This window comes from Plasmodium berghei, assembly GCF_900002375.2.
Source record: "Plasmodium berghei ANKA genome assembly, chromosome: 13".
In the NCBI taxonomy this organism is placed as follows: Eukaryota; Apicomplexa; class Aconoidasida; order Haemosporida; family Plasmodiidae; genus Plasmodium; species Plasmodium berghei.
In genome coordinates this window covers 844,008-1,293,853 of record NC_036171.2, presented here as the reverse complement: position 1 = coordinate 1,293,853, position 449,846 = coordinate 844,008, and the positions used below count along the sequence as shown (strand labels likewise).

The 449,846-nt window shown below is 22.1% G+C and overlaps 118 protein-coding genes and 1 pseudogene across 118 annotated transcripts, besides 1 other annotated feature; 50 read left to right on the top strand and 69 right to left on the bottom strand.

Annotated features, from left to right (window-relative positions):
* Window positions 1-2,449: 2,449 nt before the first annotated feature.
* On the top strand, window positions 2,450-3,814 carry PBANKA_1331800 (derlin-1, putative; the record flags this gene model as incomplete). The annotated part of the gene is made up of 6 exons (XM_034566925.1): window positions 2,450-2,602; window positions 2,697-2,770; window positions 3,002-3,095; window positions 3,222-3,361; window positions 3,497-3,649; window positions 3,775-3,814. 6 exons carry the CDS (start codon window positions 2,450-2,452, stop codon window positions 3,812-3,814), a joined length of 654 nt encoding a protein of 217 aa, XP_034423474.1.
* Window positions 3,815-4,523: 709 nt separating this feature from the next.
* Window positions 4,524-6,749, bottom strand: PBANKA_1331700 (zinc finger protein, putative; the record flags this gene model as incomplete). Its single annotated transcript, XM_034566924.1, has 1 exon — window positions 4,524-6,749. The coding sequence occupies one exon, from the start codon at window positions 6,747-6,749 to the stop codon at window positions 4,524-4,526; it is 2,226 nt and encodes a 741-aa protein (XP_034423473.1).
* Window positions 6,750-10,572: 3,823 nt separating this feature from the next.
* PBANKA_1331600 (leucine-rich repeat protein) lies at window positions 10,573-11,604 on the bottom strand (the record flags this gene model as incomplete). The annotated part of the gene is made up of 3 exons (XM_034566923.1): window positions 10,573-10,696; window positions 10,837-11,384; window positions 11,533-11,604. 3 exons carry the CDS (start codon window positions 11,602-11,604, stop codon window positions 10,573-10,575), a joined length of 744 nt encoding a protein of 247 aa, XP_034423472.1.
* An 807-nt stretch (window positions 11,605-12,411) lies between these two features.
* On the bottom strand, window positions 12,412-13,041 carry PBANKA_1331500 (telomere length and silencing protein 1, putative; the record flags this gene model as incomplete). The annotated part of the gene is made up of 1 exon (XM_034566922.1): window positions 12,412-13,041. The coding sequence occupies one exon, from the start codon at window positions 13,039-13,041 to the stop codon at window positions 12,412-12,414; it is 630 nt and encodes a 209-aa protein (XP_034423471.1).
* A 5,035-nt stretch (window positions 13,042-18,076) lies between these two features.
* Window positions 18,077-25,948, top strand: PBANKA_1331400 (kelch domain-containing protein, putative; the record flags this gene model as incomplete). Its single annotated transcript, XM_034566921.1, has 1 exon — window positions 18,077-25,948. The coding sequence occupies one exon, from the start codon at window positions 18,077-18,079 to the stop codon at window positions 25,946-25,948; it is 7,872 nt and encodes a 2,623-aa protein (XP_034423470.1).
* A 1,533-nt stretch (window positions 25,949-27,481) lies between these two features.
* On the bottom strand, window positions 27,482-34,202 carry PBANKA_1331300 (conserved Plasmodium protein, unknown function; the record flags this gene model as incomplete). Its single annotated transcript, XM_034566920.1, has 9 exons — window positions 27,482-28,384; window positions 28,549-29,181; window positions 29,278-29,389; window positions 29,621-32,587; window positions 32,726-32,847; window positions 32,956-33,074; window positions 33,259-33,329; window positions 33,410-33,617; window positions 33,749-34,202. The coding sequence occupies 9 exons, from the start codon at window positions 34,200-34,202 to the stop codon at window positions 27,482-27,484; spliced, it is 5,589 nt and encodes a 1,862-aa protein (XP_034423469.1).
* Window positions 34,203-35,550: 1,348 nt separating this feature from the next.
* On the bottom strand, window positions 35,551-40,487 carry PBANKA_1331200 (rab GTPase activator, putative; the record flags this gene model as incomplete). The annotated part of the gene is made up of 3 exons (XM_034566919.1): window positions 35,551-39,901; window positions 40,037-40,134; window positions 40,338-40,487. The coding sequence occupies 3 exons, from the start codon at window positions 40,485-40,487 to the stop codon at window positions 35,551-35,553; spliced, it is 4,599 nt and encodes a 1,532-aa protein (XP_034423468.1).
* A 2,137-nt stretch (window positions 40,488-42,624) lies between these two features.
* Window positions 42,625-43,298, bottom strand: PBANKA_1331100 (conserved Plasmodium protein, unknown function; the record flags this gene model as incomplete). The annotated part of the gene is made up of 3 exons (XM_034566917.1): window positions 42,625-42,766; window positions 42,945-43,072; window positions 43,290-43,298. The coding sequence occupies 3 exons, from the start codon at window positions 43,296-43,298 to the stop codon at window positions 42,625-42,627; spliced, it is 279 nt and encodes a 92-aa protein (XP_034423467.1).
* A 675-nt stretch (window positions 43,299-43,973) lies between these two features.
* PBANKA_1331000 (conserved Plasmodium protein, unknown function) lies at window positions 43,974-44,518 on the bottom strand (the record flags this gene model as incomplete). The annotated part of the gene is made up of 3 exons (XM_034566916.1): window positions 43,974-44,063; window positions 44,154-44,266; window positions 44,470-44,518. 3 exons carry the CDS (start codon window positions 44,516-44,518, stop codon window positions 43,974-43,976), a joined length of 252 nt encoding a protein of 83 aa, XP_034423466.1.
* Window positions 44,519-46,099: 1,581 nt separating this feature from the next.
* On the top strand, window positions 46,100-48,631 carry PBANKA_1330900 (conserved Plasmodium protein, unknown function; the record flags this gene model as incomplete). The annotated part of the gene is made up of 2 exons (XM_034566915.1): window positions 46,100-46,889; window positions 47,175-48,631. The coding sequence occupies 2 exons, from the start codon at window positions 46,100-46,102 to the stop codon at window positions 48,629-48,631; spliced, it is 2,247 nt and encodes a 748-aa protein (XP_034423465.1).
* Window positions 48,632-49,306: 675 nt separating this feature from the next.
* On the bottom strand, window positions 49,307-50,842 carry PBANKA_1330800 (DNA/RNA-binding protein KIN17, putative; the record flags this gene model as incomplete). Its single annotated transcript, XM_034566914.1, has 3 exons — window positions 49,307-49,368; window positions 49,451-49,499; window positions 49,622-50,842. 3 exons carry the CDS (start codon window positions 50,840-50,842, stop codon window positions 49,307-49,309), a joined length of 1,332 nt encoding a protein of 443 aa, XP_034423464.1.
* Window positions 50,843-51,943: 1,101 nt separating this feature from the next.
* On the top strand, window positions 51,944-52,843 carry PBANKA_1330700 (50S ribosomal protein L22, apicoplast, putative; the record flags this gene model as incomplete). Its single annotated transcript, XM_034566913.1, has 1 exon — window positions 51,944-52,843. One exon carries the CDS (start codon window positions 51,944-51,946, stop codon window positions 52,841-52,843), a length of 900 nt encoding a protein of 299 aa, XP_034423463.1.
* Window positions 52,844-52,992: 149 nt separating this feature from the next.
* PBANKA_1330600 (1-deoxy-D-xylulose 5-phosphate reductoisomerase, putative) lies at window positions 52,993-54,480 on the bottom strand (the record flags this gene model as incomplete). Its single annotated transcript, XM_034566912.1, has 1 exon — window positions 52,993-54,480. The coding sequence occupies one exon, from the start codon at window positions 54,478-54,480 to the stop codon at window positions 52,993-52,995; it is 1,488 nt and encodes a 495-aa protein (XP_034423462.1).
* A 636-nt stretch (window positions 54,481-55,116) lies between these two features.
* On the bottom strand, window positions 55,117-56,742 carry PBANKA_1330500 (WD repeat-containing protein 79, putative; the record flags this gene model as incomplete). Its single annotated transcript, XM_034566911.1, has 1 exon — window positions 55,117-56,742. The coding sequence occupies one exon, from the start codon at window positions 56,740-56,742 to the stop codon at window positions 55,117-55,119; it is 1,626 nt and encodes a 541-aa protein (XP_034423461.1).
* Window positions 56,743-57,683: 941 nt separating this feature from the next.
* Window positions 57,684-59,084, top strand: PBANKA_1330400 (DNA-3-methyladenine glycosylase, putative; the record flags this gene model as incomplete). Its single annotated transcript, XM_034566910.1, has 1 exon — window positions 57,684-59,084. One exon carries the CDS (start codon window positions 57,684-57,686, stop codon window positions 59,082-59,084), a length of 1,401 nt encoding a protein of 466 aa, XP_034423460.1.
* A 764-nt stretch (window positions 59,085-59,848) lies between these two features.
* On the bottom strand, window positions 59,849-63,090 carry PBANKA_1330300 (conserved Plasmodium protein, unknown function; the record flags this gene model as incomplete). The annotated part of the gene is made up of 2 exons (XM_034566909.1): window positions 59,849-62,811; window positions 62,904-63,090. The coding sequence occupies 2 exons, from the start codon at window positions 63,088-63,090 to the stop codon at window positions 59,849-59,851; spliced, it is 3,150 nt and encodes a 1,049-aa protein (XP_034423459.1).
* A 1,228-nt stretch (window positions 63,091-64,318) lies between these two features.
* Window positions 64,319-66,988, bottom strand: PBANKA_1330200 (conserved Plasmodium protein, unknown function; the record flags this gene model as incomplete). The annotated part of the gene is made up of 1 exon (XM_034566908.1): window positions 64,319-66,988. The coding sequence occupies one exon, from the start codon at window positions 66,986-66,988 to the stop codon at window positions 64,319-64,321; it is 2,670 nt and encodes an 889-aa protein (XP_034423458.1).
* Window positions 66,989-67,858: 870 nt separating this feature from the next.
* Window positions 67,859-69,074, bottom strand: PBANKA_1330100 (60S ribosome subunit biogenesis protein NIP7, putative; the record flags this gene model as incomplete). The annotated part of the gene is made up of 6 exons (XM_034566906.1): window positions 67,859-67,900; window positions 68,059-68,211; window positions 68,411-68,566; window positions 68,657-68,702; window positions 68,793-68,879; window positions 69,019-69,074. The coding sequence occupies 6 exons, from the start codon at window positions 69,072-69,074 to the stop codon at window positions 67,859-67,861; spliced, it is 540 nt and encodes a 179-aa protein (XP_034423457.1).
* Window positions 69,075-70,765: 1,691 nt separating this feature from the next.
* Window positions 70,766-71,587, top strand: PBANKA_1330000 (enkurin domain-containing protein, putative; the record flags this gene model as incomplete). Its single annotated transcript, XM_034566905.1, has 1 exon — window positions 70,766-71,587. The coding sequence occupies one exon, from the start codon at window positions 70,766-70,768 to the stop codon at window positions 71,585-71,587; it is 822 nt and encodes a 273-aa protein (XP_034423456.1).
* Window positions 71,588-71,885: 298 nt separating this feature from the next.
* PBANKA_1329900 (conserved Plasmodium protein, unknown function) lies at window positions 71,886-72,963 on the bottom strand (the record flags this gene model as incomplete). The annotated part of the gene is made up of 6 exons (XM_034566904.1): window positions 71,886-71,944; window positions 72,037-72,112; window positions 72,272-72,285; window positions 72,375-72,434; window positions 72,598-72,662; window positions 72,851-72,963. The coding sequence occupies 6 exons, from the start codon at window positions 72,961-72,963 to the stop codon at window positions 71,886-71,888; spliced, it is 387 nt and encodes a 128-aa protein (XP_034423455.1).
* Window positions 72,964-79,307: 6,344 nt separating this feature from the next.
* Window positions 79,308-82,139, top strand: PBANKA_1329800 (AP2 domain transcription factor AP2-SP; the record flags this gene model as incomplete). The annotated part of the gene is made up of 1 exon (XM_034566903.1): window positions 79,308-82,139. The coding sequence occupies one exon, from the start codon at window positions 79,308-79,310 to the stop codon at window positions 82,137-82,139; it is 2,832 nt and encodes a 943-aa protein (XP_034423454.1).
* A 1,489-nt stretch (window positions 82,140-83,628) lies between these two features.
* PBANKA_1329700 (26S proteasome regulatory subunit RPN2, putative) lies at window positions 83,629-87,505 on the bottom strand (the record flags this gene model as incomplete). The annotated part of the gene is made up of 3 exons (XM_034566902.1): window positions 83,629-83,728; window positions 83,849-83,976; window positions 84,074-87,505. 3 exons carry the CDS (start codon window positions 87,503-87,505, stop codon window positions 83,629-83,631), a joined length of 3,660 nt encoding a protein of 1,219 aa, XP_034423453.1.
* A 4,681-nt stretch (window positions 87,506-92,186) lies between these two features.
* Window positions 92,187-98,534, top strand: PBANKA_1329600 (conserved Plasmodium protein, unknown function; the record flags this gene model as incomplete). The annotated part of the gene is made up of 1 exon (XM_034566901.1): window positions 92,187-98,534. The coding sequence occupies one exon, from the start codon at window positions 92,187-92,189 to the stop codon at window positions 98,532-98,534; it is 6,348 nt and encodes a 2,115-aa protein (XP_034423452.1).
* A 1,253-nt stretch (window positions 98,535-99,787) lies between these two features.
* On the bottom strand, window positions 99,788-102,533 carry PBANKA_1329500 (protein phosphatase containing kelch-like domains; the record flags this gene model as incomplete). Its single annotated transcript, XM_034566900.1, has 2 exons — window positions 99,788-99,872; window positions 99,973-102,533. The coding sequence occupies 2 exons, from the start codon at window positions 102,531-102,533 to the stop codon at window positions 99,788-99,790; spliced, it is 2,646 nt and encodes an 881-aa protein (XP_034423451.1).
* Window positions 102,534-104,551: 2,018 nt separating this feature from the next.
* On the top strand, window positions 104,552-106,855 carry PBANKA_1329400 (conserved protein, unknown function; the record flags this gene model as incomplete). Its single annotated transcript, XM_034566899.1, has 12 exons — window positions 104,552-104,661; window positions 104,780-104,843; window positions 104,954-105,035; window positions 105,273-105,328; window positions 105,408-105,493; window positions 105,591-105,653; window positions 105,761-105,780; window positions 105,868-106,010; window positions 106,147-106,333; window positions 106,477-106,528; window positions 106,661-106,672; window positions 106,792-106,855. 12 exons carry the CDS (start codon window positions 104,552-104,554, stop codon window positions 106,853-106,855), a joined length of 939 nt encoding a protein of 312 aa, XP_034423450.1.
* Window positions 106,856-107,498: 643 nt separating this feature from the next.
* On the bottom strand, window positions 107,499-108,772 carry PBANKA_1329300 (40S ribosomal protein S3, putative; the record flags this gene model as incomplete). Its single annotated transcript, XM_034566898.1, has 3 exons — window positions 107,499-108,033; window positions 108,173-108,294; window positions 108,761-108,772. The coding sequence occupies 3 exons, from the start codon at window positions 108,770-108,772 to the stop codon at window positions 107,499-107,501; spliced, it is 669 nt and encodes a 222-aa protein (XP_034423449.1).
* Window positions 108,773-109,880: 1,108 nt separating this feature from the next.
* Window positions 109,881-130,846, bottom strand: PBANKA_1329200 (dynein beta chain, putative; the record flags this gene model as incomplete). The annotated part of the gene is made up of 6 exons (XM_034566897.1): window positions 109,881-109,961; window positions 110,174-110,745; window positions 110,932-126,508; window positions 126,723-128,720; window positions 128,890-129,480; window positions 130,250-130,846. The coding sequence occupies 6 exons, from the start codon at window positions 130,844-130,846 to the stop codon at window positions 109,881-109,883; spliced, it is 19,416 nt and encodes a 6,471-aa protein (XP_034423448.1).
* A 1,779-nt stretch (window positions 130,847-132,625) lies between these two features.
* PBANKA_1329100 (plasmepsin VIII) lies at window positions 132,626-135,156 on the top strand (the record flags this gene model as incomplete). The annotated part of the gene is made up of 13 exons (XM_034566895.1): window positions 132,626-132,728; window positions 132,852-132,894; window positions 133,066-133,127; window positions 133,285-133,474; window positions 133,552-133,613; window positions 133,725-133,890; window positions 134,014-134,083; window positions 134,176-134,227; window positions 134,345-134,404; window positions 134,506-134,601; window positions 134,685-134,818; window positions 134,933-134,996; window positions 135,137-135,156. The coding sequence occupies 13 exons, from the start codon at window positions 132,626-132,628 to the stop codon at window positions 135,154-135,156; spliced, it is 1,122 nt and encodes a 373-aa protein (XP_034423447.1).
* A 384-nt stretch (window positions 135,157-135,540) lies between these two features.
* Window positions 135,541-138,161, top strand: PBANKA_1329000 (conserved Plasmodium protein, unknown function; the record flags this gene model as incomplete). The annotated part of the gene is made up of 10 exons (XM_034566894.1): window positions 135,541-136,055; window positions 136,247-136,305; window positions 136,404-136,456; window positions 136,550-136,622; window positions 136,740-136,793; window positions 136,874-136,957; window positions 137,080-137,267; window positions 137,358-137,408; window positions 137,538-137,717; window positions 137,925-138,161. 10 exons carry the CDS (start codon window positions 135,541-135,543, stop codon window positions 138,159-138,161), a joined length of 1,494 nt encoding a protein of 497 aa, XP_034423446.1.
* Window positions 138,162-138,336: 175 nt separating this feature from the next.
* PBANKA_1328900 (potassium channel K2) lies at window positions 138,337-142,743 on the bottom strand (the record flags this gene model as incomplete). The annotated part of the gene is made up of 1 exon (XM_034566893.1): window positions 138,337-142,743. The coding sequence occupies one exon, from the start codon at window positions 142,741-142,743 to the stop codon at window positions 138,337-138,339; it is 4,407 nt and encodes a 1,468-aa protein (XP_034423445.1).
* Window positions 142,744-145,921: 3,178 nt separating this feature from the next.
* PBANKA_1328800 (conserved protein, unknown function) lies at window positions 145,922-146,464 on the top strand (the record flags this gene model as incomplete). The annotated part of the gene is made up of 2 exons (XM_034566892.1): window positions 145,922-145,977; window positions 146,251-146,464. The coding sequence occupies 2 exons, from the start codon at window positions 145,922-145,924 to the stop codon at window positions 146,462-146,464; spliced, it is 270 nt and encodes an 89-aa protein (XP_034423444.1).
* A 353-nt stretch (window positions 146,465-146,817) lies between these two features.
* On the bottom strand, window positions 146,818-150,363 carry PBANKA_1328700 (ribonuclease Z, putative; the record flags this gene model as incomplete). The annotated part of the gene is made up of 6 exons (XM_034566891.1): window positions 146,818-146,973; window positions 147,273-147,331; window positions 147,425-147,499; window positions 147,732-147,867; window positions 148,015-148,264; window positions 148,451-150,363. 6 exons carry the CDS (start codon window positions 150,361-150,363, stop codon window positions 146,818-146,820), a joined length of 2,589 nt encoding a protein of 862 aa, XP_034423443.1.
* Window positions 150,364-151,335: 972 nt separating this feature from the next.
* On the top strand, window positions 151,336-152,385 carry PBANKA_1328600 (mediator of RNA polymerase II transcription subunit 4, putative; the record flags this gene model as incomplete). Its single annotated transcript, XM_034566890.1, has 1 exon — window positions 151,336-152,385. The coding sequence occupies one exon, from the start codon at window positions 151,336-151,338 to the stop codon at window positions 152,383-152,385; it is 1,050 nt and encodes a 349-aa protein (XP_034423442.1).
* Window positions 152,386-152,932: 547 nt separating this feature from the next.
* PBANKA_1328500 (conserved oligomeric Golgi complex subunit 6, putative) lies at window positions 152,933-155,377 on the bottom strand (the record flags this gene model as incomplete). Its single annotated transcript, XM_034566889.1, has 1 exon — window positions 152,933-155,377. One exon carries the CDS (start codon window positions 155,375-155,377, stop codon window positions 152,933-152,935), a length of 2,445 nt encoding a protein of 814 aa, XP_034423441.1.
* A 958-nt stretch (window positions 155,378-156,335) lies between these two features.
* On the bottom strand, window positions 156,336-157,166 carry PBANKA_1328400 (cytochrome c oxidase subunit ApiCOX25, putative; the record flags this gene model as incomplete). The annotated part of the gene is made up of 1 exon (XM_034566888.1): window positions 156,336-157,166. The coding sequence occupies one exon, from the start codon at window positions 157,164-157,166 to the stop codon at window positions 156,336-156,338; it is 831 nt and encodes a 276-aa protein (XP_034423440.1).
* A 2,919-nt stretch (window positions 157,167-160,085) lies between these two features.
* On the top strand, window positions 160,086-162,197 carry PBANKA_1328300 (ATP-dependent zinc metalloprotease FTSH, putative; the record flags this gene model as incomplete). The annotated part of the gene is made up of 1 exon (XM_034566887.1): window positions 160,086-162,197. The coding sequence occupies one exon, from the start codon at window positions 160,086-160,088 to the stop codon at window positions 162,195-162,197; it is 2,112 nt and encodes a 703-aa protein (XP_034423439.1).
* Window positions 162,198-163,131: 934 nt separating this feature from the next.
* Window positions 163,132-164,148, bottom strand: PBANKA_1328200 (conserved Plasmodium protein, unknown function; the record flags this gene model as incomplete). The annotated part of the gene is made up of 6 exons (XM_034566886.1): window positions 163,132-163,153; window positions 163,274-163,370; window positions 163,489-163,591; window positions 163,775-163,858; window positions 163,947-163,993; window positions 164,142-164,148. The coding sequence occupies 6 exons, from the start codon at window positions 164,146-164,148 to the stop codon at window positions 163,132-163,134; spliced, it is 360 nt and encodes a 119-aa protein (XP_034423438.1).
* Window positions 164,149-166,408: 2,260 nt separating this feature from the next.
* Window positions 166,409-167,557, top strand: PBANKA_1328100 (ATP synthase (C/AC39) subunit, putative; the record flags this gene model as incomplete). Its single annotated transcript, XM_034566884.1, has 1 exon — window positions 166,409-167,557. The coding sequence occupies one exon, from the start codon at window positions 166,409-166,411 to the stop codon at window positions 167,555-167,557; it is 1,149 nt and encodes a 382-aa protein (XP_034423437.1).
* Window positions 167,558-168,943: 1,386 nt separating this feature from the next.
* Window positions 168,944-172,912, bottom strand: PBANKA_1328000 (serine/threonine protein phosphatase UIS2; the record flags this gene model as incomplete). Its single annotated transcript, XM_034566883.1, has 1 exon — window positions 168,944-172,912. One exon carries the CDS (start codon window positions 172,910-172,912, stop codon window positions 168,944-168,946), a length of 3,969 nt encoding a protein of 1,322 aa, XP_034423436.1.
* Window positions 172,913-174,207: 1,295 nt separating this feature from the next.
* PBANKA_1327900 (conserved Plasmodium protein, unknown function) lies at window positions 174,208-183,606 on the bottom strand (the record flags this gene model as incomplete). Its single annotated transcript, XM_034566882.1, has 5 exons — window positions 174,208-174,357; window positions 174,505-174,579; window positions 174,679-174,786; window positions 174,906-175,001; window positions 175,207-183,606. The coding sequence occupies 5 exons, from the start codon at window positions 183,604-183,606 to the stop codon at window positions 174,208-174,210; spliced, it is 8,829 nt and encodes a 2,942-aa protein (XP_034423435.1).
* A 1,217-nt stretch (window positions 183,607-184,823) lies between these two features.
* PBANKA_1327800 (zinc finger protein, putative) lies at window positions 184,824-185,624 on the top strand (the record flags this gene model as incomplete). Its single annotated transcript, XM_034566881.1, has 5 exons — window position 184,824; window positions 184,931-185,023; window positions 185,177-185,236; window positions 185,348-185,472; window positions 185,589-185,624. Coding segments are annotated over 5 exons (315 nt in total).
* Window positions 185,625-185,661: 37 nt separating this feature from the next.
* PBANKA_1327700 (conserved Plasmodium protein, unknown function) lies at window positions 185,662-188,219 on the bottom strand (the record flags this gene model as incomplete). The annotated part of the gene is made up of 2 exons (XM_034566880.1): window positions 185,662-186,076; window positions 186,268-188,219. 2 exons carry the CDS (start codon window positions 188,217-188,219, stop codon window positions 185,662-185,664), a joined length of 2,367 nt encoding a protein of 788 aa, XP_034423433.1.
* A 1,375-nt stretch (window positions 188,220-189,594) lies between these two features.
* PBANKA_1327600 (zinc finger protein, putative) lies at window positions 189,595-190,860 on the top strand (the record flags this gene model as incomplete). The annotated part of the gene is made up of 2 exons (XM_034566879.1): window positions 189,595-189,646; window positions 189,860-190,860. 2 exons carry the CDS (start codon window positions 189,595-189,597, stop codon window positions 190,858-190,860), a joined length of 1,053 nt encoding a protein of 350 aa, XP_034423432.1.
* Window positions 190,861-191,173: 313 nt separating this feature from the next.
* On the bottom strand, window positions 191,174-193,705 carry PBANKA_1327500 (conserved Plasmodium protein, unknown function; the record flags this gene model as incomplete). Its single annotated transcript, XM_034566878.1, has 1 exon — window positions 191,174-193,705. The coding sequence occupies one exon, from the start codon at window positions 193,703-193,705 to the stop codon at window positions 191,174-191,176; it is 2,532 nt and encodes an 843-aa protein (XP_034423431.1).
* Window positions 193,706-194,568: 863 nt separating this feature from the next.
* Window positions 194,569-196,425, top strand: PBANKA_1327400 (YL1 nuclear protein, putative; the record flags this gene model as incomplete). Its single annotated transcript, XM_034566877.1, has 1 exon — window positions 194,569-196,425. One exon carries the CDS (start codon window positions 194,569-194,571, stop codon window positions 196,423-196,425), a length of 1,857 nt encoding a protein of 618 aa, XP_034423430.1.
* A 1,123-nt stretch (window positions 196,426-197,548) lies between these two features.
* Window positions 197,549-199,043, bottom strand: PBANKA_1327300 (fam-a protein; the record flags this gene model as incomplete). The annotated part of the gene is made up of 6 exons (XM_034566876.1): window positions 197,549-197,653; window positions 197,809-198,042; window positions 198,140-198,249; window positions 198,361-198,430; window positions 198,530-198,749; window positions 198,943-199,043. The coding sequence occupies 6 exons, from the start codon at window positions 199,041-199,043 to the stop codon at window positions 197,549-197,551; spliced, it is 840 nt and encodes a 279-aa protein (XP_034423429.1).
* A 2,142-nt stretch (window positions 199,044-201,185) lies between these two features.
* PBANKA_1327251 (fam-a protein) lies at window positions 201,186-202,746 on the top strand (the record flags this gene model as incomplete). The annotated part of the gene is made up of 6 exons (XM_034566875.1): window positions 201,186-201,286; window positions 201,480-201,765; window positions 201,866-201,935; window positions 202,046-202,155; window positions 202,253-202,486; window positions 202,642-202,746. 6 exons carry the CDS (start codon window positions 201,186-201,188, stop codon window positions 202,744-202,746), a joined length of 906 nt encoding a protein of 301 aa, XP_034423428.1.
* A 978-nt stretch (window positions 202,747-203,724) lies between these two features.
* PBANKA_1327200 (mitochondrial ribosomal protein S6-2 precursor, putative) lies at window positions 203,725-204,069 on the bottom strand (the record flags this gene model as incomplete). Its single annotated transcript, XM_034566873.1, has 1 exon — window positions 203,725-204,069. One exon carries the CDS (start codon window positions 204,067-204,069, stop codon window positions 203,725-203,727), a length of 345 nt encoding a protein of 114 aa, XP_034423427.1.
* A 907-nt stretch (window positions 204,070-204,976) lies between these two features.
* Window positions 204,977-209,912, bottom strand: PBANKA_1327100 (EF-hand calcium-binding domain-containing protein, putative; the record flags this gene model as incomplete). Its single annotated transcript, XM_034566872.1, has 16 exons — window positions 204,977-204,997; window positions 205,223-205,363; window positions 205,506-205,589; window positions 205,707-205,826; window positions 205,987-206,196; window positions 206,297-206,365; window positions 206,485-206,524; window positions 206,624-206,694; window positions 206,830-206,946; window positions 207,033-207,161; window positions 207,361-207,454; window positions 207,545-207,712; window positions 207,828-208,010; window positions 208,220-208,326; window positions 208,424-209,605; window positions 209,880-209,912. 16 exons carry the CDS (start codon window positions 209,910-209,912, stop codon window positions 204,977-204,979), a joined length of 2,769 nt encoding a protein of 922 aa, XP_034423426.1.
* A 2,860-nt stretch (window positions 209,913-212,772) lies between these two features.
* Window positions 212,773-213,284, bottom strand: PBANKA_1327080 (conserved Plasmodium protein, unknown function; the record flags this gene model as incomplete). Its single annotated transcript, XM_034566871.1, has 2 exons — window positions 212,773-212,898; window positions 213,189-213,284. The coding sequence occupies 2 exons, from the start codon at window positions 213,282-213,284 to the stop codon at window positions 212,773-212,775; spliced, it is 222 nt and encodes a 73-aa protein (XP_034423425.1).
* Window positions 213,285-214,169: 885 nt separating this feature from the next.
* On the top strand, window positions 214,170-215,150 carry PBANKA_1327061 (cyclin 1, putative; the record flags this gene model as incomplete). The annotated part of the gene is made up of 1 exon (XM_034566870.1): window positions 214,170-215,150. The coding sequence occupies one exon, from the start codon at window positions 214,170-214,172 to the stop codon at window positions 215,148-215,150; it is 981 nt and encodes a 326-aa protein (XP_034423424.1).
* A 519-nt stretch (window positions 215,151-215,669) lies between these two features.
* On the bottom strand, window positions 215,670-216,080 carry PBANKA_1327041 (annotated as a pseudogene).
* Window positions 215,670-216,080: a sequence feature (cyclin, fragment).
* Window positions 216,081-216,561: 481 nt separating this feature from the next.
* PBANKA_1327021 (fam-a protein) lies at window positions 216,562-218,121 on the bottom strand (the record flags this gene model as incomplete). The annotated part of the gene is made up of 6 exons (XM_034566869.1): window positions 216,562-216,666; window positions 216,822-217,055; window positions 217,153-217,262; window positions 217,373-217,442; window positions 217,542-217,827; window positions 218,021-218,121. The coding sequence occupies 6 exons, from the start codon at window positions 218,119-218,121 to the stop codon at window positions 216,562-216,564; spliced, it is 906 nt and encodes a 301-aa protein (XP_034423423.1).
* A 730-nt stretch (window positions 218,122-218,851) lies between these two features.
* PBANKA_1327000 (DNA-directed RNA polymerase III subunit RPC4, putative) lies at window positions 218,852-219,868 on the bottom strand (the record flags this gene model as incomplete). Its single annotated transcript, XM_034566868.1, has 1 exon — window positions 218,852-219,868. One exon carries the CDS (start codon window positions 219,866-219,868, stop codon window positions 218,852-218,854), a length of 1,017 nt encoding a protein of 338 aa, XP_034423422.1.
* A 1,063-nt stretch (window positions 219,869-220,931) lies between these two features.
* PBANKA_1326900 (DNA polymerase alpha subunit B, putative) lies at window positions 220,932-222,557 on the bottom strand (the record flags this gene model as incomplete). The annotated part of the gene is made up of 1 exon (XM_034566867.1): window positions 220,932-222,557. The coding sequence occupies one exon, from the start codon at window positions 222,555-222,557 to the stop codon at window positions 220,932-220,934; it is 1,626 nt and encodes a 541-aa protein (XP_034423421.1).
* A 1,431-nt stretch (window positions 222,558-223,988) lies between these two features.
* Window positions 223,989-225,467, bottom strand: PBANKA_1326800 (replication factor C subunit 3, putative; the record flags this gene model as incomplete). Its single annotated transcript, XM_034566866.1, has 2 exons — window positions 223,989-224,978; window positions 225,423-225,467. The coding sequence occupies 2 exons, from the start codon at window positions 225,465-225,467 to the stop codon at window positions 223,989-223,991; spliced, it is 1,035 nt and encodes a 344-aa protein (XP_034423420.1).
* A 2,288-nt stretch (window positions 225,468-227,755) lies between these two features.
* PBANKA_1326700 (conserved Plasmodium protein, unknown function) lies at window positions 227,756-246,167 on the top strand (the record flags this gene model as incomplete). The annotated part of the gene is made up of 12 exons (XM_034566865.1): window positions 227,756-228,040; window positions 228,138-228,223; window positions 228,346-228,472; window positions 228,575-228,639; window positions 228,779-228,838; window positions 229,094-229,177; window positions 229,271-229,368; window positions 229,508-229,604; window positions 229,731-241,055; window positions 241,224-245,475; window positions 245,585-245,974; window positions 246,090-246,167. The coding sequence occupies 12 exons, from the start codon at window positions 227,756-227,758 to the stop codon at window positions 246,165-246,167; spliced, it is 16,947 nt and encodes a 5,648-aa protein (XP_034423419.1).
* Window positions 246,168-247,228: 1,061 nt separating this feature from the next.
* PBANKA_1326600 (mediator of RNA polymerase II transcription subunit 20, putative) lies at window positions 247,229-248,179 on the top strand (the record flags this gene model as incomplete). The annotated part of the gene is made up of 1 exon (XM_034566864.1): window positions 247,229-248,179. The coding sequence occupies one exon, from the start codon at window positions 247,229-247,231 to the stop codon at window positions 248,177-248,179; it is 951 nt and encodes a 316-aa protein (XP_034423418.1).
* Window positions 248,180-249,617: 1,438 nt separating this feature from the next.
* PBANKA_1326500 (conserved Plasmodium protein, unknown function) lies at window positions 249,618-251,897 on the top strand (the record flags this gene model as incomplete). Its single annotated transcript, XM_034566862.1, has 1 exon — window positions 249,618-251,897. One exon carries the CDS (start codon window positions 249,618-249,620, stop codon window positions 251,895-251,897), a length of 2,280 nt encoding a protein of 759 aa, XP_034423417.1.
* Window positions 251,898-252,608: 711 nt separating this feature from the next.
* PBANKA_1326400 (glyceraldehyde-3-phosphate dehydrogenase) lies at window positions 252,609-253,859 on the bottom strand (the record flags this gene model as incomplete). The annotated part of the gene is made up of 2 exons (XM_034566861.1): window positions 252,609-253,538; window positions 253,776-253,859. The coding sequence occupies 2 exons, from the start codon at window positions 253,857-253,859 to the stop codon at window positions 252,609-252,611; spliced, it is 1,014 nt and encodes a 337-aa protein (XP_034423416.1).
* Window positions 253,860-257,142: 3,283 nt separating this feature from the next.
* On the top strand, window positions 257,143-258,606 carry PBANKA_1326300 (cytochrome c1 precursor, putative; the record flags this gene model as incomplete). Its single annotated transcript, XM_034566860.1, has 2 exons — window positions 257,143-257,217; window positions 257,497-258,606. The coding sequence occupies 2 exons, from the start codon at window positions 257,143-257,145 to the stop codon at window positions 258,604-258,606; spliced, it is 1,185 nt and encodes a 394-aa protein (XP_034423415.1).
* A 1,182-nt stretch (window positions 258,607-259,788) lies between these two features.
* PBANKA_1326200 (conserved Plasmodium protein, unknown function) lies at window positions 259,789-261,463 on the bottom strand (the record flags this gene model as incomplete). The annotated part of the gene is made up of 2 exons (XM_034566859.1): window positions 259,789-260,239; window positions 260,367-261,463. 2 exons carry the CDS (start codon window positions 261,461-261,463, stop codon window positions 259,789-259,791), a joined length of 1,548 nt encoding a protein of 515 aa, XP_034423414.1.
* Window positions 261,464-262,665: 1,202 nt separating this feature from the next.
* Window positions 262,666-267,809, top strand: PBANKA_1326100 (conserved Plasmodium protein, unknown function; the record flags this gene model as incomplete). Its single annotated transcript, XM_034566858.1, has 23 exons — window positions 262,666-262,672; window positions 262,791-262,909; window positions 263,068-263,200; window positions 263,304-263,442; window positions 263,541-263,619; window positions 263,716-263,889; window positions 264,001-264,053; window positions 264,235-264,293; window positions 264,428-264,637; window positions 264,752-264,862; window positions 265,032-265,135; window positions 265,434-265,649; window positions 265,744-265,814; window positions 265,934-266,004; window positions 266,116-266,216; window positions 266,314-266,390; window positions 266,481-266,559; window positions 266,680-266,865; window positions 266,972-267,029; window positions 267,144-267,253; window positions 267,418-267,471; window positions 267,584-267,674; window positions 267,781-267,809. The coding sequence occupies 23 exons, from the start codon at window positions 262,666-262,668 to the stop codon at window positions 267,807-267,809; spliced, it is 2,331 nt and encodes a 776-aa protein (XP_034423413.1).
* A 1,840-nt stretch (window positions 267,810-269,649) lies between these two features.
* Window positions 269,650-273,543, top strand: PBANKA_1326000 (GTP-binding protein, putative; the record flags this gene model as incomplete). Its single annotated transcript, XM_034566857.1, has 1 exon — window positions 269,650-273,543. The coding sequence occupies one exon, from the start codon at window positions 269,650-269,652 to the stop codon at window positions 273,541-273,543; it is 3,894 nt and encodes a 1,297-aa protein (XP_034423412.1).
* A 786-nt stretch (window positions 273,544-274,329) lies between these two features.
* PBANKA_1325900 (conserved protein, unknown function) lies at window positions 274,330-274,551 on the bottom strand (the record flags this gene model as incomplete). The annotated part of the gene is made up of 1 exon (XM_034566856.1): window positions 274,330-274,551. The coding sequence occupies one exon, from the start codon at window positions 274,549-274,551 to the stop codon at window positions 274,330-274,332; it is 222 nt and encodes a 73-aa protein (XP_034423411.1).
* A 788-nt stretch (window positions 274,552-275,339) lies between these two features.
* PBANKA_1325800 (conserved Plasmodium protein, unknown function) lies at window positions 275,340-279,062 on the top strand (the record flags this gene model as incomplete). The annotated part of the gene is made up of 1 exon (XM_034566855.1): window positions 275,340-279,062. The coding sequence occupies one exon, from the start codon at window positions 275,340-275,342 to the stop codon at window positions 279,060-279,062; it is 3,723 nt and encodes a 1,240-aa protein (XP_034423410.1).
* A 506-nt stretch (window positions 279,063-279,568) lies between these two features.
* PBANKA_1325700 (thioredoxin-like protein) lies at window positions 279,569-279,934 on the top strand (the record flags this gene model as incomplete). The annotated part of the gene is made up of 1 exon (XM_034566854.1): window positions 279,569-279,934. One exon carries the CDS (start codon window positions 279,569-279,571, stop codon window positions 279,932-279,934), a length of 366 nt encoding a protein of 121 aa, XP_034423409.1.
* A 562-nt stretch (window positions 279,935-280,496) lies between these two features.
* Window positions 280,497-283,730, bottom strand: PBANKA_1325600 (valine--tRNA ligase, putative; the record flags this gene model as incomplete). The annotated part of the gene is made up of 1 exon (XM_034566853.1): window positions 280,497-283,730. The coding sequence occupies one exon, from the start codon at window positions 283,728-283,730 to the stop codon at window positions 280,497-280,499; it is 3,234 nt and encodes a 1,077-aa protein (XP_034423408.1).
* A 931-nt stretch (window positions 283,731-284,661) lies between these two features.
* On the bottom strand, window positions 284,662-289,116 carry PBANKA_1325500 (conserved Plasmodium protein, unknown function; the record flags this gene model as incomplete). The annotated part of the gene is made up of 1 exon (XM_034566851.1): window positions 284,662-289,116. The coding sequence occupies one exon, from the start codon at window positions 289,114-289,116 to the stop codon at window positions 284,662-284,664; it is 4,455 nt and encodes a 1,484-aa protein (XP_034423407.1).
* A 1,073-nt stretch (window positions 289,117-290,189) lies between these two features.
* Window positions 290,190-291,237, top strand: PBANKA_1325400 (conserved Plasmodium protein, unknown function; the record flags this gene model as incomplete). The annotated part of the gene is made up of 4 exons (XM_034566850.1): window positions 290,190-290,312; window positions 290,523-290,630; window positions 290,845-290,875; window positions 291,095-291,237. 4 exons carry the CDS (start codon window positions 290,190-290,192, stop codon window positions 291,235-291,237), a joined length of 405 nt encoding a protein of 134 aa, XP_034423406.1.
* A 784-nt stretch (window positions 291,238-292,021) lies between these two features.
* PBANKA_1325300 (splicing factor 3B subunit 2, putative) lies at window positions 292,022-294,368 on the top strand (the record flags this gene model as incomplete). Its single annotated transcript, XM_034566849.1, has 3 exons — window positions 292,022-292,111; window positions 292,257-292,380; window positions 292,567-294,368. The coding sequence occupies 3 exons, from the start codon at window positions 292,022-292,024 to the stop codon at window positions 294,366-294,368; spliced, it is 2,016 nt and encodes a 671-aa protein (XP_034423405.1).
* Window positions 294,369-295,075: 707 nt separating this feature from the next.
* PBANKA_1325200 (meiotic nuclear division protein 1, putative) lies at window positions 295,076-296,363 on the top strand (the record flags this gene model as incomplete). Its single annotated transcript, XM_034566848.1, has 7 exons — window positions 295,076-295,214; window positions 295,296-295,365; window positions 295,463-295,516; window positions 295,614-295,698; window positions 295,850-296,001; window positions 296,151-296,237; window positions 296,336-296,363. The coding sequence occupies 7 exons, from the start codon at window positions 295,076-295,078 to the stop codon at window positions 296,361-296,363; spliced, it is 615 nt and encodes a 204-aa protein (XP_034423404.1).
* Window positions 296,364-297,270: 907 nt separating this feature from the next.
* PBANKA_1325100 (MORN repeat protein, putative) lies at window positions 297,271-298,758 on the top strand (the record flags this gene model as incomplete). The annotated part of the gene is made up of 4 exons (XM_034566847.1): window positions 297,271-297,429; window positions 297,550-298,168; window positions 298,382-298,518; window positions 298,693-298,758. The coding sequence occupies 4 exons, from the start codon at window positions 297,271-297,273 to the stop codon at window positions 298,756-298,758; spliced, it is 981 nt and encodes a 326-aa protein (XP_034423403.1).
* A 723-nt stretch (window positions 298,759-299,481) lies between these two features.
* Window positions 299,482-299,685, bottom strand: PBANKA_1325000 (40S ribosomal protein S28e, putative; the record flags this gene model as incomplete). The annotated part of the gene is made up of 1 exon (XM_034566846.1): window positions 299,482-299,685. One exon carries the CDS (start codon window positions 299,683-299,685, stop codon window positions 299,482-299,484), a length of 204 nt encoding a protein of 67 aa, XP_034423402.1.
* A 1,618-nt stretch (window positions 299,686-301,303) lies between these two features.
* On the bottom strand, window positions 301,304-301,855 carry PBANKA_1324900 (U3 small nucleolar ribonucleoprotein protein IMP3, putative; the record flags this gene model as incomplete). Its single annotated transcript, XM_034566845.1, has 1 exon — window positions 301,304-301,855. One exon carries the CDS (start codon window positions 301,853-301,855, stop codon window positions 301,304-301,306), a length of 552 nt encoding a protein of 183 aa, XP_034423401.1.
* A 1,162-nt stretch (window positions 301,856-303,017) lies between these two features.
* On the bottom strand, window positions 303,018-305,119 carry PBANKA_1324800 (conserved Plasmodium protein, unknown function; the record flags this gene model as incomplete). Its single annotated transcript, XM_034566844.1, has 3 exons — window positions 303,018-304,644; window positions 304,809-304,956; window positions 305,065-305,119. 3 exons carry the CDS (start codon window positions 305,117-305,119, stop codon window positions 303,018-303,020), a joined length of 1,830 nt encoding a protein of 609 aa, XP_034423400.1.
* Window positions 305,120-305,787: 668 nt separating this feature from the next.
* PBANKA_1324700 (conserved Plasmodium protein, unknown function) lies at window positions 305,788-307,694 on the bottom strand (the record flags this gene model as incomplete). The annotated part of the gene is made up of 5 exons (XM_034566843.1): window positions 305,788-305,866; window positions 306,186-306,252; window positions 306,389-306,435; window positions 306,545-306,630; window positions 306,807-307,694. The coding sequence occupies 5 exons, from the start codon at window positions 307,692-307,694 to the stop codon at window positions 305,788-305,790; spliced, it is 1,167 nt and encodes a 388-aa protein (XP_034423399.1).
* A 687-nt stretch (window positions 307,695-308,381) lies between these two features.
* On the bottom strand, window positions 308,382-309,766 carry PBANKA_1324600 (apicoplast ribosomal protein S10 precursor, putative; the record flags this gene model as incomplete). Its single annotated transcript, XM_034566842.1, has 5 exons — window positions 308,382-308,457; window positions 308,608-308,881; window positions 309,007-309,128; window positions 309,237-309,433; window positions 309,620-309,766. 5 exons carry the CDS (start codon window positions 309,764-309,766, stop codon window positions 308,382-308,384), a joined length of 816 nt encoding a protein of 271 aa, XP_034423398.1.
* A 754-nt stretch (window positions 309,767-310,520) lies between these two features.
* On the top strand, window positions 310,521-312,323 carry PBANKA_1324500 (snRNA-activating protein complex subunit 3, putative; the record flags this gene model as incomplete). The annotated part of the gene is made up of 1 exon (XM_034566839.1): window positions 310,521-312,323. One exon carries the CDS (start codon window positions 310,521-310,523, stop codon window positions 312,321-312,323), a length of 1,803 nt encoding a protein of 600 aa, XP_034423397.1.
* A 1,231-nt stretch (window positions 312,324-313,554) lies between these two features.
* PBANKA_1324400 (60S ribosomal protein L27, putative) lies at window positions 313,555-314,708 on the top strand (the record flags this gene model as incomplete). The annotated part of the gene is made up of 4 exons (XM_034566838.1): window positions 313,555-313,565; window positions 313,831-314,070; window positions 314,269-314,379; window positions 314,630-314,708. 4 exons carry the CDS (start codon window positions 313,555-313,557, stop codon window positions 314,706-314,708), a joined length of 441 nt encoding a protein of 146 aa, XP_034423396.1.
* Window positions 314,709-315,739: 1,031 nt separating this feature from the next.
* Window positions 315,740-316,192, bottom strand: PBANKA_1324300 (inner membrane complex sub-compartment protein 3; the record flags this gene model as incomplete). Its single annotated transcript, XM_034566837.1, has 1 exon — window positions 315,740-316,192. One exon carries the CDS (start codon window positions 316,190-316,192, stop codon window positions 315,740-315,742), a length of 453 nt encoding a protein of 150 aa, XP_034423395.1.
* Window positions 316,193-317,617: 1,425 nt separating this feature from the next.
* PBANKA_1324200 (conserved Plasmodium protein, unknown function) lies at window positions 317,618-321,550 on the bottom strand (the record flags this gene model as incomplete). The annotated part of the gene is made up of 1 exon (XM_034566836.1): window positions 317,618-321,550. The coding sequence occupies one exon, from the start codon at window positions 321,548-321,550 to the stop codon at window positions 317,618-317,620; it is 3,933 nt and encodes a 1,310-aa protein (XP_034423394.1).
* A 2,842-nt stretch (window positions 321,551-324,392) lies between these two features.
* On the bottom strand, window positions 324,393-325,988 carry PBANKA_1324100 (ubiquitin carboxyl-terminal hydrolase isozyme L3, putative; the record flags this gene model as incomplete). The annotated part of the gene is made up of 9 exons (XM_034566835.1): window positions 324,393-324,488; window positions 324,583-324,642; window positions 324,785-324,838; window positions 324,923-325,003; window positions 325,087-325,154; window positions 325,273-325,345; window positions 325,470-325,538; window positions 325,626-325,679; window positions 325,857-325,988. The coding sequence occupies 9 exons, from the start codon at window positions 325,986-325,988 to the stop codon at window positions 324,393-324,395; spliced, it is 687 nt and encodes a 228-aa protein (XP_034423393.1).
* Window positions 325,989-326,831: 843 nt separating this feature from the next.
* PBANKA_1324000 (60S ribosomal protein L29, putative) lies at window positions 326,832-327,546 on the top strand (the record flags this gene model as incomplete). Its single annotated transcript, XM_034566834.1, has 3 exons — window positions 326,832-326,867; window positions 327,169-327,234; window positions 327,439-327,546. 3 exons carry the CDS (start codon window positions 326,832-326,834, stop codon window positions 327,544-327,546), a joined length of 210 nt encoding a protein of 69 aa, XP_034423392.1.
* Window positions 327,547-328,755: 1,209 nt separating this feature from the next.
* Window positions 328,756-329,637, top strand: PBANKA_1323900 (conserved protein, unknown function; the record flags this gene model as incomplete). The annotated part of the gene is made up of 1 exon (XM_034566833.1): window positions 328,756-329,637. One exon carries the CDS (start codon window positions 328,756-328,758, stop codon window positions 329,635-329,637), a length of 882 nt encoding a protein of 293 aa, XP_034423391.1.
* A 253-nt stretch (window positions 329,638-329,890) lies between these two features.
* On the bottom strand, window positions 329,891-331,753 carry PBANKA_1323800 (kelch domain-containing protein, putative; the record flags this gene model as incomplete). Its single annotated transcript, XM_034566832.1, has 1 exon — window positions 329,891-331,753. The coding sequence occupies one exon, from the start codon at window positions 331,751-331,753 to the stop codon at window positions 329,891-329,893; it is 1,863 nt and encodes a 620-aa protein (XP_034423390.1).
* Window positions 331,754-332,840: 1,087 nt separating this feature from the next.
* On the bottom strand, window positions 332,841-333,800 carry PBANKA_1323700 (FYVE and coiled-coil domain-containing protein, putative; the record flags this gene model as incomplete). Its single annotated transcript, XM_034566831.1, has 1 exon — window positions 332,841-333,800. One exon carries the CDS (start codon window positions 333,798-333,800, stop codon window positions 332,841-332,843), a length of 960 nt encoding a protein of 319 aa, XP_034423389.1.
* Window positions 333,801-334,904: 1,104 nt separating this feature from the next.
* Window positions 334,905-335,804, bottom strand: PBANKA_1323600 (biotin--protein ligase 2; the record flags this gene model as incomplete). Its single annotated transcript, XM_034566830.1, has 1 exon — window positions 334,905-335,804. The coding sequence occupies one exon, from the start codon at window positions 335,802-335,804 to the stop codon at window positions 334,905-334,907; it is 900 nt and encodes a 299-aa protein (XP_034423388.1).
* Window positions 335,805-337,024: 1,220 nt separating this feature from the next.
* PBANKA_1323500 (rhoptry protein, putative) lies at window positions 337,025-337,606 on the top strand (the record flags this gene model as incomplete). The annotated part of the gene is made up of 1 exon (XM_034566828.1): window positions 337,025-337,606. One exon carries the CDS (start codon window positions 337,025-337,027, stop codon window positions 337,604-337,606), a length of 582 nt encoding a protein of 193 aa, XP_034423387.1.
* Window positions 337,607-338,900: 1,294 nt separating this feature from the next.
* Window positions 338,901-340,125, top strand: PBANKA_1323400 (bax inhibitor 1, putative; the record flags this gene model as incomplete). Its single annotated transcript, XM_034566827.1, has 4 exons — window positions 338,901-339,346; window positions 339,521-339,655; window positions 339,788-339,851; window positions 340,033-340,125. 4 exons carry the CDS (start codon window positions 338,901-338,903, stop codon window positions 340,123-340,125), a joined length of 738 nt encoding a protein of 245 aa, XP_034423386.1.
* An 859-nt stretch (window positions 340,126-340,984) lies between these two features.
* On the top strand, window positions 340,985-342,517 carry PBANKA_1323300 (pyridoxal 5'-phosphate synthase, putative; the record flags this gene model as incomplete). Its single annotated transcript, XM_034566826.1, has 8 exons — window positions 340,985-340,996; window positions 341,109-341,381; window positions 341,590-341,650; window positions 341,758-341,846; window positions 341,940-342,006; window positions 342,090-342,207; window positions 342,310-342,353; window positions 342,492-342,517. 8 exons carry the CDS (start codon window positions 340,985-340,987, stop codon window positions 342,515-342,517), a joined length of 690 nt encoding a protein of 229 aa, XP_034423385.1.
* A 446-nt stretch (window positions 342,518-342,963) lies between these two features.
* On the bottom strand, window positions 342,964-345,492 carry PBANKA_1323200 (conserved Plasmodium protein, unknown function; the record flags this gene model as incomplete). Its single annotated transcript, XM_034566825.1, has 1 exon — window positions 342,964-345,492. One exon carries the CDS (start codon window positions 345,490-345,492, stop codon window positions 342,964-342,966), a length of 2,529 nt encoding a protein of 842 aa, XP_034423384.1.
* A 1,737-nt stretch (window positions 345,493-347,229) lies between these two features.
* Window positions 347,230-350,100, bottom strand: PBANKA_1323100 (conserved Plasmodium protein, unknown function; the record flags this gene model as incomplete). Its single annotated transcript, XM_034566824.1, has 1 exon — window positions 347,230-350,100. The coding sequence occupies one exon, from the start codon at window positions 350,098-350,100 to the stop codon at window positions 347,230-347,232; it is 2,871 nt and encodes a 956-aa protein (XP_034423383.1).
* Window positions 350,101-351,658: 1,558 nt separating this feature from the next.
* Window positions 351,659-352,678, top strand: PBANKA_1323000 (conserved protein, unknown function; the record flags this gene model as incomplete). The annotated part of the gene is made up of 1 exon (XM_034566823.1): window positions 351,659-352,678. The coding sequence occupies one exon, from the start codon at window positions 351,659-351,661 to the stop codon at window positions 352,676-352,678; it is 1,020 nt and encodes a 339-aa protein (XP_034423382.1).
* Window positions 352,679-353,591: 913 nt separating this feature from the next.
* PBANKA_1322900 (OPA3-like protein, putative) lies at window positions 353,592-354,191 on the bottom strand (the record flags this gene model as incomplete). The annotated part of the gene is made up of 1 exon (XM_034566822.1): window positions 353,592-354,191. One exon carries the CDS (start codon window positions 354,189-354,191, stop codon window positions 353,592-353,594), a length of 600 nt encoding a protein of 199 aa, XP_034423381.1.
* A 940-nt stretch (window positions 354,192-355,131) lies between these two features.
* Window positions 355,132-357,654, bottom strand: PBANKA_1322800 (GTP-binding protein, putative; the record flags this gene model as incomplete). The annotated part of the gene is made up of 1 exon (XM_034566821.1): window positions 355,132-357,654. One exon carries the CDS (start codon window positions 357,652-357,654, stop codon window positions 355,132-355,134), a length of 2,523 nt encoding a protein of 840 aa, XP_034423380.1.
* Window positions 357,655-358,746: 1,092 nt separating this feature from the next.
* Window positions 358,747-360,783, bottom strand: PBANKA_1322700 (ATP-dependent RNA helicase DBP5, putative; the record flags this gene model as incomplete). The annotated part of the gene is made up of 1 exon (XM_034566820.1): window positions 358,747-360,783. One exon carries the CDS (start codon window positions 360,781-360,783, stop codon window positions 358,747-358,749), a length of 2,037 nt encoding a protein of 678 aa, XP_034423379.1.
* A 1,785-nt stretch (window positions 360,784-362,568) lies between these two features.
* On the bottom strand, window positions 362,569-363,576 carry PBANKA_1322600 (golgi apparatus membrane protein TVP23, putative; the record flags this gene model as incomplete). Its single annotated transcript, XM_034566819.1, has 3 exons — window positions 362,569-362,908; window positions 362,993-363,118; window positions 363,353-363,576. 3 exons carry the CDS (start codon window positions 363,574-363,576, stop codon window positions 362,569-362,571), a joined length of 690 nt encoding a protein of 229 aa, XP_034423378.1.
* Window positions 363,577-364,928: 1,352 nt separating this feature from the next.
* PBANKA_1322500 (DNA-directed RNA polymerase III subunit RPC5, putative) lies at window positions 364,929-367,148 on the top strand (the record flags this gene model as incomplete). The annotated part of the gene is made up of 1 exon (XM_034566817.1): window positions 364,929-367,148. One exon carries the CDS (start codon window positions 364,929-364,931, stop codon window positions 367,146-367,148), a length of 2,220 nt encoding a protein of 739 aa, XP_034423377.1.
* A 1,653-nt stretch (window positions 367,149-368,801) lies between these two features.
* Window positions 368,802-369,860, top strand: PBANKA_1322400 (exonuclease V, mitochondrial, putative; the record flags this gene model as incomplete). The annotated part of the gene is made up of 1 exon (XM_034566816.1): window positions 368,802-369,860. One exon carries the CDS (start codon window positions 368,802-368,804, stop codon window positions 369,858-369,860), a length of 1,059 nt encoding a protein of 352 aa, XP_034423376.1.
* A 554-nt stretch (window positions 369,861-370,414) lies between these two features.
* PBANKA_1322300 (zinc finger protein, putative) lies at window positions 370,415-374,278 on the bottom strand (the record flags this gene model as incomplete). Its single annotated transcript, XM_034566815.1, has 1 exon — window positions 370,415-374,278. One exon carries the CDS (start codon window positions 374,276-374,278, stop codon window positions 370,415-370,417), a length of 3,864 nt encoding a protein of 1,287 aa, XP_034423375.1.
* Window positions 374,279-375,337: 1,059 nt separating this feature from the next.
* Window positions 375,338-379,677, bottom strand: PBANKA_1322200 (spindle assembly abnormal protein 4, putative; the record flags this gene model as incomplete). Its single annotated transcript, XM_034566814.1, has 4 exons — window positions 375,338-375,360; window positions 375,586-375,704; window positions 375,791-375,855; window positions 376,027-379,677. The coding sequence occupies 4 exons, from the start codon at window positions 379,675-379,677 to the stop codon at window positions 375,338-375,340; spliced, it is 3,858 nt and encodes a 1,285-aa protein (XP_034423374.1).
* A 1,403-nt stretch (window positions 379,678-381,080) lies between these two features.
* On the top strand, window positions 381,081-382,031 carry PBANKA_1322100 (aminodeoxychorismate lyase, putative; the record flags this gene model as incomplete). The annotated part of the gene is made up of 1 exon (XM_034566813.1): window positions 381,081-382,031. The coding sequence occupies one exon, from the start codon at window positions 381,081-381,083 to the stop codon at window positions 382,029-382,031; it is 951 nt and encodes a 316-aa protein (XP_034423373.1).
* A 965-nt stretch (window positions 382,032-382,996) lies between these two features.
* PBANKA_1322000 (conserved Plasmodium protein, unknown function) lies at window positions 382,997-387,649 on the top strand (the record flags this gene model as incomplete). The annotated part of the gene is made up of 3 exons (XM_034566812.1): window positions 382,997-383,233; window positions 383,356-387,392; window positions 387,538-387,649. The coding sequence occupies 3 exons, from the start codon at window positions 382,997-382,999 to the stop codon at window positions 387,647-387,649; spliced, it is 4,386 nt and encodes a 1,461-aa protein (XP_034423372.1).
* Window positions 387,650-387,828: 179 nt separating this feature from the next.
* PBANKA_1321900 (conserved Plasmodium protein, unknown function) lies at window positions 387,829-388,364 on the bottom strand (the record flags this gene model as incomplete). Its single annotated transcript, XM_034566811.1, has 2 exons — window positions 387,829-387,986; window positions 388,187-388,364. The coding sequence occupies 2 exons, from the start codon at window positions 388,362-388,364 to the stop codon at window positions 387,829-387,831; spliced, it is 336 nt and encodes a 111-aa protein (XP_034423371.1).
* A 318-nt stretch (window positions 388,365-388,682) lies between these two features.
* Window positions 388,683-388,859, bottom strand: PBANKA_1321800 (protein PET117, putative; the record flags this gene model as incomplete). Its single annotated transcript, XM_034566810.1, has 1 exon — window positions 388,683-388,859. One exon carries the CDS (start codon window positions 388,857-388,859, stop codon window positions 388,683-388,685), a length of 177 nt encoding a protein of 58 aa, XP_034423370.1.
* A 1,293-nt stretch (window positions 388,860-390,152) lies between these two features.
* PBANKA_1321700 (berghepain-1) lies at window positions 390,153-391,712 on the bottom strand (the record flags this gene model as incomplete). Its single annotated transcript, XM_034566809.1, has 1 exon — window positions 390,153-391,712. The coding sequence occupies one exon, from the start codon at window positions 391,710-391,712 to the stop codon at window positions 390,153-390,155; it is 1,560 nt and encodes a 519-aa protein (XP_034423369.1).
* A 1,654-nt stretch (window positions 391,713-393,366) lies between these two features.
* PBANKA_1321600 (conserved Plasmodium protein, unknown function) lies at window positions 393,367-403,392 on the bottom strand (the record flags this gene model as incomplete). Its single annotated transcript, XM_034566808.1, has 1 exon — window positions 393,367-403,392. The coding sequence occupies one exon, from the start codon at window positions 403,390-403,392 to the stop codon at window positions 393,367-393,369; it is 10,026 nt and encodes a 3,341-aa protein (XP_034423368.1).
* A 1,940-nt stretch (window positions 403,393-405,332) lies between these two features.
* PBANKA_1321500 (conserved Plasmodium protein, unknown function) lies at window positions 405,333-406,808 on the top strand (the record flags this gene model as incomplete). The annotated part of the gene is made up of 1 exon (XM_034566806.1): window positions 405,333-406,808. One exon carries the CDS (start codon window positions 405,333-405,335, stop codon window positions 406,806-406,808), a length of 1,476 nt encoding a protein of 491 aa, XP_034423367.1.
* Window positions 406,809-407,182: 374 nt separating this feature from the next.
* Window positions 407,183-411,430, bottom strand: PBANKA_1321400 (large ribosomal subunit nuclear export factor, putative; the record flags this gene model as incomplete). Its single annotated transcript, XM_034566805.1, has 1 exon — window positions 407,183-411,430. One exon carries the CDS (start codon window positions 411,428-411,430, stop codon window positions 407,183-407,185), a length of 4,248 nt encoding a protein of 1,415 aa, XP_034423366.1.
* A 1,398-nt stretch (window positions 411,431-412,828) lies between these two features.
* Window positions 412,829-414,612, bottom strand: PBANKA_1321300 (conserved Plasmodium protein, unknown function; the record flags this gene model as incomplete). Its single annotated transcript, XM_034566804.1, has 2 exons — window positions 412,829-412,961; window positions 413,117-414,612. 2 exons carry the CDS (start codon window positions 414,610-414,612, stop codon window positions 412,829-412,831), a joined length of 1,629 nt encoding a protein of 542 aa, XP_034423365.1.
* Window positions 414,613-416,027: 1,415 nt separating this feature from the next.
* On the top strand, window positions 416,028-417,320 carry PBANKA_1321200 (vacuolar protein sorting-associated protein 4, putative; the record flags this gene model as incomplete). The annotated part of the gene is made up of 1 exon (XM_034566803.1): window positions 416,028-417,320. One exon carries the CDS (start codon window positions 416,028-416,030, stop codon window positions 417,318-417,320), a length of 1,293 nt encoding a protein of 430 aa, XP_034423364.1.
* A 637-nt stretch (window positions 417,321-417,957) lies between these two features.
* On the bottom strand, window positions 417,958-426,894 carry PBANKA_1321100 (conserved Plasmodium protein, unknown function; the record flags this gene model as incomplete). Its single annotated transcript, XM_034566802.1, has 1 exon — window positions 417,958-426,894. The coding sequence occupies one exon, from the start codon at window positions 426,892-426,894 to the stop codon at window positions 417,958-417,960; it is 8,937 nt and encodes a 2,978-aa protein (XP_034423363.1).
* Window positions 426,895-428,972: 2,078 nt separating this feature from the next.
* On the top strand, window positions 428,973-430,748 carry PBANKA_1321000 (MA3 domain-containing protein, putative; the record flags this gene model as incomplete). Its single annotated transcript, XM_034566801.1, has 1 exon — window positions 428,973-430,748. One exon carries the CDS (start codon window positions 428,973-428,975, stop codon window positions 430,746-430,748), a length of 1,776 nt encoding a protein of 591 aa, XP_034423362.1.
* A 1,582-nt stretch (window positions 430,749-432,330) lies between these two features.
* Window positions 432,331-432,851, top strand: PBANKA_1320900 (thioredoxin 1, putative; the record flags this gene model as incomplete). The annotated part of the gene is made up of 2 exons (XM_034566800.1): window positions 432,331-432,358; window positions 432,565-432,851. 2 exons carry the CDS (start codon window positions 432,331-432,333, stop codon window positions 432,849-432,851), a joined length of 315 nt encoding a protein of 104 aa, XP_034423361.1.
* A 657-nt stretch (window positions 432,852-433,508) lies between these two features.
* Window positions 433,509-435,974, bottom strand: PBANKA_1320800 (conserved Plasmodium protein, unknown function; the record flags this gene model as incomplete). The annotated part of the gene is made up of 1 exon (XM_034566799.1): window positions 433,509-435,974. The coding sequence occupies one exon, from the start codon at window positions 435,972-435,974 to the stop codon at window positions 433,509-433,511; it is 2,466 nt and encodes an 821-aa protein (XP_034423360.1).
* Window positions 435,975-437,628: 1,654 nt separating this feature from the next.
* Window positions 437,629-440,300, top strand: PBANKA_1320700 (signal peptide peptidase, putative; the record flags this gene model as incomplete). The annotated part of the gene is made up of 9 exons (XM_034566798.1): window positions 437,629-437,722; window positions 437,997-438,109; window positions 438,219-438,307; window positions 438,407-438,515; window positions 438,940-439,015; window positions 439,135-439,265; window positions 439,407-439,457; window positions 439,625-439,690; window positions 439,794-440,300. 9 exons carry the CDS (start codon window positions 437,629-437,631, stop codon window positions 440,298-440,300), a joined length of 1,236 nt encoding a protein of 411 aa, XP_034423359.1.
* A 1,029-nt stretch (window positions 440,301-441,329) lies between these two features.
* PBANKA_1320600 (conserved protein, unknown function) lies at window positions 441,330-442,384 on the bottom strand (the record flags this gene model as incomplete). The annotated part of the gene is made up of 6 exons (XM_034566797.1): window positions 441,330-441,395; window positions 441,500-441,555; window positions 441,647-441,745; window positions 441,867-441,969; window positions 442,062-442,090; window positions 442,342-442,384. 6 exons carry the CDS (start codon window positions 442,382-442,384, stop codon window positions 441,330-441,332), a joined length of 396 nt encoding a protein of 131 aa, XP_034423358.1.
* Window positions 442,385-444,418: 2,034 nt separating this feature from the next.
* PBANKA_1320500 (V-type H(+)-translocating pyrophosphatase, putative) lies at window positions 444,419-446,569 on the top strand (the record flags this gene model as incomplete). Its single annotated transcript, XM_034566795.1, has 1 exon — window positions 444,419-446,569. The coding sequence occupies one exon, from the start codon at window positions 444,419-444,421 to the stop codon at window positions 446,567-446,569; it is 2,151 nt and encodes a 716-aa protein (XP_034423357.1).
* Between the last annotated feature and the right edge of the window lie 3,277 nt (window positions 446,570-449,846).

Sequence of the window (449,846 nt, the reverse complement as noted above, 5' to 3'; positions counted from 1 at the left end):
GAATGAATTTTTCTTACATTTTCTACAATGGTTCTATTAATATTATTTTGATAACTGATGTCTAAATAATATTTATAACTCATTTTCGAAATATATATTTTTTTGTCAGCTTTTATTCGATATAAATGAATGAATTTTTTATTATTTAAGTGGCAAACTAAATCGTTTAAATCTATTATTTGTAAAGACTTTGAAGTAGATATAATACGCTTTTTTCATTCACTAAATAAAATCCCCATTTTTATATTCCTTTTTTTAAACTATGAAATCATTTTTACAAATTTCTTTTATATATTTATTTACAAATTCTCATTATATTTGTCTAAAAAAAATGCAACGATCAAATGATATATCGTCATAATTTTTTGTACTTTTTCTATTTAATGGAACTTTTGGTGGTATATTTTTTAAACACATTTTTATCGTATCCCAATGAATTGGAAGCAAACATGCCTTTTTTTTAAAATACCAATACCCCATTTAATTTTCCCATATATAGATAATTTAATATTTGAAAAATATATACTTAAATAAATATTTCCTTCATTATTATTATCACATGAGTCATAATACAAAATGATCGACCCTATATTATTTATTTATTTATTTATTTATTTATTTATTTATTTATTTTGTGTGTGTATCATTTTTTCCATGCACTATTGCATATTCCACTCTTAAGATTCTCTACAAAAGGATGTTTCATCATTTTTCTTAAATTAACATGCATATAAGCATTTCTATTTGATGTTCATTTTAATATATTTCTTCAGTATTATTAATGAAAAAAGAAAAAGAGAGAAAGATAATTTTCTCCATAACATGCATGTTAAAAATAAAACAAAAAAAATTTTACTTTTTAATTCGTAAATATTAAAAAAATTGATAAAATAAAAAGAAGAATAAAAAGGATTATTACATTTATTAAATTTTGTATACATATACCAGGAATATCAAACTTTTAATTTTAATTTGCAAAATGAAAAAAAGACAGAAAATTGGAATTTCCCTTGTGAATGTTAATAAACATATAAATAGAGGGAGAAAATTCTTATTAATATAAAGTGCCAAGTTATTATTAAAAAATAAGAATAGGGCATATTTATGCATGAGTGCTTTGTCTAGTGATATACTATTTCCTTTTGGAAAATTATAGTTAAAATAAAATTTATGGTATATTGACATAACAAAATAGAGAGCATATTACATTGAAAAGGACTTCATCTATCACTATCATATTTATTTTTACTATTATTATAATTATTTTATTTATTTTTTGGAGCATTTCAAATCAAAAAATTCATCAATCATTTATATATATATTAAATGTATACAAATAAGTATAAAGATAACCTAATTTATACCCTTTAAAAAAAATGAAATACAAAATATTTCACTCTCAACATAAAAAAAATACCACAGTATCTTTCCCCCTTGTACGCTTCTCCTATAATATATATAAATAAATACATATACTGTAAGCGTGTAATTTTAAGTACTTTGACAAAAAAAACAATGAATAAAACAACTTAATATGCAACGATAAGTGTATTATACATAAAAGGAATCATAATATATATGTTTATACTTAGGTACCATCAAAAACTTCTTATATTTTAACTATATTATCGTCATTTATTATCTTGATATTTTAAAAATTTGCACAAGCATAATATTGTAAAAATAATACTATATATACAATAATAATTGCAAATATAAGGAGCCAAATCAAACAAAAAGGATAATATAGGGAATGCAATACACACACATGTAATTAAATATAAAAGAAAATATACAGATGAAAAAAAAATAATTTAGAAAATGTAAATTTTTATTGAGTAAAAAAGGCTTGCACATTAAATTGGTATGGGAAGAAATGAAATAAATTTAATAAATAATATAATAAAAAAGTATTATGCTATACATTTATAAATAAATGCGCAAAAAGTGCCTTAATACATACATAAATAAATATTACAGAAAAATTGCCAAGATTAACAATAATATGGTAAATTTATTTAAAAAAAGAGAAATTAAAAAAAAAATTTGGAACAAATACCTCAAAGAGATAACTTATTTTATAACAATTTTTTTTTATTAACTCCTTGAATTTTATATAAAATTTATACATTTAATATATAACTATTGTTTGCTTCCTTAAAACGAACTTAAATAAGGCTAATATGTTAAAATAGTTCTATTGCTTCAAGAACATGTAACACATACATGTATATATAATGCATTATTACATTTATGTATACATTTATGATCAGACGAAATGATGTATTTTTTGAAGGAAACTTGTGAATGCTCATGTATTCATAAAGTTGAAAGAAATTAAATTTGTTCATAATAAAAATATTAAAAAGAAAAAAGAGCGAATATACAAAAATATATAAATAAAAACAAACATATAATAATAAAAAAGGGAAACAAGGAAGAAAACAAAATGGTTCAACTTGGTGAGCTATTAAGTAACATTCCGCTAATAACTCGAGTATATCTTATTCTTTCTTCAATTTTGATGGTTTTATGCTCTCTTGATATAATATCACCATTAAGTTTGTATTTGAATTGGAACTTAGTATTGAACGAACACCAGGTATTAGAATTTTACATTATATATTATTCTTTGAACTTTTTTGCTTTTTTGTTTTCATTTATTTTTATTGTCTTTTATTACACATTTTTTACAGTATTGGAGATTAATTACGTGCTTTTTGTACTTTGGGTCTTTTGGACTACATTTTTTTTGGGATATCTATGTATTGTAAGTATTAAAATGTAAATTAAATGAGGGCAAAATTCTGAATAATATATTTTCAGTGTTGTATTTGCAATTCCATGCATATATATATGTTAACCAAATACACAAACACATCTATATCATTTTGAAATTGTTTGTATATTCTACTTGTACTATGCTATAATATTGTATTACATCCCTCTTGTTTTCATATTAAAATACAATAAATAATAATTTTGGGGGGTGATTTGTCAGAATATATTATTGCAGCTCCCTTGAAGATGTGACATTTCGAAACAATTCAGCTGACTTTTTGTGGATGATAATAGTGTCATGTTTCATGCTATTGGTATGGATATATAACATGTTTATATTTCTATATTTACGATTAAGTGCGAAGTAATTCATATAGCACCTTTGCTTAATGACGATATATATATCTATATGGTTATTTATTTATTTATTTATTTTTAAGATGGTTTCATACTTATTTGGAGGAATATACTTCTATAGTAGTTGTATTATAAACGTGATCACGTATGTGTGGAGCAAGAACAATTCTTCTACAAGATTGACTATATTTTTTTTTACGATAAAAGCTTCTTATCTTCCATGGTAGCTCATTTTTTTTTTTAGGATCAATGATTTTTTCTTCTACAAGCTATGTATTTTTCATAAATCTTTATTTGCCTATTCTTTAATTTATTCATCTATATTTTATTTATTTAATTATTATTTTCCATTGCACAGGGTTCTGACAATCTTATCTCTTATCGTGGATTACAACTCAAGTGATAATTTTTTTGGGATATTAGTTGGGCACATTTATTTCTTTTTTACTAGCGTTTTTCCCCTTATGCCCATCGCAAAAAACACGCAAATTTTTAAGACTCCTTACCTTCTGTTAGTATATATAAATTAAAAAACAAAGCACAAACATTATATATTTATTTCTATATATATATATATATATATATATACCTATTTTATTAATTTTATATTCCTTTTATTTTTTTTATCCACCAAAGGAAATGGATGTTAAGACAAGAAGGAAATATGGCAGCATAGTTCTTGCTAATATTCCGTTTGACTATACCTTATTATCAGTTTTTTTTGTTTAAAAAATTAATTTAATTATCGAAGGATATATTATATAATTTTTTTCACACTTGCAACTATCTTTTTCTCGTTATCTTTCCCCCTTTTTATTTTGTTTACACGTCAAATATTAATACTTTTATGTGAAATTAAAATGTTTAGTTTTGTGTACAAAATATTTTAAAATATGCTCCGGCATTTCTATGTGTTTGTATTAAAGAGAAAAATATATCAAAGCCACATAAAAAAAGAAACGAAATTTGTTATATATTCCATCATACCTTATGATCAATTATATAATCATGTGCAGTATGCATTTTTTGCATTGCTCATCTTTTAACAAATTCTCTCAATTTTCATTCATTTTACTTTTCACCCTTTTATAATTTTTTTTTGTGTTTATGCATTTATTATATTTTTTTCAATTAACTATTTTGGTTATAAAAATAAAGACATATTAATATATATTATATTGTGAAGCCTTTCGATTTTTTGTAACATTCAAAATTTATTTATAAAAAGACAGTCTTTTAAATATTATAAAAGCATATTCATTAAAAAAAAAATCAGAAAAGAGATGTGTGCATATGATAAAAAAAAAAAATTAAATAAAAGTGTGGATAAATTTATATTTATCCTTTCCCTCTTTGCCCATTATACAACATATAACTTTAAATTATTACTCTGATAAAAATGCGAAGAAGGAAACAAGGGGTTGTTGTGAAGATATTTTTTCCGAGATATCTTTTTCATCTCCAAAATGTATACTATTTGGATTAAAATTGTAATAATCCAAAAAATGGGAATCTTTTAAAGCATTTTGATCGTTATTAAAATTATCTTTCTTTTCTTTGGAATCCTTGTATTGATGAGCAATATTGTTTTTATCATCAATTACATCGGAATTATCTACAGAAAAATTTAGCATATTCATAGTGACAGTACTTATTATCGAATCATTTGATACTACATCATTTATCTCATTTTCCATAGATACATTTTGTTCATTGTTATTAGTGTTTACAGCGTTATCGTTGATATTATTTTGTTTATTTATAATTTCGATTTCTTCTATTATTGTTTGTCCATTTATTCCTAATTTTGTATTTCGTGTTTTCTCTTTTTCATTTATTTGGATATTCTTAGCACCACCACATTGATTTTCTTCAAGTTGTTCCATTCCATCTATATTAGTATTTTTGTTGATAATAAAGTTTTGAGATGCTTCAAATATATCTGTTTTATTTATATCATTATATGTGGTTGTCTTTAAATTATTTTGTAAATTCTTAATTTTTATAGCTTTATTAAATTCTATTACACCAATTATATCATATGTTATTTGTGCAACACTACCCCATTGTTCATGTGTAAAACCAAGATTTCCCTTTGAAATTTTTTCATATAAAATTTTCAAATATTTAATAACTTCTAGTAAACTCAATTTATTATTTTCCCCACAACTATCACTATTATTATCAATACTACTCCTTTTAATAAATTCAGAAGTATTGCAATTGATATTGATATCTTTCATATCGATTCCTGAACTATTATTTCTTTCATTGTTTAATAATTTATCTATATTTTTATTTTTAAGAATGAATTCATTTAAATTGTCTTCATTCTCCAAATATTCCTCATCACCATCAATAAGTTCATTGCTTGTTCCATCGTGCTCATTAAAACATATTTCATGAGTAGTAGTACTACAGATAGAATAATTTTGTTTATCTTTTCCCATATTATAATTATTATTTATTTTATGAGCATTTTGGGGATATTTTGAAGAAATGATTCTATCATTGCTATTTAATTTTTCATGAAAATTGGCACTATTATTATGTATGTTAAAACTATCATTAACAGTCATAGGAGAATAAGAAAGATAATTTTTAGACCCATTGGTATATGAATTTTTTCCAGGAAGAAATTCGTTCAAATTATCTGAATTTACACTTGAATATTTATTATTATTTTTATACCAATGCATAATATTGTCTTTAATATTATAATTTGAAGAATTTAGATTAATTTCCGAATTACTATTTTTGCAAAAATTAGTAGGGCATGCTTCATTAGAAATTGTAGCACAATAACTGTTATTTCCATTAATAAACCCGTTTATCTTTTCAAAATTTACAACATCTTTAGAATATTTTACTAAATTGTTTTCATTTATATCTGCCATTTCTATTTTATCACAAGTATTTTTAAAAACATCATTTTTGTCAAAAATACTATCAATAGTTGAAAAGGCACTAGTTGTTTCACAATCCAATTTTTTTTGATAATATGAATCATTTGTATATCCATTTGTTCCGTTGATATTTTTACCTCGAGTATCAAAATGCGAATCAACTTTATTAGTACTATGAATATTTTTTCCATATCTGTTATTATGTACCAAATTATTATTATTTTTATTACTTATATCAATTTTATCTACAATTATTATATTTGGAATACTAGGTATATCGATACCATTTGTGAATGGTAATTTGTAAGTTCCTGGGACTCTTGTTTCAGCTAATCCATGAACGTAAGGGCAATAATAAGTGTTGCATGACCCTTTTTTATAATCTTCACATCTTTTTGTTTTATAAAATAAGGGATGATATAATATTTCTTCTGTTGAATGAGCAAAAGGGCATTCCCCTCCTCTTAAACATAAACTATTTATAGATCCATCACTTTTGGTTTCGATATTTGGGCACATAACTGTTATATAACGAATAAATGATGAATCGCTTAAGTAAAATGGGCATCTTCTATTCCAAAACTCATTATGACTATATTGGCATCTATCCAATCCAAAATTGCATCCCCCATTTAATAGTCGCTTACATTGTTTCGTTCTAAACCTACTGAGATCTTCTTCGCTTAATAAAGTAGCATATACCATTTTTGTTTTTGAATAAACTTTAAAAATTGTAAATTCAAAAAGTGCAACAATTTTTAATATATATTTTTTTACACATATAATATGTAACAAAAAGTAAAAGATAAGACAAAAAAAACAATTTTTGGCAGGAAAATTATGAATTACAGTATATTTTTTATTGATACTGGGAAAAAGGAAATTCATAAATAGGATATATAATAATATTTATGTATAGACATATGTATAACGTATCGTGAATATGGTCTTATTTTTGGTATAAAGAAAAAAATAGATAACAATATAATCACTTAGCTAAATTATACACTGATAATTTGTTTAATAAAAGAAACACAACAAATATAATAATTAAAAATATAAAAAATAAACTAAATATATAGTTAAATAAATAAATGTATATTAAAAATCTATTATGAAAATATCTATTAATATGAAAGCAAAATGAAATAAAACAGATGAAGCATGTCGATCCATACATTTATTTACACAAAAAATGGGTATACCTATGTGGTAAATATTGTTTACCTTTTTGTAACGATTTTATTGTATGAATAATTAAAGTGCAAAAGAACGAATTAAATATAAATAGAACAAACAAATTACAAAGCAAATTAAAAAACAATAAACTAAATAAGATAAAAAATTGCAGTAATGAGATAGACAAAGCAATATAATCAAATTTTTATTGTTCCTATTTTATATATACGTATTATTATTATTAAAATATTAAAGATCACATTAAAAAATAAGGAAAATGAGAAAAAAAGTCAACAAATTAAAAATTTAAAAAGACAAATCATAAATTAAAACAGAATCGTGTACAAATAATAAAACGAGAATAAAAATAAAGAATAAGACATCGAAAAAAAAATCCAAAACAACTAATTTTTATATACGTATATATGGAAACATTATTTTAAGAATATAAATAAAAACGTAGAATTCCATAAAACAATGGTGTCCATATAATCATTGTATATTGTTACAATTTTATATTCTATAAATGTGTGCATATATATAGATGCAAAATTACTTAATTTATGAAATTTAAAGAAATTAAAAAGTTATTAGTATATTCATGCAAAAAATGATAAAAGGATTATATAGCATTTTATAATATATATATGTTGTTAAACTTTTTCTAAATATAGTACTAAATGCTGAATTGCTAATAAATTAATACATTAACAAATTTTAAAAATATATTCTATTATAAATAAATTCTTGATTCTATTATACACAATTTATTTATTTAAAAAACATTTAAAATGTGACACTAACAAAACAAACCAATATATGATTTTAGTTTTCAAAAAAACATGTTAACTGCTTTTTGTTTATGTTTTTATTTATTTTATGTTCCAAAAAAAAAACATTTTTTAAATGTATGGTTACAAACGTAGATGAACAAGAATTCAATATAAAGATTAAATAAATTGAAATTTCATTTAAAAATATAAATATTTAATAAATTCATGTACTTCTAATCTTATAAAATATTTTGAATAGTTAACATATTATTGGACAAAATTTTTATAATATATATAAATGTTTATAAATATTAAACGTGTAACAGATTCTATTTAATACAATAAAAATTAAAATATATAAAAACAAATGTATAGAAACATTCTACTGCATTTCGTTATAAAAAATTTTCCAAATAATATATTAACACACTATTATCAATATATTGTATATATATAACACACAAAATGTGTGCTAAATCTAAAATTGTTAAAAAAAAAAAATTTGTATTTTTTAATTTGTCTATACAACATAAAATAATTTTTACTACAAAATATGATAAAAGTAAGAACGAATCAAAAAAAAATATATGCATTCTATTTATTTAGATGACGTTGTAAAAAAAAATGTGCATTTCATAATAAAAAAAATAAAAATAAAACAGCATCCTGCTATAGTGCATAAATGTTGTGAATGATATTTTATTATATAATATAATGAACAATATAGAAATTGTGGAAAATAAAAAAAAGACCACAATTAATAATATACACGCATAAAATTAAATAAAATAAAAATCGAATAAGTTAACTTAAAAACTAGTACTAGTGTATAATTTAGAAATAGAAAATCCGTTTACATATTTATTAATTTTTTTTTTATAATAAAAAAAATAAAGAAAAACTTTTACTCACTAAAATATGAGCATTTTCATAATATGCAAAAAAACGTACAAATTATTTATATGAATAAAGAAATTATAAAATCCTTTAAATATAAACAAAATTTATGATTAAACATGTGTATTGTTTCGTGTGTGAACAAAAGACAGATAGTAACATTTTATAAACTAACAAATAATTGCACATATATATATGTGTATAATTATGGATCACCGAATTTTTTTTATTTGAAATTATTAAAAAAATATGGCTCATTCATACTTTGCAATATTATATGTATGTAGATGATTTATTGTTGTATGCATTTATATGATATGATTTAACTTATTTTTATAAAGTTTATTATTTAATTATGGTACATTTATATGTTGCATATAGTATGGACAAGTTTCAAACGTTTTTACTGATAAGGGTGTTTTTATATATATGTGTATATAACATCAATCAAAAAGAAAAAAAATGCAATTTTGATGTGCAAAAAAACGGTATTTTATTCCTAATAGTTATTCTTCATTTTTTTATTATTTAAAAAAATAAGAAAAAATAAATATAGGTATACAATTAAAATATAATAATATTATATTGCATAATATCAAACTGTGAAATGAATAGGCGTATATTATGCATGCATATAAGAACTAACAAAATTAAGTTCATTTTTACATAAAAATATAAAATAAAAATAATATATTATTATTAAAATTTAAATTATTGTTAAAAATGTAAATCAAACATTTTTGAAAATTTCAAACATGTATGAGTTATATATTTGGATAAATTGAACACTTTAAAAAAAATATAAAACACATAAAATAAAATAATTAAATTTCACAAACCGATATTGCGGAATCTGTCTATAAATTTATTTCATATATAAAAGTATAAAATTATGTTCACTAATATTTTATTAATGCAGATTTAAAATGTTTTTTATTGAAACAATTATATAATCCATAAAAAATATTAAACCAAATTTTATTAGGCATATACATAAATTTGTTTGAATAATATCAATGTATTTTTTCATAAACACGAGAGCGTATCATTACATACGCTATTCATATATGTCTGGATATGTTTTTTAATTAATGTGAAATTAAGAACTAATGATGCATTTTTATTTCTTTGGTAATGATATTGGGAAAAATAAAAGGGAACTTTTTATTTTTAAATTCATTTAAAAATACTGTTATATAGAATATAATATATAAGTAAAACATATAGCTGTATATTTTGAAATGAAAATTTTAACAAAAATTAATAAGGAATAATACTGTTATAGCTTATTACAACAATAACAAATTTTAGACATATATATATTACAAGAAAGTAACTATATATGATATATCTTAAAAAACAGCTATTATGGAACTTTTCATATATTACGAATGGAGTTTAAGAGCACATATTTGTTTCTCATAAACACAGATTCATATATACATATATGTACAAATGTTTTTTTATATTGATGGGGGAGTTATAAAATATAAATGTAGGTTATAATATTGTTTGCTCATATTAAAAAAAATAATAAATAATTGCATTATTAGAAACCTAGAATAAGACACACTGAAAAGAGGGGAAAAGAGTTAAGCATATAAACAGTACAAAAAGAAAATTATGCATAAAAAACAGAAAATCAAAATAAATTAGATATTATGTGAACTAAACAAAATTCATTCCAAATTAAATTTATATTTGTGCATGTTAAATCCAATCTCTGATTTATTTTTCTCAATTTTTGTAATTTCTTGAAAATCCAAAGATTTAATTTGGGGCAAATAATGAATTGTGAACGACCTACAAACAATTTTATTAGGAATATAGAAACATTTACATGTGTGTAAAGGAATGTGGACATATATGTATATACGGATATACATATATAATTCGTAACAAGCATAAATGAAATATTTTTCACTCAAAGCGCAAAGTATAACCTATAAAACTTATTGTATATATTCACGAGGGGGTTGTTTTCCAAAGTTAATTTTTTTAAGTTTGGTAAGGTTTGTAATTTTTGTATTTCATTAATATTTTCAATTTTATTAGAATGGAGATATAAAATTTTAAGATTATTTAACATAAGTATATTATTATTTATTAATGCCAAATTATTAAATGAAATGTCTAATGATATAATATTCGAATAAATAATTGATAACTCTAAATTTTTTTGTTTATATATATGATTTAATAGATCATTTAAAAAGTTCAAATGTGTTAAATTATTATTATTTAAATTTAAAACTTTTGAATTATTAGAAACATTAATTTCTTTATCATCATCATATTTATAAATTATTTTGTTTAATTCAAGTAAATTTTTTTTTTTGTAAAAAATTATTTCATTTGTCCCTGCCCATATTTTTTTCGTATTTTCTAATTTTATATATTTTTCTACTTTATTATTTTCATCTTTGCTTAAGTTATCACTTAAATTTTTTTTCCTTTCTGAGATGTTCAACTCACCATTGCTTTCTTCATTCTATCCTCATAAATAAAATATTCAAAAGATGTAACATTTATATGAAACATAGGAATATACTAGTTATTACGAAATGATAAGTAGATGGAAACTAAATATGGGCTAAACAAAAATATATGTAATGGAATATCTTTTATTTTTAATTTACCAACGAGTCATTGTCTGGGGAAAATGTGCAAACACTTCCATAGTCCTTATAACTTAATTCTATTGTATTCATATGATCCATTCCTCAAAAGAATGTATATGGCCTTACAAAATCACAATAATATTTTTGTGCCTATATATGCATAAAATGCATGAATAATATATATGAAGATATATATTTTCTGCCTTGAAGGCTCACAATTTTTTTTTTTTAATTTAATTAAACATAATTCTTATAAATAAAAATAAAATTATGCATCATTCAAGTGTATATGTGCAAAAGTGTCTCTTTAAATTTTAATAAAAATTAAGCAAAAACATGGAATGGAAAAATAAAGCATGGCACATATTTTATACATAACCATTCTATAAAGAAAAATATAATCAGTATAATAAAATATAGTTGAAATAATATAATATTAAAATAATAATACATTATAATAAATAAAAACTTAATAAGTCGAAATGTTATATATATATAGATTTCTCAAAAAAAGACAAAAAAAAATTTTAAAGAAGAAAGTTAGCTTCTCTTTATGCGGCATAAAGATGAGAAAAATGTTTATAAAAAAAATAATATATGTAAATAATTGACCCTATAATTAATTTTATGCTATATATAAATACAATTTTTGTTAAATTTTAATAATTTGTCCACTGCGGAATAATTTTTTAATAATTTCAAGGGCAACATTTTTCTTTCGCAATAAGTATTGTACTAATAAAATAATTGTTCAGCTAAATAATTCTCTGATAGTTAAATGGAATAATTATCAACTTCGATAATATATAAATTGACATATATGTGATCATTGTAAAATTGAATACACAAATACATTGTATTAAAACAATAATAAAATATAATAAAATAAAGTTATGGCTACTTAGTTTTCGTGCTCATAAATTTTGCCTTTTTTAAAAGTTGCCTTTTAATTTTTTCTGTCTCTTCAATATTTTGTAATTTCATTTCCAACGGTAATGGTACCTCATTTATCCCTGTGAAACAGTTCAATCTTTCTTGTGCATTATTTGTGGATGTTTTAACTTTTAAATCATCGGGTAATTTATATAGATTTTTAATAATGTCATTATAATTTTCTTTTTTTTCTTCTTCAGATTTATCTTCATCATTTTTTTCTTTATTATCAATTTTCTCATAAAATTCTTTCATATTATTTTGTATAAAAAGTTGTATATGTGCTTCTTCTATTTCTTTTTCGGTTAAATTTTTTGTAAAATTTTTTTCTAATAATTTATCATTTCTTTCACTTTTTTCTAATTCCTTTTTTTCATTAATTAAGTTATCTGCATTTATTCCCTTTTTTTTTAATCGCATATTTTGAAATTCTTTAAGGCTTTTTGATGTCTTTAGTTTTAATAATTTATTTTCTTCGTTCCCATTTCCATCTTGATTACAATTATCTGCTTCTTTTAATGCCTCATCTTTTTCTATTGGGGTCCTTCGCTTATAGTTATTATTACTATTTTTAATCTTTCTATTTTTTATCATAATATGAAAAAAGAGATATAAAATATTTGGAAAATCAAAGGAGTTATATAATGATAGTGTCTCAACAGATGTGTTAAATAGTTTTGTTTAATTTTTGTGCAACCGTTTTATGCGTCTTTATTGATCTTTCTGGATTTGCAAAAATGAAGTTGTCATAATTTTATTGTTAACACATAGAATTAAAAATATAGGGGATATTATATTATGTTATTTAGTAGGAGCAAATTTCACCGGACAGGGATTTAAAAATATAATTATATTATTAGTATATTTATTATTCTAGGAATTATGGGCATTCAGTTTTTACATACATATATTGCGTATTTTTAAATGAATACATATATCTATGAATGTATAATTATGCAAATTGGTGTATATAATATAATGCTGCTCTAAAAAAACATATGAATGTTATTTTTTGGGGATTTTAAACAAATACACATATATAAGAATTATATATATGTATAAATCAAAGTAGTGGAATCTATTTTTTCTTTAAAACTTTTACCCCTTTGTTAAGGTTTCGTCACCTTGTAATTAATTTTTATAAACAAAAACAAACTATTGTACAAATAATTATTTGGCAAGTGAACACATTATACTTACATATGGCATGTGTTTTTTTCGACAAATATGTACAAATAATTATGATGTATACTAAAAAATATTTTTAAAATAATGCGGGAAGTTTTATTACCATTGAAAAAAATAATCTAAAATATAATGTTGCTATTTTTGAAAATGAAGAGCTACGTATTGTATAATTCTTATGGTAGTTGATTTCTTATATAATAACTTTCTTAATTGATATATATATGATTGTTCCCTACATTCCTCTAACATATATTTACGATCTGCATATGTATTATTAGCTAAGTTAGAAACCTCTATACAATTTTTTGAACAAATACAAAGGGATAAAAAAATAAAGAGATATATACTTAAATATAAACAACGCCTATGTTTTATATTGTTCAAAATGATAATTCCACTGATTTTTATGCCACAAAAAGATGGTAATTTTTAGTAGCATATTGTAGATTTTTTCTTTTTAAGGGCATACTATTGATTGATTTGAATTCGCTGTTTATTATTGTTTAAGTATATTTATATTTATTTGTAACTTGTATAATTTATTTATATTTATTATTGTATATGTTTTTATTTTATTACTCTGATATATATCTTTTAAAATTGGACATAACGTGCAAAAATATATACATATTTTTATTTTTTAAAACACCCCTTTGATCCTTATTAGCATGTAAAAATAAATCAATATATAAATGGACTTGAAGCATGGACAAAATTATAATAAATAATTTTTTTTCCAATAAAATTAAATGTCTTTGATAATTATATAAATATTTATAAAAAAATAATAAAAATATCATTTCTTAAAAAATATATATACAATAACGTTAAAAGTACTGATTATATAAATTATTTAATCACCCACTCAACGAATTACTAATGCACAAATATATGAGCATTTATTTATGAATACAAATTTATTGATATTTTTATTTGATGCATAGTATTGAGAAATGTTTTTTTATAACAAAACTGTTTAAGTAATTATTATGTGACTAACACTAAGTAGATTCAATTAAAAGCTATCCATATATCTTATATGTATTTTTTTCCCAACTACATTTTTTTTATTAATGCATTTTCAATTTTTTACTTCCCGTCTTGAATGTTTTTTTTTAAATAGCAATGTTATCACATGTTAATTGAGGATCTGTTATATATATATATATGCATGTACACATATATTTGTATGAGCATCTATATTTGGTGTCCCCTTATTACATGCTATATATCATTTATCATACACATGCATATAAGTATAATATTTTATGCCAAAAATATATATATATATATGACTAAGAATATAATAAAAAGGATAATTCATGTGAAATAGAATGTGTATTTATAATACATACATATATATATATGTGTGCCCATTTAAACGTGCCAACTAATTAAAGAAGAAAAAGGAAGCCTAATTTCAATAAACTGAAAAAAAGGATACATATGTAAAATACAATCCTTCTTCTCATTAGTACAACCCATAAATTTAAAAGTTCCAACGATTTTTTTAAATGAATTAATATAGTAATATTTTTAGTGCACATTTTATTATCATGACTTGTTTTTATTTATTTAATTTTATTAACTTTTCCAAAGTTGTTAAATGAACGTCTTACTCTTTATATTATATATTTATGTATATATATATGCATGTGACAATATGCTGATTGCCCAACCTAAGAATATCGAAATCACTTTGCTATATTTTATTAATGTACGCATGTAGTACTATATGCATATATCTAAACTAAAAAAAATATATTAAAAAAATATCCAAACCAACCTTGCCTAATAATACATTTTTTTTATTATTTAGCATATTCCCATTAAATGTTATTCGTATAACAAATAAGTACATATTATTATTATAACTAGTAGAGCAGATTATTACATTTATACTATTCGTATGCATTTATAAAAATAATTTATATTATCTGCACTTTAAATAAAAAAAAACTTAAGATTAAAATGCTATGCGGAGAAATATTTAAACGCCCTTAATATATTTTATTTTTTATTTATACATATTATATTACCAGTATTTTTTTATTATATAATTTTTTTTAAAATGTTATGTATATATTGATAAAGGAAAAGTAATAGCACATTTTAACAACTGCAGTTTTTATTCCATATATATATGCATAAAAGCAATTATAAAAATAAGTACAAATAAGAGAGCATATGAAAAAGTTATAAATATTTGGAAATAAATGAAAGAAAAAATAATTTAACACAATCAAATTTGCATACATGTCATATTAATGGTATATAAAGCATGTATTAAGTACTGGCAATGCATATATAATACATACGCTTAATATTAAAAAATATTATATAAAAGTAGAGAGATATTTTGCAAAGTATATAAATTAATTTATATATATGATACACTTTAAAACTCAAAGTTTTTTTATTAGCCTAGCGTGTTATCTTTATGGAAAACGGTATTATTATTATTACTACCTTTTTATATATTGTTATTTCAAAAATATATAATTTAAAAATAGTTCATTTTTAAGTGTTATACATTTAAATAAAATACATAAAATATACAATACATATGTTAATGAACATTTTATGGTTATATATATAAATAATTTTTTTTTTTCAATACATGTTTTTATACTATCTTTTTTATTTTTTTATCTTCTTTGATAATATTATGCAAATGCCTATGTTTACGCCGCCAAATTAAAAAAAAGGAATGCTGAACAAATAGGTCATTATATGTATATTATTATACAAGTATATTGGTACATATATAAAAAAATAAAGCAAAGTAATTGCATATATATGTACGTGTGTATTGTTATATACATATGTTTGCATATAATTATATGTGTTATATAATTTCTTACTTTTTTTCTTGCCTTATGTTTGAACAAAAAAATGCACGTTTGTTAAAGAAAATACATATACATATACAAAAGTAATTATGCTACGTATATTATATGTACAATGAAAGGCAAAAAAACATAATTATGTAAATTATTTTTTCTGTTTTTTTTATAGCTTTTCGGTTATTATTATAGTTATATATTAAAGTATATAGAAAAATTGTTTTTTAAAAAGAAATATTAAGTGACATATATATATATATATATGTGATTTAAAAGTTATGTACATATTTCACATAATATGTAAAACACCATATTTTTTTCCCATTTTTACAAATGACACTCCATTATTTGCATTTTGATTGACATATATATGAGCTTTATAATTACCATGTTATTATCCATTATACTTTTATTTTGATGGTTTCAATTTTGTTATGTTACTAAAGATTACTTTTAAATTTATATATACATGTTTTAAAAGAAATAACAATAAAAAAATAAGTAAAAGAAGAAATAAATGAATGCATAAACGTGAAGTTACAATGTATAATATGTGTATATTTCTATGCATTTATGAGTATAAATCAATACATATATTTATACCAGTGAATAAATTATGAATATTTTTTTATAGCATATGAATATATATATATATATATATATATATAATTATTTTGTAAACAATAGATACATTTTCTCGTATGCGCCTTATTGCAACATTTAAGTTTTATTTTTAATATATGTAAATGTGTGTAATTAGCCAATATAATATAAGAAAGAATTTAAGCATATAAATCCCACATGCATATAAATACATACCCGCATATTTCTAAAGTGCGAATGCTTTCATTTATTTATTTGTTTTTTGAATACTTAATTATATATTTTTGCACATATTTTGAAAAAGGTTTGTCCATAACCATTACGCATATATAATATATATTTGTGTATATGCATGCATGTGAAAATATATTTATTTAATACAAGTGCTTGCTATTTTTTTTTTTTAATATTTTTTAATAATAAAATATGTATACACATATACTAAAACCAAAGTGAATAATTTTTATTTTGCATTTTTTTCCATATTGTTAAATTTGTTTTGAACAAGATTAAGATTGCACAAATCAGTGATTAAGGAATAAAGACATCTTGGCAAAGCTTGAATATGTATATTTTTGAGTTTTTGTTTCGCCTAAATCATCGTAGCAAATGAAATACTCGCATATATATATACAAAGTTTATATGTGTATAATATATACTAAGTTTTTATATATATGTATACTCATTAATTTTTATATTTTTTTTATTTTGTCTTTTTAATACTTGACATACAGAATTACATTGCATACATATTATATGCATATGCATCCACATATATATGAAAGGGAAAATAATATAGTAATAAAAATTAGAAAGACAAATAGAAACAACAAAGGAATTAAAGGATATAACTATTTAGACTAAATCCATTTTCATATGAACAAAATAAATGGATCAAAAATTGACGAAATAAATAGTAGTCAATGAAAAAAATAAAAAATACAATTTTTTCAAAATAGTAATTAGAAAAAAAGATAAACAGAAAAATAAGATGAATAAAAATTTCAATATTTCCAATTATAATTTAGATTTAATTAAATGCTTGCAAAACGAATCTGGAATATACTTTATATTAGATCCGACAAAAGCAATACATGACAAAAAACATTCAGACGTCTATGATATATTTATCCCAGAAAATAGTGATGGAGTTACATTACATGTTCAGAAAGTAAATAATGAATATAAATGTATAGGGGTAAGTATAACCAAACGAGGAATAGATATAAATACTGGAACGAGAATATTTAATACAAAAATAGCTGATTGGTTAGAGCAGCTTTTTAATTTTAATAAAACATTAGGAAGTAATAATAATGAATCAAATAATGCAAATAGTAATAGCAATGAAAATGAAGATGGAAATAATAATACAGAAAATCGGACTAATAATTTAAACGGTAAAAATAACTGGTCTAATATGGAAAGAAACGGAGCAAACAATCATGGCTTCGGTGCAATTGTTAATAACAAAAATACCAGTATTAATGCAAATCCAATAAATAATATCGGAGCAACTAATAATAATGAGCAAGGAGATGCAATCGGTGATGATAAAGATGCAAACGGTGGTGATGGAAATGATAATCTCGAAAATTCTGATGATAATAATAATTCTATTATAAATAATGGAAACAATAATAAATATAATAATAATTATAATAATGTTAGGCATAATTTATCAAATAACCAAGCAGGTGCACCTATAGCAAATTTAATAAAAAACTCAAAAGGCGGATATGATAATTTTGAAAACAATGATAATTATAATAATGCAATTAATATGCCCAATAAAACAAAAAATAGTAAAAATGCAATAAATCAAGGAAATTGCAATTTAAATGTAAACAGTAATTTATCGGCACATATAATACCTTCGTCAAATTTATCTTCACCTCAATCGAAGAAACAAAATCAGCATACTAAACAAATCCGATTAAATCAAATGAATAATTCTCATAAATCACATTTAATGCAATATCATAATTCTAATTATGATGATAAAAATAGTAAGTTATATAACAATGTAAATTCTAGCAATACTGTAATAAATAAACACATTTCTTCTGAAAACTCTGGAGTACTTCATGCTTCTGCTTCTAATAATAATGATGCAGTTAAAGTAAATAAGATAGGATGTAATACTAGACAGAAAAATGGGCCTCATATTTTGCACAATGGTAATAATAATAGAGATGGAAATAATAATTCATACAAAGTACAGCAACAGGTATATAATGAAAATTTGGGTTATAGACCTACGTTGTTTAATTTGTTAGAAGTTTTATCAAATCATAATATTACAACACCAGATCAAAGAGTGTGTATTAGAGGAATAGTGACTGATTTCTTAAATAATGAATTGCCACATGGAAAAATATATGCATATATCGGTGCAGTAGTAGGTCATGATATATTGCATGATATAATAAAAAAATTAGAAAAAGATCCTAATCGAAATGCCGTACCAGATGCATCTGGATTAGCTAGAATCGAAGCTTCTTTTGGGTTAAGTAAATCATCTTACGATTTTATGAATCATAATTCAACTAATTCATCTATGAATAATATTCCTAATGTTTTATTTAATAACCGAAATTTAAATAGTGCACTATTGAATAATCATATATATTCAAATATATTATCAAACGTGGCAAATAATAATAATGGTAATATTGGGGATAATATGGGTCACTCTGGAATGTTAAATGCGGATACCGAAAAAATTGCGAACAATAAAACAGCTAATGATATTAATAATATGATGATGAAATATGGAGATAATGATAAATCAGGAGGTTCTTATAATAATAATATGCTAAATATAAACAAAAAAAAAGCACTTAATATGTTAAACATGCGATATATGGATAATAATAATATGACCGATATGGGAAATTTAGGAATTACCAATATGAACAACACAGATAATAGTTATATGAATCAAATGAATATTGATTTAGCTAATTTAGAAAATTTAAATAACGCTAAAAACTCTGGATTATCAGTGCATGATTATTTATATGCCTCTAAAAATTTTCACAATGGTAATCCTCTTAATAGAAATAATAATATAGGTGAAGATGAAGAAGAATTAATGAAGGTTATAAAAAAAAATATTGAAACATATAAAATGAATAATATAAAAAATATATTAATATCATCTGTTTTTGGTAGAATAAAGTGGCTAAAAATAATGAATGAATCTCCACATGCATATTTATATGGACATAGTATAGTAAAATATGGCAATAAATTATATATGTTTGGGGGTACTAATAATAAGCATAAAAAAGTACCATTTAATCATACATTAACATTTAGTCTAATTTATTATAACTATAAATTATTGCCATTGAGTGGTAATTATCCTGAAGAAAGAGATGGGCACACAACACATTTAGTTTCATTGAAATCTGGATTATCTGTATTTTTATTTGGTGGTGCTAATAATAATGTATATTATAATGATATATATATATTAGATATGGAAACACGAAAATGGTCAAAAAGAATTGTAAATGGAAAGCTACCATTGCCTAGACATCAACATTGCTCATTAGTTTATCCAGCAAAAAGTGAACATTTAAGAGGAGAAAAATTAAATTTAACTGAGGGTGTTATAGTTTATGGAGGTAAATGCTTATATAATAATAATATTGTCAATTTAAATGATATGTGGATTTTTTTATTTCAAGCAAATATGTGGATACGTATAAATTATTTAGGAGATCAAATACCTAATGGAAGATATGGAATGAATTTGATTTGGTCTGATACAAATACTTTATGCTTATTTGGAGGAGAATATTTATATTCAGACAAAAATTGTAAAACTAGAAAACTTCTTGATGATATGTGGACCTTTCGATTGAATACTCCAGTATTAATTAACAATGCCGAAGATATAGGTACAGACATAAAACATCTTCCATGTGAAAATGCAATAAATACTCAATCTGAACTTCACAAGCATCAAAAAGGAACAAAATCCGATCCTCATTTAAATAATCAAAACGGAAATAATGGAATTTCTATTCATGATAATAACAATAATAATGATAATTGTTATGGTCAAACTAATAACTTAAATGATAAAAATGGAATAAATGAAATTGACAATAAAATGGGAAACAACAATAATGAATCTCAGTTTGTAGATAATAAAGGAAGTATAGAAAATAATAATATTAATAATAATAATAATATTAATAATAATAATATTAATAATAATAATATTAATAATAATAATATTAATAATAATAATAATAATAGTAATAATAATAATAATAGTAATAATAATAATAATAGTAATAATAATAATAATAATAGTAATAATAATAATAATAGTAATAATAATAATAATAGTAATAATAATAATAATAATAGTAATAATAATAATAGTAATAATAATAATAATAATAGTAATAATAATAGTAATAATTTAATAAACAAAATAAAGATAACAGGAGAATGGAAACGAGAAATATATGAAGGAAATATAGGACCCAGATCAAACTATAGTAATATTTTCATTACTCAAAGACACCAAGATTTTAAAGGTGCAGAACCCAAAACTATTGAAAAATTAATGCTTTTATGTAGTGGAATAACTTATGATAATAAGTTAAAAATTGTTTCAAGTGATGAAATTTATGTATATTTTTTTTCACAAAAAAGATGGTATTTATTAAAAGGGAAGTTATATAATGAAGAATATATGTATAGTGCAAGACAAAGGCATGTAGGATGTTTTTTTGAATCAAAGAATGTATTAGGTCGATCAAATAGGAATCCTGTTCCATGTATATTTATACATGGTGGTTTTAAAAAAAATTCCGTATTTGGTGATGCATGGTTATTATCTTTGACTGGAGAAAATCCATTAAGATTATATGAATATGATACATGCAGAGAAAAAATATCGACAACACAAATGCCATTATATTATTTTCGAGATACCCATTCTATAAGTTTATTGTATACTTTTTGTACATTACAAAAATGGCTATTTGGCGCTTTTGCTAATTTAGTAGATAACTCAGTATATGCTATAAATCCCGCAGAAAATGTTTTTATAAAATATGAACTTACTCCTGAACATGATGGTATGGTGTCTATTCAAGATGATGGGGAAGGATTAGATTTTAATGCAATGAATCGAATATTAAGAATGTATGGAAATTATAAAAATTATGATAATAATTCATTTTATAATAATAACAATAATAATAATATAAAGAAACATTCGCTACCTAATAATGATGATTCAGATAGTTATGAAATGGATAATTATAATGAAAATGAAGAAGAACAGGAATATAATGAAGAAACTAATAATACTAATGAACTCAACAATAATGAAAATAATAATGCTGATCAAAATAACAACCAATATGTCAATAATAATACTAAAGTAGATCAAATGCAACAAAATGCAGAAAATTATATGAAATCAGAAAAAGGAGATGGTGAAAAAATTTATAATAATAATTTATCAGGATCAAATTGTGAAGGAATGATAAAAAAAGAAAATGATACACGTAATAAAAATGTTATTGTTGGAAAGAAGAAATGTACATGGAGTGACAGTTTTTATTATAAAAAAAAAAATCAACATTATTTTTATAATGATATTTCTAATAGTATATTTGATATTAAATATGGTGTAGGTTTTAAAACTGCATTTGCTAGAATTGCATCAAGTTGTGCAATAATGTCGAGAACAATTAACACAATAGGTATTGGCTTATTATCCCTCGAATTAATGAATCATTGTGATGCTAAAGAGTTGGCTACCCCCTTATGTATGTGGAAGTTACCAAATAAAGAATTAATAAATCGAAATATTGCTAATAAATCAGAACATAGACATCATCAAAAATTACTAATGTCTTATACCCCATTTAATAGTCCAAGTTTATTGGCTGAGCAAATTAATATATTAGGTACATATAGTGGCACTCGATTATTATATTGGAATTTTAGAGATGATATGGATTTTATTATTTTTAATCCAACAAATAATAATATATATCTTAGTAGCTCACCATTAAGTATCGATGAACTCAAAAATAAAAAACAAAAAAACGCGCAAGGGGAAGGATCAAATTTTAACTCCAAATACCAAGGTGTGAAAGACATCAAATTTGCTAATCGAGTAATTAAACGAAAAGGAGTTTTTGGGGATGATGAAAATTTAAAAAAACTCAAAACAGATATTGATAATCCAGATGAAGAAATCGAAAAAGATGAGGACATTGTTGCTGATGATAAAAATAATAACAAGTATAATAATATAGATGATAAATATAATAAAGATGAAGACAATATTAAAAAAGAACTTGACAATATGAGTACTTCCTCAAAAAATAATATCATTCTTGATGGTGATAATAATAATAATGACGAAAATAAAAATGTAAATTCAACACATTATAAAGAAAAACTAAAATATGAAGATCAATTAAAATATAACAATGATAATTATTTTAAAAAACGAATGAATTTATTTGAATATAATTCTCATTTAACTTCAAGTATTTCAAAAGAAAAATATAACATGAATCAAATCTTTCCATTATGGGATCATCCAAAAGATAGTATTGATTATTGTTTATCAACATATTTATATTGGCTATATTTGCGTAGAAGTACAAATATATTTTTGCAAAATACTTTATTAATACCTACATCTATGAGAAGAGAAAAAGATATGAATCCAAACAAAAATAATAATGATAATAATGGAAAAAAGAAAGGAACAAAATCAACCAAATTACGAAATAAAAAAACAACCAAACAAAATGATGTTAATAATATTCAAAATGATGAAAAAATAGCTGATATTGAAGAAAATAATGGTGAAATAGGCAACGTATCTGAAATAGTTCCAGAAAATAATAACTCTTTTGTAAAATTTGAGCAAATACAAGAAAAAAATGATGATAACAATCATAGTAATGTTCAAAATGAAGCTGATACAAATAATGAAAGAGGAGAAAATATTTCTGAACAAAATCAAAATACTGAAATAAATAATAATGGCATAAAAAATGAAAATGTTTGTACAAATAAAGTAGAGGAAGAAAAGGAAGAAAATAATAATCCTGAGGATGGAAAAGAAAACAACCATTGTGAAAATGATACAAATGGTGGGTTAACAAAATTAGAAAAACAAAAACTTGAAGAAGCACTAGAATATGGTATATCCCAGGATCTACAACCTCAAAACTCTGCAAATAAAAATGAAGCAGATGGCGAAGAGGAAGAAGAGGAGGAGGAAGAAGAGGAGGAAGAAGAGGAGGAGGAAGAAGAGGAGGAGGAAGAAGAAGAGGAAGATGAAGAAGAAACTTCGAAAAATAATGAAGATAATGGAAATATAAACGAAACAAATAATGATGTAGAAAATGAAGGAAATAATAATGTAGAAAATGAAGGAGCGAAAGTCGAGGGTGAAGTTAATGAAGTAGGTGCAGGAGTAGTAAAAACAGAAACACCAAATGAAATGGAAACTGAAAATAATGCAGATGATACTGAAAAAAATAAAAAAAGCAAAAAAGAAAATAAAAATAACGTAGGAAAAACTATTGATAATGCAAACGAAGATAGTATTGCTAATAGAAGGAAAAGAAGAAAAAAAAAAGATGGTTTATCAACTGGCACAGTAGCAAATGGTAAAAAAAATGGAGAAATCGAAAAAATGAAAAAAGAAAATTATGTTAATGTATATATGGAAAATTTTAAAATTAAAGATGAATATTATATAAATGATCCAAGTAAGTATACATTATACCATTTTTTAAGAAGAAAATTATATAAAATGGTAGAAAGCCATTATTTATTTACTCCTTCAGATCATACATATGGTTCTTTTATTATGATGGGATTTTTAAATGATAATAATAACACTAGTATAGAAGTTAATCGAGTATGTGAAACTGGTATATTATTGTATTATAAAAATAGATTAATAAAAAGATTAGATGCTCCATTTATTGATACACCATATAATTTATTTTTATCAAAATATCCTCCTAATCCTTCTTTATATGAAGGTAATTTATATAAATATGCTTTGACTGTTATTGTAAATGTTCCCAATTGGTTAAAACCCTCTGTTAGCAAACAAGAATTTGTTCATGAAAATAATCACGCATTTCTTGTTTTTAAAAAGAAGTTAGTTACATTAATAAAGCATTACTTATCTATTTGTGAAGATATTGTTAAGCTTAACAAATGGAGAGAGTCAAGAGATATGAAATTAAAAAAATATTTAGAAAAAATGCAAAACCAAAGTGTAAAAAGCCGAAATGATTCAGATTATGAAAATGATATCGATAATAATAAAAGTAAAAATTTTAACATTATATATAATAACGATGAAGAGGGAGATAATTATATGAATGATCAAAATGATGGAAATAAAAAGAAAAACGAAGAAATTAATTATTCGGGAAAAAATAAAACACCATATACAAACGATAACGAACCAATTTTACACAAAAATAAAAAAACTAAAACAAATAATAATGATGATTTAAATAAAAGAGATCACAATCCAACATCAGAAAATGAATCAGCTAATATTGATAATGAAAATAATCAAGAAAATGATGTTTTGGAAGGCGAAAAAGAACAAGAGGATGATGAATATGACGAAGCTGACCAAGAGGCTGAAGATCGTCCAAATTTTGAAGATGAAAAAGATGAACATGAAGAAAATGAAGAGGAAGCTGAAGAAGAAGATCCTGATGATGAAGAATATAATGGTGAAATGGATGATCAAAAAAATCGAAGTGTTGAACAAGAGACTGAAGAAGAAATGATAGAAGATGAAGAATATGAACCAGATGATGAATGAAAAAAAATAAAAAACAAAATGATGCAATGTTAAACAAATATAATATGTTTGTTGGAAAAAATTATATATCATAAATATTCATGTTTCTTTGTAAATTGAGACAATTAAAAATCCGAGATATTCATCCATCTTAAAAAAAAAATATGCCAATTTTGTGAGGAAATGAAAACTATTAATCATGCTATTATAAGAAAGGGAAATAGCTAACTGAGTAGCTATTTAAACAAAAATACATTTTTTCTAAATTATAAGTAACCATTTTATTTAATGCATATATTATACTCATTTTTTGTTTGTATTTAAGCTGGAAAAGGCACTATATTGATTTTCTTAGTACGAGTTTCCGAAAATAAAAAACACTAATAAATATGAAATATACAAATCTAAAAAAGTGAAAAGCGTTTAGCTGTTGAAAGAAAAACGTCCGTTTTCTTCTAGTCCACAATCTGCTTAAATTGAAGTGTTGAAAATGTTAGACTTTCGTTTTTTTATATATGTATATATTTTTACCAAGCTTATTAAATTCGTTATCCTATAAATCACATTTTTAAACAATTATCAAATACCTGTATATATGTATCCATAATGTGTATTACACACATTAATTTTCAAGGTTATCCTACTATATTCCTTTTTTGTAAGGTTTTTTTAAATTTTTTTATTTAAGTTATATATTTTTGTGTAATTTTATTTTCATTATATAAGATTGTGCATTACGTTATTTTATTCATAATTATATTCGTTAACATTGCTTTATTTTTCTATTGTTTATTATTAAAAAAAACTTAATGAACAAAAAAAAAATTAATATATTATATCAAATTTTATTATTGTTAATTTAATTGTCTTTTCATGAGGATGAAAAGAATTTTCTTATTTTTTCGAAAGGGATAAAATATTTCGAAGCCCCTTCCCCCTACCTTATTTAATTAAATACATTATCATCTATATTATTCTATGAGTAAATCATGTATAAAAATTATGAACTATATATCATAGAATAGGTATGAATAATAATGTAATTTATGGTAATATATATGCAAAAATTATCAACGTCCTGAAAATGAAAAATAAATGTTTTAAGAATAGCATATACTATTTTGATATTTTTTATATTATGTTGAAATAATATTGCCCCAACATATTTATCTATTTGTCTCTTTATACGAAAGACTTATTTTCATGTTAATTATGTATCTCCATATATTTCATAAAATATATGAATCCAATTTTTTGTTTTGTTTTATGGGTTATTATTATATGTTATAAATATATTATTAATGAATATCCATTTATAAGTATATATTTATTTGTTCAATCGATTTTTGGATTTTATAAAATGTGAATAAAAAAATAATCAAATTGAAGAATATATAAAATTACACATAATAGAAAAAGGTGTATTTTCATCAAATTTTTACAGATATATAAATCGGAAAAATATCACTTTATTGTATTTAAAAAGGTAAATAATATATAGTTGTATATGTGTCAATAATATTATTCGAAATGTCCACCCCTCTTACAGAAAACCTAAGCTTGCTCCATTTTGAGTTGCTTTAAAATTTGGATGTATTCACTAATTTTAACAAGGAGTTGTGTGTTTTTCTTTCGTAAATTATTAAGTAAAATATTTTGTTGATTAATTTCTTTATTCATGAAATTTAGTGTTCGATTACTTTGTATTTCTTTATCTTTAATTTTTTCTAATATTCCCTTTTTTTGTTTTTCTTCATATTTTTTTTCCAAATCATTAAAATCAAATGTAAGATCTTGTTTTTTTAGTTTATTTTTTAATGCTTTTTTTTTTTCATGAACTATTTTAGATAATTTATTGTTAGTATTTTCTAATTCATTGTTGCTATTTTTTAATTTTTTATATATTTGAATAAGTTTTTCTTTTTGTCTTTCAATTTTTTCCATTTTTTTCATTATACTTTTATATTGTTCAACACTTAGTATAGTACAATTACTAGCTAAATTTAATCTATATTTTTTTTTGTCATATAAATAATCAATATTTCTTAATTTTGACATCTTTAATGTAATGTAAAATTTTATATCTGCTATATTCTTTTTTTTATCATCTTCAATTATGGATATTTCGTCATTTATTGCTTCTATTTCTTTTTCCATACGTTTTTTCTTAAGTGATAATTTCCTTTGCTCATTCTTTTTATTATCTATATTTTTTATAATATTGCTAATATTATTCAATCTTTTCCTGTTCACATTTTTAATAGCATCAATTTCTTCTTTATTATATATATCCATAGTCGTATTTTCGTCATCTGTTTTATCATCCAAATTTAAGATATTATCGCATCTTAACTCTTCTTCATTCTTGTCTTTTAAATCCTTTATTAATAAATTGCATTCAGACGTTTCATTCCTCGCGAGGTTTTTTATTTTGTCCACACACATTTGCTTCTTTTTCTGAAAAATTGTATAAAAAAAATATATAAAAAAAATGCCAATTTTCGATCTTTTAAAGTCATATGTATTTTATTCTTATCAGTTAGTAACATAGCCAATTGTTCAAATACAAATATTCACATGTATGAATATCTTCTTTTAAAAGAATATAATACATATCTTACATTGTGAATCTCAAGTTCCTCCAATAATATTTTTATTTCTTGAGCGCATGCTTTATTATCACTTTCAATTTGATTTATTTGTTTACCATATATTTTTTTTTGTTTTTTTAATTTTCGTTCTTTTTTCCTTATTTCTATCAATATTCTATTTTTCTCCGTTATTGAAACAATTTTTAAAGATATGTACTTTATAAGTTTAATGGCTTGAATTTTTTTAAAGTATAAAATATTTATTTCTTTACTACATTCTTTTATTACTTTATTTATGTAATTTGTTATATCTTTCATATTATTATTATTTATATTATTACTTCCTAAAATTTTCTTGGAAATTTGGGCACTTGACGAATTTGATAGATTCCACAATACTGTTATCGAATTATCTCTTTTATTTATAGGATAAATATCTTTTACAACTTCCAAAAACATTTCCCATGATGCAATTTGGTCTAACTGTTGTTTATATTCTATGTTTTTGATGTCATTTATATTTTCGTCATGAAAAATGTTTTCACTTTTAGGACATAAATTATTGCTCTTTTCTGTATTGCATAATTTTGTTATGTTTTCCATATTAATAGTTTGTGTGCTATTTTGTAAAGATAAGATGTATTCCTTCACCTCGGATAATTTCTAAAAATAAAAAAAAATTCACACACATAATATATTGCAATATCAATCATATTGTAAATTAAGCTAGCTAGCTAAAAATCAATATATTTTTTTTACCTGTCCTATTATATTCCTCAACTCATTAAAATCTTTGTTGAATGTGTCTTTGATAAAGTTTATTTGATTTAGTAATTCTCTTTTGTCTTCTTCGTATATCTTAATTATTTCTCTACAATAAAAGATATAGAAAAGAATAAGTATGAAACTGTCTTAAAAATGATAAAAAAAAAATATTAAGTTCAACATTTGTAGTGCATGTAGAACGATGGTGTGTTAATAATTTTCTATGTGAGATATGCATACAAACACATGCGAATTTAAAGTAGTATAAACAGACGATTTTATAAGTCACTAATTAATTCGATAAAATAAAACAGTATGATTTTCTTTTGCTTAGTACGCAATGCTGTATATCCTTTGGGAATAATGACCGTTTTTTTGAAGTATGTTGTTTTCCCTTTTTTCCAAATGTGATAGTATACTTTCATACATGTTAATAATTTTTTTTTTATTGCATATATCTTCAATTTTTGCATGATTATTTATTACTTTGAGTTTCGAATTTTGATTCCTTATTTTTTTAAAATGGTCAATAGTTTGGTTTAATTCTGCTATTAAGTTTGTATGATCATTTTCCTTTTCAATGATATTTTTAATTTTTTTTCTTTTAAAAGATTTAACATTTTTATTATTCTGATTTTTTAAATACATATTTAAAGATCTAATAATTAACATGTAATTATTACTAATATCTAATGAGCACAATGTGTTTTTAGAATATTTAATTCTTAAATATTTTTTGGATAAATATTTAATTTGTTGATCATATATTTTTTGGTTATATATAAACATATTTTTAATTTTTTTAATATATTTGTTTAAATTAGCGTATATCAAATTTGCATAATCCATGTCTATAATAAATTTTTTTTTTTTAAACAATTTTTTATATGCTTTTTTCAATTTTTGAATTTTTTTGTTAATATTTTTTTTATATATTAAAGATTTTCTAATATTTTCTTCCTTTTCCTTCATTTCCTTTGTCTCTCTTAAACTATATTTAATATCTTCATCGTGTAAACAATTGTTAAGATTAAATAGAGTGTTTATACCTTTTTGGTCATAATTTAATATTAAGTCTATTCTTTTTTTCCTTTCTTCTATCTCTTCGTTATCTTTTTGATAATTATTTGTCTTTATAAAATTCCAAATATCATTAATAGTGTCGTTTTTTGTGTCTTTTTTGTTATTTTGTATTCGATTTTTTTCTAGCAAATTTTGTTCACACAAAAGTTTAAATACATAATTTATGTCATCATTTATTTGATTAAATGAAAAAGGAATTATATTATTACATTTTTTTCGACCCCCTTTTAAAAATGTGCCTATTAAATTATCATGAATTGATTCAAAAAAAAAATGGCTAATTGATTTGTGACAATTTTCTATGTCTTTTTCTTTGCTAAGAATTTGTATGAAAGCATTCAAACTTAATTTATATCTTTTTATTATGTTAAATAAATGAAAAAATGGATAACAAAAGTTCAATTGCACGAATCTGTTGCGTAGGCAAATGAATATATACTGTATCTGTGGCTTTGTATTGTTATCTTCATGTTTGCTGATAAATATATTTTTTATTTTATCATTAAATGGAAACTTAATATAATAATATGTGAAGAAATATTCAGTGGAAAAAATAAAAAGTTCATTGTTATTTGTCAGACAAAATAATAAATTATTTCTTTCGTTGATTATCATTTTATTTATACATCGTTTTATTGGGAAAACTTCTCTGCATAATTTATAAATAACTTGTGGCTTAACAATCCTAATTCGTTTTTCATCTATATCTTCATTTTTTTTTTCTATTTTCAAAAAGTATATACGATTATTTTTTATCCCCCCTATAGCGATAAACAATCCTTTGTCTTTAATTTTTTCCGCACATATAATTTTTATTTCATATTTATTTGTTTCGTTATATTTATTTTGTTTATCTTCTTCGGCATTTTCTTTTTCGTCTTTCTTAATTTTATCCTTTTGAAAATTTATTGTTAATAAATTTGGATAGAATGCTTGTCTTTTTTTCTCTATTTTATTTAAGGCTATATTATTAAATAGTATTTCAGTGTATTTTTCTAAATTTTTTTTTTTAGTCATATATTCATTATTATCTATATCATCATTGCTAATTTTTAATTCGTTTAAATTTTTTGATAAATTAATTTTTTCTTTATAAAAATTTATTTTATTATATGTATTATCACTCATATCACTTCCTGAAATTTCTATATTATATTCTTTATCATCTTCTATAACTTCATCTGGTTCTACAATACTTTTAGATTTATAATCCTTATACTTATTATCTATACTTTCGCATATGCTTTCATTTTTTATCTCTTCATTATTTTCATTTATCTTTTCATTTTTTTCTACCCTTGATTTATTTTTATTAATTTTCATTTCCTCGTTATTTACTTTCCTTGTATCATTATCCCCACCTTCATAATTATGCTTTCTGAAATTTATTTGGATTATTTCATATTGAATATCCATATAATATGATTCTGTGTAGTCATTTTTGTTAGATGCATGATTATTTAGTGGTTTTTCTGTGTTTTGTAAATTTGTGTATTTTTCCATGGCAGCTTTTTCTAAATGTCTAAGTTTAATTTTAAAGAAAAAATTTGAATCTGATAAAATATAAAAACTATTAACATGGGAAAAATAAAAACAATCTTTAAGATTCGTTTCTCTAATTTTAAAATAATATAATGGTTTATAAACCTCATCAGTTTTACACAAAAAAAAAATATATGGTTCATTTTCTGATAATATACATATATAATCACTATTTAAGCTTTTTTCTATTTTTATAATAGGATAGTTACTTATTTTTAATGAATAAATAATATCTAAATATAAATATTTCATCTTTATAATTTTGATTACACCATTATTAAAACCAATACAAAAATAAATAAAATCGTCTTTATCATTATATAAAAATTTTATACATGATATATAATTTTTGAACTTATATAAACAAAAATTTCTTTCAATATTATTTTCTTTTTTATAATTATATATTTTTCCATTATAACCAAAACTAAACATATTATTTTTAAAACAATAAATATTTTTAATTCGACTATTGTGATCATTATATAATATTCCTATATCCCCATAATTATTTTTTTCACATGTATATATACTGTTGTTTTTTTTGTCTATTATTAGATGTAGATTTCCTTGTACTATTATTTTATTAATATTTATTTTTATTTTTATTTCTTTTTCTAAAGACGCATAAAGAGTTGATAATTGAAAAACATCCTCGAGGGAAAAATGACAATTCCATCTAATAATGTGTGATATAAAAAAGTAATAAAAATATATGAAAATTATTAATTTTATAATATATTATTTTTATTTACAATCCTATTTTATAAAAAAAATAACTATAAAGCATTTAGATGGAATATAGATGCATTCTTACAGTTTAACACAATCTTCATCTTGTGTTGTTATATAATTATTATAATAATGAATATAACTAATAGTTTTTTTATTATTTTCATCAAAATTTTTTAATTTAATTTCTTTCTTAATTGATAAATTCTGAAAAATAAAAATATCATAATAAGAATCCCAATAATATGAAAATTATAAATATAGACACTCTTTTTTCAAATATTAAAAATATTTTTTAAATTATTATTTTTTAACCTGACATAAATATATAGACCCATTTGACGTTCCAATGAAAATTGTGTTTTGATAAGAACAGAAACAATTAATGATTACATTTTTGTCAATTTCTAAATGTTTCTCATTTATCTTAAGCCCTAAAAAGTAATTATAAAGTTTTTTGTTTAAACATAATATATTACATATATATATGGCTTATGCAACTATTCTTATTTATACTGTATGAAAAGAAAGTAATTTGAAATAGAAAAAATAATCAAAAATGTGCATTTAATAAAAAATAAATATACCCTTATCCATTATTCTGCTTAAAATATGTACCTGTATATGTATCCTCTAAATTCCACAAGTGTAACTTTGTCTTTTTCAATATTAGAAAAAAGTTGTTATACCTGAAAACGATATAATCACATCGTATCATATATGATATACATGTACATGTATCCACATAAAATATGGTGAAATATCTTACTGATCTATGCATGTATAATCATGATGAATAAAAATGGTAAAAATAAAATTCTTCGATATGCAGTCCAAAACCTTTAGTACATTTTTGTTTGTTATTAGAATAATATAATTTTTTTCTTTTTGTATATAAATATTTTCGTAGTAACTACAATCCATTAAAATAATTTCATCCGTTTTTGTTTGGCTTTGTAGTGAATATACTTGTATACCTGTTTTCAACCAAATAATTCGAAATGGAATATGAGATTAATGTGTGTCAATATGGTATATACATATGTGCAAAAATATAACAAAAAATAATAATACAATATGTCTATATTTTTAATATATTGATAATTACATGAATTCCAAGATCCTTCATAAAGAACCACGAAAAGAGAATCATCGAATAGTGCAGAACATGATATAATATAATCATTTTTAGTAAATATAACTTTTAATCCTTTTATTAAAGGGTTATATATACTAATAATATTTTGATTAAAAAAGACAATATTAAAATTTTTTAAAATAAATATATCAACATTTAAATTTATTCCATATATATAACTTTCACTTATAAGATTATATGATATATTTATTTCATCATTTGTATTACTGAAAATATTATTTTTATAATTTTCTGGGCATTCGTTTGTTTGATAATTATTTTTATTTTCATTTTCTATTTTAAAATCATTTAATGTAATTACATTTTGGTCACATAAATTATTATTGTCATACTTTGACAGTACATTTCTACGAAAATTACAAAATGCAGTTATTTTTTTTGTAAATAATAGGGAATCCGGCATTGTCTCTTTTTTCCTTAAACTTTTTCCAGACTTATATGTCTATTTTTTAAAATATATTTATATATGCCTATGGTATGACATATTACAATTTTATTTTTAAAAAATTATATACATAGCTACACAAATATCAGTATACTGCATTACATATATTTTTATCAATTATAGGAAAATGATGATAATGATAATAATAATGATAATAATAATAATAATGATGATAATAATAATAATGATGATAATGATAAGCCTATTTTTTTCTTTCTCTCTTTTTAATAAAAATATAAATTTATATCTTTCGAAATAGCTATATATGTGCATACACATAATATAGACTAGCATATGATCATTTTATAAAATAAACGATATATCGCTACTTTTTTTTTAAAGACAAGTATTCACATATATAAAATATAATGAAGAGTATATTTATTTTTTATAGAATTTTTTCAGCCAAGATTAAGATATTACATTAAAAAGAATTAATAAAATTGTTCATATTATTTTCGCATTTTTTTTAATCGAAAATTTGTATGTTAATATCAATCCAACAAAATTATTTACAAATTTATGTGTGTGCATATATCCACACTTATTTTAGTGACAAATTTTTACGAATATAACAATTTTGTTATGAAATGAATAAGCTAAAGGGATAAAAATGTGCATAAAAAAAGTTCTATATATTTTGTATAGTATAAAATATATATATATATATATATATATATGCATTCTTTAAAGCGAATTATTTTTAAATTTGTTTTATTTAAAAATGTGAAATAATAAAATAAGTAAAATTGGAGAGGGCATTAAAATAGTATTAAATGAACACTAAACAAAAAATGTTGTAAAAAAAGAAATATATATTTATAATTTCGTAAAAAAGTGGGTATATAAAAATAGTAAATTATATTAAACATAAAGAATAATACTAAATTAACCAAATATTATATTTTTTTTAAAGGGGGAAAAAAACGAAAAAAAAAGTAAGAAAAGGAAATAAAAAAAAAAGAAAAAAAAAACGAAAAAAGGGCATAATGACGAAATAAAAGATAATACATATGTTGAGAAGTAATAAAAAATAAGGAAAAAAAAATAACGGAAAAACATAATTAATTTTCCATAAAATCAAGTAATATGCTCCGAATTTTTTTTTTCTTATAACAATTATTAAAAATAAACGACAAATGTTTTATTAATATTTCCAGTGATAATACACAAGTTTATACTTAATTTATAAATCAAATAATTCATTTATATATTTATTATTATTATTATTGTCATTATTATCATCATCATGTGTGCATGCATATTTATACAACTGCACATATATCGGAAAAGACAACATTCAGTATCATTTTAAATTCCATATTTCTATGTCCATAATATTGAAATCATATCCATTAGATATTAACGGGGGTGAGGAAAAAGACTCGGAATAATTTGTTTTCCCAACTTTTATATCTCTATCAATAAATAAGGCAATGTCATTTCCCCCTATATATATTCCATCCCTCATAAGTATAAGGGTATTGTTTTTTCCTGACCATCTATAAAATTTAAAAGTCGAATTGAAAGTACAAAGAAAAGATGAACTTTTATCTGTTAAACTAACAAAATTATAATCTCTGTTTAATGAAAAAGGGCAATAAAATCCTATTAAATCATAATCAAATGTTTTTAAAATAAGTATCATTGGTTTTTTTTTATTTTTTTCTGTTTTATCTAATAGTTTTTGTAAATTATAACCATCCTTTTTAGAACAAAATGTCAAATATGGATCTAAAGATCGATTGTTACTTGGTATTTTTTCCCATAACTTTTCCCAATGAAATGAATTAATAATTCGAGAACTATCATTTAATCTTGGTCTATAAAAATTTTTAATTTTTACATTCATGAGATAAGGGGATGGGCATTTTGTTGAAAGTTGTAAATGATTTTCTTTAGTTTTTAATTTAAAACGATAAGCAGATTGTGTTAATTTATTAATATCTAAATATGGGTGCATACAAATATGATATAGTATATTTTCTATTTCTTCAATATTACTACATTTTAAAATATCTTCTTCTAAAAATTTTAATAAAGCTAAACAATATAAACATAACGTTTTTTGACCTTCAAATAAAAATGTTCCATATATTCTTAATACAAAATCAAAGGGTAGCATTCTTGCAAATCCATCTTGTATACATCTAGCTGTCCAAGCAGCTAAATCAAAATTTAATTTTCTTAAATAATAATAACATTTAGGTAAAAATTTGATAAAACTATTTAATACATATTTTACATATTTTACAAAATCTTTTCTTTTATATATAAAGAATGGTAACTCTTTATTTCGTATACTATCAATTCCTTTTTTTATTAAACAATGAATTATACAATATACTACCGAAGCTTTAAAATATATAAGTAATACTATACATAAGTTTGGAATAATTGGGGCAAATTCAATATCATTACCAAAATTGTTATTTATTGCCCATAATAATTTTTTTATTTCATGTTTTCCATTGTCATTTAATAATTGACTAAATTCAGTTGCATCATCTAAATTATATACATTTGGATAATCCCAATTATTATTTCCATTCTTTTCATAAAATTTATTGTATAATTCGTTTTCAAGATTTTTATCTTTGGAATTTTTATCAATACCCTCATCATTTTCATCATTACATTTTTTGCGCTGATTTTCATGATCAATTGATATGATTTCATCACAATTTTTTTTTGCATTTTTTTTCGAATTTTTTTTTCCACTTTTTTTTGACATTTTTTTTTCCCATTCATCTTTTTCTTCACTTTTTTCTTCTTTATCATCAGATGCATTATATTCATCATAGTAATTATAGGGGTCTCGGTTTTTCAAAGAATTTTCTCTTTTATTATTATCAATTCGTTTATCAAATTTTGTTACATTTTTTATTTTTTCATTTTCCTCACTCTCTGAAATGCCTTTAAAATATATTTTTTTTTTTATTTTTATTATTTTTTTTTGTGGAAATTGATCTTTATTATTTTCTTCTTCTTCTTCGCCGTCGTTTTCACTTTCTGTGCTGATACTCTCGTCTTTTTCATTTTCTTCATTTAAAGGATGGGTTTTTGGTAATTTAAAATTTTCAAAATTATTTTTGTTTATAGTATTATCTGAGTTACTATCATTATCTATTCTTGGCATTATGTCATTATTATTTTGATCCCATTCATCTTTTTCTTCTTTTTTTTTCTTCTCTTTTTTAATTTGAATACCATGATATTGTGTATCATCAGAGAAATATTCATGCATTTCAATTGGGGGTGAACTATATGAAATGTCATTTGGTTTATTGTCTTCCTTTTTATTATAAATCTTTGGATATTTATCATTTTCAAATGGATTATTTTCAGATTGTGTATTACACCTATTATCATAATATTTATCATTATCTTGTTCATGCCTACTTATAATTATATTATATTTATTTAATGTTTTATTTTCATTCGTACAATTTTGTTTAATTTCTTCTTTCCCATTTTTGTATGCATCTATATTTTGAGGTTCTATAAACAATTTGGAATTTTTATTTTTTTTCTCAGGAATTTTAGTAGGAACTAAATTTTTATCGATATCTATTTCCTCATATTGTTTAAATTCTCCAAAAAAAGAATCAGTTTTATCTATTGAATCACAATTTTTATTATTATCATTTATAGTAGAAGCAGTAATAATTGTAGTACTTTCAATTTTTGAACTTTTTTCAAATGGAATATTAACATATTGAGAAACCATACCTTCTTCATAATTTTCGAAAGTATTTTTTTTTTTATAAAACATGTACTTTAATTTACTAAAAATGGATTTTCTATTAGTAGATATTTTTTCGTTTTTATCGCCTTTTTTTAGATCACATTTTTCGCGGCTTTCTAAACTTTTACAAATATTTTCACTGTTTTTATATTCTTCATTTGAATTGAAAGCACTTAGCTCTACTATGGAGTTGCTATTAGAGTTTTTGTTTTTCCAAACATTTTTATTGTTTCTAAAATCTGAAGTAGTTGAATCATTTATATTTATGTAATCATCTTTTAATTTATCTTTCTCCGAACTCTTTCTAATATTATTAATTTTAAAAGCGTTACTTCGCTTAAAAGCTATGTTTGCATTTTTTTGTGAAGCTGTTTGCGAATTTTGTTCACTATTGCTTGGATCCTTTTCCCCTGCAAAGTATATATTAGGATGCTTTTGATGAGATATTGTTGTTGTTTTTTGGGTTAAATAATCTGTATTTAAACTTTTTTTTAATAAAGATGATATATGATCCGATAATTTTCTCTCATTTTTTTTATTATTTTGAGTTACATTAAAAGTTTTTTCTAAAAATTGTTTAGTACGATTATAACTAGAATACTTTTTTTTTCCATAAATGTTTTCTATAGATTTTTTATTTAAAAAATGTTCACTAGAAATACTAGATACTGAATAATCAGAATTATGCCTATTCATACCTTTATTTGTGTTTTTATTATTTTTAGATAAATTATTTTCATTATCTTTTTTTTTTTTCCTTTTAGTTCTTAAGTATAATTTTGCTGTGTTCATTTTTTCTGCCTGTTTTTTGCTAATTATATATTGCTCTGTCATGTAAGTTTGTATGTGTAAATATTTATTCGATTCATAATTTTCACGAGTGGAAAGTTGATATGAACTTTGGTGATGACCATGTAATTTATGTTTTGTGCAATACACACTATGAATATTATGATCACTATTATTTTGACTAATTCTAGGACTATTTGTTCTACTGTTATTACTTACTGCATCTAATTTATTACTATTTTGATCCGTTTCATTATTATGAAAAATAATAATATCATCTTTGATAAGAATATTTCTTTCTGTTTTACTACAATTTTTTAACAAATTATTTTTTTCATGCCCAATTTTTTTATCACTACTAATAGATTTATTTGATACATCTATATTGTCATTATAATCATTCTTACCCAATTCAGAAGCCATCAAATTACATATACCATTACTACATTGTCTTTGATCACGATATGATATATCATAATTACATTTTATATTGCAACATTCATACACATTTAAATTTATGTTATTAGAAATATCTTCATTATTGTTTTTATCCAACTTAAATTTAGAAAATTTATTTGATAAATTTTTTAAAATAAAATTACGTGAATATGGTAAAACTGAATCTGATGCTACTCTTAAATAATTATCAATTTTTTTATTTTTTAAAATTTTATTTTTTACATTTTCTATATATTGAAATTTTTTTTTTTTGGGCTTATTATTATTTATTCCAAAATTCGGAGTACTTAATGCTTTAGGTTCTTTCCAAAAATTATGTTCAGGCAATAAATATTTATCTTTTTTTTTTTCCATATCATTTGGATTGTTAAATAAAAGTTTTAGTATATTACTAGTCGAATCATTAATATTAAAACTATTATAATCATCATTATGATCAATTTCTAATTCTTCAATTTTAGTTTGCACACACATAATATCTTCTTGTAATCCTAATATACCTCCACAAAATGTGGGGCAATCATTTGATAAATTTGATGGTATTTTATCGCCAAATGTGTTATATATAGTTGTCTCATAAAATTGGGGAAAATTAATTACAAAATAATTAACATCATTTGAACGTATCCATATTAAATGTTTAAGAGAATCAGAAACACCTCTAAAAAAGAAAAAAAATTATCAAATATTGTCAAAATAATAATGAATATATTTTCCATACCCATGTTTTTGTTAACTATATTTTATTCGCACTACATGTTGTTATTTTTTATTTTTATATTATATATATTTATACCGTCTAAGTAAATGTTTAATTTCTTTATCCATAGATTTTGAATCCGCATTTAAGATAGTGTTTAAGGAATGGTCATTCCAATGATCATTTTCCTCTTTCTAAAAAAAAAAAAATGTGTAATTTGAATTAATTATAATATATTTAAAAATAAATATGGCTAACAAAAAGGAAAATTGAATAATACAAATGAGGCATAAAATGATTACTCTCTATATGATTGCATAATAGAAAATTAAAAAAATGACACGATTTTCGAAAAACACTTATATTTTTATGACTTTTTCATTTTTTAATTGCTTACATCAATAATCAAATTTCTCCATTTTTGATAAACTTCCAGATTAAGGTATATATTATTGTAAATATGATTTTTGTTAATTAAATGGCGATATTTGTTTTTTTGAGCCTGAAATATTTCATCTGTTTTAGTTCCCCTGTATATTTTTTTCATTTTAAGAAATATATTTCTACATTTTTTAACTCATATATGGATAATATATATATATATAATAGTAACAATAATATATAGCTAATAACTGAGAAATGTATATAGTGTTATATGTAAAAAATAAGTAAAAGGTTGGGAAAAAAAAAACAAATTTTCAAAATAATAATAAAAAAATAAATACTAATAAAAGCGTGTTTTAAAAGGTGTACTTAAAAAGTTTTTAAAAACAAAATAATGTAAATTTATGCAAATATATAATTATATCCTTTTATATATTAAAATACACATACATACACTTAAAAATTAAAAATTATATATAAATAACTATATATCAATAAGACAATGGGAAAATAAAATAAAATGCATAAAATATTTCATAATATTTGGAATAAATGCTAAAATTTATTATAAGAATGGGAATGTTTAAATTTTTAATATATACTCAAAAATATTTATAGTACAAAAGCACTGTTGAATGAATATAAAATATTTAAAGGATTTGAATGTAAATAAAATAATAAATAAAAATATGTAAATTATAAAGTATATAATATTGTAAATATGTGTGGTAAAATAAATAAATTAATTGATACAATAAATTTTAATTAAAAAAATTTTAATTAAAAAAATTTTAATTAATAGTAATACAAAGCTTTAACAATTAAAGGGTTTTCGGTTCTCTTTCCTTTTTTTATTTAATAGACATAATATTATATTTAAAATTATAGCTTTTAATACATAAAACCAAGTTTGTACTATATCATTAGGAGGAAAATAATAGTATATAAAAATTATACAAAAATTCAATTAAATATTATATAATATATATATCACACACGCTTATATATGGACTAGCGCCAAAAATAAAATTACATTTTATTGTATGGATAATACATTGTGTATATTATTCAATAATAATGTTAGGACAATTTTAATGCGTATTAAAAAATAAAATACTTTGATAATGTTAAGAAAAATATAAAATACCTTACCCTCCACAATCGTAAAATAGTACATATCACTATTAACAATCTTTATACATTAAGTTTTTTTTTTATAAATTTTTTTATACAAATATATGTTAATGCTTAACTATATATTTGTTAACTTCTCTTAATATATACCATTTATATCATATATATTAATAAGATAGATATTATTTAGTTACATGCCCTAGAATATAGTTTAAATTTATGTTTGCAACTTTTTCTTTTATTTCCGCCCATTAAAAATCGTTATTTATATGAGTAGACGAAAAAAAAACGAAAGACATTTTTTCTGTTTTATTATGGCGAAAATGTAATGTAGCTTATAATTTTTTTTTTTTCGATATTATATATATATATATATGTGTACATGTCACATATTACTAGCATTATAATTTCCTCAAAATTATATTAAATATTGGAAAAATACTGTATAATAATAAATATATGTGTGTATGTATTTGGCAAACTTGTGCTTATACGCGTGCTTAATGATTGTGTGTGCTTAAAAAATGAAAAAACAAAGTGATCAATATTTTCCCTTTTTTATTTTCACTATTTTGATGACCTACTGCGACTTACATAAAATTAAGAAAAATATACCATTGTCTATATAAAATAAGTTAATATATTTTTTTTTTCACAATTTTTTTAAATAAATTTTGTAAAAAGGGTATATAAATGACGAGAAGGATATCCTTTATAATTATAGATCCACCAAAAATTAAGTTACATTATTAAAATATACCAACTATGCATTATATTTTTATTTTTAACATCGAAATAATTCTTTAATGGAAAAAAATATATTTTTTTTATATAGTTAGCACTATAATTTTTATTTGGGTAAACATTCATATATATATTATTTATTTTATAGGTAAATAACAATTTGTTGTCCTTTTCATATTCCTCAAATTATATTAAAAAAAAAATATTTAAAATTTTTATGTATATATTCTAAAAGAAATAATATAAAAAATGTATATATAATATTTAGACCAAATTATATATTTTTAAAGTTTTTTTGTATTTTCCTTAAAGAATAGTATGCACTAAAAAAATAAGTGGTTATAATAAAATATAACATTTTTTTTATAAGAGGAAAAAAAAAATTACATTTAATGAAATTTCAAAATAATAAATGTATTCCATTAAGATGTTATTAGCTTGTAAACATTCGATTGGCACGTTTTTAATTTTTCTATAATATCTTTATCACAAAAACTTAATCGAAATGAATGTTTAAAGCATTTATATAAATTTTCTGTTTGTGCCATGCATTCCCTCGAAATTCTAAAAGAAATAATAAATATATTTAAACAAAATTTGATGCATGCCTTTATTAAACAAAGCGCCCAATCTTTCTATATTTACACATGTATATATTCAGACGGTTTATTGCACACATGCTTTTTTTATTTTATATATATATTTATATATATTTTTTTTTTTATTTCTGTCGTTTCCTTACATGCTTGTTGTAGTTCCTATGGCTTTATTCAATTGATTTGAGCAAACATCTTTGACGTTTTTATTATACTTGTTTGATTCGTAACACTTCATATAATCGTTAAAGTCATTACGAGCAGTAATTGTGTTCTAAATGAGATGAAAAAAATGAAAAATGTGTAATTATTAACATATTCAATGTTTCCAAAATGGGGTGTATATAATAGTATGACATTATTACTGATAAAAATATGCTTAAATTAATGTAACACTAATGGGAATATCATAATTTAATATGCTTAAATATAAATTTTTTACAAATTTTAATTTCTTTTTTTATCTACATTTTTTTTGTTTATATACATACCACACTCATTTTGTTTTTTTGCGTAATTTATTTATATATCCAGTATATGTAGTTATATCATAAAGTTAAAGATATTCTCAAAAAATGGAAAATATCGTTAAATTTTTCATACAAGGTATATCAATCAATTTTTTTTTTAATAAAGTTATTATAATGTAAAAAATAAGCTTTCAAAAAAAAAAAAAAAAAAAATATATATATTATTAATGAAAGGGCAAGTATATCGGGCCAATAAAAAAAATTATATTTTCGTATAATTAAGATTTTAAACAAATTGTATTGATGAAAAAAAACAGAAATAAAATGCGGAAAATAAGTTGAAATATTATATTCATGATTTTCTGTTTTTATATCCAAATTTATTTCATATTTTGTTCATTAAACACTGATTAATAAATAAGCATACAAATATATACCACATATTGTATACAAGCATTAATAATCTTATGTGTTACAGTTATATGCATAATATATATGAACATATTATGTAGCTAATGAAGTACCAGTTCTTTAGTTCAGTATTACACACATAAATTATTCGATATAATATTTTTAAGTTATATATAAAAAATAATTAATAAATGTAAAACTTAAATTTAAATTTCGTTGTTTGTAAGCATTTGAATATATATATTATATTGTGTGTAAATTAATATATACAAAAAATATATATTTTTCTTTCTCTTATATTTTCTTTCCTTTATATTCTGTCAAAAACATAAGTGTATTTTCCGTCATTTTTTTCAAACTGCTCTCTGTACATTTCTCGTAATTCTTTATAGTGAGTTATAAAAAAAAAAAATTTAAGAAAAATTATAAATAAATATATAATAATTTTATTACTATATTTTTTTATTGCATTACATTTTTAAGAGTAAGACATTGATTTGTTCCATTTTTTATAGCAGTATTATCTCCATATGGTTGTAAAGATTCATTTATACATTTGAAAAAATCATTTGCTGCCGAATCGCATCCTATATACACACATATATATATATATATATATATAATTTAAAAATGTAAAATATTTTAATATTATTATGAACAGATATACCATGTTTATATATATTATGCTTTTACGCAAAGATAGGGAAACGAATAGTTTGCTAACTGGCATAATATGCATATACATAAGAAGGTATATATGCAAATATACGAATTTTAATATATCCTTTACCGTTAATTATGGCAGGGAAATAAGGTTTCATTTTTCCATTGTCATCCATATGTTAAATTTATTTCTCTATATATTTTAAATTATTAGAAATATAAAAAATAACTGAAATAAATGTACAATATTTTTCCTTTTTTTATAAGGAAATAAAACAGGATAATCCTGTAATTGTGGTTAAACTTATATTAAAAAAAATAATAATAATAACTCTACAAACCTATTTTATCTTTATGATAAACCCATATATTTATACAAAATAAATATATGCATATATCTATATTTATTTATCTATTATTTTTTTCATAAGATTTTATTTCAAATTGTAACTTAAAATATATTTTTTTTTTTTGGTGATAAATTAAAAAAAAATGGCAGCATTACTTTTACTGAATGTAATTATCACCCATATGTATAAAAAAGTGCAATTAAAAAAAAAAATTAAGAAATAAAAAATACGAATAAATTTAACAGCAAAATAAATTATATAATAATAAGAGGAAATAATAAACAGTTGATTTTTGTCAAAAAATAAAATATCAGTAAACATATGGATATATAATATTCACTTTTGTTGTTCTATCTAGAATAAATTAATAAGAGTATATAAATTTCAGACAATATTTATGAAGTTAGCTAATATAAATCAAATGTAATATTTGATTAACTAATTAATAAATTGATATTGTTTTTATCATTATATTAATATACACACCAATCTGTATTAATCAAGTTTTAATTATTCAACATTATATGGTATAGGCTTTAATTGTTATATATAAAATATTTTCTCCAATTTTAGTTTGTATAATAAAAAAAATATATAATTTTATAGCCAAAGAAATAAATTGTTTTTTTTACTCAATTATTATTTATCCATCTAAAAGTCTACAAAAGAAGGATATAAATCTTATACCCACATGTGTATATATGTTGATAATTTTAAGAAGCAACATTTTTAATTTTTTTTGTCTCTTTTTGGCGTTGATATGTGCATTATTCTTTAAAATTAATATTTATATGTTGTTATAGTATTATCAAATTGTTCACACCTTTTTAATATTACGAATAGGAATATAATATATTACATACATTTTTAGACAATTTCATCAAAAAAATATATGCACATATTAGCTAATAGTAGTATATAACTACATAAAAAATTGTGAAAAAATGATGAAAAAAATGATGAAAAAATGATGAAAAAATGATGAAAATATTATGAAAGCTTTTGTTATCTTTTCAATAATTTTGGAAACCCTCGCCATATTGTGCAGTATATTTTATATGTGCATATATACGTTATAGAGCTAATTAAACGCGTAAGTGTATATATATACTAACATTATTTCCGGCTTATTCGCAAAAAGGAATTAATAAGGTATTGAAATATTATATTGTAGACAAAATATTTATAATTTTTCATTTTGAATCTAAATTTTTATTATAAGATTTTTAAGTATATATCCATAAAAGGAATGAATGTTAAATGCATTAAAATAAATAATATATATCAATGTTAATGGGTTAAATGGTAAAGATTTTGTTTGGTATTCAATATACTATACATATGCATGTATGTATACAAATATAAGACAAAAAATAAAAAAGTTGAAATTCGTTATATAATAAACTAATGTTAGACAATTTAGAAGATGATAAAATATGTGCAAAAAAAAAAAGAAAAAAAAAAAAAAAAAATGATAAAAAAGTTGAATCTATAGGTTATGATAGAAAAAATAATTCATCTAGTTCTACAAAAACAAAAAAACATATAAATAAAAAAATAGAACAATCGATAGTTAATAATAAGGAGGAACCAAATGTAGACAAATTAATTAAAGAAAATATAAATGAGAAAAATGAAAAATCTGATATATCAATTGATGATAAAAATTTGGGGGATAAAATAAAGAAAGAAAAAAAGAAAAAAAAAAAAAAAAAAAAAAAAAATGAACAAAGTTTACACATTTCTAATATATTATATGATGAAAAAAAAATAATCATTGACAATAATGAGACTTATAAAATACCAGTAGAAAATGCATCTATTTTCGAAAACTTTGAAAATACAAATTGTTCAGAACAACAGATGGTAGAACTCGAAAGTGCAGCAAAAACGATTATCATGGACAAAAGTGAAAAAAATAGTGAAAGCAAAAACGAAGAAGATGATTGTGCAGTAGATGAAACAGAAAAAGACGAAAGGAAAGACGAATTATCAGAAAATTTTATGGGATGTAATAAAATAGAAAAAAATAATAGCTTTGAAAAAAAAAAAATATATGAAATAATAAATAAGGAGGCTGGAAATATGGTTGAATACAATGAAAAGGAAAATTCCCAAAAAAAACTACCCAGGAACTTTTCCTTAATTAAGGAAAAAAAAAAAGAAGAAATAATTCCAACAAATATTAAATATTTAGGTATTTTTGAATTTCTCATTATTTTTATTTGTGTCAAATGTATACAATATATTAACGCAGATAAATTTGTTAGTGTGTATTTTGAAATAGGCAAATTCTGATTAATAAATAGATCATTATTTCGATAAAAAGTACAAATGTAAAGAAAATTTGAATTTATTTATCAAAAAACGAACATATTATATAATCCATTTTATTTGCTATAGTTTACTACAAATATAAGTTTTATACTGTTGTTATAATTTACTATATTTCTGATTATAATTTACTATTTACCTTGGATAGGAACTATTGAAAGCAATATATGTATTATAAATTCATTCCATGATTTATCAAGTATTTCATGTGAAGAAAAGATTCATGATAGTTGCTCGGATAGCTCATTTGTTTATCAAAACTTAAATGAAAATTTTAATCTATATATATATATAAAAGAAAATAGCAATAATTATAAACAAATATTAAAAAAGAATTTAGATATATATGAAAAGAAATATGTTGAAGAAATTATATCACTTTTAGAAAATATATTAAAATTATTAATTGAAAAAAAGACAAAGGATTCTATCTTGACTTTTCAAAAAGAACAGATTCAAGAAAGTCAAAATCAAATAATGCAAAAAAAAGAAATATATTTTAGTAATAGTTCTGAAGAAGATAATGAAGAAATTATTAAAAATTTTGAAAAATATAATTATAATTCAGTAGATGAATCGGACGAACAAAAAGATGTAATATATTCAAACAAAAATATAAATAAAAAAGTACTTCCTTCCAAAAAGGGTATATCTCTATATAGTGCATCTGATAATAATAATAATAATGTTGAAAAAATAGAGACAGATAAAAATAAATCATTATCCAAAAAAAAAAATAGAATTTATTCTAATGTTATAAAATCCGAGAATATTTCATCTAGTTTTGTTTCAAACTTAGACACAGAAAATTCAATTCGAAAAAAAGAGAAAAAGATAGATGAAGAAAATCTTTATGAATATATAAAAAAAGATACGAGCACATATAATGATACTCAAACAATAAAATTATTTAAAAATGAACAGAAATTTCAAATAAAAAATGACATTATAGATAGTGAAATAGAAGATGATAAAGATAAATTGACAAAAATATTTTCAGAAAATCAACAAATAGATAAAGAAGAAAATGAAAATTCGGAAAATATTTTTGAAACCATATTTAAATGTTATATTACAGATAATCAAATAAAAAAAAAAGGAAACAAAAAAGAAAATATTAATAACGAAAATGATAATAATTTAAGAAAAATGAATACTGAAATAAATGGAGATAAAACAAAAGGAATGATGAATCTAGAATTATTTTTAACTTTTACTAAAAATTATAAAATTATAAAAAATCTACTTACGAAAAATGAGTTGGAAAAAATATTTATAAATGAATGTAAAGGAAGTATATATATAACATCAAAACAATTTAAAAAAATTTTAATAGTATGTGGACAAATAGCTTTTACTAAACCACCACACAAAAATAATTATACTGATACTAAAAAAATATATTCTTTGTTAACATCTTGGCTTGTTAATAATTCGCCTGAACATCAAAAGCCCAAACTAATGAAATATATTCCATTAAATTCTTGCACATTTTTAAATGATAGCAATAAAAATCATACTACAAAATCGAGAGATGCAAAATATAATATTTTAAAAAGTAGTAAATCATCTATATCGTTTAAAGACAAATATAAAAAAAAGTAAATTTTTATAATGAACTTATTAAGCATCAGATTGTTTCATTTTTTCCCCCTAAATAATATTTTCTATATTAAAAAAATTATTTCAAAATGGAAACATATAAAATTTTTTTTTAGAAGTAGCTACTTATAGATCATATTACATATTTGCCATATTGCATTATCAACATGCTTTTTGTAATATTTTTAACATCATAGAAATAAATTTTTAGATTGAAATTAAATGAATTATTCCAATGTATATACATATATGTATGGCCGTGTTATAAAGGTCTCTATTTTATTTTTTTTGAAAATATGAGAACATTAATTTTTAAGTTGAAAATAAAAATCATATTTATTCGTTTCACATTTGCTATTGTTAAAATAATGGAAATAATATTACATGCACACAAGCAAGTAACAACATAGTGTAATAAATATCCCATAATTTTAATAAAACATTCAAAAAATTTGTTAGCAATTAACATATAATTAAATATATTCAACTGACAAAAAAAATAAAATAGTGTGTGTGAAATAATATATTTTAAAACGAAAAAAATAAAAAAAATGAAAACTAACAAACTACATAAAACAAAGCATTTAAAATTAAAAAAATTAGACGGGGAAAAATATATATACTATATCCCCATAATCACAAACATATATACTTGCTATAAATAATAAAATGTTGTTTTCATTTTTCCTGAAATTTACTAATGTCATCAAATATCATATGCTCCTCTGCAATTATTTCATCTATATAAAAAAAATAGCCATATGTAAACATTTATATATTGTGCATATATATAAGTTTTTTTTTTTTTTAGTAAAATTTTACCTGAGTTTTTATGCAAAACGGAAACCACAGCATAATCCTCCTCAGAAATCTTGAAAAAAAAAAAATAAAATAACAGTAATTTTTTAGCTAGCAAATAGTATTAGTTAAAAAAATAAATATTACAAATACAATAGACATAACTATGTGAACATATATGCACACAACAAATACCTTTTTTATTTTCCCCTTTAATCCCTTATAGTTTCCTTTAAGAATTAATACCATTCGTCCAATTTGTGGTATAACTGTTTGTATTTGGCTTTGATAAGCTAATGTATATTTGTTTGTGTTTTTGATTTTTATTTCACATTTATTTTTTTCAGTTGATGATATTGAAATAATAGCTCCTTTACTTTTATAGTATTTATGATTTTTATCAACTATTTTAACAATAATATTTTTAGTAATCCATATATCATAATCTTCACTATTTTTATCTTTTTTCCTTTTTTCATGATTTTCATTCATATGTTTGGTTATAGAATGTGCATGTTCTGTTTTGGAATTATTAGCATTGATATTTTTGTTTAAATTTGGAAGTAAATTTTTTAGTTTTTTTTTTTCTTCATTCTCCATAATAAGTAATTCTAATGATGACATTGGTCTTTTTTTGTTTTGTGGTTTATCTTTTGATAACGGTTCTTCCTTTTTAATGCTTTCGGCTTTTAGTTGATCATTTGTACTTTTTATTTTATTTTGTTTTAATATATCCAAAAAAATATTCGATTTTGGAACATCATTATTATGATTAATACTAGTATTTGTGCTTGTTGCTTTTACTGATGAAATAATAATTTTCTCATCATTTTTTTTTTCTATACCTGTATATTCTGATTGAATAAATTGTCCCTTTTTTTTAGCTTCGTCAATAACTTGATTAATTTTTTTTTCTTTCATTTCTTCATAAGAATATTCAATTTTTTTTTTTTTATTAAATTCTTTTTCTCTCTCAATTTTTTCCCTATCTATATATTCCAAATACCATCCTCGTTCTGTTTGTTCAATTTTGCATTTTCCAGTTTTACCTAAATATAAAACAAAATCTGTTAAGGTAACCCATACAGTTGCATTCATATGTATATGTGTCTTATCACTTATCATATTTGTATAAACAGTATTTGCTAAAATTCTTGCTCGGCAATATTTTGTTTTCATTAATCGCATAAATTCTTTTTCAAACATTGAAGAATATTCATCCATAAATTTATTTGCATCTTGACAAAAAATTTGCATTTGTCTTTGATGCGTTTCTGATAATCTATGGCATTTAAATCCATTTTCATCTCTACATTGTTTTTCACACATTTGACAATACCATTTTAATTTTTGAAGGCCTTTAGCCTTCATTTTATTAGCTAACCATTTGGGCGTTCCTGGTTCTGCACGTGGCATTTTTTTTATTAACAGTTAAGGAAAATTTTGAATATTTGTTCCATTTAATAGTTGTGTGCAAATAGCTAGCTAAATAAAAAAAATATATATCATTGTATATGGTCTCATAAAGTGCTGCTATATACAATATTTAAAAAAATATTTTTAATCAATTGTTATAATACAGTAGCGTATGCTAAGAAAGTAATGAAATATGAGTATATTTATAGTATATATTCCTTATTTCAACGGCTGTTTTAATTTTTTGGCAACATTTTATATTATAAACCTTTGTTGGATTATTATTTCGTACTCGTTGGATTCGTGAGTTTAGTTTGCTACAATTGTACAATGTTTTATTATTTATTATTTTTCTACTTTTTTCTTAGGAATTACAATTATTTTCGATTTTATGATATATTTCTTCTACTTTTTTGGGGTTATTTCTTTTCTCTTTTTTAGCATATGACCTCTCAAATTATTTGTGAGCATATGTGGCTAATTCTTCGACATATTATTTTTTTTTTCCATTCGAAAAAATTATACATTATCACAGAAACCTTTATTCATGCTTGCATATGTTATATATATAACAATTAGCAATGGCGTGCTTTTAAGAGGGGGGAACGGTCGCATACTTAGGTTAAAAGAAATATATGTATAACGAATTTATGAGAAAAAAAAATATAAAAGATAAAAAAAAAAATAGCGACCAATTAATAATAGCTATTCATAAAAAAATTAAATATATTATAATTTTTTTTTTGTATTATTTAATATAATAAAATGCGGAATTCCCACAAATGAAGATTTCTCGTATGAACCTTATACAAACTGAACAGTCATTGAAGAGTGATATATTTTTTTTTAGTGGGATATAAAAACACATTTTCCGTATTTCCTTACATTTTTGAAATATGCCATCATATATGCTTGCCTTAATTATTATTGTTTTACTTTGTTTATTATTAAAGAAACTAGCTCCTATAAATATGCACACATATGTATATAAATGTGGAGGAGTTTTGTGCATTAATGTGAAGAATCATGAGATTTAAAAAAAAAAAAAAAAACTTATTTTGTATATAATTTAAAAAAGTATAACATGGATAGCTATGAAGGATGAATAGTTTAATGACAATCGTTATAGTGGTTATTGCTCAGTTAGTTTTTAATAAGGAATTGTTAGGCTACAGTTTTATTTATAATAACAGTAGGTTTTTAAATCGTATTAAATATGGAAATAATAGAATAGAGAAAACAATATTACCATATAAAATAAGATATAAACCAATTTTAATGTTAAATAAAATATCAGAAATAGAAGAAAAAAACAAAATAAGAGATGATGTAACAAATGCTTGTAATAGTACCAATAGTAATGTCAGTGAAATTAACAATAATAATAAAGACAATGAACAAAATAATTCCAATCTTGTATATGATAATATGGATTTATTTGTTGATGATGGCCTTCAATTAAAACAATGGTATTCAGGAGATAAAATAAGAAAAAAATGGGAAGAAAAACATATAGAAAATGTTAAAAGTAATTATGAAAAAGTTTTATTAAATAATAAATATAATGAACTGTTTAATATGTATAGAAATATTAAAAAAAATAATGTAGAAAACCATAAAAAAAGAGTTAAAACAAATAGAATAAATCCAGTTATATATATTAAAAAAAGATTAGTATCCGCTACAGCTAAATATTTAAGAATGTCTTTTATTAAAACTAGAAAAATATTATGGAAAATTAGATATATGCCTATAATTAAAGCTTTTGCATTTCTTTATTATTATGGAAGTAATAAATATACAGTAAGCATATATAAATGTATCAAATCATGCCTTCATAATGCTATTTGCAAATATGGAAAAAATAATATTAAACCAGTATTTCATATTCTTCAAGCTAATATGGGAGGATATACTAAAAAAATTAACATTAGAGCAAAAGGGAAAACTGATATTATTCGAGAACCTCATACACACATTCGTGTTGTTCTGGAGGTATAAGTCCTTTATCGAAATAAAATAATAGTAACAAAAATAATTATGTTATATACCTTTGCTTTTTTTTTTTTCTTTTTTTTTTCTTTTTTTTTTCTTTCTTTTTTTTTAGTGCCCTATTTAACTTTTCCATTTCATAAAAACAATTAAAATAATTAAGAACTTATTTTCCTATTATATATATCCATGGCTTTTTGTTTGGACCAGTTGTGTATTTCCAAAATTTGCTTCATAAGATCCTCTGGTGTTTCAGAAATTTGTTGAGGATTAAATGATTCTAGAACTTGAGATATAATAGCTGGAATATCAAAATATTTAATTTTATTATTTAGAAAAAGGTTATTAGCAACCTCATTAGATGCATTAAGAACTGTTGGGAAAAAATTTGATTTTCGTCCAGCATGATAAGCCAATTTTATACATGGGAAATGCTTTAATGATGGCTTATAAAAAGTGAGAGGTGATATTTCTTCAAAATTTAAGGATTTTAAATTTGTACTTATTCTATTAGGCCATGTTAATGCATATATAATTTGTACTCTCATGTCTGGATAATACATTTGTGATATAACAGATTTATCTAAAAATTCCACGCATGAATGTATTATACATTCTTTATGTACAATTATTTCAATATCATTATAATCAATATCAAAAAGAAAATGTGCTTCAATTACTTCTAATCCTTTATTCATCATTGTTGCTGAATCTATTGATATTTTTTTTCCCATATTCCATTTTGGATGTTTTAATGCTTTTTCAGATGTTACATTTTTTAGTTCATCTATTGATAAGTTTTGAAATGGTCCACCAGATGAACATAAAAATATTTTGTTTATTTTATTTATTTTAGAATAATTTTCTTGTAAGCATTTTGATTTTAATAATATATTATTATTTAAACATTGGAATATTGCATTATGTTCAGAATCTACAGGTATTATTGTCGAATTTTTATGAACAGTTAATAATTTTTTTAAGAAAAATCCAGCTGATACAATAGATTCCTTATTTGCTAATGCAATAGTTTTATTATTTTTTATTGCATATATTGTTGAATACAAACCTTGAAATGAATCAATACCAATAACTATTTTATCTATTTCATTACTACTACATATTTGTTTCATACCTTCATTGCCAATTAATATTATTGGATTATAGTTTTTTATGTTTTCTAATAATTTTTTTAATTCTTCATATTTATTTGGATCATGTATACACACATATTTTGGTAAAAATTCTTTTGCTTGTTCATATATTCCTTCAATATTTTTATTAACATATAAAGCTTCAACATTAAATTGTTTTTCTATTTTATTACATTCTCGTATAATGCTAAGGGTGTTAGTTCCTATACTCCCTGTACTCCCAAAAATAGCAACATTTATTGGTTTTTTTTTTGTAATAATATTAGTTGGGTCATTTTCAATTCCATATTTTAGCTTCCCTTTTCTTCTACTTTTTACTCGACGCCTGTTATTATTCTTAACGATTCCTTTTATTTTCCCATTTGGATCTCTAATATAATTATAATTTATGATATACGCTTTTTTTTTATGTACACCCTTACTATTGTGTAAAAATAGGATCGATATAAAAAACAATAGGGGAAGAGTACGCAAATTAATAAGCGTTCTCATTTATTTATTTATTTATTTATTCAATTTAATAAATTCTTTGATGGATACAATTTTAGATGAATTAATTTAAAAAAAAAGAAAAAAAAAAAAATATATGGGGAGGAGAAAAAGTTGGCGTCCCAGGAAGTTGCACATGTACTAGATAAAAAAAAACAAATATATAAAAAAAAAGAAACAATAAAAAAAAACGTAACGAATAAAACAAATTAGTGAAAAATAAATCTTTCTTATTATCACAATTCCCTTTATTAATAATTTTTATATGTCATTTTTTTCCCTTTTCTGTTTTCATGTATTCTTTAATCTTTAATCGGCTCCCATGCAAAAAAAACGTGCATTATAGGCTTTGTGGCATTAAGGGTTTACCAAATATATTTCCTTTGCGAATATATTTTTATATATTTAAAAATTTGTTAAATAAAGTTAATAAAGGAAAAAAAAAATGTAGAATATATATTTTTGCTGAGCTATAGCATTATTATAGATATGCTATTTTATTCTACTACATCGTTTGTATTCCGATTTTATTTTTTTCGATTGTTTAATTTGCAAAGTTGTAAAACAGTGTGTTATAATTAGAAAAAAAAAAAAAAAAAAAAAAAAAATGGCGACAAGCCAAAAATAGCAATCGCTATACTATATGTTACACAAAAATTTACAAAAAATTGTACAAACACTATTTATGTAGTGTGATTTAGAAGGAAAATGTTGAAGTATGTCATCTTGCTCGGCTTTAAAAGAAATTTCCTCATGTATATTTGTATTGTTATATATCGGACTAGTACAAGATATGTCAATTTTTGAGTTCCAATTTTCATAAAACCGTCTTGTACCTGACCCTGTTAATATAAAGGGGTGTGTAGAATGTACATTAACTGAAACTATTGGAGAATATTTATTAATTAGCTGTTTATGTACCAATTCATTATTTTCTATGTTATAAAAATTTAAATATCCAAAAGTATCACCAGAAATAATATAATTTTTATGTACATCAAATAAATATTTCTGATTTGTTAATGCATATCTGTTAAATTTATGTACATGTTCTTTATTATTTCTTATATCGTATAAATATATATATGATCCATTTCTATTGCCACTCAAAATATTATATTCACCATACCATTTAACACATGTTATACCGTTAGAATTATATTTATTTGAAAATTTTAATATATAATCATTTTTGTGATTACAATTATCGGCATATATATATAAAATATCATTATAATCGCCAATTGCATATATAGAATTATTTCCATAACCTTCTTTTTTATAATCAATAGTTGATATTATTCCTTTTTGCCCTTTTCCTTTTCTTGTTCCTAATATTCGATTTTCATAAATTTCATTTGGCTTGTTAAGATCATATACTTTTATTGATCTATTTTTTGTTCCACATAATAACCAATTTTTTTCGGGATGAAAACAAAGAGAGTAACAATTACTCAACTCTTGAGATTCGTTAAACAATTTAAAAGATATCAAAGGCGATCCATCATATGCACTATATATTTTTACAGGAACATCTTTTGAAGTAAGTGCAAAAAAACATGTATTATTATTATTCCAATCAAAATAAGGATAAAATTTACAATCATAAATATGTCCATTAATATTCATATTTATCCAGGAACTATTTCTTCTTTCTATTTCATCATCACTCATATTCTTATATTTTTTATATAAATTTTCCAAAATGTTGTTATTATTTTTATTGCCATTCGAAAAAATATTTAACAATGTAATGTCTGTTGCATATAACTGTAATTTGTTTTTACTTGAAATTGTATAATAGCAACTTCCATCATTATTGAATTCGCATTGTTTTAAAAACTCGTTTTTTAATTTTATTTTTTTAACTTTGTTTTTTTCTACATCCTTATTATTTTCGTCACTATTAACGGATGAATTGCATATACTTTGGTTATTTTGTTTTTCCTTTTGAATATATTTATTAAATTGTATTTTTGTGGGATATTCACTGTTTGTACTAGTTTGTGTATTATCACAGGAATATGTGTTTCCATTTATATTATATGACTCCTTTTCCAATTTATCAAACTTTCTTATTCTTTCATAATTGTAATTATAAAAGTCGTTAAAAGGAATTTCTTGTACAATATAACATTTTTCATTATTAAAAAATATTTCATCATTTTTTGAAAATATATTCATATTATTAATATTAGTATTACAACCTGATTCCTCTCCACTCTTGTTCATTTTTATATCGTCTTTGTTTATGTGCCTCTCCATTTTTTATCATGTATTTATTTTTCCATTTGTAAACTAAATTAATTGCATATTTTGAATTACAACAATTGCTCTATCTACATATATATATATATTCGTTTATCTATTTATTAGTCGTTAATTATTTTTTTTTCGAGGATATCAAATTATCATAATTGGGTTGATCGTCTTTCATGTTTACGTTGATCTTATTTTTGAATAGCCAAATATATATTGTCATAAAATGTTAGAATATTTATTTGGTTAAAAGCGTAGAGTTTGAATATAGTTATGTTAAAGCGGTTTGGTTTTATATGATTGAATTGTACATATAAGTCACAGAACGTTGCATGTGATCCTATATTATTTTTTACAAATTGAGAAATAATAAAAAAATATTGTTAAATGGAACTATATAGTTATATACTTATATTTTTATGATAATGCATGGATTTTACATCCTTAAGGTTTATCGAAAAATGAAATAATTAAAAAAAACGGGAAACTATATTTTTGTTCAATCATAGCCAGATATGCATAAATACGTGCATATAAATAAATATGTATGTTTATATTATATATTTTTTTATGATTAGCTTTTTCTTTAAAAGGGAAAATTATTTTTATATGACTTGGTCATGTAAATAGCCACAAATTAAAAGAAAAATTACAATAAAAAAAAATATAAATCAAGTCAATTATTAAACAAATATGGAACAAATGTTATGATTTATTAAAAAAAAAGTTTGTCAATCCTATGACTCTTTTTTACTCTCTAAATGTGTTCTTACCCACACTAGTAAATAAACACATGCACATAAATAGGCGATCAAGATTTCCTTTTTCCAAAAAGTATGTCATAAATTATATGCCATAAGTGCTCAGTCTTTTACTATTTTGAAAAGAGGGGAATATCACAGTCATTGGCGTCTTACATGAAATAAAGATATTTCTAGAAAAAAACAATGGGAAAAAGGAAAGCCACAAAATTCCAAAGTTCTTCTTCGAATATATTACGAAGTGAAGATAATGAAGAAAAAAAAAAAAGAAATAAAAAAGAAAATGTGAATAAAAATAATGCAATAAAAATAAAGCAAGCAACAATTAGTAAAGAAAAAAAAGAGAAACAAATTGATGATACATCAAATTTATCATATGTTTATATATTATTAAAATATTTTTTTGAAAATATTAATATAGAAATTTTAAACGAACAATTTTATTTGCAAAAAAATGTATTAACAATAACTGAAATATTAATTGGGCACATTTTATGGGTATATAACCCCGATAAAAATATATTATGTGGGTCGAGAATTATCGAATTAGAATCCTACAACGGTATAAATGATAAAGCATCACATGCATATAACAATAAAAAAACAAATAGAAATATACCAATGTTTTTGAATGGTGGTATTAGTTATGTATATTTATGTTATGGTATGCATAATTGTCTAAATATTGTTACAAATATTGAAAATGTCCCAGATGCTATTTTAATAAGATCAATCGAGCCTATTTACAACATTCCGTTTTTTGCCCTTAATAAATTTCAAGATTTAAATGAAATAAATAATTTATTTTCTTCCGATAATTTTATTAATCAAAAAGGGAATAACTTAAAGAATAATCGGAAATTCAAAATCAAAGAGCTGGATAAAATGAATGTGGAAAAAAAAATTGACAAGAAAAATTGTGCTAATGAAATAATAAAAAAAAGCACATATTTAGTAATCTTACAACAATTAGAAACAATTTTTAAAAGTATAAAATATAAACAACTAGTCAAATTGGGTAGTGGCCCTGGGCGTGTAACAAAATGCTTAGGTGTTACGCGTGATGATGATAAAAAAGAATTTTATTTCGACATATGTAACGATAATAATATAAGCAATAATCAAAATAATAAAATAAATGCGAAAGAAAATAATCAAGAAAATTTGGTAAAAGCAGAGAAAGTAAATGATAGTAAAAATTGGGATATAAAAGATGACTGTTCAGGTAATTTTAGTAAAATCATAGATCCGAAATATTATTTTAGCTATAATGTTAATAATTTTTTGAATGAAAAAAAAAAAAGTCGATTTTTTATATCTATTTGCCCATCAGTTGAAGATGTTTTAAATTTTTATGAAAATTTAAACCTTGAAAAAAATAGTGACCAATATTTTATAATAGACATATATAAACAATATAAAATATATTTATTAAAATATTTTGAATATATGAAATGGAAAAAAAATCAAGATACTATTGTTCAACGGGATAAAAGAATAGGAGTTGCCTATGCTGAAGAATATGCTTTGTATGATTATCGATTTATTTTAAAAAATCATCCATCCATATCAGTTTTGCCCAAATGAACTCAATTATTAGCCAATCACATACATATATTAATTTTGTAATGAATTTTCATTTTATTAAGTCTTAGTGAAAAAAAAAAATATATATATTTTATTTTTATGTAGTGTATTATGTTATGTCTAATTCATTTCTAAGAATTTGGCATCCCTGTTTTGCAAATTCCACATTTGTACTTTACAACCTTAACTACATTTTTTTATGAATATTTATTATGTATGAAGGGTAATTAAAGTTATTGATCAAACTCTTATTTCCTTTAAACAATTTAAGTTTACTTCAATTTATATTTTTTTCTTCAAAAAATGAGGAATACAAATTAAATCATAGCATCATATACATATGTATAGTGCTGTTATGTTTAAGAAAAAGAGTTGCATTATTACTTGGTAATATATATTTTTGATTTGAAAAAAGGTTACATTATGATTTTTTTTAAATTAAAAAAATTTAGTTTTTGTATTTATAGAAATCAAAAAAAGAAAAGTAAAAAAAATTAATTAAATTTTTAAATTCAACAAAAAAAATATAAAAAAGCACATATTATGTAGCATAATTTTCGAATGCTCATTTTCAGCGTTGTATAAATATATTATGCCCTTTTCCAATGTTATAGCAAAAATAACAAAAAACCAAATAGGATATATATATGTTTCCATAACATAAGTTAAATAGTATGTGGGAAAAATTAATGAGATAGCAATCCGAAGAAATTACACACTTTCTATTAATGTATGTTATAGTATAGCTTCTTAAAACAGTTTATTTAAAAATTATCCAAGTCGATTTCTTCGTCCCATACATCATTTATTTGCGAATCATCGCCAGAAAAGCCAAGTTCTGGATCATTTTTGTTTTCTTCATTAGCATTAGGCTCCTGAGTTGCTTTTTCTTTATTTATATAAAAGTTATTTTGAGTTTTTTCTGTGTTTATTTTTTCCTCGTTTGGCATGAAGCTATCAATTTGATTTGTGTTTAATTGATCATTCTGACATGCAATAAAATTTCTTTCTTTTATATCATAACTATTGTTATTGCCAATATTTCCAAAGTTTCCAAACAACTTTTCAGTAAAAGTTGTATCGTTCGCTTTATCCTGAAAGGACTCTATTTTTTCCTTTGGTTTATTATAATTTTTTTTTCTACTAAGATCAAATAGATCTTTAATTTTATTTTCGGTATTTGTAAAAAATTGAGAAACTTGACCATCATTTGGTTTTTCATTATATTTGTTACCTTGCGTGTTCATATTTATTTTTCCCATAAAAAGGTCAATATATTTATTGTCATTTTTTTCATTTTTGCCATTATCTTCATCATTTTGGTCATCAATATTTGTGGTTCCAATGTTAGAATAAGTACTAATAACTTGCTTTTCCTCATATGAGTTTTCGTTTTGTTTGCTCCAAATTGCGTCACTCAGAAAAGGGGAGTTTTCTAATTTTTTTTCATCTGACTGTTCAGAAAAAATATGTTCATTTTTGACTAGCTCATTTTGATATTCTTCAGTTTTGTAGCTATTATCATTGATAAAATTTGGTATTTTGTTCATATTATTATATATAAAATTTTTAGAAAATCCTGTGACATCAACAGTATCATTGATATAGGAACTTATTAAATTGTCTTTTTTATTATTAACTATTTGTGTACTGTTATCATTTTTTTTTTCAGTTGAAAAGAAAAATGGATTAGTTTGTAGATTTTTTTTTAATGGATTTTCATTTATATATTTAAAAGTATTTCCCAAAAAATTAGAAGATGTTCCAATTAATTCTTTTAATTCATTTTTAAAATTATTTTCAAATGACGATAATTTTGAAATATTAACAATTATTTTAGGTGGAACAATTAAATTTTTGATTTCTTTAAGTTCATTTTCCTTTTCTAATTTATGTATATTTTCTTTCATTAAATTTATGTTATGTTCATAATTTGTTATACTTTTTTGCAAATTTTTATTTAATAATTTATATGTATTAATTTTATAATTTTTTTCATTTATTTCTAAATTTTTTTCTTTCAATATTGTTTCTAGATTATTTAATTTATTTAAAGCTTCTTCTTTCTTATTTATTTCTTTTTCTATTTTTTCTTCGAGATCAAACTTTTCTTCTAATAGTTCATTTTGGTTGTCATTATTAAAATTTTCATAATTCTTAAAGTTATTCACTGTGTTTGTTACTTCATTTTTCATATTTTCGTTATCAAGTTTAGATGATAAGTTTGGGTTTTCATGGGAATGAATATCTTCAAAATTTGATGGGCTCTCGTTTTGAGTTTTCCAAATTTGTTTATGTATTCGATCACCATCCCTCTCTTTATCAAATTCATAATTTCCCAATTTATTCTCTAAAACAGAAATTTTATGTTCATAATTTTTTATAATATTAATAAAAAATGAGCATTTCATTTTGCACATTTTTAATGCAATAGCTGAATTTTTAATTTCAGTTAAAAATGACTTTATTTTTATTTTTAGATTTTCTTTTTGATTTTTTTCAGATTCTAATTGATCCATTACATTCTTATGCTTTTCAAGAATAGTTTCTAAATAATTTTTCATTTCATAAATATCATAACTATGCTGCTCAATTTTTTTTAATTCCTCTTGTGTTGTTAATAAATTTTTTTTTAAAATTGTATTTTCTTCTTCTATTTTTAATTTATCACTTTTTAATAAATCTATTGTTTTTTCATTTTTACTATTTTCATTTAATAATAATTCTATTTGGGCGTTTTGTTTTTGGATTTTTTCAATGTTTGAAAAAGATTCATGTTCATTTATTTTCATATTATATTTTAAACTTTCTATATTTTTTTCATTTTCTTCTTTTTGCATTTTTAAATCATTTAACATTTTGTTTAGTTCATTATTCTTATTTAACAGTGATATGTTTTCGTTTCTACAATCTTTTAGTTTGTTTTCTAAAGTTTCTATACTTCTTTTTTCATTTCGAATAAAAAAATCTTGTGATTCGCTTAGTTTATTTTTATATTTTTCTACACATTTTTCCAATTGTTCTATAACACCAGTTTTATCATTTATATCATTATTTAATTTTTCTGTATATTCTTTAAATTCAATATCTTTTTTTTTCATAATATATTCCATATCATAACATTTGTTTTCCAATTTATTGCATTTATCTTCTTCATTTTTAATTTTTGTCATAAAAGATTGACATTTTATTTCACATTTCTCTAATTTATTATTTAATGTAGCCAGTTCATTTTCATAATCATTAGATTTGTTCATAAGTTCGTTATATTGTATTTTGAGTTGTTCATAATTTTTTGTATCATTTTCATTATTACTAAAACAGTTATTATCACTTTTTTGGTGAGATATATCTGTAATATTTTTAGAAAAATCTAAATTTTCTTGTTCTGTTTTAGTATTTATCGATCTAGGATTATTATCCTCATTTTTTATTTTTTTTATATTTTCTTCATTGCTCATATTTATATTTACATTTTCGTTCGAATAAATATAATTTTTTTCTGCACACAAATTTTCAGAAAAAAGTAAATGACTGTTTGTATTAACAGTACAATTTATAGGATTATCAATATTTGTATTTGATATATTTATTTCATTATTTATATTATATTCTGGATCTGTTGGTGTTTCATTTTGATATGCTTGTATTTCCAAACTTTGAATTTTCTCTTTTCCTGATTTTTCACACATTTCATCCTTTAATTCATTCCTATCAATTTGGTTATCTATAAAGCGGGATAAAAAGATGTGTCAAATATGTAAAGATGTAAATGTGTAAATGCATCTTTTATATGTAGCAACTTTTGGAAACACATACCTAAAGTAGACACTAAGGAAATGTCATTATCATTTATTTTACGAATTTCTTCGTCAATAATATTTATATCAGTTTCCCATACATTTTCTTGGTCAATATTTAACTCATATTCAGATATATTATCACACAATTTAAAATCAACACTATATATGTCGTTATTTTTTTTATTTTTTTCGATTTTATCCATAACTTTGTAAAAAAATGAAAACAAAAGTATTATATTATGTTCCTTTTTGGCTAATTAAAATTAACAAAATTATTTTCCTTTTTGCCAATTTTCATGATATACAAAATCAGGGCATTATAAAAATTTATGATCGTAAAAACATAACTTTTTTTAAACAATAAATTTTATTTTATTTAGTTTTATGATATCCATATGTGAATAGATCGACAAATATATATCCCAATATTCATATATTATTATTATATGCAATTACATAATAGTAATAATAAATTGGAAATTTTGCTTTATCAAAAGAATAATAATGTGTTAAGCATAATTAAGACCAATTAAAAAAGTAAAAAGAAAAAAAAGAAAAAAAAATGATAAACATAAAAATTACTTGAAAAAAATCAGTCAACGTAGTATCTCCAAATAAATATCGAAAGTGGAAATAAAATAAAACAATTATAATATAAAGCAATAAAAATAAACAAAAAAAAAGGGAAATAATAAAAAATAACACATTAAATGAATATTTATATGTATTAATAAAACATAACGAAAATTTTAATTAAATATATTAATAAAAATATAAAATATGAGAACTAGCAAAAATATTCACATTCTTTTATTTATCCAATCCAGTTATCCCATTTATGAATTTGTTTCCACATGTTCAATATAAAACGCTATATTTTAAAAATAATATTTTTATTCTTTCTAATTATTTTTTTTTATATTCACCTTTTTTTTCTTATTTGTCTTTTAATAAAAAAAAAATTAAATGTATACTACTATTTGAATTTCATCAAATAGCATATTGACAAAAAACTTGGCGATTATTTTGTTTGTACATTTATTTGTGTATGCATATATGTAAGCTCAGATATGTGAATAGATCGATATTCTTGTATTATTTTTATCATTAAATATGATGAAAATAAAAACATTACAGGGATATATCAATTGGGTTGAAATAGTGAATATGTTGAAAATGTTTAGTTTTAAAAAAAATAATAAATGAATAACAATTTGGTGAAACATGATCAAAAAAGCATATACAAATGAGAAATAAATACAAATATTAAGTTAAAAAAACGATTTAAATTTAAAAAGCATATTAATTAATAAAAAAATGAATTTAAAGGTGCACAAAATATATGTATAGGTGTAGAGTGTAGCTTTTGCTAAAACCGTTGTGTTTTGCTACTTTTTATTTTTATTCTATTTTTTTTCTATTTTTTTTTTATTATTTTTTTTTTATTCTTTTTTTTTTTATTCTTTTTAATTTTTTTTTTATTTTATTCTTTTTTCGATGTTTATTATTCGAGATGTTGCTATCATTTTGTCCATTGTCAGAAACACTATATGTATTACTGTTTTTGTCCATCTGGAGTGAATAATTGATTTGAAATTTTTTTATAAATTCATAATATGATGAAAAAACAATTTCTACAAAATCCATAGCCATCAATGTGTGTGGATTTGCAAAATTTACTGATAAAGTTTTATTCATATTTGTAGATGAATTATAAGAAATATTATTTGTATGTTTAAATTTGTTCATATCATGATTAATATATTTATCATTTTTACAAAAGATATCGCTAGAATTATAATTGAATATTTTATTTTTATCAATAATAATTTTTTCTCTTAAACTAAGGTTATAATTAATAATTTTATTTTCCCCAATAATATTATTTTTATTCATATATTCATTTAATTCAGTTTTATAAACAACATTTGAATCATTTAATGATATATCAAAAGCTAGTGATGATATATTAGTAAAATAAAAAGAATGAAAAGAAATATTTTGAAAAAAAACTGATAAATTTCCATCCATAATAGAAATTGTAATGCCATCCATTTCAATAATTGATTTAACTAAAGGGTATTTATCGAGAATATTTTTAATTAATTTTAAAAAACAAAAAGATATTATATAATCTGAATGCATTGAAACATTATATAACTTGTATACAATTTTAGCTAATAATATATTATTGTTCGATTTAAATGTATTATAATTTGTAGTAAAATTTTTTGTTATTAAAAGTAAATGAATACAATATAATAATTCTGATGGGAAATTGTACTTGCTTTCTTGAAATTCTATATTATTAAAATCGTCCATCAAATAGTTGTTATTATTTATATATTGATTTGACACAAAAACTGAATCTTTTAAATTATGATTACCCCCTTTATTATTGTCTAAAAAACTATTATAAATAAAATTTGTATTTTCGAAAAGATAATATGCTGAACCTACATAAAAATATGACAAATCTGAATCTAATAAATCAATAAGAGATTGAGCAATCCATGAACAATCTATGTATATATTATCATTTGTTTTGTTTAATATTTCAAGAAATATATGAATAGATGCCAACTTTAACGAATTTGAAGATACTACATTGTTTTTATTATTTGTATCCACTGCTTTTTTGTCATTTCCTATTGCCAAATATTTTATTTCCTGAAATACATCATCCATTAATAATTTATTAATATATGGAGCATAGTTTGAAATAGCATATAATACATTTTTTACAAAAGTTATAGAATATTTATTATGCTCTCTTAATACACACAAATAAACAAAAAAAAGATTTTCCAGTATTTTTTCTGTATTTTTTTCTATTATTTTTAATTCACCACATATGTTTGTTTTTGCATTTATTTCTTCATTATTATTATCTTTGTCTAAGAGTGAAATATTATTTATCATATCTTGGCTGTATAATTTCGCATTAATTTTTTTTTCTGAAATTTTAATTTTTGAAAATATTCTTAACAAGTCAGAACTAATTTTACAATTACTTTTAAACAAATTATTAACAAAATAATCTATTAAATAAACTGTAATGGATAAATTAGAATCATTATCAATTATCTCTTTAATAGTATTCAAGCATTTCATACACAGTATCTTTATATTCATTTCGGAATTATTATTTTTTTTTTTTATAATTTGACCATTTTCCTTTGATTTGTTATATTTTATATTATTATATATGTGCGAATTGGAATATATAATTAATAAATCATATAAATTTTCACTTTTTGACAAATGCAAATTAACTGTTATAATTTCACATAGTAAATTTACATAAACAATAGTATTATGTTTAATTTTGTCTTTTAATATATTGCAAAATTTTTTAAAATATTTTACTATTTTTTCTTCTATAACATTTACATTTTCTATTATTTTTGAAAAATTTTTAGATGAATTGTTTTGTTTGCCTTTGCTTAAATTATTATTATTCATATTTATAATTTTATATGATGGAGTTATGCATTTTAAAACGGTACATATAGAAATAGAAGCTACATTACTAATATCTTCAAAATATTTATATTTTGTTTTATATTCACCTTTGGAATGATCAGAATAATTATTTGAGATAGCATTTGGTGATTCATTGCTAATTATTTTTTTTTTTCGTTTTATTGCTTCTTGTAAAATATAAAAAAGTAATTCAAATTTATCTATATACATTGTTTGATCACCCATAACATTGTTACATATATCAGCAATAATATTTTTAATATCTTTATAATGATTCATTTTATTTGATATTTTAATCATTTCATCATCAATTGAATTTTTAATTATTTTTTTTTTTTTTTTATTCACATCGTATAACATGCTTTTTAATTTTTGTTCTCTTTTTTCTTCTTTTCTACTTTTTTTTTTTTGTCTTATTTTTTCTTCATTTTCATTATAATTATCATCATTTTCATCATAGACCACAATCCCATTTCCTTTTATTTTAGGTAAATTAAAAATATTTCTTCTAACATTTTTATCAAAATTATTATTAAATTTCCTAACTTCATCTTCTGATGAATTATTTTCTTCTCTCATGCATGTGTGTTTTTTTTTTTTTTTTATTTTATTCATTTTTATCTTTTATAATATTAAATTGGGGGTAGAAAAAAAAATGCATCCTTTATAAATTGTACAAGCATATATATTATACTAATTTTCCTGTTATGCCCGAATTTATATTTATTCTAATTCCTCAATTACTTTTGCACAATATATTATTTTATCTTTTCCCGTTTAAATATGTAACAATAAAAAAAAAATGAAAACTACTGCACAACTGTATAAATATTTATGCAGTTATTTGGTTTGAAAAACTGATTATTCCTTCACAGTAATATAAAAAAAAATTTACAAGAGGGGATGTAATATGTTTTTATAATTATCTTTTCACCTTGTAAAATTTGTATATTACCTTTTTATTAAGTTATTATAACATTTGTTTTTATTTAAATATTATTACTAAGTCATATTTTTTTATTTGAATATTATTACTAAGTCATATTTTTTTTTATTTGAATGTAATATATTTTAATTCCTAAATAATGTATTTTGTAAGAAATCAACCACAAAAATATCCCCAAATATATTAATATACAACGGTTTTAAGTTCGTAACAAATATAATTAAAAAGGTAGTTTAAATGATATTTCCATTTGATTTTTACAGAAATATTGCGAATAATTTTGTTTGCAAAATTGAATACATATAAAAAAAAATATAATATGCGCAATGGATGAATTTAAAAAATGACAAACAATATATATCACGAAATAAATATATAGGAATATTTTTTTATAAATAAATTTTTTCACAAAAAAAATAATAAGTAAATAAATAATAAAATTGAAAACATTTTAATAATTGGAAAATTTTATACAATTAAAAAACAATGATACATATTATGTATACAAAATAATATACTGCCAAATTATATCCTCATTTTTATAAAGCTGTTTCATTTCTTAAATATTCTCCAACATCACTCTATAAAAAAAAATTAAAGAATTTTGAAAACATGGAAAATCATATTAATATGTATATCCATATATTTACAAATAATATGGTATATCACTGCAAAAGGTCAAACGAAAAAAAAAGGATATTTTGTAATAAGCATATTTATTATATCAAACATTCATTACCTGATGAATTAACACAATATCCGTAATATTTAACAATTTTATATCTTGGGTATTTCTTATAGATATACCAAAACCTATTGGATTGTCATCCATTGACAAGACAATTACACCGTCTCCTTTCCTTATGTTGTCACTGATTTTTAATAAATGACTCTACAAAAATTAACATAAAAATAAAAATTATTAAAATGAAAAAATGTATAAACAAATGACAGCATAAAGAGTGGAAATAGTAGCAATATAAATGGTAACAATATAAATGATAACAATTTAAATTATCATAACGATGGGTATGTAAATGTCATGACTTATTTCCGTTTTCGTTTCTTTTATATGGGTTTCCTTTTCATACCTTTAAGACATTATTTCCGAATAAAAAATTTTTTTCTCCTGACTCCTTTAGCCATATTTTATGAATGCAAAACTCGTTTATCAAAGATAGGGATGTAATTTTAAGGAAAAAATTATTTGCTTTTGTAATTTTTCCAATACAAATTCCTAATGAAACCTAAAAAGTTATGAACAAAATAAATATAGCATCATAACGGGCAATTAATTTGGTTGTTTATTTTATTGTAAAAAAGGAAAAATTTCTTACTAGTGAATTTTTATTAATCGATTCTGCTTGTTTGGCTATATCCGCTCTGAAAAAGGAAATCAAATAATAAAATATATGTTCATATATATACAAGAGCAAACTTATATGTACATTCCTTTTTTATGTTTATATTTACCTAACAAAATGTACATTAAATCTATGAAGTCTCAAAACATATTCCTCATTATTGTAAGACAACATACTCAGCAAGTTATTTCCAACACTAAGAAAAAAAATAAAATATATTACAAATGTATGGAAAAAATTAATAATTTTTCATTGCGTCATTTTTTTATGACAACGGAATGAAGCAATACAAATATTGCAATTGAATTATATATATATATTTTGTTAAGTGTTACAATTTGGAAAGTTTCTTGAAAACTAGCATAGTCTCTTGATCATTCAGTGGTCTCATTTTGCGTTGTAACTTTATGTTATATATTTATATATATTATATAATTATGTTCTCTTAACTAGCCAAATATTAATAATTATTTCAAAAAAAAAAAAATAATAATAATAATAATAAAATACATTAAATTCCTTGTTAATAAAAATTATATAATTTTTATTAAATTTTACTTCATCTCTATATATTGTGATAAAAAGTGTATGCAAATATAAACTACATACGTACTTGCATTATACACCTGCATAACATATGTTTTTTAATAATATAAATATATATTTTTTTTTATTATTAATGATAAAAACATTTTTGAATATAATACCATTAATAATTTATTTTCTGAACAAGTCATATTTTTTTTTTTTTTTTATAGAGCGAAGTATACAAAATTACAGAAAAATAAAAAGGGGTATAACCCGTTATTTATATAATATATATATTTGTAGAAAATTGCTAATTTGTTTTTTGGGAAATGAACAAAATTTTATATACTTTCTTTGTGCATTTATTTTTATTTGGAGTGTCATATTATTTTCTCATTAAAGTTTCATTTTTGAAATATCAAAAAGCGATATATATATATAAAATATGATGATAAAATTGAAAACCAACTTTATGAATATTTTTTGAAATTACAATTTTGTAAAAAAGCCTATATGGCAATAAAAATGAAAATCATATATTATTATTATCCATATAATTAATTTTAGAGAGTTAATGTATATAGGTTTAAGACGTTTAATTTTTTTGAAAATTAATCACCCAGCTATAGCTCCGTATATTTATACATATATATGCTTTTAAAAGTTCATATTTTCATGGATATATTATAATAGAACGGAAATCTTATTATTATATTTACATTTTCAAAATGTCTTAATACTTAAGATTAAGAGGTATAATCTTTTGCCCAATATTTGATATAAAAAAATGCTTACTTTCTTAAAAACTTCCCTAAAATATATAGGCTAATATTAAGAATTCAAAAAAAGGAAATTGTAAATTTATGTAATACATTCATATAAGACATTTAATGAAAATATTAGAGAATTGTGTTTATATTATTTCTTAAGATTTTTCTATAAAAATATATATGCACAATGTTGGATGTATATTATTTTCTCTCTACATATTCATTTACTTTAGTATATATATCAAAAATCATTTTCACATATATGATATTTCCATATTTTTATGAACGTGCTTAAACAAAAATTAAAATAAATGTTTTATTATAAAAAAATTATAAATAATGCGAGGGGAAGTATTATATAGTTTCTAAACAATGTGCATCTTATATTTCAAACTCATAAAATTAAGGTATGCAATGTGTATAAGATTAATAATAACAATAAAAGGAAAATAATATGAAATATAATAATTGAAAATGTTATATTTTTTTAATAAGTTATACAAACCGAATTGAATATATTATAAATTCCATCATATTGTAATATCAACAATTTTACATTATAGGTCCATTTAAAAAAAAAAAAAAAAGACAAAATATAAAATATACTCGATCTATAACTATGTAAAGTAAAAAAAAAGTGGGGAAATACAATCTTATATACTATATATATAAACATATATATTCTTATTAACAGATATATATATTATAATACACAATAAATATTTAACAATTTTTAAATAAAAAATAATAAACCTTTTAGTGTGAATATAAAATATGAGAAAAAATGGAAGACTATGAGGCCATGTTTGAAAGTATAGATTTAGGAGAAGATAATGTATATAATATAATAAAAAAAAGTGATGAAATAAAAATAAAAAATATTTTATATAAATCAATACATAACCCAAATTTATTGCCAAGTTATTCTACATTTAATTTAAGAGGGAAAAGATATAATATTGCAAATGCATCAGGGGAATTAATAAAAAAAGTTGAAAAACAAAAAAAAGTAAAAGATTTACAAAATAACTATGAAAAGAAAATTTTAAAAAAAGGAGAAAAAAATACAGTTGTCGTTTCACTTAGTGAAATAAAAAAAACAAATCCATCATTATTAACTGTTAAGATAAAAAAAAAAAAATATAAAGACAAAATACCAGATATAAATGATATACCTTTAATGAATATAACTGCTGATGTAGATTATATATATGATAATGCTGTAGAAATAATTAATGCTAAACCAATTGAAAAAAAAAAAAAAGTAGGGAAAATTTTATTGGATGAAAATCCATTACATAAAGAAGACTATGGAAAAATTAGTCCATATCTTATAGAAATTAAAGAAAAATTAAAAGAAAAACAAAATTTAAAAAAACAAGATATTATTGATGAAGAAAAGATATCTATAGAATTAGAAGCAAAAAAACAAAATTTATTAATAAACCTTAAAAATAAATTTAATGAAATTAACAAAGAGTATATGAAAATATCACATGTTGTTGATGTTAATTCTGTTGTAAAATTGAAAAAAAAAGAAAATTATGAAAAACAACTAAATCAATTAGAAAAAGACATACAGAAATTAGAAAAATATGGCTGCTAAATGGATAGTATCAATTTTTTTGCCATGTTTTTATTTTTCCAAATTTATAGAATAATATAATATTTACTATTTTTCATTATATGTAATAATACATGTTTTTAACTCACTTTTTATTTTAAGTTTATAAAATAAAATTTATGTTTTATTATTTATTTTTCATAAAACAAAAAGCACAATAAATTATACTACTATATTTTATAAAAAAAAAAAAAACATATAATTAGAAAACCTATGTGTAAATAAAAAATTATAAATTTAAATTATTTTACATTTCTTTCATTTTGTTTTTTTATAAAATTTATGTTAATAATATAGGCCCATTTGCATCAAAAGATTGTTTTCCCTGAATTATTGTTCCTTCAATATATAAACATAAAAAGAGTAGTAAATATATTTTATTTCTATTTTTTTGAAGATAATAAAATATTTATAAGCACACATATATTTACCAAATTCAGTATCTTCTTCTAATAAATCATTTGTATCCTCCTTTTTTGTAGAAAATAATTCTGATTCAAATTTATTCTAATTTGTAGATAAATAGATATACATATTATGTATGTACATATTTTTATATTTTGTTTGTTGCTAATATTCCTTTATATAAGATAACTAAATTCATAATTTTTGAACAAGGATAAAAACATATCCATAATAATTATTTGTCTATTTTTTTAACTTTACCATATTATCTTCATCTATTCAAAAAAAAAAAAAAAATATATATATATTATTTTCACACTATACATTTTATAAAAAATTGAAAATTTTTTTTCAATGGCTTTACCAGGAAGTAATAATTCCTTGTAATACTTTCGAATCAAATTAGATTCCTCTTTCTGAATTTCTTAAAATTTTAAAAATAGTACAATAATATATGATCATCCTTTTCATATATATATAGAAATAACATGAGGTAAAATAAAATTATCGAAAATGGTGTATTTAGTTTTACAAAAAATTATAGACTTGTTTATATATATATATATATATATGCATTCATATTAAACCTGATGTTATAAAAAGTTTTAATTTTTCTTTTAATTTTGCTAATTCATTTGATGCAACTTTCCATCTGATAAATCATAAGAATTTATTATTTATTTCTGGCTTATATATTAGTATGTATATTTTTTTTTAATTAATATGAATAATAATTTTGTATTATATATAATTCTTTATTTTTTGTCATTATATTTTCGCTATTTAATTTGAAAATTTATATAAAGTTATATTGAAAAGAAGATATTATATATTCATAACCTTTGTGAAGGCACCATTTCATAATTTATTAAAGGAATATCATTTAATCCTTTTGAAATTATAACATTTTTAAAAATAATAAGGACAAAACAAAATATTATAATTATTTTCATTATGTGTGTATTTAATATTAATTAATGATTTAAGTATTTATTTTTTATGTTACAAAAATATTAAGCTAGTATAATGAATACAATGACAATCATAAAATAAAAAATCTACCAACAAAAAATCGAAATAAAACGAATTAAGATTATGCAACTTTATCAACAATTCACCCATATTATAAATACATGTTTATTTGTTTCTCTGTTTATAGTGTGTACATAAGTATAGACATACATATATATAAATATGTTTCTATATATTATATATACATAGGCGATGAATATATATTTCAGCCTGCTCCTATACAAGTGTGTGTATAATGATTATGTACATACACAAGGATAAGACGACAAATAAGATTTCATATTATATCGTTGAGAGAAATGAAAAATTTATACAAAAATATTTTCCATTTCTTTTAAATGATAATTATTAATGATTTAAAAATTATTTTTTCAGTTTAAAAATACAAATAAAAAGTTACTTAAATAATTTGTAGCAATATATATACCAGGGAACATATGTTTAGCTTTATTTAATATTTATATACACATATTCTTTATTCAGTGTTATGTTCTATTTTTTTACAAAATATATGAACAAGTCAGGTAAAATTGGTTTCCATATTACATTATTCGATCCAAATACTTAAACAATAATTTGATTGATTTGTTAGTATAAAGTTATTATAAGAATAAGCCAGTACATATAAACGATTTCTACTTATTTTACATGGTTAACAAATAGGAGTTCCCAAATATACAAACGCAATTAAATTTTCGCTAAAAATATTTTCAATAAACTTTAAAAAAAAATTATAATAATATAAAATAACTAAAAAAAAATATATACACATACTATATATTATGGTATAATTGATATACTCTTTTACAATTATATGGAAATAAATTTAAATTACAAAACTTTTCTGCGTTGAAACATTAGATAAAAATTAAAAAAAATTGTTTTTTTAATAGGTTTAAAAATATGTAAATGAATTTTTATTTGATTATATTTAAAAAAATAAAAACATATAAACAAAACAATATATAAATAAATATATATATTTAATATTAACTATATAGATAGATTTTTATTCTAACACTTTTAGTTTATTTTTTTTCCCAATGCAAATCATTACTATGTTGATTATATGGTTCATCAAATATTTGTGTATAACAGATTGTAAAAACCCAAGAAAAAATTAGAAATTTATTCTGGTTTACAAAAACAAGAATTTATATGAAATAATATATAAATATATAATGAAACACGCAACTGCTCTAAATTTGCAATCCTAAGTACACACAACGGGTGCCCAACACAAAATTTTTTAATTTTTTATTATTAGCCCTATGCTGTTTTTTAAACAAACTTAAAATTAAATTATTTTTGAGGGCAAAAAAAAATTAACTAAATTTATATAGTCATATTTAACACCTATAAGTTGTATATATATTTATTATTACATCTATATTAGACATTTTAGAAGATCATTTATAGTGTTAAAAGTAAAAATTAAAAAAAGTTCAAAAAGTGTATTTTTTTTTTGTTCTATAATTCAATCATTTTATAAATTGAGTAATTATTTTGTTCAATTATTTAAAATAAAATTAGTTTTATATAATATTATTTTCCCCTGTTATTTATATAGAATAATTTTTTACTTTGTATTTATTATTTTATTGTATACACATACTCCTATCTAATATATATTTCATAACACACATGTGTGTTGGTGTAAATTCACATAACTATATATTATATTGTATTTAAAGTACACAATACTATGCATTGAAAAAATATGTATAATATAATTGGTTTGTTTTATTTTCATGTAAAATATCAATTCTACAATATATTTTTTAAATATCTATACAAGCTTATTAATTAGCTCTTTGAACAAATATATTCAAGTCATTAGTAACAACAAAAAATAAATATATGCATATGTACATGCTTAATTGTCTTTCGATTTGCGTTTTAAAGTGCAATATTTTATATTTTTTAGTTTATGCTATATTTGCATCCACATTAATGAAATTAATAAATAATATGTGTATACCCCTAAATAATTGTTACACATATTTACAAAAATATTTAATTATCTTTGACATTAACACATAATTTGAATATATGTATGTAAAAATTAATTATATTTATTGTAAATTTCATGGCTTTTATTTACAACATATATACGAGAAATGCTTATAAAACCATAGCGTATATACAACTATTTTAATTATATAAATATTATATATATGCTCCTTTTATTATATACACGTATATATATATTGTAAAATATAACTTAGGCAATTAAATACATATTTATTTCTCAAAAAAAAATTTCATATAAATTATATTACATATTTTGTATTTATAGAATGCATAAGTATACTAATAATAGCATTTTTAATGAAATAAAGATAATATTTAATTTTTACTTTACAAATACATAAAAAGTTGCAAACTAAACATATAGGATATACCTTTATTTCATGTGTCAAAAATATTAATATTACTATTCTTATACAAGTAATGTTTTGTTTTATATACATATTATAATTATGTACATTTTTATTGAAGGTGTAAAATAGCAACATTATATTAACAAAAAAGTATAATTTATTGTTTTATTTTATCAAATATTATAATTATATAAGCAATATAACTTTTTATTCATATATATATATATATATATATATGTGTGCCTTTAATATAAAACTGTGCTTAATTTTTGTCATTATAAATATATGATTTGTATAAGTATATAATTTATATCTTATGTATTATTTGTTATAATAAGTTTTTTCAAATTTGATAGTAATAAATATGCATAAAATTATATTATTTATGACCATACATATTTTAATATGACTTTACACAATTTTATATGAACTGTTAATATAATATAGACTACAAATTTTATTATGATATTTTTTAATTATCACTTATGTTTGTCTATAAGTTGATTTAAACGCTAAATTTAAAGATTAACAAACTTGTGTATGTTTAAAAAAATATATTTGATATATAAAACTGCTAAGTTATGAATCTAAACATCAACTTATTTAATTTATCTGGCATATAAGTGTATAATATATGTGTATAAGATTTATATTATATGCATTATATGTGTTAAATAAGCAAAGTTTCGTATTTATAAGAAATATTTATACATATGATATTACATATGCAATAAGCTCATAAAAACATGATTTTCTTTTTTTTGTATAATATTTCTAACATATATTTATAAAAATATATGTTTTTTATTTTTTTCCCTAATATATTATATATGTTTTTATTTATGATATTATATTATATGAAAACCTGAATAGTATTTATATTAAGCAATTATATTATATTTTTATACGTAAGGCCTTGCATGCACAAAAAAAAGAAAACCATATGCATGCAACTAAGAATTATAAAAAAAAACTATATGAAGTTTCTACAAAATCCTAAAAAAGGGGCAAATATATAAAGCAGTTCATGCATATACCATATTATATATATACATAATATTTATATATTAAAAATAGGCATAAATTATTATATAATTGCTCACAAAATATTATATCTACATTTTTATAAATAATTTTAAACTTAAATATTTATTATGGAGAAAAGTAATATATAGATGCAATAATGCTCTAATAAATTTAATAAATGCATTTATAATATATTTTTTAATATATACAATTAAAAAAATATATATATTTAATAAATTATAATTATTTACATGCTCTTATTTTTTTTCATTGCATGATTAATTAATTTATGAGAACAATGTGTTTTTTATGTAACGCTTTTATGCTAAAAACACGATATTATTATTATATATATAATATATAAATGGATAGTATAATTATATCATGCATTTATGTAAAAATAGTATATGTATATATATTACTGCATTTATATATTGTATAATATATATATTATATATATGATTGCATGTATGTAATATATACTATATTATATATAATATGTATAATATGCATATATTATATTTTTTTTATATGTATATATGCATTATGCATAGTTGTATAAATACCTATAGATTATAGTTATATACATCTATGTATATTTTTTTTGTTGATTTAAAGGCATATGCATGTGTAAGTGTTGCATATGTATATATCTAACATATTTGTGTAATAATGGTATATATGAATATTGAATTGTATAAATGTTAGATTATAAAATATCTATACGATATTACATATTTGTATACACATAATACAGTATATGCATATGAAATTATTTCAAACTACTTTTTATACACAATTAAATATTCATAGTATTATGTTTTTTTTTTTTTTTATATGCACACTAATTTAGTATTTTTTTTTAATAAGATCTACACGTATACATACTAAATAATTTAAAAAATTAATGTGCACACTTTTGGAAACTTATATGTATTAATAATGTTGTGATTATATTTAATGTTTTCAATGTTTTAAATACAGAGAAATGAAGAATACTATAAACAATTATTAGGTTGATAATAAATATGTTTAGATATTTTTGTGTGTACATGTATCTATTATATAAACGCCTTCAATAGTGTAACTTTTTTTTTTTTTTAATAATCTTTAATATGTATTAATTATTTTTATTATATTAATTTCTATATATTTTTTGATGTATTTTAACTTTACTATTTTTTAAATTGTATTTTTATGTATTATAAATAAAAAAAAAATTGTTAATAAAATACATCATGGCGTATTAATTTTTTAGTTATATATTTAATTGTGATGTTACTATTTTATTAAAAAATAAAAAAGGGGGGGGAAAGGAGCTAAACAAGTAAACATATATATATATATATATATGTATCTATTGTTTTATAAGGAATGATAATTCCCTCCTTTGTTCATATAATATTATATATATTTGATTATTTATAAATCGCGTAACACATTATGTTTTATGCTTTTTGTGCACATATAAATGCATATATGTTTGTATATATACATCTATTTTTTTTTCGATATTTAGACAATATTTTTTAAAAATATCTACTTTTCAACCTTTAAAAAAAATGTCAAAGTGTTGTTTTATTCTATTTTGGTCTTAATATAAACACAAAAATATATTCTTTGTATATAAGAATATATATATATATATATATATATATATATATATATATATATATATATATGTATTGATATTATATTTACAAAAATTTATACATATATAAAATATATTTAAATGATTGTGCTATTTGTTATGCATAATAATACATATAAAAGAAATAAAGTTTATTATATGGAAAAATAATTCCAACTTTTTAATTTGATTTTACCCATATTTTATATGATCATTATATTATATATGAAAATTTTGAATTTTATTAATACTTGTGCATATTCTATATATATGTATTTTTTTTATGAGTTTTTGGTGTTATTAATCAGGGGCCAAAAAAATATTTCCTGTATATATGTTTATGCAATATATCTTATATATATTTGTAATTCTATCTTATTGGATATAATTATTTGTTAAATTTTAATATTTTTATTAAAATTTGATATCTATTTTACATCATATTTATATTTTCATAGAAATATTCTTTTTTTTTTTTTTACACTCTCCTTTTATGAAATAATTTTTATGCATATATAATTAAGTTGGAACATTGTTCATAAATACATTATTTGTTATAATTTTCCTTATTCTTTATTTTGTATGATTATTATTATTTTTTTTAATATTATATGTATATGTGTATATAATAAATACGCTTAATTTTTCATATATACACTTTTGTATAAGAAAATTATAAATATACGAATAGGTGTTTTTGAATATTATGTTCATATAAATACTTAAATTGGAAATACATGCGATTATTTTATGTATTTTTTTTTTTACTTTTTTTTTTTTTTACTTTTTTTTTTTTTTATTAAGAATATTATTCATATTAGTTAGTATTATATATCTAACCTTTTGCTTTATTTTATATATATATTTTTTTAAATACACATATAGTCATATATATATACCGATAAGAAGGCTTATATTATATATTAGTGTGTATTATATAGAATAATGCGTTTAGACATATAAAAAAAGGCATATTGTTGATATGCAGATATTTGTTTATATATGATTTGTTTTTTTCCTTGTATCATATAAAAAAGAAATATATTAACTACTTTTTTTTATTTTGAATTGTGACTTTGTAATAGTTTTACGTGTATACATTTATTATTTACTTGTTATTGTATGCTCTTCTAATATTCCAATATAAAATAATCATAACAAAGACTTATGTAATGTATATTTATTATAAAATAGCCGAACTAAGAAGAAAATAAAAAAAAAACCAATGGACAAAAATATAAGTACATTATATAATAGTAGTAATAACGGTAAACAGCTGGTTCATCAATCAAATAATATAACTTTTAATAATATTAACAATAATGCGATAAATGCCGAACTTATTAACAGTCATAATATTGAATTAAGCACCGCATCAAACGTTGCTTCAAATATTAATGATATAAATATTGAGTTGGCCAATGAAATGAGCGAATCTTCTAAAAGTCAAATAAATTATAATATTCCAAATGAAATCATGAACACTATTCCTTCTACAAATTGTGATGCCACTCGCGATTCTGTGAGCAGCATCACAAATAATCCTTTTGAAAATGTGAGAAATAGTAACGACAATGAAAATGGGGAAAATAGCGAAAATGGAGAAAATAGCGAAATGGCGACTGAGCAAAAAGAAGTAGCACCACCACCACAAGTTTTATCGATAAAAAAAAAAGTCGGGAGGCCAAAGGGTGCAACATCAGCAAATAAAATAGTAAAAAAAGAAGAAAAGGCGTCGACATCATCATCTGGATATCCCGGTGTTAGTTGGAACAAACGGATGTGTGCATGGTTGGCTTTTTTTTATGATGGCGCATCAAGAAGAAGTCGAACTTTCCATCCTAAACATTTTAATATGAATAAAGATCAAGCTCGATTAGCAGCTGTTGAATTTATGAAATCGTTAGAAAATCATGGGCGAAAAAAATCTACAAAAATTAAAGGTGGAAAAAATAAAATAAAACAAATGAATAATGACGATCACGCAAATAATATAATGCACAATGGATGCCCAAGTCTAGATCATTCAAATAATTTAATTTCTTTAAATAATAATATGCACATGATGGCAATGAATCCAGCATTTTATATGCAAAACTCAAATAGAAATTTTAATATATCCAACACAATTCATAATGATAGAAATAATTTAAACTTATATAATAATAGCCCCCATCATCATTCGTTAAATAATAATAATATGAATCATATAAATAATTTATCTAAAGTTATACGAGATAATAATGGGGTTTATTTACATAATAATCATAGTAATAATAATAATGCTAATTCAATTTATAATAACAATATGCATATGCCAAATAATCCTAACAATCCTACCAATAACCATGCATCTAACAACGATCATAACAATATAAATTATTTGAATGAATTAATTTTTCATTCAAACATTTTACAAAGTGGTGGTGGGCCATCACCTTCTCATCAAATAATGGGATCAAATGGTATTGGATTAGGAACTGATTTAAATTTTTTTGATATAAATATTAATAACGGTAATATTAATGATATTCTAAATTTAGAAGAAAATTTAGGATTACAAAATAAAGATATAGAAAGGTTGATGAATACATTATTTAGAAAGAATTATAATAATATGAATATACCAAATATGGATGATCATTTTTTTCATAGTAATAATGGTAACTCTAATAATAATATCAGTAGTAACGGAACCAATACTATAAATGATAGTAATAATAATATTTCTGTAATTAATAATAACGGTACTGGTGCATTACATGGTGTCGACCCAGCAAACGGTGCTCATAGTAATCATAGAAAACGAGGAGGAAATAATAATAGTAATGATAATAATAATAGTTGCAATAATAACAATACACTAAATTCATTAAATAGTGCATCTTCTCAAAATACACATATCTATTTATCTAATAATAATGGAGATATATATGATCCTAATAACCTTAACAATTCTAATAATGTTCATAATTTTTATGATTATAATTATGATATATATAGAGGAGAATCAGGAAATGGAAATAATAATTTATCACCTCATATAATTGAAATGATGCATAGAATGAATAATGATTTAAAAGAAGGAAATAGTTTGGATCATAATATAAATGATGAATTTAACGAGATAAATTATATTATGCATGAAAATGCTGGATGGTTAAATCAAATAAGACATAATCATAATAATATTATAAATAATAATTCCAGTGACATATGTGATCTTAATGTTTCACCAGATCATGCAAATCATAATATTAAAAACCAAATAGAATTAAATAAGAGTAAAAAAATACCAAAAGATGCTCCATTTAGATCTATATTAAATATTAGAAACCGGGCAACTGAACTAATTGACACAATAGATGATAATAATAATGCTAAAAATATTAACGATAATGAAAAACCTTCAAGATTTGGCATGAATGCCATTTCATGTAATTGCTCTCCTCATATAAAAAATCACAAAAACCATTATTGTATGTATTATAAACACAACAATTTATCTCAATACCTTAATGATAATAATACAAATTACAATTATATGAATTGGGGCCCACATAATAACAATAATAATAGTAATAATAGTAGTAATAATAATAACAACAATAATAATGTAATAAATACAATAGATAAAGGGGATGTCGAATCAACGGGCGATATTAGTAATAGTAGTGGAAGTAGAACAGGAATAGTAACTGACCCGAATAATAATAATGCATTTCGTCATAATAATAGTGGAAAACATTTATCTCAAAATTTTGATATAAATCAAAAAGAAAATATAAGATCTCAATATGATAATACTAGTAATTATTCGAATATTACAATACCAAAATATTTACATTATCAACAAATTCAACCAACTATTAATAATCATGATAATACAAGCAATAATAACAATAGTGAAATGCAACATATAATTAAGCAAAATACGAATTTTATTCCAAAAGTGTTAAATAATAACTTTAATAATAAAACAAATCAAAAAGAAAATAGAAATAATTTAATATCATCCATACCACATGGAATGAGTAATATATCTCCACAGTATTAATCCAAAAAAGTGTAATAAACATAAACATGATAGTGATAATGACAGAGTTTTGGGATAAAAATTAAATAGTGTAATTAACTTTGCATGGATAAATAATTCAAACGAAAAAAGATGAATAAAACCGCGATTAAGCAGAGCTCAAATAATAAAGGCAATATTTAAAAGTAATGTTGCGTATCATTTTTGTTTATATGTTTATTGAAAAAACACACACACATATAATGCCTAGACTTTTATTTTTTGACAAGCTATTTGCCTTAATGTATAAATATATATTACACGGTTTTCTTTTAAGGGTTATATTTAAGATTGTGTTTTTGTTAAAGAAAATGATATTTGCAAAAAAAAAAAAATTAAACCTCGTTTCAAATACAGGCATAAAAATGATTCTTAATTTGTATTACATATGTTATGATAAACACATTTAATGTCTGATTAAGATTAAAAAAAAAAAGCAAATTGGTAAAATCAAAAAAAATTTATGTTTGTATGTGCTATTATTAATTTTTTTAATTATAAAATTTTTATATTCTAATATAATGCGCGTGTGCACATATTAATTTTTTTTTATATAAAATATGTAATATATATAATATATGTATTATATTAAATCCATGTTATGATAGTATTTATAATTACGGCAATTAAAGTGTATATATTTACAGTTTTTAAAAGCAATTCAAATTTAATGTTTTTTTTTTTTTTTATTAATATAATTATTGTTTGGGTAAACATTTATTTATTACTTTTTTTTTTGCACATATATATATACGATTTAGGTGATTGTGGTATGCTTTTTGCATATACATATATTTGCGTATAATATATATAATAATTTTTTTTACTTTCATATTTTTTTGTAATTTTTATTCTTTTTAGCCTTTTAAATATTTAATTATATATATAGTTATCGTCGAAAAACTGTATTTTTCTTGTTAATTTGTTAGAAAACCATAGAAAATAATTTATAAATATAATTTAAGATACCTCTTCAAAGCCTATTTTTGAATTAATATTATATATTTGGCAATATACCATTTATTTAACTGATATGATATATACACATATAAAATAATACTGTCATAGTTTATAGCACATTTTAATTATACAATTTGTTATATGGCCATAGAATGAATCTTTTACCATTTTTTATCAAATCGCCTAATTACTATTCCAAATATTATCTTTTTCAGTAAAATATTTTACACTAGAAAAGTAAAAAAAAACAAGAAAGTGAAAGCTCGATCTCTGTTTTTTTATATATATATAGTATCGCCATATATTTACTAAGTTTTTATGTATAAATATAAAATAAGCAAAGCAGCAAAACCTCTACCATAATATATAGGAGGAAATCGCCGCTTTATTTGGCGACATAAAATGGTGCAAATAGAAATACACAAGTATATATATTTACATGTATGTATATAAATTAAAGAATCATGGAAAAAAATGGGGAAAAAATGGGAAAAAAATAATGCATGGACGATTAATTTTCATCCTTCCAAGAAAAAGGTTCAAATGGTGGAGCCTCTTTTTTGTTTCCATTTTCTAATTTAGGTTCAATGAAATCAAAGGGTTCGGATGGACTGCAAAAAAGTTTATAAAGAGTTATAGATACAAAAATGTATATATGCTAAATAGTTTTCATATTGAGCATTTCAAAACTTATATAATATCTTTTCCACTCTTTTATTTTGTTATATTACGTCGTATCTGAAAGCATGACGAATCCAAACTTTCTGGTACTAATAATTGGCTTAAATCTACTATTTGGAGAGTATTCTATATATTTTTCTTGTGTTTTTATTACTCTACATGGGTTTTTCATATCAACCTGTCAATGGGGAAATGTGAAAACACGCACATGAGTACACATGGTATGCACATAAACGATTGTACAATTATATGAATCCAAATGAAATCCCACTTACCGTGTTAATCGTGTGGGAAAGAGAAGGTGACTTTCCCTTGTCTGACTTTTTAATTCGTTGTAACTGTGAAAACTGGTTTGCATCATTTTGCTGATCATTTAAATTTTCGCCATTTGCACTCCCTTCAACACTCTCTGCATGGGAAACATGGCTTGATTGTCCAATCGTTGCAGCAGTGCTTAGGATTTCTAAATTTTTCATTGACTTTCCATCAGAAAGAACTGAGCTACTATCATCTTGTGGGTTTTTTTCTTTTGTTAATTTATTTTCATTTTTTTGTTTTTTCAATTTTAATGTTTTTCTTTTATCAGTTGTTGATAAAATAGCAGTAACAGTTTCTTTTTTTTCTTGAATTTTTTCTTTGCTTAAAAAGGAAGGATAATCAAAAGCTTGATTTTTAGTCGATAAAATAGTAAAATTTTTAGGAACCTTTAAATCTTCTGTTAATCCAATTAAACAAGTTGGTAAGAAAGTTAAACTAATCATATGAATTAATGGAAACCAATACCATAATTGACAAAATAAGCAAAAACCAACTGCTGACTGCGGCCTTATAATATTAGCTCTTCTTGTAAAAAATGTTGAAATAGCATTTCGACCAGATATATCTAATAAACCCAGGCCTACTGTAGCTCCAAATTTAGCAATAATATCTTCATGTTTATCTGATAATATTTTCATTATTTCATCTTTAAATTTTTTAAAATTTGGACTAACATGTTCATTGGATTGCTGAAAAATTAAACCTAATGATATAAAAGCACTTTGTCTAACAAAATCTGTAGTATCTGTTAAAAGTGGGATCAACATATTAACAGCTTCTTCATTAGCAGTAGATGCACATGCAATACCCAATGCCAAAGCAGCACCATATCGTACATGTGGATTATAACTTTCTACTAATAAATTTAAAAACATTGGAACTTGGGCAGGAGTGTTACATAAAACAAAACCTAATGCTATTACAGCAGCTCTTCTAACATCATCACTTACATCTGAAACTGAAAAATGTAATAATTTTTTAATAATATGTTTATTATAATTAGATAAACCACAATATGCTAGTGCAATTGTAAACATACCACCATATCTTATTATTGCATCTTTATCATTTATTAATTCTTCTATTAAATTATTTGCTTCTCTTTCTTTTTGAAACATAACAAAACCTAAACTTATACTGCATGCTCTTGTTATTTTTTCATGTTGTGTATCATGAGCATATGCTAATAATTCATCAACACATTTTTCATCGCCACTACCCAATTTTAATAATCCAATTGCATATGCAGCACTTTCACCCGATACTGCAGAATCTGAATACATAACAGATTTCAATTCATCATATACTTGTTCATCATCATTTTGTTCTAAACATACTAAACCTAAGCCTAAACAACAGCCATGTTGTAATACTTCATTATTGTTACTTGCTTTTAATTGCGACAATAAAAAATCTCTAACTTTTTTATAATTTGTATTATAAGTAGCATGTATTAAACCCAATGCATATAAAGACCCACTCTCTGAATATACATCGCTTTGTGATATATTTGCGTTTATGTTATTTGTAATCTGCCTTGATATATCATTATAAGGCAAATGAGATGATAAAACCATAAAAGATTGATTAACATGGCCTTTATATACAACACCTAATGAAGCAGTTGATGAAAATTTAGCCCAATTTACTGCTTTAGATAACCATTCAATATTTGAACGCAAAAAAACATCACAAGTCGTTCCAGCTTGCATTAAACTGTGTGCTATAACAATACCATGATGTGTTATACTGCTTCTTGAATCTATTACATTTTTATAATTATCTAATAAAATTAAATCAGCATGATTATTACGATGTAAAAATTCAATATACAAACTTGTTGTTATTTTTCCTGTTAATATAAAAATTAATTTTTTTATTTTTTCATATAAATGATGTTGTTCATTTACATAGATGAGTACGTCTTCAGGGATTTTATCTTTCTCTGTATTTTCTTTATCATTTTTATCATCGCTATTTGCAACAACAGACGTGGATCCAATTGGGTCAGTGTCATCATTTATTGTTCCAATTTGACCGTTTCCTTCTGAATTATCTTGAACATTTTGTGTATTTTTTGATTCTTGACTATCATCTTTTTTTACATCTTGATCAGATGCATGCTCACTCTTTCCACCATTATTTCCACTATTATTATTTTTTTTTGACAAATCTGTATTTAGATGTTTATAATTTTCTTCCCCATAATAATAAGACTTATTTTTAATTATAATTTCTTTTATTTCTTTTAAAATATTTTTTAAAAAATTTATATTTTCTAAATCTACCAAATCAAACGAAATTTGATATACCATTAAATGATAGTTTTCAATTAGTTTTAATAATATTTCAGCAACTGTTTTATAATCATTAATATAAAATAAACATTCACATAAATTTACATATTCGTATTTTATTTCTTCTTCATTCATTGATAGATATATTTTTACAAGTAATCTAAAAAAATCTTTACGGAATTTTTTTGTGGTATTAATGTGCCTTTCATTTAAAATAGAATGTTGTAATATTTCTAATTTATTTGGTGCATTTAATATTATATATTCAACTTTATCTAAACGCCTAGCATCAAGAGCAACTCCTAATGCTTCCTTTATACTATTATTTTTAATACATATTTCTAACATATCATCAACAAATTTTTCCATTTTTTTATTTATATCATTATTTAGATCATCTTTAAAAATATTATTTTCATTTTTTATTTTATCATTTTCATTATCTCCGATTAATATATTATTACTGTTTTTGGTGGTCGTATTGGCATTTATTCCTTTAGTATTGTAATCGTAACTTTCATATATATTTCTATTATTATTATTATTATCGTTATCAATGCTGTTATGTGTGTTTAGGTCACCTTTTCCTCGCTTATATCCAGGATCTATATTATTATAATTAGTATTTAAAGTATAAGAGTTACTAAAACTATTTTCATTATTAGAATAATTAATAGCATTATTTCGAGCATAGTTTGAATCTACACCTTCATAATTCTTTTCCCTTATTTCTACATACTTTTCAATGCATTTTGCAAGCATTGTTTCTATATATTGAGATTTTTCATTAATATTAAATAATTTGCCTGCACATAAAGCATATTTTAAAGCTTCTGGATATTTTTCTAAATGATAATAAACCTTGCTTGCAACTAAATTAGCTAGCTCTTTACCACTAAATCCATCATCCTCACATAATTCTTCGATTTTAAAAATATAATCAGCTAATTCAGGCCAATATATATCTACTACTGAATTTAATTTTTCTAATCCAAAAATTTTCAAACTAGCGTCTTCCTCATTTAACAATGCTATTACACCAGAGGCTGATGTAACAATATCATTTTCGTGAATTGTTTTTTCAACATCCATGTTGTTATTTTAACTTATTCAACTTTCTATTATCTTAGTTCTCGAAAATATGCATATACAGTGGCACATATAATATATATATTGCTATTCTTAATTTCTGCAACGATTTATATATGTGCAATATATTATATATATGTATATATGCGCATAATATATATTTTTTTAATTTATTCCTTTTAATACAAATACGATTAGATTTGTAGTTCTCGAATTAGTATACACAATTTTATACAATCGGGGTGTATACATATGCATATTTTATTATATGTATTTATACCTATTTGCAATCTCTATTCTATTTGAATATTCATTTATTATACATACATATATATATTCATAGCGTGCTTTATGATATAGTCTTTATAAAAGTATAAATCCCTTGATTACCAGTTTATATTATTTTTACTTTCTTTTTTTAGCACATAAACTTGATATGTATTAATACATTGTTTTTTTTTTTTTTTTTATAAAGAATAAAATTATATATACATTATAAATAAAACATATTAACACGGATTTTTAAAGGATTAATACAAAAATATGAAATTAATTTTATTTTTTTTCAATTATTTACATTTAATCTTTATTATTTTGTATTTATATACATGATGTTTTTCTTTTATTCTTATGTTTGGTTTGCAGAAATTAATAAATATATGTGTATTATAATGTATTTGCTTTTTTTCTCATATTAATAACAGTATAATACGCATGTTACAATTTTTACATTGTAAAATCAGTTCGTTTTTTTTTTTTTTTTTTATCGCCTTTTCATATTAACATATATTTTTTTCCTCTGTATTACCATTATGCACATAAAAAATAACAATATTATACAATATATGTACATGACAAAATATATTATAAAATATTCTTGTTGTTTTAATAATAAGCACATTAATACTACCCCTCCTCTTGATTTATTGCAAGTTTCTTAATTTAGTTTGGCTTTGCTTTATTTATTATTTTTATTTAAAAGTATAAAAAAAATCATTTTTTTTTACTGTGCTTTAACTTTACACTTATTTTTATATATTTCAGTATTATAAAATTATAGTTATAAATATATAATATTACATGTAATAAGCTATTATTCAAATTTTAATTTGGAGATTATTAAAAAGCTATACTTCAAAAGAAATAATATAATGTGTACAATATATAATCTCTCTATATATATTAATGTAAGCATATATTTATGTTTCCCATTAAAGTAAATAATATTTCATAATGCATTCTTTTCATTTATCGATGATAAAAAATATGTTTGAATAAGCATTTAATTCGAAAAATTATTATAATTAGTAGTTGTATATTTTTCTATATTATACTTTTTGGGTGTAATATTTATACAATAAAATAAATTAAAATATTTTTTTTTTAAATAAAATATTAGTACATCACACCTTATTCATATTAATCGTGTTTCAAAAAAAAAACGATAATTACATTTTTGTTCCTATAAGGTTATTAAAAGAAATGCAAATAAACACACAATTAGTGTAGTGTACATTTATATAATTAAAAGAGTGTATATAAAAGAAAACCAAAGCCAAACATGTATTTGTACTTATCATTGTTCAAAGGGATAAATTTATAATAAGTTTATTGGATGAAAATATTGAAAAGGGAAATAAAAATAAACGAACTCAAAAATAATTGGGAAAAATTATTATTTTTTTTTAACTCTTTATTTATTTCTTTCTTTACTTATTTATTCTTTTATTTTAGTTGGATATTCATGTATTTATCATAAATAAAGAGCAGGAATTAAAAATAATAAGAATTTATTAAGCCTATTAATAAACGAGACAACAATTTGTTATATATTATGATGTCTTTTATATATATAAGTAATTTCGCCCATTATATATTTTATTAATTTTAAGAAAAGTATAAGAATATTTTTGTCTTTCCAAACATAAATATAGTATTAAAAGTTTTTTTTTTTATGTAATATACTATATTGATGATATTAAATAATTCTTATAATTTTTTGTGCTAATTTTGTTTCCCCTCTTATATTTAGTTGTACATAAAATAAAAAGTACATAAATTTGGGAAGCCTATGTTTTTATTTAGGGTAAAGGATTATTATTTTATAAAATTAATAAATAAACATTACATTATAATATTTTTAATTGATTAAATAAATGAAAAAAATAAAGTTTGTATGTAACATTATTTTCTCACATATATGTAAATTATTAAGATATGGGCAATTGAGTATAATATATAAAATACTATTGTAGTTTATTTTATTTATTTTTTCAACAAATAAAAAAACATCTTTTTCATACTATAAAAATATATGGATACAATTTTTTACCAATTTTGTAGAAAAGTGTGTCAAATGTGTACACATTAATAAATAAAATATTTTTATGAAACTTTGAAAAAAATAATAATAATAAACCAGACAATTCAATAATGCATATATTAATATGCTATCATTATTTTATATATATTTATTATATTTAAATAATTTTCATTAGTTAAATAAGTAAATAATAATATATATAACAATTTAGCACTATTGAAACATTTCTTACTATCTTAAACGACATCATGCCATTTTTTGAGTACATATATATACATATACATTCATTATGTACATAGTTTTATATTTTATTTTGTAATAATTAGTGCTGTATTTAATTTACATATATATATATATATGTTTATTTATTTTTCATATAATAGCTGATTTCCCCATGTTTCCACTTTTATATATATATGAATTGTAAATATTGCCACATAATAAATATATAGGCAAATTATTATATTTATTAAAAGTATATTAATAAATATTATTAATATATCCACGGCCAAATATAAAAATATAATATAGAAATAATGTATTTCCCCCTAATGTATTACATTTACTAAATTATAATTAATCTTTTTATATTCATATACTTATATATATTTAATATGAATAAAGGGATTGTTAATATTTCAATAATATATATATTATTTTATATTTATATTTTTTATGATAAATATGTTATGTCCATATATACGTTTTAGTTAATTTCCCTTTTCCCCATTTGATCACTATATTATTTAAAAAATAAATGCATATAACACATAGACATTATTGTATATATTTAATTATTTGCAAGTATTAAGTTATTTTTTATGCATTATAATGCAAATATTAATACATACATAAATCACAGTCCTATATTAATAACAAAAATAAGTGAAAGTACAACCGAACTAGAAATATTATATATCCTTACTATGCTTATTCATTCGCTAATTCATACTTTTGCACACATTTATATTTATAATGGTTTATATTTCCATGTGTCAATATTTTTTCCATTTATATATCTGTATGTGTATTTTTTGTGTGTGAAAACATATTTGTTTGTTTTACAAGGAATATACAATTTTAATTAAATGTAGTAATGTATGAATATGTAGGATGAAGGCATATATAATTATTTATATAACTTTTTATTTGACAATATATTAATAAAAATAAAAAAGTATAAATGTAAACACTTATAATGTACATATGGTTTAATTCTCTTTTATTTTTCATTTGTATTTTTGCTTTAAAAAAAAAGCATATTTTTTTTTTACACGTGATTATTTGGAAGAAATTAAAATATGACATGGTTATTTAATTCATTCAAATGTTCACATATACTTATTTGTATGCATGTATGTATATATTCACATTGATATACTACAACATTTATAGGAATGCATATTAGACATATGATTTCATGATACATGTACATATTTATACAATAATTTATTTAAAGATATAATTTGTATTCTTCAAATAGTCTATTAATTTATTTACATTTAATAGGCTAAAATTTTGTGATAATATTTATGCTATTATCATTTATTTTACAAATTTATAACCTAAATAATTAGTAACCACCTTTAGTATAATAAGTCTATACTGATAAATGCGGATATATACATAGATGAAGAAATAAAGCATTATAATTTTTATTTTAAATAGTACAGATTTTGAATAGTTCTGTATTGTTGTTAAAAATTAAATTATTAATTTATTCCTGTACTATTTTGTTATACTTTTGAAATTTAATAAAAATACTTTTAGTATGTTATATTAGATAAACTGCAAATTAAATGAAAAAAATTACAATGATATTTTTAAAACATATTTTACATTTATTTAACTTTTCTAATTTCATTATTAGTTTTATATGTTACCTATCAAACTAATTACATGTTTTGTATTTGTATAGAACAAAATGTTATAAATATATATCCTTTTTTTTTTTATCATATATATATAAATATATGTGTATACGCTTATAACATTGTAATAACATAACCCTTATATTTTTAAATATAAAATTAGTACAAAAAATAAATATGCAGATATGTGATAGTATGTATATACAGATTCTTTTTTTATCTCGATTTTTCATATTTTTTTCACTTTTAATATAATCAGTAAAATATATATAGCAGTATATCTATTGTGCTTTTTTCCCCTTGATGCTTATTGGGGTTTGCATTTCAAAATAAAGTGAATTAGCAAAAATATTAAAAGTAGGTAGTGAGAAGACAGTAAAATATATCATAATATTAACACATAGTAGCATTAATAATTGGCATGCGCTAATAATTGAAACAAAAAGAATGCAAATATACTTTCATATATGAACTTTTTGTAAATTATATAATGACGATTGTAAATTTAAAAAGCAAGATTAATGATACAATTGAAATGTGCAAAGATAAAACACAATTAAATATTGTAGAAAATAATGTAGATAATTTTTTAAATGGCCGATTAAAAAAAAAACGAAAAGACACAAATAATAATTATTATGGAAATAATAATAAAAATAGAAAAATAGAAAACTACAAAAATACATGGGATTATAATAAAATATTAACAAATGAAAATAATTTTATAAATTTAAATAATATTTATAACATAGAATATAATTACAATGGTGATAATCAAATAACACCCCAATCTATTAATATAACTTATGATACAAATTTGAACATTTTATCAAAAAAAAATAGTAAAGATAATAATAGTGACTGTAATAATATTGAGCAAAATGGTAAGGAAGTTGATAATAATTTATATGAAACCACAAAATATTTTAGTGAAATAGCCAATAATAGTTTTGATCAAATTAATAATATTGGTAATTGTGAAAATATAAAAAATATCTATAGTGATAATGAAGTAACATATACAACACAAATCATGTTTAAACAAAATAATTCCAAGGTAGGATTTGCAAATGATATAAATATGTGTAGTAGTTATGTAAAAGAAAACAATATGACTAATTGGTATGGTATGAATAAAACTTTTTGTGAATTAGACCAGGGAAATAATAAAATTGACGAAGTAAATAATAATATAAACCCTCAATTGGTAAACAATATTAACTATACATATGAAGGAAGTGAGTATTATATAAATAGAGGTAAAAGTAAATGGGAAAAAGATTTTAATGAAATTCCCAATTTAAATAACACATTAAATAATAATAATCGAAAAGACAATGAACAAAATGAATGCGAGAAATTAAACAATTTAGTTGAATTTAAAAATTCTGAAAAATATATTGATAGCTATATATATTCCCTTTTAAAAGATTTTAAGACAACTTGTTTTTATTTTCCTTATCTTCATTATTATGATAAAAAAATATATGAAGAAAAAGAGGATAATATTTTAAAAATATGTCATCATTTTCTAGAATATTTTCGTACAAATATAAAAATAAAAAAAAAAATTAATAATTTTAAAAAAAAATTTTTATATTCTACATTAAATGAAAAAATGGAATATATTAACGATTTTCAATTTTTAAATTTATCACATATTAATAAAGATAATTTTAAGGATAAATTTCTTGAATTATTAGAAAAATATTTACAAAAAAAAAAAAAAAAAAAAGAGCAAATTTATTATAAAATTAAATCATTTCGTAAAATGGAAAAAAAAATGTTCAAACTAAAAGAAAAATGTGTAGAAAATAACTTGTTGCAATTTCCGATAATAAATTTAGATAAATCATTGTCTACCCATAATGAAAATCCAAACAAAGAACCTATAAATTTTAGTGATCGAAATTTTATCATATTATATAATAATGTACAAAAACAAAAATGTCATACATATATAAGTAATAAATTATCATCTTATTGTATATCTTACTATAAAAATATAGTAATAAATTACATTGAAGAATTAATTAAAAGTAGTTTACTTAATTTTTATCATTTATTTAATTCCAAATTGAATGAAAAAATAAATATGAAATATGATAATATGAGATACTTTGAAAAAATAATAATTAATAACCTTTCTTTTTATAAAAATAAAATCAATAAAATGCTTTATTATCTATATATCCATAATATTATAAATAAATCGTTGCAATTTATGAAACCCAAAATATTATGGAATATAAATACTAGCAATGAAGAAAATACTAATTCAGATGAAAATAATAAAATAATAAAAATCAATAAACTTGAAATGGATAAAAATAGTGTCTTTTCTTTAGAGAATAATCAAATAGAAAATAAAATTATACTTTTTTACAAATCAAAAAAAGAACAATTAGAAAAAAATATAGACATGTTTATTTCAAAATTAGCAAGACATACTCATACTGACGATCTTATTAAAAATAATGATAAACTTAATAATGAAATAAAAAAAAATAAAACTTATAAACATGATAGATTAAAATTGTCAGCAGATTTGCAAATAATTTATGATGCATATTGTAATGGAGAAAAAATAATTGTAGCTAAAAATAAAAATGCATTACTAAATAATAAAAAAAATTATAAGCATTTTAATGTTATATCAAAAGAAACAATTTTTGACTTTTATGATAGTATTCAAAAATATAACATAAATAAAGACAAATTTTATACAATAAGAATACATCCAGAAAAAACAAACAAATTAGAAAATATAAATCCAATACAAAATAATACTTTTAATATGGATAATATAAATTATTTTAATGAAAATAACATTTCAAATAATTTAGAAATCATGTCTTTTCAACCATCATATATGTGTGGAATATATAGCACATTTATTAATCCTATGAATAATAGTGGTTTTTCCAATTTAATAGATTATCCTTGTTTATTTAATCAAAGCTATGAAAATTTAGGGGTAGATTATTATGAAAGTTATAAGGATTCAAAAAACGGTTATATTAATAATAGTATTCGTGATTTTTCTCGTAATGTTGATAAAAAATATTTGAATAATATTGGCCCATGCCATTTGAATAATTCACATACAAATGAAAATTATAGCAACATATATTTTTATAATCAGAACAATTGTCTTTTGAACAATTCTGGAATAAATAGCATGTATGAAGATAACAAAATTCATAATGTATGTTTGGATAAAAATGGAAATTACACAAACTTGAAATATTTTGATGATAATTATTACAATATTCAAACTTCTTCAAATAATGGAAATAATATTTATTGTAACGGGGAATTTGGTACCGACGTTCATAATAATGGGAATAGTGGTAACCCTGATGAGCAAGTACTAGAAAATCAACAAAATGAATGCAATTATAATATAACAAATTATAATTCAATGAATAGTTTTGAAAAAAATCCTTATAATATATATAATTGTTCAAATAATACTTTTTCATTTCAAAAAAATCCAAATGAAAATAACTTAGATTGCCAAAATATTTTTGAAAATGTACCAATAAGTTCAAATTTTATAAATGATATACATTTTAAAAATAAAAATATACTAAACACAAATCAGTTTGGTATATATTCACCCTATTATACTAATAACCTAGATCACCAGTATACACTTAGCAACATAACAAATCCTTACATTTTTTCAAATTTAGATAATGCTTCGAGTGGTATAGATTACAATATTAATAGTGGCGATCATATTATTCAAAACAATGATATAGATAATTATGGAAATGAAAAAGAAAATTCTCAAACATATTTAGTGACAAATGTTATAAGTACAAAAAATGAGAGTTTACAAAATAATGTAGAAATAAATGAGGATAATAATATAAAAACCGAGGAAGAAAAATATAAATGCGGTTTTAAAAAAGAAATTTTCTTAGAGCATAATAATAAATATTACGATAAAAACGGGAATATAATCGATACAGAAAAAAAAAAAAATAATAATATTGTATATAATTATTCTGATCCTAATGGTACAAATGAAACCAGTAATTGGAATCAAACGGTAAGACAAGAACAAAATTGCAGAAAATATTTCGAAGAAAAATATGAAGAAAAATGCGAAAATAAAAATGACGAAAATAGAGCTTCCAATGAAGGGAAAACAAACCAAAAAATTGTTAATAGTAAGAATAGTGAAAATATAAATATATATAATAATTATAAATATTTTGAAAATAGTCATAATATAATAAATTCTGTAGATAAAGATTCAGGAGATAATCTCATGAGGGAATATAATAATAATAATAACAATAATAATAATATTAATAATAAAAATAATAATAATATTAATAATAAAAATAATAATAATATTAATAATAACAATAATAATAATATTAATAATAACAATAATAATAATATTAATAATAAAAATAATAATAATATTAATAATAAAAATAATAATAATATTAATAATAAAAATATATTTATATGTGACATGACTAAGGATGAAATAAAAAATTCTGAAAAAATTGATAAATATGAAGAAACAAATGATTTTAGAGGAATTAGAAAAATTGGAGACCTGGATAATAATTTTAATAATGCTCAAGAAATTCTAAATAATTCTGTTGATAAAAATAAAATTAATTTAGGCATAGTTCCTATTGAAGAAATTTTTTTTAATAATAATAATGAAAATAATATAAATATGAACAAACATATTGATAATGATCATGTTATCTTAAATACCCAATCATATAATAACAATAATAATAATAACAATAATAATAATAGTAATAATAACAACAATAATAATAATAATAACAACAATAATAACAATAATAATAATAATAACAATAATAATAATAGTAATAATAACAACAATAATAATAATAATAACAACAATAATAATAATAACAACAATAATAATAATAATAATAATAATAATAATAATAATAATAACAATAATAATAACAATAATAATAACAATAATAATAATAATAATAATAATATTTTAAATATAAATGAAAGCCCTACTCCAACTATTAGTCATATAAATGACTCTGAAGAAATTATTTTAAATAAGCCCAATAATCTTTCTATTGACAATTGCTTTTTTAATAGTACCATCCCCGATAATAGTAGATCGAATAATTATTCCCCTATTGGTGGATCAGTTTTAGATACCTTAGACAATATGAACAATGTCAAAAGTATTAGTGGAAAGACTGTTAATAGCAATAGCTATTTTGATATTTCTGGGTTTAAACTAAATGGCTATTCGGTAAGTAATTATGAAAATAAATTTATCAATAATGAATATTATCTGAACAACACAACAAATAGAGAGATAATAAGCAATGCAAAAAATAATAGTAATATTGGAAAAATTGGTAATTTTTCAAATAGCCCAAATTTAAATAAAATTAAAACTAACATAAATAGTATATTAAACATAAATATACTAAATAATCATAACATAAATAACATATCCCAGAATACAAATTACAGTCTTAATAATAATAATTTTAGTCACAATAATAATTATGATAATATAGATAATGATAATTTTAAGGGAGATATAAAAAATAATAAAATGAATTTATACTACAATAATGATAATACATATAATATGATGGATAATGGAAATATAATGAATATAAATCAAATGAGTCCTTTTTTTTGTACGAATTATGTAAATACTCAAACTGATTATAATAATAATAATGGAGTTAATACTTTTAGAGGAATTATTCCAAATAATGATACAAATGATAATCAAAATGACGAAGTAAATTATATAGAACCCAAAACTCCCAAAAAAAAAGGGAGAAAAAGTAAAAAAGAAATTAATTACAATGATAATAATGCCCTTATTTTGGATAATGGAAATAAAAATAATAATAATAATAGTAATACTATAGCTAATATAGGTAGTTCAGAAAGTTATGACGAAATTGTAAACAAATATAACACACAAATAATGAGTAAAATCATAAATAACTATCAAAATGTGAATATATACGAAAATAATAAGTTGTATGAAAATGATAATGTACCCATATATGATGGAAACCTAAATGCGAATGGGTTTGAACACCCTTGTGACACTTTTAATATGAATGAGTTTATGCATCCCTCGGTTCATAATAATGCAAATATAGACATGCAAAATATAGGAAATTTAGAAATAAAAAATAATATAAATATATATAATTACAACGAAAATAAAAAAAATAATATGGATATGCAATACGATAGCAATAATATGCAATACAATAACAATAATATGCAATATAATAACAATAATATGCAATACAATAGCAATAATGTGCTTGGTCATTTTAACTATTATAGAAATACAATTGGTACTAATATTGGCGAAATAAATAATATTGGTAATAATAACATGACGAACAATTACAATGTTTATCCAAATGAATTAATTTATACAAAAGTAGAGAATATGAATAATATAATAAATAATAACACTATTTATAATTATAATAATATTAATAATCGCGATGACCTAAATTCCACATTTGATGAAGATAAATTGTGTAAAAAAAAAGAAAAAAAAAAAAAAGAAAAAAAAAATACAAATATAAATAAATCGCAATCATGCAACTTAAGTTCATCAAAGAAAAAACGGTTTGGTCATACGGGTCCTCCAACAGCAGAAAGATTAAGTCAATTACTTTATGAAGAAAGCTTATCAGTCCCACAAATAGCTGCCCTATATGGTGTTCATAGAACTACTGTTGCAAGGTGGTGTCATAATAGAAAAATTATTCAAAAACAAACTAATTATCATGGAAAGAAAAAAATAAGCACATAATAAAATGTGTAAATCATAGTGATTAAATTATAGACGATAAATCACTATTTTTTAAGCCACCATAATTATAAATGGGGACTAGGATGATTATATATTTTTCTGGAAATTATGCACAATTTGCTATTCCAGGAATATATCTAAAATAATAGATATTCTATAATATTTTTAGTAAATTTGTATTTCTTGTTTTAGCTGTATTATTTTTATAATAATTTTTAACACAAAATATGCATAGAATGGTGTTAAAAATTTTGTGTATACTGTATAAAATTAATATATAAGGAAATAATTCAAATTAGAGAAAAAAAATTCATGAGTTTCAGAATTCAGAAATATATAAATGGATAATCATATAATTTCTTTCGATGAACTATATGGGGAGAAATATTTTAATGATATACTTATCATTTGAAATAGGGATAATAAATATTCATTATAATCAGAATATTCAAAAGCCCCCCCCCCCAAAAAAAATATTTAATATTATAAAAAGATATATTTTTAAATGTCTTTTCTAAAAAATTAATCACATATTGAGATTTGTTACTGAATATGTAAGTTAATTATTCAATTTCTCCTCAGGAATGATTTGCCTGCATAATTTGAAAAAATTGATAAACCGGCAAATTGATGAAATCGCAAAAATGATGTGCTCCTTTTTAGTTTGAAAACATATGCATATATAATTCTATACATGTATATACATATATTTATATCGAATTTTCCCTTATTTTTTATTCGCTTGTGAAATTTGTTACGTGCTATAATTCCCTTATCTAATACTTATTTTTTTTTAATTTATATTTTTTGGAAATAGTATTAATAAGATTGTTTATAAAGATAAAATAAATATATAAAAATTCAAAGTTACAAAACTTGTAGATTTACATCAAAAAAAATGTATATATAAAGCAATGTGAAATAAGAGTCGGCAATAGACCCCTTATATCACAAGTTTTTATTTCCACATGGATTTATTATATCTTTCTACATACGAATATTAATTATTATTACCAAATATGCACGTATAAAGTGTATATATATATATATATATATATATATATATAATAAGATACACTTTATGTAATAACTTCAAATACAATATAACATAACACTAAGTTTTTATTTAAAAGCAAAGGAAGAAACATTGCTTAGTATAGTTAGCCCATCTTGTTTTGTAAATTTTTTAATTAAATACACATATTAAAAGTAAATTTCCATAATATAAAGGCATAATAATAATAAAGGGAATTTTATGGAGCCCCATAATTTAATTCTCTCATTTTCGGTTGACTTCTTGGTGGGGTTGGTGGTCTCAATTCGGTCATTTTTGTGTCCCTAAAAAAAGAAAAATATGTATAAATATTAGATAAGGAATTGCTATATATATGTTTAGAAAGCAAGGATATAAAACAAACGAATGGATTATAAAACTTACCATGTACTAAAGAAACGGACTTCATCCTTAGCAGGATATATTAGCTTTGGTATTACTGTGAAATCTCTTCGAATAAATAATAATGCACCTGCATTTTTGTGAGAATTACAATAATTTGTTGCTGAAAATAAAGTTATTAGTTTTCCGCCCGCAAATCGCTCAAATCCATCCATTACACACTCATGAGCTCTTATAATTAATTGTAGATCATTATCTTCTAAAAATTTATGAACTCTATCTGGTCCATATTTTACAATATGACCAGTTCCATCAGGATCTCTTATATCATTAGGTATCGTTCCTAATACAGAATCATTATCAGTGGGATCAGACCATAAAAGATCTGTAACTTTTTGTTCATTTAAATTTTGAGGAACTTGTGAAACTATTAAAGGTCGTTTTAATTGAGAAATATCAGATATAGTATGAATAGATTTCCCTATACCTCCATGGACACATAATATTTTTTCTTCAACTAAAGCTCCGATAGGTATCCATTCAAATACCTGATTGATTTGTGCCCAACATGATGATTTATCATCAACATCTTCTTTTAACCTTCTTCTGCATTCTTCTTGAAATCCATACAAACTATTTATAGCCATGTCCTCATGATTTCCTCTAATTAGATGTATTTGCTTAGGATATTTGCATTTGAGTGCAAAAAGTAAACAAATAACTTCTAAACTATTAGAACCCCTATCAACATAATCACCTAAAAATAGATAATCATTTGAATCTATATCACCAACTGCATTTAATTTTTCCCCTAAATCTTCTTCTACAGGAGATTTATATAATTGGAATAATCTCATCAAATCATAGTATTGGCCATGTATATCACCATATATTTTTATCGGAGCTCTTAATTTTAATACCATATCTTCTTGCTTAAATATATCAATAACCATAGAACATAATATAGATACATTTGACCATGGAATAATAAAAATAGAATCTGAATTATGATTGTATTGTATTTCAAATTGAGTAATATTTGGATTTAACAAAGTTGTAATCACTTTATCATAAACTGTATTTTTAAATTCACTAATATAATTTACAGGTGTGCATAATACACCATTATTAATTTTTCTTCCTTCTTCTTCTAATTTATCAATAGAAATTTTTCGAACAAGTAATGCAAAATCACTTCCAGTTTCTTGAACGGCATGTGCATGTGCAGCTAATCTAATTGTATTCGATAGTGATTTATTCACACTATTATTATTGGATAGTCTAAATAAAGATGAACTAGGTGAATCGAGCATATTTCTGTAGTGTGAATTTTGTATATTTCCTGATGATAAATTTGAAGTTGGGCTATTTTTTTTACTATCATTCAATTGTTTCGATTTCATATATTGATTTTTTGATCCACTTTGTTGTAGCTGTTTCTGAGTAGTAATAACATCTTGCCCATTTAAATTATATGAATTTATATTTTTTACTTCTGTAATTTTATTCTTATTTGTTTCATTTAAATTTGATTTTTGTTTTAAAGATGATTGTTTTATTGGACCTTTTTTATCTGTATCTAAACCATTTAATGAATTTAAAAGACTATAACATTCTAAGCATTCTAACTCATTAGTTGGATACTGCTGTGTTTGATGACTAAACCCACCAAATGTATATATAGTATATTTGTACATCCAAGATGTATGTCTAAATTTAGAAATAGGGGGGAATGTAACCCATTCAATTGTTTCTGTATTGTAAAGAGCAGTCGATAATGGTATAGAGCAACCATTATCATTTCTACCACCTAAAACAAACAATTTAGATCCTATAAATACGCAAGTATGTTGATATCTAGCTTCTGGGGGTGACCCTTTTTTAATAGGAGCTTCAACCCAATCCCATCTACCATCTCTATGTTGTCTTAGACCCCATGTATCATTTAATGATTTATTTTCAGAATTTCGACCACCAAATATTACAATCATACCTGTAGCAGGTCCTTCTTTACACATATCAGCTGAATGATAAACTCTTGGTGAAGGTACTTTAGAATTATTTGATATTATAACTTGAATCCATTCAAAAGGTGGCATTTCTACATGCATAAACCATACATCGTTTAATGCATGTTGTCCATCATTTCCTCCAAAAACTATTAAATTAGGTTTGCTATATACCATTACATGACCATATCGTCTACCTGGGGATACCCCTTTTGTAGGAACTGTCATCCATGAATATTTCTGCTCTCTTCTCAAATCTAATATATATAAATCGTCTAATGATAATGATCCTCCGCCTGTTGCACCTCCATATATAACTAATTGTTGTTCATCTACACAAGCAGCAGCATGGGCAGCCCTAGCTGTTGGTGTGTTTTCTGTTATTAATTTTTTCCATTTATTTTGGGTTAAATCATATAAATATATATCATCTGTTATATTATATTTTCCTGCGTCACCTATTGCCCCACCAAATATTGCAACTTTATTATTACCTAAGTATGTTGCAGTATGACCAAAACGCGGAACTGGAATATCTCCCTTTTGTTTTTCTTTTCTACAAACATTCGTTTCTTTAAATGATCCATTATTCATTTGTCATAAAGCAAAAAAAAGACAAAGGAGAAATATACAATGAATAAAATTTTTAAAGTAAATGTGCAAGATATATAAATAAATATGTATATATAATTGGTTAAGGGTGGTGGGAAATGTAATATTTCAAGTTAATTACACACACTATGAAGTTATGCATATGCAAATTGCCGTAAATATTTGACAAAAACAAATAATAAACAAAAAAATAAGGAGATAAATAAAACAATATATCGTAGCTTTTATTTATATGCCTGTTGTATAATTATTTATTTATGCTTGGAAAAATGGGAGCATATATACTTATGTATGTTATATTTTATATGTTTAAATATGGTTTGTTCTGTTTTTTTTTTGTTTTTTTATCATAAATTAAAAAGCATTTTTAACAAAATTGTATAATATAAAAAAATATATATTTCGTGATATTTGCATGTTTATTATATAATATGTGTATGATATACGTAAAAAATAATGTTTTCTTTCCTTTTTAAGTAAGAAAAATATATTGGGTGTAAAACTTTATTTTCATTCCTTTTTACTTAGGATATTAAATTCAATTTTTTTAACATTTAAAGAAAAAATATGAATGAAAATAATAATTGTAAGGACGAACGAACACAGTTTTATGTGTAAATAATCCAATGCAAAGAGTTGGATTTTAAAAAATTAATGTGTGAGATCAATGCAAAAAAAAAACATAAAATAAAAATAACAGATATATTATTATGCCAAAACACAATATAAAACATGTTTTTATGTGTAATTTATATAATGCAACACTTTATGCGATTTAGTATAAATCACATATATTTATTTATATTAATAGGCATTTTAATAAACAAAAAATATTATCGAAAAAATTATTATATTCATATAACTTCCAATAGGCTTAATGTGTTTATATTGAGGGCATTTGCATATTTTACTTTTGCTTATTATGAACAAAAAAATATATAGTGGAATTCAATCAAAAAAAATATATATACCAAATTTGTATTCTTTATATGAATTTTATTATATATACTTTTTTCTTTTAGTTTTTCATTTAATTTTACATATTATAAAGAAATATTCCTCAGATATAATTATTAAAAAACAAAACACACATGTATTATATATATGTCCTATTCTTATGAAATAATCTAAAAATATTAACAAATTTATAATCATGAAAGTAAATGGAATTTTAAAACTGTTATATAGAATATAGTTTTAATATATATATGATATTCAATAAGAAAAATTTATGCATAATTTTCACCCGTGTATTTATTAAAAAAATAAAAATATTTACATATATGATGTTATGAGCATGTAACTTTATTTATTATTAATGTCTTTTAATATTGAGGGGTATTGAAATTAGCAATATCAAAATAATTTTTTATGTGGTACTTTATTGCATATTCCCATATTTAAGGATTTCAATAAAAACAAATAAATAGAAGTTTTAAAAAATATTTCATGATATATATGTAATATACACATGGATATTAATATACTATGAAACATAAACGTATTTTATTCGGTCTATTTCTTAAGGAAGAATTCCTTTTCCAATGCTTTAATTCCCCTTTTTTTCGAATATATATAGAGCTATTAATTTGTTTGAAAATACAAAATTGGGGGGTATATTATTTGTATTTAATAGTATATTAACATATAAAAACTTACTATAAAAATACAATTGTAACATTAAAAATAGTCATAGATTATATTATATTTTCTGAAACAATTTTTATAAAATATAAGAGCCATTCGTTGCCTTTTTTATTAATATAATGTGCATATTAGAATGAAAATCATGTAAATACACTTTTCTTTCATATTATATGACACATCAATTCACAAAATTTAACAATTCGAATCAAAGTGAGGAATAATAATAATGAAATGAAATAAAGATAAGCGTATAATAAAATAGCTATTAAATTCTCTTATTATTTGATATGTATATATAATATGTATACATTTAATAACTTGTTTAAATTTTGTCTTTTTTCTTTAGAACAAAAATGAAACGTGTATATTTTGTCTTGTGTGTATTATTCTCTATACTTAATATAAACCTTTCTGAAGAAAATTTACCTCATAGAGAAAATGATAGTTCTATATTTTATTATGGGTTAATAAATAACACATATATTATTTGTATTATTACAATTATCATTTTATATATTTTTGAGGCTATTTACATATAGTTATGTATTAATATGTATTTATTTATTTTTTTTTTTTTGAAGGTTCATAAATAATGAAAAATATCAACATTATCTGCCATCTAAATATAACAATATAGATTTTGATGTAAAAAAAAAATATTAAAATTTGCTTTTTTGGTGATCTACTTTATTCTAAATTTTTTATTTTAATTTATTCCATATATATATTATTATTGTGTTTTTGTATTTTTTAAGACGGATTTGATAAAACTATCATGTCATAAAGGATATATCATAGAAATCAAAAAGGCGTCTATAGTAGATTTAAATGAGGAAGGTACCTCATTTTATATACTTTATTTATATAATTTTTTACATGCCTATATATATATATGAATTTATGTATATGTCAAACTTCTCTCATTTATCGTTTCATTATTATATTTTGCTTATTAAATATTTAAAGTTAAAAAGTATTTTCAAAAAGAAAAAATCATCTGAATAATATGTGTAATTAATAATTTACTTTACAATATCTACATTTATCTCATTCTAATATAATTTATTTGTATAGAAAATAATTACACGCATATGGCAAAAGAACTATGCTTTAAAAAGGAGCAGTGTCAGGTATGCAATAAAAAGTAAATCACAATTATTCAAAGTATTTTGTGAATTTATTACAAGACGCCCATTTGTTTGTTTTAAGATTGACGTTAAAAAATTCAAAAGAAACACAAAAAATAAACAACTTGATTTCAATTCAAAACTCGCCGTAGAATACATCTGTTTGAGGTTAGGATTTTTATTATTATATAAATGACATATATCATTAACATGCATATATTTTAATAGTGAAAAGTGTGTCTTTTTTTTTCCGTTTTTTTGATAGTTCTCAAAAGAATCTTTATGATGGATCCAGTTTTCATCAAGGAGTTACCCACAAATATCTTATGTAATCTCTTTTTTTTTTTATTTTATTTTTAATAAATTTAAAAAATTTTACATTTTTCACCCGCATATTCACAAATAAATATATATTTTATAATTTTAAAAATAAAGAGTACGAGATAAATCTCTAGGTAATTTGAATTTTATAAATAAGATACATATAAATATGACAAAATAAATAATCCAGATTGTGTAAAGCAATAATTTATTTGTTATAGCATGCATTCAAAATGATAAAGATTTAAAGAAGTTTGTATCTGTATCCAAAGCTTTAGAATCATGTAGTTTATGGAATTGTAAATACGTTGTATGGAATGATGAAGAAAAAAAAGCAATTATATGCAATGACAATAGATCAGATGTAAGCATATATATATATATATATATATATATTGAAACAAAATAATACAAAAATGATATTTAATAATTTTATACTTAATATTACATCATAATTAACGAACAAAAACATAATGTGAATGCTTTATTTTTTTTATTAGAATCTAATAACAAAAAATAACGATATAACGTATATTAATCCTACTGTTTTTTATACATATGGATATACAACATTTTTGAACTACGTGGCTATATGTGATGAGGTTGTAAAAGGTATAGCATACAATCTAAGTATGGGAAAATCAGTTAATACTTGTAAAAATTTGGATTGTGATTTTTTTACAAAAAGTAATTTAAATTATAAAATAATAATAAAGATAAATTTTATGATAATAATAGAAGTAAAAATATGAGCACATAAAATAAAGATGGACAAAATTATACGTATACATATTTATAAATGATCTTTATTCTTGCAATAAATTTTATAGGTTATGCAGGATCAATAAAATCGTTAAACAATAATAAGAATGGAAAAACTTGGTACCCATAAAATTATATTTCAGCATAATTTTGATATATGCATATGTATATACATATAAGTAAAAGCCCTTGCATAAATAAGAATCAACTATGAAATTTCATGAGAAATATGATTTTTTTTGTAATTCATAGGTTTTGCAAAGGGTACATTTATAAAAGGGATTATACATTTATATAGATTCCATATATATAAGAAATACAATGATAACATTTATGCTATATGTATAAATATATTTTATATGTTTCGTTGATTTTTTTGGTAGCTTTCCAACCATTGTTCCAATGGATGGGTTTGTTACAAGTGTTAATTTAAGTAAATTTGCTTAAAAATATTATTAATTTTTTTTTATCAACATTTGTATCATCACTAGTGTATATTCCTAATAAATAAATCACTTGGATTATTTGTTTTTTAAAATTTACAAATCTACAAAAACCTTAACATAATTTCATATATATATAAAAGTATCACCTTTTTATTGCTAATACTGCATAATGGGAATACATAGCCGTATAAATTTTTTAAGCTTATAAAAAAAAAATATATATTTTAGCAGTGTTATTTATTTCTTTGATAAAATGAAACACTTAGCTCATCCCAGTAAATTAATTAATGTTTATCTTTTTCGATAAACTTTTTTATTATATTTTTTTGAAAATGATACAAATATTCATTATTATAAATATGAATATGGTAAACAAAATAATACATAAGAACTATTTATAGGCATATATACATAATTTTGTATCGAACAAAAATATAATAACATAATTTTATTATCCATTTTGTAAACTTTTATTTCAATTAAAAGTTCACATTATTTTCTTTTTTTTTTAATGGAATTAAAGATAATATTTTAACAGTTTCTATATATACTTATATATGTTTGTTTTTAATTTAAAAAAAGAAAAAAAGTGCTTATATAACTAATTTTTATATTTTTTTAATTTTGTATATGCATATAAGTTTTTATAATGCATCTACTGTATCGGTTTTAGGTTCTAAAACAGAAATATTATCAGGCAATATCGATGGTAATCCAGTTTTTGTATCAATTGCAGTTGGTAACATAATTTTAACCTTTATACCTAATACACCTTGTTTTAATTGTGCTGATCTGGTAGCAGTATTTACAAATCTTTTTGATGGTTCACCAGTAGATATTAAATATCCATCTCTAAACTTCATGCTTTTAGCTCTTTGTGCTCTTAATTTACCAGAAACAATAACTTCACATCCCTTTGCTCCTGATTCCATGATATGTCTTAAAACACCATAACATGCTCTTCTTACAGCTAAACCTTTTAGAAGTTTATATCTTAATGATTCGGCTTGTGCCATTGCGCATAATCCTCTGTTTTCTACTCTCTCTGCAAATAACTCAACACTATTTGTCAATTTATTAAAGAATCTTTTTTGAACTAATGAAGTTAATTCTCGTATTCTACGTCCCTTATCACCAAGTACTTCCCTAGTACGAGTAGCTCTAATAATAACCTCCGTTCTATAAAAAAAATGGAATATATACAAATGTATAAATTATAGGAATAGACACACAAATTTTGTTATAATCATCAAAATTATAATGCATTCGACATATGTATATCATTTGTATTTATATATTTCTGTTTTGTTGTATTTACCTTATTGGTGTAACTCTGACTTCAACACCTGAATATCCATCCTCTGCTAAAATTCGAGCTAAAAATTCATTTAGCTCAGCTTGAAAAACACCATCATTAATAAATTTTCTTTTCTTTGATATCTGTATTAAAAGAAAAAATTAAGATATATAAGTATATGCATGTATGTTAATAGTTATATATATAATATAGAACAAGAGAAATATATACGTTCTTATATTTCCAATATATACAATAGATAAAAATATATATATAATAGATAGATAGAATATTATATAATTATATATTAATAGAGGATAATTTCTACCCCCACATTATATATAACAATTTAAATAACAAATATATATTATCAAATAATATGTAAAAATAATAGGTTTCCCCCCCCATATATACATCATACATTTTCCCCTTTTTCTTATTATATATATGATAGTATTCCTAATATTATACAAGTCATATATCTTTTATATTTAACTAAGCGGGGGAACCATTTATTTTTATTTATTTTTTTTTATATGCAAAGTCCCAAAAATTACATAATATCACATTATATTATATAAATTATATGTATTTTTATTTTAAACTTACAGGAGGTGACATCTTCAGAAATTTATTTTAGCTTTAATAATTTAATAAATTATGTTATTGAAATTTATTTATATTTTTAATTTAAAATATTTTTAATATTTTCCATAAATTTTTTAAATATATTTTTTGGAGTTCTTTTAATTCGAAATATATAAAGAATTAAAAAAAAATAATTATTTCCCTTATTTTTTTATAAAAAATATATATTATTATTACATTATATATGTATATAACAATAATATGGTCATTTGCAAGAGCGAAGTGTATTTTTATAATATGAAAATAACATACCCTCAGAATTGTTTTTTTAGTGCGATTATTATAATATATTAACACGTAATGAAAAGTGACAAATTTTGTATGCATATGTTACCCTATACTAAAATTAAAAATATATTATGCTATTTTATATATTAAGGCTATTTTTCAATATATATAAATTAATATTATTAATTATAAAAAATGTTCTTAATATATATATATATATGCATTTTTTTTAAAGAACAATTATAAAAAAATATAGTAAGCTTATTCCCAAGGATCTTTTTTTTTTAAGTATATAAAAAAAATAAGAAAAAAGGGATTAAGCCTATAAGAATCCCCTTACTCACTTTAAATATCCCATATAAATTATTAACACTATATAATAAATTAAGGGGAAAAATAAAACAAGCCTTTAAATTATATAAGTTGTAAAAAAATAAAAATTTATTGTCATTCTTAGATTATTTTTGTTAACAAAAAGTATTTTTTTTTATTATAAAAGTTATATTTATTAAATTTTTAAATAAACGGTTTTTAAGTAAAAAAATTATTTTCATCATAAATAATTAAGATAAAGGGTTTATTAAATAAAATATTTTCAATTTTTTTTTGTATTCTTTTATAATACATAAATAAATAATATATATTATTACATATATTTTTTTCAATCGTCAAATTGTATAATATACTTTTTCATAAAACGATAATAATACAAAATAATAACCAAATAATAAAATAGACAATAATATGGTCATTTTTAAAGCATTCGATATATATATGCTCCATGTGTGCGTTTTTTTATATAGGCAATTTATTGGAAATGCATGGGTGGCAATTTTAATATTTTCTATAATGTTTAATGCTCATTTGTTAAAAACAATCGTACCCCCATCTTCCCCCATTCAGTTGGATGTTTTGAACCAGTTCCCAATCTAACCTATAAATTCATTAAAAAACGGTAATTTTGTTATAACTTATGCATACTATTATTATATAAATGTAATACTTATGGTCTCGCATATACAAATTTAACACAAGCATAATAATTTAATATTATTTCATCTCTCATACTTTTGTATTTCAATGCAATGAAAAAAATTGGTATTTATTACAACTATAATCTATGAACACATATTTATATAGCTATACCTTAATTAAGTAATTCTCTTTAATATTGAGTGTATTCTTTTCCTGGGATATATATAGAGGGCATTTGTATATGTTATTATCACCTTTATTATTTTTTTTTAAAATAACTTTAAGATAAACTATAGGTATAATAGAATATATATTAGTGCCGTCATTTTCTATTAATGACTGATTAATAAAGTCCCATTTTGCTCCTTGTAAAATAACTTTTTTTATATAAATTCCATCCTCAGAATTTCTAGAATTTGATTTAAATTCATCAGAGTTACTTATAGAAATAAATTCGAATGTTAGCAAATCATGATTTATTTCATTTTTTCTAGAATATTCATGTAAAATGTATTTTAAAATACTTTTAGGGTTGTAAAATCCACCAAGCCAATGTATTTGCAGGCGCCCATTAATACTCCATTCATTTAATTGCTTTATTCGTTCGTTTAAATCTTCAAAAAAATTAATGAGTTTTTTCTTTGCTATATAAAATATTTTCCAGGATTTAGGAACTAAGCCATTACTTAAGGATTTTATAATTTCATAGATTTTTTTGTTAATAATGGTTTCACCTTTTATAGCTACAATTTCGAGAAAGTGTAAATGAGTATATATATGGTGTTGGTATATAAATATGAAAATATGCACATTATGTCGTATTATTAATATTTTTATAATGAAATAATATAATGGCCCTAATTGTAACGTTTACGAAATGACTATAAAGAGTTACTATAATAGTACAATAAAATTTATTGTAGACTCACCATACTGAACCTTGTTAAGAGATTTTCGTGCCTTTTTCAAAATCATATTGTGTTTATATATTTCTTGAAGCATGAGATTCACATAAATGTACTGTTCCTGAATAGACTCCTTTTTAATTAAATTATCTACATATATTTCATGTGGCATATTATGCAATAAGGTTTTTATGAATGAATATATTTTTTTTTCATTAATACTATTTGATGCTATGTTATAAAAATTGTAATGATTATTATGAAAGGAATTAACACGAAATAATAAAGAAATTATTTCTTCAGATGCAATAGAATTATATGTAATTTCTGAATAAGGTTTTTGTCCAAAAACTTCGATACTATCATTATGAGGTATTTCTTTAAGATAGTTACTTAGAGCTTTTTCATTGTTGATATCTGAGGGTAAGTAGTAACTAGCACAACTTGAAAAAACATATTTTCCTTTAAATATATTATCATTAAAAAACTCTTGTGCGTATATATTTAAAAGCTCTTTATCAAAAGAGTCATTAATTTGCGATCCATATATAATATCACATATATAATAATGGAAATAAGGCCAATATATGTCTTTAATATTTTTATTTAAAAACATTTCCAAAATATGTTTACTTAATATAACGTCTTTATTACTAAAGAAATAATTTTCACTGTTCCATCCTAAACTATAAAATTTTTTTCTATTATTTAATATTGAATGGAACCAAAACAAACTCAACATTACTTTTTTATATTTGTTTAGTTGTATGTTCTTATATTCTTCATGAACCCATTGTTCTTTAAATAATATGGAGATGCTCTTTTTAATATTATACGGTTCATCTAAAATAACAATAATACTTTTTTGTAACAATGAATTGGGAAATTTATCGTCTGGCAAAAATGATAAAAATAAACGAAACTTATCATTTATTTTTATACTTTCATTGTTATTTTTTTTTATTAGTAAGTTTTGCATATTGTTAGAATATTCATTATCATCATCTAGTAACGGATAATAATTTTCTATATTTTCTAACTTATCACAAATGTTCTCTTCATAAATAAAATAATTTTTTTCCTGATTTTTAATTACTTCTTTATTGAGTTCTGCATTTTTTTTTATTTCGTGTCTATCAATATTTGCAGGTTCATTGCAATTGCTTTCAGCAAATTTTATACTCTCTATACCATTTGTAATTGTAGATTCATTCATTTCGCTTTTATATTCCTTCTTTTCATCATTACTATTATTATAATTAGTGTCAGCATGATCAGATGATGAAACATATTTTTCATTTATTCTAAATTGGGAATTTCCTGAACTACTTTTAGATAAAGAAGAAACAGTAATAGAGCTTTTGGTAAATATGTTGTCAATTATTTTTGATAGTTTGTGTAAATTATTTTCAGAATTAGGTAAATTTGATATAAAAAGAATGTGCCCCTTTTCCATTGCGTCTTTCAAATAATGATCTACAAAATTTATATTATGACTTGTTAATATTAAATTTTTAAGCTTTTGATTATTTTTACGGGCATAATTATATACATGTTGGAATGGATCACAATTACTTTTATGTATAATAGTTATTGGGTCAACATTTTTATAAGGTCTTAAAATATATTCAAAATTCATATGATCTACTTCCACATCATTATATGAAATATTTGAGCATACAAAATTTTCAATTGCTTTATTTAATCGATCTGGCCTTAATATTTTTATTATTATTAATTTTTGAAAAGAATTTAAATTGAATTCCCATTCATCTGGCAATACGTTATTTTCTACTTCTAAGAAATTAAACCATCGTCTCCATTCTCGAATAGATTTAATAAAAGAGTTTATAAATCCCTCAAAAATTTTCAATTTTTCAATATCTAATAAATATTTCCATTGCATTTCGCTTATCCAATCAGTTCCTGGATTTACTATTTCCAATGATTTATATTCATTCGATGAAGAAATGATTTCATTGCTATTGGTAGTGTTGTCCTGGTTATCTCGACTATTACTAGTATTGCTGAATTTTGATTTGTCAATATAATTTCTTTCTGAATACTCATTTGAATTTTTATTATTTGAGTTATATTTTGTTTTCTTAATATTTCTTTTTGTTTTGTTATTCATTGGCTCGTGATTTGGTTTAGTTTTATCAAATACCTCTGTAGTATCAGCATTATTATTGCTAATGTTTTTTTTTGTATTTGCATATAATCCCTCATTTGTTTCTGTGTCTTTATTATTACCATTTCCTTTATTCTCATATTCTTCAGAGTTTTCAAAATATAGTTCATCATTTTCACAATACTTTTCATCGTCCTCTTCCTCTTCTTCATTTTCTTCAAAATTTTCATCATCGTATCCATAATCATCATCACAAAGTTCGTCATCTTCATCTTCATAATCGTCCTCTTCATCATCATCTAAATAATTGTATGAGTCTGAAAATTTTTCTTTTTTCCCATTTTTTTCATCGTCTTTTGTAGTTTTATTTACATTTTTGTTTTCATATATATTTGTTGGTTTTCTTCGTTTCCTTTTTTCACCTTTTTCTTTTTTTTTATCATGCAAATTGCCTTTATTTTTAAAACTTATATTATATATATTTTCTTTTATCGAATTTTTATTTTCTTGGATGATGTGAATTTTTTTAAAATAATTCAGATGTTCTTTTTCAACATTAGACTTGATACCAAATATAAAAAAGTTGTAATCTTCTTGAGATATTTTATCTTCATAAATCATAATTCTAGATAATGAATAAAAAACAAAAAATAAATGATGCTTATTTGCTAATGATATTTTTGTATATTTTATAAATTCATAGAAGAAATTATTAAATAATATTTCGTGTCTTTCATTTACTGATCCAGACACAGTTTTCATATTTTTTTTTAAGTAATTAATATTATATATAAAAAAGTTAATAAAGTGATTAAGTGAAAATTGATAGCATTTATTTAAATATTTCAAATCATTTAATATAGTAAATAATATAGAAACTTTTTTTGCTAAGGGCTTAAACGTATTTTTAGTCATATTCATTCGGTTAAGCGTATCATTTATTTCTTCGAGATGCCCATTTTTTTGATCTATTTGTAATTTAGATTGTAATAAAATATTTATTAATTCATCATCTTCAGTAATTTTATTTTGGCATTTTGTTACATGCTCTAATATATTGTTTTCTAGTCTTATTATTTCTTTTTTAACATGTACTAGATGCAAAAGAGATTCTTTATTTTCATCTTCTAAATTTTTTTCATTATTCATTATAATCACATTTAGTAAAATGCTATCTATGATTTCACTATTTAAATTAAACAATATAACAGTTGTCAAACTATAAAATAGTGGATCTAATTCAAAACAATTTTTATTAGACACAAGAAACAGTTTGAAATCTTTGTGTATATTTAATCCGCTTAGAAGTTGCAATTTCATGAAATATATGTTTTCTTCATAACTTATTTTTTTATGGTTACTAGTATTGATATAACCATTATTTACATAATTTTTGTATAAATCATTTTTTTTTTTTATATATTCTTTTATAAGGACATCATTTTGAGAAATATTTTTTTCTTTAACATCGATCAAATTTTCATTATTATTTTCCCTATCCATAATAAATTTATTGTACTTTTTAATAGTTAATAATAATATGTCTTCCAACTTTTCTTTAATATTATTAATTAATAATGGAATTCCGTTGTTCATACAATATATGATTTTTAAAAATATGTCTGGAAAATTGAAATCAGAAATAATTAAAGTTTTACTATTATTATAGCTTCTACTTATCCAATCTTTTACTTGATGATGAGGGTCTATTATTAAATTAGAAATAAAATTATTATTAATAAGAATAAAATTTTCTTTCATATATACATCGTTAGATAAATAGTTAATATTAAACTCTAATGTTTGTATAGGATCTATAAAATAATCAACCAAATTAAAATTGGTATTAACATATATATGATTTTTCATTAACAAATTTACGCAAGTATCATATATTAAAAATTTACGATCTTCATAATTTAATAAACCTGTATAAACTAAAAAAAACGAAGATAATATAGATTCACCATAAACACATTTTTTTATGCGTTCATTATCTTTAACATATTTTTCCCATCGATTTTTTTCATCTGTTATATTAAGGAAAAATTTTTCAACATTTTCTATTCTTAAACATGACTCTTCATATGATTTACTAAGTTCATCATTTTTTTGCGTACTTTCATTATGCTGTTCTTGTAAAAGTAAAAGATTTTTTTCAATTTCAGCAAGTTGTTCCATTGCCAATTCTAATTCTTTTCTATTCTTACTTAATAATTCTTCCGCTAATTTTAATCTTAATCTTTTTGGAGCTACTTCTCTATAAACTTCTGCATACATTTTTAATGCATGTATCCACATGCATAACGCACCAGTAGCTGCTGACACTTTTTTAACTGCTTTGGGGGAATATATTGGATTTTTTGTAAACTTTTCAATTTTTTTTAACGTTTTATCTGATACTGAATCTTTATCAAATGATTTTAACTTATTTAAAAAATTGGCATCACCTAACTCAATTTTGGCTTGTTCCCAACTAGGATTTTTATTTAAAATTATCATAACAATAGATAAAGTTTGCATAACAACATCAGGTGGTTTTGTATATGCTTTTACTTCTGAAATACTTTTTTTGTCTAATTGTTCTAAAGATTGTGTTGCTACTTCTAACTCTGGTATAGCATTTTGTAAATCTTTCCTTGCATCTTCAGCTAATTTTTGTGTTTCAATTTCTACATTTGATATTCTAATACTATCTTCTTGTATTTTTTTTTTTTTTTCATTCGATTCCTTTTTTTTTTCTTCAATTTCCTTTAACAATTGCGCACATTCGGTTTGTTTTTTAGAAATATTTTCTTTTTGAAGACTTAACTTAATTTGCATTTCTTGAATTTCATTTTTTGCATCTGCTAGTTTCTTTAAGGCTAAATTTATTTTCTTTTCGTTATCATTTATTTCTTCAGATTTTTTTTTATATAAATACTTAAAAAATTGTAAAAAATTTAAAAAATGTTTAAAATTAATATATTTTTGAGCATTTAATTTATTTTCAACAAGTTTTGAACTCTTTATATAATTAGAATTATGTTGCCTATCATCGTCATTCTTATCGTCCATTGTTAATAAATAATCATCAGATATGTCATTCATATTTTTGCTACTTTGTGCAACTTTTGTATTTTTTTTTGAAGCAACATTGCTATTTTCTTTTGTATTTATTTGTATGCTATCATTTATTTTCATAGATTCTTTATTATCCGCTAATATAATATTTTTGGACTTAGGCATAATATTATTATCTGTTCCATGCCTTTTATCATATTCATTATATTTATTTATATTAGTTCCTCCATATTGATTTTCATTTTTATATGTATAATAGCTAGAATTCATCGAATCAATTAATTCGTTTGAAAATAAATTATCTTCATTTTGTTTCTTCTTATTTATTTCATCTTCTATGTATACAAATATTTTTTCAAAAAACTTTAATGCAGTGTTATGCAATATGGTGAAGACATCAACATTAATGTTGTTTATTTTCACCTTCTCTTGAGCTATAACATTATAGGAACAATTTTTCCAAGAAAGAAAATAATTTACAGTGGATTTCTTTAGTATAACATTGTACTCGTTAGATATTTTTCTAAAAATATTACTTTTTAATGAAGTAAATAAGACATAATGATAATTTTTTTTAATTAATTCTTGAATTATTTCACTTAATGTATCACATTTTTTTAAACTTATTTCATTTTCTAAAAATATATTTTTTAAATATGCAACCTCTTCGCTATTAAATATATTTATTAAATTTTCATTATTATATAATTCATGTAAAAATTCTAATATTTCATCATTCATGTTATCATCTAAATAATATAAAACACACCTTTTCTCATTTTTGTAGCAATTAAAAAGTGCTTCCCGAAACTTTTTTATAAAATAGTTGCATTTTAATTTTTCTATTAAAGAACTACTCTTGTTATAATTTATCGAATTTGAAATTACTTTGTTTGAATCTTCTATATCTGCATTTATTTTTATTTCAGTAGTTTTTTTCATATTCCATTCACGATTTTCACTTTGTTCCATATCATTCAAATTAATACTTGCTTTTTTTATGTTATCTTCAGTTTTTAAATTGTGTAATATTAAATTTGGGTTTTCTAAACTACGATAACATTTGTCGTTTATCTTTTCCTCCATATCGTTAAGCACGTCTGTTTCTTTTTCAATATCACCTATGGTATGCCTATATTTTGTCATGTCTATTAGATTGCTTTGTTTTGTTATATATAATTCTTCATTGATTTTTTTTGAATTATTATCAGAAGAAAGAATGGATAGAGGAGCTCTATCTATAATGTCTGTATCCACTTCCGGTGTTTTAAGTGGATTTGTGTGTTCATAGTAAAAATTTTTAATAACATGAATTTTAATTTGATATATAAAGCAAGCAATTAAAGCGCAAGTAAACTTCCCAGGACTGCTATCTCCAATCGAAATAAAATGCTCATTTTCAAACAGGAAAATCCTAGAAAAATTACAAACATTTGACATAGCTTCCTTAAATAATATAAAATTTATAGGAGTTTTTATATTATTAAAATCGTTATCATTTTTATTTACTAATATTTCAATTTCTTTGGGCATTTTATTCGATTTTTCTAGAGAAATATTCATTTCGTCATTTAAATTTGGTGTACTATAATTTGCATTATATAAGCCATTATTATATGCTTGAAAATCTATGCCAACTTTGTCTTTTGTAATATTTCCGTTTTCTACATACTCATTGGATATGTCATTAGCATCGTTTTTTATTCCACTCGTCACACCATTTTTTTCTATATCATCAGTAGTTACATAATTTTTTTCTACCGAATTGTTGAATGGCCCTTTTCTTAAATTTTTTCGCACATTACTTTCTTTAGAGGCATGTTCTTTTTGTGCATTTATCAAAGACATGTAATCTTTATCTGTCTTTTTCTTTATATTAGGGTCTGGCACAATTTCATTAAAGTTTCTAAAGTATTCTTTTTTTTTCCTCTCGTAATTACAAGTAGCAAACGTGTTATAAGAAGATATAGTGTTTTTAAAAAATTCTAGTAATAGATTTTCATTAGATATTGGTTGATAAAAAAAGTATGGGTTCTCATTTTTGGGATCATGGAAATTATAGGAACAAAAATAAAATTTTTTTTTCTTTGGAAATAGATAATTATAAGAAACATAAAATTTTTTGTGTAATATTTTTTTTAAAATATTATTAAATACTTTTCTTTCATTTTTCAATATTAATTGATCACCTAAAACACGAAAACATTCGTTAGCCCATAACCTTAGAAAACTTTCTTTTTCTTCATATATCGAAGCCTCTGATAAAAATATTCCTTTAATTATTTTAAATATTTGTTTTAAATGGAAAAAGTAATGATAGCAATTTAAATTAGGCTTGAATTTTTTTGCGCATTCAAGGAATAATCGGATTGTTGCTGTAGAAAGGGGCTCTGCTAAATTTTTTATGACTTCATGAAAATTTGCAAATTTATGTCTTAGAAAAACATGGAATGTATTTTTAATATTTCCTTCATCCATTTCATTTAAATGAACAATGTGTAATCTATTTATTAATTTTTTATTAAATGCTGAAGTGTATTTTTTATTATTTCCATATATCAAGAAGAAAAATAAATTTTCTATATTTTTCATAGTAGCATTGTCCCTATTATAATACATATTGTAGTCAATAAACTGGTTTAGAAATTCTAAAATGCTAGTATTAAGAACCGATTTAGTCTTACCACTACTATTATTACCACTTTTCGCGATACGACTAGCATCAATGTTAAAATCAAATAATAGGCTGTCATCATTATTTTTATGATCCGAATAGTTTAAAACGTTATCATCATATTTTTGTAAATTGTTTAAATCGTCTAATATAAAATATAAACACTTTTTGTTACCTATAGGTTTATAAATATTTCTGCATTTTTTTTCCACATTAATTTCAATTTTTTTTTCTAACAAATTGGAGTTATATAATTTAGAGACAAACGTGTAATAAGTTGATATGTCATCTTTAATATATGGCAATATATTATACTTCATAAAAAATGTTTTTCCGCTTAATTTATTTCCTATTAACAATATATTTTTTTTATTATACATTAAAATGTTTATGATATTCTTTTTTCTTAAAGACTCAACATTTTCTATATATATATTATCATTAAACTTTTCTTGAAAGTATTTTTGTTTATTTTTATGCATGCCATTGATTTCAGTTAAATTATCTTTCTGACTATAAAAATTTTTTAATGATGATTTTTTATAGCTTTCGATCAAGTTCCCATTATCTAAATTATAGTCATTATTATTTTTTAGTTCCATATTATCATTGTTTATATTCTCATTATGACTTATTTGGTTGTTTCCTATGTTTATATTTGGGTTTCCATAATTATTCATATTAGGATAGTTATTATTTTCATTGTTTATATTTTTATAAGACATCAAATTATCGGAGAAATTGTTATTTGAAAATGTGTTATCAGAAAAATAGGTGTTTGACAAATTTTTACTATAAGTATTAAAGACATTTGAATCCATAAAATTGTTATCAGAATAAATATTATCCTTAGAATAAGTAGAAAACATATTATAATTGTCTATGTTCATATCATTTGCATTGGGGGGCCCATTATCCGACATAAAATTAAAATTATATGTTTGATATTCATCGAGGGTATTTTTATTATTACTATCACTAAATAAGTTGTTATAATTAATTGTATATTTATTAAAATTCTTACTAAATTCTAAATTACTGCTTAATAAAAATTTATTAAAATCGGTTTCAGGGTTTAATGTCTCATTTAATTGATTTACTCCCATATATTTCATATTGCTATCATTTTTTATAAAATTATAATTATCATAAGAAAAAAAGTGTTCTTTAACATTTGGTAAAAAATTATGATTTGTTGTTATTAATTCGTCCCATAATACCCAATTGAAATTGTTTTTGCTTATTATGTAATCAAAAATTGTATGCAAATGTGGGAATGTGCTATCTATACTTTTAATTAAATGATCTAGCAATTCTTTACTTTTAGGACATAAAATATTAGAAAAAATATAAATAATTGATTGCAGAAATAATTTTTCTAGGCATAAAGATGGATTTAGGTTTCGTGGAAAATTTTTGTCATATAAATTACACAACATGTCATAAAGTTGACATACTGATATTATAATATGTGCATCACTTACATCTATAATTAATTTGTATTTATTATTTTTTTTAGCATTCATAATTTTTTTAACATATTTATTAAAAAATCCCTGAACCAAATTCTTTTCTTCTAAATTAAAAAAATTTCTTTCTAAATAACTGCTAAAAATCCACTCATAATTAAATTCTTCTGCATTCATAAATACAATTTTCGATCTACTTATAAATGATGGAGCACAATTTTTTAAATTTTCTATTTCGAAAAATATAAATGCATTGTCTGAAAATTTTATTCTATTTCCATTTATAAGTGTAAGAATTCGATGTTCATCCAGTAATGAGTGCAATGGTTCTGTTGTTAGTATATCTAGAGGTCCATCTAAAATTAGCCATTTTTCGTTAGAATTATTATTTTCAAATAATCTTTTAATTATTAATGATAAAATACCGTCTTCATATATTTCCTTTTCATTATTATAATAACCATATAATTTTTTTATATCCGTAGACATAGGATTAAAAACTGTTACATCTATATTGAAGTCATTATTTTCTGTACCCTTTTTATATGTATTTGAAATATCTACTAATGGTCCCGATGCTGTTTTACTTTGTATGCTATTTGTGACACTTAATGTGCTCAACCTTTTATTACATACAGCATTATTTGGTATTATATTTGTTGAGTTTCCTTGGTTTTTATATTTATTACAGAATAAATTATTAGGCGATAATAAATTATAGCTTTCATACCTATTTTTATTATTCGTTATTTTCGAATTTGTATCTGTATTATTCATTTGACTCATATTCATAAATTCTTCATTATTTACTATTATTTTCTTTTTATTCTTTATATTGTAGACACTATCATATGATATATTTCCTTTTGTAAACATTTTTTTATCATCATTACCATTTTCTTCAATGATACCATTTCCAACAACACCACTAGCAGATTGAACAGGGAAATTGCTATCAGGGTTGCACATATTATTATTTTTGATAAAATCACAATAATGTCGGAAAATATTTATGATACTAGTTTTTCCAGAACATGACTTCCCTACTATAATAATTCCTCTATTTGTTTTTTTAATTTTATACAATTTTAATATACTATTTATATAATAATCATTTACAGTATAACCCATATTAATCATAATATTTTCTATTATTTTAATTGAAGTTTCATTGTTATTTTTTTTTTCGTTATTTTTTTTGACCAAAGGAAAAAGATCTTTTAAAAATTTATAAAATATATTTAAGTCATCTTTTAACAATTTTGATTCATTCACTTCAACTAAAGCGTCATATATTATTTCTTCTTCGCTTTTTACATTTATATTTCTTATAAAATCATCAGATACTAAATTTAACAAATTTTTTATTTCTCTTAAATCGATTGTATATTGCTTTTGTTTAGATAAAAACTCATATAATAGACTATAACATGTGTTAATTTTCTTTGACAATTTTTTAGAATTTTTAAATCCAATAGACGCTAATGAAAATTGGCATATTAAGCAAAAATTAGGAGGTTTAAAAGAAAACTCTTGGATTACATTGTTATAATTTTCTAACGAATATATACAATCATTGGTATTTTTACATAATGTTAAATATATTGAGCAATTATTATTTATTTTAATGAATTTTCCTTCAAAGTATGCATGCTTATTCATATCAATTTTATTTTCTGTATCATAATTGTCAAAACTCCTAGCTTTGTCATTATCATTTCTTATGTTATCATGCTCATTGTATTTGTTGTTAATAATTTCACTGTCTAGAAACGTCTGTTCTTTCTTATTGTTATCGTTATATGAGCAATCCCTTTTGATATGATCAGATTCATTGATATCTACATTACTGTCTAAATTTCCATTTATTACTTTCATATGCTCATCATCTACATCATTTATTTTGTCATTAATTTTCCACTCGATTGAATTGTCCTTAATATAAGTTGGGGACTTTTTTTTCATTTCAATAGAAGTATCATTTTTTTTTCTTTTTTTTTCTTTTGATATTTCTTTGCTAGTAAATATGGAAAAGGAATTATAATTGTTATTATTGTTTTCAGAATTAGATATTTTCAATTTTGTCATGTTGTGATAAGAAGAAATATCTTCATAGTTAAAATACTCAAAATTTGTATTGACGTCACCAATATTATTTTTGCCGTCCTTATCAATTCTAAACTGTAATCTATGTAGAATATGTTTAATACTTCTAAATTGTTCGACTACTACAGCAATAACAGTTCCTTCTATTCTATTGAATTCATCAAAGCAACACCAGAACCCAGATTGTAACAAACCAGATAAAATATTCCCTATATATTTTGAAGTATTATTATTATTGCAATTAATTGATATAATGTTTGTGCCAAATATTTTTGAAAATTCTTTGATGGTTTCACTTTTTCCAACCCCGGTTTCTCCTTTTATTGCATTTACATAAAAATTGTCCAATGAAAATAAGCACGAATAAAAACATTTTTCAGTTAATGGTGTTATAACTAATCTACTACTATTCCCCTGATATTCATAAGAATATTTTCTTTTATTATTAAAATAATGCAAATATAAAGTCATTGATTTTTTTAGCATCAAATTTATGGTTTTAAGATATTTAAGTTGTTTACTATTTTTATCATCTACGTCTTCTTCTATTGTATTCATTTCTTTTCTATTACCATCATTATTGTTATCACTAATTTTTTTTTCGCTTAATGCCCTTTTATTTTTTATTAATATTTTATTTCCTTTTACTTCTGCATTTTCTGAAAAATTATCCTTTCCTTCTTCAAGATCATCTATCTTATTTTTATCAAAATAATTGTTTTTGTAATTATTTTCGCCTTCATTCGAATTGTCATCATTTTCATTTATTTCTAAATAATTAAAAATTTTTTCTATTTCTTCATTTTCATCATCTTCTAGTTTGTCTAAATCATTTTTTTTTTGTGATTCCACTTCGTTTGCTTCTTCACATTCATATACTTCTTCATATTCTTCTTCTCTTTCTGTTTCATCAATTTTTATATATTCTTTTTCTAGTATATTTATATACTGATCATTTTCCTCATTATTTTTGGGTCCTTTTTCCTTTTTTTTAATGGCGTTTACTCCTTCAGTTTGGCAATATATATTCCCTTTTTCATTTAAAATTTTACTTGAGTTTTTTCCCGTAAAATTTATCTTTTTAGCTTGACTATTATTGTTATTTCCTATTACATTTTTTTTATCTTCCTTGATATTTTTATTTGCATTGCTAATCCCCCCCTTTTTGGTAGTATCTTTCCTAGAAAAAACATCGTGCTTAGTATTTGATAATTTTTTGTTGAAAGACAAATCTTCATTTTTTTTTTTAGAAACGGGACAAACAGTAGAAGAAATAATGGGATCAGTAATTTCCTTCCTATTCATATATTTTCCATTTATTAAATCTCTATCTAATTCATTTTTAATATTATTTATTTTGGAAGTATTCTTTGTTTGACTGTCGATAAGTATATTCCCGTGTTGCTCAGACATATCGGAACGGGATAATCCTTTTTGAGAAGCCACATAGGTATTTTCTAAATCTTCGGTTAATATATACTTAATTTGGCATAGCCATAGAAAATTATCATTACACTCCATTTTGTTTTTAAATAATTTTTCTGCAACATCTTTATAATAGCTTTCCAGTATTATCAAAGCACTAATTTTAATATAATTTTTTTTATCTTTTACAGTTTTTATAAGATCTGATAAAAATGCCAATTCCTTATGATTTTCTTTTTTCATGTGATTTACAAAAATATGGGAACCCTTTTTAATTTGCATAAGCGAATATTCATAATCATTTGTAAATTTAATACACTTGCTAGCTAATACTAATTGTTGTGGATTATTTAAGATCCAATTTTTTAAATTATTTCCTCTTAATTCTGTCTGTACATTGACTAAATTAAGTTTGAGAGTTTCGTATATATTTTCTTCGAGTTTATTTAATATAACAATTGATGATTCACTGTTTAATGGCATTTTTTTCTGGAGTTTAATTTTTTCATTACATTGAGAATAAATATAAATATCATAATGGGAGTAGTAATATGTATTATTACAATTGTCTACACCGGGATTATTACTTTGATCGTGCATATAATGTGTATTATCATTTTTTATAGGTTTCTCTTTACTTATTAGTTTTTCGTTTGTACCCAAATTATGGATATTTTTATTACATTCATTAGTATTAACGATAATAAGCGGTTTAGAGCAATTTATTTGTAAATTTTTTTTTTTTTTTTCTAGGGGAACAAATTCTATAGAATAAATCGAGAAAAATAATTTTTGTATTTTTTTTTTTAATAACATTGGATCTTTATATATACCTAATATCTCTAAAATTTCTTTATTCGATAAAAAATATAACCTTGGAAATGAACTTTTTTTTCTTTCTAAATAACTTTCCAACGATTTTTCAATCAAATTTAATTGCTTATGTATTTGTAAAAGCATTTGTATATTAGCATTATTATTAATTTTATCTAAAATATAAGAATTATCAAAACTTTTAATCACTTTGACATATTTCTGATTGCATATATTATATTGTTCATATATTTTTTTTAAATATGGTTTCATTGCCCCTGAAGACGATAAAACATACTTTAAATATTCATTTTTGCTCTGTATAAAACATATTATTTCTAAATTGTCATATAAGTTTCCAAGTATCCCTTCCCATTTTTCTGTCTTTTTTAAAAAATTAATATCAAAATTATAAATTTTTATGTTATTTAATAAGAATATATCTTCGTTAATATTATTGAATATTTTATCTGTGTCTTTTATTAAAAAAGAATATTTGTAGTTACTAACACATAGTCTCATATTTTTATACTTATTTATTATTTTTTTCAAATTGTTTTCTATAAATAACTCCTTTTCTGCGTTGTTATATAATATTGTAATAAATTTTATTTCTTTGTATAATTTATGTTCAACAATATCATTTATCGTGATATTATTTAAGTTCCATTGTACATTTGTTTTTAATTCGATTTCTTTAAAGTGTCTAAATTTTATGCATTCATCAGTTAATATTTCTACAAGTATTAATGAGAATTTTAGTTTTCCTACATTATTTTTTAATTCTTTATATATTTCCCAATTGTTTCGCACTTTCATATTTATTAAAAACTGCTCAAAAATATCAACAAAATGAGTTTTTATTTGATTTAAAAATATCTTTATATTCAAATTTTTCGTATTTCGCATACTAATTTTGTTGTTTATCATGTATTCTTGTTTGTTTAAACTATTTTCATCTGCATTGTTATCAGTATTTTTATTCCCTTCTACATTTGATATACCGTTTTGGTTAGTGTTAAATTCTTCTTCATCCAATTTAGTATTCATATGTAAATTAAACATGTCTAAACTTTGATTCATTTGATTTTTTTCCTCTAAAAATGCCAATGTTTCGCTTAAATTATTATTTATATATTCTTTTATTGCGACTACCAAATTATTTAATATATCATATAAATAAAATATATTAACATTTTTAATAAAATCAAAAATTGTTCTCCAAAATTTAATCATTTCCCACATATATTTTAAATGGCATAAATCTACTTCCATATCTCGTATTTGTTCATCACAAACATCATCAATATTAAATAAAATTATTTTGTTTTTTAAACCGTCCTGAATTTTTTTAATATTTACTAGTTCTTTCTCATAAAATTTAATCATTTCTAAAGCATCATTAGGATTTTTTTGTATATTTATAGGAATTTCTTTGTAAAAAATTGTTTTTTTTTTTTGCCACAGTTTATTAAATTCGTTATACAAATTTTTAATTTCATTTTTCATCTTCTCTTTAGTGTCTAAATACATTTTTTTGCTTTCTTTAAGTAACACTTCAAATTTATTTGATAATATTGATGATATTTTTAATTTCATTATTTCATCTTCATTCAATTCCCCTTTTAACTCAGTCAATTTTAAATAATCTTCTTCAAGCTTATCTAAATCTTTTTTGTTTTGTTCATAATTGTTATTACAATATTCCAATAGATAATTATGTTCTTTAAGGGCACTTATATCTGCAGGTGCTTTTAAAAGATTTGTACTATTTTCTTTAAAGAAGCAATATAATTCTTCGAGTTTTTTTTTACATTTCGCATTGATATAGTTTAAGAACAATTCTTTATATTTTTTAAAATCGGATAACAATTCCTCCTTCAATATACTCAAGTTTATTTCAATGAACAAAATTGTTTCCTGAAAAGGATTACAAAAAGGTAAAAAATAAATAAATGACAATGATATGGAAGAAATTGGATATATAGATAGAAGAATACAATCCTTTCGTGAGGATATACATGGGGATATCATTTCACTTATTTTTTTATTTCTTAAGAACGAGAAAATCATTTAAATACGTAACGATACATAACTGTTTTCAAGCTTTAATTTTTGTATTTTTTAGGCGCACCTTATCTATATCTTGCTCGATACTTTCCTCCAAATTTTTAAATATATTTATTTGATTGTAAATGTATCTCATAGTATCTTCAGATGTGTATAAATTATGAAGTAATTCATCTTCATTCAGATTTAAAAGTTTCAAATTATAATATTTTAGCCACTTAATTTTTTCCTTTAGCTTTTCCATAAAGTTATTATATATAGTATTTATTTGGTTTAACAATTTAATACATTGATTATTGTTATCATTTTTCTTAAGTGTATTTTCTTGAGCCACATTTGCACTATCTTTATCATTAATATTGGGTGTACTGAATGCAAAGGCTAATTTTTTTTTAATTTGATTTTGTCTATTTTTGAATATAACCTTTGTAAATTTCGGAAAATTGTAGAACATATCTGAGGCTTTTTTGTATATTCCGTCAGTCAAATTTTTAGAAGGGTGATGTGAGAAATCATATATAAGTTCTTTATTTTTATTCATTTTAACATATATTTTGAATAATGGGTAATTTTCGACTGCATCGTTACTAATTTTATCATTCAATAACTTATAATAATTATAGAGAGAAACTTTAACAGATATAAAATATTTTTTCTGAAAAGTCTTTTCAACATTTACTATGTAACTTTTAAATGAATTTAGACTTTTTCCAGAATATTTTTCAATATATAAAAGCATTTCTTTTAATATTTTTATAATATTAGTATGTTTATCTCTTAGTATACTTCTAATAGTTTCTATATTAATATTTTGCTCTTCTTCAAATTCTTCAAGTGTATATGTTCTTTTCTCATCTATTGAAATAATAGAAATTTGTTCGATTTCATTTAATATTTCTTTAATTTGTTCGTCATGTTTTTTAAATGTTGCAATGACGGTTTTAATATTTATGCATTCATTAAGTAAGCTGAATAAGACATTTAGTTTTATGTTGTCTTTATTCCAGTTAAATTTAAACATAGTATTTTCAATATTATTATATATATTTTTTAAAATAAATTCAAATATTTTATATTGATCATTATTTAGCATCATGCAAATACCATTATAATTTCGAACTAATCTATTTACATATTCTTTAGATATTTTTAATCTATCTTCATGAAACGATATTTCGTTAATTACATTTGGTAAAAATATATGTTCATCTTTTATTTTAAGCCAAAAGTTGACTTCCGAAAGTACTTTTTTAATTTCTACATTATATGTGTTTTCAAGATATTTGTCTTTTATTTTTGTTAAAATCGAATTATCTAATAGTGTATTAACTAAAGAATTATTCTTTTTAGCTGAAATAGCTTTTAACTCATTTACCCACATACTATTAATTTGTTTTATATATGTATTAATCGCATTTTGAATATTCAAATATTTTTCATAAGCTATTTCTTTTTCTTTAACTATGGGCATATAATATAAGCTGGTTAACTTTTCGAAAATCTTATGTAATTTTAGACTGATATTTTTAGCAAACATAATACAAGAAGAATGATATTCATATCTGATATTGTATGAAAAATAATTAAGGGGATTGTCCAAAAAGTTATTAAAATATTTAGAATATGAATCAATATAGTTAATAAAACACCACCATATATCTATCGACTTTTTACTCATAAATGATTTGATATTTTCAGTTATAGCTAATGTATAAAATTTATCAAATAGAAAAATTGTATATTCAATGTTACTACAATTTTCAAATGATATTTTAATTAGATTTATAAAAATACTTTCTAGAACTTTTATTAACTCTTTGGTCTTTTTAAAATCATTATTCCATTCATTATGCTTAATACTTAATAATTCGTACTTTAATTTACGTATCCTAATTAGTTCATTAAAAAATGTTGATTTTATATCATCAAAACCCTTTTTAATTATATGATAATGTTCATAGCTAAATGTTTTTATATCTTCTTCTGTAATCGAAAACATAAATTGATTACATGCGTAGCATATCTCTTTTAGGTCTATGCATTTATTCTTGAATGCTATTATCTGGTTAAACAAAAATGGAAAATCGATGAAGAGAAAAAAACTCCATAAACATATTTATAACTCATATTATCAGATTTTAATGTGGTAAAAATAATCGTTGATAAATGAATTAATACATAGAAAATGTATATGCAACAAAATAAATGCAAACAAATAAAAAAACTATTACATTTGACATATTCGTAGGATGCAGGATAGAATCAAATGTCTTTCTATTTTCCGGGGAATCTCTAAAAGAAATGCTTATTAGATAATCCCAATAAGAGACAAAATTTATGCATTCGCCCAGTATTTTTGACAACTCTTTAACTTCTTTTGTATATATTTTTGATAAGTCAATATAATTTTGCAATTTTTTAATAAATTCATTTAATAAAAGTGTTATTAAATTATTTATTTTATCAGAATTTTTATAATATTTAGAATACTGAAAAATCAACTTTAATCTATTTACAACTATAGGTAAAATGCTATAAATGTTTTCTGTAGATATATTATCTTCAAAATTATTGAAAGGCTCTTTTAGCATTTTTAATGCTTTTAATTTTTCTTCTAATTCGTCACATTCATTTTTAATACTGTCTATTAATATATTATACTTTTTAACATTAGCGCAATTATTCTTTTCCAAAAAACTTAAGATGCTATTTACAATTTCAAAATTTACTTCCTCCAAAAGATCTTTTAAAATATTATGTTTTTCTTCTGCATCTGATATATATTCACACAATGTCATGTAATTTAATTCCTTGATACAAATCTGCATAATGCAAAGATAGAAATATGTGTAGGTAAAAATTTAGGTAATTTCATGGGGAATAGACAAATGAAAAGGAAAACAAATAGTGCAATGCGTATAATAAGTAAAAATATATACGGTGATGTAAATCCATTGAATATAATTTTAAAACACAAATGCATTTTACAATGATACTATAGTTTCATATGCCTATTCCTATGATTCTACTTTTACTTTTTTTAATATGGCTATGTGAGAAATTATCAAATATGCCTTATTTTATCTATTTATATATATTATAAAGTTAAATTTCCTCATTTAGCATTAAAAAGACACAAATATTGTAAAATATTATATTAAAAATCTTTAATAATATTATAAATAAAACTTTATTTTTATTCCATATTTTTCATAGTGACTACATAAAATAAGCTACGTTCATAAACTGCCATATTAGGATCAATATAAGACCTTACGAATAATGCATATAAATGTGTTTATACATATTTTTGAGTACATGTAGAAATATAATATTTATATTGCTATTTTATAATTGCATAGATTGGCCAAAAATGAATAATTATATTTAATTATGTGTTATTAACGCTGTACTATTAAATTAATGATATTTTATTATTCACTAAAAAGCAAAAAAAATGATAATATATTTTATGGTGATGCTAAAATTGTTCTTATACTTTGCATGCTATATATTTGTTTATTCAATGGAAATACAATCGATCTATACCACGTTTGCAATTATATGTTTTTTTCTTGTTAAATATTTTACATGTTTAAATAACTTTTGGATGTCATTTATCCAATGGCCCAACAACCTTTCGAATATCTGAACATAACCTTTATCAGTTCCAGAAAGTTGGATATTATTCGCTGCGATTTTGGGATAATAAATTAGTTTATTTTTGATAAATAACTGTGTTATATAAGTCATAAATTCTATAGTCGTAATATTAAAGTCATTTTGTATGATTATTGAAGATTTATTTTTCATGTCTAGAAAGGGGATAAATACTCTATCCATTAAATTTAAAATATTTTCTTTTATATTGCATTTTATTTTATTATACAAAATTACATTATCAATATTCTCATATGTTATTTTTTTAGTATTGACTTTTAGAAATATTATGTACTCATTAATCGACTCATCTATTATTTCGTTAGGTACGTCAAAAGAGAAACTTAGTTTTATTGGATCACAATCTGCTATATATATATATAATATTTTAGAGTTAGCGTTGAAAATCCAATTGTGAACTATCTTATTATAATCATCGTTCCAGATACTATTGAAACTGTATTTTGATAAACAAATTTTGTTCTCTATCCATGATCGTATAAAGTCTTCGCTAATTTCCTCGGGCATTTTGAATTTTTCTTTATATAAAAAAAATTATCACAACGAATTTATAGATCAGAATAACGATCGAGGAAAAAGCAACTAATTTTTATTTTACATGTTTTGGGTTTCCAATTTATTATCAGCTTTATTAGAGGTGTATATAATCGTACATGCGCAATAACATTGTTTTCATATATTAAGAAATATAAACATATATATTATCTAATAAAATTTACGGAACAATAAATGAATTGAAGAAAATTTTTATCGAAAGATAAAAATAGAACATAAGGTGAAATATGTAAGTGATAAAACATCTATAGTATGCGAATAGTTACTGTAAGGTCATTTAAATGAGTCAGTAAAAATATGAACGCAGGAAGACATGCATACATATATATATTGCATGAAAACATACAAGACGAAGAAAAATTTTAAATATCTAAATTAATTTTGTAAACCTTACTTGAAGAATAGATAAATGCTTATAACCTTATATAGGTAATTGTTATTATATAACTTGCATATGTAGAAGTATTAATTTTAATTAGTACTATACATATTATAATTAAAAAAACGCCCTATTATATTAACATACATATATTTTTTTCTTCTTCATCCTCGTCATTTTTTCTTTACTTTTTTTACGTATAAATAACTGAAAAAGAAATATCGAAATTTTTGTTCTTACAAAATATAAGAATTTTATATTTTATAAACTTTAAAATTTATAAAAATTGTACATAATGCATAAAAAAAAATTAGAAAATGCCAATGCGAAGGGAGAATATATTATTTTTAAAATTTAAACCATTAGACACGTTTTAAAATTTTTTTCTTAATAAAAAAAATATATATATAAAAAAATCGAAATAGGTAAATTACTATATTTCGATAAAAATTGTAATTAAAAAAAAGCCATGTAAAAAAGGAATAATGCATAAAAGTGTATGATTTAAAAAACAATTAAAATTTTCTTTATTATATTTTTTTATAAAGTTTTCACGGTTTAAATGTGCACAGAGAGGGGGGAAAATAATTAAAAATAATATTATTTTATTGAGATATAGTGTGAATTTGGAAAAGAGTTAAAAACATAATTAAAAAAAAAACTTTAATCTTTGATATATATTAAATTATAAAAACAATTCTATATATTTTGCATATTTATATACACATGGCATGCATAGAGAGATTATACCTATGATGGTATAAAATGAATTTCACTCTATAATATTATTGTTATTTATTTTTTTATTTTTTATGGGCATGTTTCTAATAAATTTAAGGTTATTAAAAATTTCATAATTGATTTATTTAGTTATTATCTATCATATGGAAAAACAATTAATTTGGTATGTCTTTTAAATCATGGTTAAACTAATTAAAAAATTATTATATATTAATATAAAAAAATTTTAATTTATTTAAAGCAAATAAAAATATATATAAAGTAAGATATGTTATTCTACTGGTTCAAATAAATTACAATTTAAGGGGAAATGTGTATATACATAAGAAATAATATATTATATCATGATAATTTTATATATCTTAAGCCGTGAATGAAAAAATAAATATTTAACACAGGAAAGGAAAACATTTTATTAGTATAAAGAATTTTGATTTATATTATTAACTAATTCTTATTATTGTGATTATATTTGCCGTAGTTTTGATATTGTGTTATCTAATGTGATTTTATTTTTAAATATTAAAATTTTTAAATAGGAAATCACATGCATGTCGACAGTTCGAAATTAATATTTACAATTATAGATTTTTTAAATAAAATTATTCAAAATGAATAAATTTTTTGTCTTTCCTTTATTGTTAATTTTAAATTCCATTGTTCTTGTAAAGTCGTTAACAGAGAATTTACGGGTATCTAGATATAGTAAACCAGGTAGATTCACCAAAAGCATATAAATATAATTTTATTTGCCTCACAAAAAAAATTAATGTATGTAATAATTTATCTTAAAAAAAATAACTATATAAATTCATTTTCAAAATTATAATAATAAAGGAGTTTCAACAATAATATTGAAAGGAGGTTACATTAATAGACAGTAAAAATACACATTATTAATTTACATATTTATATTTTTACCTTTATCCGTAATTTCACTTGTTTAATATTTAATATTATTCGAACCTGGTTTAGGAGGTTTCCATTACATTTATATACATATCATTTCTTATATTTTACAAATGGTATGATTATTTTTTGATTTTAAAAGATTTATTGGGGAAATAAGCATTGGTAATCCTCCTCAATCATTTAAGGTTTTGTTTGACACTGGTTAAAAGCACAAAAAATGAAAAATTATAAAATATATAAATAAAGAGAAAACGAAACTATTTTCATTGCGTAGTTATATATATGTATACATAATTACATGCTGATTTTATGGATTTTTACAACTATTTAAATTCTATAATATCATATAATCTTTTAGGTAGTACAAATTTATGGATTCCTTCAAAAAATTGTTATGCAAAAGCTTGTTATAATAAAAAAAAGTATGACTATAATATATCTAAAAATTATAGAATATCTTCCTCCAAAAATCCTGTGAATATTTTTTTTGGAACGGGTAAAGTTCAGATTGCGTATGCTACCGATGATATACACCTAGGAAGTATTAAGTAAATTATTTGAAATATATAAAAAGTTTAAAACAAAATAAATAAATAAATATATATATATGCATGTAAATTATTAGAGTTAGGAATCAGGAATTTGGAATAGCAAATTATATGTCCGACGACCCTTTTTCTGATATGCGTAAAAAAATAAATAAACAAAATGGAAATTGCTTTATTTGGATTTTGAAAATAGAAATATGTAGGTATAAAATATGCATTGACTTAATTTTTCTTTCTTTTTTTGTTTCAGAATTTGATGGGCTATTTGGATTAGGCATTTCAGAGGATATAAAAAGAAAAGGGCTAATATATGACAATATACCAAGGAATAGTTCTAGAAAAAATGTTTTCTCCATTTACTATCCTAAAAGCGTTGATGATAATGGGGCAATTACATTTGGTGGATATGACAAAAAGTAAGAAAAAACGGAAAGATGTTGTTCACATATATGTATGCATAAAATCGACCTTAAAAAATAAAATATATACATGGCCATAGCTTTGTATCCATATGCATATAATATTAATTATTTTCGAAGATATATTGAGCCGAATTCGAATATAGATTGGTTTGTTGTTTCGTCTAGAAAGTATTGGACCATAAAAATGGTAAGATGAAAATTACTATTATAGAAATATAATAAAAAAAGCTAAAATAAAGCACCATTATATATATTCAAAATTTAATATTGAACATATAGACAGGAATAAAAATTAATGGTTTGTTTTTGGAAGTATGTTCAGGGAATATAGGTTAATTAAAAGATAAGAAATATAAATAAATATATACATTTACGTTTTACTTACTTTTCATTTTTTTGCAATATTTATTTGATTCATTTAATTTACCCCTAATTTTACATTCATTAGAAGGATATTGTGATGCTGTAATTGATACAGGAACATCGAGTATTGCAGGACCCCAAAATGGTAGTGTCATTTATCTCATTTGTGAAATTTATAATTATGTTTATCTGTTAATAAAAAAAAAAGAGAAATTTTATATATTTTCATTTCTTTCTTTTGTTTAGACTTAATATTATTAACTAAATTATTAAATCCTGTAAAATCATGCCAAAATAAAACACTATTAAAAAACTTTTCTTTCGTTTTTTCGGATGAAAATGGTATTTATAATATACAAAAAATGCATATATTATATATATAAAATTACATTATCTATTTTTCTTCGATTTCCCATTCTTTATAGGTGTAGAGAAAGAATATGAATTAACATCAAACGATTATATTGTTAATTCGTTTAAAGTTGACCCAATTTTAAAAAACCCATGCAATTTTGCATTTATGCCAATTAATATATCATCACCTAATGGATATTTATATGTATTTATATTAGCATCTATAATATTATATTTTCACACGTATACACATATAGTACACTAATACAGATATTAATTGTGAGTATATAGGTGTGCATTTTTTTTTATATTTATACAGATTCTTGGTCAAGTATTTTTACAAAAATACTATGCAATATTTGAAAAGGACAATATGAGAATCGGTATAAGTGCACCTTAATATATGATCTAAACAAAAAAATTATATATAGCATAATATATATACTAATTTCGAATATCCATATATATACATGCACATTTTTTACGAAATCAGAAAAAAAAATGATATATATATTTTTTTTAGGCTTAGCTAAATCGATATAACATCTTTTCTCTTAAAAAATAAATAAATATATATTATATTTAAAATGTTATTTTTTTCGCATGAAATATTTTTTATATTTATTTATTCATTCTTCCCGATAACTTTATTTTGTCTATTTGTTAAAAACGATTTTTGAAGACATGCATACCACAAAGCATTTAAAATTAAAGGAATAAATTACATATTATAAAATTCGAATTAGGTATATAAATTTTACTGCTATGTTAATAAATATATTGAACTGTCGCCATATTTTATATTAATGCTATAATAAGATATGAGCTTATACTGTTGATTTTCATGGAGATACTATTTCGCATATAAATATGCGTGTTCATAAAAAATATACATATATATAAACATATATACGTATAAACATAGAAATGATCAGAAAGAGAAAGTCTAACATAGAAGAAAATGGAGATATTGAAGCGAGCATTGAAGCGGAATTAATGGAAGGAGGGATCTTGTTTGGTCAAAGGAGTTTGAGCATCAACAAGATAAATGAATCTCTTAATAAAGATATAGAAAATGACAAAAAAGAAATAAACAAAATAAAAAAAAAATTTGAAAATGGATTGAATCCGTTTTTTTCTGCTATATCATTGAATAATAATAAAAACAACAACATAATAAATAATAATGACCCTATAAATTGGGATAAATTGGAAAAATGTGAGTCTATTGAGCGTATTCATAGTCGTCGTTCAAAAAATAAAAAATGTGTACACATCTTAGGCAGTGATAAAAAAAAAGAAAAAAGACGTTCATCAATTGATGAATTACGCAATAAATATGACAAAGAAGTAAAGGATTTATTACAGAATTTTGAGTTCATGAGTTTTTCTCAATTATTTAAAAATCCCTTCGATCCAAATATGAGTAGAGATGAAAAAATGTAAAAAAGAAATTTGAAAATTTAATTGGTGCAACTATTACTTAAAATTTAATACATTATATAGTTGCATATTTATAGATATATTTTCGTGAATACTATTTAATAAAAATGTATATGGAAATTCATTTTCACATAAATCACGCTCTTATATTTGTATACAAGTGTGTATATTTGTTGTTTATTTTTTTAAGTGTTAGAATATTTTATTATTCTGGATTTACCTTTTTACCATATATAGGATGGGTTTTAGGTACGAAAGAATCTAAAAAATGCGATTCCATACATTTTTATACTTTTTATTATCCCTTTTTCATTATTTTTCAATCTCCATCATCTTACCATCTCTAGCGTCAATTTATGGGTCATTCTCCAAAGGAAAAAATAATAAAAGTATTATATCGGTAAAGCATTATCAAGCAAGTAATAGAAATGTATAATTATTTTTGCATATATATATTATTTAATCATTATTCGTTAAATTTTAATTCTTTTAGTTAAGAATTATAAGTTCCATTCAAACCGTTGTTTTGGGATTAATTATTATTATTATTATAGTCTTAATTAACAGTTAGTCTAAAAAGTAAAAAACAATTTATGTTTAATGTGCATATATATTTGTGTATGTTTCCTATATTTCTTATATACATTGGAGAAATATAAATTATATTTTTTTCTTTTTAAAAGTGAGCAACAATAATATGATGCAATGTGAACTTAACGGAATCTCATTCAAAAAAAGTACAAAAATTGAATTATGTGCAAATGTGATACATAAAAAATGTTTCATTCCAATTAATTTAAATGATTTTTATCCTTAGAACTAGTAAAAGAGGGAGGGTATAACATCGTATTTTTGGGGCCGAGAAGCACAAATGATTGGATGGAATCTAAATTGGCACAAAGTAATGTTCTCACATTTCATAATTCGTCATGCGTGCTTTTATATCATTAGTTGATAAAATGACAATTTATCTATGTATCAAATTATATATATTTCATAACTCCAACATTTTATGATATGCAGTCTCCGAGAGTTTAGGATTCAACGTCTATTCTATCAATTACCCAAATACTAAGAATAGAATAATACATGAAAAACATCAAACCTTTTTAAAAAACGCACTCGAATGTGCAAGCATAAAACACTCTTATACTATTCTTTTTTCCTTTCAATTGGAAAGTGCATTAAAATTTACAATTCCGTTCCTCGAGGTATTGTAAAAAAAAGATGTTTACATATATATCACATGATATTAATAATTTATTTTACTATATTCCCATTTTTCATTTTACTTTTGATAGACAAATGAAATCCTTGGGTTTTTCAGCTTCTGGAAAAGATATCCAAAAAATGTAAATACAAAATATATATATATAGATTGCTCACATGTGCATAGCAATATAGAAAATCATTAATATAATACCCGCCTATAATTTATAATACATGTTTTTTTCCTTTAAAATTTTATAACCTTTTTAAAGAAATCTATTATAAAAAAGGGAGGAAATGAAAACATAATTTATTTTTCCCCATTAGAACAAAGTTTATACGATATTTATACTTCATTGACATTTCGGAAATGTCAAAATGAGCAAAATGAGTATTACAACACCTTTCATATAGTACATCATAGTTTTAATAAATATAGGATCAGATGCTCGGTAAAATAAATATAATATATAAAAATGTAAACTGAATATATTAAAAAACAGACTCGATGACTATACATCGTTTATGCCCTATAATAAGAGATTTTGTAGTCATTCAATTTAAATTCTGATTTTATTTTTTTATTTCTAATAATATCTATTTGTATGCAAACAAAAATGTTTATTTTTACGTTTTTTTATTTAATATTTGAAAAACAGAACAACTTAGCTCAGGATTATAGCATAATTGCAAATAATTTTAAGTTTAGTACAATTGGAGTTGATGAAAAAGAATCAAAATATGAAGAAGAAGATTTTAAAGAGGCGGTTGATGGATTTTATCAGTATTTATTATTGATTCGAAGCATTATTTTTGAGGATGATTTAGAGCATTATAGAAATATATTATGTAAAAGTAATTTATGTGAAGAGAAAGGATCAGTGTGCATTCTTTAAAATAGGAATTAATTGGAAAAAGGGAATTATTATAGATATAATGAAAAATTTGTTCTCTTTTTTTTAAATTAATTAAGAAACAATTATAAAATGATCGTTACAAAATGCTTACATATATTCATTAATAAAAAGCAAAAAAGATCAAAAAATTCACAAATTTCACAAAAATTGTCGGCTACAAAACATAAACAATATCATCAAATCGTATTAAACAATTTTCGCAAGGTTTTGTGTAAATATAAAAGGGGACATATTTGTCTCCTTTTCTATATAAAGCTATTGCTATAATACATTTTTTTGATAAGAAAAAGAAAAGATCACGAAATGTTTTAATTTTTTTAAAAGAGAAATCAGAATATTTCCTTAATTCACACACATAAATTATGTTAATATCTTTTATTAAGCATTTCAATGTGCTATTAGACACTGGAAATTTTGTGAAACTTTTATGATGGGCCATAAAATTATACAACATTGTTTCAGAAATTATATTACTACTATAAAATTGAGTAGAGTTTATGTAAGGAAAGAAATCACTATAAGAAGATTTTTTTTCAGTCATTTTTATCATATTATTTTCTTCAAGAAAAATAATATTTGTAGGGTTAATCAATTCTGTGATTATATTATTTATAAAATAATTTTTTTTTTTTTTTTTTAGCAAGTATGTAATTTTTCGTGTTAATATTATATTATTCATGTCTATTTCATTAATTTCATTTATATCATTAACTTCTGTTGGTAAAATTAATATGTATTCTGCTTGAAGCAATCCGGCATTTAATAAGCTATAGTCATCCATAGTTTTACATTTTATAAAAGCAACATTATATATATGATGTATATTAATACTTGATATTTCACTTGTCAATATAATTATGTTATATTTGCACGTTTTATTTATCAACTTAACTAGCTGTATTATATTTGAAGCATAATTTATTAATAGTAACAATTTTTTATTTTTTGCACTATGAGCAAAATATTTTTGGCATGCATCCAAATAGGAATAGGCAACGCCATTTTTTCTCCTTTCTAAGGTATCATTAGTGTTTTGTTTATTACTTTTTGTTTTTTTTTCATTTTTTTTAAACGTGAGATTATTATTTAACTGCTTTATCTGCTCGCATTTGTTATTATTATTACTATTTTTATTACTTTTTTTTATTGAAGCAAAATTTTTAATATTATTTTTTTGAAGTACATTGTAATCATTTTCCACCAATATAGTATCATTTAGATTAACCTCAAAAGTATATTTGTCTGCTTCCATTTTAATCACACTATTCATTACATCATTGATTGAGTATACCTCATTTTGTGCATTTTCACGTATATTTGTGTTTCCATTGTTGCACCCCCCCCAATTTACGCATCCTTTGAAAAAAGCTTGATCACTATGCTCATAATTTACAGTGTAATTATCATTTGAGTTTGAATCCATATGGCTATTTTCATTAGAAAATTTAGTTAAAGACAATGTGCTTTTATCCATACCGAGTTTGGAAAAACTATTACTATTACTTCTATCACCGATACTTCTATTATTATTAATATCGTTGTTAAAATTTTCTTTATAGGACACTCTTAACATATTTTTAGTTATTCCATAATTTATTTGAGGAAAAACTCGAAAACTTTTATAGGCATTGAATAGATCATAATAATCCATCGGAATTATTTTTGAATCATGCTTACTGATTATAGACTTATTTTTCATATGTGGCATAATGGGAATATTTTTTACTAAATTAGAAGTAGGAATTTTGTTAAAATATTGTTTTGTTTTTATGATCGATTTTAAATCATATGTAACTTTATCCATTTTTGTACTGTTAATTTCAAATAACCAAAATAAACTTTTGGCCTTTGATAAATAATTTATAACTTTCTTTGAGTTTGCAAGAACTATACATTTATCATTTTCTTTCATGAAATAGTTTTTCCCTAATAAATTCAAATAGCATTTTGGTTTCCCATTTCTTTTATTTGGAATACTTATTTCATTTATATTACTATTGTTTCTGTAACTCTCATAATAATTATTCATTTTTTTTGTGTGAAATAATTCGTTGTTACAATTCTTTAATATTCCAAGATAAGGTTTTCCATTTTGGGAGCGTCGGCTCCTTAACCTATTGTTTTTATGACTTTCATTTGTACGGGCACATGTATCATTAGTGTGTTTATTACCTATATATATCCCCCCCCTGTCTTTCTTTCCCTTTTCTGGAATATTATTTTTATAAGCTACATTAATGTTATTCGTGTCAATTATATAATGATAACTTTTTATATTTTTCTCTTTATAAGATTCCTTTATACCATTATTCCATGTTGGTGTGCTTAAATTTGATTTGTTCGTAAGGTGCACATGATTGTTTAACATTTCTAACAAATTAGGGATTTCTTTTAAGTAAAATTTTTTATTGAGCTTGTTCATTTTCGAGTTATTTTTCTTACAATTTAATATAGTAATCATTTGGGTATTATCACAGTTATCTCTACTAAGTGAATGAATATACCTTTTTAGAAAGCACAAATATACAAGTTTGAATTTAAATTTTTTATGTCCCCCTATTTTTCCTGTTTTCCTAGTTCGATCACGTATTCCGTTCCCCTTAATCATACTTCTACCCACATTTTCAAAGAAAAAATTAAGCCTTTTCTTATTTGAATATACAAAATGGTTATTATTAATGTGAGAAGATTCAATTCCTATAAGTAAAATACCCAAAGATTCATATAATTTGTAAAATAATTTGTCAAAATTTAATCCAATCATATTATCATGAGCAGCAAAAGAAAATATCTTCGCTATAGATCCTTTATTAAACTCGGCTATAAAATTAAAAGAATGTAAATATTTACTATTATTAAAATAATAAGGATTTTCATTATAATTATACGCTGTAAATAAATTAGATAGAAAAGTTATAAATCCAGGACATACTAAATTTTTAACTATTAAAGAGTGTTTTAGATTAACAATAGCAAAATGCTCACACCCTATTGATTTAACTATATTAGATACACATTTATTTCGCAATTCAATAACTGCATTTTTTTTCTCTCCATGTAAAAACTTTGCTAAAATTAATAATCGTGTAAAAGATTTAGTGTCTATATTATAATGGCCATTATTAAATTTATTAGAAAATAAAAACATGTAATAAGCATTTTGCGCATTGACACTATATAATAGATTAGTGTTATGCTTTTCATTTAAATCAAAATTTTTAATGTATATTGATATACAATAGTTATCTGCTATTTTTATTTGTTCTTCATATAAATTTATAGGATATGTAGTTAGTATGTGAAATTTTAATTTATTCCCATATGCTACTGATTCAAAAAAAAAAGTATTTAATTGTTCAGGTTGAATATCGCCAATTAGTAAAATTAATTTTTGATTATTCATACTAAGTTTTCCATATGTCTCTTTTTTGCAGAAGATCGAAATAATTAAATCATTAAATTGTATTGGAACCCAAATAAATGTCCAAAATATAAAAAATATGCAAATAACCCTACTTAATTTATTAGTAGGAATGATATCCCCATAGCCAACTGTAGAAATAGATATGATTGAAAAATAGAAATAATCTAAGTAATTATTTAGAATATAATAAAGATCATGGTTATCTATATTATATGGATGAATGCCTTGTATAGTATACAGAGTTGAAGCAAAGGCATTACATAATAATAATACTCCTAGTATAATACGAATAACTTTTATTTCAGTATTTGTCAAAATATAACTTTGTTCTGTTTTTGCATAAGAAACATTGAGAAACACTTTAATAATTCTTAAAAACCCCATTAAAAAATATATATCAATCCCATTTTCTAGAACAAAAAAATGTCTTGAAAAAAAAAACGCACTTGGAGAACTAAAAAATACATCTATTAATAATTTTGATTTCATCATATGATATTTACTTTTGTTGTAACTGATTATAATCATAACTAAATCAATATATGATGATGATAAAAGGATTAGTAATATGTTATATATATATATAGGTATTTTGTTAAAAGACCATAAAATATTATATTCATCTCTTCTCCAATAATATAAGCTAATGTACCATATTATAGCATACAAGATATCTCGTGTGTTACAAAAATAGCAATTAAAATCGCTGTTATATATTTTTAGCATATATAATTTCACTATTTTGTGACCTTTTTTTAATGAATAATACATTTTTTTTAAAAAAAATTTCTTAATCAACTTCTTATATTCAAAATCATCTGATTCTATTATTGTTGTACTTATATTGTTATCTATTATTTTATTTGAATTACAATAAATATTCCCAAAGAATTTTTTATTACAGTTTTTTTTTAATATATAAATATCCATAAAATATATCCAATATATTATTATTAAGATTATTTTCAATAATATTCCTATTCCTATATATATCATCTTGTTTGTAATAATACTATGCTCATTAGGGTATGACACTATTTTTATTAAATAAAATCCATTAAACAAAGCAAGGACATATTTGAAACCAATTTTTACTAAAAAAAATATGTCATTTATAGAAAGAAATTCAGTTTTCATTTTTAATTATATCTTGTTCATTAAATTGAATTAATTATATTTATTTTGTGAAGAAAAAAGACGAAAATAAAAAATTCAAATCGATAAATATAGGTTATTTTTATGATGCTGCCTTTAATTTTAATCATCTTTTTTCTTTGTATTCAAGAGGTTCTTTTTTGATGCAGATTCACCGAGCGTGTCAAAGGTAGGTGTATCGATAAGCATAAATTTATCGTAACAGTATATGCTTGACTTGTCCAATACAATAATATTTAAGGTTACCATATATATAGTAATAATTTAGTATTGTCTTTTTTCCATACGTAAATTCTTAAGCTATAATAATAGATGATAGATCCCTTGTCAGTAACATAAAAATTGTTTGTTATGAACATTTGAACAGAAATGCGTATGTTTCTTTTTAGCTAAATACAAATTATGTTTTACATAAATTTATATTATGTATAAATCTTATAACATTTCTTTTAATATAATAAAGCTAGTATCATAAAAAAATATAAAAATTTGATTCTCTTCAAACATATTTTTAAAAGTAAATTATAGATGCAAATAAATACTATAATATGAAAATTATTTGATTATAATTAAGAAAGACAAACTTTCATTTTTTAATGTACGCCCTTATATATCATTACATCCAAGCATTGTAAATATAGTCTATATTTTTTTGCATTATGAATAATTTTTAGCCTTTAAATAAATATAGAAATGTTTAATGCAATATACATGACTATATAGGGAATGTAATTGAAGAATATCGAGAATACACATAGGAAGAAAAATTAATTTTTATTTAAAATAATTTGGGGTATTTATATTTGTCTAATGTGCAAAAATTAATACATTTTCAATATTGTATCTAAAAGCATTTTTTTTCATTTACTATAATTAGTATAAGCACTTATATTACAAATAAGTGAATTATTATTAAATATATCAATTTAATGTACTTATTTATTGGTATTGTTTTTATTACATTTTTTTTCCACCCCTTGTGTTTTCGTTTATAATATGTAATATTACTTTAATGATTTTTAATATAGCATAAGTGAATCATTTATATATATGTTTTAAACAAGTTATTTATTTTTATACGATTTTTACATTCACTATGCTTCATTTTTCTGCTTCCATATTGAAGATTTCAAAACAAAAACATTATAATATTAATGAAGCATAAGAAATATTTTATGATCTATAAATGTCCGAAATAGGCATGAAAAAATAACCTACATATGGATATATTGTGCGGAATGCTAATCAAATAATTTAAATTTTAATAAGTATTATCAAATTTTTGCAAGTTTATTAAAAATTGGTTAATATTTACATTTTAAAGAGACAAAGATGTTATCGGGTATGAACCAAACGATATATGTCTATATATTTTGTATTTAATAAATCTATTGATTCCTTTTCAAAGTTAATAAGCAACAAATATTTCAAAGGAATTGGGTTTATTTTAAAAAGTATAACCCTAATTACCAATCGCTGTTTATTGCATAAAATATATTTTGTATATACACTTTATAAAGGTGTATTTACCGACGTTTTTATTTCTTATTGTTTTTTTCTTAATGTTTATATTTTTTATTCAAAACCTTTTGGTGATTTCCTAATAATGGTTAAAGAAAAAAAATTGGGGTTTAACTTATATATAGACAAGTTTGTACATTATATTGGAATTATATATAAGCAAAAGAAAGCAAGTTAAAGCTCAAATAAGCCTTCAAAATTATGCAAACATAATGCATCTTATGTTTTGCAAAATATTTCATAATAATTTTCAAAGCATTACATAATTAGTATTGTGATGATTTTATAATTCATAGTAAATTTGTTTAAAAAAAGCAGTTTTTAATTTAACTTTGAATGAAAATAAAATGATTGTGGCCAATATATAAAAATAATATATGCATTTAATCGAATAAATTATATCGTCGTTATTGTAAAGAAAAATTGTACATTTATATAATTAATTAAAGCTTGTGTTGTTATAATTTTATGTTCCTGAGAAATTTATGTTATGTAATAAATAGTAAAGCTTTCTTAAATTTTGTAAATTTATCTTTTTAAAATAAATTATATGTATAAAGATACTTCAAAATGATAAATTTAATAGAAAAGTGATCAAAATATATTTATATATATACACATTTTGCTGTGAATTTTTTTTTAATTCTTTAAAAACATCCCCAAAAAAGGGAAAAATAAATATAATTTTATTACTTTATGGCGTGTTTTATAAAATTCATAACGCATTTATTTTTTTAAGTGCATTTTTCATTATTTATTTCAGTAAATGTTATATACATATTTAGTAAAAAAAAAATAATATATGAATTTGTATTGTATACAAAATATTTACAGAAATTTTCGTTTTTGTTTTTTTTAAATTTAATAAAATATATCGAGAAAACGAATTAATTATAAATATAAATTAAAGCATTTGTTTTTTTTTCTTCATTATTTTTTTCCATTTTATCAATATATATGTAGTCCAACATTTTTTATTATTCAAATATAAATATTATATATATAATTTTATATTATATAAAAAAATGTTATTTTAATTACAAGAATTAAGAAAATGGTGATTATTCATTAATTATTATTTTGCATTTCAGTATGGCGGGGATGTCATAAAAATCAAATTTATGGAATTACGAAGATGAATGCTTTAATAATGACATTATTTTAATACATATTTTTATGTTATGTCTTCCTTTTGTATAATATACATATAATATATTACATGTTACATTGCTATAAACATTATATAATAGCAATAAGGATTTGTTGAAATATTATTATTACGTTTATTAATTTTTTTATGAATATGAAATATTGAAAATGAGTACTTTATAAGCGAAAGTTGCCCATCATCCTTTTGTGCCCCCATTTTTCATTTTTTTTTATAATTGATAAAAAGCTGTTTAGTAGAAGTAACGAAGATACATATGCATAAGACCAAAAACAATAATAACAGCTTTAGTGGTATCATTAATATAAGAAATCAGTAATTATAACTACAGTTACTTGGGATACATAATGCTACCATTTTATGATACGCCATAACAGACATAGAGAGAGCGTTATTAGTATAGTATATTTTTTTATACATAATAGTTTTATAAAAAAATAATCCAACAGTATATATTATCAGCATATTAAGATGTACAACTTAAGCAAATTAAATTTGTTAAGGTGGAACAGTTCGTGGACATATAAGTAAATAATAATATTAATATATGATATTTATATTGATAAATATGCTTAATATTTTTTATTTTATCCACTTTAAACATAATTTATATTTTCACTTAAATTTATTGTCTATGTATAATTTCAAAATTAAGTTTGTTTTTATTATAAAATATATATATTTTCCAAGCATTTAAAAGAATTATTGTTTTTTATCTTATGTCGATAAAAAAATATATGCATGTGTATATAATGATACGATTATTATATTTTATTGTATTTAAATCGTTATTACTATAGATTAAAGAGATATCACATGTCCCCGCGATGGAATGTTAGTAAGTGGTTAGTAAAGGAGGAATATAAATCACAAAAATTTAGCAAACCTTTTTATTTAACAAAATGGGGAAATTTTAAAACATGGCAACACGAAACAATGCCTAATACTGGACCCCATACTAAATTTTGTGATATGAACATATTACATGAGAATAACATAAATTCTAAAAAGTGATTTTATAAAGCATTGTAGTTTATCTGACAAAAAACATAATAATCGTAGTAATAACAATAATAATGACAATGCTAATGAAATAAGGAAAAATAATTATTTAAATTAAGCATTTATACATAATGCATATATGTTATATAATAAGTGTATGAATCATTAAATAAAAACGAAAAAACGGAAAGAAGCACAAAGAATGTCTATATGAATTTGTTGTGATTTTGTTTGTTATTTTGAATTACAACTTATAACATAGTTTTTTTTTTTTAATTTGGGGCATTTTTTATCATTTATATTTATTATGTTTTAAAATAAATATGTGTTTTCGTCGTTTTCTTGCCCTTTGTGCGCTTTTTAAATTAAAATAATTTTTCTAATAAATTTAATAAAATATTGAAGCACGCTGGTAGATCTTTTGTTAAATTTAAAGGAATACACATATAATCGAAGCTATAAATTGTTTTATTCATAATTTCATTAATCTCGGCAGATGATGATTTATTTAGTATAGGGGCCTAAAAAAATAAATAAGTATATATATATGTTTTTATGTGTGATACTGATTTATATAATCACAATTTTAATTAAATATGATATATAGACAATAAAATGAAAAAATATTGCGTCTATGATCTTTCCAAGGTTTAGATCCATTCACAACAATGGATATGCTTATTTTGCAGTTAAAATAAAAATATTATTATCTTAATGTATTTTATAAATTAGTTATTTGCTAAGTAAATGGCATCCTCGGCATTCTAGTGTTATAAGAATTTATGTGTATATAGTTTTATATTTATTTTAAATATATTACCTTAGGATATCTTTGGCTAAAATGTGTTAATATTAAAGTTTTGCAATTAACATCTAGACCTAAACATAAAAACAAATAATTATGTATATATATTTATCATTATATAATAATTTATTCGTAAAAATATTATAATATTTCTTTCACTATTTTACTAATTTGCATAGCTTCGTGGATTGTTGAATGTTTTTTGTTAATGGCTTCGACCAATAGTTCATCATCAAATGTAGCTGAAAATATAATATATAGTAAAATAAGTGCTTTAATTTATGAATAATAATTTTTTTCAAATAAACAAATAGATCAAATTTCATCTTAAATTCCACATCACATAAGCATCCCTTTTAAAATGCATATATATATATTTATCACTATATATTATGCTTCCATTGATTTTTGCATAAATTTTCTCAATTTATATTTTCACTCCTTTTAAAGAAGCCGGTATATCATATATTTTACCTTCATGTATTAAAATGTTACAATCCTTTGCAAATTTTTTGACGTTGTCACATGGCCTTGTGTCCGCAGAATATACAATAGAACCAATGTCTTTGCCCTCAATTTTTATTCCATATGATTCCTTAATATGATTAACCTATAACGGAAATATTTTGATGAAATATAAATATATATATGTATGGCGTCTTCTTTTAATATATTTATAAAATATATAAAATAATATATAAAACGATATATATAATGATAAACATAAGTAAATATGCACACATTTATAATACTATACCTTAAAAAGATGGAGAGTTAAAAGATTATCTTCACTAATTATTTCTTTTATCTCTAAATCATTTTCATTGTAAATAATCCTCATTTCAATATCAAGAAATAACTCGTTAAATAAATTCATCCAATTCTTTAATGTTTTTGGAATTAATATCAATGGTGGATCTAAATGCGGAAATATCATTTTCCGAATGTATAAGAAATAATAAATTCCTACATGATGATCAGCATGTGCATGAGAAATGAATATCACTCTATAAAAAAATTAAAATAATTACAAAAAAATATGAAAAAGTATTATATCTAAAAATTATTGAAAAAAAAATATAATTCTCCTTCAAACGAATTAAAAAACGGGACATATTTTTATAATCACATATGATATAGCATTGCTCGTATAATATTTGAAAACTTATTATAAAATAAATGCAAAGTTATACTTTATAGATTTTATGGATTCTGTAAATTGAATCCATGATTTACTTATCCAATATAGTTGATATAAGGATCCTTCGCCAAAATCTAAAATAATGCTAAAATCTTTTTGAATATTTAAAATAATACCAGATACATTACGAAATGCTGATGGTATTGAGCATCCAGTTCCAAGAAAATAAAAAGAAGGTAACATGGTAGCATTATCATTTAGTTTTTTATTAAAATCCCAAATGGGTTTCATTAAATTATCATTTTCGTGGGTAAAGTTTGAAATTTTGGAAAAATTAAAAGTAGATGGATATAAATCAGTCAACATTTCATCTGTACAAATATTTATTTTATGAAATGGATGCAAAACAAATTTTGTTAAAGTATTATAAGACAAATAAGAAGTATATTCTCCTTTATTCTCATTGCTATTTATTACTTTTTTATTATTATTTTTATTCGTATTTTCTTCAAAGCTTGCAATTCTATTTTCATTCATAAATGAGTTGTCGGCATTTTTACATTCCTTTTCATTTTTAAAATTCACATTGAGAATATAATTGCTATCATTATTTGTGTTTTTAAATGAATTCGAAAATTTTTCATCACTATAATTATTCAGCGTCTTTGGAGATAATTCATATATGGGGTCATCTGGCTTATATTTTAAGAAAATATTTGGCATTAATTTTGAAAGAATGTTGGTTAATGATGATGAAGAAATAAAAGGGCATATTTTTAATGAACTATTAGATTGATTGCATTTAATATTTTTTATATTCTTCAATTTTAAAAAATAATCTTTGTATGCTTTGTTACTCAAAATTTTTTCATCAGACAAATGAAAAATATATTCTAAATTATTTAAATAAAAATGTTCTTTATTCTTAATTTCTCCAATTACATAATCTATATATTCAGTATCTGATAAATCAATAATTAGTGATTTTTTACCATCTATATTTTTATCACACACATCTTCAGGGTTTATTATTTTATTATTTATAGTAACAATTTTTCCAGATTTCAGCATTCCGTAATATTTCCCAGGAGGAATGTTTAATTTCTGTGCTTTTTCAACATGAAATTTACCAATAGTTTGTGGGCATTCAATTAAATAAAAAATACATTGTTTCATACTACAATTTTTCTCTATTTCTGTAGAATTCATAATATTGTTATTTGTATTGTCTATTTTATTTGAATCTCTATTTATGTCTTCTTTATATTTTTCAATTTGCCCATTCCAACTATTATCATTCACTATTTCTGTTTTACTTTCATATGTTTCTTCATGTTCAATTTCAGGTACATTCAATTTTCTTTTTTTCAAGTAATTCGAATTAGTTTCTTTGGAAATTTTTTTTTCTCCTATTTCTCCATTTTTGTTTTTATATAAATTATTCAATTCATTATCATGGGTATTACTTACTTCATTCATTTTTTTTCTTTTATCGAGAACAGTCTGTTCACTATTTTGAATTGTGTCTGTTTCGTGATTTGTGGTAATTACATTTTTTTTATTAAGTAAAATTGGGGTTATAATTACATTTCCTTTTAGAATAATTGGGAATATATTATTATCCGAAATTTCATGGATAGTTATTTTCAAATTCTTAATTTTTGCAAAAGAACTAGTAAAATTATTAATTATTCGTTCTATTGGTTTGGGGCCATAAATTGAAATAGCGTTATCCGAAATATTATCTATTGTTAAAAGTAGACCAATTAGTCCTCCGATTGTTTCAGGACTTATTTTTGTAAAACATATATTCTTTATTCTAGCTATGTGCATTTTATGTTCATTCAAAAACCTTTGATTATTTTCCCCACAATTAATGAGTGTAAACTCTCCATTTACAAATAAACGCAAACTAGACGGTATTGCCAATTTATGCCACCCTATCATTTGAATGTAGACTTCCATTTTCTCGCTTCTTTTCGATTACTTTAAATATATTAAAATAGTATTTATGAATGATATAGAAAGACATATATATATGTACTTACGTATGTTCAAATATAATGTGACCTGACTAATAGCAATAACATCTCAATATAGTTTAATACAAACAATTGTAATTCCTTAAACTATAATTTATTGCAATCATATGATTAAAAAAATATAGTATTTTTATCTGTTTACAAAAAAAATCATATAAAAAAAACAACTTTTAATGCAAAAAAATAAAATATTATGCTTTTACGTCGCTATATACATATATATATTTAAGTTCGCCAAAATAATGATATAGTTAATTGTATAAAGAAGGAAGCATAAAATATTTAAAAAATAAAAACCTAAAAATATTAATTATACTATATATATTCTCCAAAAAGTTCTACTATTCTTGGAGAATACAATAAGAAAAAACCATAATAAATTGTAAAAAAAAAATAACATAATATTTATAACATATATAAAGAAAGAAATCATAATAATACATTGAATAGCGTCGTTAAACAGATTCGGAGAAAAATTGTACATGCATATGTATAAATTTTAAAAATCTTCTATTTTAATCGTTTAAATAATTAAATTTAAAAAATACACAAAGTAAAAACCTTGCACATACATTTTTATATGACAAAATTTAAGTTTCAGATAAGAAATAATTTATTAATGTAAAAGAATTTATAAAGTAAAACAAATCACATTATATAAACAGATAAAGTGAAATTAGCTATTAATACATGTTTTCTATGATTTATATTGATATATTGTGAATTAGCAAAGCCTTCAATAATAATTATTATAAAATTATTCTTACATAAAAAAGGGGAAAAAGAAAAGCATATATGTGACTACTAATCTTTACACCAAAAATAATATCATTCAGGTAGTAACATCAGTTACAGAAATCCAAAAAAAAAATCAATGAAATAAATTAGAACATAAATGACGTATACATATAAAAATACCGAAACCCCATTTCACGAAATAGTATTAACCATAAAGGAACGAATCGAAAAACATGATATAAGTAAATGGAAATATATTGTAAAACCCGAAGATGAGCACAAGTACAATGAATATTTTGAGAATTTTCTTAAGAAAGATGAAAAGAAACTTGAAATAGGCCATACAAATATAGAAGAAGAAGACTGTAATCACGACGAAAATGAAACAAATGATAAAATACCATACCCTTATAATATAAACAATGATTTTTTTGATAATATAAATAATAGGGAAAGATTTTATTTTTTATTAAATATAAAGGATATGATGGAAACTACTTGGCTACTTGTGCAAAAAAGGCTAGAAGGTATTGATTTAGAAGAATCATCAGAATCAGTAAATGTACAAGAATTAATAAAATATTCAAAACAAATATCAGATACTACATGCGCACCACCTGAATGCAATAATATAAATGATAGCCTAATTCATCATGAATATTATCCAAATTATCATTTTTTAAATTTTGTCAATATTGAAGAAATCCACTTATCGAAATTATTTCAACTACAAAAATATAGTAAAGTATGTTTCCCTCCTATTATTACAATAAGAGAAGAAGATAATAATAACAATAGGATAATTATTGATATTACATGTTCAACACCAAATACTACAATATATTATAAAATAAATGATGATATAAAAGAGAACATATATGATACTAATAATAAACCCATCATTAATAAAAAGAAGAAAATATATATATATGCATGGTCAATAAGATCAGGGTATATGAAATCAAGAGTTTCGTGTATTTCTAAAGCATATCTAGTCGACGAACAAAATGATACCCTAGCACAAGACAGCATTGATAATGAACGATCACAATATTCTTTAGATTCTTCTAAACCTGCTAAAGCTAAGGAAGTTCCTGAAAAATCTAGTAAAACTACAAATGCATTTAAAAGCTTAGGATTTTTATTAAGAAGAAAAAAAGAAACAGCTTCAAATAATTCATCCGATGAAGAATCATCTTCAAGTTAAAATTAAACTGAATTTAAAAAAAGTAATAATTATAGTTGCTACAAAAAATGAGTAATCGGTGTGATGCTTTAATAGTTAAGTGATGTAGGCTAAAAAATGGAAAAACATAAAAAACAGAAACAGTAATACCATTTACAATAATGATAACTATTTGAATGTTCGAAAAATAATAGAATTGTGCAAGCCTTTTCGAGAATATATTCGAAAAGGAAGGCAAATAAATCATACAAAAAAAACGTATATCAATTATTACATATAAACATCACAATAAATATATAAGATAGTATAAAAAACATTTCTATGTATGAATCTGACATACAAAATCGTATTGTTTCGTCATTTACATCGTGTTTCTTCATTTTGCATTAATTTATATGTGTATAATTATCTTTACATTTGTTTTTTTTTGTGTGTTCCTAAAATTTATAAGCATTCAAAATTAATAGCATATATAGAAACATATTCTATTTATCATGCTAATTTTTTAATAATATTATTAAATTTGTTTACATATATGCTTAATTCGTATTAGGAGTATTTATCTCTTTTAATGGTCATATTTTTTTAAGAAAACTTCTTTTATTTGATTAGGTGTGTAAATTAATATACCATCATTTAAATATAGTTCATAAATATTTTCGTATTCTTTATATAGATGGCGAAATATTTCTAATTTTAGATTATCCTTGAATTCATTGGATTCGATTTGGTTTATAATATTAAAATTATTAAAGTTTTCAGAAAAAACAAATTTATAAAATTTATCTATAATGCATTTTGTTTCTTCTAAGTTGGTTGTTTTTGTCTTTTTATTAATTTTATCTATCTTTAAATAACATATTAAATTATCTTTTTCAAAATGTAATATTTTTTCTTTTTGTTCATTAATAATAATAGTTAATAAGTCACAGTATTTTGTTGACCCTTCAAATGATTTAATATTTTCTTGTATAAATATAAATATATTTATAATAAATATATGATAATCACATTCACCACTTTGGTTTTTGTATTTTAAAGAATTATTTATTAATGGATTAATGGTAATATCAAGCACATTTTGAAAATTTTGATCCTTATTATAGGTGTTAAATAATACACTGTTTTTATATATCGAGTATAGATCATTTAGAGAATTCAAAATTTTTTTTATGTAAATTCTTGAATTATCAAAATAATTGCTTTCTATTTGTTTGATATTATTTAAATAAAATGTTACAACATCTTGTTGCCATAATGCAATAAATTCATTTTCAATTTTTTTTTGGATTTTTTGAGTATAATTTAATATTTTACAATTATATTTTTCCAAACTATTTTTTTTTTCATTTAACTTATTAATTATTTCACTATTATTTTTTTTAACATATGTTGTATTACTTTCATTTTTTTCCTTCACATCTTTGGTTGTTAAATTATCATCAACTTCACTCTTTTTAATAAATGAGGAAGTTACCTCATCATTTTCTTCGTCATATTCTAAGTGATAATTATTATCCCCTTTTTCTGCAGTTTCTCTTTTATTTGTGTCACTATCATTTTCATGTTTAATGTCTTGGGGTTTTATAGTACTATTTTGATTTAACGGATCTATATAATAGTCATTTTCGTTCATACTTTTATTCATTTTATTATGATGGGATGTTTTATCAGACGGGCTATATAAATAGGAATTTCGTCTTCTTAAATTAGATGCATCCATGTGATTATTTTCATCATAATTTATATTAATATTATATTTAAATGTTTCTATGGAATATTTTGATATAAGTTTTCTAATTTCTTTGTCACCGTCATAACTATTTTGAAACTGTTTTAATTTAAAAATAAATACATCTAATATATGAAACAACTTATAATAGAATTGATAACTTTTAGGGCATATATTTATATTAGTTTCAATAAATTGTTTATATAAAACAAATAAAGTATCACTTATATTGTATAAATTGTTGTGCATATTTTCAATATGTGCGGATATATATAGAAATATGTCATTTTTATTATCAAAATTAAATAACAATAATATTCGAAAAAATATGTCTTCTAATGTTATCAGATAATATACAACTGAAACAAAATATTTAAAATTTTGTAAAGAATCATATTTTATATCTACTACTTCGTGACTCGTGCTTAGATATAACTTATCCTTGTTACTTATTAAATAGTTATATTTTTTAGTTAGTAATTTTTTTTTTAAGTGTACAAAATTGTTTAGACAAATATTAAAGTATTCTATATTTTCGGCAATAATTTTATAACATAATTTAGTTAGTGGCGAAAATTTGTCCATGTGATTTTTTATCATATTTTTTTTATTCTCATGTTCTTCATTATTAGGAAATAACAATAAATCAATAAAATTTGTATTCGTTATATAAAGTTTATTATCTTCCCTAATAACATGTAAACATATTTTTTTACACGCTTTATTTAAAATTTTATTATAATGTTTTGAATAAAATTTATCCAACTTATCAGATGAGTTTTCATTTAACAATTTTTTTATGCTTTCTTTTGTGTATTCAAATTGCTTTAAGTGTTCAAAAAATTCCATATTTAATGATATTTTTATGTCTGTTAAATTATTATAGCATAAAGGGCTTAAGCTATATTCTTCTAAAATTCTCTCACAAATTATTTCCTTTTTTTGAATATTAATTTTTTTTGCTTTTAATTTACTTATTTCATCTACAATTCCTTTAGTTATTTCACAACACTGAGAAATTATATTTTCTTTTTCCTCGTTTAATTTATTAAAATTTTCTAATTTAATTTTGACATCTTCAAACAGTGTAAATGAGTTGTCACTAATCATTTGTATCCTATCCTTGTATTCTTTGAGTTCTTTTGATTCTATGTCTATATCATTATATAACATATCATATTTATTGAAACTGCTTTTGTAGCTTTTCAAATTTTCGAACTCTTCTTTATAGGTGTCATAACTTACATTAAAATCAAGATCTTTATTTATTTTTATATTCATTTTGTAAAGGGAAAATTATTATATTGTATACTATTCATAATATATTAAATATTTATGCCATATATATATTTTGGTTCATTAAAATTGTATGAAATAAAACACACGTCTGCAGAGATGTATGCTAATATGAAAAGAAAACATTATGCAAGAATTATATACACACAAAAACTAATAATGTATGCATCGATTTTATATTCATTGCTATAAGAATATGTTACACTCTAATATAATGGATTTTGTACAGTGTTTAATATTTTCTAATTATTATTCAGTAATTGATATACGCATATACTTCTTTATCCCTATATAGTTTATTTAAGCATTATATTCGTGGGAAATGTTATACTTAAAAAATTTGAAATGCTCAAAAAAGCAAACTCTAAAAAAACCTTCTTTATGCTATAAGTTGTTAGTATAAAAATAATAATAATTTATAAAATAAATAATTGTATAATTTAACATAAAAATAAATGGATACATAAGTTTAAACAAAATTCCTCAATTCTTTTAATATAATACAATTATGTTTATAATAATTCCAAAACTTGTATTTGAGAAAAAAAATTCATAATAAAATATATACTTTATTTTGTTTAATGGCGTATATAACATAGATATAAAATATAGGTGGCTTTTAATTTATATAGTTGCGCATAATTGTTTTGTTACATATAATTTGAGATTGGCTTGTTTTAAATCTAATGAATGAATTAATTTTAATGTAATGGGATGAGAAAAAGTGTGATGGTAATATATACCTTTTTTTTAGTTTTAGCAAAAAAAAATAAATACATAAATAAATTTAAATATATTACATTTGTGTACATAAACCTACGTAAGGTTAACAATTTTATTAAATTTATTTATTCTATAATCTATTATTATATGCACACAAAAAATTATCAAAGTATTAAAAAAAAAAAGTAAAAAACAATTGTTTATTTAAAACTTTTAGTAGCTAGTGAAAGTGTGGTGGATATAATACAGTTTTAGGAACCGACAAAGGATCCCCATTATTGATAAAAAATTTATGACCTTCTTGTTTTAATTTGTCAAAGCATTCTTTTTTGCATTGAATATCTAACCATCTACACTCTTTACATCGAGTCTTTGGGTAAATAAAAAATAATTTTCCATGCCATGTAAAATCTCTTTTCCTTCCATCTAAATGCCCATATGCATATGGTTTGGGACAGGGTGGTTTCATAGTGAAATGAACTTGTGCATGGTACCATAAGTACATGCATATTACAAATAACAAGTACACATGGAATTTTAAAAATATAATTAACTTCCTTTCATATTCTGTTAGCATAACGGTTGATAACCTAGTATATGGATCTAAATCAAGAATCCATTCTTTTCTATTATTATATCTTGTAAGAAAACCAGTTATATCTAAATATCTGTAAATTTTTTGCCCAATTGTTTCGGGTGTATTTTTATCAAACAAAACTATTACATTTGGATTTTGAAGAATTGATAAATTGTTTTTTGAATAATCAGATGATATATCGTTTTTATTTATTTTGTCCTTCTGAATAGATGATGTTGAAAAATATTTTGTTAAATTTTTTTGAAATAACAAGTTATTTGTATTTATATTTGCGGAAATGAAAGTTGTTTTTTGGCAAGGGGAAGTATTCTTTAAATAGTTATCATATGTCATATACGATTTTGAAAATACTTTATTTCCACATTTTTCATGTATATCTCGAAAAATATTAGAGTTAAAATTGATTCCATTTTTTAAAGCTTTCTGTAACACATTCTCTCTTATACACGTCATTTTAATCAACTATTATTGTTATTATTTCATGACGGTATATCTTGAAATTATTTGATTGTGCTTTTAATTATGTTATTTTATTTACTATTATAACTTTATTTTACTTTTTTATAGTCCCTCTCCCTTTTGTATATTATATATGTATATATTGATTAGTTTAGGGCGTGCTTATTTTTCGGCCATCCATCTGTTTATTATAACGTTATTTTCGCCTGCACATTTGTCAATTCCAAATATAATTGATAAAGAAGTGAATATTATAAATATATATTGTTTTTTTCTTATATACAATCTTTTAGCATAAAAAATATGTATTAAAAAACATTTGTATCAATAAAATGAGCAGAGTATATATTACACACACTCATTGAGTACAGAATAAAAAATATATATAAATTTACATTTTAAACATAATAATTACAAATTTTTATAAATTCAGTGGCTATTCTGGAATTTATTCTATATATAATTTGATATATTATTTTATAAAGCAGATAGAAAATTGTACCATTATAAATATACTAAAAAAATAAAAAAAATTGTAATGAAACATTAAATGAACATGATATTTTTTACTTATAAAAGTGATTTAAGAAAAACAAATATATAAATTTATATTACTCGTAAATATTATTTTAATGTGCATATTACTATTTTGTTTTTTAGTGTATGCTATGAAAAAATAAAAATTTGATGTTTATATATATATGTATAATGTTTACATAAAAGAAATTTTAACACTTCATCATTAAAAGTGCTAATAAATAAATATATTATGTTAAATTTTTCACTTTTTTGGCATTGATTTAAAACATTTTTATTGAATGATGTATAAATTTTTTGAAAACAAAAGATGGGGCATTCGTTTTATGCTATTTTTTAATATAAAAAATAAATAGTTGAAAAATATAATATTTCACTTGTTTCATCATATTCGACCTATTTTATAAAAATATATTATTGGTGAACCATTTCGCTATAATATATTATATATTTGTAAGCATTATTTCCGTATTTTGTGAAATTATAGTATGGAAATGAAGTTATATTCTTTCATTTTTACTTTTTACTGATATTCTATTAAAATTTGATATTGATTCGAAGGCATTAATTAAAAAGGCCATATAATAAACATATATTGCATTATTTTGAATTTGCTGACAGTAAAATCATGTATAAAAAACGAAAGAAATTATGATACATATGAAATAATTGACTTTATATTTTCCCCCTTTTTTATGTGTATTAATTCTTTAGAATTTACACCTATTATATATTGTAATGTTTAAGATACGATGATTTTGTTTGTTCTATATATAGTTATAGTAAATTGTGAACACACACCTTTATATAGAATTTTCCTGATTAATATTGGAAACATGGATATGAAATAAAATTAAAAGTACAACTATAAACAATACTTTTAAATGCACAAATGAATGTGTATATTTTTTAATATATGCACGATATATTCATATTAATTTATCCTTTTATTGTTCATCTTTTGAGTTTGAAGTTGTAAATTTTTATTTATCATTTTAAATTATTAAATATATATTGGTCAAAACCATAAATTATTGCCATATATATTATTTGGTAACATGCATTATTGTATTATAATCAAGTAACAATAATTAAGGTTACTTTTGAAATTTCATATTAAAATTATTTTTAAATAAGTAATTTTGTTGAAAAGTAAAATAGTTAATACTGTACTTCATAATGAGGGAATTAGCAAAAAGCAAAGACCTTTTCTTTTCTTTGCAACTTGGTCATAATATAAGCTTAGCATTATGATAAAAAATAAAGTATTTTATTATTATTTGTAAAAATAAACTAAATTATATATTTTTTTAAATGTTGTTATAGGACAATATATATTTATACCAACTTATATGCGTATGTACTTTTATTATATACATTCTTTATAAAGTATCTGTATATACATATGTATGGATATATCCTTATATGTTATGCATAATAGGCATGAGAGCAATTATATGGTTGTTATTACTTTTATTTATTCTTTACCCTTCCCTATTAAATGATAAACATTGAAAAATAAATATAATATGTATAACGAGTCTATTCTCAAATGCATTCAATATCTTAGCAATAATAACATTTAATAATAAAATATTTTAAATTATGAGATAATAAATAAAATATAAAAGGCATAAAAATAAAACATTGTTAAGCAAAGATACTTAAACGATTTTAATGCATACATATATATTAAAGTCAATGATTCATATATATATTATAGGATATTTTTTTTAATTATTTAACATAATATATAAAATTATAGATATATATTTATTAAAATATAAAATATAGGTTATGGAACAATACAATATTACATGAATATCTACGCTCTTAATGCATATAAACAAGCACGCATTTCCACTATTATTATGTAGTTTTATATTTTTTTATGCCATTTGTTGATGTTAATTTTTATGTTTGAATGGATAATGTCAAAAAAATATATAAATTACACATTTACTTGTGAATTGTTTTTTAAGAAGGTAAATAATTGAAGAAGATATTTTTTAAAAAAACATAAAAACGAAAATGTTTGGGGTTATTGAATTATAAAAGAATAATTTATAAACAATTAATATGTACTACCAATATAGTTATTGTTATAATAAAAATATAAATAAAAAATATTTTTAAAAATATATTTATAAATGCTGTATTAAAGAAAGAAATTCAAAGCAACACTTCCAATGAAATATAATACCACATATTAAAGGGGTATAATTTTTTTTTAATAATTTTCTTATATAAATCTTATTTACTTATACATAAATCGCATTAATGTACTTATGAGTAAATCTTATTTAAAAATAATATAAGAAAAGGAAAAGGGAAGAAGACGACGATAAAATATATACATATATATAATATTAAAAAATGTTACTCCTACGTAATATTGTTGTACTAGATTTGAAAAGGAGTAATTTTCTATATATAAAAAATATCCCAGATGTAAAAAAATTATTAAATAGCAAAAGATGCTTTAGTCTACTAAATACAGAAAGGTTAGATAGACTGAAAAGAGAAATTCGCTATAAGCCTAATGATAATTTTTTAATATTACAATTTTATAAAGAAGCAAATTTACATAATCCGAATGAAGTTATAAAACATTATGAAAACAGTAGCTATATTAAAAATGAAAGCATAACAAAAGAATATATAAAAGCACTAGTTTATACTAATAAACTAAAATATACCAATCTTAATAACATAAAATATGATAGCGAACCTAATTTTTATAGAAGATCGATGGAGGATGGAAATAATAATATAAACGGGATAAACCCTGAACCCTCAAATATATATGAAACGCATAATATAAATATAGACCCTAATTATAGTAATATGTCCCGTTCAGGGCATACAAATAATTATAATGATAAAAAAAATGGTACTCATTCTGAAGTTTTTAGTTTACAAATTGACCCAAAAATACCTTTAAAGGTATCCTTAATAAATGCAAATAAAAAAGGTTTGTGGGGGATACTTAAATCGACTATTGGCTTCTTAATTTTAGTTGCAGCAGCAAGCGTATATTTAGAGGGGGTATCACAAAATGTTCAAAAGGGTATAGGTGTATCAAATAAAAAAGTAGTTCCAGTAGAGAATGTAAAGGTAACTTTAGCAGATGTAAAAGGGTGTGACGAAGTAAAACAAGAACTTCAAGAAATAATTGATTATTTAAAAAATTCAGATAAATTTACTAAAATTGGTGCAAAATTGCCCAAAGGTATATTATTATCGGGTGAACCTGGAACAGGAAAAACATTAATTGCTAGGGCTATTGCAGGAGAAGCAAATGTACCTTTTATCCAAGCATCTGGTTCAGAATTTGAAGAAATGTTTGTTGGTGTGGGTGCAAGAAGAATAAGAGAGCTTTTTCAAACCGCAAAAAAGCATGCACCTTGCATTGTTTTTATTGATGAAATAGATGCAGTTGGTTCTAAAAGAAGTAATAGAGATAATAGCGCAGTTAGAATGACACTTAATCAATTATTAGTTGAATTAGATGGCTTTGAACAAAATGAAGGAATTGTCGTAATATGTGCTACCAATTTTCCACAAAGTTTAGATAAAGCACTAGTTAGACCTGGCAGATTAGATAAAACTATTGTAGTACCATTACCTGATATCAATGGTAGATATGAAATTTTAAGAATGTATAGTAACAAAATCATCTTATCAAGAGATGTCGATTTAAATGTTTTAGCTAGAAGAACTGTTGGTATGACGGGTGCAGATTTAAAAAATATATTAAATATAGCAGCTATTAAATGCTCAGTAGAAGGGAAAAAATCAGTTGATATGAATTCTATTGAACAAGCTTTTGATAGAGTTGTTGTTGGATTACAAAGAAAATCACCATTAAGTGACGAAGAAAAAAATATAACAGCATATCATGAAGGAGGACATACATTAGTTAATTTTTACACAGAAGGCTCAGACCCTGTTCATAAAGCTACTATTATGCCAAGAGGTATGTCTTTAGGCGTTACTTGGAAAATACCAGTTACCGATAAATATAGTCAAAAAATTAAAGACATTCAAAGTGAAATTGATGTGCTAATGGGGGGTATGGTATCAGAAGAAATTATTTTTGGAAAAAATAATGTAACAACTGGGTGTTCAAGTGATTTGCAAAGAGCTACACATATTGCTCAATCACTTGTGATGAACTATGGAGTCGGTATAAACGAAGAAAATATATCTATGTTTTTACAAGATAAAAAAAATATAAGTGAAGATATGAAAATTAAAATAGATAAATCTATTCAAAGAATACTGTTAGATTCTTATAATAGAGCAAAAAAGGTTTTAAATCAACATATTGATGAATTACACAGGGTTGCTTCTGCATTAGTCGAATTCGAAACCTTAACAAATGACGAAATTAAATTGGCCATGCAAGGAAAAAATGATCAAATAAGAAAAAATAGAGAAATAAAACAAAAGGAATTTAATTTGAAGGACAGTAGAATTTCATAATATATATATTAATTCACTTATATATGGGAATACGGCAAATTTCACTCCTTTTTTTATGTCATAATTGGTATAATTGTATTAAAATCATTATTTACCATTTAAATTAATATTTTTACTTTATCCTACAATTCTTATAACCACCTAATAACATGTGCATGCGTGTGTTTTTTATTTTTTATCATTTCATTTTGTATTATATTGGTTTTGCGAAATGATAATCTTGTTATTCATACAATATATATATAGAGAAAGATATAGATAGGCCTTGCCACAAAATCTATAGCTACATATATATGTGTTTAATGATGCCATTATATTATTGATTTTATTTAATTATTTTGTTTGTTCTTTTACATTCTATTATTTATATTTTTATCTGGTAAAATTCGTTTTTTTCAGACTTTTAAATTTATCATTTATTAAATTTTATTTTTTTTTTACTATATAATTTATCTGTCTATGATATAATATATTATTATTTTTATTTACAATTTAAAAAGCATTACAATTTAACATAAAATAATTTTAATTAAAAATAATGCATATAAACACATTTGTATGGGTACAAATCATTTCTTTAGACAAAAAAATTTGTTCTCTATTAGTATTATATTTTTACTGGATGTTCATCCGACCATATAATAGCACTTTCGAAAATTGGATATTAATTGGCATCGTTTTTTTTTTCGCTTTTTTAATTATGTAAAATGTTTATTTCTGATTATATATGGGTTCCATGATTATTTGATAAAAATTGAAAACTAAAGAACTAGATGGATTGTGATGATATGGATAATTATAAACTATATTTTTTGGAGTTGTATTATTTTTTCTCATTTTTTATTTAAAATTACTAGAAATAAAGTGTTATCTTTTGGTAATTAATAATTTTTGTTTTGTATTTTCTATAAAGCTACAATTTTACATTTTTTCTCTACATATTAATAATATTTCCACTAAAACAAAAATAAAAAACTTATAAAAATATGAATACTTACAAATGGGTATGGGCATTTTAATGATATGCTATGTAGATACATAAGTTTTATATAGTCTATATCAAATTTTTATCTAACACATGAGATGTGAACATTTCGAAATCGACATTGTCTTCTATTTCTGTTTTTTCGATATGCTCTTTTTGTTTTTTGGTCAACACAAATTGACTTAAACCTTTAAATTGTTATAAAAGGAAAAGCAATAAGAAAAAGAAAAAAGGGGAGAAACTTTTGGAAACAATGATGAAAGCATATGTAAATAATAATTTTTTATAATGTAAATTTTCCCAAACCTAAAATGCATTTCTCTTTAGTCATATATTTGTTGTTTTCTACATTTAAAAAGTTGTACATTGATTTTATGTCTTCAATATCAAAAACACTTTTTACATGTTTCTATACAATTAAAGAAAAAAGTTATCGTATGCAAATGTGTGACTTTTTTTGTGTATCGATATATTCGCATAAATATAATCATATTAACACATGATATTTACACACAAAATATATTATGGATATATATATATAGTTGCTAATATGTAGTATCTTATCTCTTTTTTTTAATCATTATTGTATTACTTCCTTTTCTAATTTGCTCACTTCTTGGATTATTGCCTCTACAATATTTGGGGGTTTTTTGAAATAAATGAAGCCTAATAACCTCTTTTTTTATTAACAAAAGTTTGGCAAGTTTTAATATGTACTAAAGGAATTAATGACACCTATTTAGTTTTTTTATTTTTCTATTTACCTCAAATATTTCATTTAATTTTTTATTTTTAATATATTCTAAATCTTCTAAAAATTCGGGGATAAAATATAAACAGACATAATTTTAAACCTATTTATATACATATATATTTATGAATATACATTCTTTAACATGTTCACGTATATTAAGATAAATAACAAATCACAACTAGCCCCTTTTTTTAATTTGAGATACCATTCATGTTCTTTATTTTTAGTTTAAACAAGCCCAATATATATAATTTTATAAGACATTTATTTATTAATATATTTATATTGCCGAAGTGATTTGTATTTTTTTTTATCAATTCGTATAAATTTTTATATTATTAAAAAAACTATAAAATAGAAATAATATTAATAATATATATTTAAATGGTTTGCAAAAAATTGGAAATTCCATATATTTGTTGAAAAAAAATATTTTATTATTAAATTTGATTTGCTTTTTTGATGAAAATGCGCAATTTTTGTCTTGTACATCATGCATTTTAATACGTGCTCATTAAACATGACAGTGCTTAAAAATTATATTAAAGAGAAGTGAAAATTATAAAAATGATATTTCTAAATTAAGTAAAAAATATATATTGTCATTTTGTATACATATCATAAAATAATTTTTGGTAAAAACAATGAAACTGTTCAATGCATTTGGGATTTAAAAAAAACTCCAAAAAGGGACAAACAAATCCTAGTATATACCATATACATCTGAATCATATATGTATATTACCATTTTAAAAAAGAAATATATATAATAATGCAATAAAGCCAAAATTAGTCCCACGAAAAAATAAATAAATAAAATAAAAGAGAAAAATCAACCATTAAAAAATTATAAAATTTTAATACAAAAAATAAAATAACTTTTGTAGGATCTTATGTAAAATAAATATACTGCTTACAACAAAGCGTGTGTATATTTCTATATTATCTATATGCTAATTAATAAAACAATTTTAATCAAATATTTATCTTAGCAATTTTTAGTATGTTCCCATAAATATATATATATTTTTAAACCATTGCAATATAATTAAATATAATTTTACTAGCACCATATATCAATTACACATGATAGTAAATCAGCAATTTTAACAATTTAAAATAAGAGCATTATAATTTTCTTTAATGTGTAAAAATAAATAACCATATTAAATTTATCAGCATATTTTATACACTTTATTTGTTCGTGATTAATTAAATTTCCCAAAATATTATTTGTCATTACATCATTCAAAAGCAGATACCTTCATGCAGCTAAGGAAAATCACGTTAAAATTCAAGGTTATAAAACAAAAACTTACATATAAAATCACACGTTTCACTATATTACATGTTCCACTATTTAAATATCATAAGGGGAATGCTATTTGATAATTATACATAAAACATTACATGTATATATATATATATACTATTCATTTTTATATTTAAAATGTATGTCGTATAAAAAAGGCGGTAAAAGACTCAAGAAATATTTATAATTTTTGCTTTTCATTTAGCAAAAAATAAAAAAATAAATTTGATATCGTTAAATAAAGATAAAAATATATCAACTGTTATAACATATGTATTTATAAGGGAATATTATTTATTCTTTCAATCGTTATTGAAAATTATATAATTCAAGTTGAAATTAATAAATAATAAAAATTATATTCATTTTTTTTTTCTTTACGCGCATATTATTATACTTTCCCCCCCAAAAAAAATGATAATCGCATAATAATATTTTTTATTTATAATTTACATTTTTATGAAATATATAAAATAAATATATTTATGTAAATGTTTGAAAATAAGGTTTAAGGTTAATTAACCTATTTTTCAAAAATATATAATTAAAAGGTTTCAAATTTGATTTTCTTAAATTTTAAAAGAGGAGAAAAGGAAATCACCTTTATATATTTTTTGCACACGAATGGAAAAAAAACTTTCAAATATATAAAAAAGCTAGCATTTATATGCTTAGAGAAAATTTTTATGTTAACAAAAATTTTAATATATTTTTAAGAATTTTACTAGAAATAAATATAACATACAAATATCATATAATGCAACATTTTTGAAGGATATTTATTTTTATGTACAAAAGACTGAAAACTTATACATTCAAAATAATATTTTGTAACCCAATTTATAAAATTCAAATATATTTATAATTTAATAAAGCAAAAAAAAAAATATAAGAATATAAATATGTGCTTACGACGCCCTTGCGCTGATATATATCTACATTTGGGTATAATCTGTATGTAATATATTTACTTTGCATATAATATCATATATATATGTAACTATATTAACCTACCATATACCTTTTGAAAACACGAATTGAAACTTTGTTATATAAAAAAATTATTAAGAAAATATATATTTAGTTAAATAAGCACATACAACTATATATGCACGTTTTTTTAATTATTATATAATATTGAGTTTAAGAAGATATTAAAGATGGAACTATGTTTTTATAATTCAAAAAATGGATACTTGGAAGCTTTTTTAAGAGGGTTGCGTAGTAGTTTTTTAACCCCTGATGAATATAAGAAATTAACCGAAGTCGATACCCTTGACGATTTTAAATCGGTTTTAGAAGACACAGATTATGGATCATTTATGATGGATGAGCCTTCCCCAATTGCTGTTACAACTATAGCACAAAAATGTAAAGAAAAAATGGCACATGAGTTTAATTATATAAGAGCACAAGCTGAAGAGCCGTTAAGAACATTCCTAGATTATATTGCAAAAGAAAAAATGATAGATAATGTTATAAGTTTAATACAAGGGACATTAAATAAAAAAAACCCTGAAGAATTATTGTCACGTGTTGATCCATTGGGATATTTTCCACAAATGAAAGCTATCACTTCGATGGATGTTCAAAACTCTCATGATGACGTTTTAAAAATTTTATTGATTGAAACACCAATAGGTACCTATTTTGATAAATATATATCAGCCAATTCATCAAATGAAAAAAACAATATGTCAATAATACTTAATGATATCGATATTGAAATTTTGAGAAATACATTAAAAAAAGCATGGTTAGAAGATTTTTATGATTTTATTAAAAAATTAGGAGGTAAAACAGAAGAAGTTATGGGACATATTTTAAAAAGTGTAGCAGATTTTAGAGTGTTGTCTGTTACATTAAACACAATAAATTCGAGTTTAAGTCTTGAATTACAAAAAGATAGAAATGATATGTTTCCATGTTTTGGGTATTTATATCCTGAAGGAACAGATAAAATTAGAAAATGTTGGAATAATGAAACTGTTCAAGCCGCTTTAGAAAATTATCCTGCATATTATAACTTATATGAAGAGTGCAAGCAATTTTATATTAAAAATGATAATGTTACTGAAAATAAATTTGTTGACCATAAAATAAAATCTTTAGAAGATTTGTTGTATGTGAAACTTGTCAAATTATGTGAAACTGCTTTTGATCAACATTGTCATTTTGGAATATTTTATGCATGGGTAAAATTAAAAGAACAAGAAATTAGAAACATCATTTGGATTTCAGATATGATTTTAATGAATAGAAAAGATTGCATCGACAGCATTATTCCTATATTCGAGCCGCAAATATAGAAGTATAAAATTGATCGTGAATATATATAAGTAGTTGTAAAACTGCTAAATCCGTAAATTTAATACTCAAAAAATTATTTCTTAAAGATTTGTAAATATGAGCAAGAAAGGATACTCTATTACAGTGTATAAGTATTTGTATATATGATACATTCCTGTTTATATATGCTTATATTTACACAATATCTCATTATCTAAATTTTTGTTATAAATTTTGTTCATTAACTTTTTTCTCTCAATATTTTTAGTATTAATTTAAAGGCCATTATACGTTTGGATATTTATTATGATTGCTATAATACATAAAGATATATTATAAATATATATTTTCCTTGGAATTAATCCATTAATATTTTATCTTATTTTATATTTATTTATTTATTTTGGAGGGTGTTATATTTTCTTACGTATACTATGGATTTTTATCATATGCATGCTGCTTTATTCTATATGTATCTCAATATAACATGTATACACAAATATAAGCTGTGTATATATATTAAATATTTTTTTTTAATTTCGAATTATTTTTTTATGTTTTTGCCGTGTAATTTGTGTATATAAAATTAACTCAATAAAATTTCATAAAAAGTTATGCTTTTGCAAGCTTGTAAACTCTTAACACGTAACCATAATATATACGATGTGTTACCATGTCTATATTTTTTAAATTGGGCATATATATGACTATGTGTAAGTAAATAAATATAGTAAAATATTTATTTTGCAATTCCCTTGCAATTGGCGTATAACCACAAGTTTCTCTCATATTCTCACATATTGGTCTAAACTTAATAATCAAAGCGTGATGCTAAAATTAATATAATAAACAAGAAAGGTAAAACTTACGAGCAGTTTATGTCTAACGCTTCTTACATAAACTGCGTGCTTGCGCTCTGATTACCGAATTTATTATTTTTTTTTATATAAATTGAATTTGTTTGAATAATTTACAAAACTTTTTAATCAAAATACGTATTAAAAAAAGTTTGCAAAATGAAAAAAAATAAAATCGGATAAATATCAAATGTAAATACATTACGAATGTTCCAATAAAAAAAACGGTATAAAAAAAATTAATGAATTTACAAAAAAATATACATAAATTAATGTATCCATATAAATATGATTATTACAAATTGAATTAAAAGACATGTAAACAACATAAAGTATATAAATGAACAAATTAAAATACAAAAAAAAATGCACAATAAAATGAATCCATTTCATTGTTGACACATTAGTAAAGTGGATATATAATTAAAAAAAAAAATAATAATCAGTGTGATTATGATAATAATAACCATAATAATATAAAATGTCAAATAAAAACCAAATTAAAAATATTTGAACATAAAAAGATTTGATATATGCATATTGGGAGCCTTAAAATATAGCAATTTTATCAATGGAATTTTTCAAATCCATTATCTTATTATACAAATTATTAATATAATCGTAGAAAGCTAGTTTCGTTCCAACTTTTCCTAAATTTGATATTATTCTTTTAATGTCGGGACACAATTCTAAGGATACTTGAAAAAATGTTTTATGCTTTTCTATATAATATAAACCATATGGGTGAGCTTCTTCCTTAATAACTTCTTTTTTTGACAAAATATTTAAGGAATATTTCATTTCATCATAAGTTTTAAGAGAACTTAACATTAGTAAGGCATGTTCATTTTCAGTTAATTTTTTTTCCTTTTCTACTAATTCTTTATAATTTTTATGCACTTCATTCGGTGCATTAATAATATCATTTATGTCATCTTTATTTTCTTGATCAATAGTGTCCTCTGGTTGACTGTTTGTATTGTCATCTTCTTTTGATTCATCTGGGACTTCTGCTATTTTAATATTTTCCTCGTTTTCTTCATATTCTTTTAATTCTTCTGCACTTAGTTTTTTCTTATGAATATACATCTTTACCTTGCTTAAGTAATCTTCTAATGATACATCATTTCCAAGCTTTTCTTTCAATGCGTCTTTTTCTTCTTGTGTCATTGCATCATATTTTTCCAAAAATTCGTCTGGTTTATATCCTAATGTGTCTATCAATTCCATAATTTGTTCTACCTTCATTGTTGGATCATTTGGCTGAATACTTTCATTTTCATTTGTATTAAGGATCTCGTTTGAGTTGTGTGGAGTCTCGTTTGTTGTTTTTACTTCCATTTTTTGTACCGCTATTTTTAGCTCTTCTCCTAAAAATTTGATAAGTTTTTTATTAAAAAACGTACGATATTTATTGGCAAGGTAACACATTAATTTTAATTGATCAAATGATATATTAGAAATATGACTTGAAATCCCAAAAATTAAATTATTTAAAAACATAAGGCTTCTAAAAGCATCTTTTTCTTCTTCACTTTTTAAATTGTTCATAATTATATTAAGTTTTTTATCATTTTCTTTAAATTCTTCAATTTTATATTTAATAAAATTAGGATTTTTAGAACTAAATTCATAGATTTTATTTTCGAATTGTTTAATTTTATCATTTGTATATCCATCTAAATCATAAAATTTTCTTCTTTTATCTTTTTTATTTTTTATAACTATTTTTTGGCTGACTGGCTTTCCTGATCGCGAATTTATAAATTCAGTTACAAGCTCATCTTTGCTTAATTTGTGAGCACTAAATCCAATATCATATTTATTTGACCATTTTGAATATTTACTAATATCACAACCTTTAGGTCTTAAGGCAGAGTGTATTGTAGTCAATAAATAGCAAGTAACAGGATAAATTGATCCAACCATTTTCCCAAAATACCCTCTACCCAGTATAGTAGATTTATCAAATAATACTCTAGAAGATGAACCATTAACAAATAAATTAAGAGGCCCAAAATTTAGATATTCCATTAAATTATCATGAGCACTAAAATAGCCATCTATATTATAATAGAAAAAAAAGTTTCTTATGATATTATGAAATGAAAGCTCTTCAAATGAATAATTATCTGATCTTCTACCACTAGAAATAAATGGATGATGTCCAACCACAAAAATCCAATCACTTTCTTTAGCACTTTCTAACAAAGCTTTATTTATCCAATTAAATTGCTCACGGAAGGATCGATAATTTCTTATAATAGGAAATCCAATCATTAATGACCATGTATCAATAAAAATAAAAGATGCTTTAAATTTTTCTTGAACCCCATTTTTCTCTTTATTATTATATACAAAATCATAATTGATACGATAATAATTATTTGGGAAAAAATAACCTGGAATCCGTTTTGCATAATGTTCTTGTATTTGCTCACTAGGAAAATAAAAATAATCCTTTTCTCCAAATATCGAGAAAAATGGTATTGAATCATATGTTTCTTCTTTTTCAGTAGTTTCATTTTTATAAATATTGTAATCTTTTGTATTATCATTAATGTATTCTCTAAAACCGTTATTATTTTCAGAATTGTTGTTACCCTCATTACCGTCAGTATAATTATTGATTGGAGTAGTAGATATATCATTGTGTTGATTTTTGTCATCTGTATTTGTATTATTCATTTGCTTTTCGACTTCTTTATAAAATTCCTGTATATTATCTTTAGTAATTGAATATGAATCTGCATCATTTTTTTCTTCATCTTCATCTTGTTTTCTAAAAGTAAATAATTCCCTCATTATTTTATGCCATTCAAAATTTTTCAAATAATCCAATTCATCTACCTCGGGCACATTATCTCCTAAATTAATTACAAAATCAGCGTTATTTGATGCATGCCAATCTTTCATAGCATTAGAAGTACTTTTTAACTCATTAAAACCTATCAATTTTAACATTTGTTCTTCATCATAGCTATTTTCTTTTTTAAACCCGCGTCCAATATCTCCTAACGTCATAAAATTTATAGAATTCGAACTATATTTTTCAATTTTAAAATTAAAATCTCGATTTTGCATCCATACTGACCTTAATTTACAATAGGCACTCAAGCAAACTGGTGGAACAAACATTTCATCATCAGTTATATTATATTTTCCATATACTTTTATTTTAGATACATTTTTAGATTTTGAAACGATAGAAAGCTCATCGTTATTTCTTGGGATAAGACCAAAATATTCTTTAATTAATTTAATTTGTAAATACAATTCATCAAAAATATCATAAGAAAAAAATATACCTATAATATTTGTATATCTAATAAGGTTATCAAATGTTGTTATTTTTAATTTTTTTAAACCAGTATATAATTTTTTAACAATTTTATTCTCTTCATTTGATGTTATGGAATTAATTAAAGATATTACATTTAATGAAGCATCACTTAAAAAAAAATCATTTCTCATTTTATAGATAAATCCATGTCGTTCTTCTTTAATTTTTTTATTATTGTTTGTTTTTTTAATATATTTATTTTCGGATTTGCATACATTACTTTCGTCTGTTTTATTAGAGCTATCCGAACTTTCTTCTTTGTGCATTTTTGTTTCGCTTACATTATCATTGCCAGTTTGTTCTTTTTTAGAATTGCTCTGTTCATTTTGTTCATTTATGTTTAATTCTTTATCTTCATATTTTTCAGCACTTTTTTCATCAATGGCTGAATCACTTATTGGCTTACACACTAAATCTACATGTTCCATATTTTCAAAATCGGGAATATAATTTTGTTTATTTTGAAAAACTTTTTTTGGTAAATATGTTTTTTTTTTGTTATGAATACTGTAAAAGTTCGATCCATCGATTCTCCATTCTTTTAAAAATTTATCATATAACATATTTTTTTTATTTAAAACAGTTTCGATCCATTCATCATCGTTATTATCGCTCTTATTGTATGCATTTTTAACGTCATAAATATAATTATCTCTTTCATTTATAAATTCATTCATAAATTCATTTTCCACTGAATTCATTAGCTTGCTTCTATCTTGAAAACTATTTAATATATGACCAAATTTACTTAAATTATCCTTATAATGAGTAAACAATAAAGATAATATATCGATTAATTTTACATGAACCACTATTTCTTCTTCAGTACCATATTGGGCGCCTAAAAATACTAGTAATTCATTAAAAATGTGCGTATATATATTTTTACTCTTAAAAATGGAGAAACGCACATATTCTGCGTATTTATATTTCACTTTATCAAATTCATTGGTTCCTCTATTTTTTAAATAACTATAGTATTCATCTTCTTCATCACCTTCATCATTTTCGTCATTATCATCTTTAATATCTTCATTTTGCTCCTGCAATACTCTTTTAAATAAATCCTTTACATCATATTTTAAAATCACATTATAATTAATTAACTCATTATTTGCAGGATACTTAAATAGTACAAGGGGGATGAATATTAAAAAAAATTTCGAGATATTCATTGCCGTTCCATTTAATTAAATAATATAAAATAAAAAAGGTATATATATTTCCAGCAATGCTTTTTAATAGATTAAATATAGAAAAATATTTATATTATTTTTTACGTGCAGTAATGTAAGCTTGGCACATACATTTCCCCCTATTTTTTATTTGTAAAACTTGAAATTAAAGCACGTTCAAAATTTAAATATAAATTTATTATGTAATTTAACTAAATATTTTAAAGATACACAATCAATCTATAATTTTGTAAAGCATGTACTACATTTGAAAAAAGTATGTGAATGAATAGTTTACAATGTTGTATTAATGTAAAAAAAAATAAATGGTTAAACCTTAAAAAACATATAAATCATGTGTTTATCTCATTTGTGATAGACCATTTTTATGATGGGTTAAATTACTATATTAATATAGATGTAACTTATTTTTGGTGCATGTAGCATTTAAACCTAAAAATCAAAACACAACTTTTGAAAATTTGTTAAGGATAATATAAACATCGATATTTTTAATAGTGGTTTAAATGCAAAATCAATTACACAATAGTTTTTTTAAACATTGTAATACAATTTTTTATATGTAATAACATCATAATTAAATCGTGTTAAAAATTACATGCTTCATTGCTATGTAGCATTGATGAATTACTCATATATAAACACGCATAGTATTTGAATTAATATTTTTTTAAGAAATTTAATAAAATAGCAATAAATTATAACTCAAATATATTTGCAAAATATAACATTACGTAAATTACATTCATTTTGAAATTATAAAATTGCTTTGTCACTGTAATTTTTTACATTATTACATCTATATATTTTATATATTATTAGTAAATTATTGTAAAAGCACTTCTATAAATTCGTCACAATTTTTTAATATATGAACTTTCAAATCATTTACTTCTATTAAAGTTCATATATTAATAAAATTGGGGAAAAATATAAGTAAATGGAACAAAATGAGAACCTTCTCAGCATCTGTGTAAATATATAAATATATTTTTAGCTTTCAAAAAAATATAATAATAGTAATTTTCTTTTATTATTTTTTTAAAGGGAATTAATTTGGTTGGAAGCTTGAATAATAGCATTGTGCCTTTAATAAAAAATTTATAACAATGTTATGTAAATAAAATTTAAACAAACTGCCAAAAAAAGTAAAATGCGTATAATATATATATAGGAAAATATCGAAAAAATATAACAAATTGCGTGTAAATATTTAAAAATTAAAAAAAAATATTATTTACAAATTTTAAGAATAAAATAAATTTTTATAAAGACTATCGAGGGTTAATAGTGCTTACATTATCATGTGGTGAATGATTCAATAAATTAATGTTCCATTCATGGCTTATTATTTTTTTTGACTCCACAAATTCTTTTAAATTTTGTATAATCACATTTGCTAAGTCGTATTCATCGTAAATATCCTGCAAAAAATTGCAATTAAGCAATAAAAAAAATTTTAAATGATTATTTCTACGTTTCATATGTGAATGTATTTACATATTTATGGGTGTATATATCCATTTATTAATTAATATTTTATTATTATTTTTTAATAAAAAATAAAGTACCTTAAACTGTGATATATTTAAAGACATGTTACACCCTTTATTGATTTCTTCAATTAGCATGCAATATTCTTCATCCTACAAAAGAATAAATTAAAATTTTTATTATAGCACTATCTACATCTATATATATATAAATATGTACACACATATATAATTTTTTTTTCTATAAATTACATTTAAGGAGCAAATGGGCTTGTATAACTTCAAATTAATTTTAGCATTTCTAATGTTTTCCAATATACTATTTATGATAACCTTTTTGTAGTATCGTCTCAAGTACCCCTGAAAAATGACCAAACAAAGCATTATATAATGTATAATTGTATATATATATTTGCAAATGCTTATATCTTAAAATATTAATATTTATAGAACTGTATAAATATTACGATTATTCTTACCTTATAATACATATGCAACAATTTGAGTATAATCAAATGGTGAAATTTTATTGGAAGTAATAAAATTGAAATATAAACCAAAAGAGATATTACAACCTATTCCATAAAAAGGGAAAATGTCAAACAATGTGAAATGTGTGATATAATATAAAGTAATCAAATAAATGAATAAATAAGGGTGCCTTATTGAGCATTACAAAAACGACAATAAATATAACTGTATATGGAAACAATTTGCATAAAAGAAATATAGTTTGTATATTTTTATATATCTCTCTTTGAGTGCATTTTTTAGGCTTACCTTTGTCAAATTAAAATTTTTGTGATTGAATAAATTTAGAAATTTTTCTAAATATAGATTGAGTATCATGTGCTTGTGCATAAATATTTTTAGGTTTGTTTTGGCATTTTTATATACAGTGAGAATATTTCTTTTATCTTTGTTTTCCTCATAATACCTATTTGGTAGAAAATTACTTTTAAATTCATTTTTTTTCACATGACAATTGTCTGATGAAAACTCGCCCTCTTCTTCACTATATTCTTGATCATATTTTTGATTCATTTTAATATTTTCCTTTTTATTTTGAACAAATATTTGTGCAAAAATATTTTTTTTCATATATATGTTTTTATGTCTATTTGTATACAATGAATTGGAATTCGAAGAAAATATGTTTTTCTGATATATTATTTTGACAATGCTATTGAAATCTTTATTCTTTTTCTTATCATATTTTTTTGCTTTTAAATACATGTATTTTGATAATTTAAACAGGTTATATATATCATGAATATAAACATATAAAATTGTAAAGATTAAAAAATAGTTAATTATAAATATTAAGCCACCATAAAGAGGTCTATGCCATATACTACTTTTTTCTATTGAATTGTAATAATCTCTTTTTTTCAATAAAAATTTATTAAAATTATTTATTTTTTTCGTAAAAAATTGGTATTCTCTGTTCTTTTTCTTTATATTATTTCCCTTAATTTTGATATGCTCATTGAGGTCTTCATAATAACTAAGACTTCTATAATTATAAAAATTTTTTAAAGAATTTAAATATTCTATATTATTCTCGATAGTACTAAGGTTTAAAGCGCTAATCGTACTGCTAAGATATTTAAGTTTCCAATTTTGATAAAATAACTTATTTCTTTGTGTAAAACCTTTTAATAATTCTCTTGAACTTAAATTATTCCAATTATTATTATGTATTAATTCCAAATTTGATAAATTTCGTTTATATAATTTGTTTATGTAAATTTTTCGTTTTTCATTTCTGGTTATACTACTAAGCATTTCATAAGCTATATTAGAATTATTTAATAACTTAAATTTATTTTTTATATTTTTAAAGTAATCATCCAATGTTTGAAACTCGTTTTTTAAATCCATGCTAATTTTATTTTTAAAAATATTGTTACTATAAAGAGATTGTTCTAAAAAATTATGGAAACTCTCATGATTCTTTTGAAAAAAATATTTAAAATTTTGTGAATTTTTAAGCATCCTTTCAGATTTTTCTTTTTTTGTATTGTTTATATTTAACACATTTGCATCATAAGAATCTATTTTGTCTTTTTCATCTTTATATATATCATATGATAACATAGGTTGCTTGCTCGATAATTTTTGTTTTATTTTATCTTTTAAATAGTTGTTTTTATTTTTAAATTTTTTAAATTGCTTTTTCATATTATCAAGGAGATTATTACCTTTTTTTTTTAACAAATTCATTTTATATTCGGTATCATTTAATTTATCGTTCGCTGGGGTTTTATTTTCATCGTCACTCTTTTCCATACTTATAGATTTATAAAGCATACTATTATATTGAATGTTCTTATCATTTTTTAAAAAATTCAAATCATCACTATACTTCATTTTAATATCCTCCTTATTTACATTTTTTAAATAATTTTGCATATTGTTTATATAATCTAAATTTTTTTTATCGCCATTTTTAGAAATTGCCGCCATATCATATTCACTAAAATGTCCTTTTTCATGAATATTTTTAAGTCCGTAATTATCTTTTTGTAAGCCCTTTAAAATTTTATATGAAATATTCGCATTTATAGCATATAAATGTTTACATTTGTAACTAAAATGCGAATGGTTTCTATACCCTTTCACCTTTAAACCTAATAATTCTTTGCTATAACTTAGTGAAAGTGTATCATTTTCTACATCATCGACATTACTATTATAATTTATTGAAGATTTTTTTTTAATATAATCCACTGATTTTTTATTTTTTATTTTATTTTTACTATATTCTTTAGTTATATTATTGGCTCTATGGGTAATGCCCCTGCTCATTTTCATTGATATTTCGAAACTCTTATTTCTGGGCCCTCTACTCATTATTTTTTCTTCTAAATGCATTACTTTTTTTTCTATTGATTTTTTTTTTATATTTAATGATATACTTCGCATTTTGCTAATGGTAATATTGTGCTTATTTTTATAATCAAATTTATTTTCATCATTTCCATAAATTATCGACCTATGCATATTATTAGTAGCATTACGTAGGTGGCTATTTCGAGAATTTTTGTTATTATCAAAATGTAAATCTATGTCTAATATTCCTTCGATGTCGGTTCTATTTTGAGCTTCATATTTTTTGTTCATATAATTAGAAGTATTATTGATAAGGGTTTTCTTATCATCAGTGTTATTATTTTTTTTTGTCATCAATTTTTTATCTTCTATATTATTGCTGCAATTATTTTCTTTTTCTTTGTGCGCAACCTCTTTATAATTATTTATTTGTAAAAATTCGTTATCAGAATATAAATTGCTCGGTAAATTATCAAGACAATTGTCATTTAGAGTATTATAAGATTCTTCATCTTCAATATTTGATTGAGAATTTTTTTTTTTCCCATTTTTATAAAAACTGATATCATTGTTGAAATTATTCTTAGCAATTTTTCTGTTAATTTTATTTTTAATTATATCAAAACCACTTTTTATACCACTAATTTTTTCATTTTTTCTTTTTTGCATTTCTGATTTATAAATATTTTTTATTTTGGTAATTTTTTCTTCTTTTATATCTTTTAATTTTTCAAAAATGTTCATAATTTTATTTTTATTTTCCCTATTATCATCATTCACATTATTTACATCATTTGGATTATCATTTAATGTACCTGTAGTATCATGAAGCTTTTTTTTATCATCATGCTCATCGCCATTATCAATGTAACTATCATTGGGTAAATCATTAAGTGTACTTTCTTTTTGATTTTGAGGACTTTTTATTTTATCATTTAGTAGATCCCTGTTTTTTTCACCTTCATTATTCATTCCAGATTTATGGCTATCTTTTAAATGAGAATTTTCATGAAATACCCCATTTTTTTTTAATATTTTTGAAGAATTACCCAATATTTTTTCATAATTTATTTTCTTCTTATTATTGTCATATTTATTCAAATCAGTTATATCAGCATTGTTTCTTTGATTTATTATGCTGGCATTGTTTGTATTTTTATTGGAATCATTGTAACCGTTCTTATTATTTTTATATTGAGGATTCCTCATTTTATCATTCAAAGCATTATCAAGACTGTTATTACTTTTATCATCATAATTGTTTTTATTATAACTATTATTATTACTATATATATTTTCAGGAGATTGATGAACAACGTAGTATTTATCGTTATTATCAAATAACGTATAGATATCAGCTTGTTTGTTTTTTTCTAGATTTGGGCTGGGATTATCTATTGCGCCTATTTTGCTATCACTGGCATTTTTTTGAGAAATGTTAAGTTTTATATCTAATGAAATTTTTGTAGTTTTTGCTTCATTATTGTTGATTTCGTTGGTTTCATTTTTATTCACATTTTTTTCGTTATTTTTTTTATGTTTTCTATTTTCAGTTGATTCATTGCAGAATATTTGTTCGGTCTCACGTATTTTTTGATTACTGTTTAATGGCTCCACATTGTTCTCCAATGCTTTGACATCCTTTGCATCATTTGAGCCCTTTAATAAACTTTGATTTAAATCAATTTTAATATGTTTTTTTTGTTGTTTCCATCTTTTAAATATTCGTTTTGGTTTGAATAAGAAATTTGAAGTATAATTTTTCTCCTCAGTTTTTTTATTTGTGTTAATTTTTGCATTTTCTTCTTTAATATTAATTGAATTATTGGACTTTTCCTTTTGTTTTACCGTTTTTTTTTCTTTTTTTTTCATTTTATTTAAAAAATATACATATAAAGGAAAATCATTATTTAACCCACCGTGCACAGTAATTATCAGCAAACAATGGACATAAATGAAAATTAATACTATGTTGATATATATTATTTTGATAGTATTGTAAAAATACTTAGGAAAATATTCAACAATGTTATATAACGAATCATTAGTACTGATGTTTATATAACAGTCGAAAAATTTATCTATATTTTTTTTTTTATCTGGCACATCTTTGTTTTTTATTTTATTTTTTTGATTTATGCGCTTATCATCAAATAAGAAATTTACGTTATCTTTGTTATCATAATTATAATTGCTATGCTCATTTTTTGTATTTGTGCTATTTCTTTCGTTTCTATTTATATTATACTCATTATAACTACTTTCAAAATTACATGAAATTTCATTCGAACTAAATCTGCGATTTTTACGTTCTTTATAAGTTTGCCCAATATCATTGGTATTACTATTTTTAATATAACTTTTACAGGGTTTACAATATTGAAAACAACTTTTTTCATATACAAGAAAATTCATTGAATATTTTTCATTATTTATTTCAAAATAGAAACTATTATTTGTATCATTTTTACTCGATAATTCATGTAATGCATATTTATCATCATTTTTTTCTTTTGTATTATTTTCATTATTAGATTGATAATAATTATTTCTCATATTGTTCATAATTTTTACTTCTAAATCTGCCAGCATAACGTCATTCACATTAAATGAATTTGATGATTTTTGTAAATCGCAATTATGACTACTATCGTATGTGTCATTGTAGTTGTAATACTTTTCATCGCTGTTATAACTTCTAGCATCTTCTTTGTAGTCATCATGTTTTGAAACAAGAAAAGTATTTCTGTGTATATATGATTCCTGACCTTTAGCATTTAATGTATATGTTTCAGATATATTAGATGGAATAAAATTCCTTTGATTGTCATTGTCCCTTAAAATATTATTTTCTCTATTTTTTATATATTCATCAAATGGGCATTCTTGATGATATAATTTATCTTTAATATTATTTGAATATAAATTTTCATTTATATTATTTAAATAATTGTCTGTATGCTTATTTGATAAAATATTATTATTATATTCTCCCAAATCACAATACTCCATTAACTGGTTTTTATTATTACTAATCAGATTGTTTATTTTTCTATTTCTTAACATTTTATTGTAAAATTTTGTGTTATATTTGTTATTTGTATTCATATTAGTATTAGACCCTTTTAAGTAATTATAGTTGTTTTTTAAATAAGTCATGTCATTTGTATATTTCTCATTTTCTAAATTATTTCCACTTTTTTTCTTTGTGTTATTGATTATTTTATTTTTTTTGTCTTTTAAATATTTTCGTAAGTTGTTCAATATATTATCATTTACCTTTTCCTCCTTTTTACATTTTACATTTTCTCCCTTTTCTTTATCTATATCTTCAGATTTAACATGTTTATCTCTCGAAATGTTAACTAGCTGATTATCATTCATATGTTTGTTGCTTGAAGAATTTAATATATCATACTTTTGATTATTATTATACTGATCATTTTTTGCACACCTATCAAAAAGGAGTATAGAATGATCCCTGGATTCCTTAGCATTACCATTATTGTCTCTTCTATTAGGATGCCTTGTGTGATTCACTTCATTTGAGATACTATAATATCTCCTATCATAACTGTCTGTATTATTTTCTTTTATATCCCTCAATTCAGAATAATTAGTTATGCAATTACTATTGATGCTGTTTTTGTATTCAATATGATTACTTCCCTTGAGCAGTGTGCTAAATATTTTATGTTTGGAATTTTTATATGTTTCTTTTTTTCTAATTGTATGAGATTCTAAATACTCAATTTTGTTTGGATTATTGTATTTTTTGTTAGAATGTTTATGAAAACATTTTTTCCCAAAATATTTTCTTTTGATTATTCTATCTAGAGATATACGTTTTTTATTTATCCCATCATTATCTTCATTTGGAATAAAATAACTATTGTAATATTTACCAAAATATGTAGGAGTATATGCAAAGAAATATAGGCATTTGCATCTGTAATTTTTATAAAGATATTGAAAAAATATTGGAAATTTATTCAATATAAACATATGGACAAATGTATGCAAATGATAAAGATTTGATTTATTTGATATTTTACACAATAAATTATGAGGGAAAAATAAATATAATATAGGATATTGATATAATAGGTATCTATACATATCATAATTTTTTTCATTATTTATCGAAATTAAAAATATGATTGTTAATAATAATATGATGTGTATATAATTTTTAAAATAAGAACATAAAAATATATATATTAATGAAATAATAGAAACTGGAAAACTTTTAAATTCAAAAATATCATTTAATTTATCTAAAAATTTATTGAACCGATTTTTGATTTGCATTGTTCTTTTCACATTATTTAAAAATAAACTAATTAGTTGGTAATTATTATTTAGATTATTATTTGGCATAGACAAATTTTCATTATCCCCCAGCATGTTTGCGCTATTTTCTTGAGGTAATAAATATTCGAATCGGTTTTTACTTTTATATATAAATACATGTACATAAAAATTATCATCCGTAGAATCATATACAAATTTACTATTCTTTGGTGCATTTTTTTTTTGGTCATTTGTTAATTTTTTTACAAAGAAATAATTCTTATCAAAAATTATATTTTTTTGGTTCAATAATGAATCTTCATTTAATAATTTTGAATCAGCTTTATTATTATCTAGAGAGAATCCCAAATTGTCTGTCGTATTTGAACTTGTAGAATTGTAGAACGAACCATTATAACTATTTATATATATATTATTATTAATATTTTTTTGACAATTTCTATATGCCTCAGAACTCATATGTGAACTATATAATTCAGTATTCCTCTTTCCATTGTTTAGATATAAATCAAAATAAATGTGCTTCTCAATTTCATAACTATATAATATGAAATACCCTAAATATATATCAAGGTCGGTATAAAAATGAAACACAATTTTGTTGTGCTGATCTGAGAAAAGCGGTATAAACATGTCTTTATTGTATTCATATTTATAATAATACAAAAAATCGTTTACATCTATTATTGCGTATACATAACTATATTTTATTTTTTCTATATTCTTTATCTTTAATATGTTTATATAAATATAGTTATAGGCATTGTGCATCATTGAATTATAATACTTTTTTAAGAATTTAAAATACATTGGAGAAGAATAATACAATCCATAATTTTTTAAAAAGCCATTTTGTGTACTTTTAAAAAATAATATTTTCATATATTTTTTTATAGACCCATATATAGAAATTATTTTCATCAAATTAATAAATTCAGTAATTAAATTCAGGTTATGATTTGCTAACCGAATTTGTTCATTGTTAAAATGAAACCCATCATTTGATATTTTAGAATAATCTTTGCTTTTTCTTTTCGTGTTCTTTTTTTTTAATGAAAAAAAGTTACTATTATCTGAGGTGGAACTTATATTATCTATACATATTCTTTTTGCGTAAATAGTAAATTTATATATGTTATTTGAACTTTTATGTATATCACTAATTCTTGAATGAGATATATCATATATATCTCGATTTACAACTTTGTAAATATTATTGATATTTTGCTTAAATTTGTTTATAATTAAAAACTTTTTTTTTAACACTATTATCCTTTTTCTATAAATATGTGTTGCACTTGTCTTCTTATACATATAACAAGAAATTGTATAATCGCATTTATTTATAAGAGTATTTAAATATATATTAACTCCATTTTTTGTATCATTATGCTCACTATATTTTTTATTATTAATATTATAATATTTTGGCATCGTGTTTATATCCTCTTTGTTAGTATAATTATTTGACACTAATTCACTAGGTAAATCACAAATATCCTTATTATGCTCTTCATTCACTATCCCAGTGTTGCTTATGCCTTTATTTTTAAAATTTGATTGTTTGCCTTTACTGTTATATGATGAATAGTCGGTGTATTCCTTTTCTATGCTATGGTTTTTTTTTATTTGATTTTTATCAAATTCATTATCTGAATTGTCTAATTTCTTAAGGCTATCAGTTTTGCCTTTATTTTTAATAAAACTTGAATTTTTCTTATAAACACTATTATGTGATTCATTCCTTTTATTTTCTTCCTTGAAATTATTATTAAATTTATTCAGATAGAAATCATAAATGTTATTGTTGTATTTGTGATTATTAATTTCATTATATAAATAATATTCTGTTAAATCTGCTTTTGATTTATTATGTACAGTTTCATCTTCATCTGATGAAGAAGAATCATATATATTTTCATATTCACTACTTAAAACATGTGACCCGCTATCATTCTTTTTAATACTATAATCCCAATCAACATCACTTTCATTCCTCTTACCATCATACTTAGAATAATTCCTCATCATTTTTATTTATTAATACTGTCATTATTTGACGCTTTTGTGCATATTATATATGATCATGTGTTTTGTATTATTGTTGTGCAATAAAATATAGCTAATATTGCACTTTAGCCTTCAAAATTACTATAATAAGGATTTGTTAAGAAAATATTAGTGTGTTATTTTACCCTTTAAATTAATTCATATTAATGCTTATAATTTTTATCCAACATGTATATACGCTGTGATAAAATAATTAATATGGTTCGGATAAGTTTATGCAAATATAAGCTAAGGACGCACATATACACACTAGTTATATATATGTGCGTTCTATATTTTTTTCTCATATTCTTATTTATTACATTTTTATATAAACACCAATGGTAGTAACAAAAAAACAAATTAAACACACAATTTTGTAAACTTTTGGAATATGCTAATTAAACTCTTAAATACTTTATCCCATAATAATATTATTTTTGTTATACTAATGACTTTAAAAGAAGTTTTCTATCAATTTATTTCCAGTATATTAAAGAATATGATTACATATTTAATAGGTCTAAAACATATACAGTGTGCTAAGGTATATACACAGTATTATTATCACAGGTCTAATGTTAATATATAACGTTGTTTATAATTGATAAAAAAAATTGAAATAAAGTAAAACATATATGTAATAGTTAATTTCAAAATATACTAAAAATTGTATACAAAAAACATATATTTTATTCTTTGATAATTAAAGAATAAAAATAAATAAAATTTATCATTAGATAAATATGAATGACATGAAACTTCAAATTTTACTTATACCCTTTTTAACATTTTCATAAATGCATCACAAAAGGTAAATCATATAAAACTGCAATAAACACAAAAACAGCGGGAAAAAAATAAAAAAGAAGTAAAAAATCACAAATAATGTTTGACTTATATTTTTTAAACACAAAATATTAGCTGATCGCATACTTCAAAGGGCAATATTTAAATGTACGCCATGCATTATATGTATTTGTAATGTATATATATATATATATATAATATTTTTTTTTATTCACGTATTTTGTATAATTTTTTATACAAAAAAATATAACCGCAAAATTGAAATGCTAATTAAAAAGATATATTATAACTTTTTTATATAAATATAAAATTTACCAACTGAAAAACTATTAAATTAAAAACGATAATAATAACATAAGAATAAAAATAACGGCTGGCTTATATTAAAAAGTATATATTATAATTCACATGTATTTGTATATAATTACCATACGATAGTATTTTTTTGGATATTTATTTATTTCCATTTTTTTATTTTTTTCGACATTTTTTCTAGTGGCGTTGTCAACAAGAAAAAAAAAAAAACCTCGTAATACCATAAATAGTAAATTTTTAAAAATTCGAAAAAGGACGCGAGACTTTGACGAAGGTAATAAAAAAATTGTTGCGCATTTATCATTACGCTATGAAATTAAAACTGGAATTTCGATATTATTTTGATATATTATGCTTCTATGATGTGCATACAATAAGCCGTTATATTTATTTTGATTTCCCCTTATTTAATAAATTATATTTACAGTGTATAATGATTATCATACCAAGCCCGTTCTTCCGTATGATGTAGATAAAAAAGGATGTGGTATGCTTAACTATCCGAAATATAAGTTTACATATAACTATTAAGTATATATTATTTATGCTGTATGGTATGTATTCAAATAATATAAACTTATTAATAACATTTTTATAGGACAATTTAAATGCTATGCTTGTGACATTTACTTCATAAATGACAACGCAATGAAACAACATGAAAAAACGAAGAAGCATAAGAGACGAGTAAAACTCATAGCTAATGAAAAGCCCTATACTTATGTAAGCCTTTATATATATATTTCTCGTACATTATCACTTATTTGTTCAACATACATGCATAATATTGCAATATTTATATATTCCGGTATGTGTCTTTTCATTGTTTGATTTTTCAGAAAGATGCACTACGAGCTGCTGAAATTACTTTGTAATTTAATTACATTCATGGTATGAGGGAATGACCTTTATTCAAATATCTGTGAAGGAAATTATTTTTGTAAACTTCAAAAATAAATTCAAATAATAAGATGTTTGGTCTAATTGTAGGAAATCGATATATTCAATTTTTGAAAATTGATCATAGTGATCACTTTGTAAAGAAATGTTTTTTAAGTTAATATTTTCTTTCACCACTTTATTAATTTGCTCGATATTATTATGTTTCAATATTTTTGTTAAAAAATACTGAAACATCATTATATGCTGTTTAGTATCTTCATCATTTTCCTGTTTGTTAAATTCATTCAATTTTTTTTTTTCTTTTTTATTATTATTTAATAACATTAATTCGCATAATTCAAATAGACAAAACAAAATAGATTTATGTTTGGATAAATTTTTTCCATGCTTTTTTTCGCATTCTTCATTTTCCATTTTGGATATCCTATTTAAAAAAGAAATAAATTAAGTTAATTTAGACATATTGAAATAGTAATACTAATAATTCTATATTCACTTAACATTTAAAAATATATTATTGGGCATACAATCTCTCCTATTATAAGATTGTATGAGGTATTGTATATGTTTAGGTGGGTAAGCATGTATATTCCCACCATTTAAAAATATTTTTACCTGCAAAAACGTGATTCATATTCCATAAATATTAAATCTGTAAACGGGATATTAGGAAAGTTAGTATTTCCTTTTATATTGATAGTAGTTTTGGATTCGAACGTTTTTATATTAGATGAATAGAAGTTAATAAATCGAAAACATAATAATATATCATTAATTATACTTTCTTCTGTATTATTAAAATTAAAATCATAATCATATTTTTTTTTCATTTTGCCAATTTCTATATCAGTAACCAACAAATTAATTCCTCTTTTTTTCATTAAAAATAATAATGTATACACGTCTAATGGATGATTAAATATGTCACTTAACACGTCAATTCCATTGTCTTGTAATATTATACCATCATTATTTATGTGAAAAATAAATTTATTAGAAATTTTGCTTTGTATTTTTATAATTACAGTGTTTTGAATGTATGTAATTTCCCATTTAATATAAGGGAAGCTGCTTATAGTATTTAAGCTTACATAATAGTTACCAACTTTGTTGTTATAAATTTTTAAATATGCTTTATTATTTATTGAAACGCATTCACTTTCTATTTTAATTAAATTTATTTTATCATGGAAATTTAAGGTATCATATTCATTTTTATTATTTGTTTCGTCTTCTATACAATTATTTGCTTTTTTTTCAACGTGATCATCATCATTAATTGTGCCGTTCATATTATCAATAAAAACAATTTCATCAATCTCGTTTTTTTTATTTAAATGCAGAAACTTTTCTGGGATCAATAAATTCGCCAGTTTCACATTTTGGTTCACTTGAACATAAAAAACTTCCATATAATGATCATTATAAATATAAGAAGGTATTTCGATTTCAAATACATAAGAAAGTATATTATTCGTTTCATCTATAGGCATTAAGTTAATAGTATTAGCCTGGGGAAAATGCATATTATTTTTTTCACCAAAACAATTTTCTACCTTTTCTGTATTTTTAGTAGACGCATCCAAAGATGAGTTCAACAAAGACGATTGATTAGTAAATATATTAATTTTAAATAAATCTATAAAAATATGATTATTAATATATTCATAAGATCTATTTTTTATAAGTAAACTTACAAAATGCATGTTATATGTTTTTTTCGAAGGAATCATATATATTGTTGCAGTTTTAAATTGTATTTTATCATTTGAATTTAATATTTCAGTTATTATACTATTTTCAATAGTAAAAAAGTCGTTTTTTTTTATATTATTTTCCAATTGATTTAATAAGATATATTTTTTAAATATCATTTTATTAGTATATTTTATATATTTTTTAAAGAGATAATTTTTCAGAATAAAAAGGATTTTAAAATTTTCTAGACAATAGCTTCGTATGTTGGGACTTATTGTATAATAATCAGTAAACAGAATAAAAAAAAATAAATATGTCATTTGAAGCATTTCACAGCAATTTTGAAAACTTTCTAACTCATATTCTTTAAAAAATTCCTTAAAAAAATGGTAAATAACGTTTATAGATTTACTGTTTAGGATATTGTAAAAATACATCGATTTTATTTTGCAATTCACACCGTTATGTGTATCATTTAATTCTTTATTATGTATGTATTTAGTAAAAAAATTATCATATACGCATTTGTATATATTTATATCAATATAATAAAGCGGAACGTTTGTATTTAGAGAATAATATTTTTTAAACAATTTATTTTTTATTCCTTCTTTTGTCGTTTCGATATAAGAACCCATTTTATTTACTAATTTATCATCATATTCATCATATGTGCTTATTCTGACGTTGTCTAATAAATCGTTTTTTTTTTCAATATCTTCAACTTTAGCTTCATTTTCAATCTTAATTTTTGGTATTTTTTTTTTTTTTATTTTTTTTTTGCCCTTCTCATTTTTCTCCCCTATATTTTTTAAATTGTTCTTTTTCTTTTCATCATTAATTTGGCTGTTTTCAATCCTCTTTTTCATTTTAACTATAGATGTATTTTTATCTTTTTTGAATGGTCTTTTTTTCTATATGAACACATAATTTATATAAACCTTTATTTTTCCTCAATTTTAAGGGAAGCCATGGGAAAAATTATTATTAAAGCATGTCAAAAATACAAATAAACATTAAACTAAATTTTTTTATCGTATAAGCATAATAAATCGTAATATTTTTTGTTTTACATTAATTTTATTATATTATTTTATGCACATTTTTTTATATATTTAAGCGTTTTATGGTATATTTTGTCTAAGACAAAAAGTATAATAATACTATAAATAAAAAAATATGCAAAGAGAATTTTATAAAAAAAAACAAAAACAAAATGGAATAAAACATAGATAAATTTAAAAAACTTCTTATGCTAATATTGAATAGATAAAGTAAGGAATATGATAAAATCAAAGAATAAGATGCATTTCCTTTTTTAAATATCTATAATTTGTAGAAAGGTATAAAGACTTATTTTTTTTATCCATCAAAACGAAAATAGAAAATCCTATATAAAGCATATACCAATTTTATTTAATAGAATAACCTTGAATATATAAGAAATTGATAGTGTGAAAGGCTGAATGAAATATATATACCACATATATCCCATGGATAATAATGATGCTTAAACGTGCCATATGCACTCCCCAATACAAATAATACCTAATTAAATATATATAGTGTAGGCAAAAAAAAGAGAAAAAAACGAAAATGCGAGATATCATTTTTTGTAATATCATTTAAAGTTTTAATGGTGGTGGAAATAACTCTTTGGGAAAGTATTTAAAATAGTTAAACACAGAAGTTGCGTCAAACATTTTTTAATATTTTTTTAAAATAAATCTTGTTGAATATAACTTATTTGATTGTTATTTAGTAGGATTGTATGGGAAAAAACAAACAAAAAAAGAGAGCAAAGGTATTGAGCAGGAAAAAAATACCCAAATTATTTTGATATGATATTTCTTTGGAAATAAAGATATAAAAAATATGTATAATAAATGTATGTAATAATTTGAAATTAATTGACAAATTGTATTTTGAACGCAATCGATGAATAAAATATAAAAATATATCTTATTAAAATAACGAAAGTAAAACAGTGAAAACAAAATTTTTACAATATTATTTTTTATATAGAGAACCACTCGGATATTTATAAAGCTTATACTAAAAAATAATGAATCAATTGTTCTTTTTTAAAAATAAAAAAAAACAAGTATATAAATGTTTATTTTTAAACAATTTTTTTTAAGGAAGTGGTTTAAAAAAGATAAATAAATATTTAATTTTAATTAATTTATTTTATTATTTTGTTCTATTTTTTGTTTGTTTTTTGGGTATATAGCGATAAACAAAATGGATAAAATGAACGACGATGAGATATTGGATAAAATATCGAATATGACAAGTATGTTTAAAAAAAATAAAAAATTAATATTTATATAATTTGTTTTAAACCGTTAATCTATGTATGTTGTATATATCTTAGCATAAACGCGTGTATAAATATAATATAAAGTGGATTTTTATCACCTTATTTGCATACATATGTTTCGGTTTAAATATATCCACATACATACGTAGTTATATATATATATATATATAATGTGTATTTTTTTAGATAACTTAAGTAATGTTCCTTCATCGGCTGCAAGTAATATAAAAAAACAGAAAAAGGTAAAAAAACGAAAGACAGGGAAAAATAAGAAAAACTCCAATAAAACAAATAATCATAATGACAACAAACCTGTTATTGCGTCTTATGAAGAGCATAAAAAAAAAGATATATGCAAATTTTTTTTTAAAAAAGGGAAATGCATACATAATGAGAAGTGCAATTATTCTCATGATGTTACACCAATTTATAAAATTTCAAAATTATGTAAATTTTTAATAAAAGGGAATTGCCATAAAGATAATTGTATGTTTTCTCATGATTATAATTTTTTTTTTTGTCGTAACAATTTAATAAATAATTCATGTACAAATCCATCATGCAAGTTTAAGCATGCCAAAATCGACACATCTATAACAAATACAGACAAATATAATATTGAAGTTGATAACCTTTTGAGTAGTGATGACAAAATAAGATTTTTATACAATAATAAAAATTATTTAACTGAGTTATTAATTAACAAATATATATCTCATGATAAATTGAGAGAAGTAAATATAGAAAAAATAAATAAAAAAGATATATACCCATGGTTTATTAATGGTATCATTGATCTTATTAAAGTAGACTTTAAACATGGAAATACAAAGTATTTTTATGATTTATTAAATAATTATAAAAATAAAGAACATAATTTAAATGTATTTTTAAATGAAAATAATGCAAATGATTTAATAAATAACATGAGTGAAAATTCCGTAAGTCAAAAAGAAAACGATCACAGTGATATTAAAAAAAATAAAAATGCCAATGATGATACGAATGATGTTCATGCTGATGATAATCAAACAATGGAAAATAAAAAGGAAGAAGTGCAAAATAATGAAAAAGGTGATGAAAAAAATGAGGAAGACAATGACAATTTCAACGATGATAAATTTTATTTGAGTGAAGAAGAAGATTATACTCAATACTTAAATAAATATTTTGATATGGATAAATAAATTTAATAATGAATATTGTTTAATACATTTGATTATTCTATTGTAATTCCAATGGTCCGAAGTATATCCGTTGTTTGTAACATGGTGTTACTCAGAAATTGTATATAGACACTTGAATTATTGTATATATACACATTTAAAAATAAATATTCTTATTATTTAATTAGTATTTTAGGCTTAAAAATCAAACAAAAACAAATAAATAAAATAATAGCATCACAAAATGCCAAATAAAATGAAAATAAAAAACATGCTACCAAATTAAATTTTAAAACGAATATAGATATATGTGGGTGCGTGCATATACTTAGTTTCATATAAATTTTTTTTTTTTTTCTGTATACCTTTTTAATTTGTTTTCTCCTATAAAATTATTATACGCTAATAGTGTAAAAATTAATTTATGAAAATTAATTTTTTCAATATTTGAATTTATAAATGAAAAAACGAAAAATTTATTGAATTTGTTTATATCAAATTTGGTATAATTTTTTTTAAGTATATTTTTTAAAAAAACTAAATCATTTTGACTTTTCACATAAAAAATTTGTAATCTTAGAATTTTTTTATAAATATTACGAATTTCATCATCGTTTATGTTGTGGTCAGATGTACGTGCTTTATAATGCCCACATATTTCATTCTCATAACTATTGTTTTCATTAGTTATATACATTTTCAATTCATATATTAATGCAATTATAAGCTTGATATATGTTATTTTATCGGTTACGAGTATTTTATTTTCCGGATATATTTGTCTTTCTACATCATTTGGTATTACACAGTTGGCACTATTTTTAGGGGCGCTATTACTTTTACAATTTCCCCCTGATATGTTATGAGATATATTCATTAAGAAACAATGTTTATAACCCCCTACATTTCTATATTCAATTTTTAATAAAGTTTTTATTAATTTAATAATATTAGTTCCTTTGCACATCATAAACGTTATAAAATCAAACTCTTTAATTTTTTCATAAGTACAATAAAATATTAACTTTTCAAAATGTAACCTGGTAAAGCTATTTAAAATGTTTATCGTAGTTATGCACGAAAATCCATTACATTTTTCCTTTATAATTTTACTAAATAATAGAAACAGTTTCTTATCCTTAAAATTGTACTTTGAAAATGTATATAAAATATTTTCTATATGAGATGGGGGTATATTATATATTTTAGGGCGTTTATTATTTTTTTTGACATCACAATTGGTTCCCTTATTGCTAGAATTGCAATTATAATTTGTTACGTTGGTATTATTTAATAATATTTCATTTTGCAGATATTTTAATAAATCCACATTTTCTTCCTTTAAATAATAGTTGCACGCATTTAAAATGTAGACAAGATTTTTATTAGAAATATTGTTCATTTGTTTTATTTTGATATACATTTCTTTGTAAAATAGAAACACTTCTTTAGCATTACAATTTTTGTCAAACAAATAAATGCAATGGGTAAATAGCCTCACTAAGCAATCATCATTTAAATATTTTATTAGTTTTTTCAATGTTAAACTAAAACCTTTAACTAGAGTAATATACCAATTTAATCTATCATTTCTTATGTTATAATTTTCTTTTTCATATGTTATGTCATCGGGATGTGTACTATTACATTTCTCTTTATTGAAATAATTATGTGAGCGCTCTTTTGTTTGAATATCTAATGATGGTGTATATTTTTTTTTTTGAGGGGAAGAAAAGTAATTAACGCTTTGCTGTAATTCATCTAATTTTTTCCCAAATAAATTTAAATTATCTATAAAATTGGCATCACTTTTTAAAAAATGCTTATTTTCATCATTTTGATCAACACTCATGTATTCATAAAATAATTTATTTTCATCAACTGAATTGTATACGTCTTTTTCGATTTTTTTATACATATTAGTTTTTGTTCCATTAATTCGTGAGGTGTTTAAGCTATTTTGTAAATAATTAATATTTATATCTTTTAATTTACTAAAAAAATTAATATGGTTAAATATTTTAATTAATTGCATGATTTTAAAATGGAAGTTATCATCGTATGATTCTTTATTTTTATTAGTTTCAATTTTGTCTAAAAATTTACAATGTAAGAAAGGTTCAAACGTGGCCAAGAATATTTCATTGAACTTTTCTTCATTTTTTTGATAAAAATAATCTTTTAAAATTTTATTGAATTGAATAAATATTTTAAAAAAAGTAAAAATATTATTTTCGTTACCAATATGTGTATGCTTTATTTCATTATGTTCTACCTCTACTCTTTGATATACATCTTTCTCTTTTTTATCCCCTCTCCATCCTTTTCTTTTTAATTCTTCAAAATTGTGATTTGCATATATTAATAACGAATCTATATTAAATATAGAAATACAATCATCAAAATATTTTACACTATTTATATTAATAATTTTTCTTTGCCGATCTTGTTCTTTCTTTGTTAATGGCGCTTTTATTTTTTCAAGGTATATGTTGAATAAATTATACCTTTTCAAATTTTCTTTAAATAATTTTACTTTACTGAGTTCAGAATGGTTATTAACACTAAGCTCGTGAGTAATTCCTTTTTTTATTTGGCCACAACAATTGAAATGGTCATTATCGGTTGTACTTTTAATTTCATTCTTATATATAGCAGGTAAATTTTTTATGATATTTTCGTTTTGTTCTTTATTTTGATTATGTTTTTTGTTGCATAATAGTGAAAAGTTTCTCTTGTATTTTTTACAAATTGATGGATTGTGGGAAGAGAAACTATTCGTATTTCGATTTCCACATAAACATTTATGAAAACATTCTATTGCAATATTTTTATTTTCATTTATTTTGGTATTTAGTAATTTCATAATATATTACATTTATGAATATTGCTGCAAACACAGGTATGATTGCTAACTATTATTATTTTTTTTAAACGTATTATAAATTTAAAAATAGAGCCTCGTCTTATCTAGGAATTTTAACATGAGAAAAAAATAATAATCAACGCTAAAATAAAAACAAACAAATTAATAAAAATTTATACTTATATAATCTTAATTTGTGTATTATATTACATACTTGCCTGTTATGCTACATTTTCATCTTATTTTCCTGTGCGGATTATTTTACACTTGTTATTTAATTTATTATTTACTCGTTTTTTCTCTTTTTTTATATTTTGTTTTTAGCTATTTATTAAACGATATTTATTTTTGTAACAAAAAATTATAATTACAACAAATATTATCGAGATGAATAGAGAAACTAAAATGAAAAAAATATAAAAATCCTCCAAAAAATATATATATCTAGCTAAATGTAATATTCAGCACAAAAAGAAGCATCAAAAAAGAACAAAAATTTTAATATACATGTAAATAATATATGCATATTACGATAAATTACACAAAATAATTCTGAACGAAAATACTATAAAAATAAAGAGCTCAATTACTTAATAGTTTATAACCGAACAGATTTATACTGAAAATGAAAAAAATTGTAATTAATTATAAATTTTAAAAGAAATAATAAAAAAAAATGAAGCAAAGCCAGAGATGAGAAAATAGTATAGGAATAAACTTTATAATTAATTGGCATATTATAAATTAAAAAAATATTATTATATATACCTGCCTGTGTATTTCTATGTATATATGTATTATATATATAATTTTTTTTTTCGAAAACATATTACTATAAAAATATATAATTCGAAAATTATGAAATGTGGAAGGGTAAATTAGATGATAATATAAGAAATAACCCATATGATGAAGGGGAGCCAGATGAAAATTCTTTTGACAGACACGAAGAAGATGAGGATGACGACAAAAATGAGCTAGACGAGACGGAAGATGAAGAAGGTGAAGAAGGGGAAAAAGAAGATGATGAGGGTGAAGAGGACGAAGATGAAGATTACGAATTAAAAAATTACGGTATAGCACTTGAAATGCCGAAAAGAAAAAACAGAGGTAGAAATTTAAAGAAATTAATTGGCGAAGATTTAGAAAAAGATGAAAAATTTTGGAATGATAGTATATGGGAAGAAGAGGAAATAGATGAAGAATATGTAAATTCTGAAGGAGAAGAAGAATATGTAGATGTAACCGATTCCGATTTTGATGATGATAAAGATGATGCAGAGGGGGATGAAGAAGATGAAGAACAGAATGAAAATGAAGGTGATGATGATGATTCAAAAAGAAAAAAAAAAAAAATATATGCCTATATGGAAAATTTAAAAAAAAAAAAAATGCTAAAATATAATTTAATGAAAAAGAGGAAATACGATAATATGAAAAATAGCAAATCTATAAATGATATAAGAGATAAAACTGACGATAAAAAAAATCAAGAAAATAAAAAACGAAGAAAACGGAAAAAAACTGAACAAAATTATATAATGTTACATAGATCGACAAGGGATACTACTAGACAAAAAACTGAACAAATGGAAAAAAAATTTGAATTGAGAAGAATAAAAAAAGAAGATCGCTTTAAAAAATTTTATGAAAATAGACAAAAAAAAAAAGATATGCAAAGAGAAATGACAAGAGAAGAAAGATTAGAAGAAGCCAAAATAACTGAACAATATAATATGCAATCTTTGTTAGAATTGCAAGCATGGGAAGAAGAAAAAAAAAAATATGTGGAAAGTAAAAGAATTATATATCACAAACCAAAAAATGTTTTCATTAGCTTTTCATATTCAAAAGATAATAAATTACCATTAATCGAAAGCCTGAAATATGAAACGGATGTATCCAATCTAAATAATCATGGAAAAAATATAACAGCAGATGGCGAATTAATTGACAATACTGGATTATTAATAGCACACAGTACTAATATAATAAATAGTGAAACATATAAAAACGTTATTGAAATCGGACAAAATCCAAACGAAATTCATTGCCAAGGCCAAGAGAAGATAAACAAAAAAGAGAAAACGGAGAATGAAGAAAAAATGGGCAACAAGGAAAAGACGGAGGGAAAAAATGGCATCATTACACCTGAAAATGGAGAAAATACTATCAAAACTGATAAACCAAATAAGGGCATATTTGATGCAAATATCGAATTAAATTTAGAAAATATTGATCGTTGTGAAGATCTAAATATAGAATATTTAAATGAGAAAGATGGATTAGCATTTGATTGCCTAAATACTATAAATAACAATAATGCTAAGGGTGATAATGATAACAATAATTTAAACAAAACTAACGAACAAAAAAAGGAACAAAAACCGAGAGACATTGAAGAAAAACAATTTTATATTGTTACAGATCCTAATGAATTAAGTATGTATAGTAATTATAATAATAATAAGGAATGGTTAGAAAAATTTAAAAATAAGCGTAATATATGTTCAATTACAAATTTAGAAGGAATATATTTTGATCCATTGACAAAAAAATATTACAATAACGCCGATGCATTTAAATTGTTAAGATTTTTTTATCATAAAAATATGTACGATGATATAAATAACCAATTATCTATAATGGTTGATATATTCAAAAATAAGTTAATTGAAATAGAGGAATCCACAAAAAAACAAAATCCTGAGAATATTTAGTTGTTGCAATTTATCTACATTGTTAATATTTTTGTCAATAAAAAATCATATAAATACTTTCTCCTTATCGTATATGATGCGATCAAAAGAAGTGTCTTCTATTTATACACTTAGCAAGTTTGATACACTTTGGCATTTATCCTTGTCAATTTTATTTTGTTTTTGTAATATTACACAACAATAATTAACTTTTATAAATATCATTTTGCAATATTTAATAACTCATTAAGTAAAATAAAAAAATACATTCTGTAAATTGAAGAATAATAAAAAAGCGTGAATTTATAGGAATTATTATTATATTTTATATGTACAACTATCCAAATTCTTTATAGTTATTCATAAATCTTTATTGATTATATAAAATGATTAAAAAAAATACATATAGCAAGATTACCAACAATCCTATTTTAAAAAATATCGATGATAGCATTGATCATTATATGAACAATAATATCTCCCTTTAGACAGAATACATTCGATATTTTATACAATTACAATTATTATGTGAATATATCTGCAATATTGTAATGTAAGGATTAGGAAATTATTATAGTATAAGTATTGTTTTTTTTTGAAAGCTAGAAAGGCAAATATAAATTTAGAGATGTGTTACAAATATTCAAAGGGAATGCTTTTTATTAAATATAAAATAAGTACATATATATGTGAATTACGTTAAATTAGCATAATAATTTAGTTTTAGATTTTATTTAAATAAATATTATGCTTATAATTCGAATAAGAAATATTTTGTTATTTCATTAAGTTAGTATATATATGTTTACATTTTTTTTATTTCTCTAGAACCTATAAACTCTCTTTAAAATAATGTTTCTAAATTCACCATTTAATATTTGTCACCCATGGAGCTTATTATTTAGTTTTTCAAAGTCAGATAAATGCGCACAAACATTGCATGCTTATCATTTCCATATATATATTTATATATTTATCTTTAAAATAAAAAATATTAGCATATTATACGAAAACCAAACAATATTTAAAAATAAAATTAGTATCATGCAACAATAATTCAAAATACGGATAAACAATAAAAATAAGTTTATTTTATTAACATAATCATCATAATTTTAAAAAATGTCATTTGGAAATAAGTTTATTACTTTTTAAAAATATCCTTTAATTTTACAAGAGTTAAAATTTTTTTGACTATAATTTTTTTAATAAAACTTGCTGGTGTAAGGTAAGGAGCATTTGGATCAATCTGAGAAAAAAAACAAAAAAATAATAAATATATAAAATGCTCCATTTTCATTGTGAATTAATAGATATTTGTAAATATGCACATTTATATAGAAATTATATTTTTTTGATAATTGTGAAATAAAATTATGCTATTAAAATTTTTATATTGCTTACAGAGCTGACATAGGTAACTTTAACGCAATCGGCTTCCTTTTCAATAAAAAATGCTACTAAGTTAATATACATTTTGTATAAATCTCCATTTCTAATATCTTCTTCAGAATCTATGTCAGGCTTGAATGAGTTTGCACTTTCTACGAAAGGGTTTACATATTTTTTATTTTTTCCACCATCATGATCATTCATGTCTGATGAAACCAAGACTATTGCAGTTTTGTTTTTTGATAACTATAAATTAATAAAAAGAATATTTTCATAAATTAGGATATAATAATATGAAAAAACGTATATCTAGAAGGATGAAAAAAAATAAAAATTTCCTTACTTCAATTTTGTTGGCTAGTGCATGATAATATCTTTGCCATGATCTAATAAGACTTTTGTAACGTTGTTGTATAATTACTAAATTTTGATCGTATACTCGATAAATGGATCCTAAAATAAATTACAATTTTGTATAAATACAAATTAAAACATTATTAAATTTAAAAAAACAAGAAATGCATAATAAAGATTGATAAACACATAAATAAATTAATTACATACCTTTAATAAATTTATCATCGAAGTTCTTTGCGCCGTTGGGGTCCCATAACATGCTTACTACATCATCATACTATTAATAACAAAAAAAACATATTTATATATTAATAATTATATTTTTTTATTTTAAAATAATTTCATGAATTAAAAATTATTGCTTGTTAATTCATACACTATCGGGGTTTGGGATTGTAAGTTCAAGTTTTCCAATTTCAGTATCTTTGAATTTCTTAAAATATAAAACTACTCCATCTTGCTTAGAATATTCCTTGTAATCATTTGTATGCTCGGCATGTTTTTGCGCAAAATCCAAAGCTTCGGTCATAATATCTGATGCTTGTTTAGCTTCTTTAGGGTCGATATATAATTGTTGTATAGCTTCTTCATTTGGACTACATATAGAGAAAACAATATATTTTTAAATTTATTTGCATTTTTAATTAACAAAAATATATATTTATAAGAAGTTATTTTGATTTTCCAAGCGTTATATATATATACACTCACAAAATATATATAATATTCTTATAATAAACCATATATACATATTTATATTTGATATATATGTTGCAATTATTTTCTTACGAATTGGGGCTTGGGGTAGAATCGCTTGCAAATGCCATATTTTGCATATATCCAGCTACGCTTAAAAGCGCCAAAGCAATCTTAATATATCCTTTATTCATTTTGGGATTTGATAAATAAAATATTAAAAAATGCTAATATATTTGTTAGAATTGAAAATTAACAGTATAAAGGTATATAAATGTGTTAAATTGAAGGAAACGATTTTATAAAAAATTCTAAAACTTAATATTTATTTAAAAAATATAAATAATTTTTAAAATTTATTTCACGCATTTATCGGATTTTTAAATATTATTATATACTAATAAATATATATTAATAATTATAATTTAATAATGAGCGTTTTATTCTCTATATCATTAATTAGGTTCTGACTCCTTAAATGTTAGCTATTTAATTATGATTATTATTGAAATTTATATAATAATATTACTATTATATTTAGAATTATATATGAAAAACATAATATATTATAAATTTTAAAATTAAATAAACCGATTTTTTAAAAGAATGTATAAATTATTTTTTTTTTTATTTAAGCAGTGGCGTATAAGGGAACGGCAATTATTTAAACATTCATAAATATTAAATATCAAAAATATTATGACATCTAAAAAAATGATTTTAGTTATATATAACATTATTAATATGGTGCATATAGGTACCTAAGTTTTTTATTTTTATAGTTCGTGACTTAAAATTGGAAATTATTCAATTGGGTATTATATATGGAATTTATAAATGCATAGAAAAAACGTAATTATTTAGCGCTAACTTTGATTTACCTTATATAAGTTGATAATATAACTATAAAGATACGATAATAGCATAAAAAATATATTTTTTTTAATGGGCATTTGACCATATATGATCTAATATACGCAAATAATTATATTAATGAATAAGTAACCATGCTATAAATACAAATTTTAATAATTATTATATAAAAATAGTCATTTTGTTGCTCTTTTCCATTTGTTTTGGTATAAAGGATGCTTTCATAATTTTAAATATCAAAGGAATTTATTTTAAGATTGGTATTACATTATATTTATACGCAGCCTTTACCTACTATTACATCAATTATTCTTAATGCTTTATAGTAATAATTTGATAAAATTTATATTATGGTAAATTTCATTTTTGTGATTTGTTTTTATTACTTTTAATATAATTTTACTAATATATACTTTTAACATAGTTTCAAAGATGGGCCCAATGTATTAGCAGTACTGGTTTCAATACATTTTTTAAATTATTGGAATTATAAAACTCCTTTTTTATATAGCCAAGTAGTTAGTATATATATACGTACAAATGAAAACAAAAAAATTAAAATTAAAATGAATGAAATTTTATTTGATCAACAAATGATCACAGTGCACATTTTTACAAGAAATTATTTGCATATAAGGAAAATTTTGAATTTATTTTCCTAGCCAATTGCGAAAATAAGCTAATAGCAACTCCAAATATCGAGAAAATTATAATTAAAAAATAAAAGTAAATTTTGTGTATATAAATCCGTGATTTATTTACAATTTTGTTTGATTTTTTTATTATTTGTATTCGTAAATTCAAAATATTATATATTATAATTACATTATATACCCAATTGATAAATTCCAATTTTATTTTTAAGCTACAAATTATAAAAATAAAAAGTTCGGGTGCCCATAATGCAGCATATTAATAATATTATATATAACTAAAACTATTTTTTAGATGTCAAAATACTTTTTATATTTAATATTTATGAATGTTTAAATAATTATCATTCCCTTATGCTACAACGGTTTAAATAAAAAAAAATAATAATTTATACATTTTTTTAAAAAATCGGTTTATTTTCATTTTTATAATACATTATTTTTTACACATATAATTCTAAATATAATTGTAATATTATTATATAAATTTCAATAATATAATAATTAAATAGCTAACATTTAAAGAGTCGGAACCTAATTAATAATATAGAGAATACAAGACCGCATTAAATTCTATATTCCATATGTATTTATTAGTATATAATAATATTTAAAAATATATATATTTAAAAATCCGATAAATGCATGAAATAAATTTTAAAAATTATTTATATTTTTTCAAATAAATATTAAGTTTTAGAATTTTTTAGAAAATCGTTTGCTTTGATTTAGCATGCATATACTAGCTTTGTACTAGTTAATTTTCAATTTCTACAAAATATAATAATATTTTACTTATCAAGTTCAAAAATGAATAAAATATATATTAAGATTTCTTTGGCACTTTTAAGCGTAACTGGATATATGCAAAATATGGCATTTGCAAGCGATTCTACCCCAAGCCCCAATTCGTAAGAAAATAATTGCAACATATATATCAAATATAAATATGTATATATGGTTTATTATAAGAATATTATATATATTTTGTGAGTGTATATATATATAACGCTTGGAAAATCAAAATAACTTCTTATAAATATATATTTTTGTTAATTAAAAATGCAAATAAATTTAAAAATATATTGTTTTCTCTATATGTAGTCCAAATGAAACAAGTAAAGAAATATTAGATAACGACTCTGAAGACGATATACAACAATCATCATCCAACCCTAAAGAAGTAGAACATCTATTATATGACGACCCTGAAGAAGCTATAAAAGCAGCAGATGTTATATCCGAATCTTTAGCTCATATACATAAACAGATCGGAAATATAAATGATTACAAATTATATTCTAAGCAAGATGGAGCAATTCTATATTTTAAGAAATTCAAAGATACTGAAATTGGAAAACTTGAACTTACAATCCCAAACCCCGATAGTGTATGAATTAACAAGCAATGATTTTTATTTCATGAAATTATTTTAAAATAAAAATATTTAATTGTTAATATATAAATATGTTTTTTTTTGTTATTAATAGTATGATGATATAGTAAACATGCTATGGGATCCCAATGGCGCAAAGAACTTCGATAATTCATTCATTAAAGGTATGTAATTAATTTATTTATGTGATTATCAATCTTTATGATGTATTTCTTGTTTTGTTAAATTTAATAATGTTTTAATTTGCATGTATATACAATTACAATTTTTTTAGGAACCATTCGTCGAGTATACAATAAAAATTTACTAATTATACAACAACGTCACAAAAGTGGTATGAAAGCATGGAATGGATATTATCATGCATTAGGCGGCAAAATTGAAGTAAGGAAACTTTTATTTTTTTTCATCCTTCTAGATATACGTTTTTTCATATTATTATATCCTAATTTATGAAAATATTCTTTTTATTAATTTATAGTTATCAAAAGACAAAACTATGATAATCGTGGTTTCATCAGACATGAATGATCATGATGGTGGAAAAAATAAAAAATATGTAAACCCTTTCGTAGAAAGTGCAAACTCATTCAAGCCTGACATAGATTCTGAAGAAGATATTAGAAATGGAGATTTATACAAAATGTATATTAACTTAGTAGCATTTTTCATTAAAAAGGAAACCGATTGCGTTAAAGTTACTTATTTCATCTCTGTAAGAAACATAAAAATTTTAATAGCATACTTTTATTTCACAATTATCAAAAAAATATAATTTCTATATAAATGTGCATATTTACAAATATCTATTAATTCACAATGAAAATGGAGCATTTTATATATTTATTATTTTTTTGTTTTTTTTCTCAGATTGATCCAAATGCTCCTTTCTATGTCCCAAATTACTTTGTTAGAAAAGCTTTAGTCGTCAAAATTTTAGATATTGTCAAATTAAGGGATATTTTTAAAAAGTAATAAACTTATTTCCAAATGACATTTTTTAAAATTATGATGCTTATGTTAATAAAATAAACTTATTTTTATTGTTTATCCGTATTTTGAATTATTGTTGCATAATACTAATTTTATTTTTTAATATTGTTTGATTTGCATATAATTTGTTTTATTTTTTATTGTAAAGATAAATATATATGTATATTTGGAAACGATAAGCATGTACTGCTTCCGTGTATTTGTGTGACTATGAAAAACTAAATAATTAACTTCATGGGCACAGATTATTAAATACTGAATTTGTACATTTTATTTTAAAGAGATATTATGGGCTCTATAGAAATAAAAAAGCATGCACACATATATATGCAATCTTAATGAAATAACAAAATGTATCTCGTATGAATTATAAGCAGAATATTTATTTAAATAAAGTATAAAACAAAATGATTATGTCAATTTAACATAATTCACATATATATATGTATTTATTTTTTATTTATGAAAAATGTTATCTTTTTGGAATATCTATAAATTATATGTTCCATTTGAATATTTGTAGCGCATCTCTAAATTTATATTTGCCTTTCTAGCTTTCAAAAAAAAACAATACTTATACTATAATAATTTCCTAATCCTTACATTACTATATTGCAGATATATTCACATAATAATTGTAATTGTATAAAATATCGAATGTATTCTGTCTAAAGGGAGATATTATTGTTCATGTAATGATCAGTGCCATCATCGCTATTTTTTAAAACATTATTGCTGGTAATCTTGCTATATATCTTGTTTTTTAACAATTTTTACCATTAGTATTTGACTTAAATTTATCGCGAAATTTCCCCTTTTAATAAAAAAAATGAATATAATATTGGAGTTATAAATATATATGTATTATATATATAATAGTGCAATTCCTATTTTCTCGTATATCATAATTTTTACTACTATATGCTCGATTTTAATGCCACATTTCATGTAATTCGCGTGTTATTCAATAACGTGTGAAAAAGGTGCAACCAAAAAGTTCGATCTATATTTCATTTTGACATTTAAAAATCTTAAAATATAAGTATTACTATGAAATAGCTCATTCAAATCTTTGATACTTTTACTATTTGAATAAAAGGTAATACAATAAAATCTTCCAAAATAGAATGTCCCTACTTTTGGTTTTTTTATACAAAATGCGAACTTTCTCCACCCCAAATCATTAATGCTTATTATATTACCATTATATTTATTAGCTATAAAATGAAAGTTTTTCATTAAATTCTTAACGTCATCTTTTTTAATGTGTTTATTTAGGGCTATATAAGATTCATACAGGACCATTTTTTTTAATTACTTCATTAAAAGTTCTATAAAATTTATGATACATATGTTTATATTTTTTCTTCGAAAATTAATATGTGTAAAATATGTCCTATATATTACACTGTTTCCCCTTCAAATGATAATATGCGAACAAATGTATACATAATTTATATATCTATATTTGTTTCACATTTATTACATTTCACTATTCATTAACATATGTGTTACCATTTACTGTTTATATTCTACAATATTCCTTTTCTTTATGCATTAAGAATATAAATATACATTTGCTCACTATACTAAATACATATTATAAAATACACACCATTTTATATTTTTGTATTGGACTTTATTTAATATTAAAATTAAAAAGGTAAATAAGTGCCAGTTTCTTATATAAAATAAATTCATCCACATTAACATGAATGGAATCGAACAAAAATGCATATATAAAGAAATCATATAAAATTTTAAAAAACAGAGATTAAAAAACTATTATTTTAAAAATACTAATAAGGAAAATAAAATATTAATTACAACATAATTATAAAAATAAAAAATTAAGCCTAAAGTTTAATGAAAAAAAATATATAACGCGTATATTCAGCATACTTTCAAAAAGAAAATATAAAGAGAAGTGATAGTTAAAATAACAAAAAATTAGCACATAAAAATTACATTGTCGTAAATGTAATAATAAAATAAACGATAAAATAAAAATAATAGCAACCCCTAAAAAATAACTAAATAAATAAATAAAAACGAAAACAATAAACATAAAAAAAGAAAATTGTAAAAACAATGAGAAATTCTATCATTTTTCTTTACACTAATGTTTTCTTAAATTAATAGGAAACTCCTTTTAAAAATATATATTAAAAATCAAATATGGAATATAAGTAAATCAATTGGCATCCTATATTTATTTTGTATCTGACATGTTCTGAAAAAAAAGTATATATTCATGCATGTATTAATATAATAAAAGAAAAAGAAAGGAACTATTAGACTCATAAATATTTCTCTATATAATGCTGTATTATCTCTACAGATGTTGCTTATTTATTTTAAGAAAATACATATGTAATAGAACGTCGTGTAATACTCATATAGTGATTTATTTATAAATGCTGTTAATATAATTCACATATATTTATGCATTAATTACGTGAAAGGGCTGCAATGTGACTTCTTCGATATTTATTAACTGCTTAATAAAATATTCAGCACTGACATATGTTTTCTTTTTACTTTCACACACAAAATCTATTAAGTTTTTTATTTTCCCATGTGGCCAATGTAAATTTAGCTGAAGCGTTAAACACAAAAAATTGTATAATATTATTATATAGAAAAATATGAATAAAGCAAATAGACATTAATATTATAGGAAGTGATCCAAAGTTAAAAAATGTGAAAAATTTGAAAAAATAAATTTTTTTCCTTTTTACCTCTGATAATATTCTTTTTAAACTATTAACGTCAATTGATGACAAAGAATTCCAAGGAATTCCGTACACCTCTTCGAATAATGACTATAAAATTATAAAAAAACAATAAATAAAACGAGAAAAGTTACACTCTTATGTATCTTGACACTTTTCTTTTATTTTCATTGTCCTATGCCTTTATAAGGATATTTTTCTTTTTACTTGAACAGCGTTAATGTCCAAAAGTTCAACTAAGATTTGCTTGACTATGATTATGAGAACAAAAAATTCCTCTTGATTTAATCCATTTTTATTATTTCTATCAAAGACTTCCAAAAATTCCTAAAAATTAAAAAATAAATTTTATTATGTATAACTAATCTTCATACATTTTTATAGATATTATTCTTATTACATTTATTGTTTTTTCATATGTTAATTCTTTTAATATTATTTTAAATGCTGACTAGTTATATAATTCTATAAGTTTTTGAAGCGTTACCTTAATATCATTTTCTGAGGTTAAGTTAATTCCTTGTGATTTTAAAAATTTCAAAATTTTATCAGAATTTATAACGCCTCTATTTTCTTCATCTAATCCCACCCATATACTAAACATTTTTTCTTGTATATTTGATGGCACTGTGCTCGATTTTATTAGCAATTGCCTCCAAAACAAATCACCTCCTTCTTTCACGGCGTGTAAGGTGGACTATAAAAAAAAACCCATGTGTATACCCCATATATATTTATAGTTGTAAGGGAGAAAGTATACTCTGAAAAATATAAAGAATAATGTAATATGTGTTTACCTTTATTTTGATAGCATCAATCAATTCGGATATTCTTTTTATATTATCTGATCTTTCAAATTCCCAAACCTGAAGAGTAAAAAAGACGGATGAATAACATATCTATATATAAATACTTATGAACTATTTTTCAAATTCTTCAAATACTCTATATGCATTTTATTCACAATGCTTTCAGTGTTTCTAACCCTTTCCAGCAACTTAGTGTCAATTAGGTAACCAGTTTTACTAATCATTATATAATAATAAATTATATATTTTAATATAAAAACAAATACTAATATACATACGCATATGGACACGCTTCCATGCGCATATAATTGAAACCATGTTATATTATCTACTCTTAATAAAAATATCCAGCATGATAATATTACCAAAAAACAAAAGCATAGTGCCTAAAAATATATATATATATATGTATAAGTATACTGTTTTCTTAATTTAAGATGCGTATAGTCACACACAAAAACAAATCACTAAAAGTCAATGCACTCCTATAAGCACAAACATGTATTTATTATTTTGATTACTTGAAAAATGAAATTAATTATAGAAGGGCCATTACCCCAAAAAAAAAACAGTTGCTCATGTTTGTTGGGAAATGTTGTTTTGTAAATAAAATAATTAATTGACGAAGGATGCAATGACTGCATTAAAAAAAATAATAATAATAATATATTATAATTTAAAAATACAAACTATTATATTTAATTAGAGTTGTCAATTCATTTACCTGTTGTTTTAATAATTTATAGTAAGGAATAATTTCCTTTGTGTTTTGGTCACTAATATCAATATGATATTTATTTAGTAAGTATTTTGATATGTTTCCTGGTAGCAACTTTCTGTCTATTTTGTATAGCTGAGATAAAATTTTAAAATGCAAATATTATTTTATTATTGAAATTGATAAAATTATCATTTCATTATATAGCATATAAATAAACATATATATGATAATATTATTAATATGCTTTAATCTAGATACACATTTATGTATTGAGGTAAAAAAAATAAGGTACAACATGCATGGTAATTTTATTATTTTTCATTTTCTTTACGTAAATAAATAATAAAACGAATCCCAAAATACAAAATAGGGACAATAAATTTAAGAAAATGACTTCCTCCTTCAAACGAATGCTAAAAAATGGCCTGTAAAATAAATTAATATGAATAAATGCGAACCGAAATGGACATCCAAAATGCAACAACGTTTATTTTTATCGTATACATATATTTTACCTCAAAGAAATACATGCAAACACTAAAAATAATATAACCGCGTTTGGAATTTTTATTAATTTGACATTATATTTTAACAAGCAAGCACGCATGTATTCATAATAGTAATATCCATTTGGATCTAAGCCAGGAATACTTATGGCATCTACATTTTCAGAAAAATCATATCTATAAAAAAAAGAGATATAGAGAATAATTGAAAAATTAAAAAATAAATACGCACTCTTTTCCGCCCTAAACAAATTATATATGCTTTCCGTTTTTATTAACATGAAAATATTACCTGTGGGCTAAATATTTAGAATTTCTGGTATATTTAATAAAAGAAAAAATATTTTTGAAACATCCTTTTCTGCTGTCTTTCATGTCTTTTATTATGTTTTTAATGTCACAATTATCAGCCTCAGAAAACCATTTTAATATGCTTCTTGTTACGAAATGGACATTTAGTATAAATAACGAATAACTTCAAAAAAAAAAAATATATAGTATAATATGATAATATTAAATAAAAATGTACAAGAAGAGCAATAATGCATGTGTGTAACACAAAAATATGTAAAATTCACAAGAAGCAACGCAATTATATTGTGAGAAAAAAATCCAACTCTAACATTATAATCATGCGCATATTGTGTATGCATATTTCATATTTATTTTTAATCATATTTATACCATATTAAGAAATTCATGGAAATAAAAAGTATCTTTTCAAATATTATCTCTAAAAGGGGCTCCACATTATGAAGAACTTCATCAACATTTCTTTGTTTAGGCAATATCTAAAAAATAAAAATAAATATGAATATATGATATAAATTCAAAGCAAATGCACGGTGTATTGATTTTTTCTATATTTCTATAATTTTTTTATATTACATCATTAAAAATAATGTCATCCAATGCTTCAGCAGCTTTTGATTGCAATATTCCCCATATAGTTAAATTAATAATTGTAATTAAAGAAATTTGCCTAAATGCTGTATTTAATAAATCTTTTCTAAATTTATCTTTTGAATTTCTTACTTTTTTTTCAATATAATAAACAACATTTTGTATTAATAGTCCAAAAAATAAAGTGAATAATATGATAAATAAAAATGCAAAACTTTTTTTATTTTCATATTTCCATAATTTTTGCTTTGCTTCTTCATTAGCACTACAAAATTCTGGGCCAAATGAGTCGTAATTACAATCCCTTATTATTAAATTCTCATGTTCAAATTTTTCATGTATATTAGACTTTATACCCAATAAATTTTTTATATATTTTACTATATCATTAATACCAATTAATTCTTTTATATCACTTTTTCTTAAACTATAATTGATATTATCCATTGAGTCATTAATCATATTTTTATCTTCTTCCTCATTTTTTGGGGCTATTGTCTTATTATCATTAGACTGAAAATGATTTTTTAGCAGTTCAAATTTTTTATATATCTCGTTATTATTTGCTTTATTATTATTTTCCGTTAATGGATAATTCTCGTTTGAATTATTTTTGTGTCTATTATTTTCTGAATTTGATGAATTATTCGAAAAATCGTGGGGAGTTATTATCTTATCTGATTTTTTATTACTCAATGATTGATCGGATTGCGATTTATCTTCTTTTTCATCTCCTGAAATATTCTGATTTGTTTCTGTCAATTTTTCATCATTTATTTTGGAAATTTGATCATCATTATGGTTATCTAATTGATTATTAGCACTTACTTTTCCATCATCATTTTTTGTAATATCATTAAAGAATATTTTAGTGGTTTCATTATTAGCTGCGACATTTTCTCCATTACCAAAAAACTTAAGATTATTTTCTGATTTATCTAAATTTGCTGAATTTTCTTCTTCATTTTGTTGTTTCCTTATTTGTTTATCTAATTTAGATTGAAAATGTAGCAATTTTTTAAGGTGTTCTATATTAAACACCTCATTATTATCTTCTATTAATACACGATTATACTGTTTGTGGTTATGCGCATCTAATTCTATTAGTTTTTCATTATTCTCCAAAATATTTTCTATTAAAATTGATATAGGATATTTAAAAAAAATCTGAAAAAAGAAAAAAAAGTAGGATATGAAATATAGCATTATGCATATTTGCTATGATGATTTTCGAAGAATATCGTATACAATTGAATAAAAACACATTTGCATGTTTGTATTATTAATTTTTAATGTACAAGTATGAAAACGTTTCATTCGTTTATTATAAATATTAATTTATGGATGTGCATAAATATATATGTTTTCATTCATAAATGATAAATCCATTATATCTATATAGAAAATAATATATTTCTTTTCACTATTTTCTTTAACGAACACATAAAAAAATTAGAGGATAGAGTTTTAACATATTATAGGTCCTGCTAATAAAATGAAAAAAAAAAATGATTTTATTGTTATTTTCGATTTTTCATTTAAATAATATGGATTCGTTTTTTATATAATGTATACATGTTTTTATAATTTTAAAAATCCACTTTATTTCATTTTTCACAAAACCATAATAGTATAATTATAATCAAAATGTTATAACATATAACAAAAATAATAAATTTTATTCTAACCTTAAAAATGAGATGATTTTGTAATTTTAAAACTAGTTACCATTTATTAATATGGTTTTTTTAGAAACGTCCTAAAAATTACATGCTGTGTTGTGTATTTCTTTTTCTTTTCTACAAACTTCAAAAAAAGAAAAATAAATAAATAAATAAATAAATATAAATGAAAAAAAATATCGAGAAAAATGCATATAATAATAATAAGACAGATATATTAGTAGAAGTAAAAATGAATTGTCTTTTTAATGCGTTGTTTCAGAATTACGCTAGTGAAACAGATTGTTTATAATGCCCACTTTAAATATAACTGTTTCCTCTTTATTAATATTTATTTTAGTTAACATTTATATTTTTTTAATTTTACATTATTAAAAATTTTTTTTTATAATTATTTTTCTGATTTATCTTCAAAATTTTAATAAGTATAATAAGAACATAAAAGGTATTTAATGTCTTTACAAAATTTATATATTATGTTTCTAAAATATTTTTATGTACCATTTTTATAATTTTTTCTATTATAAAAAATAATAAATAAATAAATAATTTGCAATATTATTTGCATTACGTAATATTCGTACATATATGATTTTGGGTAGTGCAAACATGAATATGAACAAAATGTTTTATAACAGTAATAGAGTATTTATATCCAATAAAAATGTATATATATTTAATAGTAAATGCTATAGTAATAAATAAATCTTTCAATATTAAAGCAATATAAAATAAACCTTATATGTGGTTGGCCGCACACAGTAGAAGCTAAACACGGTGTAGGCAATCAGGTGCACAGGAATATGACACCAAAAAAGTGTACATAAAAGAAAACACCAATATAGGCAAACAAATGCATACAATATATATTATTTAAGATGAGTAAAAATATTGTACCATTTGTTATCGTAAGTTATGTATCTTTTTTATTAAAATAATATAATAAAATTAACGGTTAAAGAACAATATCATAGAAAGAAGCAAACAATGGTAATAAAATAACGTGGTGAAATACAATATGGAAAACTAATACACTTTATTTATATAAATCATATATATTTTATATGTCGTTTTATCACATATAAATACAAAATATTAAATAAGTTCATTTATATTTCCATGTATTGGGAATCATACATTCGTATTCTATTATTTTTGTATACTATTCCCATAATAATGGTGCAACTATTTTATTAATTTTTTAATCATTTCTTTTACATTTTTACTGCTATAGAAATAAGTTTGAATACAAAAGAATAGATAAAGTTATAATAATAAATTATAAAAAATATAAATCAAAAAATGAGATGAATGAATTAGAACAAAAGAAAGGAATAAATAAAAAAGACACTTGATTATATAACTTAAAAGATTTCCAATTTGTGAAAATAATTTATTATACATATTTATGAGATAATTGTAAATATTTAAAACGTTTGATTTCTTTATATGCTATATTAAATATGTAATTATAACCGGCTTGAAGTATATTCTTTTTGAAACCCTTAAAAGATGCCATATTTTCATATAGTCTAAAAATAATTTTTTCATTTTATTTTATCCCCAAAGCAATTAATAAATGATATAATGCAACTTAATTGTGCATGTTTCCATACTAGCAACATTAATACATTAATGGGAAGATTGGAAAATTAATTATATATAAAAACAAAAAAATTAAAATGAAAATTAATGGAATTTTATTTGATATCAACGAAGGATCACAGTGTACATGTTCACAAGAAATAGGTTGCTATATAAAGGAAAATTCTGAATTTATGTTCCTAGGCAATTGCGAAAATAAGCTAATAGCAACTCCAAATATCGATAAAATTATAATTAAAAAATAAAGGAGCATTTTATATATTTATTATTTTTTTGTTTTTTTTCTCAGATTGATCCAAATGCTCCTTACCTTACACCAGCAAGTTTTATTAAAAAAATTATAGTCAAAAAAATTTTAACTCTTGTAAAATTAAAGGATATTTTTAAAAAGTAATAAACTTATTTCCAAATGACATTTTTTAAAATTATGATGCTTATGTTAATAAAATAAACTTATTTTTATTGTTTATCCGTATTTTGAATTATTGTTGCATAATACTAATTTTATTTTTTAATATTGTTTGATTTGCATATAATTTGTTTTATTTTTTATTGTAAAGATAAATATATATGTATATTTGGAAACGATAAGCATGTACTGCTTCCGTGTATTTGTGTGACTATGAAAAACTAAATAATTAACTTCATGGGCACATGGTATTAAATAATGAATTTATAAATTTTATTTTAAAGAAAATTTATTGGTTCTAGAGAAATAAAAAATTATATGCACATATATGTACAAACTTAAAGAAAGAGAAAAATATTTCTTATATGAATTACATGCATAGCTTTTATTTAAATAAAATCTAAAACTAAATTATTATGCTAATTTAACGTAATTCACATATATATGTACTTATTTTTTATTTAATAAAAAACATTCCCTTTGAATATTTGTAACACTCTCTAAATTTATCTTTGCCTTTCTAGCTTTCAAAAAAAAACAATATTTATACTATAATAATTTCCTAATTTTGACATTACTATATTGCAGATATATTCACATAATAATTGTAATTGTATAAAATATCGAATGTATTCTGTCTAAAGGGAGATATTATTGTTCATATAATGATCAGTGTCATCATCGCTATTTTTTAAAACATGATTGCTGGTAATCTTGTTATATATTTTTTTTTTTAATTTATCAAAGCTTAAACTTATAACATTCTGCAATGAAAAAATTATAAAATAAAAAGTGTAATCATTGTAAATCAACAAACGAGTTATATAAGACATATATACAACTTTCGAGTTTATATATTTAGTGAAATAAAAATATCATATAACAAAAGTGGGATAAACCATATATTTATTCAAAATTTCATTTTTGCGCACACAAAACATATATATATATATATAGTGATTGAGATATAAAGTCTAATGCTTCTTATCCACAATTTCATTTAATTTCATATATACATTTATGTAGTATAATTATTTCATTATTCTATTATTACATCAAAAGATAAATTCTTGATAAAAAAGTTTGGTAACACTAATAATGCAATGCATGCTAAATGTGTTAGGCTTTTGTTATTTTTTTTTTTAATCATTTTTATATGAGTTATAAAGATTTATGAATAATTATAAACTATTTGGATAGGTGTGCATATATAATATAATAATATTCCCTATAAATTCACGCTTTTTTATTATTCTTCAATTTGCAGGATAAATTTTTATATTTTACTTAATGAGTTCTTAAATGTTGCAAAGCGATATTTATAAAAGTTAATTATTATTGTGTAGTATTACAAAAAAAAGAGAAAACATGTTAGGTTGCTGTTTACAAAACAATAATCCTAAAAATTATATTAATAAAATAAATACAATGTGTCATGCTCAAAATTTGTGTGTTTAAAGCTTACATTTTATGCAAAATAATAAAACAAAAAAAGTATTTTTTTTATTATAATTTTTATAATTAAATGCAAGTAGTAACGAAAAATATACGCTCATAAATTATAATATTATTATGCATTAATAAGTTATTATTTATTTATCATTCTCATTGAAAATGCGGTGTATGAAATCTGAACCATTAATGAAAAATAAAAAATAATAATATATATACCCTTGTAAAATTATGATAAAAATGAAAAGGTAAAAAATATATATAAATTATTAAAAGTATTTAATTTAAAATTTAAGAACGAAAAAAAATTTAACTATCGCCTGTATCTTTTCCCTTTTTGTGAATTTATATATATAACCGCAACTTTATGATACACAATAAATACTGCAGAATTGCATACATTGTGATTCCTATTTTTAAATGTTAAATCGTTAATTTTATTCTTGAGTATTTTTGTGTTTATATATTATATATATATTTTTTTTTGGGGTGGAAGGGATCCTTTGCAATATACACACATATATAAGTATACATGTACATATTATATATGCATTATTATATAAAGGGGAATGATAATTAAGATATGAATTACCCAGAAAATACATCACATATTAAAAAATGGTTTTTCAAAAGCAGACAAGAAGTAGATGATATTTGTTTAAAAAAATATAATGATTTCAAAGAAAAATTTAAAACATACAATGTGAGTATACCTAAATACGCTGATATAGAAAAAACAAAGTTATATTTTTGCTATCAACTAACACATTTTTGTGATATAAAAAGACTACAACCTCAAATAGTGGAATGCGCTATTGTATTGTATAATAGATTTTATTTGAAAGAAATAATTTTAGAATATGACCCTCGCATCTTAATATTTACTTGCATTATATTAGCAATAAAATTAGAAGGATATGGCAGGCTGTATAAAATCAATGAATTTTTTAGCGATATAGATATTAACTTAGATAAAGTTTTAGAACATGAAAATGTTGTTTGTTCATCATTAGATTTTGAATTGAATTTTTTATATACTAAAGAATGTATTTTATATTTAAAAAACCAATTTTTAAATTATATAAATAAATATATAAATAAAGACAACGAAGTAAAAAACTCCTTTGAAAATATCTGTGATAAAATATATGTTAATACTTCATTGGAATGTTTAAAACTTCTAGAAAACTTTTTTATAACATTCACTTATACACCTGCTCAAATAGCATTATACTGTTTTATAAATAATATTAAAATCAATTTTAATATTGTAAATGCTGATAAATTTATTTTGGAATTTATTACAAAAAATAATCAAATTCTTTTTCAAAAGTTGAAAAATAAAATAGATGAGCTTCACATTAAATATAAAGAGCATTTTGATTTGAGAAATACATTTGATGACGAAAATACTACGAAGCAGATAGGAGAAACTTTAGATATGTGTATTGATATTTACGATATTTTAAAAAAAAAAAAAAGTCATAAAAAGTCTAAGAAAAATAAATTAAGCAATCAAAATAATGAACAAAATGAATCTAAAAAAATGGCAAGCATAAAATAAGAATTAAAAAATATATAAGATAAAAAAACAGCTAAAGTCATTTCTTTTGTTATATAGGCAAGAGTTATTTTGACTATTATGTTTTTTGAATTCCTCAAATTGCGGGGTACGTTATTTTTATTTGCATATTATGAGCTCCATACAGACATGATATGTATAATAATGGATTAATAAGAATTTATTAATATGTAGAAATTTTATAAATGTGTATATACTTTTTTCTTTAAATTAAAATATAAAGCCCATATTTTCATTTTGTCTAAGCCCTAATATACAAAATTTATATAATGTTTTGTTGAAAACATTTTTTTCATTTTAATTATATTTTTTTAATTATGTTTATTAAATTTATTTTGATTTTTTTAACAACTTTTACCATTAGCATTTGACTTAAATATATCGCAAAATTTTCCTATTTTAACAAAAAAAAAAGGAGTAAAATATTGGAGCTATAAATATATATGTATTACATATATAATAGTGTAGTTCCTATTTTCTTGTATATCATAATTTTTACTACTATATGCTCGATTTGAATGCACACATTTTATCTAAAGTTTCTCCTATCTGCTTCGTAGTATTTTCGTCATCAAATGTATTTCTCAAATCAAAATGCTCTTTATATTTAATGTGAAGCTCATCTATTTTATTTTTCAACTTTTGAAAAAGAATTTGATTATTTTTTGTAATAAATTCCAAAATAAATTTATCAGCATTTACAATATTAAAATTGATTTTAATATTATTTATAAAACAGTATAATGCTATTTGAGCAGGTGTATAAGTGAATGTTATAAAAAAGTTTTCTAGAAGTTTTAAACATTCCAATGAAGTATTAACATATATTTTATCACAGATATTTTCAAAGGAGTTTTTTACTTCGTTGTCTTTATTTATATATTTATTTATATAATTTAAAAATTGGTTTTTTAAATATAAAATAAGTACATATATATGTGAATTACGTTAAATTAGCATAATAATTTAGTTTTAGATTTTATTTAAATAAATATTATGCTTATAATTCGAATAAGAAATATTTTGTTATTTCATTAAGTTAGTATATATATGTTTACATTTTTTTTATTTCTCTAGAACCTATAAACTCTCTTTAAAATAATGTTTCTAAATTCACCATTTAATATTTGTCACCCATGGAGCTTATTATTTAGTTTTTCAAAGTCAGATAAATGCGCACAAACATTGCATGCTTATCATTTCCATATATATATTTATATATTTATCTTTAAAATAAAAAATATTAGCATATTATACGAAAACCAAACAATATTTAAAAATAAAATTAGTATCATGCAACAATAATTCAAAATACGGATAAACAATAAAAATAAGTTTATTTTATTAACATAATCATCATAATTTTAAAAAATGTCATTTGGAAATAAGTTTATTACTTTTTAAAAATATCCTTTAATTTTACAAGAGTTAAAATTTTTTTGACTATAATTTTTTTAATAAAACTTGCTGGTGTAAGGTAAGGAGCATTTGGATCAATCTGAGAAAAAAAACAAAAAAATAATAAATATATAAAATGCTCCATTTTCATTGTGAATTAATAGATATTTGTAAATATGCACATTTATATAGAAATTATATTTTTTTGATAATTGTGAAATAAAATTATGCTATTAAAATTTTTATATTGCTTACAGAGCTGACATAGGTAACTTTAACGCAATCGGCTTCCTTTTCAATAAAAAATGCTACTAAGTTAATATACATTTTGTATAAATCTCCATTTCTAATATCTTCTTCAGAATCTATGTCAGGCTTGAATGAGTTTGCACTTTCTACGAAAGGGTTTACATATTTTTTATTTTTTCCACCATCATGATCATTCATGTCTGATGAAACCAAGACTATTGCAGTTTTGTTTTTTGATAACTATAAATTAATAAAAAGAATATTTTCTTAAATTAGGATATAATAATATGAAAAAACGTATATCTAGAAGGATGAAAAAAAATAAAAATTTCCTTACTTCAATTTTGTTGGCTAGTGCATGATAATATCTTTGCCATGATCTAATAAGACTTTTGTAGAGTTGTTGTATAATTACTAAATTTTTATTGTATACTCGACGAATGGTTCCTAAAAAAATTGTAATTGTATATACATGCAAATTAAAACATTATTAAATTTAAAAAAACAAGAAATGCATAATAAAGATTGATAAACACATAAATAAATTAATTATATACCTTTAATAAATTTATCATCGAAGTTCTTTGCGCCATTGGGGTCCCATAATATGTTTACTACATCATCATACTATTAATAACAAAAAAAACATATTTATATATTAATAATTATATTTTTTTATTTTAAAATAATTTCATGAATTAAAAATTATTGCTTGTTAATTCATACACTATCGGGGTTTGGGATTGTAAGTTCAAGTTTTCCAATTTCAGTATCTTTGAATTTCTTAAAATATAAAACTACTCCATCTTGCTTAGAATATTCCTTGTAATCATTTGTATGCTCGGCATGTTTTTGCGCAAAATCTAAAGCTTCAGTCATAATATCTGCTGCTTTTATAGCTTCTTCAGGGTCGTCATATAATAGATGTTCTACTTCTTTAGGGTTGGATGATGATTGTTGTATATCGTCTTCAGAGTCGTTATCTAATATTTCTTTACTTGTTTCATTTGGACTACATATAGAGAAAACAATATATTTTTAAATTTATTTGCATTTTTAATTAACAAAAATATATATTTATAAGAAGTTATTTTGATTTTCCAAGCGTTATATATATATACACTCACAAAATATATATAATATTCTTATAATAAACCATATATACATATTTATATTTGATATATATGTTGCAATTATTTTCTTACGAATTGGGGCTTGGGGTAGAATCGCTTGCAAATGCCATATTTTGCATATATCCAGCTACGCTTAAAAGCGCCAAAGCAATCTTAATATATCCTTTATTCATTTTGGGATTTGATAAATAAAATATTAAAAAATGCTAATATATTTGTTAGAATTGAAAATTAACAGTATAAAGGTATATAAATGTGTTAAATTGAAGGAAACGATTTTCTAAAAAATTCTAAAACTTAATATTTATTTAAAAAATATAAATAATTTTTAAAATTTATTTCACGCATTTATCGGATTTTTAAATATTATTATATACTAATAAATATATATTAATAATTATAATTTAATAATGAGCGTTTTATTCTCTATATCATTAATTAGGTTCTGACTCCTTAAATGTTAGCTATTTAATTATGATTATTATTGAAATTTATATAATAATATTACTATTATATTTAGAATTATATGTGTAAAACATAATGTGTTATAAAAATGTAAGTAAACCGATTTTTTAAAAGAATGTATAAATTATTTTTTTTTATTTAAGCAGTGGCGTATAAGGGAACGACAATTATTTAAACATTCATAAATATTAAATATAAAAAGTATTTTGGCATCTAAAAAAATAGTTTTAGTTATATATAATATTATTAATATGCTGCATTATGGACATCCGAACTTTTTATTTTTATAATTTGGAGCTTAAAAATAAAATTGGAATTTATCAATTGGGTATATAGTGTAATTATAATATATAATATTTTGAATTTACGAATACAAATAATAAAAAAATCAAACAAAATTGTAAAATAAATCACGGATCATATACACAAAATTCTCCTTTATTTTTTAATTATAATTTTCTCGATATTTGGAGTTGCTATTAACTTATTTTCGCAATTGCCTAGGAAAATAAATTCAGAATTTTCCTTTATATAGCAACCTATTTCTTGCGAAAATGTGCACTGTGATCCTTCGTTGATATCAAATAAGATTCCATTAATTTTCATTTTAATTTTTTTGTTTTTATATATAATTAATTTTCCAAATTTCCCATTAGGTAACGTATTAATGTTGCTAAGTTCATAATTCTTTTTATTTTGATTCTCAACGATGTTTTCTTCGTTTTTTATTTCATTGATATATTTTTTTTTTTCAATATCATTATATGTTTTGCCTTTTATTCTATTATAATTGGGTATGCTACTATTACTGCGTCTTTTATCTTTAATAACTTCTGGTAGCATATTTGGTAGCTGAATAGAAAAAAAAAATCTTTCATTGGTCATAATTTTTTTAGAAAATTTTTGGTGTTTTTCGTTGTTATTAAAAAATGGCAAAGTTAATGGTAAAAAGTGAACATCAGAAGGTGAGCATTTTTTATTATAAAAAATATTTTTACTTGTATTATTTAAATCATATATATCGATAGAGGTTTTTTTCTTTCCATCTTTTTCTATAGATAATTCGTTATTATTTCCTTTATAATGTTCTAAATTTAATGGGTTTATTTTATTATTTAATGCTTGTTGAATATTTTGAGTTGAAAAGTTACTTTTATTTTTATTATTTTTAAAATTATTATTATTATTCCTCTGTTCTTTTTCTAAATCGATGTTTATTGTTTTTTTTATTAACTCTTGAATACTGTTGTTATTTATAGTTTCTTCCAATTTAACTATATCCTCATTGGGGTTGTTATTATTTACACTTTTTAAATTATCTATATTTGGTACAAACTTTTTTAAATTGCTATTTTTATTATTATTAGGTCCATTTTTTAGGAAACTGGATTTATTACGCAGCGTATTGCTGATGCTTCTCCTCAAGCTATATTCATCATGATGCCTATTATTCATAATTTTCTATTGTAATTTTTTATTAACTTATATATTTTTCTGGTTTTTATTTCGATTGTCTTTTAAATACATTTACAAATGTTTTTTGTACCCAAAAATCGTTATATAACAAACAGCGTGATATATAATATATTATTATATGGATAATGCATATATATACGTGTTTATACGTGCTTGTTCACGTTTTCCCTTATTAATTTATTTGAATAATACTAAATCCACCTTTTTAGCAATAACAATTCCATTTTATCTTCATAAATATATATATTTAGCATACCTTATTGAAAAAAAACAAAATGATAATAATTTCAGGTACAATATGTTCCTTCCCCTTTGGGTACTTCACAATTATAAAAAAAAACAAATATTTACTTGAAACAAATTAATATTTTGTACAATTTTTATTTTTTCGAGTATAAAGAGCTATATGCAATATCCATCATGTTTTAAAATAAAAAAAAGTGTGCCGTTGGATAAAGTATAGATATAGGACGATTATATTATTATTATTATATATATTTTTGTGATAATTTTTATTTTATTATAATTTTGAAGCCACTTAGTTTTTATTTAAATATTAAAAATATATAATCGGATTATATTTTCAATGAAAATTTTGTAAGTTTAAATTATCGAGAAAAAAGCAAAAAATAAGGAAACAAAATTTAATGAATAAAAAGTATGATGAAAAAAAAATTCAATTAACAAAGTTGCAATTAATTGATAACATAAAAAATACTATTAAAATATTTAGGGCAATGCATTTACTACAAATATGTTCCTTGTATATGATGAAAAAATGGCATAAATTATTTAATTTTATCCAGTATTAAAAAAATAATATTTTAAAGAGTTATCAACATTTTCGAAGCTTACATATGTATATATAAAAATATATTGCATCATTAGGTAGTTTTTCTTTGCTTTAAACGTAGTAATAGTTATGCATATATGATGCTCATTTTTTATTTTTTTTTTCAAAATGTCCTTATTTTTAATATTTTTATCTGGATTTTTGCATCACTGTTTCATATGAATTATATTCCTGTTATTTATATATTTTTCAAGAGTTTGCCTTATTACGAACAAAGACATTTTCAAGAATTACTCTTTTTGACAATTCTTGGGTTTCAGTTGGTGGAAGAATATAAATATTTGAAAAAAAATTTGATGGCTCGGCTTTATTTAAATCCAAGGAATATGGGCATATAAATAATCTTTTATGTACATCCTTAACATAGGATTTTTCATTAGTAAATGATGGAAACAAAAATATATCGGGTAATCTATTCGGTTGAAATAGAAGGTTTTTAAATTTTGTAATTTCGATGTTATATTCAGATGGATAAGAGGGGAAAAACGAAAGCTGTCTTAAAATTTGTTCAAATAAATAAAATGTTTTCATTTCGCTCGGTCTACATAGTAAGTTTTTATTTAAGTTATATATGATGTCGCATGATGTTAAAGCTATTTTTAATTCATTTATATATATATAAGATGGGTTTGATAAAAAATGGACATTATTAGATGCGTTCACATAATTTTCATTAAAAAATGGCGGTTGAGGTAGTGGGTATATATTAATAGAATCATAAATGGATGGAATGATATAAAAATGTGTTTTTTCTAACGCCTCATTTTTTGCTAATTTGGTAATTTTTTTGAAAATGTTATCATATATAACATTAATGTCTCCAATTTTTTGAATAGCTTCATTAAAATTACGAATGTATAAAAAAGGGCCAAAAATTAAAACGACATGAGGTAATTTTTCATTTACAATTTTTAAAAAAATATCAAAATAGTCACTATAATCATTATCTTTATATACATATCCATTGCATACCATAATATGTATATTATCATTGTTATACATTTGTAATATTTTATCATTATCTAATTCTTCAGATTTAATATCGTTCTCTATTTCTTGGCAATTAAAATGTTTTAATAAAATGTCATTGTCAATTTTTACTTTTAAATGAGTTGGTAAACCAGCATATATACTACTAACATAATATTTTATACTATATTGATTTATTTCTTTTTTCCCTTTTATAGCTAAAATTTGTCCTAAAAAAAAACATAAGTTTTTCATACTACTTAAGTTTAATAATTGGGCTTTATCTCCATTATTATAATTTATATTTCCCTCTAAAATTATATTTGATTCACTTATATTTATTTCATTGTCTGTATATATTCGACCAAAAATATGTGATTCATCCTCATTCATATTTAATATAGGACTGATTTCAATATTTAAATTTAATTTCTCAGAATATTTAATAAATAATTCTAAAAATAATGATATTTTATTGCTGATATTCTCAGAAATAATGTTTGTATCTAATCCTAGAAATTGATAATTTTCATCTATTGAATTGATCGATTTTACACACCACTGATATTTATTATCACAAGTTAACCCTGCCTTTTCGACTAGCCCAGCATTATATTGTTTCACATATTCATAATCATATATAATATTGTCTTTTAACAAATTTCCATTTTTTATTAATTTTTTATTATACTCGCTTAAATAATCTTCAAATAATTTAAGAAAGTTATTCTTATGCTTATTTAGTTCGATATAATCAAAAATTTCCTTTAGCTCATCGCTTATACTGTTATCTGCATAATACGTTTCGAGAAAAGGCTTTACATCTATTTGTTTTATTTCTTTCATCGTTTTCCCAAGTTAAATGTGTAATTTTCACTCAATTTTATGTGACACAATATATATGTCAATCTTTTATAGTTGTATGTATATATATTATTTATTATTTACATGTGTGCGCAAATTTTTGAATCAATTTAGAACTATTTATAAAGTGATGCTTATAATCAAAATGGAGATATAAGCAATTTACCAAAAACATAAAGCAAAAGAAAGGAAAATAAAAAAATATATTAATTTTAAAAAGGTATCACAGAATAAATAGCAAATTAAAAATATATATATATATATATATATATATATATATAAATAAAATAAATCAGCTTTCAGTTTTAATTTCTTATATTTTTTTTTTCTCTATATACGATTAATTTAGCAGTAAATCCTTTACTTATTATCGCATACCTCTTTAAAATTTATTACACATATTTATTTTACAAAAGTAGCTTTTTATATTTATTTTATTAATTAATCATGCTTTTCCCATTAATTTTATCCCATTATTATATATATTGCATTTTTTCTTCTTAAGTTTACAAAGATTTGAGGCATCATATATTTTTTAATTGATCAAATTATTATTTTTTTTTTTCAAAATTATGTAAAGTAATTAATTTAAAATAATTTTTTAAATAAACATATTTGAATTACCGATTTTTTCTTTACTATGATTTTTTAGAAATTTATGAAATGTGTAAATATACACATTTGAGTTTACGTTGATATTAGCTTATAAATGATAAGCCAATATTTATTAATAAGGCATCACAACAATACCTTGCACAAATTCATAATATTATCCCTATACAAAATACACATATAATGACTTATTTATAATTAATTTTTTAGACACTGAAAAAAAAGCGAACACAAAAAAACATTTAAACAAATTTATTTTTAATAAAAGAATAATAGCGATAAGCCTTAATGGGGAAAAGACATAACATGATCAATTTCCCATTACACAAAAAAATTGTGAAATTGTTTTATATATATAAAGTCTTATGATATATTAGAAGTTTCAATGAAGTTAATCACAGTTTTCTGTATGCAATACTTAAATAAAAAATTAATATATTTATAATAAAAGAAAAGTGAAATAAATATTAAAATAAAATTGTCATTATAAAAGCCAATAGAAAATATGTCAATTTTTTGTAATTTATTATAAAGGAATAGGTGTTCTTCATGAATAGTAATTTTGTATATACAGAAATTTGGCTTTAAAAAAAAGTAAAGAAATATATAAGTTTAATCAAAGTTTACTATATCGATTTAAGACATGTATATATGTGTCTGCACATTTTTATAAATAAAATTATTAAAACATAAAATGAATGAAAAATGAAATTTGAATATAACAAATTAATTGAATAAATAAATAAATGAGGGTATACAAACGTATGGAGTTATATATATTTTTTTATTATTTTACACCATTTATGCTTTGTTTGGTTCATATTTCAATTTAAATAATTCATTTCGAAATTCAATAAATGCGCTAATTAGAGAAGATAAGGTTATTTGCTCAGTAGTACCAGAAGCGCATCTTTCTTCTATTTCTCCAAAATTTTTAAGAAGAAGGCAAATGGCCGAATCAGGATAATCATAAGTTAAAACAGTTTCATATAAACATATCATAATATCTTTTATTGAATATCCTTTATCTTCTTGCAATTTTGTGATAATTTCATATGATTCTTTTATAGTACTTTTTGTAAGATGCTCTAATATGAATTTTATTTCAGTAGGTAATGGAATATCTAACGTAGATAATATTACATTTTCATCAATAACCATATTTTTATGACTTAGTGATACTACTTGTAAACAATTTAAAATTCTTCTCATATCCCCACGCCCAACACGTATAAGACTCTCTACACCATTTTTTGTAAGATTTACATTTTCTGATTTTGCTATATCTAAAGCTTTATTTAGCATATATTCTTCTTTTAATGGAGAAAATCGAAATGATGTGCATCTTGATTGTATAGCTGGTGTAATCTTATTAACATAATTACATATTAAGCAAAAACGGACATTTTTAGCATAATTTTCCATAATTCTTCTCATAGCATTTTGCGCAGGAAAGGTCATATGATCAGCTTCATCTAATATAATCAGTTTTAAAGAGGTCCTTTCACAAATATTATAATGATTTTTTGATTCAGCAAATGTTTTTATTTGCTCTCGAACCACAGTTATACCTCTGTCATCTGATGCATTTAATTCTAATACAAAAGAGCTTCTCGATTCTCCATATAGTTCTTTACATACTGCTAAAATGGTAGATGTTTTTCCTGTACCGGGTGGACCATGTAAAAGCAAATGTGGCAGTTCACCTTTCTCAACAAACTTCCGTATAGTTGATATAACTTGCTCATGTGATATTATATCATTTAACACACTAGGCCTATATTTTTCCACCTAACACAAATGAATACGAAATAAAATAAAAATAATTATATTTAAATTTCATTCTAAATCTATATAACAATTATTAAAATACTATACACAATATGTTGTAAAATAAAAAATTAAATATTTCCCCTATAAATATAAAGCATTTTCTACATTTTCTTATACAATATTTTCTCATATTTTATGGTGTAAATATGACTATGCATCTTTTCGCTTTCCATTAAGTTATTATTTTTTCGTAGTTGCACATCGTATATTAAAAAATTAAGTTAGCTAAAGAAATATACATCACATTACTACCACATACATTTATATAAAATGTATATATGTATAACACGATTATTTTTATGTAATTGTACATAATATTTTACAATAAGACCAATATGGATATATAAAATCATATAATACTAGTTTTTCAAGAATGTATTTATCATTTTTTTTATTTCATACCCATGGAATTTGCTCATCAATTTTGGGAGGGTTGGCATCAATCATTTTAATATATTACTCGATTTTATAAATGTATATCAATTCAAATATGTTTTATTTATATAATAGCACTTAAGAGTATTATGTATAAATAGCCATATGAAATGTTATATATATGTTTTAATGGATATCTTGATAAATAAAATCGAAAAATATTCTAGAAAACATATAATATTATAAATATTTTATTTTTTAGAGCGCTCTTTGTCTTTTGAAGGTACTCCAAAAAATAGATATTATATTTTACACATCTGGCTTTTTTTTACTTAATTTAAAAATTTCTTCTTTTTTTGTCGATGCCTTTGCTTTAAAATATATTATAGCATGTGTAAATTTTATTTTTGCTTTTTGCACTTTGTATTAAAATTGCTATACATAAAACATATTTACATTTTTTAAGAAACCTTAAGGATTGCATGTATAAATATTTTATTAGGTAATTTTTTAAAGAAGGCTTAAATAATGATAAAATAAAGAGCCTCGTGTGAAATAAAACACATTTTTTGAATCTCACTATTATTTTTGTTATTTTCTTATAAAGCTAGAATGTTCTTTATTTTTCTTTTAAAATATATCAATGCAAAATTATATATATTTTTTAACAACACTTAAAAAAATTATACATAAATAATATATTTTTTCATTTCTCCTATGAATGTTAAAATCGATATTATTTTTTTATCATTTACAAGGTTATCATTTCTTTTTATGTAAGTAACACTTATTCGTTATATATATGGCTATGAAAATGCATATAAATATATTTATATGTAGCATCTAAAATTTGCACTTTACGAGAAATATAGTAAGATCTATAAATCGCTATTAAAAATTTTTTATTGTTCCCTATCAAATGGAAAATATGTATATTAATTGTATCACTTGTCAATTCTTAATGTACCATTGTAATATTTTTTGTTTTGTGTATGGAAAAGTTTTATTTTTATTTTGTGCTCTTTCTTATATTTACACAATAGACATTTCTCTCATTCTCTTTTTTAATTATGATCTTTATATTTTTGTCGCAAAGGGAATATCATATATTAGTTGCGTGTTACAATTTTTCCTTTTATTTTAATCTTATTTTTAAGTTCGTATTAAATTTTAATAATATGTAGAAAAAATCGAATAATAATAAAATACCAATATTAATAACAATAATAATGAGTATACTGTGTGTTTCAAAAATTAGTGGAAAAGGAATGATACTGGGAGAAATAATTAAAAAATATATACTAGAATATGTTTTATTTTTTAATTTTAACCTTTTAAAAAGAAATATAAAAATATAGCAACTTTAATTTTATACAATTTTTTGTTTTTTTTTATATAATGTTATGTTTCCGAAAATAAAAGAAATGTGTTTAAATATCATAGTTTCAATACACTAATAAATGTTTCATCATAAATATAAAGATTTTATATACTTTGTATAGTTTAGTTAAATCTTGGGTTATAGAAATAATCATAATTTTAAAATATATTTTTTGCCATACGAATAAATACACATTCATACATATATTCCTATACCAATCTTATTGTAACTATATATTTATTTATAGAAAAAAAAAATAATGAACAAAAAATTAAATATAATTAAATATAACGAAATGATAATCAAAATAATTAAAAAAGAAAATTAACATAAATATATATAAAATTAATAGAAAGGGATTATCCCACAAAAATTAATTATGAATTGTTACTATTTTTGTTTGTGTAATAAGTTTTAAAATATGAAACATTTGTAGTTATGAGAAAAAAACTAATAAACTAAAATAATCCTATTTATATTTTTAAAAAATGTTATTTGGACATATACACATATGTGCTTACATACATACTTAAGGTACATATATAATATATAAGTTCTTTAAATGCTTGCAAAAAATAATAAAATAATAATAAATAGTCATTTTATATATTTTTAGGAACCTTCCGAAATTGAAAGCGTATATATATATATTCCAAAGAAAGCTTCATTAAAGAAACAAATTGCTTATGTTTATCCAAGAAGGCGTAAACACATGAATATATACATACTTGAATTGTTCAATCTGAGGAGCATTCATATAAATGTAGCATTGTGTATGCTTGCTTTGATATTGTATAGTAAAATGATGAATTGATATAGACCATAACATAAGATTTGAAATTACAAATGTAAAAAAATAAAAGCGAAAAAAGGAAAAAACAACATAAAATAACAAAAGAAAGCACAGTTGGGGGTAGCTCAGTGAAAGATATAGAATTCGTTATGATTTCTTTATTACATACAATGAAGGATTGCAAAAATGAACGATTTAGTATGCTTAAAGTTATTAAAAACTAAAAAAGGAAATAACCGGAATAAGATATATACAATTTTACCAAATGATAGCAATAACATAATAGCTTTATTATATATAAAAAATGGAAAAAATATAAAGGAAGAAAATTTTAAATTATATTTCAATGTTTTGAATAGTTATAGTGATGATATTTTACTTAATAATAATACAATAAATGCTTTTTGGATTTACTGCAATAAGGATATTTTTACAAAAAATAAAGTTGTGAAACCTCAAATTCCAATTCTGGTTAAACTAAGAGAATAGCTATTATATATCCACTTAATTTTATCCTTATTATTATCATAACAATAAATTATTTCTTATACACATTTCACATTTATAGGTTTCACAGCAACATGATCATTTGAATTTTTACTTTTTTACCAATGTTCATAAAATAAACTCGCATTTGGAAAGCCGTGGAATAGTGTACTATACAGAAAAAACACATGCAAGCACATACACATATATGCATATATATGGAGTAATATTCTTTCGCCCAGTCAATGTATTTTGTATTTATGTATATTACCATTCTTTATCATTTTTAGAATTAAAGACGAACGATTATATTTCGATATTTATAATAAGACTGATGGAAAAACATATGAACATAACACATTGTACAATTTTTATATTACCTATGATAAATTGTTTCAATTTATGGAGTCATTTAATGTAAGAACAAGAACGAGATAATTAAGAAGGGACCAAATGAAAAAAAAACAAAAAATTATATTGTTATTTTTAATATAATTATTGTCTTTTTTTAACATTTAGAAAAATTTGTCTATATTGGAATCATTCTCTAAAAAGTTTATAAAAATAATATTGAAGGATGAAAAGTAAGGGGAATTTTAAAAAGAATAATGCATATATATAAATAACAATGCGCTGTGTAATTATATTAAAGAAATATATACATCTTTTTTTTTAAATAGATATATGTAAATCATCCCTTCATTATATCTTTATTTTTTGTAGCTCTTTTTTTATTATACTAAATGACATAATATGTGCAGAATTTGTTTCAAATGGACTATGGTGAGATTTAAAGACAAAAATGCCTAACAGCACAATATAAAAAAAAAAATATATTTACACATATTCTAATGATGATAAGAATTTTTAATTCTACATTATTTTAATTTTAAAAGAATTAATTTAAACCTATCCATACATATGCCTATATTTTTATAAGCACATTTAGTTGTTCTTTTATGCTATGGGCTATATTCATTTTCACCAAAGTACAGTTTCAATTATTTACTTAATATTTTATAACTATACATATTTCAGTTTACAAGCAAAAAAAATATTTGCCCTTCAAAACATATTGATGGATGTAGATAATTATATTTATTTCAGTAAATGTATTTCAAGGTAATGATAAAATAATGCTGATAATAATATAAGATAATAATAAATGATTTCATTATATAAGCTTATTTCTTTAATTTTTTTTGTTTTATATAGGAATGATTTCTTATTTCTTTTGACTTTGACACCACAACAATTTCTGATTATTTTCAAGGAAGAAGTGCCATATTTGGCAATAAATATAAACAAGCACGGTAATTATATATCTGCATTTTTTTATTACCATAAATTATTAAGCATTAAATGTGAATTGCACAGAAAATTATCCCCGATTTAAAAATAAATATATGAATTTTTAAATATTTTCTTAACGTATTCTCCTTTTTTTTATAGTATTAACATTTTTTAAGGATTTCGAGGTGAATTATGATGTATCCACTGTTCTTTTGATAGATTTATACAACCATGTGTGGTCCTTTGATATTCGAGCGTAAGTTGATAAGACATAAAATATATTATTAAGTATAAAGCTTAATATAGACTAGCATTACTAAAAATTAATTTATCATTTTTAGAAAGAAATAAATATGTAATTTTGTTCGTATTGGTATTTCAGATTTTCTGATTTATATTTATTTGAAGAAAAAGATAAAACAAGCTTAAAGAGAAATATAAAAATAAAAAGTGTAAAAATTCATCCACTGTATTTAAAAGGAGATCCTGAAAAAAATATAAAAGTAAATGATATTAAAAATGTATATAAAGAAATATATTGTAAAAATAATTACATCAATGAATGTAATTCTGATAATCATACGAAGATAAATTTTAAATCTTATTTCCCTGACTATTTTAAATTCACACAAAAAAAAATTTACGTAAATAAAAATTATAATAACAATGATGATTGTAGCATTAGCTTAAAAAGTTACAAATATTTAGAATATTCAAAATATTCATATATAATTTGTAAATTAAAAAAAATATATTTATTGAATAGTGAAAAATTATACCAAACTATTAAATCTGTTGAGATAGAGAATGAAGAGAAAACCATTAGGGGAAATTTTGATATTTTATATTTTTATGTTCAAAATGAAAATTATAATTATAGTTTGAACAAAATTAGCTTTTCTAACTATGAAAATAGTATACAAATTTTTAATAACAATTATGAAGGTAATATAGAATGCATGACATCTCAATTAAATAATATACAAATTGATTACTACATTGAAGAAAAGTATAATATTTTACAAAATGAAGAAATTTACAATAGTGTTGTTGACCAAAAAAATAGAATTAATCATAGTATGGATCATACTAATATTTTATATGATAACAATAACAATGAGATAGAAAATTATTCTTATGATATAAACACAGTCAAAGATAATTATGAAAATATAAATGTACATAAATTAAAAAATATAGAAAGCATGGTAAACAGTCTTAATAGTATGCTACCCAAGTATATTCAACTTATTAATATGTATCCCATTTATTGTGATATTAAAAAATTATTTTTAATTAGTAGGTTTAAATGGGATTATAATAAGAACTATTATGAATATAAAAAAAATATTAATAATAATTTGATATACAATAAAAGCATCTATAAAAACAGAAAGCTTCTCTATAGAAAAAAATTGAACTTGGTGAAAATTAACTCATGTAAAGAATATTATTTTATTGAAATATTTTTTTTTAAGAAAAATGATAATATAAATAAAAGGCATGTAATAGTATTAAGAAAGACAAAGGTAAACAGAAACGTTGAATTTCTACTTGTTCTTAAAAATTACAATTATTTTTATGTAAATGAGAAAAAAAAACACTATCTTTTTAATGTTGATAACACATTATGCAAATTAATATTTAAAAATAATATTAATACATTGATTAGTATATGTGCATATAATATACGAGAAAAGGCAGAAAGTATTATAAAGGTAAATAATTTAAAAAGACAATACTATTACTTCATAATGCTATATAACGGTTTTTTAAATAAAAATATATTTTTAATAAAAAAAAGTTTAAATATTCATAAGTTTAAAGAAATGCTATTATTTTGTAGAATATTATTTCATTATATTTGGAATAATTTTAATATGGATATTATTTATTTTTATTTTATTGATTATTTTTCGTTTATAAATCATATATGGAAGAAAAAGTATAAAAACAAATTTAAATATATTAAGAAACAAATAAAAGAAAAAAAAGAATTTATACAAATTTACTTTTCTTTGAACTTAAAAAAGATATTTGACATAGTAGACATTGTTGGAAAAAAATATCTCTGTTTTCAAAATAACAAAGAACTTAAAAATTCATTAATGAAAGACATTTTCGATGCTAATCATAAGATGTCACAGAAAAAAATAAATCTGGATAACAACAAGTACAAAATGAAAAATAAAAACATGGTGCAGAAAAATGAAAATAAGAAAAGCCAAGCGAAAAGTCAACAAGTGCAAAAAATGCAAATGCCTAATAGCTCTAATAATGAAAACTATAGCCTCAGAAACAGTAAAACCAAAACAAAATCACACTTCATTAAACCAGATAAATGTACCTCGAATGATAAAAATTTTAATAATTTTGAGCAAATCTATAATAACATAATAAATGTAGAAAAAATAAAAGGAAATGTAAATTCAAATAGTATAAACAAAATAAACAATAGTAATAAAATAATTGCAATGGATCATAATCAAACGAATAATTTAAATAACTATAAAGAAAGCGTTCGAAACTCATCATATGGTGGTATGAAGAAAATGAATAAAAAGAAAAAAAAAAATGAAGAAAAGAAGGTAAGCATATTTTCAAAAGATCAAACAACTGATATTGACACCGAACAAATTCGACAAAATAATAATTACAATAATTTAAATAATAAATACTTACAAATACTTGAATTTTATTATTTTGAAAAAATGTGTTATAACGAACATTATAATATATTTGTTAATAAAAAATATAGTATGGAGATATGCACAATCACATTGCATTTTATTATATCATTTATTGATCGCTTTGGGGAAAAAATAAATAATAAAAAGATACTAGGGAAAAATAAAATGAAAAAAATATTTTTAGAAATGAATAAATATATATATATGGTTAAAATGATTATGAGCATAATAGAAAGAAATTATTACGCAAATATAGAGAAAAAGACAAAAAGGAATGTAAGCAAAATAAATGTTTGGAGAGACGATAATTTTTTTTATAAATATAATGGAAATAATTGTGAACAAAATTTTATAAATCATGCATATATAAATGTATATAATATGTATGATACTATTTCAGAAATGTTATATGTCGAAAAGTTACATTCTGACAAAATAAGTAAATTAATTCATAATCACTATTATGATTTTAATACGTCTAATATTAATAACCAAGTAGACAAATTTAAATATAAAAATGATGAAGACAAAAGTAATCATGATTTGCCACTTCAAGCTGTTAATAAAAATGCTGAAAACGAACAAATCAACCTTAAGGATAAAGTTCATAATATAAATCGTTTATTAAATTTGCATCGAAATGAAAAATTGATGATGTACAACAATACTAAGGATACAATTACCAACTGTACATATGATAGAAAAATTTACAGCACATACAAACTAGAAAGCATAATGAATAATGAATATAGAGATATGCTGAATGAAAATGATTATAAAAAGTTATTTTTTTGTTTATGTTACTGTTATACAATAATAACAAAAATGAAGAAAATTCCTTATCTTAATATGAAGAATATATTATATAAAGAAGTAATTAATTCAAATAAATTAATTAATAAAAACATTACATTTGATTATGTTATATATGGCATTCTTAATAATAACAACCTTAGTGCAACCATTTATTATATTTATTCAAAAAAATACGAATTTCTTTTTAATTTTATCGTATTATATTTCAATTATTATATTTTGCACAACTTTTTTCTGAATACACGCAATGTATTTATTAAAAAATTTTATGGTTTTTTTACCCGAGTAATCGAAAATTATAATACTGGTATAAAGAATGATGATGTTGATAAAAACTGTGAGAATAATAAATTAAATAGAAAGGGAGAAAAAGACAAAACAAAGAAAGAAAAGAAGAAGACATCAGAGTATTACTCATTTTTTAACAATTTTTTAAATGCAATCATAAATGATTTTGACAACATAATTAATAAAAAGGAAGGATCTACGTATAATCGATTTATTTATGATTTGTTTGAAATCATTCAAAATTATGAACTCCATAGAAGAAATGCATATAAAAAAATGATAAATAGTAAAGATGCCGTTGATCCAATCATTAGCCATAAAATGGATTATAATAATAATACACATAAAACAGACATTGTACCAAGGGAAGGAAATTGCAATTATATAGAGATGGATAAATTTAATTCCATTAATAAAACTGATCAAAATCTAAATAATTCTAAAAGATATTGGAATAATTCATATTTTGGAAAAAATTGTATAATAGATGCCATTTATGAAATATATAATATGTATTATAATATAAAAGACAATTTTATAAAACTGGAAAATGAGATTAATGAAAAAAACATGGATAGTGTTTTTAATTTTCATTATAATTTAAAAAATTCTATTAAGTGTAATTTGCAAAATATAATTCTATTAATTTATAAATTAATCATAAAGGACAAAAAAATAAATAAAACAAATAATTGCATTAAAGATCAAATAATGAAACAATTAATAAGGAATTCCAAAATACCATTTGCTTTTATGCATTTGAATCCACACGAAATTATAATAAATTATTATGGAAAAGTTATATACAGATTATTATGCAATAATATAGATAATTATCTAGATGTATGCATATATATATTGAAAATATTATGCGTTGATGTTTTAAAGTTTTTTAAAGCTATAGCTTTTTATACAGTAAAAAAATATATTAGAAATAAACTGGTACTTTTTTTGACCAAAAATAAATGCTCATTTAATCTAGTTGATAAAAAAGCTATAAAATTTATTTCAATTTTAGAAATATTTTATAAAAATAGTTCATACACTACTGAGCATAATAATGAATATACTAGATATATATTGAACAATAATATTTTTAGACTATATGAAAATATGACATTTTTTAAGGCTTTCAAAAAGAATATACTTCAAGCTGGTTATAATTACATATTTAATATAACATATAAAGAAAAAAACGTTTTAAATATTTTTAATTATCTCATAAATGTCTATAATAAATTATTTTCACAAAATACAAGTTTTTTAAGTTATTTTAATCAGATGTCTTTCTTATTTATTCCTTTCATTATACAGAATTTTTATTGTACTTATGACATTAGCATTTTAGATGTTGGTCAAAAGCATATAGACAAGGAAAGACGAAAAAAAAATCAATCAAAATTAAAGGACACGCATTTATTTTTACGAAATGTAAAAATTAATTACAAAAAAAAAAAGAAGAAAACAAGAGGAATCATAATGACAGCTGATAATTATTGGCACCATAAGCGAAATATGCACGCCTACACAAAAAATAAAAGTATCATCCGTTACTCTAAGATTCTTCATAAAATTCGTAATGAACGATGGATGCGTCATTTCAAATTAAATAAAATTTCTCATAAAACAAATAAATGGATTAAAATTTCTACGTACAAAATATCCGATTTTTATAGAAACAGTTTTATAAATAATAATAAACGCATATCAAATATAGAAGGCACTAAAAATTTTAATAAAAAACATGCTTTATCAAAAACGGATTTAAAAAATGAATTAAATTATGATGAATCTATAAAAAGTTTGGAAAATAAATATGATAAAAATAAATATCATATACCAAATAATGTAGAGGCAATTAAAGAACTTATGAACACAGAAAAATACATGAATCATGATAATAAAAATACTAGTCTAAATTTTTCTAATAAATCTGTTTATTGCTATTATGCAAATAAAAAAGGAAATGAAAATATCATCACTTATAATATGGGAAAAAATTGGATGAAGCTAAAAGGGAAAGAAATAGATGATCTAATATATATTTGTCACAAAAATTTAGATAAAAATATTATTAAAGAAAACAATATAAAAAGCATAAATAAATATATACACGATTTTAATGCAAATAAGAACCCGTGGCATTGTGATTATAATTATGATAATGAATGTTATTGTTATTTATGCTTTACAAATAAAAATGAATATCAAGAAAAACATTTAAAAAAAAAAAAAAAAAAAGTTGAATGTAAAAATGAAGAAGAATTTATGAGTATGCCTATTGATTATAATTATTGCAACGTTGATGCAATAGACATATTTGTTCTTCATAATAATCATATTATTGAAAAAGTTTCAGAAATCGATTATAAAGATAAAGTTATTACTAATGATAAAAACAATGAATACTCATATGTAAATAATACATTTATACTTGAAAAAAATTGTAATATAAATAAACAATATACAAATTTGAGCTCAAACAAAATTACGACTTTATCAGAAAATAATCAAAATGAAAAATATAATCATAGTATAACTCACGAAGACAAGATGAATCGAAGTTCTTATGGAGTAGCAGCTCCCGTTTTAAAAACATATGAAAACTACGCATATAATTACAAACTAATTCCACTTGAAGTATCTACACATGGATCTTATTTATGTTGTTCTTTGTCAATGCTAAAAACTGTAAATACTAATATTATGCTCAGAATTGTATTAGAAAAAAGAGGGATTCTATTTTTACACTTTATATTAAATTATTTTTTAATTAAAAATGCAAAAAGAAGAACAAAATGTCCCATGAAAAATGAAATATATACGCGTAATAGTTTTCTTATAGTACGAGAAAAAAAATATGAAAATATAAAAGAAAGACACCAACAGAGACATAATATATCTGATTCTACATATCCACTTTTAATTAGTAATCAATATGATGAAGATTTAATTGTATTTAATAATATGGCCAAAGGAAATAATCAATATTGCAAAGAAAATAAAAAAAACATTGTGAACAATTTAAATGCGAAACCAATTTATAAGCATGTAGTTTTAAAAAATTGTAACAATAATAAAAAAAAAAAAATAAAAATAAAAAGTTTATTCTATGAGTTAATAAAATTAATGAATATAAAATCGTATGATGACAAATTGTTTATATATATTTTAAATTATTACATTGATAACAATAATATATCTATTATATTTGTTGTTCTATTAACATTAAAATATTTTAGCACCAATTTTTTCAAAACCCTTCACAAATCGAAAGAATTCAATTTTTATGAAATTATAAAAATTGGGACTAAATACAAAAGTCTTAATGAAAAAAACGATAAAACGTATACATCAAATGAAAATATAAAAGAAAAGCGTTCAAAATTTTGTAGTAAAAAACACAAGAATATAGATTTTAATATAAGCATAAATTTATACGAGAAATACTTCTTAAAAATAATAAGTTATATTCAAAATAATTTAAGAAATAAAGCGAATAGTTTTATATATGAATATATTGAGTCTTTTTTGGAATGCCTTGGCATTTTTTTATACAAATTTGATTTTTTATATAATCTGACCTTTTTGAATAGCTGCTCATCTTCTCCATGTGTATGTTTAAAAAATAAAAAGAATAGTGAATGTATTCAAAAAACTAATTTAAAAGTACTAGACAAATTAGGAAGCAACAAAAACGAACATAATTTCTTTAGTTTAAATATTTTAAAGAGTAGAAATCCTGATATATATATATCTTATAATATGATGACAAAACTTAGTAGAAATTTTTTATTATTTAATTATTTATCATATGAGCATATTAATAATAAGTTCGGCATGAATAGCCATAACTATTTTGGAGATAATAATGTTTTTACATTATACAATGAAAAATATGTATCAACAAATAAAATCAATAATTTTCACAAATTTGTGCTTAGTTACTTTTTAGCTAATCAAACTTATACATCTATGTATTTTTTTATTTTGAAAAATTTGAGTTTGTTTCAATCATTTAAAAATTGCAACTATTTAGTAAAACATGTGTATCGAAAAGAAGAAAAGAAACATGTTTTGTTAAATATATCTTCCAATTTATATATATCATATGCTCCTTGCTATTTATATTCTCGCTTATCCAATAATTTGTTACCATTATCTTTATATAATGCTGGTGTAATATTTATATATGAGTTAAAATCATATCTCCTAAAGAATAAAAAAATATCAAAGAAAACATGTTTAAATAAAGACCGATTAATGGATATATCTGCATGTGATAAAGAAATTGAATACAAAGAAAATGAGAATAATGAAGTCGACTTTAACGAATGGAATATCAGTCAAAGTATTAATAAAATGTGCAAAAAAATTTTAAGAAAAGATATTGATGATATATACTATATACCTCTCAATATATTAAGCTTTTTAAATGTAAAATTATTCTTATGCATATTTGTATTTAGCAGTGTTGATATATTTGATTTCAACACAAACAATCTAGATAATCCTTTATATGTAAATATATATTATTTTAAAAAATTGACTAAATGCTTTGCTACATCGGTTTATGAGGCATATTTCGGTTGCAAATCAAATTTTAAAAAAAGTATAAAACAAAAGCTAGAAGAAGAAAAACGATTGAATAAGCATATATTTAAACTAGCTATAGAAAATTTAAAACGGTATAAAGAAAATTATATAAATATTGTGAATCGAGAAAAAGGTACCGAAAATGATAAACATGAAATTCGAAATAGCTATGAGAAATCGAATCCACTCATAAAATTTGAAATAAGTAATAACAATCAATACCAATTTTGCTTTGAAAATATAGCATTAATAAAAAAAATAAAGAACAAGAACTATGAATATAAAGACAAAGATAATTTCAGTTTGATGCAAAAATTGAGAAGCATAAAACACATTAAAGACGATTGTAAAAAAAATAAGCATATATATAATGGCAGAATAAATTTTGATAAAGTATTTGATTTTTATACATGTAATAAAGATTTATCATTGAAATTTTTATTAAAAAAATATATAGATGAGTCATTTTTTCAAAAATATTTTTCTCCTTTTTCTCTTTTTGAAAATATATTTAAGAATGAAAATGAAGCATATGCAGACATTGATCAGTATCGCTTATATGACAAAACAGAAAATGAAAAATCAACTACAAATAAATTAGACAGGATTGTATCAAATGAACATATTTTATATAATAATCATAATACAGCAAAGACAAAAAATATGAAAGAATTATATAATTTTAATGATTTTTTTGCATACATAAGAAAATGGAAAAATTGTGAAGAAATAATTAAAATTAAAAACGGATTTTGCAACGATAATGATATTCATATTTGCAAAGACAATACACAACATTTTAATGAAAACAAATTTAACAAATATTGTAATAATAATTCTATCTATGCTATTTGCAGTACTCATTTAAAAGAAAATCAATTATATTTTTTAAAATATTTTAATATAAAATATTTTCTTACTACTTTCCAACCACTAATAGCATACCACATATTAATTTTAAATTGTATTTTTTATAAATATGATAAATCAAACAATTTCGAAGATTATTTATATGTAAATAATTATGATGTAAAATTATTGAATGATTACATTATTAGCAACAATATTACTTTACCGTTAAAATTAGAAGAGTGTCTAAAAAATATGCTTATAAAATTGTGTCTAGAATTGGCTATATTTTACTTTAATAACAACAATATATTGTGCTCTATCTTGTGCTTTCTGGATTTATGCAATATTCGCATTGAAAAATTAAAAATGTATATTCTTTCTATGAAAAGTGTACATTATTATTTTAAAAAAAATTATAAAAGAAAAACATTTTGGGATAAGTGGATAAAAAAATGTTTTCAATTTTTTAATATCAAAAATAGTTTTCATATCAATTCATCCCAAAAAAATAAAAGCATATTTTATGAAAGTTTTACTTCCCTACACATAGACTTTTATGAGCTTTTTAATAAAACATTTATAGAGCTAGTTGTAATTAAGTTGTTTTTAGAATTGTCAAAGGAAAATGATGAATTTGAACAAATAGGCAAAAAAACAAATAATAAATATGAAGATGACAAAAATAGCTCTACAAATATTAGAAGAGATGTTATTTCTTCCAATTTTTATGATAATAAACAAGCAGTTTTAAATAATACTGTTGGAAATATGCATGCTAATAATACGAAAACACAATACTCTAATTTTCAGAGCACTTATAATGTATTCGAAAGACGAAATAATTTAAGTGAGATGGAGAAATTCACCCAAATAATGGAATATAGTGATATAGATAAAAAAAAAGAAAAAAAATATTTATCCAGTGAAGAAAGTACTAAAAATTATCCTAACAAAGAAGTTAATTGTAATATATCTGCTTATGAAAAGCCCAATTTTATTGAATCTAATGATAAAAAAATATCCAGTATAGATGACAATAAAAATGAAAACAACAAAAATAAAGTAAATTATTATACATATAAAGAAGACAGTGTAAAGATGTTCATTTTAATTTTATTAGAGAAATCCATACAATATAGAATTAAAGAAAAAAAGAAGAAAAAAAAAAAAAAAATTTATAACGATTTTTTGAACATTATACCACTGTATTGCAATGTTAATAATGTGCATCAACCACTCACATTATTACATATTTTAAGTCGTAAAAATGATATTTTTGTTTTTTTTTACGAATGCATTGATAAAAAAATTGACATAAAAACATGCCAAGATATTATTAATTTATATACAAAAAATAAATATACCAAAAAAAATATAAGCATTTTTCTTGAGCATATGAAAAAAAATATGTCTTTTTTGATAAAATTACAAAATATGATAAAAAATAATAAATTATTAGATATACGAAACTATTCTAAAGAAAATAATAATGATTTGATAAAATATTCTATCGAAAATATTGAATCTGAATCTCTTACAATATCAGATATCAGTGTTCGATGGCTACCTTCAAATAGTAGTAACATATCATTAGTATTATTAGAAAAACTGAAAAAGGTTTTTATTACAAATACAGATTTTTATAGTATTGAAAGTACTTCGAAGTATGCTAACAAATCCGCTTTGCAAATTTTATATACAATTATTTACAGTGATTTCGATTATAAAAATGTTCAGTTTGCCATTGAATTTATTATTCAGAATAATCACAATTATACAAAGTTTTATATTTATCTAACTGCTTATGTTGAATTCATTTTTAAAAATAATTATCCATATTTATTTTTAAAAAAATGTAAATATGTTGTAGAAAAGGAATTTCTTGAAAAAAACGAAAATTCTATTAACTTAAAAAAATACGAAAAACTTTTTGGTCTCAATTTTAATACACATAATGAATTAAAAACGTTTTTAATGCATTTCAAAAAAAAAAAAGAAGAATATGATAGTTTAATTATTTTATTAAAAAATATGTGGCTCTTTTTTCAAATTATAGATTATTTATTATTTTTAAGTAAAATTCAAGTCATCGATACAAATAAGTTAAAATTTTATAATTTTATTCAAAACTTAACAAACTATAAAGACAAATCATCAGATTTATTTTTTAAAATTATCAATAAAGAAGAAACAACATATTCACTAGTTTTTTTTCTCATAGCCAATGATATATTTAATTTATTAAGACGTTTTTTTTATATCTTTTACTTTGATACACCAATTTTTTGTTTATACAACTTTGTTAAATGTATAAAATCGTATAAAATATCCAAAGCAAAATATTATCTTCAAAAGCATTATAACAAATATATTAAAATTGATAAAAGAAATAGTTCAGACAATTTATATCATATATTTTGTACTCACGTAATAAATTATTTGTTACTGGATTTACCCCACATAAGGTATTTAATTTTTTCTGTTTATCTAAAATAGTGTTTATTGTTACGTCTTATTTTAAATATATACATTTTTATTCAATGTAATTATAATTTAAGATAATTTTTTTGTTAACCATACACATATGCATATATATTTAATACATTTCATTGCCTTCTTATGTAATATTTTAGGTATTTTATATTAAAGATTCTAATGGAAACAAAATTTGATTACAAATATAGATTTTATTATTACACATATAAAAATTTATATAGTCTTAATCTGGAAAAAGAAATATATATGGATATTTTTCGTGTTTGTGAAGAGTTAATAAGTCAAAACAAATTTACATATATAAAAAATATGCTATCTAAAATATATTCACAAATAGAAGATATAGAACAATATGCTTTTGAGTACAACAAACTTTTCATCATGTTGAATAAATTTGTGCTCCTACATTATTCTTGCTTTAAAAAATTTATACATATAATAAAAAACAGAAAAAGCAAAGACGATTATATAAGCTTATTATATCATAATTCTCTTTCTTTTGGTTATTCAAAAGTAATTTTTCTCTTATTTCTTCTAAATTATTCTTATTCCTTCCAATCAAGATTAAGCATTTTTGAGCAAATCCATATTTTATTTTTATGTATATTTTTAATAAATGTTATAAAAAATAAAGAGCCAAATTACAAAAAAAACAATATAAATAAAAAAAAAAGTATATATACATTTAATTATGTAAAGAATAAGGTACACATATCAGAAAACCTGTTTAATAATAAATCAATGAGGAAAAACAAAGATGATAAAATTAGACAAAAAAATAATACAAAGTTGTGTATATTAAAATTTTTGCCCCTAAATGATGAAGAGTATAAAAAAATATTTTTGTTTAAGGATTACAATGAAAATAGAAAAAAATATATTAAATACTATAATGGGGGAATTCTAAATTTTGAAATATATAATAAATATATTAATTTACGAAACCAATTTTATAATTATTCAGAAAAGTATTTCTACGATTTTACAAAAAACATAAATATCATTAAATATTTATGTATTCATAAACATACAATTAAAAACTTAAAATTAAAGCTTATATATTTATTAAGTTTAAGTACAAAAAGTAAAATATCCATAAATTTTGATAAATTAAGTATATCTTATATAAAAGACATTTTAAAAGGTATAAGTTCGTGGACAAATTGGAATACAAATGTACATGTTCATTGTGTTACTAAAAATATTTATGTAGATAGTGAGAAACAGGCCCAGAAAAAACTCAACAAAATGATGAACCCCATTTATAGAAATTCTCAATTAAATAATTCAAAAAATAGAATCAAAGATAAAAAAAATCACGAATATAATCACAATGCAGCAATGAATTCGTTGGAAACGCTGCATATAATAGAAAATAGTAGAAACAATAATAATCATACTAGTAGTAGAAATAGTATAAGAGCGAATGAAAATTCTGTTTCTAATATAAAAATTCTCGATGCATATAGAGCTGAAAATTGCAATGAAAATATAATGAAGAATAACAATTTCAAAGGTACCGATAATTACCATCCTAATAAAAGTAATAATAATTTAGACTCCAAATTTATTTTTATTGTAAAAGAATCAAATGATAATGAGCTATCTAAAACGAACACCAATTTATTATTAAGCATATTTATTTGCATAAATAATTTAATAAATAATTTAGATGTAATTAAAGCACAATATATTATAGACAATTTTTATATTGATAAAATATATGATGAAATAAAATGTGATGAAAAAAATAAAATGTCAGCAGAATTGTTAGAAAACAAAAAGAACAATGAGTGTGATTATAATTCAAAACGACTTAATAAATTCAATAGTATTAAAAAAAAGAAAATTGGAAAAGATTCATTTTCGAATATTGCCAAAAATACAAATATTTGCTCATATTTTTATGAATATTTAAATGAAGAAGAGCAAGAAAATTCATATCATTATAATTCTCTTTGTAAAATAGGAAATTATGAAATAAACCAATTCAATATATTGAATCCAGAGAGTAAAAAAAAAGATGATATAGATGTAAAAAAAAATATAGAAATTAAATTAAATTTGAATAATAATGATTCGTTTTTAAAAATTGATGATATATATAAATATATTTATTATAATTCAGTTTATTCACTTGTTATTTTTTATTATTTGTGTATTGACGCAAAATTCGGACTACAATTAATGAAATTATTTAATTATCCCAAAACAAAGAATAGAAATAAATGCAACAATGCATATGCGTTATTTTTTAATAATGCTATAAGCCGATGTAGTTCTGACATATATAAGTTTGTTTTGCAATCACAATTATTATTTTGCATTAAAAGAAATACCTATATTGTTTTAAGACCTATATTTTGTGATTTTAAAAATGAGGTGCCAATTTTAAAGATTTTTTATTATGTTTTAAAATATTTTATCAAGGTTAAAAAGGGAACAACGTATGATGCATTGGCAGGAAATAAATTTATACACTTATTTAATAGCAGATTAAATTTGGTATGTGCAAACTTATTGGTTTATCATAACTTTATATTATTTTTATTGGATAATTTTTATGTATGCTCCTATAAAAAATATATTTGTACAAATTGTAAAAAGCAATGTTACACCAATCATACACACTCTAAAGACATAAATATTAATAATTATGATACCAAAATAAATATAAATGAATATGCAGCAAATAGTAAAAATAAATATGAATCAAATAAAGCTTTTATATATTATGAATGCTCATATGAATTTTTAAACAAGCATATTAATTTAGTATCAACTAATTCCTGCAGCATATTATACAAAAGGTTTTATTTTAAAACTATATTAGATGCTTATTTTTACATATTAAAAATTTTGATAAAAAATCGGTATAGTAAAAATATTTTAAACGACCAAAAAGGTTATAAAGAAGCTAAAGACAGAAAAAGACAAAGAAAATCTTACTATTGCAGTATTGGAGATATTAGAAAATTATTGCCTAGCGTTAAATATTCAGGTCCACACTTGTCTAATTATCTTTTCTCTAATTTAATCACAATCTACGTATCGAACAATATAATATTACCACTAGAAATGGAAGTAGAAATTATAATTTTTTTATATAGAATAGCATGCAAATTTACATCAGAAGAACACATTAATCAAATTACGTGCATAATCAAAAAAAGAGTTTTAATTTATATTAAAAAGAAAAAAAATCATATTATTTATAGATTATTGCTAAATATAAATGAATACAGTAAATTATACTTTATTTTTAAATTAATTTTTGAAAATAAATTGATATTTGATTTTTTAAAATGTAGTAAAAATGTGTTTTCACATTTAAACGCATATAATTTTAATAATGATCTAAGTGTCTCATTAAACAGTAATTGTTCAATATATCATGAAAGGGTCTACAAATTAAAGAATTATTTTTTTAACGATACTGGAAAAGTACCCAAAAATTTATGTGACAATGTTTTTGGAAATGATAAATGCGCATGTCAAATTAGCAATTACAATGATACAAACATAAGTCAATGCCCAAAAAATCATGAAAATTGTTGTAATATTTTTACAAAAGAAGAAAACATTGTGAAAACAACAAATTTAAAATTTTTTTTAAATATTCTTGATAATATGTACAAAAAAGATAAATTGAAGAGAAATGAAATGGAAAAAAACAAAATGAACATTTGCTATGATTTTAATAATTTATATTTCACAGACTTGTTAAACTTGTATGAAAGAAATGTAATTTTGTTCCAACACAAGAATAATCAAAATAAGTTGTGTTTATTTTATGATGATCATTTTTTTGTGTATATATTAGCATTCTACATAAGTATTTATTGCAAACAATTCAATAAGGGGAATTTTGAACTTATAATCACAATTTATAAAAAAATTGGATTAAAGTATGAATTGTATAAACTTTTACATAAAAGAACGAAAGATTGCATAAATATGCTAAAATCTGATAAAGACATTTTTGAAAATGATGGCACAATTCAAACAATAATATTTTGTATAAACATATTACATCATTGTGCTTTGATACTATTAGAAATCCAAAATTTGTATAAATATAATCGTAATATAAATAATATATATCTTTTAATTTTGCAACTTAAGTATATTTATTTATATAATAAGCATATGTTACAAAATACAAAAAATCAAAATTTTAAATTATATATAAATAATTATATTAAATTAGGCAGCTTAATAAACAATAATGTATGTAACAACGAGATTCATGAGATTTTCGAAAATATTATACAAAATAACATTCAAGTTGGCTATTACAAAATAAAATTTTTAAATTTATCGCTTGAGAATCTCATTTTTTTAGTTGAATCTCATCCGTCATTTTATGAAACCCTAATTTTGTTAAAGGTAATTATAAGAAATTTTATAACAATAAAAAATTTTTAATAGCTATATTTTTTTTGCGAAAAAGTTAATGCACTTTTACGAAAATCTTTTATTATATTTCCCTTCTTAGGCTTATGAGAAATATTATGATGACATAGTATACTCATTTATACCAAAAATTTTATACATCCAAGTTGTTATATATGGAAACAAAAAATACTTGCATGATTACTGTTCTTACAGTTATATTGATAAAAATACAATCAGATATATAGTGAAATTATTTATGATAAACAGTGTTCATTTAAAATATAATAATAATTTCCCAACAAAAAAATATAAGTATATAACTATCAAAGAAAATACTTTAATCTTTGACTTTTCATCATACATAAAATCAGCAATAAATCTCAACATTCCAAAAGAAAATAAAAAAGACGATATTTTTAATTATCCTATGCATACAATATCGCTTAAATATATTTTAAGTCAATTAAATAATATAGATTATAAAATAAAGGTAAATATTATATATAATATATAAATATAGATATACATAACAATTTCCAAGTATATATATATATATATATATATGCATTTATTAAAATAATTTGCTTAATATATTTTTCCTGCAGGCTTGCAAAAAATTAGGTTCTGATTTTGATGATATGCATTATGAATGCAAAAATATTCTAAATTTGACAATGACTTAGGAAATAAATATACATATGTTTTTATGCCTATTCCGAGCGTATGCAAAAATTAAAATATTTAAACTCTTATTTTGACATAATAAAAAAAATAATTATGCCTATTTATTTACAGTATTTGCATAATATTTCCAATATTACATTATTACATGTATTTGCATATGTATATTTTTTTAATTTTCTTTTTTTATATATATAATAATTTAAAAAATTATTATCCAATAAAATTGTAAGTTTATGAATATAAAATAGTGATAATTATTTAATGAATTAATAGTATTTTATTATTTTTTTTTATTTGTTTGTAAAAATTGCAAATTTATATATTTAAAATTTTGTTTTTTTGTAATATTCCCTTGTATAATTATATGCATATTAAAAATAGTACACGCTGATATTTTTTCGCATTTTTGAAAAAGAAATTGTATTTACTTCTGTACCCATACATTATTAAAAATTGTAACAGAAAAAAATTATTCTTTGATTAATCTTGCAAATGCATATAAATTTTCTTAAGCCATGCGGCATATGTATGATAAGATAGTATATTTTTTTATGGATAATGCAAATTTGCATTAATTGTTTAAGATATCTTAATTAAATTTATAAGTTAATTGACAAGTATTGTATATATACATAATATATTTATGGATAATGCTGTAAAACATTTATTTTGCTTTAATGCAATTATTTTTATAAAAATTGTATCATTATTTATATTCTATAAGTACGTGTAAGTGTACATACCTTAACCGTATGAACATTGATCTTTAAATAAAAAGAAAATATAAAATTAAAAAAAATTATTGATAAATTTTATATTATACTATATTACTTGTTTCATTAAAGCAAGTTTACTTTTTTTTTTGATTCGAAGTTCATGCTCGTTTACATTTATATATAATACGCTTAATACGAAAATTTATATATGCATATATACATTAATTAACAATACATCGAATCATATATAAATCTGGTAACACGTTTATGTAAATACGCTGAATATTGTTTTAAGTTTGAATTTTGTTTGTTTTAAAGTATATGCTTAAATAAATGTGAACAAAATGGAAAAGGTCGTTACTATGAGAGAGATAATAACAAATACTAGGAAGATAAAATTGCATGAAAATTTTTTAGAAGATTGCAACCTAAAAGATACATTTTATAACGCTTTAGAATCCGTAAATTGTGGATATAATGATTATGTAAATATAAAAACATGGCTTTTTGCTACTTCAGAAAAATTATTTTCCAACAACTCTGAAGAATTGGCATATATTGCATGTGATGCTTTAAAAGTACTTCTATGTAATAGCAAGTATTTGCATGTAATTATTTATAAATTGCTTAAAAAAAATTTAGAAAAATATATACTAAAGATTATGGGAATATGCTGTTTAACAGTTGCCTCAAGAATGCAGCAAATAAATCAAACAACATGTTTTAAAGAAATATTACAATTACACAATTTAAGTAACATAATAACTGAATATAATATAAGGCAAATAGAGATTGATGTTTTTGTTTCCTTGGCTCATTCAGGTTTTTGTTTTGAAAAAACAATTACACCTGTTAATGAACTGCATGAAATTATGAATTTTATAGAAGAATATGAGCAGCTTTTTGAACCTGGAGATTTTCTAATATTTAAAACCGCAAATAACTTAATGTTAAAAATTATTTATTGTATGGTACCAGTATTTAATATGAACGTATATAATTATTCTATTGTTAATTATGTATTAAGATTATTTATAACGGATAATGAAAAATATATTTATGCTTTTCAGAAATTAAAAGAGCATTACCATGATAAAGAAATTATTCATATATCAAGTTTTCAAAATCATATGTTTAATATTATTAGCGCATTCAAAAATATTTCGATATTTTCAGCAAAAGATTATATCCTAAAAAATCAAAAGGATATCGAATTATTTGATATTATAAATACAAAAATTGAAATACTTTGGAACAATAAAGAAAAAGAAAAAACGGAAAGTAGAGACTCATAGATTGTAAATATTCCGAAAAAAACATATATCAAGTATTATTAAAAATGCCAACAAAACATAATATATATATATATATATATATATATTTGAACTACAAAATAATAAATTTTAAAATTAAATGAATATTTTTGCTAGTTATATTATTTGTGTAATAATAAAGTGAAGAAATATATAATTTGACAATGATAACAATAAAATATATATATGCACAAAAAAGGATAAAACAAAGGGATATAATATTATTATCTCAATGAAATTAAAAAAGAAGGGCATTTCATTAAAGATTCCTATTTTTGTCTTATATAATTTAGTTTGGATATCTTTTATTCAGAATTGCTAAGTATACATTTATAGCTACTACTGGATATTAGACGAATATTTTATTTCTCACTATGTTTATTTTGTTTGTAAGAATTTACTTTTGTATTAGTATGTTATTATGAATACAATTATAAATAGATATTCATTATGAATGCATAATAAACAGCATAATATTGTTAATAATTCCTGGAAATTATATAAGTATTATGTATTATATGTATTGTGTTAAATATATATTTATATTGTATAGTTTATAAATAGTTTTATATCATTATGAAAGATATCTTATTTTATTACTTTTTAATTTATATGCATATATGTATTGTTTTTTTATCGTTAAATAATTTTTATAAAGTATAAGCAAAGTTAAATTTTTTTTGTTTAGTATTGAAAAAAATGTTTTTTTCAATACTCATTTTTAAATAAACAACTTTTTAACATAAAACTAAATTAATATATTACTTCGGAAAAAACTTTAATAATATTTTATATATTTAATGATTTTAAGTTAAATTGCTCATGATACACTATTCTTATTTTAATCGTTGTAATATGGATATATAATAGCAATATATAGTTTGTGGGGAGCTTGTATTTGTTTGCATGCTTACCAAATATTACAAAAATTACTAATTTTGAATACTTTACCTATTTAATATTATCTTATGAACACATTCTATTCTTTTTATAGGATTATACATTTCCAGTTTAAATATTATTTACATTTATTACATTTTAAAGTATATATAGCTGTGATTTTCGTAAAGCATATAACATTTATCAAATTATTTTTGTTAATTTCAAAGTGAATTTTTTCTACATTTTTTGTAAAATTTTTAATTCTTGTTATTATCAATATAAACAAAAATCACATAGCAATTACCACTTTTATGAAGTTTATCAAATTATATATTTTTTAATTGTAGTAAATGATGGTACTATGTAAGCATTTGATGACAAGCATGACCCTATCTATATAAATTCGTATATTTAGTTGATTATGAAAATATATCGATCCTGTCACATATTTGTAATAATTTCAGTATAAATATATTTCAATAATATGTGGAGTAATGAATATAATACTGATAAGGTAAGTGCCGATGTAAACGACGAGATGATTGATTGTGAAATGGGCAATATAGATCCCAGAAAATGGTCCATTATAAATTATAATAAAAATAGTATATTGAAATTGATGAAATTGCTAAATAGCAAAAGAAACATTTTTATATCAATAGAATTTTGTCATAATAATTCATATGAGGCATATGATGATATTATAAATTATATAAAAGACACATTGAATATTCCCATGTGCATTGTTGACATAATAAGTTTATATAATTGTAAGCATATAATCAAATACATTAAAGATATTTTTTTAGATTTTATAAAATATATAAAGGACAAAAAAATTATAAATTCTGTTTTTGTTTTACCATATATTGACCATTGGGCTTCATCATTAAAAGGAGGGAGAAACGACGGTTTTTTTTTTTTTAGAAATAGTTTAAAAAGTAGAAATGAGTCAAATGAGATAAATAATATATCTGAGAATACATCAGGAAATGGATCAAATAATGATATTTGGAATAAAAGAAAAATGAATAATATAATATACAATGCTAATATACAAATATATAATTTGCTTTTTTATATGAAAAATATAATAAAAAAAATGAATAAAAAATACTGTGTTAAACTGGTTAGTTTTCAAGGAGCTAAAGACCTATTCAATTCGTCTATGACTAATTTGTATGATTATAAAATAAATATCTATGAATTTGTCAATACACGTATTTTGTATTATATACATATGCATAGGGAAATTTATTCACTTTACTCGAAAAACAAGTTATTTATAGATGCTATATATAATATAATTTCTAATAAATTAGATTTTTTAAACAGTTATCATTATTCTAATATAGATATCTTTAAATATTTTTTTAAATATTACTATAATTTTTATAATAATAACTTAATTACACAAAGGAGCGATGGAAAAAAAAGCAAATTGGGCATAATACCAAAAAGGGAAAATAAAACTAATAAAAGAGATGATAATATATATGCTTCTTCATACAACAATTTTAATGTTTTAAACTTTTTAATGAATAAAAATAATTTTAAATGTCTTAAAAGATACAAATACTTTTTGCGAAAAAAAAAGAAAAGGAAATATAACATTTTTATATCTACTAATAATGACCAGAATAATATTTTTAATTATATTTGCAAAATGTTTTATACTTCATTTTACATAAATGAGTATGTTGATACTCTTTTGAAAAGACACACCAAAATTACAAAATATTATATCAGCAGATTAGATAGATTAAAAAACAATCAAGAAAAACACAATATTAATCAAAGAGATACCATCATATGCGGAAGTGGGGATGTGTATACACATGATAAAATTGCAAGCGTCTTTAATGATACGACTATAAATAAATATAACGAAAAGTGGAAATGTGTTCATAATCAAATTGATAATAATAAGGATCGTTTACAGAATACCAAATCAAACCACTGTTATAAAAAAGTGGGAAATCTTAAAAAAGAAATAACTGAGAAAATCTATAATTTCTCAAGAAAAAAAGAGTTATCTCATATTAGAAAACATTTTATGGTAAAACAAAAATATCAAAATGACACTTATAATATTTATAAGATCGAAGAAAATAGTTATATAAAATTTTATTTTAGTAAATTCAGAATTCCTAATACATTTTTAATATATGGGCATAGTGGTTCAGGAAAAACAACTTTATTAAAATTTATTATTAAAATAATTCGTTCGGATTATAAGGATATACCTTTTCATGAAATGCTTAAATATGATACCAAATTGTGCGATAGTTTAAGTTGTAAAAATAAAGAGGATGAAATTGGTACAAGAAAAAAAATGTACACTGAAGATATAAATACTAATGCAATGAACTGGAATAGCTCAATCAATTCTGACATGATTTTTAAATATAGTACATTAATCAAAAATGCATTTTATGGAGAGAAAAAATATATTTTTTATGAATATCAAAATGTATCTATAATCCAATTTGAAAGTCATCTTTTAATTAACAAGACGATAGGTGAAAATAGCAAATACATAAAAAGAATTTTCTTGAGAGCCTTAAAAAATCAACCCTCGGTAATAATATTCGATAATATCGATTTGTTTATTGAAAAAAATAACAATTATAAATATTCTGAAGATGACCAAAATGACGATGTTTATAAAAATATTTATAATCTTCTAATTTACTACTTAACTTCTTACATAAACGAATCCAATAGAATGAAATTTATTGCAACATCGGAAACTCATCCAAAATATTTTAAATTTTCTTTTTTGAATTTAATAGAAAATATACTATTCATTTCATAACGAAACAGAGGGCACACATAAAAATGAATGATCAAATTTTATTGTTATTTGATCATTCATATGGTATACATGCTTATTTAGGGCATTCCGTGAAACGTTACAATTTTACACTTATCCTTGCAATTGTTTTATTTATTGTCTATAATACTGTTTTAATATTATTTTTTTAATTATTTTAATCAATTTCATTTTTTCGGATTTTTTTCTAGTAAATTCCCTTTATATTTTTTTCAAAAATCATACAGCACTAAACTGATCATCATAGAATTGATCTTTGCCACATAGACGGCAAAAAACATTTACGATGATGCTTTACTATTTAATTCATAGCTTAGTTAGAGTCATAGTTTGGTTCATAGCAAGTGTATGCATTATTACAATTATCACATATATTAAGAAGTATGCATACATATAAAAATAAAACATTTTTAATTCATAATATATAGTAATTAAGTTATATGCACAAATGGAATGAATGCTGTAGAATGTAAATAACACAATATATTTTAAGTATTAATTTTAAATGGGAATCATGTAAGTGTGTTATGAAATGCCTAGTATTTTTTCTGTCACAACTTTCGAAGGCCTTGAATATTTCATATACAGATCATATATGCAAATGGCCTTATTTTTAATACGCATATCTACAATTTAATTATTCTTGATAATTTCAGGAAATATATTTCTTAGGATGATACGTTAAAAAGCAACTTAATTTTTGGTGATGTGGATAGCCAAATCTAAAAGACGGTTTGAATATCCCCATTCATTGTCATACCATGAAACAATTTTGAAAAAGTTATCATTTAAGGCAAGACCAGCTTTTAAGTCAAAGATTGATGATCTGCTATCATGGACGAAATCTTGAGATACAACTTCTTCTTCGGTATAACCTAATATTCCCTTAAGTGGACCCTCAGATGCTTCTTTAATTTTTTTAGCTACATCTTCATATTTGGCTGGTTTTTCTAATCTGCATACTAAATCGACAACTGAGACTGTACCAATTGGAACTCTAAAGGCAACACCAGTTAATTTCCCGTTTAATTCTGGTAAAACTTTTCCTACAGCTTTAGCTGCACCAGTTGAAGCTGGGATAATGTTTAACAAAGCTGATCTACCTGCTCTCCAGTCTTTACCTCCCTTTGATGGTCCATCAACAACTAATTGGTTGGCTGTTGAGGCATGGACAGTGGTCATTAAACCTTCAACAATTCCGAAGTTTTCATGAATTACCTTAGCAATTGGGGCTAAGCAATTTGTAGTACATGAGGCATTGGAGACGATGGTTTGGGAACTGTTATATTTCTCGTGGTTAATACCCATGACATAAATTGGTGTGTCGTCTTTTGGTGGTGCTGACATGATAACTTTTTTTGCACCTCCCTTAATGTGAGCATTGGATAATTCCTTGGTTAAGAATACACCAGTTGATTCACATACAACATCAATGGCGTGTTTTCCCCATGGAATTTGAGCTGGGTCTCTTTCGTTATATACAACGACTTTTTTGTTTCCAACCATGATACCTCCTTCAGTTGGGGTTACCTCACATGGGAATTTTCCATGAACTGAATCATGCTTTAATAAGTAGATCAAGTGACTAATATCCATAAATGGGTCATTGATAGCAACTACTTCCTATATAATAAAAAAGGGAATGATAAACATGATAAAACATTATTACTCAGAAACTTATTTTATATACAAAAAATAATAAGAAATACAAAAAATTGGCACACGTATTATTTTTTAAACACATTATAATATAATGAGCAATATTATTTGAATACGCTAATACATTATATACATAATCAAATATGCTTATAATTTACAAAATATATAAATTTATATTTAATGCAAAATCTACAAACTTACAATGTCACTTCTTTCTTGGGCAGATCTGAATACTAAACGACCGATACGGCCAAATCCATTAATTCCGACTTTTGTTATTGCCATTTTTATGTTTTTTTAAAATATTATATTTGCTTGAGATAAATAAGTTTAATATTATAAAAGTTTTAATTAATTTTAATTATAAAATTGTTTAATTAAATTAATTAGAGAGTTTTTGTTTTTTAAAACGTGGAAAATTTTTAACTATAAAAGTTTAAGAATTTATTAAGAATATTTTTTTTTTATTTAAATATTTAAAAATTAAATTATTTTTATAATATTTTTTATAGAAATATTGACGTTATTTAAAAAAATATATTTTTTTGGCAATATATGATTAAGAGATGATATGCAGGAAAACTTGCAATAAGTGATAAAAATAAATAATTAATTAATAGTAATATATAGGGGGGACATATATTAATAATGTACACCTATGATATACAATAATATTGGATATGCATAATTTATTGCAAGATAAAATACATTTATATTTTGAAACAATATTAGTAATATTCCTATAATGGTTATCATATATCACACTTACATAGTATTAGTTTTGCATGTGTGTGCACGTTATATCAATTGCCATTATAAATAGTAATATTTATGCATTCTAATATCGCTGCATGGCGATATTAAAAGAAATTACTAGTTTTTTTTATTTTTTTTCAGAAATAAAGTAGGGTAGTAGGTAATCCATTCGTCTCATATCATAAATAATATATATAATTTTTTGTTTATTTAGAGGCACGTTATTTTATAAAATATATATTTTTAATAAAAACTATATATAAATTTAATATATCGTTAATTATCTTGTATAAGTGCTAAATAAGGAAAGGGGTGTAATAACTATATTATTTATTTTATGTGATTTAAGGTGCTTATATTTTACATTAGGGGCTTCGGTGGTTATTTTTATAATTATGCTTTAATATGCAACATTTTTGCTATTATAATCATTTGTACTTTTTATTAAATTGCTATTATATATTATCCATACTAATTTATTTTTTCACTTCATTTTCGGATGATATGCTTCCCTTTTCGCATATATATAGCATTTAAAATTGCTAATTTTTATATACTACGAAAAAACTTAAGCCATTTTATTGTAGCATTAAAAATTAATTTAAATATACATATTTAAGTAAATTAAAAGGAATACTTTATTTTATATTTTTCCAAGTTACTAGAGCTATAAAAAAAATGGTTATTCTCATAGTAATGTAGCAGCATTACACGCTGCGATTATAATCCGCATTTGTGAATACATAATTTATTAGTGAAATGAATTTTAAAATTTCTTTGAAAACCATATTTTATATTCATAAATTAAATACATATTAAAATTATCTTTCTTTTTTGGGGATTTTGAATAATATACTTCATAGTGTTCTCTTTCCATAGCCATTAGTTATAGCATACACATATATATACCCAATATACGTATTTTAACTATTTCACTATTTTACATATAAAATATAATAGGAACAAAATATGTTTTGGAGTTATTAAAATAATTGAATACTGCCATTTTCAGTTATATATTTGTGCTTGATGTATTTTCCATATATTAATATTTATTGATTATAATGTTTTTTTACTTTTAATTTATGTAATAGAATAAAATACATTTCTTAAGTAATTCGAATTTTATAATAAAAAACTTTGCTAATGTAAGATAATATTCCCACTTTTTACCCTTTGAGTACATATAAATTGGGGCATGGAAAATAAGTATTTTATTTTTGATTAACCTGATATACTAAGATAACTTCTTGAATATAAAAATATGATAGTTTTTATATATAATTAGAATACGATTTTATTATCCAAATTATATATATCGTTTTTGAAGAAATGAAAACTAAATAAGTATATATTTATATACATTAAATATTTGTATTGTGCAATCACCAATGTATTTCGCTTATTATTTTCCACTTCCCTTAACTCAGTTTATACCATTATTAAATACTTATTATAATTAAAAAAGATGGTCAAAAATGAAATAAGGATACATTTCTTTTAATATAATTAAAATATATTTAAAAGAAGGATTTCGGAAATATAATTTTAGTATAGTGTTTAAGTAAGATTTTGTTCGATTTTTGAATAACATGAATTGCTCTAAAAAGATAGAATTGTAACGAACAAAAATATATAGGAAATAACATATTTTTTATAAACAAATTTGTTCAGACATGCGCACTATAAAATTTTTAAAATAATTTATGCCTAATAGGCTATATTGTTGATATCGTTTTTTTTTTAATATTTTAAAGTTAGACTATATCATGATATATACATATATATATATTATGCATGTGTGTATAAGTTAAAAGTATGACATTAATATACGTATATAATATATAAATATGAATATACCCATTTTTTATTAATAAGTATCCTTCCATAATTTTTCATATAATATTTTTAACCCACGCACTAAGTTGAGTGTGTTTTGCGTTAAATATGCACAACATTTTAGGATTTCACATTTTTATTACTTATGCAAGTACACCGCAGTTTTACCTATTGCATATATCTATTTGTACTAATAATAAACATATAATTATGAAAAATATTCGATGTGTATCTTACCATCCTTCATAAACAAATGAAATATAAAAAAACACAGCTACTAATTTTGAAAAATAATAACAAAAGTTAACCAAACTCATTTTATTTTTTAATTTACACATAAAATAAAAAAATAAGGGAAAAATAAATATTAAAATGGTAAAAATAAAAAAAAATTAAAAACTGTATTCCCACTACATTTTGTTCCTAATGTAAAAAGTGTATAAGAGTTAATTACACAGAAAAATATTCTTTTTTTTTTTCATTTTATATTAATTAAATTCATATATTTTTTTCTTTTTCACCTATTTATTTTAATTATATTAATAACACTTAAAAAATATGCAGAAAACCAATTTTTCTTTAAATTAGTTATATGATAATAACTATTATTATTATATCATGCATATATATATACATAATATCCACGTAATATTTTTCCAAAATTGCATAAAGAAAAATAAATTGTAATACATGTATGGGAATACTAATGTTATTTGAAAACCAAAATAAAATAGTAGTGTTAAGAGGAATATAAAAGGAAAAAATAATATAGTATTATATATATGACAAATATTATATATCATTTATATATATATTTAAGTAATATGTCCATAATGTAAATTGATTTTATTTATAGTTTGTTAAGTTTTCAAATGATTACATTAATTGTACTTAAGTTTATTTGAATATATAACTTGTTCACATTTTTTTAATAATAACAATAATAATAAAAGGAAAAAAGGTTCCATAAAATATGGCTGGAGGGGGAGCATTAAATAACTTGTTTCCAGGATATAAAGATAAAATATGGTTAAAGCTCCCATACCAGGTATGAACAATTATGCGTCATTCATTTAGTTGACATGACAATATTTATGCGTAAAATTAGCAACATACATATTATTATACATATGTACAAATATATGCATTTCCAATGTGTATCTACAAATAGAAAAATAACTAAGTTTAAACGTACAAATGTGTGAATTTACTAATCTCTTAATCGCCTATATCTGATACTTTAGTGGCACATATATTCTTCACGATTTTAAAAATGTTTCTTTACATGTACCAGAATAAATACACACCGATTCATTTTTTTTTTTAGCTTAGAATACATTTAATAAAATCATGGAACAATGAATTTGAGAAGAATATATTCAAAGCCCAAATAAAAAATAACAGAATAAAAAACCTAAATTATTATATATTGGATAAATTTAAGCCAAATGACAACTACAGAAATAGTCACACCGATTATAAGAGACAAATATGTAGAGGGACATTAGAAGAAGGATGTGATTTTTTTTTACCAGATAAAAAAAGCCAAGATAGATTAAAAAATCATTTACAGCCATATACTGAAGAAGAAAATGAAGAAAGAAAGAAATATAAATATTTAAATTTAAAGTATTATATATTATTTGCTTTGGGCTTTTCAATAGTGCATAACAATATGCAATCGAGGCCCGTTGCTTGGTGTATGGATTATGAACCACCACACACCCCACATTATCCATTTTGGTTTAAGTCCATGCTTCATTCACATGATATACCAAGTGTACGACGAGGATTTGAAGTATATAGGCAGATATGTGCTACATGCCATTCAATGGAGCAACTACAGTTCCGTAGTTTAGTTAATGAAGTATATCCAGAAAAAAGAGTAAAACAAATTGCGGCATCATATGATATAGAAGATGGACCAGATGATAAAGGTGAAATGTTTACACGACCTGGAATTTTAACAGATTCTTTTCCAAAACCATACCCAAATGAAGAAGCTGCAAGATATGCAAATGGAGGTGCATCACCGCCAGATTTATCTGTTATAACAACAGCAAGACATAATGGTCCAGATTATATATTTTCTTTATTGACTTGTTATCGTGACCCACCAGAAGGCGTCGCATTAAGACAAGGTTTATATTACAATACTTATTTCCCCGGAGGATCAATATCTATGCCTCCTCCTCTTCAAGATGACATGATTGAATATGAAGATGGAACTCCTTGTAACGTTTCTCAAATGGCAAAAGATGTTGTAAATTTTTTAACATGGGCAGCCGAACCAACTCATGATGAAAGAAAATTAACTGGTCTCAAATTAGTAAGTGGTGCTTTTGTTGCGATGGTATTAATGACTGTTTGGCAAAGATTTTTCTGGACAGTTTATGCAACTAGAAGAATTGATTTTGGAAAAATTAAATATTTATAAGATTTATCTGTTTAGTATAAACAAAATCAAGATAATCACAATTTTTTTTAGTTGCATTCTACTATATTTCTAAATTGGTGTATTCGTAGGGCTATTATATATACATATGAGTAATATATAGGTGGCTCTCTTTACCACTATAATAATAGTGAAAAGCTCATAAAATTTGCGCACAATTTGTGTTCTCTATATATACATAGTTGCGCATATGTAAATGGAGGAGCATATATCTTTAAATACATATAGTTACTATTATATTTTAATACGAATTTAGAGTTAATTGTATTTAGTATACTGCTTAACGTATATGGTTACAAAAAAGTACAAGCCCCTAATTTTTTAACACAATTATATTAAATGAAATTCTTTTATTATTCTGCGATGCAGATTAACAAGATTTTTTCAAATGAATTACAAAAAAAAACTAAAAAAATAGTTCATATTTTTCTTTCATTTTTAAGTAAAACAACATATACCTTTTCCATTTTTCTTCAATTTTAATGTACATTAAATATATATAGTGTATTTATTTTATACCAATTCTATAAGACATAATGTTTTGTTAGTTTTTTTATCCCCACCGGTATTATTTACTTATCCTACTTTGGTATTTCGTGCTATTTTATATTTTATTTTTTTTAATTTTACATTTTATTTTTTTACTAAAAAAATTAAATACACATTGAACATAACGTTTCAAAATGAAAATTATTCATTTTTAACGATATAATGAATTATATTTTTTTCTTTTGTTGTTTCTGAAAATATATTTAATATTGGCATTAAAATAAATGAAGAAATTATAAAATAAAATAAAAAATGACAAGTGGAAGAATGTGATATATACGCATTACATATTAATAAATATCTATAAATTGAGTAAGTCAAAAAAATAAGAGTATTATTGAATTAATACAATATAAAATCGGAAATAGAAAATATATTTAGAAAAAAAAATAAAAAATAACGAAAAATGCAGAAAATGAAAAATAACAATAGTAAAAAAAGTTGAGAAAAACATGAAGATATCGTTAAATGTGGAACAACACTACTATCTCTTAGTTGATTCTATTGGGATGTTAACATATATATTGAAGCGCACAGAAATAAATGTATATATATATATATACAAATATGGGTGTATGTATGCCCCTTTGTGAAAATTAAGAATTATATGATATATTATTGAGAATAAATAGAACGGAAAGTATAGAAGACACAGTAAAGGGAATATATTGTCATAAATATACATAAAGCAATGCATACTAAAAACATTTGTCCATTTGAAAATAAAATAAAACTTTTAAAACGCTCATATGTTCCTTTGTTTAATAATACCCAATAAAAATCATTGAATTCATTTTTTTTGTATTCATTATATACTTTTGAGCCTTCATTAAAATCTTCTACTAAGATATATCCAATTAAAAAACAAAAAATAAATAAAAATAAAAATATTAATCCCATAAAAAACTTGAATATCCTTTCACAAAAACATTGGGAAAATATTAAAAAAAATATTAATATAAAACTAAAAATATATAATATCAATCCAACAATAGAAAAGAAAAAAACACCGCTACAAACGAAAATACAAGCGAGTGTAATTAAGTAGGACATAGAGGGTGCGTATCTAAAAAGGTGGAAAAATTATATATGTGAAAATTTATATATATGCATATGATTAGGCATTTCCATAAACTTATGTAATTGATCAGTTGAACACAAAGGGTATCCAAAAAAAGTGAAAATTGCCTTACATTAAAGTTATTGACATAGAACTTTTTGAAGTTAATGTTGCGCCTTTATGGATGTACATAAAAGACATCAATAATAATGCAGATGAAAGAATAAGTATGTTTCTTTTTTTAAGGTCATCTATATATTCAAATAACTTCGCATTCTTATTTTTTTCTCTTACTTGTTTAATTGTTTCTATCGAATCTAAATATATTTTAATAATTTCATTATCATGTTTTACTAACTCGTACTTTGAAATATTAAAAATCGACTTATTATAATAATTATAAATATTTTGAAATTTTTGTGCAAAGATTTTTATTTGTTCAGAATTAGTTATGAAAAGGGGAGAGTTATTTTCTATAAATTTATAGAATCTATCATATACGTCAAAGTTTATTTGAATATTTTTAATTTTTTCATATAACTCTAACAATTTTTTTTCTATTAAAATTTTATGGACATTATTATCGGTTACTTTTATATCATTAAACATTTTCATTAAATCATCTTTGGTTAATCTTTTTAACAGTTTTTCTTTTTTAGTTTCAAGAAACGATTGTCTATCTTTAATCATTTCTAAAAGTTTATTTGCATCAAAAAAACTTAGGTCTTTAAAATCGTCTGGTATATCTTCAATATCTACATTGCCTTCACCATCCCCTTGTATCACTTTATCATCTTTGTCATTTAAATGATTTATTTTATTTAGTAACATATAATTTGGATGAAATTTTAATGCATCCATGACTCCGATAATTTTTAAAGAAATGTTTTTGCTTATTGATGTTGTATACACTCCCGATGATATTAAAAATAATGATACGATAAATGAAATTAAATATATTGGTCTTAAAAGAGGTTTATAAATAAAATGCCCCAATAATGAAAATAATAAAAGTGCCGCTGCACCGATTAAATTATATATGCTTAAGTAGTAAATCATTTTATCTTCTCCTGTTGGTACCGTTTTATTTAATAATTTTAGCTCATTATCATTAATAAAGTGTAATAAAAACATTGAGGAACAAAATATTAAACTAATACCTTTAGACCATGTTCCTATTGCTGTATTTTCAAATCCTCCCTTTTTCTCATGATTACATAAAATACACATTCTGCATAAAAATTAAAAAAATTAATTAATAAAAAAACTGAAAAAACAAAAGGGAGAAGCTCAAATGATAATAAATTGTAAATTCCAAATCCCCTTATTTATGCCACCCCATGTATCATAGTACTTCGCCTGTCTATCCCCTTCCCACGGGTGTATATATTTTTTATATAGGTGCGTGTGTATATAATGCGCATATATTTATTTATTTATTTATTTTTGTATGCCTAATGTATATATCCTTTTTTGTTCCTGAACGTGAGCTATCTTCTATTATAATTTATATTGTTCGATTTTACACAATGAGCAAAATAAAAAAGCTATTTATAACTTTATGGCTGATCCCCTAATATCTTACATATATTTTCGTCTACTTTTTTTTTATTTTAAAAAAAACATTTTTAACAATTTTTTTCTCTATTAATCATGGATTAAGTCCATAATTTTCCAATAATTTTTACATATTTATGCAAAATACTTTTTCCCCTTAATGCGAAATTATGATAATATATATGAAATAATATGTGCAAATACGCTTTATGACCCTGAAATAAGCAAAGGCTTTACTAAGAAATATGATTTAACCCTTTTGAAAAACAGCTAAAAGACAAACTCGAAACCACAATATTATATATTTTTACTTATGCATTTATATTTTACGTAGTAAAAATGCGAATTTATGAAGGGAATGAATTTGAAATATTAAAATATCTACAAATATTCATGAAGATATATAAACTGAAAAAAATCATATGTAATAATACCTCATTTTTTTATTAAATAAAAATACATAAAAGAATTTTTTTTTAATTTTTATGCTATATATATAATATAAAAAAAAATAATATGATAAAATATAGTAGCAGTTTAATTATAAGAACAGACACGTATAGACACGTATGCATTTATAAAAATGTATATCGACAAATTCCTATGATTTAATACATATATACTATTTATTTCTTATTATAATGCATTATATTTGGAATTAAATAATAGTGCCATGTGTGATTCAAATAAAATATGACATTATATACATATAGGTTCATCCGAACATTTCCCACGAGGAGTCCCTATTAAATTATAAGCATACCACAATTTTTTAATTATACATTTTTTTTAAATATTTTATATTGTTTAATAACGTATTGGATAAAATATACACATATATATAATTATCCAGAAAACCCTGAAAAATAAAAGAAATGGAATGTAATTTTCCTTTTTACTATATTGTTTTTTACTGTTTATTATGTTTTGCTCCTTTTTTCTTAACACTTTCATCTATATTTTTAGCATAAAGGGATTATACATATATTTTTATTTTTAGTCCCAAGAGAAGTTATAAAATGGTTGCAACATTTAAATCTGCCTTATTCTTTTAAAAATATAAAAAATGCGAGCAATGGGATAATAGTTGCAGAAATTATAAACACATATATGCCTCAAGTATTTTTTATTATATATAATATTCCAATTTTACTATGATGCAATATTATTATTTTAATAGTTGTGTTTTTTAAGAATCCTTGTCTTCTTTTTATGATATTCAAAAAAATAAATATAAATAAATATATATATATATGCATCTTATAACATTTCGAAAGAGTATCAACATGAACCATCTTGAGAACGGATTTAGCAAAGACATAAAAAAAAAAAACTGGAAATTTTTAAAAAAGCATTTAGAAAGTTTCAATATATTTTTCGACGAAATATCTATTATTAACTCCGATAAAAGTTAAAAAATAAAAAATAAAGTAAAACTAGGTCATGTATTGAATGTAAATCTTCGAAATATAAACTATCGCATATATTTATATTTCATTTTTTTCAATTTTAGATTACATTATAAATTTGTTCATCCAATTATACGAATTTTTGAATGTAAAAAAATGTCAAAATGAATATTATTATACGAATGAAGAGGGTGACCATAGTGCTCCATCCTTTTCGAAGCCTACAATAACACAGAAAATTCGGTAAATATTAAATTACTTAAATATTTTCTTTTGTGCTTTTTATATTTTCTATTTTATCTACTTTTTTTACACCACATATATATGCAAACGATTTATAGAGAAAGTGCTGTACATGATATAGTGGATGAAGATAAAAGAATGATGAAAACATATCAAATAATTAAAGACGCCCAATACGTAATATATTTAGATATTTCACTGATTTATCATTAAAATTATGTATTCATCTTTACATTTATATGCATATATTGGCAATTTAATGAATTTTATTAGAACATTGCAATAGAAAAGGAGAGAAAAAAAAGAGAAAATCAAAATAAAGGGGAAAAGCAAAAAAAAAAAACGGATTCGAATGATACACATTTATTTAATGAACTTGAAAAAAACTGTAGTATCATAACCATAAATGATATTAGTGATTATGTGGGAAATACTGATATTAAAACTGTAATAAAAATATATTTCTATGAATATATAAATATAATACATATTGCAAATTACACACATTAATAAAAATAAGTCTAAATATAGACGATGCATTGTTAAACACTTTTCTAGCTTGATTCATTCATTAAAGAAAAGGACAATTTAAAATATTTAACCTTTATGAAGTAATAGACAATAAATTGTGTATCATATGCTTATAAATCTATATTAATAGTTTGTGACTATTATTTATTTTATTATATTTTTTGCGTATATGTATACGCGTATAAATTGATGGTTATATTGAATACTGAGTTTGTCTATGATATTTTCTTATTTTATATATATTTTTCGATATTAAATTAGTACCTTTAAGGGGAAAATCTCTAACGAAAAAAAACAAACACTAACCCAAAACTACGAAGGTTATATACATTTTCTGCTTTAATGATTATTTTTAAAATATTATACATTGAAATGTAATAATAATGCATGTATATATGTTTAGATTAATATGTGTTCCATTTTTTCAATTTTTCTTGAATTTTCATTTATTTAGACAAAGGTGTGGAAGAAATTATAATTACAATTTTGTCTGAGTGCATTACAGATTATAAAATGGAGAAAGAAAATGATAATGAATACGTGAAAGAACACAATAAAAAAATAAAGGATATTAGCAAATATCATAAATTCAAATTATATGAGGATAAAATTGGGGACAATTTATATGTAAATTTTCAATCCATTTGTTTTTTAAAAGAATATGGTAGAAATTGAAAACATTGCATTTTTAAAATATAATAATAATATAAACTATGTATATGTAATATCAATCTTAGTAATGAATATTTGTTCATTTTATATTTCTCTCCTCATTTAGATGTAATAAAGAAGATATTAGGCACACTGATGAATTTTAATGAAAATTTCTCTATATTGCTATCTTTGCATCCTGATAAATTTTTTCACATATGGAAACTATTTTTCCCAGGTTGGAAAAAAATATATAATATAAAAGAAATAAATATAGATTACGAATGCAACGTTATTTAACACTAGAATATATTCATTAAATTGGATATTCACATTTACATTTTTTTTAAATCGGTTTAATTAATAATTTTAAAAATATAAAAATAAATTTCTTTATTTTTGTAAAGTGATATCTAGCTCAACATGTGACAACGAAATTTTTATCTTAATTATGGACTACTTGAAACAGCTTCTAAATTATTTATATATAGAAGACTTAACAACTAAAGAAGTAAATTTAATAGTAGTTTATCATTTTGTTTGTATATGCAATAAAATATTTAAATTAGTTATTTATTAAATTTATGCCTTATATTTAGGAATGTTTTACCTTCACATTAATAGAAATATATTCACTTTCAAAAAATCGTTTTTATCCTAATTTGATTATATTTCATTGTTCTTTTTAATGAGTATTTGTCTACCCAATCAAAAAAAAATAATGGAAATACCATTAATTTTTTAAATAGAAAAAATTGTATGCTTATAATAATCCATATTTATCTTTTATTTTTTTTCATTTATTGTAGATTTTGTGTCATGTTATTTTAAAAAGCCTTTTCATTATTGACAAAGATGACTACAAGGATTCCAGATGTTTTTGTGAACTAATAATCTTAATAATAAAAAATGATAAACATATTTTAATGACAATTTTGAACATGATTAAAAATAATATGTCTTTAAATTTCTTTTATCTTTACTTGTCTAATCTTTTAAAATTGTCAACAAATTGGGTTCTTTATGTAATGGAAAATGCATAATATAAATTATTATATTACTTTAATGCTACAAATATGGGAGATTTCTACATAAACATACATTTATATATCAATACAGGAAAAAGATATAAAGGACATTTATTTGTACTACATATTTATTGGGTTGCATGCACATAAGGAGACGATTATGTAATTTGTTACGATTTTTTTACATATAAAATAAATTATATATTTACTTTTTTAAATTGAACCCATAAAAAATTAGGCATTACAAACATACACAATGTTTTATTTTTATTTTTCCTTAGATTATATTGTTTGGATATGTTAATCACAATTAGCATGCACGAAAAATGCTATGATATACTCCCGTTTTCAAGTAAGAAAAAAAAAACCATTACATTTTTTCTAATTTTTCCTCTATTTCTTCATGCACATGAATAAATTTATATATAATTAATATATTTTATTATTACCCACGTACTTTTAGGCGTATTATATAACATCCTCGAAATGAAAAACATAAGTTATTGCATATTTACTTTTGTTGTAAGCGCTAATATAGTTTCTAAATTAATAGGGAATGATCAGGTTAAACTATAAATATTCATATATGTGTCTATCAATAATAATAAATAGATCTATTCACAAGGCTATTTTTTTTATCATTTCTTAAATTTAACTGTAGAACAATTATGGACATAATGCTCATATTAATGAGTTTATAAAAATATGCTATACAATTTTGGAAAATACTAAAAGAAAGTAAAAAAATACAAAATAGTATTCCATTTCATATGTAGACCCCTAAAAAAATTATTATTATTTATTTATATACCATGTTATTTTTTTAAGGGAACTACTATACTTGTTTTTGCTGTATTCTTACAAAATAATAAATAAGAATGATGATATTTATGACATATATTTTATGGTAATTTTTTGAAATAATATTTTAGAAAAAAAAAATACAAGGCAATATATACATATACTTGTTCATTTATTTAATTTAATTTGAAACAATAATATTATCATTAATTATATGAATTTCCAGAAATATAGCAAATTAAGTGATGAGGAACTCAAGCATTTTATTAGAAATAACATATTTGAAGCATACTTAAGGAATTTTTCAAGTTTTAAAATAATTAAAAAATATTTTTCTAATATCTTCAACAATAATATAAACGAATTAAACAAGAAATGTAATGATACCATTCTTAATTCTCTATTAATCAAGGTAAATATTCTTTTGATAGAAATAGTAAAACCATAAAAATTAAGCAGTATATTATATTTATATAATTTACTTTAATCAATTTTTGTGTAATCCTTACTATTTTTAGGGGAAATTGAAAGAAGATCGTTTTTTAAGAATTTTGAAAGAGTATATTATATATTATGGTAACTTACATGTGCTGAATTTAAACATACTTTATTATTTTGTTTTAATTATTTTTTATTATTGATTAGATACTTATATTTAAATACCAATTTTTTATATTATACTTATTGTAGATAATATGGAGACATCTAAATATTTAGAAATATACAATAAAATTTTTGAAAATCTCATAGAGAATCTATTTTCTGATCAGCATACAACTTTCGAATTATCAAAGGATATAGTAATTATATATTGAAAATTTGGATATAAAACATTCAAGTGTCATACTCTTAATTTTTCATAGTGCACATATATATAGTTCCCCGAAATATATGTTATGGAAAATACATATATTGAATTGCTAGTCTAATAATATATATTTATTTTTTTTTTCTATTTTTTAAGTTAAATATCTTTTGGTTATCATCAAATCCTCAATTAAAAGTAAAGTATTTTGAGGTATCCAAAAAAAAACTAGAGCAATTAAATTTAAAGATATATTAGCTTTAGAAAACAATAGAAATAATATATATATTGGAATACACATCTCATAATTTACATCGTTTTATAGATATCTGTTAATCATTTTAACAACATGTTATTATCGAACAAACATAACATGCATTCCCGCACTAAAGAGTATATTGAAATTTTAGAACAAGGTTAATATAATTTAAAAATAAATATATAAATGTAACGATTTTTTATGTAGAAAAAAACATTATAATCATAAGATAAACCCATTTTATAAATACCATTTATTTTTAGACACTAATTTAAAGAAATTGATAAATTAAAAAGAAAAATATACCAAAGACATTTTAAAAGAAAAAACGTTATAAGTATAAAGACCAAAATTCATACAACTTTATAATGCAACAATAATTATAATTTTTATAGTTCAAAATAAGTTGAAAAAGATAATAAAATTTACTAAATATATTAGTAATGTTTTTTAATGTCTTATTGAACAAATTATTATATGACATACATTTGCTCTATTCTTATATATTATTGATTAAAAGTTTATTAAAACATATTGAAAAATACTCGCATAATCGGTATATACTTTTTTTTTATTTCCTATAATATATTTTTTAAATAAACGTGTTTATAAATAAGTATTCTTATATTTTTTAACGTTTATAGTAAATTTGTATGAAAAATAATTTTTCACAAATGTATATGAATGTAAATAAAAAAAATTATTTAAAATGAATATCATTGCAAATGATACTTTAATAAAGACATATCAATTTTGTTTCGGGTTAAATAAAGTATCCTATATTATAGGTGTAAATGATATAAAGGAAGCATAGTGGTTTTACTATGAAAATTCGATGATAATATAATTTACATTTGTATTATATTTTGTCAATAACTTTAATTAATTAATTAAGAATGTGTGTGTATCCTGAGAGGATATTTTTATTGTTATATACTTATGAGTAAAAAATGATATTGAATTTTATTTTTCTTGATATTAAAAGACTTGAATAAATAGTTGAACAATATAATTATGAGTTCCAATTTGCTGAAATAAGGGAAATAAAAAAAGCTTACACAATCAAGCACTTATAGGTTATATGGCTTTAATAAATAAATTAAGACACATAATGAGTGTTACTATAATATAATATGTATATATATACATTATAAAGATATATAATATTTTAATGTTAGTAAAAATACAATACTAAGTGTAACAAATTGGTCACCCTTTTTTATTTTAAATTGTTACGAACAAATTATAGTATGAACATTATATATAAATATTAATTTTTTTCATTTTTTATTGTCACGAACTTATATATATTTGAATTTATTTTAATAAAAACAAATATGCATAATTTCCATTTCAAGATATATTCTTTATAATAACCCCAATAATTGTGTTTTTAAAATATTACATATGCCGAATTATAAAAATATTTCATACTTATATTTTTTATTTTTTTTTTTATTTCTTATTTCCTTTTTTACAATAAATTTATTAATGGGGAAAGTGAACAAAGCATATATATTGACATAAATATTGAACTGATAATACATTTGTTTAATTACGCAAAGCTATAAGCACTTGCTTATGTATATATTAATACACAAAATACTACTATTACAAAACGCATTCAAGCCATAATATATAATTATATATACTTAATAATATGAAAAGGTAAAATATCAAAATATCAAAAATGAAAATACACGGCTTTCGTATTATTTAAGCTATTTTATTTTATTTTATTTTATTTATTTTTTATTTATTTTTACATTCATCCCTTATTATTTTTATTTATTCATTATTTTTTTTAAATATACATCACTTTTTTTTAATTAAACGTAAATTTCTTTTTTTCCCTATTCGTCATTATTTCCCAATGTATAGTATTATTTAAGATATAAATTGTTATATTATTTTTTTTACGAAAAATTTGGTGATATTAAATAAACATATATTTGTAACATAATATTCACTTTATATGGCGTTATGTATTTATATATATTTATATAAATGTACTTAATTATGCTCCGATGCTCACTAAAAGGCATTTACATGTTCAAAAGTATACTTAAGTGTATGTAAATGCATAATTGTGAATTGGTAGATAAAGCAAATTAAGTTTGGTCATAAAAAAAATGAAAAGAGCATTTTTTTGCCTATTGTTCGTAGTTATAAATTCATTAACAGTTTACTGTGATAATAATAGTGAGAATAATGGACAAAATGGGGAGGATGTAAATAAAATTGATTATGATTCATATGAAGATGATATTGACGAAAATAATTTCGAAGTTCCCATTGATTGTGAAGGGGGAGAGTGTTTGAATTCGATGGATAATATAAACAAAATTATTGATGAGAAAAAAAATAAAATACGAAGACGAAAAAAACGAGGAAAACCAATACAAATAGTGAAGCCAAATGTAAATCACACAGAATTAATTATAATAGAAGAAAATTTAGCAATTTTGAAAAAAATAAGCAAACCAATTGCAATTGTGTCCGTTTTAGGAGATATGCACACAGGAAAATCATTTTTACTTAACTTAATAAATGAGCAACTAGTTGATGATATTAATAAAAGAGACAAAACTATTGAAAATGGTTTTAAAGTTGGAAATGATATAACTGCTAGTACATATGGTATATGGATATGGTCTGAACCAATTATAATAACAGTACAAAAATTAAAAGAGATGTATGAATATATAGATAATAATTTTACGTCTTTTGTTAAAAGCTATGAATATGAAAAAGACGAATATAATGAAGAAATAATAGATTTATTAAATTTATATAAATCTGATAATTGGATTTCAAAAGTACATGATCTAAATTTAAATGATACCGACGAAGTTAATCTTATTTTAATGGACACACAAGGTTTGAACAGCCCTAATGTAAATAAACGGTATGATGAAATATTATATGCTTTAACAAATTTGATATCTACTGATATAATATTTTTAACAATGAAAATGATAAATAATAAAGATTTAGAATTTATTGAAAATATAACAAAAGATGCAAACTTATTTATGTTAAGAGCTTATACAAGATCTAATGGTTCTACATTTTCAATTAAAAAAACAAAATTTGATAAAATATTAGACAATATGAATAATATAGAAAGCAATTCATTAATATTAGAAAGTATAGCTTCTAAAAATTTGATGTGGGTAGTGCATGATTTTAGTCAACGTTTAGATGTAAGAAAAGGAAAGTTATGGCTAGATATATTATTAAATTCAGATAGAAGAGATTTAGATATTAAATATTGGAGAAAAATTATATCTAATAAAAGTAAAGATAAATATGATGCCTATACAACAAAGCAAAAAAAAATTGCATACTTAACATACACAAAAGATGGAAATAAGGAGCCAACTAATGAAATGTCTACTAATTATAAATTAGGAGTATTATATAAAAATATTGATTGTGTTTTGTTAAGACATATGTATAATAATAAAGATCTTGATTTTACAAATGTAAATTTGAATGATTTAAATGATGAATATAAAAATGACATTATGGTGCTACGATATAAGATATATTTAAGAGCAATGATGCATCCTAAAAAAATGTATTCTAATGTTCAGATGAATAATATTATCAATAAAATTATAAAGGAAAAAAAAGGTAAAAGTGAGATAAAGGAAAATAATAGCTCTACTATCAATAATAATATGGATGATGAAGTAAATGATATATCAGAAACTCATAGCAGATATATGTCAGGAGATGATATATATGATTTTATTACATTTTTAGTTAAATCCGCAAATCAAAATTTATTTACTAATGTGAACCAATTTTTTAAACAGTTTAAAATTAACAGAGCTGAGATAAGCAGAAATGATTTAATATTTTTATATAAAAAATATTTATTACAATTTATGGAAAATGATGATGTCGAATTTATTAGTTACATGAATGATGATAGTGATGAGTTTATAAAAAGTTTAGAATCAAAGTTAAATGGCAATGAAAAAGATGGGAACAATAAATCTCAAAATGATTCATCATTTAATGAAGATTTTATGGATGAAGAAGAAGAAAGAGAAGTACATCAAAAAAAAGATGTTTATAAACAACTACCACCTTTAATTAATGAAATAACTAAATACGAAGAATTAATTAGAGAGCAAATATTAAATATATGGTATAAGTATACTGAAAGTGACTTTCATGATGAAGAAGAAAAGGAATTGATAAAAGATATAGAATCTAATTTATATGAAAGATTAGACTTAATTAAAAATGAAATGATCGCATTGGGAGAAACAAACATTAAAAAGTTTTGTAAAATTGCTTGCGAAGATGCTTTACAAATAGTTGTAGAAGATATAAAAATGAAAAGTGACCAATATCCAATTAAGCAAAAAGAATTAACTGTTTTTTTTGAATCAGTTAGCTATAATTTGCTTAAATATTTAGAAAAAAAACTTTCTAAAAATTCTGAAAAATTAGATCTTATATATTATAAAGATGAAATATGTACTCCATTAATTAATAGCACATTCCAAGAATTTTATTATTTAAAAAAGAAAAATATAACATTAAATGAAAATAAATTAAAATCATATTTTGGAAATGCTGTATCAAAAGGAAAGGAAGTTTTTGAAACTTTAGCAGAAAGTACTGATAACATCACGGAGTATTTTAAAAATAAAAATGTGTTTTACACAGTTTTAGATAAATGGAATGCAGAAGCTATAAATGTATACATGGCTACTTTAAGTGATTTTTCAAAAGAAGAAAAAGAAATTGGCGATGAATATTTAGTCATTTTAGATAATAGCATAAAAGAATTAAAACAAAAAGCTTTAGAAAAATGGAATAACCATTGTAAAGACAAAACAAATGCTTTATATAATATGCATAAAAATAATTTAAAAAATAATTTCCTTGAAAATTTTAATTTCCCATTAGATGAATTAGTATTACAAGATATATTTTTAAGTTTAAAAAATCAAGAAGAATTGAAATACATGGAAATATATTGTGCTAATGAAGAATCATGGATTTCCGAATATAAAAACTTTTTAGAATTAACTGATGATGTATTTAAATTTATTAAGGATGAAAATTTAAAAGCAATACAAATAACTTGCCAGCAGCCTTTAGACGATTTAAAAAATTCAATAAAAGGAGAAATACATAAATATTATTTATGGAGATCATTAAAAATTACATTATTTAATAGAGCACTTGTTGTACTTTCTAATAATATAGAAAATATTTATTTAAAAAATCAAAGAGAAAATAAAATACAATCTTCAATTGAAGAAAATTTTACTTTAAAAAATCCACAATATAGAAAAATCTCAAAAGAATTAATGAGTAAAGTTATTAATAGATGGTTAAATAATGATATATATAATATATATTATCCAATTATAAGAAAGCAATTAATACATAAAATTATTTGCTATCTTGGTATAATTATATTATTATTTATATCATCATTAATTTTATATTTTAAAAAATTCCATGCAAGCTTCTTATTCTTAATAACAATTTCTTTATTTATGATATTTGGATATGCACAAATATCTTTATATATGAAGAAATTTTTTAGGCACATTGTATTTTATATGTATGAAGGTATAGCTAACGTTTTTGGAACAGAAGGGGCTATAATTTTTACTGTTTTATTAATTTCTACTACTGCAATTTATTTATACAATTATCATATTGTTAAGTTTAAAAATAAAGTTGCAAAAAATACAAAAAAACTTTTACAATCACAGAATATTATGAACTTGTCTGGTCTTGGAGGCTTTAAAGATATGAGCGCCTCTAATCCTAAAATGAGAATATTCAAACCAAATGTTATTAAATTTGACGACTATGACAAAGATAGTAAATACCATTCATCGAATATCCCTCACGAATTTAAATTAAATAATGATACCTCTCAGTTTATGGATCTTAAAGAAAGAGGAAATCGAGGAAACAAAATGGATGATTATACATCTTACAATAACCCAAGCAAATTTCATAGAAGATCATTCTTGGGTTAATCATAATGGGATATTTTTATTTCACTAGCCTTTACATAATCGAAGATTCTAAATCGTTTATAGTAAACATGTTTTAGAAAAATGTTTTTAAACTTTGTCAACCTTAAAAAATAAGACGCATATATAAACTATACTCAAGTACAACAAAAATTCATTTTATCATTATAGTATAATGATATATAATAGTTTACTTTGTATTCACTTTATTGGATTATTTTTATTTTTTGTATTTTTAAATGTGAATTTTCAGTTGTTTTCAATTCATTAATTTTATTAATTTTGAATTGAAAATTATTGTTAATCATTTTATTTGCATTTTTTATTATCTATTTAAAAATATCTATTTGTTTCGTTCTCTCCATTTTAATTATGTTTATATCGATATTATATTATCATATATTTATTTTTTTTACATAAACATTATGCTTGTTTTAAAATTGTATATTTATTCAAACGCAGATTTTCTTATGTTTTCACATTATTTTTGCCCTTTTGAATTGCTAATTATATTAAGCTTAAAAAATGTATTATAGAAATAAAAATACGAAAAAAAAGGGGGAAAATATATGAACATAAATTATTAAATACACTTTTTGGACATTAAAAATGGTAAAAGGATAAACCTTATTTTTTGGGGTAATATTGATCTAATACAATATTTTAAATTATTTTAATAAATTATAATAAAAAAAATAGTACACACAAACTTATACGAAAAAAAGGAAAAAATTGCAAAAACTTTGTGTGTATATGTTTTTTTTGTGCCTTTTTTTATTTTTTGGAGTTTTATATAGCCTTTTTCCCAGTATATAACGTATTCCTTGTATCATCCAATCCTATTCGATCATGAACATAGTTCAACTTTTTACTACACGTTTTTTCAAATATGGTAATTTCAGGTAGGCATTTTGTTATGTCATCATCATGCTTGTGTAAACATAAAATTAATGGCTGCATATTACATACTACTTGGTCTTTTAACTTGGAGCCAACCTTAAATTCGCTCATCTACACATTTAAAAAGGGGAGAATAATATTTTTAAATTGAAAAAGTTAACAAAATATATACTCTATGTGCACATTTATCATAAATGCATTTGATAATTTTATAAATAAATTTTCTATGCTTAATTGTCCTTTTGAACAAATTGTGAAATTAGTAATATCCATATTATACTATGTAATGCATATATATTTTCATGTTTACCACATTTATACAAATACATCGAAACATACATATAACCACATTTATTTAAAGTAAAAAAAAACGATATTACCTTATAATTCGTTTCAGTTTTATTTTATTAAATCGATATATGAATCATATACATTCCAAAGAAATTTATTTTTATCAAACTAATTTTAATGAAGTATCATTGCATAAATATTATTTTTTATGATAACAATAAAACCAATGTTAGCATATTTTTATTTTGAACAAATTATATAAAAAAATGATAATTCATATATTTTTATTTCGCTACTTGCTATCTATATATTTGTGGAATAGCATTATGTAAATAATGATATATAATCGGAGATATAATAAATTTAAAAAGTTTGCTATTTTTTTTATTTCACAATATGCGAATAATTATGTAATTGAATAAATATATGCATAGAGCAACGCAATAGATTTTATTAGTTTTTTTTTTCATTCGTTTTTTATTTCAATTTTTTTTTTTTTGTTAACGTGATTTTGCTAAAAAAACTATATTAATTATGCACATAATATTTAAGCCTATATATCAATTATAGTCATATATATTTAAACATATGTTTCGTTCGATAGTAAAATGAAAGTAGACTTAAATGAAATATTTCAAAATTATAACTACAATGAAACGGTAAAACAAATAGAAAACTTACGCAACACTATAACTAGTAAGGAGGATAGTATAAAAGAATTTTTGCGGAAAAAAAGCAGCAATGTTATTAATAATACTATTAAGATTAAGAATATATATTCTAGTGTATATAATATAAAAGATAATTTGGATAATATAATTACGAGTTATGAAGATTTAATTTATGATGTTAAAAATACAACAGCTGTTAATTTTAAAGAAGTTTCATCATCATCCTATAAAAAAAAGTTATCACATTTTGAGCAGACTGTTGTAAAGGATGTATGGAATAAAAAATATGAAAGTTATGAGTTTTTATTTCAAAATTCTTTTTTTGATTTATTAAATAATGAAGAAAATAATTATTATGATTTTATGAAAAAAAACAAAGAAGAATTAGTTAACTATGATTGTTTTTATTTAAATAATTATACAAACAACATATATTTTGATATTAATAAAAAAGTAAGTGAAGAAGATTATATATATGTCTTGAATAAAATATATACAGACATATTTATATGCCTGAAGTTTCTTAATTCACTTTTTAAAAATCAAACAATTAGAGATATTTATATAAAAATATTTAATAATAAAAATTCAGTTAAATATCTAAATTCATATATATATAAACATAAAGAAAACTTTTCAAACATTATATTAAAATTGATTTATTCTTCATATTACAATTTAACTTATATCACATCCAGTAAAATTAAACTAATCACAAAATCATTGATTGTCTTGTTAATATACTGCAATGAAAAAAATGCACACACAAATGAAATAATAAAAGGTGATATTTTTGAAAATATTTTGGAAAACAGAATGAATTTAATATATAATTTAATTGGTCAAAACAAAGAGGAAAATTATAATTCCAAAAATATAGTTAATGCAAATGATGATAATAAATCTTATCACCCATATCATAATGTTTCCTTCGAAAGTTTAAAAAATAACTTTAAAAAAGCTACGTACTTATTATTAAATACCAAATATACCTTGATGTTGTTAGCACGTTTTGACACTCAAAAAATTCATAAAATATTGAATGAAGAAATTGTTTACGATTCAGTTAAAAACGTAATTAATTATAATGTGCAAACTAGTTACAGTAATGATGAAGATAATATGGCATTTCCGACTGAGATGAAAAATAAATCGAATTTAATGGAAATAAATCAAAATTTTGAGAATAATGAAAATAATAAATTTATCCAACTAATGAAAAATGATTTGTTTATATTACAAGATATATTTTTTCAAAATAATAATGATAATAGGCAAACTAATCAAGTGAACAAAATAAAGTCATATTATAATCACGCTATTAATAACATTGACGAAATAAATAACATCATAAATAAAAATGATGTATCCAAATTTAAACTTCTATATAAAAGATATACAGAATGTGCTGTTGATATATATAGGTATATGATAAAAATATTGCACGACTATTACTATAAAAATAAATATAGTTGTATATATGAAAATTTGTTCACAAAATATGAAGACATAAAAATGTTTCAAAAAAAATTAAGGCAAGCCATATTAATAAGAGAAAATTATTTTAACAAATATATAAACGATGTTGATATATATATATATTATAATAACAATTTAAATTTTATTCATGATAGAATTTTTGAAACATACATTTTTCTTTTTTTAAATAAGTTTATATGTGCAATACCATTCTTTGATTCAAAGGATATTAACAAATGGAAAATAGTAATTTTAAAATTTTTGAAAAATTTATTTCATAATATATCATTGTCTTATCATAATAATTATATTATTCAAGATTATATATTTTATTCTTTTCTTTTAAATTCATTTTATTTTTTTTATCAATTTTATAATAATAATGATCTGGAATGTGTATATTCGAAATTTTATCAAATCGAAAAATATTCAAATGAGGCTAATAAAATTAAGGAAAGCAACGACATGGGTTTATCTCAATACTTTTTAACAAATAAAAATGTATTAAAAGAAAAAATTTTCCATACAAAATTTAAAGAGTTAATAAAAGAAAAAATAAATCCAATAATATATTCTGCATACAAACTTATTATATTTATAGAAAATAAAGAAATGATAAAAAATTGTAATGATACAAATTTTTTGTTTATCAATGCTGATCAAAATAAAGTTAATTTTTTCGATATATTCAATTCTTTTGTAAATTTATTGAATGTTCCAACTGAATCCCAATTTAATTGGAAAAATCAGATTGACCACGATGATAAAAAAAACGAAGACATATATTTAGATAAATTAAACAAATTTGATCTTCTAGATTCCTTTTTAAAATTCAATTATGGCATTTCTAAGAATGTGAATTTGCCAAAAAATGAAAATTGTGAAGATATATCTAAAAATAAGAATTTCCATATTTCAGATAATATAACATTAAATGATAATACTGACATTAATAATTATGAGAATATGGGAAATAATTTTAACATATCAGACCAAGCTACTACTAAACAGATAGAAATAAAAGAAAAATTGAATGAAAAGGAATATGCCGAACTTTATTTTTTTATGAATCTGTTCAAATATAATAATAAAAAAAGCTTTAACGCATTTTTAGATTGTCCAAAAGATAAAAATAATAAAGACAGGAATAATATGTATAGTAAAATTCTAAAAGAAGAAGAAAGAAACTTCCTTGTAACGGATATAAAAAGCATATACTTTTCTTTAGTATATAAAATGTTTAAAATAATATTAAAATGCTTGTGTATAGAATATTTTGCCAACTTAAAAAAATATTTATATTCTTATATTCCGATTTTATTTAATAATGATATAAAAAATATAATATGCGAAAAAGTAAACTGTCATTTAGTAAACATATTTATGTTTTCAAATATTTTGATATTATATATTGAAAAGATTATGAATACAAATATGTATAGAGATATTATAATTTTTATTATAAAACTATTATTGCAAAAAAAAATATTTTTTATTTATTATATATTTATTGAAAATATAAAAAAAATGTATGCCTCAAGTATTGGAAAAGTAAGCCAAGATGGATACAGTAAAAATATTTTAGATAAAAAAATAACAGGATTATATAATATTATATTATTGGATTTAAGTTTTGCAGATAAAATATTAGACAAAAATGCAATAGTAAATAAATCACTATATGAAAATCTTATTTCAAGATATCGGAGGTATAAAAAATACTACATTAAATCGTGCCTTTATTTTATTGATATATATAAAGAGAAATATAACGCTTATAGTGATAAAAAAATTAGCAGTAATAATATAACAGAAAATAGTAATTTTTTTTACAAAAAAATTAATAAAGAGTACGCTGATAATGAAAATAAAGCCAACTATAATAATGGCACTTCTAACAGTTTGCTAAAAATGATAATTGACAATGTATTAGTAGAACTAAATAAATTCGATAATCTTAGTAATATCATTTTTCAAAAACATATATTATCATTATCTCAAGGCATGATTAAAAATACTTACTTTTTATATTATTTATTTGTTCATGATTCAATTATAAATAATATATTTATAGATGTGCTAGAGCCTAAAAATCCATCCATAGAAATTTTCACTTTCAATCAAGTTCTCGCAATTGATCATTGCTTTATTGAAGAGAAGTTACTCGATTTTTTTTTTTAGCCTTCATTTAAGTTTTTTTCAATTTTTACTTTCCAGTTAAATTTTGTTCATTTTTAGCCTTCTATTTTAATTTTTTCCATTTTTTTTGTTCCCTTTTTAAGCTTAAAATTGATACACAAGGTATAGTGCTTGTCTTTTTCGCATTTTTCATTTTTTTTGCATATTATGTGTACATATATTCATAATATTTTTTTTAAGGGCATATTTCCCAAAACTTTCCTTTTTTATTTATGTTAAATTTACTATTCCTACGTTTTTGTTGCATAATTGTGTATTATTTTATTATGCCACTATAAACATCAGGAATTGTGTTACTATTCATATTTGCTCTGCTAATTATTAATAGGCATTCTCATTTATTATATATTAAAAAAAAATAAGCTTATTAATCATTATAAATGTACTATTAATTTTAGTATTTTCATTATTACTGGTATATTATTTTTTTTTTGACACAAGCTACAATAATAACAATAATTTTGTTTATTCCCTGTTTCTCAGAAAAAATGAAAAAACACGATGACAAAATTTACCAAGAAATTCAAAATGAAGAAGAATATAAACAGCTTTTTAATGAAAAAAATGATATTCTATATATCATTGATGTATATACTAAGTGGTGTGGACCATGTCTTATTACTTTTGAAATAATAAATAAAATTTATAAGCACAATTATGTTTTTTGTGAAAATGTAAAAATATTTTCAGTGTGCGCACAAACTGTTGCATCATTAAAAAATTATGATAATAATTCAATGCCTTTTTATATTATATTAAAAAATGGAGAAATAATACAGCAAGTACAGGGATGCAACACACCATACATTTTCTCTCTCATTAACGAACATTTGGCTAATAAAAAGTTGAATTAGCATATTTTTGGTAGTGCGTGTTTGCGTAATAATATGCATATCCACTTTTATATAGTTAAGTTGAGAAGAAATATACAACATAAATAAGTAAACCGATAAAAAGCTAATCACATACAAATACGTAACGGTGCTGATACAGGATAACTTAACAATAATAAAATTTGTTTGCATGAACTATTCATGTAATTCTTGATACGTAGGAATATATTGCCCATATAAAAAAATGTATATATATACATGTATAATTAGCAGGAAATGTATACAAACAAGGATAATGAGAATTGTATAATCTCATGAATCCCTAACTTTGCATAGACAAAGAAAAGGCTTATCAATTTTAATTTTTTTTATTTCATGTTTTTTTTTTCCATAAAAAAATGGAGCAAATAGTTCATTATTAATGTAAAGCATTTTTTAAAAATATAACACTAAGAAAACAATCAACGTTTACAGTTTCACATTTGTAAGTTTAATAAAATTGTTGTAATACTAGTTCGTTGTGGATTTTCAGAGTTTTTTTCTTTTTGGCGTGTTTTGAAGAAATTACCTAAGCGCTCTTTATTTAAGCATTCTTTAAACATTCATTTATTTCTTCAATAATATTTGAGACAGATGCTATTTGTGAATTTAGTTGATCAACTTTTTCGGTGTACATATTCCTAACTTCTTCAGGCACCTTTTGCTCATAATTTGGATCTTTTATTTTTTTTAAATATGAATCTAAAGAATTTTGTAATTTTTTATTTTTATTTATCATGTTGGCTAATAAAGGTTTTAGATATTCTTCAGTAGATTGGACATATATAATAAATTTATCAGAAATAATATCTTTTAGACATTTTTTTATTTGGATTTTTAATTCATCAGATAAATCTTGAAAATTATAATTAACAATTTCTAAGGAATTTAATTTTGCTAATACTTGTATTTTATTTTTTACTTTTTCTAAAAATTCTTTATCTTTACTACTTTTTGCAGAAATAAAACAATTTAGCTTAGTTTTTGGTGGTATATCAAGATTTGATATAAAAGATCTAAATTGCTTAACAATATTCATAAATACATTCATTTCTGCATTTATTTCTTCATTAACCCATGCTTCTATAAATTCTGGATAGCTAGCTATAGAAATAGAATCAAATTTGGATTCTTTGTCTGCAATTTTTTGATATAGTTCTTCTGTAATAAAAGGAGAAATTGGGTGCAATAGTTTGAGCCCATAATCAATACATATATGAAGAGTTTTGTTAGCAGCATATCCACTAGATATATTACTGTTTTTGGAACATGAACAATTTTTTCCATCCTTTTCATCACAAGTTTGATTTTGCACCATTTCATCTTGTCTCTTGTCACTTTCTACTTTTTGTTGTGTAGATTCTTCTAAATATGTATTAAGTCTTCCTTTGATTAATTCGAGATATATATCACATAAATCGTATAACCAGAAATTGTATGAAGCAAAAGAAACCTCTGAAAAGTTATAATTTTCAAAATTTTCATTTGCACTTTTAATATATATGTTTAATCGGTGCAATATCCATTTATCTTCCCAATTAAATGAATGAGCATATTCTGGATTTTTTAGCAAAATGTTAGAATCATCATAATTACTTGGTATTGTTTTTAGAAAAAATTTAATTGCATTCCATAATTTATTACAAAAATGTCTATAGCCAACAATTCGATTAATATCGAGATTTACATTTCTACCCTGTTTTAAATAAGTTAACAAACCAAAACGTAATGCATCTGTTCCACATTCTGGTATTCCCTTTGGAAATTCTTTTTTCTGTAATTCTATAGCTCTTTTAATTTCTTTTTCGGGTAAATTTCCTTCATATAATTTTTTATGTAAGTCTTCTAAACTTATACCATTAATAATATCTAATGGGTCGACAACATTTCCTTTACTTTTACTCATTTTTTCGCCTTTAGAATCTCTAATCATAGCATGTAAATAAATTGCATTGAATGGCAATTTTTTCATTAGATGTATAGAAACCATAACCATTCTTGCTACCCAAAAAAATAGTATATCTTGTCCAGTCTCTAAAATTGTATTAGGGAAAAATAAATCTAGATCTTTTGTTTTTTCTGGCCATCCTAAAGAACTAAATGGGACTAAAGACGATGAAAACCATGTATCTAATACATCTTCATCTTGTACTAATTCAAATTCTGTATTTCTATCAACTAATTTTTTTGCTTTTTCTAAGCATTCTTCATAAGTTCGTCCAACAACCCATTTTTCATCTTCTTGTTCACATGGATCATTATCATTACCATTTATTTTATCTTCCTTTTTCGTATTATTTTTAGTTATTATTTTATAAGCAGGTATACGATGGCCCCACCATAATTGCCTAGAAATGCACCAATCTCGAACATTTTCAAGCCAATAAAACCATGTATTAACATGTAATGAAGGAAGAATTACAAGCTCTTTTTTTTTAACATAATCAATGGATTCTTTAGCTAAATCTGAACAATTTAAATACCATTGTGGAATAAGCATATATTCAATTATATCATTTGTTCGTGAACATAATGGTAATGTCATAGGATTTGGTATTTTATCAGACAATAAATTTAATTTTTTTAATTTTTCTTGGATTTTAAATCTACATTCAAATCTATGTAAACCTTCAAATAAAGGTCCACCATTTTTATTAATATGTCCATCTAATGTATATATATTAATATAATTTAATTTATGCCTTTTCATCATTTCATAATCATTTTTATCATGAGCTGGTGTAATTTTGACAGCACCAGTACCATATTCCATATCTACATAATCATCAGAAATGACTATTATTTTTCTATCTGTAATAAATGGATGTACTAATTCTTTTCCTATTAGATGTTTATATCTTTTGTCATTCGGGTGTACAGCTACAGCTACATCACCTAACATGGTTTCAATACGAGTTGTTGCGATTTCAATTTTTTCTTCACTATTTTTTACTGGATAAAAAAATTTATATAAAACACCAACTTCAACTAAATGATTAAAAGATGGAATTTTTACTTTTGTTGGTTTCTTAATTTCTTCATTATTTACTTCGATATCTGATAATGCAGTTTTTAAGTGTGGGCACCATGCTACTAATCTGTTATCTCTATAAATTAATCCAGCTTCATGAAATCGTACAAATGCCTCTTTAACTGCCATAGATAACTTTTCATTCATAGTAAAATATTCTCTTGACCAATCAACTGATGCCCCTATACTTTTTATTTGGTTATTAATTTTATTTCCATGTATATCTTTCCATTCATATATTTTCTTTACAAATTCCTCCCTTCCATAATCATGTCTTATTTTTTTCTCTTTTTTATATAACATTTTTTCAACAACAGTCTGTGTTGCTATACCTGCGTGGTCTGTTCCTGGTATATATAATGTTAAATAGTTTTTCATTCTTTTATATCTAACTAACGAATCTTGAATAGCTACTGTCAATGTATGCCCAATATGTAATGTTCCCGTAACATTAGGGGGCGGTAATACAATAACAAACTTTTTTGCATTATCTTTATTTTCTATCAACTCTTTTTTAGGTTTAAAGTAGCCATTTTCTTCCCAAAATTTGTACCATTTTAGTTCGACTTCCTTAGGATCATAGGCATCTTTCATATGCTCCAAATTCCCCTTGATAACACTTTTTTTTTCCATTATATTGAACCTATTATTTCCTATGTTTCTTCGTATATTATTATTTATTTTTTTACAACCTGATTTATTGTTACATTGATAAGTTAAACCGTTTAATACTCCTCTTTTATACATGCAAACGAGGATAATATACGAAAAAAGGGAATTTTACTCCTTTTTTTTTTATCAAATTTATATTTTTTTTAAATTTATTTTTTTCTTAAAGGTGTAGATTACCCATGAGTTAATAAATTTAAGAATAAAAATATATATTTATAAAAGTTATAAAATACAAATATATATTATATATCGTTCCAAACGGCTATATTTTAGAACGTCAAAAATGTAGTATACAATAATAATGCTATTTTTGCTTTTTAATTTAATTATATATATAAATGGGTAGAATTGATTTTTTGATTTAATAAAAAGTATTCCATTATATGCGTAGCTCTTTCATACGCTTACCAAAATTTGTTGTTATATACCTTTTTAAACGACGATACGCGAAGCAAAAATTGTAATAGAAAATATACCACGCTAATGAACAAAATAAAAAAGAAGAAATAGAAGAAAACAAATTTAATTAAATAAATAATCGAGTAATTACTAACTTAATTTAATGTAATAAAATTAAAAAAAAATAGAAATATGGAAACATCCAAATTTTTATATACGCATACATACATATATATATGTATTTATTTTTTTAATTTGCATTTTAAGAAGTAATTGAGATTACTTAAATTGTTTCCAATGCTTAGGGAAAAAAGTATCCCTTATAGAGGTTTTAACAAAGGGGCATGTCACATATATATATATATAATAAATGTGTGTGTTTTGTAAATTTGTACATTACTGGATATTACTTACATATTATAAACATGACGGGGATTGAGATATTTTGAGGGCCTAATGAAAGGGAATTATTTGATGCCATTAAAAATAATACAAATAAATCCACATATTTGACGTGCTTTTTTTTGGAGTTTTCATATGTACTTTGTATATCCGTATTAAAATAATATTTCCAATTTCTATAAGAATTTTTTATTTTGATATCAACTTATTTATGGTACATAATATTATTTTGGTTATTGCAACTTTTGTTATTATATGGATTCATAAGAAATTCAGTTTGATTATAATTATTTAATTTATCAATATTATTGTTATTCTGATCATTTATAGTATTACATATATTTAGATTCATATTTTTAGGACTTGTTATTTTATCATATGTCTGAACTGAATTATAAGAATCACCATTTAAAAAATTATTTGGCGAATTCAAAAATACTGGCATATTAAATTTCGAATTAAAATTTTCTGAGCGCATTTTCCAATTATCATAAATATCGTATTTGTTAATTTGTCCCTTTGCTTGATATATCAATTGCCTCATGACATAATTTTCACTTTCCGCACCATGCATATAACAATAATATCTGTTATTTTTATCATAAATTATATTTGATGGTATAATCATAGCATCGTTATTTTTTAGTTCATCCTTCTGTATACATTTCTTTTGATATTTTTGAGAGTAAATGTTTTTCGTATTTAGACTATTTATATCAGCATTATAATTTATTTGGCATGTTTTGTTTTGCATTAAGAGAGTTATAAATTGGTTATCCATCGTTTGGTTATTTTTTTTATAATTAGTTTTATTTGGTAAGATATTAATAAAATTCTTAGAAAATTGATCATGCTTTTTTATGTCATCATTATGTATTTTATGAATACACATATCAAAATTGTTATTCATTTTTTCAATTTTCTGTGGTAATAAAACAGAATAATTTTTAATAATATTCTGGTGATTATTCGCTGTCTTTTCCCCTTCTTGCATATTTGAAGAACATATAACAGATATTAAATTTTGTTTTTTTAAATTTTGTGTGATATTCTGTTCGATATTTTCACTTTTTATAATATCCATATTGTAACTTGTGTTACATTTATTTTCACAATTTTCAAAAGAAAATTGAGCAGGAAAATTTTTAACTTTATTCATTTTATTGTCTATATTATTTGGCATACAAATAAAATTGGAAATGGCATTATCAATGTTTTCTTTTTTGGTCATAAATAGATTATTTGTATGTGTCAGATTATTGTAAATATAATAAGATTCTTTCGATTTTGCATTTTTTGTATTTCCTTGTTCATTGGTTTTCCTTTCTTTTTCCATTTTTCGGTTTAAATTTTTACTTTGTTTATTTTTGGCTATATGCTTATTTCTAATCTCTTTAAGCGCTTTAATAGTGATTTTTTTATTATTTTGTTTTAACATACTAATCCATTCTCTTTTGTATCCATTTTTCTCACATGCTAGTAAACAATACTTTTCCGCTATATCCCATACATCTAAGATATAGGCAGCTCTATATAGATCTCTTATTTTCATATCTCCAAAAGTAGATCGGGATGTTGGAAATAAATTATTTGATGATAAAAGTTCATCACATTTTTTAATATTAGTCATTCTTTTTTGATGTAATGCTTTTCTTAATATTGCTCTCCCATTCGTTCCTATTGGTACATCAAAGCCAGGATGCCATTCAATTAAATATTTTTTTTTTTTTTTAAGTTCGTTATGTGAATAATTATTTTCTATACTTTCAGAAGGATTGTTAAAAATATTAGACCGGTTTTCATTATATTTTTGTCCGTTTTCAAATATCCAACAATCCCTATTAGAAATTTTATTCTTCACATTATTATTATTTTGGCTGTGTATATTATTTTTTATTATATAATTTAAATGAGTATCATTTTTCTTAGAATAATAATACATTATTTGGTTCTCTGAATAGTTAGATGCATTATTTAATTCATTGAAATTTATATTTTCTAATTCATTATGTATTGTACCATATTTAGGTGTGTCTTTTACAATGGAAAATTGCTGTTCATTTTTTTGTTCATAATGATTTTTATCAGGAAAATATTGACTTATATCTTTATATGTATTATTTATTGGTATTTCATGATGTAATATTCGATTATTTGTTCTAATATTAGATATATATTGTCTTTGTTTATTTTGATAATAATTTTCTTCCCTGATATTATTATCGGATATTTTTTCAAACATATTCATTCTCATCCTTCCTTGATTTACTTCTTTAATTGAATAAGTGCATTTATTTTTAACTATTTGATATATTATTCCATTTCTACATTTTTCTCGCAATCCATATATACAACATAATCTAATATTTTGTTCATATTTTCGAATTTTATAATAAGTTTTTTTTTCCCATCCCTTAAAAAACATACGTTGTATCCAATATATTTTTGGCTTTAAATGCAAATGTTTTTTTATTTTATGACAATGTATCATATTACGTATACCTATATTATATATATTTTTTTTTTTCTTTATATTTTTATTATCATATTTTATTACCACTATATTTGGGTAGTATTTTTTTTCTAAATTTTTAGATTCTTTATTCTTTGTTTTAAGCTCATTAAAATGGGGTTTGTTTGTTTGTGTATTATTTGGACAATTAATAATAGTATTTTTCATTTCACAACATGCATACATATTTTTATTATTTTTATTAAAATAATTATTTATAAAATAACTTTGAAATGAATAAATATTATTTGGTATGTTTTCCAATTGCGGCATTTCATATTTGCGATACTCACAAATATTTTTTATATCATCGGTGTCTTTTTTTTGAGAGAAATCCTTTTCAACAATATTGTTTGCATACATAGGATTAGTACACACTGGAATATGTTTTTCGTCATTTTTTTTTTTTATAGAATTTTTATGTATGTTCATTTGGCTATTTATATATGAATTATATTCTATATTATTTATATGAATACAATTATCTTGGTTATCAGTATGTCCATTGCACGGATTTGGAGAATAACTATATGTAAAAGTGCTAGTTGTATAAAATTCGTTTTCTTTTGTTTTTTCATATTCATTTTCCCATATTTCATTATATAAATGATCACAATATTGTGTTTTTAACTCAGTCTGATTCATAGGATTTTCTTCTTTTAGTTCTGTATTGATATTATATGCACACTTTTCCCAATATCCAGTTTTTATTTTCTCGATTTGTGCAGAACCCGAATCATTTACTTCATTATCACTATAGGAATTAACATTTTTAACTCCTTTTTTAGAACTTGCAATATATTTATTCAATATGCATGCATTATTATTATTTTCACAATTGTATATTTTATTACACACCTTTTTCTCTGTTCTCTTATTATTATGTTCATTTTTCGAATTAGATAACAATGTCTGTATAATAATTGGAATTTCATTATATTTATTTTTTATTTTTTTTAAAATAGACATATTTGTAATATCACTATGTATATCATCCTTTAATTTTTTGATGCCTCTTTCTTTAGTTGAATCTTGTTCATCAATGTTATCTTTACTATAATAATTTTTCACATTATTAAATTTCAATTTTTTTTTTATGTGTTTTTTTATAATATTGTTAACCTTTATGCTGTTTCTATATATGTTATGCAGTTTTGCATTTTTACAATTATTTTTTAAATAGTTGGCTATTACAAATTTATTTGATATATATAAGTAGTTTATATATGAAATAGGAATTGTATAGACATATTTATTTTGAAAATTGAAAATTTTAGAAGGGATAATATTAATTTGATTATAGGGATACAAAAGAAGACGATTTTTTTTACCAGATTTATTTAGTTTTTTTTTCTCAGCTCCTAAAAGTCTAACATTTTTTCTTTTATTTCTCTTATTTTTTACATTACAAACAATAATATCATCATAAGAAAACCTTTTATCATTTTTATTGCAACATAATTCATTCGAACTATATTCTATATATTCGGACTGTGTTTTTTTCCCCTCATAATCTGAATCGTTATACCATATTTGTTTTGTTTTTAAAAGCGTTTCAGAAACTTTCTTTATCTCTTTAAAAAAATTCAATAAATTAATATTTTTATTATTATTAAAGTTTTTTATTTTTTTTAATATCTTTTCATCTTCAAATTTTTCAATATTATAGAATTGGTTTGATAATAAGATAAAATTTTGAGATGACTCTGATAATACAGCATCAGCTTTATATTTATGTCCACATTTTAAATATTTTTTTTTTACATTTTTTTTATCCCCATTTAATATATTGTAATAATTGCTCAAAATATTTTTAAATTTCAAAGAACTTATTTTTTTTTTGGGGTGGAAACTTTTCTCAAATGTTTTATTCAAAATATTAGTATTATTATATGGTTCAATTTTTTTGACGTTTATTTTTCTAATTATATTGCTATTTATAACATTGTTTTTGCCAATTTTTATTCTATCATTTATTGTCTTATTAGTTTTATTTATAGTAATAAGGCCACAAGTTTTTGAGGGTTTAGTGAAACTATTTTCAAACAAATTCGAAACAAAATTATCCATAAAGTTTATATGTTTATCATTTTGCTCATAATACGTGGATTTATGTAAATGCATTTGGGATGGAAAAGAAATGGCCATGTATATTTTTTTAATATAATTTGTATGAGCATAAAAATGAGTATATCATATTCAGCTATAAATTTAATGACATGTAAATAAATATATGTAGCATGTGTATATTAATATATTCCCTTTTTTTTTATGATACAATTCTTAATGTTGCATAGGATGTAAATAAGTAAATTTGAAAGAATATTGAAATTTTTACAAAACAAGACATGTATCATTCTGTACCTTTATGATTTATTTATCTCAATAAATATGCATAAAGCAATAATGGCTATTAAGGTGAAGAGAAAGAATAAGAGTTAAAAAAAAAATTGATGAACATGATATGAGCAATTACTAGGAAGCAAAAACTTAATTGTATAACATGTATAAGCATATTTACATATGTGTATAATTTTTAATTAAACATTTCCAATATTTTATTTTGTGCATAATCAATGAAAAAGAAAAAATAATAAAACAAGACCGATATGTCACATTTTATTATCATAAATCAAATATAGTTCATAAAAATGTAACACACGTTGTATTGGATTATCATATGAAACGATCCTATTTCGTTATTTTCCATTCTATTAATTTTTTTATATTTTTCTCAAAAAACACAATAACATTTCGATTATAAGTTTTTTTTTCAATAGCATCAAGTGTATATACATATATCTCAGAAAATTATGACGGAACTATTATACATATATATGTATATATTTATCTAATTTTGTGTAGTAACATATAAGTGTATGTAAAAATTGATCGATTTTAATTTATGCATATATGGTTTCACATTTACTAATATTAATAAATACATATATATGTACATATGTTTGTGCATAAACCCGTGATATCCTGAATACATTCACATACATATGTAAATATAAAAAGAGATCCTATATTTTAATTATATTAGAACAATATTTCCTATATTATTTGTTTTTGTAAAAATTGTATATTTATTATCATCTGCGAAATTATTTTATATGTTGTATTGTCATCATTTTATTTTGATTCATTTACGATTCTGCATAATCATTACTTTTATTTATTCATTTTTCTCACTGGATCCACATATAAACCCATATATAATGAATAAAATAAAAACCTTCCTTTTTTTTCACCTTGCCATATTATTCTTAAAAATAGTAGACATAACATGTTCAAAAAAAAATGACGTTCTATATGCAAATCCGAAGTTTTCTCAATCTACAGTATAGACGAAAATTTTATAGACTTATTATAATTTTTTTATCGTCATAATTATGATATATTTTTATATTTAAATTGATAATACATTTTTATGCTCATTTTTTTTTTTTAAAATAGACACAATGAATGCTTATTATATATACAAATTTATACTAATAAAACAATAAGCAAAATATTAATATAAATCACCTCATTTTATTACAACTTTTTAGGGAAATGGCGGTGTAAAAAGCACTGAAAAAATTGTTCCTAGTTTATTTTCGGAAAAAGTTGAAACCCCTCAGCCAACTATTAACTTTTTTTTAGAAGAAAATAGAAATGTAAATATAATTTTTTTTTGAAAATTGAGAAATATCACTTGTGTATAATTTATTTCCTGAAATATCATATACTTACCCATTTTTCATTCGTTTTAAAAAATGAAATAATAATATAAATATAATAAATATAATATTTATGATAATACTTATATAAACTTATTTTAACAATTTTTAGTGAACATATATTTTCTCTCTTATAATTCCCCATTTTCAGGCATCGCTTCGTCTTAAATTGACCAATGAAGGTATAAACATTTTTATTACACAATATTTGCGAATAGTTTAAAGAGAAATAGTTTCTTAGATATTTAATATAGTATTAGGGTTTTAAATGTATACATTCCTACATAAACATACACAAAAATCAATATGGAAGTTATTGCATTTAACGAACAACTTACATGTTATGTGGGTATATTGTAGCATTTTAATATGTTTATATTTTCTAATTTTTATAATTTCAGATAATAGAAAGATAAGAAAGAAATTTGCTGATTTCCAAGAATTGAGACAAAATGATATACTAAGGTTTCATGAATTAATGGCTATACAAAATGAACAAATACATATGATTAAAAATCTGTTATTGGCTATGGATCAGCTATAGGATACAATAATAGTATAGTAATTTGTGGGTGTTAAATTTTTTATTATTAATTAATTTTTCTTTGTTTTATTATTTTATTATTTTTGTTTATTTTTTCGTAACTTTTAATTTAAATGTATGGGTATATTTTACAAACCTCCAAAAAATGTACATAATTTCAATTATTGAAGAGTTCATAAATAGTTTTCCATATTATTTTTATTATCTGATTTATTATGTAGAAATTCTTCCTATTTTATGAAAATTCCACAAAAAATATAAAATAAATAAAATATGCTAATATTTTTATATTAATACAAATATTTGATGTAGAAATGAAAGGGAAAATAACAAAAAAAAAATATAATAAAAAAAAATACAACTTATGTATTTATGATATCTCGTATTATATTATTTTGTTTGATAAATAAAGAGAATTAAAAATTCCGCATTTGATTTTATCACCGTATAATCATTATATTTTTATATTTAATATTATCCGTAATATCATCACTAATATTAATGTTACTCTTATATGTTTCCCCATCTTATGGCATATTCAAATTTATTTTAAATTGTGAATGTTGAATAGTTTTAATTTTTAATTATATAATAAAATGAAAAAATTAAAACATCCAATGTTTTTGTTAAGGAAAAAACGAACAAAAAATAAAATATAATGCTTTGAGGAAATATAAAAAGGATACAAAATACGTTAATATTTATAAACATAAAATAAAAACGTATTAGGAGGAGGAATACTCATACATAATAAAGTATAACATAATAAATAAAAGTTTAACCAATGGCTGTGTCAGACTTAATAGATATCAAGAAATTTAAGGAGCTTAGGAGAAGCGATCCTATAAAAGCCAAGAATCTTATGAAAAAAATAGTATATAAAAAAAGGATAAAATTAGAAATACTTTTATACTCCTAATAATATATTTTCACCATAAAAAATTCCATACAAAAAAAAAATGATATGATCATATTCATATAATTAAAATATTTTAAAATTATTATATTTATTTTTGTAGAAAAAGAAAAATGCAAAGAAGATAAAACAAGAAAAAAAGGATAACGTATCAAACAAGGTCCATGAAACAAAAAATGATACAACTGCCTCTAAGCATGAAGCATATGCTGAATATGTAGAAGAAGGTATGATAGTGAATGAAAAAAATCGTGACAAAGCTTCATTTGTTTAAATATATACATATACATGCATTTGTTTACTTGAAAGTGTGTTTAAATTGTGATACACTCTTTCGACACACAAGATTGAGCATATACACATAAATATATCGATACACTTTTTTTCATTATTTATCCATGTGCTTTTCACAGAAATCGATGAAGGAATGATGGAAAATTTTGAAGACGTATATAAAAGGTTTAAAGTTGTTAAAGAAAATGAAGGAGAAAATGAGCACCCAGTAGAAGAGGATAAAAAAATTATTATGGACGAATTTGATACAGATAATGAAGATGAAGAAGAAGAAAAAGAAATGAAAAATAATGAATTTATTTCTAAAAAAGCATTAAAATTATTAAAAAGACCATCAATAATGAAATTAAAAGAATTTGCAACAAAACCAGAACTTGTAGATATATGGGATACAACAGCTAATGATCCATATTTTTGTGTTTGGCTAAAATGCTTAAAAAATTCTGTTCCAGTACCCCAACAATGGTGTCAAAAAAGAAAATACATGCATGGGAAAAGGGGAATTGAAAAGTTACCATATGTTTTACCACCATATATTGAAGACACGAAAATAAGTGAAATAAGACAAGCTATAAAAGAAAAAGAACAACAAAAATCTTTGAAGCAAAAAATGCGTGATAGAGTTAGACCAAAATTGCATACCATGGATATAGATTACCAAACACTCCATGATGCATTTTTTAAATATGCAACAAAACCAAAGTTAGTAAAATTTGCGGATGTATATTATGAAGGAAAAGAATTTGAACTAAAAACAAAAAAATTTAGACCAGGAGTAATATCTGAAAGATTAAGAAAAGCTTTAAATATTCAGCCTAATGATCCATTACCTTGGCTAGTTAATATGCAAAAATATGGCTTACCTCCATCATTCCCATATTTAAATATTCCAAGTCTAAATGAGTTAACCAAAGATATGAATACAAGGGACATTAACAAAACTGGTCAGAATACAATGTTTAATGCTAATAATCCCAATCAAGAAAATGCTGGATTGGCTTCTTCAGGTGTTGGTGATGGCACTACTTCTGATTTTACTTCTAATCAAAATAGACAAGGCACTAATTTAAAAACAAGATATGAAACTGTTGATGAATCTGGAAATATTATTTATGGCAATTTTATATCGCAGAGAACCAATGGCACAAGTAATAATAAATATGCAGATGAATTTTTATGGGGTGAAATTTCTGAACATTTCGAAAGTTCTGAAGAGGAAGAAGAAGAAAATGACAATGAGAAAGGAAGTAAAGATGGTGAAATATTAAATTCAGATGATGATGAAAAGAAAAGCCGAAATATTGAATATAAGGATAAAAATAATATAATGGATTATCCTGAGAATATAAATTTAAGTGATAACTTAAATGACGATTTATTAAAAAATAATTATGCTCAAGGTACTTATAGTGTAGGGGCAAACTCGAAATTAACTGGTTCGTATACTCCATACATGGAAAATGGTTTAACATCGGTAGATTTAACTTCATTTGTACCAGGATATGAAACACCCAAATATGGATATAATAATAATTATATAAATCCACAATATTTTAAACCATATACAGTTTTACAAAGAGAAGAAGTACCTATATCTCAAAATAATTTGTTTTCGTCAAATGCCAAGTATAAAATTAATCCGCCAATACAACATATTAGTAACACTCCAAATATATCCGAAGCAGGAATATCAACTCCTTTTACAAATATAGGCATAGCTACCCCACATATAAAAAATGAAATAGGAAAGGGATTGAATGCTAACACAAATAATTCCACTATTGATGATATTAGAAAGGAATTAAGCAAATGTGAAGAAACATCAAATAAAATTAAACTTGTGTCAGCGCAAGTTGATAACCCGAAAAAAACTACAAAGGATGATAAACAAAAAAAAAAAAAACGATTCTTCAAATTTTGATCACAAGAAAAGAATATATACATGAAATTTCGTCATCGGGTGCATATGAAATGTATATAAAAAATTTGTTATCACTACAAAAAATTACGTAATAAGGTTATTTTTTTAATTAGAATTTTGGATTTTTTTTTGTTTTGAGGAAATTCAAAATTTTCTCAATTTTTTTATAATTTTTATTCCTTCTTTAAATATTATAGTTTCATTTTTTTTTTAAATGTACTATTAATTTTTTTAAAGTATTGGTTTTACTATTTTTCACAATGTCGAATATAAGACAGTTATTCTGTTTATTCTACACATAATTTATTTTTATTTTTTTTATATATTATCTAGCTAATTTTATCATGCTAATCCATTAGACAACTCTATTATTTTTCGCTTTTTTTGTGTATATTGAAAATGAATTTTTGGTAATAAATTTACGTAGAAAATTTTTTATATCGATTTACATACATATAAATGCTTGCTAAATAATATACTATTTACTGTGTAAAAAACAAAAATAAGCATATTATGCACAAATAGAGTATATACAGCTTAATTTCTACCAAAAAGCTAAGTGTTTTGCTATATTATATGGTATAGCATACAAATAAATTGATGATATATATTTGGAAATAGTAAAAGAGTTTATAATAATAGTAGCAATAGAAATATAAGTGACAGTAACTGTAAAATATTACATTCTTATATTTGAGCAAATAATAATGAAAAAAAAAGGGAAAAGTAATGAGGACAAAAAATTAATTTTATATGATATTATGCTTGAAAGTGAATCTTTTTTTATTTTAAAGGAATTGGAAGCCTTAGCGCCAAAAAAGGGAATTCGATCAATCTTTGTTAAAGGTTAATATATTTCTATCTGTATGATTAATACTTATATTTGCATTCTTAATATTTATTTTTTTTTGTCTATAATTTATGAAGACTTAATTCAGCAATTGATTGATGACAACAAAATAAAATCTGAGAAAGTTGGGTCACAAAATGTTTTTTGGTACACATTAATGCATAATCCTATTTAATAACACTAAAAGATGAAATTCATATATGACCTTATATTTAATTGACATTTTTTTCGACACATTTTTAAGGATTCTAAAAACTGAAGAATCTTCTATTCTACAAAATAAATACCAAGAATTGAAGTATTTAAATTTTCTTATAATAATGAATCTCATTTTTTCATAAACATCTATAGCTACCCATAATATATATTTATATTTATTTGTATAATTTTTAAAGAGATAAAAAAGAGGAATATGAAGAGATGGCAAAAGCGGAAAAGGAGACCTATGCTGAATTAGAGAGTTCATTATCTTTAAAAAATGTAATGAACAAAGTTTATATTATTGTTTTGTCTATATGGTCATTTATTGGTTGAGCTTTCCTCTCGTCAGTTTTTTATAATTTATAAATACTTTATCGTGCATATATATATATTTGCATAAAATGGCAAATGGGGGTTTTCTGTTTATCAGGACAAACTAAAGGATACATTGAAAGAAGTTAAAAATGTATTGGATAGAATAGATATTAAAAAAAGTGAACTTGATAAATTAAAAAAAACCGATATAAGACAAATAGAGAAAATGAAAATCCAAAGCAATTTTGCTACAGAATCTATAGAAAGGTGCTGAAAATATGTGTGCATATATATATACATATTTTAGGTCCTATCTCTTTTAGTGGACATCTTAAAGTTTGTACATATGTGCATACCTTTAAATGCTTACTTTTGTAACAATGATTTTACATTTTTTTTTATTTTATATTTGAAAGATGGAATAATAATATTTTCTTATTGAAACAATGGATACAAGATCGAACTAAAAATTCAGGAGATACTGTTGACAGATTATTGGGAATGTAATTTATATTTAAAATAATATAAATATATATTACGCAAAATATTGTATAGAAATCCATATAGTTATTCATTTTTCTTCGATTTTTTTTTATTTTAGAAAAGACATATTTGACAATTGGAATTAAATAACCGTATGACGTCCATTATAATTCGTTATGTACATTATGCAACTATACTGTATATTATATATGAAAATGCCGCTTTTTATATAATATAACTATATATTGAGATAATGGAAGTATATTAAGGATGCATTGTAAATATAAATGGATAGATATGGGTGTGCATATTTATATATATGTGGTTTGAAAAAATAATTAGACTAACACAACTGTTAGATTGTTTTTGTAATTGTAATTAGACTTCATAGTATATTAATAAAGTTTTGTAACACTTAAAATGTTATTATATTTATAAAAAAAATGAATAAAGGCAAGTGAAATATATGATCTTTCCATATAACAGGTGTAACAATGATCTATTATATATATAAAATAAGCAGGTGTGTGCATGTGTGTATATTTTATTTAAATAAAAAAATATAAGCACATTATAAAGTCCATTCACCACTTTATAGATTTCTTAAAAAAAAATTCTCTGTATTAACAATTTTATAGCGAACAAAAACTGTGAATATAAAAATTAATATTTTTTTGCTCTTGTTTTTTCACCATAATTATTAAATTTGCTTTAGTAACAACACATGTGCTTGGTGTACTTTTTTCTTTTTTTTGTCATAGAAAAATATATTTAATTTCACTTTAAACAAAAAAAAACAATGAATTAAAATTAAATAAAATTGTCATCCGAATTAAATTTGAATAGACATATCTGTAGCTTTAATAACTTTTTTATGGGGGCATGCTACATTTTCTGATAAGTGTGCATATACGCATAATATATTTTTTTTAAAGAATTAAATTTTTTGATAAAATATGCTTTTACCTTTTTAAAGTGCATTTTCGTCGTTTTTATGTGATAAATAAAATTTGTTAATTTTTATATGCATATATTCCCAAATATAGCTTTAAAATGAAATGCTGTTGTAAATCATCGACAAAGACAGGAACTATCAATAAAAAAAGTAAACAGGAGGAGAATATTGAAAAGAAAAAATCAGTTAATTATGATAATCTCCCAATTGAAACCCGTACATTAAATGATGGGTCTATTTACGTTGGAACTACACTAGTAAGTTTGCATACAACTCATATATATGCTTATTCAATGTAAATATATTATCCCAAAAGAAGGGCAAAAAAAATTATATTGTCTATGCACATTTATTCACTCTTTTTGTTATTTTTACAGGATGGAATGATACATGGTAAGGGGGTTTTAAAACACAAAAACGGTGAAGAATATGAAGGTGAATTTTATAATGGGAAAAAAGATGGAATGGGGAAATGGAAAGATTTAGAAGGAAATACTTATGAGGGACAGTGGAGTAATGACAGAAAGCATGGCCATGGAATATATAAAACAAAAGAAGGTTTTATGTATGATGGAGAGTTTGAATTAAATAAAAGACATGGATTAGGAACTATAATAACGCCTGATAATACAAAATATACATGTACTTTTGCTGACGATGTCGAATTTGGAGAGGTAGAATTTTTTTTTGCAAATGGAGATCATGCATTGGGTTATATAAATGATGGATATTTGCATAAAAATGGAAGATATGAATTTAAAAATGGAGATATTTATGTTGGGAATTTTGAGAAAGGCCTTTTTCATGGGAAAGGGTATTATAAATGGGCTGACTCATCGCAGTTTTCTTATTATGAAGGTAATTATTTTCAAGGAAAAAAACATGGAAATGGAATGCTTACCTCTATTGATGGCACAATATTATGTGGTGAATTCAAAGATAATTTTATAGATGGAGAATTTTTAACTATTAGTCCTCAGGGAATTCAAACAAGAGGTACTTTTTATTCATATATTGTTTGTTATGTTATATATATTATGAATGTGGGGTATATATATATTTTTTTCTTTTTAAATGGAAATAATGTCTTAGTCTTTTTCTCATCATAATTATAATAATTGTCTACTTTTATTTTATTCATTATTTTTTTTAATTTTTTTAATTTCCCTTCCCATGGGCAATTTCTTACCATTATGTTTTATATTTTAGTTTTGTATTCAAAAAACAACCATGTGAAAATTTTAGAAAAATTCGAAGAAAAAATAAATATAAAGGAATTTTACAATCAAACAGAAATTAATACTACCATTTTTTCAGACCCAGAGTATTACAAAAATTTATATAAAGTAAGCATTAAAAGGATAAAAAATAAAACAAAATAAATTTCATTAAGCATTGTCATTTTTTGTTTCGTGTATATTAGAAGTTAATGGTTTATGTTATACAGAAAATGTAAAAAGGCAAGAAAATATTTTTCCATAAATTTAAACATGTTTCTATGTATTTATTTTCCCTTTTAGATACCAGAAAGAAAGAAAGCCATATTTCGAATTCAATTAAAAAATCCACAAATAAAAAAAAAATAGAATTTTAGAGAACTACAAAATGACGAAAAAGAATTCGTCGCTTCCTATATTTTTCGCTTCATGGGAAATATATAGAGGCTTGTAAATAATCCGCTTATTATTAGTCTACACTTTGATATACTCAAAACATATAGATTATAACAAAATTGGAATAATTACAAATTACAGTTTTTCCTTGTATAATATCACCAATATAAGTGTAATAAATTTGATTGATAATACAATTTATCTGTATTGTCATAACAAAACCAGGAGCATATTATATATATATGCACTATTCTTTTTCATTTATATTTAATTGAAAAAAGTTTTGTATCAAATATTCGATTTTTTTTATGTGTGTATAATATAGTACATATGTATGAATATAAGTATATACATGACAAGGAGCTTTTTTTTTAAATTGTCCAGGAGAAAAAAATATATACAATAAAAAAAATAATACAGAATAAATAGTATACGCATGTATATACATTTATATTTTTTATGTAAATGATAATTAAAATAATTCAGTTTTACTTAGTATATAAGAAAACCAAAAAAAACACCATCATTTTTGTAAAAAATTTTACTGATTCTATGTTTTCTGCTTTTCCTTAAATCAACTCATATTTTTTTGTGTATTTTTAGGGTTAAACACAACAATTAACAAACTAATACATAAATTATATGCTATGCATATAGTATATATAATATTCGATAATATTGTGAGAAACCTAAAAATTAACGTAATCTTCTTGCTTCTCTTTCTGTTTCTAATAAAGCTAAAATATCACCTTCTCTTACTGGACCTTTAACATTTCTAATTAAAAATCTACCAGATAATTCGCTATCTCCCATAAATTGTGCCCTTACTTGTATGACACCTCCTCTGCTTCCTGTTCTTCCTAATACTTTTTCAACTTTTGCTAATTTTGATTTTTCCATTTTTATGTAATTTAAATATAATGTTAAAAAATATGTTGATATGTGGATAAATGATTTTTATCTGTTTAAAATTTTTTTTTTTAAATTAAATATACATAGATATATTATTTTTATGTTTAATTATTAAAATGTAATTTATATAATAATTTGTTAAAGTATCTTTCGAAATTATGTATTTATTTCGTTAATTATAGTATATTTTGTTTTATTAATATTTTTATTTATAATTTTAAATATTTTTTATTTATTCTGCAGTTCATATATTACATATATTTTTTTATTAAAAAATGCAATAAAGCACATAATTATATATGTATACTACTATTATATATATAAAACTACTTTTTTATTTTTTTTTTATTTTTTTAATATATATATAATAGTGTTGGCAAAAAAACTACCCTTTTTTATTTATATTATATGGACATATTTTTTTCCCTATATGATGTATATAGTATATATATAAAAAAAATAAAAACAAATAATGGAAATCGTTTACAAAGAAATTATATTTGTTTTGCGTGCCATTTATATATACATATAATATACCTTTATTGCTAATAACCTTAAAAAATTGTTCCCCATAAATTGGTGATTCAAGTGGTATATATAAAATGAATAAATCAATTAATAACAAAAAATAAATGTATTTCATGATATAGAACACAAAATGAAAAAAATATAAATAAATTGTAACATTTATTTACTTTTTTATTTTATTATTATTTTTACTTTATTAGTATAATTTACCATAAAAAATAATATTGAACATTTCCTTTTAAAGCCTTAAAATGATATAATAGGGCTAACCAAATTTGTTGCTAAGTACATATTTTGTATTTTTAATTTTCTTTTATTACGAAAAATAATCCAAATATATAAGATAATTTGTTTATTCTAAAAATATATAATTTCTATTCTTAATTTTCGAAACCCCTCGATTTTCTAAGACATTATATTGATATAATAAATGTAGAAAAAGAAAGTCAACAGTAAAAAAGTTAAAACATTTTAAAATAATTTTCCATAATGTACTGTCAAAACATTGACATATTATATATATACATACATATACATGTGTGGGGGGTTATTAAAAACATAAAGGAAGATAATTAATACAAGGTTTATTAAGAGAGTACCATAAAAACAATAGCGAACGTATGCGCATATTTATAACATATACATATCATTGTTATATTTTGAGAAAAATATTGTCCTTTTTTCGATTTTATATTATTTGTCACTTTTTCTGTTTACAATAACGTATAGTCACTTTCTTTAATTTTTAAATTATAAAATAAACTAAAAATTTATGTTTTAAAACATTACCAAGTTAAAAGGTTATATTTAAGGAAAAATATAAGTTATGAATATGATATTAAAAAAATAAAAAAATATAAAGAAATAACCAATTATATGAATTATGCATGTACAGAAAAAAGTGGGGGGAAATAAATAAGCTAACTTTTTATAAAACAATTAATATAGACTTAAAAAAGACGTTAATTATTATGTTACACAAAAATGAAAAAAAGGAAACACAAAAAAAGATATAAGTTTACTATTGATTTGCTTTATTGTCTTTCTTTTTGGTTAATATATTTTTAAAATTTTATGTTTAATTTCCTAAAAGTTCATAATCGTCTTTAGATGCTTGATGTTTTTGTATATGTTTAAGAATTTTAGATCCATCTGCCCATTTAATATGATCTTCTAAATTCCTATTTATATGAAAAGCGGGATTGTTAATTACATCATTTCCTACTCTCACATTTCCCTGTTGAATATATGTTATAGCTAGCTGAATATTTTGAACAAATTTTAACATAAAAAGCATTACTGATAATCTTCTTCTACAAAATGATGAAACAGATAATTTTTCACATTCAGCCAAACTCGATTTGCAATTTATTAAACCCATTTCATATAATTTATCCAAAAGTTCATTGGTCATTTTAATACGAAATTCATCATTTTCTGGTAATAATCTTAATTTGGATACTAATTTTGTAATATACCCACATATTTTATTATATTTTGTATAATCTTCTCTATTTTGAATTACATATCTTCTTAGCACTTTGACTTCTCTTATATTTTTCGTTCTTTTCCAATCATAAAAATTTACTTTTTTTAACAACTTCTGCTCATGATATTTCAGTTTTCTCATTTTGGAAAAATATTTATATTCACTTTGTCAAAAAAAATGTAAATGGCTAAACTAAACGTTGTATTATTCTCGCCTAAATAACTTTGAAAAAAATATGATATTTATCAGAATTATGAAATAAAACTTAATTCTTCTATATATCAATTTAAATATATAAATTTGTGTAACATTATTCGTATTTATATGACTGCAAATACAAAAATTAATTTTCTTAAAAGTTTGTATTTATAATAATTTCATTTTTTGTCTTTCTATTTATAAATACATATATGACCCACAATACAATAACATTTTATTGGGTAATTTTTTTATAGAAAATTGCTTGAAATTGTTTATTTTATGTTATTTATATTTTATTATAAATTTGTATTATTTTATAAGATATATTTAGTATTATTTTTATTTGTTATTTTATTTTTTGAATTAATATCTTTCGTAACGGTAATAAAAAACTTTTGTATTCGCATTTTTAAATGATCAACGGGGGAAGAGCAAACAAAAATAAAAAATATAATTGTAGTTGTTTTATTTAATCGAAATATTACAGTTTTTTTAACAAAAAAATTGTGAATACTCAAAAAAAAAATTATAAAAAATAAAATAATTAATTAATATATAACCGCAAATATAAAATTTTATTATTCATTTGCAATTGGTAAATCGCTTTAATCACAATAATAATAAAAGGGTGATAAAACGTGAAAAGGTATAATGAAATTAGCAAACATAGAAACATAATAAAAAATAAATAAGCAAATATAGGTATGTATGTATATATAAAGAGAGAGATAGAAAGAGATATATATACATATAAACTTATTCGCATACGCAATTTACCCACAGTAAATTAATATGCATTAGCCGTTAATCCCATTCAAAATGTTCATGTCTTTATATATATGAAAGATGGATATATTATGCTAGAATGATAATAAACTTTAAACAAATTTAAGGTAATAACATACCATTATTGTTATTATATATGCATATATATATATTTTTATGAATGTGTCTATCTCAAAAGTATTAATTTTATTTACTTATTGTGGAAACCCAATGTTTGAGTATACTATAAAGCATATGTTTCGGTAAAATCGCTTTAAACATATTATATACATAATATGAGGGTTTAGTTTATAACTAATCAAAATATAGAAATTATTTATATGTTTGTTTTTTTCTTTCCTAAATGGTTTTGTTTAGTATTTATTACAAAATTTGGTCTTTTTTTTTCTCTTTCATTAAAGTCTACTGTTTTTAATTGATCATTTTTATACATTGCAACTTCACCAATATTATCAATAAAATTTTGAAAATCTTTTGAAAAAATAAATTGTGGATTAATATTATCAAATATGTTATCATTATTATCCTTATCTATATTTCCTGGGTTTATAGCTTTATAATTTTTTGCAGCTTGATGCAAATATTCATCTAAATCTTTATCTTTATTTTGCAAAGGTAAATTTTTGATTTCTTTGGAAAATCGATTTTTAATTTCGCAATGATTGCTATTACCACTATTTCCACTGTTATTACTTTCCAGATTATTATCGCTGTTATTTCTGATATGTCCAGTGTTACTTCGAATTATTTTTTGATAGTTTTGAGCTGACTCAGTCAGAAATGTGTCAATGTTTTTTGGTATATCATTTAAAAATATATTATTTCTCTTATTAAGGGTATTTTCTTTTGGTCCAATAGGCAAATTTATATTTATAGATTTAGTAGAAGTTGTAAGAGTATTTCCATACATACTATATGGATTGTTATAAAATGTTTCTCGTTTATTTTGATCAAAAAGATCGTCATTAATTTGACTTTGATAAAATTGATTATTACATAATAATTGTATTTGGTTATAAAATTGATCTTGATCTATATTTTGTTTAGCACTTTTTTGCAAAATATCATTATAAATGGGATCAAATTTAAGACCTTCTGAATACGTCAATAATTTAATTGTTGATTTTTTCGATAATTTAAATTTATTTAAAAATTTGCAAATATAAAAAAATTGATTTTTTTGTATTGGCATATTAATTTTATAAATATTTTCTCTTAATAAAACACCCTGAGGATAATTAAATACACCTTTATATAATTTAACTTTAACAATTTTTTCAATACTAGTATCATTTAACATATATCCATGTGTGTCAAGCCAATATGATTTATAATTAATTTTGTTTTTTTCATTTATATTAGATTCAACAATATTTAAAATGGTTGCTTTCATAGAACAACGAGGTAAACAATAGGCATACATATTTGCACATACATCATTTAATGGTAATACTTTATAAATATTAATACTAATTTTTAAATGCATTTTAATTATATATTTATAGTTTTGGTTTTTTATTTCATTTAATATATTATATTCATTATTTAGTATATTAAATTTAAACCCAATACAATTGGAATATTTGCAATTATTGTCATAAAATTTTGATTCTATAATTGTATCCATGTTGTCTCCAATATGTATCCATTTACCACTTTCTAAATATTTGCAAACTAATGTAAATTGAATTATATAAGACAATAAACATTTTTCTATTTCCCCATAATTATTGTCTACAATATTTTCTAATTTTAATGAAATGCAATATTCTTCTTTTAATTTTTCAATAATCTTTTTTAAAATCATATTACTTTCATTGTCATTATTATAGCATAATATTATTTTATCGGATACGCAAGTTCCCATTATATGATTTTCACTTTTCATTATTATAAATCTTGTAATTTGAACGCTATTACGGATTGATGTACCTTGGTTATCTCTGTAAACATTTTTTTATTTTGTAAAAATATATTTGCAATTAAATTGAGAGCTATATGCAGAATATATATTAATACATGAAAATCCAATTGCATTTTTTTATTATTATATGCAAATAAGTCTAATAAAAAAAACAATTAAACCTTTCCACTTTTTTTCCATTACCTTATATCAAACAAATACCTCGAAATGACCAAGTCTTCAAATAATAACTCCAGATATAAAATAAAATCGTTTTTATCCAAATTATTATTTGGATACATTCTCGAATTATATATTTCTTCATTTTCTTTTACTTCTTTTCTTATGGATGCTATGAAAAGTAGAAAGATTTAATAAGGAAAAATTTTCATATTTGTAGGAAAAGATAAAAACAATTTTTAAAAAATTATAAATTAAAATAACTGTAAAAGGAATATACCTGTTATAATTTGCTTTTGATATTCATTTGATAAATTCCCATAATTATTATTCATCTTTTTTAACCATATTTATATTTGGACAGGCAAATAAAAGTCGCACACACACAAAAAACAAAACAAAATATAATAATCCCAGGATAATCTACATAAAATTAAAATGATGGCGAAATAGAATATCCTGCAAAATACATAATTAAACATGAAAATTTAATAGTTTTTTCATATATTTATTTTTTAACGAAATTTTTGTAAATAACAAATTCTGTAGAAAGTATCGCGTGAAAAATGGGTTAAAGATCAAGTAACAAGGGAATAAATTAATAATTTAAAAAATACAAATTTAGTAAGACATAAATGTAGATTTTAAGTGGAAATACATTACATATTTACAAAAAGAAATAAATTTGAGCTGGAAATAATGCCGTACAAAAACGGTGAATGTGTGGATCCATTAATATATATATATATATATATATATACGATTCTAATATTGGGGTATTTTTTCTTAAATATTATTTTGTGCGTTTTTAGGTGTATGTTTAAGTGATATATATTTAAAAAATTGCAATTTTTTATATTTGTACTCATTAACAGTTTGGAAGAAATATAAAATTGTAATTATAGTATTATTCAGTGAATATAATCATGGATATATGAGATTTACAAAAAAAATACAAGCATATAATAAATGCATATGTTATGGCAATATTTCGATATACAAATTACAAAAGTGTAATAGAATTTGTTTCGAAAACGGGTTGTACAAAGTAACACAAGTGAGTTCCATTCATATTGTATTCTCTTAAAAAAAAAAAAAAATTAAAATAGATAAATAAAATAAAAAAATATTAAAAAATGAAAAAAAATTAGTAAGAGAAGGAGATACATTATATTAAAATTAGCAATGTAACAAATTATTATATTTATAAAGGGCTTAGATAAATAAAAAAATAAATTATCGACAAAAGAACTTTATATATTCATTGTACACACGATTTAACTATGTTTACATAAATTTTAAAAACATAACAATAAAATATAGGCATATATTTTTTTTTGAAATTTAGCTATTAAATAATGATACATATATGTGTGTATATTTATAAACAGTTTTATTTACTTTAAAGTAAACTGAAGACGTAGAACACCATTTTCCTGAATATCCAATCTAATGTAAGAACTTATATCTGGTAAAAAAAAATAATATAGTAAAAAAAGCAGGTATAATAATATATTATATACAAATGTTGTAAAAAAAAAAAAAATACATTCCCTTCAACATTGAAAAGGTTGTACATTATAAATAAATGCATATATAAATACTTAGGGCTTGTGGAATTTTCGACAAATCTCGAACTCTGTAATTAAATCTGAAAAAAAAAAAGACGATGAATAAAAAATATAAAAATTAAGAATCACTTAAAAAGAATAAAATTACATTATATGCTTCTCAATATGCACATATATAGACAATATTACTTTTGTTCTGTTATGATTTTAAAATCTTCGAAATTTTCTTTTGGCATCAAGTTAACTGACCTTTGGTAATTTTTATTCTTCGTTTCCTATAAAAAACATTAATACATACATATGTATGCAGATATAATTAAATAAATTCGAGGAGTGTTAAATTAGTAACTATTTTATTACTATAAATAAAATTCAATTTGTAGAAAAAGAGGTTTTTATTTATAATAAAGCAAATGGTCATATAATATATATTTTAATATTAAGTATTTACGATTTTGAGAATTGATGTTTTATCATCAACATAAGGATTTATATAAAATGTAATATGATCATCGCTATATCTAATTAAATATTCTAGATAAAATGAAAAAAGCGTTGATTTCAAAATAAAATAAGTATAATCATTATTTAAAAATGTATGTTTTTCTAATTTATATATTTTATAATAATAATCTACAATTATACTTATAAAAGTTTCTGATGTATCACCATCTTCATCAATTAAATGTAAAATTAATTTTCTGTCTATATAATCAAATTTAATATTTAATATAACAGGATCTAAAAATTCTAATGCGCTTAATAATTTATATGGAGACACAAGGAACTCAACAGAATTTTTTATTTTGTTATCCATTTGATATATTTTTTTTCTAATATAATATTCGTTCTTCTCATTTTCAGTATATTGGACTTTAAATGGAGATACAGATTTTAATTTAATTACTTCTTTATTTTCATTGTCTATAATATGTGTTGTAAATAAATCGTCGGAATTAATACTTATCGATTCATTTTCATCATAGTAATTTACATTATTACATATATTTGACCTTTTTTTTTTTACATTATTATTTCCATTTTTTTTAATTTTTGTTACATATTCTTCATTTTCAAAAATGTTATAACTAGCAAAACAATTTGAATCTATAAATAAAAAACAATATATTTGCTTGCATTTAGATAAACTTCTAAGCATTAGACCCTCATAAAATAAATTAAATAAAATATAGTTGTCCAATTCTACATTATTATTTGTAGATTTTTTGGATTTCATACTATTTTTATTATCATCAATATTCAATAAAGCTAATGCATTTTTAAAAAAATTAACATTTTTAACTGAAAAATTATAGCAAGATCTTATTTCATCTTTCATCTTTTTTTGACAAAGATAACTAAATAATGGCTATTATTTGTGGAGGAAAATAATATGCAAAGAAAAGAACGAAAAAAAATAAAACTTTTTAAAATTTGTTGGAATTTATTAAATATGCACATTATTAAAAATGTATAAACATTGTAAAAAAAAATAAAGTATATTAAATAAAATTTAATATAGAAAAAATGTGAAAAAAAAAAAAAATAATAAAAAATAAAAAGGATGAAAAAACACGATTATTTTATAAGTACATATGTTATTGATCTAGTATTATCCGAATGGTTCACAATTCGTATGTCGTGTGTATCATCATTGTTCTATTAATACATTATTTATTTATTTTTTAAATGAATTTTTTATTTTTTTATTTTACAATCCCTATTTGTAGAATAACTTATGAAAAATATTTGCATACCGGTTTTGGTTTATTTGTAAAATCGCAATTACACTTTTGTGTAAAATTATGTATACATCAAAGAATTCAGTGATAGTATAGCGATTCATTATTTTTTTTTCGAATTTTTTATAACTATTTGGATATTTATTTATTTTTTTTATTTTTATTTGCTGATGTTGCAAAAAACGAAAAACCTAAATTCATTATTTCATTCAATCAACAAAATCCCATGATCAAATACGATCAAATCTTCTGATTTTTTCACTTTTATTTTGGTATATACTTAGCTAATCAAAAGAAAGAGATTCTATTTTTTTCATTAGTTCTTCATTTTCATGGTACCATTTTTTTTTTTCCATAGTCCTATAAAAAATAATAAAAAAGGGAAGGAACAAAAAGAACGAAAAAAAAGAACAAAAATTATAAGCGTATTAATTAAAAATATTATATATAATTTTTTTTGCGCACAAAATAAAATATGTTAAACAAATAACTATAAAGTGATATACTTACTTTTTGTAGTAATGATGTAGCACCTCTAAAGGATATTTGTATAAGTCAAAAAAATTTCTTGGTAGTCTTACATTCATATATTTGGAATTTTCTAATAATAAATCCACGTATTTTTTTTTTTCCGTGGAATTGAGTACATTAGTATAATATTTACTAACGTATTTTTTTTTTCTTAAATTTTTAAGGTCTTCTTTTTTTAAGCCCTTATAATTTTCCTCAAAGTAGTATTCAAATCCAACAAAACGAGGCAACTTTACTGATAAAAAATTAGTGACTACCCAAAAAATATGCATAGAAAATGAGCATGAAAAATGAGCATGCGTGAACAAACTGAGAGATCGCGGTCTTATTCGAAGTAAACTTGCATACAAGTATGATCATATTATCTTTGTTACTTACATTGATTATTTTTTAAACTAATTGAGGAATTTAAAAAAATATCTAATTTACAGCCATATTGTTTTATTTCAAATTGTTCCCTGCTGTCCTTGTCAACATGGGGTGATCTTAAGAAAGTAAATCTGCGGAAAAAAATGGAGACAAATATATTCCCAAATTAACAATGTACTAAACTAGTGAAATAGACGAAATTGTAATAGGAATAGTAGTAGCTGTCTCGTTATATTTACCGTTTCCTTATCGTTTTTTTTGGGATTGGTCCAGAAATAATAAACTGTGGATACTGACTAATTTTTTCTTTAATATTTAAAACAGCTTTTTGTAAATGATCAGAAAAGTATGAATCCAAAACAATCCGTAGGTGATAATTGTTTTGCCACTTTTTTATAATATCTAACTCTTTTAAATCGCTATAAACTTTTTCTTCCTATGAAATGATATAAATAAGGGGAGCATATATGAAAAACTGCTTAATAATAATCAAATAGTTTGTAAATATTTTCTTCGTTCTTTATATTATCATAAAATAAAAAAGACTCTTGAAATTTTCGCATATAAATAAATTACAAGAAAATGAATATAATGTACAAATATATTTTTTTCAATTTATTACATTGTTGTAAATCCTTGTGAATTTTCTCAGTGGTTTTATTCTTTCGAAACGGAATGGTGTTTTTTGTATTGGCTTTATTTTAAAGGCTTCGCTAGCATTATAAGTATAGTATACTATTAAAAAAATAAAATGAAATTTCAAGTTCATTTTTCTGAATATGTGTTTGCTTTAATATTCTATTTTTCTCTTTTTATTATTTCATAATGTTATAATAGAAAAATTAAAATTTTTCCCTTAGAATGTATAGCATTTATGATGCTAATTAAATCGTAGGTATTAAAATCACATTTTGTTTATTCCTCTTTTTTTTTCATTTTTTATCTTTTTCAAACTAAGTATTTAATCGAAATATATATGTATGTATATGAATAATAAATCAGATTTAATGCTATAAAGTTTTACACATAAAAGATTACACATCCGAATTGTCCTAAGAAAGCTCCATCCCCCATTTTGAAGGTCAATTTATGTATCTATGAATATAGTAGCTGTGGTTTGAAATTGTGTATATTATAAACAATTTAGAGAAAATTTATTTTTTTAATTTTATTATTTTTTCTTGTACTTTTTTGTGTAAAAACAAAAAGTTTGTGGTGCATACAAACGCTCATTTTATTATAAAAAGAAAAAGTAGAAAAAACGAAAACAAAACTAAATGATTTGCTAGTTCATTATATGCTATTTTTCATATTGGTTCCGTTTTTTTTAATATTATTATATATTTATTTTTTTTTTTATTTTATTTTTTTTTTTTTTTTCTCCCATTTTATGTTAATTTTTTTTGCAAAATTGGGTATTTATTTACCACACCTTTCCCCTCTATACATTTCTTGAGCAATAGTGGTAACTAGATAAATATTATACTTTCCTTTATTATCTGTATAATTTGTTCGCATATTTTATGGATGAAAGAAAATATAGTTCATTTAATTTGCCAATTCCCCACTTCCCCATAAATGTTTTGTTTGAGACAAATGAGTATGATTTTTATAAACTAAAGAACGGGGAAGGAAATGATAGAGAAAGGGATCATGAAAAAAAACAAACAAAAAATAAAAAACAAAATGACGATTTCGAAAGTGAAAGTGAAAATGAGAAACTGTTTATGAAATATCTCAAAAATATTGCTGGAGAAAATAAGGATAATAACAATCAAACTGACAATATACTCACAATGAGTAGTAGTAATACCCATAGTATTAGTAATAATTTTCCAAATGAGGATATAGAAAATGATAACGAGTTAAATGATATTATTCAAAAAGAATCGCCATTTTCAATAATCGATTCTATTGATACAGTAATAACAAATAAAAATGAAATAAAAAAAAATATTCATCTTTTTGAAAAATTTTATAATATTCATATAAAAGAGGAACTCAAAATGGAATGGATATACCGCACGACTCCAAAGGAATTTACACCTAAAATTGTTGACATAAACGAATTTGAAGAAGAATGTAAAAAAATAAATGAAAGACTCAAAATGGGGAATCATTCCAAATATATAAAAGAAGTGGAAAAGTTTTCTGATGAAGAGAAAAAAGAGGAAAAGGTCAATGTCTTACTAGCCAATAAAGAAAATCGTGAAAATAATGATAAAATAAAAACAAAATTTTATAAATATTTAATAAAAGTGTTATTATCAGGTGTACGTAGTCCAAACATTAGCGAGATTATTAATCACGTAGTTTATTATAATTGTAATAATTGGCAACATAAAATTGATTTGAATGTATTAAAAAAAGTAGCAAGTAATTATAAAAAAAGAAAAGTATTGAACAGAACAAAATGCTATTTAGATTGGTTGCCAAAAATAGAAGATAATACATTTAGTAAATATCAGATTATAGCAAAATTAAAAAAAAAAACAATATCAAAAACGTTTAAATTGGTATGCGATTTTAATAATACTATATTAAAATCAATATATATAAATCAAAATACTATTGATACATTTTACACACAAGAACAATATTTAGTTTTAAATACAAAGCAATTGAAATGTCTTTCATGTAGCAATATTTTTATAATTTCTGTTTCTTTTTATCACCCAATTCGAGGTATAAAAATAGCAGAATTTGAAATATTATCAACACAGACATTAGCTAATTTAACAGATGTTTTTTTCTGCTTTGATACTTCAAATTATGGTACTCCAAAATTTTCAGGATCTGTATATTACATTGATGGTATTTTATATCCAGATGTAAGAGATAAAGATGCATTGGATTATTCAACATGCATAATTAATTTTTATAAAAATAGAAAAAATATATCTTCATCCACAGCTTCATCTAATAGTTGTAATAATTTAGATGATTTTCTTAAGCATCCATATAAAATAAACCAAGATAAAGCAGTTCTTAAAGATATACAAATTCCACTATACAAAAAATGCTGTTTTTTGCATCAAGGGAATTGTGAACATAGAATTATTTTTAGTAATGTAAGACAATATAATAAATTTAGAGATAAAGATATTTCTCAATATCCAATTCGAACTTTTAAACCAAACATTGCAACGAAATATTGCATATGTTGTCACAAAAATATAGCACAAAAAATTATTATAGATAGTTATTTATTCAAAGAAAATCCATCATATGTGTGTGATGGTTGTTTCGAATTGTTTTTGTTAGACTCAAATGGAAAACCAGTTGATGATATGATGAAGCACTTTCAATATATCAACGACATTTGAGGGGAAAGAAAATAGCTATTTTAATAAATAATTAATAATATTGTTTTTGTTTAATACCATATTTTATGGATAAGGAAATGATGCTTTCCATTTATAAAATTTGTAAAAACCATGTGAATTTTTTTTATTTTATGTTTATAATATATTTTTTGTCTTCCTCTTTTATATTATACATATGGTTTTCTTAGTGGAATAATCCATATAGGGGAATACTTATTATTTTAGTAAAAAAAAATATAAGTGAAATGTGCATTTAAAAAATACATTTTTAACATTATATTTTTCCCCCTATAAATAATTAATTATATATATAGCACATATCTTTACACTTAAAGAAACCTTTATTTTTAATTTTTTGAGAATGACCAAGTAATACATTATATAATTTCATATATTTAATTGGCTAATAATTATTTATTCCTCGGAAATAATTTTATATACTATGTTATTAAATATGTTGTATATAGCCATAATATCATTATGATATAAATAATACATACTAATAAATATTCTATGCATTTTTAAAGGCCTTACTTTTTAATAGGCTTATTTTATTTTTATTGTGTTAATGGAAATAAATAATTATTTTATAACATAAAATTTTATAAAAATTTTATTATATTAATTAATAATATATATATTATAAATAGTTGACTATTTATGAGAAATAACCTTGTATATTTTATGAATTTTTTTATTAATTAAATTATTATATATTTTTGTTGTTTTTTTTTGATATTGCCCTCTTTGTAATTGATTATCCCCTCAACTCTATCGCAAAATATTTCCGTAAAAAAAAATACAATAATCATTGCCTATTATAGCAATATATGTATGCAAACATTATATATATACATATTTCTATATATGTTTTCTATATATTTATTATATGATTACATATGCATATACTTTTTATTATGCAATAATTTGACCATTTTTGTACGCTTATTTATTTTCTTAAAATATATTATAAAACAGTTCATATATAGTAAATATATATCTGAATTGCTGCATTTCACTTATTTTTTTGAAAGCCATAAATAAAATATATTTTTAAATTTTTATTTTATAATTTAATAACAAAAGAATATTAATTTTTTATTTTTTTTAATATAAAAAAAATTTATAAATAAAAAAGGAACCAATCCTTTACAAATTACATTTTACTTTTTCAAGTATCTTTTAAAAAAGAAAGAAACCAATTATTATTCTATAAAACAAATCATCAAAAATGGGAAAATTGTAAGTTATGCATATTACATTTATTTTTATGTTGTAATGATTGCATAATATATATATATATATATATATAATGGTTTATGCGGGAATTTTTATAAACTTTTTTTTTGGGGGGGCGTGGAACATAAATGGGGTTATTCATAATTGATATGCAAAAAATAGTTACTATTGATGCCTTCGTTGTAGAATGGCTGTCGTTTCGCTATTATTATTTTTTTTTATAATACCGATATTATAAATTATGATTATATATGTTTACCCTTTACAGACTTAAGCCAGGAAAAGTTGTTATAATGCTAAATGGAAGAAGAGCTGGTAAAAAAGCTATTATAATAAATACCTATGAAGGACAAACAAGGGAAAGACCTTATAGCTATTGCTTAGTTGCAGGAATCGAAAAACACCCATTAAGAGTTACAAAAAAAATGTCCAAAGGAAAGATAATAAAGAGATCAAAAGTTAAAGCCTTTGTAAAATACATTAATGTTAACCATATCCTACCTACTAGGTATTTTAAAAACATATAAAATTCACATATAATTTTGTTATATCCATTTTATATGGTTCATACATATATAAAATCGACATTATGTATTCATATATATATGGTTATATAATCAGAAAACATTTATATGGTATAATTCCCCCTCTTTCAACAAACTAATTTTTACTTGCTTATATATTTCTTCATTTGTTTTCTGTTTAGATATCAAGTTGCTAATGATTTTGACATTAAAAGTTTAGCATCCGATGATATTTTAAGGTCAAAAAACAAAAAGAAGGAAATTAAAAAATTAGGACGAGTATTTAGAGATAAGTAAGTTTTATTTATTTTATTTTTTATATAGCAATTTTTAGTCACAAATGAATAAAATTATGAAAATAAAAATAACGACATATTCAAAAATATAGTTTTCATCAATCTTTAACTATATGATGCACCTATCGTTTTATTTAATCACATATTTATGACTACTTTTATATATTGACTTTATTCATATATAACTTTATGTTGTTTGATGGCGCCCCTTCATTTATATTTTTATTTTTATTGTTTCCAATTTTAGGTTCTTAGATCCAATTAATAAAAAAACTGGAGAAGTATCTAAGGATGTTTCATTTTTACACAAAAAATTATATTTCTAATTGCGTTTTAATAGTAATTTTTCCCTGCATTTTCAGATAGTTTAATGAAAATTTTTTCATATTTATGTAGATTCATGTTACGAATATGTATTATAATATATATTTAAATTTTTAAGATATTAACATTATTCAATAATTAATAAATGGTAAACTCGCATATTATATAGAATAACCTAATATTGTAAAAAAATAAAATAATTGGACCCGTTTATGCGAATTAATTATAAACTAGTATTGTGATCAACGTACAATATTAAATCATTTATATAGCAATGCAAAATATGTTTTAATTTAAATTGTGTTAAGGCTTTAGGGTGTTAAAGCACTATCTTTATCTTTTCATTTTTGTTAGCAAGGAAAATTAAAACAATACAAAAAATACGAAAACATGATATTATGTGTAATATATTGTTTTTATTTATAATAGTCGGGAAAAAATTAAAATTTCCAGTTTATAGAAATTTAAATTAAGGTAATTCATAATTTAAAAATTGGATATAATACATGCGATAATATAAATAATATCAAATAAGACAAATAATAAGAATAGGAAAAAATAAAATACATATAAAACTATGCAAGCCAATATAACAAATATAAATTAGATATAATGATAAAAAAAAAAAACAATAATAATGATGATGATAAACAAATAATGTTTATCTAATATATTGGGTATATTAAAAATGTCTCGAATTATGTAAAACAAAAATGCACGCAACTGTAGTTATATGTGATATAAGTATTTTATATGCATTTTGCAAACCCGCGTTTCCCCATATGTATTCCTTGTATACTAATATAGATAGGTGAAACATATCTTTTGCGCTAAATTGAATTTGTATGTTTTTCCTTCGTTATTATTTTTTGCCTTTAATTTATCTTCTATGAGCAATTTAATTATTGAAGGTGAATTTTTTTTAATTTTTCATTAATATATGACAGTCTCATTGTAACGATTTTTTGTTTTGATTCACCATTTGAACACCAGTGTAATGTGTGTGAAATATTATTTCCTGTGCACTTCACTCTTAAGCAGTTAAGCAATGCTTTTTTATAAATTCATAAAACATTCTTTCCTCTCCAGGACTATCCATTGCAAAGGCAATAGCTTTAAGTGTACTAATCAATCGAATTCCTATAACCTTAGGTGATTTTAATAAATTTTGTTCTGATTCTAATAATGATTCACAACTATTTCTGTGGAGTACACACTTAATATCATTAAATTTTATAATACGAACTTTATTATCTAAGGATAGTTCAAAGCACTTTTCATTTAAAAAAATTTTAAAATAACATTGAATTTCATTTCCATCAGGAAATGCTACTCTAATTGTATTACCATTCTTATATTTATCTATCCAAGTTTCTAATGTCCAATTATCATACTCATCATATTTTTCTTGGCTAGGATATGCATATATATCTATATTGGATTTGTTGTTTTTTAAGTCGTTAATGCAGCACAAGCTGTTTCCCATTTTGAAAATTAAAAAAAAAAGAGTTAAATTATTTAAAAAAATGTGTGTAAAATGTGTATCGAAAAATTACAAAATTATACTATGGAAAAGTTTAAGAAATTTATAACTCTCAAAAATATATAATAAAAACCATAAGCAAATCAAATATGATCAAACAACGTAAAATAATATATGGAGGATAAAAAATAGATCAAACTGAAAAGTTGCTAATAATTAAAAGAGTGAAATTAAAATAAACTCCAAAATTAATCAACACTAAAGAACATTCATAAAAAATAAAATTATTTATTGGGGTTTTATTTTTCGTTATAATCATAGGAAAAATATATACAAATTGTTTATATAAAGCATAATAAACTTTATATAAATGTGCGCAAAATATTAGAAAAGTTCTTAAAAAAATGAACAATTCAGAATTTATATGCAAAAATAGCCAAAATAAGAAAAAAAAATGAAAGAAAAAAAAATGTAACAATGTACAAAATAATAAATGTAAATTATGGACTTAAACAATGTATGTAATTTATTGTAAAGTAAAACCATTTGAAATGTGCTACTTTTTTATTTGTTTCTTATTATTTACAATTTTATAATATTAAACTATAGTATGAACGAATCAAAAATAATGTACATATTTTTTTCCGTTTTTTCTTTTTTTTGTGTGAATATAAATTTATTAATAAAAGAATAAACTATTCAAAATATACTTGGAAAAACTTACGTATAAATATATTTTCTTTTAAAAGTACTGAATTTTTTATAATTTTTTATTTATATGCCAGAAAAAATTAAAAAGGTGGAAAAATTTTCATTCTACACAAATAGCATTTATATTTAGAACAACACTGGTATATACATGTATATGGCCAATATATGTATATGTGTGTACAAAGAAATTGACAAGACATTCACACACGGACACCGAAAAACTTTGAAATCAGTTATATGTTAATAAAACAATAAACATGACAATTTAACAAAAAATGGAATATATTGTATATATATATTATAAAAATAAATATTTGTTCTTTTTTGTTCCTTTTTTTTGGAAGGACAATATCTTCAATTTTGATATTTTCACATATTTTTAAAAAAGTAATAAGTACCTGTATAAAGTTTAAATGAAATATATTTTTTTTATGGCATTTAAGTTCGCCATTATTTTTACCACCTTTCCAGTGTTATTTATTTTGCAATTTTTTGTTATGTTATTTTTGCACATTCGTATAGCATTATATGGCTGTAATTTCGTCAACTAGGTTATTTATATTTTTTTTTTCAAAATTCTTAATGAAGAGAATTGTAAAAATAGCTTTTCCTTTCCCATCATCTCTTTTATGTTCATCTTTTAGATTTAATGTTTTACACTTTTAATAGCTTATATTATGCAACATTTGTAGTTTCACAATATTGACGTGGATTTCCTTAAATGAAATTTTGATTTGTTTCGGAATTTATATATTTATTATCATCCATATTTGTATTATCTTTTGCATTTATTTCGTCACGTTTTAAATGATTGGCATTCATTTTATGACTAATAGAAGTTGTAGTAGACGTCCTCGAAATTTCACGGTTTCCAATATTATAGAATTGTACATTCTTTTTAGTAGGAGTAATATATGTAGTAGTAGCAGCTGTAGCATCGCCATCGTTTTCTAGAGAAATTGCATCGCTTTGGACATTATCGCTGTTGTCACGATGGTGTTTATAAATCATTTGTACACTGTTGGACATATTTAAATGACCAACAGTATCATTATTAGGGTTAACAGAAGATACATTATTTTTTCGTTTATGAAAATCATTCAGCTGATAATTAGAATAGTATAAATTTTCATTATTTTTATATTTTTCATTATAATTTGTGATATTATTTTTGTTGATTTTTTCACCGGTTTCAATTTTATTTTCTTTAGTAGTATCATCTATCCACCCTTTTTTTTTGAAATAGCTATTGCAGTCATAAAATAAAATTTGTGTATCTAAAATAACATCAATAGGGGTTATCTTATTTTTTATTTTTTTTAATATGTAACAAGTTTGGCAAATCATTAATTTCTGTAATTCTTCTCTGTCTAAATTTTCTATTATATTTTTTAATAAGTAAAAATATGCTCCGTTGCTAAAGTTTACTTTATTGTCTTTGAAAATACGATTATATTTTTTGTCCACATTTTTTTTATAGAAACTATGAGGACATCCATAAAAACAGTTGGCATTTACCCCTTTACTAAAACATTGATTTAAATGGTTAGAATAATGAGGATAATCATTTTTGTGTATATCTTCGTTTGTAGGTTTGGATATATCTATACCATTTCTTGCTGAGTCACAATTATTCGGTTCTTTGGGAACATGCTTATTTTTATTATCATAACTATTCAACTCTCTTTTGTGATAGCTGCAAAAGTTGTCATATCTTATGTTATTATTTAAGTTTTTGTGCTCATCTATAAAATTGTAAGAAATGTTTATAAAATCGTGATTTTCTTTAACATTATAACCTTTTTTGTAATTATCAGTTTTATTATTGTTTCGATTATTTTCATTCATATCCCTTTTATCAGAATTATTATAAATATTATGAGGAATAATATAATCCTTTAGTTTCAAATAATTGTAAAAGCTGTATAAAATATTTTTTATCTCACTATTTTCTATATTAGAAACATTATTATAGTTTTCCCTTATGCTATTATTTTTATTTGGGTTTTTGCAAACGGTGCTATTAATTGCATCGTTGCTTTTAGTGTCTCTACAATAAGGTAAACTGTTTTGATATGTCTTCATAACGTTATGATTACTTTCTGAATTTGTCTGTTTATTATCAATTGGATTATTCTGTTTGTATAAGTTTTCATTTTTTAGTAAATTGTGTGTGCCTTTCATCGGTCTATCCATGCAAATAATATTATTATCATGCTTATCAATTTTTGATTTATCTTGTTCTTTTTTTGTGTACCTGTTTGAATAAGATATATCACTTTGTTTAAAAATGGTAGTAATATTTTCTTTACTGTTAAAATTGTGTAGTTGCATATTATTAGCCCAATTTTCATTGCTCGATTTAGAATTCATCATTTGATTTTTTTTTTTCATAAATGTGTAGCAGAAAAGATTAAGAAAATAATCATTTATACTTGTATTTGTTTTATTTAATTTGTAAAAATAATTTTTTAAATATTCATAGTTCTCTTTAAAATGATTTGAAATATTATCGTCACTTATTGTGGGCATATTATTATCAACTTTGGGGATATCATAATTTTGACTTGTGTTAGAGTTTGGTAAATTTTTATAATTTCTATTTATGGCTCCATTTTTTGGGCTAGTAATATTTATCAATTTTATTTTATTATTTTGCATTTTTAATTTTTCATGGTGAGGCATTTCCTTATTATGAGGTGCATATTTTTTATTTGAGATATTTGTTCGTAATAAATTTATCCCTGTTTTTGCACATTCATTTTGGTGGATCAATTCATTTTGATTATTTTTATTTGCACAAAGCAGTGATGATACACAATTTGTGTATGGCTTTTCTAAGGCACTTATATTTTCTTCATTTTTCGATTTATTTATAATTACTTTTTGATTATATTTCTCTTCAACTTTGTTATCACACCTTTGATAATTATTTTGTGATGATAAGATGCTTTCTAATTTGATTTTTGGAAAATCACCATCATTACAATTAACTTTTTTGTCTAGCTGTTTTTTTTCTATTTTTGGGACAACATTTCTATTAGTAGCTATAAATTTATTTTGGCATGATTGTAGAATCTCACTTTTGCACCGATTTTGAGAAGGCAAAGACATATGAACTATATGCTCATTTTTGTTTATTGGTAATAAAACTTTTTTATATTTGTTAATAAATGATATATCCTTATTTATCATAAATTTATTTTGTGTACCCCTTTTTTCAACATGGTTATTTATAGTATTTTCATTTCCTTTCAGTTTATTAGTTTGAGAAACCTTTTTATATAATGTATCTGTGGAATTTTTGGAATTTTTGGAATTTTCATTTTTTTTAATTTGTTTATTATTTTGATTCTCTTTTGAAACTTTTCTAAATGGAATAAACTCAGTAGAATTTGTTTGCTTGTTGACACATTCAATAAAGTTAGTTAATACATTCCTGTCGATAATTTTTTTTATGTTAATTTTTTTTTCTTTCAATTTATTTTCTTTAATCATATCATTTCTAATTTCACTATGATCCTCTTTTTTTCGTTTTTCAACTTTTTTTTTGTCATTATGCACTTTCGTTATTTTATCATCATCTATAATATCTGGTATATCTAAATTTACTCTGCTTATTATATCTTCATCTTTGTAACTGCTTTCACATGATAAGTCTTTAAAATAATAGTTGCTCCAACAAATGTTTATATTTTCTCCATCAGTTTTACTACTTCGATTACTTCTACTTGTGGATCTACTTGTACTTTCCTCTAAATAATCCTTATATGTTACATTTTTTATATCTAAAAATATTTTTTCATTTTTATTGTATATGTTTATTTGTTCCCTCAATGTTGTGTCTTCTGGAAAATATTTCACAGTATTCAAATTATTACTATTGTTTATACTATTATAACCCAAATCATTATAATTTTGATTGATCTTGAGGAATATTTTTTCATCAATTTTATTTATATTATTCAAAATTGTTTCATCATTTATTTTATTATTATAAGCTAAAACCGATTTGAAATTATCAAATTTATTGACTAAAGACAAATTTTCATTTTTTTTAATTTCATTCCAACTATATAATCCATTGGTGTGTTGTAACATTTCATTTTTTTTTATATTTGTTTTATAATTCTGTGGATTATTTTTTTCTTTACAATTTTGATTCACATTTTCATATTGACTTTTTACAAAATTTTTATTATCACAGTTTTCAACCTTTTGTTTTTTCTTACACATGTTGATAGTAATATTAATGTGCTCATTTCTTTTTTTTTTTGAATAATCGATTTTTTTCTCATTAATGGAATTTGTACATGATTGAAATAAAATATCATAGCATAGAATATCTTTTTGATTTTCATTAGTCTCAATATTATTGCTATCAACACATTTGTTCAATTTATTTTCAGTATATCCAGATTCTTTGTAGTCATATGTTTGTTCCTTGTCATTGTCTTTTATATCATATTTATTCCTTTCCATAAAACCCAAACTATTCAAATTTGAATTTGTTTTTTTCTTTTGAAAATTTTGTCCCTTTTTTGTCGGAAAATTTTTTATACATTTAATTGCTCCATTTTCTGAACATTGAATTTTCAACGTTTCTTTTGGGGGTAGGTAATTAGGGTGTGCCATATAGAGCACGTTCATGTATAAGAATGCAAAATATATGACTGTATATATATGTATATATATACATATATTTATGCGTATATATTTATACGCATATAGATAGGTCGACATATATATCTATGTATATATAATGCACGGAGTAAACAACCGTTGCACCTTTTTATTTACAAGGGATAATTTGAAAATATTTTCTCAAACTATTCCATATCACTTTATTGAATATATTTGCCAATTTTAAAAATAACACCATCTGCTCCTTCTACAATGTTTCTATTTTCGAAAAAATAAAAATAATAAATAAAATATAAATTGTTACAAATTTAATCATGCACACTCTATTTATAGACAATGCTTTATTATCCGATCGGTGATTATTATCTCAATCAAAAATAAAATATCGTTGGTATTAGATATATCCTTTTTTTGTATGGATAAAAATGCGAGTTTTGGCTATACCATGTACCGATAGATGGAGCACATATGCATATACTTGGATAAACAGTATAAATAAAAGTAGAATATAATTTAAGTGATATATACAACTTATTTATAAATCTTTTATATTATCATAAATCTTCAAGATGAACTATTATATAGATAAAAACTACAAGTCGAATTAAAAATGCATATACATATATATATGCATGTAAATTTTATAAAAAATTGGCATACATTAAAATAAGGATCGAAGAAGAATAATATACACATAAATTATGAAGCCCAAAAATGTTGCAACTTAATTTTTTGGATTGTAAAAAGTGCAAACGGATGAACACACACATGCATCTTTGCATGCGTATATCAAATATAATAACACGAAATCATGGTTTTATATTTTTGTACTTATTGTACAATTTAAAAAAAATATTTCATAATGCTCAAGAACTTTTACATGGCTATTTATACATGAATATATATGCATATGGATATTTGTAAAGTCGAAAGATGCATATTAAAAATATATCATAAAATATATGGAAATTATTATTTTACAACTATTAGAGCATTTAATAAAATATAACTAAATGGAAGTTTGATGTATAAATTGAAAAATAGAGAGAATCAAAGTGTGACTAAGCAAGTACACACAAGCATATATATATATATGTATATATTACAAGAAAAAAATTATATGAACAAGAAATAAGAATGTGCTACAATTTCAAATGTAACCCAGTATAAATACAACACTTTTACACCATATTTTGTTAGCACACTAATTTGGATACTAAATAAAATCATAAAAAATTATGAAGATATGAAAAAAAATTCAACAGGATTCTGTATATGGAAATCAATTTTTTAATATATCATATTTTAAAATGAAGATATTTATAGGATACTATATATTTTTTAATTTATTTTTATTCATTGTGCAAAATATAGGCTATCCGTTTTTACTTATTGTTTTGTTATTTTTTTTTTTTTTTGGAGGTTAGATATCAATGACAATATAAAATCGTTAATATGAAAAATCAGAATTATAAAAAATAGAAATACACCAATAGATCGATAATAAATTTAAATAAACGTTTTAAATTCAAACCATGCAAAAATAAAAAATAATGGGGCGCAATAAAGAATGAATAAAAATGCGAAACCATAGATTATGAAATAGAACGAATCCTTCAGAGTGTAAAAAATTGTTAAATATATAGATAAATAATACATATATATACACATGTATTATCACAAAAAAATATATATTGAATTATTCATATGTAAATATATATGGTTGCTTATATTTATTAGGATATATATATAGACAAATAAGCTATATATCGTTTCCAAAAAAAAAATATAATGTAACAGAGCTATGCAAAAAAATATAATTTTATAAATTTCTATAAATAGGGAATATTGTTAATTTTAGTTTTAGTTCTCATTTTATTTTCATTTTAATGCTAACATTCTTTTTTTTTAAGTGTAATGCTTTTAGTAGCTAGCGTAAGCGGCAAAAAAAAAATAATACACACATTTAATATTTTTAAAAATATTTTATTAAAAATTTAATTATTTAGTTCACATAAAAATTTATCAATATATTTTAAAATTTATATACGCATTTTTTTTATCAGTGGTTGCAATAATTCAGGAAGCTATATTAATAAGTTGCACCCAAAACAATAACTGAAAGGCTACGTATCGTTCTGTAAGGATAATCTATATACACATACCGAAAGGTATTATATATATATAATATATATTACGATGGTATTGCAATAACTTTATTTGTTGCATGCAATTACATTTAAGAACAATTAAATATGAATTTTTTATATGCAAATTTGTTTGTTTCGTTTTCCCATATTCCGTTATTTTTTATATTACAACAGAATAACCATTATGTCCTTATATAAAAAAAATACTCTTACCATTATTATTTATATCTATAAAAATCAATTTAACAAATGAGAATAATAAAAAGCATTTTCTCTTTTCCTTTTTTTTCAAACTCAGATTACCCTTATTAATATATAGCGATATTTTTTTAAATAAAATACAAAACAAAGTGTACATATATTATTCATATAATCAAAATGTAACTTAAACTTTTAAATAAAAAATTTTAACAAAATATACAATAGAAAGATTTATAATTCTAAGCAAAGTTATTTATTTGTGTGTAAATATATGAAGTTTATATGCCTTTAGTTATGTTTTGTGGAGTTGTTTAATAAAAAATTATTAAACTTTTCCTTAAAAAAATATAGCTTTATTTCATGAAGACATAATTATGTACAAACTTTTAGTTGTACATTAAACTAAAAAAAATTATATGAATATGTGCATGCGTATATAAATTTATTTATTATTTTTGGGGCTATATTTATCGCAGTATATACTTAAGGTAGTATTTTTATACTGCATTATTTGGGACAATTGCAATGGCAGAAAAACTGTGGCAATCTTGATACTTGCTTATAAAGTTATCTTGGATTAATTTCCCAGCATCCTAAAATAAGAAGTGTGAAAAATTGGGAAGCATATGGATAGATCTATATCTATATATATTACTGTATTTGCTTAGTATATATATAAATTATTACGTATACAAAATTGTTGCTCGTGGTTTGGCCATGAATTATGGGATGATTTTTTCTTCCATCCTATATTCGAAAAAAATGCGCACATGCGTGTATGTATGAATATTATAATAGGAATATAAAAAAATATATGCAAACTATTTAATATACTATCAACAACCTAATTTTTTACATTAATATGCTACTAAAAATTATTTTGATTTACCAATTCGATTAGCATTCCATTTATTTCTAAGAACACAATAAAATGTGTATCAACCTAAATGTTGCAAAAATAAATAATACATTATATATAGTGAATAAAGTTGCCATTTTTGCGTTATTAAAAAAATATAAATCTCACATCAATGCTTTCTCCTAAATTTAATTCATTTCCAGAAAACTCATGGTGTAGTTGTTCAATAATATCATTATTCTCGAATTCCTTGGGGAAAAAAGCAAAGAAAATTGAAAAATAAGGAAAAGGAAATTGAAAAATAAAATATAGGAATGAATAAAAAAAATAACCAGTGCGCGTCCTTCCGGTTTTAGGTTGTCAACTTTAGTAAAAAATGTATCCAATACAGAATCTTTATCTTAAAATGGGAAAATAAGATATACAGATGTACATTTTATATATATTGTTATTTTTTATGATAGCATATTTATATAGTTGATAAAAAGAAGAAAATAAACTGATTAATAAATCTATACCTAATGGAAATGTATTCCTCAAATTTGCAAACAAATGCAAAAGTGCTATAGTACCACAAGAATTTGAGACGGTCTTAATTTAAGGAGATAAAAAAAATATTTTTATAAATATAGTATATTTATTAATACAGATAATATAAATATATCTATATACATATATTAATATTGGAAAAATTCAATTTTATTAATTTGTTTACTTGCTTTATGAACCAAATGTTGATATCACCATTTGTTGTATTTATGTGGCTTGAACCAATGCTATTGTCCTTTTTAAAGAATAAATAATATGAAAATATATAACATTACAAAAAATGACGGGCTTTATAAAAAAAAATAAACCTTTTAATTATTACTATATCATCCTTTATTGGATATAAGAATATTATTGCGTGAACAGGTTTGGGTATCTGTTAATATAAATTAAAAAAAATATATAACCCATTTAGTTTACTTCCATATGTTAAGACAACGTACTTTTTTATTTTGTTGTTATTTTATACATTTTAATAAATTACAACATTTTTATGCATTAATTTTTAATGCTTTTTTTTATTTATTTATTTAAAAAAAAAAAAAAAATTAACCATATCTAATAAATCCTTGTTAAAACCATAAATGTCTACAAAACTTAACTTTTGTTGTCCAAGTTTACAAGAGTACAAATACAACGAATCGGGATTCGATTCTATTGGTATCCATTTTTTTTTTTTTGTCATTTTCCTATTTTTGTATTTTATTTTTACCCGCAGGAAAATTGTATATGGGCATATAAGTATTATTATTTTATTATTCAATTATTTGTTATATATATTTTTTTGCGTGCTTTTTTATATGTGTGAAATATGTAGCACCACGTTGTATATGCTACTAAATTTTACGAAAGTATGTTATAAATAAAAATGTAAAAAGTGCAATATTGTACTATTTGCTTAATTATATTTATTTGTTTTAATAAGAAAAAGGGAACATGTTTTTTAATTTATTTTATTTGAATTTATTTGACTTATATATATTTTTTTTCGATATATTACTCTAATACTTTTTATTAAAACTGCGGGAAAAAGGTATATATTTTTCCCGTTTTTTTTTAAAGGGGATTAAAGTGCAAAGAAAAATATTATGGCATATTTGTAAGTATACCTATATGAATGTACATATTACCATTCTACTATGCCAATTTATGATAATAAATACGAAAAATATACAAAATTATTTATGATATTATAGTCAATCATATATATAATATATATAATAATATAGAGATCCAAACAATATATAAATAAAACATATTTATGGTAATTTGGTTATTGAAAAAAATATATAGCCCTATTTATATACATAAACACTACTAGTATTTATTTATGTAAACTTTAAAAAATAATAATTTTTTTTTAAATATATTTTGACCAAGTTAATAATCACAAGTTATATATTTTTAATACAAAAAAAAAAAAATTTTGTTTTTTCTCAAGAAATATTAACTTATACTTTAGAAATACAAAAATCATTTCATAAATTTTTTTACAAAAAATATAATATTATTTAAAAATAATTTCAAGATGGCCAAATCAAAAAATCATACTAATCATAATCAGGTAAATAACATAATATGTTAAACGAAGTTTTTAGTTTGCTTTCCCCTTTTTAATAAAAATAATATATACTTATATATATATATTATATCTCAATTACCTTTTATTAAACGTGCTTGAATTTTTCTATTATATACCAATATTTACTTTATATAGAAAAATTTAAATCGTTTGTTTTATATTCGCAAATAAATCCGTAAATATACACATGTTAATATCCTTAAAATGGAAGTACCACATGTATATGTATCTCCTATAATTTTACAATTTTTTATCATTATTTTCGATTTTTTTCCAAATATAGAATAGAAAGGCACACAGAAATGGAATTAAGAAACCAAAGTCTCATAAATTTATGTCACGTAAAGGGGTATGTTTACAAGCAAACAACTAATTATTTAGTTATATGCTCTATTTTATTAAAATATTAAAAAACGTTTTTATAGTATCGTTGCATATACATATTATGTTTCCATATATCATCAATAATTTTTCGAATGAGCTTTTTGTATATACTTTTTCATTTTATACTTTGTCTGCATTTTTAATTTAACGTTTTTTCTTTCTTTCGTAGTTGGATCCAAAATTCTTTAAAAATCAAAAATACTGTTTAAAAGGAATTATTAAAAAAAAACAAGAATTAAAAGAAAAAGAAAAAGAACAAAAAAACCAAAAAAAATGAACACGAACGGCCTTGATAACTATTATATTAATTTCCCATGATAATTAGTTAAGTTTTTAAATAGTCTAATTTTTCTTATTTTCATGTTTTATAATCCCTTTTTTTTAACACGAATTGCTAAAAACATGTTTTTTACGAAGTATAACTTATAACATCATTACTATTAGGGTTTTAAAATTATACTTAGGAATATATAAACGCTATTGCACAATTTATATATTATATTTAACATTTCAACATATAATATACCCTTAAATGTGTTAGGGGGAAAAATATATCTACAAGCATCAACTTTTTTATTCTAATATATTTTAAAATGTTGGGAATAAATAATCTTAAGTATGCATAAATATATACATATTATTACTGTATAAGGTTAACTATACATTTTTTTTTAAATATGCTATAATACTTGATAGAGTTTTTAATATATGGTTTCACTTATATTCTTCATATCGGTGTTTAGTATTTTTTATTGGTATATTCTAACCATAATTATTATAAATAGGCATTGTGTACACATAAGATAAAAATGATAAAAAATAATACAAAGAATTATATACTGAGTATTACCTTATTTATTTTAAAATATGGTTGTCATCACAATAGCCAATACTACATAATTTTTTTCATTTATATTTATTTTTCCCCTTGTATAATAAGCTTAAGAAAAAATAAATGTTTAAGCACTCATTTAATAGCACCACTCGATAAAAAAAGTAAAATATAAAAATTAGTTGTGTTGAAAGTAAAATAGTAATGAAAAAAATAATAAAAACATAATTTAGATGAATAGCATGTACAACAACATACAAAGATATATTTTATAACAGGTATATTATATAATCATGTATAATTTTAGAAAGGACTATTTAGCATTATGAATGTTTAAAGACTCACAAATATGAGTAACTTTATTTTCAATTCGCTATTTCATATATATATTTTTTTTTATGCACTTATTTTTGTTTATTACATTTTTTTATTATATTTTTTCTATGGATGGGCGGTTTGTATTAAATGAATAATTTCGACACTGATTATAATATACTTAATAAAACACAAAAAAAAAATAGTCATTTTATAAAACATTCGCATGCCAATTAAATGGATTGAACGAAAAATACAAAACAGTGAGCAATAATAATATTAAAAAGAAAAAAATAAAATAAATTAAAAAAAACTTTTATTCTATAAAATCTATCTAAAATGTCGTCAATTAAAATCAATAAAGATGAAGGAAAAAGAGTTCACATTTGGATAAAAAGTGCTATTGGCACACCAAATAGAAGACAATATAAACATAAAAATATTATGTACCCATATTTTCGAATGTATAAATCACCATATAGGGCTCGGGATTCTAGAACCCGACAAGCCTTTTGGCCATGTGTTGATAAGTATCCTTGGCATACCCACCAAAAGAGATGGGTGAAAAGTGATCATTTAAATGTGAAATTTTTTGCAGAGTTTACTAATAAACCTCCGAATAGAAAAAATTTATTTGAAACATGTCACACATTACCATTTAATGGAATTAATTGCCTTTTTTGGAATCCGATATACTTTAATAGTTATAAATTTATTTTAAAAAATTCAAAAAAGGAAGATAGACAAGATGATAATGAAAACTCGGATGAAGAAGGAGCTGAAATAAACAATGATATGCAAGGTGATATGAACAAAACCAATATAAATATTATTCAAGGGGGATGTAATGAATTACAAAATAAAAAAATAATACGAATAAACAATTATTACTATATTGTGGAAAAAGAAGGAAAAAATAATATGTACTTTCATATGAGATATATCCAGTATACCATGCGCCCATTTAGAGGGAAAATAATTGGAGATCTATATATAAATGATAAAAAAATTCGGAGTAATATTACACCAAAGGGCGCCGTAAATGGGGAATGGAAGTATGCATATCCGCATATTCATATTAATGAAAAAATTGTTAATAATACATTAAATTATACTACTACAGATATGCAAATGACTGACCAAATTATTAAAAATTTGGTTATCGCTGACAAAAATGCCTATAGACCCCCTTTACCAAAATGTTTTAATCAGTCTAAATAATTTTTTTTTGTTTTCCATTTTTTTTAAACACCATAGAGGGCTATGATACATATATGTGGATATATTTTATTTTGATATTATCTTATTATTATTAGTTATTTGCTACTTTCTCATATTTTTTTATGTCATTTTTTTGTTATTCTCTTGCAAACATTTGGAAGCACAAATATAATTATTATATTAAAATATATTTTACAGGATTAAGCATGTTCTTATCGTTTTTGTAAATATGGATAGTAAAAAAAATGTTTAGCTAGCTAATATCACTATATAGAGATTTTTTATAAAACTCTCCCAATAAATGCGGTTCTAATGTTAGTATATTAATTTTTTCTTTGTCTAATAAATTATTATGTATAATAAAATCAATGCAAAATTTGCATAATTGTTTTGAATTATTTCTATAACTTATGAATAAGATATTAAAAACGTTATATCGATCTATTTTATTTGTAACGGCTTGCTCACATAATTGTGCTAATCTAAATAAGTTGAATTTGTTTATAGCTAATATTAAAATTTGTATATACATTTCAAGTGTGAAATTAACGGGCAAATTGTCTGTATAAAGATAATCAATAATAATTAAAAATACATCATAATTTATATCGTTAATTGGTATATAAATCATAGGATCATGGAGATTAGTGTCTACTATTTTGTTAATTCCATTAATTATTATATTTTTATTTTTTTCTGAAATATGAATATTAAATAGGGATTTAAAATAAAGGCACCTTGATGACAAAATATTTCTGCACCCATAAATGTGCTGATCTTGTAAAATAAAAACAACATCAGAAAATAAAGAGTTATTAACCATACCTTTGTAATGATCCAACAATTCTGAAGGTGCAACATATATATTTTCGAGCTTTAATGCATATATATTGTTTAAAATATTTTTTTTATTAAATTTTCCAATAGAATATATAACATTTTTATAAAAATGAATATTCAGATTATTTTGTGAGCAATTATTTCTTGTGCTCAATTTTTCCCATGTTCTTTCATGAATATTATATTTATAAAAATCGTATAAATTTCCACAAAAATTATTATTATATCCCCCTAATATATATATACACTTATTATATAAAAAAGACCCCATCAAGCATCTAGCCATTGGTACTTTGTCTTTGTTATTACAATATGTGTAACTTGTTTTTTTTTTTTGATCATTTAAACTTTTTATAATACTTTTATTATCCTCATTCGAGTTTTTATTTGATATTTCTGTATCCATATTATATTTAATTTTTGTCCAAATTCCAGATTTTATATGATATTCATAAAAAGAATTTAAACAACTTTCTCCGTTATATCCTCCAAAAATATAAAAGTATCCATCAAATATGTGCCCTATTGTATATGCCCTAGGACTAGGAATTTCGCCATTTTGTTTTGCTTTAATCCAATTTTTATGATTTAAATTTAAAATATACAATTCATTACTTAAGTATTTTCCGTTATATCCCCCAAATATGTACAACACACCTGATACGTCATCAACAGATGTTGAAAAGCCAAACAATGTTGAAGGTGGACAATATCTATTGTTTATTTGTTTATTTTTTTTTATTTTCATTACTTCCCATATTTCTTTATTAAAATCGAAAAAATATAAATCATTTGACCATCTCATTTTCCCGTTATATTCGCATAATATATACATTTTGTTTTTATATAAAAAGGCTGAGTTATTTTCGCTTTTTAATAGAAAATTATTATTAATCATCTTAATCCATTTATTTTCAACTATATCATATTTATAAAAATGATTTACCCTTTCTTTTGGTATATATCCACCAAATATATATATACAGTTTTTATATAATACTGATGCAACTCTGTTTTTTTCAAGAAAATTCCAACTATCCTTATCAATACTTATGTCTCTGTTTTTAGTTATATTGCTACTATTAGAATAAAATATACTACTTTCTGATGTATCATTTTTTGTATCTTTTATTGAAGAACAACTAAGTTTATGCCACCTTAAAACATTTCCATTTATAATGCTATTTCTACTTTTAACGCTTTCAGTACTTTCAAAATGTTCGCTATTCTGGATAGGATATAATATAGAATTTTTTTTGCCGCTATAATTTTCCATATTTTTTATTTCGTTTTTGTGCTCATTTGAAAAATATTACAAGCATAATAATTTGAGGGAAACGACAATGCTATTTTAAAAGAGCAGAAAAATAAGACGGAATATGCTTTAAAAATAAACAACAACAACAAGATTGTGTGACAATGTAAATATAATATACACAAAAAAAAAGTTAGAGTAAAACAATTGAAAAGACAAAAAAAAAATTTCCTGATCCTCATGGATAAGAATATTTACTAAATTTTTATAATATTTGTTTATTTTTTTTAATTAATTACTATGATTGTTTTTTTAAAAATGAGTTTATAAAAACTTACATAGTATATTAACGCGCACATATGTGTGTAAAAAAAAAGTATAAATGTATACACTTTGCAAACTGAAAAATATGCGATACAATATCAGCATTAAAAAATCACATAAACCATTTGTTTAAAAACACGGAATTGCATATATATAAATGCATAAGCTATATATATCGATAGACATAACAAAAATATGCCTTGATATTATTTATAAAAAAGAACATGAACAAGCATAAAGGGAATTAATCGGATATAACAAAGTATTTTGGAAAAAAATGGAAAATAAAATAAAGCACATGAGCATAATGAAAAAAGATTAAATACTTATCGTATGTCAAAAAAAGATATAAATAAATGAAGAGTTTATAAAACCATATATTATGTGATAAACAAATTAAATTAGTATATATTAATTAGAATTACATACAATAGTAAAACAAAAACAATTGCTCAAATACTTAATTCAAGAATTAATATATCTTGCAATAATCAAATTAAAAAAAATATGAATTGCATGAAGGCCTGGATTAAAAAGGGTATATATGTAGGCATGCTTATGCACATGTATCTGGGTAAATCTTCTTGAATCATTGAAAATATAAGAAATCAAAGAAGAGAGATAAAATTAATAATCATAATTGAACCCAAAGCAAATAATAAACAAATATATATATATATATATGTATATATATGTATTCGCACTGACGTGGATATACTCGGATCGTTTTTGATACACTTCCCTAGATACATATGTATATGCATATATGTGGTTATCCCATCCTTCACATAATAGCGCATCCATTTCTTTGGCAATAACTGCAACAATGCTCATCAGGTTGCTCATCTTCTGGACCCTGAGAGACGGTATAGGATATACTCATTGCATGATCGTATAAATTATTTGAATTTTGGCGAAAAGACATAGAACTATTATTGCTAAAGGAGTGATTAGTATTAAATTGTGATTTATTTTTATTTTCAAGTTCAAGTTTATTACATCGAATAATTAATTTTTCAACTTGTTTTTTATATGAATTAATAATACTTTCAGATTCTTCTTTTACCATAGTTAACTCATTTTTTTCTTTTATTAAACTTTTAATATTTAAATTTTTTTGTTGTATTTCATGATTTCTTTGATTTAATATTTTATTTAATTGTGTTTTTTGTTCTTTTTCCTTTTTTAAGGATTCTAGTTCTTTTTTTTGATTTTCAATTATATTATCATAAGATTTTATCCTATCATTTAAATCTTTTAATCCTTGTTCCCCTCTTTGTAATAAGGAATGTACATCATTAGTATTATCATTATTATTTAAAATTTCACTATCAAATTCTATTAAAAAGGTTTTAAATCTTTCAACCATAGCCATTTTTTCACTTAGTGCTTTTTTTAAATCTTGATTAATTTGTTTTCTTGCTCCTAAATCTTCTTGTAATAATAATGTTTGTGTTGATGATCTTTCAACAAAACATTTATCACAAACTCGAACTTTTTCTGAATAGCTGTATTCACTTATTTTTATTTTATTATCTGAACAATTTGAGCAAAACACATTTCCACAAGCTCGGCAATGATGTTTTCTTACCCTGACATTAAAAAAAACATTGCAACTATAACAATTGGTTACTTCCTCATCAGGCACCCAATGTCCTCTTTTATCTATTACAATATTTTCAGCATCTACAAATTGTGGTGCTGAAATACTTGTGGAAATTTTTTTATCTTGATGATGCCCCATATATTTTTAGTATTATTTTCGTAAGTATATTTTGGGATAGGTGTTTTTGCAAACTTTATTTTTTGTATTTTTTTCGTTTTTATTCGATGACGCAACCGCTATTTTTTTTAGTTATATACTTAATAAAATAAATATATCGATACATAAAATATTCATATAACAGTTTTGCTATTTTAAAAAATAATTACTAAGATATACCTTTAATTCAATTTTGTGCAGCTGCTTAATATACTTAATTACGCTTTTATTATTTATTTTATATTTATATTTTTTTTTAAATCTTTTTTAATATTTTTTTTTTATATATTTTTTACTTTTTCTTGAATAATTTTGTAGCTAAAAAATACGCCATAAATATGCTCCATATATATATATATATAAATAAATTTGACCCATTCGGAACCAATTCTATTAAGAATAGCGGACTTGACATATTGTATATACTACTATTAAATATATATATTTCCTTAATTATAGAAAATATATCATTTGTACCACACATTTTAAATTCTATTTTATTCGAAGCTAAATAAAATTAAAAAAATATACTTATAAAAATTAAGTTAAAATTTTTCAAAGCCATGAAAGCTGTAGTAAAATAAATCATAAAAAATTAAATAAAATTTATATAAACTTTCTATTTATAAATGATTTTTATAGTTTTTCTTATTCTATAAAAATTATTTTTATTAAAATAGTTAATTGTTAAAAAATGGATACTCTCTATGTTTTTCCACTTTTGTCAGGTGGCCATGTAATAAAAGATTAGCAAAAAAAAAAAAAAAAAGAAATGGCAAAGGGGGAAATGAACAATATATAAGAGTAAAGGTACAACATATTATTCTCTATGCAATACATTCGAAATAAACTTAACATGCTTATAAATAAAAAAGATAAAATTCATCAAAATTAACCTCGAAACAAAAAAAAAAAACCTTATGAAATATTATAAATACTCTGAGAAATATTCTTCAAATCGATGTTAGTTTAATTGATTATATTTACATGCTTTTAAAACAATGTAACTAATAGTAAAAATATAATTCTCGAAAATCTGATGATATTATTTATATGTGTAAGTAATATTTTCAATTTTTTAACTATTTATGTATTCTCTATTTGATCATAAAGATGCATGTGACCATTATTCACATGAATAATCCTATTATTATCATCCACCAAAATAATAGTTCCATCATTTTCTATTCCTTTTAAATATCCAATAACTTGATTATTATCTTGATCTATTATTACTTTTTTTGATTTATATATAAGTCGTAATGTTATATAATCTAAGAATAATGAAAATCCGTTATTTTTAAAATTATTAATTACATCATGGAAAATTTCAATCAATTTTTCAGTTGTATCTTCTACACTAGGTACTATGATGTTATTACCCATAGGGTTGGTATTTATTTCGTTTTTAATAGAAGTAAAATTGTTATTTAATAAATTATTTTTATCTATTAAGTCTATATTTATTCCTATTCCTGCTACAACATATATATAATCATTTTTTATCGAGCAAGAATTTGGGCAACACATTTGTTTCGCCTCATTGTGTAAATAATATACGTTAATTAGACAACCTGCAATTTTTTTATAATTAATTAAAACATCATTTATCCATTTTATTTGACATTTTAAATTATAATGTTCTAATGTTTTACTAATAGCAACAGTAGAAACTTGAGATAAACATTTGAGAATTTCGATTTTATTTTTTTCCCATAAAAATGCAAAAGATACAAATAAATTGCCTTTTTCGGATACCCATAATCTATTTATATTTTGTTTAGTATTTTTTGTTCCTATTCCATTTGTTTGTAAATTACAACTAACTGCTATCATATTACAAGAATTTTTTATTTTCATATTTTCTATAAATCTTTTCATATTCCTTTTACAGTATAATTGAGTCGAGTCTAATTCATCTAAATGATATCTGTAGGTATTATGAGCACAATAAAATTTTTCATACATAACTTTTTCTTCTTCCATTTTTTTCGTTAAAAAAATTAAAACATATGCTAAATAATATGCACAAAAACAATGTACTAATTTAGTAAAAAAAATAAAATTTCCATACTCAAATATGGTAATGAATAGAAAGGGATATGTTATAGGATATATTCATTTAAATTTTAAAGAAAAAACAAATATATATTTTTCCACCGAACTTATAATTTATCTACTGCATTTTTTTAATATCCTTATGTAAACATATTTATATTTTCTGTATTTGTTCATAAATTTATTTATTTTCCAACTCATTTGATCGATTGTGTTTGTGTGTATGATTAAAATATGTATTCCTCCATATTAATTATTTAAAAAAAAATCAAAAAAATAAATTAAATAATTTCATTGATACATATACTTGTGTATTATTCTTTATGTTTAATTTGTTTCTCTTTGTAGATATAGAGGTTAAAAAAATTCATGGAGATATATAAAATAGTATTTTCATAACACACACAAATATGTGTATTTTTTACAGATAAACAATATATAACTAACTATTTATATAGACATATATATTTTTTTTTCTTTTTATATTAATATAATATGAGATATAAAATTTGTATGAATTCAAAAATAACATAATACCATGAAAAATAATATGGACATGCTGCACTTGGAAGCATATATTTTTTTAAAATCCGATGGGTACCATTTTATTAGTTGGTTGAAATATTTGAAGGGAAAAATAAAAAAAATGGAAGGAAAAAATTACCCATATTGCAAATTATTATTTAGAATCACCAAAAAACAATGCATATATATAATATGCGTAATGATAAAAGGTGTGGTATATTTTACATTATTTTAGTTATTTTTTTATCATTAAAAATGTAAACTATTTATACATATAAGTTCAAAAAACGAATAGAATCTTTATATATAAATTTTAATTAACAAAAAAAAAAAACGAATAAAAAGAGAAAACACCGATTTATAGTTGTAATATCAAATTTGCAAATATTTAGATGATAAGTCATATTACATAAAGTAGACAGCAATATTAATTTTTCCTAATTATATTAAATTGATAGTGGTGTCGTTTTTTTTGGGCATTTTATGGACACTTTGATCATATTTTGTATATATTACTTACAAAATTTGGGAATAAGTAAATAAGAACAAATAAAAATAATATATATAGTATGTATGTGTACATATCATTCAAGACATGTTAACATAAAAGAAAAAGAAGAAAAATGCTAACATCAAAGGATATGAAAAGTTGGACTATGAGAAGGTTTTTATGCTTCTCTATAGGAACAGCAACAATAATATACGCATTGCTTTTAATAGTATTGTCAATTCTTATGATAACACATATGTCACATTATAATGAAACATTATTTATAATAATATCTATTTTTAATTGCATTTGTTCAGTATTAATATTTATGTCAATAACACATAAAAATGCCTTTACAGCATATATAGCATATAATATAGTTATAATGAATTATATGATTGAAGCAGTAGAATTTTTGATATGTTTTTATCACACAAGTACAAGTCATAGCGTCCAGTGGTATTACGATAATTTTGATTGGCATCGAAAAATATTATATAATTATAATATGTATTATGGTATTTTAGAAATGATAATTCATATTTTTTTATTTTTAATATCCTTTTTTGTTATAAAATTAGTATGGAGCTTTTATAGAATTCTACAAATAGGAGGAAATATTTTTTCTTTTCAAAAAGCAGAAGATATTGAACGAATTTTACATGGTACACATTATTATTCTTATGGGACAATTGCGCATATTCACGAATATTAAGATTTTTGTAACTTGATTTTTTCATGCGTATGAATATTCAAGCATGCTATTAAATTCCATTTTTATTTTTTTAGTTATTAAATATTTTGTTTTTTATGTTTAACGTTTTTTTAATTAAAATAATCGAACTCATAATTAATTGGCTTGCATATTATGGCGTATACTCCCCATTTTCTTTAGCACAAACCATAGTATTTTCTAAACAATTAACCAAACGTTTAATTTTGATAATATATATAGAAATATATTTTAAGGCCTAGGAGCTTTAAAACCAAATCGAAGTAAAACCGTGATATATATATATATATATATATATATATATATATATATATATATATATATATATATTAAAATGTGCTACGGTACAATCAATTTTACAAACAGAATTGTAGATATGCTATGTAAAGATATTGTATGAAGGTTGTTATGATAGACATGCCTTAAGAAGGATATTCTTAATAAGAAATAGGATTTAACATATATTAAAAAGTCATATAATTATGTATATATATTTATTAAGAAATATATTCCAATAAATAATAAATACCTAAAAATGGACAAAACGATTTATATCGAATGTCGAAATCCACATGGACAGAGAAATGAGCAATATGTCTTCTCAATATGCACATTATATAACTTTAAAAAAATTCACAAAATAATATCCATTATTATGAGCATATTCAAATAATTATATGTTTTTCAAATATCCCCAAAGCGGTATCCTTTTACTTGCTTATGGGGAAATATGCTGAATTTAATATATGTGAAAAAATGTAAATGTATAGTGACAAAGATATAAAAAAGCCAAATTTTATTTTTATAAAAAGTGGGAATAAAAAAAGGTTTATAAATTCCCTTATGTTTGTATTTAAATGCATTATTCATATTGTGAATTGCCACATAACAAATATAATTTTATTTTTACTTATTTTTTCCTTGCGTGCACGTTTTTTTTTGGAAAAAAAAAATATATTTTGTTTACATATATTTACTTTAAAGGTAATAATAAAATAAAAAACAATATTATTTTAAATAAAAAAAAATTGAATCTTCATATTTCTTTAATTTTTACCTTATTTTTTAAAACTGTAAATAGTATCAACGAGCATAATAAATATGCTTAAAATATAAATTAAAATTTTTTTTAATTCCTTTAATACAGTATAGCATTGAAAGAGTTTTTTTCGTTAAAAGTAATTATTTACGTTAGCAAATAAGAAATTATATTTTTATTTGTATATTTGCCTATTTGTTTGTGAATTATTTTTTTAATTTTCAATAAGTTTTAAGAATGGATTTTTTGAAGCAAATAAGAAGACGCCAGAGGGAAATAAACTTATCAAATATTTTTAACTTTTCCCCACTAACAAATGATGAAAAAAATCACTTAATAAAAATATATGGTCTATTGGCATTCGGGACTATGATAACAGCTATGAGTTGTTATATTGATATTACTATTATAAAAATTCCAAGATTTATAGCATCCATAGCTAGTTTATTTTGTTCATTTGCCTTAGCTTCGTCATGTACTTATGCACGATATAACGATGCCCAAACATCATCAAAAACTAAATTAATATATTTTTTGGGTATATCATCATCCATTGGAATTTTAATAAGTGATTATATTGCTTATATTAATCGTTTGAATCCATCTATTTTACCGTTGGCCTTTTTCGGAAGTTTATCCATATTTTCATGCTTTTCTTTGTCTGCTATATTTTCAAAAAACAGGTAAAAACTAAAATCAAAAAATATATTTTATCCAATCATTTACATTTATAGTATTATGAATTTGCACTTTTTGATGATTTACATAATTCGAGAGTTTACACATTATATTATATTTGAAACATGCGCAATATAATACCGAAATAAAAATGATAAATTATTTTATTTTTTTAACAGAATCTCGTTATTTATCGGAACAGTCTTATGCGCCTTATGTTCCTATGTATCCCTAATTTCTTTTATGAACTTTTTTATAAGATCAAGATTTATCGATACAACTTTATTGTATCTTGGATTCTTTATGTATATGGGGTATAAATTATATAAAAAATTTTTAAATATCTCAAAACAAGTACATGCCTGAATGTTATCTACACACACATATATATATATATATGTTGATATAATTGGCGATAAAAATATACCTTTCTTTTATCTTTTTAGATTTGTATTATTTGACACCCAACTTACTTTGTTTGATTTCCGTAGAGGAAACAAAGATTATATAGTAAAAATTAATTGGCAAAAAAATATAAATTTATCATTTTATATATACATATGAATCTATTAAAAGCATAATATATATTATTATCATTTTGTTTTTTTTAAAATGACACACTTGAATTTTATTATGTTGTTTTTTGTCCTATATTTTATTCAATTTTTTTGTTATTATTTTTTAATTTCAGATGCACGCAGTTTGTTTATATCTCGATTTAGTTGGACTGTTTACACATATATTGAGAATATTAGGAAATAAAGAAGAAAAGAAAAAGAAATAAGTTATATAAAAAATATTCCTGCAAATATTATATTCGTTTTATCAATCTAAACAAATTATTTAAGTTTATTCCATGATGGGACACAATATATATGCATGTATAAGCATATATGTATAATTTTACAAAAACGTGTATACTTTTTTTTTTTTCATTTTTATTTTTCGATGGAGAAAGAAATATTAAAGTGTTTTTTCTTTATATTTACTATTATATTTGTTTTATGTTTTGGAATTTATAAATATACATATGTAAATATATAGGTTTATTTATCTTTTTTTTACGTCAAATTCACAATTTATGTATATATTTATTCGCATTTAAACCCGCATATGGAATATAAACTATTTTCCAAAGTTGTTATTTTGATAAAAAAAAAAATAAAACAAACAAATCGGTGTTTTGTAATTTTTCAAGTCCACATACAAAGTTATTATAACTATAATATATAAAAAAGTATTATATCTTTATATAATTATTTTAATTTTTGAATAATACGGAAGAAATTATATTAGGCTACACTCATATATGGCCTAAATACGTGCTGAGTTCAAATGCCAGCATATGCATAAATATATAGATTTATCATTCCTAGAATGTTAAATTCCTTTATATGTTTATTTGTTCATATTGATATATACATATAAAAGAAATATTTGTTAATATAAATGTAGCAAAGTGAAAACAAATAATATATGTGTATGCATAAATGTATGCGCGTTTCAAATCATATATTCTTAGGAATGAAATTTAATTTCCATAATTTTTCTCCAAAAAGGAGTTAAAATTAAGAATAGAATTTTAAAACTAAATAATATATATATAACAATCTATCAATATACATAGCATTGTTACATGTACAATGAAAATAACAGTATGTATAAAAACATGACATTTAAAAAAAAATATAAAAAAAGTAAAACGTCTTTTGTGCATATTTTTTTTATAATTTACATATTTTTTTCTTTCTTTTTTTATATCTATAGTATTTGTCTCAGGCATTAGCCAAAATCATAGATGAAGAATTAATGAGTGATGCTGTTGGATACACAACTAGCCAATTGATGGAGCTAGCTGGACTTTCGATCTCACAAATAATTTTCAAAAATTATGATCTTGTAAATTTTAAAAAAATTATAATTTGTTGTGGCCCTGGTAATAATGGAGGTGACGGATTAGTAGCAGCTCGTCATTTGAAAGAATTTGGATATGACGTCACAGTTGTTTACCTTAAGGAAAATAATAAAATTTTATTCAAGGTTTTAAAAAAAAATCGAAATATATGTGTATAACTATAAGTGTCCATTTGTGAGCAACAAATAGAAATGGATGCACAAAAAAGTGAAACATATAGATATAAAAAACATATTTTTGTTCATAAAAATTTGTGCATCCTATTTTATTTGTTTGCATAATTAATATCCACTATTTTTATGTTTATTTATTTTTCTATATATTTTATTAAAGGGTTTATTAAAATTACTTGAGCATTATGAAATTCCTGTTTTGAGATCAATAACACTGGATGGTAAAAATATTTAGAGTGAAAACATTGCATATATATATGGGAATTATTCATCTTTTACTTTTAATATTAGCATATTATTATTATATTTTTATTTTATTTACAAATAGAAATGTGTAATTATAATTTAATTGTGGATGCAATATTCGGTTTTAGTTTTTCCGGTGAGCCTCGTAGCCCTTTTGACGCCTTGATTAATGTAAGTGGATTTTTTGCCTAAATAAAAATATGCTTTTCATTTTACAATTTTTTACAATTTTATATTTTTAAAATGTGAATGTTTTCACCATAGATGATTAACAATTCAAAAAAAGTAGTTGTATCAATCGATGTCCCATCAGGTACAAACATAGACAAAGGTAATAAAAATCAGACAAAATATTATAATATATTAAGGGGATATATATATGCATTTTAAAATTTATTATTTTATACAAAATAGGGGGAAAAAACGGAAAACTATGTGTTGAGTCAGAAATGAACATATCATTAATGCTACCTAAAGAAGGGCTAAGGAATTATACAAAAAAACATTTCTTAGGAGGACGATTTTTACCAGCGTATGTGATTATTTTATTTTACATTATATTTTTTTCATATATAATAATATTTAATCGCCCCAATTTCATTTTAACTTTTTCTTGTATATTCTCGATTTTCAGTTCTATAATAAAAAAGTATAATTTGGATGTACCTCATTTCGAAGGTAACGTTTTTAAAATTTATCAGTATTTTGCATTTTCGTAACTTTTCATAGTAAATAGAAAAGTGCTATTACGTTGTGGAAAATAAAACAACACAAATAAGCATGTGTATTTAATTTTTTTCATTTTTTCCATTTAAGGATACAATTCATACACTCAATTGTAGAAAAAATAAGCTGCACATTGTAAAAGGTTTGTAATGAAAATTTTTTATTTTTTGCATAATATGCTAAAGTGCTTGGATTTGATGCGTTATTAATTTATTATGTTTTATTAAGATTTGATCTTATTTGATCTTTTTATAAACTTTAAGTAAAAAAAATAATGATCACATTTTACATATATTGTAAAATAAATAAAAAGCGTAAAAAAAAAAAGTAAAAAAATAAAAAGTAATAAACTGTATTAACATACAAAATCAAATTAAAAAATAGTAAAAATAATATAATTAAAAAGGGCATAATAACAAGGATATGCTACGAATACATGATTGATACATAAAAATAAATATCCATGAACCAACATGAATATTTATATATATGAGCGTCCCAAATAAACAAGAAAAATTGTATTTATAAAATTTGGCATTTAGCATGACTATGAGGATATAAATTATAACTTCATTTCATCTGCCATTAATTCAAATGCGTCAATTTTGACATTCGGCTTTTCATTCGGTTTTTCAGGTTTCTTAGGAGAAATTGTAAATGTGTTAAAAAAATGATTAATTTTATCATCATTTGTATTTATAGAATTATTTATAAAATCAGAACTATATTTTTTTTTAATTACATCTGTTTGATTATTATTATTCTGCGTGTGATAATTTGCGGATCCTTTATGATCAATATAAAAACTGTTAACGTTATTATTTTTCTTAATACTAATATCGGTAAGATGATCATTTATATCTATTAAGCATGCATCATTAGAATTTTTTTCTTTTGTATTATTAAAATTATTTCTATCATAAAATTGAGTATTTTCGCTTTCTAATGTTTCGATATTTAGTTTATTATTTATTTTATTTTGTTCATAATATTTGTTTTTATTATCTATATTATTTGATCCTTTTGAAAATTGTAGTTTTTCCATATCTTCAAAATATGTATTTTTTGAAGAACTAATACTGTCTTTATGATTTTTTGTGTTATCAGTAGATCCTAAATTAAAAAAATCATCACCATTATTTAAATTAGATTTTTTATTTTGAGATTTTATAATATTATCATTATATTTACTAGTATTCTTTTGAGTATTTTCAGGGTTTAACAAAATTAAATCATTGAGAAAAGCATTATCATTTACTTTTCCATATGAATTTATCGAATTATTTCGTCCTCTACATTTTTCATTTGTTATATTAATATTATTGTCACTAAAACTAGTACCAGCATTATTGTAATAATTGGATGCACATTTAACATTTAGGCTATTAAACAGTTCTGTGTGTTTTGGCATCGAATTTGATAACGGCATATTATCTATATTTCTTACCACGGTATTAAAAGATTCATCATTTTTTTTTGTATTATTATTGGAATTATTTTCAAAATTTATGAGATCGATATCTATATCTCGAAAATTTTTATTCGCATTAGACTCTTTAAACATATCTGTAGGAACATGGTTATTATTTGTAGGTGTGATATTAATAGGATCATCATCAAAATCTAATAAATTTGGTATTTCAAAATTTGGTGCATTAACATTTTGATAATTTCTTTGCACCGTTTTTAGTGTCTCTTCATTTTGTTGCTTTTCTTTTAAACCCATCAATACAAATATTTCTATGGCAAGTTTTTTTAATTGCTTAATTTCTTTACATTTATATAATTCTTCCATGGTTTGTCTTTTTAAATTATGTAATAGAATTTCGAAGGTTTCTATTATTTGTTCATTGCTTTTTTTATTTTTTCTATGAATTAATAAATGCTTAATAACATGTAATACTTTGATTTTATATTTCCAATTTGATTCTTCATCCATAAAATTGGTTTTTAATTTAGATGTAATGATACTAATAATTACTTTAGTATCTAATGTATCACATTTTTGAACAAATTCGTTTACAACATTTTCACAAGGGACTTTATTAATACCAGTAGTATTTAATACATCATCAATTATTTTATTTTCATATAGACCAGATTCTTGCGATTCTTGTGGGTTTTTCATTTTTTCCTTTCCATTATTATTTTTATAATATTTTGTATTATTATTAAAATTGTTATTATTAGATACCCATCCTGAATTTCTACCATCAAAATATTTCATATTTCCCTTTTCAAAATTTTTATTAAAAGAATTTCCACCTATTATATTTTGAATATTTAAAGATCCATTTGAATAATTTTTTGAAATAGTTGTACTAACTTTATTAATTTTATTTACAAAAGACGATGGTATATATTTATTTGCTACTTCATTCAAATATTTAATAGCAATTTCACTTTTTGTTTTTTGTGCAGGGTTTTGATTAAAATATGGATTTCCAAATCCAGGCATTTTATTCATATAATTGTTTGGATTATTAAATGTACTATTGCTTTGATAGCCCATATTTTTTCCATTGAATTGTTGCTTCATATTTGGAAGGTCATAAAAATTATTATTTCCACTGATGTTATTATTATAAATATAGTTTGCATTATTTTCCCTTGGATAATTACTTAAATCTTTTTGAACCACATTATTACCAAATCCTTCTATTCTATTATTTTTGACTATATTGTCTTGATTACTGTTTGGAATTGTTTTAATATTATTTTCAACTGTCTCATAAGAATAAATAATTTTTATCAAATCAGTAGCTTCTTTTCGAACTAACATCGATGGTGTATCCCCTTTTAATTGATCATGAACAATATTACAATTTTGACATTCTTTTATAATATCTATTTTTTTTTTTAAAAAGTTTCGAAAATCAGATCTTTTTTTATCACATAAATGTTTTAAGATTTTTAAAGTTTTTAATTTGACATTTAAATCAGTTCTTTGCAATTTTTTTAATAAATATTCCCCAACCATATTTAGTGATTCTTTAGAACAAAATGTCATTTGAGATATCTCGTTGTACAAGTACCCCGGCGTTGGCTCATCATTTGATGAAGTGGCTTTATTTAATATTAACCTATTCATTTTGTATATTTTGTGGTATTTCTTTAATTTATTCTGGTTACAATATCGTTACTTTTTTTCTTATATATATATATAATATTTTTTCCTTCCGTTTCAGTTTCTACCTTTGTTATGTGTGTATACAAGGTTTTTGCAATTTTGTTGGTATTATGGAAAAACTGAATGTTGCTATAAATTTTTCTTAATTTTTTAATTTTTACATTTTTATATCTTGAATTTTTAGCGTACTTATGGTCTCATCACTAATGTACGCTTTTCCACTTTCTTATGAACACAAATTTGTATACTAAAGTTAAAAGTATGCCTCCCCCCCTTTATTTTAATTTCTTATTATATATATTGCTCTTATTATTTCATATTAAAAAAAATTGTAGAAAATTATATCACTATATAATTTTCCTTTTACAAATTGTTAAAATAAATTTTCAAAAAATGGCTATTATATTGTATTAAACTCCTTTATATTCACAAAGAGGAAAATATATATTATACACGCGTGTATACATATATATATAATACTTATTTATAAATCGATATGTGAAATTATTTTATATGCTTTTTGAATGATCAATTCAAATATAAATATGCTTTGCTTCAAACATTTGAGGCGTGCGTCAAGCATTACATAATATATATATATCCATATATACTTGTGAATAAATTAGCAATTTTTGTTTCTTTTACAAAAAGTGGAAACAAAGTACGGTTTATTTCAGTGATATTTTGATCATCATTTTATTATATATTTTGCAATTTTTTTTTAATTTATTTCGCAGTATTATTATTGTAATCAAATATTTTATAAAATAATTTCAAGTGTGTTATTAAAAAAATAGGCTTACCATATTTCCTATATTAATTTATTGAGGTTTTATTTAAAAAATAAAAAAATATAAAGAAATAAAAATAAAACAAAATAATAAATATATAGTTATAAGTATTAAGAATACATAGCACATTGTTAACAATTTGTTTCATTTAATTATAAAACATATGTGCAGAATGTTATCATGCTAATATGTAATAACACATATGAAAATAATTTAGGTCTTCATTATACATTTGTAGCATTTTTTTCTTTTTTGTGTCTTAAACATTTTTAAATATTCAATGAACTAATATATTTATTACATAATTATTATTGTTTTATGTTTTTTATGGTTAGCTTTCTATTTTATTTATTTGTGTGATCATTTATTTTATTACTAATATATGGGAGTTAAAGATTAAGTATATGCAAACAGGCGAACAAATTTTATAAATATTATTATTTTTTATAACATGCTTATTTTCCAAAACTAATTTGTTCATTAAAATGTTACAAATTAGAATATCTCAAATTCACACTAAAATGGCAAATACACATTTTTCTTATTTCCTTCATGTAAATAAAATCGGCTTGTATATATGGGTAAAGATCGGGAAAATACCATGCACATAGAATAAAAAATAAATAGCTTTTCTGCGTTTTTATGGATTTACATAATATGATATAAAGGTAGACTAATTGTGGAGAAATAATTTTATTTTTTTTAATATTTACAACTTGTTTATTTGAATGAAAATGCAAAGTTGATTTGATGTGAACAGACAAATCGTTGAAATTTTACTATGCATAATGAAATAAAATGATGAAAAAAACAAAACAAATAAATATAATAAAATTTCCTATAAAAGTGATACACACAGTATTATGTATTGGGTACAAATATGCAAGGCTTCCAATGCAAAACATAATTACACAGTAACATGGGCATACAAATAATCCCTAATATCTTCATACAATTTATTGAAGTTAGTTTTTTGATAAAATAAAATAAATAAATTAATTAAACATAAATCATACTTATTTTCTATCATGGTATTGGTTAATTCAATTATATCCTTTTGATCGATTTTAGGATTTGTAGATAAATTATAAGTTCCATCTTTGTAAACTAAATTAAACTTATGATTATAAATAGATCTAATTTGATCAGCAATATGCTCATAAATATTGTCACTTAAGGGTGAACTTCCGTTTTGCAAATATATATTAATAATAGAGTTTAATAAATCATTGTCCATCTCTTTATTTAATTTAATATAAACCGCAATATTAGTAATAACGTTATAAAGTGTATTTTGATGATCTGAATATATATTTAAAAATTTTAAAATAAATAATTTTTGGAAAAATATTTGTGCTATTCTATTTGCAACACTACAAGTATTAATATCAAATTTATTATAGTAATTATTTATAAATAAAAATAAGTATAAAATATTGTATATCAATACTGTATTATTTATGTAAAATAATAAATCCTTTAAACAGTTAAACGTATTTATAATCATATTTTTATATGAGCAATGAAAAAGAAATTGTTCCAAATTTACAATATTTTTCGTATTGATAGTTGACAAATGTTGGCTAACATGCTCATATATATCTGGTTTATTTTTGTATAATAACATAAAAAATTCTTCAGAGTTTTTTTCAAAGTCACATTTTTCTAATATATCATCCATTTTATTATAAAAATTATGATGGTCAATATAGTTTTTATTGTTTATAAAATTTCGAAGGCATGATAATAATATTACTATTTTATCGGCCCCTATTTTATAGGTATTTGATAATTTGTTTTTCTCTGTAATTTTTTCGACAAAATAATCTACATATAACAATATATATATATTATTTGTATAAGTACTAATTGATTCAATATAAAATAATAATAGGTTTATATTATTTGTACTTGTTTCTAAATTGCTTATAAAATAAGTTAACATGTGTTTATAATTTGGAATTTTTCCTATCGTTAAAAGGAGTATTGACAAATATTTTTTTAAATCGATATTTTTCATGTTAATGAAATAATTATTTTTTTTTAAAAAATATACGTAGTTTAATTCATCGGATATGATTTTAGGCGAATCTGAATTGTTTGTCTTAATGTCTAGATTAGAATTATCTTTATCACATTTTTTAGAGGAAAACAAAATATCGAAATAATGATTTTCATTGAGATGTGAGGAAGTCTTTTCAGACTTTTGTTTTTTTACTGCAATATTATTTTGATTTTTTTTATTAAAACCAAATTTTGAATAATAATAATTATAATAAAGAATGGGAATATGGTTAAATATTTTTATGCAATTGGCAATATTTTTAAATTTTGTAGGAGTATACTCATTAACATATTGAGAAACGCATTTTAATCTCTCATCGATTAGACGTAAAATAATAAATTTAGCATCTTCGTTTTGTTCAAATTGATGAATTGAATCATAGTTAATGTCATTTTCAATTGAATAAATATTGTCCATCATCTTTAATAGTAAAAATAAATGGTGTGTATTGGCATGTCTAAGTATGGTACAATTCGTTTTGATAAACTTGTAAAAATCATAAAAAAAATTTGTATTGTATATATTTTTTGTTTTTTTATTTACTTCATTTGTTATAGTATCCTTTTTTGCTATTCCAGATATGTAGTAGAAACACTGAATAATCATGTGAAGTTTATTTATATCTTGAATATTTACTTTTTCATTTTTTATTACAAGATGATTGCCTTTATTTTTTAATTTGTTAAGATTTAACGATTTTAAAATTTCGAAAAATATATTAGCACAATGATTGAAAAATTCGTTATTATATATATTATAAGTGGCAAATAAAAAATATATTTTTGTGATTTGATCTAAATTTAAATCATCTTTTCGCTTATAAAATAAATAGGTGCTATATTTTATTAAATTTTTGGCTAAAGCATTTATTTGAGTATTATTTTGGTTAGTTAAATTTTGTTTTTCAAAATTTGTTAATATAATTTTTTTTAAAACTTCCTTTTTGCTATCCAACCCTGATATATTTCTTACTAATTCATTGTTTTCATAAATACAACGGGACATTATATCATAATGTAATAATCCATCATTGTAATTAAAATAATCTTCTTTTGAATTCCCTTTATCACTTTCATAGTATACATAAAATAAATGAACTAATAGCAATTCACTCGTTTTAAAATTATAAATATTATTTATAACATGTTCACTAATTTGTCTTAAATATTCCACATTTACATTGTTAAATAAAAAACTATATAATATTAATAAAATATGATCTACAGTAAAAATATTTAAATTATTCATAATAAATATATAAACCTTTTTTATATTATTTATACACATTTTTTTTTTATTATCATTTTGGATATTAATAACCTTATAATTAAAATTATGTTCATTTATTTCATTTTGTGCATTTTCTAAACTAATCAAATTATTATTGCTTTTGTAACTATATATCATCGTTTCTTTCTTATAAATATTTTTTTTTTTTATAATATCTACATTTTTATAAAGATAACACATTCCTGCATCAATGTTAGGCATGCCGGTATTCTCATTATGTTCATTACCACTAGCATATCCACCAACATTTTCGTTACTTTTTTTTTTCAAATTTTTTACTAATTTGATCATATAATTATTATATTTTAATTTGTTATATAAATCGTCATTTGTAGCAAAAAGGAATGAACGAAATTGATGGAATATTTTTTCTTCTTTAAAAAAAAAAAACATATGCTTCGATCTAGTTACCCAATACCGCATAATTTGAACAGATATTCAGTTTGTAAAAAAGAAAAATATATTTGTCTTACTTATATAGTAGCATTTATATACCATATTTATTCGATTTTAAAGAATAACAAAGAATATAAATATACTCTTTGCCCAAAATATTGACTTTATTTTTCTCTATTTCCCCCTTTGTTTATATAAACCACTTAAATTATTATAGTACATTTTTTTGATGGGGGAATTTAATTTATTTATATGATATATAGACTGTTGCATACTGATATATATATGTGGGTATATGGATTTATATGCTTGATTAAATGACGAAATTTTTATATTATCACAAGGACATATTCGCTAAAATAATTAAATTTTAAAAAAAGTAAAGGTGAAAAATGCATAGCTAACATAATAAAAGGGTAATGATATGGCAAAAAATACTACTATTTCAAGGGGTAATAAATTAAAAAAATATGGCAATAATTTGTTAAAATTTTAGCATTGAACTGAGGGTTTATTTTTTCACTTTTGTAAATTGCATTTTATTTACATTTCCTTATTTTGTTCTTCAAAAGATGAAAATGTATTATATATATATATTTATGCATATACATATATTTAATATATACAATATTTATATGTTTATGATATAAAAATGGAATATATTACAATTCCTATAAGTGGGCGCGATGTTGTATAAATTGCGGTAAAGCACTAAATCGTAAATATTAAACAATGCATAATTTAATATAAGAATATTATACTTTGATATTTGTTGGTATCTTACATATTATAAATAATGTTTTATTTTTTTAAGTTTATAAAAATACTTACCATCATATTTTATGAGGAAAGTACATAACCTTGTAAGGTTATATATACAGATGGCTAAATATATATTAAAATTCTTGATTTTCAATATTTTTATTGTACCTATTATACAATTATATATTCTATTCCTATTGCCCTAAATACGGTAGAGTTATTCCTTTGAAAATATATTCATTCTCGCATGTAATTAATAGTATTTATATATGTATTTTATAATTTTCATTTTATTGTTTTTTTAATTATATCTATTTATTGATAATCATTTAAAAAGTTACATATTTTTAAAATAAGATTTGATAAACACGTTTCGAGCTGTAAATTTTCATTTGTATAACCAAATGGCACAAAAAAGCAGATATAAGCATATTCAATTAATATTATATATATAAATATATATCGTAATCTTTTGATGAAAAAAACAATTAAAATAGTCATAACTTATATTTAATTTAAATTAGTTTAAACTCTGTAAATTAAATAAAATTGGATATTAATATATTTTTGAAAATTGCATTCCCTTATTCAAAACGAAAAAAAATAAATTGAAAAAGAACTGAGCAAATCACGAAAAGCCTATATTAAAATATACCATTATATAAAAATTAATAATATTATCAACATTCATGTAATATTAATTGCAATAATAGAAATAGTACCAATAGTTATAACATCAGAAATATTAATGATAACGTGAATCTTAAAATTTTGAGACACTCTTTAAAAGTATATTATATATATATATATATTAATTAAAAAAATGAATTACCTGAGAAACAGAAAAAATAAGGAAAATGATAATAAAGAGGGATCTGATCCCCAGACAAATGCAAATAAGGGAAAAAATAATAAAACAAAGACAAGTTGGGGTTGTAAATATTTAGTAGATGAACATATACGAACTAAATGTAAATATTCTATTTTGATGGGGTTATTTATTGTATTTTTAATTTTTATTGGATTTTTTCAAAAATGCTTAGAATTTTATCACACACATTTTTATAAGTTCAAATATATTGACGTATCTGATACAGAAAAATTAAAAGAAGTATTCTTTAGCAATAAACCTTATTTAGTTTATTGCAAAAATGACAAAAAGGAAGTTATACACCCTGTTATTAATAATAGTATATCAAGTTTTCCATCTATTTTAAATGTAGCCATAACCAATTGTAAAAGTTTATTACCTAGTAAACAAAATGTTTATCAACGTTTTAATTTAAGTGATAATACAAAGGCTTTTATAGTATGTTATGGAAGAAAACCAAAACCTATTACTGATGCTATATTAAATAATAGAAAAAAATTTATAGCATTTGTGCATGAATCACTAGTATTTGGGGTACCATTTTTTAGTAAATTCCCACAATTTCAAACAAAATGCCTAAACAAAAATAAGAAATGTGTTTTATTTATTAGTAGTGTAAATTTAACTACCAAAAGTGTTAAATATAATTATATTAATGATATATTTGTTAATAATAAATATTTTGGTATTAATTCTCTGATAGTTGATAATAGAAAATTCTTAGTTAAATTAAGTGATGAAGTATTTAATTCTTATTCGAAAAAAAAAGATATTCATGTTTTATGTCTTTTTAATAATAGTACTGATGATACTAATGAATATTATGGATATTTTTATAAAGATGAATTTGATAATTTTAAAAAAATATCCTCTTTTATATCGGGCTGTATAAAGGCTACTCCTACGAGTCGTGAAACAATTAAATTGTCATCAACTCCACAAATTAAATACCGAACTAGTAAAAAGAAATGAAGAATTACAAAAGTGAAAAGAAAGAAAAAAAAATAACACACATATGCATAAGTTCGTAATTTCTACATATTCTGCTCATATATGGGTTTATAACTCCTTCTGGAATATGGATGGATGAAGAAAATTACATAAATATTTATTCATTGCGTGAAAAATATACGATCATTAATAGTAAATATAACTATACATATTCCATAAAATGTTTAATCCTGTAAATGTTACAAATGCTTATATTTAATTTTGTTTTTATTTTATTTATTTATTTATTTTAATAATATTATTGTTTTTAATTTTTTTATTTTATTCTTTCTTTTTTTGTTTTTAAATTATACTTTTGTAAAATTTCATGTTTATTCGTTCCTATGTGTTAAAATATATATCGCCATATAAAACAAAAATACATACGAAGGAACTTATCCAAATTTTGTCTTTTATAAAATGCATTTTTTTTTATTACCTGCACAAATATTCATATATGTGTATATATGAATTGCATATTTATGCTTCCAAAGTTTAATATGGCAAATGCATTTCATCAACGATTTTCAAAAACGCTATATATTAACCATAAATTTTTAAAACATTCAAAAAAAATATATATAGCCATCGATATGTATAGCTATATATACGTACATATATTTATTTATTTATTTATAAAATATAAATTTCTCAAAAAAAAAAAAAAAATTGTATTTATGCATATATAGCTGTATACACATGCCACAAAAAAATGATGAATTATTTCATCATAATATGCTGAAAATTATAATTTAGTTTCTAATACTTATTGACCAATATTGTAAAACGTTTAAAAACAATATACTCATCCTATAATTAAAATTATATGCATAAAAATGTTTCATTATTTGTAAAGTTTTACATTATATATATATTGGTTAATGTAATACCAGTTTTAGTCACTTTTATTTGTATTTTCATTTTCCTTTTCCTTTTCCTTTTCATCTTCGTTTTTTGGTGTTTGATCATAATTTGTTGTTTCGCTAGGTCGACCCACAATTTTATAGTAAATTCCCTTAAAAAAATTTGTATGTTCAACTTCAAACTTTCTGTTATCTCTATTATTTTGTTTATGTGGTAATACAATTTTCATAATTTCATCATTCTCTTGTTGTAACTCTTTTATTTGTAATTTTAACGTTTCTAATTTATGATTTAACGCTAATTCTTTTTTTGACTCCTTTATACTATTTCTTTTATATTCAGCAATAATAATTAAAGCTGCTGTTAAGAATATGATGGTTTCTCCAAGTATTTCACTACCTACATTCACAGATTTACTTTCGCTTATATAAGAACTATAATTAACATTGGTTAAATTGGAATTATAAAATTTTTTTTGGATATATTGTTCAAAAAAATAATATTTTTTTCCGCAAAATATACATATACTTTTAAATTTTTTATTTTCTATGGCCTTTTTCTTTATATAGCCGGATATAGGTTTGCTTATTTGTCTTACTAATACAATTCCGATTTTAAAAAAAGGGATCATTTTCTTTTTTTTTTTTTATTTATTATTTTTTATAAAGCTCTTTTCTTTATCACTTCATAAATTTTGTTAAATTGCCAACGTTATTTCACCCCCCTTACTAGGAATATTAATAAAACGCATATACAAATATATCTTCGTATTTCTATTATCATCTGTGTAATGTATTGTTTGTTTTTTTTTTTGTCAATACCCTTCATATATTTATTTTTTATTGTTATTTTACATATTGTATTTCCTTTTAAATCTGTCATTTCTTTATTGTTTGGTCCGCTTTTTCATTAAAAACTAAATATAGACGAGTTATTTTTGTATTTTTAAAATAACACATGAGTGTAATATTTTTTTGAAATATATAAAAAAAATTAGAAATTTTCTTTTATTTTAATTTTGTTCTGGTCACTTTAAAAATGCATGAAAATATACATTTAAATAGAAAATTGAAAGAAATCCACCAAATATATATATATTATGTATATGTATTCTCCCATATGCTTCATTTTTTTTTGCAAAATTATTTGCAATATAAATAATATATAGTATATTGTGCATACATAGGCATTTATTTTTTACATATTTTATTTTTTTTAAATGATCACATAAAATAATAATTAATAGAAATTTACTAAACTATATAATTGTTGTAATTTTTTTTGTAAAATATTTGTTTGAATGAAACATATTTTTAATATGCGTGGCACAGCGTATATTACAATTGTACTAAATAATTGAAAAATATATTATAATTTTTCAAAAATATGAAAACGAATAAAAGTGTTCTATAAATATATATATGTACAAATATATTTCCCCTCTTTTTAAATGCTTTAATAAAATGTATGTGTAACCATCTTAAAATGAATAATGATTTATGAAAAATAGAAAGTAATAAATAAAAAAAAAAAATGAAAATGACGAAAAAAACGAAAAAAAAAATGTATTTTTATAAATAATGAACGATATTTTCCATATCATTTTTGTCCGCAAATATTGAATGGGTATCGGTTGAAGATTCCTTCATTTTGTTTGTATCATCGAAATTGTGTAAACTTTCCAATTGTACTTGTTCCTTTTGGAGAGTAAGATTTTTCATATCTTGTCTTCTCTCTGGATTTTGTCTATCCAATTGTTCAATAATCTTTTTTTTTTTTTTAAGAATTTTTTGTGTCCTACCTCTATAAGATTTATATTTGAAAACGTCGACTTGTGTGTGTTTGATTCCATCATTAATCATTGATGGTCTTCTATAAATTTTAATGTTTTTTGGTGCATATATTTCAAATATTTTTATTCCTCGCCCTGTGATTGAAAACCAGCATAAATCTGATATAACAATATCATCTATACTTTCATAATCTTTACCCAAAACTTTAACAGTATGTTTGACAAATGGTTTTAGTAGATCAAAATCTGAATAAACATGGGGAGGATATAAAAAAGAACATTTTTTTTTTTCTAAAAAATTTTCAATTTTTTCACTTCTACACATATGTATTGTGACTTTATTTGATATATAAAAAGTTAGTAATGCAAAATTCCCATAAATTAAATTAATATAGCATAAACTTCCTAAAATAATAGAATAATCATCTTTAAGCTTATAAGTAAAAGGTTGAATTTTTTTATTTATTATTATACTATTTAAATCGATATCCTTATATAATATAGAACTATATTGATATTTTGTTGGAATTCCAATAGTATCAATTATATTAATATCTTTTTTTAATTTGAATACATTATAATTTAATGTTGTATATGGTATATTTGAAACCGTTACCCCTCCTTTTTTTCTTTTGTTATATATATCTCCTATATGTTTATAATTTATAAATTTTAAAAATGAATTTAAAAAAGAAGATTTGCCAACATTTACACACCCAACTATATATATATCAATCCCTTTATCTATGTCTATATAATTTTTCATTCTTTCTTCTAATATATTATAATTATAGCATTTCAATGCTGATATAAATATTAAATCATTTATATGAGTATTTTTTATTTGTCGTATCATATTACGAAACCATATTTTTATAATATCAAGATTTGTCGATTTAGGTAAGCAATCGATTTTATTAACTAGCCATATAATATTTATATCTTTATTTTTGCATCCTATATACAATTCAGGAAGTATAGTATTTTCAATATTTGTTATGTCGATTATATAAAGTACTAAAGATTTTTTTTTCATTTTTTTTATCAAATTATTCATTATATTATTTCGATCAGCTTCTATATATTTAGCGCCACTTATATTCATTTTTTCTGCATCTAGTCTTTTTATTTCATTTCGTTTTTTTAAAATATCTTTCTTCTCATATATATTAATAAATCTCTTGTCAATGTTGTATGAACTGTCTTCATAATATTTCACTTCAGATGTGTTATTTTCTAAAATATTAATTTCATCTTCATTTTGGCAAACGCTTTTTTTATTATCAATTCGAGAATCTATTTGTTCATTTATACATAATTCCTTCTCTTCACATTGATCATTTTTTATATTTTCAAAATTATTTTCGTTTATTTCATCATATTTTTCTTGTTCGTCTGAGTATTGATTTATCTCAATAGAGTTTTGGTGTAACTTTTTTTTTATAAAAGTAAGGGATTTAATGTTACATTTGTTAGTATTATTTATGATATTTTTAGTCCCTTGATAAATATCCGAATAATTGCCTAACAACTCTTTTGGATTTTCAACGTTTTCCTCTTCTTCAAATCGTTCTACAATAATTTGATTATTATCAGTATTTTCACTTTTTAATAATTCGTCATTTTTTACACTATTTAAATTTTTCTCAAAATGTTGTTCCTGATTTTGTCCTTCATCTTTTTCCTTCAATTGGTCAAATTTAATATGATCATTACCAAGATTTATCTTTTCATTTTTGTAATAATCTGTTGATTTATTTATATTTTTGTTATTTTTTTTTCTTTCATGATTTAATCGAATTTGTTCTTGTAAATTCGTTCGACATTTTATAATATTTTCAATTCTATTAACATCGACATCACATTTTGTATCTGATAGTTTATAATGTTGTAATCTATAACAACGTTTACATAAAATAATTTTTGTTTTAACTCGGTAGTTCAAAAAATTATTAACATCAACTTTTATTCCGTCAGGTACACAATCTACTTCTTCACCTTTAACTTTTGTATAAAACTTTAATCGACCATTTGTATATTTTTCATAAACATTATATGGAATATACCCACTTTTTTTTTCATCAATAGTTTGTAAAAATTGGCCACAGCCAATACAACTAAGCTTTCTTAATGGATTTGTATAAAATGGATCATGCTCTATCTTTAAGTTATTATTATTATTATTATTATCATTGGTATATTGTCTGTTATAAAACGCTTTAAACGCGTTTTTAGGTGAATTTGTTATTATTCGATATAATTTTGTGTTGTGGCATATATTTCTACAAAGTACTTTCAGCATTTATACAATTCCCTTATTGTGTATGTACGTCCTGTTTTCATACATATGTATGCAATTACAAATATGCATGCATATATTTATTTATTTATTTATTCATTCAATTTTACGCGAAAAAAAATATTGATAGATATGGAAACAAACGATTGGAAACATGCTCATATGCAATAATTTTATAAATACAAAAAACTGGAGAAAATAATTTGTGTAAATTTTCTACAAAATTTAAACTAATCCAATTTAACTAATGAAATATGCTTCAGAAAAAGAACTTAGCTAGGGAATTTAACATTACAAACGCAACAATATCAATGTTTAATTTTTGGAGAATGAGCAAAGTATATTTTACATTTTTTTATATTTTTTAATTTTATATTTTGTTTGTTATATTTATTTTTTTGAATATCACATCATCTACATATTGTAGGAAATGTATATATAGCGTATAACTATTTATTAACAGAATTATCATTGGAAAAAAAAATTTATAATATATGCTAGAAGAATTTTCATTTTGATTTGAAGGAAATATAAATTATTAGAATTTTAAATTAAAAAAATATTTAACATGCAACTTATTTTATTTTCATTGACATAATACAATATTATTTTATAATTAATATAGGATTTTTCATTTTATTCAAACATAAGCTTAGATTTGTTAAAAAATTGTATGCAATAATTTTTATTTTTTTACAATATATTAATATACACACACAATATATATATACCAGCATATTGATACATCAATATACCTTTAACATTTAAAAGTTCGCAAAATTTAATACAATTAGAGAATATGCAACTTTAGTTGTATTATATTAACCATACATGAATTATATTAAACATGTCAACATTTTAACGGGCACAAAATAATAATTTATGCAGGGAAAACAAAATGGCTAAATAAGTGGAAAATTATAATATAAAATACATAAACTCATTTATTATATTTTGTTACAATTAAATGAATTAATATGTTTATTTTATTCAAACTGAAATAATAATTTTCCATTTTTCACGCTCGAGATCTGGAAAGAAATGAGCAAAACGTCACAATTCCTCAATAAAAGTAGAATACCTACAATTTTTTTTTTAATTTTTCAACTTCGTTATAGAAGTCATCATAAGTTCTGAGTCATACTCAAGATCTGAAATTACACACTTGTAGTATTTTTCAATTTGATGAATATGTGGTATTTGAATTTTACTAATAAAATTAATAGCCATACCCTTTGTTCCAAATCTTCCTGTTCTTCCTATTCTATGAATATAAGTTTCCATGTTTACATTTTGATTTGCTATAGCATCAGATGCATTAGTTATTCTACCTTGATATATATATGGCAAATCAAAATTAATAACTAAGCTTATAGATGGGACATCAATACCCCTAGATAATAGATCTGTGCATATTAAAACTTTTGATATACCTTTTTTAAAATCAGACATTAAAGAATCTCTTGTTTTAGGATCCATACCCATTACATTTGTTTTTTCAACTTTATTTTTTGTAAATCTACTAATTACACTATCTGCACAAATTAGTGTAACATTGTGGTTATTATCTGTCATAAACTGATATAAATTGTATGCTGATTTTTTCGAATTAACAAATATAACACATTGTGATATAGTCATAGAACAATATAATTCAGATAAATAATAATATTTTTGTTCATCATTTTCTGTTATTAAATAATATTGTTTGACACATTTTAGAGTCAAATCTTCTTGTCTTACACTTATTTTTGTTGCTCTTGGCGCAAATTTATCAGCAAAAACCCTTACATTATCATTATATGTAGCAGAAAATAAAAGGATTTGACAAGTTTTTGGTAAAAATCTTTTTATACTTTCAACTTGTGATGACATATTATTTTTAATGTCAATTAAATCATCTGCTTCATCTAACACAAATATTTTTATATTATTAGTGTCAATATATTTTCTTTTTAAAAAATCTAAAGTTTTACCAGGAGTACCAACATATATTTGGAACCCACTAGATTTATTATATTTTTCACATAGTGGAACAGCTAAAAATGTGTTAACATTTAAATATTTTGTAAATTTACCAACTACATCATAATTTTGTTGTGCCAACTCTCTGGTTGGGCATATACAAACTGCTTGCAATGAATACAAAGTTCTATTAATTTTTGATAACATCGCAATTACAAAAGTTAATGTTTTACCAGATCCATTTTGTGATTGTGCGATTAAATTTTTGTTACTATCTAATATGATTGGTAATGCATATGCTTGAATTTTTGATGGTCCAAAAAATTTTAAGTAAGTTAATATTTGTATAAGTTCATTATCAATTTTTAATTCTTCCCATGTATTTTTAGAATGATATAATTTAAAGTCACTTTGTTCCTTTCCGGTTGTTTCCGCATTTTTACCGAAACTCATATATTTATCAGCTAACTTAGCCATATTTGCAGAAATAGATACTCCATTTGTTTTTTTAATAGATTCTTTACTAGATTCTTCGTTATTACTCTTATTATTTCCATCATTTGTTATGTTGATGTTTTCAATTAATGATATAGCTTCTTCTTCAAGAGGTAACTCTTGTTCACAATTTTCAATTTCATAGTCATCATTATCTTCGACTAATTCGCTGTGTTTTTTTTTTATGACATCTTTATTTTCTCCATTTAAGTCACCATTTTTTTTATCATTATTTTCCTTTTCTTTATCCTTTTTATTATCAGCCGATATTCCTGTACCATTATTTTCACTTTCATTTGTTTGATTTACTTTGGATGAGCTTTGGGTACTTTTTTCTTCTGAATTTTCATCTTTTTTCTTATTACCTTGTGTTAATTTTAGTATATCTTCTGGTAACATATTTACACCCTTTCCACCCATCATACTTAACATAGTTTGAAGAACTTTGGGATCATCTTTATTTTTTTGTAAATAAGATAAAAACATACCCATAACGTTTTCATCTTCTTTTTTTTCTGTTGCATCTTCATCTTCTTTCCCATTTTCATCGTTTATTTTTTCGTCATTTTTTTCATTTACTTTTTCGTCGATTTTTTCATTTACTTTTTCATCGATTTTTTCATTTACTTTTTCGTCGACTATTTCCTTTGGGTTTTCTTCTGTTAAACTCATTTTTTATTTGGCTATTTTCAAAAAAAGCAATGTATGAACTTATTTTGTAAATATACTACGCGATTTTATTTTTAATTAATTGTTCTTTTTTGCTCGGTTTTATAAAATTATATTCACTATGTATTAAAGAAATACGAAAAAGAGCTATAATTTGAAGCCCTTATCTTTTTATCACAATTCAAAACGTATAAGTATATATAGATATATCAAATAACCATTTGTACATGTTTATATGGTATAAGGATAACTCAACGCTGCTACATATAGGTACATATAAATTTGACCAAAGCAAAATAATTAGTCTTGGTTTTTCCTTTTTAATGATAACATGAATTATGCTATATATATTTTTTATAGCTTCGGGAAAATAATTAATATTTGATTTGCAGGTTCGTTTTTTTGCAATTTTATTATATCCCTATAACCCAAGTTTTCAAAATTAGCACGAAAATACGGACTTTAAAGTATAAAAAAATAATATATAAAATAAATGAATTTTATACTTGTAATAAAAATGTATCTTTTAATTTTTATTTAAAAAATGCATGTTAATAAAATTTCTAATTCAATAGTTTCATAATTTGTACTGCCAATGTTGTAATTAACATTATTTTTTTAATATATACAAATAGCTATTTAAAAGTAAAAAAATAAAAATAATATGATAGACTTGAAATGTTCAATTGAAAAATATTTTAAAGCCAATTAAAAAATAAACAGAAAAACATTGCAGTGGGAATTCATATTACATATATAGGCCCACATATATGCATATGTATATATAATATTTGGCATGGTGTTTTTTTTCCACACCAACATTTATATAGACTTCAGTGTTTTGAAATATACTATATTTTTTAATTGAATATCTATATATGAAATTAGCTGTATGTTTTTAAAAAATTCCCATTTGAATACCAATAGTTAGTTTTTGTATATTATAAATCTATACATTGAAAAATTAAAAAAATATATTTTTAAAGGAATAATATATTGTCGAAAAATATAAAGCAAAAAATAAATATTTTATCATATGAAATAACATTTTTAATATTTTAAATGTGTCATGATCATAATATGGATAAATATGCTATTAGGTTATAAATAATACTTAGTTCACCATACATGTATGAATATTGTATATTATTTTTTATAATCTATTAAGTTTTTTAAAAGATAAATGATAATAAATTCCAATAAAATTTGTATGGTATATGTACTTAATATAAATCATTGGGAAGGACATATGAAAATGCCATATAATATGAAATTTAAAAAAATATTTTTATACCTTTTTATTTGTTTTAGAATTTTGCCTCTTTAATGTTGTAGTATATATATATATATATATATATATATATCTTTTTTCATTTGCAAATGCAATAATAATAAATTTCAGTGAAAAAGAGAAACGGATGTTACACTTTTTGCATACGCCCTTGAATTATATCTCATAATATTTGCATAGAAGCCCTTGCACATCATATGTACAACATTTTAAGCAAAATATAAGTTTTTTGTAGTGGATATATTTGTTTTGAAATATATTTTTTAAAATCATTTTAAAGAAATATTTTTATATTAATTAAAAGGAATTTATTATGTAGGAAATACCGCCATTTTTTAGTTTTAAGCATTATAATTTTGTTCTACTCTTACAACATATTATATTTTTTTAAAATATAAAAACATGTAATAGTATAATATGCACACAAAAAAATATCACAAGCATTGTTGTGTAACACTAAATTTGGCAACTAATCAAATAAAATTCATATATTTTTTTTACATATTATAAAATATTTTATTATATATATAATTTAAATTAACGTTGCTCATAACATTTGCAACCATTTTTCGTTGTTCTTTTGAACATTGCCAAAAATTAAATAAATTATAAAAGGATAAAAATAAGCATATAAAACATAATAAAAACCAACGAAATTGTAAGGACATTAACATTTGTACTGTTTGCATAAGCCATATAAAAAAATATGCATATAATGCATACCAAAAAATATTTTTGTCCATATTGCTTAATGTGTTCTCTTCGGAAGATTGAAAAACTATTTTGTTAGAATAATCAGGGTTGGCATCGATCCACCATATCATTTTTACTAAAAACCTTAAAAAAAATATATACAGATATTTATGTATGCATGCATAATATAGTAATTATCTACGAAATTAAGTCACCTTTCTTCCTTACCTTCCAGTAATATTTTTAACCAAATAAAAATCCAACGATACTAAAAAAAGAGTTATTGCGAATGTTATAATGAAATCATTTTCCTTAGACTTTTCATTTTGAAATATGAAGGGTCCAATGAAATATCTACAAGTTATAAAATAAAATAAAATAAATGGGATATATATGTGTGCATTTTCCAAAGCAAAAATACCAACAATAATGTTTTCCCCATAAGTTCAAATAAAATATGTAAATTTTGTAGGCAAGTATGATTAAGATATGTCAATGTATATTTTCAAGAAGGGGAATTCAATTTATGTATACAAATATAATATGCGTTTTTGAAGTATGTATATGATTTTTTATAAAAATTATTACAATATTACAGATAGGAGTTTAAAAAAAATATGGGTTAAACACACATATGGGTGTTTCGTTTTTTGCATAAATGTATTAAAATAATCATTTAAGTCATTTTTAATTAATGAATTAGCATTAAAATCATAAGACATATTAATGTTCATATTGTTATCTCTTGATACTGGATCATTAACACTGGTACTTTCATTTTGTTCATTTTCATATACATTGTTTCTATTCATTTTGAGGGAAAGTAATTTGCTAAAACTGCAATTTAAAATATGTTCTCATGGGGTATAAGCTGTACATTTATTTATTTGTCAATATATTCGAGTTTTAATAAAAAATAAGAAAAATAAAAAAATTATAGTATTACTCAAAAATAGGTATATTTTGACGATCTTTAGTATTTTTTAATATTTTATTTTTTTTTTATTCCCTGCTTCAACCTTAAAAATTGTTTTTTTAATTTCCCTTAGAGATATATTTACCCCCTTTACCAAATGTGTATTAAGTGAAATAATATGCTCAATATTATATATAGTTATAAATTTTTTTTCTTATCACTTTAGTAATAAATTAATTATTTTTTTATATGTTATATTTTTTTTTATTGAATTATTATGGTGTTAAAAAAAGTATATATAAATCAAATTTTAATATTAATATATAAGATGTTGCATACATATAATAATATTACATATAAGGAAATAAATCCCTTATATACCACCAGACAAATTTATGACTATAATAAAACAACACAATTATTATATATGTATATATTAGTTTTTTTAATGTATTAAATGGTTGGTATATATAATTAATTATATGAGGGGAGAATAACATATATACTTATATATATAATAACAATAACCTGTTGTGTAATGTTTCGATTTTAAGCATTTCTACATGCTATTAATTTGAAAAATAAAGCATAAAATAATTTATTTTATCCTACTCATTATATATATATTTTGTGCAAAAAAATGTTGGAAAAACAAGAAATGAATAATAACATCAATATAAAATGGTAGCTATAAAATCGAAATAAAAGAAAAACGGATTAAATTTTTTTAAATATTAAAAAAAAAAAAAAAACGTGAATTGGTGACATATTTTATAATTCCGAGTTTTATATCCTGTTCATCGCTTTTGGAAAATGCATTTTATTATAACTTTTTTAATAACCATTTTAAAATTATCAATTTTTTAATAATTCAAGAGTAATGCTATTTTTTGGTAATTCATAGAAAGGGGAAATTATTCTCTTTCGAAATTAATTTTTGTTAGTTAACATATGTAATATAAGTAGGAAAATCCATCTTTTTTTAGTATGATAAAAATATAAAGAACCATATATATTAATGGTCACATTTTTTGTTGTAACTTTATAACAAATTAAAACAATTTTTAAGGAATTATATTATTCCCTATGCTCTTAGAAAAGGCAATAAAATATGATAGAAATAAAAAAACAAAATTAGCAAAATAAAGTAGATATAGTTTATTCGTATTGCATTCATTAGAGAGCGTTTCACAATTGTACTTCTTTCATGGTAACAAAGCAAAGGTAATAAAATTTGTAAAACCAAAAATGAAGGACGATTTAAAGGAATTAAGCAAGTATGAATATACAACAGAATCGGGTAGAGATTCGCAAACGTCGAATTCAGATGACGAAATAGAAGAAGAGATAGATATATATTTAAATAATGTTAATGAAAACCATATAAACAATATTAATACATATCTGATACAATATCCATTGCGCCCTAAATATAGGCCATATAATTTTACAAATAATATTCAAAAGATATATAAATGTAAAAATTATAATAAATTAAAAAATATAAAAAATAATTTCAGTACAGATGAAGATACATATATATTTGAATATAAACTACACGAAAATATAAAAGATGATGTTATTCATGAATCGAATACAACATATAAAGATGAGCAAATTGATAAAAATATAAGTAGGTTAATAAGCACTAGTGTTGTGTGTGAATATATTACTAATTGTATATGCGTATTTCAATATAACGAAATAAAAAAAAAAAAAGAAATATATATGATACCATTAAAACATATTTACCAATTTAAACCATGCTATGATAATATAAAATTTAATTTGAATCATAATTACAAAAATTCAACTCTTGAAGAAGAAGGTGCTAAAGGAGAAATTGATACGGATTCTGAATTGAAGAAAGAACAAAAAATGATAAGGAATGAAGTAGGAGTGAAAAACGAAATAAGTAATTCCCCCAAAGCAGAAGATAATAATAATAATAAAGAAAGAAGTGATAATATAAATAATTTAGTAGATGAAAATTGGGTTAGCATTGGAAATATATTTGAACCAGATTCATGTGAAGCTCATGAAATTATATCGTTGTTTACAAATTTGAAGGTAAATAAAAATATGGTTTTACAGTCAAATAACAATTTTGATGAGGATAGTGTGAATATGAAAAGAGATGATGAAAATATGAATGATGTTGAGGAAATAGAATTTAATAGTGATGGATATTTATATATAAATCAAGTATGTAAATATACCAATGATAATTGGAAAAATTCGTTATGCAAAAATGACAATAATAAAGAACATAAAAATAAAGATATTCATGGAAAAAATAGTGGTAATAATTATAAGAATGCAGAAGACATATATGCAAATTTAAATATGATACATTTATTTTCTTTAACTTTAGATGAACAAATATTAAAAATAATGAGAATGAAAAATGTTCAAAGTTTTAATGAAATTGAAAAAATTATTAAAAAAAGTGTTAATAAAGATCTACTAATAAATGCACTAAAAATGTATTGTGTTAATATATTAGGATTATGGGTAATTAAATCAAAGTATTTATATAAATTTTTAAAATGTAAAGATGAGGAAAACAAAAATGATCCAGAAAAAAAATTAAAAAGTTTTTCTTATGTAGATTATAAAATTAGTGTGCGAAATTTATTACTAGTAATAATATTTAAGCAAGTTGAGCCACTTTTGTTAAAATATATAAATGATAAAAAGGAAAAGAATGATTCTATAGGGATACAAAGTTTTGGTATTGAACAAAAAAATAGTATAAGTGGTAATAATTTGAATAAAAAGATAAACTCATCAATGCCTATAATAATGGAAAATTTTGAAAAAGCAACAAACTTGCCAAATAGTGCACTTTCCGAAATATTCATTCCTTTGTGTGAATATAAATATACTGGATATTTTTTTAAACATAAAATGGATGAAAATTTTGTAGACAGCAATACTGAATTATGCTTATTTTTTAATGAAAAATGGAAAAATAAAATGGTAAAAGTTGCAAAAATTATTCAAACACATAAAAATAGTAAAATTGTTATTAATGATTATAAATTAGATATTAGAACTATAGAAAAAACTATTACAGATTTATTATATAATAGCTGCTTATTTTTTGATGATATATATAATAAAGTAAAAAAGGAACTCAAAAATACAAACATTGATCTACAAACTTTTGAACGAGCTTTAAATAATATTGCAATTAATATAAATAATATATGGCTTTTGCGTATAGATAAACAGAGTGAATTTAACAAATGTAGAAATGCAGTTATTAGTATTTATCAAAATAATCATAATTCGGTTTTGTCCAAAAATGAAATTATTCAGCATACAGAAAAAATTATAAAATCCCCTCTAACCATTCCGGATATATATTTTAGAAATATTTTAAAGGAGTTTTGTGTTCATAAAAATGGAAAATATTTATTTAAGGGAAATGATCAATTGAAGGATGGGGGTACTGATATTTAGACACACATATTTTTGACCTAAATTATATTATTATATATGAAATAAAGATATATGCATGGATTTGGAGTTTTTCATTTTTTTATTGATTTTTTTTTTGTTTTTTTTTCAATTTTTAAACGAATGATAGATATTTGTTCATCAAAATAATTCGGTGATAATAAAATATCACAATAAAACTTCAAAATTTTATATTTTAATATTTTTAAGTATTAGAGCTTTTTAAACCATATTTTTATTCATCGATAGCAAAATTCTTACTTTCTTTTAGCAATTTTTAACATGGTTCGAATTTTATAGTTCCAATATTTATGCTGACCAAAATATGATGTTTTATACACAAATTTACAAAAAACTATAATGATCATAATCATATATATATATATATATAACTTTTATTGTAGAAATACTTTGCGTCTATACATTCTATGTGAGCATCTCTTTACATATAGTATATCGCTTTTTTTGTTTTTTCATCAAAACAATTGCCGTCTTTTTTTTCAGATATTTAAAAATACATATATAAATGAAAACAAATAAAATTCGATATTCTATTGAATAATCTTAAAATATGCAAAAATGTGATTTTCCTATAAACACAAAGTAATCATAAAAAATATTATTATTTTTTATATAGTTTTATTTATTTATTGCTTTAGTAGGCTTATTGTTATGTATATTCCGGCATTAGAATCATACGCATTAATAAAAGGGCTACTAAATATGTGGATGATTATTTTTTGTAAACCGCAATCTATATATTAATAAATGCATACGTTTCGTTAGTATACATATGTTATACTATGTTATATATAATGTGTGTGTAAAGACTATTCTCTAAAGGAATTTTGGGGGATAGATCTATATTAGAGTTTCCTTTATATTTTGCAAAAGTTAAATTATTTTAGCTATGCATCGTGTAAATATTTTCCTAAGTATATGTATACATATATTTGATTTCGTAGTTTGATTGATAATTATTTCTTTTTTTTATACACAAAATGCTTCTTTAATGGTTTTACAAAAGTAAGCATATTTTTATTAATGTGTTTTTTTCTCACTTTTTAAAATATCCAGAAAGGCGTAATAAGAATATTACATTTGAAATAAATATAACACATGTGCATACATGCATATTTACATATATCCAATTTGTGTATAATTATGTTTGGGTGTATTAAATTTTTTATAAATTGATAAAAAATAACATATATATTTTAAGAATATGATGTATTCTCATTGCGAGGAGGAGAATTAAATCCAGCTAAGTTTATTATATTTATGAGCATCCCCATTCGAAATTTTGCATTTTTTGTCAATGTTTTTTTTATATATATTTTGAGAAATTTTTAAATTGTTTTATTTTTTTTACCATAATAGTATTCGCTATTTATTATTTTTACCAGATATATTTTTTGCTTTGTTTTTGATAACCCTGGGAAAACTCTTTCCCTTGCATTTTATATATACTGCCTCAATTTAGTTAAATTTTCATTTCAGTTTGCTTATTTTTTAAATGCATCACATTCGCTTTAATTAAAGAAATTATATTTTTATTTTTTTAAGATTATAAATGCACACGCACACATATATATATACATTTTTTTGTTCGAGATATATATACCTTGCCACCTCTACATCAATAGGAATATAAAAATGCTGACTACATATAATGTAATTTGGAAAAAAGAAGAAGAAAGTGCCAAATTCGAAAAAAGGAATAAAGGGATAAATACTTGTGAAATAAAAGATAAAAAAGAAACAGAAAGTTATGTATCTGATTATGAAGAATTAATAAATGATATAGAAGATTTAATAGAAGAACAACAAATTAATGAAACTGAAAAATTATATAAAGAATCTAAAGCCCCTAATGAAAAATTTAATAAAAAAAATAAATTAAGTATAACTGATTTATCTGCTCAATTATGGTGTGAGCAACAATTAGAATTAGTTTTAACAACAGGTAAAAGAAAAGAAACTGAAGCTATGAAGTTAGGTATAAAAAGACATGAAGTATTAGAAAAAGAAGATCATATAATTATAGATGTTGAAGTAAATACAAGAGAAGAATCATTAGGCTATCGTTTGTTAAATACTATTACACTTTTAGGGCAATTATATGAATGCAAAAAAGTAAGAGAAATATGGGTATTTGGTATAGTTCGAAATTATGTACTTAGAGGGATTATTGATGAACTTCGAATTGAATATGATAGGGTTTCTAAAAGAGAATATTTAATAATATCCGATACAAAAACACGAAAAGAAAAAAAAGAACCAAGTCTAGCACAAAAAAAAACTTCAGCCATACAAGTGCAAACATATTGTTTACTATTGCAGCATTTAAAATGTGGAAAAACTGATTATCAAAAATTATTCGAAATTTATGAATGCGATCCAAATTTTGAATTCACTGATCCAAATTTAGTCAAATATAAGAATTTAACAAATTTAGCTAAAGAAGTTAATAAATTATTTTTAAAATTACCAAAAATTAAAGAAGAAATGGAAATTGTTTATGAGCATCAAGGTGTTGAATTTTCAAGAAATCACATCCCTTATTTTTATGATTCAACATTATATACAATTAATATTCTTTTAGATTATTGGGATGGTAAACGATCTTCTGATGTCGTAGAAGATTCTGATAAATGGAAATGTAAATTTTGTGATTTTGTCAAAAATTGTGTTCGATGCCCATTAGAAAGTTAAACAAAAGTTACAATTTGAATCATATTAAACTATAAAATCATAAAAATAATTTATCATTTGCACAAATGTATTATCTCTATGTGCGCATTTATATATGCACTAAATATATATATATATATATATATCAAAAGAAAATATACCGTAATAAAAATAGTTTTTTTAAAATAATGTTTTAGTGAACATTAGTAATATTTTTTTAAAAGGATCAAAATTATTTATTATTTTGCCTCCGTTATAATTAACCACATGTTTCTATTGGGAAAATACATTTGAGAAAAAAATATTTTTAAAATTACAATTTTTTTGCTTATTCTCAAAAAAAAATTAAAAAGTCTTTAATCACATTTATTTAAAAAAACTTTTACAAAGGACAAAAAAACATGGATATATATATGCAACAGAAAATGTGCACAAATAGTTTACATAAAAAATACGTTAAAATAAAGCGAATGAATAAGTAAGCGCCTTGGGGAAATACTTAAAAATTATGAAACTGAAATTGGTCAATGAGCATCAAATAAATCAAGCTTAATTCCAACTAATTGGCGTCTAAACTAAAAATGTTTTTTCTTTTTTAACTTTTCTCGATGCACAGGCTTTTCTTGTTTTAATTTATTTATGTTACTATACCCATAAAAATGTGCATTTGTTTTTTTTTCACTGCTTTCAAATTTATATACATATTTATACACATTAAAAAATTTTTTGATGGCATGTAAAATAACTCGGTTGAGATTTTCCTCATCCAATTTACTTAAAAAAAAATATGGTGATATGTAATACTCTATATAATTTTTAAAGCATTGGTTATGAAAATAGGTGAAATTGGTATGTAAATAATTTTTTGAAGGGAAATAAATATGATTGTATTGATTTTTTTTATGATTACTGTCATTTATATAACATTTTATAATTTCATTAAATGCATTTGTTCCTTCTTTCCTATCTTTGTAAACAGTTTCTAATGAATAACTAGTTATATTTTCCATGACATTTTCATAATTCTTCGCAAAATTTTCGATATCCTCATTTTTGTATTCTCTGTTTATATCAAGGAATTTCTGTGCATCATATTTATTATTTTCAAAATTGGTGTTATTTCCTTTATTTATGTTAATACTAGGAACATTCTCAGAAAGAGATGAGAAATAAATAGGGTCATTAATATAGCCTACTTTGTTACTTTCGTTTTCTTTCCTTAAATTATACAAAATATCCATCGTTTCATATGGAATACAAAAATTTTTATATAAATTATTATATTCGTTAAAAACATTTTTTTTTCGATTATTATTATTGCAACTTTTTGAATTATAATTGTAATTTACACATGGTTCTATAACAGTTTTATTAAATGTAAAATTTTGATCGAGCATAATTTTTGTCATATTAAAAATATGTTCCAAGCATGGGCTCGAATCCATTATGTCATGATATTTTTTCAAATCGTCACAAATGAATTCATCTGAATGCTCTCCTATGCTATTTTTTTCTTTGGATTTTTCATTGCCTAATATTATCATGCTTATAAATTTGCTCATTTCATTAATATTTGTATCAAGTATATCATAACTAAGATTGTGACATATGCTTTTTTCAGCATCTTGATTAATATTATTAATGTTAAAATTGAAATTATATGTTTGTTCATTTTCTTTTTTTAATGAATTATCCAAATCTACTGATATAGCATCTGTGTAGTAATAGTCGTTATATGCATAGGAATATTTATAATTAAATTTCTCTTTACATAAAAAACAGTAAGATATGTGATAATTGTTTAAATCAAATATTGGAGCTTTTTGGGCATAACTATTATATATATAATTATAAAGCTTATTTTTTATTTCAATAAAGTTTATATCATTTGTTAAATTATTAAACAGAGTAAAATAGCTATCCCGTAAGTAATAAAGAAATATATTGTTAAATGCATTTATTTGTAAAATGTTGTTTCTGCTAAATATATTCACAAAAGAAAAAAATAATGCATTATTATCATCAATTTCATCCTTGAAATTTTCCGATGACATAAAATTTATTAGATTAGAATCTTCTTTATTTTTTTCTTTATAACTATTTTCTATATGTGTATCATCAATTTTGCTTTTTTTCTTTTTTTCTTTTTTTATTTCTCCTTTAATTTTGCTAGTTTCATTTTTTTCTTCTTTGATTTCTTTCTTAATTTTTATTTGTTCACTTTTTTCCAAATGCTGCTCAGTATATATATTGTCTGCAATTTGCATATGATTTTCTTCGTCTTTCACACAATTGTTATCAAAACTATCATTTCCATAATCTGATGACGCTAAAATTTTTTTATATTTTTGTGATGTTGATAAGAGTATATTAAGTGGAGCCAATTTCATGGTCATGTGAAAATCACTTTTTGAGAAAATCATCCATAAATTATTTTGAATGCCAACCTTGTCATTCATTATTCCCACTTCTTTAGTAGTGTAATTATTAATATATAACTCATTCATATTTTTTTCGGCAAATGAAATATTATTATCCTTGATATTATTATTGTTACTGTGATTTATGTAAGAAATGTTAACATTGTTATTGTCGATACACATATTGGGAGTTGAATACATGCTATTAATATTATTTTTCATATCATCTTCATTTTGATATATTTCTTCGATTGGTTTTATTAAAAACGTTTGTATGCTTCTTTGAGGTATCCATGATGGCAATTTAAAATCATCTATTTCTAAGCATTTCATAATATTTTTATACATAGATTCACCATCTATATAATTTAAAAGAACATTATTATCTCCAGATAAAGTATAATAATTAGACAAATAAACATCATATGTATTTTGATTACCATATATAAAATCAAAAAAATTTGTTTCCTTAGTAGCTTCATCAGAATATTTTATATCATTATCAATATTATTTGATTTAGTACTTTTATCATTTATATTTTTATCTTTTTCATTCTCTTTTAAAAAAAGGAATCTATCTATTTCGTTTTTTAGAGACGAAAAATCAAACAAATTTTCTACCCCGTTTTTCTCGATAATAAAGTTTGGATTATTTTCGTTGCTTTTTTTTATATCAACTTCTATGTTAGTTGCCAAATACTGTGCAATGTTTTTTTTCTTTAATTTATCCAAACTAGCATTTAACTCTTCTCTATAATTTTGAATTTCCTCATAATTTATTTGCTCGTTTTCTGTTGAATATTTTTCATGTTTAATATTTAATAAACTGTTATTTAAAATATTTTTTTCTTTTTCACATTTTTCGAATTCTCCATCTTTTTTTAGCATCTCATAATTATATATTTCATTAGGGGCTTGTGTATTCATAATTTTTCGAGTACTTCCAAATTGATTATTAAAATTAAATGAACTACTATTTTTTGTAATTGTATTATTATATAGGTCTTCAAAATATGAGTAATATTTGCACACAAAAAATTCAATTGGTAAATTAATATTATCAAGATAAATATATTTTTTTTTGCTTTTATTATTGTTCAATTTATCCGAATTGCTAATATAATTATAATTTTGTTTATAATGATTTTCTATATGATTTAGTTTATCCAGGCTCGTTGTAAATCTCAATCCACAAGTTTGGCATTGAAATGTTTTGTCTTTGTAATAATATATATATATTTCTTTTAATGAATAAAAATTAATTTTTAACTGATTAATATTTGCAATACCTTCTAAGTCTTTTTGTTCTTTTTCATTTTTTTTGTGTTCATCTTGTAATCTAACAACAAATGAAAGCAACAATAAAACATCGTACATAGATAGGTCATCAATGTATAATAGTTGATTTGATACGTTATTTAATATTCTTTTTCCTAAACTAGTAATTTTATTTTTATCCATTTTTTTTTGAAAAAATAATATGTTTTTTCTATGCGCATCATTCTCATCGTGCATACTACCATTATAAATAGTTTCCCCTTTGTCATTTATTTGAATATTATTATAAGTGTTATATGCATCATTATGGTCATAGTTATTTAGAAAATTGTTAAAACATGCTCTTGTATAATCACAAAAAATATTTTTATTAACAAAAATATCATGAAAATTAATACTACAAAACTTTTTATTTACATATAATAAATCATTATTGTCAAATAAAACACTATTACTACTATTAAAAAAATAATTATATATACTTTTTAATTCTTCAATGTCTTCAATATAATTTTCCATATCTTTAAAATGATCAATACATATATCATTAACATTTAGTGTTTTCCTTTTTAACAACTCAAAATTCTCGTATAATGATTTTTTCAATTTTTTACGGTCAATATCATAGCCATAATTATACTCCTTCAAGAAGTTCCTTTTTTTTGATGCTATAAAATTACTGTATGGTGCATTGTTTATACTGTTTATCGAATTACATTTGTTTAATATATTGTCCTCCATCTTTTCTAACGTTAATTATTTAAGTATGTGTACTTTAATTATAATGATATTAGAATGAGTAGCAAACACACCTATATACAAATTCACGTTTTCTCATATATATATATATATATATATATATATATATATGTAAAAAAAAATACTGAAAAATCCCTGTATATAGGGATAAATCATATATATGTACCTATTTAATAGTAATCTGACAATTATCTAGTTTAATTTCGGCTTAAGATAATAATATGCTGGATTTAATGTGTGAAATTCCCCCTTTTGAATATATCTATATAAAGGGAACATCATTTATATACAATGTTTATGGCCATTCTACGAAAGTATAATTAAAAACTGTACCAAACAATACTCTAACAATTTGCATATAATATTATATATATTTGCTAAAATTGTTTGCAAGTTTTACAAAATAGGAATGATTAAAAATATTATTAAAATTTATGCAAAAGGAAATAAAAATGTACATATTTTAATTTGTATCAAAAAAGATAGGAAAATCACAATTCAAATGTTTTTTTTAATAAGTTTTTAAAAATTACAAATATTGTTCTACTATTTAAAGCATTAAAAAAAAATGAAAGATATGAAACGAATAATTTTTTTTTCATTCCCACCCTTGCATAAAATTAATATAAAATATTCATATATAGTTAGACGCACAAATATTATACATATGTATATAACATAATATGGGGTCCAATAAAAAGGTGGAAACATAAAACTAAAAAAAAAATAATAATTGAGATGAACAATTTTCAATAGTTTTTTTTAAAAAATAAAAATTTAAAAACCAGGAAATATCAAAGGAGTAATAAATATATTATGATATTTCCTCGTGCTTGTTAAAATAAAAAAAAACAGAGTGAAAGAAAATATAATGATAAAAAAAAATACCGAATTGATGAATGGATAAACAAATTATAAAACGAATAATATATAATCGCTAGCACCCTCAAAAAGAAAATCTTATTTAGTCATATATAAAGCTCTCCAACTTAAAAATGACGGATACTAAAAAGGCAAATATTTGCTATTATATTTAGTGTTCTAATTCAACCTTTTTATAACACCTACAACCATAAGAAAAAAAAAAAATATATATATATAATTATTAAAAAATATATATTTATTTTATATTTTTCAAAGAGAAATATTAAAAAGTAGAGAATAAGTATACTAGTATATGTGACCATATATATATACATATTTTATAAACAACAATTTCTCTATACTTTATTCTATAATATACATATGCATATATTTGGTTATATTATGATGAAATAATAAAACTGTACCATTGCGTAGTATGGCATATTCTTCCTTGTTGGGTAAAATTTCCTTTTTCCGTCCATCACAAAATAGTATTTGCACGTGGCCATCATTGTATTTACAATCTATTTGCCCATTAGGAAATCTCAAAAAAAAAATATATATATTCATTTTGAATGATTAAATTTTTATTAATTATGGCATATTTTAATATATAAATATTTTTTTTACTTATTTAATTGGCATTTGCCAGGTATGTTCACTTGATATATTCCTTTATTGACAAATCGAAATAGCTGTAAAATAATGAAGGTAATTAAAGGGACATATCAATATGTAATATATTTGAGGTGAGGAACAATCATATCCATACAAATGTAAGTCTGTGAAAATAATAATTTATACAAAATCGAATAGTGTAATATAAAATTTTATTGATTATTTTTTGGTTCGCCGCCTTTTTTTACCGTATACGAATTAGGGAAGGTGGCTCGATAATCTTTACTCGGATAAAGATAGATGACTATATTAGTAGGGTCTATGATTTTTTTATTTTTGTTTTTTTCAATAATTTTTAAGCCATCATCAAATAATGTTTCCACTTTCCCATCAACAAAAGCTTGTCTATATTTTATTTTTTTTGACGATGAAAAGATAGATTCAATAACATTTTCACAAATATTAAACAATTCATCAAAGTTAAAATTTATTATAAAATTCCAGTGTTTACCAAAAGGGTTTAAGTTATGATCGCTGTTATTAGGTGCTTTATTTTTAGAATCATTTTCATATTTTAAGTTATTCTTATCAAAAAAAATATCATTATTATTATTAAGTTTACTTATATCTTTATTCATATTACTGCTTGAACTCATACTTTCATTCCCTAAATGCTTTGGATATATATTATTTGGTAAATAGACACTAGTGTCACTACTATGCACATTTGAATCATTTGTATATTCACCTTTATTTATATTTTTCTCTATCTTCATTTCGTTTTGGCCTTGAAAATAATTTATTGCATTATCTGATGATTTATTTCCCCTGTTGATTTTATTCATATTGTTTAGATAGTTATTACATGTGCTTAAATTTGTGGTATCAGAATTATCATTTGAAATGGGGATAGATGATTTCGAGTTATTTTCTGTTTTTAGTTGTAAGGTTTTATTATAAGGCATTGATTTTTTTTGTATTTCTTGATCCTTTAAAAATGTATAATTATTGTCATTTTTTTCATCATTACAATTTTCAAAAAAACGGTCTTTAAAATTTTTATAATACTCACTAGCAGCAAGACTCATTTCATCTTCTTGAATTTGTCTCTTATCATTTATTAATTTATCTTTATTTTTATTAATTAAGCATTTCATTTTTTGTAAATTTTTATTTATATATTCTTCCTTTTTTATAGAATCTAAATTTTGTTTTGTTTTATTTTCCTCGTGAATAAATAGTTTATCCAATGTAATTTTTTGTTTATTTTTTTGTTTTCCTCCTTTTCCCTCTCTATCATTATTCAATAGTTTTTTTTTTGTCAATTTTATATCGTGATACCCATCTTCTGTGTTTGAACAATTTTTATAATTTTCAGAATCATTACTAGTATATTCATACATTATGTCTAATTCATTTTGTATGATTTTTTTATTTTGATCATTTATTATTTTTTTAAATTCGTTAGAGTTTTCAGAGCTATCTGTTTTGTCACTATCATTAATTTGGTCTAAATAGTTTAACACTTTTCTAATGTCGTTTTCTTCTCTTTTTTTTTTATGTTCACTACCTTTTATTTTAGACACATTACCTTTTTCCCTGTTTTTTTCTTTCTTTCTATTATTTTCTAAATCACTAGAACATCGATCTTTTTGAACATAGTCATTTCCGGAGTATAATATGTTTTTTTCATTTATATCATTTTCTTTATTATTTCTATCGGTGACATTTTTATCTTTTTCCTTTGCAACTGTTGTGGCTAGCTTCATTATGGTATTCTGCTGATATATCTCCATCTTAGTTCTATATTCATCTGATAATTTTAACTCCATTTTTAATTTGTCGTTTTCAATAGATATGTGTTCTATTTTCTTTTTCAAATTATCTACAATAAATTTATGTTGTTTTTTATCTGTTTCTATTTTTTCTTCTAATTCTTTAATTTTATTTTTAAGAATAGCTACATCATTTTTGAGTTTCCTTTTATTCATTATAATGCTACGTTGTTTTTCTACTTCGTTTTCTATCCTTTTTTTTTCCTTAATCCATTTTTTTTTTTCTTCATCTATAGTTTTGATCATTTTTTTTTTTTCGTCTTCCATTTTGTTTCGCATTTCTTCTCTCTCCAATTCTATTTCAGCACTTTTTGCAATTAATTGATATTCTAACTTTTTTACTTTATCTTGTTCATTTTCAAGTTTTTTAATTTGATTACATAATTCAGCATTTAGCTCTTTTAATATTGTATCATTTTTATATTCTTCTAAAATAACAGGTTGATTTTTTTCCTTTTTTTTATTAGAACTATTTTCATTAATTTTTCTTTTATTTGGTTTGATAATTTTGTCTTTTAATATTGTAACTATTCCCTTTTTTGGAATTATATATTTTTTTTTTGGTGTTTCTTTTACTTTTTCACCTTTTTTTACGTCTTTTTTTTTTTTATCGTCATTATTAATTTCATTCCACGATTCCTCATCATTTAAGTCAACTTGGATACATGTACTATCGTTGTCATAACTACTTTTACATGAATTTTTTTCATAATTATTATATTTTTTATTATTTACCGATTTAGTGTATTCATTATCAATTTTATCTTGTTGGTCTAAAACGGTATCTATCTTTTCGGAATTATAACCAATCTTGTTATTTGATAAATCTAATTGATGCTCAAAATTATTTGCTTTATTTTTTTCATAAATTTTTATGTTATCTTTGCTCTTACTAGTCATTTCATCGTTGCTAAATATTCTTATGCTACTACTAAGTGAATTATTATAGGGACTATTAGTTTGATCCCGTTTCATAAACATATAACTTTCGTTCAAGTTAATATTCCTCTTATTATAACTTGAAAATTTTTCATAAAAACTGGTATCATAATTAACTATAGATGCATTATTACTGTATTTATTTGGAATATTATTTATATTATAATTTGTATCTTTATTTATACTTTCATTAATGTAATTATAATCTGAATCCTTCCTAATAATTTTTTTATTAGATTCATTAATACTGGAATAAAACATAATTTTATCATTTAAATTATCATTTAATATGTTTACAATGTCATTTTCTTGATCATTTAATTTGATTTGGTTTAATTTATATTTTCCCGACAAATTTGCGCTCTTTCTTTTTTGATACAATTCCACTTCTTTATTATTTTCAAATATGCTATCTTTTGAATTAGTTGTATTTAATTTATTGTCTTCATTATCATAATTTTCATAATTATAATCTCCACTCTTAGCTAAAGTGTTCCACGGATATAAATCTGAATCGTTCATATTAAATATGTTTGAATGTGAATCCATATTATCTGATTCGTTATTACTATTAAGTAATTTTACTTTTTTGATAAAACTTTTATTATGTTTTTTAGGGGATCCATCATCATAGAAACAGCTATCTCTTTCAATGGATTCATCATCATTTTCACCTTGGCTAGTTGTCATATGAATTTTATTATTGTCTTTATTCCCCTTTTCGAGCTCCTCATAAATATCTTTAAGCATACATATTTCTTCGTCATTTTTGTCATTTGATTTGCTTATCATACCCTTTAATATTTGAGCCTTAAATTTTTTTTTGTCATTTTCATAAATAATATTATTCAATTCCAAATTTTTTGGATCAATATTTTCCTTTAATTCATGAATTTCATCAGATTCTTTCATATCATTTTGATTTAATTTTTTATCTTCAGATTTATTTATTTGTGTTTTATCAGAACAAAAAAATACGTTTTGTTTTGACTCTTTTTTATTAAATTGTTTTCTTATATTTTTTTCTAAACTCTGAGTGTATTCTAGCTCTCCAAATGTATCGTGTGTCCAATTTTCGTTACAAATCTCATAATAGTCATCTGAATCAGCGCTATCATTTTCCATTCTAGGAATTTTATATATTTTAAATATAATTTAAACTTGAATAAAAGAAAACATTCCCATGTCGACACACAAAAAAAATCATAATAATATGCAATATAATTGCATAACGAGTAATATCATTTTAGCCTATTATTTTTCGACAGTATTTTTTAAAGGATTATTATTTTACTGATTTTTGTTTAATTATTTTGTGATAATTATTATATTATTGATATTATTTTATGAGCAAATAGTTTTGAAAAATAACGCATATAACATTTAAAAATACTCCTATTCTTAGGCCTATTTTTATTAATTTTATATTTTTCTCGTATATATGTGTATTATATATATATATATTACAAATTTACAAATGGAAATAAAGAGAAAAATACTTATTTATAATAAAGACAAAATATTAATTCAATGAATACAAAAAATAAATAAAATGATAGAATAGAATCTCATTAACTCTAATAAATAAAAGATTATTATAATTCATAAAATATGTAATTTCAATCTCGCGTTTGTCTTATGATTATAAAGAAAATATTTTCATAAAAATCGATGGCTTTTTTCATTAAAAATGATGTTACAAAAAAAAAGAATTAAAAAAAATTAATAAAGCAAAATACCATGAAAAGTCATTATAATATAGTGTATAAAAAATATGTATCAAATCGATACTTCTGAATATTGCAAGAATACGTATATTTTTTAATGCAATTTAAGAAACGAGATCCCCAAGCTTGTTAGTGAACAAGCATGACAATTTGCTCGTATTATGATTTATTTTAAAATCGAACAAATTAATTGGTTATATTAAAAAATAAAAAAATTAATAAAATTAGTCTTTATTGACAAAAGGAAACAAAATTAAATATTACTTTATATATATTTAAATTGTGTACACTTAAAATGTATACCATAATATACAACAAAAAAAACAATACATGTAATCAAGCATAATATACACTATTTTATTTACAATAAAAATTAATAAATAGTTATTTGACATGCTTTAGCAAAATAATAGCACATTATTACAATTATCTGGCGTTAAGTTTTTCAAAATTTTGTTCTAAGCTTCTTAGCAACTATTAAGTATACAATATTTGAATGCCCACAAATTACCTAATTTAAAATTGTGCGCAAGTATACAAAATATATATGAAGGTTGAATGAATCTAATACTCTACTTTTATTAAATGAATACATCTATACATGAAGTAGCATCGTTTATGTATTATTTATTTTCAAAACCAAATTAATTTGACGAAAAAAATGTTTTATATGTATTATTAAAAAAATTACTAAAATATATACATTTTTTAAACTAATTATACACATATTTAATAAAATTTTATTTACAATGATTTTATAATTTTTTTTTGAAAAGCATAAAATGTTAATAATAGAATAAAATGGCAATTTTAATAAAGAATAATGAACCTTTATTGGTGGATATGTCCCCAAAAGATTTTATTAAATTAGGGATTGGTGGTGTTTACGTTACTATGAAGACTGTATGCTCTTATGAATATATTTTCAACTTCACTGCAAATATGAACAATTTACATAAATATGCTACTAATCTTTTAAAGAGCCAAGAAACTATAAATCATTCAAATGCTATATCTCACATTTTAGAAAACTTATCATTAGAATATGTACGTAAACATTGTATTCAAAACATTAAAAAGGGTTTTGAATTTCTCAATTCATTAGATGATGATATAAAAAATAAATATTTTAGTGAAAATACCGATTATATGGTAATGGCTGCCATCAATTGGAATATTGATAATAATAACGAATCGATGAATAAACCCTTTTCAATTTTATTATATATAAAATGTTTGCCAAAACATAATGAGAATGTGGAAATTGATATAATGCAGGGTGAACGTAAAACACCAAATATAAAATATTCAAATGTTTTTGAAATAAGAGAAAAATTATTAAAATTAAAATCAGAGAACAGTCATGAAGTTGTTTTATATAATGGAGACAATGAAATAACTGAAGGATTAACTTCCAACTTTTTTTGTTTTTATAATGACGCGTTGTATACTGCCAAGGATGAATTAGTTTTAAAGGGAACCATGAGGGAACAAATTATAAATATATGTGAAAGGGAGCATATTAAAATAAAAAAGGCGTCTATTAATATTAATGATATTGAGCTTTTTGAGTTTTGCTTTATTAGCTCTACAACTAGAAATATTTTACCTATTAAAAAAATAACACTTTTTTCTGCACTGAAAAAAACATTTGAAAAAGATGTTAAACATCCTATCTTGATTAAGCTACAAGAACAGTTGAGGGAAGATGTTGAAAAAAAAAAGGAAAAATATGATGCATGTGAATATTAGAGGAAATGGAATATATATACATCATGTGTATTTTTATATATCCTTTATCTGCACACATTTATGGATAATCTTTATTATTTGTAAATTTGAAATATAATTTTTGGTGATACTTTGGTTATCTTTTCATTTTTTTATGAATTTTCTATACATACAAAGAAAAAAATAAAAAAAATAATATTAAAAAAATAGCAATATTGAAAAACAAGATGGTAGTTATTTATATACATTTATTTTATATTTTTATAAAAATAATTTGGTAGTGTGAGCACAAAAACGTGCATATAATATATTACAATAGTAAGTAAATAAATAAATAAAAACGCCTGCATCATATAATATACAATTTAAAATATTTTTTTATTATTTATGCTATTAGAAACGTTTAAAAAAATATCAGTAATTTTAATTATTTATAATAAATACAATGCTGCATATATAAAGCAAATGGTATATGTTAAAAAATGTATTTTCGTATTTTCCGAAAAAGTTGAAACATGTAATGAAATATACATATATATATATATATATAATATAGTTTTATTCATTTATAATCACAAAATCATTTGTTTATATATTTACTTGTACGCAATATTTATTTATTTACCTCCCGTTTTGTTTTGTGTAGCACACACAAATAAATGTTTTTTTAATATTCCGCAAAATAACCGCAGAAATTATTTAAACAATTTAGCAGCTGAGATAAAATATAAAAATGTTCATATACTTTTTAGTATATTTAAAGAATTAAAATTACCATGTTTTACATAATATTGTTTAATATATGTAAAAGAAATTTCGCATGCACATTATTTTAATATATGCAAGCTCTATGTGTTTAACAATGTTTATGTTGTAAAATCCATTGTAATAAATAGGCATATAAGTATAAATAAAGATATGTATGTATATATATATATTGTTAAGACAAACGGAAACAATATAATTACCTAAATTCGAATTACCACATGCTTACAATTATGTTTTTCAACAAATTATTTAAAAGCTTTAAAAAAAAAAGTTCATTAATCCTTTTCTCTATAACGATACTATATTTTTTTTACACATATGTATCATTGTTTTTGTTTATATTTAACAATGCACTGTTTTACCTATTTGTGAACATATATATGTTTTACCTATGTTTCCACTTTGTTATAAGAGCATTGACATACCCCGGAAGTTTGCTTCTTTATTTACACAAGGTGAGATTAATAATTTTATCGATATTTATACTTATGTACTATATGGTTTTTTATTTAAATTTTTAACGACTATGTAATTTATTTATATATATGTACATTTCATATTATTTTCTAAACCTTAGACAAACTATGATAATAAGATAGAACTATGCAAATTTTATATGAAAGAATGTGTAAAATTATCATTTATAATAAATCATATTCGAGGAAATATTAAAAAGATATCTAAGGAAAAAGATGACCCCAATGGAAACTATAAAATAAAATTGCAAAATTTATTCTCAGACAATAATTATAAGGATAACTATTTTAACTTTTTTAGTGGTCTGTATATATTTTATACTCTATATATTAGTTACTATTTGTATATAAATTTAGAAGAAAATGGGGAATTCAGTGAAGAACAATTATATTTTTATTATTATTTAAAATTATTTATGACAAAAATAAACGAAATAAATATATATATTAATAAAGATGATATAATATATCAAGAAATGGTAACTAAAATAAAAATACATGAAGATCAAAACCAATTAGCAAATGAGTTTATAAAAAAAAAATCCATGCAAAGAAAAAAAAGGAGAATTGGAATAAAAAATAAAGGAGAGACAAATTATTTTTGGGGATTCGAATGGATTTATAATTTTCGAAACCGTGTTAGTAATAAAAATGTATCCAATCCAAATGAATCGGAAGAAGCGCAAAAATTATTATCCGAATGTGGTAAAACGATGAATATTAATGATCATAAGAATAAAAAAGAAGCACATAATAGTAATGAAGATAATAAAATTTCTTCTAATTATATTGATGTGAATATTTTAAGTTTGTATTATCATGAAAATTATGAAAAATCCATAAGCCATGCTAACTATATGGATTTTTTTATGGCAATAAACTTAAAAGAGCTATCAATATTATTTGAAGATTTAGCTTTTGTTTTGAATAAATTATGTGATATTTTTAAATCTAATACATTAAGAGAAAGGATTGAAATAACAAAAATTCCAAACTTGTTTAATAAATTTTCTAAAAATTATATAGCAGGAACATTAGATCTATTTAAATATGAATTAATATATAAATACTATGGAAAACAACAATATATATATGTAAATAATATAAAAATTGATTCTATGTTTATACCTTGTAAGAAGTTTTTGAATGATAATATGCAAAAATATATTAATATTCAAAAATCTGGTAAAAAAATTGATATAAATAAAGACAATTCAAATACAAGCTGCATATTTTCTAACGCATTTAATAATGAATTTTATAATTATATTTATAATAATGATTATTTATATAATATACCGATAGTATTGTATTTTAATCCGAATGGGGCATATTATGAATTAAATGCTTGTTATTCAGGAGTACTGAAATTTTATTTAGAAAATGATATTAATGTTTTTGTATATAATTATAGAGGTTATAACAAATCACAGGGATATCCAAATTTAAATAGAAATAATTTAGACGCATTAAAAATTACCGAATTTTTGTTATCTAAAAATGTAAAATATTTAGGATTGCATGGAACATCAATAGGTGGCCCATTATGTTCTTATGTGTCTTATCATTTATGTAATTTTAATAAAAAAAATATGAACACTGAATTAATGGATAAATTATATAAAAATGATATTTATATAAAGATAGCATATAAACAAATGAATAAAACAATAAAATTAATGAATAGAAAAAAAAACAAAATATTAATAAATATTTTTCTAATACCTTTTAAATGCATTATATTATTATTGCAATTTATTATGTTTTGTAAATTAAAAGTAGCAAATGCTTATATGAAAAGAAAAATAAATATAAGCAATACAAAAAGACAATTATTATTAAATAATTATGAGCAGTCAAAAAATTCCAAGATATCATTTGTGTGTGTTGATAAATCATTTTATAATTTTGAAGAAGTAGCAAGATATATGGTAGGGGAATATGCATATAACATATTACAATTTACAACATATAAACTGGACATAACAAAATATTACATGAATTCAAATATATCCAGAATTATAATATATGATAATAATGATGAAATAATTCATCATATGTCTAATGTTATTACTGGAATTTCAAAAGAAGTCTCAAAAATGTATAAACATAGTAATTACTATATAAATTCACGTAAGGAAATATATAAAAATGAAAAAAATGAAATGGAAATTTACAAAAAACATATAGAAATGGACGAAGAACTAAAAGAGGGAAATGCAGGTGATAAAAGTGATGAACTTAATAACAATGTTAATGATCTAAAAAAATATAATTTACTTCCATTAAATGTCGATGATATTAATAATAATTTTGATAACGAAAATAATAGTGTTCACAACTTGGGTTCAGGTGACAATAATGATTATTTATTTAGTAAAAAAGACGATAAAAAAGGGAATAATAATAATAAAAAATATATATTGAATTTTTTTAATATAAATAAAGATAAACCTACTTTTATCGAAACAATGATTATAGACGAATATGTAGATATGTCATGGTGTGATAATAAATTAAAAAAAATAGATTTAAGATTATTTTTAGAAAGTTGGAAAGTATTATGTGATTGCATTTTATTTTTGAATAAATCGTCCACAACAAATAATTCATTTATTTCGATAGGTTTAGAAACATTTAAATCTATCATGTCTATGTATAACTCAAAAGAGGATGAATTCGAACAGGCAACACGAAATGCTGCATATTGTATTTATAATAATAATATGAGTTTTATGGATAATTTTAAAAAGGTAAATTGTAATTATACCGATATAATAATGATGGAATGTATAAATAATAATAATAATTTTAAAAAAGCAAATATTTATGAATTGTTAAAACAAAATGAAGATTATAAAACCGAAATGGAAAACCTTAATAAAATATTAAAGGATTTATATATGTCTAAAAGAAAAGAAATTGAAAAAATGCATTTTACATATAGTGGTTTTTTTATAAAGGAGGATTGTTTATATGATTATATAAATACTGAAAATCGAAGTAATGAAGAACAAAATGCATTTAATATAAAGGAAGGTGATGTAATAAAATTTTTAAATGAATTTAGTGATTCAATAATTGAAATAGTAAATGCAATGAATTATAATCTAAATGCGTGTGGACAACTATTTAATGAGTTAAATAAAATTTCAGAAAATGAAAAAGTATATTTTTTAAAATCATTTATATATAAAATGAAAGTTTTCGGATCATATCCATCCCAATGTTTTATTTCAACAAATAATACAAACTTTTGTAATTCATTTTATCAAATTCCTTTTATTTTATCTCAATATTCTGATGCATACTCAGATTCTGAAACCATGTCTGAAGATCTGAAAGACGTCGATATATATAATTCTGATATCGATGAAACCCTTTTAAATAATATTTCAGAAGAAGAAAGTAATATAAAGAAAAAAACACGTAACATAAAAATAAAAAAAAGTAAGGATATATCAATGTACAATCACAACACATTAAATAATACTCAATATATCACATTAAAAAAGTCGATGTTATTACATGATTTAATTATTTGTTTGAATTATTACAAACAATATGATAAGAGAAATTCATTTAGCATATTCTACAAATTAGACAACCACACATATTTATTAGATATAAAAGAATTATTATTATTTATAAAAAAAAATAAAATCGGTTTTAATATCAATAATGATTCTTCTTTTAACACTAACAAGGCATTTCTTGACATATTTTCCAACGATATTGGGAAAGATCAAAATGATTCAAATTTTTCATATGAACTAGAAAAATATGTAAGTTGGATGCGATTGAATAACAGAATGAACTTATGTAAAATATTTATTTTGTTGAGAGAAGAATTAAATAAAATGTTAAATTATTCCAAAATTTTAATATCAGAATATAATAATATTAATCAAAATACAAATATTCATTTTATTATTTTTTTTATTTATCGCATAATAATTTTTAAAAAAATATTAACACATACATATATAGTGTATATATTCCTACAACGCTTAAATAGTTCTTTAGATATTGTATTTAATGAAAATGAAAGAAACAAAGATATAGATATAAAATCGTTAGAGCCTATTTCGAGTTTTAATATTTTTTACAAAGATGCCTATAAAATATATTATCCAAAGTATAAATGTGTTTTATCCCTTTTTAGCGTTGTTTTCATTCTTTGTTCATTTTTGTCAAATAATCCAAATTTTATGAAATATTAAATTAAACAATATTTCACTATATACATAACACACTTTTTTTCATTTTCCCTTTTTATGCAGAACTTTAGGATTCCCTCTGATGGTAAATTGTGGGCACAATGGAAGTCTAGATAAGGAGAATCTTAACTTTTTGGGAACTTGTATTAATTTGTTATTAAAAAAATATGTTTAAATTAATAAGAAAAAATATGAACAAAAATATTATTAAGTATGCAGACATTATAATTCGATGACTTAAATGAAATCACGCATGAAAAACACATTAAGCATAAAATATAAAAGATATGTAAACTCCAATGAATAATATACGTCTTTTAATGAATTTTGTTTTAATTTTTTTTATAATTTATTTTAATCATTATTATTATTCCATTTTGATGACATGTAAAATATAAATGATACTATACCTACAGTGGAACTAATTGTTGTATATATGAAAACATTTTTATTTTGATTTTCTCCATTTTTAAACAACCGCTTTGTTTTTTTTAAATGTGTATAATTCAAATCTGTATAAATTAAGAATAAACAAAACATATATGAAGCACCAAATGTGTATATGTTACATATGTGTGTATAGAAGACATTTATTTTTATAATTTGGAAAACACGATAACATATTAATAAATATATTGTACATCCATATACACATTCATATATATATATATATGTATAATATTTTTATTTATGTATTTTTTTTTTTTAATACCATTGGGTTTTATGTCCTGCTCTTTAAAGTAAATATAATGCTCCTTTTTATTAATTTTATCATTTGAATATATTTTTTGAATTTTTATATTTTTTAATATGGATGATTTATTATATGTAGAATTCCCTTCTTTGACGAAACACTTTAATTGTTTTGCAAATGAATTTGCGTTTTTCATTTCATTAAGGATAAAGATTGTGGCTTTGTAATTTATATATTTTTTTTAAACACAATATATGTATGTGTTTGTTAATTAAATTATAAAAAATTATTTGTTTATGATTTTATCTTCTTTGGTATGTATGTTTACATAGTAATAATTTTAATATACAAATAAAAAATAACAAATAAAAATGAAATATAGAAATTTAAATCAGCAAACAAACAACATCCGTTTAATATCTAAAATTGCATATTCTATTATATATATACATATTTTTTTTGGTGATTTGTTTAGCTGTTTGTTTGCTATTTTATTTTTTTTATTTGACTTTATCTATAAATTATCAGCTTTCCATTTTTCAAGTTTTGATTTTTGTCTTTCTAAATCCCTTAAAACACCTTCATATCTTCGCTGATAATCCCAATATTTTGACTCTTTTACATAATAGTAAATGCCAGCACTTAAAAGGATAGAAGATGCTAACAATATTTTTCCGTAACGATATTTCATAATATCATATCAATAGTTTCTTTTAACTCTTAATAATATTGTAAAAATGTGTGTGCATATATATTGTTATTTTTAATAATAATTTATTAAGATCTTCGGTAGCGCAAAAGTATATATCAATTCTTGCATTAACTTAATTGCTGCCATACAAACATAGATATAAATATATATATGAATATTTTTTTTCACGGCAATTCACTTAAAGCTCTAAATATAGTATAGCATTAACATTAGTATGCTCATGCTTATCGTATTCCTGGTATCTTTACCAAATTATTTTTATTTTACTGTTATCTTTATATAAATAATATATGAATAAAAAATTAAATATTTTATATTTATAGAATTAATGAATTTGTACATTTTATGTATCAACGAGCACTGTTCAAGGTGCCAGTATTATATGGGCATTAAGGAAAACATTATTATACCCATATTGCATATTATATATTATATATATATTGCCTTTTTTATTTTTTATTTCGTTAAAAATAAACAACTTTAAGATTAACTTTGGTCCTTATAAATATATAATTTGTTCAAAATGTTCATAATGATTAAAAAAATAATGTTTTTCTTTTTAATCTTTAATATATCATTGCAAATTTAGATATATGAAGATGAGAGTAAAAGAAAAAAAACATCGTTGCAATGTTCTTTCTGTAAATATTTTAGCAATTCATTTGATTATGGTCTTTGAAAATTTTAAAATTAATATATTATGATTAGTACATTAAAATAGTTTTAATTTATCATGTTAAAATAAAATGTTTAATTTCTTCATAAAAAATATAAAATGAAAAGGTGAAAATTATCAGAAAAAACATCCATACAAATATATGAATATATTTAATTAAAATACAGCATATAACAAAGATAATGCAGTAAAATAAAAGCACACAACGTTGACAAAGGGAATTATACAAATAACACATATAATGTCTAAAATACGCACAGATATACAGCCATATATATCAATGTGTAATGCCTTAAACGCAAATAATCATGGAGAAATTATGAAAAATCCGATCATGCAGTTTTCTACTATATGAATATATTATTGATTCAACTTCACTACTATATATATAAATGTATAATATTTTATAGAATAGAAACGTTCATTTTTTTTAGTTAGATAAAAAAAAATATAGTATGTCGTACTATTTTATGAACGTATTATATACGGGTGTAGAAGGTATTTGTAATAAAATGCAATTTTCCCTTTTTCACAATTTAGCTTTTATCATTATTCAGTATTAATTTTTTTTTCATTAAATTTTTTTTGCTGCATGTTTATAAAATTGGAAAGAAAACGTCAATACCAATTCCACAAAAAACATCGTCTCCTAATTTGTTTCTTTTAATCCTTATATAGCCACCTTCTCCCCAAGTTGAACTCCATGAATTTCTAATGATCCAGTAATACAAATAGTCATCATCGCTGTCTTTGATATTTTCCTTATAGTTTTTTATCAAATTGCTATCTACATTAGTATGACTATCCTCAAATACTAAGCTCCTTTTAACTTTACCATATCCCACTAATAAAACAGAATGATTTAACTCCGAAGCACATGTTCCATCAAATATACCACCCGAATATAATACAAATTCGTCGGATACACCAACATTAACAGTTATTGGCCCTACTTCATTTAAGGACATAATTAATTCATATGGATATGCGTTGCCAATTTTTTTTAATTTACTTCTATACGCACATCTATAACTTAAGCAGAAAAAATCATCATGAGCTTTGTATTCATAATTATCGCCAAAGCATACCCCATTATTAAGAAAATATAAAAATGATAAAAATGGATGACCGCCATCACATCCAAAATTGTCACTAGAACAATCAACAACTTGTTGTTCACTAAAACTTATAGGTAATATAGAATATTTTTTTGCAAAAAGAGCTTCATAATTTCCTACACTAGCAAATGCCCAGCAAGACCCACACATACCTTGATCCTTTGGAGGAAGTAATATATTCCATTCTCTATAATCCCGCTGTTCTGGATAGTCTAATACACCTTCTTTTGGTTTAATTTTATTATCGTCTAAATGTGTTTTTAGTGGTACTACATGTTTAGTTTTCAAATTGTGTGGAATAGGTAATAATTTTTTAAAATAACTATCAAGTTCTTCCTTAGAAAAATCACTAAATTGGTTTACTTTTTGTACATATGTAATACCATTTTTACCTACCATTTCATTGTGTTTTTTAACTTTCATATAATTCGTTTTAAAGTTTTCAAATCTTACTAATTGTTCATCTATATTTTTGTATTTTTTATTGTATTCTTTCATATATTTGAAAAATTTTGATGCATATTTTATGTTATCATGCATGCTTTCAAGTTTTTGACTAAGTATGTTTATTTGATCAATATTTTCATTACCACGATTTTTATTTGAGTCATTATTGTTAATATCAAACCTATCTATTTTATTAGGATTACCTTTATTTTTTAAAAATTTATGTAACATTAATAGCAATTCGTGCTCGTCTTCGCCATCTCCGTTAATATCGTCGTTTTTTTCGTATGCATATTCATTATTTTCATTTGTTTTTGTTTTATATTTTTTCAAAATTTCTCTTAAATATGCTATTTCTTTATTCATTAAGCTTGTTTCATCGATTGCTGCTAAAGTATTTCTATTTGCATCATTTACATTTGTTTGATTTTTAAAATATACTACAACAATAAAAAATAATGCAAATGTTGTAATTGCATATGCACATATTTTTATAGTCCTCTTGTGATTTCTTTTTAAATATTTGCTATTTTCATTCAAACTTTCGATACTGCTTGTGGTAATGTTTATTCGTCTTATATCGTTTATCATCTTGCCCCAAAGAAATAAAAACTTTCTTACGTTTGTGTATTATTTTTATAAATAAATATATATATAATAAAATATCATTTAAAAAATTTATTTCGTTACGAAATTTTTTTGCTATAAAAAAAAATTAATAATAATAAAGTAATAAAAAAATTAGAAAAATAGTTATAACAATAACGATGCTTAGATTATTCAATATACAATCGTTAATGCATAAACCTTACGGATATGTGTATCTATCTATATATATATATATATATATATATTATTTAAACGTGATAAAATTATATTTTCCCATATTTAATAAATGGCATAATATATTTATAATATGGAGCAAGTAAAACAAATATATGAGTATATAAATGCAATATAATATTAAAAAAAGGAAAATATTGTATATACCAATATTCCTAAATCATGCAACATAAAAAATGATTTGCAATGCTTTTTTTGAATTAAACATTTTCTATTTTATTAAAAAAAATTAATAAATTTATTATACACGGTAATAAAGATAATATTGTATATATTTTTATATAGAGAAGAAGACTATAATCTTTGAAGTTTTTTTTAAGAAATTCTTTAATATAAAAAACTGTATTAATATAAAAAAAATAAAACATATATACAAAAGTATTTATAGATTACGTATATGGATAGATAAACGTTTTTTCGGTAATTGGGGAAATTATAATATCGTATAAAAACGAAAGAATGAAACCGTTATATATTATATATATGGTACAAATTAAAGCAATATAAAAAATTATAATCCTTAAATTTCCTATAGCGCCATATAATTATAATTAATTTAAAAAAGGGCGAACACAAGTATACAGTATAAAAGGAAAGCAAAATGAAATATATCTTTTAAGGAAATATATAATATTGCATATATATTATATTTTATCTTGTTTTATATATAATATTTATATATAAAACACCAAACGTGAAGCTATTTTTATAAATTACATTTATGGCAATATTAATACCCACTATATATTATAAAGCAATGCTTTGCAATTTTACATGAAGAAAAATATAATATGCGTAAAATAAGTATTATTCATTTCCTGCATAAAACCAAAAAATATCGCTTATTTTTTCTTTTAAAAAATTTAAACAAATATATATAATTTATTGAATAATAAAATAATTATCATTAATATATTTAAAAAGCAACTCTAAATATATTTTAAAAATAAATATATTTAAAATTAACAAAAAAAAATGTGCTTCATTTGATGTAGTTCGATGTTCTTATTAAAGGGAAACATACGTATTTATCGTGAAAACAAAAAAAAATAAACCTATACATATATACATTATGTAAAAAGGGGAAATATTTTAAATTAATATATAAGCACATTGCATCATGTAGAATAACTCAAAATTAGAAAAAATAATTAATTTAAAAATAAAATGAGACAGCTTAAAAAATAATTGACAAATTTTATGTAGGATTTTGCAATTGTGATCAATCACTCGAATGTATTAGCACGTAAAGATAACTAAACGTGCACAAGACACATTCGATATAAAAAGTAATTATATATAACCACAAGCTTATGTTTTGATGAATTTATATAATATGCTCGAAATTAATTCAATTGCAAATAAATAAAAAAAAGCGAAATAAATATTTCGCATATCGTGATTAAAGATTTATAAACGGAAACAAGTTAAACGGTATAATGGGACACTTTAAGAAAATATAATTTAAAACATTCTTGTAATAATCTGATTTTTTATATTCTTTTAATTTATAAAACGATTGATAATACATATATATGTTTAAATATTCATAAGTGAAATCCGTTTGGTTATTTAAATAAAATAGATATTCTTGTTTCATGTTGCGGTTTCTATCATTAGAGGAAAAGTTATTTTGGATAAAAGGATTATTCTGTTTATATGCAGGCATATGCTTTTTTTTATTAAAATAAGATATTTTACTATAATGCTCATTTAGTAATGATAAAATTGATATAACTTTTGAATATTTTTTTTTTAAAAAATAATATCTAGCATATAATATATTAACTTTCCTGTTATTACAATAAATTTTATTTATTAAAGATAAATAAATTTTAATATTTTTTACAAGTCTATACTTGTTTTGTTCATTTTGTGTATTACTTTCAAGTTTAAAAGAGTTAAATAGCATTTCCTCGCGTGTGTATAACTTATTCATACGCTTTTTACTAGACGCAGTATTTTTACATTTCTTTAATATGGTCATTTCACCTTGTTTGTTATTTATTTTATTTTTTGAATCATTTGGCATTTTATTATCTTTATTAATGCAAAGTTTATCGTTTTCTTTATTTTTACTTTTTGAAGCAGCGTATAAATTTTCATTTGTAGAATTGTTTATTTTTATTTTTTTGAAAAATCCAAAATTAAATCTGAATTTTTTTTTATTATTAGTGTAGAAAGGAGCCTTTAAAACATTGCCATATATTTTATCATTAAAATAAATATAATTATTACTTACAACAATGTTAGGATTGTTAAGATGTTTCGTTTTATTTTTATATAATTCGTGTTCTTTTTCAAAAAGATATATTTTTGTATATAAATTTTTTTTTTTCAACGGAAAATTTCCATTTTTCTTATTAATACAATAGACTTTATCATTTAGTTTCATCCTATTTCTGTTCATGTCATTTTTGTTATTACTGCTATTACTATTTCTAAAGCTACTGATGTGACGAATATTCTTATGGCTTGGAACGCCAAGAATATTTGGATATATTGAACTACTCTTATAGACATTTTTTTTTTTGCATTTTGAATATAAGTAAAAAAGATACAAGCATTTAAGACACATAAATTGTTGTGTCAAATTATAGAAAAAAGTTGTATTTTCATAATTGTAATAATTATTATTATTATTTAAGTTAAGATAAAATTTAATATACGTTTCAATTATATTAAATATATATATAATAACTTTTGTGTTTATTTTTAAATACATCAAAATTTCTCCAATATTTATCCACGTAATACACTCTAAGTATATACTTTTTAAATTAATTTGTTTGACAAATTTTCTCTTCATTATATTATTATTTTTATGAGGAATATAAATATTTTCTGCGCTTTTTATATTGTTTATAATTCTGGAATAATTATGTGTGTTTACATTTTCATAACTATTATTTTTGCAATTTTCAGAAAAATCATACTTATTTGATATTTTATCATTCGTTTTAGAGTAGTTAAAAAAACAATTAATGTTATTTATTCGGTTTCTTTTTACAAAATTATTATCATTATTTGTATCATGATGTAATTCGCATTTTATTTTTTTCAAATTTATATAAAACATAATATTACTTAAATAAAAATATATATGTAGGTCTGAGTTTTTTTTTTTTTTTTCAACAATTCTGTGAATATAATTATATAATGTTAATATAATGGGTAAAGAACAGGGTAATAATTTTACTTTGCTAGTATCGATATACAATGCTTTATTTTTTGGGGGGGTATTTTTTTTACTTTTTTTTTTTTTTTCTATTTCTACCTTGTGATCTTTTTCTTTTGTCTTATTTTCACCTTTTTCATAATTACTATCCATATAATTTATATTTGTATCTAATGTGCCAATAGAAATTTGCTGTTTTGATTTATTAGATGGTTTTTCGCCTTCTTTATCTTTTCCTTTCGTTGGTATTTTAGAATTTTTTGTTTCCTTTTGTTCAATATTGCTTATATTAGTAATATTATTTTCTTTCATTTCAATATCATTTCTTTTACTTTTATTATGCCCTATACTTGTTTCCCTTTTTTTCTTTTGGAGATTTTTTCGAAGATGTTTTTTTTCGCCCTTTATAATTTTTAACGAAACTTGAATTTTATTAATTTCGTCTTTAATATTGTTAGTTAAAAGTTTATTTTCAAAGTTTTTTGATCTCATTAAATTTTTAGGCAAACTAATATTAGTATCCATAAGGAAATTATCACTACTTAACTCTTCTTCACCTGATAAGTTATAACTACGATCTGATATATTACTATTTTCGCAGTGTTCATAATTATTAGAATTTAAATTATTTATCTTATAGTTAATATCATTATTCTGATCATTATTAATTATTACACTTTTTCGATCTTTTTGATGTGTTTTGGACTTTTTTAAATTTAAAAAACTATAATTGGTAATAGAAACATCGCTGCCTCTGTAGGTATCATTCCGAGATGCTGATTCTTCATATTCGCTATAAACTGAACTATTTGATGATCTCATTTTATCCTCTTCCAGTATTTTATTTAATAATGAGAAGTCTAGTTTTGAATTTATATAATTATTTTTTTTATTTCTTTTTAGCTTTTCCCAAAAAAAAAATATATCATGAAATCCAAAAAAATTAATCATATAATGCACATATAAATAAAAGAAAAATATGTTATCTGAAAAATAATTAATTGCTTTTGATATATATAAAAAGCAATCTATGTTAAATGTGCTTTCCCCATAGAAATTCATATTAAGTTCATGTGATGAATAATTTTTATTTTGGTCTTTTTCATTGTATTGGCTCCTTTTATTAATGTTTTCGATATTTTTACTGAATTGTTGTTCTTTTTTAATGCTATCATAAAATCTTTGAGATTCTTCAGGAATAGTATATTTTTTTACATCATCTTTTTTATCTATTTTATTAGGAATATGTAAACTATTACTTAGTATAATTTCTTTGGATTTATCACAATCATTTTTAAGGGAGTTTGCACACCCCATTATATTCGAAATATAACATAAATTATTCATATAATTTTCTTTCTTATTATTTATAGCAAACACATCATTTGTATTAGTAATAGATTTGTAAAAATTTGGTGAATTAAATTTTAAATCAATAAGTAGTGATATATATTTTTTTTTATAATTATCAAAAATGGAAGAATCTATATCTTTATGAGTGTTTTTGTTTGTAACATATTTTATATTATTTTCTTTACTATACCCATCATATTTGAAAGATTTATTTGATATATTTTTTCTATTCGCAGTTTTATTTTTTTTATAAAATGTGTTTTTATTTATTTTTTGTATTTCATTTTCTTTAATTAGTTTTCTGTTAAAAATATCATCACAATATATATTTCTACAACTGTTTACTACTATGGTTAATAACCAAAAAGGAAATGAATAAGCATTATGGTAATTTTTTAATAAAAAATTATTACAAATATATTTACATTTTTCAATTTTTAAACTATATAAATAAATAATACAAAGATAATAATAACTTGGTAAATTATCACGATCAGTTTTAATACTTTTTATAATATATTTATAACTTAAGTGTAATAATTCTTTGTAATCATTTTTTACAATGTTATTTACATTTATTTCTTTATCTATTAAATCTTCTTCATATATTAAATTTATTTCTTTTATGTTATCATAGTAATAATTGGTATTTATTTGTTTTAACAAGGAAATTGCTATAATATAGAAAAATTTGCTTCCTCTTAACTTATTTATATCAATTTTGTATTTATAGTGAGATTCATTATAAGCATTATTTTTTGATGAACTTTTATCATATTTAGTAGGCATTGTGTTTTTTGAAAATGGAACCGCTGTTGTATCATGTTCAGTGGAATTAATATTTTCACACGAATTATGCCTATCTATTTTTTGATCAGTTTTCAATTGTTTATTTATCTCAAATTCTTGGTCATTCATATAAGAATATCCACGATAATCGCTGTCCAATTTTGTTTTATTTTCTTTGAAATCATATTGATTATTATTAAACATACTTATAGAATTTGTAGTCATATTTCTTTCTTTTATTTTTTTACAGGATGTTTCCAAATTAATCGATTCATTGTATGGAGAATTTTCATGAATATTATTTTCTCTGATGTTGTTATCGTTGATATCATTAATGTATTTTTTTTCAGCGTTTATCCATTTTGGGGAATATATATTGTTCCTTTTCTTAACCAGCTTTTTCTCCTTATAATAAATAAAAAAATTAAACTTGTGGGCATTTTTTATAAAAAAAAATAAATATTTCAATGCATTTTGCACACATATATGTGAATTAGCTAAACAATTGAAATTAATTTTTAACTCAAAAAAAATATCAAAAAATGTGGAAAATCTAAAAGATTTTATATTACTTAATTTTTCATAAAGAGTTTTATTTGAATTAAAAGGAAAATAATCATGTGCATTATTTTTGTCGTTTATAAAATTAGTACTATAAGTATTAATTATGTAATCTTGAAAAAATATATCTTCGTTTTTCATATAGAAAAGGATGTTTGATTTTTTTTTTTTTTCTTCAGCCTTACAAAAGTGATTTCTTTCCCTATTTCCCTCATTTTGTGTTTTATAAAATTCATAATTTCTCGTGAACATGTCACATTCGTTATCTGTATCATACTTACTATTACCATTAATATAATATTCCCTTTTGTTGTGGTTTATTCTCGTATAGTCTGGTCCTTTTTGCTTATTTATCAATTTGCAATGTATTTGATTAATATACCTTAAAATTGATATAGAAATGTTATAATTCGAATACATGTAATTTAACAATGCCAAACGTTGATATAATGAAAATAACAAATATGTATTATATCTAGTGAAAAATGCTAATGTTATAATAGTTTCATATTTTTTTATGAGAAAATATTTTGATTTGTTATGATATATCTTTTTTAATTCACATATATCTAATTCATAATAATCATCAAAAAGAAATGAATTTTCAATAACCGTCTTTGTTTCAATCGATAATTTACTTTCGCAATCCCTTATTTGTTGTATCGTTTCTTTAATATTATACATATTAAGATAATAAATATTTTCATTAGGGTCTTGATTATATTTTAAAGATATATATTTTTTTTGATTTTTTAAATTACTTTTATTAAATAATGTATTTTGGGTTGTTTCGTTTTCATTAAACATGGAATATTTTTGAATATATGCTGACTCATTTTTAATAATATTATTTAAAGTATTTATTCTGTAATATTTTTGTTTATTATTTTTTGTTTCCTCACAATTTTTATCGTATATATTTGGTCCTTCGGAATTGTTTTCAATATATTTTCCTTTTTTTTGTGATTTTAAGCTTAAAAAATTTACTTTTTTCACATTATTGAAAAAACTTGAAATGTTGTAAATGTTAGAAATACTTGAATATCCTCTTCCCTTTTTGATATTATTAATCAGCCTTTTGCGCCTATAGATCCAATTGTTTATATATGTTCTATTACTATTTACATTCCCTTTTTGATATATAGTACTTGCATCAAAAACAAGCGGTATAGTATTTAATCGAAATTTGTCTATTTGCGTAAGTGTAGTACCATACATATTTTTATAGCATTTTATGTCTGCAAATGAAGAATTAATATAAGGTAAAATTAAATAAGACAATGCTTCTGTTATTAAAAATAGAAAATATATATGCTCATATTTTTCTATATTAATCTTCATTTGGTGTATAGTATGTTCCTTTTTATAGAAATCCCTCAAAAAATTTATAACTTTATTACTATAAAATTTTTTGTTATTAAATAATAAATAATAATTTTGTGTGTATTTTTTTTTTTTTTTTATAAACATATTAATATATTCTTCATCAGTTTTTAATAATAATGATTTATGGTTTTTTATTTCTGAATCTATTTCGGCATGTTGTCCTGTTTGTGTTTTATAATTATCATTTATTTCCTTTTTAACATTTACTTTAATTGATGTTTTTTGGCCAAATATTGAATTATATGCTTTGTTTTCTGTTTTTTTAATTTTTTTAATATATGTTCCCTTTATATATTTTTTATATAAATCAATTTCATTTCCTATATCATTGTTTGTTTTTGAGATCAAGTTAAAAAAATTGTATCTCAGTTTTTGTTTTTTTCTTAACACATTTTTAAAATTTAAATATTCATTTATGTCCTTTTTATGTGTATTTCCATATATATATTCATCTAAAATGTACAAATATAAAAAGTTGTAAACCATAATTTTTAGCTCATTGTTACTAAAATTAAAAAAAGTTTGCACATTCTGGTTTTTGAAATTATTCATATCATCAGATCCATTTTTATTTAATTTATTTATTTTTTTTTTTTTTTTTAAAATATTATCAATAAAATTATCGTTTTTCCTTCCATCATATTTTACACTAGTTTTACTAGGGTTATTCATATTACTCATATTTTTATTGACGAAAATATTACCATAAGAATTATGTACAAAATTTTCTTCGCTTTGGTTAGTCACCATTATTTTTCTGGTATCTTTTACTGACCAAAGCAAAGGATTTTTATAATTGTAATTAGAAAATGCATTAACTTGAATAGGTGAGTTTAATTTGTTTATATTTTTGTATGAACTATTAGAATGCCCTATTTGTTCACCAAGAGTATTATCAGATCTGCTATTATAACATTGATCATTAATATCCAGAATATTATTATCACCACTATACATATTATTTTTTATCTCGGTTTTATGAAAATAATTGTCTTTTTTATTGTTAGCATTTATATAATATGTATATGTATTTTCTTTTTTATCATCTTCTGTATTTTCGAATTTTTTCATGTAATAACTGGAAATATATTTATCTACATGTATAGCCTTCTTACTAACTATTCCATCCTTTATTGTGTCTAAATTATGGTTATCATGTTTTTCACTTATATTATTATTATTTTCACAAAAGGAACCTTTATCCGTCTTATCAAAACAAATATCACAATCATTCCTATTGACGTTCTTTGTATTATTATCTCCTTTTCCGATATACAAACTTCCATTTAGGTTTTTATCTGTAGTTATAGTAATTTTATATCCATCTTCATTTTGTATTTCATGATTTGTTTTGTTAGAATCATTCGGTATATTGTTATAAACATAATGGATGTCTTTTTTATATTCTAAATGATTTGATTGAGAAAATTTTAATATTTCATTTTTGGAAAGATTATAAAATATCTTAAAAAATAAAGATTTTATCGATTTATCATCATTTAAATAATCTGTATCATTATGATAAACATTTATATGATTGTGAAAAAAAATTATTCTTTTTAGTACATACATATTTTTTTCATATGTATAAATATTAAAATCATAGGATTTTATAATTTTATCCATATATAAATAATAAATTATATTTTTTAAATTATAATTGTTTTGATAAAATGTGTATTTTATTTCAATATAATTAATTATATTTAAAAAATTATATATATACTTTTTTATTCCATTAAATATATACTTACAATTAAAAAATATAGAATTGTGTATTATGCTTTTATAAATTATATTATTTATATCATTTGAATTCGAAGAGCTTAATGAATTCCCCAAAAAAAAGTAATCATTATGACAACTTGAATGAAATTTTTTTTCATAATATTCATTTAGAAAATAAAAATTATTGTTATTTCTTGCTTCTTCCAAAAAATTGTTAAATGAAGATATAATATTATTGTGCATTTTGAGGGTTTCACAATTACAACTACATTCATCTACATACATTTTATTACTACCATTATATTTTTTATATTCCTCATTTCTGTTATTAACCTTATTTCCATTAATATTGACATTTAAGTCTTGGATTTTATTTCCATTTTCGAAAATTATATCTTCATTGGTGGTATATGTTCTATACATATCTCCATTTTTTGTGTTTCGCATGCTATCTATGATAAGATTATCATCTTTTATTTTCTTGTTTTTTATTTTTTTTTCACCTATCATTCCTTCATTTGGACCATTAATTACCAAATTTTTCCTTTTGGAAGTTTTATTTATATTATTTTTTTCCCTAAAAATATGTTCTTTGGTTATTAGATCACAACGTTCAGTATGTATTTCATTACTATCTATAAAGGTTATGTTAAGTGATGTAATTTTATTTGCTTTCTGGTTTTTATTAAAATAAATTTTCTTCTTTTGGTAGTTTTCAAAAATGTAATAAAGAAACAAATATACATTTCTATATATATATATCGAAAGGTTTATAAAATTCAATTTACTAAATATAAGAGCCATTATTAGCATACCTTCAATAATGTGAATTTGTTTAAAGTAAGAAAAATATATTAATACATCAAAAAAATAATTATAAAATTTAAAATTTTTATCTTTTGTCTTTAGTAACTTTTTTAATATTTTGTCTTTTTTATATAAATTTGTTTTGTCATCACACTCTGCACTATTTATAATATATCTTAATTTTTTTATACTACATATTTTATCTTCTAAAGTATTATCTTTCATAATATTTGCAAGGTTTTCTAACGAAATTTCGCAGTGTTTAATTTTTAAAAATAGTAAATATTCATCTAAAGTTAAATATTCTTTTCTACTTTTTTTATGTATTCTTTTTTCTTTTTTCGTTACGCGTGTTTGTGTACTATTATTATTATATTTACTTTTAAAATGAGCATGTTCATTTTTGTTAAACATATTCTTATTTTTAATAACTTCATTATCACTGCTTGTATCACATTCTCTTTTATAAAAAGTCTCATTTATTTCGTTAACGTCAACGTTTTTTAAATTACCATTTTTATTTGTTTGTTCACTTTCTACTAATTTTGATTCTGAGTTTGCTTTTTTATTTGATGATATTTTTTTATTATTCTTTATTTTCGAATTTGGACTAAAACCCTTATTCTGCTTAGTATATTTGTTTAAAGAATTGTTATTATCATTGTTTGTATGAGTTATTTTATTTTTATATTTTGTATTTATTTCATCATCCTCTTTAGTTTCTTCTTTATTATTTTTTAAAGACAAATTAATGGTATTTCTCTCGCTTAGTATTGAATCATAATAACTATAAAATTTTTTTTTCATACGAGATGAGATTGGGCCAGTTATTTTGGGCTTTTTTTTTTCCTTTACTTGGAAATAACTATCTAATTTTTCAATTTTTCTTTTTAAATATATATATTCAAAGAATTTAATTTTAGCGTCATGAAAATCTTTTAAATGCATATACGAAATAACAACAGATATATATAAATAATAGAGAACAGAATAAACATCAATGTATTTAACTTTTTTTTTATTGATTTCATATTTTAATTTTTTATTATTACTAAATAAATATATGTCAAAATAGCTAAAGGCTGGTAATTTTATTCTACTATTACAAATAATTTCGTCTAATTTATCATAATCCTCACTTTTTAAAACATAATAGAAATCAATAGTCATATGTTTCTTATCGTCGCTAGATTTTCTGCCATGTGCATATTTATTATTATAAAATAAAAGTCCATTTTTTTTTTCACAATTTCTACCTTTTATATTTCTTGATAAGGTATTATCTTTTGTATAGTAATTGTTTCCATATATTAATCTTTTTGCCTTTCTATTTAAATATAATATTTTTATAATATGAGAATATCGAAAACTATAATTAAAAATCGTCTTTTTATTCAAAAAACTATTTACATAAATAATAACTACAATTTTAAAAGCTTCAAAATTATCTATCACCTCTTTATATTTATGATAATTTAGCAATCGGTTGTTATGCCGAATGTATTTCCTTAAAATGAACCGAAGCTTATGCATATCATACTTTTTTATATTACCATTTAGAATATTTTTGTCTAATATTTTTTCCTGGGTTTTTAATTTTTCTTCTGGTATCTTATATAATGACATTTTCGTCGTATGCTGTGGTTATATAAAGTGTGCTTATATCTAAGTTTATTGGCATTATGCTTTTATCGTTGCCTTTTTTAGGGTTTTCTATGATTATTTTCTTATTATTTACATTTAATCTTTCTTTGTGTTATATATTATATACTATTAACTATGTATTTGTGTTTATTAGTGTTTTTTTTGGAAAATTATTGTTTTGTTTAATTTATTTTGTTTATTAATTATGTATTTAGTTCTCTTATAAACGCATTAATAGCTGCATATCTTACCTTACGTTTTTTATTGTTATTATTATTCATAATATTTTTAGTTATTAAAATTATTATTTTTTTTTATATACGCATATATAATGCTTATTATCTTCATCATATTTTATTTTTTTTTTTACACTTCATTTCATTATATAATTTTTTCATATTTTTATTTCACATTTTTTTTTTGTTTTAAATTATTTTAATTTCCTAACATCATTCAATTTTATGATAACCTGTTTATTTGCTTTACCAAACAAAAATATTGCCGCCATTGCAATTATTATTACTTTTAAAAGCTTCATATAACTATAATCTTCAGTAATTTCATTTTAACTTTTTCTAATCATATATACAATTGCAATAAATTGGAAGTATACCATATACCTATAGTTGAGCAAATATGTGTATAATATGCATTATATTATTTTTCATATGTTTTAGTGCGAACATATACCAGGTAAATATATAAATACCTAAAATTAATTTTTGCATTTTCACTTTCTAAATTATTTGTCGTTTCTCTGGGTAATCATATTTATATTCATGCTGTTAGCTATATTTATGTTTTTTTTATCAATACTTTTTTATTTTATATGCAGATTTATATTTATTTATAATTTTTACATTGCCGACATAAATTATTTTTACACAATATAGATAACTAGCATTTCTCTATTTCAAATGATATAATTTAAGGTATACATATTCATATATAAAAAAATTTTACTGAATGAAAAAAATTGTATATCTACTGATGAAAGTATTAATTTCTTTGTATTTTGTTTACAAGCAATGTTCTTATAGTTCCAATGTTCCATTTCATAAGACAAATTGCAGAATATTATTACTATTGTATTATTATTTTATATTTTTAGTATATATGCATACGTCTTTTGAGGTTTATGAAAATATATGTATTAATTTTACAATTCGCGTAAATTTTTTTTTTTATAATTTAAAATTTGTGGTTAGGGAATAATAAAAACTTACGAAAAAAAATAGTCTAATTTTATCCTTCAAAATAGTTATTTCTCCATGTTAATAAATTAATATAAAATAGGGAATAAATTTATATGTATATATACTTCAGTATTTAGGACAAGTATAATACACACACGTATATAAATTATGTTTACCTATAAAAAAAAAGAAATACAATAAAGGGGGAAATGTCTGGAACACACGCGGAGGTTTATTAAATATTCTAACAAAAAACGTATAAAGAAATTTGGAAATCATATGTTTTGTATATTATAAGCATTGAGTGTCTCTTTATTAGTTTATGCTGATTCATATTAAAATAAAATTCCGTTTTTTATGGTAGTTTTTCTATTCATACTTATATATTCATATTATTTTACTATATATATGTATACACAGGAATATTTAAAAGTGTGTAAATATATGATGATTGTAAATTTATAACCCAAATAATTTTTAACTTTGTCAATTAAGTTTAAATAAAAATTTTATAACCAATCTGTTTATGTACCTCAAATAAGATTTACTTAAAATATATTAGCATTTTTACATAGCGATTTTTTTTTGATTTCTTTGTCAATGCATATATTTCATAGTTTGGATAAATATGCAGGAATTTTTTTATAGTCTAATAATTCATACTTATATATTTAATTTATATACTTGGGTACACATTGAAAACATAAAAAAAATGCTAAAATAAATATGAAAAATAAACAGAAAGGAAAAGCTAAAAAACTAATAAACTTAAGCGTATTGGAAGACAAGATAAATATTTTGGATTATATGAAAAATGATTTTGAACAAATATTAAAAAAAGAAAATGATATATTTTCTACAACATCTGCAAAACATGCAATCATAGAAGAAAAGACATATGAACAAAAAGAAAATATAGATTTAATTTTAGAAGAATTAATAATATCGTGTGAAGAAAAAATACGAGTTTTAAATAATTACATAGATGTTGTTAATGATATAAACCAAAAAAATAATGATATACTTGAAAAAGAAAAAAAGGAAATGGACGAATTAGTTTTAGAAAAAAATAAACAAATATTTTTCATTGAGCAAAAAATTGAATTAACTAAAAAATTTTCCATGGAAATAAATTATGCAATCATAGATGTTTTTAATCATTTAAATTTATTCCTAAAAAATAAAATGAATTTGGATTTAAACATAGAAGCATTTAATAAAACCAAAATAATGCAAATCGACGAAGGTTCCCCAAACATAACAATTGATGTTGTAAGAGAAAATGAAAATAATTTTGACATTCCAGAAAAACATAATAAACAAAATGAGACCACAAATGATTATGCTCAGAAATTGTATAATTCCATAGATGAATACAATAAGCAAATAAGTAAAATTAGACTTTTTTTAAATGAAAATGAATATATTAAAAAATCAAAGCTCTTATCATATGAAAGCCAAACACACACAAACACACTTAAAGCTATAACAGAAAATATCAATGTTAATAAATCTAATTATGGCGATATGGATAAAAATGAAAATGTATTGGATGATACCATGGTAATTTATAATATTATTCCCAATGATGATGGTAATTTGATAATATCCCAAAACACTTGCTCAAATGATGAGGATAAAATATCTGACGAACATAGGACTAAAAATATTAATATAAATTATAATTCTACTATGGATGACGATGATACAAAATCAGAAAACATTTCCGAGGATACTGAAGAGGAAATGGATTTGGAAGGATTGAATTCAGAGTCGTTTGAAGAAACAAGCAAAGTGGAGGAAAATGATGAGCTAGGCGACGGTAGCAAAACAGAGGGTGAAGGTGAACAAATGAACAATTGTAGTGAATATATCACGGATAGTGAAAATATATCAGAGAAATATAAAACGAATAGCGAATCAGAACATAGTTCTTTTTATAAACATACAAAAGAGGGCAGTGCTTCAAGAGATGAAGTCAAAAAAATAAATAATTGTGAATACATAAATTATAAAGAAAATAGTTATAAAAAAAATAGCATAATTTCAATAATAAATAATGAAGAAATAATTACGAAAACTTTTACCTCAGAGCCCTATAAAAAAATAATAAGTGATGGTATGAATAATATTATAAAAGATTTAAACAAAATAGATTATAACTATATATCCTATTTTAAGAACAAATTAAAAAATGATTAAAATATACATGTGTGCTAGTTTTTCATTAAAGATATCATTTAAAAATATATTAAAAAAATTTTAAGTCATATATACGCAAATAAAATAATTATCATATTTTTCAAATAACAATAAAAATTATTTAAACAAAGAATTCGCATTTATGCAAAAAATAAAAAAAAATATAAATGCATATAAATGGGTAGTTTAAAAAATATGAAAAGATAAAGATGAATTATTGATGTGTAATATTATAAATTTTAAGGCTGAACAAAAATGCAATTCAAATAGGAATAGAAGTGTCCGTAGGGGAATAGTATATATAAAAGTCATTCATTATACATGGATACACAAGTGTGCATAGACACATGGATGAAGCCGTTAATTAAGGTATATTAATTTTTTTTAATTTTTTTATTTTTCTTTGATTTGACGAAATCTGAAAATTCTAATATGTTGTCATCAGATAGTTGCTCAGATTTGTATCTTTTTTTTTGTGATTTTTTTTTATTAGACGAAACGTGTGTTAATTTTCTTTTTTTATTTGTAGCTGATTTATCTTTAAAATTTTTCTTGGATTTTTTCTTATTAATATTTAAAAATAAGTCATCGTCATCGTCATCCTCATTGTTAGCATAATCATTTAAATTATGATCTAAGTCAAAATTTTTGGCTATATATTCATCTAAAAATCGATCTTCTTCTTGTTCTTCATCGATTGAGGAAGTTGAATCTTCATCTCCGTGTTCATTATCTTTTTGTTTTTTTCTTTTAGCTTTATATTTATCTTTAAATTTTTTAAAACTGCTATTATTATATAAATGTAATATGTCATAATAATATTTTTGATAAGCGTTATTATATAATTTTAGTTTTCCATTATTTACAATTCCATTATTATTTTGAGTATTTTCATTAATACAACAATCATGCAAAAAGTTGGAAAAGATAGAATGCATGTTTAATTGATCCATTGCAGTTTTATAATTAAAAGCTAGCTTTTCCATCAAGCTTATTACTATATGGGTACTGTATGAAGTTTTATGAGTTACATAACTCAAATTATCTTTTTGAAGTTCATATTTATTTTTATTTAGGGATGTTTGAATTTTGTTTCCTGTAGTATTATTTGTATGTTCAATTGTGTAATTTTGGATAATATTATTTTTTTTATTGTGATTATTTTTTATATTAATAATTATGTCATCTATATATGAATCCTCTTTTCCATCCCCATTAGTAACTGCAGTAGAAACCGCAGCATTATTTGTATTTCCATCCCCTCTTTTTTCTTCATTTTGTTCGTCATTTGTTTGGTTGTTATAGTTATAAGCTTCATCTCCCATCGATGTATAATTTTCTTTATCAGCATTGTCAAAATTGTGAGCAATTTTTGCACTATTAATATTAGCTTTATCATTTTTATTCGATTTACTTTTAATGATAGAAAAATTATTAAAAATATTAATATTTCTAAATTCCAATAATAGATTGTCAAAGTTATTATTTAACATGGATGTAAAATTGTAAAATTCGTATAAATGTGTTAATACTGAATTAGAATCTAAAGGGTTATTTACTGATTTATTATAAGTGAAAATTTTATCTTCAGCTTTATAAACATCACTATCCTTGTGATATTTTTTAAATTTTAGCATGTGCATATTTTTAACATAGTTTATATTATCATCACATAATTTATTTTCATTATTAAATAAGAATTTCATTAATATATTTTTTTTAAAAACTAAATATTTTATCATGTTTAATGAATAGATATATGTCCATGTTTCTTTTGAATGGATACTAAACTGAAATATTCTTTTTATAAAACTCAAATTTCTTATTAAATTTGGATCTGTTAATATTAAAACCGTCATTAAACTATAAAAATTATATGTATGATAACATTCATAATAATTTATATCTTTTAGTATACTATAAAAAAAACAATAAACATTATCATCTAATTGCTGAGAACAATATAGTAGCAAAAACATTACTATTAAAAAGTTTATTTTAATTTTATAAGAATCTACACTTTTTATAACTTTTAATATGGATATGAAATTTAAGCTGTTTAAATATTTTTTATCCTGAGATTGTTTTTCTTCGATATCATTTACCTCATTTTTTATTGGTGCACTTTTATTAGATATTATAAAATATATATTTTTTACTAATATACTTGATAACAGTTTGACAATTTTTTTACTTAAATATTCATACAAACAATATTTATTGAAAATATTTATTTCAGCATTTTTTTTAATTTTCTTTTTCCCCTCTTCTTTTACTGTATTTTTTTTTTCATCATTATCATCTTTATGTGCTTTTTCGGTTTGTTCATTCTCAGTTTTTTCTTCTGTTGTTTGGTTTTCATTCGGTTTAGGATCTGAATATTCATTCATATTTAAATTATTATCAGAAAAGTCACCATTTCTCTTTATATTCATTTGAGATTCTTTGTTTATGTCACTATTATTATCATGGTCTTTATGAGCACGATGAGTGGTATCTATGTTATCGATATGTTTATGACTATTTTCATCGCCATTTAGCTTTATATTATCATTTTTATTGTTATTTTCACTATTATTTTGGTCATTATCCTGGATATGTTTCATATATTTCATTTTTTCGATGCTCCACGACGTCAAGAGTATGGTCCTCTTTTCATGTAACTCATATATGTTTAGTGAAAATAAGTCAAACATGTATGTTGAAAAATATACAATATTTTCAGTTATATCATTCATAGTTTGGCATTTGACTTTATAAATAACATATAAGCATCTGTTAATATTTATAATTTCATTTTTAAAGCTATCTGCAACCTTTTCCACATTTTTTTTTTCTCTTAAAGCATTGACAATAATATTAACACAATATGCTATATTTGATAATATTTTTTCAAAAAAATAAAAAATAATATAAGCTCTAAATTCGTCAATGTGTATATAATGTTGTATAAATTTTAACAAAATTGGATTTCCTTTTGTTTGGGTCATGTAGGCTTCTAATAATACATTTAAATTTGTATATCTATTTTCCTTTTTTTTTAAACAAAATTCATTTATATTATTTGCTGATAAAAAAAACAAACTCGGTATCATACTATATACAGCATTTTTTAAAATAAAATTATATTGTATAAATAATTTTTTTGTAAAATTTTCAAATGCATATATATATATTAAAGAATTAAAAAAGAAGTAAAAGGAAGATACATTATAATCCTTAAAATTAAATCTGTTAAAAAATATATTTAATATATAATTTAATACATTCTGATCATTTTCTTCAAATGTCAATAAATTTTCATTATGCAAAACAAATAAAAATATATGCTTCAAGCATTCTAATATTGATTTTTTTAAAAATACATTATCTTTTTTTTTATACGAATCAATTAATACTTTTGCATACATTATGTATATTAATGGTTTTTTTTTTATTAATACAACCATATTATTAATTCTATCACTAAATATATTATTTTTGTTGTGAATTATTTCTAAATGTAGTTGTTCTTCATCCTCTGCATGTTTTTCTATATATGTGTTAAAATTATAGTATATCATTGTAAGCCCTATGTCGTACAACAATTTGTATATATTACTCATTTTTACCTTTTGTTTTGCTATTTCTTTGATGCTAACTTGCTCTATGTTTTCTCTGATCTTAGCACTAAATTCGTTTTCCATATCATAAATTTGTCTCAGATATATAGGTATATTGTTGTAACTGATTGAGCGCTCATTGTTTTTTTTTGTTTTTTCAGAGTTATCATTAGAATCATTACCATCTTTGCTATCATCTTTAGGAACGTCAGATGATTGGATTTTTTTTTTTAATAAATTTTTTATTTTTTTTTTCCACGTCTTTTTATTTATACTAATTTGATCATTATCAAGATTGAATAATGTATCTTCTATATTAAAAAAAAGCAATTTTTGGCTAAATGATGTAATGTTTGTATTGTTAAATTTGTCTTCATTTGGTAAATCGTCTTTCGTTTTTTCATCGTCATCATCTTCTTCGTTATCTTCTTTTGTATGATTTATCATATCTTCATTTTCAATGTAATGCTTATATATATTTTTTTTTCTTTTTTGCAATTTTTTAATGTAAAAATTTATATTATCATATTGGAAATTTTTTTTCTTTTTTTTTATAACATATTTTGAAACAATATGCTCCATCCCCTTTTTTAACAAAAACCAAAATTCACTTATATTATATAGCTTACATAAATGTAAAATAAAAATTTCATCTGTTTTTTTTAAAGCTATCTTGTTTTCAGAATAATCCTTTAATATATCTTCAAAATCATATGTTTCTTTTTTATTATATTCATTATAGTTTCCCTTATCATTATTACGCCCATCGTTACTACTTTGCCTGATGTTATTCTTATCAATGTTATATATTGTATTACTGTTTGTTTTCTCATCTTTTGAATAAGGCTTTTTTATTTTCCCTTTCCAATTTTTGCTTTTACCTGCATATATGTTCTTCAATTTTGGATTTTTTTGCTTGAGATTTTTATCCCTTTTCTTTAAGTTAGCCCTATTGAAATTCTTTCTTCCATTTTGTTTGTTTCCTTTTCTATTTTCGAAATCATTGTACTTTTTATTCATAGTATATATATAATTCAAATGAATGCTTTATGCGCAAACGTAGCTTTATGTATATATAAATGATTGGCTATCACAATTTATGAGCAAAGCCCGTTATATATTTTTGCATTTAATTATGGGCCTACTTAGGCATTTAGTTACACGATATATACGTAACTATGTATTTATGTATGTTTATCTTTTTATGTTTTCATTTATTTATTTTAATTCAAACTGTTTAAATTAAAGTGGGAGAAAAAATATATATATTATAAATGAACTATGAAAAAAAGTCAAATATAGGATATAATAATTTTTCAAAAGTTCAATGGGTGTATTATTGCTATATATACATAAATATATAGTTAATCTATATTTCATATACTGTATATGCTAATATTTTACAAATCATTTGACATTACATACAATACCATTATAAATATACATAATTAGCAACATTGTTTTTATGCTATATATGATATATTATGTGCCATATATTAATTATAAATTATATTCTACGTAAAAGTGATGTTTTTTTATTCACTTTTTAAAACTTGAATTTTAATTATATTTTTTAAAAACATTTCTTTCACGTTTATAATTTTTCCATTATATAATTTTTAATTAACAAAAATAATTTTAGAACAAAAATTTATTAAAAAGATAAAAATAAATCCACAGTAAAAAAATTGTATAATAAGCGCATATAATATTTAATTATATTAAGGAATATCCGAAATATATCTATATAATTTATCATTTTTAATTGGCTAAAGAGTAGCCCTATTTCCAGATATAAATGTTATATATATGTATATTGTCATTTATTGCTGTTTAATTTGTATGCATATGAATTGAACTATATATAGCTCATGCAAGTTATTATATTTTGTGGGTTTATATGTTTTTATTGGAAACGTTTGTTTATAGAAAATACAAATTGCAATATATACATATATTTTATATATAAATTAGCAAACATATGTTTCATTTATTACAAAATTTGGATTAATAAATTCTATATTTTGTTGTAATATTTTTTTTAAGAAAATGTTGTAACATTTTCCATATAAAATACATATATATGGTGGTATGTATTTAATAAAAATAAAATTGAATAATACCATTGAAATATAATATATATATTTAATTTTTGTTATTTAAAAACACTGTATATATAAATTTATTATTTGTATGACAAATTTTCATTTTTTTTTAAGTTTCTAAAATTATTGGGAATTAAATATTAATTAAAAAATTCACAGAAAATATATAAAACGAGAAAAATAAGTATCAAAATTTATGGTCACATACATATATGCGATCCTTTTAATATAATATGTAAAATAAAGTAAAATTATGAAAACACACAAAAAAAAGTAATCAAAAAATTCAAATATATATTTGAAATATACAAATTTATTCACGGCTTTTTGCTATTTTGCTTAGCTTGAAAGCGTAATCTTGAGCAATGTAAACAGACTTTTCACAAATTTTTTTCATTTGAATATTTATGTCTTTTACTCGATTAGCTGTTTGAACAACGAAATTCCTAAAACAGTAATAAAATAAAAGTTAATATATAAAATCCTTGGCAAATTTATATAGCCATTCCATACAGTGGAAGAATATTTATATTTTAAAATTTTTGTAAAAAAAAAGTGTATATATTCGCACATGTAATAATGAAAATGTTTTTTTCCTTACTTGGGGGACTCAAAATGCATAAATGCTCCTTTTGTTGTCATGTATACATCTTTTGAAAAATTGAAAACATTATTTTTTATGTCATAATAAAAATTAACATCCTTAAGGTTATTAAACTTTTCCCATGGAATATTTTGAAAAGACTTCCGAAATGGGTTACATATAATTTGCATATTTTTATAATGATACTGAATGGGTTTAAATATTATTTGACTTCTATAATATGGAAGTTCAAAATTTAAATTTTCTAAATTTTTATTAGCATTAGTATTATCTTCGTGTGCTAAATCGGGGGAATATACATTTTGTTCTATTAATAATCCAAAGCATTTTTTGACAGCTCGTTCTTTCGAATATATATGAGTACCTATACATATGCTTGATTTTAAATTTTTTTCATAAGGTGTTAAATATAAATCATTGTATAATTTTTTTTTTTCTTTTTTTTTTAAAAAATAGGATTTAATCATGTTGTAATTTTTAAAAAATATATTTTCTTCTTCATTAGTAGAATTACTAATATTATTATTTGTCATAGTTTTTTTTTTGTCTATCTCTTTTATTTCTTTTTGGTTTTTTATATTTTCATTTTTTGAGTGAATATTTTTATTATTCATAATTTTATCAATTGCATCTTTTGTATATATTTTATTAAAGGGTATCATTTTATAGAGATAAAATGCATTATTATCATTTGACCCTAGACAACTTATATTAATATTATTATTTATATGCAAAAAAGAAATTCCTTTACATACTCCTATGGACTCGAAAATAAGATTATTGTTGATGTTTTTTTTAATAAATTCATCGTTATATGTATCTACAAAATTTACATAAAATTTCCTTTCTACATTACTTTCTCTTCGTTTTTTTTTCCGGAATAAATTAATAGGAAAGTCATGATATTTAAAAATATCTAAAACGTTTAACTTATCATCATCGTATTCTTCTTGAAAAAATCTATTTATAAAGAAATCATCGCTAAATATTTCACTGCGTTTACTTGTTTTTTTTCTGTGGATAGGTATAGCAATTTCTTCTTCGTCAGAATTATTGTTACGTCTTTCTTTATTATTATCATTACTATTATTATTCTTCTTATTATTATTATTTTTGCTATTATCGTTGGCATTGTATCCATTATTATTTGCATTATCACTTTGACTATTTTCCTGATTAGTCCAATTCCCATTTTTATTAAAGTGGGATGCATATTCATCATTCTTTGGTTCTATAACATCATATTGTTTCTCCTTTTTTACAAACGAATTGTGTAAATAATTATCAGAAGATGACAATTTATCATATTCTTTCCTTTTATTTATTTTTTGTTTTTCTAAGTTAGCATTAATATCGTTATATTTTTCTTTATAATCATAATTTTGATTTTTAATTTTATTAATGGGAATTTCTACTTCTTCAATATCAAAAGGTATATCAATATTATTTTCCCCTATTTTTTCTTCATTATTTTTTTCATCGTTCCAATTCATTTTTTTAAGATAGTTATTTTTTATATAAAATATTTTTGACAAAAAAAAATAAAAAACAGTGATTCATGATATTTATATGATAAAATTTAAGTATTCGTCTCATTCAAATTCAAATATAAATATTTTATGAAATTGCTATATAAATATATTTCAGTATTACTTTCGCTGGTGTTTTAATGTATGCCATGTTAACTAGTGTGCTATTTTTTTGGTATTATATATAATGCATACATAATTAAAATATTATAAAATCAATCATGTATGGGAAATAAGCAAATAATTTTTTCTCAAATCCGGATTTATTTCATTCAATGATTTAGTTTTCGTATGTAATATATATATTTTTTTTGTTTTTTGTATAAGGCAGTTTTTAAAAATATGATTTTATAGATTTTTCGTTTTTTGGGATTTTGAATGAACTATTTAAGCAGGATAATTGCATATTATTATTCGAATGTTCTATTTTGTTTGCTTGTTTTATTTATATAATATAATTTTAACTATTCATTGTTTGCTTAATCCCAATTATTTTTTATGTTAAAAAATTTCATGTTCTTTTTTAAGCATTCGAGTATGTTTAACTTTTGGATTTTATTTTCCCCTTAGTTATAAATGTATCGAACAAATCCGGAAACAATATCCAAAAATATAAAAATACAATCATAAAAAACTTTCAACATACAAATGCGCGCAGGGAAAAAAATATATTTAAATTATAAGATAAAATAAATGTATCATATATAAATATGTGGGTAAGTCGTTCGCACATTTTTACACTTTTTCCTTTTGTGTATAATAATTATTTTAATTTATAATATTTTAAATATATATTGTGCATACTCTTGGTACAATATTAAACTAAATATTCTGGTAAAGATTTAATAAATTAATAATATGCAAAAGACATTTCTAATATATTTTTACTTTGATACATATTTGAAAAAAGCATATTAAATAAAAATAACGAAACACAACACACACATGTATACATTTATTTATGTTTCAAACTTTTGAACAATTAAGTGGAACAATATTTTATTTCTCTCCAGGCCATTACTATTGTTATTATATATATGGTGATTTTTATTCTTTATCCAATTTTATTATGGTGATTTTTTTTATCGTGGAAATATACATTAGCATATAATTTTTTATAAAGGTAAAAAAATAGTTTTTCATTTTAATTTTATTTTTTCAAAATTTTTCGAATGCCCATAAATCATCATAGAGCTTACAAAACAATGAACAAATGAGCATACTGATACTACATATTTACACATTATTTTGAATAAGAAATGGATATATAATAATTTTTTTAATTAACATATTACCATTTAATATATTTGATTCCTTTTCCCGACTAGTTAAACTTTTGTATATAATTATTGTCAGTGTGGTCCGCTTAGATAAAGAAAATGGACTCAGAAGAGACAATTAATTTGGCAGTAAAATATGCAAAGGACGCAGTTGTAGAAGATGAAAAGAAAAATTATAAAGAAGCCTTAAATTTATATATACAAAGTTTGCAATATTTTAATTATTTTTGCAAATATGAAAAAAATGATAATATTAGAGAATTGATTTTAAAAAAAATGGAAGTATATATTACTAGGGCTGCAGATTTAAAAGAAATTATTAATAAAAAAGAGACAATAGAAACAAAAGAAAAGGTTGGTGCTTCTGAAGAAGCAAAAGAAAATATGAAAAAACAAATAAAAGATTTTATATTAAATAAAGATCAAAATGTAAAATGGTCTGATGTATGTGGTTTAGAAACAGCAAAAGAAATATTAAAAGAAGCAGTCATATTCCCTTTAAAATTCCCAAAATTATTTAATTCATCCGCACTACCATATAAAGGTATATTATTATATGGCCCACCAGGAACAGGAAAAACATTTCTAGCATTAGCCTGCGCTAATGAATGTAATATGAATTTTTTTAATGTATCATCTTCTGACCTTGTTAGTAAATATCAAGGAGAAAGTGAAAAATACATTCGATGCTTATTTGATACAGCTAAAGAATATTCACCAGCAATTATTTTTATCGATGAAATTGATTCTTTATGTGGATCAAGAACAGACGGTGAAAACGAATCGACGAGGAGAATAAAAACAGAATTTTTAATAAGTATGAGTGGGTTGAACAATTATAAAAATAATATTATTGTTATGGGTGCAACAAATACGCCATGGTCTTTGGATAGTGGTTTCAGGCGAAGATTTGAGAAAAGAATTTACATCCCTCTTCCAAATTTATATGCAAGAATGAAAATATTTGAAAAATATATTAATAAAGCGAAATCTAATGACCAAAACGAGGAAAATAATGCTATGTCTCATAATATTACTAATGAAGATATTAAAAATTTTGCTAATATAACTGAAAATTATACTGGTGCTGACATCGACATTATTTGTAGAGATGCTATATATATGCCAGTAAAGAAATGTCTTCTTTCAAAATTTTTTAAGCAAGTCAAAAAAAATAATAAAATTTATTATATGCCATGTTCTCCAGGGGATCCTGACCCCACAAAAATTGAAAAAAATGTAATGAGCATAAATGAAAATGAATTATTATTACCGCCCTTGAGTTTGCAAGATTTTAAAATTGCTATATCTAATTCAAAGCCTTCTTTGTCATTGGATGATTTAAAAAGGTATGAAGAGTGGACAAATCTTTACGGAATGAGTGGTATTTAAATTATTGTCATCATTGACGGATATGGAAAACACTGTACAAACTGTATATATGCACAATAGTAAATGAACCCCCAGGTTTATTAAAATTTCACAATACTATCATCGTGGTTATCATATGCATATATGAATATATTGCTGATTTTCGACTCTCGTTTTTTCCGTTTTTTGGTATTTCAAGATATGTATTAAATATGCTTTTAATTCTGAGCCTATACTTTCTAAACGGTTTAAGCACATATCTCATTCTCTTTTATTTACTCATCATCTAATTTTTAAAATGATTGGGAAAAATTAAAACTTTTTTCAAGTGTATAATGTTACTTTTTAATATTATACTAAGTGATATAATTTTAGTTTTTAGTAGACAAGTTAAAAGGGATAATATTATGTATATTATTTTCATGCTGTTATTTATATATTTATTTTTTTATTTGTTTATTTTATTTTTCGAAACTAAAAATTCAAATATTACAATAAAAATTAAATTTCATTATGCATTTTATTGCCATCCTTATGGTTTATTAAAAATAGAGATTATTTTATAATTAAAAGTGTTCAAAATGAATTATGTAAAATGAAATAAGTTAAAAAGACATTCACATGTAAGCCAAAAGTGTATATATGTAATGTCAAAAAATTATATGGTCTTTCTTAATGAGATTAATTTTTTACGTAAAAAAATTAATATGGTTAAACATTCGCAAGACATATAATGGTCATATAAAGTTTGATTTCTTTCGCTGGTCGATTTTTTTTTTTTGTGAATTTCATCACATAGATCGTTACTAAATGGTGTTATAGTTTTACATTTATAATGTAATATTGAATTGTAGCAATAATCACAGAGTTTTTTATTAAGCTGTTCGTCAACGAGAGTAGAAAAATATGGTGTTTCATATTCCGAACTTTTGATATTTTCACAATTATTATTATTATTTTGTCTCTTCTTATATAAAAAATGAGATCCGTTCATATTTAAAATATAATTAATTATATGATATAAATAGGGAAATATATTTAATAAAATATTTAGTATGACATAATTTTTGCAATATATTGTTAATGCCAAAGCATGAATAGGTAATTTTAATAAAATAAATAATCTTAACAAAAACCAAATAATATCATTTTTATATATGGAACATTTTTGGGTAAGTGAATATTTATTTTTATATTTATTTGGGCTGAAGCGTTCATTTTTTTTTTTTTTACTTATATCTATTATATTATTAGTAATATATTCATATATTCTTCTTTTCATTATATATTTTATATATTTCTTTGAACAACTTTTATTATTTATATTAGATACATTAAAAAAATAAAACAAATACTTCAGTGTGTTATTTATTGGGATATACTTATAGGCCGACGGTGCGAAATATGTCTCTAAAAATGTGTAATCTGTCAATTTGTTATAAATATTATAAGTGTGTATATTATTTCTATATTTATATCTTTTATTTTCTAATTCTATTCGTGTTTTTTTCTTAAAATGCAGTTCATTTAAATCGACAGATTCCTGTTTTTTTTGCATATTTTTTTTTTTTTTTTTTTTCAAGCAATCTATATTAAAATGATTTTTAAATGATTTATAAATATCCATAAAATTTATAGCTTTAAAATTGTCATTGAAAAATGTTTTATTAATGCTTTCATTTTCGTATTCGATTTTTTCAAAAACTGTTTTGAGATTGTTCATGTATTCTGTATATCTTGCATATTCTGTATAATTAATATGGTAATTTGTATTTTCCACATTTGAGGTATCATCATTTGCTTTGTTCAATTCATTTTTAGTATTAACATAGATAGAGTCTTTTTTATTTTTCTTTGCATTTTGATCGTTAGATTGGATATTTAATTTATTATCTTTCTTCGAAGATTCTTCTTTCTGAAATGTGGAAACATTTTCGGCGGATTCAAAACATTTTGTACTAAATATTTTTTTTTCATCACTATTAGAAGGATTCATAATCTTTTTCAAGTTAAGAGAAGAATCTGAACAATTTTTACTAGTACAAATTTTGGATTTATTATTTTTTTCTGTTAATACATTTTCTTCATTCAAATTTAAGAATGAGAATTGTGAATTTTTTAAAGAATTATGCGCAACATCTATTGGGCATATTCCCCAAAAAAAATTACTAAAAAAAATAGACTTAAAAAAATATATATGAGAAAAAAAAGAGACAATATCAATTTTTATATAGGTAGCAAAATAATATAATTCATACCATAACATGTTATTTATATAATAGCATATTATATTTTGTATTAAAATAACAAATCTAATATATATATTTTGCACTTGTAAATAATCAACAGATTTTTTTACATTGTCTATCTCATTTAATTTATTTTTTTCTTTTATATAATTTTTTATGTAATTTGTATCTGAACTTTTAGATAAGTTATCATTATTATATGAAGGAAATGACAATAAACTACTATTAAATTTGTATAGGTTACTAAAATTGTTTATATTATCTTTTGAAAATTGTATTATATCTATATTGTAAAAAAATTCATATATAATTTTATTCATTTTAAAATTATTGATAGAAAAAGGTTTAATTTTTAGCTGGCTAAATTTGCTTGTTTGGAATATTCGATCTTTATTATAAATAAAATAATTTGAATGTTTACTTGAAGCATTTTTATCTTCCAACATATTATTAGGTGTATGGATGTCTTTGTCGCTATCCTCAGACTTTTGTCCATTTTTATTTGATGAATTATTTCTTTTCGCATTTTTTAAAGCTTGCATTTTATATGATTGATCGAATAAGTATTGCAATTGATATATATCAATAGGTTTTTCATATTTGATAGTATTCAAATTAAATGAGCATAACAAAAAAAATATATAATTATCTAAATTATTTCCAGTTTGTTTGTTTAAAATATTTATTAAATTTGTTTTATCTAGCCCAAAATAGTTCCAATATAATATATTATTATCCTTATTTCTATTTAGCTCAGAAAATAAAATAGACATATAATGTATTAAATTTATTGAATAATTTATATTACTTCTTAAACTAGTACATAGAAAATACATACAATAAAATTTGCGAATATCATATATTCCTACATAGTTCTGAACATTGACCATATATAAAGAACATATATTATATCTTTTATTTTTGGATATACATAATTGCATAAAATCATGAGGAGTAAAATTACCAAGTGAATAAATTATTATAGCACTAACATAAGGGTCCATTTTTCTTAGTATATTTATTACGACTTCAGAAATGTGAGAACTAAAATATTTTCTTAATATTTTTAATATTGTATACAAAAGGAATACGTGTTTCTTTTTTAATATGCATAATAAATAAAGTGCAATATAGTAAACATTACAGTTCATTTTATATGCATAATCACTTTTTATTTCAAACATATTGTGTTTTTGTCTATCTTCAATACTATTTGCATGCTCATAATCCTCTTTAATTGTATCTTCAATTTTTTTATTGTTTATCGAAAGGATATCAAGTTTATTCACCATTTTAATAAAATATAAAATCATGAAGTGTATATGTTTGTCCTTTATATTTCCTTTGAAATCTTTTATTTTTGTTGCATAATTAAGTAGCATACTCGGTTTTAGTTTATTTACAAAATCAGAAAAATCAGCATTTTCCATGTGCTTATTCCTTAGTTCATTATTTTTATCTTCTTTTTTTGTACCGTTACTATGTAATGTTTTTCTATATACACAATTAATATAGAAATTATTATAACTATCCTCTTGTTCGAAAGAAGAAAAAAAAACGGAACTCCTTTGATGCAAAGTATTTAATATAATATTTAGCAAATCTTTTGCTTTTTTCTTTTTTTTATAAGAATTACTCAAAAACAATGTATACAAAATAATTATGACGATATTTAAGATTGTTTTTCTTTTGTCTTTTGTAATAATTTGGTTGTAATAAGGATAATCAGTATTTATATTGTTTATTAAATTATAAACAATTTTATAAGCTGTAACATAAAAATCGTTTAATGTGTTAATACACTCATATAAAATAATTTCAAGTATATTTATTACACATATATTATTTTCCATATAGTTTACTAGTGTTTTAACTATTAGAGATAAATTTTTTTTTTTTTTTTCTTTAAAATTTCCCTGATAAATAATTTGATATTTTTTCGAACTGTATGAATACACATCACTATATAGTTTAAAAAATTTGAATAAAATTATATTTATATAAGTATTTATTTTAAAACTAATTTTATCAAATATAAATGAATTGAAGTTTTGTGTTGTTACTTCTTTATCTCGTTTTTTTTTATTTTCATCGGCTTCTACATTTTCTTCTTTGTTATTTATACATTCATTTGATAATTGATTTGATATAATATTTACAAATAATCCTACACAATTAATAATATGATGAAAATGTATAATACTATTATTAGTAGTATCATTTGGAATTCTGTTCAGCATTATATGCCTATATATTATTAAATTTGCATTTGTATATTTATTACTTTCAAAATATTGACTATTTTTTAAAAGGTTGATTACCAAACAAAATTTATTTGAGCATTTACTTATACTTATTGCATCCATGCTATTTTTAATACCACAAAATAAGTAGCAACTACTTTCATTACTATTTACTTCGTCCATAATTGAATATAAATTATACTTTAGTATTTGCTCGCCAATTTTATTTAGTTTATTCTTGTTCTTACTTAACATATGCGAAAAAAATAATGAGCAAAAGGTTTTTTCTAAAATCGAGTGTGTTTTATTCCACTTATTGCAATGTTTAGAATAATATTCATCCTCTTCACATTTTAGACCTGAATCATTTGAGAAACTATAATTGACTTGACCTTGTTGGTTAGTGTAGTATATACTTTTCTCCATCTCCTCACAACTATTATAAAATAAAAACAATTTGTTAAAAATATAATTAAAATTATTCATATATGTTGGAACGTCTCGTATTGATGAAATCCAACAATTCATTTTTTCATTATTTTTTTTTTTTTTCAAACAAATCAAATTACTATAATTTTCGGAATGCTCATTAAGCTTGCTTTTCAATAATTTTTCAAAAAAATTGTATCTTTCATTTCTTATATTATTATCTAATGTTTTTAAAGAAAAAAAATCAAACTTAAATGAGTCATCAACGTTTTCAAATGTATTATAAAATTTGTCATCATTTTTGCTATAATTATCTGTTTCTTCAATATTTTTTTTTTTTTTTAAACTAGTTTTATTTTCTTTAGGTATACTCGCCTCGTTTGATTCGTCTGTTTGATCACTTTTGTAGCTATTATTATTAAATAGAATTTCATAATTATTAATACGTTTCAATAAATTCCCATTTGGATAATACTTTTGTTCTTTAGATAAATCAGATAATGCTAAACGATGCCGAACTAATTTCATGTTTATTCTGTTTATATTGTATACAGTATAAGCTATATAATAGTAGAATAAATAAATGTAATAAAATGGGTGTGGCCATATATATTTTATTGGGGTGGGCAAAGAACAGTTAACCAAATTATTATTGTTTCTTATTACTTGTAGATATTCTACTTTTTTGTCATATACATAGGCAAATTCAAAATCATAAAAATCATTATCATTATTATGACTGCTGTTATTATGAATATTGCTCTTGTATATGTGCAAAAATACTATAGAATTGTCATAATTATGAAATACATAATTATATATATCAAATAAAGCATAAAAAGAAGAAGGCTCGGCAAAATTATTATCCTTATTTAAAGGTAAGACAAAAACAATTTCTGATCTCATAGAGTATTCTAATTTGTTTGGATCGTTATTATTTTTTTCTTCAATAATTTTAAAGCAAATTAAATTATAAAATGCATCTAAAATAATTATATAATTCTCTCTTAGTGATATATTCATCAATTTCTCGTTTTGTGCTTTCATTTCTTTTTTTTGTCTGTCTTCTTGTTGAATGCCTTTTCCACAAAATACATGAGTTAATATTGGTCTATACAATAATTTAATAGAGCATACATAATTTGTAAGTTTCATATTATTATTTATATTGTATAAATATATAATGTAATAAAAATTATTTGTATTTAAAATTTCTTGATATTCATCATTTAACTGTGTATATTTTTTATCGATGTTTTTTCTGTTTTCTTCATTAATATTTATAAAACGTGTATGCTCCTCAACATTATTTATGCTAGTAAATTTATTAGATTCATCGAAATAAGTATTTTTATATTGTGTCTCATGCTTATCTATATGGTTGTTTATAGATTCCTTATTATTTAAGCAAATATTATCATCGTTTTTTTCCAGATTGGAATCACTTTTCCTACTTCCTACGTTATCTTCTTTATGTAATTTGTTTTTTGGTTGAATTGAATTATTTTGCGTCATTTCTGTGAATGTATTATATTTGTAGTTTTTAATTTGTTTTTCTTTAAATTTTTCTAAAAATATGTTTGTACTTTTTTCCAAAAAAAAATTATTATAAAAAGAACAATAGGGCTTTGAATAAATATTTCCTTTATTATTATTAAAATATTCTTCAAAAAATTTATAATACAAATCACTATCATCATGATTATAATTAAATAAATAATTTAGTAGAAAAAAATTTTGAGGGTTAGTTCCCCCTTTTTGAAAATTCTCTTTGTATTCATCGACACTACCATCAGTATTCAAGGATGTGCCATTTTCATTCCATTCATCTTCCTCATCATCTTCGTTTTCATCGCTTTCGCTACGTTTACTTTCACTGTCTTCGTTTTTGTCAATCCAACGATTTGTGCCTCTGTCATCTATCTCATTTATTTCTTCGCTTTCGTAATCCATTTTGAAGAGGTCAAAACTGAAATCATTGTCCTTCGAAGCGGATTGACTAAAAAATATACTTTCACGACGTACGTTGTTTTGATGAACTATTTTGAAATTTTTAAAATTATTTTCGTCATATTTATTATGTAAACAAGTGGCAAAAAAAACATCATCAAATAGCCAACCACATGGATAATTATGAAAAAAAAATTTAAACAAATTGTCATCAACGAACTGTGAAAATTTTCGTGTTTTAACATTATAAATCGAAATTGTTTTAAATATAACTAATATATATGTATTATTAAAATTGAGGTATGCTTTTTTAATAAATTTAAATGGAGTATTTACTTCTTTAATATTTATAATGTTTTTTTCGTGATCATTTATATTGTAATTATTTATATTAGTATCAAATATAACTAAATTGTTTAAACCGATAAATATATTTTTCTTATACTCATTAGTGTAATAATTACTGTTATAATGGAAAATTTTATTTTGGCTATATATATCATTTAAATATATTAAATTTTTAACATTAATATAGTAGTAACTTTCGTCACTTCTAGTACTACAAAATAATTTGAAGTCGTTAAAAACAAAGGATATGTTTATGTATTTTTTTTTTCGGTGTAATAAAACATTTTCCGTCTGTTTATGCTTGGTTCTTTTGTTTTCATATGTTGATAATTTGTTAAAGCCAAGTTGATTGTTATTTAAATTGTCCAAAATAACACCAGAAGTGTTATTCGAATTGGGCATATTATTATTCCCCTCTGGATTTGTGCTCGATAGATCATCAAAGCTCTTATTTTCTGAATGGTATAATGTCCCATTTGTATTAAAAATGTGGAAATTATTTTGATTAAACGAAACAAGGAAAAAATTATTTTGCCTATTCCATACTAAAAAGTTATAATAATAACATGTATTTTTGTAACCACTAAATTTATCAATAGTAAATACACATTTTTTAAAAACATGTTTACATATATAAGGATTAATACTGTACGCTTTAATAATATAATTTTTATATATTATCAAAATAATTTTTCTATAAATATTTATACTTATATCTAAAACAGACGAATCTACATACATTCCTATAATTTGATCGTCTTTTCTTTTTTTTTTTAAAACATTGCTCATTCTGTTATTCCGAATGTTTTTATTTTTGTTGCTTAAGTTAGATAAATTTTGTCTTTGAATTCTATATTTGTTTTCAATTGTACCAATTACTTCATTTTTATGAATAGAACGCCCATAATAATAACAATTTTTGTCTTGAGGAACATTAAAAAATTTGTGGAAAAATGAAAAAATGTAAAAATCATGAGTACGGCTTATTAGTAATAAATAATCATTATGGATACTAAATTCTACCCTTTCCACCCCTTTTATATTAATACATTTTTTATATTTATTATTTTTTATTTGTATAGAAATATTTTTTTTTTTAATAAATTTTTTTAAATTATTTTCTTTATTATTGCTGTATAAATATGTAGGAAGTTGTTTTTTTTTACTATGCGCTCCTTTTCTTTTTCTTTTTTTAATTTCCCTTTTGTTTTCTTTTAGAATGATGTTTCTTCTTATTTTGTTACAAAAATTTAAAGCGTTTCGATAAAATGGAAAATTTCGAAAACACTTATTAATCATTTTTTGATTTTTGAAGAAAAAAAAAACGCGAGGTTTTATATTTTTGTACATATATTTTCCCTTGTCCATTTTTATGAGACCCACATTTTGTATTCCCCTCAACGAGGATTCGTCATCCTTGCTATTATCACCGCTATTATTTCGTTTCTTCTCATTTTTTTTTTTATCGCCATTTGTTACTTTCACATTTTTAATGGCACTAGTTTTCAAACTTGGTTTCTTTTTATTCCTTCGGTAATATATTGATTCCAATCTGACAATTTTTGTATTAGCTATAATTTTTTTAACATCAGTTACTTCATTTTGTCGATTCAACTTTTTGGTATTATCTAGAACGGTTTGAATATTATCTGAAATAAATATTTCATCAGTTTCATAAGAAAAAAATAAAATATTATGTTTGGTTATAATCAAACAATTTGATGGAATTGGCAAATAAAGCACCGTAATAAGCTTTATGCTAGCAATTGTATTAATTTCCTTGATTTTTTTTCTATAAATGTTTTTTATATAGGTAATATATTCATAATATTCATTTTCATTTTCACTTGATGTGTCAAAATCAGAATTATCATTAATATTAATTGAATGAATGTTTTTATCATTATCTAACATAACAATATTTTTTTTGTTAACTATATTATATACATATACATATTTAAAATTATCTGTTATAATATATACAGTATTATCAAAAGGTGATAGAAACACATTATCATGACACCCATATTTTTTATATGCGTTTTTATAATCCAAAGCATAAAAATTAACAAAACGAAAATCATCATTATCAAATACATATAAGCAAAATTTTGTAGCCACATAAATAAAAGAATTGCACGTACTTGTATTTATGTAAATTATATTGTCATTAATATTTGTGTTCCTAATTTTATCGTCAATATTATCAAAGTTTCTACTGCTGTTACCCTTCGGATCCGTATTACTCCCTTCGATGTTACTATTCACATTTTCATTACTCGGATGTTTATGATCCAAAATCTTATTATTTTCAAATTTAGGGTAACTATATTTTTTACATATCTTTAGTTCATCTTCTTTATCTAAGCATAACATTTTTCTCCTTCAAAGCACACATTTCGATTCTCCCTTTTAGCTTATTTCGCTCAATAAATAAATATAAATATTTTTTTTTTTTTCACACAAATAATTATTTAAATATAAAGAGGAATATAAGTTACTAAAGAACCCTTCTATATAACAACCTAAACATTAATTGCGTAGAATTGTTTTTCTAAGGATTTATTCAAATAGCAAGTTCGAAATATATACATTGCATTTTTACTATGGATAAAAATATATTATGAATATATGCGAAGCGTTTTTTTTATGTGTGCATATTTTTTGTTGTCATTCTATTTATTCGAGAACACATTAGAAATATAATAAAACATGCTTCTTCTAGCACGCATGTGTATGTATGAACAAAATTATTTTCTATATACAAAAAAAGGATATTATAAATACATATGCAAATCTAGCATGTAATTTTAAAAATATTTTTGTTGTATTTTATGTGCACATAAAAAAAGAAAGACGGAAAAGAAAAGCTTTAAACTATATCCTTTTCTCGTATTTTATTGATGCTTTTAAGTTTATTGCTGTTCTTCTTAATTCGATATTTCGTTTCTATTATATTTTCGATATAATTTGCATAAAAACATAATAAGCTTATATGAATTTGAGAAACATTTTCTATATAAGCAAATATATATGTGGAGGGGGGTTAACTTTAAAAAGTATTTATCATTTTTTATTTATAATTATTTCTTTCGATTTTCTCATTTATTTATAATAAAAATATTATTTTATTTGTTTTATTTGTATTATCGACTTTAGCTATTTATGTGATTTTTAATATTATGATCAAATAACAAATATTTTATAAGATTTTACAAAATAATAAAATGCTATACATAACGGCATAAAATGTTACAAGAAAAAAAAATAATAATAAATACTAGCGGAAAAAAATATTATAAAAATTCACACAAAATATCAGGAAGAGTGTCGTATACAAAATATTGTATATATTGTTAAAAATATAATAAAATATAACTACTTTTTTTAAAATCCCTATTAAGCCAAAATAAGCAATATTAAACAAAATATTCATTCTAATACTTTAAGTATAAAAAACGAATGTGTTACCTCTTTGAATTTTGCATTTTCATGCATACATCGTTTTTCATATAGATAAATACTAGAATTATGCATTTAAAAATAAATTTATGAATACAAAAAGAGAAGAAATAAAAATTTATATAATGCGATGACTTATTTTTCTTGTTTCTTTATACCTAATAATTTTCATCATTTTCAAAAAAGTAAATGCGTTGTTGTAATATTATAAATTGCCATACGACAAAAAAAAAATGAAGCATATCTTCATTCAAAATATTATGCATACATAAATGATTTTATTTTTTTTATGAAATTTAAAACGGCGGGAAAATTAAAATATAGAAATATTTATGTACATATATTTATATAAGCAATATATTTTGTAAAAATATAATAAGGATATTAATAAGTATAGATTTTTAAAAAAACATAATTACATATATAAATAATTTAAGCACGCAAAAACACATTTACATTCGTTTTATATATTTTTTACATTTGTATATACATAAATGGATATAAAATTTAATTAAAAAATAATTAAATACAAAAAACATATATGCATACAAATACTTGCAATACTAATTAACGCAGTTACACTGTTGTATAAACGTGGCATTATTTTCATTTGATAAAAAATTTGCAGAATTAAAACAAATTTAAGCATGCAATTTCATCAGTAAAAATAAAATAATCTCAAATTAATTAACTAAATTGACAAAAAAAACGAAAAAAATATTGTTTGCGTATAAAGAAAGTATTATATTCCGTTACAACATATACAAGCCTTACGTTCGATATATAGATATATTAAACATATTTTTTATTTAATTTTTTCCATTAAATACGTATCTGCGCCTACATGTATATGTCGTTTTTATTTTTCATACAGTAAACAATCATTTTTTTTAATTTTCTACTCATTTCATATTTCTATATGAGCATACTACTTAATCCTATACATACCAATTTACATCAGTCAAACACGTACATCCGATTATATAAATAAAATGGATTCAAATAAAAGAAAAAGTAAGAAACTTAACTTGCTAAAGGATCAAAACTTTTTGACGAAGAAATATGTAGACATGAACGATCCAATATATGATAGTGAATTAGAAGATGAAAATTGTTTTTTTACTGTTGTAAATGCAGAGGAAATTGAATATTCTCAAAAAGTAAATAAGATGAAAAGTAAGATGTTTGAAGATCTTAGTATATTAACTTTTGAAGAGTTTGAAAAAAAATGCGATTTATTAATTAGCAATTTTTTTACAAGTTATAATTTTAAAGAGTTTATTGAAAATTTAAAAGAATTAAATGAAAATAAGTATAATGATTATTTAGTTTTACAATTAATTAAAAAATCGTTTGATCGAGATGATGAGTGCCAAATAAATGTATCATGCTTATTAAATTTATTAAGTATTACTAAATTAATAAATCAAGAGCAAGTACATAGAGCCTTTGAAAAAATATTATTAAGTTTAGATGATATAAAATTAGATTGCCCATTATGTTATGAAATCTTTTTAAAATATCTTAGATTTAGTACTTTAGATAATGTAATTGATAAAAATTACATATTTAAATTGCCTACAATGTTTTTTGATAGCTTAAACATCCAAGATATCGATGAAAGTTCGTTGGGTATCGAAAATGGTAAAATTAATGGCGAGATTTCAACCTTTCCTGATGATGGAAATATAAAAGAAAAAAAACAAGATAGTTGTAATAATTTAGACGATAAACCAGAAGATAGGGAAAATGACGATATGTATGAACAAAATAATGAAGATGTAGAAGAAAAGAAAAAAACAAAAGATGAAATATGGAAAGATACACTATATTGGGTCTTAGAATTAAATATAAAAGAAATGGAAAAAGAAAAAAAAAATTTTAAAAAGAAATCAAGAGATTTCTTATGCGATTTTTTTAATGATGGAAATATAGATGAAGTTATTGAATTTTTAAACAATACAAATAGTTTATTTCATTACGAATTTATTAGAATAAGTATAATAGAATCATTTAGTAAAAATAATATATGTCGAAAATTTATATCGTATTTATTGGATAATTTAAGTGAAACTTATTATTTTAAAAATGATATTATTATAGCATTTATTCGAATTATTGGATATATAGATGATTATGAAATAGATTTCCCTAATTCAAAAGAAATGATATGTAAATTTTTATTAAGATGTATTCATGATGATGTATTATATCCCGCTTTTCTAAGTGATATATACAAATTACATATTGGAGGCGTGACTGGTATGATGATATGCAATAAAACACAACAAAGGATTATTGATAAAAAGAAAAAAAACTTAAATAATATAAATTATATATGGGATGAAGATGATACATATGAAAAAATGAAATTAAAAAGAAAAATTAATAATACTTTATTAGAATATTTCTATTTATATATAGATGAAGAAGAATTCTATTTATATCTTGATGAATTTTTGCCATCTTATCATGATTTATGTAATTACGTTGTTAAAAAAATATTTGTACTGAATGTTGATATTAATAATGATATTAATTTGTCCTTGAAATTAGTTCAATTTCTGGTAAATAAAAATTTTATATCAAAAAAAAATATTGAAGAAGGCATACAAGAGGTTATAAATTCATTAAGAGACATTATTTTGGATATACCTAAATACCCAGAAGAATTGAAAAAAATTATAACGCATTTACTCGAAAAATATTATATATCAAACGAAGTTTTTGAGAATGCTCTCAAAGAAATCCAAACCTTCAATATATAATTTGTATCTTTTGTTTCTTACCTTCGCATATGCGTTACTATATGATATAATCTACATGGATGTAAAAAAAATTATGATTTCCCCCTATACAATATACCTCCAATTTTCGCCTTATTTATGCATACATTATTGTTTTACTCCAAAGCTAAATAAAATTTGTGCATATTATTTATAGGTTTTATATTGCATGAGCAAATATATGATTTACATATGCACTCTTTTAATTTATGGAGTATTTACGTATACATATCAACCGAATAATTTGTATATTATACAAATAACATTTATAATGTGCATGTTTGCATACATATGTGGAATAGTCAACTATATATTTGTAATCTCATTGGTATATGTATAGTTTTATATCTTATATATTTAGACGATTATTACAATGAATTAATATTTGAATATGTTTTTTTTTGCATATGGAAATATGTAGATCGACCCTTCTCTATATAATTATAGTACCTTTGAATATATTTATTTTATTACTTTATTTACAAAATTACATGTATTAAATAGGAAAAAGACGAAAAGCGCATTTTTCCATTTAAATGTAGAATTTGTATATATTATATTACGTACTTATTTAATCAGTTTCACGTACGTAATACCCTATATTATGTGTTATATGCGCACGTTACACACCGTTGAAATATATATACTTATAGTTTACACGAAAAAAAAATATATTTTTATTTTGTATATAATTAAATGTATATCGACATTTATTTTTTCCCTCTAAATACTAATAAAATATAACATTATATTTATCAGACATTTATCTCATGCATTCGCCTCCAAAAATAACCCCCAAAAAATTTTTTAACTCTTATTGTTAGGTATATTTTATTTCTTTTGGAATTTTTTATAAAATTAAATGTACTATAATGTTCTAAAAAAATGAGAGATATATTTTTTTATTCATTCATGGAAAGTTCATATGGTTAACAATTGGATATTTAAGGAAATAAATGCATTCCTTTTTTTTATTTTGACGATTTATATCTTTTTATTGCATTTTATATATAGCTGAGAAACACTTATATTCTTTCTTTAAATTTTCATTTCTTTATAATATATTTTTTCGTCACCGGATTTTTTAATTTTTAATCCAGTTAATACACCTTTTGAATGCCACACATAAGAAATATATGAAATAAACAAAATGATTTATTAAAATCTAAATAATCAAATTGAAAGAAAAACACGCGAAAGAAATATATGAGTAAAAAATAAATAAGCCATGTAATTACGTAATATAATTATGTATACATAGGAAGTACCCTTTTCTCTCTGTTTTTTTCGAATAAATTTACTCGATACCATGTATATTAAAATGCCCATAAAAAAAATTCAATATTTTTTTTTATATTAAAAATACTAAACACATATACATAAAATTTTTTCATATAAAATGAATATCCTAATATTATAAATAGAGACTTAAAAATATTAGCACATATTTACAATATATACTTATTATAATTCTTATTTCACATTTATAAAATATTATCACCAGCTACTTTATATACAATCCGCTTATATTTAAAACGTATATTATTCTTTATAAAAAGCAAAAATGGTTAAAATCGTTAATAGCTTAGCAGGTTAGTTTATTTTTAATTTTGTTTTTTTTTTATAATTATGCTTTTATTATATATATACATAAATGAATATAGTTCATACAATTGTGAGCATGCTATGCGTTATTAAGAAATGCATATATTTATTTGTGGATTATGTGTAACTATATTTTCTCAACAATGTAAACTACATACACAAATATATATTAATTAATTTTTGATTCCATCAGATTTCGAATCTTCCATTTCTCAAAACGAAATAGTTATCGCCGATTTCTTTGCCGAATGGTGTGGACCTTGCAAAAGAATAGCTCCCTTTTATGAAGAATCATCAAAAAAATACACAAAAATCGTTTTTATAAAAGTAAATGTGGATGAAGCCTCTGAAGTTACAGAAAAAGAAAATATTACTTCGATGCCAACTTTTAAAGTTTACAAAAACGGTGTTGCTGTAGAGACATTGATGGGAGCCAATGAGGGAGCTTTGAAAAATCTCATTGAGAAATATGCATCATAAGATTAAAAGGAAACAAAAAATAATGAAAGCACATAATACAGATATAAATATACCTATGTAATGCATATAATTCATACTTAGAATTTTGGTATGATTTAGAAAAGTGACAAATACATATTTTTTCTCTTTTTTGTGTATGCATGCATGTCCATGTTCCATTGCTAATTCATAAATGGTAAATCAACGAAAATGAATGAGTGCAAACATTTACATATATATATATATATATATATATAAACCGTATAATATGTAAAATACGCTAATAATAAAAACTTACAACGGCTTTTCTCTATTTAATAGTGTGTCACATATACATATGTCAATAAACATAATCAAGATATTCCTAAACTTTCAAATGAACATTGGAATTTTTCATTTATCATAATTTATATTTGGTTTTATTTATTTCACATAATATGAGAAAAATGCAATGTATAGACATTTATAATAATTTAGTATATATGCATACATGCATATGTATATTAACTTTCTATTGATAATTGTGTTAAAAAGCAACTATATCGTTGCCCTTAAATATAGAACATAAAGGGGAAAAAATAAATACACACAACAAAATTTAATTTAAATTATTCACACAATAGTTATGCATTTTGTTTACAAAAAATGATACAAACGATGTAAACATACTTATATCAATTAATTAAGGATACTGAAGTTTATGCAATCCTTTATTTTTTGAGATATGAATTCTTTAATTTTGTGTTTTAAATGATAATCTCCACATAATGGTATGTTTTGCTTTTTAATTAATTTGTGTTCATTTTTTCCCTTCTCATTTTTTGCATTTGTATTGTAATGCACCGGGTAAGAATTCTTAATGTCATGATAATCAAAAACTTTATTTTTTACGTCTTTTATATTATCATCTTCCTTAATTGGGTTTATTGTTAATTTTCCTGTCATTGAATTAAATTTACAGTTTCTGAGCATTTTTATTGTATCTTTATTTTTTTTATCTAAATATTGTTCGAAATTTTTTGCGGAATTTTCAACGGATTTAATGTGCTCATTAGGACTTATTGAAAATCTTTTTCCATTAACTACTCTCCATTTGTTATTATACTCAATTATAGTATCATGGTTACAATTTGTTATAACTCCATTTTTATTTTCTCTTGTCAATCCTTGAATAATATTAGGTACATCAAAATTTTGATCGGTATACAATATAGGTTCAGGAAGACAATCTTTTATTTCATTCAGATTGTATTGATCTTGTAAGTATTTACTTAGGCGTTCTTTTCCACTTTTATATTTTTTAATAATATCATTTGCGTCTGTGCTTGCTCTATTAGCATGGGAATTTGAAAGTATATCTTTTGAATGTGTTGCATTTTCTATTTTTGAATTTTGTTCTAAATTCAATGCAAATGCAGAATCTGTTTTTAAAAAATTATAATTTGTATTCTGCATAATATTACATCGGCTTAAAGAATTATCATTTCCCCTTAGCATTTTAACACATTTGTAATTGTTATCATAATAATTTTGATTATTGTCATTATTTTTAGCAGTAGTAGTATCCGGGGAATAATAAGTATCCTTATTTAAGACGTGACGATCTGTGGAATTTAAATTTCGTATAAATCTCATTTTTTCATCCTCTGAGCAATTCTCACTAAAATTTTGATCTAAAACTTTAACTGTAATCAATCCATGGTTAGTTACGCCCTTTTTATCTTCTATTATTTTTCTCATGCTATCATTAGGAATATGTATATTGTGATCATTTAAATGTGAAAAAATGTCATGCATACTATTTATTTTTAAATTGTTAAGATTAATATTTGACAAATTATATATACTTCTAGCATTTTGAATATTATCAATATTCCCCTCAGTAGATTGGATTCCCGTTTTTGTCATTTCCCCCACATCGACATTTTCCTCCGTTTGTTCCTGTTCAGACAAGTAATTTAGTTCTTCATTTTTATGCATACTATTTTGCCCATATGAATACAAGTTACTTAATTTATTTCCATATTTCATTGAAAATTTTTGATTATTAATATCTGAATTATGCTCCTCGTGCCTATTAAAATTGTCCCATTCATTTTGGGAAAATGATTTATGCATAATTTCTGAAGTACTACTTAATACACCATTTTCGCATGAACTGTATTGATAAGGGTAATAATCAGAATTCTTCGCATTTACATTGAACATCGAATTATTATTTTTGTATTCACTTGTCATATTATGATCGTCCGTATATACGCTATCCTTGTTATTCCTAACATTCGTGTATAAAACTTGTCCCCTTTTATACTCTCCACTGTGGTTATTATTTTCAATAGGGATTCGATGTTCCCCAGCTGCAGACATATAATTTTTGAATATTTCTGAAATATTTTGATCTGAATTAATATTTATAGTATTTTGAGAAAGCCCATGAAATTGCATTTGATCATTATCTAATAAACTTTGTTGTGAATCGTAAATCGTACCTTTTTCATAATCTATTTGTACAGAGTTTTGTTTACCGTTTTCTTTATTATGTTGTTCTTCGGACATTGTAAATGATCTTATTGCATCGTTGTTTCGTTTAATTAGCGGATTAAAACAGTTTTTAATATCATTACTACCATTATCATTGTCTATGCCATTTTTTATTGTCTCACATGATCTTGATTCTTCATCTACCGATCCCCATTTTAATTTACTGTAGTAAAGACTTTTGTTGATACTACTAGAAATATTGTCTTTTTCGTTTATATTATATATATTTGTTTGAAAATTGTTATGATTCTTATTATTTTTTTGCACAAAATGCTTTTGATATTCATATACACCCTTTGAAATTATTTCGTCATATGATGTTTGGTGCATATTATTTTTGTTGTAATTTATTTCATCCACAGTTTGATAATTCCTGTGGTAATAATTATTCCTATTCCCATTGTTATTATTGAAAAATTGGCTTTCATACTTTTTCTTTTCTATATCTTCTTTTTGTGATATGTCAACATCCTTGTTTTTTCTGGGCTTTAAATTGTTTTTATTATTAATCATGTTTTGATAGGAATAAGAACTCATACATGCATTTTTTGTATTTATTTCATTATCATTCATGTTTTTATTACCATTATATACGTTTATCATTTTTACAATTTTTTTGGTAAAGATATATTTGTTTAATATTTATTCGAGGTATATTGGTGTGACTATAAACTTGATAGCATAACTTTATTAAACACTTAAATGTTAAGCTATGAACATAAAAAAACAAAAAGATAACTCCTTTTTTCTTTATAAATACTTACGAATTCTATAAGAAAAATATTATTAAAGACATATATACATATATGCTGTATAAATGTGCTAAAAACCCAAAAAACAAATGTAAAAACCTTTTTAATTAATAAAATAATTTCATGGTTTTTCTTAAAAGGAGTATAGCTAATACAACATAAAAGTTAAACTTCAAAATATATAATTTAATTAAATAATGAGCATTTTTTTAGCTATATGCATATATATGTGTGCATTATTGAATTTCCTTTATTATTTAAATATCTCTTTGTTTGAATTAAAAAAAATGAATAATAATTATTATTGACAATATTATCTCTTTCGAATGATACAAATCTATAAAATGCATAGTAGTTATGCATAGTTTTCTTAATTAGCGTCTTTATATGGACAGACAAGCAAACAAGCATTAAAAAATAATTTTAAGAAAATTTTTTTGTGCTTAAGATAAATATCTTATGTCTTTGCAAAATGCATGAAGAATATTATACATAAATAACAAACAGGAGTTTATATTTTAGAATAATAAAAGAAAATGACAAAAAAATAAGAAATAAAAATATAACATATAACGAATAATTATAAATAAATCAGAAAAATGCTGAAAAGTTGAATGAAACTTGGCATGCGTAAAAAAATAATATATGTCTATTGTGGCTCACATAGTTTAAAAAAAATATTAGTTAATTCCGCTACGTATTAAAAAAAATATTAAGAGGAAATTTTCATTTAATTTAAAATAGCTAAATATGTGTGTAATCCGTTCATGTATGATATATTAATCCTGATTTTCCTTGAGTATTTTCATTTATTGTGTATATCAAATATTGCATATATGTTATTAGAGGTACCGAATATATAATATACATTATTATTTCCCCCTATTCTAAGAATTTTCTAAATTTCAATTTAAATTTGTATATATGCATATATTATAAAAAAAAAAATAATAAATAAAATAAACATTATATTAACCATAAATAAGAATCCTAAAACATATTTAGTATATACTTTATATTAAAGGTAGCATTTTGCGATAATATAATTTTGTTAATTTTTTAATTAATGTAATATTAGCACTATTTATATATGAATATACTTTTTTTTTATTTTATTATTTTTTTTTTTTTGCACAAAATACACAAATAAACAACACAGATACAATAAATAATAATCATGCGTACATACGCTAATACTACCCATAAATCTTATAATAATATATAAGTTATATATTTTTTTTGTTAATAATTTTTCTAGATATATTATTCTTATTAAAAAATTTGACAAGTCATTTATGAAATGTATTTCTATGAATTATTATAAAAAAAGGGGAAAAGGGGAAAATACATATAAAAAATAAAAAAAATATAAGAAAATAAATATAAAGAACGAATACAATTAAAATAAAAAATAAGTTAAAAATAATCTTAATGGTTATAAGCATTATCCTAAGAATATATTATATTTGTTAAATTATATAAATTTATAAAAGTTTGTTGCCTACATGAATTTACTAAAGTTAATTGGAAAGAATAAAAAAATGAAGAATCACGACAAGCGGAATTCAGCAATATACTACTCGTGTTATGCAATTATAGGTAACAAATAATATTCTGTAGTTTGCTGTATAAATAAGTTATTTATTATTATATATATTTTTTTAATATTTTAAGTGTAATAATTTTATCAATAAATTTAATGCGTAAATATGTATAGCTGTATTTTAAAAAACTGTTCATAGACAAATTGGTTGAACTGTTCAAAAATGCATATACATATTTATGTCCATGCGTGTACGCAAAATAAATGGTTGATTAATAGTAGCATATTATGTCTTGTTCTTAACATTGTTTTATATTTTTTTTCCTGTAGTTTTAACTATAATTTTGTCGAGGTTTATTGTGATACCCTTAATACTACAAATGACTTTATACACATTTATAACGATATATATCGGAAGCCATGAAAGCATAAGACAATTGGAAGTAAGAATTATTATGTAAATCGTTTTTTTTGATCGTATGGAAAAAAAAAACAAACCCATTTAATATATAAATGTTCTAATATCCAATTTGATGCTTCTATTTATATTAGGCGGATGATAAAACCCAAAAGACTGACCATATAACGACATATGATGCAATAATGTTTCCAATTATTGGATCAGCTGCTTTATTAACACTGTAAGAAAAGTGAAAAGAAACTAAATAATAGAACTCCCCCAAAGCAATGAGGAAATATTGAATTAAAATATAACAAAATTTATTTTTTTCGTTTTACAGGTATTTTGCCTACAAGTTTTTAGATCCATATTATGTGAATCTGTTGCTAACCGTTTATTTAACAATGGCAGGAGTATTTTCTCTGCAAAGCGTTTTCTCGACTGTTTTGGTAATTTATTTTTTTATATTTTATAAAATTAAAATGAAATAACTGTAGAATAAATGAATATTTATATAGACAGCTGTATGTGAATATAAGTGTGCGCATATTTACGTAGTGATTACATATCCACATTTATGTATATATAGCCTATGAATTAATTGTGTAAAATGATATAATATATGGTGCGGGGAATAGAAACCTTAGTTATTGATCTAAATATTATATCAATATAATTTTTGAGAAATAACAAGGGCCATTTCGCATTGCTATATTATAGATGATAAAACATTTACACGCAGAAATCGAAAAAAGATTCAAACAAAATTAATATAATTAAAACCATTGATTAGTGATAATTTAATTCTATATACGCACATTCTATATATTAATGAATAAATATTGAGATCCTTTTGATTATCGTTATTTTTAGGAACCCTTTTTTCCAAAAATTTTTAAGAAAGATGAATTTGTTAAAACTATTAATGCTCCAAAGTTTATTTCAAAGGGTATATACTATTAAAAATATGTATGATTTTTTATCAACTTATTAATTATCATTGTATTATTATATCTGCCGTAATTCAAACCCTTGTTAATATTGTTTCTATCCTTATTGTTTTTATAGATCCAATTGTATTTAATACAAATAAAGGAGAAATTATGAGTTTGATTGTTTGTTTCATAATTGGTGCACGATGGATATTTTACAAAGACTTTGTTACACACAACATTTTAGCAATTTCCTTTTGCTTCCAAGTAAGAACAATATTTATTATGTAGTTGTGATGCTCAAAATATGAGTACATACTACTTATATATATATGTTTACTATTTATTGAAACAAAAATCATTTATTTTCATTATCCTTTATATTTTTTTTTACCTCTTTTCTTAAAGGCACTCTCATTGGTCATTTTAAGCAACTTCGTAATTGGATTCATACTATTAGTATGGACTTAACAAATGAAGAACATACATATAATTATTTTATGCTTTATTTATATCTTGATTTAAAATTATTTTAATAATAGACTTTCGATAATTTGGGCCTGTGATTTTGTGGTTATATCTTTTACTATTTTCACTATAATTTATATATTTTTTCAATTTTATAGTCTGGATTATTCGTGTATGATATATTTTGGGTCTTTGGAAATGACGTTATGGTTACTGTTGCAAAGGTAATAAAGAAAATCTGACGAAATAAAAAAATAAAGTATAATACATGCACCCATTTATAGCTTTAAAATTCACACCTATATATATTTTATTTTTTTTTTAAAGTCATTTGAAGCTCCTGTAAAACTATTGTTTCCAGTGTCGTTAGATCCATTGCATTATAGCATGCTTGGTTTAGGAGATATAATTATTCCAGGAATTTTAATATCTTTATGCTTACGTTTTGATTATTATTTGCATAGAAATAAAATACATAAAGGAAATGTTAAGAAAATGTTTAATGATATATCTATTCATGAATCTTTCAAGAAATATTATTTTTATACAATAACAGTATTTTATCAAGCAGGTTTAATATTAACATATTGTATGCTCTTTTATTTTGAACATGCTCAGCCAGCTTTATTGTATTTAGTACCTGCTTGTATATTGGCCATAGTAGGATGCGCATTATTCAAAAAAGAATTTAAAATAATGATTAAATATCAAGAAATTACAGATAAAAGCTCAAATGCAGATGACGGAAAGAAAAAGACCCTCGAAAAAGAAGAAACACTTAAAAGCCAAGAATCAATTATGTCAGTTACGAAAAGAAAAATTAATGCTAAATAAGTGTGGAAAAGAGGATTTTGCGCAGATAATAAATATGTATATGCATCCTTTTTATATGGAAACATTGACATGAGAATTATGTCATCCAAATTATATTACTTAAATGTTATATAATAATAATTCCAACGAAATACCCCCCAAAATAAAATTATAAATAATGAGGAAATATGAAATTTAATAAACTTTGTAATTATATATATATGTAACATTTATATAAATTGTTAATATATATATTAAGAAGAAATTTATAAAGCTGCTTAAAAAATTTAGTTTTTTGAAGATTAGTTATATAAACATATTTTATATGTGTGTATGCATACACAAATCTTTGTATTTTTAATAAAAAAATTATTTACTTATTATTTTTCTTTTCATTTAAATATGCAAATATTTATTCATTTTTTATATTTATTTTCATTTAAATATGCAAATGCTTATTTATTTTCAATTTTCATCGTCATTTAAATAGCAATGCTTATTTATTTTTTTACTGTGATAAAATTAGTTATAAATAAAAAAAAACACATAGCTTTATTTTAAAAATGTAACTTTTAATATTATCATAATTAAGAAATATCCTTTGCATATGATTAAACATATGACATAAGAAATGTATCATTGAGTATTATATGTCTATAATAGTTTCACAGCGCTCTTGTGTAATATGGGCACATATATCCATTCTCGCTTTATATATGTAGAACGATGCGTGGTTTTATAATAAGCCTACATATATATTGTGTATTAAAAATTGATTCAATAAAGAAGAAATGAAGATTTAAAACTCATAATTTTTTTAAATTTGTAGTTTGATGTATTTATTCAAAAATACATGTATCAAATTCACTATGGTAAATGACACAACTTTGGAATTATGTTATGTGTAAAAAAAATAATGAAATAAATAAAGCAATCAAATGAGATAAAGAAGGATTTTCGATATGCAAAATATCAAAATTAAACTATTAATTACAATACGCCATTTTATATAAATATATTTTTTTAGTTTTAAATAAAAATTACAAAATATTACTCTACGTTTTGATTTATTTTATTGCTTAAATCCTCTACAGAAATATTTGAAACCATTAAAACCTTGGAATTAAAAAATGGATGAAAGGAAAATTATTATATGAATATAAACAATATTTCCATTAACTATGAACATATGTATTATATATAATATGTTTTCCTTTTACCTTGTCCCTTGACTTTAATCCTGCAACAATGGATATATCTCTTTTCTTCAAATTTACTGAAAAATTAATAAATATATATTAATATACAGCATCGATAGTTTTTCAATGTGAATAAAATATTTATCTTGTCATCAATTTCATGCTTACATATATCAGAAAAATAGCTTATAATGGCAACATTTGATTGATTATTAACAGGTTGCTCTTGTATATTTATATTAAGAACTTCTGTATCTACGTTAAAATCTGAAATTAGTATACCAAAATAAATAATAGTAGTAATATTAATTGGTAGAATATAAATATAATGAGATTCATATGGCCATTAAATGTGTACATATTTTATAAAGATATAAATAATTATTACATATAGACGTGTTTTTTGAATTCGGTTTAACACGTAGATTTATTAACAAATTATTATCCTTTTTTTTTAAATAGCTGGGAAGGCATTCGGTGATTGTTTTTGCCTGTATAAATTTTTGTGAAACAAAAAATAAAAAAGAAAAGACTATGATTACAACTTATAAAAAAACGTGGATTTTTTTTTTAGAAATTATACTTGCTCATTTTTAAGGTCTTTAGCTAAGCCTTTTGGCATTTTTGTAGAAAAATGATTTAATAAAATATTCATATTATTACATTTTATTGATTTATAGTTGCATATTGAAAATGCATTAAGAAAAACCCCAAAATGTATTCTTAAAATATAATATTTTGATAATTTTCAATTTAAGAATAAAGAAAAAAAAGAGGAAAGCAAGAATAATCTATAATAAAAATCAAATAGAAAGATAATTAATATTTTTCCAATGAACATGAATATTTGATTGGGTTTATACAACATGATGGGATACTTAAATCTTTCAAATTACTGAAATACATAAAATACCAATTTTTAATACCGATGCTAAATACGTAAAAAATATATATACATATGTTATATATATGATATTAATATTTAAAATACTGTTATATATTTTTTCAGTCATATTACAATTTAAGTCATTTAGGAGCAGCGGAATGAATTATTTATTAAAAACAAATTACCAAGGAGCAAGTGTAATATTGTATTTTTATAAATGCTTATTAATTTTACGTTTTTTTTTATTTTTATTAATATGACATATTATTTTTTTTTTTTTCGAGTTTCATATATTTCTGATATATATTATATATATATATACATACATACATACATACGCATTAATAGTTGGTATTTTCGCTTGTTAAATTTTGTTTATCTTTTTTATTTACCCTACAGTTTAAGCTTTCTTATATATACATATATAGTAAAGAGTCTATACTTTCCTTTGTATTATATATATTTAATAAATTAAGTTATTTGGACAAAAACCTAAGAAATTTATATATTTTTAAAAAGGGTAACCATTATTTTTTGCAAGATAATATAAATGGGTAAATATATACATATTCTATGCCTAATTTATATATGTTAGAAAATTAATAAAAATGTTTAAAATTATTTTGTAGAATACTATTTTCCCTTTTATTATATTTTAATATGATAATTTTTTTATATTCAAAAATATTTGTTACTTTTTAAAAATATAAAAGCATTCATAGATATGTTATAATATTATTATAATATAGAGACGCTGATTTTTCTTATATAATTTATTAAGAATAATATACAATAATAATATTTATTAGTTTTCGATTTGTTACAAATATCTTAATAATCAATGTTATAACGTTATTCATAAAACATATATAAAACTAAGCCTTAATATACTGAATATAACATGAAGGTAATTATATTTTTTAATTTAATAGCAAGCATTATTAATGTGTTAGTACTATTATTATATAGTTAAGGATTGCAAATATTTCAAGCACTAAAGAATTTTTTTTTTTTTTTGATGTATAAGTTTTTGTGCAATAAAACAATAGTAAACGTTATTTTTAATATACTAAAACAACTAATAGTATATCAAGGTTTTATATTAGGCTCCCTAAGGGGTAAACACCCGGTATCGATATAAAATATAACATAAGCAATATAATATATATTTTTCTCAATAATATATTATTATTTATTGTAACATCATTAATATATTAATATTTTCATATCTTGCTCGATTTCTTTTGAGTTTTCGCTGCAATAGTAATATACATTAAACTAAACAAAAAAATGTATATGGTTATTATATATGTATACCCAACTAAAAAATGAGAAAACACTTTTTTAATATAAAAAATAAAGTTTTCAATAACATGTATATTTTGCTTTTTCTCATATAAATTTCTATATATAATAAAATTCTTTAAATATTATAATATTTTAAATTAATCAATGATAACATGCTATATTTCTTATAATTATTAATTTTTTTAAGAAGCCAAATAATTAAAATGGAAAAATAATAATGATAGCATTATTGTTTTACTGCTATTAAATTGTGAATATTTAATATTGATCCCCGAAGGATTACTTTTTAGCCTTTGCAGTTTTTAAAAAAAATATATAATGCTTATATAAATATATTAAAAATAAATATTAATATTAATATTAATATTAATATAATTTTAATGTTTTTTTTTAATTTGGCACTTTATAAAATATTTTCATGATAACATACTTGTTAATTATTATTTGATATAATTGCCGTTCTAAAGCACTTATTTTTGTATATTAAAAACATTATGCATATTGCGTTATAATTAAATAATCCATACATAAAAATAATGTATGGGATATGATCGCATAGAATTAACAACCAGTTGTTGCAAAATTCTAGCATCCCACACAGTTATATTTTTGAAATTCGGATTTTGAATTGTTTTTAATTTTTTTTTTTTTTATATTTTCATGAATTTGATTTATTATTATATTCGATAATTGTCATTAATTTTTTTACTTATTCCCATTTTGTTAATGATTTACTTTTTGCGAAAATGAATGAGCTTTATTGCATAATATTTGGTCCTCCCGCTCTCGGATTATTATTTTCAGTTATAGAATGCATATCAATATCCAGAATAAATATTGGTGCATCCGATGATAAGCTCGATAAAGTTGAAAATGGACAAGTCAAAATTGAAAAAATGAAAGAAATTGCTTCTTATATTTCAGAAGGAGCAAATTCCTTTTTATCTAAGGAATATCAATATTTAATAGTTTTTATGATATTATTTTCTGGATTATTATCTTGGTTTATTAATTACTATACCGCTATAAGTTTTGCCATAGGATGTATAACATCTATAATATGTGGTTATATTGGTATGAAAATTGCCGTTTATGCTAACGTTAGAACTACAAGTGAAACATGGAAAAGTTTAGATAAGGGATTCAAAGTTACATTAAATGCGGGAACAGTTATGGGATTTTCGTTAGTTTCTCTTAGTATAATATCATTAGGAGTATTGATTTTTGCATATAAAACACTATTGCAATTCAGTGATGATACAGCTCTGTATAAAGCTATAGCTGGATTTGGCTTAGGAGGTTCATCGATTGCTTTATTTTCAAGAGTTGGTGGTGGTATATATACTAAGGCAGCTGATGTCGGAGCAGATTTGTCAGGAAAAAATGAATATGGTATACCAGAAGATGATATTAGAAACCCTGCATGTATAGCAGATAATGTTGGAGATAATGTTGGTGATATGGCTGGTATGGGTGCTGATTTATTTGGTTCATTAGCAGAAAGTTTATGTGCATCATTGGTTATAGGATCATCTATATTAAGCTTGCCAGAAAATATGGCATCTTTTGATGTAAATTATTGTATCATGTTTCCATTATTTTTTTCTAGCGCTAGTATTATTAGTAGTATGCTTACATTTTTTTTGGTAACAAAATTAGTTAGGGTTACTGGAAAAGCAGGAGTTGAAAGAACATTAAAATATTTATTATTTATATCAACTATATTCCAATCACTAACTATTTTTGCAATCGGACAATATTGTTTACCACCAGTTTTAAGATATGACGTATTAAAAGAAATACCTAACTGGAAAATTATCGTTCCAGCTTTAGTTGGTTTATGGTCTGGATTAATAATTGGATTTACTACAGAATTTTATACATCTTATTCATTTAGCCCAGTTCAAGAAATTGCAAATACACAAAAAATATCAGCTGCAACAGGAATTATTTATGGTTTATCACTTGGATATAAGAGTACATTTATTCCAATTGTTTGTTTAAGCGTTGCACTTGGTGTTTCTTATATTTTCTGTGAAGTTTATGGAGTAGCATTAGCCGCAGTAGGTATGCTAAGTACATTGTGTATATGCTTAACTATTGATGCATATGGACCAATATCAGATAATGCCGGTGGTATTGCAGAAATGGCTGGTTTACCATCTGAAGTTAGAGAAAAAACTGATATCCTTGATGCAGCAGGAAATACAACAGCGGCTATTGGAAAGGGATTTGCTATTGGATCAGCCGCATTAGTTGCTTTTGCCTTATTCGGTGCATACGCAAGTAGTGCAAAAGTACGACACGTTAATATATTAAATCCATGGGTTATTATTGGTTTACTTATTGGATCTATGCTACCATACTTATTTTCTGCATTAACAATGAAATCAGTTGCAATTGCAGCTAATAGTGTTTTGAATGAATGCTTAGAACAATTTCCATTAATCTTAGCAAATAAACAAAAACCAGATTATGATAAATGTATCAAAATATCAACTGATGCATCATTAAGACAAATGATATTACCAGGTTTAATATCTGTTACATTTCCTTTAATTATTGGTATGTTAATGGGAAAATATGCAACAGCAGGATTATTAATAGGTATTATTTTATCAGGCATACAGCTAGCTTTTTCATCAACCAATTCTGGTGGTGCTTGGGATAATGCAAAGAAATATATTGAATCCGGAGCTTTAGGAACAGACCATTGCAAAGGTTCAAATGCTCATAAAAATTCAGTTATTGGAGATACAGTTGGTGATCCCTTAAAAGACACATCTGGACCATCCATTAACATTTTAATTAAATTGTCAGCAATTATTTCACTTGTCTTCGCTGGACTTATTTCCACACATTTTACTTCCAAAACTGGAGGCCCAATATGGTTGTAAGAACAACAAAAGTCGAGTTTCATTTTTGTCAAGATAAATACATAACCTGTTTATACCTCAGCGTTTATACGCAAATTAAATATTTAGCTAAATATATTGCAATATCAATAAAACAAATTCATAAAAATAAATAAAAAAGAAAGAAATAACATCTGTACTATTCCATACAACTTTAATGATTTCATAAAATTTCCAAACTCTAAATTTTGTATGACATTTGTGACATCCATTTTTTATAAGAACAATTACTATGTATATTTTTAAACGCTATTTGGGTTATAAAAAAAAATACAGAAATAATTAACAAATGTAAAAAATAAATAAAATCAAAACAGAACATATATAATAGCCCATATATTACAACGCGAGAAGAAATTCTTTTTAATTTATATATCATCTAAATTTATTAAAAATATATATATATATATATATATATATATTTATTTATTTATTGGCTTTTGTTTAGTTTTTTTTTGCCTTAAATGGGAAAAAAAATTTATTATGATAATATTTATACATGATTATATAAATATGTGATATATGTTTATATTCTATATCATAAGTCGCTAAGTAATACTTATGTGCTATTCTGTCATTCTTCATTTAATTTTTAATATTTTATTTTAAACTTATGCATTATTTTTTTAATAATTATGTTGAAAATTTTAACAAACAAATATATGCATATATGCTACCTTTTAAATATAAGGTTATGATTTAATTATTTCTACCCATAACGAACATAGTATGCAATATCTATACATGCATTGTCTTTACAACATAATATAGATTATATTGAGATATGTATATTGTGTGCTAATTACATTCAGTCAACGGACTTATAAAAAAAAACATATATACGCGTATGACTCTTTTGTATGTCTTTTTAATATTTTACATGATTTTAAATACAATGCAATAGAATTCTATTATTTTTCCAGTAAATAATATAAAACAGATATAATTTATCAACTTTTAATGATTGATAAACCTTTGGAATTAATAAAGAAGGGATGTTAAACCACATAAAATATAATGCTTCAATCATATCCACATTTTATGTGTGAGTAAAGAAATACCATATAAAGAAGTTAATTTCTTATAAATTTTACAACATTCTAAAACATCCAATTTTTTATAAAAAAAAAAAAGAAATATGAAATAATATGGTTTGTTTAAATCATCTGTTGATTATGGTTTGGGTTTCTTTTCTCCCATCTTTATCTGTTTTTGATGCAGAACTTTAATTATTTTTCTACTTCAATTCCTTGTTATATAATTGTTAAAAGTGTATTCCCAGAATATTATAAAAAGTATATACTTTGAAAGGTGCATGATTAATAAACATGCTTGAGATAATAAAAATTAAACAAATATATGCCATGATGTGAATATTTGTATTATTTTCTATTATGCATAACTATTCCAGAAACATTTCACCCTCTCATATATATAAAGGCGCGTTCTTCTTATTTTTAATAATAATAAAACATGATAGCTATAGAAAAAAATATTCTTTATATAATATATACTTTCAAATATTTTAGTAAAATATACTCAATGAATTCCTTTGTTGCATACTTAAAAAACAGGGATACATATAGTATTAATAAAAGTTTATTAATAATTCATGAAGAAAAAATATGTAATAATAAATTAAGCATTATAATGAAAGTATTATTATTTGGGATATCAGTAATATAGCATTTATTGGTAGCAGCTCTAAATTTCAAAATGTCTCACTATTTTATTATAATTTTATAAAAAAACGGAAAATATTTATCTTTACAGTTGTCTTTGTAAATAATAATGTGAGGATACAAATAAATTATTAATAATACTCAAAAAAAATATAATATATAAGCATAAGCATAAATTTGCATCTTTACATGTATACGTGAGATACCCCTTTAGCAAATATCACAAATATTATATGCATGTGTCATATACATTTTTTAATTTTTTTAATTTAAAAATATATAATATTTTTAAGAATAGCTTATTTTTATTATAAAAAATATATTATTATAAATAATCTATTTATATGCTTTAATAATTAGTATTTTATTTTAATTAATTTTTTATAACCTTTTCAAGTGTAAAATATAAACGACCGTAATGCAATAATTAATCACGTATTGCTTATGAATAATATAAACTACAATAGTAATATAAATGTATTGTTTATTTTTTTTATTTCGTACGTTTTTTTGAAGTATTACGATTTATTTAATATATATTTAATGTATGTATTATTTTTTTAATATCGTATAATTATATATATATATATATACAAATTATCACAAAATTTTTCCATACCTTTTGTTCCTTTTATAAATACGTATATTATTAAAGGTAAATATAATTTTTTGTGTTTTCCCCATATGTTTTACGTTTGCATTTTTACCTTTTTAGGTTTTAACATTTTTCATATTAACTCATTTACATTTTACGTTTTTATATTTTTACTTATTTCCATATTGTACATTTTGTATATTTTTGCATTATACATTATGCATTTTACATATTTCCACATTGACATTTTACATACTTCCACATTGTACATTTTACATATTTTCGCATTGTATATTTTATATCCCCTCATTGTACATATTAACGATTTTACTTTGTTTAATTTTCAGCGTAAATTATACATATGTAAAAACCACATTTCATGTTTCAATTGCATGTTCAAAAAATTTAACTATAAAACGTGTATGGATCATGTATGTATAGGTATACAATATAAATAAACAAATATGTGCATATGAGTAATCAGAATTAAATTTAATTTACGACATTTGGCTGCTATTATTATTTATTTTATTTTTTACACGGAATGCTAATTTTCACAGTATAATGTAAAACGGTATTTTAATAGTATTGTATTTAGAAGGATAAAAACGGCAATACTAAAAAGTCTATGTATAATATACATAAGTATTACTATACATATTCAAAGCATACATATACATATAACATTATAAAGTGGAGAAGCTCGATTAAATTTTTAATGTGTATTTGATTTACATTACACATAGAAGTATACATATGTGTATACATAATTATATTTATTTAAAGTCAAATTCATACTCAAAAATAAATATACACTGAAATATCATACATTTCCTGGACACACCAAGCTTCTATACATATACGCGTATATGCATATGGATAAATATATATATGATCTCAAATATACAAGGTAGTACATATATGCAAATAATAATTCTTCGTTTTTTTATCATTGTTATTAAGATAAATTTGAAAAATATTT